The following is a 460256-nucleotide window of genomic DNA, read 5'->3' as shown; positions in this document are numbered from 1 at the left end:
CTTTGGGTTCTCTGGTAATCCTTTATTTTATACAAGCCTCCAGAATTATGTGTGAAAACCATTAAATCTTAGTTTAATTGTTTTCTGCTCTTGTCAAAGCCTCTGGGGCAATGGATTTTGGATCTCGGGTTCTGGTCCGTTCTCTGTATTGTATCTTCAGTTTTGGTTTACGACTGCCGGCAAGTTCAACGGATTTTTTAATTGCTGCGCCTTGCGTTTTGGTTGATTTTCAATGTTCTCGTTTTATTTGTTTCGGTTTTCGTTTCGTTTTTCCCCCTTTTTTTTCGCCCGCCCCCTTGTCATAAATCATTTTGGGTTTTCATTTTATTTTGGGGGGGTAGGGAGACAGCATAGCATTTTGAATAATTTTTGTTGTTAATTTCTGTTTTGATTTAGCTCCCTAGAAGCGGTAAACTTGCGTTATTCATATTTTATAGGACATTAACTTGTCCCGCCGATAATTTTGTTTGACATGGTTTTAGTGCTTGCCCCCGGGAAAACCAAGGTTTTCCTTAGTTAGCGCTTCCCGATCAATCAGTCATTTATCAAAGTTTCTTTCACTTTACTTTTCCCAGCCGCCCCGCCTATTCATATTTCTTCTGATATAAAAAAGCCCGCTGTATTTTTGGGAATTTCTCACACGTTTCGTTACATATCAAATATATGGAGTTTTTTTCCCTACCCGAAATGTTTGTTTTCTTTTTTTCTTGTACGTAATGATTCCGATAACGCCCACATTAACGAGAACTTTCCGTTTTGCCCCGCACACGAACAATGAAAACGATTTTCCAGCAGCACAAACAATTATAGCGATGCATAAATTAAGCACAACCCAATGTGAATAACTAATTTCCTGTACGGCAATTACTAAAAAAAATTCCAAGAGCAAGACCACGACCAAGTGCGCATTAAATGAGCATATTTGGATGTATGATACACTTAATCGCTGGAAAAACGCTGGAGGAAAACCCGAAACGCACCATAAAAAACGTGACAAAATGCCAGTTTGTGATAGCGAAGTGTGACCCTGTTTTCCCGAAGCGCAGCGTACAAATTTATGCACAGAAATCAACCACAAAAAGAGCCCGGGCCGTAGTGCTCGATAAGGTGGAACACGACCACAGATCTCCGCATTTAATGCACAGCATTTTTTGATAGAGGTAGATCGGGGTTAGGGGCTTTATTTACCTCCATACTTCAGAGCGGACAAATAAATCGTAATTGGCGTACGAGGGTCTCTTTTTTATTATTTTTATTATATGTGTGCTTGATAGGAAAGGACCGCATCGCATCGAGTGGTTCGGTTTTTTTTCATGCCCATTAAAATGGTGAACTGGAAAACTCGCAGCCTAGCGTGAAAAACTGAAAAGCAGGCCAGAGAAAATTCCGATATGGCGTTTTGCGGTTACAGACCTTTGTTCAGAGACCCTTTCCCTTTTCTATTTTTCCATCTCCCGGAAGTAGTGAAGTGTTATCGCGATCGGAAAATCTCTGATAGACGCAGTGTGCTGCTGAAGGTGCCGTTTTCCTTTGTTTTGGGTCGTCAAGAGATACGGTAGGAGATAGGATCCCGAGAGTGCGAACAGCTGCCCGAAGTTTGCTCAGGGGGTTTGCCGAATTTTAGCGATTATTCCGGAACGATAGCGAAGCAAAACAGATTGGAAATGGGATGATAACGCTTAAAGGTTACAAATCATTATTTGAATGTCAAAGCAGCAAAGGGGCGCAGAATAAGTTTTTAAAATTAATGGAGTTTCAAAGTGTACCTATATTGTTATAAGGACATGTGTGAAGATGTTTAAAGTAAAGAATAAACTGGGTAGTACACATTTTTTGCGGAGAAGTCCCATGGAAATTTTGACAGAGTTCTTTAGAAAGAAAGGTTTCTTCATATCATACATTTAAGTTTTTTAAGATTTAGAAGGTTTTCATTTCTTAAACTAGTTTTCCTTCCCTTGGGGCAAACGAAATTCTTATTTGTAAGCCCTTAATGACCTGCACTACCAACTAACGACTGTCTTAGTGACCCAATTTTCCTGGCTGATATGCTACCAGCGTGGAAACTCCATACAGTGGGGAAAACCCACCGAAGATTAATGAACTACAAAAGATGGGAACACAAATCATGTGAAATTGGAGAGAGCCAAGGAGGCCCAGAGTTATATTTCCCCGGGTAGAACAAATGTGTGACAATTTCTCAAAAGGAAAAAGGATGCGCCTGCTCCACACAGTAGGTGTCATGGCCAAGTGAGAATGTCACACTTGCAGCTTAGACATAAAAAATATGCCCCGAACCGGAGACCGATTTTGAATAAGACTTGAACCCACCCCCACCTCCTGTCGCGACATAAAGGTGCATTTACTAGAGAGAAGGTGCAGGGGAAATAGAGAGGTTCGGAGGTTGAGAGGTCCTGGTACGTGTGCGTTTGCCGCCAGGATGCGGCATAATCAAGATGAAGACATGTGCAGTCGTTAGGCTTGTTATCCTTTACTTAGCCGTCGCCTTTCCTGTGGAAATTAATGGCCCGACCCTCGCAGCAGCAGCTGCCTGCCCTCAGAGCCCAGACTTTTCCTTCTCTCCTCCAGCGAACATTTGAATATGAGCGAGGATGTAATTTGATATTTTTCCCAGACCCGAAAATCCCGTTCCGTTCGCAGGAAGTGCGACTTGTAATTTTCGATATGGGCGCCTCCTGTTTGTTTGGAATTAATGAAATTTAGACATAAAAATATATTTCCACACAGACAGGCAAACAAACTGAAGATGGTGGAAGAGATAGGACTCTTTCTCTCGTTTGAAGTGACTCATGAGGGTAATCAGTGGAAATTGAGTTATCCTCGAGGACATATGGAGCAAGTGGACAGGCCTTTTAGTGAAATGAAATAAACTTTGACTTAGTTTGCCCAAACGATTCTGATTTGTTTGCCCAGCAGAAGAAAAAGTTTTCCCGATTCGCCAGAGGTTTTTCTGCCATAAAAGTAGAAAACTCTCAGGGTCCTTTGTTGCAGATTTTGAGTAGCACATCCCACACACGCCTCTTGTTATCTCATCAGACTCACCTATGACCTAATCCCCGGCAAAATGTCACATATACGCCGTATTCCCCTAAGCCGCCTTTTGCCAAGAAAAAAAAGGAAAATCTGATGAGTGAAAAATGCAGCCAGACAAAGCGCGAAACGGAATCCGCTTAATGCGATTTTCAAGTGGAAAGCAATGAGAATGTCCTTGCAGCCGCCGAGTGCTCATCTTGGCTATTTTTTCTACAATTTTTCAAGGCTGCACAGCGAGTGAAAAAAATCGGAAACAATGCCAAAAACTGGAACAAAGAATTCGCAAAAAGGAAAAAAGGGACCGAACAAAAAGAAGTGCCTGACTGTCTGAGAGCGCCGCTGTCAGGATGATGGGTGAGTCCTGGCCCATTGTGGTGTTCAAGGACCAGGAACCAGGGGCCTAGACCTAGACCTAAATGAAATTTTTGGCACCGCTCTAGGGGAATTTATAGCATCGAATCAGCAGGCAAGGAACACCGAGCAGTTAATGACGTTGCAATGGAAAACAAAACGAGAAATAATGAGTTTTCCATTTGTGCCTGTGTCGCCGTCTATCAACCGCAACATGCAACACACACAATCAGAGTCAGCAAAGTCAATTCCCGTACTTCTACGGGGCAGCTGCTCGATTGTTCTGGGTTCGGTCCCAACTACCTGTACTTCAATTCGAATATACATTGTATATATCTACCATATCCTTTGGCACAATGGCCAATTTAAATGCTGCTGACAGCAGGCAGTCCTTTTTGGCCAAAAACGAGTCAACAATGGGGCAAGTAAATTAAAAGAAAATACGAAAATTCGTGTTTAATGAACCGCGCCCCAATCATAATTCTCGGGCCGAGGAAAGGAGGAAACAAGAGTGCCAGATACACGAGAAGACTTTTAGACAGCTGTCATAAGCAGAGTGAGACCTTCGACGAGGGACTTGTCAGTCAGTCAGTCAGTATATCATTTGGATGCGCGATATGGCAAGCGGTCCAATTAACCCCTTTAGTCGAACGCCTCGCCCCTGATCGGGGTTCTAAAGTATTTTCGTATTTTTGTATTTCATGTTTATTTTGGTAATTCAAATGCATCGTTTTAACCCTTTCGTGTTGATGTCTTTTAAATGCGAGCTGGTCCCGGCTTCTGGCTGTGTAAATATTGTGTTTACCTCGCTGTCAGTCAGTCAGCCAACGGCACCGCAACCCAAATAATTTAGCGATGGCAACGTGTAAAAGAGAAATGGTATAGGGGTATATAATATTTAAAACGATACATTGTCAGGACTAAAAAGTTTGGATTTTCAAACATATTTAGGTATTTGATTAAACTCTGTGAAATTATATGGATTTCAGTGGTAATGGTGGTAAAAATGGTACTCGAACATGTATTAAACCAATTTTTCCGAATACGGTTTTAAATCTTCAATAAGAATTTGATAAACAAAATAATATTACAGTTTCATAACTATGTATAATGGTTTTTATGATATAAATCCAAAAATGTTAATATTTTTACCAAAAACAAGTCACGATGGCATCCCTAGGATGATCCCCTACTTCATATAGAGCGGGTAACTGTATCTGGTCGATCCCTGGTCGATATCATTTGCATAAATGCAGAGCCCGCATCCATTTGCAACCCCTTTCGAGCACTCCGGCGTCTCCTGGCCTGTTTGTTTATCCTTTTGCCCTCCGCCACCGCGGCGCCAGTCTCAATTACTTTATTGACCCGGACGGAGAATCCGCATCCACATAGGCGTCCATCGACTGGCTTTCAATTGCGAAAACTATTTCAACTGCATTGGGCCCTGATTTATGCACTCATTGTTTCTGGGCCAAGTCGAGAATAGTTGTGATTGATTGGCTTGCCATTCAATTGTCAACGGAGCGTAATCAAATTGGCTTATGTAAACAATGCAGCTCGAGGAGATACTCTCAATTGGGACCGAGTTGAAATGTCAAGAGAAATATGATTTACGACCCCTGCCGCACAGATGCCAAACGGGTAAAGAATCAAGAAAAATGCATTCTAAGCTGGCAATGCGACTGCAATTGAAGAAAAGCCATCGAATCAATCACTCAATACTCAGTGCCCAAGGGTTCAAATCAAAGTCCATCAATTGAGGAAACTTTCCAAAGACTCGGACCAGCACATTAAAATCGCATCAGATGAACGGCAACTAGGCATTCACATAAATCAAGCCACACAAATACAAGGCGTAAGCAAAAACGTATATAAATTATGATTAGGTCCCTGGACTTTTTCGCTATTATCAAGCCATCGGGGAAGTCCCTACACCAGCAAATCATATGAGAAATTGTCATTAGGCCGACAAAGCCGGAAAAAGTTCATAGCCGAATAAAAAACCGGCAGTAAGCCAAGTTAGCAGCGGCTTTTTCTGTGGTTTCCCCAAAAAAAAAATAACGCCCAACAGCAAACTACACATATGTGGGCGCATAGAAATGGAGGGCATAAATCATATCCTGCTGCCTGGCGGCTACGCACTCGGCACAAGGACAAATGTTGATGATGACAAAGCGCCATTAAAGGCACATTTACACACCCACACGAGTCCTGGCACCTACTCTCCAAAAGCGGCAAACAAATCACATAAATCAAGCGCGACACTTCGCTTATTATTTGCTGATTTTCCTCTTTCTTTCCAATTTTTTCGCTTTTCGATAAAAGTTTTTATTTGGTTTCTGGGCCAAGCGTAGCTTTTTATCAAGATTTAGGTGTTTAAAAAATGGACAGCCCCAATTTGAATGGGTAGGCGTAAATATATTGGCTGGAGACAGATCTAAAAATTTGAATAGGGTTCAATAAATATATGATTAGCTTATTCTTGACAAACAGTTTATTTTTGATTTATAGGATATAGAAATTATAAATATAAGTCTTAAATTTTAAGGGACTTGAAGTATGTATTACTAAGCTATATTAATTCTTTATTCTAGAAAAATTATTACTTCTTTGGATGTTTGACCCACAATATGTGATGAGATACTTTTGATTGTGGTGACCATTTATCTGGAACTCAGATCGTGTGTGTCCTGCATTAAACATTATCAAAAGAAAACCGCATTAAGTACTGGGAAAAGCAACCGCCTGCCCACCAATTAGAAATGCTATTAGCAGCCAACGCCTCCATGAAGATATCCTGTTCGCCAGCCAGGTAAATCGATACAAAACGAAGGATGAGAAGGACTTAGGGAAGAAGAAGGATATTTTCCCCGCTTCAATTAGGATTTTCATAATTTCCCAGCCTTGTGAAATTTATTGGTTTCGATTTCCGCTCCATTGCTTCATCTGCTGGCCTGGCTGACCACACCTCCCTGCCAGGATAATGGAGTCCGGCCGCCTCTGATGTCCTGCGGCTTAGTCTGTGGTCTCTTGTCACCGCCGTTAATTGAAAAAGTCTTTAGCTTAAATTATTAAATTGATTTTTATTCATTTTTAATGGTGGGTGTGGATCCGACAGCAATGCCTTAATGGCAGCTTATGTGGCATTAGAGTTTCAACTTTTTTTTCAAGTTTAAAGCTTAGTGCCCCAGGGGACCTGGCTGGCTTTTAGCAGCTGCTCTCGGGCTTAACTTGGCCGTAAACTTTGGCAGAACATATGCCACCCGGTTGAGTCATCAATCAGGTCTATTAGAAACCACCGAGCCCGACAGGACTCTGTCTGGTTCAACCCCATGTCTATGACGACTTTAGTCTGCAATTTCATGCCTGACAGCCGACCAAGCCGAATGACACTAAAAGCCACAGACTCAGGATCGCAGCTCTTGTTGCATTTTGTGCACTTGGAAAAGTTTGAATATATGACACTTCTTCTATTTGAATTGGTATTTAAAAAAAGGATGTACTTAGTCAAATTGTTTTAGTTTTATTAAAAAATGTTTGGCCACGTTTAGCTATGGACCTCATATCTAAGATTACTTAATAATCGATTTTATATCATTTTAGAAAACAACTGTATCCAAGAACTCATTGAAACCACAAAGTATCTCCCGATAGTATCTTCAACCTCAAGACATTTTTATTATTTTTTTCCAAGTGCATTCCTAGTTGTATAACATTTTTTTTGCATGACAGGGTCACATTTAGGCTTCACCCTCGTCTCAGCTGAAAACTGCAAATTAAACTAAACATAAACACAATTTCTCAGCACTTAAAGGCGGAATGAAATTATGATTATGAAAGCGCCGCTGGCGAGTTTCACACCGTGGCAACTTTTCCAACCCTCTAGCAAATGAATGAATAAAAGGAACTTTTTTGCTTTCGGGTGGGACGCGTGCCGAAATGAAAACGTCATGTTTTCGAATGAAGTTTTTGAATTATGATGTTGACGCGACATGGTCTTTGGGCCATCATCTGGCAGCAGGCACAGGGCATTAAATTAATTCAAAACGTTCTCGGGACACGCGCTTTGTCTGATTGGTAAAATATTAAAAAAACAGACCGTAAATTGATGAAAGCCCGATAAAAGGTGAGCTCTATGGGGGTGGGGGGATGCGCAGGATTGAATTTCCTGCGGCGGGGGAAGGTTCTGAACAGTAACCAAAGTCCTTGGGGATGCCCGCAACTTAGAGGGGATCCTTCAAGGGTTTCACTCACAGAAAAATTGTTTTTATAATCATGGTTCTGAGATCGGAATAAAAACATTTGTATGCCTCAGAGATAAAAAAATAAGAAATATGATAAAATGAGATAAAGGAATAAGATACCAATAAGCAGATATAAATCTAGATTTCGTTAGTATTTAATCAAATTAACATTGTGGTTCGACATCTTTCTAGACATTTAGTTTTGGAATTGGTAAATATCTACCAATATATGTACAAGTCAATATTTGATATCATCCAAAAATGTCAAGAATTTTTATTTTAAAGTGGGAAAATCAAATTTAAGTAATACTACAATTTCGTGAAAGTGAAGCTTGCTGTGAATTTTTTTGCAGTGAACTTCAAGCCGAGTGTATCTTCTTCTCCTCTTCATTTGTCTCCTTCGAAAGTTCGCTGTTTGCACTTTCGATTTGAGTTTATTATTATTGGCGTTATTCTGAATGCATTTGTGTGTTTGCATGCCACATTAGTGGCCTGCCCGGGACTTCCCCTTCGCCACGGCCTGTCTGCATTTGTCGTTTACAAATTGGTTTTCGTGTTCGGCGCGCATCTATTTCGCCCGGCTGCATAATCAGGGGTTTGGTTCGCGAGGGGTACGTGATCTGCTCTATTTTTACATGTCCTACGTCCGCCGCTTGTTATATTCCCGGATGATAAGGCACGTGGCCCATTTATCAGCGGCTACGACTGCAACAAGCGAAACATGCAACTAACTTTTATATAGACTCCGATTTCTATTCCTAGTTCAGTTCGAATCCTTTCTTGGGGGTGGATTATTGCACTGAGAGGATAGTCGGTATTGTATTAAGAAGTTGTTACGATAAGTTTAGCCATTGGCATATTATAAGTTCTGAAAGCTAAACGCTCTTAAGTTATAAAATTGGTAAATATTTTTTTCTTATTTCCTTAAACTTAAATTTCAATACACTTTCCTAAGATAAGAAAATTACGATCTTAATTTAAATTACAGTTGATACTATTATCTATTTTCTTACTTTTTATAGGCATCTTATCCAAAAACTCTATATATATTTTAATCGAAATTGAAGTTGGGATTTTAGGAGAATTTTCAAAGTGCATTGTGGTTGTACCGCCACTTCCTGTTGCTTTAGTATAGTGGGGTGTTGTCCTGCACTTGAGTTATAAATTTGATTGTAGGAAACACGTAAGTTTTCCCTTAGTACCTTTTTCCCCCTTATTCCTTGGGTTCGAGGACCCCGATGGTCTGTTGGTTTGCTGGTAATTACTGTTATTATAATTTCTGTTGACTGCTGGCTGGGATGGTATAGTTAGAGTGCGTCTCTCACCCAAATTGGCGTGTGTCCTGTCCACGTGTGCTCTGCTTGTTTTTCACTTGGCTGACTTTGCAACCCTCGACATAAATATATTACCCCGGCCTCCCCTCTGTTGTCATGACTGCAAATCTCCTGTAATGATACCTTTGCGATGTTTATCTCACGGTCACAATATCGCGATGAGATTATGTCATCGCGGATGTCAAAGGTAACCATGTGCAGCTCTTACAAAAATTTTCCAAGCTTATTCCGCTCCAGTTAACAGGCTTTGCAACTCGATATGAGATAGCTCCTATAGAAATATACGTGTTTATTGGGTGACCTCTCCGTTGGCCTCTTTTTGTAGAACGCAATTAATCTTCATCTAGCTGCCTGAATCAAACGCCTACGCGACAGTCTCCAAGCAACCTCCCCAAGAAGTAATACCCCCCACCACTGGCTGCTAATAAAACATTTTCCATAACAAAACAAATTTGTGCTAAGCGCACTTCAAGTAGATGCTCCTCAAACGAATTCACAATTTGTCTCAAGTGAGTTTTTGTCGAATTTTCATGCCACATACAGACAACAATTGAGCAGCAACCACAGTCGTACAGAAATGAAATGCAGCATTTATCAACAATAAGATAAGTCAGCTATGATTGAGGCGGGGGTGACGGAAGACAGATATATAGATGGGGTGCACAGAAAGAATAACATGTTAGAAGTGGTTCTAAAATCGAGTATTATTACATAATTTGAGGATTTAACCATTAAAATGAGTACCATTTTGGTACCTATTGAGATCCATTTTGGTTTGAAAAATTGAAAAAGGTGCTTAAACTAACTTAATAATTGTTTTCTGTGTACGTACTGAGCCCTCGTTACTTCCTCGCTTAATGCGACTTCAAGTGTGGTCGCATTTGTCGTCCGTATTCTGAAGTCTGAAGTTGGAATTCAGTGGTGGGAGGTCGTTCGGTCAGCACGCATGATTTATTCCGCAGGCCACTTGAACACATTGTGCTCCCAACCCCAATCCCACCCCCGCCCCATTCCGCAACTCCCACTGGAATGACCCCCACATTATGCACTTTTCGTCATTCTCAACAAGGGGCGCTGATTGACAAGCGCAATGCAGTCGCGGGAGCTCGAAATGGAGACAGTGAGTGACGAACCTTGTAGCTACAGTTGGAGAAAATATAAAATAAATCGTTAGTCACTGGGAAAATCATTAAATTTATAAGACTTGAGTCCTTATCTTACTGCTAGAAATAAATCCCAGAAGGATCATTAATCATGCTGCAGTCAAAATTCTAAGTTTCTTATTTCCTATTATTGCTAGCTTCAAAGAAGTCATCATAACAATACTTCTTTCTAAAGAGAATGAAAATTTAATGTTAAACTTTTAAGAATTTTTAAAAATTACCTTTTTCTACTAGATTAATTTAGAAACATGGATTAAAAACGGATAAAAATATCTCATCTGAGGTTTTCTTGTTTTCCAAAATTTCTTGAGTCAACTATGATATATGAACTTATTTAGTGCCTAATATATTTTAAAAATTCGTTACAGTTATTGCTTTTTCATTTCTACTATAATTAATTTAAAATGTTGATGATAGAAAAGGCCTTTGTTCCAAGGATCTGACATATTCCACAATGTCTTGGGCCATCAATCACACATTTTATTTGGCCCATCTTAACCCAGCCGGCTCAGTGAACCGTGTCATGTGATAATTTCTCCGAGTGTACATATTAGAGCAATGCGCATTTTGCATAACTCCGCACCCTCAACCTCCCGAAAGCATACGCACGGAGGGTTAAAACGGTTCCGAATGGGTAACCCGCTAATCCTCTGCGCCTGTCATAAACATTGACATTGATGTGGATGATGGTGATGCGTTGGCGATGACGATGATGATGACGATGTTCCCGGCTTCCAGTTCGCAGTACCCAGTGTGCCGGGTGCGTTTGTGCCACTGACAACTGACAAGTGGGCGTGGTGGGGTCTAGAGACCGCCCTGCCCAACTATACGAAGTGCCCTGGCAACTGGGCAACCGAGTACCCGACTAACCCCCTGCCTCGATTCGTTCCGCTCCACAAATTGTAGAATAGCCGGACTCATTCCGGCGTATGCCCTTTAACGAGTGTATTCGTCATTCGGACGAACGGAGAGACAGTTGACATTCATTTGAAACGTTCCTGTGGGGAGAAAAAAGGATACCCCGAACGGGGTTCACTGTACAGTGGCAACCACAGCGGCGGCAACGGCGCATGTCAATCATTAAACTGTCATTTTCAGTCGATTTAACTAGCATTAAAAATCGCACACAATTGCTAGGATTTATGCATTGTGCGTAAGCTGTCATAAATTTCACTGAGTGCCAGCTTTTGCTCACCCCATCTCTAGGGGAATCCCGAATCCAGAATCCCCTTTAAGCTGCCCTAATTTTTTATGGTCTGCAAACTAATTTTTATTCATTTGCTCAGCCACCAAAACTAAGCGCTCTAATTTATTTTAATAGCCGCACAAACCAAAACCACTAGGCAAAAAAAAAAGAAAAGAAAATCAACTGATGAAAATGCTCTACATTCAACAGAGAAATCTTTAATTTTCATCTGGGACAATCTCGGCGGCCATTAACCAAAAAATGAAGCGTCGGGGAGTGGGCCAAATTGCTGACAGACAGGACATTCGTCCGTTGGAGGCACGGAAAAATGCTGTATCCCGAAATTATGGAAATTTATTAATCACATAAATTTAAAGCATAATGCGCGTGAGTGGGCCGACAGTCGGCCCTCGTTAATGGCTCCCAAAGCGACAAAAACGACGGACGCGGCATAAAAATTGCGTTAGGGGGCCCAAACTTCTAGGCAATGTCGTTGCGTTATTTGCGCTGGGGTCCATCCCCAGGTTTTTACAGGCTTAAAACAAACTTTGTGGTGGCCGAAGGAAAATTCCGTGGTTTCTTCCGGGAGGAAGGAAAAGCACTTCCTGTTGATGTGTAAGCAAATATTTTTGGCCAAATTGTTTGAAAGTGATTTTTAGGGAGGGGGATTCAATCAACAAAGGTGGGGAGAAGGTAATTTTGAGGTTCTTTATAAGAAATGTTTATTAAAAATAACATAACAAGTCAAATGTTGGTCATTTACAGTTTTTGTAAGCCTTAAAAAAATGATACACAACTGTTGTCAATTTTTAATATTTTAAAATACAATAATAAATAATAAACATTTCCAAGTTAATCAATTAACTGGGGAATTTTATCAACAAAGCTTATGTGGCTTTAATATTAAAACATTTTAAATTTTTCACAAATGGTTAGCATGTTAAATAGCTAACAATAAAAATGTTTCAGTCTTTTTGCTAAATAGAATATGCTAAATAAGTTATAGAAAAACATCTTAAATTGCCAAATTGATCAAATAAATTGAGATTATAAATGTAAAACAATTTCCGCAAATGGTGTATAAAAATACCTTCTAGCCAAAAGCTTCTTTACCTTTGTAATAATTCCATTATCCTTCTATCGGAAGTTCTGGAGGTAATTTATGCACTACCTTTGTCGCCGACACTTCCTTTATAAAATTACCGGAATGGTTAAGACAAGCTCTCTAGCAAATCCCAAAACATGCCAACATGTGTTGCACTTAACAAAGAGGGGACCCTATCTTTTCACCCTTTAGATTGCAGCACACGCGCCCCTTAAGCCCTTTTGACACTGCAATAGGGATAGGGATAGGGAAAGCAATGGCACCTCATTCACCCCTTTTCCCGCATCGGGGGAACGGAGGAAAATTCGCCAAAACAGCACGTGTTGGTAAATGGACTCAACGGAATGAACACGGGGGGAGTTGCCACAGCTCCTGGTCTTCCATCGAGTGCTGACATTTAAAGTAGCTGCCAGCGTTGAAGTGACAAAACTAAAGATAAGACTCAATCACGTGTAGCTGACACTGACAATCGCTGCAGAGGGAAAAAAGCCGGCGAACCGAAAGGAAAACTCGCCAGCAACAAAATAGAAAATCAATTTCCACGTTTTAAGCAAATGTGTGGGATGGTAAATATCGGGGGAGCTGGGGAGGCAAGCAGTTGCTTTGAATCTCATATGGTGGGGGCATTGGAGAAAGGCGGGTGGAGAAAGTGGGGGTGGGGCGGCGAATGAAGAGTGACATGCAGACAAAACACGGGGGGACAAAGAAGGTGTCACTAACAGGGACAGGATAAATGTGCAAAACAGCGACAGACAGGAAAAAAGAGCTGTCAGGCGAATGAAAAGGGAGGAGCAGGATTTTCATAAAGAGAAAAAAATAATACTAGTTTTACATTGATCAGTACATATCAACATATTATTTATTTACCTTTTTTATTAATATTTTTTGTAAAGATACTTCCCATTTAAAATATTCCTTTTCTTATAAATAACTTTTAGAAGTCAAGAAGTCGAACTGGTAATTTATGTTTGCTATGCAGAATTTTACTTAAAATCTTTAAGGAAATGTTTTATATTATTTTTAATTTTTTTGGAGAGTATTATTAATTATCAATTTAATTATAAATAACCATATAAGCTATTTAAGATAAATTTTTTTCTCGGTGCAGCAGTAGTAGTTTTCCTAGTGGCCAGGACATCTTTTGGCATGTTTAGCTTGTTTATCATGTCAGTTGTACGCTGCTCTCGGAATTGGCAGCATTAACTGAAAAAGCACTACGAGAACGAGGAGACAACATCACATGGCCATGACCATCGAGATAATGCAAGTTGCTACTTGGTTGCCGCTCCTATCTCGCCCCTCTGATCATTCCCAGCTTCCGCTTAACGACTTTATTTGCCCAAGTTGGGCAAATGTAAACGCTGCAGCAGCCGCTTGAGGAAAAGCATCGGTTCTGTCTACGTCTGCGTTGCTCCATGCTAACAAATAAACAAGCCCAGGCACACGAAACCAAACTGAAACAGAAACTAAACCAAACCAAACCCAAGAAACCGCAAATAGATCTTACGGGTACCTGATAAGCTTCAGATACGAGCTGTGCATAGTGGTTAAATGGGTTTAAGATGAGTTTATAAGGCTTAGAAATAACTGAACTGAACATAAAATATATTCTTACGAATCTTAAGCTTTAATTTAATTGAATTGAATTTAATCTCAAAACTACTGTCATCTCTTGTTTAAGATTGCTTTCGCATTGATTTCAAGAACGATTCTTTTCGAATAAGTAAGAATAAATAGCCATTTCTTAATTAAAGAACAGTTGATCTTAAAATGAAAAATGTTAGATCTTGTCAGCATGAAGCTGAAGAACTCTTTAGTTTCTTAACCCTGGTATATTTGGTATCTAAGTAGATATAAATATTTGGAAATATAATATTTTAAAATTCTGAGAAATACAATTTGGAAAATCCATATTTTTGTAGCTCATTATCTTTGTTTTTATGGGTAATCGTGTGTTTATTTTCGCCTTAAACTAATCTATTTAACTAGCTCCTTGTGCAGCTGATCCCTTCTACGAATCAAGCCAAATCGCCTGGGGTTTCAGCACTTTGAAGACACTGTTGCAGCCACTTCCTTGAGAGCTAAGCAGTTTAGAGCAGAAGCAGCTCGCTTTTTGTTGCAGTTGCAGGCGGGCAAACATCACGTGTGCATCCCAGAATCCTTGTGGCCTGTATGTAGTAGTGTGTAGTATTTGGTTGTGTGTGCAGGTGTGTGTGCCTTTCTGTTGTCCCAGCAAAAACAATGAACTCGACTCGGCGACGACGACAGCATCAACATGCATAAAATACATTTTCATTCGCATTTTATTTGTTTTAAGCTGCGACTTTACACAAAGCCAACAAAGTGGCAGTCGCCAGCCATCTGTGTTTGTCGGTGTGAGTGCTGCAGACCGGATATAGCCACGGATATCGAAAAGTTGTTCCTGGTACGCTTGCCAAACGAAGAAGTCATAAAACCGAATATTGTTTTTTAAAATGACAGCAGCTGGAAATTAAGTTCTTGACTTTTATGTTCGCCGCAAGTTCGGAATTATTGATATGGTCTCTGCTAACTGAGTTTGCCCCAAGGTAAAAGCACTGAGGTGGGTTTTAATCGGACTTTACGATGTGAGAACTGAAAGTGGCAGTCGTTTATGGAATCGCATTTGGAAAAGGAAATGAGTGCGGGACACTCTTTGATTGTTTCTTTCCTCTGACACATTGTAATTCCATCGTCGATGGTTTGAAAATGGTGAGAAAAACTAATTGGCTTTCGGTGGCGTCGTTTTCTTTGTAATCTCATCAGCATTCGACGCAAGTTTTGACTTGTAATCACATTAAAAGTATGTCACACTTCACTTACTGTCAGCGACAGTATTTTCTTATTAATTTAAAACCATTTGTTGCGGGCTGGATACTATGAGATGAGATGAGTTTCCCGGGGTCTGTTACAAAGACAGACAGCTGACAAACACATGCGAACGTGGCCAAGTGTCGCCGCCACACGTTTTGCATTAGGAATGCCTTCGCTTGATCTCAGTTCTCTTCAGCCTGGACTCTTTTTTGATGGGGATGGGGCTGCCGTGGAAAATTGAAAAAAGTCAGCATGTGGTTTGCGTCACTGTGTCTGGCATGACGTTTTCGCTTTGTATTTCTGCCACGACCTCAAGCTGTGCGCCTGCGCTCTGAGCAGCCATCGATGGACTGGCCTAATTCATTTGTAAACGTCTTCAGGTTATGTGACACATATGTTGGGGGCTTAGGGATGGGAGCGTGAGAGTAAATTTACATTTTAAAAATAATTATACTTATGATTCTTTTTTGGGAACTTCTGTCTGAAGGTACGTACTAATCAAACAAAAAACAAAATTAAAATTTATGTTGTTGGAAAATAAATCATTTTTGAACTTTAAAAATGTTTAATTTTATTCAATAATATAGTTTGGTTTACAAATATAATATTTCGTCCAATCCATAAATAGATACAAATAATAGATTCTACACAATATCAAAAAGACAGTCATAATTAATTTAACATCAACTTCTTAAAACCGTGAAATACTTCGTCTTGGTTTCAAGAATTTTGGTTTTCGAGACTACTTTTGTTTTTAAAAAAATCGAGACTACTGTCAGATCTTTTTTAAGATCGCATTGTCTCAAAAACATAACTTGAGAGTTCTTTCGTCTTGATTTCAATAACATTTCTTCTGAAATAAGTAAGAAGAAATAAAAATTTCTCAAATTAAGAACATTTGATCTACAAATTAAAAAGGTTTGTGAGGACTTGTGAGCATGAGGTTTAAAGTAAAGTTTTAAGGTATAAGAATAATTGCTAAAAAGTTTAAAATATTTCATTTTGTACAGAATACAATATACTTCTGAGAGCTAGGGTGCTACTCAATAAAGGGTGTCATTTCTTAAGCATGCGATTTAAATTTATTTAAATTATATATGGTTCCAGAATCTTTCGCTCCTCACGAGACCATCGCCAGTGACGCATATGCATAGACCGTTAAGCGGCGGGCGGTACCTGGTGCCAGCGGGCGTCTCACAGGAGGAGGGCGTCGAAAATGGGGCGGGGTCTGCGAAGTGTCGCTGCAAACGCCCCTTGACACTTTATTCTTTTGAGACCGTGGGTCGCGTGAATTCTGGGTAATTACAATTTATGGTGACGCAGTTTCTTAAACGTTACTAGCCAGAGCAATACCATTTCCATTCCAAAATCGACCGGTTGAAGTGGCACCCGCAGTGCGTGTTTGTATTGCTTTTGAATCGAAACTCGATTGCGAAACAAAGGTCAAAATGTGGAGTGGCACTTGAGAGGGTTTCTATGCCGTTCTAGTTGCTTTCCACGAACCAATAAGTAATAGTTGTGTTTTTTGTTCATTGGCAACAAAGGAACTCGAGTGCACCTTGCCATTAGCCGGCCAAGGGTTTCCTTTTCATGTCTAAAAGAAAGGAGCTCTCTTAGACTTTCCGTCTGCCTTGGGAGATCATTAAATATATGGTATACGGACACCCTCCTTCGTCTATATGGTTACATCATCATGCGGGCAGTTGTCTTCAATACCCATGCACAAACAATTAAAAGAAGGCAGGCAGCGCAATATTCGAAAAAATTCGCCATGCATTTTCTGGCGGCGTAACGCTTCAGCGGATTAAATTAAATTCCAAGGGGATTCACCCCCAATTCCATGGGAATGAAATAAACACATACAACTCAATTAAGTTCGCTGGCAAGTGAAAAACTTAATTTAATGCTTAATTGTAACATAAATTGGGGGTGGGGGGAGAAGAACAAAATATGGAGGCTGCCCGGGAAATGAAAATCAATTTTAGCCTCCGTTTGATCCTTAAAGCATATGCCCCCCATCAATTGATAAGCAATTTTCCAATTCGCCTACAATTTCCATTTTAATAGAAAAATCCCACGCAACACGACGAACAAAAATTTCGCACAACTGCCAAATATGATGGAGGTCCGGGTGGTGGGCGTTAACTGAAAAATGGGCGTGTTCAGCTATGTATAAAGCCAAATTCAATAGAAAAATTCAAATCATTCAATTATCTGTGGCTCAACGCGTGGTCCCATGGCTTTTTGCCGGGATGGGAACAAAGTTGAATCAATTTGGCAATTGAATTTCATGGAAAGTTAGGGACGAGCGAGTCGGAGGACTTAAACAAGTAAAATAAATGGCATTTATCAGAAACAAATCAAATTTCCGCTTGTAATGTAAGCAAGGCGAGGGAAAGATACAAGAAAGATAAACAGAAAATGGCAACACCAAGTTGGGTTTCCCTAAAACAGTTAAGCAAAGGATACAAGATGATAGATAAATTTATGGGAAGCTCTTCTCAACCAGCTGTTTCACATTTTTTCTTCCTTTTCTCCTAAAATATGCAAAAATAATAGAAAGGGATTGTCAGGCCTTTAATAAAATATAATAAAAATCCATAAAGGATAGAAAATTGATGACGTAAGCCAGCGTGCAACTGTGAAATGTAAATTCCAATCCGCAAAGTTTTTTTCTTTTTAAATTCTTTTTGCCAACTTTTTCTATAAATATATTTTTGGCCAAATCAACTCAGCTCACCTAGCCCAACATTTTTTCCCTTTTCCGCGTATTCCATTTCAATTTACAGCCATTAAATCAGCGTTGACTAGGGAATATACTATCCTTATATATACACATAGGTAGATATGTGTATTCTGCTAAACAATGCTGTAAATAAACAATAAAATGGATGGCATATAAAAAGAAGATTGCATGCCGGCGCGAGCAGACGGAAAATCACGAAAAATCCACGCGGGTTTCAATTTTCCTGAGTCGATTTTTCCTCCTTTTATTAGTCCTTTTTATACGTGTGCACGTATTGCCGCGTATCTATGAGATATACGAGCTACCAATTTGGTATCCGGCATTGGATTACATGACAACGACTTGCACTCTTTGCCGTTAATGAGTTCAACTCGCTTCGCTGACTTTTCGATATGTGTTTTTGTGCTTGGATTTTGGATCTGTAAGTTTCTGGTTTCAACTGTTGCAGCTGTTTGGACTGCTGCCTTTAAGATGCCGCCACGCCCAGGAAAATGCGGTTTTGTTTAGGTTTCTTGGCCAGGTCAATCTGCTGCTCACAAAACCGCAACATGTTGCTGCTGCAGCTTGTGGGTGTGAGCTGGGCTACTGTATCTCAATCCGTATCCGTATCTGTATCTGCCCATCTGCATCTGCATGCTGCCCAGAGCTGCCAGTGTATCCGTATCTCTGGCTGAGCCTCAGCTTAATGCGCTTGCATAAACAATGTGCGACCCTCGGTATCTTCATCTCATCGCCGCATCTGTAAGCGGATTTGCCTTAATGTCATTCGCCCGGTCCTTTCTCCTTTTCAGATGTTTACCGACCCTCTTTTAAATCCCTGAAAAGTATGCACTGCTAAACGGTCGCATAATTAGATCAGCCTCGAATTTCAAACTAATGGCGAACGGGCAAGGGGAATCAAAGGTTGCCACTGGCAAGAAGCGAAATAAAATGTTATCAAATTCAAGGCTTGGTGAAATGAGAAACCTTTAGATTTGAGACAAATCAAGTTGTCACGACAACCACTCACATATGGCTGTCCTTTGAGGATTGGATTGGCAAGCCAACCACCAGTTGAATGCCGACTGGAAGTGTGTCCTGCCCCACTCCACATTTCCTGAGCAAATCCAGCGCAGGCGCTCTTGTGGATGCCAAGTTTCGTGGCAGGACGCCAAGTTTCGGGGACAGGACAAAAATGCCAGCACATGGGGCCAGGATAAACAGTTCCTTGCGCGCTTTCAACTGCAAAGGTTGCCCCAAAAAGGCGACTAAAACGAGTCTATCTCACAGAGATTCCCCGAAAAACTCCAACATTGTCTGAAGTTCGACGAAAGCCATAAAAACTTAACAAATCCGCCAGTTTAGCACAAAGGGTCGTTTAACTTTTAACGACGCGACGGGGTAATTTTATTGCCCGAGTTCGTGGCCCGATAACAGTGATAACAAAGTAGCCGCGTTAACCAAAAAAGTTTCACACTTTCCCTGCTCGAAATCAAAGGGCGTAATCGTAAAAGGCGGCCAAGTGTTGCGATTTATGAGTTCACAATCGTAATTGAATTTTATGCGAAAACTTTGCCCAGTTTTCCTTGGGATTATTGTGGCAATAAAACCGAAACGCAAACAAAGGTCGAGAACATAACGAAAATTGCCGCCAAAAATTGATACCAAGGTGAGTGGGACACACGACAAATTGCATTGCTTGACATCTTGAATATCCTTTACGGATTTACGAGTATTTTTTGTTGGTTAATTTGGGTTTTGTTTTTATCCCCTTTGTTGGGATCAAAGTTCGCCCTTTGAGTCCTTGACAAACAGTGCTTAAAAAAGGTCAGTAGCCTTGACTTGAAAGGATTGCATAGGCTCTTGTTTCGCCTCGCTGCCTTCGGGGCCTTTCATCTTCTCCATATAATTATTCACAGAGAGTTTTCCCCCTGCATTTTGCCACCTTTTGGCACTTGGGCTGCACATCAAAATGCATTGCAAACTTTTGCCACGAAAGCTGTTACACTTTTTGGCCTCGTTCGGCTTAAAGTTATCAGCGGGAAATGGGCGGAATCAACTTTTTTCGGGGTGTCGTCGTACTTCTTGGGGCAGACTTCCTGTTAAGCTGTCAACATGTTTGGAGTGAAGTGTTTCAGTTTTCCCTAGAAGCTTAATACTTTGGGGCGTTGAAATGCATGCGAGCGCGAAAAGTGTACGTAAGATGCAACATTTTTAGGTGGATCAAATTGGAGGGATTTAAAGGAACTTATAAATTTATGAAGAATAATTTTGTTGTTTAAAAAAACTAAGTTCCCTGGGCACTTTACTGAAATTAGGCTTAAGTATATAGCAAATATAAAGGGTTCCTAAGAAATTAAATGATTAAAGTAATTTTAACAGCTCCTTTAATAATTCATTTACTTACATATGTATGTGAAATGTTATAAATTTTTATAAATTTATCGATAGAAAAAATTATACATAAGTCCATCATATTACATTACAAGCGTTAAATTAATCGGTAATATAATCTCATAATTATTATGAGCTGTACATATTCACATTTTAATAGAAATACATTAATCAAATTTAATTGCTACAAAAGTTGGAAAAATAGCATGCACAAACATAAAAAAAATAATCAATTGTTTTAAAATTGCTGAAGGTTTAGTAAATATTACTATTAAATTTTTATTCAATTCCCAAAAAAAAACGATAGCATATTTTGCGGCATTGGTTGAAATAAAAGACAGCGGTTTTTCCCCTCTTTCAAATTGAATTACTTGCCACAGCATACTTTTGGGGTTAATACCAAGTTAAACGGCATTAAAAAGCACTGCGGAAATTAATGAATATAAACCCCTGGACAAACTTTGGCTATCTGGTGGATTACGCTTAAATCTGTGGCATAAAAATGCACTTAAATGCAGTCACAAAATAAGATACACAAGGCCACCGCATCGCCCTGCCACCCACCGCATTTTCCGCCCCCTCACCTTGCGGCATTTTCCTTGAAAGCGTCGCCAAGGAAATGTCAAGCGGCGGTTTGTTGGCCGCAGTCGCATTCGGATTCGCATTCGCCGTCGACACTTCCGCAGCGGCGACAGGTGCTGCCTGTCAGCTGCATCCAAACCGCGAATTTTCCCCCTCGCCTTTCTGCTTTTTCCGGCGCTTTTCCCTCGCCACTCTTGGCCGTGTCAAGTTAATCAGCAAGCCATGGTTTCTGCGCTTTTTTTTCGGTGGCTTTTCACCATTCCATCTTTCTTTTTTTCGGTGGTGGGTAAAAAAATTTCACGCCCGCCACGAAAACTTTTCATTTTCAACGAGCGAGTGAGCGAGCGTTAATAAGGTATAAAAAAGAAAAGCGAGCGAAAAAAAACGGAATGGCAGCCACAGACAAAAGAGCCTCATAAAAATGGAGCTTGTTTGTTTAAGTTAGAAGCGGCTCCTACTTCTTTTTCCCCATTTTTTCCCCTTTTCCCTGAAAACACACGTTTATTTGTTGAAGTTTGCTGGTGTTGCTCTTGGCAGTGACTTTGGCTTCTGGGTCTTGTCAAGTAGCTAAAGACAACAAAACACAGTCTAAATGAAAATCTGCTTTTATAGTACCTCACTCGCTGACACATACGTACACGAATAAAAAATGTGTACTTATAAATCATATAATGTTATTTATTTGAAATTCAGATTTAGCACATTTTAGTTCTCGGTCACTTAAGGCATTTCAAACGAACTGAATATGATTTTGATAATAGATGGATTTTATTTTTGTGTGCTTACAGTTATCTAAATGTATTTAAGTTATAATTTGAAAGGTAGATATATATATCTATATTAAAAAAGCCTTGTAATTTAAAATGATTTGTTCACATTCTTAAGATCGAAAACTGATAAGTCAAATGTATGTACCAATAATTTTAGTTTTTTCATTGTGATATTATCCAAATGATAAAATTATAGGATAAAAACCCAAAGAAAATATCTAAATCACATATCAATAATCAGAAATATTTTTATTAGTAGGAAGTGAGACAGAAATATCTTAAGTTTATTTGTTAAAAACATACATCATCACTAAGAATTTCAATCGAATAACAACCTAAGGGTGAGCCCCCGTATATAACGCTTATCCAATGACCCTCTCCTTTTTTTCGGTGCATAAGCCCCTCGTACATGTGCTATAATTCACACCGCTGCTCAGCAAGCGGTACAGCGAAAGGCTTTTAGGAGTTGTCTCATTTTTCCGCTCTCTTTCACTCCTCCAAAACCTTCGCCACGCCCACCTGCTGTCGCCCAGCATCGTTGACATTTTCATTCATCGTCTTGGCAACCGTAATTAAAATCGTTTTAATTTACTTTTGCCTCGCACCAACACACACACACACACACACACATAGACCAACACATGCAGGCCCACTCCTTCCGTTTCCTGTGGAAAGTGTAGCACACTTATCAGCGCTTGTCTGCTGTGCCTGGTTTATGTTTATCGACTTTTGTTTAGCGGCTGATGCTGTTGCTTTTCTGCTGCTGTTATTATTTCAGTCTCTGCCCGCTGGCGGTATCCCCTACCCTCCCCCTTTCTTATCCCCCCCCCCCCCACTGTTTTCCTCATTATGTGGGCGTGCAAATTGCTGCATATTCATTTACCGTTATCTCTTTCTTGTCAAGTAAAACACACATTTTACTACAACAACAGCTGCTGCCGCCGCCTCCTTCAGCGCCCGGCCACGCCCCCATCCGCCGAGCATAGTTACCATTGCCATCATTCTACGCCCACGCCTCGATGTTCTTAATAACATAAACTTCTTTTCTCTCAGCGCCCGAGTTGAGTTAATGAAGAATTTCCATGACGATGTCGTTGCCCGTGAGCCCGTTATTACACAGCGAGAAATGGGAATTGGGAAAGATATTACTGTATAGGAGAGCATATTCTATTATTTTACTCGCCTCGGGGGATGCAAAATGTCAATTGATTTTTTGAACTTTAAAAGAAATACCAAAGTATTAGACCAAAATGATTATATAATCGCTTGTTCCAGATTATTTTTATCGGACCTTATATAAGATGTTTATAGATTAATGTAAATGTAATATTTCTTACACAAATTTATATTGTACTATTATTTCTATATTATATTTTTTACACACATTGATAATATAATGTTGAATTACTTTATGTATATTATATTATTACTATCTATGTTTCACACCCATTTTATTATATCCATACCCCCAGCATATTCTATTATTTTATTAGCCTGGGAAGATGTAAGATTTAAAAGAAATAGCACATACTTTAGCAAAATGATTATATAATTGTTTGTTGCAGATTATTTTTAGCCGACCTTATACAAGATGTTATTGGATTAATGTAAATATTATATTTTTTACACAAATTTTATAAGTAAAATAATATAAATTACTTTATATATTTTTACTACACCCATCTGTTTATATCCATTTCCCCCAGTGCCAAAGTATCTTTATGTATATATCTTTTGATACCACTCCAGCCACCTGCCCTGGCTCATTATATTGTTCCCAATCCGAAGCGTAGGCGGAGGTGGATGGAGGATGTTCAGTTGCCTGGGCAACAACAAAACGTCTACAAATTTGCCAGGCGCTCTTACCGCTCGAGTTGGCTTGAAGCGTATTAATTTTGCTCATAAAATGATTCCCGATAAGATTTGATCTGTGTTTGCCCCGAGACTCGTGGCTGGGCCATAGAATTTGCCAGCCTTTTGAAGTTGACTGCGCACTTGGGGAGCATGGAGAATGTTTCGGTGATGGTGATGGAAGATGTGGTATTCACCTTTGGCTTAGTAATGAAAATTCTGCGACGGCATCATCGTCGTCGTAAGCCGCTTAAAATTGCCGAGATGAGTGTGTGCATATGAGTGAAATCTCTGGGGCTTAGTTGGCGTTGCCCCGCTATCAAAACACTCGGCAGCACTTCAAGCGGCCCGGCAACATTTCTGGCCCCAAAATTGCCATTTCAATGTTGCCAGCAACATGGCTCACATACACTCTCACACCAAACACACACACACATCGATACATTCTCTGCTCCTTTTTGTGGGCTTGTGTCTGTGTGCGATACACCCACACACAGGGAATATTTCGGAACAGGCGCTCAGCAACGAAAGTTGGCGTACGCACTTCACACAGATACTCACCCACACGCAGGCACGGAATGCAGACACACTCTTACACACACACACACATATTTACGTATACTGACGCACTAAACAGGCACACAAAATCGTCCTGGAAGTTGCGAAAGCAGCGAAAAAAGCGAAAAAGCCGAGCAAAGTAAGACACTCTTTTCGTGGGCGGTGTTGGTGGTAAAAAGGGGGTTGGAAGCTGGTTGAAAGGGGGCCAAACAAAAGCGAGATAAACAAGGAGCACACTGCACCCACACAGTCACATACAGGCGACAGACATTGAAACTGTTTCCAGGACTTCGCCGGGTGCTTGTGTGTGTGCGTGTGAGTCGTAAAACGGTCGCGGCCTGCAGTTGAGTCCTGTCTTAAGGGCCAAAAGAGAGGCTGCTTTATGGCCATCTCGCCGTATCCCTTCGTCTCCTTGGTAATTTTGCCACTTTTGGCGCTGGCGTAATAAAGTTGATAAAGCAGCCGCAATGCTTTTTTGCCTTTGAAGATTTCGTATTTGGCCAGCCCCGAAAAGTAGGCAATTATATTTTGCATAAATATGCAAACAGGGCAACTTCCATAAAATGAATACAGAATTTAATTGAAAGAATTTGATTAAATATTGCGGAGACAAAATGTAATAAAAGTAATTAAGTTGTATTTGATTGGTTTTTATAATAAATATTAAAACAATTTTGAAGGCATTTCCACAGGCAAATTAAATACAGATATTTAGTATTAATTGCTTTATGATTTTGTTGATAAAACAGTAAAAAACAAAGTATATGAACTCAGACCTTCGTTAAGTTAAAGGGAATTTGGGTACTGGCAAAGGGAAGTTCAATATATGCATGCCTGACTGTTTTTAAGTATTCTAGTGTGTGCCAGGGGTTACAATAAATCCCCCTGCATCCCAGTAATGAATGGCAACTGCTCAACAGTCTGTCTTCCTTTCTGTTGGGGCTGCAAAAAAGCGTATCAAATAACTGGGCCAACCAGGGTGCCAAGTAGATGGGGACATCAGCTGCCTGCCTAAGCGTCAGCCATAAAACAAATGAGCCTTCAACATGAGTTCGTCATTTGTTTGCCCTCCACGTCTCCCTGGGAAATTTTAAAGCAGCAATTTATGAAAAGCCTTTGCAGCTGGAGACAAATATTTCTGCGGGGAGGCATATAAACTATGCACTCGAAATTTGCCGCCTGATTACAGAGAAGACCCGAAACAATGGAATGCCATAAAGGGAACAAGCCGGGGAGTATATACATACATATATATACACACTCGAGGACCTCCGTTCTGTCTGGTAGTAAAATGCAGAAAGTAACACAAAGTAAAAGAGTCGACATCTCTGGGCGCTTTAGTTCGTGTTTGCTGGCATTGCAAGACGCAGGTTTCCCTCAGCCGGCTTTTACGATCCTTGTAATTAATGCATACCTTCAGGATATATTACGAGCCTTGGTCTGGTCGCAGTCTGAGTCTGGCTAAGAGAAAATTGGCAAAAGATAAACTGAAACGGAGGCTGCAACAAAGAGAATCAAAGCGGCGTCCAAAGCAGGTAAGCAAAACAGTGTGACTGACATTTTAATAACTTGCAACAGCTTATGGAATATTTTCGCCATGCCGGAGAAAGCGAGAAGTGCTCGGCTTTTCATTTCGATTGTGAGCATGAAAATGAAAGAGGCAACTCCAGTTGCAGCTGCCAAAAAGTCAACGAACAATAAGTCCTGAAGTCATGCCAGGACTACCAAATGCCTTGGCTTTTTGCCCCCCCGGCAAGTGAGTGACTTATGCACTATGCATGCAGGCGAGTGCCAACTCTTACCGCCTTTCTCTCTATGTCAGGACCTCTGTTCCTTTCCCAGGCTCTAGCTACCAAAATTTAACTAACATTTTTGTACTCTGACATGCACAGCGGCTTCCTTTTCGCAGCAGGCAGGAGCCTTGAAGTCAGATTTGGGCCAACTTCTCGCAGGAAATACTTCCGACAAAGAAAATGTTTTCTTACATCTGGATATAAGGAGATTTCAAGGTCCTCAAGTTGCTCAAGGGTATCTGCAGTTCGCTGAAGATTTTAATCCTTTTTTCGTGCTTTACAAGTGTGTTTTTCTCTTGTTCCCAGTTCTCGGCAAACTAAAGGGTATAATGTATTCATATTCATGCGTAGAATTGTTTCAAAAATAAAGTTACTTTGTGATTGTATTAAGCAAAGGTTGATAGTTTAAACATTCATAAATACATATGATTTTTACTATTTATGCTAGTTTACACTTTTTAAAATATTTATCTTTTTATTATCTCAATAAAATCTGAAAATATCATGGGGCACTTCCTTGATTACAGGGTATTTCCTAGTCCCTTTCACCTTTCAAATCCTTTACTCCCCTTTCATTCAACGTATTGTTGCCGTTGTCCTTCACACTTGGCTGCATCTGGGCCTGAGTAACTTTTGTTATCCCCGACACTGCAGCACAGTTTTTATTTTTATTTTTATTTTATTTCGAAAAACACTGGGACTGCAACTGCAACAGTGAGCGGGCCAAAGCTGCCCCAATACGCTTTAATGCGATGACATTAATTTATGAGCCAGAGTCGAAGTTAAGCTCCGTTTCAGCCATTTCAGTCACTCTCTAACTCATTTATTCAGTCGGGCACTAAGGACTGCTAACTGAGGACTTTCGACCGAGGACTCGATTCGGCAGCATTCACACGCCTCGTCGCGCTGGCACTTAAGTAATTTCAACTTGCAAACAAACACCCCGGAACACTCGCTCCCAAAGCCGTGGCAAATGTCAAAGTAGTTGTTAACATTTCCGCTTTTTCGCACGGCTTTTCTCTGTCCCGCTTTTCCCCAAACATATATATATATATATAAAGTATATATTTAGAAGAAGCGAGGGAGGGACAGCGAAAAGTTTGCCAGCCAGCAACCAAATTGCAAGCCACAAGGAATGCAGTCAAGTAAAGCTGCAAGCGAAAAAAGTTTCCCTTGCCCGACACTCTTAAATTACTGACTTAATTATAAAACATGAACGCCGGGAGTTAAGGGATCTTAGCCAGCCAGCCAGCTTCCTCGGAGCAGTTGGCATTGCACATTGCAGTTACCAGTAATTTACATAAATAACTTGGCTTGCAGTATTAACATGAAGGTTACAAATCGCTATGCACCCGCTCTCCCCGGCGCCATAAAATGTTAAATGGCATTTAAGCGGTTGACTTTTAGATAAAAACCGGGTCAAATGTGGCTTGACCTGGAAAAGTTAAGGAGTCGGGGGGATTGGAATGCGGCGACCTGGGAATAGACTGCATATGAGGAGAGGGGCGGATGGCATTCAATTGTTACGCCAGGACCTGGCTCCATCTGCCTCCTGCTCCCAGTGCGACTTACTGTCGCTTCATGTTGACAAGCTTAACAACCGTCAGCTGCAAGTTGCTGCAATTCCTCATCACACAAGGCACCTCCGGTCCCCAGATGAGGAGGACCTGAAACAGTAACCCCCCCCAAACCCCATTTCCCTCCAGTGGCTTGACTGCTGAGGTTCTTGAGGTTTGGGCTTCCTGGCAGTCTCATGTGCAACTGACATTTTTCAACATGCTGTGGGATTTCGCCCACAACCAGCACATCACATCTACAAACATTGACTTTGACTTGTTTTCTGTTAATTTCTGAGGGCAGGGAGGCAGAAAGCTTTAGTTGCACACTGGGGGAAAATCTAGGGATTTTTGTAAGGATTTTTATTGCCCCAAGGATTGGATATGACCAATAATCACACTGGTTAAACATATCTTCAAAGATAGGTATGACTTTGAAATATTTTTGACGGAATTAAACGGCTAAACTAAGGTATCTTGGTGTGATAACAATACTACTAAGATATTTTTAACGCTTATCAATGGATTTAAAATTTATAACTCTAGTTCCCTATCCTTTTTTTCGCAGTACACCCAACTGATAACTCATCAAGTTCCCATATCCTGGTCGGAATATGTCAGTGAAGCGTTTTTAATGTGTTTATAAATATGCCGGCCAGACAGAGTCCTTCGTCTATGCATTCCCCCTCCTTATCCCTTGGGCTTTCTTTGGTCTAAGCTTGCAAAACTTTAGTTTATAAAACTGTTGTCCCTTTTTGGATACGCTTCAAATTGACCCCTTGACTGCTGGGATGTCGCTCAGCTTTGCGCCCATGTGTCCACCCAATTTACCTCCTATCCAGGACATCCTGTGTGTCGCAGGACGAGGCCGGGGGATTTGTTATGAGTCCAGAGTTGGCAGACTAAACGGAAGCTCTACTCCGGCTGTTTATCAACAAGGACACGCCTCCTGCGGCCTGTGGGCTAAATGTGAGAATTAATGCAAGCTCCTGGAGGCAGTGGATGATATTGAAATTAGTTGGCCAGACCACAGGGGCGGTTGGGTGATAAGGCGTGGCCGGTTCTGGCATTTAATGAAATCGTTAACCCGGATAAATTTGCATAATCGGTTGGGGCTTCGAGTATCCGTCTCAGTCAGCATCGGTTTCTGATGGGGAAATACCGGCAAATATTTGAACTATGGGCGGGTATAATTGCCATTCGATTGCCGAGAGTTAAAGGTGAAGGTGTTGGGCAAAGTTGAATGAAATCTATGATAAATCGGGAAGCTGGCAGAAAAGTATTCCTAGAATTCATTTGCGGGTTTGGTGTTGGTGACTTCCCCTTACTATCACCTCATCATCATCATCGCCATCGTTATCTATGTAGTTCCATACAATCAGCCTAACATATTCCACCCCTCTTCTATTTTGCCGAATTTCCCTTTGTTACATTTTCAATTTCATGCCTAAGCCTGCTTTTGGGGAGGGTAAAGATGAATCCATATTAGTTTCGGCCCTGTCGTTTTATTGAAGCAACAAAAATGATAATTTCGTCAACAGAATGCTTTGGGGGTATATTCCATCTTGTAAGCCCCGTGGCCCTAACAAAAGCCTAGTAAGAGCCCCCCAAATGCGAATGAGTTTCAATTTGTGTTTTTTCTTCATGGCCAGGATTTGCAGTCTTACACCCCAACGACTTTTGTTGGTTAATAATCAAACGCATTCGTTTGGTTAGTTGGGGTTGATGATGTAAATGTGCCTGTGGCTTTGGCCTTTTCCGCACTCCTTTTCCTGGCCATTGATACTTTGCGATTGCCCTGGGTTATTTAACTTTTCTGTGGACATGTGATATGCGACATGTTTGGGGACTCGTCCATTAGCGCCCTGCCGAAAATCCTACTCCTTCTTCATCCTTGTTTGCCAGTGTTGAGTAATTGGATTAGATTACACTTTTTTCGGGGCAGGTACGGCCTGCCACCAGTCTCCTGTGGATACATTTTTGCGGCTGCCACAGCTGCTGTCAGGCCTGATTGATTGATGGATGGCATGGCTTGATCTTGTGGCAATGTCAATATGCTTTTTACGGCCCTCGTCATTTTGCGCTAAGTTTATATTAAATTTCATTTTAATGGTTGCCGAAAAAACACTCACAAACTCTGGCAGCTGAAAATGTATCCAGTATACATATATTTATCAATATCTTGTGTGCATATAGCTTCTGTTCCCCATCTTTATCGCTTTACTTCAGCATTTCCTGGGAGGACTTTGGCTGGGAGGACTTTGGCGGGCAGAGCATAATAATTTTCTGCATCATATCTGCAAGGCTATTAAATACACATAAAATTTCGTACGCTATGCGAGCACTTTTCCCATGCCACAACGCTTTTTTCCGCCCACACTTTTCACACCCTTGCCTCGAGCTGCAACCAATGGGAAAATCATAAAAATTTATGATTGCAATAATCTGGCTTTTGCACGAAACTTGTTTTTCATGCGGAAGTGCAATTGATGCGGGACCTAAAGAAGCCGCCGTCGTTCCACGGGAATTGACACGAAAATTATGATATAAAAATATTTTAACGATACTTTTGCGGCCAATGGGTAAGCAATCAGATGGATGTGCATTTTAAAAATACCATATGGCCGTTTAAAAATCGATAAATGGCCGTTAGTCAAGGCCATGGGCATACTGAGCAAAAAGTCCCAACAGCGATATTATTATTTAGTTATGGTAGGTTCAGTAAAGGTTATGATGCAATAACGAAAAAAAATGGTTAAAACCTTGGTACCTGTTCTTTAAACCCTACTCTTGCTTTGTTTCAAAACGTTTACTTTCGCTTTCACTTAGCTACTTTATAAAATACTGTATCTGCTACATTTAAATTTTAAATAAATTCTGAAAAAGAAAATGATTTTGGCACAGTGTATAATCGGAACTTTAAGCCCATTTTCCCAGCGAAGATATGAAAGGGCCACAATTTCAACTGTGGGAATAAAACGGGCAAAGAACCAGCCAGGATTAAGGACCTTGTCCTTATCGCGTTCCGTCCGATCTGCGTTGAGTTATCAACGATATGCTTAATTTAGTTACCCCAAGCAGGGCCCCTCTACCATCCCTCAAAGGTCCCTCGGCAAGTGTAATAATTTGCTGTTATTATCTCTACGGCGGAGGAGACCCGAAAGACAATGCCTTTCACATTGGCCCAGTTCCAAGGACGAAAAGTGGTGGGCATCCTCTGCTTGTGGCATCCATCTATAGGCATATATATCTACGTATTGTGTATGTACAGCAGCATAATGAGCGCATTACACGCCATGTGGCACTTGTGCCTATCTCCGATGTTCTCAACACTTGGCGCTTCGCCTGCGTCGAACGCATAAATTTCAAGGACGCAAAAACACGCGCGGGGAGAATCGGAAAAACATGGCCCAAGAACATGCGAAGCGCGAAAAATAAATTGACAGCCCGAAGGTATGCAACGCGCTTCTGCTCAGCCTGTTTTGACCTACATGTGTGGGTAAGGTAAGGGCTGGGGGCGGAGAAAAGAGGGAGTGGCAGTGGCAGGCTTTGGGGAAAAGACCAAGTTGCCAAGGCAACATTTACCCGCCAAAGGACACTCATCCTACTAATTATTAAGGCCTCTTTAAGGGCTGTAAAGGCTCTGAACAGAGAATTTGTAAATTTATTCAAACTTTAATCTTTAAATACCATAAAATCAGCAGCTATTTAAATCATAAAGATATTAGCAGAAAATGCACAAAAAGGATTAATCTACCCTCCAAAATAAAGGGGGAATTCTTGTATAAAATATATTCGTAAAGAGGACTCGGAAATTTTATAAAATTTCCATTTATTTAAAACCAAAAATTCAGCAGGCATTTAATCCACTTAATTCAGGGTAAAAAATGCACAATGAGGCAACATTTTTTTTTGGCAAAGGACTCTCATCCTACTATTTATTAAGGCCTCTTTTAAGGTTGTAAAGAAATCTACTTGAAAAGAGTATTTGAATACTTATTTAAACTTTAATTTTAAAATACCAAAAATTCAGCAGGCTTATAAACCATAAAAGTTATGTTTGCAGAAAAATATGCTGCCAAAAATAGAGTTGCATTTTATTATGACTAATTTGAAGAAGTTTCCGCAATTATTTCCATTAATTTGCTGTTATTTTAGAATGAATTTTCAATTTCCATGCCAGTTTCAGAACGTCCATAATGATTAAAAATTAAACTCAATACGCATTAATTTAATGCCTCGATTTATAGAGCTCTCTTCATGTTGCTTAATAATGATAATGACTATAATTTATTGAACAAAAAATCGCAGCCAAGAGCTCCGGTAATGCCATTAATTGCACACGCATGCATTTTTGATGCATTCGGTTGCGAAAATCAATTAAACGTGAACACAAGCGATACAGAAAAGCACAAGGGTTAAACACGGTGGGCATTGAGGTGTTTAAAACCAATATTTAATTAATGGCAGCAAACGTTTTAAAAGTGTTAAGTAAGCGAAAATAAATCAATCGGAAAAATGTTTTACTAACCCAATAAATACCTATATTTAATCAGAAAAACAAACTGAAATCAGAGGCATTTTTCACCTTAGAATAAAGGCAATATGCATTCAATATTTCAGCCATTCCATTTCAGTTTTGAGAATAGGATGAGAAAAATGGCAAACGGTTATATGAAAATTGCTGCCCTGTGACGTGTGCGCAATTTCCGCTGGCCGAGGTTTTCCAAAAGGGGTGTGGTGGAGTGGATTGGCTGGCGGAAAAGTGGCAGCAACTATGCCGGGGTCATTCATCCTGCAAAGTGGCGACACACCAAGCCGTAGTCTCTCCGGCGAAACTCGCCCGCCACCGAAATGACTAATGGGCCAAGGGGGGGCAAAGAAACCGGCCAACAGAGAGAAGGCCGAAGAAAGGCAATATGCAAAATTCGTAATTTGCCCTGGCAGACAGGATCCAGGATCCCCAAGCCCCCTCCCGCTTCCATCCTTCGGGGGATTTCCCCCTCTTGGGGCAGTTGTCGCATTCAGTTGGCCCCTGCAACGTTCGACTATTTTTATGACCAAATGGCGTTTTATTGCCGTCGACTTCTGTCGATTTCTGGTCCACATATATATGGAAGTAGTAGTAGTACAGACTACCTACTATCCAATTCCGGCTTGGCTCTCAAAAGTGGGACAGGCCGTAGATCTGGTTTCCTTGGGCCTGACTAGTTCAAAACAAGTTGACATTCCTCGGCATCCCTTATCGATTTTCTGTTGTTCAGGGGCTAACCAAATCGCCGCCTTAAGCTGTCCAGGAATCCATTCCCGGCTCCTTCGATTTATTCCTGGGGGTGGATTCGCACGGAGTGTGAGGCTTTGGCAAAACGTTTCAATTGATTTGAACATTTATTGCTTTCGAGGGGGCGGGGGGATGTCATGGGACATTGGCCAGACATTGGACGAAAGGTAGTCGAATTATTCCTTTGTACATATATATATATAAAATAGTTTTTCCTTGTCCTTTAAAAGCAAGGTAGACAAATCCTGGTGAACGCAACGCTTTTCTGTTTCTTATGGCCATCTTGGCCTGGTTTGTTTTCCTCTCCATTTTAAGGGGAAAAAATTCCCAGCCATTTGCGAATTCAATACGGGTTTCCTAAAATCATTTCGCTTTGCCTGGCATATTTAGTTGCCATTTTTATTCTGCAAAATAATTCAGCATTTAACCAATTGTGCGCCAAGCATGCCAAACATTTTTGCTTCTGAATGCCGCATGCCTCAGAATAATAATTGTTTTGTTTATTGCTCTGGCAATGCCTTTGGCTTTAATTGCACCGAAAAACATTCCGAAAACTAATTAAAATTATTTTCATTCGCTTTGTTCGGCACGCTTTGCATATTCAAATCATTAAAGAAAAATGCACAGAAACAACGGCAGCAATTTTTTGTAATTTAGCTCAGCTCAACACCTTTTTGAGGGGTTGCTCAGCCAAGCCAACGTGTTGGCATTTGTTTTTTACTCTCGTTTTTTTTTTTGTTTTTTTACCCCGCAGCAAAAAACACAAAGAAACAAGAGTGAGGAGGCAACAGAAAAAAACAATTTCAAAATTCACATAATGAACTGGGGACTCAAAAGTGGGGAGCTCGGCAAAGTGGGTGGTGATGGGTGATGGCTGAAGGGCGAAAAGGACCGAAAGCTATCCTTAAAGCCCTGGCCAAATAGCATGCCAGTTGGCAGTAAGCGAGAAATAATTATTTGCCGTGCTAAGCGAACATTATTCACTCGAATTCGGCCAGGAAAAGGCGTAACAGCCACAGCAAAACAGAAATATGTTAAACAACTCGGCCTGATACCACGAAAAAATGGGCAGAGAATTAAGGCTGTAAGTAAAAGTGTTTTCGCCAATTTATTACTGAGAAAATAGGAAAGAAGAAGGATTTAAAAAAGGGTTTTAAGGTTCTAGGTTTATTAAAATATCATAAAACTTAATTTAAAAGCCCTTTATTTAATGATATATGGGTATGAAATTGAACTTAAATAATAGAAAACCTAGGAAAATAGTCAAAATGAATACATGTTTTATGAAATGCCAAGCCTTTCTCTTTTTTATAAGTTGAATACATTTTTTCCAGTGCCCATTTAAGAGTACACTACCCCACCTGGCTGCTTTTAATGTTGTCATTTTTGGGGCCGCCTTGTGATTTACCTTTTGCCTGCGCGTTGTTCCCATTTTCCTGGGAAATTTGTTGTCTAATTTATGTAAACCAGCCGCTCATCCACACCTTCCCCAGGCCTTCCCATCCGCTTCCCATCCCCTTCCTTTTTCCCTTCCTTTTTCCCTTCCTCTCATGACTGTAATTTATGAAATTGCCATCAGTTCATGCTCTCACGTCTTTCACTCACTTGGCACTCGTTCTGCTCGCACCGCCATTGACATAATGAATGTTTTTCAATTTTATTTATGACGTAAATTGTTAATAAATGCAGGCGACCTCGGGACGTGACTCAGTCGATGTCTTATCGCATTCGCGTGTATGATTAATGTCTGGCATAAGCGAATTGCATTTTAAATAAATTATCACGCATACGCAGCGTGGACCGGGGCGTCTCTAATGAAGCTGCCGGCTATTTGGCGGCCAGTGAAAGAAAGGGAAATCCCCGTTAAAAGGAGCCGCAGCAAAGGAGTGCGGCATGTGTGCTAGCCAAACTTGCTGGGCAAACTCTTTTTTCGCTTGCAGCTTGATTAAAATTTCATTAACAAAGAATAAGCAAAAAAACTTGCGGCATACTTTAAGGCTGCGGCTGGCATGTGTGTGTGGGTGTGAGGGTGTGTGGGTGAGAGAAATCTGCGGTGGCACACTCACACACACCAGCACACACTGATGTCGGCATATAAAACGCTTTGCTTGTTTCGAGGCTGCCCGACTTTTTTCCCATCTCCGCTGGCTTTTTTCGCCTGAACGCTTCGTTTGTTTGCCAACTGGCGACGGATCCTTAAGGATGTGTGTGTGTGTGTGTCTCAGTGGTGTGAGAGTGTGTGTGTGAGGGAGAGTGTGTGAGTGCCTGTTAAATTGCTTGTTTATGTTGGCCCGCGCTTCCTGCCTGCCAGAAGAAAAATGCGAACAAGGACTCATGCGGCAATCACTTGAAAATTCTAATATGATTTTGATTTCTTTTAATTTGCGAACATCCCCGCCCTCTTCCCTGCCGACGTTCGCCTTTTTTTCACAGGCAGACAAATATTTTTGTTTAGGCTTGTTGATTTTATTAAGGCTTTGTAGCGCCACGATGCTCACTTAAGCAAATTGAGAACTTGTAAATATTTAACGAGCCCAGAAGAGGCAACAGGATGCACTGCACGCCTTAATAAACTGGTAATTATAGTCAGGTTTAAATTAAAAACAATGTTTTCATCGCCTGCGAAAAAGAGATTTTTGTGAATCACAGCTTAGTTTATTATTTATCATATCTCGGGGTAAAAAATCATCAACATCATTTTATGAGATTTACCATTAAGCTTAGATCTTATTTATTCTAGTAATGTATTAAGCCATAAGAAGCTAAACAATAGGTGTTTAATTCAGCTTCAATAAACTATTTCCTATTTTAATTTATTGTGATATATATTTTCAATAACTTATTTTTAAATGTTTATTGAATTCATAAATATAAGAGCCTTATCCGTAAATTCTATCCTGATTTTTATTTTCCCTTTCCTTAAGTAAGGTCTTAAGACCTCCTCGTACATTTCACCCGACAGCTGCAGCTCAGCAATCGCCTTAACTACATGCCATAATTATAAAGCCAGTCTCAGCGTTTATTTACCTCCCGGCCTGCACTGCGAGAAATGAGTGGCGGGCAGTTATGAAGTTGTCGCTCATTAATTTAGCACTTTTGAGCTCTGACATGTCCTGGATTTTCTCTCTGTCCAGACATCCTCTTAGTGGCGCTAATCCTCGGCTCGCAAAACCCCACACCCAAAGGCATGTCAAGCATTTAATTACTGGCCATCAGCAGGGCTTAAAAGTGACCCTCCTACCACTGATCCTGCTTCGCGGGAATCCGCTTCGTTAAAATAATATTAAGCCAGTGAAGGGATAAAGGATTCGTATTCATCACTCCGCTTGCCCGTCCTTTTTGCTAACTGCCTTTTAATTTTTATTTTTCGCCCCAGCCTTTTTGTATTGCTACGCAAAATATTTTCATTAAAATGTCAAAAAATATCTGAAAATATTTTGCGCAGACACGCAACATTCAGTTTGCTGGGCAGTGGGGCGCAGGGGGTGGTGATAAAAATTAATGGCGAACGCAAATGCAAGAGGCGGCAAAAAGGATTCAAGATTTGTTTAACCAGGATTCGTTTGCCGTCTGTCCTCGGCTCCAGTGAATTGTCGGGAGAGTCGTTAAATTGTTTTCATTATCCTTGTAAGCCCTGCCAGCGAACCATGCCAACCGGGGCCAGAGGTAATAGCCCGCTATCGCCGTTCCTTTCGCTCCTGCGCCCTGCCAATTAAAACCGCAATGCAAATGAGCTGTGCTTAATGCGTGTGCCAGTGTGTGCGTGTGTTGGCAGTGTGTGTGCGTATACAGTGAACAAAATAATACACACTCAGGGGTAAACGGAAGGTCAACAAAATTGGAGGTTATAAGAGACCATTAAAATTAAGTCTTAAGAAAACCTAAAACAGGTAATTACACAAAATAAAAAACCTTAGAAAAGTTTAGTTACACCTATTGGAACCCCAAAATTACCCTCAACATTTTATTTAAATAAAAAATTGTTCAAGAGATTCGAAATATCTCAAAAATATGGTAGCATCAGGGTCGTAACAACAAAAGTAACAGTCCAAACATAGAATGCCATACCTTGCTGAACTCATAATAAAATTCCCAATCGATTGGCATTTAAACCTGGAAAAAATAATTTTTTTTGCGATTATCGCAAAAAAAGGTGATGTTACCCCTTATGAAAAATACGAAAATTTGTGAAAAATAGAATTTTTCTAAACCAGCCGGATATTAATGGAAATCGATTACGTGGCTTGTTAGCTGTTCATAACAGTGCGTCTTTTGGGTGTGAGACCAGTTTTGGCCCAGTTACTGCAAAAAACACATCGAAAAATGTTGATTTTTTACAAAAATCTGAAGTTCAAAAAATTATATCAAGTTTCATTCTATATTATTATAAAAAACAAATTAATTTTTTTTGTAATTTTTTCAATATTTTCATTTCATTTTAATTTTAACTCTAAAAATATTGAATATATTTCTAATAAAATATATCATTACCCACTTATAAGTCCCCATTTTCTCCATGTGCACCCCAACATCGAATAGTTTGCGGTCCTGGGGCCTAGAAAAATTTAATTGCTCTGCTGGGAGGGCTGGTCCCTTAATTTTTCCGCTGTTGTTTTGGAAAACGCTTAGGCCTCTGCCAGTTTGCCCATATGCAAAAATAAAAAAGGGGGGAAAAACCGAAATGGGCTGGGTCGCACTTGTTGTTTTGGTTGTTTTTCCCTTCATCAGGGTTACTGGCAACTCCATCCCATTAAGCAAACAATCGACACACGATGCATTCTGAGGGGATACAGCCGGATGGCAGTCGCCTTCGTTTTGCTCGTGTTTCCGTTTCATTTGTAATTAATTAAATTACTTCCGCTTAAACTGCGCTGCAGACGCAGGAACCCGAGAGCAAGACCCGAAGAGCGGACTCATCCCAATTCGGAGTCCCAGCCCGGCTACTTCTCAATTACGCCTCAGCCATCCACCCCGCAGATCCTTTTTCCAGCCAGCTCCGCCACTTGGCTTGTTTATCCTTCGCAGTCTCAGTCTCAGCCCCTGGACTCGGCGAAGTAATTAAGAAGACATTTCACCCGGGCATCCTTTAATCTGTGCGTTTTATTTGCGGCATGGTCCTGCTCGTGTTTACTTCATTGCCCGGCCAGCGATGGGTGCACGGAGAGAAACCATATATATTATAATTAAAATTAATTAAAAGCTATCTGAAAGATTTAATTACCAAAAAACTGGAATCATTTATATTTGAGTGGCTAGGATTGCGCTACAAAATAAATCAATAACAAATACCCTTTGCAAAGAGGTACTCCATAAAATAATTATAAGTGGTAGTAATATAATAATGGGTTTTTAGATTTGTAGGGATGTCTGTTGGAACTGAAAATATATTAAGTATTTCCCTACCAGAATTTTTAAATTATTCAAGTGGCTGGCTGAGATACTATGCAGTCTATACACCGTACAAAAATAACTGAAGTAGTATAATAATATTGATAATCGTAAGTTCTTAGAGATGTCGGCCGCAACTCAAAACATTATTTATATCACTACGAGAATTTTTAATTTATTCAAGTGGCTGCCCTCTAAGTTTCTTAAATACTATGCAGTCTATACACCATTTAACATTATTGGCAGTGAATAATAATGAAAATTTTAGATAATTAGAGATGTCTGTCGCAACTCAAAACATTTTTTTAGCCCTTTCAGAATATTTAGTTTATTCAAGTGGCTGTCTTTTAAGTTCCTTGAGTACTATACAGTCTATACACCATTCAAAATTATTTGCAGTATTGTAATACTGGTAGTTTTAGATTCTTAAAGATGTCTGCCGCAACTCAAAAAATTTTTTTCATCATTATCAGATTTTTGTAGTTTATTCAAGTAGCTGTCTCTTAGGTTCCCCAATTATTTCTGAGTATTGCAACATTTTCTCTTTCCGTGTAGTATTTAAGTTTCGTTCTTGTCTTTGTCTCCTCTCCAGCTGGAATCCGGCCCCACCTCCCACTGCAATCTTGATGATTTGCTTTGGTTTTGTTTAGTGTCTGTGGCTTGGCGCCTTGTACCATGTTCCCCATCCTTCCCCTGCAGGACTCTCCTCCTGCTGATCCTGGGGGCTCCTGGTCTCCTTTAATCTGTTGCCAGTGGACTGAACTGGTTGTTATTTCGTGCCCAGCGCACGCTTGATTAGTCGCCTAATGAGGTGTTGACTATGAACGTCTAATGATTGCCATAGAACAGCCTCCAAAACACACACACACACATGTTTACACTTGAGCGCGGCTTTAAGATGATTTTAATTAAATCAATATCTTGCTCCTCTTGTACTTTCAGCCCATGAGCGGACTCAACTTTCAGCTGTGAACGTGGCCCACTGGAGGAAAGCCCAATGAAAAGTTTGGTTGCCCCCGAACCAATGTGAGTAAATCAATACCGAAAACTAGAGCAAAAAACGGATAGGATAGAATGTGAAAAACTAGCCTCGGATTTGCATTGAAAACTCGCTTTCGAATAGCCCACCAAAAAGAAAAAGAGAAAAGAAAGCTAAAATATCGATTCAGCAATATTGCTTTCGCTTTTCCCCAGCAGTTTTCAATGCAAATTTTAAAATTGCAAAAACACAAAACAAAATCAAAAAACTTTCTACAAAATTGGCATATTTTTTCTCCATTTTTATTTACATGCAATTCGGCCTTAAAACGTGAAAACCAAACGAATCGAAATTGGCTACGAACTTATGGGCAAAAATTGGCAACTAATTGGCGAACAAAAAAAACATTTGCAACTGCGAAATCGTTGTGTAATCGATAATCGCATAAAATGGAAAATGTAAAACCAAAACAAAAAATACATAAAAACAACAACCACAACAATATGGGAATCATGTATTCCCTTACAATCACAACAACCACCGAACAAAAACATTTCAACAACACCATCATCATCATGAACATCCTGCGAATCCTGCTATTTATGCGCTTTATGGTGTGACGTCATGGCTGCGACCCTTGGCTGATATAACCCCTCTTGTAATCCCCCCTTAACCAACCCCTCTTCTAACCAACACCCCTCCCTTTTCCTATTCCTATTTATGTGCATTTTTGTGGCTTTCCCCCTCAATATTTTCTCTGTGCTATGCGTTTTCATTTGCGTTTTCACTTGCCATTTTTGTTTATGCTTCACGCTTTCGATTTTTGTTTTGGTTTTTGTGCAACCCACCGCCCAAAAACACAAAAACCCCCCCCCCCCCCCCCCCACGTTCTGGGTTGCCAATTTCCGCTTGAATTAATTCTGTGTTTAAATCTGCGAATCGTCGTTGTCGTCGTGGTCCTTCGTCCTTCGTCCTTCGTCCTGCAGTCAGTCGGAGTGGAGCAAGTGAACCCCTGCGGCCAGCCACCCCCAGCCACCCACTCTAGTCAAATTTAATAAAAGGCCGCCCAGCACAGAGCTTCGCTGGTGGTGTCTGGATCTGGATATCCCTACTCCTACCCAGATGTCCTGAATTGTCCTGGCGGGCTCACGCAGTGCGACAAAAGCCGCCCGCAGCGCTTTTATATGCGCACATAATTCAGAGCGTCGGCCAGTAACACCCGCTGCCAAAAGTTAATGCCCAAAAGCAACGCCGCCACAATGATAACCAACAATAATTTGGATTATGACCAGGGCAGCGCCAGCAGCAACAACACGGTGGCAGCAGCAACATCGACCGCAGGCACGGCGGCAACATCGACGGCCATGAGCAACAGAAACGGCAGCACCAGCAGCAGCAGCAACTCCTCGCCCACGGCCGACAATTCCAATTCGAATTCAAATACCAACTCCAACTCTAACTCGAATTCCAATTCAAATCAGAATTCCAACTCCAATTCAAACTCATATTTTAACCGATTCGATAATCGTATAGCTGCCAATTTGGCTGCTGTTTTAACCGGTGCAGGAGCCCGTTTTCGATCCTCATCCTGCAGCAATCGTCAGCCAGCTGGATCTGTAAACCCCACCGTTTTGAGATCCCCCTTGGCCACCATTAGCCGTAAGACCAGCCTGGCCACGCCCCCTTCGCCCGCCAGTCTAGGACGACGCCGCCCACTGCAGCTTTTCGCCCACGCGAATCTCAAGTGAGTAGCTTACCAGGCGATTCCTAGCAAAACCCTCATATCTATGCTTAAATCACATTCATTTCAATATACACGACACCCGAAACACTCTTGAAACTTAAATATATTACCAATATCAACCAGAACTGATAAAGATATAAATACTTTAATGATTAAAAAATATATTTATCTATATCTTATACTCATACCTTTTACCATTACTGATAAAAATTTAAAAAATATTATTCTTAGCTGCAATGACAACGAGAAGGTGGCTCAAACACCGAGTTCTGATGAGGACAACTCGCCCACCGAACTAAACAGTTGCAAGCGACTGGCAGACAAACCTCCATTGGTGAGTTAAAAATCTTTCAAAATATGTTATAAGATTTAAGATATAATAGTAAGAAATATGTATTACATACTAGGCTCCATATTTAGGTACTATAAAATGGTCTTATTAAAATGATATTATTTGTAGATATATATTTAAAGCTAAATACTATATTTCTAAGACCTTTAAAAATCATGTAGATGGTATTTTCTCCGACTGTAAGGATTATTAAAGAGATTTGCCTGCCAAGTAATGGCAAATATTTTGCCCTGCATTAGGAGATCAAACATATTTGATGGGTTTGACTTTGATAAGGGTGCGCCAACACTTGGACTTCGTTTATTGGTTTTCCATTTTGGCCATGCTCAAGAAGTGGCCCGAATATTTCCCAAATTTTCAACGCTTTGTTATGAATTATTGGCAGAAAGTATTCCCGCACGGGGGAGCTAAGCTGCCTTTTAGGGCGAAAAACTTTAGACAACTAAGCCCCCGCAACCCTAACGGTCCTTACGGACCATTTGCTGGATTGCTAGCTGGATTTTTTCGGCTTTTTCGTTTTCGTTTCGACTTCCTCGTTTTTTTTTCTGTCTTTGTCATAACACGTAGAAGTCGCAGGAAGGGCTGCCCACATGCGAAATGTTTATCAAATGTTTCGACCGTGTTCTTTGTCACGTGATGGGCGAGATCGAGGCAGAAGTTTCGCAATGCAAAACTTTAGCCTTTCCTTCGACTTGCGGCACGTTGTTTTCATAAATTCAACGCCTTAAATATTCATGCCCGTGTGTGAGTCCTATATATGTATATATATATCTATATATATAGAGTCGAGCCAGATGTGCTCAGTCGAGCATAGTCTATGCGATAAGTACGTGCGAGTTTATTCATACGAGAGAGACTCGCTGGCACTCGACCACGCTGCGTATACGTTATGTGTTTGTCTTATTTATGGCAGCAATGCGACTCGATTGCGCATTATGGTGATTACGTCTGTAAACTAATGGCCTCCACCTCGAGGTTGTGGCGCTACCCACAGCTCGATATGCAGCTGAAATCAAATCGAATCAAGGCCAAGTCGCACACCGAAACTGAAACATCAATGAGAAACTCGATCCAGCACACGACAAACACGAAAACGGCAGCTCTGGAAACACTCTGAGAAATTGAAATCGTATCGAAAGCGAAAAGCAATCAGTTGGCCCTAATGGCAAACCATAAATATTGTCAATACAAGGACTAAAGCTACACTACAACCCCCTTACATTCCGCATATGTCGAGGTTGGCAAAACAAAGGAAGGCACAAAAAAAAAGGGTTTCGTGCTTTCGCTTTTGGTATTTTTCATATTCCTGTGCAGCGCGCGCGCTCTTCCCTTGTTTTGTCAATAAATCAATTTCGGCTATAAACATTTTTCGACGGCAACAGCAAATAACACGCATACGCCGCATGGTACGGCAGGCATATCCTTTTGTTTTGCATAGTTCTTTTTTTGAGTCCTTCCTTTTATTTTGTGTGGTTCAACATGCTGCTGCCTGTCAATAACATCATTCTGTTGCAGGGTGCGGCCCGATAAGCAAATTAATTTTTGCTTCCCCCATGGGCGGAACTAAAAAGGGGGCGGAGGAGTTTTCCAGAGAGGGGCGTGATGCTTCCCTAATTGTGCCCAACAGGCAACTTGCCATCGCTGTCGTCGTCGTCGTCTGCTTGGCTGGCTGATTCAATTTCAGATAAGCAAAAAAAAGCAGCAGGCAACTGCTGCACATGCGACCCCCCCTGTCATGGGTGTGGGCCAAAAGGGGGGACCGATGTCCCGGCAGGAGCCAAAGACAAATGCGTTGCCACATTATGCAGTTTGCTGTCGGAGTCTGAGTGCCACATCACCCGCATATCCTTGTCCATGGCATCACTCGTCCTTTCCCTCCCCCCCCCCCTCCATATCCGACCCCTCTTCCTACACCACTGGCATCCGACTTAGACGGAAATGACGCACTGTCTGTCATGGCACTCTGCTCTCTGCTGGCGTTGATGCATCGATGCTGTTGACTCGGCGCCGCTAAATGTTTGTTTAGCAACTGCAACTGCAACGGCAAACGAGAGCTGTCTTCTCATTCCTCGAGTCCTTGCACTTAGAGAAAAAGTGGTTAGCAAACATCTTAAATATTTCCAACAATAAAACCCTAATTAATATGGATTTATTTAATCCTAGCCTAGTTAGGAGAAGAATATGTCTATGGAAGAGTGAGAAGAGGAAAATGTTTTATTTAGTTGTTGAACTATTCCTGTTTTCAAGTCGAAATAAAAGCTCGAAAGCTTAAAAAATATTTGCTCCTAAAACTTAAATTTCTTATAAATACTTATGATTAAATCAAATACATTTTTAAAGAACGACTACCATATCCAATGTACTTAATATCTGGGTCAGTTCGAGTTTTCCAAGCTAGCTTTTACAATACTAGCGGCCGTTTTCTCAATGTCAAGTTAAGTTTTGACACCAAGTTAAATTTTCGGTCGACAAAACGGAAATAGGCTATTTCAAATAGCTCCATAAAGTTCGACTACTTTTTTTCAGGTTAGACAGTATGAAATTCACAATGAAACGTGTGATAACAGACTCTAGAAATTTGTCGTTTGTTAAATTAACATCACATTGAAAAAACAAATTTTTTTTCTCCCAAGCATTTTAACTTCATTCAAACATTCCCTGACAGATAGCAAACTAGATTTGAATATGACATTGAGAAGTCGAATCTTAATCGATTAAATTGACAATCAATTTGTTAGCCCCCATTTCTCCGGGTGTACCACTCGCCCACAGTGAGCGACAGCTATCAGCTACCACATGCGGCTGGTCCCTGGGCTTGACTTGGTTTGACTTGGTTCTGCGATCCGGCTGCGTCACGCCTACCCATGTATCATGTGTGCACGGAATATATTTTCAGCTCGAATGTCATAAATAATATTTTGTGGGCCACGCCCTCTCGCCCACGCCCACATCCACACCGGCGTACAAAAACAAACACACACACACACAGTTGGTGTATTTGATTTAAACTCGCTCGACTTTCGCTTTGCCCTTTTATTTAGCCCCGTTTTTGGCTCCTTATCCTTTGGCAAGGCAGTTTATTAAATTTGCATAAATGTTGAGCATTTTGCGGCAAGTGTTGGTTGTTGCTTTTTTGCCTTTTTTCGAGGGGGCGGGGAGGTCGAGCACGTGCCGCCTCTTTTGGCTCTGCAACAGCTGCCACTAATGTCCAGCTAGCAGGCAGTTCATTAAACGAGCAGGGCAATTAGTGAAGTCAGGGAACGAAGAGGCCAAGTATTTATTCAGAAATTGAGGAAAGAAATGAGCAAAAGCCGAAATGTAAATAAGAGAAAAAAAGGAGGAGAAAGCATGTCACCACGAAAGGTAAACACCTGAAACCGGGCCCCATTTCTTTATCCCGAAAACACGAAAGAAATGAACTCCACCAATACAAATGCTATACATACCCTCGAAAACATGGCCGCAAATCAGTGTGCAATGCGCCGTGAAATATGCAAACAATGGTGCCTTCATCTCTCGCAAGGAGCACACTTTTTTCCGGAATTATGCAGCAATGGGCAAACAATTGCTGTCAGGAGTGGAAAAAGCAGGTGGGCTAACGCCAACCCAACCCCCCGCCAACCGCCGTCTCATTGTCAATGTCGCCTTAAATTATGCCAGCAAAAAAAAATGGGGCTGTGGCTGGGAAAATAAGCGAGGCTACCAACTAGACTGTAGTCTAGTTTTCGGGCAGACAACTATTGTACAAGCGCCAGCAGACTTTTTCAAAGCCACTGACCCCGAAAACAGGGCCAAAAGGGGGGAAACGGGCTAACACGATCTCAACATGGGCGCACAAGTGCATCTGAATTATCGCCGGCCGCTAGTTTTTTCGTTAGTTTACCCATTGAAATGAGGGAGTATTCAAGGTAGAGGAAGTATTCAGTTACATTACTAAACTATGAAAGGAGAAATTATTGTAGGAGGCTCATTAAAATAACGTCAGTGAGTTTAGGCATTAATTCAAATATAATTACTTCAATCTACAGTGGGTGAAAAAAGTTATAATTTATTTGTTCCTTGGCCACTGTATATTGAGGTACAGCCTCTTGAAAAGGTCTTTAAACTATCTTATGATATAGTTTTAATTCCCAAAGGAATTTTCCCACTGTATATAAAGGCTTAAAACCTCTTAAAAGGGTTTGCCAACTATGCAATGGTATAGTTTTTATTCCCAAAGTTCTAAGGATAAGTACCGTAAGACTATACCTTACTTTCAGACCTCTGGAGATTTCAGTAATGTATGTTCAATCAGTTGAAAGACCGCTTGCTCTTACAAGGGCATCACCCCGTCGATTGGTATTTTTGCAACCACAACTCAACACTTGCTCTACATACTGCAGTTCGCTATTCTTTTTCGCCGCTGCCACTGGTCCTTAGTCCTTAGTCCCGAGTCCTGCGGCACATTTCCGCCTAGAATGCCACAGCCGCCATTTGCTATGCAACATTTTAGACGGTGGCAATGTACCATAAAAGGCAACGGAGTCGGGGGCAGAGTGGCCGACACGAGAGTCTGCCACGAATTTATGTGCCTTTCTCCGTTCCTTGTGCACTTTGCACTCTTTCTTCGCTTTTGCACAATACCTCTGCCCAACCCAACAGAGTCCACCCCCTTCCGTTTCCAGTTTCACCCACCGGTAATGCCTAGTCCAAGCATCCGTTTCCTGTTTAAGTGCACACCCGAAAAAAAGTTTCGCCTGCATTTGGCCAGCCTTTTGTGGCGCGGCGCATTTTGCCAGCATTTTGTCTCGCTGCGGTTCTTGGTAATAAATTCTTGCCTTTTTTCTGCTCCGCCTCCGTCTGTGGCTGCGGGCCACGCCCCCTCCCCAGTGGACGCCCACGCTGCCCTTGACTGCAGCATCCTTTGGTGATCCTTGTCGGCTTACAAGGTGTTTAAATTGTAGTTAATTTTGTTGCCACTTGAACGCTTCGCCTTCGCCTTTGATCCCTTTTTTTGGCGAATTTCTTTAAACTTTAAGTCGATTTGGGTGTACACTTAAAGAAAATTGGGGTAACAGGGGGTGATAAAATATATACATATTCATTAAAAAGTAGTTTCTTAATTTTTAAGCATTTATAAAGATTGTAAAGCCTCTTAAATAAATAAAAATCTATTTTCTTTTTGTGCAGGTCAAACGCTTGACAATGGGTTTGCTGCGTCACAACGAGGAGTCACGCCCACTGGTGGGCGACATGACCCCTCTCAGCGCGCCCCTGGACATCCAGCCGGTGTACTCGAATGGCTACATCAACGAGGACTCCTACATCGACAGCAAGTTCGGTGACTCGTGCCGCCAATCCTTGACAGCCATTCCCATGCTGGACAATGTCAATCTCAATGACAATAACGAGTTCAACCTGAAGAAGCGCTACTTGAGGGAGACGAGCAGCGGTAAGGATTTTTCTATCATATATTTAATTTAAAACCCTTGCTTTAAAATATTTTTCCAGCCAATTCCAGTCCCAAAATCTTTGCCAATCGCCTGCGTATGAATCAGGGTGCCAGTGGTCAGCGGAGCAGCAGTTTGGCCAACGCCTTCGGGAATGTGGGAGCCGAGGAGGAGGATCTCGAGCTGAAGGACGCGTGCTGGTACCAGGCGGGCATTTCCAGGGACATTGCCGTGGAGGTCCTGCAAAGCAAGAGCCCAGGTGCGTTTCTGGTGCGCAAGAGCAGCTCCAAGCCAGGCTGCTATGCATTGACACTGCGCGTACCTTCGCCACCTGGGCCCAAAATAGCCAACTATATTATACTCAGATCCCCAAGGGGCTTTAAAATTAAGGTGAGGATAATTACATTTATTTAAAAGATTTACTGTACTGTTACGTTTTTCACTTTCGAGTTTTTTCCTCGAACTAGTTTCGCACAAATGTTAATACATTCTTTGTTTTTCAAAAGAAAAGTATTTATTATATTCGTATTTCTATATGAATTCAGATGATATATTGATTGATATATTGATAAAAATCCAACAAAGTTCGAAATTGTAAAATTGAGAATGAATATTAAGGAACAACTGATTTTCTATTCAGAGTATCTTAAATATATTATTGTGTTATTTCATAGATATAACCATTCTCACAATACCATTTTTTTCGTATCTTTTCAGGGTTTTCGCAAGGAGTTCTCCAGCCTGAAAGCCCTGATCACCCACCACTCGGTGATGCCCGAACTTCTGCCCGTCCCCCTGGCAATGCCCCGTCCCACCAACATGTCATCTTCGCGGCGGAATCTCGACGACTTTGATACCTACGACTCGCTGCAGATGCTGCTGAAGTATCTGCGGGCCAAGAACATGGAGACGGAGCAGCAGCAGTAGCTAATGGAGGAAATCGATCAACTGGTAGCACAAAATTACATTTAAGTTCTGGTGTAGCAAAACAGTTTTGCTTAAATCGAACCGATACCGAGAAAATGTGATACTCTATGAAAAAGAAAAACACAGACACTGCAAATGAAACGCCTAGCTGATAAATGGTGAAAGTATCTATAGTTTAGTTTAGTTCTGGGTTTATGGTTGTTTGCTTGTTTTTGGTTAGGTGCGTTGAAGAAAATGTCAGGGACATTGCATCCTACCATACGAAAGGAAAAAATATCATTGCCAGTTTTCAATGTTTATTCAAAAACGTAATTAGTCACAATGTATTTAAATTTCTATCGTTGTTCCAAAAACAAATTAAAGCGTTTAACTTTTTCAATTGGTCAGCGTCAGCCAGAAATTTGTATTTTTCCATTTCCTTTGAGCAATTTCAACTGCAAACCTATTAAGAAATATTTCAAAAATTAAATAATATACCAAATACGGAAAAACTCTATGTTAAATGTTGTTGCTGCTTTCCACTGTTAAGCATAAATAAATATATACCAAATTGAAATGCATATTTTAAATGTAAGCAAAACAGACACGAACCGAAAAACGACCCAAAAATGTAAATAATTCACTACAGTAACATAATTGAGTAAATAAAGTTGTTTAATTTATAATAAAAAAAAACAAAAATGCCAGAGAAACAATAAAAAAGAAAACACAGAACACGAGTAATAACAATCAATTTCTCTTCTCTCGCTCATTATGCAAATTTTGTGCATGGCCAGCTGGCAAGCGAAATGAATTTTCACACGTTAATTATTTGCTGGCGACACAATTTCGCATTCAAGGCTCTTTAAAGTGCCACATTGTCCGGCTGCCGGTGTTTGTTGTTGGCCAAATCACCGTCATTATACAATTTTAATTTGCTAAACTTTTAATCGAAAAGCGAAAAGAAAATCAAGGCCGGAAGGAAGGAAGGACGGAAGCCGGCAGGCGGGGGTGTGGGTGAAATAAAAGAGCAAATCGAAAGTCTGGCCAGGATCGTAATCCCTTTTTTAATTGCAGCTATCCCGAACACATTTTTTCCTTCTTGCTTCAGTTGCGGCAAATCTTTGCCATGGAAAACTTTCTGGCCAGCGGCGATTTTCCCCCATTTTCTACCATTTTGCCCCCCAAGCTCACATCCTCGTGTTCGTTGTCAAAGTGTTGTCTACTTTTCTGGTGGAAACTTTTCCTTTGTTGCAATTATCGGCATCGCTACACACGAAGGCGTGCGCCAATGAAATAAAAATAAAGTAAAGGCCAAAATAAAAAAGAAATGGCTGTCATTTAAATAATTCGAAAATTTGCCAAAGAAGTTGTCACCATCCCCACCCCGGCCCAAAGTATTCATGGGGCAGAAAAGACTTGGAGAACTTTTCCCTGGTTTTTCACTTTATTTGTCAATTATTGTGGCCCAAACAAACTGGCAGGAGCAGCGGGGGTGGAAATCTGCGGGGATGGCCTGTCATTCAGTTGGATGTTTTTGACAATTTGCCTCTTAAATATTTAATAAGCCAAAGTGGTCGAGTGGAACAACAAACAGAAGACGTCGAAAATCAATTATATATGGCAGGGAAAACCGATTGGAGGAGGAGCTTATAATTTGTAAGTGGCTTAAGCATTCGTCTGTCGCCTTTGCATGTACATGTAAAAAGTTTTTTAATTGAACATTCTCAATGGCAAATAAGTCGGGCAAAAAAGTCCTCACAGAATACAATTGCAGTACGGAGACGTTTCTGTATTTACCCTGGATTTTTGCTCGCTCTTTACAGCGCTTTTCATTAGTCGCATTTCTTTGTTCTACAGCTTGGGGAAAACCCACCGTTTTCCCTCCGCAACTTCAGCTGCACAATGGCAAAAATTATTGCTTTGCTTATTTGCGCTGCGTTTTCTTCATTTGTCAGCGGGTTGTCTTTTGTTATAAAACCACCGAACCCACAGCAGATACAATAATAAAAGTATGAAAGAAGATTTTCTTTTCGCCTGAACTTTTTCATTTGGCTAATTAAAAATGTTTGTGATGCCGCCCTCAAAGCGAGAGTGTTTGCCGATGTCTTGAAAGTTCGTATTCGCTGAAAAACGTAACACATGGCGTATGAGCAATAAATGCTTTATGACTCCGAGGTAAACGAACTTTTTGGGTTTTAACACTCAAATGGTTTTCAGCGCCTGCAGCCAACTCGGAAATAAAAACCATTTGCCCAATCCTGTCCAAAAACTTGTTAGGCTTGCATTTTAAGTAACTTTGGCAGTCGGACCCAGGGATTCGCATAAAAATGTAAACTTAAAAAGATTCTGAGAGTTCTGGTACATCCCGTGTCTACGATGTCGCCTTGGCTGACATTAAGGCGACAATTGCCAGTCCTGGTCGTCATTAAAACTCCAACAATGCCAGCCAGCGAAAAATTACAGAAAACAATAAAAAAGAAGTAGCAGCGACAGAAAAGTTTTCCCTTCGCCCAGCCTCCTTTTCCTTTTTTTTTTTTGGCAGGAATATGTTTAAGTGTCAGTAACAGTTTTCATGCAAATATTGTCTGGGGACTGTCGGGAATGAAAGAGGACTACAAGTATGCTAAACATAATGCGATGTCGGGATTAAAGTGCCTGCCTGCAGTTTTATGGCGGCTTTATTTTTCCTACTTCTGAAAAATGTTCCAGACAAAAAAAATACTTATTTTTAAATTCACAGTACCTATTATCCAGTAGTTTATAAGGAAAGAACCAAAATATATTTTGAATTAGGTTAAATGCGCAGCTAGTAAGCTTTGATAGGAATGCAAAGCAATTTCTTCTAAGTTCCGTTTTCTCAATGTCATGTCAAGTATCTCGTGTATTATCTATTAGAGGAAACTAACACAAAGTTTAATTGTTGGGAGTCTGTTGTTAAGAGTCTGATATCACACGACTTATTGGGTACTTCGGTCAGAAAAACCTAAAAAAGAAGAGCATGCGTTATTGTTAACATGACATTGAGAAATCGGCCGTATATGTGTTTCATGAAGGAATTGCTTCACTCATTATAAATCTGGAAAATTATTATCTAGCTTCTCAGCTGACCAAATAAGTCAACTAGTTTTTCTTGCGCAGCTTAAAGTTTTGCCCCATTAAATTCCATGTACAAATTGCATCGCTTGGGGCAGATCCTGGCTGCTCCCTCAACTGACAGGCTCAATTACAAAACTGCTGCCCGGAGTCCTAGTTCGATTATGCATGGAGTTGATGGCCGAACAGGACACCTCATTAATTTGCCGGGCTGCGGCAATAACAATAACAGCCATTTCGGCTATTTGGCTCATTGACTGCCTGATTTTATGGCCCAAACGGCCGCTGCAGCTGGCTCTCATGTCCAAAATCAACATCAACATTGACCCAGGAGCAGTTTGTCCTGCTGCTGACGTTGCTGCGTTGCCAAATATGTTTTTGTGGCATTTTTGGCCAATTGGCAGACAGAGTTCGCCCAGTGCCGTTGGCCAATTGAATGCAGCAGACGCGAACGTGGACTGCTCGCAGTAACGCTGCCTGTGGATGAGTTCCCTGCTGATTATGCCATAATGTTTGGCCACACCCGAACCCCAGCCCCTGGTCTATGTGTGTGTGTGTGTGTTTGCCTGTTTTCTGTTTGCCTAACCCAAATTGCATGCTATTGACCAGGATTCCACATATTTCGAGTGGCGGAGTGGGGGGGAGTCTGCAGTTGCCGGAGTTGTGACGGCTGCCCTGCCACTTGAAACTTTTCCAAATCACACACTTTGCCGACACAGTTCGATCAACTATAAGTGCCGCTGAGGAAAAGGCACCAAAAAGTGCAGAAAGCGTAAAAATAAAACAAAGGACATAAAGTGGGAGCCATGGAAATGAAATCCAAGCTACTGGGTACCGTGTTTTAATATAGAAAGGATTTTATATTCCATTTAAAGGCCTTAAAGTGTGAATATAAAAAGAATATACCTATTAAAAGCGATTTAAGAAACCAATTTAAGTTTTATCAATTTAAAAATATAACCCTCCCTTCTGAATCTTTTTTAAACTTTCGTTTCTTGCATATTCAAATTAAATGTGAATATTTTCCTTGGCCTGTCGAATTCCAATACCCCAGTGATTGGCATCGATTCCCCATTTGGCTCGCATTTATGCACATCAGATATCGAGGTCTGATCAAATCCTGTTTAGCATGCCCGACATTTATTTGCGAGCTGCAAGCCAGGCAAAGCCAACCCATCTCGAGTCATACACACATGCTCGGCGTGCAACATTAATGCACTATGGCTGCTAATGCAGCAGCTACAAAGGGGAGGGGGCGACGGAGGGGGCGTGGCAGGTCGGAGGTGGTGGGGCAAACAAAAGCCAGTAAAAGCAACTGTAGAGGGCTTTGGCGTGCCTGTTCGGCTTTCTCTTGGATTCGCACTCGCATTCATTTTTGCTGTTCGCCATTGTTGCAGCTGCTGCCTTTCTGCTTATTGTTGCAGGGCACACATACACCCACAAACGGTGGCATACACTGTGAGAAAAATATTCTATATTAATTTCTTACAACTTCTTTTACAAGGAAAACCTTTTTTTTAGGCCTAAGAAATAAATGCCTTAATGTTTGTCAGGTAATAATAATATAAAGATAGCTGTTCTAAATTTAGAAATTAGTTTCTGAAAGTTAGGAACCTAACCCAATTTTAATGAGTTTTGATTATATTCAAATTATAATATATAAAAAGTTTTATAAGCTTTAAAAATTCGTTTCCGAAAGTTAGGATCTAAAATCTTTTTTTTTAATTTTTCTTAAATACATTAGGATTATATTATCTTATCTTATCAGGATTATATTATTTTATTTTATCTTTGCATTTTATTAGTTCCCATAAATTTCTCTCACTGCACAATGCGACATATACTTATGTGAGTGCTAGCGCTGCCCTGGCTTTTTTGTTTAATTCGTTTTTCTATTGTTCACAGCCAAGAACTTTAGTCCAACGGGCTTTGGCAACATTGTGAAATGCATGAATGTGTTTAGCCAACTTACTCTATCTGCGACCCCCCTTTCCAACTCCCCTGACTGCAGATTTTTGCATTTTGCAAGCATAAAAGTTGAAAGCGACATTATTGAATATGCGTTGTCGTTGTCGCTTACCCATTGTTTGCCTCAAACACACACACACACACATACTTACACACCGCCCTAGGGTGGGCGTGGCAGATGGCTGGAAAGCCAAAAGCTTAGCGGATTCTTACGGCCCATTGAAATTTATATGCCACTTTCACACACATTAAAGCCGAAATGGGCAAAAAGCGAATCGAATGTTTAAGGTCAGACGGATGGTAACTACAGATACACCACCGCCAGCCCAACCCCGTGCTTATTTATGCTTTGTTTGTCGCTTTGGCTAATAAATTAGCAGCTTTACCTTTTGGCCCAACTGCAAACCAATAGCAATTTATCGCAGCCACAAAGAAAGGCACGTAGCCAGAGCGGGATATTCCAGGATCCCGGATCGAAGGGGTTCGTCCTTCCAAATGTGCTCGCCTTATCGCCGGCTTAGGCGACACGCACAGGTGGGCTAACTCAACTCAGGTGGGGATTCCCAGGGAATGGTGGAGGTGGCATCCCCTCCAACGAGACAGGCAATAGTTGTTACCGACTTTAGCCTTTGACTAACGACGGGCGACAATAAAAATGGCCCTGGCAATTGGCACATTGCGGCTGCAAGTTAAAAGGATTTTCGATAGGAAATGATGGCCAACGAAAGGAATGGGGGGCAGGGTCACACAGTTTGCAGGATGAGTCTGGAGAAAGTTGCAGACTAAGGTATTCTTTTAATGAAAGTCAAAGTAAATTCATGCTCAAATTAAATTGCTAGGGGGTGGGAAAATGTATTAGATAAGTACTTCAGTACTTACTTTTACCATTTATGATAGGGTTTCTGTTAGTATACACTGATAAAAATTTATAAATAAATAAGTACAATTTAATCTTTTGCCATTTTTATTAATTTTTTAAATGAAAATATAACATTTAACAATTATAGTTCATTTAGAAATTTAATACTTTGTTTTAAAAAATGTTTCAAAGTAAGCTGACCAACATCGTATTTAATATTGTCTACCATGATTCCAATTTTTTATGTTTTAGCATGTTTTTGTATTTAATATAATAATAAATTAATATAATTTTGAATTCCTTACACAGATAGGTATTTTTAATATCCCGTTTTTTTATTAAGGTAACCAAAATTAATATTTCCCTTTGCTCAAAGTTAAAGCTACCAATTTAATAAAGCCCTAGTGCAACAAGCAGGTCAGTCCCCAGGAAAAGGGAATCTAAAAAATATATATTTCGATTGCGTGCCGCGCGAGGAAAGTCCTGGAGATTCGGAAACGCTTGCCAGGATTTATCGTGCGTCCATTACAAGCGGAAATTAAGCGCGGCAGGTCGCCAGCTGGACAAGGGGGGCGTGGCAGGTGGAGGGGCGGGCGTGCGTGAAAGCGTTTTGCCGGCTGGCCATAAAGTAACCAGCCAGGCCAGGCATTCCGGCGGACCAAAGCAGAGCTATTGTTTTCGGGTCCTGCCAGAGTCCTTTGGCCGCTTTTCTATGCCAGTCACGTGGCACGCAACGACAACTTGGGATTTGTTAAGTGGCGCGTCGTTTTTGATGTGCGGAATGTTTAGCAGAGGTCCCTCGCCCAACTCTCCGGGCATTCTTTTTTTTTTATTTTGAGGGGAAAAGTCCATCACGTGTCCCGGACATTTTGCACATAACTTGTTTCATCGTTTTTATTGCCAACTTCCGTTTCCGCTTTTGAATGCACTGCGAATGTCTTTTGTTTTTGCCCACCTTGCGGTTAATGGTACTTCGACTGGCAAAAAAAGACGGCGTCGGCGGCGGCGGTAACCACTCCAGAAACTCCATCAGCCATGGCTGATTCGATTTTCCGATGTGTACCTTTGCTTTTAGTGATTGAAATCGCACATTTTAAGTGAAAAAGCGCACACAGAAGTGCACTCAATCATTCGTCACGTGATTCAGTCGGCGCGGAGTGAAGACCTCTCACTCCTACCATTCCGGACTTTTCCGGGTTTTCCGGGTTTTCCAGGTTTTCCCGCTTCTCGCCGTGCTCCTTGTGCAAATGTTTTTCTTAGTTGGACATCGAGTGGAAAGTGTTGGAGCGCCACGGCTGTGTTTATACAAAAGATTACGCCACCAGATGAGAAATGGAGACACAATTGTTCATGTTGTTTATTGTTTCGCGGGCGGAGGGGAAATGAAAAGCTCTGCGATAATGCCACGTAAATGTTTTGAATGCGAAATCAATAGGGAAAAGCAGCTTTAAGTCGGGCGGCAATTCAATGGGAGAAATTCGCAGGGTGAACTTCAAGCGCAAAACTTTTCTAATTTGCGCATTATGAAAATTGGGTTCCGACATAAAAATTTCACTCCCCCCCCCCGTAGGAGAATTAAGTGAAAAGCAATTTTTGAGCCTAGTCAAAAGGGAGAAAGCGAATGAAAAGAACTGAGAAAAACTTTTCCATTAAGGAAATTAACTGAGATTAAGTGGGGCCCTATGCCTTTGGCCCCCGTTGAAAGCCTTAGCCAATTGGGATGAATCGAAACTGCAACAATTTCAGGGCATTTAAACAGTTGTCACATACACACACACACACACACACACACAGGACGCGCCGGAAGTGAGCCTGAAAGCGGAAGCAGCCCACAACACATGAAATTGGCTCAAGGAAGGAAGCGGAAGAAAGAGGAAGGGACTTTATTTGTTGCCTGCCACACTTCGGTTGCTTGTTTGTCGTCTCGTCGTCCCCGTCGATACTAATCTAATTTTATTGATATTGACACAATTTCTGCAGATTTCCGCATAAACATAAAAACAGAGCTGGAACCCACATAGACGGTTCGGCTCAAGTAGCAAAACATCCAAGGCACGCAAACAAATGGTATCTAATAAAAATTGAACAAAAAGCAAACAAAAGTTCGATGATGTGGCCGCCATTGGATGGAAGTCAAACAATGCTAAAGTACTCGGCGGGCATTTCCTGTAGCAAATCGAGAAGGCACAAAAAAATATCTGTTCAGGCAAAGCAGAGTTTTGGAAAATAGAAGTTGATAAAACGATTGGAAACAAAAGTGAAACTTAAATAATAAAATCGAATTGCCTTATGCAAACGGAATAGAGTTGCTCATAAAAGCACAGCACCTTGTGGAAAATTTTAAGTTTTAATCATAATGCGCAATTTATACCAAATCATAAATCTTAGTCCAAACAGAAATTCCCTCAAGAAATCGATTTCTATTTTGCCAAGATAAGATATCTGTGGGTATTACCCACTTTAACAAATAATAGCTTTAACTCAAAATTTCACAATTCAAAAATTGATAACAAAACCAGATTTTTATAGATACAGAATTAGCTTTCTACAAGATAAGCCAAGATGTTCCGGGTACTTAATCTATTATTGTTTTTGGGAAATTACCAGGTAAAATTTTGAAGTATTATAACCGTTAATCGACCGATAGAAAGCTTACGTCTGTTCTTTCTAAACTAATCATAATTCAAAAGAAAATTGACTCACCTTTAAACCCATTTGATAAGATCATCTATAGAGTTTAAAGTTTATTTTGTATTTTTCTTAAATACTTAAAACTTAAAATTGAGATTTAAATTGGGAACAATCATGAAAACTAGTTGCTATAGATTCATCTGCTCATTATTATTCTGTAGGTACTATCATATTATAAATAATGCTTAAAATGAAAGGACAAGTTTAATCAATATTCTGGGTAGCACTTTTTATTATGGTTCAGAGTAAATATCAGTAGATTTTTTTTAAGCAGAGATGCCAGAGTTGGTCTTGATCCAGTCCAAGTAGCTGGTCACCCGAGTGAAGGCAGCCGGGGCACCAATTTCGCAGCCGTCCTCAGCTCCAAAGGAAGTAATTCCGATGAGGGTACCATCCAGAGCCAAGGGACCGCCAGAATCACCCTGGCAGGTGGAAATGGAGTTGGGTGTGGCGACGCAAATAACCTTGCTGGTGACCACCAGGCTTCCGAAGGTCTTCTGGCACACGGAGTTGGCAATGACCGTCAGATCAGCGAACTGCAGGTTCTTGGTAACAGAGGTCTCCGTATCGGCGGTCATTCCCCAGCCAGAGGCAACGGCGGTCTGTCCAACGTAGGTGGAGTAGCTGTTGGCGATGGCCGGAAGGGCGATCTTGTTCACAGAGGCCGAGAAGGTCACGGCTGGGGTCTTGATCAGGGAGATGTCGTTGCGGACGGTTAGAGAGATATAGTTGGCGTGCTGGATCCAGTTGGAGCTGGAGACAGTGTGGGTGAACTGGGGGCTGGTACGGACAGTTGCTCCATAGTAGATGGTCACATAGGAGGCTCTGGAAGAGGGAGACGCCAAATAACCAAACCATTCCTTAGGTTAACAGTAGTGAAACCTACCCGCTGGTGCAATGAGCAGCTGTCAGCACCCAGGAGTTGTCGATGATGGAACCACCGCACCACCAGCTGCCCTTCAAGCCGAGGAAGCTTAGTCCAACCTGGTAGGGGAACTGATCCGCCACTGCATCCTTTCCATTGGTAATGCGCCCACTGATGGATGGCTTCGGCGCCCTGTTACGAGGATGCACTGGTGGAGTCTGAGGTACGAGACCAGCGGACACGGAGGCAATAGCCAAAACCAAAGCAATAAAGACCTTCATGGTGATCGTAGTAAATTGACTGAATGCCTTACCCTTGCTAATTTGGACTTTTATACGCCATCCTAAAATGGCTTATCACTTTTACTTATAGGGCGAATCCCAATGCAATAAATACGATTTGGAGATAAGCCCGTAAGCCATTGGGTTGGTAAAAACCCCGACCTATTTCATTTGTAGTACCAATAATAATCTTATGAGTGCAATAATAATCGGTGGGCAGTGTATGATGGTCAATGCAGATGGATATCTTATAAATATCATCATCACTTGTACCATGACGTTCAAAAATTAATCCTATTTTAACTCCGATTTTATCAACTAACCGATGAAGTTGATAGGGATTTTCCCCTACCTCAACATTTGGTAAAAGTTTACAATTAAAGTAATCGCGTGAAGGCTTTTCCCACTAGCTTATGAAGATAAGACCCCAGGGGAAGAGTATAAAATACGCCCATTTGTAAGGAAAAATTATTCATTGTAAGCTCAGCGATCAGCATGAAGGTTTTCGTAGTCTTGGCCCTGGCTTTTGCATCCGTGTCCGCTGGACTCCTGCCTCAGGACCTGCTTGAGCGTCCTCGAGACAGGATCTCGAAGCCATCCTTTACTGGTCGCGTTACCAATGGCAAGAACGCCGTGCCGGATCAGTTTCCCTACCAGGTGGGACTCAGCTTCATCGGATCGGCGAGCAGCTGGTGGTGCGGTGGCTCCATCATCGACAACTCCTGGGTTCTGACCGCTGCACACTGCACCAGCGGGTAAGTTGCTTATACTTCTTTGGCAGCCTGGTGGTCACCAGTCGAGTCATCTGCGTGGATGGTTCCAACCGCACCTCCATCTGCAGCGGTGACTCCGGCGGCCCATTGGCTTTGGACGACGTTCTGATCGGTGTTACCTCCTTTGGAGCCAAAGATGGCTGCGAGATTGGAGCACCAGCTGGATTTACTCGCGTCACCAGCTACTTGGACTGGATTGAGGCCAACTCCGGTGTTACCGCCTAAATGGGTTCTTTAAAAATGTACCAAGTTCAGTTATCCATTTCCATACATAAATAAAAAGTTTTTAAAAAGTAACACATGTTCTTTATTTACTTTTCTAATAATGAAAACAATTTCTTTATTTACAGTTATTACATAGTTATGAACTTGTGGTATTCGATGATGATATATAAAAGTTAAGTGGTTCCCATACTTGGATTGATTAACAATTTAAGAGTCACACAGACATTTCCATATCACAAACAATAAGTATCATTAGAAGGGTCAGAGAAATCTATTTAAAATTGAAGTAAAATGTTTATAGATTTTCATGTATCATGCGGTATTGAAATATTTCTCCATATCCGCGATAGTCATAATTTTTAGGGCGATGAACGAAGATTCACATTTTTGGTGTTCCAAAATGCCCGTTAGCTAATAAGGGCAGGTAATTAAAAGTGTTCCGCTTGTAATATCTCAAAACTAAATTAGGGGTGTCACAGAAATCTCTTTCAGACAAAATTCTCCCTAAAAAAAATCTCAGAGTAACGGAAACCGTTCGAAAGTTAAGTGGTCGTATTGAAACTAACCAAACAGTGCTTTATAAAAATATATCCAAAATCGGAGCAACTTTAGTTTGTAGTCCATAGACTACATACCGTCGAATTTTTTGGTTTGTTTTTAAAACAACCGTCCCCAAAACAGTCGCAGATTCTAGTGAGTACATTTTATGTGCTTTTATTTGAAATAAATATATTTTAAGATCTCATTGCATACTAAAAAACAATGAAATTAATTTCCAGTGCTATATTACTCCTGAAAATTATGGAAACACATATATTTTAGATTTTGATGAATTTATTTTTGGAAAAAGTTACAAAGCTGGTAAGTTCCCCTAAGCCGAAACTCCGGAGTTGGCCTTGATCCAGTCCAAGTAGCTGGTCACGCGGGTGAAGGCAGCTGGCTCGTTAACCTGGCAACCATCGGCAGATCCGAAGGAAGTGATACCGATGAGGACACCATCCAGAGCCAGTGGGCCACCGGAATCTCCCTGGCAAGTGGAGGTTCCCTTGGGGGTTGCAACGCAGATAACCTTGCTGGTGACAATCAGAGCGCTGAAGGTCTGCTGGCACACGGAGTTCTCGATGACCGTGAGGTCGGTGTACTGCAGATGACTGGTCACGGCGGTGGCTTCATCCGAAATGAGTCCCCAACCGGAGGCAACGGCGGTCTGTCCGACGTAGGTGGAGTAGCTGCTGGCGATGGCGGGCAGGGCGATCTTGTTGATGGCGGCCGAGAAGGGTGCGGCTGGGGTCTTGATCAGGGAGATGTCGTTGCGGACGGTCAGAGAGATATAGTTGGCGTGCTGGATCCAGTTGGAGCTGGGGACAGTGTAGGTGAACTGCGGGCTGGTACGAACGGTGGCTCCGTAGTAGATGACCACGGAGGAGGCACTGAGAATTCAAAAATAAGTGCTGGAATCTTTGATGGTCGCAAGGCAACTTACCCGCTGGTGCAGTGGGCGGCGGTCAGAACCCAGGTGTTGCCGATGATGGAACCACCGCACCACCAGCTGCCCGACGTAGCTGTGAAACTGAGTCCGACCTGGTAGGGGAACTGGTTGACCTCGGCGTTGTGTCCGTTGGTGATGCGACCATCAATGGAAGGAACTGCGGTCCTGTCACGAGGATGCATATGAGAGACCTGGGGCAGGAGCCCAGCGGAGGCGGAGGCAATGGCCAGGAGCAAGACTACGAAGACCTTCATGCTGATGGTTGATCGAACACTGAATGATTTCCCTTGCTCAACGAGCCTGTTTTATACTCGTTCTAAAGGGTCTTATCTAGAAGGTCGCTGGGCAAATCCCAATGGTCCGATAGTATTCTTTGAATAGATAGTCGTTACGCTGTTTTGCCATACCTAAGTATCAATTATTCTGATTGATATTACTTTAAAGATAGCATTTGGAAATATTAATTATTTGTATACCCTTGCAGAGGGTATTATGATTTCAGTCAGAAGTTTGCAACGGGAAAATAATATGAAAGGAATTATAGCTTCGGTGCTTTTTGACATATTAACATATCTTATACTATTAGGAATATCATTTTTTGTATTTTTAGGAATTTCGAATTAAATTTAATAAAAATCGAACGACTCTAAGATACAGCTGTCAAAGAAACGGTCAGTATTTATTTTTCTTTTACTCCGGGATATTGAATATTTTAACTTTTCAGCACTACGAATTTCATTTTACACAAATATCACTGAAGCTAAGATTACTCTGTAGGTATTAACAGACTACAAAAAATCTTTAAAATGAAAAGATAAGTTTAATCAATATTCTGGGTAGCACTTTTTTTTTTTAAGCAGAGATCCCAGAGTTGGTCTTGATCCAATCCAAGTAGCTGGTCACCCGAGTGAAGGCAGCTGGCTCGTCAACCTGGCAACCATCGGGAGATCCGAAGGAAGTGATACCGATGAGGACACCATCCAGAGCCAGTGGGCCACCGGAATCTCCCTGGCAAGTGGAGGTTCCCTTGGGGGTGGCAACGCAGATAACCTTGCTGGTGACAATCAGACTGTTGAAGGACTTCTGGCACACGGAGTTCTCGATGACCGTGAGGTCGGTGTACTGGAGGTGACTGGTCACGGTGGTGGCCTCATCCGAAATGCGGCCCCAACCGGAGGCAACGGCGGTCTGTCCGACGTAGGTGGAGTAGCTGCTGGCGATGGCGGGCAGGGCGATCTTGTTGATGGAGGCCGAGAAGGGAGCGGCTGGGGTCTTGATCAGGGAGATGTCGTTGCGGACGGTCAGAGAGATATAGTTGGCATGCTGGATCCAGTTGGAGCTGGGGACAGTGTAGGTGAACTGCGGGCTGGTACGAACGGTGGCTCCGTAGTAGATGACCACGGAGGAGGCACTGAGAATTCAAAAGTAAGTACTGGAATCTTTGATGGTCGCAAGGCAACTTACCCGCTGGTGCAGTGGGCAGCGGTCAGAACCCAGGTGTTGCCAATGATGGAACCACCGCACCACCAACTGCCCGACGAAGCTGTGAAACTGAGTCCCACCTGGTAGGGGAACTGGTTGACCACGGCGTTGTGTCCGTTGGTGATGCGACCATTAATGGAAGGAACTGCGGTCCTGTCACGAGGATGCAGATGAGTGGTCTGGGGCAGGAGCCCAGCGGAGGCGGAGGCAATGGCCAGGAGCAAGACTACGAAGACTTTCATGCTGATTGTTGATCGAACACTGAATGATTTCCCTTGCTCAACGAGCCTGTTTTATACTCGTTCTAAAGGGTCTTATCTTGAAGATCGCTGGGCAAATCCCCATGGTCCGATAGTATTCTTTGGGGGGAAAAGCCAAAACACCTTACAATGAATAGATAATCTTCACGCGGTTGTAACTATATCGCTTGCCTTGTTTTGTATTTTAAACTTAAGAATATAAATTTGGATAAACTTCCTTTAAATTAGAGATTTCATACAAATAATCTTATTCTTAATTATATTCTAGCAAAAACAAAACGAAATAAAATCAATGTATAGGAAAATTCTGGAAGATCGCTGGGCGAATCCCCGTGGTCCGATGGAATTCCAGAATTTATTTTTGTGGGAAAAGCCAAACCACCTTTTTACGATTGTGTTTAAGCACCTATTCGTTGAAAAGGAACTTTGCGTTTTAAGCTTTAATTAAGCATAGAACAAAAAATTATATTTATACAATGATCATTACTCGAGAGAAAATCCTTTTATAATAACCCTTTATATAAATAGAATCAATTCCTAAAAAGTTTTGCCAAATTTTATCCAAACACGGGCTTGGGAACTGTTGATCCCGATTGGAGGGTTTTTCGAAGATTATTTACTAGAAAACACAAAAAGTCGGGATACATTTGTCTTAGAAATAATGCGGTTTTATTTATTGATTTCAATGGAAAACAAAGTAATACAATACTTAAAGGGCAATATTTTCTATGATTTCGTAAAAATATATAATGATAACCTATATTATGATTTTCATATAACAATTTTTGTGGGTTTTCGACTATAATGTGTATAAAAGATATTTCTCCAGAACCTCGAGTTGTAACAATATTAGGGGAAGTAGTTAAAAACATGTTGCCACTACTTAGACTTACAAAAATGAGATGCTTCGAGACTTCAGAAAAAACCGAGATTGATCAGCCCTTAATCTTCCTATTGGGGATATAGTAACTGCATTTATAAGTATAAGCAAGCAACGCCTAATTAATGGTATAGTAAGGTACCCGTTCCGTTTTAAAACCAAATCATGTAAAAGAAAAGTTTGCTTGCAGTTGTTATTTATTTGTAAAAATCATTTTTAGGCAGGAATTCTTCTAAGCGGAAACTCCTGACTTGGTCTTGATCCAATCCAGGTAGCTGGTAACGCGGGTGAAACCAGCTGGGGCATTCTTCTCGCATCCCTTGGAGGAAACGAAGGAGGTAATTCCAATCAGCTTACTGTCCAAGGCCAAAGGACCGCCGGAATCGCCCTTGCAGATGGAGACCTGATTCACCGAGGCCACGCAGATGACTCCGCTCGTGACCACGTCGGTTCCGTAGGACTGCTGGCACACCGAATTGGCAATAACCGTCAGATCGGCGTACTGCAGGTTGGTGGCCACAGAAGTGGAGGTGTCGGAGGTCCTGCCCCAACCGGAGGCCACTGCAGTCTGTCCGGCGTAGGTCGAGTAGCTACTGGCGATGGCGGGCAGGGCAATCTTGTCGATGGAAGCCGAGAAAGCAACCGATGGGGTCTTGATCAGAGAAATGTCGTTGTTTAGGGTGACCGAGTTGAAGTTGGCGTGCTGCTCGAAGTTGGAGCTGGAAACGATGTGGGTCAGTTTGGGGCTGGTGCGAACGGTGGAACCATAGTAAATGGTCACTGAATAGGATCTGTATAATATAAACAAGAACACTTAAAAATCTCTCAAGGAAGGCATTCGAAAAGGATACTAACCCCTCGGTGCAGTGGGCAGCCGTCAGCACGTAGGTATTAGCGATGACGGAACCTCCGCACCACCAACTGCCAGAAGAGCTGGCGAAACTGAGTCCCACCTGGTAGGGAAACTGATTCTCCGCTGCGTTCTTTCCGTTTGTAATCCGTCCATTGATGGATGGAGCTCCTTCAAGGTCCCGAGGACGCAATGGAGTGTCCAAAGGCAGGATTCCAGCGGAAACGGAGGCAACAGCCAGAGCCAAGACAAGGAAAACCTTCATGGTGACAACAAGTACTCGGTGAGTGACCCCCAACAGTTGATCAGGGTTATTATATACCTTTCTGTGCTCTTATCAAACATAACTAATGGGCAAATCCCCACTTGATTAAACTGATTGTTATTCATGGTTAAAGCAGGGATATTCCAGAAGTTTTATATGTGGAAATGCCCAATTTTAATAACATATATAATTCCAGAAATATATTTGGCAATAACGCAGTTAAACTATAAATTAAGACTTAATCCATATACTTATTAAAATACATTTGGCAATAAGTAAAATTTAAGTTGAAGAAAGTGAATGCATATACCATGGGTTTACATGTAATATTAACATCTCCTGAAATAAATGAACCAATAAGAATGATTTTACCTTTCATGCTTTTTAAGGATCAATTAAATAAATTTTATTATTGACTTAAATGAATGCTATTCATAAATAAAGTTAATATTTCCAAATGCTATCTTTAAAGTAGTATCAATAAGAATAATTGATTCTTCGGTATGGCAAAACAGCGTAACGATTATCTATTCGTTGTAAGGTCGTTTGGCTTTTCCCCCCAAAGAATACTATCGGACCATGGGGACTTGCCCAGCGATCTTCTAGATAAGACCCTTTAGAACGAGTATAAAACAGGCTCGTTGAGCAAGGGAAATCATTCAGTGTTCGATCAACCATCAGCATGAAAGTCTTCGTAGTCTTGCTCCTGGCCATTGCCTCCGCCTCCGCTGGGCTCCTGCCCAAGACCACTCATCTGCATCCTCGTGACAGGACCGTGGTTCCTTCCATTGATGGTCGCATCACCAACGGACACAACGCCGTGGTCAACCAGTTCCCCTACCAGGTGGGACTCAGTTTCACCGCATCGTCGGGCAGCTGGTGGTGCGGTGGTTCCATCATCGGCAACACCTGGGTTCTGACCGCCGCCCACTGCACCAGCGGGTAAGTTGCCTTGCGACCATCAAAGATTCCAGCACTTATTTTTGAATTCTCAGTGCCTCCTCCGTGGTCATCTACTACGGAGCCACCGTTCGTACCAGCCCGCAGTTCACCTACACTGTCCCCAGCTCCAACTGGATCCAGCACGCGAACTATATCTCTCTGACCGTCCGCAACGACATCTCCCTGATCAAGACCCCAGCCGCTCCCTTCTCGGCCGCCATCAACAAGATCGCCCTGCCCGCCATCGCCAGCAGCTACTCCACCTACGTCGGACAGACCGCCGTTGCCTCCGGTTGGGGCCGCATTTCGGATGAGGCCACCACCGTGACCAGTCATCTGCAGTACACCGACCTCACGGTCATCGAGAACTCCGTGTGCCAGAAGTCCTTCAACAGTCTGATTGTCACCAGCAAGGTTATCTGCGTTGCCACCCCTAAGGGAACTTCCACTTGCCAGGGAGATTCCGGTGGCCCACTGGCTCTGGATGGTGTCCTCATCGGTATCACCTCCTTCGGATCTCCCGATGGTTGCCAGGTTGACGAGCCAGCTGCCTTCACCCGCGTGACCAGCTACTTGGACTGGATCAAGGCCAACTCCGGAGTTTCGGCTTAGGGGAACTTACCAGCTTTGTAACTTTTTCCGAAAATAAATTGAGTAAATTCTAAAATTCTTTGTGATTTTTTTTTGAGATCAAATAATAATAGATCAATAATTGATGAGAGTATTAATTATCAATTTTACATAATATCAAAAGCCAACATCCAATGCTTAAGTAAAACAAAATGGACGGTAATAAATAGGCAATTCTTGTGCTTTATATAACTGAAATATATTTCCAATTTATATTTACTTTCATGCGACTTAACTATGGGATCTTTATAGATATCACCTAATAAAAGACACCGGAATTAGCCTTGATCCAATTCAGGTAACTAGTCACGCGAGTAAAGCCAGCTGGGGTATTCTTCTCACATCCCATTGCGGATACAAACGAGATGACACCAATCAGCTTGCTATTCAGGGCCAAAGGACCGCCAGAATCTCCCTGACAGGTTGATTTCTTGTTGGTGGAAGCCACGCAGATCACTCCACTAGTAATGATGGATCCAAAGGTCTGCTGGCACACGGCATTGGTGATAACCTGGAATTCAGCGTATTGCAGGTTGGAGGTAGTGTAACTGGCAGCATCTGAGGTCTTGCCCCATCCGGAGGCGATGGCAGTCTGTCCAGCGAAAGAGGAGTAGCTGCTGGCGATGGCAGGCAGAGCGATCTTATTTATGGCAACCGTGAATTTTACAGATGGAGTCTTGATCAGGGAGATGTCGTTGCTCAAAGTAGCCGCGTTGTAGCCGGAATGCTGCACAAATTTGGAGCTGGAGACTTTCTTTTTTAATTTGGCACTGGTGCTAACGGTTGAACCGTAGTATATGGTCACGGAAGAGGCTCTAATAATGAGATACTTTATATGTAAGTTAAAGATATATTATACGTTTAATGATTACTGACCCTTTGGTGCAATGGGCAGCAGTTAGAACCCAAGTATTTGCGATGATTGAGCCCCCGCACCACCAACTACCAGAGGAGCTTTTGAAACTGAGACCCACCTGGTAGGGAAACTGGTTCGTAGCTGCCTTATTTCCATTAGTAATGCGACCTTCAATGGATGGAGCAGCAATACTATCGCGAGGATGGACTGCAATATCCTGAGGCAAAACTCCAGCAGAAACGGAAGCAATGGCCAAGAAAAAGACTACGAAGACCTTCATTCTGATGGATAACACTCCAATGAGTGAAAATTACCTTGTAATGAGAGTCATTTTATACTGCCATGTTATCAACATAGGGACACAAGAATTGTAAATTTTATAAATCCAACCGACCTAGTAGGGCTTAAAAAATTCTGTTGTGAAAAACATCGATGTCTCACAAATACGTTACATCAATATGAAAAACTACGTTACCACATTACCAAGAACAAATTAATAAATTATATTTCCCAAAGGTTTACTTTTAGATTAAATATTTATAATGTTTACTATACAGATTACGATGCAAGTAGTCAGTAATAACAAAGCTATACTGGCCAGTAAGTAAAAAGATAACGATTATTTAACCATGTTGAAGCGGCTTTATGACACATTGATTTTGAAAATGTCTGTGCTCCAGAGTTTAAGGTAATTGGCTTTAATTCACACAAAATAAAAGTTTGGAATATTTGATAAGCAAATGAGTGCCAGTACTTTAAACCTTATCAGTCTAGAAATATATTACAAAACCGTCAAAAACTATCTGATATAAATTTCTGCGAAATGTAATCACAACATTTAAGTGGACTGGCCCAGCCATCTATGCAGATAAGACTCTGCGGTTTGGGTATAAAAAGGGGCCAAATCGAAGTGAATAACCACACTCAGTTTGTGCAACAACATGAAGGTTCTCGTAGTTTTGGTTCTGGCTCTGGCCTCCGCCTCCGCTGGGCTCCTGCCCAAGGTAGCTCCTCTGCATCCTCGTGACAGGGTCTCGAGCCCATCGATCACCGGTCGCATCACCAACGGCAAGGTCGCCGTGGCTGACCAGTTCCCCTACCAGGTGGGACTAGCCTTCACCAGCACCGCTGGCAGTTGGTGGTGCGGTGGTTCCGTCATCGGCGCCACCTGGATTTTGACTGCTGCTCACTGTACCGACGGGTAAGTTTCACTAACCCTCTCCATAGGATCGGATCCTGGCTAATGCGAGATTTCCCTTCCCTGTATAGAGCTTCCAGTGTCACCATCAACTACGGTGCCACCGTCCGCACCAGCCCCAAGTTCACCCAGACTGTGGCCAGCAAGAACTTCATCCAGCACGAAAGCTACCTGGCTCTGACCATCCGCAACGACATCTCCCTGATCAAGACCGACCCCATCGCCTTCTCTGCCGCCGTCAACGCGATCGCTCTGCCCGCGGAAAGCAGCACCTACTCCACCTACGTTGGAAAGACCGCCGTTGCCTCCGGTTGGGGCCTGACCTCCGACTCTGCCACCGCCGTGGCCAAGGATCTGCAGTACGTCGACCTCACCGTTATTGAGAAGTCCGTGTGCCAGAACACCTACGGATCCATGATCGTCACCGACCGCGTCATCTGCGTTGACACCACCAGCAAGGCCTCCACCTGCCAGGGAGACTCCGGCGGCCCATTGGCTCTGGAGGGAATCCTCATCGGTGCCACCTCCTTCGGATCCTCCAGCGGATGCGAGGCTGGTCTCCCCGCTGCCTTCACCAATGTGTCCTACTTCCGTAACTGGATCAAGACCAACGCCGGTATCTAAGCTTTGAGAAAATATATAAGCTGCAAACTGCTTTGAAAATTTAACAAAAAATGTTTTTACTTTAACTGGGGAATTACAAAATACCAATTTATTAAACGGGCTTACTAGTTTTAATAAACCAGAGATTTAAGTTAGGTTGGAAAGAAAAAGCCAGCATAAGAATACATTTTAAAATATTTTAAGGAATTATGTCACAAGCTTGAGTTTTGACAGACTGACTGAAATTATTTTAAAAGTGAAACAACAATAATACTTAATGAAGTACGTTTTAAAATAATGTTGGTTCTTATGACGTTTTAAAATAACTCCAGTGTCATAGTACCTCAAATATATATTTTTAAGAGTATACCTATGCTTGCTTATTTCTTTACAAGCTTTATCAAGCTCTTTCTTCGAAAAGTTATTAATCAAAGTAAATTAATCAAGCACTATCTGTTAACCACTTATAAAATATTTTTCCCTTATCAAAGCAAATATTTTTCCCCTAATCCGCAAGTAAATAAACTTACACCTTATGATCTTAGTTGAATACGTACTTTATGATCATCATACAACTCAATGCCGGATATTGGGCCTTGGTATAAAATAACCCAAAGCAATTAAACTCCCGGAACTTTATCAATGGCCTTTTCATATGTCAAAATGCAGCCGAAGGGGTGCAGTAAACTAAACAAATAATAAACTAAGCGCTGATAAACCGGCAGTCAATAAATATAAAGACCCCGACCCAGACATTATGGCCAGCGTTGGGGGCCAAGACAGAAATCGTGCAACTAGGGGGCCTGGGAAAATGAATGGTTTGAAAGCAATTAAGGAGACTGCATTGAGCCAAAGGGAGTCAAACGCCCATCCTAAGCAACATAATCGCCGAAACGTGCGGCAATTACACGGGAGCTTGAGGAATTGAATGCCAAACATCTGCTGCTCTTCCCGTCTCCGGAGGTATAATTTGCACTGGCCCAAGCAAATTCAATTAACAGACGAATCGGACACGTGCCGTAACCAAGACGTTGACGCAATTTTGATGCCACAATCGCTGGCTATAAAAACACCAGCTAAAACAACAACAACCCCAGTACTTCACATGAAGAGCCCACTCAGACCCGAACCGGGGACTTACTCATTACAACCAACAAAGAACATCAGATATCGGAGTATAAATCAGGGGTAAAGCGAAAAAGACGACTTCATTCATCGTTTTCATAAAACGTTTTTGATAAAGAAAAGAGCAACGCTAGGGATTTCCTTTCAATGAATTTGAAGAGTGCTATTACAGGGTACTCCCCATATTATTTTTCATGTTTTTCAGAGATAACATGAAGTTCCCAATGATGGTAGCCCTCTGCCTACTTTTTCCAATACTAGTAAACTCAAGTGAAACTTGGCTGGATAGTTATAAAGATACTGCAGAGGACTCTCCTGCTGATAATGATGATGAAACCATCATGGAGAGACGTTGGCAACTGGGCTATGAGAACTGGCGACTTCGCTGCGAGAAATTCGAGGCGGAAGAGAATCAATCCTCCCCGGTAAACACTCGAATCGCAGGTGGAGAACTGGCCGCGCGTGGCATGTTTCCCTATCAAGTGGGTCTGGTGATTCAGCAGAGTGGTGGAGATCTCATCAAGTGCGGTGGTTCCCTCATCACCCTGCAGTTTGTGTTGACCGCTGCCCATTGTTTGATCAACGCCACCGGGGCGAGGATTTACTCGGGAGCCACAAGATTTGCCGATGTGGGAGATTCTGCCGAAGAGATTTTGGTCACCCATCGAGATTTTATAACCTATCCGGGTTACTTGGGCTTTGGGGGATACAATGATTTGGCCTTGATACGATTGCCAAGGAGGGTCCTGACCTCCGATCGAGTGCAAACCATCGAGCTGGCCGGAGAGTTTATGCATCAAGCGTTTTTGGAAGGCAAAGTTGTAACCCTATCGGGCTGGGGCAGCTTGGGAGATTCGCCAAGCAATGAAACGCGACTTCTTCAGTACCTGGATGTGGAGGTTATTGGCCAGGAACGCTGCCTGTGCTATTTTCTGCCAGGATTGGTTAGCCAGCGACATGTGTGCACCGATGGACGCAATGGACGAGGTGGCTGCAATGGCGACTCAGGTGGACCATTGGTCTACCACTGGCGCAACGTCAGCTACCTGATTGGGGTCACCTCATTTGGCAGTGCCGAGGGCTGCGAGGTGGGGTTACCCACTGTCTACGCCAGGATAACCGCATATTTGCCATGGATCCGACAGCAAACGGCAATGACCAACTAAATGCAATTAACGCCTAATTGCCGGCCATTAATTGCTAAACAATATAGTCGGGCCAGACAATAAAACCAATTTGAGCAGTGAAATCGAGACGGGCTCCTGTCGAGATGGGAAGGTGAAAATGGTCCATTTTATGGGTGGTTGTTTTCCCTTGAATGGATATTGCTACCGATAAATAACAATAAACATTTCGGCATTACAGCGGACCAAGTCAATTTGGGGGAGCTCAATAAAAAGAGCGAAATATAGGGAAAGCACTGCTGATGATTTCGCCACTGAATTGAAATCGCCTTTGGTGTTGCTGTATCGTTTACAACCCCCCGCCCGTTTTTCGGCTAATCGTCTTTAATTGGCCATCCGAATTGGCCATTAACCGCAGCGATGTGGTCAGTTCAACGCGTCATCAAATCACGCGGCAATCGCTGATAAAGAACGGCTGCGGTTGCGAAAACAACTGAACTCTGTTTGTTTATAATCGTAAATCGAAAAGAGACGCCCAATGCGCAAATATTAAACAGCGTAATGATTTGGGGTTTTATTATGGGACTCTGTCAAAATGCAGCTGTCAAAATAGGGCTTTCGGCGGTCTTGACCAACTCACATCCTCCTCCCTGACCCTGGGCGAAGGTAAACAAGCCGTCAACCCTTCTTAACTATGGGCTTACCGCTCCTCTCCCTATAGACAGACGATAAGATAGTAGCGACTACCAAGATACGCAAACGGCACACGTCACGCGCTGAAGAGCAAATCAAACCTCTTCCAATAATTGTTATATATATATGTATATATCATGTATGTTTAAAACTAATCAAATTAATTAGCAACCTCATGCTCGTCTTCCAAAATCACACCGGTTAGATCTGGAAACCCAACTGAGATCCGAATCGGGATTAATACTATACGACTGGGAAAGTAATTTTGGCGGACGTGTGGCTAAAGTACGTTCATTTATATCTTTTGCACAAAATCTCAGAAGATAAAGCAGTTCGAACCGACTTTAGTGGTATTATCTAATCGCAACGGGCTCTATTTGTGAAATGCAACCTAATCGCAGGTGCCATTTTTCCACTATAAAAGACCCCTGGCGGGCCTTGAAAAATCAGTTGAGTTCCTTAGCCTGAACAAGCAACAGTTTCCGAGATGAAGTTCCTGATCATCCTTGCCCTGGCCGTGGCCGCCTCCGCTCTGCCGGAGCCTGAGCTGCACCACCGCAGCCGCGAGATGCCCGTGGTTGGCAGCATCGAGGGTCGCATCACCGGAGGCGTCGCCGCCTCCGTTGGCCAGTTCCCCTACCAGGTGGGACTTTCCCTGAAGATCAGCGCTCTGTCCAGCGGCTTTTGCGGTGGCTCCCTGATCAGCAGCACCTATGTGCTGACCGCTGCTCACTGTACCGAAGGGTAAGTGTCCTTTTGACTGGGAGGATGATCCAATCCTTACCCCTTATATTTCCTGCTTCGCAGAGTTCAGTCCGTGACCGTCTACCTGGGCGCCACCGTGCGTACCTCCGCCGAGGTTACCTCCACCGTCTCCAGCTCGAACATCCTCATCCACTCCGGCTGGAACAGCGCCACCCTGAAGAACGACATCTCCCTGATCAAGATCCCCGCCGTCAGCTACAGCAACAGGATCTCCGCCGTCGAGCTGCCCGCCGTTGCCAACTCCTACTCGACCTATGCCGGTGACAAAGCCATCGCCTCCGGATGGGGCCGCATCAGCGACTCGTCCAGCTCCGTGGCCACCAACCTGCAGTACACCACTCTGGACGTGATCACCAACGCCGTGTGCGCCGCCACCTACGGCAGCTCGATCGTGACCACCTCCAACATCTGCGTTGCCACCACCAACGGCAAGTCCACCTGCAACGGTGACTCCGGCGGCCCCCTGGTCCTCGAGTCCAGCGGTGTCCAGATCGGTCTGACCTCCTTCGGAGCCGCTGCCGGCTGCGAGAAGGGCTACCCGGCTGCCTTCACCCGTGTGACCAGCTACTTGGACTGGATCAAGTCGAACTCTGACCTGTAAGGTGCCATTGGGAACTATCATTTCAAATAAAAAGCAATTCTGACGAACTTCAAGTGTTTTAAAGGGGGCATCTCCAGGGACTGGCTTATACATGGTCGAAAAGGTTACAAACTAAGACCTTATGGCACTTGCTTGATTTTTAACTAGTTTACTGATTTTATTTTAAGAGCTTCTGGCAACCTTAAAATCACTTTATGAATTTTGCATATTAAATCAGGTTTAGGTTGCCTTGACATTTTCAATTGGTCAAAAATCAAGCAAGTGTCATAAGACCTTAATCCTTAATCTATGATTATGTTTGTCAAATATTATTTATTTACTGAAAATAATTCATAACTTATACAATAAGGTCAAAAAAACGACAATTAAAACTGAAAGTTGAGAGTTCCCTTGGCCAAGCTGTTACTTGCTGTTGGCAAAAACGATCTCATTAAAATTCATTAAATTGCCAAGCGACACAATAAAAGCTGAAAACTTCAGAGGCAGCTGGCAAAAAAAAAACAGAAGAGGAAAAGTTTTGCACAAGTGAAAGTCAAAAGGAAAAACGCAGACAATATGTCAACACTTGAATTATTACGAGGCATTTAAATAAATGACGAAAGTTATTTGTATTTGTAGCACTTATTATTTTCAGGACATCAAATGTAATTTAAGCACTTTTTTATGGAATTTTCCAGCAGTGTAGGTAGCTCACATGTGGAAGGATGGCAGGTGGTGCCTAAAAACCAGTCCCGACCAGATGGTCCTGCGGTTTCGCATAAAAAGCATTTACTCAACAAAAAGCAGAGACGCAGATAGAAACAGGAACCAAAAACCAGATCCAGAGACATAACAAAGTCAGTCAGGGAAAATAGCAGCAGCTGAGCTTGAAAGTGGATAAGGGAATGGGGAGCGGAAGACCCCCAACTCCCACCCGAGGGTTAAGGGGTCCAGTCGTGCTGATAAATGTTTGCATTGCGGAAATTTATGACAGCACAAAAAGTTTCCTGCACTCGTATTGTGTGGTTTAGATATGACAAAATATCATACATGGCCCCCGAAATAAAAAACGCAAAAGTTACTGCATATGGTTGTCACAATGGGTATATGTGAATGTAGGCAAAGTTAGTTAAAATGTCAACCCCGAGAGCGGATGACGAGTGTTTATGGCCAAAGTTTTTTATTTAAAATCCACTTTGCCCAGTTGCAATGCTCTGATTGAACGCCCCAAAGTTTCGCCCCTTTCTTGTCCACAAACTTCATTTCCCTGCTGATTGAAGTGAACTTCGTTTTAGGGCATTTCGTTGGTTTCCCATTGGCAGTCAGTTGGTCAAGTGGTTTTGTTTGATTCACTTTATTGGCAAAATATTTTGCCAGCCTGCGGACAGAGACGAAAATCCGGTGGCCGGAATTTGCATTGACTTTAATTCACTTATTTATGTCCTGGCACCTTTGGGCCAAGGCCCTTGGCCTCTGACCCAGTTCGCAGCAATTAAATATTTAGCTCCCCTTCATGTGGCAGCTAATAAAATCAATTCTCCCATCGTATGTGGCTCTAATCACAGCGCAAAATCAATTAACGAACTGTCAGCTCATCAATTATGGCCAAATAGAAGGGTGGGGCGACGGGACTTTTCGACTGGCGAGTCAACAACGCAATCCTGGCTAATAAATGCCAGCCAATTCAAAGCAATCAACTTAATTAACGATTTTTGGTGGGGCCATGATGCGGCTACATAATTAATTAAGTGGAGTCGGAATTAGCCAACCGAAAAGAAAGCCAAAAAAAGGAAATCAGACGCTGGCAAATTCGCAAAGTCAGCATTTCGGGGTCACCACATGGTGGAAATGAGCCCGACTTCAAATAGTTTTTGTCGTAATGATGTTTATGATGATGTGTTATAATCAGCATGACCGACAAAATAAGAGATAAGTTAATTAGAAACGGAACTTTGACTTTACCCTTTAGGTCAGCCAGTAATTATAAGTAAAAAGGGTTAGTTTTTTAGGCTTACTTAACCAATTTTATTTTCTTAAGTTATTAATTGGTTTTAAATAGATTTTTTATTATTATTAAAAGTCATTTTAACTTTGCTTAGGTGTAGATTGATGTCTTTGTAACAAGCAAATGCTTGGCATCACTTTAAAATTTCAAGGTTACCACTTTGAGGAAATTGGCATCACTGCAAAGAGGTGTAGTTAGGAACAAAATTTAACTTGGAACAAACTTTAACTGGCATTTTCTTAACCCCTTAGTTCGCCGTGTGCCCGTGACACTTTGAATGATGTTCGGCTAATTAAGCGCCCAACGATTACTATTGCCCTAGCACTTAACAACCCCAAGTCACTTGCGATGACAGGCCAACACAGAAAGTGTTTCTAACAAAAAAGCCCCATGCCGAAACGAAACAAAAAACACACACACTGTGAGAGTATCGCACACTTAATTCATTTAACTCAAACATTTTCATTTATTTATCGCATTACTGGCTTTTTCCTCCCCGCTGGAGCAACCCCAGATGGAACCGCCATCACCAGAGTTTTTTCGGCTAATGACTTCCTGCTTTTCCTAACGCGCTCAGCATCCGGCTTTCCCACATGTGTGTCTGTGTGGGATCTGGGAGGGATTGGGCTTGGTCTGGTTTGGGATAACTGACTGACTGGCTGACAGGCCAACCACCCACTGAGGGGTAAGTGGAAGGCGCATCGGGCTCATTGAATGCTTTTGGCATGTTGCCCGGCTCGACACCATTATTTCTGGTAACAAGATAATTGTATAATGAAATCCAAACAACACTTGGGTCTTGGTGTGGCCCTGCTGGTGGCTCCACTTGAACCACCAACGCCCGAAACAAGTTCACTCAGCATCCACCGCAATGACTTGACGGCAAAGTTCGCTGGTTTTTTGTTTGGACCCGGAGACAAAGAGTTTTGGCTGGTTTGCTTTCTTCCCTGACTTCTGATGGAGTGGCAATACTTGTTCCGGTCCAAGTGGGCTCGTTTGATGAACCGGGGAGACTGCAGTTTCCTATTTAATTTTAAGCCTTCTTACTAAAATATTTACGTAACAATTTATACAGGTTTCCCCTTTGAAAAGCAACAATACCCTGTTTTATTTTGAACAATGAATTTGTTTTTTATTATTGTTCTCAAAATACGAAAGTCATTTGAAATTTGTTGATAAGATAATTCTTGTTTTTATGCAATTCATCCAATTTTCTAAACTACTATTCCATTGATAAGATAGCATTTAATTTTAGCACTTGAATATCTTTTTTTTGTTTTTAATTCATATCATTTGTAGAAAGATTTTCTCGCCATTTTATCAATAACAGAAGAGGGTATTTTCTGATATCTGTAAACCTTTAAGGCCAAAGACTATAGAAGATTGTGATAAAAGTGCCAAACAAAATTATCAGCTACAGCTGGCTGTAACTTCTTCACTGATAAACAAGTCTTAAATTTCGTTAGTGTCTCCACATTCCAAGTTACTTGAGTAATTTGGGCAACAAAATCAATTGTTAGAGCAATGCCTAGTCAACAATTCCGACTGTCAAAAACATACATATATACTTCCCCTTTTCTCTTAATTTCATTTCATTCACATGGAAGTAAAATGTCTTGTCATGGTCTCGTGCCTTTTGTTTTCATGTTTCCTTTTTTCCTGCCTGCCTTTTGTTTTCCCTTTTGGGAGTGACAATTGATTGACAGGAAAAGTTAATGGCTTACTCTCTGGTTTCTATATATAGAACTCGAGAAATACTTAAAGAAGTGCGTTTGCTTTTAGGCCAGCAAGCGGTAACAATAATTGAAACATCTCCGGGTCTTGGAAATTTCCCCAAAAGCTCCGGGCACATATCAAGTAGATAGTCCACACACTCCACTCACGGCCATATGCAAAGCCGCTCAGAGAGCACTCACCGAAATCCCCATGCCTCCATCCATGGTATCCTGCATCCTGGCATTACCTAGAGCCATCACTCAGTAAAAAACGGAGAGGACGGGCTGCAGGAGTAGGGCAAAAAATAATAATACTTTGCTCCTCCGGCAGGGCACAAAATAAAGACATAAAGCAAACAAATGCCGGCATCGAGGAGGAAATATGGGAGGAACCCGTCCGAAAGGAAGGTGGATTGAATGGTTGACTGGCAGTGGAGTGGCTTTTAGTGCGTTCAAGCAGAAAAATATATAGAAAACAATAAACCGAAATTACAACAAGAGCAACTGCGGCATGGGGCCAAGGCAAAATACCGAAAAAAAATAAAAATATTGGCAAACAAAATGTTTATAAGCCATAAAGCATTTGCCAGCCCCAGCTGCATATTCATATAAATATTTGCATGCTAAAATTTGATGAGTAGTTATATATATTTTCCGACACAACAAGCGGCAAACATTACGTCAAGCGGAATGCGGAGATATTTCAACAGAGGATCGCATAAATTTCAGGCATTAATGAAGTCCCAACAAAAGGCATTCCCGACTGAATGGACAATCTGCACAGGATATTAACTATTCCCGTACCGCCGGATAGGATATCAGACTGCATTCAAATTCTGGCAGACAAGACACTGCAAATATACAAAGGAAAAGTTGCAATTTTCGATGCCAAGAATGCCGGGAACAATAGCCGGAATTCACAGCGAGTATTCAGAAGTCATTGATACGGCCCGAGCGGAATCATTTTTTTGGATGTGCCAATGCCAATAAGCAGACAAGTACCACCTCCGGTGGGGACACGTTCCTATTTCGCCTCGATAAAAATCCACCCGACTTCGTCCTTCACTCCCTGAAAATCCAATTGTCGTAGTAGACAAAAATCCTTGGCGTTGGCACACAATAAATAAAGCGACGGCGGCCAAAAAAAAAAAAAGGAGAGCCAAAAGCAATCTATCGAAAAGGATTTGTTTGCATGGCAGGAATTTATATTTATATATTTCGAGCTGGAAAAAGACTGAGCCTTCTCATATGCAAAAGCCGACGGGATGCCGTCAGCTTATTGATAGAAAATCACAGAGAAAGCAAAAATTGTCCTCGCTCTGCGTTTTTCTCAAATATTTGCCCAGCCAACTCGATACATATATACTCATATTATATCTGTACATATACATTTATGTATTCCCATATAATAACTTAGTTTGATCCCTGCGCATAAAATTTAATGGTGGCCACTTGTGTTTGTCGTCTGTTCGTCGGATTTGTGTCAGAATATTGACAGTTGGTCGATGTCACTGTTTTGGGACAACAGGGCGTATGTGCAATGCTTACCACCATTTTCACTCACTCTTCCACCGCTAAGCTCCCTTTTTATCAAGTTTTCTAGTAGAAAATTGCACTCAGGTGGAGTTCGAGACTTGGAAAGAGCTGCTCAGTCTGCCAGCTGTTCCCTAATCAAACTTTTTCAATACATCGCGCATTAAAAACGAGTTGACAAACTGCAACACAAAACTTTGACCAAGTCCCGGGACCTGCTAAGTCCTGGGTTAACTTAGGTCACAGCGCTGAGGGATAGGATGGGGCTGTCCCCTTCAGACGTGAGTCACGCAAACATCTCTACTTACCACCAAGTGCAGTAGCAAATTGCATTTTGAAAAAGAAAATAATAAAAATCAAACTTTCCCAATGCATTTCCATCGGGGGTTTGAGTAACATCTTGAAAATGGGATGATATAAAATGAGGCGATAAGTTGTTGGCAAGTTTGGGAACCTGCTGAAAAAAAGGTGGCTGGCAAGCACATTACTCATACGCAATGTGAGACTATCCCGGAAGGCATGATTAATGAGGCGGCTGCTGTTGACATCCCCAAAAGCAATTTGAATTATAGCAGGAAATAGACATAGTTCCCTGTGATAAGTCATCAGCGACAGTTCCGAGAAGAGGGAGTAGTGCGGGTCAGCTGGACCAGACAGTTGTCATTAATTCTGGCCAACAAGGAGTCGGAGACGGATTTCTTGAGCTGACCGCAGGCACAGCGGCATTTTCATGACAATTTAACGCAAAAAGCTCAACAGACCGATCTATGCTGCACTGGGGGAAATAATAAAGTGCTTCCAAAATCTATACAACAGTTACGTACGATTTCTCAATGTGGTGTTAATGTTCCAGTTTGTTTTTTGACTGTTTAAAAAGTGTGCTATTATTTCAGTCATTGGGCAACAGAAACAGCCAATTGACTTACTGATAAATAGTTAACATGACATTCAGAAACCGGCTCTAAAAATTCTTAAGATACGTATAACATTATTCAGCATTTCTATGATAATTCCGAATACGCTTCTTTAGGTAATTTTCTTAGCTAGTTACTCGTAGCAGATTTAATGTTATTACTTTAATATTTTACAATCCAGTTTTCTAAAGTTTGGACATTTTTTTGAGTTCGTTTATAAATTTTTCCAAGTGCCTGATAGTACATTATTGGATTGGGGGAATAGCGACAGCCAAAACACACAATCCGAGTGCCAGTGGAAGCGTAATCGATGCGGCTCACATTAGATGGTTGCTCCTAAGAGGGCCAAACTCAGCTGAAGTGAGCCGGACGGCATCCTTGGCCAGCCACCAGCATCTCGAGTGCTCCCCAAGAACCCAACTGACCTCTCAGGGAACTGCTCCTTTCGCTGCCGCTGCTGCTTTTTATCCCAAGCTGCTGCTTCGTTTATCATTTGTTGTTCACTTGTCGAAATTTTATTGCTGCAATCTTGTTTGTCGTCGTCGTCGTCTCGTCCTTTTCCTTTTTCTCGTCAAAGGAGAGCGCACGCTGGGGGACATTTCAAATGCCTTCCTAAGGACACTTACAGCTGAAGGCGGAATATTAGCACAGAGGAGTTCATAAAATTTGTTATGAGTCTTTAAAAGCTTTGGGTATTTATAAAGTATTTATATATTTCTCATAAAAGGTATATTAGTGTTGTTAACAAAAAATATTCAATTAAGTACTTTAGTTTCGACACTAAAAACATTTTTGAAAATACAAAATACAACGTTTTTACGTATTACTGAAGAATTCGCGGTTGTGTATTTTTGATTTCATTGACTTATAGAATATTGGAAGTCCCAAATTCTTTAGGAGTGACTAATCCAGCATCGAAAGAATTCGCAGATCAATAGCTAAATTATATAAAAATAAAACGCGAATTCTTCAGGAGAGAATAAATGCTATTATTTTGACCCCGACTGTGCTCACATCCGCTTGAGCCAGAGGCGTAGTCGCACCCCGATGAATATTCGGGTCCTTTTCTTACTCGCCCCCCTTCTACGCAACTGGATGAGCGAGCTGAATTCTCCTTGTATTTCGAGAGGACTGGTCATTGTTGTTCAGGCTGTCGTTGTCGCAGCCGGAAATGCGTCTAATAAGCGTGTGTGTCGGGTGAGCGCATTACGTATACGTAATATACATTTATATATAAGTGTATACCATACGTCTCTGCCGGCAATTTAAAGTGCGACCCTTACTTTTTCGGTTGCTTTAAAACTGATGCTCAACCAACAATGAGAGCAAATATTTCATGAAAATTAGTTTCCTTTGTTCCCCCTGAGAGACAGAGACAAAAGAAGCGAATTTTCCCGCAATCAGCGAAAGGAGCATCCATAAAAACGCTCAGCACAACGGCAAAGGAAAATCAATAGAATGCAGTTAATATAGGGTTTAAATAAATGAAAATTTCCAGGCCAAGAGTAGTGATACTCTTTAAGGGGAAGAAATCTATTTTATGCCTGGCATTTATGGGCCAGACACGCACAGTGGCCCACAAAAGTCACTGCCCGGCGGCCACTACTATACATACTACATGTGTCAGCATGAAAGGCAATGAATTGTTTTTATGTGCTAATGTCCGGCAGAAGCCGGCTCGCAGGACCCAAAATCTGGAAATCCGGTTTGCTTTTGCATGCCCGACACGTAAGGCGATTTGATTTCAATTTCCCAGATTCAACTTGCCACTGTCATCTGCCCATCTGCCCATCTGCCCATCTTCCCGCCCCCCAAATGAGTTGGCAACTTTGGCACACCGCTGCGTATGCTTAATACGATTTGCTTCCGACCATCAGATAATCACTGGGAATTTCATCCACTCCACAACGCCGAGAGCAGGCAATTCTGATTGATGGTTCCTGCAGGAATCGAATAATTCGATTAGAGCGATTTCGTTTAGCCGGTTTTTCCAGCTAAATATACACCTAATATAAGTTCTGCATGTCAGCCAAAGTCGTCCATTTGGCGGAGGCAAAATGGCACTGCCGTCATTTAGCGAAATCTATGCTTATCACTTATCAGTTATCAGTTATCACTCGAGTGGGCGACGTCTGCCGCCTGTTCGCCTGTGAAGTGCGTTTAATTGAAAGCCTGCGGCGTGTAATCTCTCTTTGATAACAGCAGATAGTTTTTTTCTGTCTTCGCTCAATCAAAGCCGATAAGTAGCACTACATCCTCTCGGGCCGAAATAAAAAATAATAGAATTAAATAAGGAAAAGCCAAGAATGATAAGGAATTTCAAGCGCATAAACAGAAATGACTTGGCCGGAATACAAGAGGGCCGGCCACAGATAACCGGGCCCAATGAATGGTATATAAGAGCCAGTGTGTCCAGTGGAGAATCATTCGTTCTTCGACCATCATGAAAGTGCTCGTTGTCTTCGCTTTGGCCCTGGCCACCGCCTCCGCCGGTCTGCTGCCCCAGCAGATGCCCGTCCACCCCCGTGACCTGCCCGCCGTGACCTCGATCGAGGGTCGCATCACCAACGGCAAGACCGCCACCGCCGGCCAGTTCCCCTACCAGGTGGGACTCAGCTTCGCCAGCACCAGCGGCAGCTGGTGGTGCGGTGGTTCCGTCATCGACAACTCCTGGGTGCTGACCGCCGCCCACTGCACTGACGGGTGAGTTTGAAGATCCTTTAGGTATATACCTACCAGACCTTCAAAGGACTTTAGACATTTTAGTTGAGTATATAAAAACAGGTACAATTCCTTTTGCCGTGCCAGTTGTAGAATTATGATGCACGAAATCCTTTATTCAACCGATAGTAGATAGTAGGCTTTCCAAACTATCGTTTTCTGGGCACTTGCTCACGGTTCTTGCGCTTCCAGGCAGCACGCCTAGATCCACCCATAGTCTGAGAATATCTGTATCCCTTGCCAATGCCACGGGATCTTTTTCCAGCTGAAGTAAGACCACGCAATTCGCGATGCTTGCGGATCCAGTTGATTTTCGGATCACGGCGAATGGCACTGTGATGGGCGTCAATCAAGATTACCTCGTAGTACTTGTAAGCAGCATCTTGAGCAATCCAATACGAGTTCAGAACTCTAAGGCCACCCAGTCTACGGCCAACACGTTCCTCAGCAATAGACTGCAGACCACGATACGACTTCAGTTGGTTCACTCCATGACTCTTCGGCTTGCCGTAAGTGCAACCTTTTGGCACTGGACGCTTGCGGCCTCCACGGCGAACACGGATCCTATAGATCACGAACCCTGGCTTGGCACGGTATCCCAAACGCCTAGCCTTATCCGGACGAGTGGGTCTGGGTGAGCGATGCAGCTTGGCTAGTTGACGGTATTGCCAAACGCGAATACGCTGCAAGTATCGCATCACATCGCTCTGTTTCTTCCTGTAGAGTTCCTCCATGTAACGATAGGCCCCCATCTTAGAAAGTTAAATGACGTCTTGGTAGATATCCCAAAAACAAAAAAAGGATTGAGTTCTTTATCAAAGCCTTCTTGAAAGAAAGAAAAGCGTTTTACTTGTCATTCATTACATGACAATGAAAGTAAGCAGAATCTCTTAGAGATATTGATTAGCTAAGACCTCTTCCAGCATTGTTAAAATTTTAATTTTTCAAAAAAACTTTCCTAAAACTATATAAATATTGGAAAAAAAACATTTCTGTAGATAAAGTACTTCACTCAAAATAGTATACGCCACGAATTTTACAAATTTCGAATAATACCTATAGAAAAAATTACAATTTTTTCATTTAGTTAATTAACTTTATTAGATAATTTGATTAAATTTATAGAAAAAATCCCAGCAGGCTTTCGATATAAATATATAGCCATAGAGATATAAATTTCTGTTTTTACAATGTCTATCTTCCCGCTGCAGTGCCTCCTCTGTGACCATCTACTACGGCGCCACCATCCGCACCAGCGCCAAGCTGACCCAGACCGTCGCCAGCTCCAACTTCATCCAGCACGCCAGCTACAACTCGGTTGTGTTGAGGAACGACATCTCCCTGATCAAGACCCCCTCCGTCTCCTTCAGCAGCGACATCCAGAAGGTTGTGCTGCCCGCCATCGCCAGCTCCTACTCGACCTACGCCGGACAGCAGGCCATCGCCTCCGGATGGGGCAAGACCTCTGACGCCGCCTCCGCCGTGGCCAACACCCTGCAGTACGAGACCTTCGAAGTGGTGTCCGTCGCCACCTGCCAGAGCACCTACGGCGCTCTGATCGCCACCTCCAAGGTGATCTGCATTGCCACCCCCAACAAGACCTCCACCTGCAACGGCGACTCCGGCGGCCCCCTGGTCCTGTCCAGCAACAAGGAACTCATCGGTGTCACCTCCTTCGTGTCCAGCGCTGGCTGCGAGTCCGGCGCCCCTGCTGGCTTCACCCGTGTGACCAGCTACTTGGACTGGATCAAGGAGAACTCCGGTGTCACCAACTAAGCACCTTTCAAATAAAAACGATTATTGACCTACACCAAGTGGTTTGCTTTTTGGGGGAATCATCATGATACGCATAAGACTGTATGTGGTTTGATTATCAACAAGTAACAAAAACATCTTTTAACAAGGTAAGAGATGTAAGAGCCATCATTCAACTCATTAACATTTTGTTTTTAATTACAAAGTTTTAATAATAATAAAAAGCTCTAATTTATTAGTTTTTAGTTCTTTCGGTAGCATACTTTTCGGCTTAAAAAGTATTTTCATACGTACTTATTTAAGACTTGAATTTTTGAAGGATACCATAAATCAAACCCATATCGGAATCCGATAACTCAAGTTATGGAATCTAGAAGTGGAGTTTTGGGTTCCCATTCTGAAGGCCCTTCGGAATATTGGAAAAAACGAACATGAAAATGGGTTAAATTTCTGATCCTCTCCAGCAAGATAGATTTTAATGAAGAATACTAGAAAATTTAACCACAAATTCAGGGAGGTATTCCACGTCTATATCGGGATCAAATAACTCAAGTTATGGAATTTAGAAGTACAGTTTTGGGTTCCCATATGAAAACCCTGGATATTACGGAAAAATCTGACATGAAAATGGGTTCAAAATGTGACCCTCTTTTAGAATAAATATTTAAATGCAGAAAGTTAGGAAATTCAACAACAAATTCATAGAGGTATCCCACGTCAAAATCGGAATCCAAGAACTCAAGTTATGGAATTTAGAAGTGCAGTTTTGGGTTCCCATATGAAAACACTGGATATTACGGAAAAATCTGACATGAAAATGGGTTAAAAATGTGACCCTCTTTTACAATAAATATTTGAATGCAGAAAGTTAGGGAATTCAACCACAAATTCATAGAGGTATCCCACGTCTAAATCGGAATCCAAGGACTCAAGTTATGGAATTTAGAAGTGCAGTTTTTGGATCCCATATGAAAACCCTGGGAATTACGGAAAAATCTGACATGAAAATGGGTTCAAAATGTGACCCTCTTTTACAATAAATATTTGAATGCAGAAAGTTAGGGAATTCAACCACAAATTCATAGAGGTATCCCACGTCTAAATCGGAATCCAAGGACTCAAGTTATGGAATTTAGAAGTGCAGTTTTTGCTTTTTGGGGGAATCATCATGATACGCATAAGACTGTATGTGGTTTGATTATCAACAAGTAACAAAAACATCTTTTAACAAGGTAAGAGATGTAAGAGCCATCATTCAACTCATTAACATTTTGTTTTTAATTACAAAGTTTTAATAATAATAAAAAGCTCTAATTTATTAGTTTTTAGTTCTTTCGGTAGCATACTTTTCGGCTTAAAAAGTATTTTCATACGTACTTATTTAAGACTTGAATTTTTGAAGGATACCATAAATCAAACCCATATCGGAATCCGATAACTCAAGTTATGGAATCTAGAAGTGGAGTTTTGGGTTCCCATTCTGAAGGCCCTTCGGAATATTTGAAAAAACGAACATGAAAATGGGTTAAATTTCTGATCCTCTCCAGCAAGATAGATTTTAATGAAGAATACTAGAAAATTTAACCACAAATTCAGGGAGGTATTCCACGTCTATATCGGGATCAAATAACTCAAGTTATGGAATTTAGAAGTACAGTTTTGGGTTCCCATATGAAAACCCTGGATATTACGGAAAAATCTGACATGAAAATGGGTTCAAAATGTGACCCTCTTTTAGAATAAATATTTAAATGCAGAAAGTTAGGAAATTCAACAACAAATTCATAGAGGTATCCCACGTCAAAATCGGAATCCAAGAACTCAAGTTATGGAATTTAGAAGTGCAGTTTTGGGTTCCCATATGAAAACACTGGATATTACGGAAAAATCTGACATGAAAATGGGTTAAAAATGTGACCCTCTTTTACAATAAATATTTGAATGCAGAAAGTTAGGGAATTCAACCACAAATTCATAGAGGTATCCCACGTCTAAATCGGAATCCAAGGACTCAAGTTATGGAATTTAGAAGTGCAGTTTTTGGTTCCCATATGAAAACCCTGGGAATTACGGAAAAATCTGACATGAAAATGGGTTCAAAATGTGACCCTCTTTTACAATAAATATTTGAATGCAGAAAGTTAGGGAATTCAACCACAAATTCATAGAGGTATCCCACGTCTAAATCGGAATCCAAGGACTCAAGTTATGGAATTTAGAAGTGCAGTTTTTGGTTCCCATATGAAAACACTGGGAATTACGGAAAAATCTGACATGAAAATGGGTTCAAAATGTGACCCTCTTTTACAATAAATATTCGAATGCAGAGAGTTAGGGAATTCAACCACATATTCATAGAGGTATCCCACGTCAAAATCGGAATCCAAGAACTCAAGTTATGCCATTTAGATGTGCAGTTTTAGGTTCCCAATCTGAAAACTATGGGAATTACGGAAAAATCTGACATGAAAATGGGTTCAAAATGTGACCCTCTTTTACAATAAATATTTAAATGCAAAAAGTTAGGGAATTCAGCCACAAATTCATAGAGGTATCCCACGTCTAAATCGGAATCCAAGAACTTATGTTATAGAATTTAGAAGTGCAGTTTTGGGTTCCCAGTCTGAATGCTATGGGAATTACGGGAAAATCTTACAAGAAAATGGATTAAAAATGTGACCCTCGTTTAAAATAAAAACTATAATTTGGAATATTAGAGAATTTAACCACAAACTCATAGAGGTATCCCACGTCTGCATCGGGATCCAACAACTCAAGAAGTGTGGATTTTGCCCAAGCCAAAGATTATTAAATTTTCTGCAAAAGTTTATTTGGTAATCTTTTTAGTAAGAGATGCCAGTGTTGTCGCGGATCCAGTCCAGGTAGCTGGTGACGCGCACCATTCCCTTGGGACCGTTGGAGAGGCAGCCGGCGGAGGAGCCGAAGGACACGATGCCCACCTGGCGGTTGCCGTCGTGGAGGACCAGAGGGCCACCGGAGTCGCCGCTGCAGGTGCCCTTGTTCTCGGGCGTGGGGATGCAGATGAGGTCGCCGGAGAAGTCGCCGTAGTAGTTCTCGCACACCGAGTTCTCGCCGATTTGGACGTCCACGCAGTTCAGGTACTCAGAGACGCCGCTGTCGTCGGAGGTCTTGCCCCAGCCGGAAACCAGAGCCCACCAACCCTGGTAGTTGTTGTAGCGATCGTTGTAGCTGGGCAGCTCCACCTTGTTGACCAGCGACCAGAAGTCGACGTGGGGCGTGCGGATCAGGGAGATATCTCCGGATCCGTGCTCGATGAAGTCGTTGCGGGACACCCAGTGGGTGTACTGGGCCTGCAGGCGCCACAGGGCTCCGTAGTAGATGGTCACCGACTCCATGCCGTCGGTGCAGTGCTTGGCAGTCATGACCCAGGTGTTGCCGATGATGGAGCCGCCGCACCAGGTGCCACCGCCGTTCTTACTGAAGGCCAGGCCCACGATGTAGGGCACCTTGCCCTCGTAGGCAGGGTAACCCATGGTGATGCGACCCTCGATCGAGGTCTTGCCCACGGGCACATCCTTCCAGAAGACTGGCCTCTCAAACGCCGAGACGGAGGCAATCACGCCGAGGAACAGAACCGCGAGAACCTTCATTTTCCTTAAGCTTAGCACACTTAATGAGTCCAAACCAACAGTCGCGTCGTTTTTATAGAGTTTTATTCAACCGGAAACGAAATAATCTGCTGGGAGCGTAATTTACAACATCCTGATAAGGGGGGTCTTGATATGTCTACCGAGTAAAACCATCTTGACGAAATCTTGCGAATGAAATTGGCAAATTTGATAAGATTTAACAGTATCTTTCAAGCGAAGCTTGTCAAAGGTGGGGATTTATTGTGACCATAAAATATTTATTGTATTGCCTCAAATATGGAAATAAATCTTGCATATTAGCGAGTATTGCTAAACGTACTGAAAACGTAATTGTTTACATTTTAAAATTACTTCAGCTATAAATTATAATATAAAAACAATGAATTTTAAATTGGATTTTATATTAATCTTCCTGAGAGCTCTGAAAACATTATACAAATCTCTTCCTCACAGTTTTATTCCTTTTTCCCAATGTTTATTTAATTTTTTTTTTCTACTTACTATTTGCGCGCAATTTAAAGGAAATATAATCTAACGGAAATGTTTTTTAACTGATTTTCAAATTATTGCGTGGGAAGAATACGTTTAGTTTTTTCTCCCCAAGGAACGGTCACTCTAAATGTATAATGTATATAATACCCTGGACACCGACCACCGGTTAGAGTCCTAGAGTTAATCCTCCAAAATTTGAGACTTAGATCTAGGACTCTAACCGCTGTATCGATAGTTAGCGAGAACACGAATAATAATATAATAAATTTAAATTTAAAAATTAAAACCGTTAATAGTGCTAAACCGAAAATCGCAATGAATCTTAACAGTATTTTTAAGCTACAGTAAACAATCTTTAAAATGAACTGAATTTGAGTAAAATATCGATAGGTAACTGATTTTCCAGCGTGACCGTTTCTATTAATTTTGGTATACTGAAATGGTTAGAATGGTATTTTTTAAGAGCCGAACGGTATATCTTATCGATAATTCCGCGGACACCCTGACCATCAAGCTGTTTATTTTATAAAAACTTAATTATTTGCAATTAATTTGTATGCATTGAAGGACACCGAAAAGGCACAGCACGTTCCTTATTCCAAAGGGTATAAGGCAACTCCTGGCTGCGCTAGATTTATCCAGGATTAGCTGTTCGCCAAGCAATTACCCCCCGGAGCGAAAGGGATCTGCCTTTTCAGACAGACGCCTCCAGAGAAAGGGCTCCAAAACAAGGAAATGAGCGATTTGGGAAAGGTAAGTAAACTAAAGACTGCCTTTACCTCCCTGGGATCTTCAACTTTAGTTACATATGCAAAAAAAAAAGCACCACTCTCTAAGATCTGTATGTATGTATTAAGGTCTCTTTTGTTATAATTTCAGGTATGATTTCTAGATTCCAAGGGAAATAATAATGGATAACATTGTTTACGATTTTGCCAAGATCACTTTTCAACCGAAGGAGGTGGTATTCACGGGAAATAGGTATGTGCTAGTAGTAGACCTTTTCGGAACCCCTCCTAAACCCCAATTTTCAGGTCATCCACTGGCTCGAATCTCTCGTGGCGACTGAAGGAGATGGCCATGTCGGACATGGAGGAGATGCAGGACACATCCGAGCCAATAGCCACACCCGAATCCGATGGCGATGTCAGCAGTGCATCCCAGGACTCCGACGATGTGGACTCGCAACTGAGTCGCTGCGAGGATAATGACGACGACAGCGATTGCATCAGTGGGTCCTCCAGTCACAGTTCCCATTTCGGGGCTCGGGCGGGCGTGGCTCGTCGCCGGATGCCGGCCAGGGTGTCCAAGGACAACTTCAACCGGGTATGCAGTGCCATCATGAAGCCCGTCAAGAAGAAGCAGCGGAAGGAGCTGAATACCAATGCCCAGACGCTCAAGAGCATCGAGAAGATATACACCAGCAAGCGAATGAAGAAGTTCACGCCCACCAATCTGGAGACAATCTTCGAGGAGCCCAGCGACGAGAATGCCGCCGATGCGGAGGACGACAGCGAGGAGTGCTCCATAAGCAGCCAAGTCAAGGTCGTCAAGATGTGGGGTCGCAAACTCCGCCGGGCCATATCCTTCAGCGATGGCCTGAACAAGAACAAGATCCTGTCAAAGAGACGCCGCCAGAAGGTGAAGAAGACATTTGGCAAGCGCTTTGCGCTCAAGAAAATCTCAATGACCGAGTTTCACGACCGTCTGAACAAAAGTTTCGATAGTGCCATGCTCGAGGGCGATGATGGTGAGGCGGGTGGGTCGGGGGAAACCCCCGAGATCCCCAAGACATCGATGACCATGGAGGATATACAGCTGCCGGCCATGAGCAGCCCACACCAGTTCCTCATGCAACCGGCGGGCTTTGAGTAGACAGACTGAATGATTCAACGCGCACCACATAATTATTCATTGCATTATTACTAAAAAAAAACAATTGTACTGATAGCAACTATGAAGCTAGGATTTACGTTCGTTTGGCTTACTTCACGCCGTAGTCCTAAGCCCCCATCAAAGTTATATGTGTGTAAATAGCATGTAGAAGAAAATAAATTAGAGCTAAACCTAAAACTAAACTTATCCAGCCATAGAATACGATTCTGTGCCTAGCCATTAAGCGTATAAATAAAGGTTGAAAATACATATCCATCCACTGCCGTTCGAGAATGCGATTAAGTTGACCAAGTAGGGACTCTCACGATTCGAAGGTTTTGATTTACAATTCTAATTTGTATGAAGAATGCCTCGGCCTAATTTTCGAACTCGATTATTAAACTGTTTCTTAATCTAAACATATTTATCATTATAATTTTTTAAATATAAATACATACATCTAAAAATCTATTTAAAATTTTTGTTTACTTATTGTCAAATTATGTAATCTGAATATCCAGCAGTTATTCCTTAAAATGTCAAGGATGTCTGCGGTTTCGTAGTGTTTTTGAGTACATTTATAAAGAGTCAAGTCCTCTGTTTCTTGAACTCCACCTTCATGCCAATGCCATGATGTAACGTGCCATAAAGTGCAATTGGGGGCGGTGAATAGTGCGCTAACAAGGAACACTAATAAATAAATATAAACCAAATCGAATGCGAAACGGAAGCGCAACGCACCGAGGTGGCCAAAAGTCTGGACGGATTGTGCGAGCCGGGTGGCTTTCAAGCCCAATTATTTAACGGCCGCCGCGTGATTAGCAAGTGCAATAAAATGCAGTAACAAAAACGCGCCCATTATTAATGAGTGCAACATGCAACGGGGAGCGATTATGCAGCGAGTATATATAGTTAAAAGTTATAGACACAGATATAGACGCACCACCGCACGATATCGGACTGGCGCTGGCGGTGGGGGAGGGGGTCGAGGTGGGTGGTGGTGCGGCGGCGAGGTGGTGCATTTGCATAATCATGTTGTTGTGCCTCGCTGTTGTTGCAGCCTCATTACATTCGGCTTCATTTTGATTCGATCCAAGACAATCCAATCCGATCCGATTTGATTCCATTCGATTTGATCATACATATCACATTGGTGAGCGCGAGACGATTTGATTTATTTGCTTCGCTAGGCACACAGACCGCAGTAATTTCCTAAATCGACAACAATGGCCAGGTAACAGAAATACTTTCAACACCAAATAAAGCTGATTATCCCGGTCGGCGGCAGGCGGTGCACGAATTAATTAAATTAACAACACATACATATTTTATGCTGCATTTCATTTCCTGCTAAGAATTCTGCGCATGCCAGCCGCTGCTGCATGCAACCGAATGGCAAACTGTTAATTTGTTTATGAGCCACGGGCAGGTGTCCGCCCCCAACGCCCTTCCCTCGAGCCACCCCAATCTGCCCTGGCAATAACCTTGAGCTCTGCAGTGCACAGTAGACGGTTGAGTTTGAGTCCCCAAAGTCAGATTATCTATCCACCTGGAGCAACTGTGGCTGAAGAAGACGAACACCACAGTCAAGTCTCGCGAACTTGGAAAATTGTTAAGAAACAGATTCATAAATATTTAAGCAGAAGTGATAAGGTCTGGCACATCTCAAGTGTAATAGAAAATAAAGTTTTTTCCAAATTTTGTAATAAAATATCTTTAATGAACGTCAAAAATATTTTTAAATTTAAAAACTATTTGATATAAGTATTATTGTTTATTTTAAAATATTAATAAGAAACTACCATATATTAACACACACAGGAAAAATATGTGTTAGGATCAACTTGATATTCACAGGTAAAGTTTATCCTTGAATAATCTAAAAAGATATGGAAATATAATTCTTTGTTCTTTTTTTTGAAAATAGATGGGGGATTAAAGTCTCAACGGAATATATTTTAAGAACATCATTATAATCATACCAACCAGAAAAATGCCTTTAATTACGATTTTTAACTTTAACTGAATAAGAAATTATTAACATATATTTAATTCTTAATATCAAATATAATGTATTAACATATTAACAATCAGGTAGTACTTACAGTTAAGATTAGTTTCCAATAAAATGGAATTAAGCTGGTATACAAGTTGTAGTGAGATAGAATTAATAATAATGTAAACAAACAGAGTTGACCTTAATAAGAAATTATTTTTTGTAAATTGAAAAGGTGTTTGATGAAGTAAAAAAAAAGGTTTTGTTAGGAGAAGTTTGACTGTAATGTAATCAAAGATATCGCAACTGAGGGTGAAGATGGAGCAGAGGTGGCATGCAAATATAAGTGTAACAACTTGTGTTATTGTTTTTCACTTACGGCAACCCAGCCGCCAGAGCTTTTTTCTCAATGAAAGACTCTTCTCTCCACTCAGCCACCAAAGCCGAAATAAAAACCCGATCGCGAATGCATAATGAAGATGGAGCCAAAGCGAGAAGTGAGTGAAGTGGGGAGTGATGTAATAGCGCCAAAGCGGGCGGATAACTAGAGTTACAGCTTCGCATTCAATTTAAATGGCAAAACCACAAGGCACCGACCGAGATCCACGATGAAATGTGGCCTATGCGGCACACATCTCCGTTATCAAAGTAAAATGCGGACCAAGCAGCGATCGAGGCAAAGGGCGGATTCCGACTGAAAGGCGACAGTTCCTCAATGGATGGAGAAGACTCACATCGAAAAAGAGAGATCGCCGATCGAGAGCGGCACTAATCAGAGGCAAATTAAGCCAAATTGATGCAACTGCATTTGTGCCCGGCCAACTGAAATGCAGCCAAATAGATGAAATAATTAAGGCGGCGCGCAATTTCAGCGCTGGCAAAAGAGTTTATAAAAATGCTTGGCAACCTGCGCGCCGGCGCAGTGGCTAACAAGACGCGAAGAAAGCAGTACTGGCTACTGGCGACTGGCGACTGGCGGAGATTACGACGCGCATTGCGATTACAGCTGATGTTTTAAGCGGTGAAGTGACCAGCAACCAGCGCAACGGCTTTTCGAAACGGGAAAACAAAAGTGACCAGTGGGTGAACGGGTGGCAGGAGGCGCGGTGGCGGAAGTGGGTTAAAAGAGGAAGCAAGGAAGTCAAGGAAGTCCAGCGAGCAAAAGGAAAGCAGTTTCGGTGATCAAGGAAGCAGTGCAAGAACCGGAAAAGCAGTCTAGCACCTCAAAGGGGTAGGAATCCACCCTAGAAAACTGAAAAGCCGGACCGAAATGAATTTATAAAGGAGAAAGCAGTCTGAGAATATTACAAAATAAAGGACCTATTATATACAGTCCCTAAAAAACACTCATGAAACTTAAAATATGTTTAGAAAGTGAGCAAACTTTAGTAAAAGAACTTTACATCTTCAAAGAATCAATCAATAGATTACAAGGATTCATTGAATTGTAGGTTAAAATATAAAAAAGTGCTAAGAAAACTAAAGGTGGCCAAGTCCTTTAGGAAGTGATTAAAGTAAACAGGAAAATCAAGCTCCTTTAAACCGCTAAAACAAATTAGAGGACTTAGTGAAGCTAAGTTTAAAATTTTCAAATTTATTTGTATTTTTTTTTATAAGAAGATACTAAAATATCAATTAGAAATTTAAAACAGGCTCAGTATCTTGTGAGTACACCATACCAAGCAGTTTTAGAACCCACGGAAGCAGCTCGGGCCCCGGAAGCAAGCAGTTTTAGAATCCCCGCATTCAGCTAAACAGGAAACCATGCAAAGGAAACACAGTTAGCAGTGAAAGCAGTCTAATCACCATAAGTGCCAGCAATTGCACTCGCAATTAAAAATTAAATGCGTGCGCGAACAGAGCAACAAAGCCAATGTCCAAACAATCTGCAAGTGCAAGTGCCACGCTGCTGCTGCTCATTTGGCTCACATGGCTGACGATGCACTGCACCGCGCTGGACTGGCAGCAGGTTAAGCCGATGTACCTGGTGTCCATGTACCCGGGCCCCATGGGTCTGTCCACCTCCTCGTCCTCCCCCTTTTCCTCATCCTCATCATCCTCCTCCCTGGAACTCGATGCGGAAATGAGCGCCAGCAATGTGGACAGTCGTCGCATTAAGGGAATGGGTCTGGACCTGGATGTGGGTGGTTTCAGCGAAGAGGATCTGGAGGATCGGGAACCACTCGTCCTCAATCTGGAGACCACACCGCTGCTGGAGAAGATGCTGCCCGAGGGTGCCATGGCCATGGACCGCATCTTTGGCGGCGATGTAGGCAACCCCCACTGTTTTCCCTACCAGGTGGGAATGCTGCTCCAAAGACCCAAGGGTCTGTACTGGTGTGGCGGCTCTCTGATCTCCGATAAGCATGTCATCACCGCCGCCCACTGCGTGGATATGTAGGAATGGTAAGAGATTGAATGGGGAACCAATCTGCTCATGGGTGTTTGTCTTGCAGGGCTAAAAGGGCTCTGGTCTTCCTCGGAGCCAATGAAATCAAGAACGCCAAGGAGAAGGGCCAGGTGCGACTGATGGTGCCCAGCGAGAACTTCCAAATCTATCCCACCTGGAATCCAAAGAGGTTGAAGGATGACATTGCCCTGGTCAGATTGCCTCATGCCGTCAGCTTTAATGGTGAGTTGGGTTGAATAAAATCGATGTTTTTTGTAGAAATATGGAGAAGTTTTTAAGGTGTCTTAAAGTGTAAGCTACCTTTAGACATTTAACAAGCCCAATTCCATCATTACAAAAGCCTTTATCATACGCTAGATTATATTATCTAAGTTATCATCGCTTCTTATCGTTAATTTATACACAATTTTATACAATTTTGTATGAACTACATGTCCTGTCCTTTCAGATCGCATCCATCCCATCCAACTGCCAAAGAGGCACTACGAGTACCGCAGTTTCAAGAACAAACTAGCCATCGCCTCCGGATGGGGCCGATATGCCACCGGAGTCCATGCCATCAGCAATGTGCTGCGCTATGTGCAACTGCAGATAATCGATGGACGGACCTGCAAGTCCAACTTCCCGCTATCCTATCGCGGTACAAATATATGCACCAGTGGCCGGAATGCCCGCTCCACCTGCAATGGGGATTCGGGAGGACCCTTGGTTCTCCAAAGGCGGCACTCGAAGAAGAGGGTCCTCGTGGGAATCACCTCCTTCGGCAGCATCTACGGCTGCGATCGTGGCTATCCGGCGGCCTTCACCAAAGTGGCCTCATATTTGGATTGGATCAGTGATGAGACTGGAGTCAGTTCCCATCAGGATACCACGGAGGCGATATTCTTCGATCAGTATGTAAGGGACTATGGAAAGCCGCGACAAAGTCGCCGGCTGGAGACAGAGGAGCAGCCGCACGACGATGTGCCCGATGAACTAGACGTCCATCCCAGACCCTCCTCCGAAGAGGACATCTCCGAGGATGTCAGACCGCGGACACGGTCACGCCCGCACTCCGAACACGAGTTCTATTTCTTGTAATCCAAAAATAAACTTTTATTTTAAGCAAAAAATCAACGCTTAGTTGCTGCCGTAGTTGACCAAACCGGTCTTGGCCTCGATCCAGTCCAGGTAGGAGGTGACGCGGGTGAACACACCGGGCCATCCCACCTCGCAGCCAAGGGCGATTCCGAAGGAGGTGAGTCCGATCAGGGTGCTGTCGTCCTTGAGGATCAGAGGACCGCCGGAGTCGCCGTTGCAGGTGGAGATGCCGCCGGTGGTCTTGATGCAGATGTTGGTGCTGGCGACCAGGCCGAAGTACCAGGGGGAGCAGCCGCTGTTGTTCATGATTGGGACCTCGGCGTACTGCAGGATATCGGTGGCTCCGGTAGCAGCTGTGGGGAAAATAAGGGAAGAGGTATAAGAATAGTTCTAAAAAGTTTATAATATCTAGGGCTAGGTTAAGTCCATAGTTATTTTACGCCTTGGGAAATAATGGGTTGTCTTTTAATAATAATATAGGAAAGTTACCAAAATTAGCTTATTCAGTCAAATTAAATTTATATAATAAGTCAGGAATGCTAAGGCAATTATAACAAATAAGATTAGATTTCCTAAAATCAATTTGAAATCAAATTTGAAGTGGTTTTTCTGTATAGATTTAAAAGATTAGAAATACTTGACTAGGGTTTTTCGCTTCGTCAATATAAAATGTTAATAAAGTGACATTTCTAGGAATGATTTCAGTTAACAAAAAATAAGTATTAGAAGTTAACCAATTCGATTTTACATAAAATATTTAAATAATAATGATGGTAAGGTACTGAATTGGGTGTGAAGTAGTATCAATTTCTCTATTATAAGACATGTCTAAGTGACACTGACTTTTCTTGAGGTCTTAAACTTTCCCGTTGTATTATGACAGCCTAACTTTCTCTATTTTACACTTAAAACTCTCAATTTGTAAAAGTATAAAGGTCACTTACAGTCGCTGATCTTGCCCCATCCGGAGGCAATGGCCGTCTCACCGCCGTAGGTGGCGTAGCTGTCGGACTTCACGGGCAGGTTGACGGGCTGGATGTACTCTGTGATATACGGAGAGTACTTTAGAACCTTTTCTTATGAACATCAGAAATACCCACTGTTGAACTCGATGGGAACGGGCAACTTGATCAGCGAGATATCGTTGGTGATGGTATCGGCGATCCAGTTCTCGTGCACGATCACATGCTTCTTCTCCACGAAGATGATCTGCTGGCCCTCCTCCTTGGGGTTGGTGCGATCGTGGGCGCCCAGGTAGACATCCACACCGGTGGTCAAGCTGTCCGTGCAATGGGCGGCAGTGATGACCCAGCGGTTGCTGATGATGCTGCCTCCGCACCAGGCAGCTCCTCCGGTGATGTACAGGAGTAGTCCCACCTGGTGGGGGAACTGGTTGGGCTCGGCCAACTGACCTCCGGTAATCCTTCCGCCGGGCAGAGTCTCGCCATGGACCTTGGGCATCGGGGTCTCGATGTTCAGGTTCTTCACCGACTGCCAGTCGACAGCCTGGGCCCCAAGGATGGCGGCCAAAAGCACAACCGAAGCGCAAGCGAATTTCATTTTGATCACAACTGAGTTGTTCCCCAAGAATGGGGGCACTTTTATACGGATTTCAATGGGCTCGGGGGTATCATAATTCATAGACTATCTTTGGTGGATTGCCCATTCTGGAATTAACCGAGGTGATTTATAATCGTCTATTGGCCACTACTGATAGAGGCGATGCTACTTCTTAGCGATAAGCAAGTATTGGCAATACAGCGCAATCATGGCAAGATTAATCAGTTCGTAGTTGACTTATCTAGGGCACTGATGACGATTCCATGGGAATTAAGCATTAACAGTTCGTACCTTTTAAAAAATATCAATATAATAGAAATTTTGGGAATTCATTCTTTGTTTTGAAGTAAAGCAAGTTCAATTTTTCCATGTTCTTATTGACGAAAACCATTTTAGATAATCCCAATCGTAATATCTTCGCAAAGCCTTATCTCGAATACTAGTATTGGCGGCGATAGTAAAAACGCGACATCGATTACCAAAGGGGTTAGTGATTTAATTGCATAATTTATAGAGCCGCCAGTCATAATTCTCCCGGTCTAAACTGCGATGTGCCTATGATATGAGTAAACAGCCTGATCGTACGTGCGAACTTCCTGACGACTCATTATGATGTCATGACAGCCGATGCACTTCCCTCAATTCAATTAAAAGGTTCGGTATTTTCAAAACAACATCCAAACTTAATTAAAGCGTAATACTTATGGAATCAAATGAAAATAAAATAAGTAACAAAAAGCTTAAACAAAAGCGGAGAACTAAGCGAGACATGAATCAAAACGGAAATGGATTTATTGCAACAATTTTTGTTTGCTCAACTGAAGGTCGTCTTAAAGTTGAGCGAGTCCAAACAAAAGCCGTCACAACAATCCCGTCGAGACGAAGTCTAACCAGCTGCAAGTTCACAGAGAAGAGTCACAGAGGGTCCCATAGAAGGACAGATTTACCCAATTAATTAGCACAGCTTTCTAAAAATTATACAATTCAAATGACACCTGCCATGTGCTCGTGTAGGCACACATAAAACCGAATTACCCATATGACACTATCTCGCTATAAATCTAATCCATAGACGTTCTATTAGCTCCCCAACAATCGTTGATAGATACATTTAGCGAAGTTGAAATATAAAATGGCAAAAGTCCTTGAAGCAGGCCCAAAGCAGAGCTAATTAAAGCATTAAATGCGTAGCAAACTATTAAATTGTAATAAAAAAAAAGCAAAAACACATAGCTAAATAAATGAATTCAAAACAAACAGGGTGTGAAGCATGTTTCACAGGTTCGACGACCTGAATACACTTAGTGGCTTATATAATGTACCTTATTTATAAAGACAAAAACTTTTTAGAATTAGAAAAGGTTTTCTTAAAAATATCTATATATTTTTAAGCGCGCGTTAAATATATTGTTTACTTTATAATCGTAACTTTACAGAATGATTGATCCAATTTCATTTGTAATCCATAAGTCCACATGACAAAAATATCTTAATCCAAATGCACGACAAACTCCTAATCTTATTTATGTTACATACACTTAGCAAGAGTATAATAAAAATGTAATTTATTAAGCGAGATTAAACTGGTTTAAAGCGGCAGCGGTCAAGAGAACAATATTTTTGTGTGCACTTGTAATGAGAAGCGAAATTATTTGATATGGGTGCGACTTCATAATTAATATAAATGCATACATGCGCCGTCGCCCCCGCCATGTAACATGCGTATCTTAAATTGAACACACGAACATTTGTGAATAAATAAGATAAAAAGGCATAAACACATCAAAATATTAATTTAACAGTTAAGTCCTGAATAAAATATATGTATCCTTCTAATTGCATACACGAATGAATATAAGACAGAAGATAATCGTATGCAAGCATTAAATTTCGAATGAGTTCAAAATTAAGATGAGGTGTAAATCTTTCAAAAGTGTGTCCCTAAAAGGAATATCAGAATAAGGAAAGCTCGAGTATAAGTAGTCCGAAAAAGACGAAGATGCTTATAAATAAGATAAGCAAAGTTGTATATATGGAAATACTTTTTTTTTGATAATTCAAGATGCAGTACAAGATATTTGTTTTTCGTATTTTTGTGAAATTCTTTTTTATGAATTAAGACATGGGTGTTAATAAACAGGCTTTATCAAAAAATGTTTAAATTAAAGACTAGTTGTTTGTTCCTCACAAGGATTTTTCTTTCACCTGCAATCTCAAAATGGGAAACGTGTTTAACTCATCAATTAACGTAAATATGTTAATGGATACAAAAAACAGAGAATTCAAAAGTAAAACAATATTTTTCTGGAAAAGTAATTTTCCATTGTTAATTACTTTTTTTAAATCACTGAAATTCAGAATAGGACTTCATATAAAAAAGTTTTGCGTTTTTATTTGGTCAACTATGCACACGAATTATTATATATATGTTAATTAATAGAATAAAACAAAACATGTCTTAATAAAAAAATAATACAAATTTAAAAAATACACTTTTAAGGTCAATTAGTTATGGAAAAGTACTGTCCTAATAAACAAATATAATATCAAGAAATTGTGAAATTCGTATTACAAAGATGTTAATAAATAAGATCAACTTGTACACAATAATAAAAAGGTATTACCTAGATTCATTCTGGAAATGTGAAGATCATGTTAGGTTTTTCTTTTCAAACGTTTCGCAAATTATGAGCTCATGTAAATATGTTAATAAGAAAGGTAAACTATAAATAAATTCCGCACAATAATAAACGCTTAAATAAATTAATGATAATTGAAAACACAAATTTGTACTGGAAAATGAAACTCAAATAAAAAAAAAATGGCTCTCAATTAAAAATATAATAATGCTTCAATAAATATAGGAAATAATGAGCAAGCACGTGATAACAATTATATAAATGAACTGTTAAGCTCAAATAAATTGCAGTCATGTCTTTGAAGGCTAAGTAAGGCTCCCCAACTCCCTCAATCTTCAGATCACGCAAACTCGTTTTGTTAGATGGCTTGATCCGAAGTCGAGTTTAATCCCCTCGCTGCTCAATTTATGAATGGGCTGTGACGTATTTATAAATATAACAAATAACAAATACTTTTTGCTAATTTCCTCAATCTGCCCAAGTGTTTTGGGCATGAATCACGCCTGAAGGGGGCTATTAATAAAATCGGGTACCAGCTGCTCCCAAAAGATGTGCACCGGCACCTTCCCAACTCCTGGGAGTCATGGATCGCCTCGGCAGGCTTAAAAATAAGTAACCAAGAGCTCTTAACACAAAATGCCGCCATAAGATCTGGCAGGCGATATGATCGTTTGGGGCTCGCCAGAGCCGATTCAGAGCCGATTCAGAATACCGATCCGAGGACTAACCGGTTTGCCAGCTGTGTGAACCAGGCGACGAACAGCTGCTCAGCTGCTAAACTTTCGCTGACGGCGGTCTCTTGTTCTTGGCAGCAGCACAGCACAAGTGCAGCGGCTCAAACCCCAAACCCCCAAAACCCCAGAGCCGAGCTTCTTGGCCCGAGCTCATATAAAAACGGCTTTTGGCGCGCGTGCTCAGTCAGTTGCAGATTCGAAACGGAAACGCGCGCGTGCGCCGCAATCGAATTCGATCAAGTATTTGGATTTCAAATTGGATTTTTTCGCCGTTTCGGTCAAGTTCTGAATCACTTGGAGTGACACACATAAGGCAAGGTCGCGGACTACCACATCGCCCCGTAAAGTCAATAAATATGGAAGGCCAGGCCAAGCAAGCGTACTTCGTCAATGAGGCATTTACCCACGAAGAACCTCCCCAAGGTGGAGGTGGAGGCGACACGCTGCATCGCCGGAAAAGTGGTGGCAACAAAGAACTCCAGCTGGATGTGGGTGGCTTCAAGAAGGGTCAGGATGCGACAGGTGGATCCAATGATCCACCGCCACCCAGCATGGACTTTGATGACATACTCCCCCTGATCGGGGAGTTTGGAAGATATCAAAAGTTGCTGTTCATCTGCATGATACCCTTCTCGTTCTTCGTGGCCTTCGTGTACTTTTCGCAAATATTTCTCACCTTGATACCCGAACAGCATTGGTGTCATGTTCCCGAGCTGGACGCCTTGGATGTGGAGGCCAGGTGAGTTCGGCTTGGTTTGAAGAAAATCTCTGGGGGTTTCCCTCGAAAATCTAAGAAGTCAAGGAAAATTGCAAGACAAGGCAACTTCAACTCCATGGTTCGGTTATGGCATCCGCAGTTGAGTGCACCTTAGCTCGGCAATTCACGTAATGTGCCCATAAATATTCAAATGTGTTGTGTATTATAATGATCGTAGTTGATTGGTGGCCAGCAAACCATACTGTGTGTAAAGTGCAGTAGTCATAGACGTCGCCTGAAGTGCTAAACTATAATGAAGACTTTGTGGCTATTGAAATGATCATGAATCTATTAGCGGTCAACGCGTTTCAGAACTTTATGATTGCCCACAGCTGTGGGTGCTAAATAACAATAATGACTAAATTAAAGTCAGTTGCGGTATGCGGTATTGATCACATCGATTATTCAATATAGGGGCTCTAAAATTAACATCTTATATGGTTATCACAGAGTGTAAAACGTAAAACAAGCTACTAAAGGTTCATAAAATTATTGAATTTTTCATTCAGTCAAATATCTATATCTAGAGTAAACATTCAAATTAAAAAAGAAAAGAACATACAAAGAATAAAAATATTTATGACTCATTAAAAATAATTATTCTTTTGGGTACTTATGACTAAAATTAGAGTAATAATAAGTCATAATTTGATTTTGAGCTGCTTTAAATAACTCCTACTCAAGTAAAACAAAGTTCAAGGTCTCAAAAGAGTTCAATAATTTCAAAGAAATTCAACAAGATAAGCAAACATAGCAAATCATACCGAGAGTATAAAGGTTTAACAAATAATGGCAATTATATAATTTCCAACAATCTATTCAAACAATCCCCATCCGGAAGTACTATCATTGTGCGTAAATGGCAATCTGAAATATGCGGTTCCGTTTTAACTTTCACAAAAAAGCAATTGATCGATCACTATAACTAACAACCAATAGTACCAATCACCTTGGAATCGAAAGGCTAAGGCTAATACCGGTTAAGCCTGCCACTTTGTGAGTGTGAGCGTGCTAAACTAAACTGGATAATTCCAAATTATAAGAATTGGCCACGCGAAAAGATTTGGCCCGCTTTAACCCCCCAACCCCCAAAATTCTCGATTCTACTAGTCAAATTATATAAAGTATTTGCAAAGTCTAAAAACCGTGCAGCGCGATTTGAATTGAAAACGAAAAACGAATGAAACGTAACGAAAACGAGTGTTCTGACCAAAGTCATTAGAGCCAAGTTGGCATAGAACGGCCAGTCGGGACGACCTTGGGCCATGATTGGGTTTTCCAGTCAGAGCGGCGGCTTAATAAGGCAAAGAACCTTACTGCGAAAAACGTTCATCTGGATAATTGCCGAACTGCCCGCCGCCCAGTGGCAAGGAGAGTGTTTTCCACCGACAAGGTGGATAAAGTGGGTGGTGGGGTGACCAGGTGGGTTGGTGGGCCACTTGGGGCAGTTAGATAAGCCAGGTTGGCCGGCCAAATTGTTTAATTAGCAGCAGCGCAGCGTGAACGTTGCGACAACGCAGCAGGTAGCAGCAGCAGCAAAACACAGGTAGCAACAACAACCATCATCAAGACTAATGTTGTGTGGCGGCGATGATGTGAGACCGCCGACTTTACTATGGTCAACTGCCTAGGCTAACGAATTTTAAACACTCTTTTAAAGGGTAAGACTAAGCTTCCTTAAAAACCACTCACTCAAAAGGCTCTTTCCAAAAAGTATTAGAGAGGAACATTTTAAAATCTGATTTACAGGAAACTTAAAAATTTGTTCTCAAATTAATTTGGGTTTGAATTGAGCTGAAAGATCTGAGTAATACCTACTTACATTATACATATAAACATTTGAAGAAATATTTAATAGTAATGTTTTAAACTCTTAGATGGTCTATCTCAATCAAACATCTAAACTGTGGTATTTGTTTACTATTTTAAGGATGTTAGCTCATAAAATTATAATCTTATAGGAACATACCCATTTAAGTATTACTAAAACAGTTTTACTATCTATCTATAGTATCTACTGCACACACATTACTTACTTAATAAAATTGTCAGTCTTCGTATGCCTAGCCGATTATGCAAATAAAAACGATTAATGTCAAAGACTGCTCTCGGTATAATATGATAATTGATTTTTTATGAGCGATGAAGCTTTATACATTTTTTGAATTCATTTATAAATTAAACGCAGCTGATGACATTATAAAACCAAGAATGAGGTTTAAATTGACTTAGGTAATGGTATCAAAAGGTCGTAGAGTTCCATTACATATAACAACATCAATTATACGGTAATAATTTAATTGGCCTGTAACGTGGGAAAATAGGATGCAGCAGTGAATATGCAAATCCTAATAAAAGTAGGGCTATGGTTTTTGAAAAGAACTGTGTTTTGATATAATATAAAACTTTATATTTTACGTGGGTTTTTATATTTTCCGCATAACCACATCCATCATAATATCACAGCAATCAATCTTGTTAGTACACCAAATGCAAACACTTTAAACCAACCCAAAATGGACAGTTAAAGCGTATCCGAAAACGTTTCAGTCGCAACCGCATTTTCGAGTGCCCCTCAAGATCATGATAATTAAGTTGTCTCGCGTACATACTCATTTCAAGATATATGTACTTCTGTTGGCTGTTTGTGTGCTCGGTGCAGAAGTGTTGGCCATGGCTTAGAGCGTCTGAGAACTGGAGACAATTCCACACGCCTGACCCTGGATGAGTTAATTGCATAGACCGAAAGATAACCCCCATTTTTCCACCTCTCGTTCCCAGACTGGCGCTTTCCATACCCATGACCAAGGGGGAGTACAACAATTGTTACATGTACGACGTCAACTACACGGAGATACTGGCCCAGGGCAAGGTGATGGCCGATCCCAAGTGGCCGCAGGTCAAGTGTCGCCACGGCTGGTCATATAACTTCACGGAGATCCCCTACTCGACGGTGGCCACCGAACAGAATTGGGTGTGCGACGACGCCGCCCTGCCCACCTACGCCCAGTCCATATTCTTCCTGGGCGCCATCGTGGGTGGACTCCTCTTCGGTTGGGTGGCGGATCGATTCGGTCGCATTCCCGCCCTAATTGGGACCAATATGATGGGACTCCTGGCCGGAGTGGGCACTGCGTTTGTCAGCAACTTCTGGCAGTTTGCAGCCATGCGATTCTTTGTGGGTTTCGCCTTCGACAACTGCTTCACCATGATGTACATTTTGGGTGAGTTATAGATCTATATCTAAATTGTATATTAATCTTAGGCGCTATTAGGCTTATATTCTATCAGGAAGTAAAAAATTAAGTATAATAATCATACAAAAGAGGTAAGCTATTATAGATTTGAAGGGAAATATGTTAATTGATGAATAATTGGCAATGAGTCACTTCAGGAACAAAGTTAGTTCTTACGCTTTGGATAGAAATTTACTAAGTATTCTTTGTCTTTTACTAAAATACAATTGGCATCAACATGGCTAGATCGACTTGTTTTATGACTTTTAACTAATGGTAGTTTCCAAATAACATACGAACACCTTTCTTTAAAAAGATATCTGTCTAACATAGATAAGTGTTTAATTAAGGTCACAAACCGATACCAAACGATAAACTAAATTAATTGTTTGCTATCTGTTTTTTGCTCCACAGTTCTCGAGTACGTTGGTCCCAAGTACCGCACCTTTGTGGCCAACATGTCCATAGCTATATTCTTCACTGGTGCCGCCTGCCTTCTTCCCTGGATTGCGTACTTCTTGGCTGATTGGAAACTACTGGCCATCGCGACCTCCGCCCCGCTTCTGCTGGCCATATTCACCCCGTTTGTGGTGCCAGAATCAGCTCGTTGGTTGGTCTCCCAGGGAAAAGTGGACAAGGCCATTGGAATCCTGAAGAAACTTGAGAAGGGAAATGGTCGTCAGGTGCCCCCTCAAACATATCAGATTTTCGCAGACAGCTGCAAGAGGATGAGGGAACAGGAGGCCCAGAATGGCAGTTACTCCGTACTGGATCTTTTCAAGTCACCGCGATTGCGACGAACCACATTGCTGCTTATTGTTATCTGGATGGCTATATCTCTGGTTTTCGACGGACATGTAAGGAATGTGGGTTCCCTGGGACTGGACATCTTCTTCACCTTCACATTGGCTTGCTTCACGGAACTGCCTGCAGATACTCTCCTTACGGTGATCCTGGATCGTTTTGGTCGCCGCTGGCTGGCCTGCAGCTCCATGGTCCTCAGTGGAGTGTTCAGTCTGTTGGCCACTGTGGTGCCCGTTGGCATTTACTCAGCTGCCTTGGCCATTATGGGTCGGTTTTTTGTGAACATCAGCTACAATATTGGCCTCCAGTGGGCGGCGGAGGTGCTGCCAACAGTGGTTAGGGCCCAAGCTGTGGCCTTCATCCACATAATGGGCTATGTGGCCAGCATCATTGCTCCGTTTGTGGTTTATCTGGCCAACATTTCCCAGGCCTTACCACTAATCATCCTGGGAATTTTGGGAATCATTGGTGGTCTGCTGGCGTTGCTTCTTCCGGAGACTCTTAATCATGTACTACCACAAACCCTAAGCGATGGTGAGGAGTTTGGACGTGGACAGAGCATTTGGGACTTCCCCTGTTTGGCCAAACAGGTGGACGACGATGAGGATGAGAAGAGGAACGCCGACGTGGAGGAGGTGCGATCTCAGGCATTTGTGAGGGGAACCCAGACGGGCGCATCCTTGAATGCATCTACGGGTGGCGAACTGAGATCCAGCATCCTGCGCAGATCGACCAAGTCTCGCAATTCCACGAAGCTGTAAAGGATCAGCTCTATAACTAACTATTAGGTAGCTAATTGTTATAGCAGCCAATAATCTGTAGCTCTGCCTTGCATTTGTAGCATCATGTAGCCTCTAAGTGTCGTTATAGACATTTGTGATACTAGAAATAAGAAATTCTATACGCCTCTCAATAAAGTCAACAATTTCAGCAACATAAGTTTGAATATGTCTCTTAAATTATTTAAAAACATTTTATTGTCTGGTAAATAATGGGTAAAGTTCATGTAGATGAGATCCCGGGTTGCAAACCGGAAAGGTAGTATTAATTTAGCTTCGAACCCACAGCCCATCGTCAAAAATTTACGCGCGCACACCTCCAGATCTCTTTTTAATTACTCCAAATAATTATTATGGGTTACAAGATAGCAATAAAGTCATGCAGTGCTCCCAGTATGTCCTACAAAATTTCATTACTTCGATTTAGTGCCAATTTTGTTGAACTAGAAAGATGTCATACTTTATCAAGGTCTTTAAAAGCATATATGTTTTCGGAATGCAAATGCTTATATAGATTTACATATATAAATGATGCAATATATATATGCCCAACCGTTTATGATCGTCGTGTTTTTCAGCTTTTCCCCAGGTGCAAAATGCAATTAAACGTTGTATGCATTTATTGGCACAAGGGTCAACAACCAAATCCGCAAGCAAATATCCGATTGAACTACAAATAAGTGCCGATTCGCCACTTACCTATAAAAGCTGCGCCCTTTCGAGGGCATCCAACCAGTACAGCCAGAATGGCATCTTCCTCCGCTTGGCTTGTCCTCTTCCTGGGGATCGGGTTCACTGGCGCCCTGGATTTAAATATCCAAGCAAATAGCAGCAAACTCCTGACGGTTCTCGACACATCTGCTCCGGTCCAAGAGTTACTATACCACATCGATGTGTGGCGAAATGAGGCAGCCTCCGTGGCTCTGGAATCTCCTGCTCCTTCCAATCTGGAGTCCGTCATTCGCTCTGAAGTCGGTGGAGATTGGGAAAGGGGTCGGCTCGTCCTACAATTGGCGAATCAAGCGAGGACCGTAGAACTCAAGGAGGCCATTTACACAGCTCTCTGGAAAGAGCTTCAGCAGACCAAGCAGATATACGATCCCTCGAAGATCCTGGACTTTTATGACCAGCTGTCTCTGCATAGTGATGTACCACTTCAACTGATGGAACTGATCTATCGTGCCTTTATCAATCGCAGTGCTCAGTTGTTGGAGGCTCCATTTCACACAAACAGTCGAGATGCCACTTTTCCGTTGGTAAGCTCTCTGGCCCATCGTCTAACATTCAGCACTTTGGATTATCTGAGGGACATACTTGAAGTTCTCTACGATGCTGTTTTAGCACTCGAAACGCCTTTGAGTGTAGTGCAGCGGCTGGGCAACTTTACGGCCAGCTTGACGCAGTTGGCTCAAGCCAATCTGCAATTACTTGGCAGAGAGGAGCTCAAACGGGGAGATCCGCTGGTGCACCAGGCTTTGCAGAGCAACCTTAGAAATTTACTGGAGCAGCCTGGTTTCGAGCAAGAAGTGGAGTCCTCCCTTCAAGCAGAGATCTATGCACACCTTCCCAAGGATGAGCAACTCCTGTACACCGCTCGGAAGGTTTGCATCCGCAATGTAACCGATGGGAATTCCTACATATACGAATGCCCGCAGACGTATCTGATCTGCAGTAACGTTCGAGATTCTAAGAAGGCTGCCTATTTCATCCAACGTGGGCACAGCAGTGACAGCCGGCCGCAGTTTGCCTTCTACAGCGCGTTCTGGCGGAATCGCTACATTCTGATGGAACCAGCTAATGCAGCAGCGCATAATGCCACTAACTCGATCACCAAAAACGTTTACAGCCGCACCAACATTAACTGGTGGCGTGTGGTATATGGAAACGGAGGCATCTCCTTGTACGATGCAGCCACCGAGAAATCCGTCCTGTGCGGTGGGGACCCATTGCACTGGGATGGCGAGGAGCATCATGTGTACACCCGTCATGCATCGGAGTTTGCAGCTCATCAGGCGGAGTGCACTTGGGCTTTGGAAGACTGCAGCGAAGCCGCTTAGCTGGAAGTGAGAAGCGACGGTGCAGCCTCAATTACTTTAAATTATAACTATGTTTATTTTGACTAAAAAGGCACATGAGAAAATCCAACTACCTCTGCTGAAAATCCCAGGGTATGCACACAACGCCGTCGGTCAGCACCGAATAGTAGTGGGTTATGTGCAGCTTGCATCCCTGCAGTTCCACCACCTGCAGCTGGGATAAGTCTTTCAGGGCTGTTATCATCTTGTCTGGGGTGACGGCGTCATCTTTGGTCAAGGATTGCAGCTGCAGCTGCTTTATGCACGAGTCCATTAACTCCTGCTCGACGTGCTTATCCTGGGCGTACTTCTTCATCCGCTCCCTGGCCAGTTCCATATTTACGGAGATGAAGTCTACGAGTATGGAACCAGGACAGGTGGCTGGCGTGATGAACTGGCCCGTGGGGCTCACCATCAAGGGACCCGCCTCTGATTCCACCACAATGGTGAACTCCTTGAGCGTTTTCGGCCATTCCGCCGGATATTTTTGTTTACCTAGATAATCGTTGAGCGAAGTGGTAACCTTCATGAGGTAGCTTGCGTAGCCCCTGGCTTGTTGCTTAGGCATAAACTTGCGTCGTCCGATCTGAATCTCAAGTAGAACCTGAGCAAGTGTCCGTTCGTAGACGGGCACCACCTTTAGATAGGCATCATGATGCGGAATGTTCTTGATGAAGTCAATCCAGGTGTTGAGCACATCGCCGGTGAACAGCATCACATGTCCCTCCAGACTGATGCCCGTGAAGGGAGCAAAGACCACTATGCGACGTTTGAGGGGAGCCATTTCCACTAAATGAGTGTTGGCCAGGCGCTCAAGGGTCTTCAAGCAGCCGCGATAATGTTCGATGTTCCAGCCGCATTCGTAGCGGGCGTCTTGTAACTCGAGCTTCTCGACCAGCACTTTTTGGAGCTTGTCGATCTCGGCCTGCAGGTCCGCAGTTTCCTTAGAGCGCTGTTTGGCTGTGCCGGCATTCTCCTCCAGCCAGGTGGACAGTACTGGTCGGTTAAAGGCACGTTCCTGGGTTGAGGCAAAAGTTATTTAAGTGGTTTATCAATGGAAATAGCTTTTATACTTACATTCTTTAACTGAGATTCGAATTCGGCAAACTCCGCGTCGTAGTGATAGTCCTGGCCTGGTTTAAAATCCAGGCCAGAGAAGCCCTTTGGCTGCTCCGGCTGTGCTTTGATGTTCTTCACATACTCCGTGGACAGGTTGCAGGATTCCAGGAGGCCCTGAATAAAGGTCTTGGGATCCCGGGTGCTCTGCCAGTCCGTTCGAATCTGGATGAGCTTGAAGGAGTCCCGCTTGTCGGCATCCGAACTGGTGCGCACATAGAACTTGAGCACCTGGGTGTCCCCACTCCGCTGCCTGCGTTCGTACAGAGCCTCCAGATGCTCACTGAGCAACTTCAGGGAGTTCTCGTTGGTGTTCCTCTGCTCAGGATGCTGGGCAAAGAAGTCCGGGTGTACCGCGAAGTAGAAGGGCCTCAGCGCCGTTGTAAGATCTACAAAGGATCGGTATCACATGATTAGTATCCAAAAGTCGTGGCATATGCAAAAGCACTGACCTTGGTTCAGCGATCGACGCAAAAGCAGGAAGTGCCGCCTGCTGGTGACCAATTTCCGGATCTTGGGAACCAGCGACATAGACATTATGTAAGCGGTGGGCGGCGGCACGACCCTGCCCCTCGTCACAGATGGCCAGCATACGGTGGCGACTGCTGTGGCCTCAAAAATTTAAGATATATAACTTCTGATCTTGAAATTATGAAAGACGGTGAGATTAGTATGACCGTTGCGCAAAACGCATTAAATCCCTTACTATCGTATCAGAGGTGACAGCTTGTTTGATTTTCGGCTAGTATTGGCTGCTGTATTAAATGTGTCTCCTTAATTTTCTGAATTTGTATTGATTTTTTTTATTAATTTCAACTAAATATGCACTAAATGAATGCCACATCCAAAATCACAAAATTTACATTTTAATATAATTTATCTAGCTAAACGTATGAACAAGATTTGCCAGCACTGCCCGCCGATAGTTCTGATGTGACCAGACTTAGCACAGAATTCCTCATTGTTTACCTCGCTGCTAAAGTTTTTAGCGGAACTCCAATTATTGTAATAAATATTAGTAAAACAAATCTCACATAAATATGACTGCCGTTCCGCCCCCTTCCAACATCTCCACCCTGATGCCATTGGGTGAGTAAAGCTGGTTAAGGTGTTTAAGCCCGCACTTGCTAACTTTTGCCGGTTTACCTCTGGGGACTCCTTGCAGAACTGGTGGACAAATGCATTGGTTCCCGCATCCACATCATCATGAAGAACGACAAGGAGATGGTGGGCACTCTTCTGGGATTCGACGACTTTGTAAATATGCTCTTGGACGATGTGACGGAGTATGAGAACACGCCCGATGGTCGCCGCATCACCAAACTGGATCAAATTCTGCTCAATGGCAACAACATCACAATGGTGTGTGCTCCGCTAAATGTTATTTACTTATTTATTAATATTTTTAATTAATTGCAGTTGGTGCCTGGTGGCGAACTGGCGGAGTAACAAGGTTCCATTTATAAACATAAATACATTGTAAAATAAAACAAGACTTTTAATGTGGAATCGTATGTATGTTAATCTACAGAGGTATGTTAAGCGCTAACAGTGGTCTAACGGTTAACATAAGTTTTTAAAAGCGGTTGGATTTAAAAAAGTAAATTTTTTAATTGTTTGTGTGGTTTGGAAATGCATATTTGAAAATTTATTCTGGCAGATGTTTTTTGAACTGTACTGCAAAGTACTGAAAACTAAAAGTTAAAAGGGTAAAAAATTAGATTAAAAATGTTGGAAAGAATTCTAAACCTTTTATATGTAAAAGATAAAAAGTTTAGACTTTAAATGTAAAATACTACACTATATTGAAGTTAAACCGTAAGAAAACTATAAAATCTACAAAAGCTATTATAAAATCATGACTTTCTTTTATTAATAGATTCAAGTTAAAAACCTGATTGTATTATTTTATTAAGTGAGCATAAACCAATCAAGGTGAAACTTGCTAGAACTTCCTCAATGAAATGCAGTCACTTTTGGAAATTCAAATGTTAGGTTCAATTTGTAAGTCTTTTCCGTTACCACTTAACAGCCATTTATGCTCTGGCGGTCATGCAAAGAAGGCGCATGCGCTCAACCCCCCAAATCGTGGGTCTCAGCGATACAGCAGTCAACATGTGCCATAAATATTAACCGCTTTTCCCTCCTGGCCGTGCGTGTGGGTGCACTGTGCTCTCCGCAGTACCGCTCTGCGTTCTCCCGCTTCCGTTCGGCACCTCCAGCGCTCAGTACGGCACCAGGCTTCGACGGAAGTGGAACAAACCAAGCGGAAACAGACTCACGCGACAACAAAACCGAACTCGAATATGGAAAACTTTTTCCCCTGAGCCAATATAGCACTGATAAACGCAACTCGGAGTGAACTTTATGAATGGTCATGACTAATTGTAGTCGCCCAACGGCAGCAGCACCAGCATTCGACGTGTGAGCTCCAAAGGTGGAGGTTCCACCGTTTTCCAACGAAAGATTTCAGTATCTCGATATCTGTATCTGTCGGTGTCTCATTTGAGCGGCTCGAATGATCCGCCTGTAATTATGACTGCGTGAAGAAATCAATAAGAGGAGGATGGCCAGCAAGCCCATGAGCACCAGCTGCCAGAGCATTGCAACGGCGGCCAGCAGTGCGGCCACCACGGCGGCGGCGGTGTCCATATCGGCCTCCAATGCCACCTCCGTGGGGTCCCTCATCGCAGCCGCCTGCCAGCAGCAGCAGCAGCAGCAACATCCCCACCAGCAATATGCACAGTCCCAGCAGCAACACCTCTATCAGACGCATCAGCAATCATCGCACTATGTCAATGGCACCGGCAGCTTGGGAAGGCTCAAGTTCCACAAGAGTCTCGATGCCAGCGACGAGGAAATCGAGTATGCGCAGGTATGTCCAAGTGGCCAAGTATCCAAGTGCTGGTCGGAATGGTCTCCGGAATGAATTCAATTGTCCCCCACACTGAGTCATAATAATGCGACAAGGTCCTGCAGTGCTGGCTCAATTGAATTTGTCTTGTGGGTGGTGGGTGACGGGTGGTGGTGGTTGCTGTTGAGTTTCTTGTCGAGTGGGTGCTCTTGGGGGTGGTTTGTGCCACCCAGCTCCCACATCGGTGCATTCGCTGCCCCCTCAGCTGTTTAACCTCCCGGCCGGGTCGTTATGCATAGTTTACGCTTCGCCAGGCAACCTCAACAGCCGCCAACAACCGCCATCGTCGATCAAGTGTTAATAATTCAATGCCCCGGAAATAGTCATATATTGGAAAGTATCGTACACCCAGGGAGATGATGGGCCCCTGGTAGGGCCTTGACTTTGGCCCAGGCAATTAGAAGAATTAATCAGTTGGATTAATTTATGGGTCGCTGAATGTAGGGGGTATGTTTATACGCATGCTATACTCTCCGTAGCTCTATGGTGAACACGGAAATCACGCTATGTTTGCTGTCATGATAACTAATAAATGTTTGCAAAAAATAGAAATACTATTCGGTTTGTTTTTGGAAAGAAGTAGTAATTTAGCCATTTAATCAATATAATTCAGCCTGCAGTTAACCTTATCCAGCTAAAATTATAGTTAATTTTCTTTCATTCCCTAATCATGCATTAAACAAAAACAGTATTGAACTTGAATGACCTAAAAGAAAATAATCTTTCATTCACGACTTAAATTTAAGTCTTTCAATCTTTTTCGTCTTGATTCCTGTTTTTTAATAAAAGCCTTTACAATTTTTATGTGTATAAGTATAAACCACACAATTTGCTCTTCCTTGCCGATGGCATTATAGCCGGCGGGAGGTCTATAGCAAAGCCTTTCAAGCCAGTTATTACGCTCTACGCAATAGAACATTAATGAAAGAGCAGTGCGGTACAACTATATAGTTATCATTTTGTATCTGGGCCGCTGTGTTTTTTATTAAAATTAATTTAACTTACCATAACTGGAATTTCAAGTGTTACTTCATTTAAACTGCATTTTTTCTGATAATAAATTGTATTAATATATATTTTGATTTTTATAAATCTGATAACAAAAGCAAGACATAATCTTGTTCATTTCCTTTTTTCTATGTGTGAATACAAAAAATGTTAGTTTTCTTTACTCTATTACCAGCTTACTAATTTATGGGTTCGGTCTGCATGGTATTATTTTGTCCGCACCTGTATTCTGGGTTGGTTTGCTTTTCTCCCGCCCGGTAGCTATCTTTTTAGGGGGGCCAGTGAAAGTGTTGCCTGCTGGGGGCTTCATCCTGTATTCATAGAAATGCTTTCAATAAAAGCAGGAAGAACAGTGAGGACGAAGGAATGGGCTTGGCAAACATCATTCTGATGGTTTGCACCCCCAAACCTGGCGGCTATTCGGTGTGCCACATTGCTTAGACGTGCAAATACCCGGAAGTGCTAACGATAGTTTAGCATACAAGCTTTTCACTTTCACCTCAAATCAACACGTTTTTTTCACAGAAAGAGAGCACAGCGAGATAATGGTCAAGCTGGTCTTTATTAAGATATTTAGTTTTTATTAAACAAGTTGTGTTTCTTGTAAAAGGGGTATATTATTAATTTGAGCCATCAATGATAATATTATATTATATATTTTTCAGCTATCTCGTTCTACCCACATCCTGGGACGCCATAAGTCGGAGCGATTTCTGGCCTCCAATCCGGATGAGGACCGAAGACGCCGCACTATAATCGTAGAGAAGAAGAATAATTCGTATGGGTTCACACTCCAGAGCTACGGAATCCACTACAAACGGGATGAGGAGCTGGAAATGATCACATACGTGGACTATGTAGAGTACGGTGGTCCAGCCTATCGCTCTGGAATGCGGGAGGGCGACGTAATCCTCTCCATCAACGGCAAAGATATGGAGAAGGCCGACCACAAGACCATCGTTGAGTTCATCAAGCAGTGTGACACCAGAATGCGAATGGTAGTACTTTTTGAGGATTGTGTGAGGAAGGTAGAGTATCGTTGGGACAAAATATGGATTTTTGAATACATAAAGAATACCAAGATAAGTAACAATTATATTTTCCCCCAGGTGGATCTCCACATGCGCTACATCCAACTGCAGAGCTTGTTGCAGCAAAAGATGAACGAGCTGGAGAGGGTTCATTTAAGGGAGCGGGAGTTGTTGGAGGGCAAGTGGAAGACGCACAGTTTGCCAGCCCGAAAGAAGGCCAATGCCAACACTTCGCCCAGCGATGGAGAAGGTATTTCCCCTACAGAAGGGGGTGGTGAAACGGGCTTTTATCGTCCAGCCCTGTCCACAGAGGATGTGCCTAATATAGCGGCCCGCCAGCAGGGAGTGGGCGGTCCAGGAATCATCCCGCCTCCCGCTCAGTTTATGCTCACCTACCACTACCTAGATCCCACTTACCGATACGTTCTGCGACCCACCCACGGCAGCTCAGAGGATTATATTGATGGCCTTGGCCTTCAGAGGAGCAGCAGCGATCATCAGCAACCGGCACAGCGATATATACTCCAGCGAACCGAATCCGTGGATACGAATTCGGTGACTCAAACTCAACCAACAACCACGGCTCCTACTCAATATCACACCGCCACTGGTGGCTCGGTGAAGCCACCGGCACCACCACCTCGAACCTGTGAAAAGCACAAGCCCCCGGCTAAACCACCAAAAACTGAGAAGGAAAAATCCACCGGGAAGCATTATCATGTGGGACACTCCTGCAATCCCTGCCTGGGACACTTTCGCTGGAAGTCGGCGGAGAAATCTGCGGTTCCTGCGCCAGATAACGTAAGCTTGGATGCCTATGATCTGGCCAGTCCCTGCTGCGACACGCATTGTGTACCGACGAGAAGACGCCATCGCCAGCACAAGGAGCACACGCATAAGCACAAGCACCGGGAAAGGGAGCGGGTGGAGAGCAAGGAGCAGAGGGTTAGACCCAAGTCCACATCCCATGCCTCGCCCAATGCCAATGGAGGTGCAGGTAATGCAGGACCAGGGCATCACCACCATCATCATCATCACCATCACAGCCACGAACAGCAGCAGCAACAACAGCAGCAGCAGCAAATGCAGGCAGTTCCCCACCATCATCACTATTCCCACCAGGTGCAGAACCCCTGTCAGGTGCAATCCCAATCCGGCAGCACCCGTTCTCGGTACTTTGACTTGGCCTCCGGATTGGCCAGCCATTGCAGCTTGCATTCCTGCACCTCGAGTGAGTTTGCTCCAGGGGATACTGCTTCGTACACCACTTCCATCAGCACGGATACTTTGTTTTGGGACCCCAAAAGCGAGGCGGGTCAATCCCGACAGCACTCCACAAAGTCAAGGCAATCTTACGAGCAGCAACCACAACCACAATCACAGCAGCAGCCACAACCACCACACCAGCAGCAGGCACAACCACACCAAGGTCACCACCACCATCATCATCATCAAGGGGATTACCACCAGCGGTACCATGTGACCGCCAACCAAATGCAGCCCCAGCAGATCTATCCCAATACTATAGCTTATGTTCAAAAGCCCAAATCCTGGGACAATCTCGCCAACAAGGCGGGCTATAATGTTGGTTACGGTTACCTTGATACAGTGGCTGTAAAACCAGCCATAAAAATGCAGATTGCCCAGCAGCGACACTCGATGCCGCGAAGAAATCCGTACGGGAGATTCTCCACTTACGGCGATGTCGAGAACTATGCCCCACCGCCCACCGAGTTCGTGGGTGAGCTGACCACCACCACAACCACTACGATTACGGCCAAGTCCACGGAGGAGCTGTTGGCCGCCTGCGATTGCTTGACGCCGCAGCAACAGGCCGCTATTAAGGCGGCCCAGTACCAGCTCAGCCAAAATCAGAAGCTGACCCACCAGAACTCCTGCCAGATGGGATACTACTCGCACCTGCCCCGTCCCACCACGGATGTGGGCACCTCCACTACCAGTCAGCAGGTGCATGGGGCAGGGGATGTCCAGACGACGTCCGAGGCCACCAGATTGTAGATTGTCTCGGCTGCAGAGAGATCCAACCAGGAACCGTCTCATGAATAATAATAGTGCACTATGAGTTGAATAGGAAGACTTCCAGAGTTAAATAGGTATTAAACAGTTTTAAAATCAAACAATTAGGTTTAAAATGAGTATTGAGTTAAATGAGCGTAGAAAGAATTTTTTAATAGTATTTATTTTTACAGAATATGGAACTCAACACGATATTAAAATTGTAACCTAATTAAATATTGGCACTTTATAATAGTCTGTTGTTTTGACTATCAAGTTATACTCGAAAATTCTAAATTATGTATTTTTTCATAAAATACGGATAAGCCAAAGAGTGAAATAATTAGTTAATTAAATATTTTAGAGTTTGACTGTAGGAGTTAATGAAATATTTAGCTAATTATTTGGTATCCATATTTAGTTAATTGGGTATGTGGAATTAAAGTGAAAAATATAAGAACTTAGTACACATTTTAAACTGTACTTATGTAAGTCAACTCAAACGCTCAACCTTCGATTAACTTGATTCAACCACTCATGAGTGCACTCACATTCAGCTCCATTCGCGTCTTAAAAAACCGAACATCGAAATCATTTGAAATGGTAAACGAAGCCAAATTTTAAACGTTTAACTCAAACAGACAAAATATAAAAATATAGCTTAACTATTCAAATATATGTAGAGTGAGTTTCACAGGTATAAGATAAATATTTAGCATCCAAAAATCGCAAGACAATACAGAGAGATAAGCAGAATAGAAGATACTTCTAAGAGTAGATGATTCAAAAATTAGTACACCTTAAGATCTATATAAATTACAAATTTCTAGCTATCTTATGTGTATGAAACTCACTTTATGTATATGCGATATAACTAGGACGCATTGACGTTTAGATTTTTGGATTTATTGAAAGACTGAAAAGCCACGCGCATATTCCAAATGAGAGAAAAATCTGGCGTCTTGTAATGATATAGGATTACATATATATCTGTACATGCCATATAATATGGTTAACCTATCATGCAACTAGATACTGTTTTACATGTAGCATATACACACACATAAGCATATATATATTTATTGTGTACTGTGTCCGAACAATGTAATTTATTTCATTGTGATAGTGAAAGAGCAGGCACTAAAAACCGCAACAATTTTAGTCGCAATTTTATCAAGCAACCAACCAAATATAATTTAAAACGCTTTTATGTAACGCGAAATGTAAATGTTATTGTACTTTATGTATTGCAATAAAACTCAAAAAATGTGTTCATGTAGTGTGACCCCTAGAAAAAAAAACAAAGAGATGATGAGCTTTCAAAATTGTAGGTCATTTTGGAAAAAGGGAGTTTTTGAACTTATTTACTTAATCTCAACACTCTCTATTTATATTTACCTGACGAAGATTGAGATTTTACGTGATACTGTTTAAAAACTTTTCGACTATTCTGAAAACACTATTCGAAAACACTGAATTTAAGGGTAAATGGAGACTTTTGGAACACCCCAGTCGAAAAATCAGCTGTTTGTGAGGAAAGTGCCGCCGCCTACCGTTAGATTTTGGCATTTTTCAACCCCTGGAGAGTGCCACCAGCCAGTTGTAACGGGTATTTGCCGGTCAGCTGTTCAACCCCCGCGAATTGTGCAACTGTCTGCTGCGCCCTCTGTCGGACATTGACGGTACCAGGCAGCTGTCAAAGTGGCAAAAAAATCAATACCAACCCCCAACCCTCCTCGTTAAAAATGTAAATGCGAAAAAATTCAATACTGTGCAGCCAAACGCGACGGTCGACGGCGTTCTCCACTCACAATCGCTCTCCCCGCTTTATTTCCCCAGCACGTAATGCTCCAGATTCGGAAATATAGCCCAAAAGTCTGTTAAAGATTGAAAACGGTTTCGAATCGCCCCTAAATCCTCGGTAAAATCCCCAGCGAGGGCAACTTGCAAACCGGCAACAAAATAAAAAGTGCACAGCCTGTTCAGTGAGTGAAAAGTGGCAGAGTGTTTCAGCATTAGGCTATAGCATACGATCTTGGGCAGATCCGGCGAAACATATGTCAAGTGCAGGGCGCCGCGACTGCTGTGGGAGGCTGTGACTGCGACTTCCGCATCCGCTCCTGTTTCTGTTGTTGTTGGCGGCAGCAGCAGATACAACAATGATAAGGTGAGTGCGCCCGGGGTTCCCCCTGAGAAATGTATGGAAGTACAACAAATAAAAACAGGGCTTTCAATGGGTTCTTGAGGGTTAAATAAATGTTTAGGGGTAGGGCAAGCCACTTCCCTAATTCGTATGCAAGCCCTATAAAATGAGTAGGGGAATACCATAGGCTTTAAAAATGATTTGTTTAGTTTATAAGATATAATTTAAACATGGAATAAGTAATCTAATCCGTATATTGTTTTTTTTTCTTTAATAAGCTTTATTATTTTATTTATCTTATATTATTATTATTAAATTATTATTGTCTTTATCTTTGACTGAATATTCCTCCTAAGTTCCTTGGGTATTAAATTAAATTACATTTAAACTATATTAAATACGAAATGTTCTTTAAAATATTTTATAATCAAAACCAATTCTTCTGGTCTTAATTTTAATACTTCTGGTTTTATGTATAATAATAAAATAATCTTTTAGGTATTGAAATAATACCTTTGGATTATCAAAAGTATTCAGTAGTGGACCTCCTCATTTACTTAATTATTTGACTTTGGAACACGGTCTCTGGCTAGAATACAAACATCCTTTGCCCACTTCGAGGCGAGATCCATTTCGATAAATAGAAATTGCCAATTAAATGTGAAATGTAAATTGCCCCCGGGCGACAGTCGAACAGTTCACAAAAAGTGTCCTGGGGGCCGAGGGAAAAGTTCTCCGCTGGTCACTCGCATCCGGTTTTTGGTCCTGACAAAGTTTTTGTGCAGCTTGTGATGTCTGCAGCGAGATATGAGAATTGTAACTTTCGGACCGACTGTCTGTCGGTGCGTCTGTATCATTAGGGCAAAGTTGGCCCACTCAAGTAGTTGGTTTTTATATGTATGTGCGAGATTTGGAATTTATTTTTTTTTAGCTTCGCTGCCATTAATTATGAAGGCTGAACTATGCCAAAGTTTTGCAGACGCTCCCCCTCCCATCGCACTTTGAGCTGCTCAATTGTTAAACCGAAATTCATAAGTCCTAATGACTGGCTGGGCGGAGGTGAGGTCCTTTTTAAGGGGGGCTAGAGCAACAGACAACTTCAAGTTTGCTGCGGATGCGGACGTTGCATGTACGACAACATCATTATCAGCGTCGGCAGCGTCAAAATGCCATTAAATGTGTAGCCTACAATGCCTTTGAAGGATTACACACCCCCCTGTTTGCCCACACACTCCCACTCCCCGAAAGAAAAGGAGCGAAACGGAAAAAATGTGCAGCTTTGTCAAATAGTAAAGAGCGCGGAGTGGCAGCGAATAGTTGATACACTGGAAAAAAATTAAATTAATTTTAAAAAACTACCTGGGATTTTGAAAAAAAATGTTCTTGACATTGTTCTAAGCCTCTATATGTCTGAAAATTAAAATGTACTTGGTAGAAAGTAATAGTACAATAAAAAGGGGTCTAAATTCTTGTAATAAACTTTCCGGGTTCTACTTTCTTTAACAAAATTAAAAAGAAAAAAAATTGCAAATTAAATGAAAGAGATTTCTGTATCATTCCAGCCTTAAAGAGGACATCATATAGGGTTTTGAAGAATGTATGTATGATATGATTACTATCCATTTTAAACCACAGTAAATTTTGAAATAAAAAAGTTTTTTGAGGTATAAAATATATTTTCTGTGCAGTTATGTCCCAAATATATTAGCATATTTCTCAATTAAATTTTGTTTTTTAATTTCTCATTGATATTATAGGTAACCCATTTTTTTCTGTGTACTGTTGCTGTTGCTGCTGTTGGTGTTGCAGTTGCAATTGCTGTTGTTGCTGTTGCATGAGTGCTGGCGGGCATTGAAAAACACACTCACCCACACATGCACGCACTGGCAGTCAGTCAAAAGCGCGCTGCCCCACCCACTCCACCCCTTTTGCCACCCCAGCCAACCCCCCAAAGTGCGTTGCATACTCCGCCTCTGCTTCTTTCTTGCACGCTTTGTTTGACTGGGATTGGGATTTTCCCCAGCAGTTGTACTCACTCTCGTGGCGGTTGTTGTTGCTGCTGTTGTACACATTGTCACACAGGCAACAACGACAACTACAAAAACACAAGCAACAGCGCAAAAAAAGGGAAAAACTTTGCCACGTTAACTACTGACTGACTCCGGCCAGGCGACAAAAATGTCCGGGATTGAAAACTACAAACCTACATTTTAGAATTTTTTTAAGAAATATTTTTGATCGATAAAAAATATTCAAATAGAGATTTGTGTGGGTTTTCAAATTTTAATTCGACATATATTCTTATACTTTTGATTAATAATGATGTTTTTCTTATACATATTTTTGATGGTATTTTTAGAGATATTAGGCTTACGGGCTTTGTAATATTTTATTTTTTTTCCTAATCCTAATTACATTTAATTTAAAAAGTAGTTTTCGAAATCAGTGCTGACACATTAGATGGTGGCAGGACGACATTCTGACGTAGCCCTGCACTACGAATGTGTGTCTACGTTTGGGGGGCGGGAAAAGGACGATGAGGAGCCGGGCCAGGACAGGACAGGAGTTTCCCGGCTACGGGGAGGGTGTTAATGAGCAACATCGCAGTGGCAACGACTCTGCTTAGTATTTGTGTTTCTTCATTTCCGGCTTCCACATGTTGACATGCTGATGATGTTGGTTAACTTCTGCCGAGGATGATGGCGATGATGAAGTCAGCAGCGGGGGCAGGAGGAGCAGGATCAGGAGGAGCAGGATGTGGAGAGGCATCAGCCAGTCTGTCATTCAGTGAGTGAGTGGGCGAGCTGGTTAGTCAGCTTTGTTTTGCTACTCCACTCGCTGCTTGTTTGTTAACGCTGCGTATGCGTAATTTTCATATTATGTAATTTTAACGCGCTAAATGGTAGCTTAATTTGATTAGGGCGCCATAAATGTGTCCTGCTCGCTATGTGTGCCCCAAATTGACTTGTTGGTTGGACTCTCGCAGAGGTGACGCATAGTTGACGCAGTTTCCCAGTTGCCCCAAAAAAAGGAGCAAACTATATTTACGCCATCTCCCAGCCACTAGCTCGCATCTCCAGTTACCAGTTCTGGCTGCACAGAAAGAAAATAATATATCCTTCTGTTCAAGTCAAATAGGTGACTAAGATTTTAAGAATAAATATGTCATTTAAAAGAATTACTGTTGTACAATATGTTCTGAAAATTCCTTTGGCACTTTATAAATTATTCTTCTGTTCAAGTCAACTATTTTTAAGATTTTAAGAATACAAATTTTATTTAAAAAAATATCCTGTTGTGATATATAATAGAAAAATACTTTAACAATTTATTATCATATTTTAATTTAATTCCAAGGCTTATCATTTAAATTTAGGGTAATAAAATAATTCATTATATGCCATTTTGATCGTAAATCTTTTTAAGAACTTCAAAATATGCAAGGCTGGGTGATTTAGTTCTTAAATTTATCTTGGGCATCCCAATTTTTCCCAGTGTACTGGGCTGCTGGCTGATGAGCTCATATTGAAAGTTTTTGTGCTCTGTGGGACGACCTAGTTTGGCCAAAGCCAAATCAATGTGGCCGCTGCGGCGCCATTTGCACTGCCGACCCTTTTGTGCATTTACTCTGTTTTCCGCTCTGCCCTGCTCGACATTTTCCGGGTTTTCCCTCCGCCTGTGTGTGTGCCTTTTTTTCTGTGCAAACAATTTCGCCTGGTCGCCTGGTCGGGCGTTATTAATTGAGCTTTTGATGCATAGCCAGTATAACGATTGTCCCATCCCCATTTCATCTCCCATCCGGGCCATCTCATCCATCTGTTCGTGTGCACTTAAAAGGCTACATAATTGTTTTTACCAAATTGAAATTTTAATTGAATTCGTATTGGAATCGGAGTCGGGTATCGGGAATCCCTCAGTTATGACTTTAAAACGTTGCCACACCGGCTTAGAGAAGAAAGGCCGAAGAGCAAACGGCAGCTGAATTTCTATTTGATTTGGGGAACCATGAAAATTAAAAATTTAATACGCGTATTCGTGGGGCAAAAAAGCCGCATAGGCATTTCATTTTATTGTAAGCAAAGCCTCGGCATCAGCAGCAGGCCCATTGACATCCTCGTCGTCATTATGCACATTATCCACATCAACAATGGCTCAACGAGCGGCTGAATGAATCTCAAGTGGGCAGTCAGCCCCGCCCCCTTATTTGGTATAGATACGTGCACCGATAGATAGATAGATAGATGGATGGTTATGGGGATAGATTGATGAATGGGTAGATACATATCGAAAAAATTGCATGATTCAGTTTGTTTATTTGCGGGATAGTTCAGACCCTGCCCATTTTTAAATACCGAGAGTTCTGTGGATTTACCAACAGCACTTGAGACTAATCAAATGAACAATAAACGATTCCCATTGCAGCAGAACCGATTCGCAGACATAACACATTGCGGTGGCGGTTGAGAAGAACGGCATGGTGAAAATGGAATCCACGGAAGAACAGGATCGAAAGCTAGTTTTGGAGTTCTGCCACCTGCTAGAGAAGTCCAAGCAGCTCTTCAACGGGCTCAGGTGAGTTCAGGGGGTTCAAGTACTATTCTGAATGGGTTATAATTGAAATTATTTGTTCACAGGGATCTGCCTCAGTACGGCCATCGGCAGTGGCAAGCTTACTTCGGCCGCACCTTCGATGTTTACACAAAGTTGTGGAAGTTCCAGCAGCAACATCGCATGGTACTGGACTCAAAGTACGGCCTGAAACGCTGGCAGATCGGAGAAATAGCTAGCAAAATTGGGCAGCTCTATTATCACTACTAGTAAGTGCTCTAAAAAATTAATTCGATTTCCTTCTTGCTTTAAAAATACAACAGAGCTTTTCTTTCTTATTGTTATAAGATACCAATGAAATAATTCAAATTTCTAAATAAATGCTAAGTACGATCCGCCTTAGAGATTTAAAAATGAATTTAAAGAGGTTTAAGTCAGAGCGATAATGCCTACACCGAGGAAAATTTCACATTTCTTATATACCATTCATATTTATGATAGGTATAAAAACCGATTCGGTTATAATAGATTACCTTAGAGAGGGAGTATATTTTCTGCTACTTTAAGGTATATGAATATATATCTGTTATGTTATTCTGTTTCTAGAGAAACACATAAGATTACATTTATAGAAAAAAGGGAAATCGAACTTGTAATAATCATTAGGTAACTATTTGTTTGATTTGATTACTAAGTGGCAAATATTCCTCATACAGCTTAAGAACCAGCGAAACCAACTACCTGAACGAGGCGTATCAGTTCTATGCGGCCATCAGGGGTCGGGCCTACTACTCGCGGGCGGCCAAGGAGGATAGGCCGGATCTGATGGTGAAAAAGCTGCGATACTACGCCCGCTTCATAGTGGTGTGCCTGCTGCTCAAGAAGATGAAGCTGGTGCGCGAGCTGGTCACCGAGCTGGAAAAACAAATACAGGAGTACACCAACACGTAATTACTTAGTGGCCCGTTTTTGACTCCGTATTAATCCCCAGATTTCCCCGCAGCTACGAGCCGGAGGATCATCTGGAGTGGTCGCTGGTGCTGGAGGAGATCAAGGGCTTCATCAAGGCGGAGGCGGCGGTGGCCGTGCTGCATGCCGACTCCAATCCCATCATCCTGTCGCACAGGTGAGTCGTTGCCACAAACTCTGTCCGTACACGCGTACTTGCCCGTGCTTTCGTCGGCGGAGGAGGAGTCTGGACAGCTTGTGGGTGGCCAAGTGTATAGCCTCTATCTGTCCGCATATGTCTATATGCCCTGTTCTGTTTGCGTAGGTATACGAGTTTTGCTTGAGTTCCGTTGCCGTTGATTATGTTCATTTGTTGTGCTTATCACAGAAGACTTGAAACACCAAAGAACACTCACCGTTGTCATTTTTCATGCACTTAAACCATGATCTCTGTCCCAAAAACACCAACCAAACCAATCACAATCCGGGTTGGGGGAATGAAACTGTTGTATACGTTAAAAAAAAGTAAGGTTCATAAATTCTTTAACCTTTAAAATAATCAAATTACCTTTACTTATATTTAAATTATACTTTACTGATGATTGACCAATTAATATCTTACAAATATTATATTTTACTGTTTGAAATTTTTTCTCAATAACATTGAAGAATTTTTTCCCTTTTAAATTGAAAAGGACACATACAATTTTTGTTAGTATAATGAATCTCTTGTATTTTTATAGTAAAAGAAAACCTTGTAATATTTATTTATCTAGTAAGGAACAACAGTTTCATTGCCCCACCCTACACACACTCCACGAGACGTTATCATTTCATTATCATTTGGTCCATGATCCCCGAACTCGATCCCACACCCGTACCCTTGTCACCTCATTAGTGCGCCGCATTCTCAATTCTTCTGTGAAAGCACGGGCCCCGCCATCCGCCTGAGGACGAGTGCGACTACCCCGACTGATGTGTCCAGTGGTTCCGGTTCTAGGTTGTCGCCGCTGACGACGCCGCCCTGCGAGCGATCGCCGCACATGACCCTCAGCCTGCAGGAGATCCTGATCGTGGGCTCTGCCTGCGAGCAGGCCAAGTTCTCGGAACTGACCATGGATATGTTCCGGATGCTGCAGACGCTGGAGCGTGAGCCCACGGAATCAACCACGAATCCGCTGAGCATGGCCCACGGCCTCCATGGGCACGATGCGAGTCCGGCGGCCAGCCGGATACCGCCGTACGGAGTGCCGGGCTCCAAGGGCTATATGGAGAACGGGCGGGCCTTTCGAGACAATCCCCACAAGTATTTACTGTACAAACCTTCGATTAGCCAGCTGCTGGTATTCCTCGCCAGCGGCACCAAGGAACTGCCGCTGGGCGGTGCCCTGCTCCTCTACATGTCCGCCGACGGCTGCTTCTCCACCACCAAACATCCCGAGGATTGTGAGTACAATGTCCCTAGTTACACTTTTTAATATTTATTATTGGAAAATTTTCAAAATTCGTATCGAAAAAAATAGTTTTGATATTAATATCAACTATAACTTTTAAAAATCTTACAAAAACATCACTTTTTAAACTTTCAAAATAGTATATGGTCCTTTATATTTTATGTATTGACAATGTCCCAAGTTACATTTTTTTTTAATATTTATTATTGAAAATTTTTCCAAAATTGAATCGAAAAAATTAGTTTTGATATTTAATATCAACTAAAATTTTTAAGAATCTTAAAAAAACTTCATGTATTTCTTAAATTAACAACATATATTAATTATATTATTAATATCCTTAATATTTTTTGTATTGCTTTAAAATTGAAATTGTTTCCTGTGTCACCATATAAACCTTTTTTAACCCGTAAAATATTTTCCAGTTGGCTACGAGCTGGGCGGCCTGGCCACCAGCGTGAAGCGGGACAGCGTGGACGGAGGCGGTCTGTCGTGCCGGGGCAAGTCTTACAAGGAGAACCACTGCCTATATCCGGGTGATCTATATCCGTTCACACGACGGCCCATGTTCGTCGTGATCGACTCGGACAACTCGTTTGTCTTTCAGCACATACCGCGCTACTTTGGCCAGCCGCTGGTGGTGCTCATGTCGCCGCAGGATGTGCCGCCCGCATTCCAGGGTGAGATTCCTTTGGTAACCTTAATGGCTTGTCCAGTTCTGATCATTGTGGTTCGATTTCAGCTGATGTCCAGCACCATGGCTCGCTGTTTACGTTGTTCCTGCACTCCCCGCTCACCGCCCTCTGCTACATCTGCAACGTCGGAGACGTGCCCATCCACCACTGGGAACGCTGCCAGACCTACGTGGATCGGTTCATCACGGAGGCCTCGCGTCTGGTCACACGGTGTCGCATCGATGAGATCGAACAGGGCATAGGATTTATAGGTCAGTATTACTGACTGCTAAAATCAGAAAATTCTGATAAGGGGGATTATAAATTGTTGAGATACCTTGAATCTGGTTATTCAGATGTGTATACCTGATATTTCACAAGATGTATGTATTTTATTTAGATGTAGGTAGAGGAAATATTTCATAATTTGTATATATTCCTTTTTGAAAGCAATATAGAACCATGTATAATAATCTAAGTACAAATATTTAAAAAGGTTTGGCTTAGCTAACTTCCTCACCGTTTTTGGGATACTTGGAACATTAAACGAAACGTAGAAATTGTTATAAACTGTACCATTCTAACTCTAGATTGCCAACAAAATGTTATATTATAGAGATCTTAACTTAGAATAGATAAAGTTATGATACATACAACACAGAAACTATTTTTGGATAACCATATTTCAATATCTTAGCTAATATACGAGCTCATAATCTTTAGGTTTAACTAAAATCCCTATTTTTCAGACTCCTCCTATGTGCAGTTCTTTGGCGACGACTTCCTGCGCACCCTGATCCTCCGCTTCGTCTTCTGTGATGTCGTGCTGCGCCTGCACCGCGGATTCCGGGGGCGGCACATGCGGCCGCGTTGCGAGCCCCAGCTGCCGGCCAACGAACTGCTGGAACACCCCTCGCTGTCGCACATCATCTTTCAGCTGGCCTCGGCCCTGGATGTGCGGGGCCACTTCTCGGAGGGGCCGGAGTGCGACTGATGACTTTTAGCGGCCGTAGTCCTAGTGGTGGCCGTGGGGATCTGCCTGCGACAGCAGCTGTGCCAGGTGATCGGGAGGCAGTTTTCCGGGTGGATGCTTTCGCTGTACAATACTTTTCCGCTGGGCTGGAGCTGGGCCTGAGATCGGGGACGTGGGTTTCCATGGGTTTCCGTTACCTTTCCTTGGCAGTGCCCCGGCTGCCGGCGTAATTCTTTTTAACAACGTAACGCAACGTAACTGCATTATAATACGAATATAAATATATAAATACGAGTATAATATATATATATATATAATATATGCGTATATGGATAAAGGTAAATTAATCAAGTAGCTAGTTTTCTTATATAGTGCGTCGCGCAATGGAAATGGTCCAATGTTAGTTGCTTAGCATATACATAATTAATGATAACGAAGATATACATACATGAAATCAATGATATTCAGCCGATATCGCTGCAGCAACAAGAACAACAACCACAAACATGTCAAAAGAACCTAACAAACGATAACTGCCAAAAGAAGATGAAAAAAAAAACGAAAAACAATTTAAGAAAAACGAAACCGAAGATCTAATCAAATTTAGTTTGAGCGATAGCGGGAAATTTTTATGAAAATTGTGAGAGGGGACTTTTTGTATCGGGTCTAGGATCGCCAGATCGGGAAAATAGGTAACTTTGTCATACGCAGCGGAAACATTTTAGCTTTTATACAACCGATATTGAGGGAAACCTAATCGAAAGTGAATTACGAACACGACACACTATATAAGAAAGGGAATGCGTTTTTTATGCATTGTACGCGGCGCTCATAACAAATTTAAATTACGAAACCAGAATATTATTGTACGTATGTAATATTGCATATATGTATCTATTATGATTACAAGATGACTGAAAGTTACTGTTTCAACAAAGGAAAAAAGAAAAAATAAAACAACCAAAAAGATGGCAACATTTAGCAAAAGTAATAATAAATAATAATAACTTATACATAATGCCCTAGTTAAGTGAAACATGGAAAATATACAAAATATATTTTGCGTATGTAAAAGTAAAATACAAAAAGCCCAACCAACATTTTATACGAAATAAACGCATACAAAATTTACACTTCAACTAACGAATGAAAATCTGTTCTTGAATCATTTTCCAAAATGCCGCAAAATTCCATTTCGGTTTTCGGTTCAAACTGTGAATTGGAACAGGTCACCGTAATAATAAATATTTATGATAACATATAGTTACAAGTCACACTAACTCTATGGATTTATAGGCAAATGATAAACGCAATATTGAAAGTTACAAAATTATATATATAAAGCATATATATTTCAATACGAAAATAAAACTAGTTGAACGCATAGTAAATTACTTGATCATTTTTACACGACAAGCCGCAAACGAAAATAAAGCAAAATCTTACCAAAAAGATAAAAACAATTTAACAATTACTTTAAATTTATTATTTACTACGGATAATATGTGCATTTTTATATATTTAAACGAAAGATAAACAAATTTTACGCTAGTTACAAACAAATTTTTCTGAAGTCTTCAAGCAGCCGTATTAAAAAAAAAATGAAAACTACCACAAAACGAAAAGAAAACTAATTTATTCAGCCGAGTTCTTATAAACTTATTCGCTTTGTTAACTAACAAATTGTATAGCTTTTTCACAATTTCGTTTACACTTTTTGTACATATAGGACAAATACTAAAAGAATCGTTGAAGGAACCAAATTGTATCACTCACTCATTGTATCATTTCCATTCAGGTTTTTGTACATTTTGAGAACTGCATTTACGAAATAGCGAGAACAAGTAAGGTAAATAAAAACGAAAGAAAGAATTGCAAATAATCAGCAACATTAACCACACACTCACACGTAAACCAAGCCCACAAACGAGAACATCTAAACATTATCATAAACAAATTGTTTAAACGACATGCAACACCGTCAAAGTCACAAATAACATACAAATCGAAAACAACATTAAGAAATGATAACAAATTTAGCAAAGCCACAAGAGAATATTATGAAAATGGAACGGAGAACGAGAAAGTGTATGGGAGTTTGTATGAAGTAATAAGAATAAAGCACACGTTTGAAAAGAGATTCGCTTTTTAATGGTTCGAGGTCTATTTCTTAAGACCGCCAGTGTAATAGTTTATCCACTTTAGATGGGACGAAACCCGTGTGGATATATCGGGTAGCTTCAGCTTGCACTCGCTGTCGAATCCATGGGATACAATCCCCACCAGAGTTTTGGAGCCATCATCTAGCACCATCGGACCTCCGGAATCCCCTCGACAAGGCAGACCTTTAGTGGAATCTATGCAGATGAAGGAGCTGGGCACGACTTTCCTGCCTGTGCCATTGAGTTGCTTGTTCCACTGCCTCTCACACTCCTTATTCGAGATGATGGGCACCCGGATGTACTGAAGGACGCTGCTGGGCTGTTGCGTGGTTGTGATGCCCCATCCAGAAATTATGGCTTTACGACCTTCATAGGTTTTCTTGGTGCTGGGCAACTTCGCGGCTTGTATATTTTTACCGAAAGTGAGCTTCTTGGGTAACCTGATCAGGGCTATATCGTTGGTCACCGTCTTCCGATCGAATTTCCTATGCACAATGGTGTGGCTCCTGTTAAGCACGATTTCCTTATCATCAAAAGAATTGAGGTTGCCTACGTTGACTAGCACTTTTGAGCTAAGGTGAGAGAATGATTAATATGGTACATTTATTAAAGATCCATCAAATGCCATACTTACAGCTTAGACTTTGGATCCTGTAGGCAGTGGGCTGCGGTTACAATCCAATGGCCGCTGAGGATAGTGCCTCCGCACAGATTGGGCTCATCCATGGAGCCTTCAAAGTAGCACAGAAGACCAACCTGGTATGGCAACTGTTTCACTTTGGCCGCAGTGCCATTCATAATTCGCAGGGAGCCAATCTCCTGGCCTAATCCCAGAGAGAACTGAACTATAAGCACCAGCTGGAGGATCATTTAAACTGTTTTATGACTCCAAGCCCTTCAACAGTTTATATATGGCCCGAACTCGTGGGGTACAATGATTACCCTGCTTTATAGTCTCGGCGTGATCGAACCTCTTTGCATAATCTGCGTGCTTTTGGTTTATTGGTTATAATATTTACAGGTAGTCGGATACATGGTATTTATTCGTATATATGGGTGAGATAAGAGTGAGGGCCACTCAGTGAGAAACCCCAAACTTGTAGATGACTTCATGGTGGTACCTTTCTCCGGGTCGCAAAATGGTCGAGGGAAAGTTGCTGTGGTTCACAGAGTCGGGAAACTTTTGTGTCTCCAGGCAGAAGGCTCCATGCTTGGCGTAAGCAGCTCCATCCTTGCCGGGAATAGCCACTTCACCACGTTCCACGTCGGGCATGAAGTTGGAGGTGTAGAACTGCACTCCGGGCTGATTGCTGACCACCTCCAGCCAACGTCCGCTGGGCGGATGGGTGGCTCTGGCCACCTTGGCCAATGGTTGCGGTGGGTTGAAGGTTACACAGAAGTTGTCGTCGTAACCACGAGCGGGTTGCAGATTCTTGAGACGTTCGCCAAGATTACCGGAAGCACGGAGATCAAAGGCTGTTCCATCAACTGGTAGAATCTTTCCCGTTGGTATAGAGGATTGATCCGTTTCGGTGATCGCAGAAGCATTGATCTCGATGGTGTGCTCGTAGAGACCATTGGCTCCGCTTTTGTGGCCAGCCAGGTTAAAGTACGAGTGATTGGTGAGATTAACGGGTGTGGGTTTATCGGTCACAGCACTCAAATCGACATGGAGGCAGTTATCCTCGCTTAAGGTGAAGGTCGCCGCGACTGTAACCTTCCCAGGATAACCCTCATGACCATCGGGATTGGTGTGGGAGAGCGTAACACCATCCTGACGCACTGCCACCACTTCCCAGTGCACCTTATCGAAGCCCACGAAGCCGCCATGGAGCTGGAACTTGTTGTCCCGGTTCTTGGACACCTCCACCAGCTTCCCATCCAGAGTGAAACTGCCATTTCCAATCCTGTTGCACACCCGTCCAATGGTTGCTCCAAAGTAGGGATTCCTGTCACTCTGATAGCCCGCCAAGTCATCAAATCCCAGGGTCACGTCATCTATTTGACCGCTGGCATCCGGCGTCTTAATGCTAGTGATGGTGGCTCCACGGGTGATCAACTGGACGGACACACCATTCCCGTTCGTCAGGGTGAACCGCTTGATGATGTCCTTTGATTTGGTGATCGGATTCAGCGCTCCGGTGGCGAAGACGTCCTCCGTGACGTTGACCATTTCGGATCTGGCTGCAGCTGGGGAATGAGTGCGAGTGCCGATTGCACTGTGTTTTTATCTGACCCTCTCCAAGCCGTAGAGGTTAATCAGCACTCGATGCGCATTTGTGTTGGTATTAATTATCGCAAAAAAGCCGCAAAACAAAAACACAAGATTATGCACATAGATAGTGTTATCACAAGGTGGCTATGAAGAGGGTTTCGACCAAGGGGATGGGTAAGGGGTCTTTAAAAATTGTGTCAGTCTGGGCTATCCAAGAGATTGCTCAAATTCGGCGGTAAATTAGTCTAATTCTTGTTTACTCCACTTTTTTAATCACCTTAATTGTGGTTCAAATTTCAGAGTTGCCTAACCGGATTCAGAACGGGTGTTTTAAGAGCATAAGCGGAGTCAAAGAAATTGAGGGGGGTTACTGAATTCTGCGTCATAAAGGGTATTCTGTGCATATTTTTAAAATTTATTTACAGCTAACAAAATACTATTATTTTATGTTCTCAAGTTTGAATATTTATTGTATTGTTTCTCGCAACATTAAAGAAAAAAGGTTGTTATATATTATTATTTCTAACTATTACTTTGATTGTTCAAAATAACTTTTTAACAGCACCCCTACTAAAAAGTGGCGCGTCTCTTACCGATCTGGCAACCCTGCTCTAGAAAATACCAAAATACCAAATACCAAAATAGTCCACCTCTAAGCAACAGGTCGGTTGTTTATTGAATTTGGTTTATTTAACTTTATGTTAATTGGGCAAATAGAAAGCTAGCTAACCGGTGCAGATTCCCCCTTTGTTGACAGAGAGCGCAGAGGAAACTGAAGAGTGGCGCCCGCTGAGTTCATCCCAACCACGCACCAGTAATCCGAGGAACAGAAACCCCACAATGCAATTGACGTGGCAGAGAGATCTGATAAATCTAATACTTCCCATAGCCGTGATTTGTTGTTGCCTGCTAATCGACGTAACCAGCGCTCAAGAGGCCCAACAACCATGGTACGAGAATCTTCCAGCGGTGGCCATGGACTACAAGGTGGGTTCCGGGTTCGGGGTACCCCTCGAGGATCGTATTTCATTGGGAATATGTCTTGTCTTCCAGGTTCACATAGATGCTGGCAAGGAGGACTGCTACCATCAGTACGTTAAGGCGGGAGCCACCTTCTACGTGTCTTTCAGTGTAAGTGGTGGGGTCAAGGGTCCTAGGTTTCGAAATCAGTTGTATGCTTCAGTTATAATCTCATTACCCGTTCGAGCATCACTACGGTTAATGAACCAGAAATATCTGAACGACGCGGTAAAAGTATTTTAAAATCTAACAAATTCAGGGGGTTTCATTTCAAGACATACATATCAAATATTTTAATGTTTTTTATGGTTTCAAGAAAATTCCACCGCATTTTTTAGGGCACTAAAGTATTTCTTTAAATTCCCATTGGAACAGTCTACATTTATTGTTTTTGAATGAGACCTATTAAAATACTTATCAGCGAGCTGCTACGTTGTGGAAAATGTATATTAATTATATATTATTGCTAGAAAATTACTCTGAATGTTGTTATTATATATGTTATCTATTTTCCAGGTGGTGCGTGGAGGCGATGGCATGGCTGGTTTCGCAGTCCGGAATCCAGCTGGTGAGGTGGTGAAGCCCTACCAATGGCAGGCTACTGCAGACTACACGGACCAGGTCTCGCCAGGCGGCTACTATTCCGTGTGCATCGACAACCAGTTCTCCCGATTTGCTAGCAAGCTGGTCAACATCTATATCACGGTAGTGAAGTACGATGCCTGGGACAAGTACGCCAAGGAGATCGAACAGCTGCAGCTGAACATGCAAAACTTCACAGTGAGCCAAACTGGTTTTAGACACACCCGAAAAAAATCACAATGATCTATTTTTTCAGGCCACCATTGGCACCGTGGAGCGGAATATAAACGACATGATGGGCTATCAGGCGCATAGCAGGCATCGCGAATCGCGCGATTATGCGTTGCTGTTGGACAACAATGCCTATATTCAAACCTTCTCGATTAGCCAAATAGTGGTCATATTGATCACGTGCTCTATACAGGCAAGTAATCTTTTTTAACCTTCATTCCCTTATTTAATAATTTGTTCTCTTCCTAGGTTTTCTTTGTGCGCAAACTATTCGAAGTCAAGTCGGGCTCCAAAAGTCGCATTTAAGCTCGCCAAGTTATTTTTAAAAGACTTCTCAGCTTCCTTTTAAAATTCCATCCGCATTTCAAAGACATTCATTATTCCCGCTGAACCCCTTGCGAATTTTTGTAACTTATTTTACCACTGGCTAAACTGATCAAGTGCTACTAAGCAGACTTTTTCGTAATTTCAACTACTTATGTCATACGAGTTGTAGACAGCAAAACTTATTGTGATAAGTGTACATTTGTGTGTTTTGTTCAATTAAAATATTGAAGATTTTTGTAATTGAATTGGGTCTAAGATTTAAATTTACATTTAGCACTTTACTTTTGAAATGTTACCATTTGGGTTTGATTCTTCACTAAAAGCTCCTCAAGGACTTGGAAGAAACTTTGGTAATCCTACATGAACCGTTACAATTTGATATCCTGGTGGGAATAAGCAATTTTGAAAAGAGTATAACTTTAATGTAAGTTAAACAAAATATTTTTTAAAACCTTTAGATTATATTTAATTTTATTATTAAGGTACAAGTACTTTTTTAAGAACCTTTACATGGTAGTATGTGTCTTGCGTAACCTGAAACATTTTAGAGCCAGCTCATTAGCCTTATCTCCGAATCGAAGGCATTTCTGAACTTATGCTGGTAAATTAATCACCCCCAATCCCGCTTATCGCAAATTATCCTGCCCCATCCATTTAAGTCATTTAACACATGTGTGTGCTCCAGCAACTGGCATGTTAATTATATCCTTTTTGGCAGGCACATCTGGGATTCTTTGGGGCGCCTTTTGTGGCCACTTTTGCTCGAAATTAAAATGTTATTATGCGAGCTTATCTGCGGGCCTTAAAGCGCCCGCAAAACTAAGGTCCTAATGGCCTCGCACACCAACACACCGGCACACGCTCTTTAACTGTTTTAAACGCCATTGTTAAAATATTGCTCATACGCACTTCCGCCCAAAATGGGGTCTTCTCTCTTCGGCAGCACTAATGATGCCCCAAGAACATGGAGCAAAGGACCCGGCGAACGCAGGAGCATCCACGATGGCACACAGAGTTGGCTCCGCCCATAAGAAGGAGCAGGGGCAGGGAGGAGGAGCAGCAGCCGATGACAGCGGCAGATAAAAGGGCAGCGGCAGAGTGGGCTGTGGGTGGGGGTGGTGCGGAGAGCGCGCCTGCGCATCAGCCACCGCAGGAACGCAGGACGATGGGGTGACACATCCTTGCTGATTATACCCAGAGTACCCTCCTCCCCCGACCACCGCTTGTGGGAGGAGTGTGTCGCCATCTTTGAGCGGAGTGGACTGGTGACTGGACGGGATGATCTGGCCGCCACATTAACTTGGAGTGCGCGCTACCAAGTGCAACACGTCGCGGACGACATAATAGCTGTACTTTGCGGTTTAGATTCGTCGGTCACACGTCGTCAATATTCCCGGGAAGAGGGCCAAAGGCGAACCTTTCTTGGTCAACAGACAGCAAAAACAAACAGTGAAGCAGAGGAGCTGTAACAGAAACCCACACACAAGGAGTGCGGAAAACTTGGACACATACGCCCAGCTTGTTGCTCGCTGTGGGCGTGGCAATAGTGAAAAAGAAGCGACAAGGACACATGTGTCCTGCCAGTGTGTCGCGGAAATTTTTGTGCGGAAATTATAGAAATTTCGCTTTTTGATTTCATTTTCGTTCCGCTTTCGTTGCGAGCCTCTCGCCGCACACCACCCACCGCCCACCTTCACCTCCACCTCCGCCCCCTTTTTACACCTGTGCGAAAAGGCATCGAGTGGTGCCCAAGGAGCCCGCTGCCGTCGGTGTCCGTGTCCAGTTGGCTTCCTCGTCCTTGCACTGACAAATTTCCTTGCATATCCGCTCCAGGACTTCGCAACTTTGACTGCAAACAAAACCGTCATTTGCGTGGCGCGTCGCTGTCGCGTTCACTTGTCGCATATCCGTCGCCATTTTGACAATAATTTCATTTCCGGTCGGCAATTTGTACGCACTTGAGTGAGTGATTAACTGCATCGAACTCGAGCGATTGTAAAGTGTTTACGATTGCAACGTGTCCCGCCGGAAGTCCGAAAGATAGTCGCCGAGGAGTCTTATTTTTGGATAAACTTACTTACATAAACAGGCACAATCCTGAGGTGAGTTTGGGTTGCATTATGAGATGAGTATGATTCTTTGAATTTCCGACGGAGTAATGGAAATTTAAAAACTTGGCAATACATTGTTAAAATATAAATTGGAATAACTTCGTAAACTAGAACAATCATGTCTCAAATGCTTAATTTTTAACAACAAATCATTTAAAGCATACATGAATTTAATTCAATTTACTTAGTTTAGTAAGCTTTAAAAAGCGAAATGTATTATTCAATATACCTTATGTTAATTGCATGTTTGGCTTAAGCATTATTTAAAAAAAACACATTTGAATTAGTATCAGTTACAAACATCCAAGTGTACATGTGGTATTATCTTATGTATATAAAACAATTCAATTGGAGGTTTTTAAGTCTGCGTCAATGTAAAATTTTTCTAGAATTTTAATCAGTATAAAGATTACTTTGCTTATATACCCAAGAGGATCGCGATCCTGTTGAAGTTTGCATTGCATTCAATGTAGACCTCAATTCAAACATCTATAAGATAATCTTGTAAACATTTTAGTAAATTGAAATCATATTACGGTAACCGTAGATAAGCCAATTCATATAAGTGAGATTTCTATATAAATTGACCTACAGATAGACCCTACAGACTGATAGAGTGACATCGATTAGATCGTTTCGGCTGATCAACAATATTTTATTTGTATTGCTTTGTATTTTTTTTATAAAACTTCTACCTAACGCTACAAGTTTACAACGTTTAATTTCCTGGGCTAGTCACACAGGGATCGAAAATTTTTTCTTTACAGCGTGACAAACTTTTGAATTAAATTATAATGTCACTCCGAGGGTGTAACAACGAGTTGAACTCTTAATAAAGATGTTGATATTCAAATGTAATACAAAGTAACCTAGTGTATCGTAGAGATACTTTAACAAGTCCCTCCTTCAGTTAATCCATAGAGTTCATTGGCAAAAAAAGTAGCTAAAGGAAATTTTGTTTCAGAACTAACTTTCGTTATTTCCTGCGATTCCCTTAGCAATTTCTCCCTAACGATAATTATCCAACCCCCTAAAAAGCTCATTCAGCCATCAGAACATTCTGCGGCATATGTTTTCTGCTAATCGAATTAGCAGACTTAAAACGGAAGTATTCATAAACCAGCACACAGAGCAAATCAGCAGCATCATCGGCATAAGCTCGACAATTAAGCAGCCCAGCAGTTCCATCAGCCATCGAGCAGCGAGAGCATTATAATATCCAAATTTTCGAAGTTCGCATAAAAATCTTACAAACCATTAAAGGGCAGCCAAACGTGTGGCCTCTTAATTAAAGGATCTGTCGTTCGACAAGGGGATTACACCATTAACAGCTGTCGAGCGGCATAAACTCGGCAATCATAGCGATACGAACTGGTATTCAAAAAATCAACACGCGTTGGAGAGCGGGACGAGCATTCAGCCCATCTGCAGACCGACATCCTGGCATCCCGCTCGTATTTCCGGTGTGCGCGCGTTCGCTCCGCGATTGTGATAACTTGGAAAATACTCAGATACAAAGTACAAAAACGCAAAAAAAGAAAATGTCCGCCTGCTAATGTTGGATGGTGAAATTTGCGTACATGCAAACGCAAGTCCTGGGCCCAAGTACAAATAATAAATAATAAATGAGGCGTGTGCAGGCCGTTTATAATGTCTGACAAGGCAAAAGTTGATGATGTTCTGTAGATGCGACCGTTTCGATAACGAAATCTATTCCCCCAAAAGATCTTAAAGCTGCTGGGGTTCCAGTTTCAGTTTCTGTTTTTCGCTTTTGAGGGTACTTTAAGCCAGAGACAGGACAAGTCGCACTTTGTATGGCATAAATTTCGTTGGCATAAATCAAAATCCAGCAACTTCCGACGAGGGCAGAGTGCAAAAATTTGCATGCCCTGTGTGTGCTAACTGCAGACTGGCCGAAAAGGGCCAGTAAACAATGGTTCGCCTCCCCTGTCCCAGGCCAGCTGGACATTAGAGAGCCACGCTCAAATGGCCGCCACCCACGCACAGTTCAACGCTCATACGCAACGTTGGCCCAGTCCAAAAACCGGGACTGTACACACAATAAATAACGAGCCAGATAATTATGCCCGTCGTGTTTATATCTAGGGGAGCCCCAGAGCTCCAAAGCAGCCACTATTAATTATGCCAGCCATTCGGGGGATTCGGGGGGTACTTGTTTAACGTGTTAGAGCCATGGCAATTAGAGCGATTGTTTGGCCCGAGAGGCATTCTTAAAATTGCAGTCTTTAATTGTGGGCCAGGCGTTGGCGTTATGATTTATTAATATCTTGTTCTGCATTTTGCCATGAGGTGAGTGATGGAATTTACTTGTACTTTAGAGCAATTAAAGTACTCGCTAAGGGAAGTAAGAGGGAATCAATATATTTTTTTAAGGGGTGCCTGTGATCTAGTGTCTTTTACTTAAAATAGTAAAATATATATTTGTAACTAAAATTCTTTCAAAAGCTATCATACGTTTGTATGATACCTAAGTATTATATCTTTAAAAGAAAAATGCAAACTATTTTATATATTTAGTGATATAAGTTCAACTTTGAAAGACAATGTGAAATGCATTTAAAATATGTTTAAAAAATTATATATATTTTTGAATCGTACTTATTACAAAATTCTTATGATACATAACGCTTTGTTATTACTAAATACTGTCTTCACGCATTATCTATCATATATTTTCAGTTAGAAGATATTGATTAAGAAAAATTCTTATGGAGCCTTTAAGAATTGTTTTTCTTGGTTGGACTCCTATTTATTATGTTTTCATGATCTCAATTTCCTTTATTTTCGATCTCTTTTTTCGTCAGAGTCAAGTGGAATCCCTTGTTTAGCCAACAGCCAGCCATCGAGGCTCCCCCGGCGTGCGCCATGTACGAGAACTCGTGTTCGTATCAGACGGCGCTGGACCTGAAGCGAGTCTCGCCGCCCACTCTCGCCCAGGTGAAGACGGAGGACTGCCTGACCCTCGGACAGTGTTCTCCGGACTGGACCTCGTACCGCTTCCACCAGTCCACCTTCGAGCAGCTCAAACAGAGCGTCGAAAAGGCCAAGGCGGCCCTTCAGGACCGCAGCAGTTTCTTCGGGGCCAGCAGTGCCTTCAGGTGAGCCAGATTTAAAACTCAATACTAGGCATTAAATATTGTTGTCTTTAAAATGACTGTTTGTGCTGTATATTTATAATATTGAACATCTTTCAATATTACTTAAAGTCGATTATTCTATTCCAAGCTTTGTAAGGTTAAATATTTTTTAAATAATTTAGATGAAAACAAAATCCTTAACTTTTTATGTTTTTAAAATGTATATATTCTTTTGAAAAGTTTTAGGCACCTGCTCAAGAAAACTCTGCCGAGACAGTTTGTAAAGTAACTGAAAATACCTATTATTAGAAGATTCTTATGTTGCTAGGTCTTTAAATAGAATGTTTTAACATGCTTTTAGTTGATTGTATTGAGAGCAATATTCCAACCTTATAGATTTTCTGTATGGTTTCTTACCAATTTAAAGCAAGGTATACTTAAACTGGGGTACCTTATCATAACAAGTTTTTAAGTTCAGTGTTATTATTTCGGATTATTAATTTATTGACATGATTTATAATTTATTTGGCCATCTACTAAAAGACTAAATGTTCATCTCCAACCACAGTGACATCTACTCCAGCCAGCGCTTGACGGACACCTTGGACACCCTGCCCGTCCAGTCGGGAAACGGGGCTGGCAACTGCCTCGGCCTCCCACACAATCCCAATGTCGGAGTGGGCGTGGCCGGGGTGCTCAACTACAATGCGGTTAGCAGCAGTACGGCCGGAGTGCTGGGCAGCAGCGGGAACGGTGTGCAGAGGCACCGGCTGGACACTCTGCAGCCTCCGCCCGGCTGCTCCCCCGCCGTCACCCAGCACGGCGTCATCACGTCCAGTGCCGGACAGGTCACGTCCGGAACTCTGGATGCGGTGAGTGCGGCTCCGGCACTTCCATCGTTAACGGCGGCCAGCTCCTCGCATGTGGAGCACAAAGTCCGGGCAGGTAAGCTGACTATAGTTTTTACATTGGGATAAAACAGCTGCTAAAAAGAAGTAGCATTTATTTTATATTTTCAAACACTTTAAAGAGATTTTCGGGTAAATGCATTGTATGCATTTAGAGTTTATAATTTATAATGATTATTTATCCCATTAAAGGAAAAAAAAGAATTGGTAAAAGTATTTTATTTGATGAAACGGAAAGGGTAGTTCACCTCCAATTATATGAGAGTAGGTTCAGGCTTTTCCTGAAAATTCTGGACTTACTTAGGGTATTATTATTTCATATTTATTTTGGCTCTGCGTTGATTCTTTAAAATGTGTGCAATGTTATGTACATATATGCATATAAATATCCAAGGAATATGGTTAGTACAAAACCACATCTTTTATATTGAAAAATTATTATATTTATATTAAATCGTTTTATTTAAAATAAAATGGTGAGGCATTTATTTTTAAAATTTTAATTGTAAATTATTCTAACGGACATGGTCGTTATATAAATGACTTAGATAATAACACCGAAAAATATATTTTTAGTGCACCAACCCACTGACCTTCTCGCAATTGTCTAGCACAAAAATGTCAACGAAATGGCGGAAAAACAAATCCTGCGCTTCCGGCCAAGGCAAAACGGACCCAAAGCGAGAAAAAAGCAACCGAAAATGTTGTGCCACAAAAGTGGCAAATTTCGCGTATTTATTTAAACACATCCAAGCAGCATATGTTGGCCAACGGCCACCCCCGCCGATCCCTGCCCACTTGACCAACCACCAAATATGTCCAGGCCCGTAACATTTAATGGCCAAAACAACGGCTAAAAACCGCGACCAGCCATGTACATAATTCTGCTTGTTGTATCAGCAACAATAAGAAGCGAAAAAATTGGGCAAAAAAATTTAAATTGAATTATCCATATAAACGTTGAGGTCTCCCCGGGGTCGGTTTCTATTCCTCTGATATTTTCATGGTTGGTTTTTATTTTTCGGTTCGGCTTGCTTTGGTTTGGTTACATATTTATCAATTTAAGCCGGGCCAGCGGATGTGGCTTATAATGCGGCCCGGAGCCGGTTGCTGTTGACTGTTTGCGGTCCTTGCCAGGTTTTGATAGAAACATCAAAAACCGAACAATTTCATCGCGTGCCTGGCAAGAGTTTGTTATGCCGCCTCCGTCCGTCAAGTTGTCCATGTCCATTTATTTCTATAAGAAAACTTCTTTTCTACTTGCTATCTTTTTTTTTTGGCAAATTTATGTCCTGTTTCTGCTACGTTTTCAATTAGAAAAGGCTGACAAGGCACGACTTGTCTGTTCCTGGGCCGAAGGACGAGTGCTTCATGGTAAAAACTTGGCTAAAATGTAATAATAAAATGTTGGCTTAAATTTTGCCTATCTTGGTTTTACTTTAATCGCCAATTAAAGGACGCTTTCCTTCCCAAGAGACAACTTCCAAAGTCTGCCCTCGCAATTGGTAGACACAAAATGGCCGCCCAGCTCATCTTTTTCCATTCTCATCTCGACGCGCTCAAGCAAATATGAAATGAATCCTTTTCAGCCAGCCCAGCCTCCTGCTCCTTGACGCCCCCGTCTCTTTCATCCTTTCTCCGGCTGTCTCTTTCTGTGGTCGATGTCAAGTTGTAGCTGAGTTTTTGCCGCTTTTGCTTCGCCATGAAAAGATTTTGTCATGCGTAACTCATTATTTTTTGCTCAAAAGACGTTTGGCTCACAGAGGCGCATAAAAAATAATTACACTTTGCAGCCAAGCCAAGGCGCATAATATTATATATATATACCAATTCAATTTATACACGAAACGTAGAGAAAAGTCCTGAAATAAGTAAAGTTATTTGGAAGTAAAATGTACATTTAAAATTTAATTTGTGAAATGGAAACTTTTAGAAAGAACTCGTATTTTTCATATCAAAAACTGTATTATATATCCACAATCTATCATCATTTGAATGAATTTATGAACAAAATATTGAGAAAAGTCCTGAAATAAGTATAGTGACTTAGAAGTAAAATGAATACTTAAAATTCAGTTTGTTAATGGGAACCTTTAGGAAGAATTAATATTTTTTATATCAAAAACCGTATTATATATCCACAATCTATCAGTTTCTGATTCAATTTTCCCCCAAGTTAGCCTCACAAAATATGATACAGTTCGTTTCCAGACAGCTCCCATGATGGGAACCGATTCCCATCATCTTCATGGTTATTATTATCATGGACTCGTATCATATCCGGCTTGACATTTCAATTGAAAGCGTAGCAAATTCCTCGTGCAATTTTTTCCTTGCTGACTGGCTTATTGTTGTTTACATCAAACAAAGATTTACGGCAATTAAACATCTCCATCGCTGGTCTGTGAAGTGACAACCCTCGCGATTATGTCCTTTGCGGTTCACAGGATCTGTCAGCATTTCCATGGGGCGGAAGGGTGAGGGGTGGAGGTCTGGAAGGTTGGCCGACGTTGCGTGACGTCCCTGCAGGCTGGGGTAGAGAAGTAAAAACCATAATTCGAGCCATAAATAAACCAGTCGCTAGTTGTGATGACAATTATCTATGCCGAGATTTATGAGTGCCGGCTCTCCGTTTATTTTCACTTTTTTTCTCGGATCCTTTCCGTGGCTAACGGCAAAGCGTGCCGTGCTGAGTGTGCAAAATTTCGCTGGCTGGCAATTAAAATTTCCTTTTGTTTGTGCCTCCGTCTTGCAGATAAATCCTCGCTGGACTGCGCCACCACAGCCTCGCATGCGGCGGTGCCCTCGTCCTCGTCCTCGACCAGCGACCATCAGCAGGGCAGGATCAGCGGCAGCAAGAGCAGCAGCTCCAGTGGCGCCGGAGCAGGGGGATCTGGAGCATCGGGAGGCGGCTCTGCACTGTGTAAGTTCAACACTGTGATTATGTCAAAAGTATCCTTTGAGCTTTTGACAGCTTTCAGTCAGGACAGCAACCTTAAGATGACACACAAAGTGTCATTGTTCACATAAAAGGTGGCGCTTTTGTGCGCTCAGGGGGTGGAATGTCCTTGGCGAGGGGTTTTCCTGGGCATTGGGAGGTTCCTGGAATAACATTTAAAAGGTCTATCATACTATAATGAAATTTAATAACATTGTATAAATACTAGTTGAGGTAGGTTATTTTTGTTGTTGAATTATTATACAATATTTTAGGAACCTTTAGATAACCAGATAATTCATTTGTTCCTAAAAAAAATATCGAGTTTATTTTAATTTTGGTATAAAAGAAACAAATGACATATTATTTTATAAGTAATGGATTGATTTGAATTAGTGGAATTCCCTCTGCATATCTATAAAAAGGTTTTGGAACCTTTACTTGATAATGAACTGCCTTGAGTTAGGGACAACAATTAGAATTTTTGTAGGAACTCAAATAATTTGAATTTTATAACACACAATAATAGGGATAAACATAAGATTTAAATTTATTTTATTAACAGTACTTATGAAGACAGAAGGAAATACTTGTTTTGATACGTTTATTTTAACAAACTAAATATAACATTATTAATTTAATTAGTATAATAAATATATAAGATTATTCTTTTGGTAAATATAGTAGCAAGATAACTAAAATTAACTTTAAACATAATTGATTCATCATTTCCCACGAAGTGTTTAAATCCCTCTTGAAGTATCTCCCAAATTTGATAACTCAATTGCTCACTTGACTTAATGCCTTAAGCCTGACTAATGCGCGTAATCTGGGCTGCGAACCTTTTATGCCAGGTCCCTCTGGGAACTGCAATTGAGTTCATTTGGCAGTGGGAAAGTTGGCAAACAATTGTCAAGGCCTTATGTTTGTGTCCTTTGTTCCTGCCTACTGTAAACATACAAAACGCAACAGTCACAACATTCGCTCTCTTTGCCAGTGAATCTGTGACTGCCCGTTGATAATTTGACTCTTAAGTGCTCTTCAGCGCTAATCCTATTAAAGCGTGTTAGTCACACGCTCCTTCGAGCACACTTCACTCGGGAGGACAACCCCCGAGCGCATCCAGACATCCTGTCTACCAGTCCTCACGACCAGCTCGAGGGATGGTCCTTCAGCGAGGACAATGAGGCTAATCGACAGATCATAAAATGATCAAAATGTTATGTGAAGCGCATTAGGGCGCACGCTCCGCTGACAGCGTGGTAGATACTCTACGGAGTATCTGTATCTTTGGATTGGCTGGGAGGGGCTCGATGTGTGGGATTCTTTCGGCACAGACAATTGAGCGGTTAGGTGTGCATAATGGAAAAGGGTGCAGGACGGCAGCACGTCATCGTTAAACTCATCGAGTGGCAATTGATAGAATTTATTGTTTTATTGGCCTGATATGTTTGTTTATTTTGGTTTATTGAATCTAATTAATGGGGCTTACGTGTTGAATGAATGGGTATTAAACCATATTAGGGTATTTATAAAGATTTAAAGTAGAATTCGAATCCATTTGGTTTAGTTCATATTTAAAAACATAAAAAAAATTTTATTTCGGAATTTTGTTCACTTAAGTAAGGTTCGGATACCGTGTAATCCAATTAAAAAACCAAGTCTATAAACTTATATAGTCTATTAATATTCTGAAATAGTACTATAAGTGTATTCTTGAATTGCGTGGCTATTTTTATTGTGTTTATACGGTAAGAAAGTTCATCTATAAAAAAAAGTCTATAAAAGATGAAGTTTTCCATATATAGGTTCCAATTTATATTTAAAGTTTTGTTAATTCCGTATTTGTCGAAAAATGTTCGATGTTACTAGCCCGTTTGTATATATTTCAAATTGGAAAGTATTCAATTTAATAAGCTGTTTTTATGATACATCAAAAATTCAACGAAGTTTAAGCCTTAATGTAAATAGAGGAAGTAAGAAATTGGTTAAATAGGTTGTTTCTTAAAAATGTTTCTTAGTTAAATGTTTATTACCTTGGGTAAAATCCCAAAATTTGTTTTAAACAGCTCACCTTAGCTTTAAGATTTTAAAACATGTATCGAACATCCTGGGCACCCCATTCTCCCGGATTTTTAATTACATTTCGGGCCCTACAAAATCATATTTGCGATGTCTATCATCATCTGTCGCTGGGCTGTTTGTTTGCCGGTGGCTCACCCGAAGTGCTCAACTCTAATCATAATCACATAATCTGGCAGCAGGTCGGGCCCACCCCACACCGCCCCTCACCAGCGCGCCCAGCGGGTGGCGGCCACCCCCTTTGGCCTTTGCCGCCCACAAGTGAGCGCCACATTGCGTCCTTTCGTCCTGTCTCCCTCCATCTGTCGTCCTGTTCCTGAATCCCCTTCCCTGCCCTCCTGCGCCGTATGTTTTGCTCACTTGAAATTTAATTTCTGATTTCATTTGCGCACAGTTTATTCTTTATTTTCTCTTTTTTTCGCCCGTAATTGTTTCAGGCTGTGAAAATAAATTGAAAACGCTGCTGTGCCAACTGGCGCCAAAGGACGATGAAGTCCTTTTTGACAGCTTCGCGGACTGACGCTTGCGCTTAAATTTATTCACTAGCATTTATGAATGTTGTTGCAAAAAAACAAGGGAAAAGAGTGGAAAAATGGCAAGCCAAAAATGCGCATATTTGGTGAGAAGAAAAGCGGCGAACTTGGCCTGGAAAAACTTTTGGTTCCCATGCTCTATTGTCCGCTCATGTGTGCGCCTATTGATGTCCAAATATTTTTATTCATGGCCCTTTTCGCGGTTCACTTAACTGCCGATTCAAGTCATTACCCTCCCCCGGGAGATTTCGCCACGAGTCGTTCATAAATCAAGTCATTGTTGGACCAACCACCCAACCCAGCCCACCGAAAAGATGACGGCAACAAGCTGGAAAATGTTTGGCTAATTTAGTTTTTGTATTTTCACATTGATCCACCAAAGATAGGCTAACAAATTTGCCTAGCCGTAACGAAAAACTTTACAAAAATAATTAAAAAACGCTCCCCAAACAGTTGGGAAATAGAAAACTGTCAGTGAGTTCAACAGGTTGGCTTCCGCCTCCGAAGTCCGCTGCTCTTTGTGATTTATGCCGCTGGAAATGACCCGCTTCCGACATGGTATATCAGAAAAGGAAAATATATATATATATATGAAGAGAAAATAGGAAGAGCACACAAAACCCAATGGGCGGCGGCGAAAGGAAAGTGGAAAATGGAAAAGCGGGGCGCACTTGAAAGTTTTAGAAGCCCTAGGCCACCTCCAGGCGACCAGGAGGACCCAACCATCCTGCCCACTCCCTGCTCCACGGCGGAAACGCAGTGCACCCGGAGCCGGAGGTGGCTGTGTCGAAGCGTCTCCGGTCTCGGCAGCCAGCGCTCCGCAATTTAGTTGTCAATTGAATTTATGAGCTCGCTGAATTTATGGCCGCCACCTCGACACTGGCCGTGCTTTTATCTCAAGTGACACAACTCACGTGAGACCGTGGGACCTGGAACCGAAGTGAGCCGGAGAGTGGAAACCCTTGACCCGCCAAAAAGTCAATCCGCGTTATCAATTGACATCGAGGGTCGCTGGGAGTCAAACCGCCGTAATTTATAGCTGGCCGGGCACGTGAACCGTTCCCGTTCCTCCAACCCCTTTTCCAATGTTAATTGTTTGTTGTCATTGGTTCTTAAGTGGCGCGGGGTGAGGTAGTCGGTGAAGGGTGCTCGCCAGGGGTGTGCCGTGTGAATATGTTAGCTTTCAGTTTAGAAGAAATCAAAAAAGATATAAAATAAAAATCGGAGCTCTGTTGTTTAGTGTTACAACCAAGGTATACTGTGTACCAAGTACACCTAAAAAAAAGTGAGAGCATAAATAAACCAAGATCAAATTTCTCAATTCGAGAAAAAATCTTCTCACTTATTCAAGAAGAAAATTTCTTAAATTCACGTCGTGCTCTCAAGTTTGTTTTTCGAGATAAAGCCATCTTGAAATAGAGATAAACGCAGTTCAAATCGATAAAAACCAAGAACTTAAATAAACCAAGATCAAAACCAAAGATAGAAAGATCGTGTTGAGAAATTGTGTTCCGACCTATTCAAGAAGAAAAGTTCTTGAATTCAAGTTATTCTCTCGAGTTAATTTTCGAAATAAAGCCATGTTGAAATATATATAATCCTAGTTACAACCTAGGTTTTTGTCTAATTGCAAGAAAGTTGGTAACAATTTGAAAAATAAATTGATGAGTTACCAAAATGTATAATTCAAATATATTAAAATTCATATTTTGCTTATAAATGTTGTTGATTTTTCCCGAGAACAATATACCCTTTCAATTGTTAAGCGGTATTCGGCATAAAAAGGAGCGTGGAACAAACGAGCTCGTGACACTCTCTTGCAATTATCTGAGAAAGTCAAACGGTGGTAATCGGAGTCGAACTCGGCACCCTCCATTCGTGTCACCCTTCCACCTTTCCCTTTTTTTCGGCCGCACACCACCCCCTCCACCTTATCAATCGCGCAATTATTGCCGGCATTGTTTAGATAGACAGCCACGAGGACACCTTCAATATGTCGCTGTGAGAACTTCCTTTTGCCCACCCGTTTGTTGTTCGTGTCTGTAATTTGTTTTTATTACAATTTTCACTTTTATTTGTGGGTCTGGTATTCATTTTTGTGGTTTAGGGTTTGTTTGATTTGGCGTGTTCACTGTTTTTGTACGAATTCCTAGGCGGCAATGTTTTTATTTTGTGGGAACAACTTTCGGGGAGTCATTAAGATCTGGTGCAGTTGATAAGCGAGGTGTAATAGGTGTGAATAAAGGTATAATATAGTGGTCAGTTTGAAAATTTAGGATAAAGCTTGGGAATTTTGTAAAGCGTATGTAAAAACGGTAAGCTTAATGTTATCTTTGAAAAATTAAAATTATAACCTAGTGTATACAAATGTATAGATCTCTTTCAAAGGTCGAAAGATATAAACCAAAATATCTAAACTTTAAGTCTACGAACCTGTTTTAAAAAGTTGGCTTAAACTTTTTACTAAATTAGATATTTATATTCTTTGTTAGTCCATCCCATCCTAGACCTATATTTAACCCCTATTAACCCTCTCAACGCTTTCTCAATAAAAACTTTACGAGCTGCCAATTCAAAACTGATTTATGTGCCGCCGTTGCCGCCCATTTGATTAACAAATATTGGAACAGCCCAGCCAGGGCAATAGAAAAATGGGTGTATTGTATTTTTATTATTCTTATGCCGATTATAACAATACGCATTTTGGCAATAACAAAATGCACAGCGCCAGGCGAAATTCGCCGCGGGCAAAATGAGCAATCCGTGGCGTAGGAGGAGGGGCTGGATCGAAGCTCGAGCCAGGACATTAAAGACCCGCAAGGAGTCAATGGGGAACCAGCAGCAGGACCAGGAGCAGGAGCAGGGGCATCTTTCGGCCTGTCATGCCTCGCAGGCCGCTGGCCACGTGCCGCGTCAAAGTCTCCATCGCGTGTTACATCATTCATACGTCATTAATGGCCACGTGTCTGACTTCCAGTTGTTATTGTAGGCAGGGCCATTTCAGTGTTTTCAGCCTTGCAAGGCGAATAAATATTAGCAGCTCTCTCTGTCTGGCCAGGACTCTATCTGTGCTTCCTTCTCCCTCTATCTCTTCAGGCTTGAGAAAACAAATCGCGGCGCTGATTGCGTTTCTTATTAACTGCTGTGGGTGGTTGGCCAGGACAATATGCTCCCTGTCTTTACTGCACTTTGAAAAAATATGGGAATCAAAGTAAATCAGTTGAAGATTAGATAAATAATTACCGTGAATTTAATATTAAAAAAAACCTTTAAATTTATGAACCGATTGTAAATTTATTATGAAAAATTTCCATAGACAACTAAAGGTAGTAGATAAACGAGTTCGTTAAAATTTATACATTATGAACGATGTCTTAAGATATTTGAGATTTCAAGGATACATATGTAAGATTCTTAAGCTTAAAATTCATATACGCTTAATGTATTTAAATAATTTATTTGAGTATTGCTTTTAATTAAGTATCATGAGTATAAAGGGTTTCTAACAGAATAGGATGTGGTTCAATATTTTCATTTTGAGTGTTTTTGGGAGTGACACATAATTCTTATCGGGAAAAATTAATTTACCTTCCGTAGAGTTTCTGTAGAATCTCAAAACGAATCCCTTTGCCTTAACTTGAGAGTATTTAAGATCGAAATGGGGTCTTTCCAAACATATTGGATATTCAAGTAATTTGTTCATTTTTCTTTCAGTGCAGTTGGTGTCGTCATGTTTGTCTTGACGCTCCGTTGAATATTTTGGCTGCACACACAAAACAAATGGCCAGGCGCCCGATGCATTGATTGTCCTCATGGGGCGCTGGGATTTTGTGGGTGGCTGGTGGCGAAATCTAACGAAAGACACACACTGATGGCCCAGGCCAATGTGTTGTGGCTTAAAGCTAACTTAAAACACTTGACTTGTGGGCGGGACCGGTGGGCGAGCCAAGGCAACCGCAACTTTGAGGGGGCGGAAATGTTACGGCGGCGCAAAATGGCGGAAATCGCACAACAAAAGAAATTAATTTAAAGTTTTTCGCCCAAAAGCGTGAAAATGAAATTACATAATGAATGCAATTAAAATGTTAAGCGAAGCTAAGACATACAAACGAACATATGCCGGTATACCAAAATAAAAAGCTTTTCCTTTTCCCTCGCTTTGGCAGAGCAAACATTTTGAGCCAAGTGAAACTTGGTTTTCCTCTGGCAGAGAACAGCAAATTGCTATTTAGCCATTTTAGATGCCATTAGCACAAACACACACATACATACAAAACTTGAGAGCTTATGATGGGTGGGGGTGTGGGTGGTAAGGTGTGTGTGGGGTGTTGGGGAAAAGGGGGCTTCCCCTGCAGCTACGTTTATTAAATAACTGCGTGTCAAAGCAACGCACACAGCACCAACACACATGCAGAGTCACAAACTAGCACACCCACACATTGACAGTTGCCTTGACTTGCTAAACTTTTCCCTTTGAATGATTGCAGCTGTGTGGGTGCGGTGTGTACAGTGTGTGTGCGTGGGTGAAAAGCGAAATTTGTTTTTTACTAAAATGAAATAGATGAGCAGGGCAAAGGTCAAGCAATCGAATTTTTGCTACTCATTTTATAAACAGAAATAAATAAACAATTGTATTTCTTTTTATAGGTTTTAAAGTTATCATTTTCTATAATCCATTTAACAAACATAAATTTAAAAGAAAATTGCAAGAAGGTTTCCATTTTAAGAGATTTTGTGCCTTGTTTCAGACTTCTTATTTCTAAAAGAAATGCATTAAAATGTAGTATCTTTAATTCAATTTTTAAGATAAGCCTTTAGCCCTCACAAGAGGAACAACTTTTAAAAATAATAATATTTTAAATAAATATACAAAATAAATATGAATAATCCGTGGACGATTTATAAAACTAGTTTGTTACAAACTTGCTAATTTATTTGTAACGTAAACAAAATTAAACTTAGGTTTTATATATTATTTAGTTATTATTGACCCTTGCTTTATTATTTTCCTTTGTAAAATATTTAAAGTACTACCAATATGCTTAGCCTCAAGATTTATACATCTTAAACGTACTTATACAGGAGAAACTACTTTCAAAATCCTTCTTAGCACATGTAAATGACATCTTAAAAATCATTATAGTATTACTCCAAAATTGCTGTAGGGTATTGAAAGAACATAATAGGGCAGGGCATAGAACACAATAAAAAAGGAAGCGGGCTAAGCTTTTCCTCTGTTCGTGTGAGTGAGGAACTACAATTTGTTCGTTGACGCCTATGAATTAGCCTGGCCGCCCACGAGGATACACAAGGATATGCAGGGAGGGGACTCAAATGGCCAGCGGCAAAGCCTGGGCAAAAACAATTTCAATGGGAATTCAAAAATTAATTAAGCCAGCCCAAAAGGCAGCTGTGTAGATGAGTTCGTCAGTGTGTGTGTGTGTGTGTGTGTGTGTGTTGGTATGTGCTTTAGTGTGGGTCTGTCATTTTCTGTTGCCTGCTTCGTGGGGCAAGCAGAAGGCGAAGGAGTTTTGTGGAGGCACTGCCACAACTGCACTTGAGCAGCTGCAGCGAAGTTGACGTCGACGCCAACGCATGTGCACCACCCTTAACCGCCCCCTAACCCACCTGACCCTCACCCTCACCCACACCCCCCCACCCCCTCTCACCAAACAGTCAAAGCCTTTCACAATCAACTATTGTTGATTTCTCCTACGAAAGCCAGCAGGCAGCTCCAACTTCTCGCGCATTGTTTTTGCCCAGCCACCCCAAAAGCCACCCCCTAGCCACCCACCGAATGCCACCTCCCCCTTTTTGGGGGGTGGGGGGAATGGTGTTGTAGGCGAACGACGAAACGGTAATATCCTTGTGTTTGGTGGAAGGAAAAAGGAAGTGGATAATACATCCGTCCTTGTTGCTTCGTGTCACCCACTAAAAAGGCGATGCCACTTCTGGAAGCTCTGCCGCAGGAGCAGCACGAGCGGCAGCAGCAGCGGCTGCATTGAGTGGCCCGCGAGGGAGACAGCACTATGGTGTGCGCTGCGGGAAAGAGACGGAGTCAGGGGTCCTGCGGCATGTCCTTAGTCAAGTGGAAATGGTAACCTCCTACCAAAAAAGCGAGAGAGAGAGAGTGAGCTTGAAAAGCTCTAGGGTTTCGCTACTCAATATTTAAAACTCAAAACCATAGAGATCATTAGAAATGGGGTTTTTAAATATGAAAATCTGGGCATTCTCTGGGCTTCCCAGCCATTTGTAAAAAGCTTTTCCAGAGCAAAGCTTTCTGCAGGCCACACCCCTACTCAATGCTGATTGGTGGAAGCCAAACGAGGGGGTGGCTGTGGATTAAAACCCTAAGTATATCCTGCCGAGGCAGCGGCAGCGACAGAGGCAGCAACACAGCCAACAGCAACCAGACCAACCCAGACAGACAGATAGATACACACCCGGGCAGCGAACCACCCACCACCCACCGAGCCAACCAACCAGCCACCCCCAAACGGCCGCAAAAACCTAGCTAAGGGTTGGAGGAGGCAGGACGATGGCAGGACGCAGGCAGGATATGCGCGATTTGACGACGGAATGAAATCAATTGTTACGCTGCCGTGCCACAGATCGGACGCAATCCGGTGTCAGTGCTCAAGCCCGATAGTCCTGGCCACTCCGAGCATCCTTTCTTAGTCCCACTTGGTGATTTACGCGACTCACTCGTTTCACGCTGGGCCTACCCACACACAAATATACAAAAGCCACAAGGACCTTAAAAATATCACGTATACGTGCGGGGACATTGACACATATAAATCAGTTGGACACGCGAACGGCAGGCAGGTCGAAAAGTGCATTGGAAAGTTCGGGCGGAAGTCGAGGTGTCCGGTAAACGGTAACCGGTTCCGATCGTCACTTTTCCCGTTCCTGTTCCCGTTCCTTTTCCTGTTCCGCTGCGCGTCGCTGCCGCTGCCCGTTCTGGCCCTTTTTTTAAACAAATTCAATTGCGGACACCACTTGGCGACGTCTCCGTCTCCGTGTTATTAGTTTCCGGCCTCCGGCGACCAATTTACCGCTTGCCAAATAAAAAAAAAAAGACAAAAAATTTTGAAAAACACACAGAGAGTGCGAAAAGGACAGATACCGAATACCAAATAGCAATTTGAATTTGAATTTCCCACTAATTGTTGTGTGTGTTTTGGGGGGGGAGTGGAACGACAGCCAACCGAAAAAACCCAAAGAGCCACAATGCTGGACATCAAGTCCTCCGCCGATTACTTGTCACGCTCCACGGGCAGCTTCAGCAACTTCTCAATGCTCTTCGCAGGTGAGTGGGCGGTGTGTGATCCAGCCCGACCGTCGGCCACCTGGAATCCAAGTAATTAGACCAAGACCAAGTGTAGTTCTAGCCCCCTAAGATACTGCCGTCGGCTGACTGATGGATCGCACTTCTTGTGGCTTTAATACTTACTAAACCAACTGGTTCTCCTCTTTTGCAGATTCCTCGTACAAATCGTCGTGGGGCTCCCACAGTTCGACACAATCGCAAGGTGAGTTCTGATCAAGTAATAGTTTTAAAGGAAATTTAAGTTGGTATTTAGAAAAAGGTTTTCCCTTGCAAAAAGTAATTGATTTATAAGAAACAACTGATAGCAAAGTGAACTTCTATCATTTATAACTATATCAAATTCCATAATAGCACCTAAAAAATTCTTTTAAACAGTTAACATCTATCATCTCAGTTATTATCAAATTCCATTCCATCTTCTAAAAAATCCTTTGAGCAAAATAGTGATAAATTGAACCTTTATAGTAATACATAAAATAGAACACAAACCATTAAAAATATTGTTATAGAGACAACTAAAAGCGAGGCAAAGATATAAGTTTTATTTAATTTAGGTACCTGACTGTGTTTGTTTTTTCTGAAACCTTATTTCATTTCACTTAATTTCTTTTACCAATATTTTTTTTAATAATCAAGGTTGTGAACTCAATGCCTTTATATAAATATTGTTCATAAATGAGTGTAAGTGAAAAGTTTCAACTCTTTTACATACCATCTTTGATTTAATCACGGATTTTTATTGTGTTTCCAAAATATTCCTTACTCTATTGTCCACAAAGCAAATAGAAAAGTACTATTTTTTCTGAGATATTAATTTTCAAATTGGTTCTTATCCTTTGGCATGTGTATCTTTACAAAGGCTATTACAATCCCTAACGCAACTCCTTTTAATGGCCATAAATCCCCAAAAACATGACTAGTTTGCAAAGTTTCAATGATCACAAATTGCTATAAAATATACTCAGAAAGTTCTGCGCCAAGCCCGAAATTACAGCAAATTATGTCCCACAAGGCAGGCACTCAAGGAACCCAAAAATAAACATTAAATATGCAAAACACACATACGACATGGAGTTCGAAACCAAAAGTGATGGCAATTCACACGAACCGAAGCCAGTGAAGCATGCAAAATGTGCGCCTGATAGATGTATTCAAGCAAATCAACGAGCCATCAATGGAATATTGACAGACATTTCGGTTGGGGGTACAATATAGATAAAGGCCTGAAAAAGGTGTGGACTACACGTGTACCAGGGGTTGCGACTCGTTGAATGGATGGTTAGTGAAGCGAGCAGAGGGGTTAAGGGCTATTAGGCTAGTTATAGTTATGGCTCACACTAATTGAAATTATATTGTCCTTTGACACCCACTCCAAGAAAAAAAGGACCTACGCCTAGAGCGGTTTTAAATCTGAGAAATTCCAAAATGTTTTTCACACTCCGTGGACGACAGGAACAGAGACAGAATTTCAGCTTGGCTGAGCGCATTTAGCTGCTGGCCATTGATGACATCTAAATTGTGCACAGCCCGAGTTGCTGCTCAACTCTAGTTAAGGCTGGAACCTGCACCACCGAGCCACCAAGCCACCGAGCCACCGAGCCACCCATCTCCACCACAACTTGCCAACCCAACCACCTCCCGCTGCTGCTGCAATCGGTCGCCTTTTGTGCTCTTCGCAGTTGAGTGGCCACGCAAAGCGCAAAACCAAAAATGTCATATGAAAAGTTGTCGTTGTTGCTGCTTTTTTAGCACAATAAGTGACAACGAAAACAACAGCGGGCGGTGCATGAACCACCCAGAAAATATAATGCCCTCTACAGAGCGAAAAAATCAGTGAAAAAGAGCTTCCGTTAAATGCTATATAGATTATAGGTTCGATTTCTCAATGTCAGGTTAAGGTTCTAGTCGTTTATCTGTTGGATAAGATGCTAACATAAAGTTAAATTGCTACGAAGGACAGATTCACATATCTTTTTCTGATTTTTATCGAAACAGCAATTTAAATCAACGAAAAATGTTAACCTGACTTTGAGAAATCGGCTGTAAATTGGAAAAAAACGATTTCAAAGAAATGATAGGGTCAAAATTTCTTCAAAAGTAACATATCAGATTTATGTTAGGCATTAAAGTATTTTAAAAATGCATTAGAAAGCAAATAAATTTTATGAAATGGTTACGGGTTTTAATACAGTTTGACAGACGGTTAGTTTGACAGTTTCCTCTGAACATCAATTATTTAGGGCATCACTGATCTTCCAAATTCTTCTATTTAGGAACTTGATAACCTCAAAACCCCATCCAGTCCCACCTTTTTTTTCCTAGTGTACTTCCCAGAGTCCTTGGTGTTTCAATGCGCTTGCGGCTTTAATTTTATTCGAGTATGAAGCGTGAAGTTTGCCACACAACTTGAACGCGCAGAGATTGTAAATTGAATTGCCAGCGGCATTGTTTTCGCTCTTTGCAATCATATTCCATTACGAGCAGGCCGAGAGATCCTGCGAAGCGATGCTCATGTCACAGTTGTCCTGTGTCCTGCCTTCGGGCACCATTTCGCCCCATCCAGGCGGGTTCTTTGATGCCAGCCCAGAGATAATGTTTGTGTTGCGGTTGAGTTGACGATTGCCTTTGATTGTTCGACTGAGAGTGTTAACTGACAGGGCCGACAGGTTTTTAATTTAACAATTTGAATATATTTAAACGCGTTTCTCCAATGCTTTCGCTTGCAGGTTACAGCTCGAACGCCTTGGGCATCAAACATGATCCGCACTCACAACTACGGCAACCTGGTGAGTACTCTGAAAATCTGGTTATATCTTATAAGGTGCTTACAAATACGAGAGGCGAGTTTTTTTTGTGATACTAAAAATACATTTTTAAAAATATATTTTCCTAACAATAATACATTTATTAACATCTTATAATAATGTCGAGGACAACATCCATAAAAAGTACAATATTTTTGGTAGCGAATACATCATTACACTTATAAAGTGTACGATATTTTTGGTACCGAATACAACATTACACTTATATAGTGGCAAATCTATATCCATGAGTATTAGATCCAAATACCCCTCTAGTGTTCGATATCATATGAAGTCCGTTACACATTTAAATGAAAATCACACATAAACTTCGATCTGTCAATATCAAGTATATGTTTCTCTCCGTTAAACCTCAAGCAAACTTAAGGCTATGAAGTGCAGATGCTTCAGCCCACGTGCCACATTGTTCAGCCTAAAAACCAACATAAACAGCCAGCAGGACAGATCTCGAAAAAAGCAGAGTGTGCGGCTCAAAATACGAAACGAATTCTGTTGGCCAACACTAATAAAGTTTGGCCATTGTGTGTATCGAACGCGCGCTGCAAGTGCCACTCGACGAGTCCTGTGGGCTGCGAGTCCTTTTTTCCAGCCTGCTACCCTCCGGCTTTAAAATTCATTCGAATTCACTTCGAGAGCGAAACCGAAACCGAAACAGAAACTGAAATCGAGCAAATACTGTCGCAGAATCAAAACCTTAAATACGCCACTTGAGCAATGGAAATGGTAATGGAAACAAAAGTGCCGAGCGGTGGAATTGAAGCGTAATGGAAACAATTGAAGCTGCCATAAAGGATTCTCAATTAGAGGGTGATGCGGGGAGGTAGGGGGGCAGGGGAGGAGGAAGGATCCGCAGACCCAGACGCACTTGGCTTGGCTTTTGTTGCTGTCAAATTTGACGGCCGTGGTTGAATAAGACGCGTGCCAGTCGGGGGGCAGTTTTTTCGCTTTTTTCGGGGCATTAAGGCTGTTGAGAGAACAAAGCTGGAGCCGAAGAAACTGTTGGCAAAACAATGGCCAGGACACAGGACTCAAAGTTACGACAAAAAAATACTCAAATAAAACAAGCCAAGGAGCGGCGGAGGACTCTGGCTAGATGATGCGAATTACGGACAATTGTGCTATATGTCTGGTGTCGGTCGCGGTGCAATCAGAGTAACCTTTCTTTTCCCTAAATGCAACACACAAAAAAATATTTGCCTTTAAGTATAGAAACTCCCAGGTTGCTTACAATTTAAAATGCATATTAAATTTGAGTTAAAGCAGAAAAAAAAATTATAATAGTCAAGGATAAAAACAGTCATAAATGTTTTAATGAATTTATTTTGGAACTATACTCTGAAAATTTAAATTAAAATTTAAAATTAAAAAAAAATCAATTCAATCTCAAAATCTTATAATATAAAAGGTTCACGAAAAAAAAATTGAGAGCTCTTTCATCGTAAACAATAAAAATATCGCTTCATGTCGAAAGACAAGATCAAGAGCCCTTTCGTCTTGATTTCAAGAACGCTTCTCCTCGAAAAAATGAGAAAATTCTCAAATTATGAAATTTCGATCTTGGCTTTCTTAATATCTCAATTTTTTCCGATCTTTTATTTTAACTACTTCATTATCATTATTTCCTTGCTTTCCGATAAAGGCTTTTTATTTTGCTATTTTTTTTGGTACTATGCAGATCCGTATTCTGAGTGTAGCCGCTCTTACACACATACACACACTCACACAGCTAGGCTTTTGCAACGAGCAGGAAACTCGCGCCGGATAATAAGTGAAATGGATATTTCGAGTGTGAGTGTGTGTGCAAGTGCACTCGACAAATGCGCGCAAATGAAGCATCTGCAGGCAGGCACACACACACACAGAAAATATACCTATATATAAGGATATATGGCCATATAGTGAAGGCTTTTCACAGTTTTCTGGTAATGCATTTCATTTCGTCAACGGAAACTAAAACTTGCCTTTTGTATTTGCCATAAGAACGGTCGGCACCCTTCATTAAGATATTTGCATAAAGAACCGGTACTAATGCCACGCTTTCCATTTCCATTTGCTTTCCACCCTCTCCGCAGATCCATATCAAATGTTCGGACCCACCAGCAGCAGACTGGCCAGCTCAGGTGAGTGGAAATCACAAAAGCATAAAGATGCAGGTGCCGCGATTAGTTTCCCCCGATTTCCCGCGATTGCCACGTGACTAAGCTCCAACCCCCAAGGGAAAACACTTCGACCTCCACCGCCCGCAGTTCATTATCATATCAATTTCTGGCCGAGATTCGACTTAGTCATTGCCCAGACGGGCGACCCTAACAAATTAACCCATTGCATGCGAGTTTAACCCTTTTCGGCGGGCTCCCTCCGCCTTTTCGGGGTGCAGTTTTCTAATTTATGCGAAAGGTGTTTTCCCAAATTTATTGCATCGCTTTATGCTATAGTGTGTGTGTGTGTGTGTGAGGGGCGTGTCCTGGCAATTGTTTTTTGCAGCTCCGACTTTTCGTTTCATTCATTGCTTGGGAATTGTCTATTTTCTGGGCACGCGCCCTGTCTGAAATCCGGCAAAAATCCATTAAAAAGAGTTGCGAACCCAGAGAAAGGCTCCGTCAAAGGGTTTCGACGGTGGGCGTTTCCCTTATGGATTTGATAAATTGGTCAATGGATGTGTTCTTTTTTTCTCACAAAGCCTTTGGCTTAAATGACCATGAGAAAAAGTGATTGGATTCATTAAAACTATAGCTTAAATAGGGTTTCGTATCATCTAAATTAGGCAACTAGGTTTTCCCAGGCTGGCAAAATATAACGCAATAATGTTAAAAGATTGTGGACAAAATTACATTTCATAATAATAATAGATTCTTAATAATAGGGGAAAAAATGTTAAAAGACTCAAACATTTTGTATAACAAAGAATATTTTACTTTAACAATTTATAAATGTGTTGCTAGCAATGCAAAGCTAAACTAGCCTACAAATCAATCAACTTTCTCAACCAACTAACGTAAAACAAGCAGTTAACTGTGTTTCAATTATTATTAAGATCTTAATCTGAACATAATTTTTACCTAAAAGACATTTAAAATGCTAACAAAATTCGATAGGCAAGCGTTTTAAATTATTAAGCCGAAAGTTAAACTAAATTTAGGGCAAAATAAAATAATAATTTAATGTGAGTGCAAACAATGCCCCCTTCTTTGAACTCTTTTGTGCCTTTTTTGCTAAATTTTCCCTGAAACGAAAGTCACTTTCAAAATGGTGTTCAATGCCTCTGACCAGTTGCCAGGCAAAATCAATAATTCCTATTGATCCTGCGCTGGGGCAAGCTTTTCACGCCGCCATTATGGTGGCTCGGGCTTTGGCCGGGGCTCCACCCACCATTGCCAATGCCCCAAGTGGGCTGAAACCACCCAGGCCACCTCCCCACCACACTTTTGCACCATCGAAACATGGCGCTCGAACGGAATTAGCATAAAAACCCAGACGCCCAACATTTTCCGGCGCGACATTTACACGAATCCAGCCCTCTCGCTCTATCCACCTCATTGTTTCTCTCTCTCTCTCTTTCGATTGTTTGTTGTGCGGTTTAGGTTTATGGGGGTTTTTGGTTTAGGGTTTAGGCCGTTGCCAAGAGTTGGCTATAAACTTCAACTTGAAGTTGGACGCAAAAGCTCACTGAGAAAAACCCACACACACCATGGAAACACAATGGTACCATGGTGCGCTTTCGCTTTTTGGGTGGCAAAAATGCTGTTTTTGATTAATTATGGCTTCCTCTCGACACGGAACCGCTTTGTTAGCCAGGTCCGGCCAGCTGGCCAACACTTGACATGCCACACTCATTTGCATATGTGCATATGCAGGCCGCATGAGTGATAAAAAAGGGAAACATGAGATTGCCTTAGTTGTAGCAGTAGTTGCTGCATAACTAAATAAGCCAGGACCAAACTGAAGTTTTCTTAATTATGGAAACAACGAGAAAAAAATGTGTTGAGATCAAAGAACTGGCCAGGCTAATTGCTTCCGGTCTTACAACTTTTTTTCCTTCTTAGCCCTATTAAATTAAAATTCTTTTTGGATCACAAACTTTAACGCCTTGCTGACACTCCTTGGCGGGCAATTAAAACACTTTAGTTAGCTTTTGTTGGCTGCTAATAGCGTGTCAATTGGCCAAGTGGCCACGCCCTGTTTTCCCATTGACTCGGTGTCTTCTGCCCGGCCAACAATTATCATTCATCATCGTCAGTCGGCGGAGAATCGTCGTGTTGGCACTTAACACATTCACTTGGCCATGATTTGCAATTAACGCAATATTCATGACGTTCTCACACATGAGCAGCCCTAAGCCACCACCCAAAAGGTCCCCTTTCCTTTTCCCTTTTTTTCTCAACTCAAGTTTTCCCAACCACCCCATGGAGTGTCCTTTTTTGTGTATTTCGCCTGACAGCAAACAGAGAGAAAGGAGCGATTGTATTCCCTCGTATTCGTCCTTTTGCTTCCACGGCCTAATTGCCAAATGATTAAGCGATTTATGATGTCTGCGTCGAATGCGTAGCAAATTCAGCGCACAATATACAATCATAATTCTGTAAATGTTTCAGCACGCACAATAGAAAAAGCTAAGGGCTGAGGGAGTGGAGTTAAGACAGAAAGTCAAAGTTCAAATGGGGCTCTACCATGATATGGGTGAATACATATTGCTGGAACCACATTTCAAAGAGCCAATAACAAAAGAAGGTGGAAAACGATAGCATTGCCTTAGAGGATTGGCTTTAGTTTTTACACAAAGTAGGTAATAAACTTCAAGAGAAGACAAGGCGTAAAAACATAAAATACAATTTAAAATAAATAAATCATGCCTTTTTTATGGAGATTTAAAGAGAATTTAGCTAAAAACTTTTAGAGGATACCAAAATTTTTACAATTCTGAATTCTAATGAAGTTTTAGAGAGAGCACAAGTTCTTATAAGCTATTAATCCAAAATAAAAGCACACTGTTTAATTTTTTTTATGATGATATATGAATTCCTTTCTTTGTTTAAAAATGGTTCCAAGAGAATACTTCCAAGAAACCACCAATTTTTTACTAATTCAAAATCCCAGCATGGTTCCTCCCAAGTGAAAGTGCAAGCCATGATATCTCCGAGGCTTCCCGGAGGAGCTGCTCCATGCCACTTCCATTACACTTACATGCAATGCCATTTCCGTTGCGCTACACTTCTCTTACAATAATTCGAGGCAAGCGTCATAGATTACCCCCGTGGTCTCAGTTATTTATAGAGGGGGGATACCCACTTTGGGGGCTCTCGGATTGCGTTTCGATTCCCTGGCCAGAGGACCGGGCAGGAAATGCTTTATGGGGCCTTTGCATGCCACAAAATGCTTACATTTTTGGCCACATCCCCGCAGCTGTAGTTAATTTAAGCCCGAAACGCCAAAAGGATATGCTCTTTTGATGGACATTTAGGCAGGCCAAAAATACCCACATTAAATGTCTCAATACGTACGAATCACAGAGGTCATTACTCATATTATCCGTTTCCCATTTACCATTTCCCATTCCAGGCTCTGGCCAGATCCAACTGTGGCAGTTCCTGCTGGAGCTGCTCTCAGACTCCAACAACGCCAGCTGCATCACCTGGGAGGGCACCAACGGCGAGTTCAAGCTCACCGATCCCGACGAGGTCGCCCGCCGATGGGGCGAGCGGAAGTCCAAGCCCAACATGAACTACGACAAGCTCAGCCGCGCCTTGAGGTGAGTTTCATATTAATACTTGATTTTTAAAAATTTTAACGTACCGATAAAGATGTTCCACCTATGGGAGTTATGAGCCTTAATCGTCTTATGACAACCGAATCTTAATATCGTATCACTAAAATATATTCTATAATTTAAATAAAAAAAATAAAAAATAGCATATTAAAAGTTTTGCAAATTAAAGATCATATCAACGAAAAAAAATGATATATAATGAAAATACCGCCCTTCTATATTATCAATTTTATTATCTACTTTTAAATTTGTATAGTTTCCCATTTCTTAATAACGAACCTAATAAACGAACTCATTTTTAAACAGATTAAAGTACTATCCAAATGTCTGCCAAACATTCTATTAAAAAAATGACCTTTTTTAGGTCTTGTGTTTAAACAGAGAAAAAATCGGTTATCTTTTTTTTAAATACGAGAATGGAAACGTTGTTATGTCACAAATTAATCCACATACAAAAAATAGTTCGATTTCGGATTATATCCTAACCACATGGGGTTGTTTTTCCTTGTGCACTGAAGTAGACCCTAATTAGCCGATATCTGTGCGTCAAAATGCGAGCATGTGTGCAATTTGGTATTGGGCTCATCAGTAAATGATTTGTCCCTGCACTGATTAGCCGATTTGATGGCTAAACAGCCAGAAAATCACCCAAAAAACTGGCCAGCTAATCCACTGGCTGGCCAAGACTTTGGCCCACTTGATTGTGTGGGCGTGGCAGGTCGTCACAGAAATTCAATCATAAATTGTTCCCTTGGACCGAGCGGGAATGTAATCAAAAATCCAATAAATTCGAAATCTAATTGCAGGAGAACATAACTCGATTTCGAAATCTGGAGCTGCAGCATTTGACAGAGCCGTGTAACATATGCACAAACTATTTGTGCAACGGTCAATTTGCTGAATAAACATGACCAGGGCCGAGTTGGCCTAATCCACAGGGCGAAGAACCCTTTTAGACGGCTCCTTGAAACTGTCACTCGCAATCAAACGAGTGCCAATGGAGCGAATTCAAGTGGAAAAGTCCTGACAGCCAATTTGCAACATGCTCGGCTCACACATGTAAATAAAATGTAAAAAGTCTAGAAAAAAGCAGGCAACAACAAAGGCCGAGGGGGTTGGGGAATGGAATCCTTTTTGATGTGCAGGAAGCCTCAACATGTCTGTTCTTTTTGCGCATTTCAACTCAATTGAACACAAGAGACATCATCGCCGTTGGCTTTCATGTTTGCTCAGAAATGCGAGAGTGTGTGGGTGTGTAAATTAACACTCAGCCCGGCCGGGATAAATATCCTTCACTCACACACACACACGGACATCCAAGACACCCAATCACCCACACAGCCGCACAGCAAGGACAAGTGCTTTAATGCTTCATTTGACATGTTTATTCACAGCCAGCTGGCCTTTTGTTGGCCTGGTCTGGCCCGTCCTGGCCAATCCTCGAAATGGGTTTACTTTAATCCTTTTCTCTCCATGCAGTTATCCTTGCTCCCTGATTGTGCTCCTTTGTCCTTGGCTCATCAGTCATTGATTGGCTTTGATTGTCTGTGCAAAGAGCAGCGGCATTCAGGCCACTTTCTTCTTTTGCTCTTTTGCATTTTCCCCCCCGTCAGGCTTTTGTTTTTGCTGCTTTTAATTTATGGCCGTAATTGGCATAATTTATGGACGTTGGAAAAAAATGAAAGAAAGAACTCAACTGCACGCATTATGCCAATTTGCATTGATGCATTGAAATGTTTGCTCCGCCTGCAACGCTTTGTTATTTTATTTCCAATTTTTTTTTTCACTTGTCTGGCGGAAGTTGTGGACATTTTAAAGCGTAACAATAAACGAGCAATATGCAGGAGGAAGGGGATATTTAAATTGCCATTTGAATGTGCTTTAAAAAGTGCGAAACTGGCCAACTTAATGAAAAGAAATCGCCGGCTAACCCTCGAATGTAAACAAATTTCGCTCGAATTTCTTGGCCGTCTGCCCGCCCACATTATTTTACCCCTTGCCAGAATTTCTATTTGCGTTTGGACACAAGGCGTTGTCATTTAATTGCTGAACAGAGTCCGAAAAGGGAGCTGCGCCTGGGGAGCGGCACTAAAATCGCTTAATGTCAGCAAATTAACTTAAAACGCATAAAGCGAGCATTATTCTGTAATTATTTATGGTCCATCTGGGGGAGTCCCTGCTCATCTCAGCTTTTGTTTGACTTTCCCACATTGAGATCATGAAAATGGTCAGCAGAAGGAGTAGCTTTACTATTTGGGGGTTGATTGCTTAGGTTCAAAGTCAATTTTATGGGTAAGGTTGTAATAGTGTTAAGTAATAATGAAGAATCAGAGAAATTCATTCTAGTCTCATGTCTGGATTCTGTTCAAATAGTGCAGATTCTTGGTATTTACAAAAATAGCGTACAATTACTAAAAATAATAAGCCTTATTAGTATTATAAAGAATTTAAAATTTGATATCTTAAGTTAAATATCACAGAAAAATATATTATCCAATAAATGTTCAAGGTAACATAAATAAATTTGTTTATTGACCACTTTCTCCCACTTTCTCTTCCAGGTATTACTACGACAAGAACATAATGACCAAGGTGCACGGCAAGCGGTATGCGTACAAGTTCGACTTCCAAGGCCTGGCAGCCGCCACTCAGCCGGCGGCCAGTGATCCCACCTACAAGTACCAGAGCGACTTGTTCATGACACCATATCACCACAGCGCCAAGCTCAGCTCGTTCATGAGTCCGCACCACGGCATGACCTCATCATCGGGTAAGCACACGTTTGCGAAATCCCTATAAGGAACTATCCATAACTCATTCATATAGCTTCGATAAATGTGAAACCATTTAAATTATTTATGTGTTTGCAATGAACTCTCCATTCTTAATTTACTAAAATAAAAATACTTATATTCCATGGAATTATTTATAAATTATGTTAATTATATGTGTTAGACAATAGCCCACACAAGTTCTTAAACGGAAATGCGCGGATTTATAACGCATAATAACTGAAAGAACTGAAAGTGAAACCATTTAGACGCAAACATATTAGCGAACTATTACAAATACTATTTCTATACAATAGAATCAATAAATTTAGATTCAATTTAAAAGCAAAGAATGAAAAAGCAACTTTTGACATGGACTAAAAAAATTATGTTTAGGGTTTAAATCTGAAAACAATTTTTTTATAAATGGTACAAAATCCATATTTTTAATAATACAATTTTCTGAAAAGGTGAAAACTGTGACTAGAGAATTTCCATATTTAGAATTACGTTTCCAAACTCTATCTAAATGGAACCTCTCTTTCTTCCTTTCTTCTAGCCTCAATCTTCCCGTCGGCCGCCTCATGGGGCAACTGGGGCAGCCCGGCCACTAACCTTTACCAGCCGCACTCTATGAGCCACGTGACCCCCTCCCACGTGGCGCCCCACCTGAGCAGCTATCCCCACTACGCATGACCATCATCGTCCGGTGGCGCCTTCTAATATGAGAGCAACGCCATCGCCAGTGCCTCGGGCATTGGCGGCGGCACGGCCTCGTCGGGCGTGGGCATCGGCGGAGTGGGCGGCGGCGGCGGTGGAGGAGGCGGTGGTGCAGGTTCCTCCGGTGTCACCACGGGCGTGGGCTCCACCTCGAGCAGCACAGCCAGCAGCGGAGCAGGAGGAGGCGGCGGAGGAGGTGGCGGCGGTGGCACTGTCATGAGTGGCTTTTCCAGCAATGGCAACCTGAATGGATCCCATGTCTCAAGCAGCGGTGGATCGTCCAGTGTGAGCAACAACCTCAACATAGCCACGGCCACCTTGACAGCGACTCCGGCTCATGCCAGTGCGGGATTCGGGACAATTGGAGGACTCAGTGTGGCCGGAATGGGCGTGGGCGTTGGGGTGGGCGTGGGCGTGGGGGGTGGCAACTCGACGCTCAATTCGCTGGTCGTGGGCAACCGCCTGATGAACAGCAGCCTGCCCACGCTGCTCAAATGATGCCACTTGGAGAAGTTCGGGCTGACGATGGGTGCTGGGCCTTCGCCGCCGGCTGCCACGCCCGCAGGCGAAAATATACCGCCGTACCACCATCACGGGCATCCCGCCCACACCGGACTTCCAGGACACGCCGGCAACTACGGGGCCAACGAGCGGGCCCTATACGATTATCTGGACATGAAGAGCGGCGAGCAGGCCACGTTTTTACTGTAGATGCAATGGCAACACTTGTAACCAGAACCACCAGAAAAGATCCAAACAACAAACCAACAAACAAACACAAAAATCGAAACGAAAAGCAGGCAGCAAAAGTATTTGCAGCGGATTTTATTCATAGGTACTTAGCGAAAAAGAAAACCCATAACTCCTAACCCGAAAAAGAGAAAAACGGAGAAACAAAACAACCCCCAGCTAAATATTTTACGAGTGTGTGTGAGTCAGTGAGTGAATGATTCGTTGTTGCTCTAGGGTTAGGGAACTAACATTCCACTAATATACGATATAGTTGGCATTCGAAGCTAAACCAAACTCTAAGTGTTTTTAGTGTACCAAGGACTAACTCTTTCCTTAAATTCAAAACAGAACTTTTCCAGGCTAAGACTTCGAATAGTTCTAGTATTCTCCAATTGTTGTTAGCATTTTGTGTGTGTGAAGCATTTGTAAATAGCAAAATAACAATATCATCCTCCAAATAACGTTCAGCACAACAGTGAATGTCTAGTTATAAAAGTTTGCCACATTCTCACTTCAATTTACGATTTGTATATAAATATTTGCCTAAGTGTAAAAATGTTTAGAACGTAAAGTAGTTTATTTGTGGTTCATTTGAATTAATGCTTAAATTCGGTTTTACGTTTACCAATTTTCGTTTATCGCTTATCGTTTCGAGATGGTTGACTGTGATAGTTGATTGTACAGTTAAAACTCTTACATATTTTTTAAATACCAAATTACAAACGAATAAATATTAAAATAAATTACGAGTACGTATTAATCCCAAGTCTAGACATACTATATATTTGTGTGTAAAAAACAGAAAACTTTCTAAATTGTAAGTCAAAGTTTAACTATAATAATACGAGGCGAATATATATATATATATATATGAAAATTTAAATGTGTGTAACTATGTGTATTTACCAAATCGAAATACGACAAAAAGCGAACTAACCGTTAACGATCTAAGTGTATACAATTTTAAATTCTGAATGTAAACTCTACGAAGCGGAAACCAATATAAAAACAAAAAATCAGCGATGCCCACACACCGAAACCCTCTAAGAATTTAGTTAATTTAAGGCGAAAACTTTCAACAAAAATAAAACCCAATTCAAAAAGGACTCGATTCTTATCTGTTAAACGTGGTATTTATTGGGAAAATTAACAAGATTTGTTATGTACAGCAGGGGGGAAAATGGTGGCTACCCTAGACTTGGACTAATCCGCTGCAGAATCAGCGGCTACTGCTCCTGGTTGAACCATTTGAACTCGTAGTGCTTCAGCGAATTCTCCTCGGGCAGCGCCTCCTTGGCGTCCAATTTCCGCCAGCTAACGTGCGGCTGGAATCCAAACTCGTTCGCAATGTACTCGATGGTCCGCTGCACTGCATCCTCACCGATGGCGAAGTAGCTGCCCTGCTTGTCACCATTGCGACCGCCGGTCTCCTCGTGTCCATTGTAGTCCAGGATGTACTTAAATTTGTACAGATCTCCCGTTGCTCCAGAGGCACTTCCGCTTCCCGATCCAATTCCTCCGCCAAAACCAGAGGCTTTGCTTCCACCACCGACTCCTCCAAGTCTAGATCCTGACGAGCTTCCACCACCGACTCCTCCAGGTCCAGATCCTGACGAGCTTCCACCACCGGCTCCACCAGGTCCAGATCCTGACGAGCTTCCACCACCGACTCCTCCAAGTCTAGATCCCGACGAGCTACCGACAGCGGAACCTCCAGTTGGCTTGCTTCCTCCGGAAACTCCCAATCCAGATCCTAGTGAGCTTCCTCCAGCTGAAGCACCAGATGCCTTGCTTCCGCCTGAACCTCCTACGCCGAAAACACCCCCAGATCCTCCAGTTGGTGATCCTCCAGATCCTCCCGCAGGCGCTTTTCCTGCAGAGAAGCTTCCACTGTTTGCTGAACTTCCGGTTGGTGAGTTGGCTGACACTCCAGAAATTCCCGCAGTGGTTGCTGAATCTGATCATAAACACAAGGGAAATTTAGTAAGGACTCAAGCCATACTGTAGAAGCTGTGTAGAACTCGTGTAAGATATCTAAGTGCAACATTTTACCACTAGGTGGCTTTGAGTTGTAGTATTTTTTGGTATACATACATTTAACAGTATTCAATTGAATTTGTACAAATTACGCATAAAATAACAAAAATAGTTTTTAAAAATACTTTTTTTTGAATTGAGAAACTGGTAATAGATTTTTAAGAATTTCTATGATTAATAGCTTCTATGATTATGACTTTTAAATGAAATCATAAATCAATTATTACTTTATCAACTCAACAAAGAAAATCAATAGGTATACAAATAAAAAAAAAATTATCTAGAAAATGTCCTAAATCATTAAATAATTTAAATATTTGAACCAATATTATCCCCCCAATTTGGCTTACTCAAAAGAAGTGCTTGGTGTGGGTTCTGTGTGAGTGTGGGCTGTGCCTTCGAACGAGCCACTGTTTTCGCAGAGGCAACTCCGGATCGAAGGATGTTTCTTATATCAGCACTTGGTCGTTGTCCTACGGATTGAACATAGCTGGCAAGCGGAAGGTTGGCATTATCATCTACAGCGAAGATTTTCACTTGACTGGCAGGCACCGATGATGGGGCAACAAGTGGCTGATTGGCCAGGGCCACAGGACCTGTTACCCGGCCGGCATACTCGATGGCTTCCCTTACTGCTTCCTCGTCCAACTTGATGTTCAATGGTGGATACACTGGCGTTCCAGCCTTCTCGACCACGCCCACATTGTAGTCGATCTTTGTATTGCCACTCGATGATTGGGAATTCGAGGTCTGAGTGCTGACATGTCCGGTCACAGCGCCCTTGGTTGTGTAGTAAGTGTTTATGGCTAAGTTGAGACCAAGTGCGATGTGTTTAGTGTTTGGTGCATTCGTGTAAGTGTTGGTGCTTTGCTGTGTATCTTGGTCCAAGCCAAGACGCCTTGCCACAGTTTGGGCAATGGACTCCCGGAAGGGCAACTGCACATTCAGGCCGTAATCCGGAGAGCCCTCGGGCTTACCTGATTGAGCTGGCGCCAATGGCTGGGAAAGAGTGCGAATCTCCGTCTTGGGAGGGGACTTCTTCAGGAAACAGCCGGCACATCCTTCCGTGATGAAGGTATTCCTGGGCGGAGCCACCGGAAGCGGAAGTGGCAGGGCCTTTGGCGTCGTTGTCACAGACAGTGTCTCTGGGAAGTTAAGAAAAAACATGGTGCATGCATACAAGATCTGATATGGCCATTGAACATTGCATCAAATTGTTGAAAGAATGATCTCCAATTAAAATATCCAATAGTTATACATCTTGTTTAAGATATTAAATACAAACAAGCTGGTAAACCATGATTTTAGTTTTATTTTCTATTGATGATAAAAATATGTAATTGTAAATAGTAAGGTTTTATTAATTGATGTATCATATTTCAACATATACTGGTTTTGATTTTTATCCGTTTTTTGGCAACTTGTAAAACTACCATTAAACATTGACTACCATTAATATTTCTATAGAATCTACACCTTTATAAAAATATTACTTTTATATTATAGTTGGTGCAAAACGAGTTCGATTAAAATACTCGAAAAAGCGAAACAGGCAGAATTTCCAAATTTCAGATTTCAATTCAATTTCAACTTCCTAAGTTTTTAAATATCAATAGTTTATTGCGAAATGAATGGTTTAATTTGCAAATAAATACTATTTTTAATGTTCTGCTAATTCTTATCAAGCCATTAACGGTTAGTTATATTTGGCTCACTACGTAGCTGGAAAACCTGTTGGTTCTTAAAGGAAATAATCTTTCAGAATTCTGAGAATGTTTAATGATTTGAATTAATAAATAATAATTTTAATAAGTTGACAGGTTTCAAGTAGGATGCATTTCGAGTTCAAGAGTTATGAATTGGTTTCCAAACCGGTTATTACTCACTTTGACCGACGGGACCAGCGTAGGGATAGCTCTTCATGGAGATTATGCGAAACTTGCCCTCCTCGTCGGTGGCATAGACCGTAACATGGTATATTCCATCGGCGGTGATGAACCCAAACTCGCCCATGATAATGCCGCGTTCATCTGTGGATCGGGAAACGAGATGAGATTTGACCAAACAGATTTTGTGTTCATTTTGAATATGAATGCGAATTTTACGCCGATATGTGATTTTTAATTCGTTCGATAACCTGCCCGGACCGGCCCATAAAGATTAGGATCTAATAAACTGTATCGATAATGGCGATCATAACTTGTGAGCTGGTTTCTTAAAACCCCCACACCCGCACAAAAGACCGCCGCCCAGAACGACAGGTGCCCACGCAAGAAACATTCCTATGCTGAGAAGAATTTAATAATTTAGATGTGGATGGTCTTAAAGAGGTGCGACTCTCACCGAAGCATCCTGTCCAGCCACCCACCAAAAATTGTCATTCGAAATTCTGGCTTGTGGCCTTTGTGTCTTTAAACAGGTTTCCACAATACTGGCCAACAAGTTTTAACGGTTTGCATCAATTGGCTTTCGATTGTTTGTTTTATGTTTAATTCGAATATGGCTTCGTGTCACTTTCCCATTTGTCTAGATCGCTTTCGGCACGATTAGAAAATAATTCTTTATTAAAATTTATTCTTTTGTCGTGATCAATTTGAGAATAAATTGTTCATTGGGCTGGGCTAAGTAATTAAAACTATTAAACTCGTATCAATATAAATTATCCAAGTCTATTCTGGTTATAAAATAAAGACTAAATAAAAAACGCACAATCAAATACATTTCAATTTAGAGGGTAATAAATAACGAATTTCTTCATCTGATTAAAGTCAATATATTTATTCTCAAAAATTTAAAGGTATTAAAATTTATAATGTATCAGGGTACTTTGTAAATTCCAATTTTAAGTGAATATTTCTGAAGTTTGGCTCAGCCCAACTATATTGTTTTAAAAATTGGCTGTTTTTTATTGCCTGTCATAAAATTTAGTGTGGTCATAAAAATAAACGCCCATAAACAAATTTGGAGTTAAAAATTGTGTTTATAAAATTGGTCCTCAATTGTTTATGCAACTTTAGGAAAACCTATAATATTAAGGAAACAAATTCATTAACCTCTTTTTTTAAGCTGGGTTGTGTTAGGGTTTTTGTGTTAGCTCTTTTAGTTTTAAGCGGCACAGTTTAAATTGAGCATAACCTTCTACTCGAAGTGGTGATGTAATGCCCCTAAAACTAGACTCCATAATTGATCTAGATCAATTGATCTTGAAAATCGACAAACATTTGAATAAGAATGATTCAAACACGCCGAAATCGTGTAAAAAGCTTTGTTAGCATACCGATATCTTTTATTCTCCTTTAAAGTGTTATTTAACAAACAAATATCATTGTTGAATGCACAACAAGTTCCTGAACTAGTATAGAAATATGAACGTAATCCAATATTTCGGCCTCAACTCTGGCATTTCATATGCCAGAATTATACTTATAAATATTGAAATGCGACTGTTCTTTTAGGAATTAGCATTAGCCGAAGAAAGAAAAACCATAAATAAGGCAAACATTTGGGTATTCGGACGCGTCTACATGTTATGCTAATCGGGCGCGTTTCGTTTTCGTTTTTCAGAAAACTTTATCGCCGATTCAGCATGGAAATAAAAATCATAACGACCATGTATGCCATTTGGACAATGGTTAGCGTAAGTGGATGTGGACCCCCGGCCAGATGTGTCTGTGAAGAGTCCGCTAATTGCCATTGGAGGCTGGTATTTCAATTGCTGGTGACCTGTCGCTCAGGTGCATCGTGCACCCATCAAACGTGTATTGTGTGGCATTGCACAAGCCGCCAGTCGCACTCCGGCTCAAAAGTCAAAAGTTATGGCTTTTTTTGGCTAATGCTGGCTGCCGATGCCGATTCCGCTGCATTTGCGCATCTGCATCAAACGACACTCGAGATGACGCATCATCTATTTACATATTTCGGTTTTGGTGTCAATAAATCGACGCACAGTAGTCAAGATATGCTAATGGTATAATTAGCGTCATTAGCCAAGCAGCTCACCTCTCTTCTCCGCCCGATGCTGCTGCTCGTCGATGGTGAAGCCGAACTTGTAGGGTCGCACTGTGGTCGCTGCCGACAGGACGTGGGTCAAGGTGCACAGGAGCAGCAGCTTAAAAGGATCACCATGAGTGCCGGGGTCAAGATTAGGGCAGGGGTCAAAGCACTTACAGCACAAACGATCGCCATCATTTTGAGGCTCATTTTGCGGCCTAATTTTATTTATTTAAATTGCTCACAAAATTATTTAATTCTTCACGCCCTATTATGAACTGTCAGCGATCTCACAAACAAAAACGCATAAATAAGCGGGCGTTTATATTTTAATACAAATATAACGATTATAAATATTTGAATTTCAAGCGGACGGAACGACGCGTTTCTCACGGCGAGATTATCGGTTCGGAGCAAGCGCCTGAGAATGAAACACACCCCACGATGTTCGGCAGCGAATTGACAATGTTAATAATATTAGGTAAACATTATAAAACATTAGAAGCGGACGCGGACCTGCCGCTGCCCGTTGGCCGCGTGTGCGTGCGTATCTGTGTGCCCCGAGCTGTGTCTGTATTGGCCAAGTCCGCAAATCGCAGAGCTGGTAGCATTGGCCAGGCCGCATCACACCTCTTGAGCGTCAGCCGAGCCTGTACTCATAATTTAAATTTCATGCACTCTGCATAGTTATTTATTTGATTATTTAAACTGCTTGTCAGCCAGTTCAAGAATATTTGGTCATTTGCATCCCCGATATGTATAAGCAAAAGCGAAATCATTCTGCGGCATTGTTAGATATCATTTTCGGCTTCTATTTCTGGACTTCCTGAGTATTCTCGATCCGCATTTTTTATACAGAGCTTGAGTTCCATTAAAGGGCATACAAAATTCGTATTAAGAAACTTATTTTTCGCCAACTGCGATTACTGAATCAGAAAAATAATTTCCTCCCTAAATAAATATTTTAATGTGTGCGATTTTGTTAACTTATTTAATTTAATTTAATCGATTATTCTGATTTTATTTAAATCAGAATATAAAACATTAGCAATGAATGAAATTTCATTACTGAAGTAAAAGTATTAAAATACCTTTTAGATATTCGTAGATAACATTAATTCAAAAATAAAATTGGAAACCTTCAGAGGCGTAAAAAAGCTAAGCACAGAGCTTGAATTTGAAAATAAATAAAATTAGAAGGAGTATTAAGCATTAATATCCTTCTAAGTTGAGTGGTTTTCATACCATAAAACGTCTGTTAAATTATGCTATTTACAGATGCTTTTCAAAACCTTTGATTAGGCCTGAGGGCAAGAAATGTCATTGACTATTTGTTAATAATTAAACGAATACAATGTATTTGCCATCCAACTTGTTGAGTCTAATTAGTGGCCAGGCATTTGACCTGCTTGATGAGCAAATCAGAATGCAATGAGGAAGATGTTTGCACTTCTCTATTCTCACTATCGATTGGCAATCAACAATCAGCGTGTCTTCTGCCGGATGCTGGCAGGCAATTGTAATAGAAATATTGCTGTCAAGTTCGGCAATGACTGATGTTGTATGCTAGAATTTGCATATTAATTGCAATAAAAGATGCCTTTGAGTACAAGCATAAATGATGCGAATCTAACCAGTCGCGTCACGATGTTATAAGTAACTACCCGTTGACACCCAAAAGTATGCAAAGGAAAAATTCAAGTTCGTTGTCTAAGTCATTCGTTTGGGAGGCATATTTAAACATGAAGCCCTAAAGCGAGCTAAATTTTTTTCACCACATAACACTTTAATTTGTCCACAAAGGCGGCAATATATTAACTTAAACCAAACACAAGTGGATATTTCATTTTAATTTGAGTGAAAACATATAAATATCTTTTACAAATCTCACAAGAACTAAGCTGGTAAAGCGGAGCACAATGAAATAATTAATAGCTGTTAAATAGAAAAATTTGATTATGAAAGATTTGTGAGTTCTATAATAACTGTAATAATATGATTAATCACCATAAAATATTAATATATGTTTCAATATTTTATTCTATATTGAAAGGGGAAGGAAACAAAACCATATTATTACTAGTTTCTAAAAATGTGTTTATAAAACTTGTTAATCCTTAAAGACGTTTTCATTAGCCATTCGTTCATTCTCGGAAAAATTAGCATTTAAATTATTTTTCTCCACATTGTGTTGATGGTTGTGCCCTGTATGTATGCCTCCCTATACTGAATTACACATTTAAAGTTTCTAGAAAGTCCAAAGAAATACAATATTTTGTTAGCTTCTGTTCTTGTTTTAATTAGTTAAGAATCGAATCAAAAACTACTAAGTATCTCTATGTATATTACTTAAATGATATAAATAAACTCATCATTTTAAAAATGGTTCTGTTACTAATTTAGCTTGTAAAAACGCCATTGTTTTACAAACACGGCTTACAATCCCAGCATTCAGTTGACGGTGGGGGTGTAAAAAATGGTATGCCTATTTCCTGAAGACCACATTATCTTTAACTCTTCAGCCCTCCCCGTCGATCCGCACACGATTTGAACTACTCAAATAAAACCAATTCAATTGAAATCTTCATTTTTTAATATTCAACAAATTGCGTTCTGTGACTTAGGATTCTTTCCCATCCATTGAAAGGGAAACCGAAAGTAGGGAAGTTTGGGAAAAATAACAAGGAATTGTGTAGGATTGGGTGGCATTAAAGCTGCTTTGAATGCAAGCAACTCAACTTAGGCCTCGGGGGCAACGGGCAGATGGGCACCCTGGGGCTGGAATCCGTTCTCATCGGCGATGTAGGTGACTTCGTAGGTGACACCATCATCACCAATGAAGCGGTAGGATCCCTGGACGGAGATGGCCTCGTTCTCGGTTCCAACGTCCTTCAGCTTACCAGCAGCATTAGCCTCCTGGCCATCGCTAGTCGCCCAGCTGTGAAGGAAGTCAGCATCAGTTAAGGATCTTTTTGGGGCAGCTCTCATTTAACTTACTTGTAATTGAAGCCCTCGGGTCCAACCTCGGATTCCGATCGCACGATCGAAACATCAGCAGGAGCGGCCAGAGCCAGGGCGAAGAGGGCAACGAAGACAATCAGGAACTTCATGGTGATTCTTGGTTGGTGTTTTGATCTGCGGTTATCGAACAGTTCACGACGAATGGTAACGATGGTGGCCCGTGTAAACCCTTTTATAGTTGGCAAACTGTTGGCGATTGTTCAAAGCGTGGCCGAACTAGTCAAACGTGTAGAAGACATAATCAGCAAAGTCAATGTTAATGTGAAAAGTCTGGTTTGGGTTTCATTTTCGTTTGCTGTTCGAGCATTTATAGGCCTAATATGAAATTTAAATAAGACGATAGGCTGAAAAGAATTGCGCCCATAAATATTTAATTATTCAAATTTTAACCAGCTCATTGTGCTAGTATTATGTTTCTATAAATCCGCCCAAAGTCAGTGACGTCAATAAAGATCTGGAGCTTCCTTAAGATTTTAAAATTGTGTCTAGTTTATTCTTCGATCTTAAACATTTCTGCATTGGATTAATGTAGTCACTAATTAAATATTGGGAATATTTAGCTGAATTTGAGTTTCAGACCTCTCCTAGGCCACCAGCCTGAACTTGGGGTGGTAGCCAGTCTCGTCGGCCGTGAAGCTGATCTCGTACTTCTTGCCATCTGGAGCTGACCAGCTGGTCGAGCCCTGGACAGAAAGAGAGCCATCCTCTTCACCAGCACCTGGCTTCACCTCTCCAGTCTCAGTGCGCGAGATTCCATTGCTCGTTTCATAGCTGTGGTCGGAAGTGCAATTGTTTAGTTAACTAATTAATCAATGGATTTGAGTTGCAAGTTATTACATCGAGTATTAGCATTATGAAAGAACTTAAAAAAATATATCTTTTATACTGGAACCTTCAAATCATGAATCATGATAGCTCTTAAAATCTTACTCTTACTTAATTGAAATATAGTAAAATAATAAAATCATTGGAATTGGACAAGATGTCCTATAGTTTTTATAGAAACAATCTGGAGTAATAAATGAATACGATATTTTTTTCAAAAAGATTTACAAGATGATTTTGTACATTTCATCAAATATGTGACATAAAGCTACTGTATTTTTCTATATATATGACCAAAGTTCATAACCATTATTATCACATTCGGAGCCATTTTTAGGTCAGTTAGAAAATTAAAAAATAAATATCACTAGTTGTTCACATTTCCCAACCTTTAAGGCAATACCCACGCAAAGGAATACTTGTCGCCAGTGTTCTCGCTCTCCAGTTTGATGGTCTCCGCCTGGGCATCCTCCCCAGCGGGCAGGGCCAGACAAACCCCGATTGCCATGAAGGCTACTAGCCACTTAATATTCGAATGCATCGCGGGAACAATTCGTTTTCACAGTCTCCGTCACACTAAGCTGCACTTTACTGAGCTGCCATGCGATCGAATGACGCCCTTTTATACTAAGTCTCTGGATAATGTCCTCATCGGCGAAAAATGCAAAATAATAAAACAAATGAAAAATAAAGAAATCAGCTATAATGGAAACATTCAATAAAACACATTTTAATTACAGATTAACACTCTAAATACCCTGCACTAATCGTGCATGCAGGTATACCCAGTGGGAGGTAATGCATGCAATTACCTTGTCGACAGCCATTTGATAGACAGAATTACGTGTTATCTCGCCGTCAAGCTAAAGTTTTTTCTCAAATCACACTGCCTATACTACTCGTGGCTCGGAAAAAAACACGAATCATGAATATTTTTGTTTGTAAATCATGGATTGATTTAACAACTGGTATTTGTATACAAAATACCAACTCTAGCTTAAAAGATGTCTTCTAGTCGGTAGGCTTGTTCTGAGTTCCAACTTTTTGTTATTGTGCATTGTGATTTTGCCATTGTCATTTCTCATATTATCATTAAATGTATGAATAAGTACTAGCCCATGCATATGTATGTATGTATGTGAACACTTCTGTTGGTATAAAAATCAATTATTAATAGAAAATATCGATTGAGCACATAACATTCTCAGACCAATTTCTATATAACAGATTATTCCATATAAAGTCTTTTTTCAACTCTTTGGTAATTAAATAAATATGAAGGTATATTAAGTAACCAGTTTCGTATCGGTAAAAATGTTTAATAGGCAGATTTATAAGTAAACCATTACCTTATGCTAACTAAGGTTATTGAGCACCAACCTTCGTAAGGGAAAAAATAAAGAAAACAAAATTTTAAGTAATAAACACCATGGATTTCTGGTAATCATTTTTCATTTAATATTTAACAAGTTGAGTGGGTTGACTTAGTTCCCATCCTTTGAAAACAAGGACAAGATAGGTTTGGTAGGGATCGGAGTTATTAACAAGGAGTTGGGTAGGATTGGATGGCTTTAAAGCTGCTCTGGGTGCAAGCAACTCAACTTAGGCCTCGGGGGCAACGGGCAGATGGGCACCCTGGGGCTGGAATCCGTTCTCATCGGCGATGTAGGTGACTTCGTAGGTGACACCATCATCACCAATGAAGCGGTAGGATCCCTGGACGGAGATGGCCTCGTTCTCGGTTCCAACGTCCTTCAGCTTACCAGCAGCATTAGCCTCCTGGCCATCGCTAGTCGCCCAGCTGTGAAGGAAGTCAGCATCAGTTAAGGATCCTTTTGGGGCAGTTCTCAATCAACTTACTCGTATTTGAAGCTCTCGGGTCCAACCTCGGATTCCGATCGCAGGATTTCAACTTTGTCAGCAGGAGCGGCCAGAGCCAGAGCGAAGAGGGCAACGAAGACAATCAGGAACTTCATGGTGATTCTTGGTTGGTGTTTTGATCTGCGGTTATCGAACAGTTCGCGACGAATGATGCTGTCTGATGGCTGGGCCTCTCTTTTTATAGATAGAGGGCCAAACTTCGACGACCGAGCCCAACGCGGCCAAACTAGTCAAACGTGTAGTGTATAAAGCATAATGTGATAAATGTGTGAAATTAATTTCGGCCTAAAGCCAAATCGTCAAAAGGCCAATACAATATGTAAATTGGCCATCTTCTTCTGTATAGTTTGTCGCGTTCCCTTTACAGCTGTCTTCTTTGGGTTGTTGTTAAACTGGAGCTCTAAATTATAAAAAGATGCATTATCATTTTAACTCGCAGACCATCTCTCTGTTCTCAGACCTATTGCCAATAAGTTCCAAAAATCAAAAATATTTTATATGAAAGGTTATTTTTGTACTTATGTTTAAGAAAAAATATAATTTATTGTCATTATACACTTAAAATATATTTAATACACATTTTACTAATATGTTAGGTAAATCTTTATTAACTCATAAATGCAGTATAAGCTTTGCACTGCCTTGTTATAAATTGATTGACTTTTTATGATAAACCTTGTGTGTTGTGTCATTTATAATTATCTGTTGATAGCACGTTTTAATACAAATGACCCACTCCATGTTACAATTTCTGTTGCAACGTTTATAGAACTAATTGGTTAAATTTAAATATTTAAAACTTAGAGTTAATCAATCTTTATTAACTTATTTGCAAAAATGTATTCTTACAAAATGAATGGCATGGTCCATTTCAAGCAAAAAAAATCTTAACATGTGTTTATTTGAAGAATGTTTTAGAACATATGTATACCATATGTTGTAAAGATCGTTGGATTACATGGCGCGAAAATAAAAATTGTTGCTTTTTTCAGCAACCGAATTTTAACACAAATATTTTTAGTAACATTTTCTTTCATAACAGTTAAGGTTTCTTGGAAAGAAAAAATGTTTGCTGGCAATCTTAACCAAGTAAGAGTAAAATAAAATAAATAAAATCCATGCTATCTTGTATTGCTTCTTTGTTTATTTAAACATATACGACAAGCATACATTTTCACATTACTCCGTTGCTAAGGCCCAAAATAAATTGTGTTCAAATATTATATAAGTGCCCGATAAAAGCTACTCAAAACACTCTGGGATTTAAGCGGGCTAAATACTCAGTAAGCTTCCAATCCATTTAAACACACATTTTTCAATGTACAACTTTTTTTTATTAACAATTCAGGATTTTTGACATAGATTCTTTTTCCCTCGCAAAAATGGGCTAACAGGGCTTTTGCAGTTAAACTATATTAACAAGGAACTGGATAATCCACTATGGAGGACTTATGCCTCGGGGGCAACGGGCAGATGGGCACCCTGGGGCTGGAATCCGTTCTCATCGGCGATGTAGGTGACTTCGTAGGTGACACCATCATCACCAATGAAGCGGTAGGATCCCTGGACGGAGATGGCCTCGTTCTCGGTTCCAACGTCCTTCAGCTTACCAGCAGCATTAGCCTCCTGGCCATCGCTAGTCGCCCAGCTGTGAAGGAAGTCAGCATCAGTTAAGGATCCTTTTGGGGCAGCTCTCATTTAACTTACTCGTATTTGAAGCTCTCGGGTCCAACCTCGGATTCCGATCGCAGGATTTCAGCTTTGTCAGCAGGAGCGGCCAGAGCCAGGGCGAAGAGGGCAACGAAGACAATCAGGAACTTCATGGTGATTCTTGGTTGGTGTTTTGATCTGCGGTTATCGAACAGTTCGCGACGAATGATGCTCTTTGCCCGCTGGGTCACCACTTAAATAGCTGGGCAGCCCCATCGATTATGCTAAACTAAATGCTGAGTTCGGCTAATGCTGAACAGTTCAAAGCCCAATACGAAATGCAAATCAACCAATTTCGGCCTATTTCGTCGCATTCGCTTTACATAGTCGTTTTCGGTGGTCTTAAATAATCAGTTGTTAATAATATGCTTAGATAAAATTATATTAATAGAACACATTCTTCTAAAGTGAATTTGGCATTACAATTTAAATATTACATAATTCCTAGAACATGAATCAGTGCAATAAAAGCAATGATTTATTTTCTCATTGAATTTTCCAGCGCTCGTTTCCATAAAAATTAATTTAAGTTTTAAATAACAGCTTAGATCTATTATCCATTTTAACGCTTAATTTAAAATGCCCAGGGCGGACTTGAAATCATTGCTGCCAGCAGTTTGCTAAAAAAAAACAGGTTAAAACAAAAACACGGGTAGAGACGAAAACATAAAAAAATAGAATTTAAATATGTTTCCTAATACCTATATCCATATATACGAGTGGTTGAAATAGGACTAGTCATTAACAAGTTATGACCAAATATTGTAACCCCCGCTGGGTAGCATCCTTCAATTTTTTTTCTTGGAACATTTTCGTTTAATTTCGTCCTTAATTTAAATGGATTGAACATCTAATTCAAATTTGTAGAGGTTCTTCTGTCACTGACTTAATACGTTCTTTGTATTATGCGTATACGTAATAATCAAGGTCTCCCAAGACTCGCGAGTCAGGCACCACTCATTTTAAAGAGTCAAATAAGTAGTTCCGTGAAAATTAAAAAGGAAATCATACTTATTTGACAAAAGAATCAAACAATCTAACTTTAGGTAATTGTAAAATCTTCACATACCATTGAATACTTCAGATCGCTTTAATAATAACACTCTCTAATAGTTTAAAAGGTTTTCTAGGCTATGAAAACAAGTTGATACACCACTAGAAAATCTAAGGTTTTTAATCTAATTTCCAAGTAACGTAACTCAACCAAGAGAAAACGCTATAGTCGATGCCATCGACTATGAAGTACCTGTAAATCAGCTAAAGAGAGTGCGAGAAAGATGCAATTATTCTTGCTATTCCAGCGTCACCTAGCCCATAACACCAACTATCCCATAGTGCCCCTAGCGCCTTGGTGGCGTATTAGTAAAAACAGCGGATTTATTACATATGGTGTGAAATCTTAAATGAATAGTTCGATTTCAAAAACTTTTGCCAAGTAGATGAGTATTGATAATAAAAACAACACCTCCCTTAAATTTATTAAATAATATTAGGAAATGTACTTGCTGAAACAAACTTGTGCTCGCAAGAAGCTCAAGAATCTACATGCCGAGTCCCAACTTTCCAGCTCTTATAGTTTCAGAGGTCCGTATGAACGAACGGGCAGACAGATAGGCAGAGATCCCGGTGAAGAAAATATATCCTTTATGGGGTCGGAAACGCTTCCTTCTACCTGCTACATACTTTCGAATATGGTACACCCTTTAAATGGTAGCACTGGTTAAGATACATCCTTCAATATTATGTTTTAGGAGCTTTAGGTTGAAAACAACACTATTTATGTATTCATTTTATCTTTAATTTTAATTTGTTTACGTTTTTTGACTTAGATTCTTTTTCTTTCCTAAATATAGGATTTGAAAGTTAAACAATATCAACAAAGAACTTTGGATGGTTTACGCCTCGGGGGCAACGGGCAGATGGGCACCCTGGGGCTGGAATCCGTTCTCATCGGCGATGTAGGTGACTTCGTAGGTGACACCATCATCACCAATGAAGCGGTAGGATCCCTGGACGGAGATGGCCTCGTTCTCGGTTCCAACGTCCTTCAGCTTACCAGCAGCATTAGCCGACTGACCATCGCTAGTCGCCCAGCTGTGAAGGAAGTCAGCATCAGTTAAGGATCCTTTTGGGGCAGCTCTCCATCAACTTACTCGTATTTGAAGCTCTCGGGTCCAACATCGGAGTCCAATCGCAGGATTTCAGCTTTGTCAGCAGGAGCGGCCAGAGCCAGGGCGAAGAGGGCAACGAAGACAATCAGGAACTTCATGGTGATTCTTGGTTGGTGTTTTGATCTGCGGTTATCGAACAGTTCGCGACGAATGATGCTGTCTGATGGCTGGGTCACCACTTAAATAGTTGGACAGCCTCTTCGATTATGTTAAAAATATCCGAATTGGCCAAAACGTAATGTGATGAATGTATAATTTGAGTTCAGTTTAAAGCTGAATAGTTTAAAGCCCAACACGAAATGCAAATCGACCACTTCGGCCGCATTCGCTTTACACCGTCGCTTTCAGCCGACAGTAATACTATGCTCTTAATTATATGCCCATAAGCATCAATGAGTTTATTTTTTTAGTCCACCATATTCCAAACCGAAATTAAAGCTCTATTAAGTGAAGTGAGTTTTTCATTACGTTTGGGAAAGTAGTACATTTGATTTACATTAAAAGTAGAGTTTCCCACAGACCTTATACGAATTACAAAATATAAGAAAATAGTAATAATAATAAATATAACAAACAATATAACCACAAATATCATACACTATCTTTTGTTAATTTATTCCCCTGCATTTATAATGCTTATTTACGAACTCTTATCCAATTTGAGAACAATAAACCTTTGTTGTGTCAGTTGAAGCATTTGAAAACATTTTGCGTCGTCACTGCTTTTATTTTTAGAACAACAGTTCGTAACTCAATGAAATTTTATGTCTAATTGATTTTTACTACGTAAGTAGTACATTATGTAAGTTAATATTTCATGCATTTATTTCTTATCTTGAACTATTATCTGCGACTAACTATATCACAAATAGCTTAATAGATTTCAAAAAATTTTATAATTTTGAAAAAGGGAATTTATTTAAAAAATAAAATGTAAATTTTGTACAAGTTTACCATAACAACATATTACTACATTAGAATAGGAATTAATTCAAAATATCTAATATATGTTCTGTACACCTTCCCAATATTTGACAATAGTTGTATTGATTTTAGCACGTGGTGCCCCAAATAAATGTTGTAAAATTTTATTTATATTGACATTTAATAGGGTATCAGATAGTCGGGACACTCGTTAATATCGTTTCTTCTTCTTTTTGAATATGCATGAAGGTGTGTTTCCTTGACGTCAATGGTCCGATTCAACATAAATATAAATATAACAAACATCGTGTTTAATATATACTACCTTTGTTAAAGTATTTTCAATTAAATCATTCAAATAAGTATGGTTTTTTTAAATTTGTTTTAAAATATATAAAAAATTATTTTCAATAATATTAAATTTGAAGATTTGAATTTATTATTTTTGCTGTTTTATTTTTATTATTTTATTTTTGTGTAAGTGGTCTTTTAAAACAGACTGACGGACATGACTAGAGCGACTGGGAAAGTGAAAACTATTTCTTCTACGTGCTACATACTTTTTATCGACTTCAATATAATCTTTTACTTTACCGGTTATGTTTTTTGTAATTCTATTTTATCAATTGGAAGAGATGAGATACGTTATTATTTTTCAGAAACTTCAGATTCAAGTTAAAACCATTTATGTGTTCAATTTTTATTTTATATTTATTCGTATAGGCTTTTATGACGTAGATTCTTTTTCATTATTAACAAAGAACTTTGGATGGCTTACGCCTCGGGGGCAACGGGCAGATGGGCTCCCTGGGGCTGGAATCCGTTCTCATCGGCGATGTAGGTGACTTCGTAGGTGACACCATCATCGCCCACATAGGAGTAGGATCCCTTGACGGCGAGGGCCTCGTGATCGGATCCAACATTTCCCAACACTCCCTGGGCCTCAGCCTGCTGTCCATCGCTAGTTTTCCAGCTGACGAGGAGGAAAGGATTAGTTAGGCAACCTCTTCTGGGAGCTTAGGATGCACTTACTCGAAGGCGAAGTTCTCGGGTCCAACGTCGGAAAACGACTTCTCGATGTAGGCCTTAGGAACGACTCCGGCCAAAGCCACGGCGAAGAGAGCGACGAAGACAATCAGGAACTTTATGTTGACTTTTGGCTCGTTTGCTGATCTCGAGGAGTTCGATGCGAATGATATCGTTTGACTGCAAGAGGAAATCTTTACACACATAGTCCAATGCAATGCGCAGGCAAACTCTAAAACTAGCATATTGAATTTTAATATTTCCGAAAATTTATGATATAGAGTTCAGTTTTGCAAATATTAATGCGAAACGCATTTTGGCACAAACTATGTTATGATAAGATGCTCCTATAGGTCGTTCATTTATTGGTCCACATTGGCAATGTTAAACTAGCCGATTCATAAAAATATCCCTTTATGGATATGTGTTTCAAGTTATTCAACTTGTATTCAATAAGCAGATGAAGCTAAATTAAATCAGAAAACCAGACTGCGGATCGCACTAAATTCGCGAAACTAAACCCAATACCATAAATTTGAGTGTGACATGCATGTTTTTGTTAGATTAACCACTTGGAATAGTTTGCAAACTATGTATAAAAGACTTCCTCCTGCAGCCAATCGACATCATTCGCATCGAACTCCTCGAGATCAGCAAACGAGCCAAAAGTCAACATGAAGTTCCTGATTGTCTTCGTTGCCCTCTTCGCCGTGGCTCTGGCCGCTCCTGCCGATGAGGATATCTTGCGCTACGAATCCATTGTTGAACCCGAGAGCTTCGCCTTCAAGTAAGTGCATCCTAAGCTCCCTGAAGAGGTTGCCCAACTAATCCTTTCCTCCTCGGCAGATGGGAAACTAGCGGAGGAGCGACGGCTGAGGCCGAGGGAGTGGTGAAGAATCCTGGCTCCGATCACGAGGCCCTGGCCGTCAAGGGATCCTACTCCTATGAGGGCCCTGATGGTGTCACCTACACCGTCACCTACATCGCCGATGAGAACGGATTCCAGCCCCAAGGTGAACATCTGCCCGTGGTTTAAATCCTTTGAAGTGGATTGCTCAGTTCCTTGTTACTAATGCTTATTTGCCTTAAACTCATCTTATTCCTCTACTTTGAGGAGAAGATAGCCTAAGACAAAAACCTGAACTATTAAATATAAAAGAAAAATGAGTACATAAATAAATGTGTTTTGAAGTACAAACATTCTGCTCAGACTATAATTATTATAATAAGACTTGAAAGCAACTAAGTTGAGAGATTTCATTTGTACTATCTAGCTGTATGTTCGTCTACCCAAATATTTAGAGCAGCAAAAGTTGGCTTTTGGAGAATAGCCAATAGTCAAGTTCGCCCTGCTGAGAATATCTTTCGAAGTTCTTGAAATTCACCTGAGAGCAGTCAAGAGTTTGTCCATCAGTAATAGATATGTAAATCAAAAAGACATTAGCAAAGTGTGTTCAACTCACAATTGGGCATGGCAGCTACGTCAGCAGCTGAGTTAACTTAAAGAAGCTACGGCCGCAGTCAATGCGGTCGATCGGCTTATTCCAAAACTAGTTTGATCATTGTCGCTTTTTTTTTCATGCATATTAATATGGCCGTTTGGCTCTGGGGTGCTCTATGTTGTTTTGGCAGGGCAGGCATCTTCCAAATTTCATTAGCATCGCATGAAATTTAAATCAACGCCTGAAATTAACCTTCAAAACTTCGTTTTCATTCGCGGCCAGATCGCTCGCACATATTTCAATATGCGCCACTTTAATTATGTATTAATTACAAAGACAACAAAAACGCAAACAAGTTTGGCCGTGCCAAAAATTTGCAAATTTCTGCCGGCCGAAGGCCATCCAGGCAAAGTCGCCAGACGAGACGACCAACACATCATTTCAACGTCCAACGGTGCGTATGGAAAATGTGATGAGAACAGCGACGCTGTTCTTCCACCTCTTGCGTCATACTTTTCTTTTCATTTCGCCTCGAACGAGTTTCGGTATATTCGCAGCCCTACCATAAATAGTTATGTTTAGCATAGTGAGCGAATTATAATCCGGGTTCAAGGGACGCTCTAAGTTTATGATCGGAAAAAACCTTTACACAGTTTAGGCTTATGTTAGATAATCCCATTTGACGTATGTATACTGATCTTAAATATATAAAATTTTTAGGGAATTTTAATTTTGAGGATCTTTAAGGGATGATTTAAAATTAAAAAATTGTAGAACTCTGTTTTATTTTACAACATGAAGAAATACTGATTATTACTGGCTACACCAATGAGCTATATTTAGTTGTGGGGCAGATGGTCACCCTGGGGCTGGAAACCGTTCTCATCGGCAATATAGTGCAGGGTGTAGGTCTGGCCATCGGGAGCCACCCAGCTGACGGATCCACGGACGCTGAGGGCCTCCTGGTCGGTTCCGGCGTTCTTCAGCTCAGCCTGCTCCTGGCGAGTGATACCATCACTAGTTTCGTAACTGAAAGCGAAAAAGTTTTTTTAAGTTCTTAAAAACGATTGTCGTTTAACCTTCTTTACGCAGTACTTTTGCTCTATATTAGAAACAAATATTTGTGAATTTTAAATATTTTAAGATCATATTTGGGTCATATGAACACTAAAGTTTCTTTCTCGAGCCAGAGTTTTTATTAAAGGTATTTGAGTAACTAAGGTATTTGAGTATCCCAATTTTTAATGGAGCAAAAGGTAATTTTTGTATTAATCCTGTGGGATATCCTTCGCTTTCTTTTCGTCACTCACCCGAAATTGTAGCCATCGGTGCCGATGTTGTCGTTGTCGTATCGCAGGATAGTGGCATGTTGGGAGTCATCCAGGGGAGCGGCACTGATCGAGGAGACCAGAACGAAGGCGCAAATGGCCAGGACACAGATGCTGGAGGACTGCATGTTTGTTTCGATTTTCTATTTCAAAATGTTCAGGGATAAGTTTTGACTTTAGCTTTGGACTGCACGCTCCGGTAGTTATCACAATTAGGCACTAACGAGTAATGTGGCGCCCTGTAATGGGTGTTGGGCTATTTATAACTGGCCAGGCCAACACTCCAAGTGCTACCAACCACACACACACACTGATGTGATCCGTGAAGTTCAGGTGGCCCATAACAAACACCTTAAATGCTAACACAATTATCTGTCTACCCATACGCACATAATTGCAGGCAAATGTGTGTGAGCTTGAGTGCCTTAAGCTTTTAATTGAACAAGCCAAGAGGTATAAAGACCATTAAGCGTTTGATGTGCGCTCGGATCTCATCACAATTGCCTCGCCACGGGAGCTGAAAGTAAAATCGAAGCCGAAGATGATGGGGCGAGTGATAATGAAATGTTTGGGCCTCTTGAAAAATAAATATTTGACCAATGCGCGTGTTTGCGAACAAGTACACAGACACACACATTTGGATCTGTGGCAATAGGTCAATGGCTATGTTTGCACTTATCAGCAAATTGTGATGAAAAAGATTATAGCCAAACGAGCAACCGAAATGGGTTTGAAGTAAAATCCCCAAGAGAAGTTAGCAGTGAGGAAGTTAAGATAAGTTAACTATATACATGAAAATATTCAGGAAATTAAGCAAAGAAAAGAACAAAATGTTCAGGAAATTAAGCAAAGAACAGGAAGAAGAAGGCGGGTTATGAAATCGTGGAGTTCCCATGAGCTTGAGTCTTAATTGCCCACTATATTAATAATTTAATTCTTTTTATTCGGCGGGGTGTTTCCTCATTTAAGTAATTCTTCAACTACCCAACTGGAGATCTGCAAAGTGTAAGGTATTTGGTTGATATCGAAGCATTTCCGCTCTGAGCTCCGGTAACTGCTGACACAATTTCCGATTAAGGCTGGGCGATTTAACCTCCAAAAGCCTCGAATCGAATCGAAACGAAACAAAAACCTCCAACGCCATTGCTTGTCAGCTGCATTTGCTGTTCAAGTAAAGATGCGGCACGAGAGATTCAAGATTACGCGGCTCATCATCATCATCATCATCTCCATCTCCATCTCCATCGTCAGCAGCCTGAGTGTTGGTTGATGACCTTAGTCAATAAAATAAAAACGATTTTTTACCAGCTAACCAGACAACAAAAGCCAATACCAAGCTCAGCCGACTGAGCCTGGGTTATGCCCTACAACACACCGGGGCGTATGCGTAATGTCAGTCCAGGCCATTTGCCGGCATTATAAATCATTCAAAATTGGTGATTGGTACACAGCAAGAATACGATAAAAAAAAGAGTTGTAGTAGTTAATAGTAGTTAATATAAATCTATTTCAAAGACTATAATTGTTTTAATTTAAATTTGTTCTTAAAAATTATTTAAAATGTTGTATTATAGGTAATTTAAAATGGCTAAAAAATACATAACAATTTTCTATATTTGCCCATTTATTCGAAATTATTAAATTTATACGCTTGCCAAAATATAAACATTTTTCTCAGTGCAGGCTGACACGTCTAGGCATTGAAAGGACTGATTATTTTGTAGTTTACGATTGATAAATGAGAGGAGCCTCGCTTAATTGCCCTTTTGCCCGAAGTTCTCACTTTCGTTGGCAGCTTTGTGGCTTCTTTAATTGTTGTTTGCTTTTTTGGCAACCTTTGTTGGGTGCTTTTTGGCGTTTATTGAACCGGTTTGGTCAGCTCACGCAGATCGGGGAACGCAGATCGCAGATCGCAGATCGCAGATCGGGGGATCGGTTACCGCATACAGTCCACAACTCAGGCGCGAAGAGCAAACGGGTTTGGAAGATACAAATGTATATGCTAATTCCCTGCCTAGAATACAATTCAATTTCGAGGGGTGAAAATTTATGCCCCTCCATATCGATATATACACATATATGTCTATATATATATATTTTTTAATTATGTATATAATTTCTATTGTTTGCCCGCCTCCTCCAGCTATCCGGTGGTTTTGCCTTATTTTAAACAAAGTCCAAAGCTATCACGTGATCAGTGCTCCACCTGCGGAAGATGTGCGCCCTGGGCCTGGAAGCCGTTCTCATCGGCCAGATAGTTGAGTTTGTAGTGGACTCCATCAGGTCCCACCCAAGTGACGCTGCCCTGGACGGCGATTGCCTCCTCGGGGGTGCCGGGATTTTTCAGGGTGGCCCTCTCCTCGCGAGAGATGCCATCGCTGGTCTCGAATCTAAGAGGAGATGTCTGTAAGCAATTTATTCCAAAAACTTCGCCTTGACCCTGAACCACCTACTTACGAGAAGGCATAGCCATCGCTGTCCAGGTTGACATCATTCTCGTATCGCAGTATCTGTGCCGTTTCGGCGGCATTTGAGGGGCACGCACAGAAGCTGGCCAGGATTAGGCCCAGCAGCAGTGTTAGTCTGGCCATCTGTCACCTGTAACCCGTCCTGTGCCAATCCGCGCATGCGACTAACTCGGATTGCGCAAAGGCCGTTCAATATATCCACATGCAATCCATATTAAGCCCAACGCGAACTGGGGCTAATTAACGGAGTGTGCAATAAAATGCGAATATCCAAATGACTCGAGCGGCGGCCAAAAAGCAGGCAAATCAAGTCGAAATGAAATTGAAAGCAGGCGATTTGCTGCGAAGACGCTCCAAAAAGTTCAAATGGTGTTGCCTTAACCCTCTAAATTAGCCTAAAACGTTTCAAAAATGTTGATGTGGATGTTGGCTTCGAATATTCATAGCAACGAGTTCTGTTTAAGAAATGAAGTATTTTTAAATAGAATTTATTATTTAACAGTTTCGAGTCGAATGCAACTGAAAGCATTTTTTAATTTTTACGAATTTAAGGTTCTGAAAACAAGTTAAAAAAATATTATTTTGATTTTATCCCAAATAAAAAAAAACGTAAACTTCCTAATGCTTCAAAAAATTTCATAATCCTTACGAAATATTTCATTTTTTGAGATTTACCTTTAAATATTTATTTAAAAAAAAACAATAGCAGTTACAAGTTAAAAAAACGAATCTTTAGAGCTTAAACTTTAAGCGCCCCCAGATATAAACGGCTAAATTTAAAATATAATTTCTTTAAATAAGAAAGAGTATGAGGAATCAATTATGCTTTACATAGAATTTCGCCGATTTTTTTGAACCACCGCTTTAACATGTATGAAAATACATACTTCTATCAAAAGTTTGCTAAACAGACAGAAATAAATTATAGGAACTAGCAATTATTAGGATTAACAACTAGAAAAATTAAATATTTTTTAAATGACATTGAAATTGGAAATGGCAAAGACTTTTTCTTAGGCCGAGCATTTCGCCTGCACTTGAGCCGAATTCGATGTGACCCAGTTCCCCAGTTTATTGACTATTTCTAAGCCCAACTAACGCAACTCATTGCCTGGGCAGGGCTCACTTTGTAGTTAATTTGTTGAAGACAAATGAAATCTGTGTATCTTGTCGCTGGGCAATCAATCAATCGCCAAACAGCGAACCGGGCTAAAGCCGAGCCAAAGCATCCAGCAACTGGTTAGGTAACCGGTGTGGGTCAAAGGAAACAAAACGAGAAACAGGTTTCTCCCACTCTCACTCTTTTTTTTCGGGTCTCGGCTTCTTTTGCTCAGGTAATTGCCACTTACACGCATTGCATTACATGGCCCAAGGAGTATAAATTGGCCACTCGCCGAGGGAATTGCAAGCATTGTCCGCAAGCTCCTCGAACCCAGCACTTGAGTCAACAATCCCAGCTAACCAATCCCCAGCTGCAAGATGAAGTTCACCATTGCCATCGCCTTCACCTGCCTGCTTGCCTGCGTCCTGGCCGCTCCGCCAGCCATCCAGCAGGATGCCCAGGTGCTGCGATTCGACAGCGACGTCCAGGCCGAGGGCTATAAATTCGCGTAAGTATTGACCATGCTCCCAGATTTCCAACTGTGTCAAGGTCGTTTCCTAACTGGTTTCTGGTTTTCTTTAGCGTGGAGACCAGCGACGGCAAGTCGCACCAGGAGGAGGGCCAACTGAAGGACGTGGGCACCGATCACGAGGCCCTGGTGGTGCGCGGATCCTACGCCTATGTGGGTGACGATGGCCAGACCTACACCATCAACTACCTGGCCGATGAGAACGGTTTCCAGCCCGAGGGCGCCCATCTGCCCAGGGCCGTTCAGTAAAGCGAACACAGGTCCCCGAGAGGTATCCGATTGAAAATCATTCGCCCATCAAGTTCCAGTCCAGCATAAATGTGTTAACTATGTTTAAGTTTCGTGTGAAAAGCATCATCATATTAAAATAAAATCCATTCACTTCAAGTATTACTCTCGGTCTTTCTTTTGGGATGTAGGTAATGAAAGCTCACTTGTATAAACAGAAAATATAAAGAAGTTTGGTTTGAAAAACATCATAATATAAAATAATATAATAATAATCGCTTTTTATTTAGGGACGTTAGTGATGAGAGCTCACTTATATAAACCGAATATATAAAGAAGTTTGGTCTGAAAAATATTATAATATTAAAGTACTAACCATTGACTTCAAGTATTACTCTCGCTTTTTATTTTTGGATGTTAGTAATAAGGGCTTACTAATATAAAGAGAAAATATAAAAAAGTTGGGGCTACAAAACATCATATTATTAAAACACCATCCATTCACCTCAAGTATCACTCTCGCTTTTTATTTTGGTATTTTAAAATATAAACTTGATAGTAAAGAGAGGAACCAAAGTAATAAATACCACACTAAATCAATAAGAATAATAAACGATAATCTTTCTATTAAAATGTTCATTATTAAATAGGAAACTTCTTTTGGCAATTTTAAAGTCACAATTCTAGGGATTTTGGTTTAGTTTTTTGCCAGACGTTTATTATTCAATAGCGCCAGCTTTGGTTGACGCTCACAAACAATTGTTATGTCGATCTATTGTAATTACAATTACAATTTTAATGGAATGTAAAATTAAAATTAAGAGATAATGATATCTTATCTTTAGAAAATGCCATGTGTTAAACCACATTTGTTATTATCTTAATAAATACATACTTACCTGCTTTAAAAAATATTTTAAAGTATTTTAAATAATGTGCGACTATTTAATTTTTACATTTCACTTCCACTTTTTACTTGCATGACTGCTAAAGTGCTTAATTAAATGTTAAATAATAAAGTTTTAGAACCACCGTCAGCAGTTAAACCAATAGTTTTTAGTATTCTCAGATTTCCTGTTATTTTTGAATCTATTTATTTTTCAGGAATTGCACCTCTTGATGATTTAAATTTATTTACTGTCAACTGTGGTTTTTTAACCCGAAACAGGCTTCCGATTCGATTCACCTGTGCTTTCTGTGCCCGATGCTTCTGTTGCTGCAGGGCGAGTTGTCCGTCCCACTCTGCCACAAAATATGAATACCCATGGATTATCAAAAATGTTTGGCTCGTTGTCTTCGACTTGGAAGTGATTGGATTGATTGATTCACGAAAAATGCAAATGATGATGATGAGGTATTTCCTAAAAACGGCGTCGATTTGTTTGCCTTAGAAGTTTTTGTTTTACGTTATTATTTGCGTCTTGGTATGGTTGTTGTGCTTTTTTCATGATGTTTTTGTGCGTTTTTCAAGCCAATTTGTTGGTTTTGGTGCCCGGCGTGTAATTAGTCATTTTTATTTTCGACTGACTTTTCTTCGATTGGCGGCCTCCGATCCGACTATATAAACGCCTGGACAGGGCCACAGACATCACAAATCAAGTAACGTTGACTAGCCGCTAGGTCGCAAGTTCCCATCGAATCCTCAACCAATCAACCGAAAAGAAAATCCCACAGAGCCACCATGAAGTGCACAGTTGCCATTGTTTTCGCCGCCCTCTTCGCCGTCGTCCTGGCCGCCCCCGCCGCCGATTCGGAGGCCCAGATCCTGCGCCTGGAGTCCGATGTCCAGCCCGAGGGCTACAAATTTGCGTAAGTCCTTCCAAGCCGGGATTAAGCCAGGATTATAACCTCCCCCTTCTCCCGCAGTTTGGAGACCAGCGATGGCAAGAAGCACGAGGAGCAGGGTGAGCTGAAGAACGTGGGAACCGAGCAGGAGGCCATCGTGGTCCGCGGCTCCTACTCCTTCGTGGCCGATGATGGTGTCACCTACACCGTCAACTACATCGCCGACGAGAACGGATTCCAGCCCGAGGGTGCCCATCTGCCCAATGTGCCCATTGGCAACTAAGCGGATGCGGATACGCTAACCGAGAGCTGTTCTATGTATAATGGTTTCTAGTTGATTATTAAATAAACGCGGCAAGAAAATCGAATATCAACCTGTCTATCCATTTATTCAGGTAGAACCCATTTGTAATTACAGGAAAAATTATGCGGTAAGGCTTAAGATGCAGGAACAGGTTAAAAACCTTTTAAAACGGTAAAGAAAATGGCTTAAAAAGTATTTGAAAAACAAAAGATGTAACATGTTTCAACCCGGCTTCTGCACTTAAAATTATTTTTTAGAGTCTACTTTTCGAGATACTTTAAATCCATAAATATTGGGAAAACTGACAACAATTAAGGGCCCTTATAAGATCTTTAAGATAATATTCATAACGCTGGGCAATTGTTTTTCTACACCATAACAAACTGAAATTGCAGCGCTAAATGGAATGGTGCACGGTAGCCCAAATAAATGGCATGTGCTATTTTAAATGACCAAGTTATAAAAGTTAACTGAGACCAACAGAGATTACCCCTAACAGTAAACTCCGGCTTGCCAAAAAAAAACCTAAAACCGTTTTCATTATTAGCATGCATTCGTTATAGCAGTAAACAAACTCTTCTGCCGAATTTGGATGATACAAGGTGTATAAAATAAAAGCTCTAAGTTGCTCGAAAGATCACCGACCGGTGGATTCACCCCTTTCATCCCCGGCCAAGCGCAGCCATCGAATGCAGCCGGTTGGGCGACAATAGTTTGAAGTTTGAGGTGACCAGTCCAGTTTGACCGGAAACAATGCTGAAATAACGATGCGCTCATTATCGCCACAGATCTACATAAATATTAGCAGAACTCATTTGCAATCCGTCGAATTCATTGCCACCTTTGACTTTTGCATTTCGCGATTTTTGGCGTATAAAAGCCCCCACCCAGCTGCAGTGGAGCATCAGACAGTCACCAGCTTTCTATCCCTATACAACATGAAGTTCCTCATCGTCTTCGTCGCCCTCTTCGCCCTGGCCGTGGCCCGCCCCAACGATGTCCAGACCGTGAGGCAGGATTCCGATGTGCAGCCCGACAAGTGGAGCTCCAACCTGGAGACCAGCGATGGCACCAAAATCGACCAGCAGGGACTCGTTAAGGACGTTGGCACTGAGCACGAGGCCGCCGTTGTCCACGGATCCTTCTCCTGGGTGGATGAGAAGACCGGCGAGAAGTTCACCATCACCTACGTGGCCGATGAGAACGGATACCAGCCCCAGGGCGCCCATCTGCCCGTGGCCCCAGTTGCTTAAACTGTCCTCGATCACAAAACGAAAATTGTTCATTCAGAGACTAAATAAAATTGATTGTTAATTGCAAATAATATAAACCGTTTTTAGTCAATTCTGGAATGGTTTCAGAAATGTACGGCCTAAGATGTGCAAGCTTTACGCAAGTACAGACATTTATATAAAGATTTTGAATTAAAATCAAAATACATTTTTAACGCTCATTAAAAAAATGCTTTTACAAGTTTTTCCTACTTTGGAAATATTTTCGGGGGTTGCCACAAAAACCCGTCAATTCTTCTTGAGTTTAACACCAAGCAGTATCTGTGGCAAAGCGATATACATGTACATAACGTACAAATAGGTTATTTTGTACCTAAATCATAAAAAATATAATAAATGGGGATTGCCAGAGAAACCCCTCACCTTTGAAATCTCTCAGAGTTCTTACGAACATAAATATAAATTCTTCCCGAATTAAACTCCAAGCAATATCTCCAAGCAATATCTACATAACATACATATAAGTCATTTTGTTCCTAAATCTTAAAAAAATATGTTAAAAAGGGATGGCCAGAGAAGCACCTTGCCTTTAAATTCTCACAAAAATGTTATAAACATAAATATAAATTCTACCCAAATTAATCTCCAAGCAATTATTTCAATATGTCAAATTGTACCTTATTCTTAAAAAAAAATAAAATGGTTCCTTTGTGCTTAGAAACATGCATTTTTCGAAATGTTTCATCATCTTATTGTTTCGAAACTACGTTGTTATAAATGTTTTTATTATATTCCTAATTATTGTTCTTACATTTGTTATTATTGTTTTATACACAGAAAGAAAATCTTTTAGATTTTATTATGTCATTGAGCGCCAATCTAAGGGTAATACGATTTAATAACATTTCTGGTTTGTATAATTCGTTTTATCAATTTAATATTTAAAATTTGCATTTCTGAATGCGTTAATTATTTCATTTATTTCTTAGCGACCACCACCCTAGCAACAGGTTATAAATATCAAACTTGTTGCACTAGATCTGAAACCATTGATTTAACATCAAAAAAAAAACAACCTAGAAAGTAAGTAAGCCGAAGCTCGTATGCTCTTAGGGTAAGATCACAAATTTAATTAGGGTAATATACAGTTCTTACCCTAAGAGAATAAAGTACCAAGAATCAGGTGGTCCAAAAAATTGATTTTAATTTTACCCGACCTTAGGCTGAAGTGATTACTAATTTTTACAAGCATACATTTTAAAGAAAAAATCATTTGCAAAAACATAAGGCCTTTCGATGAAAAAAAAATCATGGTGCCTTTTTATGATATGCTACAAAATGAAATACCCTCTAGAAGGGTATGAAAATGTCAATAAAGCCATTTGCATTTTGCAAAATCTAGAGCTACTTTTGGCTTCTTTAATTTGCATTTCTAGCGTATAAAAACCCCTCCTCAACTGCAGTGGAGCATCAGACAGTCATCAGCTTTCTATCCCTATACAACATGAAGTTCCTCATCGTTTTCGTCGCCCTCTTCGCCTTGGCCGTGGCCCGCCCCAACGAAGTCCAGACCGTGAAGCAGGATTCCGATGTGCAGCCCGACAAGTGGAGCTCCGTCCTGGAGACCAGCGATGGCACCAGCATCGACCAGCAGGGACGTCTTGAGGACGTTGGCACTGAGCACGAGGCCGCCGTTGTCCACGGATCCTACTCCTGGGTGGATGAGAAGACCGGCGAGAAGTTCACCGTGACCTACGTGGCCGATGAGAACGGATTCCAGCCCCAGGGCGCCCATTTGCCCGTGGCCCCCCTTGCCTAAATTATTTAAAAGACTAAAATAAATTGATTGTTAATTGCAAATATCTAAATGTGGTTTTTAATCAGTTCTGGGCAGAGTTTTTTTGTCAGATTTGTATTCAAACAGCACATTTCTGCTCTTGGGCTAGCCCTATTCCAAAAATATACAAATATTTTAAAATGTAATATATATAAAATGAATATTGATATATCATATAAAAGGTGTTGACCCGAAAACACCCGTTTTTTTACAGTACAAACTGTGAAATTGTGATTTCGAAGGCTAACATGATTACTTTTTGTGTTTAATTTATTTTGGTGAACTTGCCTCTATGCCTATACTTAAACTTAATTCTGAAATTATGATGGGTTCTTAAAGAAGTTCTCAAATGAAAATTTGAGTGTCAAATGAATAAAACACAACTGTTAATTGTTTTATTATTAAATAATAAAATGCTAATAAAATTAAACTATAATTATTTTATTATTATTGGCAAATAAATAAAACCCAAATATTAAAAAAAGAGAAACAAGGGGTACCAGAAATATTTTTCCAGGAATTTTGATGGACGAGATTTTACCTCAAGTTTTACTTATTTCATTGAAGGTTATGGGCTAGGTAAAAAAAATCTGATTTGCTGACCTGTGTTAAAAATTAAAGATTAGTTAAATTTATTTTTTATGAACTTTATTGTTTATATTGGATTCTTTAAATAATTTTTAAGATTTATATTTTTAAATGCAGATTTCGTCTAAACACTTAAAATATTGTCATATAAAAAAGTTTGCTAACGTAACATAATATAGTATAATAATATACTCTTAATGAATTAGAAAAAAATTAGTTAGAATATTTTTCGTTTGAATAACAGCTGTAGGATGTATATGGCCGATATTTCGCCATAATTTAAAATATGATCCCTAGCGCAGATTTGCATGGAAAAATCATAAAGACAAGTATAAACTTAAGTAGATCTGCACAGAACAAAAGACGATTGAGAAAGTTTCAAGATCGCAAGCATTTGATCTCAAACTGTGGAACGTGTGTATGTATGTTGTCTGCTCTTCGATACAGACATCTGGTTGCACACCTTTTGATAGGGTAAGCAAATATTGGCAAAACTTATTTGCATATTGCGAATTTCAATGCTACTTTTGGCATTTGCAATTCGCGATTTTTTGGTGTATAAAAGCCCCCGCCCAGCTGCACTGGATCATCAGACAGTCATCAGCTTTCTATCCCTATACAACATGAAGTTCCTCATCGTCTTCGTCGCCCTCTTCGCCCTGGCCGTGGCCCGCCCCAACGATGTCCAGACCCTGAAGCAGGATTCCGATGTGCAGCCCGACAAGTGGAGCTCCGTCCTGGAGACCAGCGATGGCACCAGCATCGACCAGCAGGGAGTCATTAAGGACGTTGGCACTGAGCACGAGGCCGCCGTTGTCCACGGATCCTTCTCCTGGGTGGATGAGAAGACCGGCGAGAAGTTCACCATCACCTACGTGGCCGATGAGAACGGATACCAGCCCCAGGGCGCCCATCTGCCCGTGGCCCCAGTTGCTTAAACTATTTAGAAGACTTAAATAAAATTGATTGTTAATTGCAAAAGCTCAAAAGTGTTTTTATTTGATATTGGGATTTTTATAGGAAAGCCCATCATTTTGGATTGTATCCTGTTTGAGTGGCACCAACGCTACGGAGTTGCAATCAGATAATACATAGTGGTTCTTTTTAGTAATTACATTTAGTTTAGTTAAATTTAAAATACGCTTTAAAATAAACATAAATCACTCTAGATTGGGCTATTTATAATATTTATGCATGTGTATTTAAAAATACAACCCTAGTTTTGGAACAATTTCTTTTTCCGTTGGACTTCATTTCTGAGAGTTGATTTTAAACCTAAAAATATATTAATAAAGTTGAAATTTGATTGATGGAAGTCTTAAATATGATTTAACTGTATTTTGATTAGTTATAGTAGAAACATGTATGTACATATTACATAAGAGAGTGCATTTAAATAAGCCCGTTACCTTTTTAGAAAAATCTATCTTCTTTGCTTCATAATATATATATACATATATATAAGGCTTTAAAAAAGTTACTGTTATTTTCAGTGACCTGACTTTACCTAACTTGTTATAGCAAATTTATTGTTTCTGGAAATAAACAAATATTCTTTCAAAAGCTCCGTATTTTTAATAAAAATTGTGTACTTGACTGTGTTTCTGGCTGGTTTTTGCTAAGAGTCCATTATATTTAGAACTCAAAAAGTGGGTACAATTTAATTCACAAGTTATGAATTAAAATTCATACTTCTTTTAAATTTATTTTTATGATTTTCAACTAAAAACTGCCTTATAAATATTCTAAACAACTTATATTCAAATTGCTTCGTCATGCAGTGTACCTTATCTACCCACATTTGAGACTAAATATGACTTAAATTGATGTGCTCAATCGGTGAACTTCCCTCCCATGAATATATGGAAATCGTCAGCATGAACTTGGCCTTAGATGTTGTGTTAGCAAGTTGTTTTTATGCGGATGCACTGGACCAGCTGGTTCGGCGACAATAGTTCGGATTCAGTTTCGCTTTCTGCTGGAGCTTCAGTCTCAGCTGGTGGCTGGGCTATTGGAGTGCAGCCGCTGCCTTAGTTTCCAGTTTGACCGGAACAAATGCAAATAAATTCGCGATACTATTGTCCAAGCATTAACATATTTTTGGCAAACTCTCTCAATGTCATATCTCACCTTTGACTTTTGCATTTCGCAAATCGCGAATCGTATAAAAGTCTACGCCCAAATGCAGTGGAGCATCAGACAGTCCCCAACTATCTAACAAACACCACCCAGCTCCAACATGAAGTTCCTCATCGTTTTCGTCGCCCTCTTCGCCCTGGCCGTGGCCCGCCCCAACGATGTCCAGGTCGTGAGGCTGGATTCCGATGTGCTGCCCGACAAGTGGAGCTACACCCTGGAGACCAGCGATGGCACCAGCATCGACCAGCAGGGACTCGTTAAGGACGTTGGCACTGAGCACGAGGCCGCCGTTGTCCACGGATCCTACACCTGGGTGGATGAGAAGACCGGCGAGAAGTTCACCGTGACCTACGTGGCCGATGAGAACGGATTCCAGCCCCAGGGCGCCCATCTGCCCGTGGCCCCCCTTGCCTAAATTATTTAAAAGACCAAAATAAAGTTTCTGTTAATTGCAATTATCTCAACGTGGTTGTTAGTCAGTTCTGGGAAGAGATATCATATTTTTTTATAATTGTCAAATACAGTTACAGTCAAATTTTTATTCTGACAAATCAGAAATCAGGGGTGTTACAGAAAGTATCACAAAATCTATAGAGTTTCGGAGTAAATTTGGCCTGATTTTAGAAACATTTATTTCATTTCCTGTGTCACCGAGCTTTACTTTTCGGGAAAAATTAGCTTGGAAGAGATTTCTGTGACAACCCTGATTGTAATAAGCCAAATGAGATACCCAGTACTCAGAGATATACAATTAGCAAAGCGACTTTTTCAATGATATCAGGACGCCACCAAGTGGCGATTACATTATTTGGTCCTAACTTCTTAATTATTGAACCCATTTGAACAATTTTGATAAACAAAACAATATCCCGAATCTTTAAAAATGTGGGAAACAAACAGATTTTAGCGTTATGGGTGTTATAGTGGTCGTGGCAACATTTTTTGTTAGGTCTATAGATACATATTGACGAAACCAATATATTTCAGTTATAGTTTTAAGTATAGCATTAAAACTGTAGGCGCCACAGTCTTTCTAGATACTCTCTCTAGAGTTTTCTTGACTAGACCCAAACTCTGTCTTTTGTAGTTTCCGCGTTCAGACGGTCGGAAAGGCAGCGATCCTGATTAAAAATATATTTACTTTATAAGTCAGAAATGCCTCCTTCTACCTGTCGCATACTTTCCGACGAATCTAAGATACCCTTTTACTCTACGAGTAACGGGTGTTTGTTGAATAATGAGAGGAAACTAAATCATTTTATAAACAATTTATTTAAAATAATTCAACTTAAGCCTCGGGGGCAACGGGCAGATGGGCACCCTGGGGCTGGAATCCGTTCTCATCGGCGACGTAGTTGACAGTGTAGGTGACACCATCATCGCCCAAGAAGGCGAAGGATCCACGGACGACGATGGCCTCCTCCTCGGTTCCCACGTTCTCCAGATGACCCTGCTCCTCGAACTTCGAGCCATCGCTGGTCTCCACACTGTAGGAGAACGGGAGTTTAATCCTGCTTTCATTCTGGCACTTTGATGACCTTTAAGAACTTACGCAAAGTTGTAGCCCTCGGCACCAACATCGGATACTTGTTTCACGACGGATACCTCCTGAGTTGGAGCGGCCAGAGCCACGGCGAAGAGGGCGAGCAGGACGATGGCGAATTTCATGTTGAAGGCGTTGTAGATCGTTGAAGACTCAAAGATAACTATACTGCTTAAGGGCCATTCCCCGCGTATTTATAGTCCAACAGATTTCAGCCTATGTCCACACGTGTTAAAACTGCCAAAACTAGTTTAAGATTCGGCAAAGCCTAAATGTAAACGTGAAGTGGTTACTAGTTTCAGCTAATAAAAATGGCTATGGAAATTCAATCGAATGATATCGAAATATAAATGCCTATATATTTTGGCTCACATGGAAAATTCTCAGTTGAATAGTTGTGAATGTTATGTTTTTGTATTTATTATGAAATTTTCAATTCAACATGTTAACTTTTTCAATTGTTTATTAGTGACCATGAAATATGATAAATGTTGATGTTAGTCAAGATATTTGCGTATAATTCACTTTGTGAAATTTAATATTTATACTATAATAAGTCTGCAAATAATATATTACAGCTTCGAAAGCCGCAGTCCGCTATTATTTCATTTATTGTAGGCCTCTCAAATTTGTGGGTATATATTCAAGTAATATATATTTAATTAACACCGACCGTCAGATCGAGCCAGCAAAATCGAGCTGAAGACTTAGTTTCAAGTGCTAATTACATTAGTTGCTGCCTCAGCCTCCGCTGATGCAATCCTATAAAAGCCACCTGAGCTTGAGCCATCTGACAGTTATCCCGACCACCTCTTAGTAACCACCAAACAAGATGAAGTGCATCCTCGTCTTCGCCTGCCTTTCGATGGCCCTGTGCCTGGCCGCTCCTGCCCCGGATGCAGAGATCATCAGCCAGGAATCGGATGTGAATGCCGATAATTATAGCTTCAAGTTCGAGACGAGCGACGGAACCAAGCAGGAGCAGCATGGCTCTCTCAAGAGCCTGGATCCCGAGGAGGATGCCCTTCAGGTGGCCGGATCCTACAGCTACACGGGGGACGACGGAAAGACCTACACTATCACCTACGTGGCCGATGAGAACGGATTCCAGCCCCAGGGAGAGCACATTCCTCACCCATAAATATGGCTGGCCCTAGGTTGTTTAAAAAAAAAACAAGCATTTCGTCAAAAAACTTTAGATTAAAAATGAAAACTTATGAAAATGAAAATAATACTCTATAGTACGTTGAGGAACTATAAAATATAATTTAACAATATATGACCATCACTTAATGCAATGCATCAGAACTTGTAATATATCATTCAATAACTTACCAATTATGCTTTAATATTAAATGTGAGGTTTTTTGGCTTTGAATCTTTAATTTTAAGATAATCGCAAATTCTTTTTTAAAAAGAAAATAAAATTGATTTAATATCAAGTGAAGCTTCTTGATATCAAGAATTGATTATTTATTCTTAGAACACTTTTTTTATCCTCCTTGAAATGTGATGAAGTTTTATATATTATCCGAATGCACTTGGGTATAGATTAGAATTTTTGTAGATGAAGCTGAAAGAAAGGGTCCCGGAAGGGTAAACGGAACTCAAAGAAAACAGATTTTTTTTCGAGAATCGAAAGTTCGGCTTTAATGCGAGTAACAAGGAATAAAGAAAACAATGCACGACACTGACTTGACTGACTGATCGACTTACTAACTGACTGACCGACTGGCTGCCACGGGACAAGGGGCAGCTCCTCCGGACAGGACCTCAGCACCTCACTCTATGGCCGGGTTGGTTGGTATCTAGGGGTATTTTTTTTTGGGATGGTGATATCTACAGGATAGCTCCCCGGCAGGGAGTATCTACTTGGGCAGGTGGGCGCCCTCCGGCTGGAAGCCGTTCTCGTCGGCCACAAAGTTAATGGTGTAGGTCTGGCCATCGGGAGCCACCCAACTGACGGATCCCCGGATGGATATCGATTCGTTTTCGGTGCCCGCGTTGTTGACCGTGCCCTCCTCCGACCGTGTGGTGCCGTCGCTCAATTTATAGCTGAACTTATAGCCGCCGAGGCCGATGTTCTCCGATTCGTACTCCAGGACCTCCACATCGTTTTGGGGCCGGGCACTGGCCAGCGCCAGGAGCAGGGCCATCGAGCCAACGACTAGCATCTGCAAGATGCGAAAGATTAGGTATCCTTTGTGTTATCCTGGCATTGGGTGCCTTGCTCGCTCCTCCAAGTTGACCTACCAATTTCATCATGTTGAAAGGTTCTCGGACTGCAGATTCCCCTATGCGGCTGGACAAACTGGCGGTTGTCTAATGGTGGCGTTGCATCGGCGTCCACTGCATTTTATACTGCACTCGCAGCCGCATTTGCAAACGTCATAAATTTGCACAATTGTGGAAGAAGCCAAGCAGCTCGGCGGCTCTGGCGGTCGCCGGCTAAATGTTTTTCTCTATTTCCATTTTATTTTGTTTTTGTGCTGCTTTTCAATTGCCAGCGTTGCACCAAAGTCGCCAAAGTCGCTGCGACAAGTAACATTTAAAGCGGCTTTGTGCAGCGGCGAACTCATCCGAAAGGTATTATTGCTCTTCACCCACACTCGAAAAAGCACTCTTCGTCAGATTATTCTTAAGCATTATATTTCAAAAAACAAGCCGGCAATAATAATATTTCATTAGATAAAGTAGTAGTAATAGTAAAGTAACTAACAAATGCACAATATCTTTGTAAAACATAAGTTTTAGGTAATTTATTAGAATCTAAGTTCACGAGTCAGAAACAACATTTGTAAGATATATCCTAAGGATAAATATTTTAAAAATATTTTCTATGCTTTTGTTTAGAGTCCTTACTCTAAAATGTCATCCATAAAATACAGGAGCTTGTTAAAAAATTTCTTATATGACATAGAACATACCCATATGAAAATAATATATTGTTAGACTCTCAAAAGCACTTTATAACCAATTTGGACTATAAGATCGAATAATAATCCAATATAATATACGAATTTTCAAATCAGAACAAAGCTCTCGAATTAAGTACCCAAGCAATTAGATTGAATAACCACTTTAAGTCACATTTTCTTTGAGTGCTGGCTGGCAGCCTTAGAAAACTCGAAAAAGTTCATGAATCAAGCAGATGCATTGGGGAAAAGGTTGCGGGCTGATTGGGCAGCTCCGGGGAAATACCGGGCCCAGAACTATGGGAAACGATAACCAGAACAGCTTGGCACCCAGCTGGAAATCGAACCGAAATCGACGAAGACTGGGTAGCCAGAGGAGAGTCTAAGTTCAAGTGCTGTCGACGCCAATTGGCAGGGCAGCAAGTTCAAGCCGCGGACACGAAGAACACGAGCGGAGCCATGTGTGATGGCCAAAGTGCACGATGGATGGGACTTTAGATGGAGATGGAGTGGAGATGGAACCGCAGGTTGACTTTTGGCATATGCAACGGCCTTTACAGCGCTCGATTGATGTGCCTGCCCGGTAACAAGCGCCAAAAGCAGTTGGAAATTTATAAAAAATACATCGAATAACCTACAACTACGGCTCGCATGCAATTTAAATCTCTGACTTTTGTTGTTTTTCTGTATACATATATGTATATATATCTTTTTTTTTTAGTTTTTCAGTCGCCGTTTCTGCTTGCCAATTTATGCCACCTTCGTTGACCGCTAGCAGGCCGATGAAGAAGCCCCAGCAGCGGATCTTTCGAGCCGGTCAGTCGGGTTTTAACTTTGGTCATCGGTCGGCCTCTGGTTGACCACGGTTCTGACCCAGCCTCCCACGCCTCCTCCACCTCGAATTGTGCCAACAACTTTATTTCTGTCCCATCCACAGGGTGTTGTGCACTGATACTGGCATTTCCTCAAATGTCGCGCTTTTGCGCAGCTTCTTGCCCCGTTCTTTGGCAGCTGCAATTTGACATTTTGACATTTTTCCCTCGATTACTTACCATCGAATGATCTGAGCTAAGCCAATCGTGTTTGATTTGCAACATCTCGTAGGATAATTATTATTTTTAACGTCTATTATCAGCAAATGTATAATTGAATTAAACCGAAATAGGCAAAAAAAAAACTTTTTAGAGCCGCAAAATAAAAGTTTTAAGGCATTTTTATTGTCGAAGAATTACATAAGAGATGTTATAGTGTGAAAAATATGAATTGACCACAAATGTCAAAGCAGCCATTGCTGATTAGACAGCAAATGGAAAAAAGTGTAAATGTGTAAAATAAACAAGTAATACAAGTCCATTAGATATAAACTATAAATATAAATGTGCAAGCGGGATCTTTAACCTTTAATAAACCCAAGACTTAATTTGTCCACAGTGTACTTCATAAAACAATACAACCTAAAGACATAATTAATTGGGCTTGTACGCCTACGAAGTGAACTTGGGGCCCTTGAAAATGGATCTGATTCCAATCGATTCGTGACTGCATGCATAATATTTATTATTTGGGTCTCTTTCCGCTCTGTTTCGAGGGCATCTGCAGCGAGCTGCATTTATCATACTGGATTTGCATAATTAATCTGGCTTTGATCGATGGCTAATCGGTATGATTGCCTTTCTGAGAACGGGGGCGTTATCATTCGATGGAGGGAATTTGACAAGTTTTTGGGCCCGAATTCTTCCTTATACACAATCATTTACATAACTGTTCTAATCAAATCTAAGCAATCGACAGGTTTTTCAGCTTCAGACTGTCGCTTTCAATACACAAAGATGAGATGCCTGTTGCCAGACAGAAATCGCCGCAGATACAATAGATATTTATGTAGATGCGTCTTCACATTTACGTCTTCAAGGTCAGCGCCAGATGCTGCTGCTGCTGCTGCTGCTGTCCATCTGTCTGTCCGTCCGTCTATCTGGCTGTCTGGCTATCCGCCGCCCATTCAGCTGCCGTTTTGGCCCGGCTTTCGTTCGTTGCCAACTTGCACGCACCTCACTCCAAAGTTGGCCAGACCGGCTTGAACGAACTCGGTTTTTGGGACTCGGCTTTGTGGCTTAGTGGGTAGGTAGGAATCGAACTCGGTTTCGGGTTTTTTCTTTTCTTCTTTTTCACTTTTTTGTTTTTTGGCCGCATCAACTGGGTCTGCAAAATTAGCACTTGAGCGTTAATGGCAATGTTTTAATAGCAGGGCTCCTCCTCAGCTCCTCCTGCTGACCATCACTTCTTTAAATATGTAAATGTCACATTTCTGTTGTTTTTTCATTTCTTTTTTAACACTTTAACCGCTTGTTTCGTAATATTTGCATTCGGCTAAAAAAACACACACACAAACAGAAACGTTTTTAAAAATACTTCTGCTGACACCTGACATTAAGAATCGTGCGTATAATTTAATTTTATAGCAGGCTTCGACCATATTTGTTAGCTTTTTTGGTGGCCTGAATGCAACGCATCTTGAGTCTCCGAAAAAAAACGCGGACGCCAAGATTGATTGCCGTGAATAAACATTAAATTTTATTTTTGTTCATCTCCCTAAGATTTTTTGAGAGAACCAGAATAATTCCTAATAACTACCAAATTAAATTTTCGAAGATTTTTATACAAAGTGTAAAAACATGTTAATAATTTTGTATTTTATATTTTCTTTTAATAAAGTAATTTACATTAGTAGAAGCACATGTTTTCAAATTTGGGGCTAACATTTCCTAAGTCCAAACTAGTTTTTCGTTTTGAACTTTTTCATTCAGCACATCAAATGACTTAAGCAAAAAACTTAGTTTCGGTTCACTATAATCTACTATGTTACATACTTTTAGGCATTTAATTTTGTTTAGTTTTTAAGCAAAAATATCAATTTTTCCATTAGAAAAAATGTAAAACTATAAAGCTCTCAAATTAAGAAACAAAGCGCAAACTTTTAGGTTGAATATAAAAAGACTTCGGCAAAAAACTTGATTGATAATTTGGTTAATACTCACATACTTTTGGGAACAACGTTATAGAAATTAAATCTTTTATATTTGCGTAAATAATTAAATAAATGCATCTGACTAAATTATTGAACACCTTTTGGCAAACACTACTCCCACGGACGCAGTTATCAAAAAAATAATTAATCTACTGACTTTGGTTGGTATGTGAATGCACTGATTTATATTGAATAATTTATTGGGTACGCATAAAAATCAAAATTGTGCCAAACTTTTGGCAACAAAACAATAATAAATATAGTCTTAAATGACAAAGATGATACTTTTTCAAAACTTCAATTTGACTAGAATTTGCATAGAATTTTTAAAGTGGTTTATCGTTAGGTGCTGAATGATTTAGAGCCCACTCCTAACTTCCACTTATAAAAAGCTGTAAAGTCTCTCCTTATCCACTCGGCACATGTGCTTACCATTTTCTTAATCACCATGATTTTATGAAATTTGCTTGCATATTGTGAACACGATTTCCCTTGCACAACAAACCAGTTTTCAGAGTGAATCGGTTATTTTGGATCGAATGTTTTTATTGCTTGCAAATTTAACATCTCAACTTATAAACTAGCCTAAAACAGTTGGCAAACTGTTGTAATAAATTCGTGATGGATTGTTATAAAAATAATCTTTGAGTTGTTTTAGCCGGCCAGAGAAGCCAGGGATTTTCCTGACAACTTGCGGATCTTCAGACCCTGTTGGCGAGAGGGACGATGGTTCTTGGCCAGACTGTTGGCATTCTCAAGATCCTGAGCTGCTGAAGAACCGCTCAGCACTTTGCCAATCTCATCCCGGAAAGTTCCATCGGGCAGGGTGTAGCTGAAGGTAGAAAACATTGCAATGAGTATCTTATGATACAGAAAAACTATAATACGAAATTATTATCAATATGATATTTACGCTTTAGAGAATAAAATATATGACATGATATAACTGGTTGAGCAAATGTTCTTTTAAGCCTCAACAAGTCTATTAATAAAATATTTTTCTCTAACTTTTCCTAATAAAATGACTTTGACTATTCCAAATGAAAAATATTTTAATATTTTAAGATTCGTAAAAATAAAACTCCATCTTGTGTTCATATATTCCAAATTTTATGACTGGTTGATGTATTGTTTCAGACTGTTTTTTAATCTAATCTCTAATCATATGATTTTTGCTCGGTTCGAAAATACTATGGAAAGTAAACCTACTTGAACTCGTATCCGTCGCGGGTTGGTGTATAGCTGAACTGGTCGAGGGCGACATCTCCTAGCTTGATGTCGATTACAGTGCCAGGTGGAAAGGAGGCGTAGTTCAAGTTGGCTCCGAACAGGACACAGGCCACCAGGAGGATCAGAGCCTGCACCAGCTTGCTGTTGATTCTCAGCCCTTGGCGAACTTCCTTCTTGCCATGGCTAATGCTGCTCGCCAACGGAGAAAGACTCATTTCAGATCGATAGTTTGTGGCCCGTGGAAAATTACGAGTCTGGAAACACACAACTGGCAACCAAGGCGACTGGGAGCTAAATGAAGCGTCTTCTTCGAGGCCACTGGCATAAGACACCTATGTGGATCCATAATGAGTTGTTGGTCCAAAACAAAACGGGCACCACAAAACGCTGAGTAAGCTACATGCAAAGAGGCGGGTTGCCCAATTCCATTGATGGTGAATCGAGATTTGCATAACGAAAGCAAAAGACTTCCACGGCTCGAGGCACAATTTTGTGGCAACTCTCGGATATGTGCATTACATTTAAAACGCCATCAAATTGGAAAATTAATCGGCCAAACCCATGGAAGAAAGTTGACTAGGGCTTGCAGTGACTAATGCATACCCTAACTTTTTTTAAATACAAAGAAAAAACCAATACAAAATAAAAAAAAAATATTATGTATATGTCTTCCCATTTGTATGTTTCTAATCTTTTTGAATTGACCATCTAGCTGAAATACTTCGAATGAGGTTAATAGAATATTACTTTTTTAATAATCATAAATAAAATAATGTCTTTCTAAAATGAAACTGAAATTAATCAGTTTATTTTTTTTTTTTGCAATACATCTATGATCTACTTCAAACTCATCAAAATAGTCAAAAGGGCCCAAACGACTTTAACGGAAACAAAAACCCATTATAATGCTGGTGATGTTGCAATCTGTCTATCTCGAAATGATTGAAGATTAACGAGCAGGCCCTAACTCATTTAAGCTTTTCTTAGCCAAGTCGGGCACCACTGAAAAGCAGAGCTTTCGAGCCACGCTTAATACACTGATAAATTATGCGTATTTTAATTACCTATCACAATACAAAGAAATACATTTTGTTTAACTCTTATCCGATTTGATTTTGTGGGCCGTCACATAGGGCTGGAAACCGTTTTTGTTGGCTTTATAGAGGACCTGGTACTCATATCCGTCGGCCGAAATGAAGCTATAGCCCCCTTTATATTCCACAGGCTTTTGGGTTGTCGGTTCCTTGGGGTCCTTATCCGTTTCCGGTCTAACTGTGTATGTTATAGCCTCATTCCTGTGCTGACCATTTTCTGTGTGAAATCTTTATGAGGGGAATATGATTAAATATATATTTTTAGAGATGAACTTAAGTAACCTTACCCGAAATGAAGAGCCTCCTCTCGTTCGCCTTTCTCTAAAGACGCTGATGAGACCAAGGCAAATATCGCTGCCATTAACAAAATGTGGCAAAACTGAACGAAACAGTAAAGAAAGTTATATGAGCAACCAAATTTAGTGATCTACAGACTTCTACCCACCAATTCCATTGCGAATTTATGGTTTTACAAGTATTTGAAATAAAATTTATTTGTGATCAGAACTATACGTTCTTGTCTGTTCCGTTGACCGATTTCAACTGAAGATGTTCTGCCAGATGAGCCAAGCAGCTAAAATAATTCAAAGAGATCGGAATAATGAAAACAAATATCTGCGCAGCCAGCTTTTTAACAGTAAGTCGTAGCCCGAATAGGGTTACGTCATTGTTTATGGCCAAACTTTTGTTCTAAACACGCAAAGAATCGCAAAAAGAAAGGTGATTAATAATGATTTCGTATAAGTAAAATGACTTTTAAATACTCTTTCAAAGTTTATCAAACTACTCGGTGCTATATGTTTTAAGGAGATTTTCAAAGACTCAATTTAAATAATGAATTAAATATTATTATATTTTTAAACTTATGTAACTTGTTTAAATTACAACTTGAAATAATGTTATTAAAAACAATCCTGATTATCTTTTATTTATTTTATTATTTTTACTAATAAAGTATACATTTTTTAAGTAATCATATTCGAAAAAAATCATAATAAATACATCTATCTGTGTATTTTGAGTTCGTTTAATATTACTGTTCATTTAAGGGCATCAAAACAAAACAATGGTGATTAAAACGCATTGTTTTATATTTTTGTGACCATTCCTCAATAAATTATTTTAAACCCTCTATTTGTTATTGAGACTTTGTTTCCTCGAAACAGCCTGGTGAGTCAGCCCAAGCAAATCAGTTAGCAACCACATTATTATTTTAATATTCGCAATAGAACCCATTTAATAGCGCCGACAGTTGCACAGATTCCCGCGCGTCATCTCATATGGAGGCTGTCATCGAGGGCCACTGGCTAATTTATCAACGGACCTCATCTGAAAATGTTTATTTAAGCGATACGAGGAACTTAATCGGGCAACCCTCGCGAAAACAACGCCAAATCGCAATCAGATCGTTCCGCTCAGTCAAAGTTCGCTTTATAAACGCGAATGCGGGCGTGGAATATGTGCCATCGGTGCGTGGCTAACTGGAAACCAAAAGCCGAGCACCAAGGACTAAAAACCAAGGACCGGGGACCGACAATTGTTGGTTTATGCAGCCGGTGCAGCAGCCGGCTATTCCTGGTCCTCCCCGGTGGTTGCTTGGTCGCGAGCCAAATCCTGCAGTCCACAGCTGACGGTCGGAACAGGTTCACAAAATCCACACACCCGAGTCCTGAATCCCGAATCCTGCATCCTGGGAGCGCGTCAGCTGTGCGCCAGCACATTACAAGTAGGACAAGCTGCAAACGACATTGCCATTAGCTCGGCCTTTTCCTCGGTCCTTCGAAGGGGAAGGGGAAGGGGAAGGTTCGGTTCTATATTAGCGGCATCCACGACAGGCACAAGCTGAGCTACCAAATGATAAACACACACAACAGCAGCCGCAACCGGAAGCATAGTGAGGCAATATAAAAAATTTTAAGATCTATAGATTTTTAAAAAAAAAATTTATTTGATATTAATCAATATCATTTTATTTTAATAATGATACAATTTCTAAAAAATGTATACCACTGCATATAAGATGATTCTACCTAAGCTAAACAATACAAATAAATACCTATAAGAAACCCTAAAAAATAATATTATGTACAATTCGAGGGTCCACGTTGCCATTGCTCAACATCATTGCTAGCTCATAATTTTATTTATTTGTTAGCTCTTTATAAATAAATAAATAAATAAATATTTTAATAATGAACTAACAATTTTGTTTCAACAAATTTGACTTTAAAAAAATTAATAAAAAATATTTTGTTTGTGATTTATTAAGCACGTAGAAATTTAGTTTCAAAATTTTTATTTCAACTAAGCTCATTATTATAAATTTAAATATATTATGATAATAAATACATCCTATTTGACTTAAAAACAAAAACATTTTTTTTAAATATTTTTTTTGTGAAGCACATAGAAATCAAGTTTTATAATTTGCATTTCAATTAAGCTCATTATTATCAATGTAAATAGATTATGATTATAAATCCTACCATATTATATTAGAATATTAATCTCACATTTTCTGTTAAGCCAGCACCACTGTGCACTGGCTGGCAAAAAGTTAATAGACGATTGACTAAAGCCGACATCCCTGTCGTTGTAGTTGGGTGTTGTGCTCGATGCTGAGTCCTGAATCCAGGTCTTAGCACCCCTTGGCAACAGGCAAAGTGCATTAGACAAGGGATCTTGCGGGGTTGGGTTCGATTTTTATTCTTGGGATGGGCGGGGCTGGACTGGGTTGGTCATGCAGGTGTTGCCCGATCCTGTTGAAAATTGCTTTTGAATTAAAAGTTTTTGCTTGTGGCCGGGCGGGTTTTGTTGTTTCTAGCGATTAGCCGAATGGGTCGGGCCTGGAGATTGCACACTCAATTTATTAGCGCTTTGTCAGTCTTTCAACTAATCGGATGGCTCTGGGGATTTCTGCACTTGCACTTGCAATGGCCCAGTTTGTTGGTTCTGTTTTCGATTTCATTTTGTTTTCCATTCCAATCGAAAAGCGTGGCACGTGACTGCTCCACTGGGGTCGAGGGGTCGCGGTCAAAAGCACCTGTGGCTGGTCATATAAAACGCCATAGAGCCATCGACCACCAGTCACTGTTTGAATTTGAGATGAGGCTGACCACTGTGTTTTCTGTGATTTGCATTGCATTTGGCAGCGTTTGGGCCCAACCGGCGGGCTATCCGAATGCCCGTCCTCCTCCGGCCACATATCTGCCTGCCAAGCCACCAGCTCCACCACCCCGTCCTCCTCCACCACCGCCAAGCAGCTACGGTCCCCCCAAGAACGGCAATGGGAAGCCACCGCCTCCGCCGCCGAAACCCAATAACAGCTATGGACCACCACCCAAAAATGGCAATGGAAAACCGCCACCCAGGAATGAGTACTTGCCACCAGGAAACGGAAATGGAAATGGTGGATCCTCGGGAGGCGGAGGAGGTGGAGGTGGAGGTGGAGAGGATATACCCATCATCAAGTTGGAGTCCAAGGTCAACACAGATGGTTCTTATAAGGTAAGTGGCCTGTAAATGCTGCTAAATAAAATTAAAAGTAATTCAATTTTAAGCACATAAATCTGAACCGTACGAACGATATTTTATTTTTCGTTTTAAAAATATTTACATAACAACTAGCCGCAAATGTTGGTAACACGAATTTATTAAAGTTTTCAGTATTGAACAGTAAACTATTGAAATAAATATAAACTTTTAAAGATATTCTTAAATTTAATAATAATGTAAAAGTTGAGCAATAAACTTCCAAGTATTAAAACAGATCAAATACACAAGTAAATATAAAATATTTTTATGAATTTCTTACACTAACTTGTATAAACCTCTTTAAAATACAAACTTTGTATTAACTTAGAGAAACCTTTTTTTAACCGATTCCAGTACGAATACGAGACCGGAAATGGAATAAAGGCCGAGGAAATGGGCTACCTGAAGAACGCCGGAGTGAAAGGGGCGGAGGCGCAGACGGCGGAGGGTTCCTTCTCTTACACCAGCCCCGAGGGCCAGGAGATATCGCTGACCTACATTGCGGATGAGAACGGATTCCAGCCGCAGGGGGATCACCTGCCCACACCGCCACCCATTCCCATCGAGATTCAGGAGGCGTTGGACAAATTGGCCGCCGGCGGAGGATGCCACGGATGCGATGACAACGAGACGGGTGGCAATGATGATGGCGGTGGAGGTGGCTATGTCTACCGAAGGAAGTAGAGGACTTACCGCCTTACTGCGAACCGGAAAAATATAATTTGAATATTATAATTATCAGGAACTGGATCTCAAATGAATATTTAATTATAAGTTACTTTCTTTTAATATTTGATTATAATGGTAATAGGTTACATTCCTAGGAGCCACTTTCTTAATATTATATTAGATTTCTTAGCTGTTCTTTTACTAAAGTTCTTTAAAACATTATATCTCCTCTCATTAAGCGCTTGCAATTGCTAATTAAAATGCTTTAAAATGAAAACCCCTTGGCGGCCTACTTATTCAGGACTAGCAAACACCAAGCCGGAATTGGTCCTGGTCCTGGCCTGGTACACCTTGCTCCTGGCTGGGTTGGTGTGTCCTGTTTGGCCACCATTCCAACCCTTGAGCAGGCGCGACGGCTGTGTGACTGGCAACACATGTTTTTCCCCGTTTGCCAATCGCTCGCCCAACTTTATCCTGTTGATCGCTCGACGAAGGGTGTCCAGGGGCGGGGAAAGGAGAAGGGGAGGGGGATGCCGCAGCGATTGTGTCGCAATAATGAAAACATTAGCCTCGTAGCATATTTGTCAGCCAGCAGGAGCGGAGCTGATTTCGATGAGGGTAAAATAAAGGGGCGGCCTTAAATTTTCAATCCTCTGAATATTCTTTATTTTATATGAGAAATAATACTATGAAATATATAAAAAAAATTAATATTAACATTTTCTTTATATTTTGTTCAGTTAAAAGTAGACTCGTATGGAAAGAACTATTAATTTTTTATAATATAAATCTAATGAGATATAAAAAAAAGTGTGCTTAATCACAAAATAAATGAATTCACAAAGTATACGAAGTCTTGTTATAAGTATTTACCACATAAGTTTATAAGTGCATGTACGAGATTTTAGAAAATATCGCTATTTTTTCCATATTTATTAACATTAATTTAAATGTTCTATTTACCAGCATTTAATTTATTAAATATATTTAAAATATAATATAAAATATTGTGAGACACAAATTAATTATTAACTCATATTTCTCAATTAACATTCGGGCGCCGTTACCTTCCTGAAGAAGAGTCCGCACCAACCGTCGAGCGCAGAAATCACGACCCACCCCAAACCGCAAATAGTGAAACGATACACGCCAATATATTATGGCATTAGCATTATAGTGGAAGTGGAAATTCTGGGGTGGGGAAATCATCAAGGGAGGGAGGGACCATGGGCAGAATGACATTGACGATGGCGAATGCGATTTGTATATGGTGGCATTACAACAACAACACCGAGAACCACGGGGAAGTAACAACAAACGATCGTTTAATTTCAATTAAAAACATTTTCCTTGTGCGCAGCCCAAAAGCCAAAAAATAAAGGACTCGTCGGTGGAAATGTAGGAGGTGGAGGTGTTTTTCGGCAGAGGAATACGCACACTTGCTACAGGCCGCTTAGCTTGGCTTAGTGCTCTGGTGATTGCGAGGACATGATGTTGCACTTGCCGAGCAACCACCAGGACGCACCAGGACCTCGAAAAGGGATGCCAAATGAGCCAGGGGGTTGAGCCGGCAAAGTGCGTAGCTATGTCGAGGCTATAGCCGGTGCCGGACTGGATTCTGGGCTGGGAATTCTTGCACTTGCCGCCAGCCGTGCTATTGTGACACTGCAAGGCCGTGGCAAATCCAAATCCGGAAATAAGGGAGCAGGATGCGGATGTGGATGTGGCGTGGTATAAAAACGACGCTCGGCTTCCAATTGGAACGCAGAATCGAATTCGAAGGCGAACGATGCACACGACCGCTCAACTGGATAGTCTGGAGCAGAAGCGCTCGGCCAGCCTGATCTTTCGGATCGAGCAGCTGCTGCCCAGCACCAGCATCTCGCCCAGCACCATGACCACTTCATCGACGGAGACCACACTGACGGCCACTACGAGTGCGGCCAGTCCAGCAGCCAAGCGGATGAGGATGAGCAATCCGCGGCCAGGAGTCTACACCACACAATACACGCCCAAGGATACCTGCTCCATTGCCATTCCCACGTCGGCTCTTCTCGGATCTACGGCCATGCCCACCGACGGAGGACGCTCCCATTGCCAACTGTCCAACGGCGAACTGATCGTATCCGCCTCCCTGCTGCGCCAGATCAAGCTGTCCGAGGATGTCTATAGCTTCAATGCCATCTTCGAACTGCAAGGCGGTCAGGTGCGAGTGCGTTTGGTCAGGGATGTGGCCAGGGAGGACGAGATCGTGGCCTGGTTCGGCGAAGAACTGGTGCTCCTCATGGGCATTCCCTTCCTGACGCCCTTAAATATTCAAGGTAGGCATCAACCATATGATATCATTTAATATATTAATCTAAAAATCTAGAAATCTAAAAATACTCCAACTTAAATTGGTATATGTTTAATTGTTAAATATTTTATCTTTGAGTATTAACAAATCAAAAACTTTTGAAACTAAGATGGAAGTTTGTTTTTATATACAATTTTAAAGATATTTTTAAAAGAATAGATTTTAAAAAGCATATTTTCAAAATGAAATGCAATTTTTAAAATACGGTGAGATTTGTTTAATGTTGAATCAATGATTAATGGTTTCTAAACATTTTAAATATTTTTTTTCCAACGATCTAATTTTTAATAATGTCTAAAATAAACTAACCACAATTTTTATTTCCAATAATTGCAGGAAACAGTCGCTACACGTGTCACCTGTGCCACCTGACCTTCGAGACTCCTCATCCACTGAAGATCCACTTGGCTCTGGGTTGCGGACGCAGTGCCATGGACATCCTGTGGATGCGACTGCACTACGCCCTGAAGGCAGCCGCCCGAAGTCACACAGCCACCCAGCATTCACCCATTCCGGCCACTTCGTCCACCTCCTCGGCCTCGCCCACCCACTCGCCACCGCCCCAGATGCCACCCCGTTTCTCCGCCTTTCGCCCGATTGCAGGTCTTACCCAGAGTTTGCCCATGACGACGACAACTACGACACCGGGAACTCTATCCTATCTGCCCTCCATTTCAATGGCCACCGCTCCTTTGTCCACGCATCCCATGAATGCTGCTGCGCAGATCGAGGCCATAGTCAGCAATATGGGTGCCTCCAAGCAGGGTCATCTGTGCATATACTGCGGCAAGGTGTACTCCCGGAAGTACGGACTGAAGATCCATATACGAACCCACACCGGCTTCAAGCCGCTGAAATGCAAGTTTTGCCTGAGACCTTTCGGTGATCCGAGCAATCTCAACAAGCATGTGAGGCTGCATCTCCAGACGCATCCGAGTAGTTCCTCGGGAGGAGCCGAAAGTGGAGCAGGTGGTGCGGGCAGCGATGTGGACATAGAGGGGGAAACGGACTCCGGTTACCAGTGCGACACCTGCCACAAATCATTCCCTCGGCGAAGGGATCTGCAGCGACACATGGAGACGCGGCATGGTGGATCCCATTCCCATTCCCATTCTCAACCCCGATCCAGCAGCACCACCAGCACAACCACAATGACCACAACGGTGACCACATCCTCTTCGAAATCCAGCTAAGTTCTGGGGGAAATATTCGTAGCACGCTTTTTGGGGAACAGCTGTGATAGAGAAATACAATTTTTAAATATATTTTAAGATAAACAAAAAAATTAAAAAGAAAAACTGATTATGTCATAGAAAATTAAAAGATATTCCACCAAACTGAAACGATCCCCTTATAATATCATGCAATAGTAACAGCTTTTAAAAAGAAAATCTGTTAAAGAAATTAGTAGGTGCCTAAGTGAGATTTGAAGACCGGGTTAAGAATCAAATAGTATCGCTTTATTGATAAATTTCAATACGAATTCAAAGTGAATTTCTATCGTATAATGCACAAATCTTATTGTTAGACAATTAATGCTATTACTCGTACAGTTTACGCTCCGCTTTTGGCGGCTTAATCCATATTCGTGTAAACTCGCTTAACTTTAGGGTACATGCAAAACAATCACAAATTGTCTTCAACTTGGGTAAAGCGGGTGTACGTGTGTGTGGGTGTGTCTCTCTCTTAGTGTATTTATTTTATATATTTTTTTTTTGGTTTTTTTCAGTGTATGTTCGTGTGTGTGTGCGTTGAGCAAAACGTTGACGGGCCAAAAACACTCACAAATACAAGATTTTAATTCATAGTTAATCGTACAATTACTTCTATATGCCAGTGTAGAAATGCGACGGTAAAAGGTATACAGTATGTACGTATATGTGTACTTTTAGTATTATAGATCGGAGCATAGAGTTAACTATTCTGTTTGCTTGATTTCTGGAACTACATTTAGTCGGTTGGCCGGGGGGCTAACACTTAGTTGAGTTTTGAACAAAGGTCTGTCCCTCCTTCTCCCCAAACAAGTGTACCGAAAACAATCGATTTACTTTTGGATCTGGTTGCGTAGTCCTCAAAACTCAAAACCCTCCCACTCTCCATCTCCCTCCCACTCTCCATTACTATCTCTCTCTGTCAGTTTAAGGCACTTACTCAAGAAATCGCGATTCCAGAGTGTCCCTTTGGGGTTAGTAATTCGCTTTTAAGTATTCCCTCGGAGTTTCGACCAAAACAATGTGGCAAGCAAAGCGGCGAGTATGTGTGGGTGTCTTTCTGTACGTGTATTTATTTGTGGGTGTGCATTAGGGTGGACCAGTTTGAACAAAAAACTAACTTCGATTGGTGCAAGTTCAAAATAATTTAATGTTCACCACAAAAACTGTAACATTAGTAAAAAATTTAGCCAAATTAAGTTTAATGTCACCTTTTGAATAGTTTTAAAGCTCTTTGGAGTTTTTTTTTTATAAATAACTGCCAGTTCTTTGACTGATCATAAAAAAAGTGTAAAAATTTATTTGTACATTTTTTTTGGTTACAAAAAGTCTTAATAATTTGGATTTGTTTTTGGCTAATGTTAATTAAACTGGAAAATTTGAAACTTAGCTGGCGCTAACGTTTTCACAAAAATTACTCATTTTCACAAAGGTTCTCGATGCAACACTGCGTATGAGTGATCCACATTGAAACCTGTAGAATTTAAAACAAATCTATTAATTATACAAATACGTGCCATTTTCAATGTGTAAACAAAACTAAGGTCCACCCTAGAGTGCAGCTATCACCTTGAGCACTTAACGTATTTATGTATATATTTGCTCTATAGCAAGTATGACAAATATGTCTGTTTCGGATATTTGACGATACGTTTCGCAGTTCTCAAAAGTCTGTACTCGGCTTACATTTACGAAGGTAATATATAGTATAGTTCGTTATTAATTGTGTATATGCATAGACACCAATAGTTGTTAATCGTTAAGAGTAATATGCAAATTCTGTATGTGGCTTTCATTTCGCTTGGTTTAGTTAGGAATATGTATACGCGTATTGTTGTAAATATCTAACATAAATTCATACATGAAGCACACTTGGGTTCGGTTTTTATTAACTATTTGCTAGTGTGGTTAGTAATTCGTTCAAAGTTTCGCATTTAACAAAATATCCATTATGTTAACAATTTGATTTATTTTTTTTTTTGGTTTTTTTTCTTTTAAGGTTTTTCTATTTTCAAATATATATTTACTGTACGAAGTTTAATTTATTAATTTCTTATTCTTTGTTGTATTACAGTTGCTTCTTCCTCGTTGTTGTTCCCGCTGGTTCTTCATTAAAGAGTTAGAGAATTAGACCTTCGATTTATTAAATTGAATTCTCATGTTCATGTGGTTTGCATTTGGAAACCATTGTAGCATTTTCTGGGGGTATTTATTGAATTGGCTTAATTGAAATACTGAATTGCTGAACACACACAGACAAATTAATGTACGCTACGATCCTTAAAAAATAGCATTTTCATCTCCAACATTAATCCCGCTTCAGTTTTGTCTCAAATAATTGCGCCACGAAAATTACAACCTCACTTAACATCTAATGCACGTCACAAAATATTATAGAACTGCATTCCATCGAGATGCGGATTAATATTAATCACTCAATTAATTAATCAGTAATTTAATGTATCTCTGTATATAGGCATGCATGCACTTATGTGTGTATAATTATGTTTCTGTTTCGCATCGAGGTGATCAAAACATTTCTGAAGACTTTCTTGTTCACAATTGTTCTTAGTTCTTGTATGCAAAAAACTTTGGACGTTTGGTATTCTTATTCAAGTTCATATAATTATTATAATTAGACAAACAAAATGCTTAAAGCTGCCCACAAGACTTTGTCTACATCGTTTTTAGGTATTATAATTACGATTCCGTTTTGGTTTCTATTAGTACTCGTATATATATTAAGCTTGCTGCAGCTGCTTAACATTTAAAAGACACACAGTATGTAGGTGAAACTAACTCTAGGATTACGGATTCTACACTCTCTATGTGGTTTTCTATGGGTGTGAGTGATACTTCTTTTTTTGTTTCATATTTTCATAGGTTTTAGTAAGGCATATGCACAAGGGAAGGACTCGATCATCGTCGCTTACATATCGTTGGATATTTTGGATACTAAGTTAGTTGGTAGAAACGAAACACATAACTAGAGGGGAAGACAATACTGGGGGCAATTGTATGTACAGTACAAGGTTTACAATTGGCTGCTTGATATGAGTATTTAGATTTTACTTTAGTTTAGTGCTTAGTTTGTGAGAAGCTAGAGAACTAATCCTTGCCATCCTTGACCATCCCTACTAGCTCGAACTTAGAGATACTTTCGCACTGTTACAGACTACACATTAAAACTCCTTCAATTACATTTCATTGCAGTAGTTATTGCTGTTTGGTTGTCGAGGTGTCCTGCTGATTGTGATGCTAAAGAATCGTATAATTAACTGTTTCAGAGTGTCTCGTGTTGGCTGTGTTTTGTATTTCCCAAATGGTTGAGGCCATTAGTTGATGTTTTACAATTTGTTTAAATTAAGTTTGCTTTATCAAATACCCTGCAACTTCATTTAATTATCACAGTTTTTCATCAGAGATAGTTTAAACGTTTCAATATTCTTTAATTTCATATTTCTTCTGTTTTGTTAAATCAATTTTCTCGGTTGTTCGTTTATCTTTTGTGTTGCTACAGTATGCAAATAAAAAGCAAAGCGAGTTGAAATTTGTGCATAATTGTGTCCTATAAATAAGCCTTCTAAATTTGTCAGCAAACAAGGATTATTTTGCTTTTGCCTAGGATGTGTGGGGAGGGGTTTCGGTTATTATTTATTTTCCACACATCTATGCCTGATATGCTGCCCGCTTTTCTGTCTCGATAATCTTAGAATATAATCTACTTGTCTAGATTTTGTTTGTTTTTTTTTTTCATTTTTTGTTTTTGGTGAGCAAGTCGTCTCGTGTAAAACAAACATCGATTTCACTTTTAAAGTAGTTTCTGTTTTATTATTAATCATAATTAAAACGTAATTATTTGGAAGCAAAAGATGGCATATTTGTTTAACTTCTTGTCGATATTTTTGTTTAGCGTTTTCTTCGTGCTTCTCTGCACGTTTAAAACACAAACATTTTCAACGATAACTCGAACGGAGCAACTAAAACAATACACAAAAAATATAAATGTAAATTTAAAATGTCTTCTTGGAAAGTCTTCTTTTCAATTTCTCGTTTCGTTTGGTTCTGGTAATCGTATATAGTCATAGGTAGTGGTGTGTAGATCGGGGGTGTAAATCATTTATGTGGTGACAAATGCCGGCTGATGTCCTTTCGCTATGTCTATTATCCTTCTTTTCTTGTGGTCTCTTTCAGTGTTTTGTACTTTCGACAAAGAATATTTTTTGGTTAAACCGATTTGTATACAAACAAGGTAATAATGGCAAAACACACAAGTATATAATATACCTCTCTAATACATCATGCGTACTTTTGTGCTTGCAGCATGTGGGGTATGTGGTGTTGAACATGTTGGTATTTTGGCATTGCTTTCGCTTTCGATTTCAAAATACATACAATAAATACAAGTCTCCAATTTAACAATACAAGTGTAAGTGCGGGGTTGCCCGAATATTACGTCATCACTGATTGAGGATTGCGGGGAATCCCCTGCAAAAGGAGGGATACAAAGGGCCAAAATGCGCTAACGTAATTTAAGAACATCCCTCAAATGTGTGTGTGTGTGTAAATATAATATATATGTCATATGAATAGGTAGATAATCCTCATCTGATCGAGCTAAATCAAATACAATACGAATATAAACTAAGCATTCTAAGACGTTGCGTGAATTTTGGTACTTTAAGTAATGCTCATAGGTTGCCTAACACATTGAGAGTATTGAAAGTTAAAGCGTACTAAAACGACAGACTAATACAAATTACAAACAAAAATTCACTTAATTAGGAAACACGAAGGAAGAGTAACAATAAAAATAATTGGCAATACGAGCGAGGAGCAGAAGGAATCAACAACATACTTTATACTTTTGAACATTTTTTTGTCGTTTTTTTTTTGTTTTTGTTTTTGTTAATTTTCATTTTGGTTTTGGGCGGGCTTCGGCCTTTTGCTAATACACAAATCGTTTGTTGTACTATGCAGCCTGTTTTATATGTACGTATAGTAGTAGTATGTGGTATATATTTATATAAATATGTATGCATGATTATGTATAAGAATGACCAAAGAGCAAATCAAAGGCAATTTTTACAATCTTCGTCGACACATTATATGCTATACAATTGCGGTTGGATGATGTGTGGTGTGGTGAGTGTGCATTTATGTGGTCGTAGTTGCGATTTCTACATTGTTCGTCTTGGCGCCGGCGGCCAACTTCTGCTGCTCCGCTGTGATGTTGGCTTCGTGGCCATCCACGTTGCTGCTGCTGTTGTCGTTGGCATGATTGCTGGAAGGTAAAGGCAGTGGTTTTAATTACAAGGGCTTGGCAAACAACAGGGATTGTAACCAACCCTCCCGGAAATATACGAACTTGATTTAAACTACATCTTAAAATTATCCTTAATTTTTAGGATTTAATATTCAACGAATATCTTATATTAAAAGAATCATTTCCTAGTTAAGAATTTACTTTAAAAGATTTAACTTACAATTCATTAATTTTGCTGGTTGGTCCATTTGAAATGGGTGTAGTCTGCTCGGTCTCCGCAGGACGATCCGCACCCAGGGGCTTGGTCCACATGCCCTCGTCGTCCTCATAGTCTTCCTCGCCGTCCAGCAGCACAGACTGTAGTCGGGTAACAATCGATGCCGTCTCCACGACACTCGACTCTGCCAGCTTGTCGCTGATGGCCTTCTCCACGTTGGCGTTATTGTCGTACTCGGCCTGCTGATCGTCGCTGCGCACTATATTATCCTGAACACTCTGGCCCCCAGCGGGCTCAACAGATTCAGCAGGCGCGCGCTCCTCTTGTGGCTCCACTTCGGCTGAAGATGCCGGAGCTGGTGGCGAGTCCTCCTCCTCGTCATCGCCTGGCAGCGCTCTTGTGGGCATGCCCAGATCACTGCCGAAGGTGCTGAAGTGCGCATCAAAGTCGGCAAAGTTGTCTGCATTAAAGTCCGTGCCCCAGTTGGCAGTGCCCGTGTTAACCTGCGCCGACACGCTGGGAATGTCGGAGAACTGAACGTCCATGTCCCAGGGATCCGCCAAGTTGTTCAGCGTGACCGAATTCTTGGTGAACATGCCGTGCCCATGGCCATCGCCACCGCCCGAGTGGTCGCCATGCTCGTCATCGTCATCATCCTCGTCGTCAATGTTTCGACCGAACTGGAACAGATTCTGATCGTTGTCCATGGTGAAGACAATGTCCTGCAACGTGTTGTCCAGATCACTGTATCCCATGTTGCTGTACGAAAGGGTTCCGATGTCCCAGGCATTTGTCTCGCCCAGATAGTCTTTGGCGCCCACGTTGTACTCGTTCTCCTCGTGCGGATTGCAGTCGGCCAGCAGCTTGGTCTGCTGTTTGACAGCCAGCGAAAACTCGCCAGTTTCCGCATCGATCAGCGATTGCCAGAGCTTCAGCTCGGCTTCGTCACTTAAGCTGGTGGCGATCAGGTCAGCGATATGTTCAGATTCTGATATACAATTCGTAATGTGACGCAGAATTTTGATAAGATGGCCCATGTAACCCAGCCGTCGACCCTTTTCAGCAGATCTAAAAGTAAAAACATATGTTTATTGGCTGACTGTTGCAGTTAATTCGCCCAACTTACTGCGCCTGCGCATTGTGCTGCCAAAAATCGACCAGTTTGGATACCAAATGGCAATTTACAATCAACTGCAAATCAGAAAATAATGACTGGTTCTGGTAAGAATCGAACTGCAACTTACGTGTGTTTGCATTTCGGAGGGCGGAGCACTGGGCACGGTCTTGGTCTTATCGAGATCATTGAGCGTTGGCTCCGATTCCTGCTGATCTGCTGGAGATTCACCATCCACCTCACTATTACCCACGTGATTTTCCTGGGCTTTGGGTTCTACGCCTTCAGAAGGAGTGGCTTCGGCAGCGATTTCCACTTGGTCCGATTTTTCCTCCGGCTCCTGTGCTTCATCTGCGGTTGCCTTTTGCTCATCCTGCGCCTGGGCAGCTGCTTCCTGCGCAGCTGCCACTTCAATTTCGATGTCGCCTCCTTCCTCGTCCTCCTTGCCACCCTCCGCCCGCTTTGCATCGTTCAGAGCGTTCTTCATCTCCACCTCGGACTCCTCGGTGCCCACTTTCAGGAAGGCATTGATGAGGCAGTCGGCGGTGAAGAAGTCCGTAACCTCCGTGGATGCCGTGTTGTTGTTAGACAGCTCGTTGTAGAAGACCACATGCATGGCTTTCTCCATTTCGGTGTGCAGGAAGTTGTTCCAGCAGTACTGCTTGAAGAACTCCAGCAACAGGCTGAAGTACTCAGTCGCGCAGATCCTGAGGAGCGGAAATAGGGATTTCGTGTTAAGTTAGACAACACTTTCTTCTTAATGAAATACTTACGCCTGCTGAATGGTCTCATGCTTGGTCTCCAGCAGGGCGGTGAACACGCGGCACACTTGCAGTCGGGTCTTGCCAAAAGGGGGCGTCAACACGGCGGCCGTAGTTTCCAACGTGGGTTTCTACAAGCCAAGCGATAAACAACTGGTTCTTAGTGACTAAAAATAAGTATACTAACCGCAGGGGGGTTCTTTAGAACGTGGACAAATTCGTGGAGGCGTGGCGCCATCACAGTGATCACAGTCTCCTGCACTTCCTGGTGGAATTCGCGCTCGCGCTTTTGCAACAGCCGCTGGCGATCCGAGTTGGGCTCATCTCTGCCAGAAATAAATGCAATACAATTAGGATTTGGGGACTAAACCGTCGGCAGCACAACTTACGTGAAGGTAATTGGCTTGATAAGCGTAAGTACAACCGATATTCCTGACAAGATGGCGCTCTCCTCAGCGTTTGGTTCCAGAATCACATTTAACAAGGCTTCAATTGTGTCCGCAGATTCAATCGTCTTCAGGATGGGGTTGGAGCCATCGAAGGCCGGCTCGAACGAATCGTTCTCCTGCTCGGTCTGGCGCATCAGGCGCCCTTGGTTAATAAGATCACAGAAAAAGTCGGCAACATTTGCATGTTTGTCGGTTTCTTGAGGATTACGCAATATTGCAATCAGTCTCTCAACAATTTTATCTTCAGTTAGCCACTGTAAAAATCAAGCATCCGATTAGATTTTAACTTAAGAGGTACAGGATATGAGGACTCACTTCGAAAAGGTTCCGCTTGAGTCGACCACCCTCGATGTCCTTCATCATCTGCATTATTAGATCAGGTATGACCGGTGTGTCAAAGTGTTTACAAATGAAATCCAAAAAGGTCTTCTGCGATTTAATATACTCCAGGAGTTGTAGGCACATGTGTTGATACAAAAACCAATCTTGTTCAGGCTTTTTGGTAAAGAGCATGCTAAACGTTTTGCTAAAAAACGACGATAGCAATGGATTTAACGGTGGTTCCTTTTCCAGATATGAATACAGCAGCTGTAGCGTCTCCGCGTCGGTCAGTAGCTTCTCATCTAGGGACGGCAGGCCGCTGCAAGGGATTGGCTATAGAGTTCTGGATGGGATGGCAAGGGCATCCTACGAATATTCTTACAGTGTGAGTATCTCACAGGACATGTTGGCATAGCGGAAACGCTGCGACATGGGCACATCTTCAGAGGGCTCGGTCGTGATGAGCTCCACCAGGCGCCGGATGACCTCGGGACGTGTAAAGTAGTTGACCAGGTTCTTCTTTTGCGTCTTGCATTCCTGCAGTATGTCCTCCTCGTCCAGGAACTCCTCCAGCGTTGAGTTCTGCGGGCGGACAAAAAGCGGGTGTGAGTTCTATCCACTTCTATCCCAAGGCGGGACCACCTACCTCCCTCTCCAGCAGCGCCTCTATATTCGCGGAGGGCGCATAACCCTTGTCCCAAAACATTTTTCGCACGTACGTCTTGGCGGTGACACTTTCAGGCTGGGGGAATCAAAAAATCTTTTCGCTGGACTCGCGGATCGCTGATGACTGGGCATGCACGGCTCTGCGGGATGGGAATCGAAGATTGGTAGATTTGGGGAAGCGGAATCGCTCGATTAAAACACGGCCGAGACTCAACACTCGACTCGCACAAAGTAATGCGTAAATTTTTGTAATTATGCCAAGCAGGCCCCACATATACACTACGAATGCGGGCCGAAAAATGGGCGTTCGCCGGTCGTTCGGCCTTGCAACGGGTGGGGGGTGGTTGGGGCCACACTTACGAGTTGGTTGGACTGTGTTTTTCTCACTGTTTGTTGCACTTTTAATTGTTTTTCAACCGAAAAAACCACGCTGTAATTTTCTTCTCTGCTTCTTAGAGGTGGACAATATTCGATTAGACCGTAGAGCTGCAAAAACAAATCGATGTTACCATGGAAAATATCGATAGTTGGGCCCCGGTGACCGCCATCGATGTTTTCCAGACTATCAAGAAACTCCCATCACTACGCGTATTTTAAATAAAATAAAATACAAAAAATTAAGAATAAATTTAACTAATTATAATTATTAAAAAATTTTAATTTTCATAATTTCACTATTTTTTTTAGATTATTTTAGGCAGGAATTACCCTGTTATATTGGTTTTTCGCCTTATATCAAAACTATCGATGGCGCTGTTTTTAAATTTTTCCCGCCATCACTCTTCAAAAAAGGCCATATTTGACGGGAACAAACGGAAATGACACCACTGACGTTTTTGCAGCTCTTTTAGATTAAAGTGTTGCGGGAATGGTGGAAATTGTTTTGTGCGAAATTGCGGATGAAGTAGCTCCAGATTGTACCGAGGAACCTTCGGAGTTCCGCTTTGACAAGCGGCGATGGCTGTTCAAAGAAGCCCTCATTGGGCATAAGGAGGAGATTCTAATTTGCATCGAGAGTTGTGCGTGGGATTGAACGAATCAGGACTTGTTAATTTTGATGGATAATAATAATGGTTTATTACAGGTCACAGTGCAAGGACGAGAAAGCTAAAATTCAGGGCAATTAAGAACGTCCTGGTCCTCTGCCATGAAGAAACGCACCTTCGAGCCCGCGACATTGAGATGCAAGTGGCAGAAACCCTTTTGCCCCTCATCTTCAAGGACTTCAAAACGAGCCTGGAGTTCGAAGTGGCCCAGCAGGAGCTAGAGCACCAGCGACCCCTCAAAACATATGTGACCACCAAGCTGTACGATGCCCTCTACGACAAACATGGCCAGTCCAAGGATCCGGCTCAGGAACTGGCCCTCAACATACCCGAAAGATTTCAATCCCGGCTACGCAAGTACCAGGAGCGCACTGTGTCCTGGATGTTGCGACGGGAGCAACAAAGCACCCAACTGCCAGCCAACTACACAGTTCTCCATGCCGTTGACGGCAGAAATCGCGTCTTCAAACACAACTACTGCCTGCAGTTCTACGCATTCGAGGAGGAGTTTCCCAAGATCACCCTGCCGCCTGGAGGCATCCTGGCTGACGAGATGGGACTGGGCAAGACCGTTGAGTTTCTGGCCATGCTGCTGATGAATCCCCGGCCGCAGGACTCCTTCAGAAACGAGTACTGGCACCAAAGGCTGGATGAGATTGCTGACGATGTCCCACTGAAGCGGGCCCGTAGGCACAAAAACGAAGAGGTTTTCTGCATCTGCACCCAGAAACGCGGAAAACGAGTGCAGTGCAGCAAGTGCCTTCGGTGGCAACACGAAATGTGTATGCATGTTTTGCTTACCAAGCAAGATGTTCCCCACCTGTGTCCCAACTGCTGGTCCGAGCTGGCCAAATCCGGGGACAGACTGGTTGAAACTGGCGCCACTATCATTGTCTCTCCCAGCTCCATAATGATGCAGTGGTTCCAAGAGATAAACAAGCACATATCGCCGAGCCTTAAAGTGTTTTCTTACTCGGGCCTGCACTCCTCCTGGTGGGTCAGTCCTCTCGAGCTGTCCAAGTATGATGTGGTGCTCACCGATTATACGATACTGCGCAACGAAATATACCACACGACGGACTACAAGTCAGACCGTCAAATGCGTCATAAGCAAGTGTACATGCGGCCCGACTCCCCGCTCCTTATGGTAAACTGGTGGCGTGTCTGCCTGGATGAGGCACAGGTAATGTGCATATTTACCACCTGCATCCAAAGCTTACTGACCATCTTATATTTATTATATTTTCCCCCACCCAGATGGTCGAGAGCAACACTTCAGCAGCCGCGGAAATGGTCAGGATGCTGCCGGCCATCAATCGCTGGGCTGTAACCGGCACAATCGACGACCTGCCGCCTCTGCTGGAGTTCGTGGGTCGGCCAGAGGTCTGCAGGCCACCGGATGCCTGGTCAACTGTGGACAAGGCGTTCCAGCTGAACTACAAGTGCGAACCTCTGCTGGAACTGCTCGTGCACAGCCTGTGGCGAACCTGCAAGTCCAAGGTGGAGCACGAACTGGGCATTCCGCCGCAAACGGAAGTGGTACACCGCTTGGAGTTGAGCAATGTGGAGTCGCTGTACTACCGGGAGGAGCACCTCAAGTGTCATGAGCAATTCCTTGCAGCTGTGGCCAAGCACACACGACACAACGCAGACAACAGCTCCTGCCTGGCCTCCATCTCGCCGCAGTTGCTGCGCATCATTCTAAAGCCCTTTCTTCGCATCCGCCAGACCTGCTCAGTACCCGTGGTGCTCAACAGCAATGTGTCCAGCACGGACTACCTGAATCCGCAGGACCTGCTGATTCGTCTCAAGTCCAACAATGAGAACGAGTGCAAGACGGAGCTGCGAAGCTGGGCGTCCTCCTACAACGGCCTGGCGGCTATACACTTTATTAAGGAGGATTTCCCTCAGGCCATCAAGTATTACAAACTTCTATTGAAGCTGGCTGCAGATTATAACGATCAGATTATATCGTAGGTTCTTTTTAATGTATATTATGGATGGTCAATGGATTTAAATATTTTAATATTTTCAGTGTGGACAGTGTGCTCCAGATTCATGCCATCTATAACCTCCTACAGGCCAGTGAATTGGCTGCCACTGCAGACAAGATAACCGAGCTGGAGCAAAGCAACTATCAAGCTCAAATGAAGCGACTAGAGTGGAAATATTTGCAGGACAGTACAGCCGTGCTAGAAAGCGCACTTTGTTGTTTTGAGGAGAAGCTCAAAGAAGTTTGCGAGCTAGAGGCTCAGTCCGAGTACAGCACTGTGGATCTGCTGGCCGCGATGGTGAACCACAAAGTCTCTCTGCATGATGCCATGTGGAACAAGGTCCGGGATGATTTCTTCCGCCAAAATATCTCTGTGGAAAGGCTCGATAATGTCAGTTCCATGAACGGAATGCTTTACTTGATAGATCTGTGGCATATGAAACTACAAAAGTTAAAAAGTAATTTACTAACTGAGTTTGAATACCTGAAAGGAGTTATGCAGGATGCGTGTGGGGCTGTCAAAACAGGCAAGGTCCTCTCTCAGGAAATAAATAACTTTATAGGAAGCGTTACCGATTGCCATTTGGCAGAAATATTGGTATGTTTAATTTAAAAAACTATTTAATGCCATTTAAAATATATTTTTTTAAATTATTGTAAAGGACGAGAATAAGGACAAGGCAGATAAGCCCAAAAAGAAACGTCATTGTCGCTTGTGCCAGATTCGCGATTCTTTGAATCAGTTTGAGTGTCTACTCTTTGCTAAAAAGCTGGACGAAGAGGCTACTGTTACCGAGGGTCTGGAAAATCCCAGCATGGAAATAAGTCTCATAAAATGTAACTAAAAACCAAAAGTGGTAATTTTTCTTACTAATCTGTTCAAATTCCAACCCAGCTATCTTTTCCTTCCTGCGCACCAAGCCGGAGTTCAGTGAGTGGAAAGCGGAGTGCCAGAGCAGTCTTGATTTGCTGGGCTGTCTGCAGGATCTGGTCAAGTTTCAAATTAAGTACTGGATTGAGGTGGAGTACATGGTCAAGGCTTTTGACGAACTGGAGATGTGCAAGATGCGCATCCTTCTAACCGACGATCCCGAGGAGCAATCGAACTACCGCATACTGCCCTGCCAGCTGGACGAGCAGATGGAGTTCAATCAGTACAATCTGCACGAGTCGCAGCTGAATTTCACGCGGCTGTGTGGTCGGTTGAAGTACCTGAAGCATCTGAAAGAGGATACCACCGACAAGCCTTGTCCCATCTGCCAGACTCAGGATGATGTGAGGGTAGGTGAAGGCATCTCGAATGCTCTGTCTGGTGGTAAAGATTTCCTTTCGTTTTAGTATGTGATGATGGTATGCGGACATTTTGTGTGTCAGCACTGCCTGGACAACATGAAGAAGAAGTATGCCCGTGATGGCGTCACCAAATGTCCTCTCTGTCGACAGGACTCGCCACAGTAAGATGTGACTTTTTCCTTTGCCAAGCACCTCTTAAAAATGTTTACTTTTTCCTAAAGGCTATACTATTCGGTGCGTCCCGGGGCCCATAAATCTATAGTCGGAGACTTCTCTACAAAAATTGCAAACATTGTGGAGCTAGTGCTGAAAATTAAGACCGACAATGAACAGGATAAGGTGCTGATCTTCTCCCAATGGCAGGCGATACTTCTTCAAATTGCCAGAGCCCTCAATCTTAACGGCATACAATTTCGCAACAAGTGCACCAATAAGGATTTTGAGGACTTCAAGGTTTGATGCTTGCTTCAAATTATTTTTAAATTATACTAACCTTTAATTCTCTTTTAGGATCCCTTTAGCAATGTCACCTGTCTACTGATGCCCCTTTCTAAGGGTTCTAAAGGCTTAAACCTGATCGAAGCCACTCATGTTTTCCTGGTGGAACCGATTCTTAATCCAGGCGACGAACGCCAGGCCATTGGTCGCATCCACCGATTTGGCCAAGAAAAGTAAGTTCGCCATTTATAAGAAATTATTTTCCAGTTCTAACTGCCATTTTTTTCAGACCCACAAAGGTTCATCGTTTCATTGTGAATGGAACAATCGAGGAGAACATTCTCTCGCTAATTACTTCAGCAGATGACACGAAGACTCTGGGCACACACTGGGATTTGGAGAACATGACTCTCGATAGCCTCAAGAAGCTATTCATACTCAAGGAGAAAGAGTAGAATCAACAAAAGTTCAACTAATTTAAGGTTTTTTTTTGTATGTACCCTTGCAAAGGGTAGAACGTTCCGGTTAGGATTAACACTGGGTCTAAGTACACATATATAAGATTAAGCCAATTTTTTCATCAGTAATAAGACAACAACTTAGCTGCCAAGATAAGATCAATCTACCAAAATATAAATCTGCCACTACTTTAATCTCATTAATAGATAATCATGGACGAAATAATTCTGTTACTTAATATTGTTAAATAAAACCCTATTCGCATTCCAAAAAATCTCAGTGAAACACATTGCATTGCTTTTGAAGTTATAATTTCATAAGACCTGGCAACCTCTCAACATAGTCCTTAATAATTAAACTTAAATCGAATCCCCATATGTATTTTGTGTGTTTCCTGATTAATGTACAGTATTATTTGTACTAAGATTAAGGACATTAGATTGAATTTTTTGTAAACGTACATTATGCTTAAGCCTAAGTTACATCCATCTTATAAACACTGCTTCTCACAAGGATTTAAAGGGTATTGCTTTTCAACTTTTGACGTCGTTAAACGCAAATCAAAAGTCTTAGACATGGTCGATTTTTAAGGCGTCCAAACTGGTGCCATCGGCATGAGCCTTCTGGGCGTAGTAGCCATCGTAGGAGCTCTGCGCCTTGTCAATCTCCTGCTGATGCTGCAGCCGCTGCAGTTGCACGTAGGCAGCCTCCTGGATCTTCCGGCGCTCTTCATCCGCCCGTCGCTTCACCTCGTTCTCCTCGAATTGCTGCGCCTGAAGTTCCGCTGATGCAGCTGCTCGCTCCGCCGCCGCCTCCTGGTATTCATCGTAGGAGTGAAGGTTGCGATCGCTGCTCTCCAGTTTGTGCAGCGAGGATAGCTGCTCCTTGGCCGCCTCGGCAATCTCGCGTCGCTTGGCATCCGCCTGGCGCTTGTCCTCCCGCTTGCTCCGCTCCTGCTCCTCCAGTTCCTCGCGAGCGGCGTAGAACTTGGGCGAGATCACGGGCGGACGGTTCTCGTGGGTGCGTTGGTGACGCTTCAGTGCCGTCTCCTGGCGGAAATGGGTGCCGCAGGTCTTGCACTCGAATGGTTTCTCGCCCGTGTGAATCCACTCGTGATGCCTCAGCGTCTGGGCCTTCGCGAATCTCTTGGGGCAGAACCGGCAGGCGAAGTCTTTGACCTTCTCGTGGATGATTTTGTAGTGCCGCTTCATGTTGCCGATGTTGTTGAATCCCTGACCACATCCGGGGCAGATATGCTTGCCCTCCTTCTTGGTGAAGTTCACCTGTGGCGACCAGGAGGGCACTGAAACCGAGGATATGGGATTCACAGAGGTGCCAGCCAACTGGGCCAGGTCCACCCGTTGGACCCGGCGTGGATCTTTGGGTATGGTAGCCACGGACTCGGCGCACACCTTGAGCAATTCGTCGGCAGCGTTTTGTGACATGACGGGTTCAATGGACACGCCTTCAACAGGTGGCGCTGGGGGATTGTCCAACTGTTCGCCAGGTGTCTCACCCATCTCCACCTGGCGCTGGCGATAGGTCTCGATGGCCCGGAGAACACGCTTCTCGTGCGTCTTCAAGTGTTTGGTCAGACTCTTGGGATAGAGGAACTTTTTGCCACAGACCTAATAAATACAAATGGCTTGAAATTAATTGTATGACTTGGATTATCTTTTAAGTCTTACCTTGCACTCGCAACGCTTCTCCCCGGTGTGCGTCATCTCGTGTATCTTGCAGGCATGCGACTTTCCAAAGGTCTTCCCACAGTACTGGCACGCGTAGTTCTTGATCTTCTCGTGCACGATCTTAATGTGGTTCGCCAGACTCTGCTTGTTGTGCGAGGCGTGCTCGCAGATGTGGCACTTGAACTTCTTCTCCTGGGTGTGGGTCAGGATGTGCGTGTTCCACTCCTGCCGGGTGGTCTTCCCCACCCCGCAGTAGGGACACACGTAGTTCTTGATGCCTGCGTGCCGCATTAGGTGATCCTTTAAAGCACTGTTAATCACGAAACGCTTGCCACAGATGTTGCAGGGGAAGGGCAGCTCCTTGCCGTCGTGCTTGTACATGTGCTTCTTGAGCGCCATGGGACAGCGGAACACCTTCTCGCACTCGGAGCAGGGGTAATCCCGTGGCGGCGCCGCCGCCTTGGTGATGCCGTGCATCTTTTTCATGTGGAAGGTGAGCAGGCGGATGCGCGGGAAGGTCTTGCCGCAGCCATCGACACTGCAGGAGTGCACCTCGGATAGCTCCGTGTGGGCGTGGTCGATGTGAAGCCTCAATCCGCCAGCGGTGGTGAAACCTGAAATCGCAAATGAATAAGAGATCTTCTTTGAGAAGGGAAAACCCTCATTACTGCACACCTTTCCTGCAGGTCTCCACTTTGCACTGGAAGGGCAGGAGATCGTTGTGGTGCTTCATGTGCTCCTCGTAGCGGATGGCCTTTTTGAACTTCTGATGGCAGATATGGCAGTCGATGATGCGGTGCAGGTGGCGCTCGCCGGGCGGAATCCTCCGGTGCCTGCCCTTCGACTTCTCCCCCTCTTCGTCCTCATCCTCCTCGGAGCCCGTAATGAACTCCAGGTCCTCTTCCTTGACTTGAGGTCTCTTCGCCCTCGGTTTGACTCGAGAATTCTCCCTCAGCCGCTGGGCCAAGGGAACATCATCGTCACCATCGCTGCTGTTGGGCTCAAAGTCCACGTCTTGCTCCAAGTCGTCGTCGCTTTCCTCCGAGGAATCCGCCGCGAAGATCGTCATCAGATCGGCGGCATCCATTTCATCCTGCTTCACCTCCTTTTCCACCTGCTCGGCCTCCTTGTCCACGTGCTCCAGCATCTTGAACACATCCTCCTCGTTCTCGATCAGCTCCATCTTGTGGTCCAGCAGGGGATCGAAGTTGATTCGATCCTCCTCCTCCTGGCCCACCAACTCGGCCTCGTTCCCGGCCACGTTCAGTACATCGAAGGTTTTCATCTGCGAACTGGCGGGCGTGCAGAAGACGTTCCTGGCCACCATGTCCTGGAACTTCTGCACCGAGTCGACGCACAGCTTCTGGAACTCGTGCAGGTCGTCCAGTCGGGTGTAGCACGGCGTGCACAGGCTCTTGGGGAAGCCATCCGACTGCTCCACCGCCAGTGAAGTGCAGAAACATAGCTTCTTGGCCAGTCCGGGAATCAGGAAGAGGTCAAAGGACCCCGATCCGGCGCCATCCTCCGGCAGGCGATTCAGGCAGATGCGGCACACCGCGTGCACCGGGTACTGGGCGGCCTCCTCCTCCATGTTGCCTGCTCCAGAGGGAATCTATTGGCTAAAACCACGGATTAATAAGCCGAGAAAAACTTTACGCGTCAGAAAAACCAAAACAAATACCAAAAAATACTCGCTAGTGATGCAAAGTGTAGGGTACTAAAAGTAGCCAAAAATTAAAAATGTCTAGAAAATATTGTTTAAAAAACAAAAACGACATTTATGGAACATTTTAAACTTGCCAAGTGTGAGCAGCTGAAATATTTATTTCATTGTTTATTAAAAAAGTGAAAAGCCTGCAAAAATTGTATTTGATATTAGAAAACAAAAACCGCATCTGGCTTGAAAAAAGCCAGGTTGACTGCAATGTCGCTACCCACAACATTCCCCATTTACCAACACTGAAATTTGAAATTCAAATTTTGATTACTTATTACTGTTTATTTTATTAAATTTAAGTCAATAAAATCATTTATAAGGGAATACAATTAGTAGAGTACAAACTTAAGCAGCTGAGAGGGGAGGTTTAAATACAAAAAAGTAAAAACATGCTTGCAAAGTGGGGAAAACTAGTTGGTAAACCTTAGAGACCTATAACTCATATGTCCTTCATAGAAACACATAATGAAAGGGATCGGAAACGGATGCGGAAACGGGTTTGGTTGCAATTACTTCCGGTTTAGAGTGCGGCTCAAACGTGGTCCAGCTTCAGGGCATCCACCGAAGTGCCCTCCGCCTCCGCTTTCTGTGCGTAGAAGCCGTCGTACGTGTTTGTCTGCTTCTGCAGCTTGTTGAGCTGCTCGTAGGCCGCCTCCTGGATCTTCCGGAGCTCCGCCTCCGCCTTGCGCTTGGCCTCGTTCTCCTCGATCTGGTAGGCCAGCAGCTCGGCGGTGGCCGCAGCCCGTTCCGCGGCCGGATCCTGGTACTGCTCGAAGTTCTTCGGCTGCTGTCGCTTCACCGCAGTGCTGGTCTCGGCCTTGGGTCCCGCCGGCTCCTTGGGCTTGCCCGGCGGACGGGGCGGCTTGTCGTGCACCTTCATGTGCGTCTTGAGCACTTGCTCCTGGCGGAAGTGCTTGCCGCACACCTTGCACTCGTACGGCTTTTCGCCGGTGTGAATGTACTCGTGGTGGCGCAGATACTGCTTCTTGGCGAACCTCTTGGGGCAGAAGCGGCAGCAGAAGTCCTTGACCTTCTGGTGCACCACCTTGTAGTGGAGCTTCATGTTGCTCACGTGGTTGAAGCCCTTGCCGCAGTCCGGGCAGATGTGTTGGCCCTCCTTCTTGGTGAAGTTAACCTGCGGCGACCACGAGGGAAGGTTTACCGATGGAATCGGATTGGCCACCGTTCCCGCCAGCTGGGCGATGTCCACCCGCTCGACGCGACCTCGTAGGTGCGGACTGGGCTTGGCAATCGTTGAAGAGCCACTGGCCCCGTCGCCCGTCAGTGAATTGGCCCCCTGCGTCTTGGGCAGGTCGCGTTTCTCGTGTGTCTTCAAATGCTTGGTGAGGCCCTTCTCGAAGAGGAACACTTTGCCGCAGATCTTGCACTCGCAGCACTTCTCACCGGTGTGACTCCGCTCGTGAATCTTGCAGGCGTGCGACTTGCCAAAGGTCTTTCCACAGTACTGGCAGGCGAAGTCCTTGCGCTTCTCGTGCACCACCTTCACGTGGTTGGCCAGAGCCTGTTTGTTGTGGGAGGCGTGGTCGCATTGCCGGCACTCGTACTTCTTCTCCTTGGTGTGGGTCAGGATGTGCTTGTTCCACTCCTGCCGCGTCGTCTTGCCCACTCCGCAGTACGGGCACACGTGGTTCTTGATGCCAGCGTGCCGCAGGAGATGATCGCGCAGCACACTGTTGATCGGGAAACGCTTGCCGCAGATCTCGCAGGCGAAGGGCAGCTCCTCGCCAGTGTGCTTGTACATGTGCTTCTTGAGGGCGGTGGGGCAGCGGAACACTTTCTCGCACTCCGTGCAGGGGAAGTCCCTCTGCGGGGTGTCCACCTTGTGCACCCGCTTCATGTGGAAGCTGAGCAGCACGGGCCGGGCGAAGGACTTATTGCAGCCCTCGTAGGTGCACGGATGCATGGCCGATGTCTCCGTGTGGGCGTGCTCCACATGGACCCGCAGTCCATTGGCGGTGGTGAAGCCTGCAATAAAGAATAAACACATATATATTCTTTCCTGATGGTTAGAAATCCTGAGTTTACCTTTCCGGCAGCTCTCGACGGTACACTGGAAAGGCAGCAGGTCGTTGTGATGCTTCATGTGCTCTTCGTAGCGGATAGCCTTCTTGAACTTCTGGTGGCAGATGTGACAGTCAATAAGCCGGTGGCGATCCCGCTCCGTGGCGGGAATCCTCTTGCGCTTGGCCTTCTCCTTGGGGTTGCCGTCGGAGTCCTCCGAGGAGCTGGTCTCCTCGGACTCATCCTCCGCCTGCCGCTTGGCGGCCGCCTTCGACTTGGCCTTGGACTTGGGACCACGGGCAGCACCGCGTCGGCTGCGCTGGGCCAGCGGAATGTCGTCGTCGCTGCTGTTCAGCTGAAAGTCCGCGTCCAGGTCGTTGTCGTTGCCGCTCTCGAAGGAGTCGTCCTGCGATTCGTCGGCGAACGGCTGCTCCATCTCCATCTCCACCTCCTCGACCTCCTTCTCGACGGTCTCGAGCATTTTGAACACATCCTCCTCGTTCTCGATGATCTCGATCTTTGAGTTGAGCAGCGGATCAAAGTGAACGTTGTCCTCCTCCTCGCCGGGCATATCCGCCACGGGGACACCGGTGTCCAGGACATCGAAGCTGGTTTGGCAGGCGAAGGCGTTGCTGGCCACCAGGTCCTGGAACTTCTGCACGGAGTCGACGCACTGCTTCTGGAAGTCGTGCAGCTCGTTCAGCTTGGAGAAGCAGAGGGTGCACAGGTTCTTCGGGAAGCCGTCCGCCTGCTCCACGGACAAGGAGGTGCACACGCACAGCTTTTTGGCCAGGCCGGGCACCCGGAACAGATCGTAGGCCGCCGCATCGTCCAGCGTGGACAGGCAGGTGCGGCACACCGTGTGTATGGAGTACTGGCTCCCCTCGTTCATTTTGGACACTCAATTCGATGCTGGGCGATCCCGAAATCCCAATATCCCGAAAACTGCAGAAATCCGAAATGTTCTCTGTCGAGAAAAAAATCCAATACAACACACATTTGTGTGTACTCGCCTGTGCGTGTGTGTGCGTCTGTGTGCACGCTCGTCAGCAATTCGGTTATCGATTGACCGCTAGTAGCGAGTAGACTCGCCGCAAAACTGCGCAGCTCTAGCACTCGTCCACCCACACTAAGGCGTTTTGTTTTGTTTTTCTCATGCACACATGGGCGCAGAGGAGGGGTAGACAGTCGGGGTCACAATAGTATTTATTTAATATTTATTTATTTTTGCACATATATAAGTTAACTATTAGCATTGTACAGTTACACAACTAAAGTTAGCATATGTGGTTAATTTAAGCGAACCTAGAAAAATTTAAAATTTACCCATATCTATTTTTTTTAATATAAATAATTTATAATTTAGAAATAAAATATTTCCTACTTCAAATTTATAACGAAAAGTAACTTTTTTTTTCTAACTGCTTTGGCAATAGTTTTAATCCAATGTCCAATTTTGGATGTAAAATAAATACCTTCTTATCCTATTGGAATATTCAAAAGACTATAAGGGAATAGCATAAAAGATAAGGATATAAGGATATTAAAAAGAATATTTTACTTCTTTCCGCTTTGTTTATGTTGGCAGTAGTTTCATCTAATATATGATTTGCACTCAAAAAAATTAGTTTTTAAAAAAATAGTCTTGATTTTAAACATTTTATTTAAACATTTCTACTAAATTATTTATTTTAACAAGGATATATGTTTCTATGGATAGTTTCTATGGCAGCCACTCCAACTTCTAAAACAGTAGTCCGATTTTTATCAATCCTAAAAACAAGGTGCTGAAATTTAAGTTTAATAAACAAAATGGAGCAACCGGACAAAGATATAATAAAAGTGCTTGAAGCCGAGGCTCAAATGTTGGGTACCACACTAGCATTACAAAATGCCGGTGCCCAAAATAACAGGCTCAAACTGGAGGTCACTAGGTTACAAGAGATCCTGGAGAAGCAAAGGAAGGTCCTGCAGAAGGCCGAGGACAACAGAAAGGAGGGTGAATTGATCTTCTCAACGCTTTTGGGATTAAATAATGATACTGGGAGTAACCTAACAGTAAAGTCTCATCCCCAGTTTCGAAAAAGTATTTAGATTAAATTATTTATTTTAGGATTCATCAGATCCACTGAACAGTGAGACACCATCAAAAAAATCAGATGAAGATGGAGAAAAGGAATTTTCCCAGTAAAACCCCTGAAAAATCCAGCACCTTTACATAGAAGACTGATATATTATGTTCCATGTCCTTAAGAAACACAGCTAACTAAAATAATTGTATATCATTGTACAATTTTTTTTCAATTAACTTGATATTTCACACTAAAGTTTTCGAAATATCTTCGATATTTGTTTTAAAAAATGTTTATTCATCTAAATTTGAAATCAAGGCTTATTTGTAAAATTGTATTCAAAATAAGCTGTGTACTAATAAATCACTTAACTTAAAGTAAACTTAGGGTTTTAAAGGTAATGTTCTTGGGGGTTAAAAAAGTTTTAACTTTGTTATAAGTAAAAATCACTGGTATTGCAAAATTTTCTTTACAATCCCTCCCTCTGAAAGGAAACTCCAATGGCTTTATGTATATTATTTTTAATCCATTACTCTAAGTAAGCACGGGAGACATTACACGGAAAAACAAAATACATATATTGCATGTATGTATAAACGTATGTAAAAATTAAAAGTGTTCATATTGTAATATGTACTCGAGTAGTTAAGAGTGTTTATAAAACTACAATCTGATCCAGCTAGAGAGCAATTCGAGGCATGCTTAAAAACTTTCCGGACAGTGACAGCTGCTGTAGAAGTGGATACATATGTCGCTAGTGTATATATATATGTACTCGTAAAGTAAGTCCGATCCGGGAGCCTAGACGTGGTCGATCTTCAAGGCGTCCATGCTGGTGCCCTCGGCCTGGGCCTTCTGCGCGTAGTAGCCATCGTACGAGGTGGTGGCCTTCATAATCTCCTGCTGCTGCTGCAGCTTCGTCAGCTGCTCGCAGGCCGCCGCCGCGATCTTTTGCCGCTCGATGTCCGCCTTCCGCTTGGCCTCGTTCTCCTCCAGCTGGTGCGCCAGCAGCTCGGCGGTGGCCGCCGCCCGCTCCACCGCCGGATCCTGGTACTGGTCGAAATTCCGCGGCTCGGCATCCGGCTCCAGCTTGCGGAACGTGATCTGGGTGGGTGCACTGCGCTCGGGCACGTGCCTTCTGTTGGGCTTCTCGTGCGTCTTGATGTGCTTCTTGAGCGCAGTCTCCTGGCGGAAGTGCTTGCCACAGATCTTGCACTCGAAGGGCTTCTCCCCGGTGTGGATCCATTCGTGGTGGCGCAGGATCTGCGCCTTGGAGAATCTCTTGGGGCAGAAGCGACAGGCAAAGTCCTTGACCTTCTCGTGGATGATCTTGTAGTGCAGCTTCATGTTTCCAATGTTGTTAAAGCCACGTCCGCAACCGGGACAGATGTGTTGGCCCTCCTTCTTGGTGAAGTTCACCTGCGGCGACCACGAGGGCACAGAGACGGAAGGTATGGGATTCACTGCGGTGCCGGCCAGCTGGGAAATGTCCACCCGTTGGACGCGCCGTGAGTTCTTCGGCTTGGGAGGCACTGCAGCGGACCCGCCGCCGCACGCCTTGAGCATTTCCTCACTGGGCATCTGATTGGGATCCATCTGAACCAAACCATCGGCCTGCATTTGCATTGGCATCTGGCCTGGCATTTGGCCGGGCATTTGTCCGGGCATCTGGCCGGGCATGGGAATGTTGAGCTGCTGGCGAAGGGGCTCCGCCGGCGGCAGATCCCGTTTCTCGTGTGTCTTCAAATGCTTGGTGAGGCTCTTCTCGCAAAGGAAGATCTTGCCGCAGATCTTGCACTCGCAGCACTTCTCCCCGGTGTGACTCCTCTCGTGCACCTTGCAGGCGTGGCTCTTGCCGAAGGTCTTTCCACAGTACTGGCAGGCGAAGTCCTTGCGCTTCTCGTGCACCACCTTGACGTGATTGGACAGAGCCTGTTTGTTGTGCGAGGCGTGGTCGCACTGCCGGCACTTGAACTTCTTCTCCTTGGTGTGCGTAAGGATGTGGGCGTTCCACTCCTGCCGCGTCGTCTTGCCCACTCCGCAGTACGGGCACACGTGGTTCTTGATGCCCGCATGTCGCATCAGGTGATCCCTTAAAGCACTGTTGATAACAAACCGCTTGCCGCAGATGTTGCAAGGATACGGCAGCTCCTCACCCGTGTGCTTGTACATGTGCTTCTTGAGCGCCGTGGGGCAGCGGAAGACGGTGTCGCACTCCGGACAGGGGAAGTCGCGCAGCGGGGCCGCCGCCTTGGTGATGCCGTGGACCTTCTTCATGTGGAAGGTCAGTAGGCGGACGCGCGGGAAGGTCTTGCCGCAGCCCTCGGCGATGCAGGCATGTACCTCGGACAGCTCCGTGTGGGCGTGGTCGATGTGGATGCGCAGCCCGTTGGCGGTGGTGAAACCTGAAAAGTGAGATAGGATGAACACACGCTTCTGAAGAAGTTATACACCTGTTCCATACCTTTCTTGCAGGTCTCCACCTTGCACTGGAAGGGCAGCAGGTCGTTGTGGTACTTCATGTGCTCCTCGTAGCGGATGGCCTTCTTGAACTTCTGGTGGCAGATGTGGCAGTCGATGATGCGGTGCAAGTGGCGCTCCTCCATGGGGATGCGCTTCCTCTTGGGCTTGTCTCCCCGCGAATTGCCGTCCTCGGAGTCATCCGACTCGGAGGAGGAGCCGCTTATGTACTCCTCGTCGGGCGGTGGCGGCTTAATCTTCTTCGGCCGCCCCCTGGGCTTCGGTTTGGGTTTGTTTTGGCTGGCCGAGCGGGATGACTGGTATCCGGATCCGGTGGCTGGTCCCCGCATGCGCTGGGCCAGCGGAATGTCATCGTCGCTGCTGTTCGGCTCGAAGTCCAGGTCGTGGTCGTTGTCGTTGCCGCTCTCGATGGAGGAGTCGTCATCGAACATCTTGATGGACACGTTGCCCTTGACATCCTCCTCCACCTTGGCCCCGTTCTCCACCTCCTCGGCCTCCTTGTCGACGTGCTCCAGCATCTTGAAGACATCCTCCTCGTTCTCGATCAGCTCCATCTTGTGGTTCAGCAGGGGATCATAGTTGACGTGGTCCTCGTCCTCGCCCTGGTAGTCCTGCACGGCGACATTGGGATCCAGGACATCGAAGTTGCTCTGGCAGGCGAAGACATTGCTGGCCACCAGGTCCTGGAACTTTTGCACAGAGTCGACGCACTGCCTCTGGAAGTCGTGCAGCTCGTTCAGCTTGGTGTAGCACAGGGTGCACAGGTTCTTCGGGAAGCCGTCGTTCTGCTCCACGGACAGGGATGTGCAGAAGCAGAGCTTCTTGGAGAGTCCTGGCACCAGATACAAATCGTAGGCGGCGTCGTTCTGCAGGTGGTTCAGACAGATCCTGCACAGGCTGTGGATCGAGTACTGCCTGCCCTCGTTCATCTTGCTTTCACTCGCAATCGGCACTGCGGATCGGGGCGGTTTTCTACTGATTTTTGCCTCTCTCTCCGGGCAGTAAGCAATAAAATAATATTGACACAGAAAAAATTGTATACTCGTCGACTGGCATTCGGGCGAGTGGGCAATAAGCAGGTACGTCTGCCAGCGAGCTACTCGCCGCAGGGCCTACTCGCTGCGTATTCCAGGGCTGGACAACGACTACGTATATTAATTTACTTATTCATTTATATATAATGTACATATTTCATTTAAAGCTTAAAATTATAATAAGTTGGTAAGTAGAGCACTTATATTATATGTTTCATTTTTACCATAATGCAGATGTTTTGTATCTTCCCTTAAAATAAATATGTTCAGCTTACCTCTTTTAAATAAAAATAGTTTGTTTTCAAATATTTAATTTAATTAAATTAATTTCTTATGAAATTTCCTGGCTTTCCCTGTTAATACAATCATATTGGTCGATATCGCACCCTCCGCACCGAAATGGGTTAAGAACAGAGCGCGACGGTCACACTGGCAGGCACACTGCGACAAATTTGTTTTGAAGCTCGGTTCGGAATCTCCCCGAGAATCGGGAGAAATGGGCACCAGGGAGCTCCAGTACTCCGTCCACTCGCTGTGCCGCATCTGCCTTATCCACCTGGAGCAGGGTGATAGCCATGATCTGTTCGTGGTCCGAGATCTGGTCAGGAAACTGGTTTCACTCACTTCTTTGGAGGTGGATCAGAGCGATGGCTTCCCAAAGAAGCTGTGCGCCCAGTGTTTCATCAAGCTGAACGACCTGCATGATTTCCGGGAACTGTGTGTGGGATCCATAAAGCGCTTCAAGGAAATGGTGGCCAGCAATAGGATTACCCCCTTTGGGGACTTTGAGCCCGTGGCGGAGGATTCAGAGGCAATGGGAAGGCAAGAGGAGCAGGCCAGCTTTGATCCCCTGCTAAATCACAAGATGGAGCTGATCGAGAATGAGGAGGAAGTCTTCAAGATGCTAAACACTGTGGACAGGGAACCGGAGGAACATGGCCAAGAGGTTTCATCCAGTGAAGAGGAGATCGAGGAGTTGAACAACAAGCCGGAGGAAGCGTTCTCCAGCGATGATGAACAACCCTTGGCCAGACGGCGGGGGATTCCCAGCGACGAGCGTCGCCTTCAACGCCTGATAACCTGTCCCATCTGCCAGCAAAAGTTCAAGAAGCCGTCGAAGTATGAGGAGCACATGAAGCACCACAATGACCTGCTGCCTTTTCAATGCGAGGAGGAGAGCTGCCGCAAGGGCTTCACCACGGCCGGTGCACTGCGTCTCCACGTTGACTATGCGCACACAAAGAAGGCGGATGAGATACCCTGCACCGTGGAGGGCTGTAGACTAGTGTTTCCCCGCCTCCGCCTGCTGACCATTCACCTGAAAAAAGTTCACAACCAGGCGAGGGTCAGTGCTCCGCGGGTGGAGCAGCCTTGCGGTGAGTGCGGCGCGATCTTCCGCTGTCCGGTGGCTCTCAAGAAGCACATGTATAAGCACACCGGCGAGGAGCTTCCCTATCCCTGCAACATATGCGGCAAGGGCTTCCACATCAACAGTGCCCTGAAGAACCATCTTCTCCGGCATGCCGGCATCAAGAACTACGTGTGTCCGTACTGCGGAGTGGGGAAGACCACTCGGCAGGAGTGGAGCAAGCACCTCCTAACCCACACCCAGGAGAAGCAGTTCAAATGCCACATCTGCGATCATGCCACCCACACGAAACGGGCGCTGGATAGCCACGTGAAGATTGTGCACGAGAAAATCAGGAACTTTGCTTGCCAGTACTGCGGGAAGACCTTTGGGAAATCCCACGCCTGCAAGATCCACGAGATGACGCACACCGGGGAAAAGCGATGCGAGTGCAAGGTTAGGAGTAGGATTTTACTTTAATATCCTTCTTGTATAAACATTTTTTACTTTGTAGGTTTGTGGAAAGAAGTTCCTGTACACGGAAAGCCTTACGAAACACCTAAAAATCCACGAAAAGAGCGTGGAGAGGGCTTTGGAAACTTATAGGCAAAGGCAGGGAGATGGTGAAGTCTTGGACGCACAAGTGGACGCGGATCAGCTGCTAAAGGTGTGCGCCGAATCCGTGGCCACCATACCGAGGGATCCTCGCCGCGTGGAGCGAGTTGACCTGTCCCAACTGGCGGGAACCGTGGTGAATCCCATTCCCACCGTTCAGATGCCGCCCAGCGAAGTGCCAGCCCGCACGAAGTTTGTCCAGAAGGAGGGCATGCACCTGTGTCCCGGCTGCAGCCAGGGATTCAATAACCTGGGCAACATGAAGCGCCACTACAAGAGCGTCCACGAGAAGGTAAAGGACTTTGAGTGCCGCTTCTGCTCACGTCGCTTCGCCAATTCGCAATCCCTGAAGCAACACGAGTGGATACACACTGGCGAAAAGCCTTACGAGTGCAAGGTTTGCGGCACACATTTCCGCCAGGAAGCGGCTCTCATCCGTCACCAGAAGGTCCATGACGAAAAGCCGCCAAAGCCTCCAAGACCACCTAAGGAAATTAGCGAAAGAGCTCGCCAGAAGGCGATGCAGAAAAGTGAGCGAAGACGGAAAGTGGAGGCGCTCCGGCAGGAAATTGCCGAGGCCGCCAAGGAAGAGCTCAAGGATTTGGAGAACCAACGGGCCCTGGAGAGGCAGCAGAACACTTACGAACAGTATCAAGCAGCGGCAACTGGCCAGACTAATCTTGAATGCCAGGAGGAATCCTGATCGGAAATAAGTTTAAGGTTTCCATAAGGCTTCAAAACTCCCCAAATGAGTGGGAGTTTTAATTGTTGGTTAATATTTAACTATGACTTAATTGTTACCCTAGTTCTAAGTAAGCAAATAATCTTTTTTAATTTACTTAAATGAGTCTGTGTTTTTTAAGCAAAAAAAAATAGTTTTAATAACATGAATAAAGCAATCTTACAATCCCCTAAGAACCCTATCCAAAATCATTAAACAACCTCTTTTAGTTTTTCAATTTTTTTGTATTTTTACTTTTACTTGCTTGTTATTTTGATGAGAGAGTGTCTTAATGTCGTCAAATGATTGCAAAACGGTCGAAACCGGGACGCAAATGGCTGCGTCTCGCGGTATCCGCCCGTTCATATGATAGATGGAGTGATGGATGGATGATAATGATTAGATTCAAATGATACAAAATGCGATCAAAAAAATCTACAAGTAGATAGCAAAAATTTGGTATACATATAAGTAGAGCGAGAAGTTCCCTAAACAATGGAAAATGGTTGGTGGAAATGGGGCGTCATCTGGTGGGGCTCATCCCCATCCCCGCCTGCCGCACCGCGTGGTGTCTCTAAGGAGCCTCCGGCGTCTTCAGATTGTACTTGGCCTTGATGTTGTTCAGCTCCTCCTGCTTCTTGTCCATGTCCACGCGCTTGAAGGCCTTGTTGGATTGGTAGTAGAGCACCACAAGATAGCGATTGCACACATTGAATCCGGATAAATGGTCGCAGGCGTTCTTGGCATCGAAAATGTCCTCGTAGACGACAAAGGCTGTGCCACGCGTTTCCGGAGTGTTGCCCCTGTGGGTGATACAGAGAGGATTTCTTGAGAGGATTCTCGGGCGTGCGAAACAGACATTTTCTAACTTACACTCGTATCTGTCGGATGGCCCCGAATTTGCCGAAAATGTCGTACATCTCGTCGGAGGTGATTTTGTACGGCAGGTTGCGCACGTACAGCAGCCGATTTACCTCTGGCGGCAGGCGGATCTGCAAAAGAAATGCGTAAGTTTCTACCCACAATCCATTTACTTTGTCTATGGAGTTCCAGTCCAGGTTTTCTTCTCACATGGTTGCGCTTGTTCATGTCCGGTCGCTTCGGATGTTAAACTGCGACAAGGCGAGAAACTTTCACTCGGCCGTGGGGAAAGCGAGACGCGGCTTTGTCCGACACGGGATGAATGTCCTGAAGCGTGGTCCTTTGTTTAAAATTAATGACTCCTCTGTCTGGCCTCAAACCCAAACAAAATTGACCAGGGTGGCGAATGCGGGCACTCTAAAGTAGCAAAGTGTGGCCGCACTCGAGTGTGGCTGCGTTTTCGTGGGAGCATCTAGAGATGAACAAGTCCAGGCCGATATATCAGAGCACGAAAGACATCAAAATGCACCTTTAAAAATATAAAACAAAGTATGTGAATGTAATTATTATTCTTTAAGTTTTAAAAAATATATTTTAAGACTTCCACTAATAAAAACTTTGATTATACACAGTTGTTCTTTCTTATTTTTTATTAAAATATTGTAAGTGACACATTTTGTGCTTGTAATTATTTTATTTTATGTTATCCTCATATTATATATTAAAAATAAATACAAACTAATTCAACTTCGAGATAAAATTGAGTTAATATTAATTATAACTCCGCCACCGCATGCTCCCATCTCTAGCAGCCGAATAGCATACTCCCTCGCTCTTGCACGGTCACACTACGCTATTCTGCTAATTGTGCGAAGAAAAGGTGAAAAAAGAGAAAATTCGCAGGAAAACCTAAGATAATTCCAACCAAACTAGTTTTAAAGCACAGAAAACCCCCAAAGGTGAGTACGGGGATGGGGGGAATGTCAGGTATTTGTCGGAAACGCATTTTTCCTAGGCTTGAATGTGCCTCACAGAATATGGCGGAGGTAGGCGGGTTCTCTTCGGGGTTTTTTTTCCTTCTATCTGGGGTTCTGGGCAGGAAATCGCATGTTCCTCGCGGGGAAGGGCTTTCATCTGGCTGCGTCCGCCGTAAACCCATAATGTGCCAGGGGAAAATCGCACGGAAAACGTACATATATTTTACAACAGCAGATGTCCGCGCGCGGGTGTGTGCAGAATGCGCTGGTGTGCGTGAGTGGCCTCGAACAGAGTGCCTCTCTCGCTCTCTCTCTTTCTCCCCCAGTTGCTACCCCTTGCGAGGGCATTAACCCTAATTCCAAGTTCCTAATTCACTATTCAAAACTAAAGTCGAGTCGATTTGCCCTTGCAGCAGCAACATGACGTGGGAACCACAGGGAGAAGGTCTGCAGCAGATCATAGCGATCCTCAAGGAGTCGCAGTCACCGGACACAGCCACCCAGATGGCCGTACAGATGGTGAGTACTGAGGACCCAACCACTTCGCAAACCAACCCACATTTTGCTTAACCTGCTCTACAGAAACTGGAGGAGTTCAATCGCTACCCAGACTTCAACAACTATCTAATCTATGTGCTGACCAAACTGAAGACAGAGGACGAGCCCACGCGCTCGCTCAGCGGCCTGATCCTCAAGAACAACATCCGCATGCACGGCAGCAATCTGCAGCCGGAGATTGTGGAGTACATCAAACACGAGTGCCTTCAGGCTGTGGGTGACTCCTCGCCCCTGATACGAGCCACCGTAGGCATCCTGATCACCACCATCGCCAGTAATGGAGGCCTGCACAACTGGCCGCAGCTTCTGCCTTCGCTCTGCGACATGCTAGACGCCCAGGACTATAACGTGTGCGAGGGAGCCTTCAGTGCGCTGCAAAAGATCTGCGAGGACTCTGCCGAGATTCTGGACTCAGCAGCGCTTAACAGGCCGCTTAACGTTATGATCCCCAAGTTCCTGCAGTACTTCAAGCACAGCAGTCCAAAGATCCGCTCCCACGCCATTGCCTGCATCAACCAATTTATAATAAACCGATCACAGGCCCTTATGCTAAACATAGACACGTTCATTGAGAACCTATTCCACCTGTCCTCGGATGAGGACCACGAGGTGCGCAAGAACGTCTGCCACGGATTGGTCATGCTGCTGGAGGTGCGCATGGACCGCCTTATGCCGCACATGTCGCAAATCATTGAGGTGAGAAATCTTGTGAAAATAATCAAAATCAATATTCTATTCGGCGAATATACATTATTTAACTTAATTTAGTACATGTTGCTGCGCACCCAAGACTCCGACGAGGGCGTGGCTCTGGAGGCCTCAGAGTTCTGGCTGTCGCTGGCGGAGCAAAGTATCTGCAAGGATGTGCTTGCTCCTTTCTTATCCCAGTTGGCTCCAGTTCTTGTACGTGGCATGCGTTACTCAGAGGTCGACATCATTCTACTGAAAGGTAATGTCGAGGAGGATGACATGGTGCCCGATCGCGAGGAGGACATCCGACCGCGTTTCCACAAGTCCCGCGCGCATACGATCAAGAGTACTCAAGAGGCGGGAGCAGGAGCTACAGGCGAGGATGACGACGACGAGTTTGACGATGGATTGGACGACGATAGTTCGCTATCAGAATGGAATTTGCGCAAGTGCAGCGCTGCCGCCCTCGATGTGCTAGCCAATGTGTTCCGTGAGGACTGTTTGCCCGTTGTGTTGCCCATTTTAAAGGAAACCCTGTTCCACCAAGAGTGGGTGATCAAGGAGAGCGGTGTGCTGGCCCTGGGAGCCATAGCCGAGGGTTGCATGCAGGGCATGATTCAGCATTTGCCAGAGCTGATTCCATACCTGATAAGCTGTTTGTCGGACAAAAAGGCGCTGGTGCGATCCATCACATGCTGGACGCTCTCCAGGTATGCCAATTGGGTAGTAAACCAACCGCACGACCAATATTTGAAGCCGCTGATGGAGGAGCTGCTGAAGCGTATCCTGGACTCGAACAAGCGCGTCCAGGAGGCTGCATGCTCTGCTTTTGCAACGTTGGAGGAGGAGGCCTGCACAGAACTGGTGCCTTACTTGGAGTACATTCTGAAGACGCTCGTCTTCGCCTTCTCCAAATATCAGCATAAGAACCTGCTGATCTTATATGATGCCGTCGGTACTTTGGCAGATTCCGTGGGTCACCATCTAAACAAGCCGCAGTATATTGACATCTTAATGCCGCCGCTAATCGACAAGTGGAATCTGCTTAAGGACGACGACAAAGACCTATTCCCCTTGCTGGAGTGCCTATCAAGCATCGCCACTGCCTTGCAGTCGGGTTTCTTGCCCTACTGCGACCCGGTCTATAGGAGATGCATCTCCCTTATTGAGCAGACCATCAACCAGGAAATGGTAAGTAAAAAAGGTACACCTATGTTACATGTTTAAATCAATTTAAATCTTCTCAAGCTGTGCAAACAAAACCAAACGTTTGATCATCCCGACAAAGAGCGCATGATTGTTGCCCTAGATCTGTTGTCTGGTTTAGCCGAGGGCTTGGATCGCCACATCGAGACACTGGTGGCCAACAGCAACATCATGCATTTGCTCTACCAATGCATGCAGGACGTTTTGCCGGAGGTACGTCTTCTTGAAAGCAAGCTGTTAGAACGACCCATCACAAATAAAATATCACTTTTTAGGTGCGCCAATCTTCGTTTGCCCTGCTTGGTGATCTGACTAAAGCCTGTTTCCCCCATGTGCATCCCTTCATGGCCGAGTTCTTCCCCATCTTAGGGCAAAACCTCAACCCCGACTTTATTTCGGTGTGCAACAATGCCACATGGGCCATTGGCGAGATTTGCATGAAACTGGGTGAGTATGGATATCTTTTAAGGGTGTAACTTAATAATACTAATTTTATATTTTGCTTCGTAGGCGAGGAGACCAAGCAGTACATACGCCTTGTACTCAGCGACCTATTTATCATTATCAACCGCCCGAACACGCCCAAGACTCTGCTGGAGAATACAGGTGAGCCGTTTGGGCTGACCCAAGTCTTTCGAATTTCTGTCTAAGCTGTCTAAGAATTTATATGCGATTTGTTTGTATATATATGATTCTGTATGTATGTGCGTATGTGGATGTTTGGAACCTTGTTTCTGTTTTAATTTGTGTTACTTGTTGCACGAGCAGCAACGAAACGAAATCGAACCTCATTCCCATACAACATGCATAGATATAGATAGACGAGAATCGCAATTGATATTCAATTCGAGTTTAGCAATCAATCAAAGCAAACTACGTGTGATATTGATTTATTCAGTTGATTTATTTATACTTATTTCTTCTGTTCTTTTAGCAATAACAATCGGTCGTCTAGGTTATGTGTGCCCAGTTGAAGTGGCTCCTTATTTGCCCGAATTTGTACGACAGTGGTGTGTAACACGTTTATCTATTTAACTAGCTTATTCTTTCTTTCTATTCTCTTATCTATCCTTCCCGTGCCATATCTCAAATTGCGCTTAAACACTGAAACGTATAATTATACCCATCCATTCCTTTTGTCTCTATACTAAACACTCATTACTTAAACGTTTTTTTCAACAATATTTAACTGGAGTATCAAATTTGCCTTAAAACTTTCGTGTTTGCCAAAGCCTGCTAATTTGATTTACTGTCTGTTAAAACGCAATCTAAACGCTCTCTATAAAATAATGCAGGTGCACATCACTGCGGCACATACGAGATAATGATGAGAAGGACTCGGCCTTCCGTGGAATGTGTCATATGATCACGGTGAATCCAGCTGGCGTGGTGCCCGACTTCATATTCTTCTGCGATGCCATCGCGTCGTGGGTTAATCCCCCACAGGATCTGCACCAGATGATCCAAAAGGTAACTTATTCGATTTAGGTTCATTTTTCCCCATTATTTGAAACATATATTCTTTCAGATTCTCCACGGCTTCAAGACCCAAGTGGGTGAGGAAAATTGGCGTCGATTTGTGGAGCAATTCCCGCCAACACTGGCCGAGCGCCTGGCCACAATGTACAACATCTAAGGCCAGCCAGGCTATAATACACCCACCTGCACCCACTAGTGAGCCAAGCAGCAACATCTTAACTAGACAATTATGTACAAGTATGCGTAGTAAGCGTGTCGTCTTAATCTTTAGCCTCCCTAAGTTATCAGATTCGATGCAGTTCGAATGATACGTTAACATTGAAATCTATGCTTATAGAAGTCGAAAAAAAACAGCAAATTCACATAAAAGCAACTGCATACCAGATTTATAACCACATACATATATCGATAAATCTAATAGAGAAGAATCACATTTATATTCGAAGTCAAACTAGAGGATCTTAGATCTGTAGAACCTCTCTAGGCATTCGTCTGTCCGCTTAGTGCATATAAAACGCCTTTATCGTGCAAAAACTCAATAGGAACTACAGGAAAATTATGTGTTCCGGCCGTACTTAACCGGAGTCAGTGCTATAGTAGACATGCCCAACCCTCCAATACACTCACCCCCAAGCCCAAACCGAAAATAAAGTTCAACATGGAGAGCACACGGGTGTCTCTCATAGGTAATAGGAAAAAACTAAACGGAAAATCGTCGAAACTAATGATATTGCGGGTTCGTGTCGCGGTAATTATTAACTAACTTAACTAAATCGTTGAAAGATGAAAGTGTTGGGTCTGTTGTGAAATCCAAGGATCAGAAATGGAAATATGGATTCAATTGCGCAAGCAAACGATAAGCTTCAGCTGGGGAAAATGTTACAAATCAAACAAAGACTGATGTTCAACTCCGTTCAAAAACCATAGAAAGCATTAATCAACAGCCGATTTGAATTTCACAGGAGAATCCAACACCTTCAGCACTTAAATAATATTGAAAAGAAAGAAAAATCGTCGCGTTTCGGGTTCTTACGGTTTCGCGTTCGCGTATTTTCGTCGCTCGTTCGTTTATAATCGTAATCGTCGTTCGTGGTATCTCGTCGGGTAATGAAAATTGAAAAATGAATGAAAATAATACAAGGATAACGATAATATTGCAACTGTTACTGATACAAATTTACTTATACACTACATGATATTCATATGCTATACAAAATTAGGTGTTTTTTTACGCATTGTGAGAGCGAAAAGCAAATAGGGAAAAAATATGAAATTGAGATTAGGATTTTGTTGAGTATCTTATTTATTTTTGTGCGATCCTTTAACTGAATACAAAAGCAACCATTGACTGATCACTTTTTAAAGTATTATTATATAATTTTTTTTTTGTATAGGGACAAGTGTAATTAATTAACTATTATTATTTTCTTCAAACTTTGGTATAATTTGTATAGGCTCGTGTTTTGCGTAACCTTCATAATTTATGATGTTTGTACAGAACAAATTTTTTACAATTATACGATTAGGTGTAAAGTGTACTACTAAATGGAAACAAAAGTCTTTGAAATTGTCGCGGAACAACTAAAAACAAAAAGTAAAAATAAAACTAGGGAAAACCAAAACTCAGTCAAACACAAATAAATGGAAGATTATGAAGCAGGAAGATAACCAAGTAAATCTAAGTAATAGTATTATGTAATTATGCAAACCGTGTTTACGTTTGTGTTTTTATTTCGTTTCAAAAATGGGGGAACGTGTGATAATAAAGTAACTTCGGGTCGTTCGTTCGCGTCGCGTTAAACTCAACAAACTTAAAAACTAACAATAAGGGACTTTCGCCCCCGAGTCCCAAATAATAATCGCAATACTTGATAACTATAATACGGTCTAACTAAATCGAAGTGAAGCAATAGCTAAAACTGAACTAAACTAAAATGGAAAATCGTGATTTCGTTGTACCTTAATCCGGATTCATCGCGGAATCCGGTCGCGTTCGCGTGCGTTTGTATCTCTCTCGGGTGATCTTAGTGATTAGCGTTTAAGCAGATAAAAAATAATTTAAAAAACTGAAGCAACACTACAACTACACACACACACACACACACAACATTGAACATATACACACCACACATATACAACTATATAAAATATATTTATAGATTTTATGCAGAATAGGTTTTTGTTCTTACTATTGTTTTTCACTATGATAGGGCAAACCAAAAAAAAAGAGTAGGGAATTAAAAAAAAAAAACTAAATGTTAGGTCAAACTAGGGCAACAAATTAATTAAAAGCAAAACGTAACAAAAACAGGAAATCAAAATAGATTTGTGCAGCACTAGAAAATTTTTATTTTTTATTTATTACATTATCGCGTGTATGTAACTCAAATTATGGAGAAAACTACCCAACTGTTTTTAGTCCTCTACACAAACACAATCTTTCGCCTCTGTTGTTTATTTAAGTAAATCAAGACCAAGCCAAGTAAATATTGTTTTAATCTTAACACTTCACACACCACTTATAACACTTACAGTTCATCCAGCACACACAACTCTGATAGGTTTATATCCTGTAATCCCTTATATTTAAATCCACTGTCACTAACTCGGTTAACAAAAGGTCTGCAAATGTCTAACGAAATTGAATATGCATATATATACATTAAAACCATACACATATATACATATGAAGTACATGCATGTATGTATAATCCCTACATCTAGCTATATCGATTATTCCTCGGGAGTTTAAATATTTGTTTAACTAAAACTCCATTTCAAAATTCAACTATCGAGATTTCTGTAAATTGAAAAATATATATATGAATAAATATGTATGTATAACATTACCATCAATGGAAAATTGTTTAATTTGGATAAAAGGTAGATTATTTACAAATTTCATATGGCAACTAGTATCTATAATCAAGGCAGATATGTACTTTAAAAATGGCTATGATAAACATTCTGAAATTTGGTGGTCTATAAAGTTCCAAGAAACGATCGGTAGGTGATATGAGTAGGTGGCCCAGAACGAAGTGTCACTCTCAATCACTCCAGTTGCTCCAACTGGCAACGACATAAACCCAATTTTACAATTTTACACGAAACCCAGCCAACTCTCGTCGAAGCAACAAAATGACATGGGGGCCACGGGAAGAGGGTCTGCAGCAGCTCCTCCCGATCCTCAAGGACTCGCAATTACCGGACACAGCCATGCAGATTGCTGTAAGAACGGTAAGTTATCCCCTACTAAGTGTTTCGCAATTCGCATTCGCTTTGCCCACAGAAACTGGAGGAATTCAATCACTATCCAGACTTCAACAACTACCTCGTCTATGTCCTGACCAAACTGACAACGGAAGATGAGCACACGCGCGCTATGAGTGGCCTGATCCTCAAGAACAACATCCTTACGCACGGCAGCAATCTACAGCCAGCGATCGTGGAGTACATCAAAGACGAGTGTCTGCAGGCAGTGGGCGACTCCTCGCCCCTGATCCGAGCCACCGTTAGCATCCTGATCACCACCATCGCCAGCTGTGGAGGCCTGCACAACTGGCCGCAGCTTCTGCCCTTGCTCTGCGACATGCTCGACTCCCAGGACTACAACGTGTGCGAGGGAGCCTTCAGTGCGCTGCAGTTGATCTGCGAGGACTCCGCTGGCAACCTAGACTCCTCAGGACTCAACTGGCCCCTTAACATGATGATTCCCAAGTTCCTGAAGTACTTCAGGCACAGCAGTCCCAAGATCCGTTGCCACGCCATAGTCTGCTTCAACCAGTTTATCATTAAGAGATCACTGACTGTAACGAAAGACATAGACAGCTTTATTGAGAACCTTTTCCATTTGTCCTCGGATGAGGACCACGAGGTGCGCAAGAACGTTTGTCACGGATTGGTCATGCTGCTGGAGGTGCGGATGGACCGCCTTATGCCGCACATGTCGCAGATCATTGAGGTAGGAAATCTTGCGAAAATGTTCTCTGAATTGGTAGTAATTTTCATTATCCAATTGCAGTACATGTTGCTGCGCACCCAGGACTCCGAAGAGGCCGTGGCCCTGCAGGCCTTTGAGTTCTGGCTATCGTTGGCGGAGAAGAGCAACTGCAAGGAGCTGCTTGCTCCTATTCTGTCCCAGCTAGCACCAGTTCTTGTACATAGCATGCGTTACTCTGAGCTCGAGATTATTCTTCTAAAGTGCGACGAAGAAGAGGATTGCATGGTGCCGGATCAAGAGGAGGACATCAGTCCGCGCTTCCACAGGTCTCGCAGACATGTAAACGATGAATTGGACGACGAATCGGAGGACAATAAGTCGCTTTTGCAATGGAACCTGCGCAAGTGCAGCGCTTCCGCTCTCGACGCGCTAGCCAAGGTTTTCCGTGAGGACTTTCTGCCCGTTGTGTTGCCCATTTTAAAGGAAACCCTGTTCCACCAAGAATGGGTGGTTAAGGAGAGCGGTGTACTGGCCCTGGGAGCCATAGCCGGCGGCTGCATGCAGGGCATGATTCGGCATTTGGCAGAGCTGATTCCCTACCTGATATACTGTCTGTCCGACAAGAAGGCGTTGATACGCTCCATTGCGTTTTGGACGATCTCACGGTACGCCAATTGGGTGGTCAACCAGCCGCACGACCAGTACTTGAAGCCGCTTTTGAAGAAGGTGCTAAGGCATATTTTAGATTCCAATAAGCGCGTGCAGGAGGCCGCATGCTCTGCACTGTGCATTTTGGAGGAGGAGGCCTGTACGGATCTTGTGCCCTACTTGGAGTACATTCTTAAGACGCTCGTCTTGGCCTTCTCCAAGTACCAGCACAAGAATCTGTTGATCCTGTATGACGCCGTCGGTACCTTGGCAGATTCCGTGGGTCACCACCTAAACAAGCCGCAGTACATTAACATCCTGATGCCACCGCTTATCGACAAGTGGAACCAGGTTAAGGACGACGACAAGGACCTGTTTCCGTTGCTGGAGTGCCTGTCAAACATCGCCACTGCGTTGCAATTCGGTTTTTTTGCCTACTGTGAGCCGGTCTTTAGGAGATGCATCTCCCTCATTGAGCAGACCATCAACCAGGAAACGGTTAGTATCGAGGGTTCATTAATGTTGGATGTTTAAATGAAGCTTGATCTTTTAAAGCTGTGCAAGCAGAACCAAACGTGTGATCATCCCGACAAAGACCGCAAGGTTGTTGCCCTAGACCTGCTGTCCGGCCTAGCAGAGGGCTTGAATCTCCACATCGAGACGCTGGTGGCCGACAGCAATCTCATGCATCTGCTCTTACAATGCATGCAGGACGTTCAGCCGGACGTATGTCTTCTTTAAACCGACCTTAACTATGCTTAGATTACAATGAAATTGTACATTTAAAGGTGCGTCAATCTGCATTTGCCTTGCTTGGTGATCTGACCAGGGCCTGTTTCCCCCATGTGCATCCCTTCATGGCCGAGTGTTTTCCCTTCTTGGTGCAGAACCTGAACCCAAATTTTATTCCGGTGTGCAACAATGTCATCTGGGCCATGGGAGAGATCTGCTTGAAATTGGGTGAGTATGAAGACATATTTTTGGGAGTAACACCATAATATTTATTTTGTATTTGGCTTCAAAGGTGAGGAGACCAAGCAGTACGTAGGCCTGGTACTCAGCGACCTAATCATCATCATCAACCGCCCAAACATGCCCAAGAGTGTCCTTGAAAATGCAGGTAAGTCCCTTGGGATTATTCCGAGCTGTCTGGGAATCAAAACTATTAAAATCGTATATGTACCTTCTTTGTTCTTTTGTTCTAGCAATAACAATCGGTCGTCTAGGTTATGTGTGCCAAGTAGAAGTAGCTCCTTATTTGCCATCATTTTTACGACAGTGGTGGGTAACATCAATAAACTAACTAGCTTAGGTTTATAAAGTTTCCTTTTCTCTCTTTTTTAAATAAAGGTGCACAACGTTACGCCGCATTAAAGACAATCAAGAGAAGTATTCTGCCTTTATTGGAATGTGTCATATGATCACGGTGGATGTATCCGCCGCGGTGCCCGACTTTATATTTTTCTGCGATGCTATTGCCTCGTGGGTGAATCCCCCACAGGATCTGCGGCTGGCAATTCAGAGGGTAATCTATTTCCTAAAGTTCGTGTTTTCTCAGCTAACTCAATGAATATTCCAGGTCCTGCATGGTTTCAAGATCCACGTGTGTGAACAAAACTGGTCTCGTTATGTAGATCAATTTCCGAAGGTTTTGGTTGAGCGCTTGATTAGCTTGTACAACATCTGAGCCCAGCCACAGCTTATTTTAGCCTGTTACAAATTCTTATTTTCTGATTGAAAGCTTATGGAAAAGAAAAAAGATGACATTTTCAAGAAATTTATGAACGAAATAGGACAAAAAAATTTTGAAAAACCAAAAATATTTGTGTGCAATCAAGAAGTATGTATTTCTTATGGTTTTTACAATAATATAGAATGTAAAATTTAAATTGTCAAATAACAATAAAAACCCTAAAAATAAGTAATCCCAAAAAATTTCACCACGAACGAAAACCTGGCGCCTTATTTTCTTGTAAAGCTCTTTTGAATTTGGTTGAGAACTGTACCTCGGTCAGAAAACATCCTTAAAATGTTCCAATAAAACATGAAGCTTCCTACGAAGCTTTAACTTTTATTAAAATTGTATTTATTGATTTGACAAAATTATAAAATTCATAGTTTGACTTAAAGAGTTGTAAAAGATTGAAAGCATACAACTGAAATATGTATGTATATGGCTTTAATAGATTGGCACACAGAAGTTTGGCTTAAAGTACTAAGAAATATACGACTGGCATCTTTGCTGAGGGTCAATAATCTATGATAACCCCTGACTTTTCCATGGCATGTCGATTTTGTTCGTTGAAAATTTGTTCGATCGTTGTCCTTTGATTAGCAGTTGTCGGCAACTTTAGATATTCCCTGGCAGTTTTTCGTAGTTTTGGTCAAATTAATCATTGGTCCTTAAGTATTTTCGAGGGTATTCATTAGTTCAGGGGGCAGTAACCTTGCCATATATCACCAACGACCTTGTCGGGCGTAATGTTGATCATCTTTTGGTTGACCTCCACCTTGCTGATGCAACCCTTGAAGGACTTCTTGGTCCTGATGCCCGGTGCCTTTTGGAAGGCAGCATGTCCGCCCAGGAACAGCGGACGGTTCGTCCTTGTGGCAACCGATCCTTCGTTGCCCACGCCCGGATTGGAGCTTATAAAGTCCACGGCTATGTTGATGACAAACTTCGATTTGATGGCCTGAACGTTGCGTGTCTTGCCATCGCAGAAACTTTCGTTGTTGGGCAGCTTGTAGTTGGTGGACACAATATTCTTGACATCGGTTTTCACGGTGAAGAACAGGGTGTTGTCCACCAGCTCGAGGATGGCGTAGGAGTTCTTCCCGTGCACGGAGAAGAGCAGACCGTTGGGATCCCTCGGCCGGAAATCAAAACTGATCTTCATCTCGGTGCCGACATCAAAGTGGTCAAAGATCCTAACGAACGACTTCTGGTTGTTGAAGAACAACCCGCGTTCCACCTGCTCGGAGCAAGGAACAACTCCGTACTCTTCCGGTGGCGTCTCCAAATCGACGGCGTTGAACTTGATGTTCTTCAGGCAACCGTTGTAGAAGGGCACATCCGTAACAAAGCCGGTGAGTTTCTTGACCTCCGGCTCCAGGAACTTGGTAACGCCACCCACATAGATGGGCAACTGCACATCGAACAGCGGAGGACTCCTCTCCGTACTCAGATCCACCGATCCCACCTGCTCCAACTTGTCGATGAGCAGGGTGACCTTACGCTGGGTGCGCACCACCTCCACGCTGTGCCACGAACCGTCATTCAGTTCTGCCTCGCTGGTGATCTTCGCCTCCAGCAGTGCACCCACCCGGATCTCGTAAGTCACCCGACCGTCCAGGAGATACACGGCTATGAAGTCCTCGCGCTGCTTGATACTTGGGGCGAAGATGAGCAGGCCGTTGGGTCGCTCCGTGCGGAAGGAGATGCCGATGTCATGCTGGCGGCGCAGCTTCACCGGCAGCGAGGTGATCTCCAGGCGCTGCTCCCTGAGCCCGTAGAATCGGTATCCCGCCTCCGCGAAGTCCACATCGAAGTTGGGCTGCTCCGGCAGTTTGCAGCGCTCATCGCTGGGCAGATTTAGTTTGGCCGGTGGCCGGGTGGTTAGGGTCTTTGGCGGAACCCTAAGCTCCTGGTCCTTATCCGCATCGAAGAAGATCGGTGCTTGAGTGGTGCTGGTCGTGGTCGTCGTTGTCGAAGTGGTTGTTGTGGTGGTGGTAGTCGTAGTGGTGGTTGCTGTCGTGGTGGGCCTGGTGGGTGCTTCTGTGGCCTCGATATCTGGCTTGAGTGGGGGCAGTGGATCGGGGTTTGGCCAAGGGGACTCCACCTCGTTGTCTCCACTGGGATAGTAGCTGGGCACCAGACTTGGCTCGTAGGCTGTTCCGAAAGAGCATATATCATATAATAGACTGCAAGGGATAGCACAAACCTATTAACTCACCTAGTACATGTGGAGGACAGCTGTTGTTGTTGATGTTGCCGTTCTTCCTCTCAGCACTGTTGGCAAAGTTAATAACCTCATTGTTCACGGTCACTTCGCTGATGCAGCCGACAAAGTAGGCCAAACTGGCCAAGGCGTTCCTGGGTGTTCGATAGTTGTCCGGCAAGCCAGCGAAGAAGATGTCGCCTCCCTCCAGAATCAGAGGTTCTGGGGAGCCAAATCTTAGGATACACAAAAATATAGATTAGCAAAGGAACCCAAGAGAAATTACCATGAGATGAACCCACCTCCTGTGCTCCACATCGTCCACCGAGAGCCGCAGTTCATTCTGGATGTGCTGCACCGTAACCACATGATTCTCGCCATCGTTGAGTATAAGATCATCGACCACCAACTGGCTGCCCATGCTGTTCAGCTTCAGCAAACCATCTTGCAGGCTAAGACCAATGTTTGAACTCTGGTCATGATTGGCGGCGTAGAAGATAACTCCATTCGGCTGGGTTGTCTTGAAGTGCAGGACCACATGCAGATCGTTATTCGAGGAAATGTTGTTCATCCTCAGGAAACCGTATTCATGCGGTGCATAGGACAGCACCGTGGAATACTTCGCATTGCAGCCCTCCTCCACTCCGCCGCCAGAGACGTATTCCGTCAGGTCTACAACTCCTTGATTGATCACCACATTGTCGATGCAGCCATCAAAGTTGGGCTGCAAACTAATCGAGTTATTCAGACGTCTGGGATGACCACCGAAGTACAGTCGCCTCAGCTTGGGCAGCTCCAAGTCCGCCTCCAGTGGAGCATTTGTCCGGGATATGACGATGTCATCCACCTTAAGAAGGCCATTTCGATTCTCCCGCTCCGCCTGGACCTTGTGCCACTGGTTGTCATTGTAGCGATCCTGGCTGCCGGACTGAACGCCTCCACCCACGCCCAAACTAATGTTAAAGAAGATGGCTCCGTCGATCATCTCGATGCTCATGTAGTGCTTATCCCTTCCGTAGAAGAAGAGCAGCCCATTGGACGTGTCCTTGTCCGCCTTGAAGCTGAACTGAATGCTGGAGCGGGTCTTGAAGTTGGAGGTGGCGTTCAGCTGGACATAGCCATTACCCTTGAATCGCAAGCCCGTAACTGGCTTTTTCTTCTCGAGCAGCACATCCCGCTCCCGGGCGCCGTCCTCGTTCTCCTGGCCATTAACAAAGTTCCACAGTCCCACGCTTTCGTCGCCGATTTTCAGATCCTCAATGTCGCCGTTGAAGGAGTTGGTGGTCAGGTCTGTGGGAGCATTGAAGTCCGATATGCCTGGATAGCCGCCCACAAAGAGGCGACTATTCTTATCCACATGGAGGATATTCTGCGAACCCTCGAGGGGAGCGCTCTTCTTGTGATCCACAACCGTGCCGTTTGGTAGTTCCTCCCTGATCGTAAGCGTGGCCTTGGGACCCATACGATCCACCACCGCCTGGTACCAGTGGCCATCTGCTACGTACTTATCGCTGGTGATGCGCTCCGGACCGTTGCCCAAATCGATGGTGAGAATGGGATAGCCATTCACAATCTCCACGGCCACGAAGTCATTGTTCTTTTGGGCGGTCTTGTTGTCATTGCCCAGGTACAGAAGGAATCCGTTTGGTTCCGTGGTGCGGAAGTAGGTCGATAGATTGGTGCGGGTGGCCAGCAGCTTGGTCTTCTCCGGTGTCTTCAGTTCGAGGATCGTGCTTGGCTTGAATTTGACGCCCACCTTGATGCTGTTGGCCAACTGGCGAGCGGCCTCCACCTTGGCCTTCAGATTCTCGATTTCCTGGCCCAACTGCAGGGTCTGAGCGCCCACTTGCTGCTGCTGCTCCTCGATATCCTCCGCCAGTTCGTTCAGTTTCGAGACGGAACCCTCGACATCGTCCAACTGTTTGTTGGACTGCGAGATGTCCTTGTTGGTCAGATCCAAGTCCCTATTGATGCCGTGCGCCTTCTCGAGTTCCTTTGGCGTTTGAGCACTCACTGGTTCTAGGATTTCCAGGACATTCTTCAGGATCTCCAGTGCATCGCTGGCATTGGCATTCGATTTCTTCCACATATCCCTCTGGGACTCAGCCGGCAGTTGCTCGATCAGAGCGTATATGTCCCTCAGCTGCTGTTCGGTGGCAGTGTGAACGTCGGAGATCTTTTGGACCTTGCTAGCCGAACCGTTGAGACGTGGCTCCAGGTCGTCTTGGACCTTCTGCAGGGACTGGCGGGCCTTCTGGAGGAGATCTGCAGATCCAGTGTCGGCTTGACCTGCTCGCTCTTCGATGCCATCTGTCATTTCGGTGGCCTTGCCAGCCGCAGCAATCGCATCCTGGCTGAGTTTCTGGGCAGCGTCCACGGCCTCCACGATTCCCGAGTAGGCACTGGCCGCCTTGATGGCCGGCTCCGCACTGGCGGTCATATCCGTGTACTGGGCAGCCAGATCCTGTGCCTTAATGGCCAACTCGTCCGCCTTCAGTTCCGCCCGAGCGGTCAGGGCATCAGCCTCGTTGTGCTGCTCCTCCCTCAGGGGCAAGTCATCGTCCACCTGTTTGTTGACCGACGTGAGGTCAACGAAGGCATCCCTCAAGCTATCCAACTTCTGGTTGATTTGACTGAGCGTCAGATCACCGTTGATCAGGTAATGGCCCGCATCCTTGATGTTCTTCTCCGCCTGTTGCTTTTGCTCCGAGACGGTGTCGAATTTGGAGTTGTCAAAGGTCTTCTGGTTGGCCACATTCCTGCGCTCCACATCGGCGGACTTGGCCTGCGCTTCCTCGGTCCAGTTGAAGAGGTCCTCCAGATGGTCGCTGAATTCCCCAATGTCATTCTTCAGGGCATTCAGGCTCTTGTTCTGCTCCTTGATGGGCAGCACCAGGGTGTTGACCTCCTCATAGAGTTTCCTGGCCTTTTCCAAGACTTGCGCATTGGGTGTCAGTTCAATGGTGGTGGCGTTGATTTGACCCAAGATGTGTTGGGCTTGTTCCAGAGCCGCATCCAGCTTTGTGCTCGCCGCCGCCTCCAGATTCTTGGAAAGGGCCTCCACCGCGGAGATGGCCTCCTTGGCCTGGCCAGCACTCTTGATCGCCTCGTCGTAGGCCACTGTGATGTTGCCCAAAGTGGTGCTCGATCGCTCACGGATGTCCACGGCGTTGGCCAGTGTTTGGTTGACCTGCTTGGCATAGGACTTGGCCTCTGTCTCCAGTTCGCTGTTTTCCTGCTTGGAGGGACTGAGGTCCACACTGTTGGGATCCAGTAGCTTGACCTTGGGCTCCAGTTCGTCGGCCAGCTGGTCATAGTAGTTCAACTTTTGACTGGTGAAGAAGGCCAGGGTCACGCTGTTAAAATCAGCCAGGACACCGTCGATCTGATAGCGCATCCGATCGGTGACATCCAACAAAGCATGGTGACAGTTGTTGCACTCCTGGCAGCCCTCGTCCTTGACCAGCACCCAGCGATTCGGACAGGCGTCGCATCTGAAAGGGAAAAGGATTAAATGAGAATCTCTGAAACCCTCATCTCAAGTAATAGTTACCTATCCCCGATGACTCCCGGCAGGCACTGGCACTTGCCCGTGTTGGGATTACAGCCGAATCCTCGAGAGTATCCCTGGTTGCAGTTGCACGGAGTGCAGCCATCCTTGTCGTAATTCCAGTGGTCCACGGCACACCGATCGCACTGGCGTCCCGTCACTCCCGACTTGCAGGCACAGTGACCCGTGTGCATATCGCACTGCGTCGAATTGGAAGCCGCTCCGCAATCGCAGGCTCTGCAACCCATTCCCGACTCAAAGCCATAGTGATCCGGCTTGCAGCGGTCGCAGCGTTCGCCGATGACATTTTCGTTACAGGTGCAGATGCCCACGAAAGGATCGCACTCCTGGGTGCCCAGATCATCGCAATCACAGCTCTGGCAGTTCTTCAGCTTGATGGCATCGCCATAGAAGCCGGGAGCACACAGGTTGCAGGCAGCTCCGAAGGTGTTATTCAAGCAGCGCAGACATTCCCCAGTTCTCGTGTCACAGGAACCCTGATCCTCGGGATTGATGTTTCCAGAACACTCGCATGGCTTGCACACCTCTCCCAAATTCTCCGGCTGTCCGTAGAAACCATTGGCGCAGGACTCGCAACGGGGACCCGTGTATCCTGGCTTGCACTCACAATGGATCTCGTTACCGCTCTCGGAGATTTCGCAACTGGTGGCAAAATTGTTCGAGTCGAAGGGAAGTGGGCAGGCGCAGATCATACAATCTCCAGGAGATCCGTTCGTGGCATTTCCATAGTAACCGGACACACACTGCTCACAGTGCTCACCCTGAGTTCCATGCTGGCAGTTCGTACAGATGCCGGTGGCACAGTCGCAGGTATCCGAGTGGCCATTGCACTCGCAGGGAATGCAGTAACCGCCGTAGGGTCCGCTGGGATCGCGGTAGTAGCCTGGGGCACAATCCTCGCAAGAGTGTCCCGAGTAACCGGGCGGGCAGGAGCATCGCTCCACAGGCAGGAACTGGTACTCGCCAGTGCCATCTGCATCCTCATCGGCTATGGTTAGGTACACATCCGCCAAGTGGGTCACCAAAGTCTGTTCCCAATAGTTGGCCCTGATGAAGATCATCTTCAGATCCCGCAGAACCATCATGAAGTCAGCTCGGGAAACTGGTTTTCCCGAAACCGTCTGGAAATTCGACTCCACTATATTGATGCGGTTGGTGAAAGGCTCATTCCTGTTGGGCTGCTCATAGCTTTGGTGCACCAGGACATTGTGTTCGCTGAATAAAATCACATCCGGAGAGACAATATATTTGCCGTCAAAGCCCGAAGTGAAATGTAGAGTGTAGGCCAATTCTCCGCCGTAAGCTGTGATATGATTATTCTGGTTGAGCAGATAGTCAAGAACGCCAAAGTAAGCGGGACGTTCGTCGTTGACCTCTCGCAACGTAAAGTCCGCCTTCAGCGTGGTCTCATTCAGAAGAATCTCCTCCGCCGGCACAGGCCACATTTCAAACTTGATGCTCTCCTCACGGAACTCCGGAGTACTGATGGTCACTTGCTTTAACAGACTCACATTGTACACCCTCAGATAGGCACTGTCACATCGTGAGGTCTTGCCAAAACAGAAACAAGTGGTGCAACCCTCTGGATTCGAGTCTTGCAGGTTGTATGTTCCATCTATACACTGGTCACAATCCCTTCCCACCGCATTCTTTTTGCAGAAGCAGCTGCCATCGACCTTGTCGCACACCTCCAGTTCGGTTCCCGGTTTGTGGCAACTGCACTGCTGGCAGTGCGGGAAGTTATAGTATCCATGGGTGCACACATCGCAGGCCCTGCCCTCAATATTGTCCCGGCACTCGCAGGTTCCGTTGAACAGGTCGCACTGGGTGTTTCCGTTGGCAATGCCCATAGGGTTGCATCCGCACTCCTCGCAGCCAATAACCTAGTGGATAATGTATCGGGGATTTCAATTATAAATAAAATATAAATAAAATATAATAAAAATATAATAAAAATATATTATAAAATAATAATAAAATCTTTCGTTATAAAACTATCCCACCTACTGATCTAATCTAATAGCCACAGATAAAAAAGTCAATTAATATTATTATAAATTTGTACAAAACCAATTGGTTCCAATCGGAAAATCGAGGAATTATTAAAATAATTATGGGCCTAAATTCGATTTACTTATCGATTCCTTTGAATGAATGTTTATCTTGAAGATCTAGCTATCTCAGAGATCTAGCTATCTAAAGAATTGAATACCTTTGCTTCAAAAATCTATGACAGCTTAGGATACAGTGAAGTTGGTTAACTCACCTGATGGAATCCGTAGGTGTTAGGGGCGCACTTCTCGCACAAATCTCCAATCACATTGGGCGGGCACATGCACTCTCCGGTGGAGGGCTCGCACATGGCGCTACTGGGACACTCGCAAGGCTTGCAGTCGGGGAATCCGTAATACCTACTCTTGCAGGCTCCGCACGTGCGCTCGATCACATTCGGCTTGCACTGGCACTGACCTCCAAACGGATGACACTCGAAGCTCGTGGATCCAGCGTAGTCGCAATTGCACGGCAGTGCTCCACTGTTGTAATCGGCGGTCAGGGAGAAAACGGACTTCTTGCAGAAGTCACTGGCATTGTGGGTGATGTGGAAGTGGTCGTGGCCGCAGTTCTGGATAAACTCCTTGGTCTGGTCGAAGGTCTCCTCCACCAGCAAGTCATCGTTGTACTGCTTCAGAGGAACCACCACCAGGTAGTCCAGCCAAACGCTCTGGGATCGATCGGTCTGAAAAAATATTAAGGATTAGAAGGGGTTTTTGACAATTTGAATTCCTTAAGCTCTCACCGTAATTGTGAACTTGAACTCATCGTCAATCTCGAACGAACCCTCGCCGGGGGGACGAATCACTCCACGGCAACCGGAACTTGAGGGGCAGTGCTGGATGTCGAACTTGCCATCATACTGATTCTTACCAGCTGTCAATGTATAGTACACCTGGTACTTGGGATGGTTTGGCTGGTAGTACTTCACAAGGATCACAAACAGATTGGGTTTCGCAGCATCAACCTTTGATCTGAAAGGAAAGATTCTGGTTAATGAACCCACATTCTTTTGATTTCGAAAAGGCTAACTTACTCAATCACTATGGTTCCTTCCTCAGGACTGGCCAAATGTACCAGCTTAACCCGATCATCAAACGAGGCATACGGTGGCTTATTTGTGGCAATACGATCCTCGTGATCAGTTTCGAACTCGATCTTCTTGGAGTCGGGAACTGAACGGAATTTGGGTGTGGCGCACTTCTCATTATGGATCACACAGACGGGACTGGGGTTGATGTAGTCAATGGACCATTCCTCGGCGGGAATAGCGGTCACCGAGATAATCGGGAAACGAGATTCATCATCGATGTCAGCCTAAGAAATAGAGGAAAATTATTACTATGTTTCCTACAAGGTTGAAATGAATCTTAAACTCACATAGATGACGACTGGCTGCAGATCGTCCTTGCTGATATAAAAGGACTTCTCCATACCATTGTCGTTAACCGAAGTTCGGCAGATGGTGGAGTATAAGCATGGATACAACAGCACAGATGTCTCCGAATCGGGATTGTTCTTAATCTTCAAGTTGATATAGTAACTGTTGGGGAAGTTCCTATCGCTGATATAGTCAATCGCGAAGATGTATCGTCCGCTGCGGGGCACATCCACAATGTAGTTGAGCTCCCTTTGCGACTGGCTCAGCACGGGAATATCGCCCACATGGCTAACAATCTGAAGATGCTCCGGATCGCTGTAGATCTCCAAGGGATTTGTGGGCTTCGAGTTGGCTCCGATGACAAATGGAGTTCCAGCTGGTTGGAACACATCAACGGAGGCGTATTTGTAGTGGCGACACAGCTCCATGTTGCCCAGTTCACAGGGATTGGAGATGTGGCGGGTTAGAATTCCAGCTTCGTAATAAGCGGCTGGCAGTAGAACAAAGTAGTCGAGCATCACATTCTTGTTGGCCTTGGTGGTAAAGACATAGTGACCCGGATCCAAAACAATGGCCGAGGGCTTTGAGCCCAGAGGACCCGCAACGGTCACGAACTGGGGTTCCAAGGTGGGCTGCAGGAGTACCTTCACGCTGTTAAATAAAATCGATTCATCCTTTGTATTAGTTTTTTAATAATAATAAGAGAGGGAGGCTTATCATCATATTATAGCATCTTTGTATCATAATAAAAGTTCCATTATGTATGCAAACCTTTAATATATCGATTTAATAACAGCGTAACTTCTTAGATAATGGGCTGATTTTAAAAATTGCAAATTTAGATCAAAGAGTCTGCGGAAATACTCACTGTTGGTCCACCTCCTGAGGATTGTCCGACGTGACTGAAATGGTGGCGGTGACATTCTCGGAATTGGGATTCACATAGCGCAGTACAATCCGGTAGAGAGAGGACTTGAAGACGTTCAGCCTGTTGCGCACCTCATTCTGGATGGCGTTGAACACCACGTAGCCCTTGCTGCTGAAACCGGGGAATGCCTCCTCATCGTAATCGTAGCGTACCTGGGTTCCCGAGGGCAGTGTTCCGTCCTCGTACTCGTACTGGAACTGATGAAGCGTCGGGAAGAAGTGGGTGGTCAGGGGCTGGGTACATGCCAGACCCGTAATCCTCGGATGGCACTTGCACTGGCCGCTGACCTTGTCGCAGACACTCTGCCACGAACCGCCCACATCGCAACTGCAGTCCTTGCAGCCAAACAGCGAGGCACTGTCCAGGTCGAAGGTTCCATCCCGACACTCCTGACAGCGCCTGCCCTGAGTATGCGGCTTGCAGGGACACTGTCCCGCCTTGGAGGTACAGGTATCCAGGGCGGATATAGTACCATCTGTCCAGCAGTCGCAGATCTCACATCCCTCAGTATTGCTAATGTTGAGGTTCCAGTACAGTGGCTTGCACTCATTACAGATCCTGCCGGTTACTCGCTCCTTGCACTTGCAGAGCTCACCCACGGGCACCGATCCGCATCCGGCAAACTTACTGATCACTCCAGCCGGATCGCAGTTGCAGCCCTCGCAGCTGGGGAAGTTGTAGAAGCCCTCCTTGCAGGAATCGCATTGCCGTCCGTCGAAGTTGGCCTGACACAGGCACTGGCCGTCCGAGTTACAGGACACTCCCTGAGATCCGTGCGAGTCACAGTTACAAGCTGCACATGGATAAAAGTTATTAAACATATATTATTTATATCCTAAAAATTTAAATAAGGAAGTAACTAATATTTCATAATATTAAAACTGAAATAAACTGATAGCTATATCATTTTAAGAGCATTCATACTATCTAATACTTATAAAGACTTCAAGTTAGGGAAGTTATTGTTAAGGAAGTTAATAATTTGTTGGGGAAAGTCATTCTATATATTTTAAGGAAACTCACATAGACATTCGGGGTAATTGTAGTAGCCGGCGGTACAGAGGGTGCACTGTTTTCCGGCAAAGTTGTTGAGGCAGTTGCATTTGCCGGTGTTGTCACAGGTGATGGCCGAACTGCCCGTTCTGGAGCAGTTGCAGGGCTTGCAGTCCGGATAGTTGTAGTATCCTGGCAAGCATTGATCGCACCTGGGGCCACCGAATCCCTCGCGGCAGATGCACTGGCCCGATTGCTTGTTGCAGATTTCCGACTCTGTGCCCTCGTTGTCGCAGTCGCAGTCTGTGAAGAGGAGGTCCGATTTCGGATCAATAACTTTCTGATATTAAGTATACTCATAATCTTACAAGCGCAAGTGGGGTAGTTGTAGTATCCATGCTTGCAGCGCTCGCAGTTGTCGCCTCCGAAACTGGTCAAACACTTGCACACTCCAGTGGTCACGTTGCAATCGTTGCCCATCGAGCCGATCTTGTTGCACTCGCAGGCCTTGCACTCGGGGAATCCGTAGTATCCCTCGGCGCACTGCTTACAGTAGTCTCCCGCGAAGTTGATCTTGCACGGGCATCGCTGCCCGCTCTCCGCCTCGCAGTGGTATCCATTGGTTCCGTTCAGGTTGCACTCGCACTCCCGGCAGTTGGGGTAGCCGTAGTATCCGTAGGCACAGGAGTCGCAGTTGGGCGGCTGGAAGGCGGCACGGCACTCGCAGTTTCCGGTCTCCTCCTCGCAGTGTCCCGTGGAGTAGAAGTAGTCACACTGGCAGGCTAAATGGGTGGGAAACCGATAATGAATACTTGCAACACTTTTTTAATTTTATTCACTTCAACCAAAATCAGGAAATAACACCATAGTTAGAACTGTATAACGATTTCACTGATTCAAAATGGGGAACCGGAACATCTTTTCTTTGAAAAAGGGATTCTGATTATATCCCTGATCAAAACTAATACTCACGACTGCACACATCGGTCTCATTCCAGTGCTTGCCCTTGGGTCTATAGTACTTGGGCTTGCACTTGTTGCAGTTAATTCCCACAGTGTTGTGCTGACAGTTCTGGCAAACACCACCTCCATCGTAGTGTCCGTGAATGTCCAGGGAGAGTCCTTTGCGGTTCACTTCCTCATCGTACTTGCAATCGGTGCTGTGACCATGGCAGTTGCAGGCTAAGGAAGTAAAGAAAATAAATTAAAAAGGATTATCAAAGTTTTTCCATTTAAACGGACAATGTTTGTCCGCCCAAGAGAGTTGTCCGTCCAAGGGAGTTCTAACTCATTACTCACGTTCGCAGTTGAAGGGTCGGGCATTGGTGTTTTGGCGCCACTTTTTCTGCTCGAATCCTGGGCAGCACTCGTTACACTGGATGCCGCAAGTGTGATGCTGGCAGCGGCAGGCCAGGATGCGCACTGGACTCTTCGGGTCCTTGACGTCGCAGGTATCGGCGTGTCCGTTGCACATGCACCTTCCTCCGATCGAGATGTCCTTGATCGAGTAGAAGTAACGACGCGTCACCGTGGGATCCTGTCGAGCCACGGACATCAGATGTCCCAAAAGATTCTTTGTGCGGAGCAGACGGATCCTAATATTTGTGGCACGGGTCCATTCCTGCAGCACCGTTGAGTTGAAGTAGTTGGTGGAGCTGGGACGTCCGTTTAGAAGGAGCACGGGAATCTCTCCGCCCTCCAGCGGCACAATCTTTGAGTATTCGGTGGTACAGATGACATCGTCGTCGCGGGTAATCGGTTTGTAGGTGTCCTTGCCGAAATAGGTCTCACAATCGGCGGGAGTATCGGAGAAGTGCTGCCAAGGCGCCCAGGTTTGGCCATAATCCGTGGACTTCTCCAACGTCCAGAGACCCGGACGAGGGGAGTTGCCCATGCGAATGAACAAGTAGGCCACATGGAATTCCTGAATGAGTTTAAGGAATCGGATGTTATACGTTAACAAAAGGTCTACTTATTATGAAGATCCTTTATCTTTAGTAATATATTTTTTAGAACGAGCAATTTTAAGTCTCACAAGGTATTACTACAAACATGTTAAGCAAACTTTTCCTATTTATGAAGTGGAAAGCTGCATAGGTGTTAAAAACAATCAGCCTTGTCTGGTTGTGATATTACAAAAGTAAACCTTTAAGATAAGTTGAGATATCTGAAAACAGTTTCCAGGTGCAGATCTTTAACCGTTTAACGGTGTATCTTTGATCTTTATAGGAATAATGATATCTTAAATACTTAGTTGCTTCTTTCGCTTTTCCTCACATATTTGGAAGCCCCAGTCTAGGCACGAAATTCATTTCGCACAAGCAAATTCATTGAAATTTATTAGTCGAGTGTACACATTACTTATATACGAACTACACCATCACATCGACAAAGGCGAGACGACGATATGAGATCACTGTGGGGGAATTAACTCCAAATGTTCTGCAGTGGACTCGTCCAGTGTTTGTTCGTTTATTTATATTTTCTTGGTTTATGTTTGCTTTTTAATTTGCCTTCAATTGAAAACGAGCCCAGAGATATGGAGATCCACATATATACCAAGATACAGAGATAAATGTCTTTATATCTACATATGTACTGAATACACATGTTATGTACTTTGATTTGTTTACATTTCTGTGTTTTCGTAAGTTTTACCCATGTGGAAGTTCATTATATTTTTGCATAAACAACAATTTCTATTTCGCTCCTCGTACGCTTTTGTACACGAGTTGCAAACTCTTACAATGTTGAGCAATCTAAATATAAAGCAGAATCTCATGTTCAGTTGCATTCTCTGAATTAAGAAAAGCGCATTTTAAGAATTAAGACCCCCACGGAATTCATATGAGATCATGCTGAGCTGTTGAAATCCTAGCGCAATTATTCTCGAAATTAACTATGGAACCTCGTGGATTATTCCGTTTCCGTTGCAAGCGAGATAAGAACGTAGCCAAGTCGACCCCCAACTTTTTATAGAACAATTTCATACACACTGATGATAAGGCTGTAGTTTCTTGCGACTTGGCGCTGATTATCAGACTGCTCCCAATTCGTTTATGTCGCATGCTGGTGCCTTAATAAATATTACGCCATTATCGCTAAAAAAAAATACAAAAAAAATCAGAATGAACAGCTCGAAAGAGTCAATGCTCTGTGTCGGTTTCTAAGCAGCTTGTAAGCCGAGACTTCCCATTCAAGAGTGTGGGTATACAAATGTATATACTCGTACATATCGCTATATATATTATATGTAGGGGCTGACATACTGATAACCCACAACTCCAAAGGGGAAGAAGCCAACAACAAATACCCGAGCTCAGCAACTTTTTTTTTGTTTTCGTTCAGTTTTTGCTGTGTCGACGTCGTCGAAATGAAAACCCATTAAAATTGTTTTCAAATTTTACGATCCCATCGCTCGGACCCGAAAACGAGTTGCATCCATCCACCGTCTCCCTCCTATGCGTTTCTCAGGCGGATACCTTTGGTATCTCTTATGTTCTCTGCTCTGCTGCTTACCTGTTCGAAATCGATGGTCAAATTGACTTCATTGAATTTCATGCCCCTGGACAGCGGAGGACTCTGCCACCAGGCCTGGGTGCCATCGATCGCGTTCTCTGGCGGATGGTTCTTCTCCGGGTTCGAGGGATCACAGTAGTCGCAGACCTACAAAAAACCGAAAACACATGTTAGAAAAAATTAATGGAAAGATCCAAATCGAGTCAAGAGTATTTTTAGAGTCCAATTCGAATGTTGAACACATGTGGGAGACGTCTAAATGCAGTGCACACTTGGAAAAATTAATTCTTAAAAGATTAAAGGTCATGTTACATTTAATAATCTAAGTGTCATAAAAGGTTTTAATTTTTTGTCAAGTAGTTTTATATAAAAAGTACAAGTCAATACAAGTTCATACAAATAAAAAAAGTTGTTGTTGAAGAATTGTAGAAAAACAAATCCTATTTCCATTTATATTTTAGTTCTCAGTGTAGGATCAAAGATTATCTGACGTTGTGTGTATACTGGAATGATTTTTGGGCGTTGCTGGATGTCGATTATAATTACCTGTCCTTGGATGACTGAGTAGTCGACGTGATCCTCATCCGCATTAGCTCCTACTAATTTACAATAAAGCTCTGGTCCGTCCGTATCCTGACCACAAGTGGCCGTGGCTTGTATCTTCCTGCCCGTAGCGAGATTGAAATATGGCGGAGTTAGCTCTGCCTGGCAATAGGTGATCGCCAGGATCAGGAGCAGGAACCCAATGGAGGCCATTCTGAGCCCCATCGTGCCGAGAGTTCAAGCACCCGCGCTGCGATAACGACAATCCTTCCTCGGACCACTTCCGGTTCTATCTCTTTCTTTCCCGGTTCACTCTTATGTATTTCACTTTCTTATCTGCTTGTCACTTTCTTCACTGTTCTTTTCGTATTCCTTAGAGGGAGCTCATCCAACCGCACTGGATGGCTCTTCGCGAGCAACTGATGGAACTGCAGCGAGAAGTTTTCCTCGAGACCCCAAAAATTTTGATTTTCGTAGTCGCTCGATCGGCTCTTCTCGGCTGTCTTCGGGTGCTCTCGTCTTTGGCTTATTATATGGATACGAGAACGACAATCTTTTCGATTTGGGTTTGCTCTCAACATATGTTTACATCCCCTTCCCTGGTTTTTTGATGTTTGTTTTTTTTCGCCGGCCGGTCAAAAGATAAGAGTACTTAGGTTTGTTACTAAAAATCCGAACGTTGATCCTTGGAGTGCGACACATGACTTGTACTATCTTAAAGTGTTTATGGTACGAATGCTATAGAATTTTTAGCAAATGACGTTTTGTTTAAGATAAAGAGAGTCATGTGAAAGTGTGGTTGTCAGTCAATATAATATGCTGGTTTCGGGTAGAGAACATTAATCCTTTCATTCAGTAGGGTCTTTTTAAGTTTGTTAGTGGCAATTTGATTCTCATGGTCATTTTCGAATTGATCTTCTTGGTTCTGTTGGTTTAGGCCCAGGATTTCATAAATTCTCAATTAGTTAGCTAAGCTGGAGCTCATTCAACCGCCCTGAATGGCTCTTCGCAAGCAACTGATGAAACTGCAGCGAGAAGTTTTCCTTGAGACCCCAAAGTTTTGATTTTCGTAGTCTCTCGATCGGTTCTTCTCGGCTGCCTCCGGTTGCTCTCGTCTTCGGCCTTATATATAGCCGAGAACGATAATCTTTCCGATTTTGTTTTGCTCTCGACATATGTTTACAAACTCTTCTCCAGCTCTTTGTTGTTAGTCTCATTCGCCGGCCGGCTTGAAAACGCGGAATCGGAATCGAATAAAACAGAAAAACCGGTTCCATCGGGGAACGTTGTGGAATGGATCAACGCCTCCGACAAATTAAAGATTAGCAAAAGTGTACTGTTACTATTAATACCTAAGAATTAAAACTTTTAGGATTACAAAATCTTGAGTTTCTTTAACTTTACCATTCATTCCATTACATTAGGGTCCTTTTCGGCGTATCCAGGATTTAATTGTGGAAGGGCTCACACTTTCTTTCACTTTTTAGCCAAGGCCTTGGCTCCCCTTGCAAGGGGACTGGTGATAGATTATTTTCCCTTGTAGATCGGTGCATATTGATTGTAAGGGTATCATAATAATAGGGACCATGATCAGAACTTTACACACCATAAAAAACACCTGGAAAACATAGCATACTTTCTGGCGACCCAGTAGTGTGAAATAAAAATGTGTTTAACTAATCGGAAGTAACATAGAAAGCGAGAGAATAACGAATAAAAAATTCATCCTAGTTTAATTCGTATGATATATGATATATATGTACATATGTATGTATGGTTTTTACTGTGTCCTTATGCGATGCCAAATTTACACAATTATTCCATGAAATGGGCAAAAACACCGATTTTTAAAGTAGGAAAAATGAGATTCAGGATTTCGTAAAAAAATACTTTTTTTTTCGGTTTTTCAACTGCAGTTTCGCCTAATCAAGGCTAACAGGTGAAATACCGACTGTTTTGAGCAGCTTGCTTCCAATGCTAACGATCCCCATCACTTCAAGTACAATTTATTTTTTGATCAATTTTCGATTTTTTTTTATAAGGGGTTACATCACATTTTTTTGATAAAAATGGTAAAAATTAAAAATTTTGAGGTTTTAGTCCCAATAGATTGGAAATTAAGCGGCGAGTTCAACGAGGTATGACACTCCTCATTCTGACCTTTATGAGCATTATGGCAGCCTAAAAAGTGAATTTGTAGTGCGTAAAATTCGGTTTCAGAGTTTAGTCAAAACTACTCTTTATTTTAGCTGTTTTTTAATCGTAGTTAAGGCAAATCATGGCGTACAGCCAAAAGAACGACTGTTTTGAGCAGCTCACAATTTATGCTAACGATCCTCATCACTTTAAGCAAAATTTATTTTTTGACCAATTTCCGCATTTTTCATAAGGTCATTTTTTTCATCAAATTTTTTTGCGAAAAATGACAAAAATTAAACATTTTGAGGTTTTAATGCCAATAGATTGGAAATTAAAAGACGATTTCAACGAGGTATGGCATTCCACATTCTGATCTTTATGAGCACTATGGCAGCCAAAACTGTTTTTTAGGTAGGAAAAATAAAATTCAGAATTTCAAAAAAAACAAAAATTTCACTTCTTTAGTTTAGTTATCCCTTGCTGCCTTGAACGTAATTTGAATAATTGATGTTCATTCTTTCGTGCTGTTTTTAATTTAGCATTTAAAAACAAACTATTTTAATGATTGTCCATTATCCATAAGCCATCGCCACTCTTCGTTTAACCAGAAGTGTTACAATTTATTGAAATAGTTGTTATTAAATGGAAGTACGCCACCGAATCGAAGGTGAGAAACTGCAGCCAAATCCACTCAGGCCTGACCGAAACTAAATAAAACACAAAAGTATCGGACCAAACACAAAACGCCATAAATTGCAACTCACAAATCCGCTCAGCCCACGATCGCCGAAAACTTGAAGTTTATTGCTATACCGATTAAAAGAGCCAAATGCAGAAACTAGCTAGCAGCAGCAACTATTGAAAATCACGATCACAGCTGAAAATTGTGTAAAATTCATGACCAAAGCGTCGACTGCGCTGTCGACTTGAACGGCAGTAACTTTTCGATGGGGCTATTTTGATTTCTCGATTTTTGGGCTAACTGTATTTGTTGTACCGAAACTCGTTTCCCATCGAGTTCGCAATGACATAAGTAATTGCATTGATAAAGACTGCGGCGAGTGTCAGAGCTGCTGGTTCTTTTTATTTCTGGCCTCAATTGCTGCGCCTGCGCAGCAGCTTCTCATGGCTGCATATAAACGAGTTCTGATGACGTAATTCGCATCGCTCGATTCTGCGCCTTTTGCCTTGTGCAATGCACGCAAATGAACATTGCCGAAAAAATTAATGGAAATATGCGCTTGTAAAAATTGAGGAAAAAATCAGCAGATTGCAACATCAACAAGAAGTTCTCGATTTAGCTTTGCCCACACACCAGCTGCACAGTGGTACAGAACCTATGACATTCAGTTATCATTATTAAAGGTTATTTCAAAAAATGTCAATATTTAATTATAGATTGTTTAAGCTTTAAAAGTATTGAACCTAAAATAAATTAATACTAAATACTTAAATAGGAGATGCTTTCTTACAATACACAAAATAAAATTGTACAGTCTGAAATTTTTTTTTATTTCAAAGAAAACAGGTTATTTAAATCGCATTAACAAATAAATAGCAATGTAAACAAAAAGTGCTTGCGCAGTGCAAAAAATGGTGAAAGATAATTTACAAAAAAGTAGCAGGGCTAATTGACACCCACTTGTTAAAAATATAATGTGAGTAAACACATTTTAACAAAGAGAATAAACATTGCCACACCAGCAAAAAGTTCTTGAAGCACAGTGGTGAGTAAATATATACAATAAAATGTGAAAATGAGTATAGTTTTCACAGTGAGGCAAACTTGTTTAAAGAGCTTTAGGTAAGCGCAGACTTTGTGTGCTCGCTTGGCAAATATTTCAATTTGCCTTAATGTGCTAAGTGGGCCATAAAAACCTCACCGCCTCTGGGTGGCACGACCTTTGGCCAAACAATTTGCCCCACTGTGCCGACGTCGCTGCCGGCGTCGACGTCAGCGCAGCTACCGCTCACCAAATGTTTTCACTTATTCGCGATTGCATGAGCCGCTTGACGTTCAATTTGGTTCTAAGTCTCGTCGCGTGTGCATGGACGCAGTTCTTTAAGTTCTCGACTCTATCGCCATGGTGCTGCTGCGAGTGATCAAGTATCTAGTGGGTTAGTGAAGTGATCTGGCCAGGTGTTAAGCCCCTTATTTCATCACTATCTTCCTTTGAAGGCTGCGTGGTGCGCGTCTGCAACGAGTTGTCCCAGAACATGAGTTCGCTGAATAAAATGTTCAAGTATCATTTGCTGGAGGTCAGCTAGAGATCCCAGGAAGCGGAGATCAACAAGCCCCCTACCCTCCATAAAAAATGTACATATAGTTTTCTGCCCCTGACGAGCGAGTTCGTTGCTCAAGTCTTTTGTTATGTGATCCAATAAAACGTATACCACCCACACAAACACTGCGTTTCTAAGGGGCTCTGTTGTAGAATGGCAACTCTAACCTTGAGGGTTTTGCGCAACCAGGTTTAACATCACTGTTAGCAGTTAAAATTCACATTTATGGTATAAATACAAAATTTAAATGAATATTGTATTGTATTTTGAGAGCTTTTCCCAATTTATACATTTTTGTTTCCGTGTATCAAATAGAAATCTACGGGCCAGCAGCATTCAATTTCAAGTTGATTTCGGGGACTAATCACTCGTTTGGAACCAAGCCGTTGTTCTAGAGAATTACACGCCAGATTCAAAAAGTACTGAGCTTTGGATTTTCCCTCGAAAAGAAATCCCGGTCAGTGCATTGAAAGTATCCCCGACAAGGTCTCGTTATGACTGATTGTCCAAATAAGCCAATATTTACAATTAATGCCGGCTAAACAATGCTCAAACAAGTTTGCACAGAAATAGAAAATAAAAATATCACACAATTAGCATTTGTAAATTGGCGCCTCCATGTCGTCACACATAATCGTCTTAAGATGGCAAAAAAATTTCTCGAATTAAGTAGCGAAAAAATCCCCGACATCACAAGAGGGCTTGGTTGATAGAGACGTCATTCCTTTTACGCTCAACACCTCTGCTCATTCATTGAAATGATTAATTTCCATTCTGCCCGGACAATGCTTATATCGTATTAGTTCAAAGTTGGGTCAAGTCCAATGTCCAGACAGATTTCAGACGTCACTAATGGCGGTTTGCGTTGGGAACGGTTTGGTTAAAGATGCGTGATTTTATGACGTCTTAATTGGCGTTAAAATTTTCCTATAAATATCTCTCTTCAGTTTATACTCATATTCACACCTTATTCATTCGTTAAGAGACGTGTCTGGCAGAAGAGTTAAAAAAGTGATAGAGGCAGACAGAAAATAACATAATCGCTCGGACGTAAATCTTTTTCGACTTTATTAAAACATGTTGATAACATTTCGTGCCCTTATTATGTCTGTGTAAGAGAGATTTTGTTAAATAGGTGTTTAAAAGGCAAATATAGGCTATAAATTAAATTTTGTGCTTGCGAAAGAAAATTCAAAATACCGATATCAAAAACCGATATTAAAGACCAATTTAATAATATTAGAATACAACACCTCTTAAAATTTTTATTAAAATTTTTCTAAAAACGTCTTGTTGGTTCGATTTGAAATCTTGAAAATTTTGTTTCAGTTGTAAAATTATATACTTTCTACAATGTTAAAGAAGAGAAATGAAACAGTCAAGTAAAGTGTCTTATGAGAGGTTAGACTTATATTAGTCATATATTAGCGATGAGATTAAAACTTTAAAAATTAAGAAATGGAAACAAATTTTTAAAAATTATATTAAAAGTACTTAAAAAACAAATCGCATCCCTTATTAGTTTAGAACCAAAACCAAAAAATCACGATCAGGCTTGAAGTTCAACTCTTTGATATATTTATACATGAATGTTTAACAATATTTAAAGCTATAACATGTGGCATATGGAATCACGAGACTTGTCTTACAAACTTTATAGATAGAGGCATTAGTCTAGGATAAATTCTATTCATCCCTTACAAAGGACCTGCCAAAGTTGATGACACTGCTGACGAAACCGAGCATCGAGGTGATCATAGAGTGGGCGTGCTTGGAGCTCTGCGTGGTTTCAGCCTTATCGCTTCTGCTGGGTCTGATCACTTCCCTTTGACTTCCCGACGGCGATTCTCGGCTGTTAAAGAGACGGTCCAACCTGAGGATGGGCTTTTTGAACCATTCCCCGCTGACCTCGTTGTTCCGTTCATCATCCTCCCGACTGAATCTATCGAAGGGCAGGGCGTTGACTTAAAGGAAAATTCAGTTAAGTTATGACTATTATGATACCAGATGATTCAGTGACTTACTTGTCTGCATGACCACACAACCGATGAGGAAGAGCAGAATCATTTTGCTTTCTGAGGTCATCTTAGCTGTACTTTTCGCACCAAAAACAGATTGATAACTGACTGAATCGAATGCCAGAGAGTTCAGATTTATAGAAGCCGCCCCAACGGCGGATGTCATGTCATTCTACGTGATGGAATGGAAAGTAACCATGCGCACGTTTCACCAAAGTAATTGCTTTATTTTACGCTTGTACATTGAGCCTAAGCTTAGAACTACATAGCCATAACCCTGAATGCGACATAAGAAGTGTCACTGCGAATAGAACACCCAAATCGATTGTCTAGCCTTTCAGACCTCGTCTTCGAGGTCTTCGAGTAAACCGATCGTAAGCATTATCCAGCTCGGCGTCTGCATCTCGTTCATCGGGAACCGGCGGCATTCGTCGATAGCGGTCCTCGAGTTCCTGCCGTGAAAGTCCGGAACTCGGCATCCCTGCACTCCAACCGATCACTATAAGAAATTCACATGGGTAATTGCAATTGATTTATATAGTGTGGTTCAATTTTATTACACTAACCGCAGATGACGAGCAGACATATCATGTAGAACTTAAGCGATTTGCTGCTCATGGTTGTGCCTGAAATGGACTCGATTGATGGGTATTAACTGACAACCGAATCTCGGAGGGGTCCACTTTTTATAACATGCACAGGTCTGGAGATCTTCGCTGATTGGCGTTGGAGGAGGAGGCCAATGGGCTGTGGCGCCGCCGACGGAGATTATGCAAAGCAATCGTCGAAGACCCAAAAATAACACAAAAAGCGCAAAAATAAAAAACGACGAGAAAAATGTGGATAAAAAAGCGTATAAAAGGCTCGAGGCGTCGTTCTGTCTCACTGAGTGGGAAAATACGCTGGTGGCTATCGGTTGGCTCCTACCGGTCTTTGACGTAGTCGTCATCGTCTGGCAAGAGAACGGTCCGTTGCGAGTTGATTGATTATTTATTGAAATGTCGTCTGCGATCGGCAAAGTTGTCACTCACTCATCTTCTTGGCCAAAGAAGAGTGTCCAGCGTTCGTAGGGCGGCTCTTGACACATCCAACCATCCATACCGCAATACTCGTCGCTATAGTCGGTGAATTCTGTAAGTTGAAGGGTTCCCCTTAGTTATTATTCAATGAAAGGGGTATTATATGACAAGAACTACGAGGTAACTGACTTATTCTGGTGCTGACTTTCGGACTAATTTGGAGGATAAAGGATAAACCAAGATAAATATAATTCTTAACCTTATATACAGCAAAGTATACAATATCTATCAAAGTTCTGGACAAATTGTAAAATATTTAAAGTGTTGGAATTGTCATTAAAGTAGATTTTTGTGACGCTCTTAAGTGATACCTTATAAATTTAAATACTATCCCAAACGTGAAATTATCAATAACATTGTCAAGAAAATTTTAAATGGTATATTTTAGTTCTGTGTTATGAGTAATGTTTTACTGATTTATTTAGATAAATTTAATATACTTGTATATTAGTGAATACTATTCAGATGTTACTTACGCAAATATCGATCCTTACATGCGGCAATGGCCAGATGACAGCTTGACTTAAACTTTCTTATACAATTTTTATTTTCATCCAAAACACAAACGGCTTTTGATTCGCTTACTTCTCCACAAATTCTCTCGGAAGGGCAATTATTTTTTGGCATACCACTCGCTTTCAGACTGTAAACTGTTAGATTTTTGTTCCAAAGATTTTTTAATTTTTTTTTAATTAACAACCACTCACTTAAGCAGCACAAAACAATGGTCGAAAGCCTCATTCCCAACTGGTAGTATTTCTTATAATGCTTTTTCCTTTTTAAAACAGTATAATTTTCTTTGCCTAATTAAACCATGTCAATATCGATCTTGTATTACTAATTTTTGAAGCTGATATTACTTTGTTGTAGTTTTAGCACGAGCAAAGTAATACGTTTAGAGTAAAATAAATTTTGTTGAGTTAGTAATGCAGTAAGATTACCGAAGTAGAATAATAAGCGTAATATTTCAGCACGTGTCTCCCGTTAATTATAAAAGTATATTTTTATTCATCCTCGTGACCATAGAGAATGGTCCAGCGCTCATATGTGGGTGACTTTTCGCAGAGATACGGCTCCAATGAGCAGTAAACCTCACTATAGTCAGTGAAATCTAAAATAAATGAATTGGCTAGCAGGCGCATTATAAATTAAATATATAAACTTACTTTTTCCTTTTTCCTGACATGCTGCTATATCCAAATGACACTTGGAGGGATATTTCCGAATACAACCCACCTCCTCATCTAATCCGCAAATAGCACTTGACTCATCCACCTTACCACAATTAGTTGCCAAAGGGCATTGTGTTGGTGGAATATTTGCTCCAAAAGTGCAGGCTGTTTAGAAGAGCCCTTTGCATAAAGTTATTAAATTTGTATTTTTTGAATTGCTCACCCAGCCATATTAGCAAAATGCTTACAGTCTTCATCCTAAACCTTACGCGGTAAAATGAAAAATCGCAATGCGGCAACCATTTAATATTGCCGTCTACAAAGTAAATTAGATAAAGTGTAAGCTATATCTTATCACAAAGTTAAACAATAGAGAACAAACCATTGAGACGAATTTCGCCTTATTAAGCGATAAGAGATAAGGTTATTAAAACTTCAAGCACTGCAAATTGAATTATGATAGATAATAGTGAGCCATTCAACTAAAAAAGTATTTCTTGCCCCTATGTAAATATGTAACATCAAACACTTTGAGATAATTGTTTATCTTTATATTAATTTATTTAACAACTATTCCTAACGTTTTATTGCTTATCGGCGAAAGCAGTTTGGTTTGTGTCTCAACTAACAACTAAAAAATATTTATTGCATACTTCCGTGCTTAGCCATTCGTAATTCTCCATCAAAGACTTTTTCCAAGTTCTTTTAAGAGGCTTTCGTCTGACTGCGATACAACTTGGAATAGATGCCATTCCTGGCCAGTAGTTGAGCATGAGTTCCCTGCTCCATTATTTTTCCGGCTTGAATCACACAAATCACATTGGCATTTTGAATGGTGGACAGGCGATGAGCTATTACAATGCAGGTGCGACCTGAACACGCCGAGTCTAAAGCTTGTTGAACCACCTAAAATACAAATATAGTTAATTAAAAATTAAATTTAATTAATATAATCCTTAGTTTTTACCAAATCATATACAAAAATTTTAAAAACTCACCCTTTCACTTTGGAAATCTAGTGCAGAGGTTGCTTCATCTAGCAGCAGGATCTTGGGATTCCTTACCATCGCCCTCGCAATTGCAATCCGTTGCTTTTGTCCACCGGACAGTTGGGTTCCCTTGGAGCCCAACACCGTATCATATTGGGCAGGCAGGGACATAATGAACTCATGGGCATTGGCCATTTTGGCAGCCTCAATAATTTGCTGCATGGGCACTTGCCGCGTGGTGTCCCCATAACCAATATTTTCGGCAATGGACTTCTCAAACAGCGAAGGTTCCTGGGAAACAATTCCCAACCGACGGCGAAGAGTCTTCAGTTCCATATCGTGGTGGATGCTCTCCTGATCTATAAGCTGGAATAGGTAAAAGGTTTTATATTATAGAACTCTTTTGTATTTCCTATGTAGTACCCTAAAAATAATATACTTTCTGATTTATTAGATATCTTGGTTTGACTTACAATCTTTCCCTCATCGGGATCGTAGTATCGCATCAATAGCTGGACACAGGTGGATTTTCCCGATCCCGAGGCACCCACCAAGGCCACCGTTTGACCCTGGTTTATATCCAGATTGAAGTTTTGCAGCACTTTGATGTGGGGTCTTGAAGGATAGGAAAAGTTGAGACCCCGATAGCTAACTCCTTGTTGGACCACATTTGTCTTGTAAGCGGATCCATTGCCATTCTGCTGGATCTCGTAGGATTCGGGTGATTGGATCGTTGGCTTGCGATCAATGATCTCGTACATGCGATTCGCGGAAAGGAGTGCGGCATTGAAGGCAGGAGTAAATGCAAGAGATTGGGCCAGTATAAACAAGCCATACAGCATTGTGTTGGATATTCTTAAAAATATAATAAATGTTAATGTTTGATAAAGAATCTACTTTTGTATTTACCCACTTCATAATAGTCTCAAATTTAATATTGCCATCGGCACACATATGCCCACCATAAGTTAAAGTCACTGCATAGCCAAAGAACATGAGGGATTTACCCATGGAATTGACCAGTCCACGCCATTTCAGACGACTGAGAATCTGCACCCGATATCTCTCCACCTCCTTGTCGTATATCTTAATGAGCTCCTCCTCCCGTCGAAGTCCTGCGACTGTTCGGATTTGAGTTATAGTTTCCGTGGCTATGCGGCTCGTCTCCTCAAGGACCGCCTTCTCCTTCAAAGCGGACTTCTCTCCAAATCGCGCCTCGAACACAATGGAGGCTATCATGAAGGGTGAGGTGCTCAGGCAGATTAAGGCCAGTTCCCAGGAGTATGGAAAGGCAATCGAAATACTGCATATAAAGTTGGTGAACGCCTGGATGATGTTGCTCAAGGGAAAACCGATGGCTCCCTGAACACTAGCCGCATCTCCAGAGAGTCGGGCAGACAGAGCTCCAATACTGTTCTCCTTGCGATCGAACCATCCCATCTCCTGGTGCATGATGCTACTGAATGTCTTGGATCTATAAAATAAAGGTTACTCAATGAGAATCTGATAAACAGATGACTTTAGAAGAACCCACCTCATTCGCATGGTTAGCCAGACTCCGGCTAGATTAAAGAAAAATGTCTGGACGAAACACACCACGCCAGCTGCAACTCCAATCACCAGGGAGATGATGGCCATGGAGGCACTCTGTTCGAGAACCTCCTCGTCAGTAGGTTTGGCCAACGAACCATATAATTCCGCTAGGATAACGGAAAACACCGGCATGGTGACTCCAAATAGACCAGCACAAATGGCGCCAATGATGAGGAAACTCCATTCGGGCCTTGCCCAACCCAAAATTCGAAAGAAGGTACGGAGATAATTCCCAGATGGACTACCCGGTTTCTCTAGTTCCTGATTCAGAGTTGGGTTGGCTAGACCATTCAGGTTCTTCATCTGGAACTCCGCATTCTTTCCCAGCGACACTATAGAGTTACGCGTGCCCAGTTGGAACTGTTCAACCTCATAGGACATTTTTCTCTCCTTGTTCTCGGCCTCTTCTTCCAGTTCGTTCAGTAGCTCCTCGGCGGAATCATCATAGGAATGCACGGTGACCATTTTGTGATAGAATCCCTCCAGCTTCATCAGCTCCTCGTGGGTACCCTGCTCCACGGCTTTGCCATTTTCAATATAAACAATCCGATGAGCGTGTCTAATAGCCGAAAGGCGATGGGACACCACCAGGGTGGTTCTACCCTTGCAGGCCTTGTCCAGAGCAGCCTGGACTAGCTTCTCGGCATGGTAGTCCAAGGCTGAGGTGGCCTCATCCAAAAGCAGAATTTTGGGCTGCTGGATCAGAGCTCTGGCGATGGCAATACGCTGACGCTGACCTCCAGAAAGTTGTACTCCCTTCTCGCTGATATCCGTATCATAGCCCTGAAAGTCAAGGGAATCCTATAGTATGTTATTAATTTAAGATGTGAAACCTTACCTTATGCAAGGCTACAATAAAGTCATGAGCATTGGCAGCTTTGGCGGAGTCCTCAACTTCCTTTTGTGTGGCTTCTGGTTTCCCATTACGGATATTCTCCCCAATGGTTCCCTGGAAGAGCACCGGTTCCTGACCCACCACGGCAATATTCGAACGCAGCCAGTTCAGGTTATACTTCCGTACATCCTCACCATCCAACAGAACTTGTCCAAAAACTGGATCATAAAAGCGCTGCAAGAGCTGTATGCAAGTGGACTTTCCACAACCCGAAGGACCCACCAAGGCCACAGTTTGTCCTTCTTCCACAATTACATTAAGACCCCTCAAGACAATTACATCTTCTCGGGCGGGATATCGAAAGAACACATCACGGAACTCAACAGATCCCTTCAGGCCGTAGTTGAGAATTTTGCCGGCTTTGGAGAGTGGATCAATAAGGGAAGTGCGATCGATGACCTCCAATATTGCCGATGCCGATCCTCGAGCCATGGCAAAGGTTTCGAGGAATGGAGATGTACGGGATATTTGATTGGCACTCACGATTATTCCCGATATCACAATCATCACAACCGCTGGCGTGTACTCCCGTTCGTTGATGGGAATACTTGGATCACGGTAGAATAGGATCAAATTTGCTCCGTACCAAAATGATCCCGCTCCTGTGATAAACAACATGGCCTTCATCACCGTGTCGCTCAGTCCGGAGAAGACTCCCTTCCATTTTCCAGCCCTGAGAGCGGGTTTCAGGAGGGTATCATAGCGCACGGACTCGGTTCGTTCTCCCCCAAATGCCACCACAGTCCGGATGGCACCGATTACTTCCTCAACTACAGAGCTGGCCCGCACATAGGAACTCTGCTCCTGCCCCGTGAGTTTTCCTTGGTACTGAAAAATTAATGGTGATATGTTATTTATTATTGGTGGAAAATATTTGGGATTTACTTATGATGTCTTTAAGAAGAGAATTCCGTTTTTAGTTACTTAGATATTACAAATTACAAATTTTCTATGTGAAAAGCCCTCTTATAAAAGATTATTTTTTTCTCCTACAGAATATATTCGATGTTTGAACTATTCGTTCTCCCAAAACTATTCATGCTAAGCGATTCGTGCAAATATATGTTTTCAATGAGGTAGGTAGGTACTTATTCTATTTTAGGAAAACTATTTTCGGATAAAACAAGCATATGGTCAAGTTCACTTTACGTTCGCTAGAAACTGCCTTCGTTTCTGGCAAACGGGTTCTAAACAAATGAGATGCGGTACTAAAACGGAAATTAAAATCTAATTGGGTCTACTTACATGGGCCACTACCGAGTTGACCACTAATGTTAGGGGAATATAAAACACTATTGCCAGAGCCAGTTTCCATCCATAAATAAAAGATAGAACCACGCTGATAATCACTTCACACATAATTTCCACATAATGACCCAGATTCTCTGCTATGCCACTGCGTATTTTCTCCATGTTGCTAGGAGTAGGTCGGGTTAATAAATGTCTTCATGTGGTTTTCAAATTACTAACTCTGTAATGCGCACTGCAAAGTTTTGATCCTTGGCCATGTCATGCCAGCCGATTTCTTGCCTCAAGGTGGCCTTGAAGAATTCCCTACGCATGCGAACTGTGAGCTTCAGAGCCAATCTGTTGAATGCATCCACATAGTAAACTCCAGAGAAAAGCATCAGTAGGGTATTCAGGGTCATGAGTATGCCGAAGGATACACTATCCTTTCGCAGCTCCTGCATATTCTCCTCGTACGAGGCATTTGTGCTGAAAAAGAGTAAAGTAATTCAAATGTTTGGTCTAATATACCCGAGTGTGACAATTTTAAATCTAAATTCAGCTTTACATTTCTGTGTACTTTGCTTACAACGACGTCCTTGAAAACTTGGCATTGTTTTAGCCCTTTTTTACTTCAAAAGTATTCTTTTATTTAAAGTACGCTGGCTTCCTCGAAACAATAAATAAATTTGCGGATTGTACAACCGAAAAGACGTCCGTTCGCGTTGAAAGAGAGCGAATAATTGATTCATCATCTCCCAAGAGGCCTCTGCAAAACGTTCTTTTATGGTCTAAAAATAGGTTTTCTGATGAAATACATTCATGAAGGGAAACAGTCATGAACTTAACATACCTTTTTTTAAATAAATGTATGCAATAGATTTAAAAAATGCAAGTTCAGAAAATTTGACTTGCGGAAAAGTAATTGAAATAAATTAGCCTTCAACTTATAGATGAGAAAAATAAGTTATAATGCTTTGGAGGACAAACAATTAATTACATATATTACAACCTAAGACTCACAGTATCTTTCCGCCTCCAAAAAGGGACAATCCGATGGTGACCGAACTGGTTCCCTGGCCCAGAGTCCTATCGATGAACATGGCCACCAGTTCGCTGTAGACCACAATGGCAATGGGATAGACCAGGGATTGGAGTAGGGCCGCCACAAAGGCGGACAGGAGCAGGACATAATCCCATCCACCGATGTATCGGAAGAGCTGAGTGTAGTTGATCATCGGCGGGGCTTTCTCCTTGGACTTGCCCTTTTTCTGGGCCTCCGGCGCAGTCTCATCCGCATCTGCAGCAGGAACATCTTCACGGGTCTCCGTCATCGTCATCACTGCGAACTATCGCCTATAAACCAAACTCATTGACCGGCGGGGTCAATTAATAGTTAAGAAAGCGCGCGCAGGGCGAAACCAAAAATCGAAACGCCCGCAGTTCGTTTCGACGATGGGTATATATGTATAAAGATGGTCTCGAATGGGTTCTTGGCTCTGGGTAATTAACTCCCTCTCCAACGGAGATTGTAGCGCTATGCCAGATGCCCTGCCGATGAGGCTGATCTGCCTGGGATCGTGTTTAGCTTTAATTGTTTTGCATTCCGCGGTTCCACAAAATCGTACGCCACTGGTCTTTTTATTTCGATGCTATTGCCATCCGGAGCAAAATATTCCGCGTCTGTTCCGTTGAAACTGCAGAAAGCGACTGGCGGGTCTGGCCGCTATGGCGTCAGTTTTCTACAAATTCGGTTTCTATTAAAGTATAGACAGGCAATGGTGGGACTCTATCGTCGAGAACCCCTTTATGGTCTTTTATTAATATCAATTGAATTGATTTTACTCAAGGCTCACGATGACTGGTGGAAAATCATTGACCATCTTTTCTCCAGCAAGGTGTGCACCGCTCCATCGCGGAAATGGGTCAGCCAAATACGCAAATTTGACGTAATTGGCATTCCGGACAGTTAAACTTATGATCTTCCCTGTTTAATTGAGATCTGTTATCATTTCTCTGATACGCAAAATCAAGATTGCATGTCATTGACCATGAACATTAGCAGCGGTCGTGTGGGTGGGTGGCGTTATAGACACGCCACAAAGATTGCTCTCTTATCAGCCAGATAAGTTTTGTGGTAGATCTTACAACTTATACCTCTAATAATTATAAATACTGCAAATAAAGTTACCCAACGTACAGCTTTGACAATACCGCATCCCTAATTGATAAGAAACCTCCCCAAAAAGTGACAATCACGATTATGGATAAAAAGTTGTTTACAAGTTTATTTAGTTTTTGGTGACAAGTGTATTTGGGCTTTTGGTGAGAATTACAAAAATGTTTGGATAATATTCAATGATCCTTTTGGGTCTTGTGCAGCTTGGCATAGATTCCGCCCTGGGAAATCAGTTGCATGTGGTTACCCTGCTCCACTACCTGACCATTTTGGATCACACAGATCAAATCCGCATTCTGGACGGTGGACAGACGATGAGCTATGACGATACAGGTTCGCCCGGAGCAGGCGGAATCCAAGGCCTGTTGGACCAGCTGTTCACTTTGCAAATCCAGGGCTGAGGTGGCTTCGTCGAGGAGTAGGATCTTGGGATTCCGCACCAGAGCCCTGGCAATGGCAATACGTTGCTTTTGACCACCAGACAATTGAGTGCCTCTGGCTCCCATCCGAGTATCGTAGCCATTGGGCAGGGAAATGATAAAACTATGAGCATTGGCACTCTTGGCTGCAGCCATAATCTCCGCCATGGAAACCGATCGACGATTGTCGCCATAGGCTATGTTCTCAGCTATCGACCGTTCGAAAAGAGTAGGTTCCTGGGAGACTATACCCAATCTGGTCCTTACTCCCTCCAGGGTCAGATCATGTTGAATGTCATCGTGATCTATGTGCTGGTTAGAGAAAAAGTATTCATAAGAATGTTGATTGTTAAAAAATATATGATGAGTTTCTTACTATAGACCCCTCATCGGGATCGTAGTAGCGCTGTAGCAGCTGCACACAAGTGGACTTTCCACACCCGGAATGACCCACCAAGGCCACCGTTTGACCCTTGAGCACCTCCAGATCCAAACCATTGAGAATCTTTGCATCAGGTCGTGTGGGGTATCGGAATTCAACACCCCGATAACGTACACCCTCAAAAAGATTTAACTGCTTGGCGAGAGTATTCTTGATAGTACCCATGGGTGACTGAATCTTGGGTTTGCGATCTAGGATTTGGAAGAGGCGGTGACCCGCGATCAGAGCAGCAGAGAAGGCAGGGGTAAAGGCCAGGGATTGGGCCAGCATCATGGAACCATACAGCAAGGTTTCCGATACCCTTAAGTAACAGATTGAAATGTGTAATTCAAACAAATCGGAATTATTATTTCCCATCCTTACTTGATAATATCCTGGAAGGGCAGCTGACCTTCGGACACTAAAACACCTCCGTAGCAAAGGGCCACAGCATAAGCAAAGAATGCCGATGCCTGCATGGTGGAGTTAAGGACTCCTCGCCATCTTAGCTTTTGGCGGATCAACACCTCCACTCTCTGGATCTCCTCAGTGTACTCGCGGATAACATCCGCCTCCCTCCTCAAACCGGCAACAGTGCGTATGTTGGATATGGATTCGGTGGCAATGCGACAAGCTTCCTCAATCACCTGCTTCTCCCTTACTATAGCATTAGACATCATCCTGGGAATTGTTTAAGAGTTACCAAAAAGTATAAGTAACTATAAAACTAAAACCCACTTGGCTTCCAGGATGACAGATCCCACAATGATGGGACAATTGGCCAAACACAAGAGGGCCAATTTCCAGTTGTAGTACATGGCAACGCTGACACTCGATATAAAGTTGGATAGGGCCTGTATCATCCCGCTCAAGGGATATCCAATGGCTCCCTGGACACCAACTGCCTCACCGGACAAGCGAGCGGATAGAGCTCCCACCGAGTTATTCTCATCGTCGAAAAATCCAACTTCCTGGCTCACCATCGCATTGAAAGTCATGGCTCGCATTCTGGTTGTCAACCAAATGCCTGCGTAGTTGAACAAATAGGTTTGCAGAAAGCAGACTAATCCAGTGAGGAAGGCCAGGCCCAAACAAGCCCAGGAAAGCACAGCCGTACGACTTAGGGCCTCATTCGGATCCTGTTCAGCCAGGGCTGCATAGAATTCACCAAAGATGATGGAGAATGCAGGATACAAACAGCCCACGGCTATGGCGCTGATGGTTCCCAGGATCAGGTAACACCACTCGGGTCTGGCAAGCTTTAGGATCCTTGAGAACGTGCGGAAGAAGTTGGGTTTCTCGGGAGGAGCCTCAACTATCTTGGCATTGGTGTCCTTTATGAGTGCCTTTATAATGGGTTCGTCAAACTGAACGCTGTTCTTCTGACCTTTCTCAAAGTTCAGGGGACTGGTCTCAAAAGACTTCTCAAACAGAGCCAGGCTTTTTCCTAGAAATGGTTTAAAGTATTACTCCCAGTGGTTATTAATACTAAAAGTATTTACTTTTGGTTTCCTTAATGGTCTCCTCCTTTTCCACCTCATCGGGCATGTTGATGTCGCCAGCATGAACCATGTTGTAATAGGCACCCTCAAGAGCCATTAGATCATCGTGGGAGCCCTCCTCCAAGACTTTGCCATCATGAATAAAGACAATTTTATCTGCACCCCGAATAGCTGATAGTCGATGGGAAACTACAATGGTTGTACGACCTTTACTGGCCAAGTCCAGTGCCTGTTGGACCTGTTTCTCCGATTGGTAATCCAATGCAGAAGTGGCCTCATCCAGCAGCAGGATCTTGGGGTTCTGAATCAAAGCTCGGGCGATGGCTATGCGTTGTTTCTGACCTCCAGAGAGCTGTGAGCCCCGCTCACCAATCATGCTGCGATAGCTCTGAAGAAAGTGCATGTTGTAATCCAGAATTTGTGGTTATAGATTTTTTCTTACCTCTGGAAGATTAGTAATGAACTCGTGAGCCCCCGCCTGAGTGGCAGCTGCCTCGATCTCTTTTTGTGTAGCTCCTGGTTTACCGTAGCTTATGTTTTGGGCTGTTAGCAAAATGACCTTATAGGGCTTATAATGAAAGATAAACTCCCTTTCAAAACTTACCTATTGTGCCCAAAAATAGAACTGGTTCCTGACCCACAACGGCAATATTCGATCTCAACCATTGGATATTGTACTTCCTAATGTCCAGATCGTCCAGGAGCACTGAACCGAAAACAGGATCGTAGAACCTCTGGAGCAACTGGACGCAAGTGGACTTTCCGCAGCCCGAGGAACCAACCAAGGCCACAGTTTGACCCGCTCTGATCCTTATGTTTAGTCCCCTATGAACTATAACTTCCGGACGTGAAGGATATCGGAAGAAGACGTCCTGGAACTCCACATCACCACGAAGACCGTAGTTCAAGAGCTTGCCATCTGTGGAAAGCGGATCGATCTTGGAGGTCAGATCGATGACCTTGAACAGGTTGGTGGCACAACCACGGGCGGTGGCAAAGGACTCCAGAAATGGTGCAGTTCTGGCTATGTTATCCGCACCCACAATGATGCCAAAGAAAGCCTACGAATTTTAAAAGGTGTTCAATAAGTATGATATAAGACAATACATTTATAAATCTTACAATCATCAGAATAGCCGGCGTATACTCCTTGTCTTCCTCATATCGATCGTCGATAATAAGATTGACGCCATACCAAAATGCTCCGGCGCAGGATAGATACAACATGGCCTTTAAAACAGCATCACTGACCCCTGAAAAGGCTCCTTTCCACTGACTGGCCTTTCTAGCTGGGACCAAAAAGTTCTCGTAGCGCTGTACCTCCGACTTTTCACCACCGAAAGAGACCACAGTGCGAATGGAACTCAGGATTTCCTCTGCCAAATTACCAGCTCCTGCATAGGATTCCTGTTCTCGAGCCGTTAACTGGCCTTGGAACTGAAATAAGGTGTAGAAAAAATTATAAATATTAGAAAATTGCATGTTCTTTAAAAGTTCTTAAAAATGTTAAAGTTCTGCCAAAGTATTTCTCGTGTTTTTCTCACCTTGGCTACATAGTAATTAAGCAGGATCACCAGAGGTATATAAGAACTCACAGCTAGGGTGAGCTTCCAGCCGTAGCCAAATGATATGGCAACGGTTATGATAAAACCCACAATCAAGTACACAAAGTGTCCCACTTTCTCGGAGATGCCATCACGAATCTTTTCGATATCGCTGTGAAATATAGAAGGGTTCTGCTAGTTTTTTCTCCAAAACAATAGTTCTTCTAATACTTACTCAACCATGCTCTGGGTAAAGTTTTGCTTGTTCGCCAGATCATGCCAACCGATGTCCTGACGCATCACGGATGTGAAGAGCTTAATCCGCATCCTTGTGACTTGACGTAGAGCTACCATATTAAAGACATCCACGGAGAAAATTCCTGAGATGAACATTACTACTGAAGCAATGGTCAAGAGAATGCCATACGATATGGAATCATCATATAAGGCTTCGCTGTTTTCCACCCTTGATGCATTCGTACTGGAATAATCATTATAAAGGTCAGAATGTGTTATATCTTCTTCATTTTCTTTAATATTTCCCTAACCACATCCTTGTATATATCACATATATGTTGATATATTTTTTATGAAATATACATTTTATATGATCGATTTTAGATGATAAACATATTTATATGATCTTAGATTCTAAACTTGTTATGAGATATCTATTACGAAAACCCCCATATTTACTTTTGTGAGCACTTACAGAGTTTTACCACCTCCAAAAAGAGGCAAGGCATGGACCTTCGAGCTCGTGCCGAAATGCATAGCACGGTCTACCAGCATAGATGTAAACTCGCTGTAGATGATGACCACGGCGGGCAGGGTCAGGGCCTTGATGCAGCACATTATAAACCCAAAGAACAGCCAGGCGATCTCGCCGTACGTGGAGAATCGAAAGAGTTTCAGGAAGGCAATGGGCTCCGTGGGCTCCAGACCCTCCGCCGTGGGCGCCTCCTCCAGGGATTTGCCCTCGCTGGTCGTGGTGGAGACCTCATCCCGCTCCATTATGATGGATAGACGACACTGACGAAATGACAATTAAGTGAACTTTATTATTCAATGGGCCATCGATCCGTGGTCAAGATTTCTTCACTCAAAGCGGGCACAAACTCGAACCAGACCAGACAAAAGGTTAATTCAATTAAGCAACACTTTGCGTCCGCATGCAAGTTTGTTTCTTTGGCCACATAGTTCTCATTGACCCGCGGGGTTAACAAGTAATAGAATATATACTATTCGACACATTCCTGGGTGAATGGTGGCGTAACTTTTTAAGATACTCCTCTGCAGATTGAAATCTGTTCCTTCGAGTGCATCTTCACCGTGGGATATTCACCTTTTTATTGACACTCTTTGATTTATCCTTTAATTATTCGCACTTGTTCCAGATCGATGTTGAAAATAGACCGCAGATTGTTACCGCTCGAGCGCCCAAGCGCAACTGACTTTCCATCCTCCATGAGCATCCATTTAAATTTGCTGCGTACATATATCGCACCGTTGGGGTTCAAATTCTAATTGATCTTTCTCTTGGGGTAGGTTCGAAGAGTCTCGATTGATCAAAGAGTGTCAGTGGCAAATGCCATAAATTACTCTCCAGTATCTCTTATATTAGCAAAAATATATTTTAAAATCTTCTTTATTAAGTGATTGGTTTTATTTAAAAGTATAGCTGCAAGAAGTTGCCTCTTAATCTGTACAAAGGCCACAATTGCAAAGATATCCTACATTCACATACAGGGGATAATAATTACAAAATATATACTTAGGCTCTTATCTATGGGTACTTGTAAAGATACAAAATCTAGCTGGATAACAATCGCATATCACATACTGTGTTGGTTTACAAGTATTTACACTGCCTACACGAGATAGAGATTCTTTATAAAGTTATGCAAAGATTCAAACGCTTAACTAATATGGCAAGTGCCAAAACAATAAGTCAATTTCCTATTAAATACGCTAGTTATATACAATACTCTTTACAGTTACAATTGGATGGTAATATACTTGTTGTATTTGCTAGAATTTTGTTGAGCTGCACTTAGAAAGTAAGAAGTTTTGGAATTTAAAACCTTTTTTAGTTGAATTACTTTTTAAGGAATTTGAATTGATTAAATAATAATATAAATTTTAACCAATTCCAATTCAGTAAAACTTATTTAAAATAAACCACGGCTTGAGATTTCCTGATCTACTGTTTGATTTGCTATAAGAAAAGTGATTAATTGTTCTAGGACAAAATCCTTGAACTAATGGAACTTTTCTAGGCTATTGATAATATCATTTTAGTGGTTCCGGGTGGCGTAATGCCATTGGGTTTTAAAACTAATTACGTGGCTCGAATTCCGATCGAATCTATGCCAATCTAATCCGGCGGATCTCAATGTCAGACGTACACCTCTCCGGTCTTTTGTTCCGGCTTGTGTTTCGCCAGTGTTGAGGGAGCCGAAGATCCTCCAACTCCTCCCGTTTCCAGACCGCCACTTCTGTGAGGCATTGGCATCGTGGCTGAGGTGTCCACTGTATCAGTGGGTGCTGTCAATCTCATAGAGGACCGCTGCTGCGGATCCTGCAGATTGAGGCTCAAGTTGAAACTGTTGTTCCGTGAAATATTGGGATTTCCATTGAGGGGCTTAACGGAGAGCAGGGCCGTGGTGGTGATACCACCATTTCCATTGCTGGACCCACTGTTGCTGTATCCATCCTGGACATCGGCACCGGTCAGTTCCACAATGGAAAGTGCCGATGGCGATCGCTGTATGGACAGGGACACCGGTATCGTGGTGATCACATCGTTGGGATCGTAACCACTGGCCGTCGTCGTGATCGTGGGCAATTGGGCGTTGGCCGAAATGGGCAAGATACTCAGGGTCCCGCTGGGCATCGTTTCCCCACCGCTGCTGGTTACGCTGAAGGGGAACGATAGAGTGGTAATGTTGGTGGCAGCGGGCATATCTGGAAATTAGGAGGGAAAAGTATTACTTCAGGAACATTCTGAAATGAGCTTTCATCAAAATTTCTAAGAAATACTGAAGAAATTAAATTATCGAGGGATATTCTTATATTCAGTTAGGATATAAAATGTACTAATTTTATTGTATCATTATTTTAGGATATATGTTGAGATATTACATTACGGAAAATTATGAAAAAAAAGAAGAACTAAGCATTAGGTATGAAAATGTCTAGTATAAAGGAAGTTTTTATAGCTGATCGAATGAAAAGATTAAAACTAATTTAGATATCAAAACTCCATTCATCCTATGAAATGGATTATTTAAATTGGAAAGAAGGAATTAGGTACTAGGGACTTTGACCCACAAGATCTAAAATATACTTTTAAAAAACCCTATAAGCTGTGTAACCCTAGGATATGTGTACTTACTGCTGCCTGTGAATCCCTCCTTCATGCTGGCTGCCAGGGCGGCGGTGGCGGGATGTCCTGGAATCAGAGTGTTATTGGACGATGAGCTATCCATCTCTTTGATGGGCGAGAGCAGCAGTGTGCCCAGCACCTGGCCGCTCTCCTGGTGCAGAAGGGTGTCGGGTGCGTAGGAGGAGGGGTACATGCCCGGTGGTGCGCTGGTGGTGCTCAGCTGTTGTGGTGCCATAAGGACGGAGCTGGTGGCTACATGGGAGTGGTGCGAGTTGTTCAGCAAGTTGCAGGATTGGTGTTGTGCATTGTTGTGCGTTTTACTCACCTGGATTCGTGTTGCCATCCTTGGCCACCTCGGGTGTGGGAATCCGCGGTCTGCTCTTGGCCACATTCACATTCAAGCCATTCAACTTGGAGTCTGAAAATGAGAAGTAATTTAATTAGTGAAACATACTTTTGGGGATTTTTAATAAAACATAAACTGCATAAAACTTCACTTATTTTATATACTTACTCTGCTTGATAAGTTGTCGTTGTGCTCTTATGGACTTCCTGTGCACAAACTTCCCATAGAGACTCGATTTACTTGGCTGCGATCCCGCCTGCTGTTGCTGATGCGCCTGCTGCAGTTGCTGCTGCTGCAGGATGGTCAGTGGCAATCCGGACTCGGGACTAGAGTAGACAGAGTTGAGGCGGTTCCGGTTAAAGGGCATTCCGCCGGAGGAGTAGGCCGTCGACTGGCTCCTCATGGAACCCATTCGAGACAGCTGACGAACCAGCCAGTTGTTCTTTCGCCGCTCCACCATCGGGGTGTCCACGCTCTCCTGTTAAGGTAAAATATTTTATAATATTATATCCTTTATTATTTGTTCACCTCTAAGCGAAGGCATATCTGTTAAAAATATTTGTCAACTTTGATTCTCGACAGATTTCTCATAAATAATCCAGTAACATAAAAACTGGAAAGCATTTAAAAGTTTTTAAAGCTAAAGTTATGTTCCATAAATTAATTATACTTAAAGCTAATGTTTCTTTTCAAAACGCCAATAATGTCAAAAAATGTATGCGAGAATAATAAAACAGTGACAGTTAGTGGCTCTGATTACAATGTTAAGTGAATTTAGTATTTTAATGCTCGTGGAGAATTACCACATTTTAGAAAACATGTTTATGAGGGTCATAAACAAATTTTAGTTGCCTATACACATTATTATAAGTTTATTGGTTCAATATAACTCCGACAAAGATACATAGATTTAATATGTAGACCTCTAGGGATATCTTAAGTTCCTTCGAATATTTTCTATATAAAGTACTATATACTCACGTAATCCGCGTAGACATCGTCGTTGAGCATCCGCTTGCCGCCACCGGGCATTATGTTGGCGTACATGGCGTCCTCCTTCTTCACCTTGTACTTCTCGGCGGAGCCCTTGGGCTCGTCCTTCCGGTAGTGCTCGGAGGCCACCGTATAGGGCAGATCCTTGGGCACCACGCACTCCCAGTACTGATCCCGCAGCAACTCGGGGTGCTCCTCGTGCATCTCGTCCACGATCATGTAGGCGGCCTGAAAGCGGGTTTATCAAAAGTGGATCAGTCGAGGGCTTTTCAAAATCGGAACGTGTTTGCCATTTGCGATTTTCGGGCTATTTCGAGGAGGCACTAAACCTAATTACGTCACAGCAATTGAACCGTGGCTACTGTCCCACATCGAAACAAAAGAAAAAGTGAAATTGTTTACAAGTTGTTAATTATTCCATAGCAAAAACCAGCGCTCAGCCCACAACAGAAAATTGCAAGTAATAAAAAAAAATCTGAAACAATAAAAAAAATAAAATTTGTTAAAAAAATACTCATTTGCTTAATCATTTTGCCGCGCTCTGTTTTCAATTTGCCATTTACGAGCGACTGAGCCAAGTGTCACGTCTGGTCGTGTGGATGTGGAGTGCAGCTGAAATGGGCCAGAAGAGCTGGCAGAGGTGTTGGCATTAACCCCCTGCTGATAACCGGGCCCAAAGCGGGCAGTTGTGTGCTCGACCACTTGGGATGCATTTCCGAAATCGAGCAAACCCAGCGGTGACCATAAAAACACACACGAAAACAGTCAATGATAAAGCTCTACAAAAGAGGTTTCAATGTTTTCAGTTTGTATTTTTTTTGTCGTTTTTCTCATTTTTTAAACAAAAACCTGTTTTCGATTTACTTTTGCTGCTGCTGCTGCTAACTTTTGTAAATAATTGCAAGCGACGGCAGACCCCAAACACAGATACAGATTGCACACATGCAAAACGGGCTCCTAACCCACACCAACGTCGAGCTCCAAAGCCCAAGTCCAAAACTTCAATCAGCATCAGCAGTCGAAGGGTTATAGTCGAATCGTGATGCCCTAATCTAGTTCTGAATGAAGTATTTATTGTTGTTCTTAAACTCTGAATTTTAAAAGCCTTTCTTTTATATTGGTAATTAACTTACATTTTGAAATTAAAAAGTAATCTTAATAGACATTTTTAAAACAAAGTGCATTCCGTTATTGAGTTTCTCTATAGGAAACATAAGCTTGTTTAGGATTTATTCAATAACTCTCAAGTAAGTATCATAAATAAAGATTTAATAAGTGCGTTTTGCAGGCACATGTAAATGCTAAACTAAACTGGTCTTTAAAATGAATTTTTATATTGATGTATGGGAAAATAAAATTAAATCTTTCCTTATATTATCTATTAGAATGATTTTCTAGAAAGAATTGAATCGTATTTTACAATTTAAAAGACTTATCCCACAATTTAAGATACAATTACGTTAAGGTAAGTTAAGTTTTACTTTATGAAAATGGATTTACTTGAATGCAAATATATTCTTCACATATTCTAGCACGAGTAAATGCTAATTTAAATCACACTTGCTAATCTCTATACAATTCTATAAAATGTAGTCATACCTTTTTAAGTGCTAGTTTTGATCATAACAGAACAAATATACCTTTTGCAAGTTCTCGTGTTATTAAAACTTTAGTTTTAAAACAAAACACATTCATCTTTAATATAGACTACCTTATTATCTTATTGAAATTATATTAAAATGTAATACTTTTATGTTTAGGGCACTCTGCAATTCGTTATGCAAAAAAGTATTCTCCTCCTGAGTCTTTTGTTGGCTATGTAGAGAATGCCTGTTATTTTTAGCACGTGGCAGACCGACATGTTCTTCTCCTTTCAGCAGCATTCAAAGAAGTAGCTGACTCAAGCGATTATCGCTTCAAGAGCGCAAATCTTTACTTAGTTAGCACGATAACCCAATTAGCGAACTCATATTTTAGCAGTCATAATACTTGGAAACCTATAAAGCTATAATTATGAATATTACCCCCTACCAGATGAGTATAAGTATCTTGCGAATTTTTGCGGCTCAAGGTTTAAGTTAAACGCTGGGAAGTTCTGTTTTGAAGTGTTTCGAGCTAGAGACCATCTGTTCCTAATTCAATTTGTAAGTCAGTGAATTTATCTACCTCTTGCTAAACGAAAATAATTGGGAGTTATACAGGTTTTTGGTGAAATTCGAAGGGGGACTTTTTTTCGCATCTCTAACGAAAAATTATTGTTTTATGGTTGTATATACCGCAGATGTGATTGCCACTGCTTATTAAAAATGTTTAACGGATGGCTGGATTATGGACAATATGCCACATCGAATTACGTAAAGATTGTGCGAATTATTTGCACTCGTGACTCACCTTGATGTGCCGGTCAATCAGCCAGTTGAGCTCGATATCATCGTCATCTTCGCCAAAGGGATTGATTAGCACCTCGGCCACTTTCAGCCAGCCCACGTAGAAAACAAACTGCAAAGATTAATTGAAAGCGATATGATCGGATAATTACATCATAGAAAGAGGAGGATAGACAATTTCAACAGAACTTGGGAATAACTTGAAGGCACGCCAGGGAAAGCTTCGCAATTCCATTCACTTTTTGTGACTTCAAATTATATGCCATGTGCATTAACAGTTAATAATGATAGCTAAACACTTGTCACAGATTTATATCGCGGAGAAACAGAAACCAGACCAAGAGCCCGGCAAAATGCCAATTTATTACGTGGAACGTGACCGCGAATCGTTTACATAAAGCAACTTGAAATCTGTCCCTAGTGGAGAACCGCAAAAACCAAAACGGAAAACAGCAAACACATCTGTTGTAAGTGGCCATATCATGATATAGCCATTATATAGTATACAATATATATAGAGCATCGGCGGGGCGTATCGCTAACAAGGTATAGCCATTACATTCGACCACTCAGTTTGGCGGAAAACAGCAAAAACAATTGCGAAAAACAAATAACCGCAACAAGTTTTAAAAACTTTTACAAAACGACGAGACGTGCAAATTTGACTCTGATTTATGGTAAATAAGGCGGAACGTGCAAATTAAGATAACTTCTAACCCGTCTTAAATCAAGCGCGAAAATTATGACTTCATTAAAAGCGGAGACAATTGATTTACCTGCAATACGGTGAAGAGGGGGAAGTACAGATCGGGGTCTTCGCGTCCATTTCTATCCAAGACATTGGGCAACATTTGTCGGCCCAAAAGGGCAGCTATGAAATAGGTATAAAGCACCAGGGTAACCACCTGAAAATGTTTATCAATTTGTTAATATTGTATATAAAATATTGATTTGTAGGTCTTTTGTGGCCATAAAGATCGTTAAACTATTTGTTAAATATTTATAGAACGGTTATATATTTTTGGGAAAAGACCATCTAATATTCTATGAATTTTTGTACACCTTACCTGAGTGTAGACCAGAGGAACACAGACCGTGTCATATCCGATAAGACCACCCAAACGCCTACGTATATCTGAAAGTTCCACCAAAATGGTCTGGACAATATGATCTGAGGCAATTAAACCATCCTTTCTGGCTCGATTTATGATGTTGGTGGCCCAGACCAGGGGCATCCAATACTTGGACATGGGACTCTTCTGATTCAGAGCCTCAAAGATCTTCATCTCGGACTCGTGCATCAGACCCGCATCCACAAGATGCTGGGTAGTGGGAAAGCGACGTTTCACTCGGAGGGAAATTCGCTGCAGGGTGATCACATAGGCCAAGACCATATAGCGCATGATATTACGACGCATAAGGCGACCCGTTTCGTTCTGTTTTGTGTGGAATTAAAGGCGGTTAAGGGTTATTATTTTTATATAAAATTATTTTCTTACATTTACACCACCATTTGAATTGGGTATAGCTGCACTTATAAACAGGGCCAACGTATCTGGCCAAGGCAGTAGACGATATTGCTCCCACCAACGTTTCACGACAAGATTTACATAGAAGCCCAGCACAAAGGACATGGGTATACTTTCACTCTGCTGCCCGAAATAAAGGCGTATTTTCTTAAAAATGCTGGAAGAAATAAATAGGATTATTCAAAAGATATGATTGATATGAACTACTTTTAAAACTTACGCTTGCTGACTTTCTGTCAGACCGAATCTGTAGATAACATTTATAGTATAATATAAACAAAGATACGCAACTAACTCGCGCCAAATCAATTTGTAAACGCTGCCTCGCCATCTGTGAAAAGAGGAAGGGATTTGAGTTAAGTAACTTATAAGGTAGTCAAGGAGCTTACGGCTTAGTCGATCTTTGTCGACTTTGAACTGTAACTAACTGGTTTTGATTTATTGGAAATAATTTCCTCATTCAGATATCTAATCTTGTCCCTCTCTTGGCTGCTCATCGTATAACAGATTGCTTTTCGTGCTTAATGGGTCGGAAGTTCTGCATGATTTTTTTATAGGGGCATTCCAATCTTGCATGTCACTTCCAATGAATTCTAATGTGCCAAAGTGTGATTTGATACATTATGAAGAAATATATTTATAATGATTCGCATAACCGCTTTGAAACTGGTACTAATCAGGTGGGGTCTTTGTTCTGTTTGTTTTGATCAAGGTTTCGCTTGCCTTCTTCTCTTGAAAATTTAGGTTTGTGTGGCTACAACCTTTGTTCAAGATTATTAGTCAAAAACAACTGAAACTATTGGAATTCGAGGCTATCGCCAAGAAATAATATGTTTTAAGTAATTTTTAAATTTTTCCAGCCATAAAATTAACTTGCCTAAGTTTTCAATTAGTGAATATGTGCCTTATCAACTGAGCTCTTCGGAGCTTTGGTGTTATAGCTACCAATTACTTTTCTTTCTGGCTTGAATGGCAAAAACTGGAACCGTGCAACAGTAACTGGAACTGGAATTGCTATTCTAACTGCCCAGTTACGAGTGACTGCACTTGGGAAACAATTAAAGCGAACTGGGGTTAAAAATAAACACACTCTAAAAACAAAATAACCTGAAACCAGATGTTGTCGGGGGGAACTGTCAATATGGAGACTGAATAGAGAGGTTCAGAGTATTGGATGTTAATTGCGTTGGTAAACATTCGAACAGGTGAATGAGTAATGCGGAAAAATCCCCGGAATCGGTACCTCTTGGGTGGTGACCTAGATTGTCTAGACCCTGTACTACAGCTGTTTCAAATGTTTTCATATTTTGGTGAAATATTTCTCAAGTGGGGTATCTGAATTTAAATTAATTTTGAAGAAAAACTAATTTGTTTCTATGATAAAAAGATATTTATAATTTTTTTACCCGACAGTATTACAATTTTTATAGTAAAAATTTTCTTATAGATAATACTCACTTCCACAGGATCTTCCAGAAGCAGCCGAAGCTGCTTCCATTTGGCACTTCTCCCGCATATGAGACGGTCATTGTTTATTGACGTCCCTCCTTTTTGACTTAGCGTTTTTACGCTGATCTTGTTTTGTTTACTTAATCACAAACAATTGATTTTTATTGTTATTTTTGCCGGCGCTAGGCCGCTGCCAATATGGAGAAGGCCGAATTGTAGTTGTTTTTTGATTTCGTACGCGAATTTTGTTAATTGTTTTTGTTGTCGCGTCATTGAAAAAGCGTCGCCGTCGGCTGCTTTCCTTCTCTCTCACACCCCCGCCGCTTAGGCTGCGACTCCCTCTGCTTCTCGCTCTCTCCAAGCCTCAGGTTTTTAACTTCTCCTAAAAAATAATACAAAATATACAGTCGTACTACTTAAAAAGTGTAATTTAAGTAGGTTTTTATCAAGCTTATTTCAAATTATTAATACAATATTCCCTAAATTGCTTTATATAAATTGTTTTTTATTTTTAAATAATAATCTGTGATCAGTGATCACTGATCATATATCATTAATTTTACAAATAGCTTTTAATTTTCAAATTAATATTATAAAAATCGTAATTTAATGTTGTGGAAATGATCATGAACAATTGAATTTTATTTTAAAACTCTTGAATGGGTAACGTTTCTTTCGAGCATTGTATTGTTACTTAATATATTGAGTAAACACTTTTTGTATTCTCATTCAACAAAATTATAACTGAGAACTATACAATGGTATATCATTTCTTCGAGGCTTGACTGTATCCCCAACAATAGGAGGCAGGAGGTGGGCGGTCACATGCGCCCAGTAAAACTGTAAAGAGTAATACACATGCAATCCATGCAAATAATACTGGAGGGCTCAAAAGCTCAACTTAAATTCCGGCACGTATCGAACAGTATTTCTGTGGTGTTTCTGTTGTTGCTGCTGTTTTCCATTTTGTTATTTTGTATTTATTGTAAATTTGAATGGCTATGCACTTTCAGTTCGGGTGAAATGCGTTACTTAAAGCTGAGAACAGAGTTATGGCCATATATAATAATATGTCACTATTTCTGTGTATATATAATACACATTTTTTAATTTATTTTTTTCACTTCACTTTATTACGATCACCTTGTACACACAATTATTGCGGGTTCCCTTTGGGGTCTTTTGTTTTTTTTTAAGCGCTTAAAGATAATTTTGCGGCCAGGATTTTCCCAAAACTGTGGTCTCCTCTCGAAGGCAAGGTATCTGGACGACTTGATATCGGGATTTTTGGACTGTTGTTTATTTTTTTTTCATCAGAAAACCTTGGGCTGGGCAAAAATTCGGCAGTTTCTCTCTGAATTTTTTTGCGGGTGCTTAATTTGCGCCGTCAGCGCCACGAGTCTTTATCGTTTCCCGTTTTCTGTTGATTCGACTCTTGATTAATTCCGTTTATGTTGCGTTTCTCCGAAGCGATTTTGATTAATCGAACAATTGGCGATTACAGATTTTTAAAAAAGTGTTTTCATCTTGGGCCTGCAAATGCGAATATTTTAAACCTGTTGTATTTGCTCCTTAGCGCTAGTCGAAGCTGCAAATATTTGCATAAGCAATAACCAGACGGAGGCAACAGAACGGGTTCTATATATGGGGCTTAGAGTTATACAGATTCCCGGGACAGGGGACTCCGGCAATTTTCACTTTAGCGCGTTAATTTCGTTTACAAACAAAGCAGGTGATCTTCAGGAATGTAAGAGCCAACCGGTTGTGAGCAGGGGTCTAGGCCACGTTAAGTCACGATGGCTAATGATTATACGGCTAGAGAAGCCACCCACTGCCACTGGGCTGCGGCTTCCAAAGAACTTTTCGATTGTTTAGCAGTTGGAAAACAACTAAAGATGGTCGTGCATCGCAGATTAGTTACTTTAAACTGGCTGACGGCTGAAAGTTTCGCAATCTACATGTTCTTTGGAGACAAATAGTAGTCATTGACCCTGCCCGGAGATTTAATCTCAACTGTCCAGCTCTGTGGTAATATATTTTCAGAACAAATAGCCTGTCAACCTGCGCTGGAGATATGAGAGGCTGCAGCTTCTCGAGCAAACACATTGCGTATACGCGATATGAGGTAAACCACACATAAGAGTCGACATTGATTGGTGACGAATTCGGTTCGAATAATTTTCACTTTCGTTTGACGTATTTGCCCCGCAATTTGTTTACCAATGAGTCGAGGCACTGGCACTCTCGAATTCGCCTGCCACTTGCACTTTTTCCGGCGGCAGCCGTTCCCAGAATTAACTACTTGAAAGGTGGGAGTTTTCGGGCCTTATTAGCACACAATAAAGCAGATATATCTAGGCATTAAGCCGATTTCTGTTAGCATTGTTAGCGTTCCCTATAAACTCATTAAGTATTATTGAAGCGATTTAAACAGCACTTTTGAGGAAAAATTAACGTGTTTGTTAAGGTATTAAAAATTTATCATCATTGATCTTTTGCCGAGGTTTTCGAATATATATAGCTTTTCATTAATTTACATTGATTTATTGCCAGCACTCTTATGATGGCGTATAACTTTAATTTATACGCTAATACATCAAATACATTTCATTTATCATTCGTGTGCGGATTATACAACCAAGCACCATCAATTACTTTATTACTCCGCTATTTATAGTATTTTCTGTCTATACATATAGGTATATACATCTTTCTAATTGCTCTTCGCTCATTAAGCTTATTCAATTGAAAAATTGCATCCGAATTCGGACTTGCCGCGCATTCAGTCAATAGAATGCCGAGTGAACACCTCAGTGGATCGGGGGATCGAAAAAACATAAATAAAAGTAAACTTGACCAGTTGGGAGCTGGAAGCTTAGTTTACGGAGCCGCCTAGGCCATTTAAAGCTGGAGACACGCGCTGGCGTGCGACGCGTCTACGATTTCAGATACTCAGATACAGATACGGATACTCAAGCCATTGGATACGTGAATCTAATGGGTGGCACTGCTCATCCAGATCATATGAGTAAGGTTTTTCGTTCACTATATAGGTACTTCTAATGGGGGTCCCTTTAATTTCGTTACACTTTATACACACTTTAATCAAAAAACAGCAGCAGCAACGGAGATCGTATTTTTTGTATACAAAATTTCAGTCGTTTTGTGTAATATTCGAATGCTGGCTTCAATGGGGTTCCGCACGATCAACTGGCGAGTGTTTCAGTTCAGCCCAGTTAATTTTGCTCCACGTACCGACAGCGCGACGACGGGTTTATCGCTGGACACTTCAAGCTGGAGCTGGAGCTGCAACTGCGATTGCGATGCCGACCGCCGAGCAACCTGACCGCTCTACAAACTCAACCAAACTGCGCTCCAGAGTTGGTCGCGAGCGGCTCTTAACTCACTTTTTTCCAGCCCGCACGAAAAAGTTTAGTTGGCAACAGGTAGACGAGGCAACAGCGAGCGGATCCCACAGAATACTGGGTGCATATACATATTGGTGATGACAAAGGTGTAGAAAGAGGCTAAGGGGGGCTTAAAAACTGGCTAGCCAGAGTTAAAGGATTTTATTATATTTAGTTGGATTAAATATTGGAATAAATATAAACTATCAAAAAATGCATGAATAGCTTGAAGAAAAGTTATACCTTATGTAGGCACTTGTAGAAAAGGTGTAAGACTTTGGAAATATAATGATGATGATTTTATTTGAGTATCATGTTATATCTTTTATTTTTTTGCATGCCATTATAATATTCCAAATGTTGGTACTTATATTAAAAAATTTTGGAGAAAACCTTAGTGCAACTACTTCTTAATTCGATATTTGGTTATAGTGACAAATTAACTAAATAACTTCTTATTGGGTTTTTAAAACTTAAGGATATGCAAGCTTTATATTTGAACCTAATTCAAAATTATTTTTAATGCTTAACTTTAAGTTACCCCCTTTCATCTACGCCCCTGAAACTGTAGAGAATCTGTAGCCTCTTTATTGTTAGACCTCTCTTTCAGATGTGTGCCTGAGAGTCCACTTCGATGAGGTTAATCAGCTGTTTTCGTTTTGACTTTAAGCCACAGATCAGCAGAAACAAAGAGAAGTTTTTCAGAAACAAAGGTAGCGGGATTCTCAAAGAGATCATTTCAGTTCTGGGATAAAGAAAAACGAGTGGTACCACAACGGTACCCGCTAATTCAATTTTCAATTACCATGACAAACTAAATGGCAAATAAACTTGTCATTTATTGAAAAATAAATAAACCTAATCAATTTAACGCTTCAGTTCAGTAGAGCTATCTTTATTTAACTGTCTGGCAACGCTGCTTCTGAACAACTTGAAAGACGAAGCATACTTATAGGCTTCCATAGGGAAATGTTTATATACACCATTACCTTATAAAAATAAATTTTAATAATTTAACTATTCAACTAAAAAACAGATACACTTCGTACAACTAAAACTAAAACTTAAGAGGTTTTTTATCAGCTGGTTTCTCAGGACGTCTCGCCTTATAGCGCAGTCCATGTTCCATGTAGGTGAATGGAGGATTCGGTTGGGTCAGACAGAAGTACAGACCCTTGGCATTCGCTGGATAGATAAGACCAATGTTGATGGTGTTCTTGAAATTACAGTCGCCTTGCCGGAACTTGGCCCAACTTTCGCACTTGGTAGCTGGGATCATCACACCCTCGATGAGAGCCTATGGATTTGTTTTGAAAAAAAAATTAAAATGTTTCGGTTGCCTTACAAATCCTTACCTCCATGAATAGAACAAAAGGATACATGTGGCTGCAGATCTTGGACTCGCAGCCAGGTTGAAGTTTCCTTCTCGGAAAGTAGCCTATACCATTGGGATAGATATCTATGTGACCCAGCGGAACCCTCACCCCGAAAACATCCCCCTCGCCATGCAAAACCACCACCCTAGAGGCCACACTTTGTTTTACCAGTATATCGGTGGTTCGGCACATGGTGGCCGGATCGATGGCTATCAGTTGACCCACCAACTGTTTGTTTTCCCGGGCAAAAAGTTGGGCACCCAAGGCGGCTATATTCGCACCCACCGAGTGTCCTGCCAAAGTTATATCCTGCACAGCAATGCCCGCATCCTTGAGAGCCCTCACTAGTTTATACACGAAATATCCATCAACGGACAGATGGTGACGCACTGCATAGTACAATTGAGCCACATCCTTGGCGAAATCCACCACTATGATGTTGAGATCCCTCCTGCTGTTCTGCAGCAGAGTCAAGTGCTCCTGGACACTGAAATAGCTGTCGGCCGTGTGAAAGGCATTCACATAGATGAGGGTCTTACGCTCCGGACTGATATCGAAATCCTTGATTTGAGATATAGACTTGATGGGCAGCTCCACACTCTGGTTGGTGATGGTCATCACATGGATTCGGGCATCGCTGGGACTAATGCCCTGAAATAGGGACATGACACCCTCATCCACAGGGGCATCACCTAATCAAGATGTTATTATTGGATTTTCTTGATTACTGGTAACATTCTTAACACTTACAGAAGGCTCTCCAACCGCGGTTTAGTTGCTCGGTTAGCAGCTTCAAATTATGCCTTTGAACACCGTCAATATTCACTGGCATTTTGGCCTTATCCTCAAGCTCCACTGCCAAAGACTGGCAGATCAGGCAGACTGCTATGATCATCTGGGCTGTGCTCTTCTGCATGGTGAATTCTGCTCTCATGTCTACCGTCGAACTTCAGAGCTCTTTTATAGCCAGGTCTTATCGGGCCAAAAGACTCGCTTAGCGAAACTCTCTTATCTGGTAGTTGGTTTCGATTTCGGTTTATTTTTTTAGCTTGTTGCAGCACGTCTGTTGAAAAGGGGGTTCTGTCTGGTCGTTGTCTGCGATTGCGCCCCAAAATCTTCAGCCCCAAAAGTAAGTGGCGGTGCCAGATAAGCCCTCAAATATGGCCAGACCTTACTGATTAATTATCACCCCAAAAAACGATCGTGCCTCAATATGAAAATTCTTGCCAAAGTTTCCCTTTGACCACTTCATTCACTTTTTTCCCCCCTCTATTGATTAAGCTTGTAATCTATATTTTTTTGATGGGTGCTCGATGACAAATAGGTGCTAAATATTTATTCATTAAAATGTATATTTTGACTAAATGAGTTTAGTTTAATTGCTTATTTTGCAAGTATAGTTAGGGCTGTAAATTTGACTAGAACTCGTCTTGATTGACAAGCGATTCACAATTCAAAATTTACGCTAATGAGGTAGCGGCGGTTGTTGTCTGACTCTGATCCTTTTCCAAGCGGAATTTTTCGAGAGTGGCCTTAATATTAGGTTCCTTAAGTGGTACAGTTGTGTTTGAGGAAGTTTCGCTAATCCAGGTCAAATAATCATAAGCAAATTATGAAAGAAACCATTCAAAGAAGAACCCAAGATGAACCAAATAACAAGAGCGTTGCGGATTAAACTTAAATTTTAAACAGTTTATTCGTGTGGGCACACAAAGGCTAATTCATAAAAATAATAAATAAATTGAGAGGTGTACTAAAAATAAGCATTGGTAGTCAGAAATACTTGATGCTCCGATCCGGGGCATTTCTTCACTGGATTCTGCTCCCCCGCGGCTCCAAATTGGACTAAAATTAGCATTCCGCTCTGTTTGTGTTGTGTTTTTGTTTGGTTTGTGAATGGATCTGTTAGTGGGATGGTTTTCATTTAGAACTTGAGACCAGCCTGGACATCGGACATGATGTTGGCGGACTTCTGCAGCTGCTCGACCTCGGTGGGGGTCAGGATCTGCTTGACCACGGAGGTCACACCGTTGGCGTTCAGGATGCAGGGCAGCGAGAGGAACACATCCTTGTCGATGCCGTGTTCGCCCTATAAAATTTGGTAAAATTAAATAATTAATGATTATGACTAGTTATTATAATATTATCTTTAAGAACTTACCAAAACGGAGGTGGAGACGGCGGCCACGCTGCTCGTGTTGCGCAAAATGGCCGAGGCCAAGGAGGCAGTGCTCAGGCCAATGGCCCAGGAGGTGTATCCCTTTAGCTTGATCACCTCGTAGGCGGAGTCCACCACCTGCTTGTGCAGCTCGTTCCACTTCTCTGGATCCTCACTGGTTCCCAGAGTTGGGTTCAGTTCGCGCAGGCGCACGCCGGCGATGTTCACTCCGGACCAAACGGGCACGGAGCTGTCGCCGTGCTCGCCGATAATCCAGCCGTGGCAGGAGGTGGGTGCCACGTTCAGGCGCTGCGACATCAGGAAACGGAAGCGGGACGAGTCCAAGTTGGTGCCACTGCCGATCACACGGTTCTTGGGCAGACCCGACAGCTTCCAGGCCACGTAGGTCATGATGTCCACGGGGTTGGACACCATCAGCAAGATGGTATCGGGACTGTACTGTAAATGGAAACGAATGCATTAGTTTAAGAACAAGGGGAAAATCAAAAAAGGTACCTTAAAAATCTTTAACCTTTAAGAACTTGTTTTTAAGCTAGTTTAATTTGAATTTCATTAAATATGTTTATATTAGACCTTACAAGCAGTAAATAACTTACTTTTAAAAAGATTCGTTGCACAGCCAAATTAATATGATAATATTGATGTGCCTATCGCAACTTCAAAGCAAGCTGTCTTCCCTTTTTTATTAAACAATTAATGAAATATACTTTAAAAAATTTTTAAATCTTAAGTTGAACTGAATTGGTTAAAAAGATGTTGAATTTTTTTTTTAATAAAGGCTAAAAGCCAAGTAAAAAATCCCAGGTATTTTAGTACAGTCGTCTTTTTTAATTAAATGTCGAAAATAGCTGAGTACAAAATTTTCTATTCATCATAACTTTTTCTCAGGTGTTCTTAAGGATTCTTTATCAGTATGTCTAGGTAATAATCCTAAAAATTTTGAACTGTAACTTACCTCCACCAGCTTGGGGATGATGTTCTTGAGGATGTCGGTGTTGCGCTGCACCAGGGACAGACGGGACTCGCCCTCCTTTTGGCGCACACCGGCGGTCACGATGCACAGACGCGAGTTGGCCGAGGCGGCGAAGTCGGTGCTGGCCGTGATATGGGGGTTCTTCAGGAAGTTGGAGCCGTGCTGCAGATCCATCAGCTCGCCCTGCAGCTTGTCGCTGCAGACATCGATGAGGCACACCTCCTTGGAGACGTTCTGAGCCAGAATGCTGAAGGCGCTGGCCATGCCCACCTGGCCGATGCCCACCACGGTGATCTTGTGCCCGGAGCTGGGCAGCACCTCGGCAACTTGGGCCAATAGACTATCCTTAATGGTGGCCATTGCTAGGGAGTAAATAACAAAATGTCCCTTTAATATTTCGTTAGTATATCAAGTGAATTCCCCATAGGGGATTACCCATTTATAGTGCCATCACGTGCCTATGATTTAGTTAAAACATTCACAAATTTTTTTAGGGGAAACTCTCTTCCCCACACAGATACACACATACTGCTTAGCCGGCGTTCTTTAACCTTCACGAAGGTCGAATTAATGAGAAAAAAGCGACATCGCCACAACACGCAACCGGACCGAACCGAAAACATTGCCGAAAAAATTAACTTGTGATGTTTTCTGCTCTTTTATATAGCAATTCATAGAGCCAACTTGTGATGGCACATGACAATCGCTGTCAATTAGGGTCTTCTTCTTTCATATAGATAAATTCTAATTAGGCCCAAATGGAAGTTTTATCAATGCAAAAATGCGAAACCTTGTGAAATTAATCCCCCGATTCAGTATTAATCGTTTTATTTCTGATTTGATGAACAGTCAGAGGGACCTCGAAACTTGGCCATTTCTTATCTTATCGATAAAGTATGAGCCATTAGAGCAATTTGATTAATCCAATTATTTCAAGTTCCTGATTATTGATAATTTTACTAAAAATTACTGATGACTTTGGCATGCCATATACCATATCGGTTCTATCACCATGACGTAGAACTAGTCTTATCGCTTATAGGAAGGGTTTTGGGGGGCCAAAGTTGAGTTGGTTTGCAATGTTTGCAATATTATTTCAGATTAGATTGCTTTAGATTATAAGTGCATATTGAGAGTATTATCAGAGAGAAAATATTTATATAAACATATGGCACGTTTTTAATTAGAATCTGCTTCAGGTTGAGTGTTTTCCTAACTTGAATTGCCATTGCATGAGTTCTGTAGAATATGGGTGGGGTTTAAAAAAAAACCCGAGAGTTCTGATGAGTTCCGCAGAGCTAAAAGTGATATACAAAAAGTCAGAGAAATGTCACAAATATAAAATAACTAGATAATGATTTATGGCTCAACGAACATGGTTTAATTTTATTGTCAGCTAGTATCTATATGAGTATTGCATAAAAATAGATTATAGTTTCTAGTTAACGGAGAGTAACATAAAAAATAGTTTATTTTTGAAAATAATATTATAAAGAAACTTTAAAAAAATTGAAATATTTTTCTAACAAAATTCATAGGCATGAACTTGAAAAAAATGCAAAAATTGTCTTGCACCTATTTGTAAACATTTATAAAACTTAAAAAAAGTGGAAAATTTATAGATATTGATTCACAAATTTTAATTTTGATATTAAAATTTGCATCCCCACTTGTTGCCATGGGAAAGTGTGCCTTACATTTGGACCTACAGATGACCTTTCTCAAAGTCAAATGCGGTTGTTCCACTTTGTAGGGGGGGTTCGACGTCACCCCGTCAAAAACGGGAAGCCAGCTGTTTGCGACACGGCGCATGCTCTCAATGAAAGCGAAAGTGAAAGCCAATTGTACGCCCAATTGACACCCCTGCCGCTCTTCGGAAAACCCCGGAAATTCCGCCCACCCCACTAACGTTACAAGTGCGGAAGGCCAAGGGCGAGGTTTGGTTCCGAGTTCGGGTTTCGGAAACGACCGTTGCACTTGACCCCTGAAAGTTGAATGCACTTTGATGAGGCAGGAAGTTAACCTTAGACCCTCGTAAATACTACTAAAATCTAACAACCACTAAAACTATTTTTCCTTGTGCATGCTAGTATTTTTTGCTTACTTTTGGATTGGTTTTGTTTTAATTCACTTGGGGTTTCACTGGATTATTTTGGGCCTCTGTATTTTGAGGTCGACGTTCCGTTCACTTTGCGCGTTCGTTGCGAACTGTTTGCACTTCAAGCGGACTGCTTTGGAATTTAGCTGCCGCCGCTGGATTTTGTAGCCTCCGCAGCCGCTTTTCTCTCACTACCTTTCTCGCTCTCTCCTGCTACGCCAGTGCACTGGGAAAAAGTACCCTAAAGTCCTGCAAACAAATGCTGGAACCCAATATCTGTTATTAAGGACCAAGACTTTGATTAGCGGTATAAGTTATTTTCAGGATAGTTGAAGAAATATTCTAATGTTTCAGATATGCATATAACACACTCCTTAAAAGAGTGGAAAAATTGAAATCATATTAAAAACTCAATAAGTTTGTAAAAAAATTAATTTTTTTTTATAATACCAACTCATTTTCAGATTTAAGTTTAATGCTCAATTTTTTTATTTTTATAGTTATGAAAAAAGTACGTATAAAGTCTTATGTAGGTGCACTAAATTTTGAACTCGAACCACAATCTACCACTAAAATAAAATTTTATCTTATTCAGTCTTCCAGTTATATAAAAAAGCTACCTTATAGTGCTGACTGTAATATTCCTAAATTATAAAAATGTGAAATTTTTTCGAGTGTAGGCAGCTGTTTTGGCCCTCTCTGCCGGCGTCGAAGCCGGCTGCGCCAGGATGAATGACGAAACGGCCTCTGAGGCGTTGTGAAAGTGAGCGAGCGTTGCTCTCTCTCGCTCTTCCGCTGCCCGTGGTTGTTGGTGTTGCGCTCTCCAGAGTTTTTGGCTCCATTCGGCCAAGTTAGTCAAGGTGACCTTTGCCGGTTTTCCTTATATTTTCCATCTATTTATAGCCGACACGTTTTCGGATTATTTTCCGGGATTTCGATTGTGTGGGCGGGGAAGTGGAGTTGTCGGATAATTCTGAATTTACAATTCCTTGTGGCATAAATTACTTTTTGATCTAAAATTCCGAATTTGTTCCATTTTTCCAAGATGGTGGTTGTTTGTTTTAGCCTCGTGACGGCAGATCTTTGGGCAGACACGTGCCCAAGATCACATATGGATTCCAATTTATAGGAATGGATGTGTGTGAGGCTAATTTTGGCCAAATGCCCAGTCAGACGGCTGCAGCGGTGGCTGCTGCAGTTAATTTGGTAAACAGATGGTCCAGATCCAGAGGGATTATGGCTGCTAAGTAATACCCTCTACTAAGCAGGTGGTGTTATGAAAGTGGGTAATTTACCTAAGATTTGGTTTACCATTTGCAGGTCCCATAAATCTCTAAAAATTCCAGATTAAAGAACACTTGGTCTTAAACAAAGTTAAACTCATTTTACTAATTATTTTTTTTAATTTCAATTAAGTTGGAAAGGATTATTACGGGTACTCAGTATATTATTTTAAATATAAGATTCTGGTAAAATTTACACTTTCAAAAATTAACGAAAATATTCTGTTAAGTGTAGGGTATTTCACACATGTGAACCTGGATTAAAGCAGATTTTCGCTAATTTGTAAGAAAACGTCATGGCCCGACTTTATGGACATACATTATGGGGTGAGACTTCCAGAGAAAAACCATAGAGATCGATAGAGATAAAGAGAACCGTTGGGAGATCCCCAGAGAGAAGTCGCTCCACCAGTTTGCCGGCGTTCGTGACTGAAAACACATTCAACAAACTAATACACTCGATATTTATTCGCCTGTGATTCACTGCATTCAGCAAATAGCTCTCTCGATTTTCGCAAACATTCTCGTTTAATACGTCATCATCGTCGCCGGTTGAACTTGGGCTAAGTAGAGGGGTGGCGATGGGTGGTTTATTGCTCTCTCAATGTCGCTGCAATTTAACGCAATAGTTGTGAAAGTGTCGGTGATGGTGACCCACTTTTTGAATTGACCCAAGTCAATGTCAATGCACTTCCTCTCGTACCGCTCCATACCTTTCCCCCCCCTTTTTGGGGTCATGACGTCGTCTTGCCCTTCAATTGTGAAATGCGGTAACGAATAAGTTACCAGGGAATACTCACATATGCACTTATCGGAACTGGTTTTGTTTAGGTCTGGGTTGATGAACTTCTGTTTATGTCTACAGTGTTATGATTTATTTTCTGGGAATTTCTGGTGATTGGAAGCGGTCTTACTCAGAGTTTGGTAAGATAAAGATAGTATTTTGGATGCCGATGAAATGAGCGTTAAAAATATATAATATGGGTGCACTAGACTACAAAAATATATCAAAATTTGGACAGTATAATCATAAATTTTAAAATTAAAAAATGCAATTTTTACCAATACATACAATGTATGTCATGCGTATATAGTACAAAATTTAAAAAGTGTACCATTTCCTATTTAAAAAATAGTAGCGCCCTCTAACGGCAAGTTTATAAGCCAGTTAAGCTTTAAAAAACTACCACACGGGGGCGCAAGATATTATCATGTAGAATTTATTTTGTGTATGTTAATGTAAGCTTAGTGTAAGATGTAATGTAAATGTAATGTAAGAATATTTTAAAATTTCTCAGAAATTAAAAGAATTAAGCGTTGCCACTGGCAAATTAAAAGAATCAAGCGTTGCCAGACCAAAAAAATGATGTCTCATCTTAAGGGGAAAGGAGTTGTGAAGAAAGTGGTGAGGGGTTGTTGCTAATTATGACTCATGTTCATGAAGAGGAAGAACACTTGGCGCCTTGATTCAAAAATACTGAATTTTTGAGCTTGATAAAAGTGTAGAATGTCGCTCGGATCGTTTGCATACTTTTAAAGTTGGAAAAAAAATGGGAAAAACACGATTTTAATTTTGATAGTTGGCTTCACTTTTCACTCTTCCCAAGCTCTGTTTTGTGCAATAATCTTGATTTTTTCCGACTTTTAGTTTTCAATATATCTTTAAAAAACTGTCGTATTCGCTCGGGACAAAAATGGATTTAAAAAAATGTTTAGGATCCAATATAAATGTACTTTGCTTAAATATACATTCAGTATAGCCCAAATTATAATTATAGTAAAATTTATAATAGGAAGCAGGTACCAAGGGTCGCTACCATATGTATACAAGGATTTCTGACTTACTGCTTAGACAATATTTTAAAATTCCAGCGATATAATTGCCTAACCAAGTAAAAGTAGTTAGCATAACCTTCGAGTCTATATCAGTTTCAAACCGCTCATTTCGCAACAATGAAACCATAAAGTAATGAATCTTAAAGAGTAAAGTAGCACAATCCAACCAATTAAATTTCGACCCACCTGATAATTTGAACCCTTATAAAACCCATTGTTCCAGTTTCGACAATCTTTTCAGCTTCCCATATTACGCAACATTGTCGATGCATTCCCCAGATTAGTCAGTGCAAACGTTTCTCAAGCTCCGCGCTCCCAATCTCTGGAGCTCTGCGTGCCGGCTGAAAAGTGAGAGATGCCCCGGGAAACCGTTAGTCCAACTCCTGGCCAAAAAGCGACCCAAGGCGTTGTTATCAAGGCCGGGGAATCTGATTAGAGCCACGGTATTGCAGCCAGAGTGTGTAAGCCAAGTGGCAGGAACCGACTTCATCGTCTGCGAATTCTCGGGAGCACGCAATCCAGGGAAGATGTCGCTGCCCCACTGCACATTAATATTCAAAAATTGCGTTTTTATGCTAATTCTCACACACAACGTTCGGGCCGACTAAATGGCCAACCTGTCGATAGATTACTCAATGACAAGCAGGAGGCAGTAGCAGCTGGAGCTGGGGGATGCACACTCTCCCAAGGAAGAGCCCACGTTGCACTGAAAAGAAATACCTTAATCTAAAATAGTTGGTCTTGAAAAACATACTTCTTTAAAGTATCTGTTCACACTTCTCTAAAACTCAAAAACATATCAAAAAATATTATAAGTTTTGTTTAAATATTTATTTATGGAACTATATTGCGGAACATGTTACATGGATTAACATGGATTGAACAGTATTTAAAAGTATTGTTTTGAGTAAACAATAAAAAAATTCAAATATTTTAATAAGTTAAATGTTGCTTATAATGAACCTAAAGCATACAAAATAAATTGATCTTTAAATTACAAAGAATAAATAATTTCTAGGCAATTATTCAAAAATGTCTAGGCAAAACTCTTATAAATATTGTGTTACAAAAAATAAAAAGAATCCTCTTTGCTAGATTTAATTTTAAAATAACCAAAGTTGATGTTATAATATTTTATTACAACTTTAATAATGAAAACTATTATAAGTTCCCTTACATACGTTTTTAAATCAAAAGGTTTATTATTTCAATTATTATTAATTTCATTTGTTTTCTCTCTGTGTGGTCCAATTGGCCCAAGTAGCCTGCAGTGGTTGTTGTTGCTGTTCTGGCCGATGATGATCATCTTTCGGGTATATCGCTCCTTGCCATCTTTTTGGCAGCCAACAGCCTTATTATTACTTTTATTTTGCCAGCCAACCACGACTTTGCCAGTCCCGAACATCCAATATCACTCATACGCACCGTTGTTTATTTATGGCTAGATGCTGGTGCTGCTGGCCGGTGCCGCTGATGTTGTCGTTGGGCGATGTTGTTGCCGGCGTAGTTTAGCAATAATTAAGTTGTTAAATTGTTGCACGTAAGTCAAGTTGGCCGGGACGGATGTCCGTCGCTCAGTCGGCCAGTCAGAGACCGCCTTCGACTGGCCGCTCCGCTCGGTGGCTCCGCTTAATAACAATGTTCGGCTTGACTTACGATCCACGTCCTTGGGTTACTGATATATGCGATACTTAAGGTATTTATTACAAGCGATTGTAATCTTATGCCTGAATTTCTCTATACATATAAATACATTTTTATTCTCGTTTAGCCAGCAGCAGCAGCGGCAGCAACATATTTATAGTCCGGACAGCCGGCTTGGGTTGGCTGCCTTTTTTACTGGTGACTAGCAGGGCTTAGGCACCATTGTATACCCCGTAATTTGCCAGCTGAACGCATTAAGATGTTGCACTGGATGCTGTGTGCCATGCAATTAATCATCTCCTCGTTGCATCTCATTATCAAGTTCCCCTGGCATCGCCCCCCACTTATTTGGCATACCCTTATGGACAGGGTATACTCTGCATATTTGCACTTGGAACTTGGAACCACGCCTCATTAGAGCCTCCACTTTGCGACTTTCGCCTGGTGGCATCTCTCAGCGCAGCGACCAGGGAATTATATAATACATAAACTATATCCACACACGAATAGCGAGGCTCAAGAGCGAGTACAGTGAAACTTCAACTTAAGACTTTGATCTTAAAAATAATTTTGTTCATGATTTAAACATATGAAAGAAATGAAAAATAAATGATTAACAAATAACTACTTATATAAATTATGTCAAGACCATGAATCCATGAAAATCGCTAGGAATTTAAAACCACTTTAAAAAGTGTCGAAAAGTAGGCAATGGATTTTTTTAATCACTAAAAATGTGTTCTGATATCCCCTTCAACGAAATCCTATATATATCTATACTCTGTATCCTAGAAACATATATTTTATTCATCATATTTGAAGTGAGATTATTATTATTGAAATATTTAAAATTGGTTTCGTTTAAGAGTACAAATTAGAAATCATAAAAAATAAATTGGTCAACTGTGACTATAGGGTTTGTTAGTTTGATTCGATGCCACTAAGTGGTTCGTCTTGAGGAATTTGGACTGCGACCGTTTTTCATAAATAAAATATATATTTTATTCATTATATTTTAAGTGAAATATTATTGTTCAAATATTCTCTAGTTATGTATTGGTCAACTGTGATTAAAGGGCTAGTTAGCCTGTTTCGATGCTCGTAAGTGGTAAGTCATAAGGAAGTTGAACTGTACTTGTTCGGGCATCTCATTCCGTGGAAGACCAGACCAGTTTCCCAAGCTGGGCCGCTGCACTTGTTACGTTTTCAGTTTGTTTTTGTTGCATGCCAAATATGCAAAAAGCTTTGGCGCATGTAATTTTCTTTTGGCCCATGCTTGGCTGTATATGTGTGTGTGTTTGCATATAATGATTATTGTAGGTACAAGTGCGAGAAATCGTGTTAGATCGCGGGTAATAAATTTAGACACCAACTATGCAAAAGGAGTCCTGTCCTGCCATGGCCAAAAGCCTCCCTTTCCCTCCCCAATGCCTCTTTTAGATGCCAGCCTCATCTTAGCCAATGTACTTGCAGTTCTGCCCCCCCTGCTCAACTGCAAAACCCCCCTTTAGTTGTTGGTGCAAGTTTTAAGCACTTCCTTTTATTATATTTTATGGGCACTTGTTTTTTTCCCCCGACTGGCGACTTGAGAGGCTGCCGTCGTCGTTCGGCGGTTGTTGTCGATTTTTTATAGTCGCCTTGGTGCGTTCAAGTTGGGGGCTTTTCGCTTTAATGTCCCATTAGAGGCCCCCATACACACCTGAAAGACTTGCAATGTATTTAGGGATAATAAAATTAATGCGAGGTCATCGCTAGTTAGGCGTTTATAATGAGCTGCGGATGGGAAACAGGAATCCGTAGCACAACCAAGAACTCAATTCCACTGAGAAAGATAAGTATATCAAGTGATGATCGGTGATCTTAATTAAGTTAAAGTGCTTTTATCTCTGGCAGTTAAGATTTAAATATCTGCGCAAAATATTATATAAAACTTCAAGCACAGCGTTTAGTTTTTTCCCATATAGGTAAAGTAAAGACTGTTCAAAGGTTAATTAAATTGGTTTCTTTTTCCATGGGTCTGCGTATATTGATTTCACCTCGAGCATATCACTCACGCTCCATTGACCAAGCAAATTCAATTCAATTATATTTGTTCTTTCTGTGAATCATTTAGCGAAATGTCGCTTAGTTCCCCACACACATAACTCATAACCCACACACAGGGCAAAAAATGAATCGTTTGGCAAACCTTTTTTCTGCCTGACATTTTTCCATGCCATTAACGACAACTTGAACCAAAACAAACCGTTTTTTTTTCTTTTAGCCCGCTGCGGTTTTCTACTTTTCTGCCTTATGACTTTTCACCAATGCACTCGACTTGGCCCGAACGGCTGGGCCCGGTGACTCCGTAAGTGAATGGCTGGCCCTTACTGGCGAACCGAGCTCGGAGCCACGGCGTTGTTATTAGTAGATGTCATATTAGAGCCAGCCACCAGCAAACCGCAGCAACAATAAAAAGCAGCCAGAGCCTAGACCAACTTCACTTTTAGCCACGACATTCAATTTGAACGCGGCATGGGGCAGGCTAAAAGATAGGGGCAAGAAATATATAACCCGAGAGGTATAGTCAGGTTTTGGACTAAAATATACTTCCTAAGTCTAAAGTAGGTAGAAACCAGGAAAAAATAGTTCAATATTTTATAGAAACAAAAAAATTATATTGGTATTGGATTTCAAAATGTGGGTAAGGTCTATAGAATTTTTAAATACATTGGGGTATGGTATTTGGTATTATCCGTTTTATAGTCAAAAAGAAAAAATGTATAATGAAACAATATGATCTCTACAGACGTATACTTAATATTTCTGTAATAATTGCAAGGATCTATAAAAGATCAATTAATGAGAGACCGAGTAAAATGCCTTCTTAACATCTCTTGAACCCCATATACCCCTCTAAAACCATAAGTACAGGGCATAGAAAAAACGAAAACAGTTTTCAGTTTCAATTTTGCAATTGCCAATTGAGCCTGAGTTGCTGAAAAAGTTTGTTTGTCGACTTCGATAACATTTCGACATTTGCTGGCTTTAATTGAATTGCCAGCAGAGCGGAATACCTGGGACTGCACTCGAGCAGGTGAAATCGAAATCGAAAGTTTGTGGCCTATCTTGGCAGCCCCCATCCCCCATCCCCATCCACATCCACATTCATATCCACCATCCCCGGCGGGAGCGGCTCGATTGAAAGCCAAGAAATCGCCGGATTGGATTGCATTTTGACCAGCTGGTTATACTAATTAGATTGGAGAGCTGCGACTCAAGGTCGCTGACAAAACTGAATGCATAACAAATTTCATTTATAGCCGGCACGCAATCGACACACATCAAAAAAGGAGTGCGGTGCCGGGGAAAGGGGGAGAAGTTACTCTGGCAGGCTTTTAGCTCTGCCATAATTCAGCCCGATAAGCGATCTTAACTATCTACACGATCTGGACAGGCCGGACCGCTGTCGTGGCTCTCCGACTTGTTGCCAATTGCATTTTGGCTTCTTGTCGGGGTCGTGGCTGTGACAATATTTGCATGCCGGCTCGCACACTCTCGCGCACAGGGAGCGATCCACTCGGGAGGCGGTATCAGCGCCATCATCTCATCATCGATATGCCATCAATGTGGAATGGTCGCAAATTATCTGGCCTTAAAAGCGGGCAGGCACCGCCAGCTTGAGCTGATTCCACTGGGAAGAATAAGAGTTCTAAATAATGGATTTCTTAAAAAAAACTGGCTTGGTAAAAATGTTATTTCAGTTAAGAACTTATCTTAGAATATCTTGAATAGAAGAATGAAAAATTGTTTTTTCGTAACTATGGTCTCTTCAATATCTTTTTTATATATTATTTATTTATTTATTTTATTTATTAAAGATGTTAGTCAAATTTACAAAACTAAAACTAACATAGGGGGGGGTCTTTTTTATATATAAATATATGTATATAAATATATAAATAAATAAATATATAAATATATTAGATTAATATTATTAATATATCAGATATATTTTCTTTTCGTAGTTAACAATTTATATATATATTAGATAAAGTTTGCATCCCTACAAAAAGTTCTGACTTCAAAGATAAAATATGTGTTACTTTTGCTATGATATATGCTACTTTTATAATCAGCAGATATTGACTTGATGAAGCCAAGTAAACGTTTTATTTGAAACAAGTAGCTGTCGAACTCTATGAAATCATGTAAGTCTGTTAAGTTGGATAGCTTTCATATATTTTTCATCATTAAATAAACACAATGTTATTTTCCCTTATTTCATTTAGGAAATATTATTATGGTATATTATTATTATCCATCTAAAATATATTTTTTTCTCCAAGTGCACCCTGGGATCTTCTCCAGCTGCAGCCAACTTCCCAGATCGGCTCGCTTAATGCCTTTGTGACATTTTAAGGTTCAATTTGGCTAATAATGGCGGTGCAGATAAAACGGGCTCTCAAGTGCTGATTGGCCGCGACTTCCGCGGAGTCTATATGGCGTTCTAATGAACGGGAAGTTAATTGTAATGCAACGCCAATATCAGGCCGGGTAATTAACGTAATTACAAGGTTTCGGATTTCGCTCAATCAGTCATTTCTCCCAGTCCCCAATGCAATTTGTTTGGCCGATGTCCCAGAGCCAAAACAATTGTCTGCCCGATCCCTGTCATTTCCTTAGCCGTTGTTGGCCTACCTTTTTAACTGGCTTTTGATTTTGTTGGCCAACTGCTGGCCCAAATGTTATGCCAAATTGCAGCTACCGTTTGCCGGTCTCTGGAGCCAAGTTTTTTTTTTTTGGTATCGGCTTTAATCTTTCCCCAACTACCAGCCAGCTACCAGTGTTGCCCGCAATCGCTTTGGCAACGCTTTTTGGCGGGGCAAGGGGCGGCTTTTGATCTCATCATCGTCATCGAGGGTCTCCCCCTCAGCGCTGCAACAACTCTTTCTTCTTTCTGGCGAAGGACATCAAACAGAAGCGGCGATCGCTTCTAATTTGCATAAACATTCGTTTAACATTTATCCCCAAAAACGTTTTCGCTGTTGTATTTTTTTTCCCGCTTACCGCTTTTCACTTCCATCCCATTCGCTCTCTCAAAAAGTCGTCATAATCTGCGGACATTTTTGGCCAAGACCAACAATTTTGGTTAGGGTTTCTGTTTTTTTTTTTTGTATTCGCTTTGCTTGCCGATTTCATTTCGGTTCTGCGATTCCCAAACCATTTAAGACCAAAATAACCGCTTTTGACAACAAACAGCAGCATCTGCAAGAGATTCGCCTGGCAATCATAAGCAACAACCACCACAGTAGCCAGAAATCGATGCTAATCTTGGCCGGGGATGAAGAAAAATGTGCCCACCAATTCCAGTTTACTTTGCGATACCTATACCCTATAATTAAGTGAGTCGAACTCAGGGAAGTACCAGTCTCATCTTAAATTCAAATTGATCATTTTGATGATGTATGTTGGTCGGAGGGTTCTTGGTGGTCTTCGTTCTTAAATAATTCATTATTATATGACATTTTTTCATATTTCATAATTTCTTAAAGGGTATTTGCCAGTCTAATCAATTAAAATTAGATAGTTTCCCTTTGGGTTCATAAACCACGAAATGAAATAAAAAATTATAAATGGAGTTGTTTTGCATTCGTCCTTTGGTCGTGTTTTCTTTATCAGAAATGGATGGTCGATGGAATGTGAAATACAACTCAATCTGCAACTGGTTCTTAAGGGCTTTAATATTTTTAAATAAAAGAGTGGGTTATGATAAAATAAGATAACAGCATAATATTTTGTTTTTGGTTAAACTAAGTCAAGTTCTTCGGTTAAATGGGTTTCGTGCAGATATCAAATAAGTTCAGACAACACTTTGCTATTTTCCCGCTCCAATCGAATCATAAGTGTTACGCCCTCCCAGTGGTAACGCCTCTTTTTCTCAGCCTTAGCAAATCCCAGACGTGACAGGCAATGGACAAGGCTGCCAGCCCATGGCGACCTAAATTGGAACTCCCAGCAAAAAATTAAACTTTGCATTCGAATTGCCATTTCTATTTGTTTGCCTGACAACGGAAACATGTAGAACAACAAACGGTTGGCAGCTCGAAAGGAGTTTTTGCCGATTTGAGACTGGCAGCAATCATAACCAGGGCATGCAAGCTTTAATAACTCAATTAGAAATGGGGGTAGTGGTTTCATTGTGGAGTTAATGGAAGAAATAGAATAATGATTTTCGTTTATGAATCTTTCAGTCTCTAAATTGTATTTATATATGCTACCTTTGTAAGTTAAACTTTCCTGATCTGTTAGTGATTTTATGTGTAATATATTTATTTATTTATTACATATGGAAGTAAAGTTTTCAAAACTAGTTGTAGATGTTAATTATAATAGTTCGGCTTGTAGGTTTATTTGATTAACTTTATAATAACTTTTTTTTGTAATGTATATCTATGTTTTTTTCCATAATGATAACATGAATGTGCTCATTAATTATCTTTTTTTTTCAGAATGACTAAGCACAAATTTTAATTATTCAGTAAAACTTAAGGAAATATAAACATACAGACAATTTTCTGTAGAATTTGTTTTCATTGTATATGTTATTTTCAAAACGGTTTAACTCATTCAGAGTAACGAGCTTCTCTTAAGTACTAGACCCCTAGAGTACTTCAATTTTTTAAAATTTTCATTGATGTTAGTTTCCCATTAAGAACTGGCGACTGCAATAATTTGTCTTGCTCAGGCCCCACAAATACTGCAGTTGTCAACTGGGTGTTTTCCCGCGGCTTTTCTTCTCTTCCCAGCTGTCTCCAGTTGATTGGCGTTTGAGCTGCGCGTGCGCGTGTCTTTGGGGCGAAACAATTAATTTGAATAATTAGCAGCTAACGATGGGGACAGCAGCAGCAGCAGCAGCAGCAGCAGCAACAGCAACACAACAGCAACAGCAACACAAGAGCAACATCAACATCAAGCAATGCAACTGCGCTGCCTGCTTTCAACTTGTCGATTGTGTCACGCCAACAGGAGTTAAGGCCAAGTCAAAGGCAAGGCGCTCTCGTCGGCAAATGGCGATATAAAAAATGCATTTGGCACTTGAGAATTTATGTGCCTGCTGCCGCTGAAGACGATGGGAAATCGGGGATTCGGTGAATCCGAGGAGGACGAGGTCGAGGACTCCGGAGTACGTCACGCGAAATGATGAATTACTCGCCGGGGACGCGCGTCAGTCTTTGATGAGGAACGACAGCGTGAAATTAGACAAAAGGGTTGTGGCAACATGGCCAAATGGAGGGCAGCAGCAGCAGGAGGAGGAGGAGGAGGTCCATGTGCCACATGTGCCGTCTGGTTGACTTTGCACTCGAGGAGGACGACGCGCCTTGACTTAATGAAGATGACGAGTCGCAGAGACTGGGCGTGTTTTAATCCTTCATAGGCCCGAAAGCTAGGTGTTGCCGCGTTTGTCACTGCAACAGGCAACAGGCAACATGGAACATGCAACACTGCAACGCACATACAAGGCGTTAATTTATTACAAATTATTATGATTCCTTTTTGCGCCCGCGGGACCTTAGCTGCTTTTTTTCTTCCGCATTTGCCGGGATCCAACATCCAACAGCAACAGCAACCCTCGTTGAAGACGTCTAGACAAATGCACTCCAAAGGTTAACATGATAAATGTCGTTTGTCGTCTGTTGTTGCCTGTGACGCGACAACTTTCATGTTGCTGCCGCAGTTGCAATTGTTGCAGCGAATATCGCCGCATTGCAGCCGGGGATTTGTTTTCCCTGGCTGCATTGTTTTTCCCGCAGTCGTGTGGCGATTATTAAGCCGAGCCAGTCAACAAATTAATCAATGACGTGAGCAATTAAAGAGCTGCAAAAAAACGATGGAGGAAATATGACCCACAGGACAAACGTTTGAGTTAGCGATGGTAAAACGTCGAAAGTTTTAGGAAAGGTATCGTTTGGGTTTGTTGGAGGTTTTAAATCACTATAGAAACTAGTTTTCTAATTGTTGAATTTTATTCAGTTAATAAACGGTTAGTTAGAGTGAAAAATTTGTATATAAGTTAAGTGCATATATTATATTTAATACAGTATTTTCATTTGGGAAACTAGGTTGCACAGATAAAATAATGTAAAAGTATTTGAATTCAAAAAATTATAAAAGAACAAATAAACATTTTTAACATAGAATATAATATTTTAATCAAGGTAGAAGAAACGAATTAATAATTGTCTTAGAAAAAACTTTAAAGCTCAACTATTAAATTCATATCATCATTATAATTTAATCGGTGCGTTTATTTTCTCATGAATAACACTTTATTATTTAGAAGTATCGAGAAGTGGGTTATCAAATACCGTTAAAGTACTCACAGTCTCTGGATTAAAATTGGAACCCGACTTTGCATTCTAATTTCGTGTTCCCCTAATTGTGACTGTGGCAACTGCATTCGATATGCGGGAAACTAGTCCCAGTTGCGGCAACGAAAAAAGGCAGAATCGCGGTTGCTTCATCTTCATATTCATCTCGGAGCCTCAGCCTCAATTGGCATTCCGGGCTCGGATGTGATATGATGTGGCGAGCGTGGAGTGGACCGCAAACTGCGACACCAGCAACACCAACCATTGCCGGCCAGACCGCAGCAACACTAACAAGCGACTTTAGCCAAATTAAGTTGTCCAGTTTGCGGTGTACGCACAGCGGGCTGCAAATAACAATCTCCTGTTTACAGCAACCACAGCCAATGGCGAATGCAACTGCAACAGCAACACCAAGAACAACAATTGGAAACAACACCAAACTAACAACAGCAATCAAAACTGCAAATGCAACGAGAGGGGGCACACAAAAAAAACATAGAAAAATTATTGCAACGACCCAAAAAACGCATTTAACTCATATTTCTTGCCAGTCGCCAAAATCAGTTTTTGTTAGGATTTTTTTTTTGCCAAGGCACCTATGTCGATTTCATATAAATTGTCAATATTTGACACATTTACGTGGCGCAGCAAAAAAAAAATAAGAAAAAACCGATCAGGAAAACAGAAAAATATTTGTCGGCGAGTTCAGAAATTTATCAAGTGCCCAACACAAATGAGAAAGGAAAATTTGAAGGCCTAATAAAGAAAAGACAATACTCTTTGAAACTAATAAAGTTCATTGTCCAAATGTTGTATATAATAACAATAATTTATTAAGCCATAACATGAATATAAATATATAATTTTTGGTTTTAAAAGCTATTTAATTTAAAGTACTTTTAAAACACCCTTATTTATGGTAGAGTATTTCGTGCTCCTACTTTTCCCCCCCGGCCAATTAAAATCTCCCAAAAGCGAGAAAAAAAGAAATATTAACTTAATTTTACTAGCCGCACATATTTCTCGGCACATTACGAAAGCCGACACGAAGTTGTTGCTGTTGCTTCTGTGGCATCGACGGCGGCAACTCCGGCGGTACAGCCAAAAATTATTAACTAAAAAAGCCAGAAATTGCAAAAAGATTGCCTGGAAATTTACATTTGCTCGTTAATGTGTGCCTGCAGTTGCTGGTTAGCTACGGAGCAGCAGCAGCAGCAGCAACTGCAGCAGCAACAGCAACAGCAGCAACATCGACAACAGCAACAGCAGCTGACCAGGCTCGTTTGTCGGCATCGCATGCGACTGCCAATAATTTAGAGCTTTTAATAAAAATGTTGCTGCTGCAACACCGACAACGTTGCGGCTGCAATTCGGCGACCGTTCAAGATTTATATCATAATTTATTTATTAATTTCATTAAGTAAATTTTATTTGATGAATGACGTTGTCGGCTGGTCGCCTTCCTGCGGCGATTGCCGAAATGTTTATTGTTGTTATTCCAGCCACTAAAGAGGACCCATAAATAACAAAAGTGTGGGAGTAAAATTGGAAATAAAATATATATATATTTTTTAAACAACAGAAAAACATTGAAAGTCAGCTTACTTTCATTTTAATATTTTAAATCTTAAGACAGAAATACAAGTAAGGTCATCAAAACTTTTATTTCAACATGTTTCCCAATCTGATGGTAATTTATCGCGTGTTGCACAACCGAAAGCAGAAATTCTCTTAAATGCTTGGCCCCTTGAATAATAGCACGCCATTTGGGCCAACATCAAAAAATGATTAAAAAACCATTTAAAATTATATTCAATAATAAAACATCGAATAAATTTAGTCAAACGAAGCGAATTGTTTAACGTTTGCCCCATCGTTGCGGCCAAAACATCAGCCAGGTACAATGAAGAAAAATCAAAAGCCCATAAAACTGACGACTAAAATCAATTGCGACGCTAAACTTTAATACCCCATCTGGAGGGGACTTGGCCGAAAGGTAGGTGGTGGTTTTGCCGGCTGTCTGCGAGCGCCAGAAAAGCTACCAAAATTGAAGGTTTCAGTCTCGAGCTGGCCAACCGAAATCGCAACGGCCTCTTGCCAAATTCAATGGATTTTACTTTTTGTTTGCCGAAAAAAAAAAAAATCGAATAAAAACTTTAAAAAACAACAGAGAATCGTAGCAAAGAGCTGGAAAATCGTAGAAAAAAAAGCAAAGCTCAATGCTGTCGTGACCAATTAGTGATCCAGCCGAGCGGTCGATGGGGCGGTGCGGCGGAGGGGGCGTGGTCGCGCAGGCGCACGTCAGCTATGGCCAAAGCTATACCATAGCTATAGCATGGATATAGCTCGAATATCGCGGCAGGGACGCGGAATAAAGACAGCAAACCAAAGCTGCAATCGAGACCGAGTCTGCCACAGAGCTCTCAGTCTGAGGCGCACTTTACATTCAAATATTTTGTGACACAAAACGTTTTTTGTTGCCGTTGCTGCACCAGCGAATTTGGCTTTGCTTTTGCTTTTGCTGGGGGTCTCTGTGGGTCCCACTGCATATTTGTTTTGGCTTTTGTCTGTGGCAAATCTTTACCCATTTTTCTACTTGGGCGTGTTCGAGTGCCATGCGTTAAGATCCTATACTCTAACCGATAAGCATTGCGGTCTGGGTTCCACATATTTAAATTATACATTTAATTTGAAGTGATTAAAATAATTATGAATCATAGAAACTGTATAAATTTAATTTCCCATTTATAAAAAAAATACATTTATAAAGTATAAAAACATAGAATAAACATTTATCTGTTAATTGTCAAAATTTGTAAAATAATTTCATTAAGAAGGTATTAAAATTTGAATATTTAGAGTTACAATTCCGTCTTATGGAAGAGCCTAGGATTGCTTTTTAAAAACCCTGCTGAAGATATGCTTTTGACCCTTCAGTTGGCTTTTAGAAATCCGGGGAGCATCATTCCAATGTTATAAACCAAACAAGAAACTGAAAAAACTTCCACCTTTGAAATAAATCAATATTAACATATAAATAATCCTTAGCAATGTGTTCTATTATAATGTTTTAAAAAATTATTATGGGGAACATTTTTAATATTTTTTTTTTACTTTGGACATGCAAAATTGCTTAGTATAAATATTTTAAAGATCTTTAAAATTATGGGAAAATTGGACTATATCCAAAGGTCCCATTGTAAATTTCACGTTCATGACTATATATTCTTTTATCAAGATCTCGGTGACCCTTTAAAACAATTTCTGAATTCATATTTGTAAACAGTTTCTTCATAACTTTCAGAGTGCGATGAAATTTACGTTTGTAAAATACAATAAATAAATAGAATATCTGTTCTTAATGAGTGAAACGCAACGCAACGAAGCCCGTGAATTTATTCAGGCCATGAGCAGGTCCCGGAGTAGTGATAGTACCCCCAGAAGGGGATCCGTGACCGTAGAGCTCGAGAGTTTAAAGGCCCTCGGGCGCAAGAACGCTGAGCAACTGGCCATGGATCGGTTTCTGGCTATTAAGCTGGAGCGGGAAAATTTGCCAGAGGACACGCCGCTGCCCATATACTTGGCCTACCGCGAACCCAGAAAACCGAGTCCCCCCAGCGTTTGGGATAAAAAGGAACCAAAGAAATAAAATCCAAAACATTTTAGATTTTACATAGCAAAGTTTTGGAAACATTGATTTTGTTAGAATTCTCTTGACCGTGGTAAGTAAGGGTATTTGAAGAACGTTGCTTGTGTCAGTTGGTTGTGTCTTTCTTAATTTAGTGTCCGCTTTTCAATTTCAGAGTCTCGCATATTAGTCAGCCTGCCAGGAGCAGCAGCAACAGCAACAGCAGCAGCAACAGCAACATCAGACACAGCAGCAACATAAAGCGCAGCTCCCATGACTCATTTTGCCTGATGCGCGCGACATTAAGAGACAAGGGGAGATGCGGAAAAACACAACGGCCACGAACCCAAACACTCACTTGACTTGAAAATCTGCAGAGGAATAACTGACAGTGTACACAAGCAGCACTAATTGCTGTAAAATTGCAAACAGTCCGCTGGGGGAAAGGGGCAAAATCGGGGACTTCGGGCAGACATAGAACAACAGGAGAACACAAAAATCACAGCAGCAAAACAACTGGCCGTGTGTTTAAAAAAAATCTTAACGGAATGAATGCAACAAACGAACGAATGTGCAACGAAACAAGCAGCAGCAGCAACAGCAACAGCAACATCAGCAACATGAAGCCGCAACAGCAACACAAGCTGCAAACAACTCAATTAACACAAACAACCAGCCAGAGAATCGCGCAAAAGTTGCCTTTGCCTTTGGGCTTTGCCCAGCCAACCACGCCCCCAGCCCCCATGGCCGCCCTTTTTCCCCTGGCCGAAAACCCCTTCGAGCCTCATTTTCTGGACACTTTTTTGGCTGCTCCCCAAAGGTCCCTGAGCAATGCAAATGTATGATACTTGATTATTTGGAGGGCAAAATAAAATTTAAATTGAAGTAAGGGGAAAAACAATTATTAAATAAATATTAAAAACAAATTTTTAATCGATATGTTGTAGCTTGTATGCTTAATACTTAAAACAAATATTGTGAAACTAGATTTTGAAACAAAAGTTGAAAGAATATGGTATTAATTCCTTTCAATGATATCCTTTTAATATTATTAACACTAAAGAACTATATGATATATGCTTTATATGTATGTATAAATATGTTTTAAAAAACATTCAGTTTCAATCTAAGCAGAACATAGTTTTCTTTTAAATTTTGTTAAAGGTTAGATGGTTATATATAAATAAAGGTATCAACCCACAACTGAGAATCCACCTTAGTAAGACTAGTACCCTTATAAAAATGAGAGCCTTGCTGAGACCTGCTGTAGAGCTCTGCATTGTTAATCCTTTTGTTTCCTTAAGAACTTAAAGCTATCCACCTAAACCCAAGCGAAAAGAGATAACCTTCTCTGTAAAGATCTTCGGACTATTGGCATTTATGATTTATGAGCTGAAACGCTTTCAGTAGATTAGCAAGCTGTCTAATTTGTTGCGTCCACATCGACAGCCACATTGTGGCAATCAAAGGAGAATGTTCCTTTCCTCGGGATCACTTTGTGGAAGCGTCAGGAGAAGCCGCCAACAGACCGAAAAAGCCGAAGGAGTCTTGAGTGGCGATTCCTGCGGAGCGGGAAGGGGGTTAACTTAAATTGCTAATACCTGACATTGGAATGTTTTTAGCACTTCAGTTGTGTTTGGACAACAGCAACAATGGCAACTGCAACAGCAACAGCAACAGCAACAGCAATGGCAAAGGCAACAAACAACCAGCAACAAGCGGCAATGACTTGGCCAAAAGCCATTGGCAGTTGGTGCTAAGCCGCCACAGAAATGCAGATGCGGCTGGAGGCATCCTCATGCATTTATGCAGACGTAGCTGCCGCCAGCTTGTCGTCGATTTACCTTACCTTACCGCCACCTCCCATCTCCCCCTGCGGATACCGCTTTCCCCTCATCCCCCTGATCATCCCCCCTTAGCCAACTGCTTAGCAATGCGCATATATTTGCCAAGTGTTCGAATGGCTTTGATCGACGTGGCTGCCTCGGCTCGAAGGTGTCGGCTAGCGGGGATTTCTCGGTCAGCCGAAAAAGAATAAGAAATGCCATCAGCCAGCAGGTGTTGGTTCCGTCTCTCGATGGCATGAGGAAAAAAAACGGGGTAAAAAAAAACCAATGCCAAATCCCAGCCCCAAAAGCCATCGCCAAATTGATTTGTCAATCGCAGAAACCGCAAACCTGCGCACATTTCGTTGGCATTTGAAAGCCATTTGAATAACATTTCACCCGGCCCGAAGACTTAAGTCAGCGCTTGATATTTCTTTCTTTCCTATTATTTTTTTTTTGGGGAAAGTATCACATTTGAACAGATGCAGGAACTGCTGGTTGAACTGGCCTACAGGCTATAGCGATTGAAATAATTACAGCAGAGTGTTTACCCTGATTGCGTTGTCTGTTTGTTTGACCGAAATCGCTTAGGATATCAGCTTATAAAATGCAGCTTAATGGGATTTTAGCTGTGCACACAGAAAATAAAGGTGGTATTTGTAGATCGTAGTGGAAACAAGGAAGAATGTTATTATACAAATATTTATTTGTAATATATTTCAATGGATTTGGTTTGAGGGTTGTTCGTACTCTTTTTCTTTACCTTAAGGATATGCTTAGATAATTTTAATTTAGTCATGAACCTAATGAACCAACAGTATGTTTCGAAACTAGCTCACTTAAAAATATGAAACATACAAATCTCTTGTGTCAGTTGTTATATGTTTCGATACATTCCGAGATGATTCGAAACACTCCAGTCACTACATCTTTTTAAGATGTAAGCTTAAGCTACGGTCAGACGTTCATATGTGATTTAAATGAAAAAGAAATTCAATTCAGTAACCTTACTAATCAAAAATGTATCAAATGGGTAATCAACGTCTGAATAATTCGCGGTCCACATTTCTTTGTTTTTTCAAGGATGCCCAACATGGAAAGATAAAAACCGTGGGTTCTTTAGAAAAGGATAATCTTACATAACTGGAAAGTATAGTGCAATAACACAATCAAACCGAAAACCGCGAATTCTTCAGAAATCCTAATTTATTATGGTCTCAAATTGCACTCCTTTATTTTGTGATTTTAGGGAAAGTCCAATTTAACCTTCAGTAGTGGATATCCCTTTTTTATCCCTCTAGCCAATATATTCAAATGAGCAACCTTAGATAAGCAATATCGATCTGTTAATAACCAGTTGAAAATGATCTCTCCTTTATCCCGGGCAGTGTTAATGCAGCTGCAAGATGTCCGCGCCGTTGTCATCGTGGCTGTGGCAGTTGCAAGTTGCAAGTTGCCGTTGTGCCAGTGGTTGCAAGTTGTCGCCAGGTCCCTTCGCCAATTTGTTGCTGACACGGCTGACGAAGAGAAAGAAGGCTTGGCCCAGACCAGCAACAAAAACAAAAACAAAACCAACAGCAACAGCAACAGTTGGCAATGGAAGCGCATAAAAACTAATTGATTGGATGCCAAGATGTTAAGCGCATAACGGCAGCGGCGAATAGCAGTTGCAGTTGCAATGCTGCCTGCCTCGGCTGTCTCTCAGCAACTTTTATTCAATTTAAATGCGCTTGCAGCGCCAATTCCGATGCCAACTGCTGCCCCGCCCTGTGCCGGCCAATTCGCTTAAATTAATTATTTTTTATTAACTTTTCGCTCATTGATGAAATTTTTCAAATATCTCCCCGCATACCACATCTTCCACTTCTTGCGGCCAGGGCAAATTTGTCGCTTGCGACTTTTACACTGATCGTTTGGCATTTTTTTGCCGTCTTCGACTCCGGCCAGCATAAAGTTTGATGGCAAGTTAATAAAATGATATGGCCGTCGGGGATGTTTGGGATTTTTCGGGGAAGCCATAAAGCACTGTGAACCTTCGATTTCACTTAAGTGCCCTGGCTCTATCTCGGGGCTAACGGGAGTGGTTCTGGCCCAAGTCGGGGGTATATATATATATACACAATGCACATATCTACCAGTTAATCGCGTCAACTCGTTATCGTGTGACGTTAAATCCACTTCCCTTCCCAAAAACGCAGGCGCGCATTTATCAAAAGTTATTGCAAATTAATTGCAATCTGGCCGGCTCAATCTGTGGCATCATCTCGAGGCGATCTGGCCAAGAGCCGTAAGCCGAATCCGAAGCCGTCTTGGCCAAGTCTGGCATTTTCGGGCCACGGCTGCTGCTTACCAAAATTTATTGATGCCTTATTAGCTGATAATCACAGACACACACTCGCAACGCGGCCGTCGCGGAAACGGTAAAAAAGTTTTCAACTCGCCTGGCATATTAAAGTGCATTAAGATAATTGAAATGGCCAATAAAAAATATTTTCCCTTTTCCAGACTTTTGGCCCGTTCGCTCCATTGGTGTCAAGAACTTGTCCGAAGTGTTGAGTATCGCGCTTTGGGCGTTTTCAGTTTGGATTTTTCGAGTTCTGGTTTTGGTTTGGTTTCTGAACTCCGAATCGGAGTTGCAGTTCTTGGGGTCCAGAGAGATATCTTGGGGTCCTGGGTTCGCCGCTGAGTTATTTGTGTGCACCTCTCAATGGAGCTGTTTTTTCTCGGAACCCACTCGCACTCGGTGCTGAAACGTTTTTCAATTTCCACATTTCTCATGTCGGGGAGTTTTGATTTAGTGATTATGCCGGCCTCACCTCGCCCCTGGCCCGATCTGGTTGCATTATGTATATGAGTTATTAATAAGCTTTCTTTTGATAAGCCAAGCGGCATTCTGCAGTTTATACAATGGGCGGCCATTTGGTACCAAGTGTTTGCTTAAAATGATTTAAGGCGTTGCCCCGGCGAAATCGGGATGCGGCTGAGTCAATCCAGGACATCTGATAATTGTTTTTATGGTATTTTTTGATTTTTAGGGTTTGTCAGTATAGCCAACCGAATACAACACATATTTTATACTCATGGCTTTAAAGAAAAAGGTATTCTCTGATATAAGCTACCTTAACATATTATTTTTTGAATGACTGTTAAAGTCGATACGATTACTCTTTTTCGGAGATATTTTTGGGATCACTGTGACTATCGGAGCTGGTGGGGTTATCCATAAGAATCCAAAGAGTTTATTAAGTCCATGTCATCTTCACAAATCCAGGTGGAACTCTAATAGATGATGATTTCGTAATTCTGGCATTATGTTCAATACATACGTCCGAAAAATGTGCTACACTTTTATCAATAAAATCGAAAATAAAGATCGAAAAATTATCAAATATCGGGTAGTGTCTTAAGATTATTTGAAGAAAGCATAGGGAATCGAAAAGAAAGGCAGTCTCGAAAGTACCTTTTGCCCTAACTGTTCAGGGATTATTTAGAACCTTTCCACCTTGACGAGTCCCATAAATTAGCGATCGCCAGTGCCATTTCCAACTCCATCTCCATCTCCATTACCCTTACCATTACCATTTCCATTACCATTTCCATTCTCTTCCTGCGGAGAATGCCGACAGCATTTACACCAGGAAGTAAGCGACCTACAAGCGTTTGTTTGGGGCTTTCCAGGAATTTTCGAGGCGTAGCAACTGTTTGTGACATGTTTTGATTTGTGTTGTCGACGTTTACGAGCTTGTAACTCTTCGGAGCACAAAGTGAGGTCTTGGTACCCATGGACTTGGACCTGGACCTAGGCCAGATCCACGAAAGAGAGAGAGAGAGAGTCCAGAACCCAGGATCGCCACTCAGTCGACACAGAATCGAAATGTTATCGATGACATTAATAGCGATTGGGGGGCTTTCATCAATTACAAGGCTTTGTTGGCCAGCCAGGCCAACAACATCCCAGCAACCGAGTATCCAGAATCCAGAATCCAGATCCAGCTTACAGTGCAGATCGGCCTACGCAGCGAAATTGTAAATTATTACAATGCAAATGATTTCCATATTGTAAATATGATGTGAGTGCTGATAAAGCAGCGGGGCTGGCAAAAGGGAACCGCCTCTGCCTGTTGGCCAAGTTTATGCAAACAAAAGTTCAACGCATTCAAAGTCAAGGCAAGACTCGTTGCAGAGCAGTTAAAGTAATTTTGCGAGTACCGTTTTGGGTTTTGGCTTTAGACATTGGGTTTGGACCTAAGTTTAGCTTTAGGTTTGGGTTTGGGTTTGGGTTTCGGTTTCCTTTTTGCTGCCTTGACCACCACCAACGTCGCCGGCAATCAAGTCAACTCCGCGCCGAACTGTATTAACTCTTGTCTCTTCTGGGCCGACTTGGCCAGCCAACTGTTGCTGTTTTGCCAAGTTGTGCCGTCTGCTGTCAGTTGGCATCTTCCTGTTTGCACAAAACGTCACGTTCGAGTCACGTTTCCAACTGCCATCAATGGGGTGCCCAGTGAACAGTGCCGGGGAACAGTGCCCGGGCACTTAGTCTCGCCCATAGCCGCAGTTGATGTTTCCCACAAAATTTAAGCCGCGTTCGCCATTCGCCGCTTGCAGTTTGCAGTTCAGCATTCGGGGATCTCTAGAGCTTTTGCTGGGCGCTGGCGTAACGCAACAATTTCGCAATCACCTGACAATGTGACAGGTAATAGTCGTGTCCAGCATGCTAGACATTTGCATACTCATAGGCACGGGCAAGAACTGTGAAGTAATTTCGATGCCAGGCGAGCATCGGTCGATGGTCACCTCATGTCTGGCTCTGGAGCATACTGTGATAAGTAATTGCATTGCGTTTTGTGCAGAGGGAAAAATGTGGTTAATATTGTGTTCTATTTTGAGCAACTTATTGGGAAAGCTTACCTACGTTTTCTGAAATCCTTTATGAACACTGTAGATTTATTATTATATTTTTTAATGATTTTAATTGTTCTGTATACATTGTTTTGTTCTGTTAGTGTGACAGAACATTAGCATTAGCAGAGGCATTTCCTATCCCGCGGTTCGATTTTGCTGTTATATTGACCACCACTGTTAAAATAAGATGTACCTGAAACAAAGTTTATTTCTAAAAATAGTGTTTTATATTCTTATTCTTAACAAAATTTACCCTGTAATTCTTTATTCATAAAATCAATATTACCTTAAGCCCTTAGCAAATTATTATTAACCAGTCAAGGATCGATTGAAAAAGTTAGTACTCCTACGTCTAATCAAGTATACAAAATTTTCATCAGACTTAAAAATGTCTCTTATTAAGCTATTTTAGAGATATTTTTCCCCGTGTATCCCAGAATTTGTTTCGCACAATTTGGGCCATTGCCAGCTAAAGCCGAGAAAACCCAGAAAAGCCGAAGAAACCAAGGCAAAGCGAGGAGAATCCATTCATGAAATGGGCAACCGCCTTAAAGTTGCAGTTGAAACCGTACCGACTCACAGCCATATAAATTGCTGAGATTTCTCTCCGCTTTGACTGCCTCCTTGCTGTGTTATTAAAAGTTCAACCCACATGAGAAGCAATTTGCAAACTGTTAGGAGGAATAAATAGTTTAGCAGGGAGGCAGGAGTAAGGATCTTAAGTGGCACTTGGCAGGAATTTGATAAGCCAGTGGAGCCGGCCGAGATGCATTTGCACCTGAATTGGCCGGGCAGCAGGTCAGCCAGGCAACGCAACACCGAAAGTGCAGTTTGGCCTCGGCTCAGGAAAACACTTTGCCCTGCCATTGACTTTCTTTTCAGTTTTTGGGTTTTTCTTCGCCTTTTTTTTCTGCCGTTTTTCCCATTTCTCCGCCAGAAAAACCTTCTTCCGACCAGATTTTTTTTCAGCCATCCAATGCCAAGCCTTCTTTGACTTGCTCTTCTGCCTTTGACTCTTGCCTTGTTTGCTCTTTGCTGATTATTTCACTGATTAGGTTTATGGTTCATAAACCAGAAATTTCAATTCAAATGCACAGGGGGCAAGGAGTGCACAGGAAAGCGAAAGATTTTAAATAAATTACAAGCGCATTTTGTTGCCCCACGTTGTAGGCTAATTGTATGCAGAGGCAGCAGCGAAAAAGTATCTAAGCAAAACCCACCTGTGGGATGTGAGTGTGATTTGGGTTGGGTTCCTGGCCAGCCAACATACGACAAACATACACATCTCGTATAGTAAGTAAGTATAAGTCCGGATTGGGTAAGCGACAGTTGCAATTTGCAATGCGCTTGTAAGACGCTTTCGCCAATCTTTTAATAAGAATCAAACACTAGACGAGAGAATTCAAAACCATTTCGTATATGAGCAGTCCCCAAACTTATCGCTGATCGCCCCGGTAGGTAGGTAGGTAGTTTGGCAGACAGTTCGGGCCATCCAGCCAGCCAGGAGCAGATGGAGATTCCAGCCAGCATCTCGGCCTGGTGGGCAGCACAACAGCACGGCTCCAGCTCCCTGCTCATTACACTTGGCCTGGTCAGCACGGTCTATTCTGCCAATCATGCGTTTGGGCCTAGCTGCAATCCAGTCCACTCTCTAGTACTAACTCTGTCAGGGGCACTCACAAAAATTTTACAGAAATTTTGAATATATTTATTAAATATAGCAATAAGAAACATTATATTTTTAAAAATATATTTTTAGGAGATTACATTAAGACAGTCAGAGAAGGGGAAATGTTCTTATTTGTTCATATATTACTTGTTTGGATTAGGGATACCTTTTTGGACCCAAAAAAATGTATAGTAAATATATATTACCATCAACTTATTATATAAACATTAAATAACCTTGGGTTAACTTCAGGTTAATTTAAGCAAATATATTTGGTACTTATAACATCACACAAGACATGGGTTCTTTTAAACTTAAATAATAGCCTGAGGAAAGTCTACAGATTACCAAGTGCCCGGTAAACTTTCTATATCCCCAATACCCTATGTTAAAAGCATTTCATTTTGTCATGCATTTATCTCAAAGCTAACTCTAACCTGCACTCTGTAAAGTAAGGACATCTTTTCTATTGTATATAAATGTTATATTGTTTCAAATATGTTTGAATTAAGAACTTAGGAAGGTTTTGTATTCTTATGAATTTATCTGAAAGCTAAGTCTAACCGTCACTTTAACCTGCAAGTGCTAGACAACATTTTTATATTTATCATTTGAACATGAACCATTTTTCCAAGTGAAGCCGCCCAAACCTCCATCGCCTATTCCTGGCCGAAACAGAAGTTCTTGTCGCTTGTTCCTGTTAGCTGGTTGTTCGGCGTGGCCATTGAATATTTCAAATTGCAATCAGTTGGCAGGCATCTCACTCCCCGGCTACCGATTCGCTGGACGGGCGATCCATTCCGAGTGCCAGTGCCAGGCGGGTGTACTCACCGCATTAGTTTCAATGCGCTTTAATTTATTAAAATATCAAATTTAAGTACGAGTACATGCTCTGCAGCCAGAACGGCAGCCAGAGGTAGCCAATATTTGTGGCAGCCGCAATCGAGATTTGTGTGTGATTAGTTGCGGCTGAAATTGGAGAACCTTTTGGGGTCCGCAGTAGGAACCTGGTGATAGATGGCCTCGCCGGGGCCAAAAGAAATTGAAATTGAATGCACTACTGACGGGGAAATATTTATAGCATGGAATTTTCTTGATCCAACCCGATATCTCTGCCGATCGCTAAACTTTCATAAAGCCAACTTCTCGAGGCTAATCGTTTTGCACTTTAGCCCAACGCAAGGCCACGCCCCTCTGACCTATTTTCGGGATAAGCACTCAAGTACGTGTATTAATTAAACCCTAAGGAATACCACACAACACAGCGAAAGAAAAAGAATAAAAAATTGGCAAGACAAAGGAAACATAAATTTTCCAACAAGACACTTTCCTTGTGGACTTGTCCCCCAGACGGTGTTGCCAACGAAGGAACTTGGCCCGAACCAGAAACAGAACCGTTAGCGCTTTGCTTTTGCTTTTGATCTTTGGCGCACAGACACATTAACATAAATATGAGTGCGAGATAAGTGAAGAACACACCCTGAACGAGCAGTTCTGATGAGGAATGAAAATTCGCCAAAGGAGTTTTGGGAGGAGCTGCAGCCTTAGCTGCAACTTGCCTCATTGACATGCGTTAGACAACGACCGCAGAAAACAGCAACTGCAACAAAATGGGAAAAACCGCAAGAGCCCCGAATGACGGCGGGCGTTTGGGCGTGATAGCGCTGAGTGGGCGTGGCAGCTGCATCTGGCAGAAAAATCTCAATAGATGATCGTAAACACAATTTTCGTTTAGCGGTCAGAACGAAGCTCATAGCGCTAACAAAGCCCAGGGAATCAAATAGGAAAAAAAAATCGTTGTCGGGGGGAGTGGCCGATTGTAAAGGCCGGCAATTCGTTTGACACATCGGCAACATGTGGCTGGCTACATGCAAATGTTGCAACAATCCCAGGCCAGAAGTGTTAAATCGAAAAATTTTCCATAATGTTTTTTTATGCCGTATGAAAATAGAACAACATTTTATTAGGTACTTCACGTTTTTTAAAATCTTTTTCGCAACTTCATGTTGGTTTTAAAACCTTTTATAAGGTTCCTAGGCTTTAAACTTACTTTAAGTTTACCAAAAGGACAAAACATTATTTTAGAAGCCTACTTCCAGTTATTACTGATTGCTTATGATCTATACTAAGTTAAGGATCGCTCTAAAATGAACGTTAGAAAATAAATAAAATCCGACGTCTTATAAAAATTAAATCAATTAAAAATTATGATTTAATTTCTGAATATATATTACTTGTATTTGTATTTTATATAAAAGTATATACCCAAAAAATACCTCAAGAAATAATTATATATATATGAAGAAAGTTTCATTTACAACTTGTTAATGTTTTTTTTCAAAGTTTATAAAAATTTTAAGAAAATTATTTTTGTTTTGTTATTTAGTTAAATTTTGGCCACTTCCAACACTGTAATATTGCAGCTAGCTCAGAGCTCTGAGCCCAGCGATTTCAAGGTGTGGAGATGGCGGCGGCTGGGGTATGATTTCCCTCTCGGTTTTGGGCAATCAAATGAAGCCTCCTTGATGGCCGACCGCCAGCCCAACTGCCACAAGATGATGACGTTGCTGATGAGCTGCAGTACGACAATGGCAATGGCTAGTTGTTGCTCTTGGCTTTTGGCCGTGGCCGATGTTGATGGGCCAATGTTTCGGCCAGTTGCCATGGCGAATCGCAAAGCAATGCGCAACACGTTAAGGGTTGCCCCTTCTTCTTGGCCGCAAACAACGCGCAATTTATAAAATGTCTTAATTTTTGCGTTGCCATTCCCAGGCAGCAAAAGCCAGCCAATATTTGGCTGGGTGTCTGGGCCAAAAGCGCCGCAGGAAAGCCACAGTTGTCCGGCTTAAGCATCGCACTAGAGATGAGTGGTGCTGACTGGGTGTTTTTGGCCAGTGCGATCACTTGAACTTGGTTTGTTTTCATTGCCAAATTGCCGGCTAAATGGCCTGAATCGGAGCGTGACACGAGCTGGTCTCCTCGCTAGCACGAACTTGGCTTTCAGACGCTGGCCAGTTGACTAAAATGACTGACGCTGATGGCTGTCAGTCGGTTGGCCAACTTGATGTTGCTGATGGTGTTGCTGTTGCTGTTGCTGCTGCTGTCGTCGTCATCAATTTTTTTTCTTATATTTTTTTACTCACAGGACCGTGTTGCTGGCGATAAATTGCATTTTAAGCGTATTCCCTGGCATTATTATGACTTTATAAACTCTGCGGGCTTTATGCCCTCGCACAATATGCACTTTGCATTTGTTGTAGCCATGTTGCCTTTTCTTTCTCACCGCCCCAATGCAACGCCTCTGCCTCTTAGCCAAAGCCAAAGACTTGGCCAAGACGAGGTGTGAGCTATTTTTATATATTTTGATTGGCAATGATGAAATGCACCATGCCTCCATGGATCCCTGGATACCTGGATTCACTCCCAGTTCCCTTTTGTTGGTCAATCGGGCCACTTGATGCGGCCCGAGTCTTCCTCTTTTCTGCTCGTAACAAGATAATTGCTTAATTTGATTAGCAATTGTTGCCGTTGTTAGCCAAGTTGCTGCTGCTGCTGCTGCTGGCGGGGCGTGCAAATTGCTAACAATTTTGATATTTAAATTATTGAGCCTGTTGCCGCAGAGGCAGCAACAACAGCCACAACAGCAACATGACAGCTCAATAAACATTCCATCAAGAATGGAGTGTAAAAATCCAATTTTCATAAGTGGCCCAGGGAAGGCAGGCCAAGATATTCCAGGCTACTGTCCTTCGATCGTCCTTGCATAAATTAGCAGCTGCAGCTGCAATTGCGCAGTCGCTGCCAGCGGAAGCCTAATTATGAAATGTATTTTTTATAAGTGAACCTAATTTGTCAATTACTCGGACCAAATACACACAAAAAAAAAGTTCAGAAAATATAAAAATGATACCTGCTTTAAGGATACAAGTTTGAACATCGAAATGATCCCAAACAATATAATATTTCAAGGGTTCGGCACACAAAACAATGCACTATTTTAGGTATATATACTATAAATTGTATATATTTTATCTCGAAAATATCAAATTAACATGTTTGAAACATCAATTAGCTTTATATTATATCATAAAAACAGATCATATTGACCCTTATGGTATATTGATTTTTGTTTGTGTGTACCGAACAGACCAATTTAAGTTCTTTGGGTTCTAACCACCCATCCAACTTTCTAATCATGATAGCTTTCACCTACTTTTAACCATCATTTCATAATCCACAAGGAGAAGAAGTGCAGCAGCAACATTGTTGGCAATTAAAGACCTCAAAAGGATTGGTGGCAAGACTCGAATGCCGTTTTTGTGGTCGTTACCTCTTTTCTGGCCACTTTCGGTCTCGAAGATTGCGGTACCTTCGAGCCCTTCACTCCGCGGCTGTTTATTTTTTCCTACTGATTAATCACTTTGGCGCGTATAATAAATTAAAAATTTCAGCAATTTTGAAAGTCAATTAATCATCGGGGAAGGCACTCTGTTTGTTGTTGCTGCTGCTGCCGCCGTTTTCAGATGTTGCTACCTTTTTTTGCTGCCGTTGGGCAAGGCATAGACAACAGGAACAACAGCAACATCGGCAACAGGCACAGCAGCAACATCAGCAACAGCAGCAACATCAGCAGCAACCACTATGATGGCGACTCAAAAATGTCAGCCCATGACTACGCGTTGCACATTTTAGATGATGATGAAGTAGCCGGCAGATCAGCTTGGAGTTTGGATCTTCAGATCTTTCTTTTGCGGGGAAAGAGGAGTTCCGAGGCACCCAGAGTTTCCAAGGCTTAGAGGTGTGGCCCGTCCAGTACTTTCCTCCTGGTCGAGGCGACATATTCCCCGGCATTTGATAAATGAATGTGAGGGTCAGTTTCGTTTGGGGAGGCTCAACTTAACTCAACTCCACTGAAGTTCGGTTCTGTTTGCAGCTCCCGAGCGGCAGCAGCAACTTTCGAGATATACGAGCATTTGTCAGATAAAACTGCAACGCCTTTCCCATTGTCAGCTCGCCACGGAGACGCGGTTGTTGTTTGCTTTTGGCCATAAAATATATGGCCCCGTATCGCAAAAAGCTGCGAGTGTTGAAATTTAAGTTTTAATTTAAGCGATACGAAAAGGGCGAGACTCCGCGGTCCGCAGTCGTCGAATCGTGCACGAAATGAAGCCATTTTCATATTTATGAATTTTGCCCCTTATCGAAAAACGCTTCAATTGGCCATCGAGTCGGGGCCGGCAAATTAAATATGGGCAGTCATAAACGATACTGACAGGTCTTCTTGGAGAGGGGATGTATGGATGGAGGATCTTGGAGATTCAGAATCGACTCGAGGAGCATCCTCGCCGACTTAGCTGAGTTATTAAGGCATCTTTATAGCCAATCTCAATGAGGTGTGAAGTGCAATCGTTGTTGGCCTTTTTATTAATACGCAAAAATATATTTTATTTGTTGTTACGCTGTCGATCGCAGGCAATCTTAAGCTGGGCTGCCTCTTTAAAGATTTGTGTATTTTTTATGGACCGAATAGAAGGGGGGATTTTTATGAATTGCTGGCCGAGAGAACTAGGGTTGATTAGCGTGACTTGGCTTGGCTATTTAATGGCTTAATAAATCCCCCTTAAACTGCTGTTGGGTCATCGCTTCCAGTTCAATTTCGCTGAATTAAGCTCCTCACTTTCCCCCCATTTTATCTTATCCAGACATCTCCAATGCATCCCTGCATTTTGGCAATAATTCATATTTAAGGCGCTGATCCCAGCTGAGCTGAGCTGTGGAACCCAGGTCCCAGAGTCCAGACCCCAGATCCAAAATCCCAGACCCCAGACTCCAGACCCTTTTCTCTGACAACCGAGGTCGTTCACTTGTCGTCTTAATTAAGTGCGTGCAGAAAACAGATTGCAAGAGGTGGAAAACGGAGGTAAGGACATTTTGACTCCGGCGTCGCGGGGCTGTCAGGGAAATCCCATAAGCCGACAGCCGAGTTGTTTTATGGCCAACAGAGATACTTAAATGCAGGTCACAGATGCAAATGCCGCCGCGCTGCTCGTGCTGCCAATTATTTATTAACATATTTTCCTTTTGGCCAGTTTGGCAGTTTGCAGTTCTCAGTTCGTAATTTGCATTTGCACTTTGCGCAATTAACAGGAATCTGTGTTGCCATTTAATGGCCAACGTTGTCATACAAACATGTGTACGCTGCTAACGGTTTAGTGATTTTTTTTCCTAAGCCGAAAATAAACAAATGGTTCAAATGCCGTGACTTCCTGGCCATTTCACATCACAATCGGTTCGGTTCAATGCGATTCGATTCGGTGCAGAGGTGCATTTAAATTTGAATTTGGGAATTTCAAATCGAATTTCGGCTGCGCCAAGTGCCAAAGCAGGGAAGAAACCTTTTAGAAAAAAAACTGAAAAAAAGAAGGCAGGAGACGACCGCGAAATTCACGCCATAAGTAGAATGTGATTTTCTCGCGTTGCCGTTGTTGATGTTGCTGTTGTCGCGTGTTGCCTGGCTTGTTACGGTGCCCAAATATGAGCAACATCACGAGAATCGTGCGATTTGCCTTGCATATATTTTACAATCCCAATCCCAATCCCGTACCCAGTCCCAATCCCAATCCCAATCCCAATCCCCAGCCAATCCCAATCCCAAATCCAAATCGCAATACCCAATTCCAGGCCGACAGCGGTAACATCTCCAAACTCCAACGTCATTACCAAAGGGGCGAACCTTTCTTCCTCCATTTTCAGTTAAATCCAACTCGAACTCGAAGCGGGATTCGTAATGAAGTTATTTGTCCTGCGGCCATGTGAAATCAACGCACATATCCTTTTTGGCAATTGCAATGCGCCTGTCGCATAAATCATTTGCCACTCGCATGAAATTGGGCATAAATTTGCTCCACTTTGGCTCGAAGGAGTCGTGCTCTTTCCCTCTTGCTCACTCTCTCTCTCTTAGCCGAAAATAAGTCGTTGGCTTAACGAATTTCCAGCTGGCAGAGGAGCACATGGGCGTAGTCATGGCCAGAGGGGCAATCTGTGGGTTAGTGATGCGTGATCCACGTGAAATGCAAATCTGGCTGTGATTTCAGGGGAATATTGGATGACTTGAGGGGTTAATTACTGACGAAGAAGCTGGGAAATTCGAAATTTTCAGTATTCATTGGATTGGCCTTTAAAACTATGGTTCATTAGGACTTCTTAAATATTAAAAAATATTTTTGGTAATATAATATATTTTTTCGGTATTATTTGTTGAAAGATGTAGCATTTTTTTATTGAACTATTATGTTAGATCATACAATAAAATACAATACAATCTCCAAATTAGACAAGTGAGGTCAAGTCATAAATTTTATCATTAGGAAGAGCCCTAACCTTTAGACCCCTTTAAAAATAGAGGGTAAAAGATTTAAGAACAAATAACGAGTACGCCTTGATATATTTGGGTATCCTGTAGAGACCATTTTTTTTAATTTTACCAAGAGATGTCACCTTTTACAAGAAATGATCATAGGATCGTTTAGTTTATATTTATATATTATATATTTATATTTTTTGTTCATTACATTGTTATTGGATCTTGTGTGTCTAAACTTTTTTAAGTAATAAAGTTTTTCTAGTTCCACGTAATTTTTTAAATGTTTTCTAATATATACCTTAGAGGTATTTTCATGAGAGTGCCGATAAGATGAGATTGGAATTTGGCACACTCACATCGCTGAAAGAGGCTGCCGCACCCACACGCCCCTGTTCCGTTGAACTTTCCTCAGAAAATTAGCGGGCAATTCGGTTATTAAAACAGCGTGCCCAGGCAGACAATTGCCCCTGGTGTCGGGATGGAGATTGGGAGCCAGGTGAGCCAGGTGGGCCAGGTGGGCCAGGTAAGCGAGGAGGAGCAGCTCTGGCCAGGACCCAGATTGCCAGATCCAAATCCAGAGCCCAGACCCAGACCCAGTTTCTCGTTCTGTTACTGTTTCCGTGGCGACCTGTGAGCGTTTCATACCTGCTGTGATAAATCAACGTGAGACTAATGCGCTCTTAACACGCGAATTATGATTTTGCAAATGATGTGAAGTGGGTTTCCCTCCTGAAAAAAAACGGTCTTCGGGCGGGAGGAAGTCCAGTCGCTTGATTGCTTTATAATCGCCACGGTGCTTGGTGCCTGGTGCCTTGTGTCTTGTGTCTTCGAGCCTGGCCACTTAATTGCAGTTTAAAGAGTCTCCCGATGGGAAAGTGACCCCTGAACTATTGGTAATTAGTTTCGAGCCCGGCACAAGACAAAATCAACAGCAAATCAACACATGGGCTTGGCTTTTGAGACCAGACCTCGGCTGATGCCTTTGCTGCTGACACACAGACCCAGTAAAGTGAACGTCTGAGCATTTAACCCAGTTATTATGACTGCCATTTATAACCAGGAATGGCTAGCATTTCGTAGGCCAAAAGCGGTGGGGGGGCACATGGAGCTCCTTCAGTGCGGCTCCATCGGTTGTGTGGGTGTCCTTTTGACCCGCATGTCGTTTATGGCCAACTCTGCTGCTGCTGCTGCTGCTGTTGCGGTGGCCATTTTGCGGTCCTGCCCTGTTTGTCATCCTCCCGCCGTCGCCAACCTCTGCCAACCTCCGCCCCATTGTTGTCCATTCGAGGTCGTCACACAGTCAGGACCTTTCCCACCACCCACTGGCCACCAGCCATGCTCATCCCAGACATTCAGCCATCCAACCACCCAGGAGCAGAAGCTGCGGAGGGCAAGGAGTCGATGGTCGATGGCAAATGCCACTGACAATGGCACAGTTTTGCATGCAATTGACTTTCACAGCTCGTTGCTTTTTACTGTCTGAATGTGGTGGCTCCAAAGGATCGAAGGCAGGAGGAGGAGGAGGTTGAGGGCAGTGGGAATGTGGGTGAGTCTTGCTTATCGCCATGGCCATTGCCATTGGTTTGGGGTATACGCTTTTTGATTACATATTCGGAAACTTATCATATTCAGTATTTATAGTTGGGAATTGTTTCAAGAAAGCTGGTGCTATTAAACCATTATAGGAAAGTTGGGGAAAAGGTTTGTTTAACTTGAGTGTATCTGTGATTTTCAGTGTGTGATTAAAAAACCCATATTATATTTAGGAACATATAATTTTCTAGAATTTAAGAAAATCTAAATTCAGTTTCATGTTATATGTATTTCCTAATTTTTGGGGAAATTAAAAATGATTTATATTTAATATTTACTATAGGTATGCATTTAAATATAAATAAAGGTGTTACATTTAGGCAAAAAGTTAAATTCGTCTTTAATTATATTATATACTTATAAATTATTACTTAAAAATATTTTTTTTTATATTGTAATGTAATGTAATTATAATGTAAATGTATATACTTAACTTTAAATAAATCTCAACAAACAAACAAGATTTGTAATAGCATATTTGGAACATGTATCTTCCTAAGTTTTAGTAAGACTACTTTCAGAGCACGTTCATTGTTATCTGCCGCCGAAAAACACCGAACTCTTGATTGAAAAAGTTAAATTGCAAAAATAGGGGTTAATGCATAAAAGTTAACCCAAAATGGTGCCCGCAAATTCCGCAAGTTTTTCCCATTGTTATCCCGACTATCCACCTGTAAGACAACAATTGTCTGTTGTTTTACGCATGAATCATTTCGCCTTCCCCTCCAAGGCCCTCGAACTTTATAAGCCGTCATTGAACCTGAAAATATTGCCAACACAATTCGCCATCATAAATATTTTATGCACTGTGCGCTTTTTCAGGCATTGTAGTTGCCTTGGCTTTGCATACATTTTGTCAATTTGGGATGATTCCAGGGGCAGGGTTTGTTTTTTTTTTTCTGTGGGGGACCCCAGAGCGAGTGCCTATTAGGCTGCATATTAAACAATATATGCAGGCATGAGGCCAAATAAATAACAGACCAAACGAAATATATAAAGAAAAAGCCAAGGGCCCAGGACGGATGGTATGTGTGTTTTCCGCAGCACAGAAAAACAAACAGCGAGCGCTAACCCTTTTTTACGATTATGAATGCACGTCAGCATATTTATGTAAAAATTATGCAATTTGCTGCCGTTCTATGCGAGTGCGTGAGGGTGGCACAGGGGCGTGGAGGGGGGCTGGAAAAGATGGTCGGAAATCGGCTGAACTTAGCCAGTCAATCAAAAAGCTGACGTGCTCGTCACAGTTGTCGCTGTCGTTTTCTGCAAAAGGACAAAAGCAGCAGCACCAGCAGCAGCAGAAGGAGCAAAAGGAGCGCGAATTGCATCTTGCGGAGCAATTTGCAAACCAAAATGTGTATTAAAATTTATGACGAGTGCAAGTCAGCCAGTCAGATGAAGAGGGGAGTTCAGTCCACGAAACGCAACTATGTTATTTATGTGGGCTTGTGGCTGAGAAATGCGCGTCAGTTGAGAAGAAGAGATGACTGGAAAAGTTTAGCAAGTCAAAGCAAGAAAGATGCCCAGGGAAAACCGTAGACGGTTGTACTCAGCCACCTACAAGCCTTTATAAAATTTCTGAAAATATAAATGTTTAAATAAAGGCTTTCACTTAAAGTTTGTACGGTTCTAGACAACTTTTTAATTATTTAAAAAATTTAAACCCTATCAAATGCCAATCATATTTAATCATTCTGACATATGCCAGTCAATTACTTAAAACCTTTATTCAAACTTTCTTTTCGCCAAATTAAAGCCCACAATCCGCCTGCATAAATCTATCAAATCGCCTGATTTACATCTGCTTTACATATATTCCATTACCGCAAGAATATCAAATCAAACTGGCAGACAGGCAATATCGGGGAAAAGGAAAACGCAGTGCCCAGATCGGATCGACTGCATTATTCTGCGCCTGCCATATAGGGCACTGATCATACCCTTTCGGAGAACGTCAGAAATTAGCATTGGCCGAGTGAAACGAGACGAGTACCGATGAGATGAGATTCCGGCTGCAGCTGCCATAAGACCGGTGTGCATCATCATCATGTGAAATTTTTGAATGCCTTCGATCCCAGCGATCATCGATGGATTACAACCGTTCCCGAACACAGGCGAATTTGTATTGAAATTCATGTCTCTGTTAGCGAAAAATGCGGCATTTGTTGTTGCTGCTGTCGCTGTCGACATTGTTGCGATGATTGGCTTAACTTTCACCGGCAAATGTCGCAGCTCGGCATTGTCGTGATGACTCGACAGCGATGCGATGCCCTCTTATCCCCTATCCCCAGTTTCCAATCCTCAGTCCCCAATTCTGCAGTTTTGCAGTACCAATCCCCATCCCAATCCCAAATCCAATCCCCGTGCCCTGTCATCCGTCAGGGCCAAAAGCAAATTGTTAAGTTATTTGTAAATTTCATTGTTCGCTCTGCTGGCATCGCAGTGTATACTCAGTTGATTTCGGACCAAAAGTCCGCATATGTGCGGCAGCTTGCGATTTTTGCAACCATTTTTCGGTATTTCATATGCAGCAACTGCGGATTTTCCATGGGGCCAAATCCTTTTGGCAAATTGTATATGCATCATAAAAAACGCCACCGCTTCGAATTATATAAATTTCACATTTTTGAATACCCTGAAGATGGGTAAATGCAGCTAAGTTGAGAAGCTGATTCAGACTGAAAAAAAATAATGTAAAATATATAAAATAAATAAATGTGAAATATATTGGAGTAAGAGCTTAAGGTATTACTATTGTTTTAAATTTAAAACAATATTTTCTATTTTTGGTTCAGAAAAATTCCTTTAAAAAGTTAACAAATTAAATGTTGTATGATTCTTCCATTACTTTAAAACATTTTTTAGTGCTTAAATTTGATTTAACTTGATTACTATTATTTTGTACCCCCAAAAACCCTCTATACTTAAATAAATAGTTAAAATGATTAAAAGATTGCTTTCAATTTATTTACATGTACAACCTGTAATGTGTGTAAAAAATGTTCCTATAAAAACGCTTGCCTTACATTCCTTTGACTAGATTAAAAGCATTTAATGGCATGCTTTTAAGCCTGCTTTAATACTCGTTAACCCCCGGCATACACTTTCCACTTGTTTATGTTTTCATTTGTGCCAAATAAAACCCTTTTCATGTGCAGATTTTATGTTTGTGCCGCTTCAGGTTTTTCCTTTATTTCGGTTTTTGTTTCTGTTTTCGTGTCTGAGTTCTTTGCCTGGATTCTTATATGCAAATTTATTGGCATTGTATGGGGTGTGGCGGGGGGTGATGAAAATGGGTCACGTCATGGGGATTCGCCGGGGTCCTCTGGCTCATTTGTGCACTTCTATTTGCATTGATGGGCCGCCGGAATATGAGAGATTTGGGTGGGAATTAAAGTGGGCTCGAGACCCTTTGAACTCCCGGCCCTTGGCACTCACTTAAAGTAACCACACTATCGCTGGCCTGCATGTGCCGGAGCACTTAAGGCAATTATCATGGCCAAATATGGTGCTGTGTGGCTGTAACCAAAAATGAACTGAAACTTAATTTCATTTATCTTATCCCCGGCCCGCCCTAAGGGTCATGAGCAATATAATGCATATTGTGGCAGCTCCGAGCAGCTGCTCCTGATAAAGTTGGCAAGGGGAAAGGAACGGAGATGGGGGCAGAGGAACCCACCATATGTGAGTGCCTCAATTTGCGTCTGGCGTCTTGAATCCGGGGCTTCTATCTGCCGCATGCAGCCAGCTACCAGAAAATGCTGCTCCGCTTTTCCTTCTCCGCATCCACTACCACTTCCACATCCACTTCCCGAATGAAATTTGCGTTGTATGTAAAAATGTTATCGCGTTTGCTCCGGAGCTTGTCGGAAAATATTCGACATATCCTACAGCCGGGGCATCCAGTAAGCCCCCCCATCTACCATTTTCCATTTTCCGACCCCTTGGTAATTGGGCCACCGCTCGACTGCGGCAACTGTAATTGTTTTGCTGTTGAATTTTCGCGCTGCCTGCCCTCCTCGGGGAACAATAATTTTTCACTCTTTTGTTTGACATGGTCGGAAAACATTTGTGCCTCGCATGTTGATTTTCCAGCGCTTTTCCAGCCAAATGGTTTACTGGGATGTGAGGGGCAGGGGCTGCCTGGTGAAAATCAACACGCGGTGCCCGTATTTGACCTCCATTTCTCCAAGGCATTTGCACTGATTGCTGTTTGGTCACTGGCCACGGGGGTTCCCCTCTCCAAAATTGATACATATCTCTCCTCTGCATATCGAAGCTCTCTGCACCTGTTTAATAACTCAATTTTATGGCCGTTGGCCACAGGTTGGTTGGTTGGTTGGTTCCCCTTTTTCTTTCCACCGGCTTTTTATTCATCTATTTCGGCCATGTCCTTACATGATTAATGCGAATTTCTATTCTCCTAAGCCGCACTCGCTGCCAAAATATTTCATAATTCATCGCTGTGGCATAAAAATGTCCATAAAAAGTTTTATTGCCATTTCCAAAATCCTGTTGCCGGCCAAAGTTCCATTCCCATCCTTTTACCTCCGTCTGATTTGCTTATTAACGTGGCTCGAGTGTGTCATAAATTCTGGAGCTAGATTTATGCAGCATCGTCGCCCTCTCTATTTACTTTGTACTTGTCGGCCCGAACATTCAATTTCCTGCCTGCCTCCGACATGTTCACCTTTCCGACTGGCTGGTGTAACAATGTACCCAGGTTGCTGGGCGGAGATTAGTGTGAGAATTGCATCGGGGCATCGGTGCATCCAGTGCGTATACGCAATGGCTTCACCAGGCGGGCGACAGTTGCACCGAAAAAGCCAAACACAGTTCCCAAAAGACCTATTGGCAAATGCAAAGAGTCATGGCCAATGGCCAATGCAATGGATCGAATGCAAAGACATTGCCATAACTCATTCAAACGACACACGGCACTCAAACGATCGATGACAACGGCGAACAAACGGTCGCCAGAGGATTCTCGAAATGCAAGTGCAGAGAGAGAAATCACTGAGTGGTTCAAATTTCAGAAGTTCACATAAAATATTCCATAATTTTTTGATATTAGTTTTTAAATATAAATATTCCAATTGATATTAATATAACTTTTTGGAAAAGGACTTTGATATTTTACAATAATTTTTAATAATCTTGTAAAATGAAGGAGGTGTTCTTATATGGATTACCTTTACATACATTTAGCTGCTACTTGGAAATGTTCACTTGAATATATAAAATGATGTAAATATATATTAAACTTTATATAAATGGTTTCTGATATTTATTTATTTATACATATGATATTAGTGGATTTTACAAAACTACAACATATAATGGATCTTATAGTACTAGCTGAAGAACTATGATATATATATTGGTAGGTTTTTGGTATTTTTCTTGTCCTTTAAAGAACTCCTAATAGAAATGATAACTTTTAAGATCTAACATTATTCCAAAATTAAATAAATACAGGTGTTTTATAGTCCTTGGATTATTATTATTTAGATTATTTAGATTTTACTGATTATGATCACTGATAATATCTCTGATTATGGCAAATCTCAAGACCGTTTTCTCACTGTGCAGTAAAACTGGCCTGGGGTCAGAATCCGCATCGATGGAGCCGCGATCGCAGCGATCGCCGTTGGCAAATGTGCGATCGGGGATCACTCACGGCAGATTTCTGTGTCCCCAGCTCTCTATGGCCATAAATTTGTTCTGCATTTGTAATTTCTATTTTACAACCGGCTTGGCTTCGCTTCGCTTCGCTGCGATCCTTTCAGTTCCACGCGGCGTATGAGTGATATATTCGGCGGAGATGGACGAATCGAGTGAATCGATAATCTGAGTGCGGCCGTCCCCACTCGCTATCCATCAGATTATGTAACATCCTTGGCCATCAAATACGGTTTGCAACGTATTTATGTACAACGCGTCGTATGAGCGATGCCTATTTAATGGCCCATTGCATTTGCATTTGCATCGGGCTCAGTGCATTTGGGCCGTTAGATTTTTACATTTTTCCGCCATATGTCTGAATATTTAATGGTCTCCAGCCCGCTGCCTCCTTTGACTGATTCGCAGTGGGCGTGGCCGGCATGGCCGGCTCGAAAATTTATGCATTTTTCAATGCCATTACTCAGCTGGTGGGCCCGCGGCCTTTTCGGTGGTTCGGTGGTTTTGATTTTGATTTTAAAGACCCACCAACGACCCACCGGCCAGCGATAATTCTCGGGCTAAATGCTACCAAATTAGTTTGGAATTATCTCGCGAAACAAATCGCCGGCTGCTGTGGCTGCTGCTGCTGATCTTTGCATTGAACTGCAGACTTGACCGCCTTTTTATTGCCATTTATGAGCACAAATTATTTATTATTTGCAGCTTAATTTGCTTCCGAGCTACGAGTGTTTTTCTATGACTTGGCCTGCAGCGATTTTTCCCAGCACGACCCAGAATTTGTTTGCATGCCATACTTTGGAGTACCAGGTGGTAATTGCCCCCAAATCGTGTCTAATTACAGTCTCGGATTTTTTTCACGCACACACAGTGCTGCCAAATAGGTTTTATGTGGCATGTGGTTTCTTGTGTTTTATTCTCTTTTAAGCCCTGCCAAATTACACTTCCGATTGATTGTCCATCAAAATGCACTTGAAAGTCCTCGGCCGCGGGCCATTCCAATAAATATTCTGTAGTGTAGACTTTTGGCAACGACTGTGCACGAAAACAAGATTTATATACGAGCAGAGTGCCAGTGCCAGTGCCAGAGTTCCGTTTGCAGATCGAAGGCAAAAATTCAATAAACCGAACTGAAACTTTTTGACTTGCTTCCGGGCTTTTTGGTTTTTTCCTCCGACGATTCTCCTTTGTTGGCCAGCTTGTTGTGTGCTTTTTGCCACCAACTGTGGTTGGCATTTTTATTGTTGCTGCTGCCGCTGTTGCTGCTGCATGGCTCTCGATAGCCTTGTGATTTCAGTTTTCTGTTTTCAGTTTTAAGTTTTTTGAGAGATTTGAGCCGCTTTGTCGGCCATGATAAATACACAAACAATTTTCAGGTTTCTCGGCCGGTGGCCGCAGGACAAAAATGGCACAAACAGAACGAGAAACAGAGAGCCTTGGCCACATTGAGTCAACAATTTCAGTGGCCAACTGCTGCTGCTGCTGCTGCTGCTGCATTGGGATTTGGTCCCCCGTTCATTGGCACTCAGTCAAAAGTCGCATCCCCGGCAAATATTTTATGTTAGAGCCAAACGGCCCTGACAGTAAACAGGCAGAAGGGCCCCGGTGAAGTGGCCAGGTCGAGACCACACCTCGACAACTCGGGCCGGCGACAATTCATCAAGCAGCAAGACAGCAAATAAGCAGCGGGGGTCGTCCTCCGTTGACACTGACATACAGGTTGCCGCGTCGTCATGGTCTTCCCATCGCCAGCTCCCCAACTCCCCAGCCCACCAGCTCCCCATCTCCAATCTCCATCTTCGCGGGCAGCTCCAGCTCAAAACTCCAACTGAGTGATGACCGCGACAATGGCGAAAAACGAAAGCCCAGACGGTGCGATCAAAACTTCCTGGAAATTAATTAAAGATCTAACTGCCGGCTCACACTCGCAGAAATGCGAGCTTGCTCTGGGATGCACTGAGGGAAATTGTTACTAGCGATCTTTCATTATCCAAAAGTAGTATTCATTTCTTATTGAGTTTAACTATTCCTTCTCTACAGCACAAAATTTTTTCTAGATATTTTTTAGACTGAAAGATGCTTTCTAATATAGTTTTATACTTATTCATATTTAAAATGTTTATATCTTAAAACATTAACAGAGTTTAAGTTTAAAACAAATTTAAATAGTTATAAATGATTAATAACTTTAAAAAAGTTTCTTATTTCAGTTTTAAGAATGTACAGGTGTTTTAATTTAGTGGACCAAATTTAGTAACCAAATCTAGATTTTAAACTACATTTTATTGTGTATACTTAGTTTTCTTTATCATACATAAAAAAATGAAAAAAAAATTCATTTTATACAAAACCTTTATTTTGAGTGACTTAAAGTGAGCATATTTTAATCAAAGTAGAAAATACTATTTACGTTGTTATCATGGCAATAAAAAATTGTATTCAATATTTAAACCAACGTATAAAATCCTTAAGTTAACTATAGCTTTTTGAATTAATATTTAAAAGATAAATGGAAAATATTATAGTCGAGTGTATTTAATCTAAATATCTTTCTTAAGCAAACTTTAAAAAAAATAATTATATTAAATATTGTTTCTCAAGATTGATTTCTTTCTGCGAGCTAACTGTACATGATAATTTATTCCTTAACGCTCTTTTTCAGAATTTTCATTAGTTGGAACTTATTTTTTTTTGCAGTGCATAAATGCTCACCATTGTCCAGGGGCTCTAACGAAGCTCCAAGTGGCCCCCGTCTGGCAGGTCTGGTCAATAATTATCGACGCTTATCAAAGACACCGTTACAGATGCTCGCACATGGACAGTGGCCGGGGCAGAGCCAAGTCAGCAGCCCACCAAGTATGGTCAGTGGATATGTGCCTAGACTGGAATGCAGCTCTGCTCCTGGAGAGGCTGCCTAGATCCCAGTCGCAGTCCATGTGGAAGTCCAGGTCCAAGTCCAAGTCCCGTCGGCTGATGCTCCCTAGCCTTTGTTCATTTCGGTGCGGTGCAATTAATATTCAACGCCGTTGGCTGATCATAATTTACGTGCTGAGTTTACGATGCGACTCCCCTTCTCCTGCCCCTGCCCCTGCCCCTGCCCCCTGTTAACTGAACTTAACCCCCCCCTCCACTGCACTCTACTGTGTCTTTTTGGCTGGGGGGCGTTGCCGCCGCCTGCAAAAGGGGGCGTTCATACATGGACCCGGTGGAGAACTAGCTCGGAACGACAAAAGGGCATTCTATTTACATTGCCCACAACAGAGTGCTCCTCTATCCACATCTGCACGTGTTCGCGCTGGAAGTCGATGGCGATGGAGCCATTGCTGGGGGGCCAAGATCTTGGCTGCGGAATTAATTCCCCGACCTCCTGCCCATATATCAAGCGAGCCTTGGGGGTCAGGCGAGTCAATAAAAGTCATCCCAGCCAAGTTTGGGCATTCCATGAATTGAATTTCGGTAATTGACAAACATTTCGTCTGACAATTCCATCGATTCGCTGCTAATTGAGAGAGAAAGCTCTCTAACAGCCGGCAAAGGCCACCCATCGTCGAGATATCCATCCGTCAGTTGTTGGCCCATTTATGAGGCGGCGAAATAAGGTTAAGAGTGACACCCTGGAGACCTACATATGCGGCCGTCGAATCTGAATCCGAATCCGAATCCGAATCCGAGACCGAATCCAAATCCGCATCTGATTTGCATTTCAGCCTAACGACTCGGCTGCAGATGCAGATGCAGGGCGAAGGCAGGACAGTCGCCGAGTTGCCAGATGCATTTCACATGGATTTATGCAAGCCATTCCCATTCGCACCGCCTTGCCATTTCATTTCGGTCTCGACCAGAGCGGCTATCACCCTGATCGTTCGACTTTTGGGCCTTCAGCCAGTGCTAGTAATGCCAAAGTGGAGTTTTTATTTCCCCCACAAAATATAAATATTTTTCAAAAGATGCTTTAAAGACAGTTTTTTAAAAAATATTTTATATAATGTTTAAAAAAAAATTTTTTTGGCTAATTTAGTGAATCATTTTAGGGTCGAATCTATGTTTTTCAGTCTTTTAAATATATAAAACTAAACTATAGTTTTCTAAGAAATATTAACATTATAATTAGAAAATATATTTTCGTTTTACCCTGAGTGTCGACAAGCAAATAGTCCTTACTATAACATCTTATAACATAAAAAATCTAGAATGAAGAATTATTTTAAATGTATACATTTATGCTTTTTTATAATGCGTTAAAAAATTATACTTTAACCTCTTTTTCCTTGTCCTTTTTTTACCCCTCTGAATACGTAATTCTTGGCATCATAAATGTTGGCAACTCTGACGGGGCCTGTCATTCGGATCTGGGTCTTTGGGGAGCCGAGAGTCATTAAAATATATGACACCCACAGATCCGCGATGCATCTGCGGCCCTGTTGCGCTCTCTTTCGCTCACCTGTTCGCCTGCCTCATTAGACACCGTCGTGCCCTCTCTTTCTGGCTTCTTTCGGAACCCTGCCCGCTTTCTTCGTGTGTGGTCCAATTAATTTTTCGGATAGAGCAATCAACAAGTTTCTTTTTCGGCTGCCTTTATGGCTGTTGTTCAACATGTTGCAGGTCAATTTGTTGGCCGCTTGTCGTCTGGTCCTCCAGAGAACAGAGCAGAAGATACTCAGATACTTTTGTGGATCCCAAAACACCGTGTGTGGTCCGCTTAGAAGTCTGGAAAAGGCTTTGCCCGCTGCCTTTCGCTGTGCTATTCAATTAGAAGTTCGCCCTGTCTGTGTCATAATCATTAATTAGCCAGTGTTTTTGGCTTGGCTTTGACACTTCGCCCCCCAGATTTGCCTTTTTCGACATTTCGGCCGCTTTCCTTATTTGCAGCCTGGCAACTGCATAGAAATCCGCTGCGGTTCGGCTCCTTGGCACGTTCGACTCTTAATTAATTTGATGGCACATACGAGTGCATAAGCCTGGCCTCCTGCCACGTTCCTTGGCCCAAATTTGACGCTCGCGGCCTGGCTAATTAGCAAAGTGTGCCTTCGGTTCGGGGCCAGAGTTTTCGTTTTAGTTTTGGTTTCAGTCCGGGGTCGCGACACAGAGTGGCTCAAATTTAGTGCTGTTTTCGAGCAAAAGCAGCTGCAAATGCAAATTGGCCAAGACGACTGAAAGGCCGCAGCCTGATGACGACGTTAAGCTGGGGAAGGGGTTTTACTACAATTAGCGCGAATTAGTTGCACTCTGTGATAATGAAAATTCTGGAAAATATAGTGCCCTAAAAAAGTTATATCCCTCTGGGTCACATATTCCAGTTAGGTCATTGAACGTAGTAGTAAAATTTGGCCTTATTAACGCAATTCGTTATATTATCTTACGTTTATATTCTTTATAATATGTATGATGCTTATGATATTTATTCAATTAATTTTTTTCCAGGTTAGAAATTTCAGCTATATGATAAATAATAAAAAATAGTAGTAGCTAACAGTAGTTTCATTAACGAAATGTTTCTGTATTACTTTAAAGTCACTTAAAATCTTGAAGCTTGAAGATTGATACTTAAATAAATAAGAGAGCGCATTTTTGAATAATATATATTATTTATTACCATTTTGGAATAGTAATATGTGTTCCAAAATATTTGTTTTAGTTTGCTGAGTTCCATTTAAGTTCATAATAGGATATGAACTTTTATATGATTTATTTGATATTAATTCCAAATAATAAACATAAAATAAACAATACATATTTTTCACCTAATAAAAATTCTTCCCGGTGCACAAAATAAACTCTTCACGTCTAACACAGTCTTTAGTCACCGATCCCCAGAGCCATCCGACTGTCAACTCTTGTCTATCTCAAAACGGCAACGGCTCGCCGGAAGTGGATGTGTGTTAGATTTTTCAATGCAAGTGCAATGAGAGCGTAAGTGCTGCACTCTCACTCCCCGGAGTTGCCTATACCCTGTGTATTTGATGCACTATGGTATCGAGTATGGTGTATAGAGTACAGCGTAAGCCCCCGAAGTAATACCCCTCGAACAGGAAGAATGGCCAGACATGACACACTCGTATATCTATGTAAATGCTGGCGAGGTGTGCGAAATGTATTTCTGGCCAGAACAGAACAGAACCAGCCAGCGAAATAGTTTTGCAAATTTTATGCAGCGGCAGCAGGAGCTCCTTCGCTCTTCGGGGACCCAGGAACTCCCGCCCGGGGATCTAAAGGCAAATAAAATAGAATAAAACACTTTTACTCCCGCAACAAGGCGACTGCAACTGCGACTTTGCAAAAAATACGAGAAATAATCGAGGCTTGCAGCAGTTGCTGCTCGGAATAAATTGCCATGTTGTTACAATTTCTTCGTGTTGCCGGCATAAATTTAGGAGCCAAACGAAACGGATGCAGGTTCCAGGTCCTCCTGACTCCCTACGCATCCAGCTCCTCGAGGTGCTGAACATGCAAATAATTAATAGCATTATAAGATGCACTCACGAAATCGCGCACAACATCGTCGAGCGGTGTAATAACTCAGCAGGCATGCCTGGGATCCAAATCCAAATCCAAATCCGAACCCGAATCGCTGGAGCGAAGTTCCAGATTGTGTCGCTCTAAGGACAAGGACAATAAGTGTTTGCGAACGCCGAAGAGTCACGCTCCTTTGGACCTAGGAAATTACATAATCCGGCGAAGGTGTTAATGCAAATCCCCCAATATGCTAATGACTCGATGGCACAAAGGATTTTCGGTTTCGGGGCCTGAATCGTCGGTGGATATGGACATCGTTGCCATGGTGCTTTATATTGCTTTATGTGCTTGGCTTGGGGCAACCGGTGAACCGGTGGCAAACATAATTGCCACAGCACGTAGCCGGCAGCTTTGAGGTCAGCAACCCGGGCACAAATTGAAGACAATCAATGCAGCGGCGGCTCTGACATTGATTTATGAACTCATGGAAAATTAGGTAAGACCATTTTTGGTCAATGTCTTGCACTGCATTTTCGAAAAGCCCCCAAAAAATAAAACAAGAAATTCACTGTGAAAAAGTGACAGAAGTGAAGGGTTCGAGTGGTTGGGAGAAAAATATCGCTTTCTAAAAGCTGAATTGAGTTGTAAGCAATCAGAATAATATCTTTACCTAGAACAAATCTTTATTATATATTACCAAAAAATGGCATATCTTCATCTAGATACCTTTGATAATACCCATACCCCCTTGAAGTTCAATAACCGCATTCGCCATATACAGAGATGCTGTGCCAAATAACTGTGTGGGGAAAAAAGTCATATATATGTGGCATAAAATATATATAAGAGAGGCAAAGGCGATTCATTACCATCATTACCAAAAACGAGTTAAAATTGTGGCGAAAAAATTGCATAATTTGTGTGACATTGACTGCAGCGACTGGCCGCCAATAAAATGTCATTTACCACCGAATAAAAGCGGAATGCATCCGCTGGGCAGCGCAGTGCTGACATCAATAAATATATATTCATTTTTATAAAAATGCACGAATTTTAATTAATTGATAAATTCGGTAAAGAGACCAAAATACACACACTAAAAGGTCCCGCCAAAAAGGTTGGCGAGGGGGCCGAAGTGCGGCTGTCAATTACGAGGATGTCGACGACTCCTTGGGCATCGTATTCCCAAGCCGAACTTCAACTCCCGCTCTTCCTACACCCTTATAAAGGGTATTCCTATTTTGTCAGGAGCTTAAAAATACCTAGAAGATGTAATTTTGGTCCTGGTTAACTCAATAGTAGCTATATAAACTGACTTTTCGATAAACAATATATTTGTTATAGGGTCGTTCTGTATCGATTGTCTGTCTTCACATATTTTTTCAGTTCCTTATTAAGCCTTGTAAGTATTTCTGTAAACAATTCTTGAAATATAATAAAATATAATAACATATTTTTTAAAGGGTGTGTTCTGCCTAATAATTTTAATCCTGTTACTATATTATCAAGGTATATTATGGGTTTTACAACCCAAAAGAGTATTCCCATCTTAGGATCCCCAATTCGGCCTCCTTTTCTGCTGTTTTTTTGCCCATCTTGTTTGCGGCTTCTGACGTTGTTGGGGCGTTAATATTCATGAATCGAAATAATTTGACAGTTCAGGGCAACATGCGAGTATGCCGGGGCGAGTATGGATGGGCCCGCCGATATTTATGCCCCGGCGCAGACTGCCGCTGAATTTCCAGGCCTTTTCAGCCGGTGGTTTTTGCCCGACTTGCGGTGCAGCTTCAGTTTTAACTTCAGTTTTCAGCTTCGGCTGTCAGTGGCCCTGCGTGAGGCGTTGGTGAAAAGTACTCGAAATAATTGACAGCTGTGGCTGCATTTTTTGTTACCGTTGCTGCCCGTCTTTCGCTTTTAATTGTAGAATTTTTACAACTCCCGTGGCTCGTCAGTCCTTCTGTCCGTCTGTCTGTCTGTCTGTCTGTCTGTTGATCTGTCAGTCCAACTGGGCCCCAACTTTGTTGATGACTGCGAGGCACGATTACTTGGCCTGGTCAGTCATTAAGTCATCGCCAGAACGCCGGATCACTTGATCGGACCAACCTTGCCCGGCGCACTGGGATAATCCCGCACCGAGGACCCGTCGCGAATCTTTTATGGACGCATAAACTAGCGGAGCTAACATTTATTGGCCCTCCACTCGATGCGGATTTCGATTTGCGGTCTAATCAAACAATAAAAGTCTCGCTTATCTACGCTTCGACTCGGATGATGCGCAATCATTAAAGCCCCTGGAATGCAATTGCATCTTTGGTGGACTTTGGGTTCGGGAATGTCGAGCGTTACTTTTACGATAATGGCAAAGATCCCCAAAGGCACTTAGATGGGGACACGATCGAGGAAGAGATTTTCGGAGAGATAAGATAGCCTTAAACTGGAGGACATTGCACTAAAATAATATTTATAGGGGGTGGAGGCTGGTCCAGTTTTAATTTGTATAGTTAAGGAAGTCTATTTGATTTACAGTCAATTGATTTGAAATCTAATTGGTCTTAAATTAACGGACATTACTTTCAAAAGTTTCTTTAGGACTTACAACTTTTCAATGTATATGGTTCTAATCCTAGAAATTGTAAAAAAATATATTAAAATAATTTTACAGAGTGATGAGGGGTCCAGTTTTAAGTAGTAAAATTCATTTTTCAAATTTTAAAATTTTTTTATCGTTCAAAAATACTCTAAACTTATGGTTTCCATCTTGAAAATTATAAAATAATTTCATTTTAAAATAATTAAATTTAACCACGAATTATTATGCATTATTTGTGTGCACTCATGTCATGTGAGTGGGAATGCCTACCCCATTAGCCATTTAATAATTCCGTTTTCGTGACAAACATACGCCCGAAATGAGTTTAGTTAAACACATAATTGAACGCAATTGGCGACTCCCCTTTCGGTTTCCCAACCAATCATATCTGGACTCCTGGTACTCCAGGTTAACCGAACCCAGACCCAAAACACAACCCTTCTTCGGAGCCAGAGACAGTCTGTGTGTGCTCCCTGAAACCAAATTAATTGAAGTTTAGTCGAAAAGTTGACAGGCAGTTCGGAAACTTCATCATTGGCCAGCTGTTGCTCCTTCTGCCGCTCGGCTAATTGTTTTAATGAATTCGTTGCGGTTTTGAGCAATTTGCATGCAACTTTTCCATTACAAGGAAGGGCCAGGAAGGCACTCGAATGCACCGCACCACGTGTGTTTGTCATCGGCGGAGAAAGGAGAAGGTTACCTGTCACGTTGACGGTTTTCCATGACATGACCGAGCTGCCAAAACGAGCTGCACACGCAAATTGCTAATTGAATTTAAATTGCACTTTAATTTGATGAGCGGCCCGAGATGATAAATTGTGCAAACGCCCTGCCGAATCGCTGACCGCAACAATTGAGAGCGAATTAAGGATTCGACATGCCACTTTCACTCTGCCATGACGGTTGTTGCACCACCCCAGCTGCACCACCCCGGCTGTTGCACCACCCAACCACCCGTTTTCACGGGTCTGTCTCGCCCACGATTGTTTGCCGCTCTCATAAATTGCAACCCATTTAAAGTGGGCAACCGGTCGAGTGCCATAATTTTTAGCTCTAATTGCGCCACTGGAAAAAGGGGACTCGCGTCTGCAACCGAGTCTGGTCGCATTCAATTTAGCTATTTTTGCGTTTATTTTTCGTTTAATGAAATTACAATAAACGCCCGTCGCATGCAAAGGAGCCCCAGCCGCATTCCCATGGATTCGCTTGGAGAGGGAGGTGGAGGTGGATGTGGATGCAGTGCATCCACTGGCAAAAACCCCTGCACGGGCACATGAGCAGTTGGCACCACAAAGCGCCCATTAGTGCGTTGGCGTCGTCGACTTCGCTGTACTTTGCTCTACTCTGCTTTGATTTTACTTTGCCATGCTTTACTTAGCTGCACTGAGAAAAAGTCTTAGTAAGAAAATGATTGAAAATACAATGTAGTCTTTGATTTGGATGGAATACTGTTAGAAAAAATGTACCCTCTCCTTAAAAATTTTAAATTCACAGTTTAATAAAATAGTGATATATATTGGTTTTCCGAACTCAAAACCCACTACAAATTTATTTTAAATTAATAAATAAATGTAGCCCTTGTAAAAATATCAAAATATAATATGTATTATTAAATCTTGCTATCAATGTAGTTAAAAAATTCCCTGTAGAATGGTTCTTACATAAAAGGATTATTGTTCTTTGAAAAAGACTTATAACTTTAAGATCATATAATATTATAAAGCTTTAACCTTTACGTGTCGTTTTCTCGACCGCATGTTAAATTTAAATTAGGGTCTAAAATTTCTTTAAGTTTTAACTTTACATGGCGAATAAATAACGTCATTTAAGATATGAATACGTTGTGGATTTTTGCCATCATTGAATATTTAAAGATAAATCAGTACATCCCATTTCCCTCAGTGTGTTTCCCACTAAGGTTTGAAAAACTTTAGTTTGGCTTTGCTTACCTTTCGCTGGGTTTTCGAGTCGCCTCAGACTGCACTCCGGGTCTGAGGTAATCCCCATTATTAGCGCAATTAGTGCAGCCGCCCTGGCAGTTGGATGGGCCTGAAAGCGGCATTGTTGGGCCCTGAGTTATGTACCCACACTCATTTAGCGAAATGCCAATGTGTTTAGCACTGATTGGGTGCCCCGGCAGCAAAGTCTATTGAATGTGCTAGCTGTCGAGATGCTAAAAGGAGGCAAATAAACAGGCGATTGGGCTTTGATTGAAAGTCTAGCGTGGGGTTCGATTACCCCAAACGAGAGGCGACTTCCCCCGATTAATTGTGGCTCTCTAGCAGCGCTGCATATGGCAAATTAGAGTAAATGCTGCTGCACGGTTAATTATCAATATTATATTTATTAGGTTAATCGCCATTCATACGGAACTAACGAGCCATAATAGTTCATAATTCGCTCCGATGAGTCTGGCTGGGTTGCGGTGGTAAACAAACACCTGCTCGATTCTGGGCAGCGGGATTTCAGCATTAACATTCCGATGGCTCACATCGCTGCCAGCCCGAGGGAAGATTCGCTATAATCGCATAATCGCCATGTGCTGCACTGGAATACCAAAAAGGCTGCACTGCAGCCGTACCGTACCACCCGCTTTTTTTCAGCCGGGTCCACCTCAATTACAAGCTGCTCCTGACAGGCAGCGCTACGTGACACAGCCCACAAGGAGGCGAAACACCTGTTGCGGTGACGGTGGTGGTGGTGCCGGCTACCGGTAGGTGCACCACCAAACCCACCGAACCCACGCCAATGTCCGTTAATCGACCGCCGCACCGCATAACTTGTTGGCGCTGACAACGACAACGGGATTTTGAACACTGATAAAAGCGGACGGCTGGGTGGTTGTGGGTGATGTGGTGGCGGTGCAGTGGAGCTGGGAAATCAAGAAAAACCATATTTAATAAAATGACAGTGGCTGTCAGACGCCGTCAAAAGAAATACATTTTGCTGGCGGGTTAACTTGGCTTGCGAGGCACGAGCTTTTGGCCAGCAGCAACCGCAGACAGTTACAAAGCCACCCGCCACAAACACAGCAGTCATAAGGCAGGCCAGACGGGCCAAAACAATGCCAATGACAATCGACGATTATTGAACATTGTGTATTATTTGTTGTTGCATTTTGTCATTCTGTCTTGTCGCCTGTCCCTCCCCCTTCTAAGCCCCCCCCCCCTCTACCCCTTTTTGACCAGGCCAATATGGCCAATTAATATTAACGTGGGCGTGCGCCTTGTTTTCAATAACCCGCCGAGCGTCTGATGAAGGAAATGTTATGCAAGGCAGGCACGGATGGATCCTATGTCGTAACTCCCGCTTAAGTGCGCAGTTAGGAGGTGTTCTGCCATAAAAAGCAGAAGATATGGCCAACAGATGTTGGCCATAGCTGCGTGTATGCAAGATGGATTGGCGGGGTAAAAAGGATTTGATGTGTGCGATATGCTAATTGAGATGGACACGAGTGGGCAGTAATTTGTGTGTTTGCCAGAGGTATTAGGTAATCCGATGAATGCGAGATTAAAGAAGGAGTTATTATAGGGAACACATATTCAACAGGCGTCCGGTGATTTAATGTTAGACGTGTAAAAATTATCTAAGATAGAACTTATCCCTTACATTTAAGATACATTTTTAGTTCCGATTCACCTAAACCCTGCAAAATCTTTTTAATCTCTTCATAAAGTCAGCTAGGCATTGAGCAGGCTTTAACGATCTGTTATTTGAGGGGCATTTGAAACGCCTTCCAAGCGAAAAGGTGCCTGGAAACCAGGTTAGATCCCAGATAGTCCTCAATTGTTGCTTTTCCAGCGGCAACTAAAAATTATCATAACCGAAAATTATGGAAAATTCACCGAGAGAGGGGAGAAATTCACAAACACTGAGGGAATGCGAGTGCAAATGTCTAAAATTTGCAACAAGCCAAAACCAATTGCTGGACAGGAACAACTACAATGGCTTTGTCAAAGTCGCGGCGAGGATGCAGCTATGAAAATTGCGTTAGAAATCTGCAATTTATATCGCATTGCCCCGCACACAACGGCGCACAAAAGAGCGAGTCCCAGGCCAAAAACATAAATACGAGGAGGGAAGACATCCCAGCCAGTCCCGCAGGCCAGGTTCGTATTTATACCATCACATTTGAATACTCTGTAAAATATTAGGAAAATTAGTCCCAGAAAAACTTGACAAGCTCAAAAAACAATTTTAAGCAGTGGTAAAATTATTTTGTATAACTCTAAAAGAAGTAAAAATTAAGTTTAAGAGATTACATTTTTGTAAGGATTGTCGTTACCTTATTACAATTTTTATTAATATGTCATTCTAAGCAATATCTTTTAAATTGTTATCTAATTGTTCCTCAATAAAAATCATACTATTAGTATATGGAATTTCAATGTATTTATTTAATAGTCATTACGTGGTTTATTCATTGTATTTGAAATTAGAGCTTATTTTATTCTAGTCATTAGGTATTTTTCCCCATTACCTGGATCTTGTGTTCTCTTTAAAATATATGATTTTTAAAAATAATTTTTTCGATGGAAAATAAAATAGGTGTAAAGTTTTAATGTAGATTGCGGTACTACTAAAATAAAAACTATTTTAAGATTTATTTTTACCAGCAGTTTCTGACCCCATCCTCGTGCCAAGATACCCATCCATTTTGGTATCTGCCACGTTCGATAATCGCAATTGTTTGCAGCTTGCGCGGCTTGCCCCAACGCATTCCGAATCCGCTGTCGCCGCCATGGCCAGGTTGTTCGGTCGGCACAGGAAACATTGGAAAATTGAGCATGGAAATGGACGACGCCACCAAAAACAAAAGCAAAACAGACTGGCGAGTGAATAACAAAAAGTGAGGAAGAGGAATGGCCGGCGACTGGCAGCGGAAAACCTCTTCATCGAGCTCCCATGATCCCAGATCCTCGCCAGCTCCATCTCCATCTGAACTATACATGGGTCCATCTCACATCCTCCCATCCGGCGGCTGTCTCATTTCGTATGCGCAAGGCGTTTGTCTGGTCGAGGAGATGGAATTCCAAGTGGCCAAGTGACTAGAGAGCCAGGGAACTTGGCCACAACTTGGCCAAGAGCTCTCCTACTGCCAATTTGCTGGCCCAAACTGGAGCAATTATTGCAGTTCCCGGGGAGTGGGAGTGGGTGCTGACTTTCGGAGCTCGTGTGTGGGGCAGGGCATCACAAAACAGAGTGGCCAAATCGATTCGGTACGCATCTTCCTGCCACTTGCAAGTTGCAACATGCAACATGTTGCGGAAACAGCGCGCAAAATTGATTTGTTGCCGGCTGAGTGTTAATTGCCAGTCCACGACCGGGGCCAAAATACAAAAAAAAAGGAGGCGGACATCGACATGAGCTAACTGTAACTCGGGCTGCCGGAAAATCTGGGCCACCAGTCTGCCAAGTGGGCGTGGCAGCCGGCACTCACACTGGCCCACAATGCGGCAGCAATTATGAGCGTACGTGTGCGAATGCGTTGAAAACTCACAAATTTCTAATGATGATATATGGCCGGTTAGGAATCAGCGGGGCAAGGCTATCAAATTAACAAGATCATCGCTTCCGGCCAGCAATTGCACGAATCCCGGCATTCAATTGACTTGCGCATTAATCTCGGACGAGCGCAGAGCCTGCTCCTCCGATTCCCACAAAATTTATGCCGAGGCGACGACTTTGATTTCACGTCAAAACTCATGGGTGTACGAATGCATCATTTTGATGGTCATCATCAGTCTCTGACTATCAAACAATCGACAAACCGCAAAAAGAGCAAGCGATTGCACTTGAAAAAATTATGTTCCTTTTTTTTCCAAATACAATCTTGAATTTAAGGAGCTAAACATATTTTTTTTAAAATATTTTTTTTAATAAATGTTTTATTAATAAGAAGAAAACAATGGACTTTAATTGTGTCTCTCAGCCATACAATTTGAAAACGAAAGAAGACCAATATCAAAAGTTCTCAATTTCAGAATTCGTCCTCTTACTTTTTTAAGCAAAAACGTTCTTGATATCAAGACTAAAAACTCGTCTTTGATTTTTGGGATGAACAGATCCTGAGTTTGAAAAGATCTAGACTTAGAATCTATCTAGACTAATTTCTAGGTTCGTGGAGACAATTTAAAGAGTGGAGGTTTTTAAATAACTTATTATTCTGAAAAACAATCGTTATAATATCAGAATAGGTAGTGTGTACTCTAATCTTAAAGAAAAAATTCTATCAAATATACTAGTATATTTTTCTAAGTGCCGCAGGTTGGTGCTGGGGGAGCGTTGCACGTTGCCAACAATTACCCGGGCCAGGTCCGCTGACTGCTACAAATTTCAGGCGTCTCAGCCAGCGACAGCAATCTGCACTCGGCCATCTAACAGCAGCAGCAGCAACTGCGGCAAGAGCAACTGCAGCAGCAGCAGAAGCAGCAACAAAAGTCGGAATCAGAGCTGCGGCTGCAATTGCAGTTGCAGCAAGGAAGTTGCAACCTGTTTCTGCACTTGACCATGCAACTGGCAACTGGCAACCAGCAACATGTTGCCGAATTGACAATTTCGCTAGGCTTGAGCAGGCAGCAACTGTTGTTGTTGCTGCCGGAGTTACTGTTGCTGTTGCCGTTGCCGTTGTCAATTGTCAGTGCTTTTTTTTACTACCTCGGCTGCCTGGTTCTCCCAAAGCCTGGTTTATGCAAATTGCAATGAATTTCCATGGCCCAGCTCGAGTTCAAGTTCCAAGTGGGCGTTTGATTTCAATCGCTGGCATTTTCACATATCCACGGCCATATGTTGCTGGTGTCGACAAACGGATCCGATCCTCGTCCCGCCTGCCTTTTTGTATTAACGGTTTGCCATTTCGATTTTATGTTTAGTTATATTTCAGGCTGCTCGTTATTTTTCATTGGATTCTCCTTCATATTTGGCCTCTTGATCTTGCTGCCTCCAATCTCTGGCTGGCGATCATTAGGGAAAATCATTTTTCACCGCACGTCGCACATTACTCGTCCCCCTCAGCAGCTTTCAATTTGTCGATCGCCGTGTGTTGATATTTTCCAGTCCCCGAATCCCCATATACCTAAACCCCATCGATCGCTTTTCGGGGGCCATTGCCACCGCATTCCTGGACATAACGTAACTCTCGAGTTCTGGGCGGTGGCCAATCTATCGGATGTATCGCCTACGCCTTGTCTCTTATCGCGTAATTTGATCTTAATGCTCATCGTGTTTGTTTATGGTTCCCCCAAAAAAGTAACAAAAAAATTAATCTTCCACACTTGAGGGGCTGGTAATATTCAATCGATTTATCGTCTGCTTGTTGCCTGTCAAGTGAATGGCATTAGACCCATCAGCAGCGATGTCAGCACTGTGACATTTGAAATTGGGCATACGGGATTGGGATTTTGGATGGGGATTGGTATTGGGACATGGGTAAGTGTGCGTGAGCGGACTCCCGGACAGACTGTGGGATTTTCTCGATTAAAAAATACATTATTTGTGGTCAGACATCAGAGGGGGAGAATTCAACGAATTACTTGGTAGGTCATTAATATATTTAATTACCCTTGGTTAAATCAACTGGGAATAGAACAAGATAAAATTAGCTGGGGTGTTCTTATCTTATAGAAATATCATGGGGATATTCACACTTAAAAATGATCCATCACATCTCAAAAAGAAATTTGCAGTAACCTTTTTAAGTAAAAATGCATACTACGAGGGTATTTCTTTATCTATGTAAACGGAGGGTATTTAATAATACATCTCTCTTTCATCTAACAACATTACTGTACGCTGATTAGATTCCCAGAAAATGTCCAAACAATTCCATATCAAATTTCCCGTGAAGTACAGGCCCTTCCATCAGCACATATACCCTTCCTATCCGATTATCTCTACAGGGAATAATTATGCATTGCAGCTATAATTTCAACTGCAGCTCAAGTCGGTACTCAAAATGCAGCGCACGTCGTTGGGGTCGTTAAAAATCGAACACGCACTCGAACAATCGAGTCACATTGATCTATGTGCGTCGGGCACATTGCATATACTACACATATGATTTACGATTGAGCCATGAAGAATGTCACGATTTAATGGGCTTATCGGCACCAGGCCACAGCAATCTGAGCAACCCGTTCGGCCCGAAATCAATCTGAAATCCCAATCCCCCAACTCCCAACTCCAGAGATTCCAAGCGTTGGCTGCACTGCGTGCGGTCTAATTACTTTATGACAAACCCAACTTGTAGGCGGCCCCCCTTGGGGTAAAATATTTCAATATGCCCGATGGTGGTTGGCTAATTAAAATTTCAAGCCTGCTCCGTTTACAATCGACATAAAAATCAGACGCTGCAATGCATATGCTATTTATGCATTTGATTTATGCCACAAATAATGAATAAATAAATAAAAGTTTGGGTGAGCACTTCCCGCTCCTTTTTCCGAGTGACACCAGCTCCGCGGGGAGCGTTCCACCTGACTAACACTTGCGTTTTTACGAGGCCCCAGACCAGGAGACACACATAGATCAAGTGGCCAAAAGGGGGGCCAAGAGTTTACGGCCCTGCTCCGGGAATCGTTTAACTTTGATTTCGGATTTCTGATTTATTTGCCCGAGTCGCAGGCAAAATGCATTGGCATCTGAGAGGCTGCCCGAGCGCCCGGGGTCATAAATTTCCTTATTTCCATCGCCCAGCTGGGCAAGTGGGTTGTGGGTTTTGGGTTTGGGATTCTGGGCTCGAAGTTTTCCGCCCGGCGTTGGATTTTTTTCTTCTTTCATATCAACGGTAAAAACTCACCATAATTTTTAATTGCACAAATTTATGGCCCGACTGAGGGGCGTCGAAATGGGTCCAGATGATGGAGGGCCTCTCATCCCGTTGACGGCGTTAGCGGTTCTTTTGTCCCCGGAGCTATGGCCATCGGTTGACCGTTTTACAGCCGATTTATTTGCGTCCGCGGCAGATAAATATCCCTTGATTCAGGCTCAAGCGGCGCTGGCCATTAAAATCAAATAAAATCAATGCTTAAAATTCGGCTCTTTAATGAATAGTCCAGTGCCATAAATCAGTAATCCATACGAGGCCACTTCTGCCCACACTCGAGCTCGTCCGCCTGCCAATAAAACTCACTGTAATGATGCATTTATAAAAATGTTAAAATGTTTGCTTTCTTTGTATACGCCCAGCGAGATATTAAAATTAATTTAACAGGCCAACAAAATGCCAGAAAATCAATGCGTATACAATACGAAATGAGGCTCATTTGGGTATGTTTGGAGTCCGCGGGAGAGGTGAAACCCGATCCGGCAGAAAGCTCGTCAGTCGCTGGCTTGTATCCTCGGCTGATATCCTCTTTTGGTATTTAAACTCTGACACTGTTTTCTGTTTTCTTTTTTTTTTTTGTTTTGCTGGTATCGCAGGCACTTGCCTCTGTTTTAGATAAAAAATATTTGGCATAAACAACGAGAATAGCAACAGCGACAGGAAGAACAACTGCAGGAGCGCAGAGGAATTCCCCGGCATTTCCATACTCTATACAGTCCATACTATGGGATCCCAGCTCTGGGGGCTCATATTTCAATTTCGATTTTTGAAAACGATGTGCGAGCTAAGCGCAAACAAACAAGCAAGCCAAAGCAAACAGATAAACAGCCATATACATTGAATGAGTTTATGCCGTACATGTGTATATATGCATAATATGTATAGATGCAGTGAGAGAAATGATTTTACAATTAGAAACTACTAAAAAATGTATATTAAATTAGGTTTTTATAACGTTTTTAAAGAAATATCCAAACAAACTCTGAGTTACAAATCTATTTACCATGATTACAGAATCACCTAACCAAGAAGCATAAAATAATGTATAGTTTAACAAAAAAAAGAACTGGATATATATTTGGGAATACTTTGCTAAATATTTAATTACTTGAGTTAATAGTCCTAAAGAAGAAAGAAATGGAAAAGTAGATTTTCCTCCTTGGACCCAGAATTAAGGATTAAGATTCTCATTGAAGAATTTTGTGATGATAATCCATGGCCATATAAACTCTAAAGAATTCGCGCTCGACCGAGGTTTCATTTTTCATTATATTCGAGGGTGTCATTTAAAATTGCCTAACATTTTTTTGCAAGTGTGATGCGAATGTTGCTCACATATCTATGCGTTGTGTCCAACATGGGATGCGACACGGATGCGACTCGGAATTGGAGCTGGGAATGGAATCGAAGCGCGGCGGATGCGATGGCCTGCAGTTTGGGGGACCCGGGAGGAGGGCTGTAAGGGATCGGCTGCCGTTCGCACAAACGCATTGCAACTTTGGCCCTGGCAGTGCCGATGTCGCCGACGTCGTTGCGAAATGTCCAAAAATGAGGCACAAACATGCGCATGAATTTTGCAACTTGCCACAGCCGCAGGTTCAGCGTTCAGCAGCAGGACTAACAAGTTGCCCCCTGCCAGAGTGGCTGTTTCGGCCAGGAAATGCAGCGCAAATAAATGAGGCAGCAGTCGCTTGACCCTCGTCCGCCGATATTTTTGCCATTTGTAATTTTATATTTTGTGCCCGGACGGACGGACGATGTCCAATGTTTGCATTTTAGATTTGCCTTATTGGAAATTCTATCTGGAGCAGTAACATGTGTTGTTACCGTTTTCGATACTTTTGTGTGTATTTATTTTTATTTTTTACTTTTGGGCCAGCACGAGACTTGCAGCTGTTGTGCCCGGGGGCAAGTATTTGGGCCAACACCTTAATGGCCCGAAATGAGCCAGGGAGATGCCTAAACTTTGGCTAATTGCCAGGCGGGTCGTAGACAAGTGTGGCTTTCGCGCCCCGTGGGGCAGCAAAGCCAGACGCCGCAGCACTCAGCCACTCAGACAGTCGGGCATTTGCATAAACATGCAACGTGTCTAATACCCGGAGCGAGGAGATGGACCAGACCGGGTCCAGACTTCCGGCTCAAGGCCGAAACAAGCGCCAAACTTCAGTCCAACTTGGATAGCCCATAAACAGAACTGTCCAAAACTTCACATGGAAATAGGTTCTATAATTAAAAATTATACCAAAATCATTGACTTTAGCCCTACTATGACACTTGCTTAATATTAGACTGACTGGTCATTAGTAAAAACTTTTCTGGCAAAGAATAATAAAATCATTATCCCACCAAGTTTTATAACTAATATTGGCACGAAAAAAATGAATAATTGCCTACTCTTCTCTTAGGCATCCGCATTTTTTTTCAGCTTGAAGAACTGTAACACACCTTTTTGTGTGTGGAATACTAATGCTAGTTTTTCCCAAGGAATTTGTTCTTTAGGGCCATAACAACAGAGATTCAATTAACAGCCGGCACGGACATGAAAAGGGCGTGGCCTGGCCAATAAAACTAAGCAGGAACTGCAGCTATCGGCCTTGATTTGGTAGCAAAGTTCCTAAGATTCTATCTACCCAAAGACTAACTAAAAAACCTTTCAAATTAGAGCAGCTTCCCCTTGGCCCTGGCCGAACATTCGAACTTGAACTTGCCAGAAAAACTACCTACCGCATTTCGTGGCTGGCATCCGAAAATGGACAAAGTCAACGTTCGGCGGCATCTCGCAAGTGGCGTTTTGTCAAATATTTCCGAACAGTTTGGGTCCCAGAAGGACTGGTTTTTGGACAGACGGGGGTTGGCGCAGGGTCTTCACGACTTTTATTTAATGAATTTCGCAAATTTCTGGCGGCAGCATCTCACGCATGCGAATGGCTCTGACAAACCCAGCCAAACAGAACTTGTCTCCGCCGTACACAATGTGCAAATAATTGTCTCAATTCTTTGGATTCCGAGGATCTGCAAGTTGCACAACCCCGAGAAACTGAATGAGTTCTGGTGGAGACGGCGATTATCGGTTATCTGAGTGTTTTAGGCGCCTCTGGGGAAGATACAAAGACATTGCCAGGGGATGCGAGTGCATATGGTTTTCGGGGGGGCTATGGAAATTGCAATAGCTCAGGCCGCGATTAAAGGTTCCTCATTCCCGGACCATCATTCCGAAAAGTCATCAAAAAATATTCCATTGATTTGCACACCGAACAAGCCTAGTTCGTTCCTTGAATTCCATTCCCATTCGTTCATTTAGGCCCGAATCACTTTGCGTAGCTTTTCAGTGCTACGTGAGTTAGTAAACTGAGAAAAACTCTATTTTAATAAGATTCTTATACATGGTTAAATTGGAAAAAGGTACCTTGTATATGCTTTGACAAGTGTTCTTTGTTCTCATTTTTACAAATTTATGCTTTATATAAAATTCAATTTCTCCATAACAAGATTTTCAGGTTTAAAGTCCTTTAAAGACTTCCTTGACTTTTGTTTAACTGTCTGGATTTATTTTGTTGACATGATTTTAAAATTAAATCTAAAATTGTTTTACCCTCTTGGGTGGGTTACAAAGACTTTTAAAATAAATAATAAAGCAGGTGTCATTAAGGGCTTATTGATTATTGTCCCTAAAACCCTAAAATTAATTTTCCGTGTACGTAAATTACTAGAAAGAGATGCATCCTTTGAAGAAAGAAAGAGAGAGATCCAAGGTTCGGCTGCTTCAGAATGAATTGCCAAACGCAGATGACAATGAGGCGGGCCAGCGGGCCAACATGGCAGAACCTGGCCAAAACGACACGAGACGGCGGGAACAGTGGCTCAAAAAAATGCTCGCACAAATCGAAAAGGAACGAAAACAGATACGAAACGAAAAACAATCGTCGTCAGTCAATTCGAATGGGATTCGGGGTATGCGCGACAGGTATGCCTATGAAAACCGGGCTCAAACTCCCGGCGACTCCGGGCTAAGACCTGGCGACAATTTTTCAATTGTCTACCAGGCGACTTTGGCAACCACGGAGGTCGTCGTCATCGTCGTCGATGGCTGTTGTTTCTTTGTTTTTCGATTTTTTTTTGCCAACCAATGCCGCATTGCTCACATAACCGGCAATGAAAAGCGCCGCAGCATTGCAAGTTGCATATAAAAATCTGTTTTCGACTGCGACTTGTTAATTGCGCACATCGCGAGGGGGGCATTTAATTGTTGTCACTGCAGCTACTGTTGGCATTGGCCGCCTTGAACCTGGCCAACTGAATGTCTGGGCCCGGTTTTTGGGCTCTGTTTCTGGCCCTGAGTTCCTGTAGTTCCCGGCCAATGGGCCCTGTGCGTGGGCAGCTCCAATTACGCGTTCATACGAGGGGCAAGGCGGTAAGACTACAACACCTCCCGCAGCGAAGACTCACGGTTCAGCTGGCCTCGGCTTACAAGAGCGAAGAAGCGAGAGCAAAGCACCGGTAGACGCAAACGAAAACAAAACTAATTAATAAATTAATTATGCCATTACAATAATACATACACACACACACCACCAGAAGAACGACCCCGAGACTCACGCACTTTAATTATGAATATTTTCATGCTAAAATATGCATGCACTTGCCGGAGTAAAGCTGGCGAGGTGGTTATGTACAGGGTATCAAGGGAAATTTGGGGGGTAAACTGGAGAGGCGAAATCAAGAAGATACTATTTATATTTATTTTAGAATTTATCTAGAGACCAAGAGGTCTTCCCATTCATATTGTTATTATCAATGCTCCCAACCCTTTAATTATTTTATGATAATTTAAATAATTAATTTTTGCTCAGAGTTTTAAAGATTTTGTTTTTTTTTTTTAAACACAGGGAGTTAAAAACAAAAAGCAGATGGGATTTTTGGTAAGGAATACATTTGGCTTCCTTGGATCGCGTAAAGATTTGTCAAACGTAAAATAAAGGAATTTGTCTTTCTGAATAATTTAACCTTATGATAACTTTCTCTGACAGATAAAAATCTAGAGCCTTAACCGAACATTGAAAAATCGGTCGTAAGTCAGTTGGTTTTTAATCAGATCAATTTGTTTCATTTATCCTTCTATAAGACTTTAGAATCGTAAAACTTTTGAGTAGTGTTTGACTAGTATTTTTGGAATTCACATTTTCTTACTTGACCTACAGGGTACCATCGCTTCGAACCCCCATCAAAGAGCTCTGGTTGTTTTGGTGGTGGCTGGTGCTGTTCCTCCAACGGGAGTTGACTTAATTAACCGCCCCAGGTGAGGCTGCCGCTACCGCTTTTCAGGGAGCGAGTTCAGGTGGGTTCAGGTGAGGTCGCACAGGGGACAGCAGCGGCAGGTTGGCTTCAGTTTTGACATGGCTGCGTTTTTTTGGCAGCTAATTAGTAACGTTTGAATTAATTAAATACCAAAAAGGGCAATTTCATGGAAATTTTCCCAACGATTCTCAATTTGCATTTGTGGAGTGCAGAGCGTTCGGCCATGGCGAGCCATATAGATGAAATCTATTGCATTTTATTCGAAATTTTATTCCCATGTTAACAGTTCTATTATCCTTGCGGCTATATCGGCTATATACCTCCACCCCCCCCTTCCCGTGATTTGCTAGCCCAACGAACTGCGAAAGCCGCCGTATGATAAATCGCGGCATTTACGTGTGTGCGCCCAGGCAAATATATCAGGCGGGCAAGGTCATAAATATTAATTGTGTTTCGGGGGAGGGACTGGCGATGGAGCTGGGAGCATACTCCAGCACTGGGGGAAAATATGGGGAATTTATTTACTTTTTTATTTAATATATCAAATTACAAATATGAAAAATATCTAGTTTATATTTTTAGTTTTGTCAGTATTTCGAGAGACTGTTGTATCATTTATATAAGTAAGTAAGTTATATAAGTAGAAAACCCCAAAAATATATTATTGCATTTGTATAGAAAGCTCTGTTCTTACATATTTTGAAATGCAACAGTGCTAAACATTTTTGTTGGCCATTTTAGGTCTCATTTGCATTCTAACTTAGTGAAATTTATCTTCATAGATTTGATGGTTTGATTTCTGAAAGTCAAAAAATGTAATATGGGTTCTGTTCCTATTATAATATTCCATAATTATGGAAACAAATACATTTATTTAAATGTCGGAATGTGTAGATATAAGCTTGCATACTTATGTATGAATAATATTTAGGTGAGTTTGAACATAAATAAATCAAGATTGCCATGGGTAATATCCCTGTAATTTTCCCTGTGCATGGGGAGTGGGTTCGGGACCTATCCTTAGTTTGCATGTCTCGCCCGTTGTGTTGTTGTATTGTTGCGGTGGCCTGTGCCCGTTGGCTAGGTGTTGTTGCCCGCTGTTCCCGGTCCGATGCCATTATCAATCGATCGAACGCGAGCTGCATTTGCTTAGCGGTTTGCGCATGAACGAGCCCCAATCGAAGGCAAATACTCGTACATCGCATATTGCTAATAAATATTCAGCGTTTGAGTGGTGCGGCAGTGGATTATGTTGTGATGGCGCACCGATGTCCTGGCCCCGAAACACCAGTGACAAACCGTCGTAGTATCTGTAGTGTGGCAAATGTTTGCGGAGCAGTCTGGCCAATAGATATGTCCGCAAAACTTTCATTAGCCCGGGTCGAACTTTAAGCCAGCCTCGAGTCGCCTGCAGTCAGGAGTTATTCATAAGCATGGAGTGCCGCATAATAGAGTGGAGTGTAGTGGAGTGGAGTGGTCGAGTGCTGCTGTGATTAATATCCCAGGAATGCAGTTTATTGTTGCGCGACGACAACAGCAACGAAGCTGCTGTTGCTGTTGCTGTTGCACTCGACTGGGGGCTGTGGGCTGGGGGCGTGGCAGTGGGAGACACATGGCAGGAAGGTAGCACCACCACATGTGCCGGGGTCAGAGCGGCCAACGGAACCCACACTGCAAATAAATAATAGTATTTATTTAACATTCAAGCAAGTTGAATTAATAACTATAGTGTTGGGAACATAAAAATTATTTATTAAATATATTCATAGCATTTTGGGCCTAACATAATGGGCCTAGAGCCTTTTTCCTGGATTCCCATGACTTTTTATAATAAATCCAGCCAGTTAGTCAATCTCAAGAAAGAGTCATTAGGCCTTAATTTAAACTCACGTTTTGAACTAATCAAATATCCTTTTTTATACGAAATTAATATTTTTATACTAATATGTCAGATCTTCAAACGTTGTCTTCTTAGAAAAGTATTTTTATTTACAAATTATTAAATTCCATAATAAGATACACCTTAACAACCAAGTTAGGTATTAGGTAAGGTAAGGTATTCTTTAACTTTAAAATACAATCTATTACTTTACAAATAGCATTTACGTTACCATTTATTATATATTATTAAATATTATTTATTTATTATATATTATAATTATATTTGTGTTTAGTATTTCTCAGTGCATCAACATTATGAAGAGGCTCGCATCTTTTTTTAAGGCCGCGAGGCGACGCAAATTTGTGTGCATTATATTTTTTCTTTTTGTTGTATTTTCCTGGATTTTTTCTAGTTTTTCTTTATTTTGTTGTTGCCTCTAAGGTTTTTCCTCAGCTATTTTAGCTCAGTTATAAATTACGCCGGCCATTCGCACGAGTGTGTGTGTTGCATAATCTGAGTGCTGAAATCTTTGGCATCCACTTGAGAGCAAATGCAAACAGTGCTGGAGAGAGTGAGACGAGGGCATCTCGGGGACCTATTGTTCTAGAGGCCCCCACAATGGAGCCGGGAAATCAGGTGGAGGGATGGGTGGAGCTGGGGGCTGAAGAAGTTGGCGGAGCTGCTGCAGAATGACCGCCGCTCTCATAATAGAGTCATAAAATTTTAGTGCGCCGCTTGGCCAACTCACCGCTCAACCCGCGATATCGGGGAACCCCCGTGGCGCCTCGGAGTCACAGCCGTTTCGCTTTGTTGGCCATTGTCCCGGCCATTTACTCGGACCATAGAAATATATAATTGTGATTAATTATACGACATAAAAGTGCTTTAGATTCAGCATTTTGATGCATTTATTAACCGAAAAATCACTTGAAACTCTCCACTGCGCAACCCCTTTCTCCGCTGGATCTATTATCAATCGTAATAAAAGTTGGCCTTTCAAATTTCATACTATTATTTGGGGCGTTGCAGCTGCCATGGGCAGTGTATCGGGGAGTATTTATGGAATATGCACGATATGCGCCAAATCCAAATAAGTAGTTGTGAAAATTGATAACCGTCTTGGTCCCATTAAAAGGCATCTTAAGGTTAACTTTATTTGCTTTTTGGATTATTGACTTTACCAACTCGTAATAGCTTTGAAATATACAAATACTAGCTTTTTTAAAAGTGACCGAAGAGACCGTCGGACTACAAATAAATTTTAATTCAGAATAAGTATTAGAAAATTCAACTACGAATTCATAGAGGTATCCCACGCATAAATCGGTAATCGATAACTCCAGTTATGCAATCTGGAAGTGCAGTTTTTGGGTTCCCATTCCGAAAGCCATTGAAATTTCAAAAAAAATCTAAAATGGAAATGGGCTAAATTTTTGACCCTCGTTAACAAGACAAATTCAATGTAGAATATAAGATAATTCAGCCACAAAATCATAGAAGTATCCCATGTCTTCATCGGTATCCAATAACTCAAGTTATGGAATCTAGAAGTGCAGTTTTTGGGTTCCCGTTACGAAAGCCATTGGAATTACAAAAAAATCCAACATGATAATGGGTTAAATTTTTGACCATCGTTAACAAGTTAAATTTTAATGTAGAATATTAGATAATTCAACCCCAAATTTATAGAGGTATACCACGTCTTAATCGGGTTCCAATAACTCAAGTTATGGAATCTAGAAGTGCAGTTTTTGGGTTCCCATTCTGAAAGCCATTGGAATTAAGGAAAAATCCAACATGAAAATGGGTTTGTTTTTTGACCCCCGTTAACAAGACAAATTTTAATGTAGAATATTAGATAATTCAAAAACAAATTCATAGAGGTATCCCACGTCTAAATAGGTATCCGATAAGTCAAGTTATGGAATCTAGAAATGCAGTTTTTGGGTTGCCATTCTGAAGGCCATCAGAATAATAACAATTTATAGACAAATGAGTTATAACAGATCTTCAGAACTATGCCATGCCTAAATCATTCAGGCCCGCTTCTGTGGACCAGAACTGACTTCAAAGAGCTACTGCTCCCCATCTAGTCTCCCTAGGAGGAACCTTAATTGAGTTCATACGGCGCATTTTTGATTGTCAGCGTTGTCATGGCCGGCGGACGAGTCGCCGGCGGACGGAATGGAGTACATCGCGGCGCAGGACAGAATCCCAGCGACAATGGAGCACTCGAGGAGCTGGCTTCGTTATCACACAGAACATGGCAGCACATGGGAATTGCTGCCTCCTGGTGCCGACTGCACTCTGGACGGGAAGGCAGGGACAATGGATGGGCGCGGAGCCTTGGGGGCAGGAACTATGGATTCGGACAAGAGCCGGCGAGGCAGAAGCTGAAGCTGAGGCAGAAGCACAGTCTGCATCAGAATCAGAAACAGAATCCCCGACAAGAGCAATCCATCCACAAAGGCAAAGGCATTTCATGCTCATCAAATGCGTTGACATTGAACAATTGCGCGTAATGTTGTCGTACACTTGACAAGCGCGCAAATTGTAGTGCTACCTGTACTTGAGCCGCAATTTTGCTCAAAGCGAAAGCTGTACCACCGGCATCGGCTGTCCCAAAATCGATCTGCGTTTGGTCTAGCCGAAAAGCTACTACCAACTGCTTTTGATGGAAATTGGCAGAGTTGTCTGTCTGTCTGATTGCTGCGACGTTTGTCGTTTGCCGTTTGCTGTTGTGGCCTTAATGAAGCGGACGACATTCACCGGACAAGCTCCGCTCTCTGCCACATCAACATCCACAGACACAGCCACATCCAGTTTCCACTTCGGAGGCACTCGCCAAATATGCGGCGACAAGTCCTCGCTAAATGCTATCCAGATTAATAAGTCCCAGCCGTGTGGGTGATGTGAGCCACATGTGGAGCGAGATACGATAGTAAAAGTCAAAAGTCGCCCCGGGCCAGACGTTCTAGGCGATATGTCCGACCACACTTTAATAAAATAATCCGCAACCTAATCTAGCTAAGATATAGATAAAAGGAGTAAACATTTAAAAAAGTCAGCTTTATTTAAATAATATATTTTTATTTAAGGGTTTAATGGGGTCTCTGGGTCAAATCAAGCACTTTTTGCGTTTATTTCAGAGTTTTCAAACACTGCATTAAACAAAAAAAATTTTATTAATTTCATCGTAAAAAAAAAGAGTAAATTTGTTGATTGTGTAAAATCAAATTTCAGCTTTACAGAAATAAGAATTTTTTAATAAATGCATTTTAATTAGTAAGCATTATATGAGCCTGAAAACAAATTAGAATAGGTTAACAGATATTAAATTTATGGTGTCCTCTGGTTTCCAAGACGTTGTTTCAATAAACCGTAAGTAATGCCTTAAGAAAATAAGGTTTGAATATTTCTTTTCCGATCACTGGCTATGGTGGTAAGACTTTGTATATCACTTTTGTCAAAAAGTTCAAGCTGTTCAAATTAATTGGGTTGTTTTCCAACTTGATACTTGAAACTTACCTCTACCGATATAGCGGATTACGAACGATTTCTCAGAGTGCATCACCCCCCACCTTTGGTTTTTGGGGCTACCAAATTTGGCCAAGGCAATATTTTGTTCGTTTGGCAGGCCGTTAGAGATTTGCAAAAGGTAAAACTGTAAAATGCATTTCGGCTTGCCTTAAATGGAGCGGGGAAAAGTCAGCAGAACGCACGATAACGAAAGAAAAGTGCAAACATTGTTGCAGAACCGCAACGAGTGTGCAAATTTGCCTTTCGATGCCGTCCAGAAATCCGAAGACTGGTGAAATGCATTCGAAGCTCGGCTCCAAACAACAATGGGGCAACAATGGCAGAGTGGCAACGAGGAGGAAATCTGCCTCTGCCCGACCCGATAATCGCCTGGCACTCGAAGGCTGCTCCTATGATTTTAAGTGGACGTTATACCGGAGTATTCGCCAATAATTGCAGTTGCAAATATGAGTTTTCCCATTCGCCATTTGCCCATTTCCATTTCCATTTCCCAGGCCTGCCCAGCTGCAAGGTTCTCGGCCGGCAATTGCCGTAATGAGCAATAAGTTCCTTCGTTATTTATTCAGTAATTCCACACCTCGTATGCGTATAAAACAGTTCACAGTTCCGGGTCAGTCGACACTCCTAGTATTTGCATTGGATTGGATCGCAAGATGACCGAGCTGCAGAGTGAACGGAGAAAGGGAAACTGGCATCGATTGTGGAGACCATTTTTTGAAGGCTGGGCTGTTCTCAAGGATCCCAATTCTCGTTCCCAACATATTTTCGCCTACTGGACTCGGGATCAAATTAGGTTAGATATGAATGGAAACCTATACGTTTTTACATAAGTTTCCTGTATTATAGAGCCCTAGGACTGTACACGAGCTCGGAGGAACGGCGTCTGTCCAATAATGTGGTCTGGCAGTCTTTTGTCTTGATCCAACTAGCAATTAGTATAGCCTCCCTTTTCTACGGTATCTATGAGTCCATTGGTGATATCGTCAATCTGGGTCGAGATCTAGTCTTTACCATAACGGTTCGATAAAATAGCATGATTATTATACATCTTTCATTGACATAAACCACAACTCTTAGTGCTTATTCATAGTCTTTAGATTGGCGTTCTTCGCTCAGTATGGTGATGACGTCGATATGGTAATCAACGCTCTCGAGGACTTCCATCACAGGACAATAAAGGGCCCGGGAAGTAAGGAAGTGCAGACCACCAAGCGTTTGCACTTCCTGTTGTTTATGGCTTTGCTCGTAATCTGGTTAACCTTTCTCGTACTTTTCATCTTCATAAAGATATCAACGCCCTTTTGGATGGAATCGCAGATATTGCCCTTTCACGTCGCCTGGCCCTTTCACCTGCACGATCCAACGAAACACCCGATTACCCATGCCATCATCTTTGTAAGTCAAAGCACCACTATGCTGTACTACCTAATTTGGCTGGGCTTTGTGGAGAACATGGGTGTGTCCATTTTCTTCGAGTTGACTTCCTCCCTAAGGGTGCTTTCTATCGAGCTGCGAAACCTCGCGGCTTTTTGCCAAGGCGATGAGAATCTGCTGACTGCAGAGCTTCATCGACTAACCAAGTTTCACCAGCAAATCATCCTGTAAGATCTTGTAGAAACTAAAAATACTAAATATCTTACGTTTCTCTGTCTATTAACAGTCTTTCAGAACATTGCAACGATATATTCAATAAAGCATTTATCATGCAAATGATGGTCAACTTCGTACTTGTCTCATTGTCACTTTTCGAAGTTCTGGCAGCCCGGAAGGATCCCCAAGTGGCAGCCGAGTATCTGGTTGTCATGCTGATGACTCTGGGTCACCTCTCTTTCTGGTCGAAATTCGGAGATATGTTTTCCGAAGAGTCGGAACAGGTGGCCTTTGCTGCTTACGAGGCTTATGACCCGACTGTTGGATCTAAAAGCATCCATCGGCACTTTATTTTCTTTATTCAGAGGGCCCAACAGCCGCTTACGATGAGTGCAAGTCCCTTTCCACCCTTTAACTTGAAGAATTACATGTTTGTAAGTACTTTCTAAAAAGGATATTGAATTTTTTTTTAAAATACTTTTTTGCAGATCCTTAAGCAATGCTATTCAATCCTAACAGTGTTGACGAACACATTGGACTAGATATACATATTTTTAGAATTTTTTTTGACTATTTATTTACTTAGTAAAGGGCAAACACATGCAGAAACTTACATAATTGTAAAACACTTTGCTTGACAAATTAAAGCATTAGGTTACTTGTCGCTTTATTCAATCCTTTTCAACTCTGTTAATAAAATCGAACATTTTGGGCCACTCGAAGAAAGTTCTGCAAAGTTCTGGGTCAGAAATTGATTAGGCAATTTAAAAAAATATTTTAAACAATGTATATTTTTTAAAAGGTTTCTTTCTAGAATGGTGGCTAACTGATTCTAAATTTTCGGATTTTAAAACATATACAATTTAACTGCGATTCTCCATTTAATTTTTTTCGACAATTTAATGATTTTCCCTCTTAGAATTCCTATAGGAAGTCTAAATTAGAATTACTACTTGTTATTATTAATAGCTATACAAATTTTAAATTGATTTATGAAATGTGTAATTTTCTGTGATCAGGCTTTATTCAACCAACTTATGATCAACTTATGGTTGCTTAACCTTATTCTATTTTTGAAAACGTAAATACTACTTAAGATATTAAAGGAACTTAGTTGGAGAAGGTCTTATATTATATATTTTATTTAGTATATCATATATATTGCTGCACTGTTTTTAGCTGGAAAAGTGGACCCACTGTGTGGCGACATAGTTGAATAGCCAGCGATTTGTCAGACTGCAGTTTCTTTTTCTCGCTGTGGCTCATTTAAGACCCACTTCCTACTTACATTTGAATATTCGCCATAGCAATTCAAAATATGAGTTTTCCCATTCGCCATTTGCCCATTTCCATTTCCATTTCCCAGGCCTGCCCAGCTGCAAGGTTCTCGGCCGGCAATTGCCGTAATGAGCAATAAGTTCCTTCGTTATTTATTTAGTAATTCCACACCTCGTATGCGTATAAAACAGTTCACAGTTCCGGGTCAGTCGACACTCCTAGTATTTGCATTGGATTGGATCGCAAGATGACCGAGCTGCAGAGTGAACGGAGAAAGGGAAACTGGCATCGATTGTGGAGCCCGTTTTTTGAAGCCTGGGCTGTTCTCAAGGATCCCAATGCTCGTCCCCAACATATTATCGCCTACTGGACTCGGGATCAAACTAGGTTAGATATGAATGGAAATCTAGAAGTTTTTACATAAGTTTCCTGTATTATAGAGCCCTAGGACTGTACATGAGCTCGGAGGAACGGCGTCTTTCCAATAATGTGGTCTGGCAGTCTTATATCGTGATCCAACTAGCAATTAGTATAGCCTCCCTTTTCTACGGTATCTATGAGTCCATTGGTGATGTCGTCAATCTGGGTCGAGATCTAGTCTTTACCATATCGGTTCGATAAAATAGCATGATTATTATGCATCTTACATTAATATAAACCACAACTCTTAGTGCCTATTTATAGCCTTTAGATTGGCGTTCCTCGCTCAGTATGGTGATGACATCGATATGGTAATCAATGCTCTCGAGGATTTCCATCACAGGACAATAAAGGGCCCGGGAAGTAAGGAAGTGCAGACCACCAAGCGTTTGCACTTCCTGTTGTATATGGCTTTGCTCGTAACCTGGTTCACCATTCTTGTACTTTTCATCTTCATAAAAATATCAACGCCCTTTTGGATGGAATCGCAGATATTGCCCTTTCACGTCGCCTGGCCCTTTCACCTGCACGATCCAACGAAACACCCGATTACCCATGCCATCATCTTTGTAAGTCAAAGCACCACTGTGCTGTACTACCTAATTTGGCTGGGCTTTGTGGAGAACATGGGTGTGTCCATTTTCTTCGAGTTGACTTCCTCCCTAAGGGTGCTTTCTATCGAGCTGCGAAACCTCACGGCTTTTTGCCAAGGCGATGAGAATCTGCTGACTGCAGAGCTTCATCGACTAACCAAGTTTCACCAGCAAATCATCCTGTAAGATCTTGTAGAAACTAAAAAAAACTAAATATCTTATGTTTCTCTGTCTATTAACAGTCTTTCAGAACATTGCAACGATATATTCAATAAAACATTTATCATGCAAATGATAGTCAACTTCGTACTCGTCTCATTGTCACTTTTTGAAGTACTGGCAGCCCGAAAAGATCCCCAAGTGGCGGCCGAGTACCTGGTTGTCATGCTGATGACTCTGGGTCACCTCTCTTTCTGGTCGAAATTCGGAGATATGTTTTCCGAAGAGTCGGAACAGGTGGCCTTTGCTGCTTACGAGGCTTATGACCCGACTGTTGGATCTAAAAGCATCCATCGGCACTATATTTTCTTTATTCAGAGGGCCCAACAGCCGCTTATGATGAGTGCAAATCCTTTTCCACCTTTTAACATGGAGAATTACATGTTTGTAAGTACTTTCTAAAAAGGATATTGAATTTTTTTTTAAAATACTTTTTTGCAGATCCTTAAGCAATGCTATTCAATCCTAACAGTGTTGACGAACACATTGGACTAGATATACATATTTTTAAAATTTTTTTTGACTATTTATTTACTTAGTAAAGGGCAAACACATGCAGAAACTTACATAATTGTAAAACACTTTGCTTGACAAATTAAAGCATTAGGTAGGTTACTTGTCGTTTTATTCAATCCTTTTCAACTCTGTTAATAAAATCGAACATTTTGGGCCACTCGAAGAAAGTTCTGCAAAGAGCCTGCATTTTATGCATGCGACCCCAAAAGGTCACCACTGCATTTACTGCAACTTCGAAGAGTGGTTCAAGCCGTCTGAAGATTGGGCTCATAAATTGCAATTGTGTGTGGAGCCCGAACTGGAAGCTGGTTTTCCTTCAGACCGATGCTTGTTGGCTGCCGGTTGCTTGCGTTTGACTGCTCCGTCATTAGCTTGATTGAATCTTATTGTTGGCAATTAACCTTCGCTGCGATGGGGCCAAGAGTCTGAGGGTCTGTGGGGCTACGATCCTGACATTCTGCGGCATGGACGAGGCGAATAACTTCATTTGGCACGACAACATGGCATAACATGTCATCTTCCTGGGCCACACTAATTGCCAACGACAAGCAGCCGCAATTAATTAGCAAACGCCAACGTATTAGGCCAATAACCAATATTCAATGTACTACCATTTGCATCTGCACGAGTGAAAACCTGTAGGTGCTGGCCACGAAAAGTGAAAAGCACACCAAATTTTAAACTGGACCATGGGGACAAACGTTGATAACAGTGGACTACACTCGTAATTAGGTTAAAACTGGGTCAGAAATTGACTAGGCAATTTAAAAAAATATTTAAAACAATATATATTTTTTAAAAGGAATTTCTTCCAGAATGGTGGCTAACTGATTCTAAATTTCCGGATTTTAAAACATATACAATTTAACTGCGATTCTCCATTTAATTTTTTTCGATAACTTAATGATTTTCCCTCTCAGAATTCCTAGAGGAAGTCATAAATTAGAATCACTACTTGTTATTATTAATAGCTATACAAATTTTAAATTGATTTATGAAATGTGTAATTTTCAGTGATCAGGCTTTATTCAACCAACTTATGATCAACTTATGGTTGCTTAACCTTATTCTATTTTTGAAAACGTAAATACTACTTAAGATATTAAAGGAACTTAGCTGGAGAAGGTCTTATATTATATATTTTATTTAGTATATCATATATATTGCTGCACTGTTTTTAGCTGGAAAAGTGGACCCACTGTGTGGCGACATAGTTGAACAGCCAGCGATTTGTCGGACTGCAGTTTCTTTTTCTCGCTGTGGCTCATTTAAGACCCACTTCCTACTTACATTTGAATATTCGCCATAGCAATTGCAATTGCATTTCGCTTGTGTTTATTTACTTAGACGACTCCTTCAGCGCCTCTTCGGCCCCCGAAAGAGCCAACTTCTTGGCCGTTTTCCATCTAAATTGCATGCAGCGCCTTTGTCATGACATGACAGCAGCCTAATTCATCATTATGGTTACACAGGACCGACTGCATCGATGGGACTAAAGACTGGGGGATCGGTTTCGGGCCTCTGGAGTGGGGAATCCGGGGATCGGGGACTGGGGACTGCGGATTGCCGATTGAGAGAGTTTTGTCGCGACTTTCGCTAGACGGTTGGCATGAGATGCAGTTGCAAAGTTGCAAGTTTTGCATCTGAACAGCGATCTCGGCAGACTTGGACTCCGACGTGATTCATTCATGCGCAGTAGTTGGATTTTCGCTTGCATGCAGCTGGCAACGATGATGATGATAATGATGATGCATGCGCCCGGGCTTAGGAGCTGGTTAGATTTGCAGAGTGGGGACCGCCATAAGATGCACTTTAGAAGGCAAAAGTGCACTGTCGATAGGCTGATGATTCGCCTGTCGACATTCAACGAGCCGGGCCAAGACGACGACATTATCGTCGGCAGAAGTCGGGGATGTCAGTGGGAGCTTCGGGACGAGCTCAGTTATTTGTATGGTTTATTATCTCCGCACAATATCGCTCATTGTGGGGGCTTGTCAAGGGGCTGGCGGGAAAGTTGGTTATTGAGGGCCCAGACCCCTCAAAGTGAAACTTCTGAGTCGCACAATCGCAGAAGTATGAATCTGACTTACGACGCAGGATTTAAATGGGTTCAAACGCAGTCAAGTACACTTGGGAAAAGTGTTCAAAGGGGGTATTGAAGTGGTTCTAAGATTTAAAATATAAGAAAAGTTGGCCTAGATAAAGTTCGCCAATCAGCATAAACACTTAATCATAGATTATATTTATTTAATTAATGGGGATGGCAGAGGCTAGTCATATATTGTTTGCTGTTCTTCAGTTCTTTCATAAAAAAGAAAACATTTTTATAAATAATTCAAGCTTGGAAAGACTAAAAGATACATTTGCTGGCAAATGGGCTAAATTAGTGTATTTTCTCTTACTCAAATAAGTATTCGACTTGAATTTTAGAAATTTTCATTAATAAGTTCTTTTTTTATTTTACAGAAAGTGTATTAAATTGTTTTTTTGCTTTTATTATCCATAGGAGTACATCATTTTTTTAATTTTTAGAATACTTCTTAGAGGGCTTAAGTGAAGCCGATGCACTTGTCTCAAATTAAAACAGGTTACTCAAAGAATTTAAAAAACGCGAAAGAGAATTTCGCATATCAAGACTGACATCTTGACTACCTCGATGGGATTCATTTCCGCTCATGTCAAGCGATACACTGCGAGCATCCGATCTTATCGAGTGGCCAAAATCGTGTGACATTGCCAGTCAGCAAGAATAACCGACCCAGTTAAGAGACCGCTTTCCGTACACCCAATTTGCTGACATGCGCCGATTCCCGCGAAAACAGCGAAAAGGTGTCAGACATTCGGTCCGGATTCGGTGGCCGGGCCTCTTAATCATCGAACTCGAACCGAACAGGACAAATGCCATGCACGACTTCATTATTAGGCAGCCCCATATGCACATCATCATCGTCGCCGTTGCCATGGACTCGTGACATGGCCTCCAGATTGGGGCTACTCTGGCTAGTCAGCGCCTCACTGATTAGTTTTCCCCAAGCTTCTCGGCTCATTTCCCTCTCATCAAGACACGAAAATGTCCCTCAAATTTGTTTGTCAACCCAGGAGCAGCGGGTCCATTAAATTCCTACCGGCTTCTGGGGGCTGTCGCTAATGAAGTCATAAAACCGCATGACATTTTCGATGCCTCCGAGGAAAGCCCCACGGATCTCACTTTTTGTCATACGATCTTGTTGGTCTCCTGTCCGCACACTCACACAATTGCCAGCTGTCCTGCTGTCCGGGGCAGTTCAATCGTTCCAATATGCAAATGCCCCATTCACCCGCCGCCACCCACGGATAAACGTACTGGGGACGAGAAAAGAGCGACCGATCCATATGACCATATGTTCATATCGGACCCCAAATCTTTCGCTTTCGATTGCGCCGAGCTGCGCCCTCCGTCCAAAACTGCAAAATTGCAAACCTCCAAAACACCAAAACCCAACTCCACTCAAGTCACCTCGACTAAGCCCGGCTTTATCTGCATTTCATTTCGTTTCGCCGGCTCCGCTTCGTGCTGCAAATATGCAAAAATGCTGCAATCTGCGGACAGCACGTTCGGAGGGCCTTTCGTGTCATAAATGGCATAAATATTCCTTCTTGACCGGGCAACCTAAATATTTCCAGCTCTGCGGATGCTGCTTTTCTCGCTCTGGCAATGTTAAGGAAAAAAATCATTTTATAACAATGCGAACTTTCACTTTTTCGCATTTCTGCAGATCTCCAGCGAAATCGAAATTAAATCGTTTTTCATTTTTATGTGCCTGCGAATTATTGATGGTATTACAAAAGGGGGGAAAATAATGAAATATGCAGGAACTAATGCCATATGTAAATTTGTGAAAGCGTTTAGAGTTTCACGAAGCAGATGTTAAGTTCTCGCCCAGTAATTGCAATAATGGCCATTATTTTTGCCTATTACGAAACAGGAAAAAATTATAATAGGTTTTGATTAACTGTATACCTACTTGTTAAGACTATATAGCTTTAAATATTAGTCATCAGCTTAAATAAACAATTTTTTTAAATAAGTCTTATTATCATAAGTTAAGAATGGTGGCTTGTATATTTGTTTAGCCTCTGATGAATATCAAAAAGATCCGATGGGAACCTAAAATTTTTTGCGGTGCACTGCTTATTTGCTACTTAATTTGTAATTGAAAAACTTTTTAACGGGCACTCGCAAAACAGAAGTGTTTCGAAATGGACTTACGTAGCAACTTTGATCGATTTCTGATATTTTATAAAGATGGCTGGAAGATTTTCCGGAATCCTCCTCTGGAGTCTAAGCATTCTTCACTTTATTATTGGAGGGAACAGATGAAGTCTGAGTAATGTGTAATTGCGATTATTATATATTTAAAACCTGTTTGCAGAGCAATGTTTTTATACACAACCTCCGAGGAACGACGATTACCCTATCGATTCGTTTGGCACGGTTTGGTGTGTCTTCAAACTTCCGTATTTTTTGCTTCAATGTGCTACGGTTTAACGGAATCGATAGGAGACAATGTTGAGATGGGTCGAGATCTTGCTTTTATGATTGGGGTGAGACAAAGCTTTTGTGCTTTAAAGCTGACCAAAAAAAACAACTAAATTATTCGTTTTCAGGCATTTTTTATTATTTTCAAAATTTTTTATTTTAATTGGTACGGTGATGGTCTTAATGAGGTCATCAACGACCTGGAGGCATTGCATCCTTGGGCACTGGAGGGTCCAGGTGCAGTCGATTTTCGGCCTGGCAAACGCTGGTACTTCATGATGGCGTTCTTTTTAGCATCGTCTTGGGGGCTCTTCTTGTGTATTTTTCTCGTACTCCTACTAACATCACCTATGTGGGTCCAGAAGCAGAACCTTCCCTTTCACGCGGCTTTTCCCTTTCAATGGCACGACAGATCGATCCACCCCATCACACACGCCATTATCTATTTGTTTCAAAGTTTTCTTGGGACGTATACTCTTACATGGCTGTTGTGCGTGGAGGGACTTTCAGTATGCATTTACGCAGAGTTAACCTTTGCCATCGAAATTCTATGCCTTGAACTTCAAAACCTTCACCGGAGATGCAAGGACAATGGACAGCTGAGTCTGGAAATAAAGCGCTTGGTCAGGTTTCACCAGAAGATTGTTGAGTAAGCATTAAATCTGGGATCATAAATATGATAACGATTTACGGATATATTGGTAGGAGATTTTCTAATCGACACTGTAACTTTATTTCCTTGCATATTTTAAAATGTAATTTTAGAATTTTGGATCGTACTAACGATGTTTTTCATGGGACTCTCATCATGCAAATGTCGGTAAACTTCTCATTAGTCTCTCTATCGGTCTTAGAGGCAATGGAGGCCCGAAAAGATCCCAAGGTGGTGGCTCAGTTTGCAGTCCTTATGCTGCTCGCATTGGGACATCTGTCCATGTGGTGTTTTTGTGGAGACATGTTATCGCAGAAGTCACTGAAAATTGCAGAGGCAGCATACGCGGCATATGATCCCACCAGGGGATCCAAGGAAAATTATCGCATTCTCTGCCTGATAATTCGTTGCGCCCAGAATCCCCTGATCATGAGGGCCAGCCCATTTCCGTCATTTAATTTAATAAACTACACCGCCGTAAGGTCCATAAGTAAAAAAAGCTCTTATATTATGTACATATATAATGATTTTTCAGATACTCAATCAATGCTATGGAATACTGACATTTTTATTAAAAACTTTGGATTAATAAAAAAAAATTAAACTCATATTTATATAATTAGTCAAATAGAAATAAAGATACAATAAAGCACATCAAAAGTTATATTCAATTTGTGGTACTCTTTTTTTATTTATTGAGTGCATAAACTCTTTCTGCATAGTTGTGAATGTTTCCTACGTCTATATTATGATATGTTTGCCATGAGTTTGGCATTACAATTGTCTTTTTAAAATTTAAAATCCAATTTGAAGCTTGAGCACAAATTTTAATGATTTATCAGATGATTTTGCAAGTTCTTGACGGAACTTTGTTTTCGGTAATTTCGGGACTCATTTGCTCTTGATATTGCAAAAGTTAAGAATTAATTAAGCTTAAGAATTAAACAAGACCTAATTTGATATGTAAATTTGCGAAGGCGTATAGAACTTCACGAAGCAGATGTTAAATTTTCGCTTGGTAATTGCCTTAAGTGGCCATAATTTTTTCCATTTCCACACAGAAAAAAATGTAATATGTAATGTAAAATTTTTTACCAACTTGTTATACGTTATACATATAGTTTTAAAAAAACTAAACTCATAATATGAAATAGATATCTATGGATATAAAATGGATATATACAGAAAATTTCGAAGTGTTTCATAAATATAAACATACCATCATTTTTTTCCAGTGCTCTTCATAGATTAAATATCATAGGTCAACTATCATTGTCTTATATAGTCACTCGAACAGCAGAAGCGTTTCGGAATGGACTTACGTGGAAATTTAAATCGTTTTCTGATATTTTATATCGATGGATGGAAGGTTTTTCGGGATCCTCAACTGGAGTCCAGGCATTCTCCTGTATACTTTTGGAGGGAACAGATGAAGTCTGAGTAACGTATAACTATTTGTGCTTAAAATCTATATAAAATATATTTGCAGGGCAATGTTGTTTTACACAACCTCTGAGGAACGTCTATTACCCTATCGATCCTTTTGGCATACTTTTATGATTATCAAATCTTGCGTATTTTTCGCTTCAATGTGGTACGGCTTAACGGAATCAATTGGAGACAATGTTCAAGTGGGTCGTGATCTTGCTTTCATCATAGGGGTAAGAAAAGGCCTAGTTTTTTAAAAACATATCATAAGTTACGAAAGTCCCGTTTTTCAGATATCTTATATTATTTTTAAGATGTTTTACTTTCTGTGGTATGGTGATGCTCTTGACGAGGTGGTCAATGACCTGGAGACATTTCACCCTTGGGCGCAGAAGGGTCCTTTTACAGTAGACTATCGAACTGGCAAGCGCTGGTACTTCTTGATGTCGTTTGTTGTATCGACGTCCTGGGCGCTCTTCTTGGTTATTTTTCTCGGACTACTTATAACATCACCAATGTGGGTCCAGCAGCAGAACCTCCCCTTTCACGTGGCTTTTCCATTTCAATGGCACGACAGGTCGACTCACCCCATAACCCACGCCATAATCTATTTGTTTCAGTGTTACTTTGGGACGTATTGTCTAACTTGGCTGTTGTGCATGGAGGGGCTTTCAGTATGCATTTACTTGGAACTTACCTTCGCCATCGAAGTTCTATGCCTCGAGCTTCGATACCTACACCAAAGATGCGATGGCAATGAGCAGCTGAGATTGGAGACGAATCGCTTGGTCAGGTTCCATCAGAAGATTGTTGAGTAAGGCGGAAGTATATGTTATGTGATGTTATAAGTACTACCAAAACTTTATTTTCTTTGGTTTCTTAGGATTTTAAATCGTATTAACGACGTTTTTCATGGGACTCTTATAATGCAAATGTGCGTTAACTTCTCCTTGGTCTCTCTATCGGTTTTAGAGGCCATGGAGGCCCGAAAAGATCCCAAGGTGGTGGCTCAATTCGCAGTCCTCATGCTGCTCGCTTTGGGACATCTGTCCATGTGGTCCTACTTTGGAGATTTGTTATCCCAGACATCGTTGAAAGTTTCGGAGGCTGCTTATGAGGCATATGATCCCACCAAAGGATCCAAGGAAGTTTACAGAGACCTATGCCTCATAATACGGCGCGCTCAGAATCCCCTGATCATGAGAGCCAGTCCCTTTCCGTCATTTAATTTTATAAACTACACAGCTGTAAGGACCTTAAGTAAAAGTAATTGGCTCTTTATAATATATTTCTTACCTGGTTTTCAGATACTCAACCAATGCTTTGGAATACTGACATTTTTATTAAACACCTTGGATTAAGTATTTACTTACCATTAGAAGTTCCACCCAAATAAAGCAAAACATTTAAATTTGAATATGATTTTGTTTAATTCTTTTGTTTTTATTTTCATTTTGTAGTTTGTGTGCCTAAATTATTTCTGCACAATTTAATGAATTTGTTATGAAAACTATGAAGTATTTGTTTTTGTTTACATTTCCACGTAATTAGTTGGCTAATCTAAACATTGGAACATTTTGAGTTGCTCATAGTAATTTTTTTGCGCATTTTCGCTCGTCTTTCTTTTATTTATTTATTATTTACTTGATGTTTGAGTTTTTAATTATAAATGCTAATTACGATTATTGTTATTGTGGGATAGAAAGGGAGTGGGCAAAAGTGCGTTTAATGAATAAATATTTAAAATACAATATTGCAGTTGTTCTTTCATCTCGTAAAACTAATAAATGCGAAACGAATGCGTTCGAATGGAGCATCCGTAAATCGAATTAATTAACTGGCTTAATCATATTTTATTTCTCGTTTAACTTGTTTGTACATAGCGACGTTGTGACTTAAATGACTAGTCTTTGGTTGTGTGTTGTCGTAAATTGTAATTGTTAAATGAAAACTTGAACTTTGCGTTTGCTTTGAAGAGGAATGTTTTGTTTTCGATTTGTTGATGTGTTTTTTTGTTTATCGAATTGAAATAATGCAATATTTAGTTGTTGAAGAAACTTCTGTTGCACGCTCCGGCTGTTAATTGCTAATTGGAGCGGACTGCAAAAAAATATTTACAATAAATATACAATGGCGCGAGTTTTTGTTTACGTTTGCATTTACATTTAAGTTGCTGCAATGTTTGATTGTTTTAAGTACTTTTGTTGGCTGTTGTTGAGCTTATGTTTGTTGATATGCTTGTCATGGGATTGCTATTAGATACTTGAGCTCATAATTTGATTAATGATTTAGCGGATGATGCTGCGAGTTCTTTGCCGGACTTTCTCTTCAATTTTCGCTTAAATGTTATTTGTTTTTCGCCAGTTTCGGAACCCATTTGCCGCCGTCATGGCAAAAGCGAGAAACAAGAGCGGAATGAAGTGAAAAGCCACAAAGTTGTGGCTCAATGTCTGCCCGGGACAGTCTTGAGGCCCCTGGAATATGGCTGGGATACATTTATACCCACAAGTCCTAAGCCGAAAATGTCTATTTAAACAAAAAACAAGTGGTAAGCTTTGGGGCTCCTCCATATCGACCACATCGTACCCTGCGAAATTGCTTATATGCCTTGCGAAAGCTCAGTTCGAGGTACCCGCAACCATCCAGAGTATTTCGATTTAAACTTGTGGCATCATCGGCAGTTGCCAGTTGGGTGCAAACAGAAAGCACGCCCTTTATTTGCTTTAATCCGACAAAATCCCTGTTCTAATGCCGAGCGGCAATAAAGGATGAAACGTGCACGGCATGTAAAGAGCATGTCCTGTGGCAGTGCCATACCATACTATATCGCACCGCAACCCTCTCGCCTGTCTGCCTCGATAGTTTGCGAAACGGAAACGGAAGTGACACTAAATTCGTTTCGGTTTTCCCAATTGGCGACACAGACACACACACACACATAGGTACATTTAGGGAGTCCTCGGCTGGGATGAACTGGCAAAAATAAACTTCACAAAATTGTTACGTGTAATCCCCTTTATGATCTGCACCCATCCATGTGCGCTGCATCTTAAGTGGGTTCACCACAACCACATCCACATCCACCTAACCATTACCATTACTGCTGCCAAATCCAGGCGCAGTCCCGGCCCGTTTCTCAGCTGGCTATGACCATGGTGGCGGATGTGGCTCCCGGTGGCCAGTTGGTGGCTCCGGAACCGCTCGTTTCCGGCGGCAGTGGCGAGGATCCCATCGAGGACAGGGAGCTGCTGCTGTTCACCGAGTGCAGCTGCTGCGGCTGATGGTATTCCGGCTCCTCGTAGGCGGCATCCTCGTCGCAATCGTGCGGATACAGCGGCACATGGTGGTGCGTGTGGTGGTGGTGCGTGTGCGAGTGGTGCAGATGCTGCTGCTGCTGGTATGGATGGAAGTAGTGGTTCGATTGCTGTTGCTGCTGCAGCGGCTGCTGCTGGTGCTGCTGCTGTTGTGGGGCAGGCGGTGAGGCCGAGCCAGGCGATGCACCACCAGATGGTGGGTGGGGCAGTGGCAGAGGCAGCGGCAACGGCAGCACCACCGGCAACGGCTGCAGACCTCGTATACTGTCCGCCGGGTGGGCCGTGTAGATGTTGCTCCGCCTCAGGTGGTTGTTGTTTATGTTGCTGCTGCTGCCGTTGTGGTGGTGCGCACTGCCGGCGGCTCCACCCGCCGCCCCATTCGCCCCGCCCGCACCACTCAAGCCGTTGCCGTGGGCGCGCTTGTTGCGGGACCACCACTGCACGTGCGTGTCTGCGTGTTGGAGAAACCGATGCAGATGCCACACCAAAAACACACACACACACGAGATGGGTGCCGGAAAATGGAGAGAAAAGGGGGTGGGGGAGAAAAGAGGGGGCGGTTAGTTGGTGGGTCACAGTTGCGAAAACAGTCGCCGAATGTTGTGAGAGTCAACACCGGTAAAGGCCTCGTAATGGCCAACAGAGGGCACAGTGGATGTGGTTTTAGGGAAAAAAGTTTAAGTTAAAAAAAAATAGTTTAAATATATTTTTGATATTTAAATATTTAAATAACAGTTGTATTTAACATTCTAGAGTAATTTACAGAAATATATTTTGATTGAAAATATTAATATATTTTGTTAAGCCTTGAACCCACATCCACTGTGCCCACTATGTTTGGCTTACGCCCACTGTTTTCGGCCAAGTTGGCCAATGCTGCCATGTGTCCATGTGGGTACTCACCGTTGCGATTGTTGGAGGACTTTTTGCGCCGGCAGCGCACCACGGCAATCATGATGATGGCGCCTAGCAGCGCCGACAACACGGACACGATGATCAGCGTCAGTGGCCAGCCCAGTTCTGTGGCCTTTTCTGCAAAAAAATAGGATGGGCGAAAGGGTAACGGTTAGTAATGGCAGTTATGTAGCCCTCAGCTTCCATTTTACACTGGGAAAATTCTATTAGGAATTAAATCACTGCGTTGTTTTTAAAAATGTATGGCCTTTTTGACACTTGACTGTCTGTATTTATTAAAAAAATATTTTAAAAATGAAAAACATCTGTTTTGATTGCTATCTAAATACATACTTTTAAATTTTATAAACGGGTCCATTACCATTTTGGTGAAAAGTTCAATCAATAAGTCGAAATTCACTTAAAAAATATCTTTTGAAAGCTGTCTTAAAAGAGTTAAAGTCTTTATCCTAAATGTGATTTGAATTTAAAAGCGTACGAGATAAACATTTTTTATACAAAAATTACAAGCGAAAACTTTATAAACTATATTTTGTAGGTTGATATTAATTTAGAGGTCTTTAAAATTGAAGTAAGTACTAGGACTTCTGTGAAATCTTAATTTTGAAGATACTTGAAAAGTCTTTGCTTTAAATTAACTTTGTATTCCGTTAAAGGTTAAGGTGTTACTCTAAATTGAATAAAACTTTTTTTATTATCACAGGATGACACTTTTTCGCCCAGTGCAGACCGTTTTGCATAGCACTCACCTATCGTGCCCTCGAACATGAAGGTGCTCTTGGTGGGCATCGCCCAGGAGCACAAATCACACGTGGTCAGGCCGTCGCTCAGCACCGGCTCGTCGACGAAGAAGGGGGGGCGGGGCGGGGGCGGTACGAAGCGGCCGTTCCAGAGGCCCTGTTCGCTGGCATCGAAGGCCATTGGCGAGCCAAACAGGTCGTCATCGTCATCGAAGATGTCGAATGTCACGTCACCGAAACTGCTCAGGTCCTCCGCGGAGCTGCTGGCCACCAGACTTGCAATCCGCGGCGGACTGAAAGTGGGAAGTGCGGAAGCGGATGCGGATGCGGAGGGCAAGACGGATGCGGATGCGGATGCCGAGGCGACTACAGATACAGATACGGATGCGACTTGATTTACAACGTAACTGAGACGCGCATCGTTGCTGTAGTTGTTGTTCGCTACGGATGGCATTTTCCTTGAGTTTTCCGAAGGACGGGGAAGTTTTCCGGGCGGCGGGTTGAGGGTGGGGGGCTGCAATCCTTTGACGCTCCTCGCTTATTGCCAGTTATCGCCGTTGTCTGTTAGTCCTCCGTTTGGCGCATGGTGATGGGATTGGGGCTCCGCCTGTTTTCTGGTTCTTTTTCTTCGGGGCTGGAAAAAGGAAAATGCAAACGGAAGCAGCAAGTTAGTTTTGCCAATTAAAGCCTTAATTGTGCTGTCAGTATTTGCGCATTTCTCCCCCTAAAAGAGAGAAGCTTTCACATTTTTCAGGCGTATCTGTATCTCTAAGCCTTGCCAGCCAGTCCTGGCCAAGTTAACATTCCCTCGCATGCCAGAGACTCATGTCAGCAATCGTTTCTCAATGACTTTTTTCTACCTATTTCCAATTTGTAACTCCCCCTCGCAGCATTCAGCCTTCTGCCCTCGCCGGCATTTGTATCTTTTCAGCTGGAAATTGAATTTTTGAACAGCTCTGCCAACGCTATCTGGCAGATACTTCGAGTAGCAGAGCTCTGCCACACAGACAGACACATCGACTGCTATGGATGCTTTAGCTATAGACGCGGATACACATAGGACATCAACATCACACATGGCAGGCACTGCTAACGAAAATTGACAGACTGACAGTTCGATATCAGGCTAGAAGTCAGCATTAGTTACAGTTCTGAGTTCTGAGTTCTGGGTTCTGAGTTCCGAGTGCCTTGAATTCGCTTTATTAAAAACCTCCTCCATTGTGTCAGCTTCCCTTTTTTTCTTTCTTCCTCGGCACTTGTCTGAACAAACTTGATTTGCGACCCAATAATCCTGATAAATTAACACTAATTTGCAAGCGCCAAGAGGAGTAGGAGAAAAACCTTGTCTAGGCTAATCGGCAGGTGAAAATGAAGCAGAGTGCTTCGTTAGCTGAACAATTCTGCTCTGTAGATTTGTGCCTGGGCAAAACCAAATAAATCTGTTTCACTCCAGTTGGCAACCCTTTCACAAAGTTCTCGACTCCAAGCCCCGACCCGCTTTTTAAACTACTCTTTTTTCGTTCCGTTAGTAAACCATCAGAGGCCGACACGTTTCAGGCATTAGCCGCTCAAGCTGCCGAAATTTTCAACGCTTTTCGCTGCAAACAAATGGAAATGCATACCGGATTGGGGTACCAGGAGATTTTAGCCTTTTACACTTGCAAAAATGTTCTACAATAGAAAGGTTGGGCAGGGTTTGCTTAAAAATCTGAAGATGTCAGAGGATCTATACACTTTTATAAATTGACTTTTACATTTTGTTTTAAGTTTCTTTAATGAAGCTTTCTGAAATTAATTAAATATTTCCTTTTTCTTTCAAGTAGTCAACAAGCAACCTTTTTTCCTCGTGTAGCATTTCCACTTGGCACGCGCTTAATTACAGAAATATATATGTACTGCTGGATGAATGAAAAGCATAAAAAGTGGCCAGTTTCCCGAGGAAAGTTTAATTCCACTTGCGCAAATAATACTTCATATGCAGAAATGCAGCCGAGTAGCTGGTGCAGCGTTAAGGGGCGAGTTAGGAGTAAACGATATTTAGTCATTCTTGAAAATGAGAAAACGTGAGGCGCATAAATTGACGCGGGCCCCAAGAACGGGCAGAAAACTGAACTTCCTTCACGCAAGCGAAATTGCGAATCCAACTGCGAATCTTTTAGTCTTTTTTTTTTTTGAATGAATGAATGAACATGGAACTGAGAGGTCGAGGGTTTCTGGGGGTTTCGGGGGCCTCGGAGGGATGGGTGATGGGTGATGGAGAGATACTGTGAAAAGCTGTGTGGGTGGCGGTAATACTTCTTCGTCTCCACTGACTGGGGCTATTAATAAATTTATTTTCGCTGCATGCTTGAAATAAATTGTGGAGTCACGTGAGCCGGGCTCAGCGCACTTTGATTTGCCTTTGATGGCAGTCGGTTGGTCGGGAAGTTGAGTCTTTGGCAATGGTAAGTACAAGTCTGCGGCGACAGCTGTCATCTGGCTGTGCGTGGGTTCCATAGGCACCCCCACCCATCACCCATCAGAAAACATCTCCTACCAATTCCCAATTGAATGTCCAAAAAACGCGTCTTCAGTTTCAATCGGTTATGAGTGGAAACGTGCCCGCCGGCGGCTTCCTCTGTTTGCCAATCGAATGGAGGCGTGGTGCCAACGCCCACCATCCGGCAAATAAACAAAACCAAAAAAAAATCGGGAAATGAAATGAAAATGAAAAGTAACACCGGGGCTGCCCCATCAATAACTGCAGCCTGCGAAACAATCGATATTCACACATCGCCGAGATGGGAAAAGCAATTACACATGTCCTATTCAATTCCAGGCAGCATCGATTCAATATTTATATTTCCATTCTCAGCGCCCAACCCCCCGGCAATGCTCGTCCTGCTTTTTAATTAGTGCGAAATGTTTGTACATTATTTTCATTTATGTTTCTCGGGCACTATTATTTGCCCTCGAATATGAGCGTGTAGAAATTAATTTTGTAGCAGAGGGTGGCCCACAAAAAAGGGGGTGTAGTGCGAAACAGTTGAGAATTGCCGAAATGTTTATTACGAGTTTTGGCTTTCGAAATTAACACAAACATTTTCAGCTTTCACCCCCTGCAACTTAATTAGCTAAATATGTGAGCGAAATATTTCAATGTACGTTGGGGAATACTAGCGAAAAAATGGCAAATTAAATTAGGGCATTTTATTAGAGGTTTTAATCAGGGGATTTACTTATTGAATACGTACGAAAGCCTCTGATAAGAGCTGTGCTAGCTGAGAAATAAATAAAATTAAATCCCAATTAAAGGAAATTTTTAAGCCACAGGGCGACCCAAAGGTCAGGGTAAATAAATTTGTTTGCTTTAAAGCCAGAGAAGCGGATGCTTTAAGCCCGAAATGTCAGAGTCTGTCACATGGGAGATTCAGGCTCCTGCCACAATCAAAAATTGCTTGGGTGGCTCTATTTTATCCTTAAAGTCGAGAAGTCAGACATGGATATTGGAACGTGTCTGGCATTTTTTTTTGGTTAAATAAATGTAGCCGAGGCAACGACGACATAATATTGCACTAATAATAAAGAGAGGAAACTGTTGGACAGGTCCGGAATTCTACCAGAATAATTGACTTAACTTGCTGGCATATAATATAAATTGGACTCGGACAAAACGAACCCATATTGCTATGCATGAAAATTGAAATTTTATTCAAATGCCCGGACAAGTACTCAGCGAGGCAGATAAAAGTGACAGCATTCGTTGGATTTACATAAATTATGAGGAGTAGATCGACGGCCCCAAAGAAACGAACTCATTTTGGAGTGCACTCCGTAGAAAGCGATATTTTTGGTCTGGGGGAAAATTAGTTGATTTGTATGCGCGACCGAACGAAATGGAAACTAATAGAGTTGTATAACGAGTTGGGGCCTTGGGGCAGGAAAAACTGGAAAACCGCAGACCTTTATCTGCTGTTTGGACGACCCTTCGGCAGCTGATAAACTTGGCGTTTTATTGCCAATTCACATTCAAATTGAAATCATCGAATGTGAAACCCCGGGCTGGAATTCCAATGTGGGATTTTCGATTCGATCGATCGATTTAGAAATTACCAAAAACTCATATGCATAACACTAATGAATCTGAGATTAGATGGGAGATTTCGTTTAACAGTGGACTTGGGATAAAGCGACCATTGTTGAGCACCTGACATGTTGGCCAGATAAGCCCGAAAGGGAAATAAACATTTCTATTTTTGGGAAGGTAGTTAAGATTGGGATAACAATGGTTGCATCCTAGAAGAGTCTTAGTCTAATTTTATAGCCCTGTTAGGGATTAAAGTTGAAGATAAGTAAATTTAGAAATTATTGCAGCCAAAATTTCCTCAGTTCTCTGGTTTGAGATAAGTAAATTCAGGGAGGGGACTCCCCCTTTCATTGTCTTGAGCCCCCCTCCTGAAAACCAACTAGTTAATGCTGTCTTGGCTTACGTCAAAATTGATGAAATTTCCACCCTGAAAATACCGTAAAGCATGCTGCCAAACAAAAGCCAAGAGATTTGAGATGCCATCGCTGGCTGATTTACCCTTCTTGGCATCTCGGCATATCAAAACCAACTTTGAGCCACACACAGCGTGTGGGAGCTGCTGTTCTGTGCGGTTCTGGGCCGGGTATTCTGGGTTCCCAGATTCATAATTTTCGACAAACAAATCGCTTTATAATCCCTTTTCAAACACACTCACCCAGCCGGCAGACACTTGGCTCAGTTCTAATCCTGAGCTGTCAATAAGACATTAATGCCTCAAGTGGTTGGGGGGGTCGGGGCTACGATCGAGTTACACAAAACGCATTCTGTTGAAAGAAAAAGGACGCCCCGGCCGTAAAACCTAGCAGAGATATACATACGCATACGCTCGTCTTGGAGATAGGGCTCAACACATTTTCCCCACACTTGTTGAGGAAACATAAAAATTTCCAAGGAGTCGGGGCCAGGGCACTTGAAATGTTTAGGGTTGAGTTCGCTGCATCTTTATGTTATATTTTGTTTAAAATTTAATTTTCTGTACGACACAAGTTATGACTGAGTGGCGGAGGAGCAGTCATAAGGAGGAGCAGTCCGTTTTCTTTCATTTCTGCTGCCAAGTGTCTAATGCAATTTGCCTGTGAACAAACTCAATAAAGGCTGTCCTAAGTTGGCTGGAGTCGGAGGTGGAGGAGGGTTTTGTGGAGGAGCTGATAGATTCCCCAGGACAGCCGCGGGCCACACACGCGCAGAAAGGAATAGAAGGCAGCTGAGGAGCTCACCTTTTGGCTCGGGCCACTTTGCTCTTCGCAATCATTTTTCTTGCCAGCAGCAATGGCACAGTGGAGCCTCAATAGGGTCTACTCTTCAGCAGATGGGCTCCACGAGTGGTTCTCCTTACACAGACTGCACTGTACAGTACAAAAGACCTGGCCTGCAGCCAGCAGTCCATCCATCAATCGACTCCTGGGTCCCGACTCCCAGGGAAATAATCAAAAGCAGAGAGCGAAAAAGTAAAATAAATACGAAAATCAATATGTAGGCGTAAGCAGCAGCTACGTATCCATGAGATACAGATACACACACAGGAAACATAAAATGAATTAATTCCTTGTTGTTAGCACAGGCGAACGGAGCAGTCTAATCGAAAAGCAAGTGAAAACTGCCAATCCCCTTCTACACTGTTATATTGCCCATTGGACTTTATTTAAAGACTATGAAATTTGATTAGCATCATAAAACAGGCTTTTAAGTCGATTGTCAATAAATTTCGTAACTCGTTTAGTTTTTGGGAGAGTATAAACCAACTATGCATATCACGGTTAAACATTACCCCTTCGATGTTTTCTAAAGTATCTTTAATCTAATATACTTTATGTTCATTTGGGTGCCCTAAGTCTAGCATCGTGAACTTTTGATTTAGCCTATGATAATCTCTTTTTAAGGGGACTTTAAAAACAAATGTGATTTATTTTAATACAAAGTCCTAAGAATATTTCTAATAATCTACGTGATGTTTCTCAGTTTGTTATGCACCTTTAAAAAAGTGTGGAAAAATCCATTAAAATGGTTTTTCCTCTGTGTACCCACTCCTTCCCCCAAAAGAACAATAACTACTCCCAATCTGGTTGGTGGGCGTGGCTGGCAAAGACTGTGCAAACATGTTTAGGGCGGCTGAGAGCTGCAAAAGCCCGACAAAAAAAAACAAGGACAGAGACACAAATCTTGGCACATAAAACAATTAGCAGGCTGTGGCAGGGGAAAATGGGTATGAGAAAGTCTATGCGGCTTAGTGGAGGGTGTGGCATGAATAAATGACAACAGTTTTGGGGCTGTGGAAATTAGTTTGGATCCCCGTACTCCGCCTTCCACCCACAATCATATTTTATTCTATTTATTTTTCTTCATGTTTTTCGGGGCTGCAGAAATTTATGAATATTAAATGAGCAGAGTCAAAGCCAGCAGAAATTTATGGCACATGCAAATGCCTCATATATCAAGTGGCTGTGCAAAGTCATAAAGCACAACTAGCCAGGACGAGGGAAAAAAGGAAGGCAGCCGAAGGACAAATGTCCAGTCTCTAGGACAATGTCAAGCCGAGAGGACAGGACATGGCAGGACAAACAAATTTCCAATCGCAAGCAAAACATTTTCCCTGGCATTAATGGCAAAATAGGAAAATACATATGAGGAAAGAGGACTTCGACTATGCTTTATATAGCGATAATGCGGGACGGGGTGTGTCATCATGTCTGCCTGCTTGACTGGCAAAAACAATAGATTAACGTTCTCTGCTTTTGTCTTGTCCGAGAGACGACAGAGAAAGGTCAAAGTTGGAAGAATCTGTGGAATGCGGGGCAAGATGTTAAAATAATAAAGAAATTGGGATGTGAGCAGAAAGATAAATTGAAATACACATAAATCATGTCAGGAAAAAGTTCAACAGCCAAGTGGAGAGGAAACAATATAGATAAAAATCTCTAAGAACAGACCAATCTTGAAACTTTTCTTTGGGCTACCAGGTTAACTGCTCACGCCCCCAAAACCCTCTATCAAATTAACAACTTTCAATGGCTCTCAATAAACTTGATTCCAACTCTCACTCGAATCGAATTATAAACAAATAAATACATAAAACTGCCAGGCCGGAGGAACGGAACTCTTTGCTGGGGAGCTCATAAACCAGGCTAAAAACCGAGCACATAAAAGCCAATGCCAAAGCAGTCAACAATATTGGCCAAGACGACGCAAAATGGCCATCAACTTTAATTGAGTTGAAGAGCAAAGGAAAAAGACCAGCACAACCAGCTGGAATAGAAGGAAGAAATATCTTCGAATGGGCTTGAGGGGGTGGGATTTTCCCCCCGAGCGGATGGAATTTTAGCAAATTAGATTGTTTTCCACTTGAGTTCGTTTTAACGCTTACAGACGCCCAGCAGTCAGGAGCCGGCTAAAGAAGCTCTGGCTCGGAATGGGACTGACTCAGCTCAGTCTTGTAATCTCATTGTAATTCTTCTTCTTTTTCGGGCAGTAGTACCTGTACTGGTTCCACTGTTTCGGAGCTAGCTATCCACCTGCCCCCGATTATTGCAGTACTCTTACACTTTGAAAATATCAGGAAACTATGCAGAAAGTATATTAAAAATGTCTTAAGTTCTATAATAATACAAAGAGTCAATAAAACTTGTATATTTATAAAAACAATTTTTACTTTAATGATTATATCGTATTGGAAAAAACGGATCTTACCGTAGTAATACTTATTAAACAAATTATTTTCTAAATTTTTAATCACAATTATCAATAAAGCGTTATTAATTAAACATTTTTATTAATTTTAAGAACCCCTAAAAATGTAGTAAATAAAAAAAAACCAATCCTAAAGGTATTAATAAGGTATCCTAACTATAAGATAGCATGAGATAATATTAATATCGTATTCTTACAAATTTAAGATCATGTTATTTTGTGTTTCTAAGGTAGTAACCCAAGTCAAATAGTAAGTTAATTTTCTTGTTATTTTTCCCGCGTGTAGTTATACCTTTGAAGGAACTGCAGCCACCCACCGAGCGGCTGCGAAAAGCAGTAACAAGCCCACGAAGAACAACGAGGGTAAGTGGAAACGTTGCCTGGTTTCCGTTCGCTGAAACAATCATCACTCACTCGGTCGGCACAAAATTGATGATAATAATCGCACGTACTGGCGGGGCCGGCAATTGTTGGGGAGTGGGTTCCAGGTCCCCGGTCCCCGGTCCCCGGTCCCCAGTACCATTTCCAGTCCCAATCCCAACGGGCTGCTCCGCTTTTCGAGAGGCAGCCGTAATACCGGGGCTTACCGCCCAAAACTCCGCGCCAGATGATGGCCAACAGCTGCTCCAGCAGAATCACCAAAGGGACACCTTGCAGCGCTGTCATTAAAGCCAATAAAGTGGTCGCCAAATGAGATTGTCAGCGCGTCGCTTCAAAGGCAGCTGTTAAAAAACACCCAACTCCCCACTGTACCTCACCGTGACGACCCCACTGTACCACCGATTTTGCCCGACTTTTTTGTGTTGGTTCCTTTTTTTTTTTTGTTTTTATCAGCGACAGCAAAAAATGAAGCGAATTTATCTCTATTACAGTTAGCTGCTGCCGTGCCACGCCCCTTTGTTGACGCGCCCATCATTTGTATTGTTGACATGTTGTGCCGGGGGGCGGGGGCGGTATGGGGGGCGTGGCTGGCAAGTGATAGAGCTGATACAGATTTGAGCAGACAGCTGTGGATGAGACCGAGCCTCGATTCAGGACTCTAAAAGCAAACTCGAGTTGAGCTCGCTTTGGACATTTTGTGAAAAAATGATTGATGGTCCTCGCAAAACGATTTTCCACTTTAGAGCGGTCGGCAAAAAAAAAAACGAAATGGCAGTCAAAATTGCGCAGCTAGCGGAAATAATGGAAAATACTTAGCATACTTGAGATAATCTATAGGAAAATCTAGGCTGTGGCTAGGGAGTTTATTTGGCGGCAAGACAAGCAAATATTTACTTATGAAATATAATAGGTCTTCAAATTAAATTGACGGCTAAAAGGTTTTTAAGATTAAATATCAGGGTGTATAATTCCCTTTGACAGAATTTATTTAGATCAATCCCTAAATAAGTCAGTAATAATAATACTTTAATTATAAAAGTAGAATTAGGAAAATTAAAATTCCATAGTGAAAGCCAACCTGTTTTTCAATTAAGCAACTTTGTCACCCCACCTTAATCCACTTGCAGAATTAATCTTCCCGACCCAACCCACTGGGAAGGTTCCCACAGCGAAGACTCTCCCCACTCTCCCCATAATAAATCAACATTAACAATTTTCCAAAATGTAAATATCTTAAAAGATTGTTAGCATTAACTGTCTAATTTGTTGTCATTCCGAGTGGCGGCCACCATCATCAGTCCCACATTTTAGATGTTTCAGAGGTTGTAGCTGTCGTCGTCTTCGCCTCTCGAGAGCTTCTTCAGTAGAAGAGCAGCGGTACGAGTAGCCGCTACATGATGGAGAGAAGGCGGCAAAATGGCCTGCAGCGGTTCTGGCCCAAAACCGGGGGGAAAACAACAACGTGAAAAGCTACTCAACCAGCAGAAGTGGAAACGTGTTTGAGGAACCCGCACGCTAATAACTCCGCTTTTGACGGCGGGTAAATTAATGACGGACCAAATCATTTTAGCCAACTTAAATCACTGTGAATGCAGCAGACACAGAAGACACAAGATGAAGTAGCACTCAGATAGAGCCTCTTAAATTTTGGACAAACATTAATAAACTAAAGGCTTTTAGAGCTTCCCGAAAATCAAAAAACGAGGCAAGAGGAAAAACAAAGAAAAACGCTGAGCTGCAGCAGCTGCATGCATAATTCGCCGACCAACGGTTTCCACTAAAAGTTTTTCAGTGGAACGCGACGAGGGTTTTTCCTTTTCCCTCTCTTTGGAAAAACCGTTGTCTTGTCTGAGACGAAAGATCCGATTCCGATTCCGAATCCGAATACGAGAGTCCAGGGCCATGGCATGACCATGACCATAGCTATTCGGATAGATATAGCCATGGTGGCATGAAATCCAAATGGAGACGACATGAAAAACCTTTTATCTAAAAGTGCTTTCTGCTTTCCCCGCGCTCTCTTTCTTTTTTCCGAGGCCCCCCCCCCCTGCCATCTTTAGCGAGATGTCTGTATTAGCCAGGCAAATGCAACTGGAAATTAAGCAACAGACAACAGTCAACAGTCTATGGTCTACAGTCGACTGAACAAAGCAAAGAGGAGACACAACTAAAACACTGGGCCCAATAATTTGTGGCTGCAGTCTGGCGGCTGAAACCCGAAAAAATACTCCACAGGGGAAAAACACCACAAAAAGAGGGAACAAACGAAAATAAAAAACAGAGGTCGCTAATTTAGTTACTAACGCTACCCGAAACCGAACAAAAAAAACCCCAAAAGAACCGAAAACCCTCATGTACCTGCGGTTAACTGGCCAGTGCAGTTTAGTGTTTGGTGTTTGTTGTTTGATGGAAATTGTGTAGCCGCCGCTGCTGATGACGGCTAATTAGTTGGCCATCCCAGCCCCTCTCTCCTAAAAAACAAAAATCTATCATATCATGATGTCTTAGTTCGCCGGTTAGAACAACAATAGTTTTTTTCGGGTCCGTAAATGGAGAATTCCCTTAATTGACCGCCTTTGTTGGGTGAAAATTACTGCACATTAAATGGCAACCGAAAGGGGGACATCGACATATTCTCTATATATTTTTGGCTTTTCAACTCTTCAGCCCCAACCGCAATTTAATTGGTCTAATAAAAGTTAGACACAAAAAAGAGAGCATCCATAGATGTACCATTGTACATAGAGTACATGTATATTTTAATGCTAATGTGCACACATTTGTCGGGCAATCCACATTAATCAGCATTGGGGCAGACCAACGGCAGCAAAAATAAATATATCGGGTTTTATGCTTTGCAGTGAGGGAATTACGTAATATATGTTTTGCGGTTTCACGGTTGGTTCTGGGATTGGAGTTGTGTTCTCGGGTTTTCCGACCAACTAAAGTTTTAATTATAAAAGCGGTTTCAATTAAGCGGAGAACAGGAATCATTAGTAGAAACAAACATGAGTGAAGTATCGATGGGAATTTAAGAGCAGAGAATAATATATTATTTCAAAGACTAAATTAAAATGCTGGATACGGATAGGTGATATATATTTTACCAACTAACTTACCCATCCTTTGTGTACCTTGTTGAGTTCTTACAAATACCACATTTTCCGGTCTCCCCTCTAACCTGTTTCAGTTTCATTATCTTGCGACTACCTATTGATATCCTACACATTGGAATGCCGCTGCCAACACACTGACTTCCAACCCTCAATTTCCCCGAATTTCCGAACCCTTTAAACAGGCACACACATTCCCCACATATTTTCACCAGTCGCACTTCACTTTGGGCAACCACAACAGAAAGAGCTCCTTAACTAAATGGCCATGCAAAGCATATTACATTTCCTCACCCAACCAGGGGAATCTTCCACCTGTCTGAAATTAAATGCCGACTCCAACACCTTCGCCCAGTTCCACGGCCCACAACCCCCCCCGATGTTTCCCGATATTTGTTTTAATTTTAAGCCAGCCCAGCCGCAAAGTCAAAAAGTTGCACCCACGCCTTGGGGTCCGAAAATCTAAAACCAAAACCAAGAACCGAATGAACCTTAGCCAAATGATGCGTGAAATTCAATACAGTAGCTCGGCTCCTCCTACTCTTTCCTTTTTATATCTTCAGGACCTGGGCATGTTAGTGTAAACACAAGCCGCATAAGGCAGTCCCTGACCCCTGCCCCGGGATTCCAAGGGCAGTAAAAAGGATGAGCGTGTTTGGGGGAGGGGCAGGACGAAGGACGATGATGGGCTGACTAAGTGTTCCTCGGGTTTTATTTTTTTCGGTTCGCTTAAGGTCTGGGGATCTGTTCTGGTGGTGTTTGTTTTTCGCTTTGCCGAATGTGTGAAAAGGCATCAAATGGCGTTAAAAATGCTTAAGTACACTAAGACAAGTTAACACTCCACGAAATTTGGTTCATTGTACACAAGAAAATCTCAGGAAATAAAGGGGCTTTGTGTATCTTAAAGTACTGTGTTGATTTGAAGATACAATACTATTATATACAAGACTAGGCCAAACAACCGTTTATCTATATCTTAGTTTATGATATCATCTTAGGTTTGTTCAAATATAAAAAAATATTTTAGTTATTACTTATATTAATATATAAAACAATGTTTTAAACGTTTTTAAAAAGGGCTTGTCTAATACTTTCAGAAAAATCTATAAGTGCTGAGTTTAAGCTAGCCATACTCTTCCTGATCTTGAGTTGAAACCTCCAGGACCTCAGAACTTTTCTCCCAGTGCACATGTCAGTCAGTCCGGGCATCTTCGGGAAGGGGTTGGCTGGATCTTGGTTTGGATTCTGTCCGTGGGCTTCGGATTGGGATTCGGCTTGGGATTGGCACTGGCACTGAACCTGCTGCGACCATAAATTCCATTGATTGTCGCGCCAGCGTTTTGTATGACAAGTTCGAAGTCTTGTATTGTCTGTCGCCTCGTTTTGTCTTGCGTTTGTATGACTTCTGTTACCAGCCAGCCACACCCTGTTCCCTTGGCCCCCTGAAATCCCCTGGAACCCCCCCCAAAAACCCCTTCAACTCCACCTCTGCTGCCACTCACCTGCCAGCATTCGTTTGTTTACTGCCTGCTGCCGCTGCCACAGCCGCTTCTTTAGTTTCTTGAGTTTCCCTGGCCCGCATGTCACATAAACCGCATCTGGGAGTCCGGGGCCCGGACTACCCAGCCCCGACACTTGGGAAGTGTGAAGCGGAAACCAAACAAAAGCCGCCTAAAACAACTGCAGGTAAGACTTGGCCAGAAGATAAGACGTCCGTCTGCTGTCCTGGGCATAAGCGAATTTTAATATTGTATACAGAAGAGTGACTGAGACTGAGGGTCTGAATTCTCAATCTCCTCAATCTATTCAATCTCTGCGGCGCTTGCTTTTCTCACTTTTAGTTTGTGTTTACCCCAGAATGGAAAACAACGAGAAACTTTAAGAGAAATCTCCCGAAGAGCCCCAGCTTCTTGATGGCCTTTTTACACCTCCCCGACTCGGGGAGCAGCGAAACTATCTCGGATCTCATTCCGCTGGCCTTTTATTTGAGTTGTCGCTGCTTACTTAACAACTTGTCGCCTCGATTGCCCTCTACCCCCATGGAAAATGCTCCCTTTTTTTTCCCCCTTCTTGGGTAACAAAATTGCCAGCATGTCCTTTGGCCAAAAGGCATAAAAAGCTGACACGGGACTCCGTTTTTTCCCCTATTTTTTTTAGCTCCCTTCCCTTTTTTGAGGGTTTTGTTTGCTGGCCTCCTTTGCATAACTGGCTACAAATTTTCCTTAGTGCCCTTAGCGCCGCCAAAGTTGGCCAAGTTTCGTCTGAAGGGTTTTGCAAGTGATGGAAACGAAATTTTTGACACGCGCCCTGAAATTTGAAGAGGTAAAGCCGCTGCGGGATTTTAGAAAAAAGTTTTGGGAACAAAAATGTCACAAAAAAAAAATGTTGTCGCCAACTAAAGTTTTCAGATTCGAAGCCACATACTCTTAAATTGCATTTGGGAAACTATTTCAGATAAGTTCGACTTAAATGTGCATATTCCATTTCAATTTCGCCCATTCGCCATTTGAAAAGCATTTCAAATAATTTCCAACTTTTTCCTTTGTCACCTAAAAACTTTCTCCTCGAAGGCAGGAACTTCAGCCAACACATTCGGCCATCACTTATTGTTACTGTCGAAAATTCCTTTTCCACATTTCCATCGAACTTGGCCGCACACACACACAAACTTAGACAAACTGCTAAATCCTTTTGGCCGTCGAAAAGGGGAGAAAGAGAGAGAAAGCGCGGTGGGAGCAGGAAAGCCAATCTCTTTTTAAGCTGTTCAACAAAAAAACTTTCACTTTGTTGCCCAGGACGATCAACGCCAGAAGTTTGGTCCTGCGGGAGCGAGGGGGGGTAGGAAAGTTCTAAAAAGTTCCGGTATTAAGTCCATTTAACCCGCCATTGAACTTTACGCCTCAACGACCAGCTAATGCAACAAAAACTGCAAAACCAAATCTACGTAAGACCAACAACCGGACTTAAAAACTAAAAAAAGAAGGGAAAAACTATGGAAACCAAAGGACCAGCAAGGACAACAAAGTAAATGAGCAGCCTGCCAGGGGGATGAGGGCGAAAATCGAGCAGGCAAATGTGCAAAAAATGGAAAATGAAACGAAAAACTTTTGTGGCAACAGAATTTTCCCTGTTAGCCGTGTTCGTTTATTTTTTTTCAAATTTTTTTTTTTGCAACCTTTAGGGAAAAAAGAGAGAAGAATTCAATAAAATAACGCTTTCCATCTGGGCAAAGTAGTAAAAGGACGAAACTAAAATAAAGTTTTCCCCGTGCGCCGTGGCAAGGACAATTTTCGTGAAATTTGTACAGCCACGCCCCCCCTGGCGCGCCCGCCCCCTAGGATCACGAGGTTCGCACCACCACCACCACCACCACCATTTGCCATTAAAGTTTAACAATGGACGCTGGCGCGTGTGAAAGAAAGGAGCGAAGGAGCGAACGGAAGTAAAAGAAACCGCAAAAGTATCTCAAGAAGGAACAGAATAGAAAGGGGAAGCGGAAGAGAAGGGGGCGTGGCATCGGCGGCCATTTGTACTTAAACTGATCTATTTTTGTTGTAGCTCAAGTTTCTGCCCCAGCATCTCCGTATCCGTATCTGTATCTGTATCTGTCTCCATGTGTAAGCGTGCGTTTATCCTGCTTACAGTTACACAGATAAACATTTTCGTTAGGGACAAAAATGCACGAGGACGAAAATAAGTAGGGGGGTTTTTGGGGTTAAGCATTCTCGAGAAACATCCTTGGATCCTTGCATCCTCCCACATTTTGCGTGTGACTTGTTTGAATGCATACTTTGTCTGGCGCTAGCAAAATGTTAAATTCACAGGCAGCATATGCTGCAGTGGATGAAGAAGCCAGTCAGGGGCGGATCTAAAGAGGGGCTTATTAACGGAACTATTATTTTTAAGATGGTATATCTCTATCGAAATAAATTTCCAGGAATTTATTTTAGGTAATTAGGTTATTAAACCTGTTTTGTAATATTAGTAAATTCGATCAAAATACTTAATTTGCCTCTTAAAAATATAATAATTGTCTGTATAGTGCCAGCAACTATTTTTAATTCTGATCCCATTTTTAAGATACCCAATAAGACCCCCTTGAGGTACCGCCTTGAGCATCCTTGGGCATTCCGCCACTGCCTTCGCCTCGCACAACTTGCTATTATCGCAAGATAAATGCCAGTTCCACATAACTAAGACTTACCCAGAGTCCTGGCTCTGCTGCAGCTTGCTCCAGCTGTTGGATGCTGGTTTTCAGGCTGCTTGGCTGAGTCCAACAAAGCTGCTAAGCCGCCAGCAAGGATAAGCAGTGGAAAAAGGACCAAGGAACATGGGGTTCGAGGAGGAATCCAAAGGAACCTGCAGCGGGGCAACCTGCATAACTGATGGCTCCGCCAGATGCAGGCCTCCCCCAGGATCTGGGGCTTGGATCCTGGAACGGTGGCATTTGCGGCATCTGCACCGAGGTCCTGGACCGGCATAACTGCGCCTCGGAATTTTAATAGAGCAAATTTCAACAACAAGCCGGAAAAATAAGAGCGTACAGAATGGCGGGGGAAAGAAATTGCACGGCGTTTTATTCTGCGCTGGTTATAAAACTTCAAAATGAAGTTTAGAAAACTTTTTAAATGCCTTTCGCCAAGTCGATGGACGACGGGCGGCGAAGTAGGGGCGTTTCTCCTGCGCGAACTGAGGACTTAGGAACTCCCCCCAATAATTTAACCACGCACAAGGGGCACACCCACTGAAAAGGAAAAAAAAATAAATAAAACAGGGCCATAATAATGATGATGACGCCTACAACACAACGCCCACGAACACGCCCCGTTTTGGCAATGGCTCCGTAGGATCCGCGCGAAATGCTAAACGGGCCCCAAGGACCAACGCAGCCAGGACACACGGCTCGGCTCGGCCGGCTTTTTGCAAATTTACGATTATGATTATTACAAGTCGACGTTTTCCGTTCCAAGGATTCTCGTGTAGCCGGTGTGGGAGTGAGTCTGACATTCGGACAGCTGCTGGCGGGGAGGCTTTCCCAGTCTTCCCCAGTCTTCCCCAGCTTCCCCAGCTTCCCCAGCTTCCCAATCCTCCCAAGCTGAAGAACAAGTGCAAAAGAATGCGTCAAGGCATTTTAGCACTTTGCCCCCGGACGAAGTCCCAGCTGAAAGCCAGAAAATGTACATATAGCCTGGCCAAAGTTGTGCCAAAGTTATTACAACTCTTAAAGATGCCACGGGGCCAGGATGTATCTCAGGGATGTGCTGCCTCATGCTCGCCCTCGATTTGTGGGTGGTTGGGCGGAGACATTGACCTCCAGCGGGTTGTTGGACAGCGTCTGGAAATCGGCAAATTCCATGGGGCATAATAAACGTAAGATAAAAGTCAAAGAGGGACAAAAATTATATAATAAACTGTACAACGAAATGAAATTATTGCAACGAGGGTGGGCTGAATATTACTTCGGGGGGTAAGAGAGGGCAGAAGGACGTTATAGGGGGGCTTTGCTGTCCTGCTCTCGAGGCTGGTGAATAAAAGTTTGATGTGCAATCATTTCGCGGAGTTTGCAAAGTTTGTTTGCAGGTTTTGGTTTTCGGAATACTCCTAATGGAGATGGAGTTTTGGGTTTCCTATATTTATTTTACGGGTCTGCTAACTGCAGTTTGGGAAAACCTCATGGGAATGAAAAATACATATTCAAACAGTCTTACAAAAAACCATTTAATGATATGGAATCAATGCAGTTGTTTCATATATTTAGGAAATGGAATTTGTAACTACTTTGACTTGAATTATGTTGTGTTATAATTTACTTTCTAAGTTTTAAAATAAGTATTACTTTAGTGTAGAGTATCTACTTACAATCATACAAGTACATTTTGTATCTGGCTTGTTTTTAAAACTTTAAACATTTTGTTACTGGGGAAGGGAGATCGGGAACAAAAGCGGTTCTCTGGATACTGTTAAAATAAGTCTGGAGTTCTGGGCTGGGTTCTGTGGACACACCTACACACCGGCACACACGTACACCAAGGGGCACAACAATAAGTCAGGAATGCAGGTGGGCGAGGGGGTCGCAGGGGAGGCGGTGGGAAGGCAGAGGGCGCTTTGGGCTTATCAAGTTGGGCGCATCAAATTCTCAAAAATAATATACCAAATCATAAAAGCATGACGATGAGCAATTTACCAAAGCCAAATACTCAGAGACGAAACAAACACGGGAAAAAATGGGTTGTCGTATTGAGGGAAGAGATTCAAATCAAGAACGTGCCCCAAACGAAGAGGAAGTGCCCCAGTCAAGGCGATTATGTACGTATAAATAGGTATATTTTCGGTTGCGTTGTAAAAACAACAAACTAAATGATTAATGATGAACCGCTTTTGTCTGCCCTTGCCAGCAAAGCATTTCATTTTCACTTTTCCTCCGCTCGACTGCTCATGCCCCACAATTGGAAATTGAAAATGTTATTTTTCAACTTGAACTTCGATTGCTGGCATCTCTCCTCGCTTTCCATTGCTGGCAGTAATCACTTTGTCATTGCCATCATTTTTCAGCATCAATTGTTTAGCGACTCGACATAAATTCACTTCAGAACCCGAAAGAGAACCCGCTCAGCGGTCTAATGGAAATTGAGAGATACAAGAACCGAAGCCGAGCAGTCTGCATCCGTCGAAGGTCCAAGTGGCCCGTCACAGAAGTATCTGCAGTTCGGAAAACTCGATGGGTCTCGGCCTGATGGAGTGGACTTCCCTGGAATTGGCCTACAGCCTGGCCCGCTTTTAAGTCGCACCGAACGAGAGATCAAAGGCAAAATCGACGAAGTCGGGCTAAAGCTTGAGAGTCACACTTGAAGTCCAAGAACTAGTACCTCAGTACTTCAATTTATACTATTTAGAATTGATAAACTTTTGCAATTTTTACCGATTTTTCCTGGGAATGCAAGTAGGTTTGACATTTACTATAAAATTAAATTCCACAACCCTGTTCCGAATAATATTTTAATGCCTGCGAATCAAACCGATTATAAGCTGCAAAATGTCAAAGCCTTAAATTGTTGTTAGTCACACTCGTATTGTTAAGATATATCCCGAGTTCTCTATTTATAACGGTCGAATCTCCACGTATAATGGTTTGGAAACTGACACTTTTGCTTTTCGTTTGTGCAGGCGTTCTAGCAATTAAAAAGGATGGTGATAATTCCAATAGCATTGTATTGGAAGGCAGAGGTATATCGATGAACACCTCCACATCGGGCTTACACGATGCAGTGGGAGATACTCTAGTACCAGGACCGGGATTCCTTCAGGAAATCAAAGTCGGCAATGTTCCAAGTCTCAAAGGTCCGTTATTGCCGGGTCTTGGTAAGGATGTTGTCATTACGAGCAAGAGCACGCATTCGAAAAACGGTGAGGAGAATACAATCAACTCCAGAATCCAATCGGTGACGAACGAGCCCAGAGATATTCTGCGCCGCTTATGGAAATCTGCACCTCTAATCAAGTTGGTAGTGTGAAAACAAAAGAAAGGTCAGCCAAAGCTGCGTCTAAAACCAATTTTATCACCTAGCTTCGAAGCATCTAACCTCAATCGGCGACAGGATGAATTGGAATAAGCCTGGAATCAAGTAAAATTGGCGCCAGTGATTAATCTACGTCCATTTTTAAAGTTTGATGCAGTCCCAGACTATTTAGACTAAATGTATTTCTTAATAAATGCATTCTAGGTCCTAATCCAAATAGGAAACATGGTAATAATAGTATTTTTAAAACAATATTTGGTAGTTTCTAAACTTTTTTTTCATAATGCTAGTCTTCTCTTGTAAAAATGTCATACGAATGTAATCTTTCTTTGAAGATTTCAGGGGAAAAAAGAGGAAAAACTTTAGAAAATCACTTTGATTAGCTTTGACAGGCATGTCTTGCTGCTAAATTCTTGTATAAATCATTTAAAGAATGAACCGAACTGACCGCTAGACTCTAAAAAGCACCACTAAGTGGCAATTTCATGGGGCAAATTGGTTCGAGAGATGCAGAATTCTTGAAACTCACCTCGTTTTGATTTGTCGGTGTGTGCCAATTAGCCCGTTACGTTGCCAATCGGAATGTTCACTTGACTTTGCCGAGTGTTCAATGCGGTTTTTATGGCCAATGTTGTGGATGCTGCAGATGTTGCAGATGTTGCTGTTGTCCTTTCACACGGCGACAACGCGGCGTAGACGTAATCCACAACTTGAGTACCGTTTAGTGGTAGGTTTAGTTGCTGTTGCTGTTGCTGCTGTTGTGTTGCAAGGATAACGGTAATTAACCCGTCGGGGTCGCCTGGCCGCAATTGCATGCCAGTCGTTGGGTTATTGGCCGCCACCGAGCCGCTCGCTTGACACTTTTCAAACTTTTTCTCTTAGTTGGGCAGCCTTTTTTTTTGAATCGCACACTCGGCTAAGATACATATGTATATATTTATATGTACAAGATACACACACACATACACACACACACTGGGACACACTTCACTATGCGCTAATTTTTTTATTCCGCGGCTGCATTTGCTTGCCTTTTACACTTTTTGCCTGGGTCCGCGTTGTAAATCTTAGCGCGTTGTTTTTAAAGAAAATTCCAAAGACGACGACAACGGCAGCCGTGTTGTTCTGTATGTGTTTTTCCTTACTTTTTTTTTTTTTTTGTTAACTTGGTTGATTTTTTTTTTGCCGGGTCTGGCGCTCCGGCGGCAGCTCTTCCGCAGAAACAAGCTTCCAAGCAGGTTGACCAAGACCAAGACCAATACCAGTGCCAATAGCAATACCCAGATGCGGCAAGGAGTTCGAGGTGGAGGTGAAGGTGGTTGCTGCACAAGTTGCAGCTGAAGAAGTTGCAAGTTGCAGGGGCGCGGCTGCGGCTACAATCTGCAATCTGTTTGTGGCATTAAATCAGTGAACCAAGACGCTCTGCGGCCAGATTTGTTTATGCCTCCTCACTGGTTATGCAAATTTGTACTACAGCTGTACGTACAGCTCAATTAACGCGGCATTCTTGGGGATTCTCGAACTGCCGATCGCGCATTGATCACCATTTCGCACACTAAAATCACTGAACGAGCGGGCTCTCTATCATATATCATATCGTATAATATAAACCTGGGTCGAAAACCTTAAGACTAAATGTTGCTGGAGTGCTTCCTATGTTGCTGTTGAGTTGCCAATGTTGCGAGTTGCTGGGCTCTGATGTTTTTGTGTGGGGTAATCGTCGTCCGCGGCCCGCTGACTTTTCGGCTGGCAACGTTTCGAACCGGTCTCAAGTACATACTGAACGGCACGCACTGGGAACAGGTCCGTCGAGGCCCGTGGAACATGGGCGGAACGCCACGGAATCGGTCCACTCAATGGGGTCCCACATACCACTCGGGTCTTGAGTGAAACTCGGGTGAAAAGCCACTCCGATTCGGAGTACTTTTGGGAGCAAGTCGGTCAGGTGTTTAAGCCGCTGCCGCAGTTGCGTCCGCATCTAATTGTGAATGATTTATGTGGGTCGTCGTCCCCCACCGGGCGGCACCACCAGCAGCTAGGAGCACCACTTTACCACTGCACCACCGGCCGAAAGCACTCTTTTGGCCCAAAGAAAGTGCCATAAGCCGCTGCCGATGGAATGGTGCAGGCTTTTCTTTTACCTCCGATGCAGCTCGCACAATTGAAATGCATATTCAGATTGCGAAAAGGTGGGATCGGAAGAGATTGGGAAGGTTTAAGTGGGGAGGAGTGCGCCTGCAGCACGGAGAGAAAACTAAAGGTCCTCTGATCTGCTTAATAATTAATGTGTATTTTACCAATATTCACTTATTAGAATTTAAATCTATTTTATAAATATTTGTTAATATAGTTTTTTGTATAACAGATCCCAGAAATAAGATGAATATTTTCTAAACGTATTCTTCAATAACAGTAAGCTTATATTATTTCACTTCTTATAGCAAATATTTTTATTTAAAAGTGATATACATCTTGTATTATTTTCAATAATCCAATACTGATAACATTACTTAATCATTAGAATTAGAACATCAAAATATACCTAAAAAGTTATTTATAAGCCATGTAATTCCACGATTCCCATTAAGTTACAATTTCAAAACCAATCATTACATAATATATTATTTGCGCTTGAAGTTTGTAACCAGAGCTCTGCTTACCAAGCTCTAAAATTGCAGTCCGTAAGTACAAAATCCTCAATTTATTTTCTCTGTGATTCGAGCTGAAAACAGTTGCCATTCAGTGGGTTTAATCCTGGCCAGGTCGTTGGCATTAAATTATCAACGGGACAAAGGACACTGCCCAGCTGGCCAACTCCCAACTGGCGGTGGCCACTGGCCATAACTAAAATCGCCAGCACATTAACGGTTCGAGCTGATGGTGATGGTGATGGTGATGGTGACTCAGGCGGCGAGGTCAGACAGGTCTGTTCTGATCCGATCCCTTTTGGGGGTGGAAAAGCACCTGCTTTATTATGCAAAAGTTTGCCGGCTCCGTCAGGTGAGTGTCCGTGGAAAGTTCTGAGTGGAAGAGAAGGGGTGCCAAGGGGCGATGCGTGTGCAGTCAAAGTTGAAGGCGGGTCGAGGTTCGGACTCTACTTAAAACTTAACTGGCAAAAAAACGTGCCTCAAAGCCAGGGGAATCAAGGCAGATAAAGGCTGAAAAAAGCACTTAGTTCTTGCTTTTATCAGTAATTAAACTTAATATCATTAGGTGTTTTTATCAGGAGAAAATATGGCAGGCAAGGCATGCAAATGGACCTTTTAATGGGAATGCTCCAGTCAGCAATTTAAGCACTCAATGTTGCAAAGTAGATATTAATTAAAAAAAGCTTTAAAGAGAAAATAATAGTTTTATAATTAGTTAAACTCCTGCATAATATTCTTAGAAATACAACTAGGCTTAAAAATATTTAATTCAGACTAAACAGAATACTTAAAATAAGAAGCACCTCCATTTTAAATTTAACAAAAATATAAAACTAAAAATGTTCAACTGCCATTAAACTAAAAATAATAAAGGCAGCCTTAAAAAAATTTGTAATCATGTAGACATGCGTTATAAAATAAATTTAATCAGGCCTTCAGACCTTCAGGCCTTCCCTGAGATGTGAATGCTTTGAAATATGCATTAAAAGTCAAACTTAATATAGTTAGCCTTCTTCAGCCATTCGCTCCACCTAATGTCTTGCGACTGCTCAACTAATTCAAGATGGACAGGGCCGACACTCAGCTGGGCCATCGCGCTAGACAAGTTCGATGCCTTGGATGGGCATCCGAGTGGGCCAGGCCCACCTCCTCCTGCTCCTCCTCCCCCTCCATATCGACCAAGACCAAGACTCCTCTGACAGCCAGAAGACGTCGTCGCCGAGTCAGGGATTCGATTCTGGGATGACGAGGCCGCGATACATTGCCCGCCAGAGAGCCTTTCGAATGATTTATGAGAAATGCGCGGAGTCTGCGTCTCCGAAGACGGAGCGCCAAGCCAAGACAAACAATTGACATTTGATGGATGCGTAACTCGTGCATTCAAATGCAACTAGCTGAAAGTTGAAGAGGGGTCCCCAGGACCTGGGCAAAACGTATATTTGACAGGCCGGCGGAGAGGCGTCGGCTAATTGTTATTGATAATCGCATTGGCTGTTATGTCTATGTTTTGTTTCAGGCCCAACAGCCGCACAGCCGTCGATTAATTAGTCAATTAATGGACATGATTTTGTGGAGCAGCCAGCTGGGGGACAGCCGCATCCAATGCCATTCAGTTGCGGTCTCCTCCTGGGCCGATCCGCTAATCAGATCCCTCGGCCGGCTTCCACACGAAGACCTTTTGCTCCCGGGTGAATTATGCCCGGGCAAACTCATTGTCTGCTGGCTGAAAATCTGGAAATCACGGCTCCATCCTGCGCCTGCCTAACTGCAAACAAACTTCTCTATTATTGATTTATACCTTTCAACGATTCTCTGTATTTATCATGAGTGCAAGCCACATTTATCATTAATAATGCCGCGCCAGCTCTCCACGAGCAGCGGCGGAATCGGAATCTGCGGCAGCGGCAGCGGCAGCAGCTCCAGACGCAAAGTGGTAGCCCAAACGGGCGGCAGGAGCGGGATCGGGATCGGGATCGGGATAGGTGGTAGGGAGCAGGGAACAGGAGTCGGGAGACAGGAGGCGGGCGGAGATGCCCCAAGCATCCGCATCTAGGCAGCTGCCAGACCCTGGGCAGGAACAGTGGCTGGATGTGGGTTGAAACCTTTTGAGAATTTCATAAGAGTACTTCCCTTTTTTTTTTAAGCACAGAACTTAACTTAAATTTGTAACTAGAGACTTTAACAAATATTTTCGAATTACCAAAAATTAAAAGAAAATATTTTCTAAAGGCATTTAAAAGTTTGAAAACGTTTTTCTAAAATCATTGTTTCGTATAATTAACAAATTCTTTCTCCTTATAAACTTATCTTTGTTCTAATTTAGCTCTTTTTTTAAGCAACAAGCCTTATCAGTTTTTAGTCATTTTTAAATCTAATTTATATTTGTAAATATATCTACACTAAGCTGTCATTTATTATGCTCATATTTTAATAAACTTCAAGAATACCTTAAATATTTTTTGAATAAATATGCAAAAATAAATAACTACCAAGTTAATACATTTTATTAGGCTCTATTATCTCCCCTGCAACTGAATACTTGACGTTTCCAGTGGCTGTGCCATTTTATTCATAACTAATTGCCCATTGAGGCGTCGATTTGAATAAAGGGCCTATCCATTATATCCATTATGCATTGTAATGGTACCACTGTGCCAATTTTCCTGGGCCTCACCAACGCCATCGCCCAGGCACTCAGCCAGTCAGCCAGGCACCCCCGTTGAGATGCTGGCTGGGATGTCTGGGATGGCCATTCTCGATTTGGCCAAGAACTGGGGAGCTGGGGAGTTAGAGAGCTGTTGCTGAAGCTGCTTTAGACGCGATCGTTTTCCGTACATCATTTCTATGCTGTATTTATTGCCCGGTCCGGTCGCAGTGATCATCGCGTTCGCTGGGCCTCCATTTCCGTTTCTGCAACTGCAACTGCAACTGCGGCGGCGCAAAAGTTCAGACCATCGCGGGAAGAACGACGGGACGACATACGACGGCGGCGAAATCCATTTTGGGAAGGTGATCTGTGGGATTGTGCTAATGTCAAATCAAGCTGTGCCCCCTTGTTATTTAGCGAGGGCCCAAAAGGAAGAAGCTGCCGTCCGCCAGAGAGCCAACCGCCAGCAACTAAACTTCATGTTGATTTTATTGTAAATTGCATTAAAAGATTGCATATAAAGAATTTTATTTATCACCTCGGGTTGTTAGGGAAAACGCTGTTGGAGACAAAAGTTCTGTTCTCCTTGCCCGTTGCCCGTTGCATTGTTGCACTCGCTTGTTTGCTGTTGTTTGTCTTGCATTATTTTTAGAGCCAAAAGCTCGGGGTGCTCAAGGTCTTTCGATCCCAACTAGGCCCCCCGTTCTAGGCGAATAAGAAAAAATAAGAAGAAGGTGTCGCGCCAGTTTAGAGTGGATTCGATTCGATTTTTTGTTGTTTAGCACTCGGCGGATGCTCCTCGGGCTCCCATGTCTCTGGCTCTTTTGCCCGCTGATCTTTGCCAAATTTGTAAATGTTCTTTTAATGGAATTTGAACACTTGCTCGGGGCCTTTGGTTTTGCAAGGGATTTGCTTTTTGTGTTCTCGTTGCGCGACATTTGGCAGGCAAAGTGGAGCTGAGATTTACAAGGCTTCTGGCCTGCACAGAGAAAAATAGAGCATCATATAAGGGTTCTATTGAAAGTTGTCTTATCAAATAAATGTTTTTCTGTATTCATAGAAAAATAAATATTTTTCTAACCTATGCTTAGGCTTATATTTCTAGCAAAGTTAGTGTATATTTTTTATAAATTTTAAAAGATCTTATATCTTATCTTTTCTCTGGATAAATTCCTTGGCCTGTCAATAAGCCCGGAAAGTCACCTGAGTTCTAGTTCCAAGGTTAAAGACTCCTCGAGTACAAGTATTTGTCCCTGGGAACCAGCAGTTAATGGATTTGGATTTCAGCCAAGTGTTTGAGATCACCGCTTCGATGGAAATCTCCAACACTCGCCCCCAATCAGAATAATCAGAACCCCCTCACCAGAACCGGAATATTGTTTGATGAATGCGGCAGCTTAGTCATATTCAAAGAACCTCGCTCGGAAGTGGCCATAAGTAGTTGGGTCAGGCTCTTCCCCCGGCCGAAAATGCCTTTTGAGAAAGCGAATTTGCAGACAAATAAATCAAGCCACCTATTTTCGAAAAAGAGTGTCCATTGTGTCCCGGGGTCGCCGGTCTTTTGGTATCTGGTCGCTGGTTTTCGATTTTTGGTCTGGGGTGCCGACGTTGATACCTAAAAATGGCAAAGACCAGAAGAGCTCTCCGTTCAGATTGAGAGGATTGCTGGATTGCTGGATAGCCGGGGATCGGATGGGATCGTATGGTATCGTATGGGATCGTTGCCTTGCCGGTGCCGCTGCTGTTGTTGTACAATGCAATTGTTAACAAGCAAAGTTATGCGAGGCGAGCCAAAAGCGAACACGAGGAGGAGCAACATCAAAGGGCAGGCCAAGCCCTATAGAGGATATTGAGGATGTTCTGGGAGAGGGAGATCCAGCTGGGGGAAATAGCTGAAGGACCGAATATGGGGATACCCTTGAATAAAAATAAAGGGAGATGTACAGTGTTTAAATTTCGATATAGATTATACACGCTTATAAGTATGAAGCAGAATGTTTTATAAAATAGTTACGATTGGAGTTAGAAACTGATAAATAATACAGAATCCATGGAAACAATATCATAAAATGGATTATAAATAATAAAACACTATTTCTATTTACTAAACAATTTCAAATTTAGAGAAACAGGTATTATAAAACAATTGGAATTATATTAGATCTCCCAAAACATGTAGGACATCATTTTTGGATTATTAAAATCAGTATGTTAATAATGGTTTTAACGGCCTTCCAGCCAATTATCTTCGAGAAATGACAACACCTTTAGCTAGAGCATAAGAGCCCATCAGAAGGTCGGGGGAAGTGACTGCCCAGGGGCTGTGGAATGGAATGAAGTGGGGCCCTAAATCTTTAGCCTTGCCCAAAACATGACAAAGGATGTGTGCCCCTATCCGTGTGAGTGTCCCGCTCGGGGTGCGAGTGTGTCCATGTGTGAGTGGGGATGAAACGGAGGCGATTTGGCAATGGCCAACGTGTAGCGGAAGGTGTTTAACAAACAGCCCAAAACAAACAATTGTAAAACAGGCAGAGCGACAACGGCAACAGCAACAACTGCTGCAACAGCAACTTGCAGCAGCAGCAACAACAATATCCAAAAGCGAGGGCGTGGCTGGCGATGTACGCCCTCCTCGAAGGGTCGCATTTTATCAGCGATAAAAGATCTGAGCTCGCAGCTCGACAAGGCACAAATAACCCACAAAAATAAATACGAAGCGCATTTTTATGCGGAAACACAAATTGAAATTCAATGCGAGGCAAAAGTTGTGCGGCTGCCCGATTCCGACTCTTTGTGGCCTTTAAATTGCCTTTTGCAAATAAATAAAAAATTGCCAAGCTCGTGTGGGAAAGGCAGAGGCTGAGAAAGGGGAACGGGGGTCAGAGGCGCTTTCAAAACTACATAACTGCCCCAAACACGCCCCTTTGCGCCAGGACCAAAAAAAAAAACAACATATTATTCTCCTTCGCGTATTTGTATTGTATTTTGTGCCTCAGTTATTTTCTGTTTTTTTTCGGGACTCCGGTGATAATTCGCTGGTCAGTCGGACATTGGAGTCCCGGCTCGGGGCGTGTTTGTGATTGCAGCTTGTTAACAAGTGTTGGCAGTTTAATTGACTCCAACTCAAAGGGCCAAAAAGGCACATCCTGCTGCCGCAAATGGCAATCAACTGTCGGCAACTGCCCCAAAGTGTCCTACTTAGACGACACGCATCTCCTGTTTTTGTGCCACTTCCTGTTACCTTTGGTATTTACCTTTGCAGCCCATTAATTTCCACTCGTGGAAAACTGTGAATTTGTGACGTAACACCCTGTGGGAGCTGAGCACTCGAAAGTAGCCGCGAAATGAATGACTTGAGCCAAGCTGTCGATTAATTGCCGCTGAGGCATTTTCATTGCACCAACAGCGATGGAGCAGAGGCGCAGGTGATGGAAATTGAGAGGGGATGTGATGGGATCGAAAATAAATGAGAGAAAACGGCTTTTGAAAGCTACTTTTACCCAAAATTTAACTTTTAAAAACAAAAATCAATATTAAAACAACGTATACCTTATAAATACCATATAACAAACTGCAGAATTCTATGAAAATTCTTTAGTTTTAAAGACACTAAAGTCTCTCGAGATATTTGTGCCACCCATTTTTTAGAACCTTTTTAACTATTTTATTGGGTAATATTATTATAGAAAGTAATTGGGCATATACTACACAAATAATAAATGAAATCCAGATCATAGTTTCTCCCCCATCGAAAGCAATCCCCCTTTTCTTCCAAACCAACTACAGCTTTGATTTTATCGAGAGCTGTTTGCAGGAAATTGCCTAAGCAGACAGCGGACGGACGGCCCCAGAGAGCAGAACTGGCCGGTCCAGAACCTGAACTAACTGTGTTATAAATGATCTTATTAGCTTTTTTGAAACAAGACATTCTAGAGATCATTATTCAGCCGCGGCAGAGATTCGGAGCGCACACGCAAGGCAGTCTGGCATCGAGCGGTTTGCGTGAGCCGGCAGCAATTAATCATCGCACGCCTAACGCAGCAAGGCAAGTGGCAGAATCCGCAGCGGCAAAGGCAGCAGCAGCAGGAGATGCATATTTGAAAATCTGCAAATCATAAAGCGGACGGATGGACGATCCGATCGATCTTGGCAAGGGGCAATGTGGCATGGGCAGCAGGCAGCATGCAGCATGCAGCAGGCAGCATTCAGCGGGCAGCGGCCAACCGCGATCGCCTCGTTTGACTCGCCTGCTTAGTCACACAGCGTGGCCCAAAACGCCCCCAGCCAGAGATGCTCTTCAGCTGGAATTGAAGCTGCAGTTGGACACTGAAAAAAGGTAAGTAATATAATATCACAGATATTAAATAAAGAAATCAAGAAAAATCATCTTATGTTTTAGAAACCATTCCATTACGTTTCAAAAAGGAAAAACCACAAAAATATTAAAATGCTTATACCATTTACTACTTGTATTTAACCAAAAATGCTTAAGCTTATTTTAAAATATGCTTAATAAAATTAACCAGGATCTTATATTCATTTGACTATAATATTCATTTAGAATTTTAATTTAAGCTTTGTGTCATTAGTTAATTTTTTTTTATTTCGTTAGTAAGGTTAAAATGTATAAGTTAACAAAGCAAAAATAAAAATGAGTTAAAATCAAAAAAGATATATGGTATGAAGACTAAAAATAAATGGTTGGGCTATATTATTATTTATTGCTTTTGAGAAATATTGTAAAACATATTTAAAAATATCGAAAGAAAGTATATTCATTTAATTAATGATTCTGCGAGACTTTTTCGGTTTAAACTTTAGATAATTTGGGATGTCTAAATAGTTTTCTTCCAGTGCAGCTGCAGCTGAACGTAAGCCGAGCTTGTTCGATTTCCCTCCGATCGCTGATTGCATTCCTCGATAGCAACTGCGCTCTGGGAACATTGCGTCCGTACGTGACACTCATTGGCTGCTCCTGCTCCTGATGCTGCAATCCTGGCAGCACTCCTCCTCGACCTCCTCCACCTCCAATCCCCCAATCTTCCAATACCCCAAACCTCCAGCTGCTCCTGCGTTGCCTTAATAATTAATTAATGTAATTGGCCTGTCGTTGTTGCGGCCGATAATGATCTCATCGAGATGTGTGTTTGCAGATTTCGAATTCAATTTTGAATTGCACTCGCCGGCAGGAGGAAAAGAGCCTTAATGAAATGCCGATTCTTATATTATTCGCTTATTTCGGCAGGCCTTTGTCTGCCAGATTTCTTTACCTGATTTGTGCTCTACCCTCTCGAGTGCAGGTAATTTGAATTCCCCGCTCGGCAAAGATCGATCGGATGCGATTCGCAGGGAAACAGTGATTTTTTTTTTCGGGGAACACCTGACCGCCGAACGCTTCTAATAAATATCGCAAATCAGTGCCGCGATCAGCCCTACCCCACATCAATATGTTGCCAATCGAAATCGGGTGAATGGTCGTCGCATTCCTGGCCATAATTCGTGGCTAGGCGGGCGACTTCTGTCACACGGCCAGCAATCAGATGTCAGGAGGCGAGGTCACAATGCCGTCGCGGTCATAACGATAAATTTCACGCATTGCACAGAGACAATGGCGGACAATTTCCCAGCAGCTCGAGCAAATAATTGAATCGAATTTGATGGAGGAGAGCGCGACCAAGCCACCCAAACCCAAAAAGCCCAATCCGAAAACCTCGAGCCCCCAACCCGAGATCCCAAAAGGCAAATCTCGGCGGCCGCTGGAATGTTTTTGGGGGCAGGAGTTGGGCCCCAAATGGTGAACGGTGCGTGGTCGCAAACCAGCCAAATATAGAAACAAGCTGCGTGGCCCCAGAATAGACAATAGACAATACGTATACGCACAGTTCTCAAGACCGCGGCGAGCCAAAACGGGTCAATAAATGGGAGAGTCAACACAGTCAGCGCTGTGAAAAGGTCCCCAAGTGTTTGATACCCTGCATATTGCAGTCAACTCAAGTTTCGATAACTAAATTAATATATTTCCATTTTAATTTTATAATTATTATTAAAGATCATACTGTAACAATCTCAAAGTTCTGGTAAGAAATCAAATACTGTTTGTTGAAGTAAACCATATTCTTTGACAATCATCTTTATTTAATTTAAAAATTTTAGGAAAGTTCTATAATCTCCTTGTCTTATTTTTCATGGTAATTACAGTACTAAAAGGAAAAGGACCGCTGGAATTATGCTCACTTTCCTGGAAATCTTTGATGATTTAAATCATTTTATTAATATTAACTTTTCGATCAACTTGAGCTCACACGTAAATAAGAATATAACAATTGTGGCCAGTAAGTATAAAACGTACCATTTCTAAAAATACCTTTTAACTTATTGTAAATTCTAAACTCAACAAAATGTAAAAATTCGAATTAAAATTGAAACAGGCCTACTTAAATCGAATAAATTGATACATTTTAAAGAAGTTTAAAAAAGAGCATATACTATGTGTTGTTCCCTAAATTTTCTTCAGCTTTTGAAAGATGAGGAGAAGGAGGAGGCCATGTGGATAGGTGGCAAGGGGCACCGGCAACACAAACTTTGACTTGGCCCGGGGCGAACAAAATGGGCCATGCAACTGTCTGGGCCACATGCTTACGGTTAAAAGCCTTTTGTGGTGATGCCAGGCGGAGGCAGTCGGTCCTCGGGGTCCAGGTCCAGGTCCAGGTCCAGGTCCAGCGGAGCGGCCAGGAGCTGCGCAGATAGTCGGAGATATGGCCGAAACCGCTCCGTCTGGCCGAGTCGGGGCATTAGATATTGAGCAATACCGGGAAGCGTATCAACGCTCATGAATATATTATAAATGCTATTTAATGCCGTGTATTTAAAGACAATTCATAGTTAACAACAAGCGGCATTCCAGGGCCAATAGCAATCAGCAATTGCATCGATATCGAACTGCTGGCCGGGGTTCAATGTTTTTCTATCCATAATAATTCTTCCAATGCAAGTCCATTGCAGCATTGCAGCAGACCCGGCATTTCCTTTGTGCAGACTGCACATTTATGCATTTTCAATGAACAATTTTTATGCAAAAAGTGAACAAGTTGCACAATTTACCATGTAAACTGCAACTGCAACTGCCGAGGATCGACGATGGAGTATGGAGGATGGCGGAGCAATTGTTGCTCTATAAAAGTGGCCTCCGCCCGGGTTGTCAGTGGGGATTAATCTGGGCACAAGACCTTGCCTCGTTTCAGGCCTCAGGTGCACCGCAAAAACAAAGCCCCCGACTCTGCGATGCCGATTCCTGGCCACTTCCAGACCATCGGAGCCAAGTTCCACAGCCAAGAATAAAGGCCAGAAACCCGACTGAAACTCAGACTCGGTTTCATCCTCGAAGCATGGCAAAAGTCGAGGGCCGGGCAACGAACGCACTTCATTTGAATTTCATAATTTCTTTGTTAGCTCCAATTTATGGTCACGGTTTGCTGGGCAATTTATGGTCATAAGCATCGAGAGCGTTTACAAAAACCGAAAGCAAACGGAGCTGCCTGCTCTTCCCACCAGCAAAAAAAAAAAAAAAATAAACAAAAAACAGTTGGCGACAAAAAACAAAAGGTTTTACTAAATTGACGATAACGATTGAAAAATGCATATACGAGCCTGCATCCTATGCCCACATTCATGCTCTTCACTTGGTTAATCTTGCATTGATTTTCCCCTTCCCACGAAATTATAATAAATATCAAATGAAAGCGCCCAATCCCAGAAGAAGTCGGCGATACAAGTATGCTTTTGCTCCTCCGAGCGACCTCTCCCCACTTAATTTGTTTGGTGAGTTATGGCAGCTTTTCGGGCCGATCGGAGGCCCAAACATTCATGGGCTGATTGAGACGTTTTGTAGGAAGTCGCTAATGGAGTTATCACGTTTCGGGAAACTGGGTTAAGCGAGCTAGAGACAAGAGCCACATAATTTGATGTAAAACTAGGGAATTAGTAAGGCTTATTTAAGATTCCAGAAATTTACATTTGAAATGTTTAAAAAACCTTTTCCAAGAACTTAGCAATAAATCATTCTTTATTTGAGTATTTTTGAGGTTACTAGCTCCTGTATAAATCTTTTTTAACATTACGATGTATTTTCTTTTAATTTCTTTTACTAATAAGCCAGTAATAAAATAAACTTTATCCTCGTAGTTTTTTCTAGTTCAAAATGTATTATTCTTTTGCCCAATTAAAACAAAATATCAATAACAAACAAGTTAGAGGTTATAAAAGAAATATTTATAAGCAATGTACCCAATAATACTCAGTCTATTATACAAATATCACGCTTCTATAGAAATATTTAATTGAAAATAATCTGATTATACAGATTTAACATAATATGGAAAATAAATCTGGGCATTTAGAATGCTTTCACTTCTCACCAAAATAATCTCATTATAGTATGATACATCTTGCATATTTTTAAGACCGCTTTCAACAACGAGCTCCATAAATAACACCTTTGGTGGTGCTGAGCCATGAAAATTTCTAGAAAAAATTCATCTGGCGCCTTTGGTGTGTGCTCATCGGCATCGGCGAGACCATTTGAATGTCCGTTGGCATCTAAGTGCCACCATTTAAATGTCGGCGGGAGACTGGCCAAGAACAGGGTTCGAGACACGCCTCTGATTAGAAGAGAGCGCACCTGTCGCAGCTTTTGATCGTGGTAGCAAAGCTAAGGCCAAATAACAGCGAGGTGTATATTTTCACAACTCCTGACATGAGTGGGGATGGGGACATAGATGTGGATGTGGCCAAAGGACCAGGACCAGGACCAGGACAGGGCCAAGGTCCAACTGGCCAGCCCGTTGGCCATTATCAACGCCGTCGTTGATTTGCGTTTAGTGGACTGGCACTGCTGCCGAGTCCCTCGCTTAATCAAACATGGATATGGAGCCGCCATGGCAAAGAAATCCCTTCTGGGCTTCAGCACATACACATACGTACCGGTCATACCCCGACTACACTTGGCATATTTTCTAAACAACCCGGTGCATAAATCATCGGTCTGCTCTCGGGAACCACCTCCAACCGACAGTTACCAGCTGGCCATCCTCCATACTCCATGAACATCCTACTCCTGGCTGATATTTTGCGTGCCGAGTGCAGTCGCAACTAATGAATTTATGATGAGATTTTGCCCGGTAGCCCTGGCTGCAGCTCCAGATGCAATTGAAATGGAAGTCACCAAAAATTCTCCGACAGAGCCTACTCCTGCCTTGATTTAGTAGAGATACACGAAGCGAGGCGAATGGTCTGCAGCTCTGCTCTGGGCCCCCAGATCTGAGTTCTGAATTCTGAATTCAGAATTCTGGGCTGCAACTGGAACTGGACCCGAAACGGGCGTTGACCGTTATCGTGGTGGCATCTTTATGGGGCCCAGACATGCTGGCATCAAAAATTCTATTACGTGGCTGCATTTTGAATAAAATACGGGAACGTCGAAACGTTGAAACACAACACTTTCGGCTGCGGTTTGGGCCAGGAAGGAAGAACGGAGCCGCAAAGACCGGCACAGTGGTCAATGTCAGCGAAAGTCCATTATGACTTTCACATAAACAATTTTAAAAATGTTAAAAAAATAACACAAAATAAAGATGTGATAAATACTTATTTATTTACCGTATTTGAAAAATACCAAAAAATATTTTAAAAATGTTGAGATATTAAAAAAAAAGTTTTTCTTACAAGTTTTTATCAACTACCTGAATTTACTTGATTTAATTGTATTTGTTGGTTTAAATTGCATAAATAATTTTAAATTTAATAATAAATTAATAATAATAAATTTGTCCCATTTACCTTACCCAATTTAATCAAAACTTGATTGAATTTCCTTGGATGTACTCCAATCCATCTATTCATTATTACAAAGGTTTGTTGAAAGTAGCTTTTAGTCAATACATTTTTTTCATCTTCCTTCTGCAAACCAAAAATAGTTCAAATTAGTAATATTTCAGAAAATTTATTTTAGTTTAGGGCCCTAGAGCTTCTTTAGTTTGGCACCACTGTGCAGTGCAGGAGTCACAAAACCGCAGGCGGAAGAGGGGTTTCGACTGAGGCTGCGACTGCGACTGTGGCATGGCTGGGGCTGAGACTCCGCCGCTGCCTCGACTCGGTTCCTGTCGCCATAATTCAAAAAACAGCAACATTCGCACGTAAAATGTAAGCGAAACCATTCGAGTGCAGAAAGAGAGGGCTCGATAGAGGGAGACGGGACTACGAGCGGACGCAGTGAAGCGGGGGAGCCGGGTAGCCGGGTAGCCGGGCGGGATCTGGGCAAACAAACGACCTGGAGTTGAGCCGCAGCCTGAACCTGGAACCTGGAACCTGGACAAAGGGCAGCAGAAGCAGCAGCAGCAGCAGCAGAAGGGTTAAACGAACATCGCACGCATAACAAGGAAATCCTTTGGGACCTTGGACTCAGCCAGACGTTTGGACAATGCCAGCGAGGCCTTCACTACCCACTGGTCATGCACAGGGAAAAAAGATCATCCTTAACTTAAGATTATTAAAAATTTTTAGTTCAAATAGGAGAAAGAATTATTCTTAAAATGTCTTGTAATTTAACCTCCGGTTAAGCCAAAAATCTTTAATAAATATATAAGAGTATGCCATGGAAATCGCGGAGCGTCAATTCAGCGAAGGTTTCTTATGTACTTCATTGTACATAATAATCGACATAGCGCTGAAGTGATTCCTCTAGCACCCCTGATATATGTATTCCTTTTTTTTTCTGTGTACTTCTGGTCCTGGCTTTGCCTTTCGTTATGGTCCTGCTCGAATGTTTGCATTTTGTTTTGTTTTTTCGGCATTTTTTCCGAGCCGCTGCGGAGGAGGAGTGCAAATAATTGAAAGGAACAGGGATCTGCGAGCTGGGAACTGGGACCAGTGGCAGTTGGTCATTCAAGTGCCGCACTGCCGATTACATTTCAAGTAGTTTGACCCTCCCCATGTCGTTCACATGCGGGGTTAAATTGCATAGACAAAATTCGTAAGCTCGGCGGGTTTGTTTACATTTCATTTGCGAATCTGATTGGATGTGAACTGGAGAGTGTGTGCAAAAAAGGATGCCAAAGGATACAGCACTTTAAGGTTAGTCTAACCTGGAGTTTAATCCTTAGGCTGGCTAAGAGCAAAGGCTTAAGCTAAGATGGAATTTTAACCTGAAGTTTAACCATTTGGTAGAAAGTTCCTTGTAGTTCTCATTACTAAAGCATATTCCTTGCAGCTTACCAGTAATCAGACCTACGGTATAACTTGAACTTTAAACCTTAAAGTATACCATTAATTCCACAGCTCATGTGTCATCATCTCGGTCATTTGTGGGCTCATTTTTTTGCCAAAAAACCCAAATTCGCCCAGGGGGTGACCCAAATTAACGGACAAAACTGCCGCCGAAATGTGTCACATTTAAATCGCAGCCTCTCATGACAGCTTTAATGAAGTTTTTAGCAGGGCTTTTATCGGCTCACTGCCAGCGGAACGAGGAACCACATAACCGAAAATTATAAAAAATGTTTTAAAAACATCCAAAAACTGCCGCCGTGCGGTTGCCTCATGTGGTGCATTTCAGCTTAATTTGTTCGCAGAAAAACCAACCGCGAAGCGTCCGTCGAAAAATATGGAAAAATCGGAGAGAGTGAAAAAAAATGAAATATGAAATATTCGTTAATGAAGTCATTTCGCGGCTTAGCCGAAATGCCCGCATCGCCAGCACAGTTCACCCACGAGAATATTTAAGCCGAAATATGAAGATATATATAAATTCTGCCCCGATGATTTACGAAAAAAAATTTCAGCCTGCGTGCACCTACGCACTGTGAAAAATTGTTATAATGTGAAAATGGATTGAAATTACCTTGCTCAGTCGCACGGGCGGGCCCACATCAAATGGCTTAGATTCTTAAACTCTTTAAAAACGTTAAAAACAATAAGAATGCGTTATCGTCTGGATGGTTTCCTGAAGCTTACGCCCACGCACCCGAAAACCGATACCGATGCAAAGAAACCCGCTTTGGATTCGAGTTCGGCCTGGTCCAATAAATTACGAGTTTAAACAATTAATTTCCGTCGAACTTGGAGTCTGAGGGGAACCGGAAGCCAAGACGACAAACTCGGGCCCACGCCTTTTGCGATGGAAACTTTCCCCAGGTAACTGGGGTGCCACTAATTAAGTGTAAATAACTTGTAAATAGCTGGTTAATTAATAAATCTTGTTTAATTGGTTTTTCCGCCCTGCTGGCTTGGAATGGGGGAAGGAGATTGACCTTTGACCTCTGGCGAAGTGTCTACCAGGCCGATAGCCATCGCATTTTGGTCCTCTTCTGTTTTGGTCTCGTGACCATTTTTGGCCTGCGTATTGGCCAAGCACACTCTCCTTGTTTCTAATCAAATGCAGTTGCTCCCGAAAAATTCAATCAACATATTTCAGCAGCACTAACGAATTTACAAAATAGGCAAGCCAAAGGATGCGCCGCCGCCTCGGCCAACATGGCCCAAAGATGATGATGAGATGGCCAAGAGCTGGGGGCTTCGAAGCCCCCTGAAACCCCCTTTCCACCCCCTCTACGATCTACTGCATACGCTGATTTTGTTCATTTTTGGAGCATCTGCAGACCGAAAAGCCGCCAGGCAAATCCGCTGACCAGTTGACCACCAACTGCTGATGGCCAAGAGCCAAGGCAGCCAACATCCAGAACCCAGAACCCAGAACCCCAGAATCCAGAGCCACACATCCACATACCCACACTGTTCGCTGTTCGTCTGCCAGTCTCGTGCAATTTGTAAACATTTCCATATTTGGCGTTTACGCTTTTGCCGGTAAATTTTCTACCTTTTCTTTTTTTGCCTGATGGCCAGCAGCAGCTTCCTGGTGGAAAAGTTCACTGATTAGAAGCAGAAGTTTTCCCCAAGTCTGACCCGGGCACTGGGGACTTATGGGAAAGTGACGGATATGAGGCTGACAGAAGCTTCTTTGCAATTCAGGCGCACCAACTAAAATATGCATACAGCTGCGGTCAAAGCGAACAAATTGTTTCAAAGAGCCTGGTTAAGTTTTTGTTTGGAAAGAGCTGAGGAAGGTTTTTTTATCAAAAATGTTAAATGAGAAACAAAATTTTAAACATGGTTTCTTATGCCCATCATCCAAAATAATTACTCAAACATAACTGCTTACCTTTTTGAAATTTATTATCCCTTTTTGTTTAAAGACCTTGTAAAGAGACCTCTTTTGTTTAGGTGCAATTCAAATGAAATTGTACAAACTACCCATTAAATTGTTTGTTTTACCATATCCTTTCAATTTTACTACCAATTTTAAGAAAGTATTTTGAATACACAAGAAGCTTTAAGCAAGCATAGTAAATATTGGCATAAGACTGTGTTAATGTATACCACAAAAATCTATTTTATAATTTTTATTGCTTATAAAAATAAAAAATTTATTTGTATTTTTGACATTCCTAGTAGACACAAAATAAATTCTTAATTAAACTATTTTTTTTTTGATTTTGAAGAGATCTATTACTTTTTCCCCGACTGTCCCAGTGTCAGGCGACGATTGCCTGGTTTTTCCCCATTATCTTTCATTCGGACGACATTAGCGAACCGGAGCGGGCTCGTTAGCAGTCCATGGGCCATTTAACTATCCGGGCCCGCTCACCATGGGCACAAAGACCATGGGCTGGGACAGAAACCGAAGGCGAAATAAAATACACGCATTTTACATGCTCGTAAACGTGTGTTACATATGCATAGGACCGACGCACTCGCCAGGAGGGCTGCAGTTACTCCGGGCTGGCGGGGATCGGGGGCTGGGGGCTGCCAGGCAAATATATAACATCAACTACTTTATGCATAAATTCAGCAAGATTGCGAAGCTACCCCATGGCGAGCTAATGTTGTAAATTATAAATATGACACCTACTCCTAGTCCAGGGAGAGAGTGAGTTCCGAAAGCCGTGGGCAGGCATTGGTCCAAGATTCGCCTTGAGTTTGGCACACACAGCCGAACTGGAAATTTATAAACCCTCCCATCGCAGACACTCCGGCACGCACACTCCTGCACCGAGGCATATCCTGGACCCAAGTCAAGGCCCCGTCTCCTTTTGGGCCTCAAAATGGGTCTGCGAACCGACTTAATTGGTTGCCAAGCAGCGGGAAATCGCCGCCGGAACGCGCCTAATTAACCAAAATGCATTTCGAGTTTAGAATCGGAATCGCACTTTGGGCTTCGACTTTTGGTTTTGGTTTCGGTTTTGGCCAATTTCCCCCAAAACAACTGCCTTTGACTAGGCCTGGCATTCCACTGCTAGTAGTACTTAAGTCAGATATGCCTTTCGAATTGATTTGTTAAGTTTTGACCAAGTTAATTACTCTGGTCAACAAGGTCGAGAACCTTTACGAAAAAAAATTAAGTATTTTCAATTTTCAAAGGAAGAACTAAATTTCAAAGTATAAGTATAAATAAATTCTTTTAAAATACAACAGTTGTTTAAATTTAGGATATAATAATAATGATAATTTTTTTGGGAAGTACAGTGGGTGTAAACAAGAAAAAGAAATTAAAAAGTTTGAATATTTTTTAATAGTTTCAAAACAAGAATTTGTGGTTTTAATCCCTTTTATCCTTAGAAATTAAAAAATATATGTTCTTTAAGGATTTCTTCAATCCATACTTACACTTCTTATTCAGAGTAACTTAGGATGCAGTTGAGTGTTACTAAGGGAGCAAAGTCGCAAGCCGAAAATGCGCAAATAGGCACATTGGTAGCCAAAAACTGTAGCCACATCCACATCCCCATCCATGGCCAACTGGCTACGCATGAGCCTGGGCCAAAAGTTGGCCCAAAGCATTGTTTGTTTGTTAGCAGAAAAAGAATGTAACGGGGCTTTATGGTAAGTTGGTCGATCGCTGCTCCTTTGGCCCGCTGCGATGCCAATATGCGTGTGTGTGGATCGAGGGACCTCGTTTGAGCCCGAGTTGGTTTTCGGTAGCGCAAAACAAAGGCCAATTTCCAGGCAGATTTAATCACGCGCTAGCTGCCAGCCGGCAACAATGGGTTAAGCGAGTGTGTGTACATATATTGGTAAGTGGCAAACGCATTAGAAAGAAGCGCGCCGGGTAAAATCGAAAAAAAAAGAAATGGAAGAAAAAAACTGGCAAGCAAACTGCATTCTCAGTGGCATTTCATTTTTCCGCTTCGGCGTTTTCCAATGAAAAATAATAATAATTGACAGGCGGCCAGCGCAGGGGCAATGTGGGAATTTGGATTATTAACGAATTGTTTGCTGCCGGCCAACATCGAAACACTGGACATCGAACATCGATGTTGGCCAACAAAGTATTTGCAAGCAGACGCATAAAATTTATGCCCTAGCCTAGGAAAGCCGCGCGAGGTCCTTGCTTCGAATGCTTCGATCACGTACGCGGCGCAATTAAATGACAATTCTTTAGCTACTTGCCAATTGGCATGCGCTGCCCCAAGATCGGAGATCCCCGAGATCCTCGAGATCCCCGAGATCCCCGGGATCCGAGGGTATCCAAGGGGGCAAAGTAAGGCATAAGAATGATGCCAACTATTTAGCGCATCCAGCAGATACAGTAGCTGCTGCCTCCGTCGCGCGGCTCAGGCAATTAAATCTTTGCAGTTGTTTCAGTTTTGCCTCCGAGATTCCGCGACTGCCTCTGATTAAGGGCTTGTTTGCCATAGATTGTGAGCCAAGAACTTGGGGATTGGAGCGCTCGAGAGCCCAGGAACCCGAGAACCCGGCCAGGTCGGCATTTCTATGGCTTTCGGATTGTTGTCGCCAAGCGGCGGAGGAGGTTGAGATATACAAACACAAAGAAATTGTCAACAACAGCTTTTGGCATATTTGAGCTGCCTGTGTGGAGCTGCGACTGCGTGATCACAATGGAAATGGTGAAATGGTGAATGGGGAGCAGGGCTCGGGGATCCGGATCCCAATACCGGTGCCAAACAGATCCCAGAGCTGGGAATTATAGCCAAATAGGGCGGCCAGCGCTGTTAAGCCAACTTTCCAACTTCCAGCGGATAACAAATCAAACTGATTCATATCTGCCCGTCTGCAACATTGTCAATTAAAACAAGCCAGGCCAGAAAACCCAAAAACCCCCAAAAAAAAAAGGAGGAAACATTCAACACAATTTGTAATTGAAACTTATCTCTGCTGGGAATGCGTTAAGTGCAACGGAATGCCGCGATCCCAGCAACCCAAAAAGCGAAGTTCATTTAAAACCAAGTTCGAGGCGAGTCATTTGCCCAATCCCAATCTCGACCCCCCCCCCCCCCTCCCTTCCAGCGGCGTTTGCTTAACGGTTTTAAGTGGCAATCACTGGCACCAAGTCGCGCATTGATAACGTTAAGAGAGCCCCCAAAAAAGGCCCAAAAAGGAGGCAAAACCAGAAGGCGGCCGTGCCAATGCCAATGCCAGTGCCAGAAAGCCAAAAATCAGCGGAAGATCAGCAAACAAACCGCAAGGCCCCATTGGCAAGTCCAAGTCCAACTCGAACTCCAACTCCCAGAAAGACTCGAGAGCCGGCAATTACCAAATTCCGAAAAATGAAGAAATTTTCAAATAAACGAAGCCAACTTGGCAATACACAAAGTGAGAACTTAACTGGCAAAACTCGCAACTTTTCTCAGGCTGGCACTTGAAAAAAACTTGCAAAATATATTGCTTAAGGTTATAAATCTTTTAAAAAAAACATTTTCAATCTTTTATCTCTTACTAGAAAAGGGTTTAACAAAATTATAAATTTTTCAATTTTAAATTGAAATCTTTGGAGTGAAGATTTTTTACTATATTAAGGTGAGGCATATCTGCCAAAACTGTTTTTTATAAATACATTTTTGCCTAGCTTTGCTTATAAAGATTGTAAGTTCTTTTTTATATCAATTTTAATCTAAGTTATTTTTCTTTCTTCTTATTCTTTATATAAATCTGTTCATTTTGGTATCTGTATTATCAAAATTTAAAATGGAATATATTTATTAACAGATCTTCTCCCGTAACAGATCACTAAAAATTACTTTTTCACAAGCTATTCTTATAAAGTTTTTTTCTTCGCTCTATTTTATGATATTTTTCCGAGTGTACTTCGCTCTTTTGTTTTGTGTGGGACCCGCGACCCAGACTCTCACACTGACAGACCCCAGACCAGACCAGGCCCAAACTGAGGCCAGCAATTACAGTCAAGTGAATAAACGAAACCAAACCAAACCCAAAACTCCAAAGCCACCTCCACCAGCTCCTCCCTCAGTTCCTTGCCTTTTACTTAGCCTTTTTCGCTGGAATTCATCATCATGCGAATTATCCAGCACCGGCAAAAGGGTTTTTCGGCAATAGGTTTGGCCCGGCAGGGTCTGGAGAACTCGAACCTGGGACCTCGTTCCTCGTATACCGGGTCCGGTCTGGTCAAATACGGCCATGGCAATTTAGTTGTCATAGCAGTGGAAGAATTATCGCTTGTGGCGGGCGGTCCACCAAAAATTTTGTTGTCAACTGGCCAATTGGTGGACCGTATGCAAGAACGGAATGAAACGAGGGCCAGAAACAGAAACGCTCCCAGACACGAAGGCAAGGTCGGTCAGAGTGAGTTTATTATAAAGCACGGCAGGAAGGAAGCGTATTCGGGGTATGGCAGCTGAGGTGTGAGCAGTTAGCACTTCACATAGGTTAGAAATATTGCACCTAGGCATGGTGAAATAACTTAATTATAATGTTGGCTCACTTGAATATATCTGGTATCATAAAACTTTGAAAATCGATTTGAACCCATTTAAGCTCCATACTTTTTATATACAATTTTCATGTTCTTTATTAAAATTATTTAATCAATTATAATGTGGATTATCTCTTGATGGTTTAATAAAAACTAACATTTGTATTTACTGGTTCAGCTTACATTTACAATTTTACCTAGAAAATATTTATCAAAGAGTATTTAAAACTCAGTTTGCCCCTTTTGAATGCCTTATTTTTGGCAGTTCGACGTTGTCCAATGTGTCCTACCCCTTAACAAATCCCGTCCGTATACTCTGCCGTGTGTTTAAGTAATTTGCCACAGGGAAAGGCGGGGACTCCGTAGGTGTTGTTATTGGTCCTGCCAGCTTTCACAAATGATTATGTTTGATGTGCAGTTAATTTGTGGTTTTTGCATTGCGAATCGAATTCGAATTGAGGCGACAGAAGTGCGAACCCAACGACGCATTAGAGGCAAAAGGACCACGATTCCGATCCGTTCCGATACGATCCCGAGTTCTCGATGAGTGGCCCTAAATAGCCGTTATACTGGCTTATTGCGCCATATTTCATTAAGCGAGTTCTGGCCAGAACAGTCTGCATTCGGACCTCGAGTCTCCGTCTCCATCTCCATCTCCGTCTGCGTCTGCGGCCTGTCCAGGCTGGATGGCATAATCTCTATAGGCCACATTTATTTCCATGGGTCACTGATAGTGCGGCTATCAAAACACGGGAACACTTTTAAAATCGCAATGAAAAGCGGCAAATGGGATGCACGCGCTAATAAAATGCCGATATTTTATGGCCAACTGAGGGACGAGCGACTTGCGGGGTGGCAAGTGTGAATCTGCATACGGGAATGCAGATTCCCAACGAAGGTGGAGCGGTTCCAGAACCATAGCTGCACAGAGAAATTTATTACAAGATCTGTTATAAAAGATTTGAAAGAATATATATACATAGTAGCTCTACAAAATTTACTATAAACCTATCCATAGATTTAATTAGTCAATTGTTATACCCTAAAAGGATTATCTATAAGTTTTATATTTTTGTAACAGTTTATTTTCAATTGTTTGCTCGAAAATATTTAAAAATAAATTTTTTTTAATTCAGATAAACTACAGTTTTTGTTGTTTCTTCCAGTGCACCTCCTTACACTCCCCTCTTTTTCGGCGCCAGTCGAGACTTCAGCTTGTGCCCACACATCCGCAGTCCAGATGAGGGAGAAATCCGATGAGGACGGACCTCCGAAAATGAATTGCAAGTCATTGGGAGTCGGGCCATATCCAGAACACACGTCACTCTGTCTAGGATAAAGCCCGGATGGTACAGGATGCACTGCGCTCGCTTAAGTGCACATTACTCGCATCATTTGTAATGCTAATCAAAGCCAGTCGGAGGCCGAGTAAGAGACCAAGGCCCGTGGAATGGACGCAGTGCCCTCGCATTCGAGTATCTTGAGTTGTGCGCGGAGTTAACCTACATATAATGCAGATGCAGATGCGACCGCGGACGAGAACGAGGACGAGGACCCGCCCAACTTGACAAATCTCCTACGCCCACGCTGATTAACAATCGCAGCCGCAACAAACAACTGATAATGAGCGATTGACTCTACAAATGTGACTGCCGGGGAGGTGGAGCCTTGGATCTGGATAGTGCTCCTCCACGAGGTGGGTGCTTTCAATTAGGGCTGGACACTCAAGAGGGCAGTACGTTAAAGTGCGGTCACTGATTGGAGTGGTTCTATAGTTGGAAGTTGAACTATAAAAATAGCAGCAGATATTATTTAAATATTTAATCATGGACTGTTATAAGGTATGTGGAGAACCTTTTTACGAGAATTAAGTTATTATATGTATGGTATTTAATGGCATTATCTAATTAGATCTTAGAGCCCTTTTTCCTAAAGCTCCATTAACATAAATAAAAAAGCAGACCCATATTTCAAAATATAATTTATGTCACCATTACCTAATTTTTGTGCTTCCCAAAATTGTTATTTTTAAAAACACACCCCTTGCTTTTCACACACCTAAATTAAACTCTCCCTTTCAACTCCCGTGTCCAGCGATAGAATCAATTTTGTAAATCAACATCTCCCCACCACCAGCAACCTACATACATACATATAAAGTCATAACAGCAAATGTACCGTAAAGCAAACATGTTTCAGCCAACTGCCATATAAGCCAAACACTTTGTAGAAATTCCGACCGAAAGGCAGCAGCAACAACAGCAACGAACAATCGCGTCATAATCGTTTGTAGCGACTAATTTATGATCTTAATGGCCGCTAATTAACACCATTTTCCACAATTGAAAGATTTTCCATTAAATAAAACACTTTATGGAATGGCCCAGCAGCACGCAGTTCCCGGCGATGTTTTTCCCGTCCAAAGAAAGCAGTCAACTCATCCACATCCACATCCACTTTTGCTCGCTTCACTAGCCTTAACCCCCCACAGCCCCCCGTCCATCGTTACTTTCTGCGGCGGAAGTTGAGCGGCAGTTCGATGCGTTTGCAGCTCAAATGGAGCAAAACACACAGAACTCCAGGCGGAGAAGTGCAAACAAAGCAGACCCCAAATGAAGGGCTACTAGCTGAAAGGGCATGGTCTCCAGAAGGGGTGGGGTCACCAGGGGCGTCCCTGACGAGGGGGGAGGCAGCAAATTGACGGCGCTACAAATCGACAAAAAGTCACTGCCGATTCTTAACGCATGAATGCCAAAGTCGGCCCATAGAAATAACGAAATATAAATAGAATGAGTAGAGCCCTTTATAAAAACGATATAATACTCTAAATAAAATTAATTTACCAAAAAAGAAGGTGTACGAAAAAAATATAACCGAAATATGGATGATCTTTTCAGGCAAAAGAACAGCTAGGAATGGGATATAGAAAGTTGATTGCTAGGAATGTCAATTTTTTTAAATGGTTACCAAATATCATGATTTCAGTCAGTTATAGATGTCTATAATCTAGTTAAATATGGCAACTTTGGAAAAAACTAGAAAAATATTGACGTTATTTCTTAGGTTTTATGTTTAATCTTTTTATTGAGTTTATATTTTTTCGATTGGGTTTCAATACCTTTGACTGATTTAAAATATAGTGAGTATATATTCTTCTTCCTAGAAGTCAGTGTACAAAATATATTTAAGTTCCAAAGGGTTAAGTTTTTAAAAGGGTAGACAGACGGCTAACCGTTGCTTATTAAAAAAGTATACTTCTCAAACCCAGTATGCTCCATTAAAGAATGCCTGCCACTTGTTTCCGAAAACATGTTGAATGAAAGCCCAAGTCAAAGTTGAGTTATTGCCTGTGCAGAGTATTCCACGAAAAAGAAAAAGTGTTGGACAGGGCATTTGAAGTGGACTCGAGTTGGGTTCGAATCGCTGTCGCCGCCCGTTTGGCTGGCCTGGCCTGGCTTGGCCAGAACTGGGAATCCAACAGGGGAATGGGATTGGTATTGGGATTGGGAATGGGAATGGCAATAGCATTGGCATTGGGGAATGGAACTGGGAACGGGTGTCCGATCGCCTGTGACGAACGATGCGATCTCCGAGGCGGCGGCAAAGTCACAGGCCAGTCTCGAACCCGGAGTCACAGTCACAGCTGACAACTCACTGAGCGCGCAATGATTAATCGCACAATTGTGCGCTAGAGGTTCTGTTCTGTTCTGTTCTTTTCGGATCGGTTCGATACAGATACATGGCGGCGATAGAGACCGAGTCCCGCTGACTGCAGTCGTCGGCGATCTCCTCTGTGCCCTTTTTCTGCTAGTTTTCGATTTTAATTGCGATCAAAAGTGTTGCCGGAAGCCATTTACAAAAGCTGTCACCAGACTGCGGCCACTTTTATCGGAATCAATCAAGGGGCAACCGGCACCCGAACACTTTACGCTCTGATTGAAGACTAGACTAGAGCCAGACCCATACCCATACCCAAACCCCGACCGAGACCCCAAAAAGCCAGACGCATTAACCCACGCAACTGCGGCGACCCGAGACCCCGGCTTAACCCTCAACTCGAGCGTGGCATGTAATTGAATTAAAGACCCGCGGAGGCCTGATTAAAATTCCAGCACATCTGCTGTTTGGCTGGTGTAGCATGCTATGCTGGGGAATTTGTGGCATGTCCAAAATGTGGCCACGATCGGCTGTGTGGCACCTGCAGCTAAGCCACGATCTTCGGGGCTCAAGTCTTGGCTTAGCCAATCTTCGGGCTTATCAGCCGCATTGCAATCTATGTAATGCGCTCCCAATTGCCGGGACCAGGCTGAAAAACGAGGACGGAACCGGGGCCAGCTGATCTACGATCAGCAATCGACCGTGGTTCGATCGCTCCATCGATCGATCGATCCATCGATCGGACCCATCGATCTAACCTTAAACGAAGCCAGTCAGCCAAAGAAAGTGATGGGACAAAAAACGACCGACGACGACTGCAAAATGTTGCTCGACAAGGACGCAACATGCCAGGCAACATTCTAGCCTCGATCCGATCCGATCCTCTGCTTCTCCGATCGCCGGCGGTGACATCTTGTCAACTCAAAAATCATGATCAACAAAATGTTCGCAGAGAGTTGGATGGTCGGGTCCCTTCCCAGCGACCATGGACATTTCTATTGGCAGGCGACAGGAGGCTGGGATCGGCAGAGACGAGATCATCTTTATCGATCGCTACAAACAGGCAGCGGCAGATATTGACAGCCGCCCGGTAGGTTCACACATAAGTGAGGCATCATTCGAGACGTCATTGGAAGCGATTAAAAGGCGCACACACTTTTTAAGGAGCTGCTGTCACCTGGTGGTCGCCGGTCACCCAAGATAGCCAAGTGGATCGCACACGGCCACGGGCACGGGCACCCAAACGAAATGGTTCACCTGTCAGCGGCGATAATCAGGGCAGGCATCTCGCATTGGGGTAGGTTAAAAAGGGGATCTTATAGAGAGAATGGAAAAGAAAATATTTATAGGAGGTTATTTCGGGAATATACATATAACTCCATTGCACTCTCTACCTACAGAAATGGAAAGGAAAATAGATTATCTGTTAATACTATGATATTAAATGTTGAAAAGGTATGGTAATTTGGAACTTAAGACCTGCTTTTAGTTTAACATGTGGACAAGAAAACTGCCCTGTGAACTGTGTAAAAAGATCATCCATAAAATATTATGTTAAGTTAATGAAACATGGATAAATTGGTAATATCTTATGTTCAAAAGTCAAGCCAAGTCAATAAAATAAAAAAAACCTAAAAACTTAAAACCATTTATCAGTTCTAAATCATATGTAATTTATTTATTATACTAATTAATTTTTAAAGCCTTAAAATTTGTTTAGCCTTCATAAAGAATAATTATGCAATTTCAAAGGAAACAAGGCAGTATATAGTATTATAAGTAGACTTATATTCATGGCAATTAAACATGTGTGGGTTTCATCAACATCTATTATTTTTATTCCTAATGTAAGTTAAAACATAAAGCTTAGCGAATTACCCGGACTTATAGTAAAAGATCTACAGGTAATGCCTGCATGTTCGCTCTAAATCTAAATACGCAAAATAAAGAAATAATTTACCGCGATAAATGCACTTCCGTGCTTCGTTAAACCAATAATAAAAATTGTAAAGTGGTTACCATTTAATTTTAAAAGCGTATCACATAAAACGCCACAAGCCGGCCAACCGCGCAGGCGATCCCGATCCCGATCCCGATCTCGACCGCTATCCCCAGTCCCATCCGATACGATCCAATCCGTTGCGATGGGATGCCATCCCGATTCCGACTGATCTCCCTCTCGCTGTGCTCTTCAACGGTTATAAACCAGCTGGCAGGCTAGTTACCGATTTATTGATTTTAATTGCAACCCGAGACGTTTATTTGCAATAAGAATGCGCAAAAGGCTCCGAAACTGAGCAACTGGGGGGATCGCAGGATTGCGGCCATGACAGTGGCCATAGTTTTGGACAAGTTGAAAACAAATACAAATGGCCCGGGCGATGCGGCGACTATGCCATCCTGAAACCTCTGGGGTCCCCACCGAGCGTGGGGCATATCATGACATTTTATTGTGTTGTCAGACGGAAAAGTGCTTATTACGCATGCGCAACGGCGTCCAGCGATCTGGCTTTAATTGTGGGGTGCCACTGCCACTGCCACTGCCACATAACGTGGAGGATTGCAGTTGCGGCCAGGTTGGAGTTACCCGTTTGGTTGTCGTTGTTGTTTACGCTGGCGATTGTTTTACAAATTAATATTATTTTATGATATCGCGTTTGTTTTGCTAATTGTTGCATGTGTGGCGTAGATTGCATTTACAAGCCGCTGCCGCCAGCTCAGTTAGGATCCCATGGTATTGGTACGGTTACGGGTAGTACCTCCATCTCCATCTCCATCGTTCGGTAGCCGCGGCCGGTGCATTTTGACAGTTTTACGAGCTCGGCCAGCGTTGAAATGAATACCTGCTAGGAGTTGGCAGTTGCAAACGGGGAAGTTCGGTGCTGGCCAGCGGAGCTGCGAGATGGCACCGTGTGAGTTGTGGCCATGTCCGCGGCCAGGAATGCGGCAAGCCACCCAAACATTGGAAGCCCCTAATGAATGCCTAGGCAGGGCATCATAAATTCCAGCGGAAGGAATATTCTGAAGGCGAATTCGGGCTCTACCATTGCAATCGTAAATGGTTTAGCAAGTTTTCTATAATGTTGTTATACGAATTATGGTTTTAATCCATTTTAAAGCCATTTCGTTTGCCAATTTTGTTTGTTTGTAAATTAAGTCTAATTTTAATAATATTTAGATTTTAAATTGTTTAAAGGTATTCTTGTAAGTGTTATAATTTTAATAAGTTAGTAATAACATTTGAGTACCCGGATTAATTCTCAAACTCAAAAAAACCCATTGTCTTAAGTATGATAAACTCAGAGAAAATCCCATTTTTGTTAAAAGCCGTAAATGTCGTACATATGTCGAGTAAAAATTACTGATAACCCTCGGCCAGAACTCCCTCAGTTTTAAGTCCCTTCTCAATGGGCGTCTCGCCCTCTCCCATTTCATTGGCAGCTCTGTGGCGATAAGGTGCCACACTTTGTTTTGCTTTAATTGTCAAATGCAGGCCGTTTATCTTTATGGCAACAACGTCGCCTTGCCAGACAGCCTGGCTCGGATCGAAGGCGAGGTCCTATACCCAGTCCCCGTCCCATAGCAACCCATATCCCATATACCCTCGACGTCCCTCGCTGAACTGTCAACTGTCAGTCAGTCCAGTCAGTCAGTTGGGCTGGCCGCTCCGTTCTGTGGAACATCAATATGTGACCATGGGCCCTTCTTTCCCGGACTGAGCCGTGTTCTCGGTGTTTGCAGCATGTTGCTCCGCCTGCTGATAACTGATATTTGACAACTTTTGATCCACTGACAGTGACGGCGGCCCAATGTCTGGTCCTGGACATTTAAGAAATTGGACAGCTGCTTGGGAAGAAATAAAAAGAGAACCTAACAAAAACATTGGCATGTCCCTCGACTATGCAAAAGAGTTTTTGCAATGGGATAACATTTTTTTTTCTCCAACTGACAGGAAACGTTTAGCTGATAATACAAATGGGACGTTGCCGACGCCGTCTGACTCTAAGCACCGCCATATCCTTCCCTCGATTTGTACAGATATTCTCACATCTTTGAGCGATCCCGACTCTTCCCGGACGGTAAGTGCAAACCGTTCGGCGGGATTTCGCCGTGAAACATTTCAATAAACCCAGTTCGCTGCATGATCATTTCAGTAACAAGCTCTCACCGAAGGAAGCCACAAAAAATAAAAAGTAAAACGAGCCGAGGAGGAATCGCCTTCCGGTAATGGTTATGACCAGGGAGCCGCCGTAATGTGAGTGGAAAAAACACTTTATTGAAATGAGCCTCGATCGAATTGTGGTCTAAATGAACTCGTTTTCAATGAGCGCGAGGAGCCAGAGATCCGATCCAAAGAGGTAACATGCAATTTCACCGGGTTTGATACTTTGAGAGCCACCGCCCGTCCATCAATTTATGAGGTGGTCAAGATTGTGCCAAAAAATGAGGGTTAAAGAAAAATCCGCGATTGGGTAATTACAAGCAAGTAGCTCACTTGGCTGCCATTTAAGTTGATGAATATGAATTTTTGTGCCAAGAAAGGTAGCCATTACGCAGCTGGATTTTATTTGTGCACAGGGAAAAAATTATATACTATTTAAGGTCATTACTAAGATGCTATTCTAATTGGCCCAAATATATTTTTTATGATTTAAATTAGGTTCCTTATGAAAAGCCTATAAAAGTATATTTTTTTACAGAGTTCCTTGAGCTCAGATTATTTTTGTCTCATCCTTAAAATACGCAAGTATAAAAATTATCAACACATCAAAACAACAAAGAAATAATGATATCCACATGTCTTGGTTGTCTTCATATGTCGATAATGCTTTTGAAAATTCTAATATATAAAATCATATTTTTTTAAATTATTTATTTATTAAGCATTCAAAATAAACAAGTTTTGGGGTATATTTATGAAAACAAGAAATATACCAACACATTTTTTTTTAAGCTCTTCCCTCACATGTAACTTAAATTTTTTCCGGTGCACAACACCATTTTAGTAGTTGGAAAGTTTTCTAATTACCAGAGACACTCTGCAGCGGGCGCATGTTAATTGCCCCCGAAGAGTCAACCTAATTATTAATAAGCGCCAACGTGGATGTCATTGTCAGAGGGCCTGAGCCTCAAAAGGCTGTCATCATTTTAATGCCAACTCGTTATTTTATTTATCATCAACATCATTTCAAGCCCGCCGCTGACAAGCTGCCAGTAGCTCGGAATCAGAATCAGTATCCGAGGCTGCAACTTCAGGAGAGGAGCTACCCATGGAGGAGCTACCTAGCGATGGAAAGCGGAAGAGGGCGGGAAATAGGGAGCAGCGCCGTAACATCGACTACGGCGCAGATAAAAGCCTTTCCATGTCGCTTCAAATTTAAGTTTTCAATTAAAAAAGACATAAAATGTACAAGTATGAGTAGCTGTCGCGAGTATCTGTGTGCGAGAGGAGAGTATCTGTGAGTGACGTAGCTGCTGCCGAGCGGCGACTTCATCAAGCGAGTAACAAATATTGTAAAGTAGTTTGACTTTGACAGAGACGTCATAACTGTTCAAGTAACCGACTGGGGTTAAGTGGGAGCTCAAAAGGGGGAGGAGAATGTCTATAGACGGGGGTAAATCTTCTTTTAATTATGAGAGTTCCTTCTGCACTTATGGGAGCAATAAAGTGCTGGAATTTCCCCACACTAGCCTATAAGTAGGAGCCTACTTAAATGGTTTTTAAATACAGTATAATTAAATGGAAACAAATAAACAAATTCTAGAGCTACCTTTGAAAATATTCAAGTTGGTCTACAATTTTTTAAAATAGATTTCATAAAGAGTCGAAAAATGAGAACTTCTATTAAAGTACCCCTTTGTTTCAGTGCTTTTAAAATATCCAACATTTATTATCCAACTTTATTTCACTGAAAATTAACACTCGTCGAAAACCGTTCTAACCACTTCCAACAAATTAAACTTGTAAACTAGCTTTTTATGATTATTTCCCCCGAACAACTAATGCGATCAATTTAAATTCCAGAAAGAGTCTAGCGCTTAGGAAAGTTCAACGAAATGTGGAGCATTTATCAATTTTTATGGCTCTATTTGCTTGGCGCGTTGATGGTGATGTTGATGTTGCCTTTGTCTGGGCCACCATTCGCTTGATATGCAAATAACTGAATTTCTGTTTTTCAACACGTATACATATTTTTGAAAACTTTATTGCCTCACGCTTTTCACACAAAATTAATGCAAACTGGACACACCATTGAAATGGTCGTAACGACCGCCCGCCCCACTTCCCCGCGGCCATTGTGGCCAAATTTTGTTAACTTGTGCCCATTGTGCGGGTCAGGCATTGGGAAAGTGTGGCACTCAACTTGGCAGTTCTATGGCTTTCATTGTTGGCCGCTGTTAAACGGAATGGAACGGATTCAGCCGGGCCCCGGGCCGTCTTTTGAGCTAAAAAGATAAAGACAATTATTATCGCCATTATCGCCAGCATCTGTTCTTATTGTGGCCAGAGCGACCGGGCCACTGGCCACTTCCTACGTTTGAAAATGATATGCTGGCACCGACTGCAAATGCGACTACGACCGACCGCATACAAATTGGCAATAACCATCAATTGGCGGCCGAAAAGCGGCTCTCGGCCAAAAGGTGTTTTTAGCCAGTGTTGTTTGCATTAGAATGAGCTATGCCGGTGCTGGAATGCCGATTACAGTCGTTGCTCTCCTTGATTCGCTTTCTTTTTATTTTTATTGTGGCATTGTCTCTGCTTTTGGCCGTACTCTAAATCGAAGATGTTTTCTTTTTGTTCGGGGTAAGCGGGTTCCGCTGTGCCACTTAGCAAATTTGCGCATACTTGAAATAAACAAATAATGTACAGAATGCAGAAAACTTTCCCACGATTCGTTGTTTATTATATTGGTTTAAAAATGAAAAATGTTAATTAATAAAAATATGAATAATATTTTTTTGGAGTAGAGTAAGCCAGTAATATAAATTTGTCAGGTGGAAAATTAACTTACCTTTTTTAATATATCTGTTTATACTCAAAAACATGTTTTCTTGCCAGACTTATCTACATTTTTCAAATATTTTTTAAGACTGTTTAATACCCAAAAATTCAGATGTTAAACTGAAATTCAAAAATGCAATGTTGTAGCTCACTACCTAAAAATACATTGGTCATACCACCTTGACTAAGATATAAAATTCTGTAGACTTTTAGAATCCCAACTTATGGGCGAAAGAGTACCAAAACATCTATAGGTTTTGATAGGGGATCTTCCATGGTAACCCCTTCAAGAGATCGTGTAGCGATCGGCGGCCATAATTGTATTTTCGGCATTCGATTCCGGCCAGCAAATGCGAATGCGAAATACGAATTCGATGGCAATTTCTGTGCTGTTTGGACAAATGACACTCACACACTCGGCCAGAATCCGATTCCGGATCTCGGCATCAGCAGGGGCTTGTAGATGGTATTTGTAAGCTGCGGTCCATTGTTCTGGCCAAATGTACATTTGTTGCCGGCTGCCAGCTGCCAGCGGCTTCTGTTGCCGCTTTTATTGAATGTGTAGCATTCCAGCTAGCGCATAATTGCAGCCCCTGGTATGATAATTTTCGAGGCATCGCATCGGATTGGATTGCATCGGACCGCATTGATGTTGCAGAATGTTAAGCGAAATGTTAAATATCTTCCATTTGGGGCGGGGTGAATATTCGCTGTATAGTTGGGATCTGCATAGGTCGCCAGAACACACAATCACGCAACTCGAACGCGAAGTGAGAGGATGTGCCATTAATTAGAGGCCCCAGTTCGGCTTGGCGCCCGTTGCCAGGGGATATTTACCCGAAATAGACAATTCATCAATTCGGCGCCCTGTTGCCAACCCCCTGGAACCATTCAAACTGTCAACTGCAGTTGAGATGGGGACCCTACCAAGTGTCTCTGGAACCCCGCCCCAGCCCCTGGAGCACCTCGCGCCGTTCGATTTCAGGGTCTCCGGTCTAGGGTCCTCGATAATTGCACTGTCACTTGGCTGAAGACATGGCAATTTGTGGCCATAAAAGCGCGCAAATTTGTTATGAGTTCGCCATCTCGCTCTGTCATAGTGCACTAGACAAAATATTATGTTTAAGAATTTTGTAAAAACTTTATCTTTAGAAAATATTCCCCCTTAAAGCCTTTTAAAATTTATCCACAGTTGAGAAATGACATAAACTTGACTTTGTTGGAAATTATTTGTTTTAAATTGTAAGCTGGACACAATTAATAATTCTATAACAGACCCTTTTTTAAAAATCTTCCTTATATTTACCAGACTTTTGTTTAATAAATCTATTTTATAAAGAAAATATATTTTTTAAATATCAAGTCAACATTAAAACAGATATAAACAGATATTTTAGCATTTTATAATGACAATATAACAATATAATGATATGTTATATTCCGTAAAATAAAAATTCAATTGATATAAATATTAATGTGTTTGAAGCTGAAAAAATATATATTCACACTTCAATTTATAGAACTTTTTTTTGCTATTTTCGCGGACTGTATCCGTCTCAGTCTTTATGGGAACGTTGATGAAATGGAAATGCAAAATACTCAGGACCCAGACCTAGAGCCAGTCGCAGTCCGCATTGAAATCCATTTAATCGAGCCATCATTCTCTGGTTGCCATCGTCGGCCGCTGTTGATTTATGAAATATTTTGCGCCGCGCTCTCGCAAATGAAAATCCATTGCCCATCGTCCGATTTCATGGAGATGGGGCACGCGTTTGCCTCATGAGTACGGAGTGTATCCGAGTATCTGGGAGATACTTTGGCTTATGGATGGCCAAGAGCCAAGATCTCCTCCAAGCTCGTTCATTGCTAAGCAGCTAAGAGGCGTTGCACATAATTTGCTTTGATCTGTTTCGCATTTGGCCAGCTGTCAACTGGGTGATCTTTTTGGTGGGAAGAGGGTTCTAGGGGGGATACGGATACCCCTGATCAGAACTTGATGGCTGAAAATGGGAGCTGAAACTTCAGGGGATTGGATTATGGAGGGCCTGCTGTTTAGGCGTAGGTTTTTAATGCCAATTGGACAGATTTTTTGCAATCAACTTGCATGTCCGCATTAATTTGTTGCAATAACAAATTGAAAGTGCTTGGAATATTTAACGAGAACCCCACATATGAACGAAAAAATTACGATTTATATTTAGAATTTCCTGAACCAATTGCATTACCATAAAACCCTCTGAAAAAACCTTCAAGCTGGCCACGAAATTTATGGTAATTCAAAGTGACTCTTTAAAATTGCTTCTAATAATGCTGCCCCTCACCGTACTTAAGATCAACGATAAAACCTAAAACAAACACTCAAAAAAAAAATACGAAAGCACGTCACGTTTTTTATACCCCCCAAAAAATGAGTTTCAAGTGGTCCGTGGAAGTGTAACAGTCTCGCTGGAAATATGTTAAGAAAATAAAAGACGCATCTTGAGACTCGGATGTGTAACAAATTGTGGCTGGCAGCCAAGACCAAGCCCACATTATCACTGTGATAAGGCCATCGATCGAGGCCTACCAGTTCTTGGCCCCCAATCCCATCTGGATTTCAGATCGCACAGCTGTCAGTGGGGATACTCCGAATGCACTTGAGACATTTCTCTTGAACTTCAACGCCTGCCAGCCCGCTGTCAAAATATTTCAATGGGTACCCGATTCCAGCTCCGATTCCGATTCAGATCCCGTTCTCTGCTGGCTTTTTTTTTATGGGCAGGGATCGACGCGCTGTGCGGTCTTTTGATGAGATCTCAATATGACGGCTGTCCAGGGCGATTGTCTGTGTTTGTTAGACAAATTAAATCTGCTGTTTTCAGTTTTCAATACAAACACCCAAAGGCAGTGCCAGATGGGATTGGGAATCGGTTCGCGGCCGCTGCCGACTTCTAAGTAAGTGAAACTTGTTCTAAGAGACCATCCCAATTTGCCACAGAGCCGCATTCCCATGTCGCGTTTTGTAACCGCAGATGATCGGATCGGGGAGATCGGATGATCGCTGGATAGTTGGATCGCCGGATCGTTGGATCGCTGGAGCGTCGCTCTCTGGCCATCCCGACACCACTACCACTCGCATTTTCTTGTATTTATAAGGTTTCTGTCATTTCTGTTAAGGATTGAGTTATTTGCTTGCCGGTGTGCTCAGTGCTCAGGCTCACTTGTTTTTTTATATTTTGTAGCTCCAGTGCCTTTGGGGATCCATGCTCTTGTGTTCGCATGTAGAAAATGCGGTTGTTTGTTATTGTAAGGCGATACTTTTTGCCATCGATCGCCACGATAAAGATTGTCGCACTTCATTCCGACTACATAAAGTGCTGAAATATTTGAATAAATCATAGATGGCATCAGTTTTTCATATCTCATATGTACAACCTTACTAAGCAAACAAGGAAAAGGTATTTTAATCAATAGAGCAAGTTCCAGCTAAACGTTAAAGAAAAATCGTATAGTACCTATAAATGGATCAAAAAATTCTGATTATTATAAAAATTAATATCTCATCTGCTGTGCATTTTAAATCATACTAAATAAATTATTAAAAGTCAATATTAACAATTTAAGCTCTTTTTTATTTCCTATAACTTTCTCCAAAAGTAATTTATTGAAATTGCTGCTAAACTACCAGGCATTTAAGGCTATAAGTAAATAGCAATAGATATCCTCCTTCTAACAAGTAATGATTTTGAAGTCCACCTGTGCATCTTATGGAAATTTAATTTTCCCAAGGGCTCTCCATTTAACTCCCATGGTCTCTAATTATTTTGCATACAAAACGAACGGCAAATTTCCCTGGCAATTGTAGTTTCCTTGCCGACTCTTAATGGCATTAATTTTCACTGGACGACAAAGGCCTTTTGTTTGCATGCAATTGTAGTTTGTAAGCCATTAACTTTGGTGCTCCACAGAAATTCCCACAGCAATCAAAACTAATTTAATTCTGATAAATGACAGCTGCAGTCAACAATATTATTATTATTATTGAACTTTGCCAAAGCTTAGAGAGCACAAACAATAAAATTGCAATTAAAGCAACAGCCATAAACATTTGATTGCTATTATTATTTACCAATAACAAGGACGACCAACCAACACAGACACATATGAGCCTAGGCAAATACACTGTGCATATAGACACACACACGCAGGAAAATGGGAAAATTGTTTGCCAGCAAATTGATAAAATGGCAATAAAGTTAATTTTACATGGAGCAGCAGGAGCAGCCCCGCATCGATATCTAAATCTGAATTTGCCTTTATTGACAGTGTCTTATCATAACTAAAATCATTTGCATGCAAGCAGGGGAGGGGGGCTTGGTCGAAAGAAGAAGAGCATGTCGGCCAGAATGAGGCAAACATGAAAATTCAATAAGCATAAGACTTTCGAATTTACGACGAAATTAACAATAATATTGCAGTTGCTGAGGGCGCAACACGAAAACTGCCATCTGATGGGGGACACTTCTATCTGTCTCACTGCCGGTTGCCCCCCATTGAGAGGTGGTGGCTTCATGACCATGGACGTCGGTCTAGAGGGGGTTAATAAAAAAGAAAGGCACACTTCCAAGTGGGAAGACATAACTGTGAGGGTCTGTTTACCATGTTGATTAGTTTGTGATAAGCTTACTAGGTTTATGCAAAATATGAAATGATTTAAAAATGCAATCCAAACTGTCCTTAATCCATACTTTGTTCTATAAAGTGTAGTAGTACACATATAACTAGACCAGTTCTTTACAAATATCTTCCTTAATCAACGACATACATTTGTAATTTCGTTTACAATTATGATAATTGATTCTTTGGATCTAGAAGTAGTTTCAGTATTAAAAATAATATTTAAAACCCGGATTTTATTATATTTAAATATTTATAACAGGCAATCAATTTAAATAGCTCATTTATGGTTACAATTTCTGAACATTTATATATTTTTTAAACTTTCCTTTTTCTTTTTTAGTGATGCAAAGGAACCTTCTTTCTTTATGTGATAAAGCCTACTTTTTTTTTCCTGTTATAAGATCATTCAGTATTCGGCATTTCAGAACTCTGCCCCTAGCTTCCTTTTTTATTGTTTAATGCATTTATTTAATAAATCCATATAGAACTCCGCACAACGCCGACGGGGCTCAGGCGACTTGGCCACGGACGTTCCTTTCCCATCACGCACACAAAAACTGGCACTTGAATGGTTTTGCCCAGCCATTGAGGACCCCACCTCCGGAACATCCAGACCAGAGACCAACGACCATCGACCATCGATTGTAAACAATTTTACGAGCTCGCTTGCAATAATCTACGCAATTTTATTGACACCCGGCTCTTTTTGTGAAACGAGTAATTCATGCGTTTGTCTGTGTGCTTATCTCGCCGCGGGGCATCTCAAGTTTGTCGCCGGAGAAAGGGGAAATTTTGGGGTGGAGAAGGTGGTGGTGGTGGTGGAAGGCCCTTAGACAAAGCACCGACTTTCTCCGCAGATAAGGCGACCCACTTGACTCGGGGAATGCGCTTACAGGTTGTCCCATTTCGGGAAAGGTCTCTCATGACCTATCTGATTGTCACCTAGCGGCTGACTAATGAACTGCTAGATGCGATTGGATGGGATTCGGATTGGGACTCGGTTTGGGATTGGGATTGGGCTTGGATGGCAGCCTGTCTCCGGTAGCTGTCTCTCTGGGCCTTATCTGTATTTGGTAGCCAACTATCTGGCGATGGCATATCTGTGCTACTTAAATGAGGCACTAAAATCCCCGAAACCCCTCGACCATTTAGCATTCTGCCCCTTCGCGCGGCTCGTTTATAACATTTAATCGCTTGTCATAAACTGCAATCGTATTAATTTCCCGCTCCGTCTGACATGCAATTATATGTAAATAAATATTTATTTAAATGCTTACTTATTTATGGTTTTTATGCCTGCCAGTTCGTTTTCGTTTCGTTTCGTTTTTTATTTATTCGTTTTAAGGCCTGGCTGCCTTTTATGGGAAACACAGAATCACATTCTATGTGTATGGGAACTCCCCCATTAAATTCTCCTTTAATTCACCTTTCTTTTTCAATTCTCCAGCTTTCCAAACGGCATTTTTGGGCAAACAAGCCTTCTAAGACTCAATTAACCAACAGAAACATTCACCAAAAAACAAACTTTTTTTTTATTGATTTTTTACTAGCACACGAACAGAGAGTTTCTGGTGTTTTCAAATTAAACAGCATAATTATTAACCTTTAACATTTTCACGCTTGAGCGTTGTGGGAAACGGAGAAGAAACACGGCTGCCAAATGAGTATGAAAAATATTCCTAAAATGAGCTCAGCACGGGGAGTAGAAGCCAAAGAGTTTTTTCTATAATTTTCTGGATATTATTTATGGGTGTCTATTTGTCAGCTGCCGATGCGGATGCGCAGGCAGCCGTGACTAATCAGGCCGCGCTGCTCGTTCGCATTCCGGGCCACGGTTACGGAAAGTTCTGCCGGCTACTAATTGCCGTGAAGGCGCCGCCACCGAAAGGGGGAATCCCCCAGTCCACGGGCCATGCAAATTGCGGCAACAAGTGCAAGATATCCAGGCATTGTCCTCGCACTCTCTCTCCAGCTCTCGGCCAGTCGATTCCAGCTTAATTATCATAGCCCATTCGGACACTGGGGATGCATGGTGAGAAAATCCCAATCCATTCTTATGAAAATTGAGAAATTAACAAGAATCAGAATTAATAACTGGGAATTCGTTTATAAAATGGTTCATTTTTAGTTGTAATACAGACATCCTAAGATTTAGATAAATATTTTGGTATTATTATATTAAGAACTTTTCATCTAGATAGTATATAGAGTATTGTAAGAGCCATTTTTAAATGGGGATACATACATGGTAAGAAATTCCCAATCCATTCTGATAATATATGTGTATTAATCAAGAATCATAAATAATTATAATAATAATAACTGGAAGTTCGCTTATAGATGGTATACAGATTCTTGTAAGATGAATTTTCCAAAATAATTTAAGATTTCAACAGGGCAGATCTCCAAGAAAAATGAAATTTAATTGATATGTCTAAGTTTTAATGGGTATTACCGGATAATTATGAATATTTGAGCTAAGGAAGAATATGTTTTCGGGATGTCAAGATATTTGTATGTAAGTCAGAACCCTAAAGTTGAATACATATTTCGATTATACTATTGATTTTTAAGACTAAATTTGGATGTAATGTTCCACAAGACGGCTAAAAATGTTTTGATTTTTTGCAAGTGTGGCTTGTTGGATTAGCAGTTCCCCGATTTGAGTGTGTACAACCAATCAGCAGCTGCAAGTCGCCAAATGAGCAAGCCGAGTCTGAGGCAGAGCCTCATGTGTCACCCGGAGGCTGGCTGCAACGTGTTGCGCTAATTTTATATGCAAATTATGGCAAAAGCGCGACTTGTATGCTAATTTAACTCCTCTTGTTCGGCAAAACCCCCGCCGCCCATCTTCGCCGCCCCTGGTTTAGCACTCCTTTATTTTAATGATCTTCGCAGGCTGGCAAATATTTGGGGAATGCGCCTTTTTGCCTTCGCCTCGAACGTTTGCGTTTTTATCTGGCGTAAAAGTGTGAAATTTTGACGCGACGTCAAAGCAATTTCCCGCTTCACTTTGCCGCGATATGTGGATCAGTCTGGGGTTCAGACTTTAGCCGGGAATTTGGAATCGGGAACTGGGAACTGGGGAGCACTCCTTTCACCGCATCTGAGCCGTTAATGATTTTTGAATACATCATGCTGGGCCTCATTTTAGCACACCACTGCATGCTTAATTTCGATGCTCTTTTTTGGCAGTCTGAGTTTTGGCACTTTACACTTGGCAGCTTGTCTGATATGTGTGTTTTTTTTTCGATGTTGCTTGTAAGTCTTATGAACTGTGTCTTAATTAGATGTGCCAGCAGGCTGATTAATAAAACCCTGCATTTTTGGTGATTTTATTTTTATAATTTACCCCTTTTTTTAGCCCGAAGATCCGAAAATATCAACAGTAGTACAAACCCATTTAAGCTTCCAACTAGGTCAGTCCGTGCTATTTACCCTCTGGCCAAAACTTTGTGCAATCAGCCAATCTAAGCCATATTTTTTGCCCAACATATGGCGCAGGCCACAATAAAACAGAAACAATTTATGAAAATTTATAGAAAATGCCGAACGCAAATCAAGTGTTACTAAATTGTGAATAATGACTCCATCGCGGCCAAAACGGCGCGGACTGGGTGCCCAATTTCCTGAGCGCTACAAAAGACCAATACAAAGTCTAACGAATCTAATCAAAAGATAAACTCACGCGCATCGACGAGGAAAGCCTCCTAACGAGTATTTTAAAGTTTCAATCAAAAATTCGTTACACTTTGCATGGGGATTTCGGGCTTGGAGATGGCAGCTCGTGCAGCTAATAAGCTGCGGCTTACAGAAATGCGGCAATAATCATCATTTATTTTCGGGTTCTCCCTACCCACAGATTTTCATACATACATATATAAAGATATTTCTTCTTTTATATTCATCTTTATTTTTGTTTCGCTGGGCCGCAAACATGAAATTATGATTTTTATTGAAGAATTCGCGCAGCGGGCGGTGTAATTAATCAGCGGTCGATGGAATGGGAGGCGGCAGCGTGAAACGGGCGAGGTCGAGTGTCAGCAGAGGCGGCAACAAGCAAGATCCCCCTAGTCCCCCCTTCGAATTCGACCCCCCTCCAAGACAGTGGCTGCTGCAGCTTTGGGGTCAGCCACGTTGCGTATGAGTAATTTTTGTCGGCAATGGCCGTCCCGCTGCGAAAGTGAGTTTAACGGTAGTTTCGACCGCCTAACAATTCCATCACATTCGATTTGAATTGTTGCTATTGTTGGCCAACTGCCGCCGCTTTTGGGCCACACACAACAGACTTGGGTACATAAGTGCTTTGATATTGGAAGACCCTTTTGTAACGGAAAGATTGGGTTACTTTTTGTCTTTTTTACAGTAAAAGATTTTTAATTCAACAGATAGTGTATCACACAGTATACGTTACAAAGTTGTGATAAATATACATAAATGTTTCTGAATCCAACACAGAGCTGTGAAAATGATTGTTCTTTGATACAAAAATGATGAATAATTGTGGACTTAAAGCTGTCATTCTTACATATTATTAATTGGAAATGCTTAAAACTGTCAGTCATAAATATTATTAATTGATAATGCTGTGAAAAGTATTTACCACTTCCAATAGACTAGCAGTTAACTTGTTAAAATTATAAACAATATCGATTTATCATGGGTGATTCTAAACGTTTTATTCTGTTATCAATAAGCTTTTATATTTATACCCGTTACTCGAAGAGTAAAAGAATATGCTAGTTTCGATGGGAAGTATGATTAAAGCCTTAAACCGTATTTTGCGCTTTAAAAAAATCACTGTTTTGGCTGCCATAATGGCCATAAAGATCAGAATGAGGAATGTCATACCTCGTTGAACTCGTAGCTTAATTTTCAATATATTGGCATTAAGTGCCAAAAATATTGAATTTTTGACATTTTTCGTAAAAAACTGTGATGTATGAAAAATGCAAAAAATATGGTCAAAAAATAAATTTTGTTTTAAGAGGTGAGGCTCGTTAGCAAAAGTTATCAGCTGTTCAAAACAGTCGGTCTTTTCGCTGTACGCCTTGATTTGCCTTAATTACGATTAAAAAACAGCTTAAAAATAGATTATTTTTGACTAAAATCTGAAACCGTATTTTCGGCCTTAAAAAATCACTGTTTTGGCTGCCATAATGCTCATAAAGGTCAGAATGAGGAATGTCATACCTCGTTGAACTCGTCGTTTAATTTTCAATATATTGGCATTAAAACCTCAAAATATTTATTTTTTGTGATTTTTCGTGAAAAAAGTGGTGTAACATCTTATAAAAATGCAAATATTGGTCAAAAAGTAAATTTTGCTTAAAGTGATGGGGATCGTTAGCATATGGTGTAAGCTGCCATAATGTAAAAATAATGAATGTCATACCTCGGTAATTTTCTTAAACATTATGATATCAAACATTTAATTAAACATATTTGAACAAAAAATTTTTCTCCAGTGTTCTGTTTGTTTTTAAGATTACTTCTCGGGGATAATAAAAAGTGTAATATCCAGTCCCATTTCAAACTTTATTGCATACTCTGCGGCGCCGTCTGGATACAAGTTGCTCCAGATTTGTCCCGAACCGAACTTGGCTCAATAAATGTTACCACTGACCGGCGGAGTTTCTCGCTGGCTTGTTAGTCAGGGCCACTTAAGCCAAACCTAAATTACGCCAAAATCGATTGCAATTGCGTTGATTATCGCTGTCCAAGCTGGCCGTTGCCGAATTTATCGCCCGCAAATGCATTTCGCGCGAAATTTATGTAGTTTGCTCTGGGTCCCCGTACCCCCAAAAAAAAAAATACTGCTACATATATAGGTACGCGTGTATATATAGAGGATTGGAAGCTGGATCCGAGTGGTGGCTATTTGGCCACCGGTTTTAAGCGACGGTGGCAGCCGCAGCCGGCGCTCTTTTCGGACTTGCAGCTTATCGTGGCAATTACAACGAGAGATTTATATGGGCCGAGGGGTTGGCCACAGGGGCGGTGGCAAAAGGGGGTCCCGAGCCACTGGCAAACACCCGCACGGAGTTCAAACGAACGCAGCCGGCAGCCAAAAACGATCCAACTAATCGCCAAGTGTTTCGCCGGCCGTTGTTTTTTTTTCCTTTATTTTCATTTTCGGGCCACAAAATGTCGAATTAAATGGATTTTTATTGAAATCAAGCTGCTGGGCGGCGAAAGGGGGCTGCGGAGCCAGTGGCTAAGGCGGCAAACGGCCGCTGATTGGATCTTAAAGGATCTAATTGGTCTCCGCCAAGTCGAGACAAGGCTAAATCACTGAGCCGCGGTGGTCGTGAGGGGTCAATTGAGCTGGCCTGATCTACGACAATTGCAACGAGGTCTTGCGACCGAGAATTTGCGGTTAGAACGGTCGAGATATGATCGCAAAGGCTTCATAAAGTTCCAGCAGTCGAACTCTGAGAAATTGCGAGATAATCATTTAAAGTGTATTGAGTAATTGAACCGAAAACTGCAAATTAAATGCAAAAAAAACGTTAATGATTGGTATGGCTTTAACCCTTTTAAAAAGATTGATCCCCTTGGAGATAAATTAAGACACAATAAATCAATGAGGTTTTTCTCTGATTGAAAAGTAAATTAAAAAATTATATTAATAGTGTTAAGCTCTTAAGAGGGTCTAGAGCTTCTACATCCAAATATTTACTTAATCCCGAAATTAACAACTGGCAGAACCTTTCCCTAAGAATCTTTTTTAAAGTGCATTCCGAGAACCGAAAGCCCAAGGCCATCCCAGATTGGCGAATAGAGTCATAAGCATATTAGAGGCCATCGTTGCCATATAGAGTTATTCACGGCCAAGTGCATTACTAATTGGCAGCAGATTTTTATCTAATCCAGCGCCATGAATTACAATTTCAACTAATTACAGTGGTACCTGTGAGGAGTGGAACTTAGCAGGTGAAGGATGCACCGCAGCCATGTGGGCAGAGCCTTTAGAGACTGCACCTTCCAGAATCCAGAATCCAGAATGCAGAACGCGATCTCCTCGAGTGGCGGTGTTCAATGATTTATTGGTTTGTAATTTCCATTCGAGCCCACGAGCTGAACACCAATGAGCCGGCTCTATGGCTCTGAAGATCCAGAACTGCTCCGGTTGCTCCCGCTGCCCAGACATGAACATGCGACAGGAAAGGCAAACACGGACACTGGGTCCACGGCCAAGTCCGAGTTGAAGTCCAAGTCCAGTTGCCAAAGACCCGCCAGCGGTTTCCAAACTGGGCCTAAAACGATGATGGCCACGAAGTATCTGTGCTAGATGCTAGCCCCAGTCGCCGGTTGACATCGGAGCAGCGTCAACTAATGAAGATGCGCGATGCATCATGCACTTCCTCCACGTCTCGAGTGCTGCAGGTTGGGCAGAGGATGAGGATGAGGATGAGGTTGGGGATGTGTGGTGTGGTGTGGTGCCGAGTCAAAGCCCAGAAGCAATTTTCGTAATCAGAGAAATTCATAAAAATTAAAAGAGTCATTTGCATGTTGTTGCACGACGAGGCTGGGAAGCTGTGACCACTAAAATACAGTGAAGTCTGGGAAATTGAATCCTAATTATTAATGAGGGAGAGATTATTTAAATAGAAAACATAAATATTTAACATGCAATTAAATGTAGCATAGGTGTGTTATAAAAATAATAATCTCCCAAAATATATGTAAATTTAAAATAAGTTGTATAACAAAATGTAGCCACATTTTAAGTAAAATATATTTTAGAAGTACGTAAATATTTTGTTTGTTGTTAAAAAGGGACTGGTTTCTTTAAAATTAAATTTTAAAATAAAAGGATTTTTAATAATTTTCAATATTAAGGAATATTAAGATTTATATAATTGTTCAACTTAATATTCATACTTATATTAAAAATGTTTAAGCAAATATGCATTAAATTGATTTTCCTTAAATATATCTGTTCCTAACTTATAGGTAAGATTTCAGAATGGCCCTTTTAATAATGCATTTAGATAATCCAATGTTTCCCATCAGAAAGAAAAACCTGATTAATTTTCTACTCCATGTCTCTATTAAGCCACGTATCACTGTACGAAGTCAAGTAATGCAAGAAGGATTTACCAAGCATAGTCTTGGCCTCTCCTCAACTGGTTTGCGCCAAGAGCTCTCGGCATTTGGGTGTAAAATAAAGGAATGACTAATTTTTCAACGTTTCGACGAATGATAAATGTGGCATGTGGCGAGCCCGAGAGCAATCATGTTGCACTGTCACTTGGGGCACACACACCGTACACTGTGCACCGTGCACCGTACACCGTACACCACACACCACTGGCACAAACTTACCCAGACACTTGCAATCACAATCGCAATCCCAGAACACGTCTCCTAAGCTCTGGCTGCCACGATGGAATTGTTGCAACGTCATAATTATCCACCCAGAGCCACAACCTTCACCCCATCCCCAATTCCATTCCCATTCCCATACCCATGCCCAATCCCATCTCCAGCCTCATCCACATACTCGACCGTCGTCCTCGGCCCTGAAAATGAGTAACGACTGTGGCAGTAAATGGACAACGACGACACAGAATTCTGGAGACCATACAGAGAGGAAAAGTCCTGACCAAAATTATTATTAAAATACCTTGATATTATATGCTAATATACAATCTTTTAATAACATACCATCTGATCAAAAACTATCTATAGAGCTTTCTTCGACGTATAGGCTTCTACCATAATAATGGGTAACAAGTTTCTGTGCATGTATCCTAAATTTCGTATCCTTTAGAATAGGTCATAAGGATACAAGCATACCTTATTTATATTCCACCTTAGCATGCCATATTTTAATTCAAAGTTCAAAGTTACTATTTTTTCTGTATGCATTATCTGTATCCTAGAAGTCCAGTTGATTCCATATATTTAGTCCCTCGAAACTCATCAGGCGGCTAAATGAAAATTTACATTTTACGAGAGTGACGATCATCCTAACCGCCGGTTCGAGTCATTAAGCCAGTGGCCAGTGGGATCAGGTAAATGTTGTCAAGGAGATTTAGGACCCTCGCCTCGCTGAGTTATGCGATGAAGGATTCGACTTGGGCTCCATAGGGAGCGACATGCATCCGAGGTGGTCTGGTAAATATGGCCCACTCTAGCCATAACGCAACTGGGCAACTGCAAGTGCCAAGTAACTGAAGAATGCCCTCGAGGAATCATTTTATAGTCATCATCGGAAGTTGTCCAAGGCCCAAGGAGCCAGGCAGGCAGCCGAACAAGTCGCTGTAAACTAGTTTCGAGCATTTAATGAAGTCATTAAAGGCCGCGCGTGTGGCGCGATCTCAAATTACTTCGCATAACCGAAAATTACATACATAAGTGGGGGGACCAAGGGGTCCTGGGACCCAAGGAGCTGCACTCACTGGAGGGCCAGGAGCCTAGCCCTTGAATAGGACGCGCCCAGCAGAGCTTAAAATAAACCCGGGAAGGGGTCGCAGGCACAGGAGCATATTACAACTTACAAGCAAGGGGCAACTAATGGAGCTGGAAACTGGACGCGGTCTCTGGGACAGGGTCTCAAACTGGGAACTGATGAGAACTGGGAACTGGGAACGGGACTGGAACTGCGACTGAGCGACTGTCAAACCGGTAGACGAGAAGCACAACAAGAGGAACAACCTTCAGTGCCGACTGCATCCGCGAACTAATGGACTGTGCAAAAATGAGTGACGCAGCATCGGACGAGCAGTGCACTGTTAAAAAATATTATTAATATAATAAAATAGTTTCAAATTAATTGAAAAAACAAAAACCATTTTATGAAAATAACGAGTTAAATAAAAAACACATCTATCATCAGTTTCTTTAGC

The 460256-nt window shown here is 42.1% G+C and overlaps 73 protein-coding genes and 1 pseudogene across 95 annotated transcripts; 38 read left to right on the top strand and 36 right to left on the bottom strand.

The window, feature by feature from the left end:
* The first annotated feature begins 19232 nt into the window (after positions 1 to 19232).
* Positions 19233 to 48297, top strand: LOC119553126 (serine/threonine-protein kinase phg2). Of its 2 annotated transcripts, XM_037863316.1 has the most exons (7): positions 19233 to 19660; positions 39107 to 39190; positions 40130 to 40887; positions 41119 to 41221; positions 46409 to 46670; positions 46730 to 47058; positions 47386 to 48297. In XM_037863316.1, exons 3-7 carry the CDS (start codon positions 40379 to 40381, stop codon positions 47593 to 47595), a joined length of 1413 nt encoding a protein of 470 aa, XP_037719244.1. In that variant the 5' UTR covers positions 19233 to 19660; positions 39107 to 39190; positions 40130 to 40378; the 3' UTR covers positions 47596 to 48297. The 2 variants fall into 2 exon arrangements, with proteins under 2 accessions (XP_037719244.1, XP_037719245.1); XM_037863317.1 differs by lacking the exon at positions 40130 to 40887 and having other exon boundaries at positions 47386 to 48292.
* An 8142-nt stretch (positions 48298 to 56439) lies between these two features.
* On the bottom strand, positions 56440 to 60119 carry LOC119554490 (serine protease 1-like). Of its 3 annotated transcripts, none has more exons than XM_037865423.1 (2): positions 59816 to 60119; positions 56440 to 57013 (listed from the first exon to the last, which is right to left on the bottom strand). In XM_037865423.1, the coding sequence occupies exons 1-2, from the start codon at positions 60073 to 60075 to the stop codon at positions 56455 to 56457; spliced, it is 819 nt and encodes a 272-aa protein (XP_037721351.1). In that variant the 5' UTR covers positions 60076 to 60119; the 3' UTR covers positions 56440 to 56454. The 3 variants fall into 3 exon arrangements, with proteins under 3 accessions (XP_037721351.1, XP_037721350.1, XP_037721349.1); XM_037865422.1 differs by lacking the exon at positions 59816 to 60119 and adding an exon at positions 57075 to 57337; XM_037865421.1 differs by lacking the exon at positions 56440 to 57013 and adding an exon at positions 59170 to 59762 and having other exon boundaries at positions 59816 to 60113.
* LOC119554709 lies at positions 57830 to 58332 on the top strand (annotated as a pseudogene).
* A 514-nt stretch (positions 60120 to 60633) lies between the features above and the next one.
* LOC119552519 (serine protease 48-like) lies at positions 60634 to 63558 on the bottom strand. Its single transcript, XM_037862137.1, has 4 exons — positions 63299 to 63558; positions 62688 to 63234; positions 61286 to 61581; positions 60634 to 61232 (listed from the first exon to the last, which is right to left on the bottom strand). Exons 1-4 carry the CDS (start codon positions 63556 to 63558, stop codon positions 60674 to 60676), a joined length of 1662 nt encoding a protein of 553 aa, XP_037718065.1. The 3' UTR covers positions 60634 to 60673.
* A 653-nt stretch (positions 63559 to 64211) lies between these two features.
* Positions 64212 to 65167, top strand: LOC119554491 (serine protease 1-like). The gene is made up of 2 exons (XM_037865424.1): positions 64212 to 64500; positions 64554 to 65167. The coding sequence occupies exons 1-2, from the start codon at positions 64241 to 64243 to the stop codon at positions 65110 to 65112; spliced, it is 819 nt and encodes a 272-aa protein (XP_037721352.1). The 5' UTR covers positions 64212 to 64240; the 3' UTR covers positions 65113 to 65167.
* A 140-nt stretch (positions 65168 to 65307) lies between these two features.
* On the bottom strand, positions 65308 to 66281 carry LOC119554494 (serine protease 1-like). Its single transcript, XM_037865426.1, has 2 exons — positions 66007 to 66281; positions 65308 to 65945 (listed from the first exon to the last, which is right to left on the bottom strand). The coding sequence occupies exons 1-2, from the start codon at positions 66264 to 66266 to the stop codon at positions 65390 to 65392; spliced, it is 816 nt and encodes a 271-aa protein (XP_037721354.1). The 5' UTR covers positions 66267 to 66281; the 3' UTR covers positions 65308 to 65389.
* Positions 66282 to 66903: 622 nt separating this feature from the next.
* On the top strand, positions 66904 to 67852 carry LOC119554495 (serine protease 1). The gene is made up of 2 exons (XM_037865427.1): positions 66904 to 67187; positions 67256 to 67852. Exons 1-2 carry the CDS (start codon positions 66928 to 66930, stop codon positions 67806 to 67808), a joined length of 813 nt encoding a protein of 270 aa, XP_037721355.1. The 5' UTR covers positions 66904 to 66927; the 3' UTR covers positions 67809 to 67852.
* A 1053-nt stretch (positions 67853 to 68905) lies between these two features.
* Positions 68906 to 70125, top strand: LOC119554487 (brachyurin). Its single transcript, XM_037865416.1, has 2 exons — positions 68906 to 68975; positions 69118 to 70125. Exon 2 carries the CDS (start codon positions 69125 to 69127, stop codon positions 70076 to 70078), a length of 954 nt encoding a protein of 317 aa, XP_037721344.1. The 5' UTR covers positions 68906 to 68975; positions 69118 to 69124; the 3' UTR covers positions 70079 to 70125.
* Positions 70126 to 71188: 1063 nt separating this feature from the next.
* On the top strand, positions 71189 to 72142 carry LOC119554492 (serine protease 1). Its single transcript, XM_037865425.1, has 2 exons — positions 71189 to 71473; positions 71537 to 72142. Exons 1-2 carry the CDS (start codon positions 71217 to 71219, stop codon positions 72093 to 72095), a joined length of 816 nt encoding a protein of 271 aa, XP_037721353.1. The 5' UTR covers positions 71189 to 71216; the 3' UTR covers positions 72096 to 72142.
* An 8515-nt stretch (positions 72143 to 80657) lies between these two features.
* Positions 80658 to 82770, top strand: LOC119554489 (serine protease 1). The gene is made up of 2 exons (XM_037865420.1): positions 80658 to 80944; positions 82174 to 82770. Exons 1-2 carry the CDS (start codon positions 80685 to 80687, stop codon positions 82736 to 82738), a joined length of 825 nt encoding a protein of 274 aa, XP_037721348.1. The 5' UTR covers positions 80658 to 80684; the 3' UTR covers positions 82739 to 82770.
* On the bottom strand, positions 81041 to 81776 carry LOC119554497 (60S ribosomal protein L15-like). The gene has a single exon (XM_037865430.1). It carries the CDS (start codon positions 81712 to 81714, stop codon positions 81112 to 81114), a length of 603 nt encoding a protein of 200 aa, XP_037721358.1. The 5' UTR covers positions 81715 to 81776; the 3' UTR covers positions 81041 to 81111.
* A 2760-nt stretch (positions 82771 to 85530) lies between the features above and the next one.
* Positions 85531 to 86358, bottom strand: LOC119554496 (serine protease 1). The gene has a single exon (XM_037865428.1). The coding sequence runs from the start codon at positions 86347 to 86349 to the stop codon at positions 85561 to 85563; it is 789 nt and encodes a 262-aa protein (XP_037721356.1). The 5' UTR covers positions 86350 to 86358; the 3' UTR covers positions 85531 to 85560.
* Positions 86359 to 87338: 980 nt separating this feature from the next.
* On the top strand, positions 87339 to 88919 carry LOC119554488 (protein tantalus). 2 transcript variants are annotated; one of them, XM_037865419.1, is made up of 3 exons: positions 87339 to 87594; positions 87782 to 87822; positions 87876 to 88919. In XM_037865419.1, the coding sequence occupies exons 1-3, from the start codon at positions 87577 to 87579 to the stop codon at positions 88714 to 88716; spliced, it is 900 nt and encodes a 299-aa protein (XP_037721347.1). In that variant the 5' UTR covers positions 87339 to 87576; the 3' UTR covers positions 88717 to 88919. The 2 variants fall into 2 exon arrangements, with proteins under 2 accessions (XP_037721347.1, XP_037721346.1); XM_037865418.1 differs by having other exon boundaries at positions 87721 to 87822.
* Positions 88920 to 92523: 3604 nt separating this feature from the next.
* On the top strand, positions 92524 to 94222 carry LOC119555625 (chymotrypsin BI). Its single transcript, XM_037867146.1, has 3 exons — positions 92524 to 93109; positions 93169 to 93344; positions 93571 to 94222. Exons 1-3 carry the CDS (start codon positions 92586 to 92588, stop codon positions 94200 to 94202), a joined length of 1332 nt encoding a protein of 443 aa, XP_037723074.1. The 5' UTR covers positions 92524 to 92585; the 3' UTR covers positions 94203 to 94222.
* Positions 94188 to 95790, bottom strand: LOC119555627 (brachyurin). Its single transcript, XM_037867148.1, has 3 exons — positions 95303 to 95790; positions 95147 to 95245; positions 94188 to 94555 (listed from the first exon to the last, which is right to left on the bottom strand). The coding sequence occupies exons 1-3, from the start codon at positions 95760 to 95762 to the stop codon at positions 94242 to 94244; spliced, it is 873 nt and encodes a 290-aa protein (XP_037723076.1). The 5' UTR covers positions 95763 to 95790; the 3' UTR covers positions 94188 to 94241.
* A 3540-nt stretch (positions 95791 to 99330) lies between these two features.
* LOC119555623 (organic cation transporter protein) lies at positions 99331 to 104871 on the top strand. The gene is made up of 3 exons (XM_037867143.1): positions 99331 to 99874; positions 102674 to 103116; positions 103543 to 104871. Exons 1-3 carry the CDS (start codon positions 99492 to 99494, stop codon positions 104691 to 104693), a joined length of 1977 nt encoding a protein of 658 aa, XP_037723071.1. The 5' UTR covers positions 99331 to 99491; the 3' UTR covers positions 104694 to 104871.
* A 586-nt stretch (positions 104872 to 105457) lies between these two features.
* LOC119555626 lies at positions 105458 to 106851 on the top strand. The gene has a single exon (XM_037867147.1). The coding sequence runs from the start codon at positions 105458 to 105460 to the stop codon at positions 106766 to 106768; it is 1311 nt and encodes a 436-aa protein (XP_037723075.1). The 3' UTR covers positions 106769 to 106851.
* LOC119555624 (T-cell activation inhibitor, mitochondrial) lies at positions 106664 to 108576 on the bottom strand. Of its 2 annotated transcripts, XM_037867144.1 has the most exons (4): positions 108355 to 108576; positions 107864 to 108291; positions 106861 to 107804; positions 106664 to 106802 (listed from the first exon to the last, which is right to left on the bottom strand). In XM_037867144.1, exons 1-4 carry the CDS (start codon positions 108437 to 108439, stop codon positions 106796 to 106798), a joined length of 1464 nt encoding a protein of 487 aa, XP_037723072.1. In that variant the 5' UTR covers positions 108440 to 108576; the 3' UTR covers positions 106664 to 106795. The 2 variants fall into 2 exon arrangements, with proteins under 2 accessions (XP_037723072.1, XP_037723073.1); XM_037867145.1 differs by having other exon boundaries at positions 106800 to 107804; positions 108355 to 108575.
* A 268-nt stretch (positions 108577 to 108844) lies between these two features.
* On the top strand, positions 108845 to 109526 carry LOC119553834 (U6 snRNA-associated Sm-like protein LSm5). The gene is made up of 3 exons (XM_037864468.1): positions 108845 to 108991; positions 109068 to 109264; positions 109322 to 109526. The coding sequence occupies exons 1-3, from the start codon at positions 108943 to 108945 to the stop codon at positions 109349 to 109351; spliced, it is 276 nt and encodes a 91-aa protein (XP_037720396.1). The 5' UTR covers positions 108845 to 108942; the 3' UTR covers positions 109352 to 109526.
* Positions 109527 to 109913: 387 nt separating this feature from the next.
* Positions 109914 to 116101, top strand: LOC119554867. Its single transcript, XM_037865949.1, has 3 exons — positions 109914 to 110777; positions 112490 to 112852; positions 112934 to 116101. The coding sequence occupies exons 1-3, from the start codon at positions 110469 to 110471 to the stop codon at positions 114872 to 114874; spliced, it is 2613 nt and encodes an 870-aa protein (XP_037721877.1). The 5' UTR covers positions 109914 to 110468; the 3' UTR covers positions 114875 to 116101.
* Positions 116102 to 116601: 500 nt separating this feature from the next.
* Positions 116602 to 127731, top strand: LOC119552881 (protein SCAI). 3 transcript variants are annotated; one of them, XM_037862782.1, is made up of 10 exons: positions 116602 to 116856; positions 116915 to 117038; positions 121437 to 121586; positions 121649 to 121831; positions 122279 to 122509; positions 122566 to 122688; positions 123511 to 123956; positions 124390 to 124644; positions 124707 to 124910; positions 125388 to 127730. In XM_037862782.1, exons 3-10 carry the CDS (start codon positions 121489 to 121491, stop codon positions 125630 to 125632), a joined length of 1785 nt encoding a protein of 594 aa, XP_037718710.1. In that variant the 5' UTR covers positions 116602 to 116856; positions 116915 to 117038; positions 121437 to 121488; the 3' UTR covers positions 125633 to 127730. The 3 variants fall into 3 exon arrangements, with proteins under 3 accessions (XP_037718710.1, XP_037718711.1, XP_037718709.1); XM_037862783.1 differs by having other exon boundaries at positions 116602 to 117038; positions 122279 to 122497; positions 122554 to 122688; positions 125388 to 127731; XM_037862781.1 differs by having other exon boundaries at positions 116602 to 117038.
* An 8-nt stretch (positions 127732 to 127739) lies between these two features.
* LOC119552883 (chymotrypsin) lies at positions 127740 to 128676 on the bottom strand. Its single transcript, XM_037862786.1, has 2 exons — positions 128408 to 128676; positions 127740 to 128345 (listed from the first exon to the last, which is right to left on the bottom strand). The coding sequence occupies exons 1-2, from the start codon at positions 128641 to 128643 to the stop codon at positions 127775 to 127777; spliced, it is 807 nt and encodes a 268-aa protein (XP_037718714.1). The 5' UTR covers positions 128644 to 128676; the 3' UTR covers positions 127740 to 127774.
* A 77-nt stretch (positions 128677 to 128753) lies between these two features.
* LOC119552882 (galactose mutarotase) lies at positions 128754 to 130288 on the bottom strand. The gene has a single exon (XM_037862785.1). It carries the CDS (start codon positions 129944 to 129946, stop codon positions 128852 to 128854), a length of 1095 nt encoding a protein of 364 aa, XP_037718713.1. The 5' UTR covers positions 129947 to 130288; the 3' UTR covers positions 128754 to 128851.
* A 340-nt stretch (positions 130289 to 130628) lies between these two features.
* On the top strand, positions 130629 to 132393 carry LOC119553261 (transmembrane emp24 domain-containing protein B). Its single transcript, XM_037863551.1, has 6 exons — positions 130629 to 130651; positions 130746 to 130975; positions 131042 to 131119; positions 131525 to 131788; positions 131847 to 132014; positions 132071 to 132393. Exons 2-6 carry the CDS (start codon positions 130829 to 130831, stop codon positions 132125 to 132127), a joined length of 714 nt encoding a protein of 237 aa, XP_037719479.1. The 5' UTR covers positions 130629 to 130651; positions 130746 to 130828; the 3' UTR covers positions 132128 to 132393.
* Positions 132394 to 133460: 1067 nt separating this feature from the next.
* On the top strand, positions 133461 to 163238 carry LOC119553967 (DNA-binding protein D-ETS-3). Of its 5 annotated transcripts, none has more exons than XM_037864665.1 (10): positions 133461 to 134250; positions 137085 to 137378; positions 137926 to 138302; positions 141021 to 141188; positions 151303 to 151353; positions 153878 to 153937; positions 156049 to 156096; positions 159533 to 159722; positions 162302 to 162510; positions 163071 to 163238. In XM_037864665.1, exons 2-10 carry the CDS (start codon positions 137146 to 137148, stop codon positions 163205 to 163207), a joined length of 1473 nt encoding a protein of 490 aa, XP_037720593.1. In that variant the 5' UTR covers positions 133461 to 134250; positions 137085 to 137145; the 3' UTR covers positions 163208 to 163238. The 5 variants fall into 5 exon arrangements, with proteins under 5 accessions (XP_037720593.1, XP_037720595.1, XP_037720596.1 ...); XM_037864664.1 differs by lacking the exon at positions 133461 to 134250 and adding an exon at positions 135443 to 136569; XM_037864669.1 differs by lacking the exons at positions 133461 to 134250; positions 137085 to 137378; positions 137926 to 138302; positions 141021 to 141188 and adding an exon at positions 150152 to 151130.
* LOC119552518 (glycine-rich cell wall structural protein 1-like) lies at positions 163236 to 163729 on the top strand. The gene is made up of 2 exons (XM_037862136.1): positions 163236 to 163294; positions 163390 to 163729. Exons 1-2 carry the CDS (start codon positions 163236 to 163238, stop codon positions 163727 to 163729), a joined length of 399 nt encoding a protein of 132 aa, XP_037718064.1.
* A 1379-nt stretch (positions 163730 to 165108) lies between these two features.
* LOC119553965 (protein lethal(3)malignant blood neoplasm 1) lies at positions 165109 to 170425 on the bottom strand. Of its 3 annotated transcripts, XM_037864662.1 has the most exons (6): positions 170168 to 170425; positions 170000 to 170108; positions 167887 to 168030; positions 166978 to 167145; positions 166351 to 166806; positions 165109 to 165920 (listed from the first exon to the last, which is right to left on the bottom strand). In XM_037864662.1, exons 1-6 carry the CDS (start codon positions 170198 to 170200, stop codon positions 165190 to 165192), a joined length of 1641 nt encoding a protein of 546 aa, XP_037720590.1. In that variant the 5' UTR covers positions 170201 to 170425; the 3' UTR covers positions 165109 to 165189. The 3 variants fall into 3 exon arrangements, with proteins under 3 accessions (XP_037720590.1, XP_037720589.1, XP_037720591.1); XM_037864661.1 differs by having other exon boundaries at positions 166351 to 167145; XM_037864663.1 differs by lacking the exon at positions 166351 to 166806 and having other exon boundaries at positions 165112 to 165920.
* Positions 170426 to 172565: 2140 nt separating this feature from the next.
* Positions 172566 to 173343, bottom strand: LOC119553876 (larval cuticle protein 65Ag1-like). The gene is made up of 2 exons (XM_037864535.1): positions 172988 to 173343; positions 172566 to 172928 (listed from the first exon to the last, which is right to left on the bottom strand). Exons 1-2 carry the CDS (start codon positions 173098 to 173100, stop codon positions 172730 to 172732), a joined length of 312 nt encoding a protein of 103 aa, XP_037720463.1. The 5' UTR covers positions 173101 to 173343; the 3' UTR covers positions 172566 to 172729.
* LOC119553875 (larval cuticle protein 65Ag1-like) lies at positions 172566 to 177580 on the bottom strand. 2 transcript variants are annotated; one of them, XM_037864533.1, is made up of 3 exons: positions 177425 to 177580; positions 177173 to 177365; positions 172566 to 172735 (listed from the first exon to the last, which is right to left on the bottom strand). In XM_037864533.1, exons 1-3 carry the CDS (start codon positions 177538 to 177540, stop codon positions 172730 to 172732), a joined length of 315 nt encoding a protein of 104 aa, XP_037720461.1. In that variant the 5' UTR covers positions 177541 to 177580; the 3' UTR covers positions 172566 to 172729. The 2 variants fall into 2 exon arrangements, with proteins under 2 accessions (XP_037720461.1, XP_037720462.1); XM_037864534.1 differs by lacking the exon at positions 172566 to 172735 and adding an exon at positions 175271 to 175444.
* Positions 173477 to 174426, bottom strand: LOC119553874 (endocuticle structural glycoprotein ABD-5). Its single transcript, XM_037864532.1, has 2 exons — positions 174244 to 174426; positions 173477 to 173782 (listed from the first exon to the last, which is right to left on the bottom strand). Exons 1-2 carry the CDS (start codon positions 174375 to 174377, stop codon positions 173596 to 173598), a joined length of 321 nt encoding a protein of 106 aa, XP_037720460.1. The 5' UTR covers positions 174378 to 174426; the 3' UTR covers positions 173477 to 173595.
* LOC119553877 (larval cuticle protein 65Ag1-like) lies at positions 175271 to 175863 on the bottom strand. The gene is made up of 2 exons (XM_037864536.1): positions 175697 to 175863; positions 175271 to 175637 (listed from the first exon to the last, which is right to left on the bottom strand). The coding sequence occupies exons 1-2, from the start codon at positions 175810 to 175812 to the stop codon at positions 175439 to 175441; spliced, it is 315 nt and encodes a 104-aa protein (XP_037720464.1). The 5' UTR covers positions 175813 to 175863; the 3' UTR covers positions 175271 to 175438.
* A 1709-nt stretch (positions 177581 to 179289) lies between the features above and the next one.
* On the bottom strand, positions 179290 to 179747 carry LOC119553878 (larval cuticle protein 65Ag1-like). Its single transcript, XM_037864537.1, has 2 exons — positions 179581 to 179747; positions 179290 to 179521 (listed from the first exon to the last, which is right to left on the bottom strand). Exons 1-2 carry the CDS (start codon positions 179694 to 179696, stop codon positions 179323 to 179325), a joined length of 315 nt encoding a protein of 104 aa, XP_037720465.1. The 5' UTR covers positions 179697 to 179747; the 3' UTR covers positions 179290 to 179322.
* A 1545-nt stretch (positions 179748 to 181292) lies between these two features.
* On the bottom strand, positions 181293 to 181754 carry LOC119552517 (larval cuticle protein 65Ag1-like). The gene is made up of 2 exons (XM_037862135.1): positions 181555 to 181754; positions 181293 to 181495 (listed from the first exon to the last, which is right to left on the bottom strand). The coding sequence occupies exons 1-2, from the start codon at positions 181752 to 181754 to the stop codon at positions 181297 to 181299; spliced, it is 399 nt and encodes a 132-aa protein (XP_037718063.1). The 3' UTR covers positions 181293 to 181296.
* Positions 181755 to 182195: 441 nt separating this feature from the next.
* LOC119552516 (larval cuticle protein 65Ag1-like) lies at positions 182196 to 182584 on the top strand. Its single transcript, XM_037862134.1, has 2 exons — positions 182196 to 182335; positions 182395 to 182584. The coding sequence occupies exons 1-2, from the start codon at positions 182223 to 182225 to the stop codon at positions 182582 to 182584; spliced, it is 303 nt and encodes a 100-aa protein (XP_037718062.1). The 5' UTR covers positions 182196 to 182222.
* Positions 182585 to 183743: 1159 nt separating this feature from the next.
* On the bottom strand, positions 183744 to 184529 carry LOC119554781 (endocuticle structural protein SgAbd-6). Its single transcript, XM_037865825.1, has 2 exons — positions 184301 to 184529; positions 183744 to 184019 (listed from the first exon to the last, which is right to left on the bottom strand). The coding sequence occupies exons 1-2, from the start codon at positions 184444 to 184446 to the stop codon at positions 183830 to 183832; spliced, it is 336 nt and encodes a 111-aa protein (XP_037721753.1). The 5' UTR covers positions 184447 to 184529; the 3' UTR covers positions 183744 to 183829.
* Positions 184530 to 186512: 1983 nt separating this feature from the next.
* Positions 186513 to 186909, bottom strand: LOC119554783 (endocuticle structural protein SgAbd-6). 2 transcript variants are annotated; one of them, XM_037865827.1, is made up of 2 exons: positions 186776 to 186909; positions 186513 to 186708 (listed from the first exon to the last, which is right to left on the bottom strand). In XM_037865827.1, the coding sequence occupies exons 1-2, from the start codon at positions 186907 to 186909 to the stop codon at positions 186513 to 186515; spliced, it is 330 nt and encodes a 109-aa protein (XP_037721755.1). The 2 variants fall into 2 exon arrangements, with proteins under 2 accessions (XP_037721755.1, XP_037721756.1); XM_037865828.1 differs by having other exon boundaries at positions 186772 to 186809.
* Positions 186910 to 188213: 1304 nt separating this feature from the next.
* Positions 188214 to 188791, top strand: LOC119554784 (larval cuticle protein 65Ag1). Its single transcript, XM_037865829.1, has 2 exons — positions 188214 to 188396; positions 188471 to 188791. Exons 1-2 carry the CDS (start codon positions 188266 to 188268, stop codon positions 188664 to 188666), a joined length of 327 nt encoding a protein of 108 aa, XP_037721757.1. The 5' UTR covers positions 188214 to 188265; the 3' UTR covers positions 188667 to 188791.
* A 1464-nt stretch (positions 188792 to 190255) lies between these two features.
* On the top strand, positions 190256 to 190798 carry LOC119554782 (larval cuticle protein 65Ag1-like). Its single transcript, XM_037865826.1, has 2 exons — positions 190256 to 190454; positions 190512 to 190798. The coding sequence occupies exons 1-2, from the start codon at positions 190327 to 190329 to the stop codon at positions 190711 to 190713; spliced, it is 330 nt and encodes a 109-aa protein (XP_037721754.1). The 5' UTR covers positions 190256 to 190326; the 3' UTR covers positions 190714 to 190798.
* Positions 190799 to 191651: 853 nt separating this feature from the next.
* Positions 191652 to 192058, top strand: LOC119553892 (larval cuticle protein 65Ab1-like). Its single transcript, XM_037864559.1, has one exon. The coding sequence runs from the start codon at positions 191673 to 191675 to the stop codon at positions 191985 to 191987; it is 315 nt and encodes a 104-aa protein (XP_037720487.1). The 5' UTR covers positions 191652 to 191672; the 3' UTR covers positions 191988 to 192058.
* Positions 192059 to 193374: 1316 nt separating this feature from the next.
* LOC119554101 (larval cuticle protein 65Ab1-like) lies at positions 193375 to 193798 on the top strand. The gene has a single exon (XM_037864850.1). It carries the CDS (start codon positions 193471 to 193473, stop codon positions 193783 to 193785), a length of 315 nt encoding a protein of 104 aa, XP_037720778.1. The 5' UTR covers positions 193375 to 193470; the 3' UTR covers positions 193786 to 193798.
* A 1199-nt stretch (positions 193799 to 194997) lies between these two features.
* LOC119553996 (larval cuticle protein 65Ab1-like) lies at positions 194998 to 195329 on the top strand. The gene has a single exon (XM_037864703.1). It carries the CDS (start codon positions 195015 to 195017, stop codon positions 195327 to 195329), a length of 315 nt encoding a protein of 104 aa, XP_037720631.1. The 5' UTR covers positions 194998 to 195014.
* A 1104-nt stretch (positions 195330 to 196433) lies between these two features.
* Positions 196434 to 196951, top strand: LOC119553738 (larval cuticle protein 65Ab1-like). Its single transcript, XM_037864332.1, has one exon. It carries the CDS (start codon positions 196631 to 196633, stop codon positions 196943 to 196945), a length of 315 nt encoding a protein of 104 aa, XP_037720260.1. The 5' UTR covers positions 196434 to 196630; the 3' UTR covers positions 196946 to 196951.
* An 835-nt stretch (positions 196952 to 197786) lies between these two features.
* Positions 197787 to 198244, bottom strand: LOC119553692 (larval cuticle protein 65Ag1). The gene is made up of 2 exons (XM_037864247.1): positions 198083 to 198244; positions 197787 to 198017 (listed from the first exon to the last, which is right to left on the bottom strand). Exons 1-2 carry the CDS (start codon positions 198196 to 198198, stop codon positions 197819 to 197821), a joined length of 315 nt encoding a protein of 104 aa, XP_037720175.1. The 5' UTR covers positions 198199 to 198244; the 3' UTR covers positions 197787 to 197818.
* A 638-nt stretch (positions 198245 to 198882) lies between these two features.
* LOC119555068 (larval cuticle protein 65Ag1) lies at positions 198883 to 199376 on the top strand. Its single transcript, XM_037866276.1, has one exon. The coding sequence runs from the start codon at positions 198906 to 198908 to the stop codon at positions 199212 to 199214; it is 309 nt and encodes a 102-aa protein (XP_037722204.1). The 5' UTR covers positions 198883 to 198905; the 3' UTR covers positions 199215 to 199376.
* A 327-nt stretch (positions 199377 to 199703) lies between these two features.
* LOC119555067 (endocuticle structural protein SgAbd-6) lies at positions 199704 to 200483 on the bottom strand. The gene is made up of 2 exons (XM_037866275.1): positions 200327 to 200483; positions 199704 to 200247 (listed from the first exon to the last, which is right to left on the bottom strand). Exons 1-2 carry the CDS (start codon positions 200336 to 200338, stop codon positions 199942 to 199944), a joined length of 318 nt encoding a protein of 105 aa, XP_037722203.1. The 5' UTR covers positions 200339 to 200483; the 3' UTR covers positions 199704 to 199941.
* Positions 200484 to 204535: 4052 nt separating this feature from the next.
* Positions 204536 to 205466, bottom strand: LOC119554351. The gene is made up of 2 exons (XM_037865217.1): positions 205223 to 205466; positions 204536 to 204845 (listed from the first exon to the last, which is right to left on the bottom strand). Exons 1-2 carry the CDS (start codon positions 205456 to 205458, stop codon positions 204668 to 204670), a joined length of 414 nt encoding a protein of 137 aa, XP_037721145.1. The 5' UTR covers positions 205459 to 205466; the 3' UTR covers positions 204536 to 204667.
* Positions 205467 to 206276: 810 nt separating this feature from the next.
* LOC119554629 lies at positions 206277 to 206871 on the bottom strand. Its single transcript, XM_037865624.1, has 3 exons — positions 206783 to 206871; positions 206625 to 206716; positions 206277 to 206565 (listed from the first exon to the last, which is right to left on the bottom strand). The coding sequence occupies exons 1-3, from the start codon at positions 206789 to 206791 to the stop codon at positions 206337 to 206339; spliced, it is 330 nt and encodes a 109-aa protein (XP_037721552.1). The 5' UTR covers positions 206792 to 206871; the 3' UTR covers positions 206277 to 206336.
* Positions 206872 to 209442: 2571 nt separating this feature from the next.
* LOC119553936 (pupal cuticle protein 20) lies at positions 209443 to 210555 on the top strand. Its single transcript, XM_037864626.1, has 2 exons — positions 209443 to 209844; positions 210226 to 210555. The coding sequence occupies exons 1-2, from the start codon at positions 209443 to 209445 to the stop codon at positions 210553 to 210555; spliced, it is 732 nt and encodes a 243-aa protein (XP_037720554.1).
* A 1628-nt stretch (positions 210556 to 212183) lies between these two features.
* LOC119554876 (protein snail) lies at positions 212184 to 214089 on the top strand. The gene is made up of 2 exons (XM_037865962.1): positions 212184 to 212861; positions 213233 to 214089. The coding sequence occupies exons 1-2, from the start codon at positions 212330 to 212332 to the stop codon at positions 214087 to 214089; spliced, it is 1389 nt and encodes a 462-aa protein (XP_037721890.1). The 5' UTR covers positions 212184 to 212329.
* A 3821-nt stretch (positions 214090 to 217910) lies between these two features.
* LOC119552835 (serine/threonine-protein phosphatase 6 regulatory subunit 3) lies at positions 217911 to 223385 on the bottom strand. Its single transcript, XM_037862692.1, has 11 exons — positions 223262 to 223385; positions 222882 to 223041; positions 222618 to 222817; positions 222230 to 222554; positions 221855 to 222168; positions 221653 to 221791; positions 221478 to 221596; positions 220835 to 221411; positions 220717 to 220781; positions 219594 to 220658; positions 217911 to 219391 (listed from the first exon to the last, which is right to left on the bottom strand). The coding sequence occupies exons 2-11, from the start codon at positions 222939 to 222941 to the stop codon at positions 219265 to 219267; spliced, it is 2991 nt and encodes a 996-aa protein (XP_037718620.1). The 5' UTR covers positions 222942 to 223041; positions 223262 to 223385; the 3' UTR covers positions 217911 to 219264.
* A 347-nt stretch (positions 223386 to 223732) lies between these two features.
* Positions 223733 to 228325, top strand: LOC119553268 (E3 ubiquitin-protein ligase SHPRH). The gene is made up of 10 exons (XM_037863559.1): positions 223733 to 223920; positions 223986 to 225130; positions 225205 to 225920; positions 225983 to 226538; positions 226603 to 226777; positions 226836 to 227221; positions 227279 to 227394; positions 227455 to 227686; positions 227744 to 227904; positions 227961 to 228325. The coding sequence occupies exons 1-10, from the start codon at positions 223770 to 223772 to the stop codon at positions 228124 to 228126; spliced, it is 3804 nt and encodes a 1267-aa protein (XP_037719487.1). The 5' UTR covers positions 223733 to 223769; the 3' UTR covers positions 228127 to 228325.
* A 99-nt stretch (positions 228326 to 228424) lies between these two features.
* On the bottom strand, positions 228425 to 231481 carry LOC119553269 (zinc finger protein 85). The gene is made up of 3 exons (XM_037863560.1): positions 230494 to 231481; positions 229819 to 230432; positions 228425 to 229758 (listed from the first exon to the last, which is right to left on the bottom strand). The coding sequence occupies exons 1-3, from the start codon at positions 231407 to 231409 to the stop codon at positions 228700 to 228702; spliced, it is 2589 nt and encodes an 862-aa protein (XP_037719488.1). The 5' UTR covers positions 231410 to 231481; the 3' UTR covers positions 228425 to 228699.
* Positions 231482 to 231790: 309 nt separating this feature from the next.
* LOC119552649 (zinc finger protein 91) lies at positions 231791 to 234583 on the bottom strand. Its single transcript, XM_037862346.1, has 2 exons — positions 233582 to 234583; positions 231791 to 233521 (listed from the first exon to the last, which is right to left on the bottom strand). The coding sequence occupies exons 1-2, from the start codon at positions 234447 to 234449 to the stop codon at positions 232068 to 232070; spliced, it is 2322 nt and encodes a 773-aa protein (XP_037718274.1). The 5' UTR covers positions 234450 to 234583; the 3' UTR covers positions 231791 to 232067.
* Positions 234584 to 235331: 748 nt separating this feature from the next.
* LOC119552651 lies at positions 235332 to 235975 on the top strand. Its single transcript, XM_037862348.1, has 2 exons — positions 235332 to 235615; positions 235671 to 235975. Exons 1-2 carry the CDS (start codon positions 235370 to 235372, stop codon positions 235746 to 235748), a joined length of 324 nt encoding a protein of 107 aa, XP_037718276.1. The 5' UTR covers positions 235332 to 235369; the 3' UTR covers positions 235749 to 235975.
* Positions 235976 to 236134: 159 nt separating this feature from the next.
* On the bottom strand, positions 236135 to 239167 carry LOC119552648 (zinc finger protein 668). The gene is made up of 2 exons (XM_037862345.1): positions 238094 to 239167; positions 236135 to 238034 (listed from the first exon to the last, which is right to left on the bottom strand). Exons 1-2 carry the CDS (start codon positions 239037 to 239039, stop codon positions 236431 to 236433), a joined length of 2550 nt encoding a protein of 849 aa, XP_037718273.1. The 5' UTR covers positions 239040 to 239167; the 3' UTR covers positions 236135 to 236430.
* A 400-nt stretch (positions 239168 to 239567) lies between these two features.
* On the top strand, positions 239568 to 241998 carry LOC119552650 (zinc finger protein 14 homolog). The gene is made up of 2 exons (XM_037862347.1): positions 239568 to 240948; positions 241007 to 241998. The coding sequence occupies exons 1-2, from the start codon at positions 239641 to 239643 to the stop codon at positions 241808 to 241810; spliced, it is 2112 nt and encodes a 703-aa protein (XP_037718275.1). The 5' UTR covers positions 239568 to 239640; the 3' UTR covers positions 241811 to 241998.
* A 54-nt stretch (positions 241999 to 242052) lies between these two features.
* LOC119553420 (splicing factor 3B subunit 6) lies at positions 242053 to 243107 on the bottom strand. Its single transcript, XM_037863797.1, has 3 exons — positions 242900 to 243107; positions 242702 to 242820; positions 242053 to 242631 (listed from the first exon to the last, which is right to left on the bottom strand). Exons 1-3 carry the CDS (start codon positions 242915 to 242917, stop codon positions 242403 to 242405), a joined length of 366 nt encoding a protein of 121 aa, XP_037719725.1. The 5' UTR covers positions 242918 to 243107; the 3' UTR covers positions 242053 to 242402.
* A 405-nt stretch (positions 243108 to 243512) lies between these two features.
* On the top strand, positions 243513 to 250081 carry LOC119552970 (transportin-1-like). 2 transcript variants are annotated; one of them, XM_037862981.1, is made up of 10 exons: positions 243513 to 243648; positions 244080 to 244185; positions 244249 to 244920; positions 244993 to 246105; positions 246163 to 246333; positions 246396 to 246567; positions 246631 to 246726; positions 247055 to 247130; positions 247416 to 247590; positions 247649 to 250081. In XM_037862981.1, exons 2-10 carry the CDS (start codon positions 244087 to 244089, stop codon positions 247754 to 247756), a joined length of 2682 nt encoding a protein of 893 aa, XP_037718909.1. In that variant the 5' UTR covers positions 243513 to 243648; positions 244080 to 244086; the 3' UTR covers positions 247757 to 250081. The 2 variants fall into 2 exon arrangements, with proteins under 2 accessions (XP_037718909.1, XP_037718910.1); XM_037862982.1 differs by having other exon boundaries at positions 243525 to 243648; positions 244083 to 244185; positions 247649 to 247790.
* Positions 250082 to 250643: 562 nt separating this feature from the next.
* LOC119554871 (transportin-1-like) lies at positions 250644 to 254108 on the top strand. The gene is made up of 9 exons (XM_037865954.1): positions 250644 to 250836; positions 250889 to 251560; positions 251621 to 252685; positions 252743 to 252913; positions 252976 to 253147; positions 253212 to 253307; positions 253393 to 253468; positions 253538 to 253712; positions 253767 to 254108. The coding sequence occupies exons 1-9, from the start codon at positions 250738 to 250740 to the stop codon at positions 253872 to 253874; spliced, it is 2634 nt and encodes an 877-aa protein (XP_037721882.1). The 5' UTR covers positions 250644 to 250737; the 3' UTR covers positions 253875 to 254108.
* Positions 254109 to 254250: 142 nt separating this feature from the next.
* On the bottom strand, positions 254251 to 269518 carry LOC119554870 (laminin subunit alpha). The gene is made up of 15 exons (XM_037865953.1): positions 269116 to 269518; positions 268570 to 268716; positions 266350 to 266974; positions 266023 to 266232; positions 265419 to 265832; positions 265081 to 265353; positions 263998 to 264850; positions 263129 to 263780; positions 262785 to 263065; positions 262494 to 262722; positions 261963 to 262433; positions 259679 to 261579; positions 256428 to 259619; positions 256141 to 256361; positions 254251 to 256076 (listed from the first exon to the last, which is right to left on the bottom strand). The coding sequence occupies exons 1-15, from the start codon at positions 269335 to 269337 to the stop codon at positions 254614 to 254616; spliced, it is 11154 nt and encodes a 3717-aa protein (XP_037721881.1). The 5' UTR covers positions 269338 to 269518; the 3' UTR covers positions 254251 to 254613.
* Positions 269519 to 273256: 3738 nt separating this feature from the next.
* Positions 273257 to 273651, top strand: LOC119554402. The gene is made up of 2 exons (XM_037865290.1): positions 273257 to 273369; positions 273431 to 273651. The coding sequence occupies exons 1-2, from the start codon at positions 273336 to 273338 to the stop codon at positions 273517 to 273519; spliced, it is 123 nt and encodes a 40-aa protein (XP_037721218.1). The 5' UTR covers positions 273257 to 273335; the 3' UTR covers positions 273520 to 273651.
* A 1438-nt stretch (positions 273652 to 275089) lies between these two features.
* Positions 275090 to 275654, bottom strand: LOC119554253. Its single transcript, XM_037865090.1, has 2 exons — positions 275559 to 275654; positions 275090 to 275498 (listed from the first exon to the last, which is right to left on the bottom strand). Exons 1-2 carry the CDS (start codon positions 275617 to 275619, stop codon positions 275221 to 275223), a joined length of 339 nt encoding a protein of 112 aa, XP_037721018.1. The 5' UTR covers positions 275620 to 275654; the 3' UTR covers positions 275090 to 275220.
* A 113-nt stretch (positions 275655 to 275767) lies between these two features.
* On the bottom strand, positions 275768 to 277461 carry LOC119553426. 4 transcript variants are annotated; one of them, XM_037863808.1, is made up of 4 exons: positions 277339 to 277461; positions 277108 to 277281; positions 276584 to 276683; positions 276167 to 276504 (listed from the first exon to the last, which is right to left on the bottom strand). In XM_037863808.1, the coding sequence occupies exons 1-4, from the start codon at positions 277370 to 277372 to the stop codon at positions 276498 to 276500; spliced, it is 315 nt and encodes a 104-aa protein (XP_037719736.1). In that variant the 5' UTR covers positions 277373 to 277461; the 3' UTR covers positions 276167 to 276497. The 4 variants fall into 4 exon arrangements, with proteins under 4 accessions (XP_037719738.1, XP_037719736.1, XP_037719737.1 ...); XM_037863809.1 differs by having other exon boundaries at positions 277108 to 277274; positions 277339 to 277364; XM_037863810.1 differs by lacking the exons at positions 277108 to 277281; positions 277339 to 277461 and adding an exon at positions 275768 to 276051 and having other exon boundaries at positions 276119 to 276299; positions 276584 to 276667.
* LOC119553428 lies at positions 277155 to 278080 on the bottom strand. Its single transcript, XM_037863811.1, has 3 exons — positions 278027 to 278080; positions 277798 to 277968; positions 277155 to 277742 (listed from the first exon to the last, which is right to left on the bottom strand). Exons 1-3 carry the CDS (start codon positions 278058 to 278060, stop codon positions 277636 to 277638), a joined length of 312 nt encoding a protein of 103 aa, XP_037719739.1. The 5' UTR covers positions 278061 to 278080; the 3' UTR covers positions 277155 to 277635.
* Positions 278081 to 278332: 252 nt separating this feature from the next.
* LOC119552515 lies at positions 278333 to 290032 on the bottom strand. The gene is made up of 21 exons (XM_037862133.1): positions 289918 to 290032; positions 289285 to 289604; positions 288808 to 289053; positions 288573 to 288744; positions 288151 to 288465; positions 287633 to 288089; positions 287471 to 287571; positions 287029 to 287416; positions 286265 to 286973; positions 285911 to 286207; positions 285482 to 285848; positions 284865 to 285417; positions 283531 to 283849; positions 282751 to 282996; positions 282526 to 282697; positions 281224 to 282108; positions 280327 to 281168; positions 279706 to 280266; positions 279266 to 279647; positions 278802 to 279158; positions 278333 to 278709 (listed from the first exon to the last, which is right to left on the bottom strand). The coding sequence occupies exons 2-21, from the start codon at positions 289584 to 289586 to the stop codon at positions 278509 to 278511; spliced, it is 7872 nt and encodes a 2623-aa protein (XP_037718061.1). The 5' UTR covers positions 289587 to 289604; positions 289918 to 290032; the 3' UTR covers positions 278333 to 278508.
* A 184-nt stretch (positions 290033 to 290216) lies between these two features.
* Positions 290217 to 302053, bottom strand: LOC119554197 (bestrophin-2). Of its 2 annotated transcripts, none has more exons than XM_037864995.1 (12): positions 301920 to 302053; positions 298674 to 299046; positions 297436 to 297546; positions 297186 to 297372; positions 296754 to 297122; positions 296463 to 296591; positions 295691 to 295798; positions 293288 to 293527; positions 292475 to 292784; positions 292286 to 292378; positions 291970 to 292212; positions 290217 to 291539 (listed from the first exon to the last, which is right to left on the bottom strand). In XM_037864995.1, exons 2-12 carry the CDS (start codon positions 298742 to 298744, stop codon positions 290971 to 290973), a joined length of 2430 nt encoding a protein of 809 aa, XP_037720923.1. In that variant the 5' UTR covers positions 298745 to 299046; positions 301920 to 302053; the 3' UTR covers positions 290217 to 290970. The 2 variants fall into 2 exon arrangements, with proteins under 2 accessions (XP_037720923.1, XP_037720924.1); XM_037864996.1 differs by having other exon boundaries at positions 291970 to 292026.
* A 970-nt stretch (positions 302054 to 303023) lies between these two features.
* On the bottom strand, positions 303024 to 304381 carry LOC119554198 (lipase member H). Its single transcript, XM_037864997.1, has 3 exons — positions 304198 to 304381; positions 303427 to 304139; positions 303024 to 303368 (listed from the first exon to the last, which is right to left on the bottom strand). The coding sequence occupies exons 1-3, from the start codon at positions 304379 to 304381 to the stop codon at positions 303129 to 303131; spliced, it is 1137 nt and encodes a 378-aa protein (XP_037720925.1). The 3' UTR covers positions 303024 to 303128.
* A 737-nt stretch (positions 304382 to 305118) lies between these two features.
* Positions 305119 to 308822, bottom strand: LOC119554199 (L-lactate dehydrogenase). Its single transcript, XM_037864999.1, has 4 exons — positions 308704 to 308822; positions 306582 to 306961; positions 305609 to 306064; positions 305119 to 305536 (listed from the first exon to the last, which is right to left on the bottom strand). Exons 2-4 carry the CDS (start codon positions 306957 to 306959, stop codon positions 305372 to 305374), a joined length of 999 nt encoding a protein of 332 aa, XP_037720927.1. The 5' UTR covers positions 306960 to 306961; positions 308704 to 308822; the 3' UTR covers positions 305119 to 305371.
* Positions 308823 to 377711: 68889 nt separating this feature from the next.
* LOC119553284 (odorant receptor 65a-like) lies at positions 377712 to 379243 on the top strand. Its single transcript, XM_037863594.1, has 5 exons — positions 377712 to 377851; positions 377905 to 378076; positions 378136 to 378659; positions 378719 to 379082; positions 379137 to 379243. The coding sequence occupies exons 1-5, from the start codon at positions 377712 to 377714 to the stop codon at positions 379188 to 379190; spliced, it is 1254 nt and encodes a 417-aa protein (XP_037719522.1). The 3' UTR covers positions 379191 to 379243.
* Positions 379244 to 380148: 905 nt separating this feature from the next.
* Positions 380149 to 381653, top strand: LOC119553285 (odorant receptor 65a). Its single transcript, XM_037863595.1, has 5 exons — positions 380149 to 380313; positions 380367 to 380538; positions 380598 to 381121; positions 381182 to 381545; positions 381600 to 381653. The coding sequence occupies exons 1-5, from the start codon at positions 380174 to 380176 to the stop codon at positions 381651 to 381653; spliced, it is 1254 nt and encodes a 417-aa protein (XP_037719523.1). The 5' UTR covers positions 380149 to 380173.
* Positions 381654 to 385913: 4260 nt separating this feature from the next.
* On the top strand, positions 385914 to 387434 carry LOC119553287 (putative odorant receptor 65b). The gene is made up of 5 exons (XM_037863598.1): positions 385914 to 386035; positions 386087 to 386258; positions 386322 to 386842; positions 386959 to 387322; positions 387381 to 387434. Exons 1-5 carry the CDS (start codon positions 385914 to 385916, stop codon positions 387432 to 387434), a joined length of 1233 nt encoding a protein of 410 aa, XP_037719526.1.
* Positions 387435 to 388153: 719 nt separating this feature from the next.
* On the top strand, positions 388154 to 389661 carry LOC119553286 (putative odorant receptor 65b). The gene is made up of 5 exons (XM_037863597.1): positions 388154 to 388279; positions 388335 to 388506; positions 388567 to 389087; positions 389157 to 389520; positions 389581 to 389661. Exons 1-5 carry the CDS (start codon positions 388158 to 388160, stop codon positions 389632 to 389634), a joined length of 1233 nt encoding a protein of 410 aa, XP_037719525.1. The 5' UTR covers positions 388154 to 388157; the 3' UTR covers positions 389635 to 389661.
* Positions 389662 to 389766: 105 nt separating this feature from the next.
* On the bottom strand, positions 389767 to 413764 carry LOC119554767 (facilitated trehalose transporter Tret1). Of its 2 annotated transcripts, XM_037865805.1 has the most exons (4): positions 412533 to 413764; positions 393252 to 393876; positions 392491 to 392619; positions 389767 to 392038 (listed from the first exon to the last, which is right to left on the bottom strand). In XM_037865805.1, the coding sequence occupies exons 2-4, from the start codon at positions 393694 to 393696 to the stop codon at positions 391410 to 391412; spliced, it is 1203 nt and encodes a 400-aa protein (XP_037721733.1). In that variant the 5' UTR covers positions 393697 to 393876; positions 412533 to 413764; the 3' UTR covers positions 389767 to 391409. The 2 variants fall into 2 exon arrangements, with proteins under 2 accessions (XP_037721733.1, XP_037721734.1); XM_037865806.1 differs by lacking the exons at positions 393252 to 393876; positions 412533 to 413764 and adding an exon at positions 392864 to 392897.
* On the top strand, positions 411569 to 412235 carry LOC119554768. 2 transcript variants are annotated; one of them, XM_037865807.1, is made up of 2 exons: positions 411569 to 411984; positions 412051 to 412235. In XM_037865807.1, the coding sequence occupies exons 1-2, from the start codon at positions 411611 to 411613 to the stop codon at positions 412094 to 412096; spliced, it is 420 nt and encodes a 139-aa protein (XP_037721735.1). In that variant the 5' UTR covers positions 411569 to 411610; the 3' UTR covers positions 412097 to 412235. The 2 variants fall into 2 exon arrangements, with proteins under 2 accessions (XP_037721735.1, XP_037721736.1); XM_037865808.1 differs by having other exon boundaries at positions 411572 to 411988.
* Positions 413765 to 460256: the final 46492 nt, after the last annotated feature.

This window comes from Drosophila subpulchrella, chromosome 3L, assembly GCF_014743375.2.
Source record: "Drosophila subpulchrella strain 33 F10 #4 breed RU33 chromosome 3L, RU_Dsub_v1.1 Primary Assembly, whole genome shotgun sequence".
Lineage (NCBI taxonomy): Eukaryota > Metazoa > Arthropoda > Insecta > Diptera > Drosophilidae > Drosophila > Drosophila subpulchrella.
The sequence above is the reverse complement of the archived record's forward strand: the minus strand, read 5'-3'. Positions and strand labels throughout refer to the sequence as shown.

What these genes read in the sequence shown, in the direction of transcription:
- LOC119554497 (XM_037865430.1), bottom strand. Translation starts at nt 81,714, where the DNA reads ATGGGGGCCTATCGTTACATGGAGGAACTCTACAGGAAGAAACAGAGC.
- LOC119552516 (XM_037862134.1), top strand. Translation starts at nt 182,223, where the DNA reads ATGAAGTTCCTGATTGTCTTCGTTGCCCTCTTCGCCGTGGCTCTGGCC. An exon ending in CCCGAGAGCTTCGCCTTCAA is followed by an intron (nt 182,336 to 182,394) that starts GTAAGTGCATCC and finishes CCTCCTCGGCAG; the next exon opens with ATGGGAAACTAGCGGAGGAG.
- LOC119554494 (XM_037865426.1), bottom strand. Translation starts at nt 66,266, where the DNA reads ATGAAGGTCTTCGTAGTCTTTTTCTTGGCCATTGCTTCCGTTTCTGCT. An exon ending in GCTGCCCATTGCACCAAAGG is followed by an intron (nt 65,946 to 66,006) that starts GTCAGTAATCAT and finishes TCTCATTATTAG; the next exon opens with AGCCTCTTCCGTGACCATAT.
- LOC119553875 (XM_037864533.1), bottom strand. Translation starts at nt 177,540, where the DNA reads ATGAAGTTCCTGATTGTCTTCGTTGCCCTCTTCGCCCTGGCTCTGGCC. An exon ending in CCCGAGAGCTTCAAATACGA is followed by an intron (nt 177,366 to 177,424) that starts GTAAGTTAAATG and finishes CTTCCTTCACAG; the next exon opens with CTGGGCGACTAGCGATGGCC.
- LOC119553967 (XM_037864664.1), top strand. An exon ending in GGGGCCAGCAGTGCCTTCAG is followed by an intron (nt 137,379 to 137,925) that starts GTGAGCCAGATT and finishes CTCCAACCACAG; the next exon opens with TGACATCTACTCCAGCCAGC. An exon ending in AAGCTCAGCCGCGCCTTGAG is followed by an intron (nt 159,723 to 162,301) that starts GTGAGTTTCATA and finishes TTTCTCTTCCAG; the next exon opens with GTATTACTACGACAAGAACA.
- LOC119553936 (XM_037864626.1), top strand. Translation starts at nt 209,443, where the DNA reads ATGAGGCTGACCACTGTGTTTTCTGTGATTTGCATTGCATTTGGCAGC. An exon ending in ACACAGATGGTTCTTATAAG is followed by an intron (nt 209,845 to 210,225) that starts GTAAGTGGCCTG and finishes AACCGATTCCAG; the next exon opens with TACGAATACGAGACCGGAAA.
- LOC119554870 (XM_037865953.1), bottom strand. Translation starts at nt 269,337, where the DNA reads ATGGGGCTCAGAATGGCCTCCATTGGGTTCCTGCTCCTGATCCTGGCG. An exon ending in CAACTACCCCACTTGCGCTT is followed by an intron (nt 265,354 to 265,418) that starts GTAAGATTATGA and finishes TCCTCTTCACAG; the next exon opens with ACTGCGACTGCGACAACGAG. An exon ending in GAAGGAACCATAGTGATTGA is followed by an intron (nt 262,723 to 262,784) that starts GTAAGTTAGCCT and finishes CTTTCCTTTCAG; the next exon opens with ATCAAAGGTTGATGCTGCGA.
- LOC119554768 (XM_037865807.1), top strand. Translation starts at nt 411,611, where the DNA reads ATGGTTTGGAAACTGACACTTTTGCTTTTCGTTTGTGCAGGCGTTCTA. An exon ending in AAATCTGCACCTCTAATCAA is followed by an intron (nt 411,985 to 412,050) that starts GTTGGTAGTGTG and finishes TTTATCACCTAG; the next exon opens with CTTCGAAGCATCTAACCTCA.
- LOC119554492 (XM_037865425.1), top strand. Translation starts at nt 71,217, where the DNA reads ATGAAGTTCCTGATCATCCTTGCCCTGGCCGTGGCCGCCTCCGCTCTG. An exon ending in GCTGCTCACTGTACCGAAGG is followed by an intron (nt 71,474 to 71,536) that starts GTAAGTGTCCTT and finishes CCTGCTTCGCAG; the next exon opens with AGTTCAGTCCGTGACCGTCT.
- LOC119552649 (XM_037862346.1), bottom strand. Translation starts at nt 234,449, where the DNA reads ATGAACGAGGGGAGCCAGTACTCCATACACACGGTGTGCCGCACCTGC. An exon ending in CGTCGAGAGCTGCCGGAAAG is followed by an intron (nt 233,522 to 233,581) that starts GTAAACTCAGGA and finishes TCTTTATTGCAG; the next exon opens with GCTTCACCACCGCCAATGGA.
- LOC119552835 (XM_037862692.1), bottom strand. Translation starts at nt 222,941, where the DNA reads ATGTTTTGGGACAAGGGTTATGCGCCCTCCGCGAATATAGAGGCGCTG. An exon ending in TCAAGCGGAACCTTTTCGAA is followed by an intron (nt 222,169 to 222,229) that starts GTGAGTCCTCAT and finishes TGATTTTTACAG; the next exon opens with TGGCTAACTGAAGATAAAAT. An exon ending in ACCAGCAAAATTAATGAATT is followed by an intron (nt 219,392 to 219,593) that starts GTAAGTTAAATC and finishes TTTACCTTCCAG; the next exon opens with CAATCATGCCAACGACAACA.
- LOC119552648 (XM_037862345.1), bottom strand. Translation starts at nt 239,039, where the DNA reads ATGAACGAGGGCAGGCAGTACTCGATCCACAGCCTGTGCAGGATCTGT. An exon ending in GGTGGAGACCTGCAAGAAAG is followed by an intron (nt 238,035 to 238,093) that starts GTATGGAACAGG and finishes CTCACTTTTCAG; the next exon opens with GTTTCACCACCGCCAACGGG.
- LOC119553269 (XM_037863560.1), bottom strand. Translation starts at nt 231,409, where the DNA reads ATGGAGGAGGAGGCCGCCCAGTACCCGGTGCACGCGGTGTGCCGCATC. An exon ending in AGTGGAGACCTGCAGGAAAG is followed by an intron (nt 230,433 to 230,493) that starts GTGTGCAGTAAT and finishes TTGCGATTTCAG; the next exon opens with GTTTCACCACCGCTGGCGGA. An exon ending in AGAAGCGTTGCGAGTGCAAG is followed by an intron (nt 229,759 to 229,818) that starts GTAAGACTTAAA and finishes TGTATTTATTAG; the next exon opens with GTCTGTGGCAAAAAGTTCCT.
- LOC119552881 (XM_037862783.1), top strand. Translation starts at nt 121,489, where the DNA reads ATGGTGAAAATGGAATCCACGGAAGAACAGGATCGAAAGCTAGTTTTG. An exon ending in CAGCTCTATTATCACTACTA is followed by an intron (nt 121,832 to 122,278) that starts GTAAGTGCTCTA and finishes TTCCTCATACAG; the next exon opens with CTTAAGAACCAGCGAAACCA. An exon ending in CTGGAAAAACAAATACAGGA is followed by an intron (nt 122,498 to 122,553) that starts GTACACCAACAC and finishes ATTAATCCCCAG; the next exon opens with ATTTCCCCGCAGCTACGAGC.
- LOC119553877 (XM_037864536.1), bottom strand. Translation starts at nt 175,812, where the DNA reads ATGAAGTTCCTGATTGTCTTCGTTGCCCTCTTCGCTCTGGCTCTGGCC. An exon ending in CCCGAGAGCTTCAAATACGA is followed by an intron (nt 175,638 to 175,696) that starts GTAAGTTGATTG and finishes CTTCCTTCACAG; the next exon opens with CTGGGCGACTAGCGATGGCC.
- LOC119552650 (XM_037862347.1), top strand. Translation starts at nt 239,641, where the DNA reads ATGGGCACCAGGGAGCTCCAGTACTCCGTCCACTCGCTGTGCCGCATC. An exon ending in AAAAGCGATGCGAGTGCAAG is followed by an intron (nt 240,949 to 241,006) that starts GTTAGGAGTAGG and finishes TTTACTTTGTAG; the next exon opens with GTTTGTGGAAAGAAGTTCCT.
- LOC119553285 (XM_037863595.1), top strand. Translation starts at nt 380,174, where the DNA reads ATGACCGAGCTGCAGAGTGAACGGAGAAAGGGAAACTGGCATCGATTG. An exon ending in ATCTAGTCTTTACCATATCG is followed by an intron (nt 380,539 to 380,597) that starts GTTCGATAAAAT and finishes CACAACTCTTAG; the next exon opens with TGCCTATTTATAGCCTTTAG. An exon ending in ACATGGAGAATTACATGTTT is followed by an intron (nt 381,546 to 381,599) that starts GTAAGTACTTTC and finishes ACTTTTTTGCAG; the next exon opens with ATCCTTAAGCAATGCTATTC.
- LOC119553876 (XM_037864535.1), bottom strand. Translation starts at nt 173,100, where the DNA reads ATGAAGTTCCTGATTGTCTTCGTTGCCCTCTTCGCCCTGGCTCTGGCC. An exon ending in CCCGAGGGCTTCAATTACAA is followed by an intron (nt 172,929 to 172,987) that starts GTAAGTTAAATG and finishes CTTCCTTCACAG; the next exon opens with CTGGGCGACTAGCGATGGCC.
- LOC119555627 (XM_037867148.1), bottom strand. Translation starts at nt 95,762, where the DNA reads ATGAAATTCGCTTGCGCTTCGGTTGTGCTTTTGGCCGCCATCCTTGGG. An exon ending in CGTTCCCATCGAGTTCAACA is followed by an intron (nt 95,246 to 95,302) that starts GTGGGTATTTCT and finishes CGTATATCACAG; the next exon opens with AGTACATCCAGCCCGTCAAC. An exon ending in ATGGGGCAAGATCAGCGACT is followed by an intron (nt 94,556 to 95,146) that starts GTAAGTGACCTT and finishes TTTTCCCCACAG; the next exon opens with CTGCTACCGGAGCCACCGAT.
- LOC119554876 (XM_037865962.1), top strand. Translation starts at nt 212,330, where the DNA reads ATGCACACGACCGCTCAACTGGATAGTCTGGAGCAGAAGCGCTCGGCC. An exon ending in GACGCCCTTAAATATTCAAG is followed by an intron (nt 212,862 to 213,232) that starts GTAGGCATCAAC and finishes CAATAATTGCAG; the next exon opens with GAAACAGTCGCTACACGTGT.
- LOC119553286 (XM_037863597.1), top strand. Translation starts at nt 388,158, where the DNA reads ATGGACTTACGTGGAAATTTAAATCGTTTTCTGATATTTTATATCGAT. An exon ending in TTTTGGAGGGAACAGATGAA is followed by an intron (nt 388,280 to 388,334) that starts GTCTGAGTAACG and finishes ATATATTTGCAG; the next exon opens with GGCAATGTTGTTTTACACAA. An exon ending in ATCTTGCTTTCATCATAGGG is followed by an intron (nt 388,507 to 388,566) that starts GTAAGAAAAGGC and finishes CCCGTTTTTCAG; the next exon opens with ATATCTTATATTATTTTTAA.
- LOC119553428 (XM_037863811.1), bottom strand. Translation starts at nt 278,060, where the DNA reads ATGAAGACTGTAAGCATTTTGCTAATATGGCTGG. An exon ending in CATTTTGCTAATATGGCTGG is followed by an intron (nt 277,969 to 278,026) that starts GTGAGCAATTCA and finishes TCTTCTAAACAG; the next exon opens with CCTGCACTTTTGGAGCAAAT. An exon ending in ATGTCAGGAAAAAGGAAAAA is followed by an intron (nt 277,743 to 277,797) that starts GTAAGTTTATAT and finishes CATTTATTTTAG; the next exon opens with ATTTCACTGACTATAGTGAG.
- LOC119554198 (XM_037864997.1), bottom strand. Translation starts at nt 304,381, where the DNA reads ATGAGAGCAGAATTCACCATGCAGAAGAGCACAGCCCAGATGATCATA. An exon ending in CCGCGGTTGGAGAGCCTTCT is followed by an intron (nt 304,140 to 304,197) that starts GTAAGTGTTAAG and finishes CATCTTGATTAG; the next exon opens with GTGATGCCCCTGTGGATGAG. An exon ending in CTTTTGTTCTATTCATGGAG is followed by an intron (nt 303,369 to 303,426) that starts GTAAGGATTTGT and finishes ACAAATCCATAG; the next exon opens with GCTCTCATCGAGGGTGTGAT.
- LOC119553878 (XM_037864537.1), bottom strand. Translation starts at nt 179,696, where the DNA reads ATGAAGTTCCTGATTGTCTTCGTTGCCCTCTTCGCCCTGGCTCTGGCC. An exon ending in CCCGAGAGCTTCAAATACGA is followed by an intron (nt 179,522 to 179,580) that starts GTAAGTTGATGG and finishes CTTCCTTCACAG; the next exon opens with CTGGGCGACTAGCGATGGTC.
- LOC119554199 (XM_037864999.1), bottom strand. Translation starts at nt 306,959, where the DNA reads ATGGCCACCATTAAGGATAGTCTATTGGCCCAAGTTGCCGAGGTGCTG. An exon ending in TCATCCCCAAGCTGGTGGAG is followed by an intron (nt 306,065 to 306,581) that starts GTAAGTTACAGT and finishes TTCCATTTACAG; the next exon opens with TACAGTCCCGATACCATCTT. An exon ending in CCGTCTCCACCTCCGTTTTG is followed by an intron (nt 305,537 to 305,608) that starts GTAAGTTCTTAA and finishes CAAATTTTATAG; the next exon opens with GGCGAACACGGCATCGACAA.
- LOC119553874 (XM_037864532.1), bottom strand. Translation starts at nt 174,377, where the DNA reads ATGCATTCGAATATTAAGTGGCTAGTAGCCTTCATGGCAATCGGGGTT. An exon ending in GGCGACAAGTATTCCTTTGC is followed by an intron (nt 173,783 to 174,243) that starts GTGGGTATTGCC and finishes TTCCGACCACAG; the next exon opens with CTATGAAACGAGCAATGGAA.
- LOC119553996 (XM_037864703.1), top strand. Translation starts at nt 195,015, where the DNA reads ATGAAGTTCCTCATCGTCTTCGTCGCCCTCTTCGCCCTGGCCGTGGCC.
- LOC119552970 (XM_037862981.1), top strand. Translation starts at nt 244,087, where the DNA reads ATGACGTGGGAACCACAGGGAGAAGGTCTGCAGCAGATCATAGCGATC. An exon ending in ACATGTCGCAAATCATTGAG is followed by an intron (nt 244,921 to 244,992) that starts GTGAGAAATCTT and finishes AACTTAATTTAG; the next exon opens with TACATGTTGCTGCGCACCCA. An exon ending in TGCAGGACGTTTTGCCGGAG is followed by an intron (nt 246,334 to 246,395) that starts GTACGTCTTCTT and finishes ATCACTTTTTAG; the next exon opens with GTGCGCCAATCTTCGTTTGC.
- LOC119552517 (XM_037862135.1), bottom strand. Translation starts at nt 181,754, where the DNA reads ATGTGTGTAAAGATTTCCTCTTGCAGTCAAACGATATCATTCGCATCG. An exon ending in CCCGAGAACTTCGCCTTCGA is followed by an intron (nt 181,496 to 181,554) that starts GTAAGTGCATCC and finishes CCTCCTCGTCAG; the next exon opens with CTGGAAAACTAGCGATGGAC.
- LOC119555624 (XM_037867144.1), bottom strand. Translation starts at nt 108,439, where the DNA reads ATGTCTATGTCGCTGGTTCCCAAGATCCGGAAATTGGTCACCAGCAGG. An exon ending in GCGTCGATCGCTGAACCAAG is followed by an intron (nt 108,292 to 108,354) that starts GTCAGTGCTTTT and finishes GATCCTTTGTAG; the next exon opens with ATCTTACAACGGCGCTGAGG. An exon ending in TCGAATCTCAGTTAAAGAAT is followed by an intron (nt 107,805 to 107,863) that starts GTAAGTATAAAA and finishes GCCTCAACCCAG; the next exon opens with GAACGTGCCTTTAACCGACC.
- LOC119553284 (XM_037863594.1), top strand. Translation starts at nt 377,712, where the DNA reads ATGACCGAGCTGCAGAGTGAACGGAGAAAGGGAAACTGGCATCGATTG. An exon ending in ATCTAGTCTTTACCATAACG is followed by an intron (nt 378,077 to 378,135) that starts GTTCGATAAAAT and finishes CACAACTCTTAG; the next exon opens with TGCTTATTCATAGTCTTTAG. An exon ending in TTTCACCAGCAAATCATCCT is followed by an intron (nt 378,660 to 378,718) that starts GTAAGATCTTGT and finishes GTCTATTAACAG; the next exon opens with TCTTTCAGAACATTGCAACG.
- LOC119554488 (XM_037865418.1), top strand. Translation starts at nt 87,752, where the DNA reads ATGGATAACATTGTTTACGATTTTGCCAAGATCACTTTTCAACCGAAG. An exon ending in GTGGTATTCACGGGAAATAG is followed by an intron (nt 87,823 to 87,875) that starts GTATGTGCTAGT and finishes CCCAATTTTCAG; the next exon opens with GTCATCCACTGGCTCGAATC.
- LOC119554781 (XM_037865825.1), bottom strand. Translation starts at nt 184,446, where the DNA reads ATGCAGTCCTCCAGCATCTGTGTCCTGGCCATTTGCGCCTTCGTTCTG. An exon ending in ACCGATGGCTACAATTTCGG is followed by an intron (nt 184,020 to 184,300) that starts GTGAGTGACGAA and finishes TTTCGCTTTCAG; the next exon opens with TTACGAAACTAGTGATGGTA.
- LOC119555626 (XM_037867147.1), top strand. Translation starts at nt 105,458, where the DNA reads ATGGCATCTTCCTCCGCTTGGCTTGTCCTCTTCCTGGGGATCGGGTTC.
- LOC119554867 (XM_037865949.1), top strand. Translation starts at nt 110,469, where the DNA reads ATGGCCAGCAAGCCCATGAGCACCAGCTGCCAGAGCATTGCAACGGCG. An exon ending in AGGAAATCGAGTATGCGCAG is followed by an intron (nt 110,778 to 112,489) that starts GTATGTCCAAGT and finishes TATATTTTTCAG; the next exon opens with CTATCTCGTTCTACCCACAT. An exon ending in TTGAGGATTGTGTGAGGAAG is followed by an intron (nt 112,853 to 112,933) that starts GTAGAGTATCGT and finishes ATTTTCCCCCAG; the next exon opens with GTGGATCTCCACATGCGCTA.
- LOC119552515 (XM_037862133.1), bottom strand. Translation starts at nt 289,586, where the DNA reads ATGGAGCGGGATGAGGTCTCCACCACGACCAGCGAGGGCAAATCCCTG. An exon ending in TGGCTAACCATGCGAATGAG is followed by an intron (nt 280,267 to 280,326) that starts GTGGGTTCTTCT and finishes TTTATTTTATAG; the next exon opens with ATCCAAGACATTCAGTAGCA. An exon ending in AAATTTGAGACTATTATGAA is followed by an intron (nt 279,648 to 279,705) that starts GTGGGTAAATAC and finishes TATATTTTTAAG; the next exon opens with AATATCCAACACAATGCTGT.
- LOC119553692 (XM_037864247.1), bottom strand. Translation starts at nt 198,198, where the DNA reads ATGAAATTCGCCATCGTCCTGCTCGCCCTCTTCGCCGTGGCTCTGGCC. An exon ending in GCCGAGGGCTACAACTTTGC is followed by an intron (nt 198,018 to 198,082) that starts GTAAGTTCTTAA and finishes GTTCTCCTACAG; the next exon opens with TGTGGAGACCAGCGATGGCT.
- LOC119554490 (XM_037865423.1), bottom strand. Translation starts at nt 60,075, where the DNA reads ATGAAGGTCTTCGTAGTCTTGCTCCTGGCCATTGCCTCCGCCTCCGCT. An exon ending in GCCGCCCACTGCACCAGCGG is followed by an intron (nt 57,014 to 59,815) that starts GTAAGTTGCCTT and finishes TCCCTCTTCCAG; the next exon opens with AGCCTCCTATGTGACCATCT.
- LOC119552519 (XM_037862137.1), bottom strand. Translation starts at nt 63,558, where the DNA reads ATGAAGGTTTTCCTTGTCTTGGCTCTGGCTGTTGCCTCCGTTTCCGCT. An exon ending in GCTGCCCACTGCACCGAGGG is followed by an intron (nt 63,235 to 63,298) that starts GTTAGTATCCTT and finishes TATATTATACAG; the next exon opens with ATCCTATTCAGTGACCATTT. An exon ending in GCTGCCCACTGCACCAGCGG is followed by an intron (nt 61,233 to 61,285) that starts GTAAGTTGCCTT and finishes TTGAATTCTCAG; the next exon opens with TGCCTCCTCCGTGGTCATCT.
- LOC119554782 (XM_037865826.1), top strand. Translation starts at nt 190,327, where the DNA reads ATGAAGTGCACAGTTGCCATTGTTTTCGCCGCCCTCTTCGCCGTCGTC. An exon ending in CCCGAGGGCTACAAATTTGC is followed by an intron (nt 190,455 to 190,511) that starts GTAAGTCCTTCC and finishes CTTCTCCCGCAG; the next exon opens with TTTGGAGACCAGCGATGGCA.
- LOC119554871 (XM_037865954.1), top strand. Translation starts at nt 250,738, where the DNA reads ATGACATGGGGGCCACGGGAAGAGGGTCTGCAGCAGCTCCTCCCGATC. An exon ending in TGCAGGACGTTCAGCCGGAC is followed by an intron (nt 252,914 to 252,975) that starts GTATGTCTTCTT and finishes GTACATTTAAAG; the next exon opens with GTGCGTCAATCTGCATTTGC. An exon ending in CCATCATTTTTACGACAGTG is followed by an intron (nt 253,469 to 253,537) that starts GTGGGTAACATC and finishes TTTTAAATAAAG; the next exon opens with GTGCACAACGTTACGCCGCA.
- LOC119552651 (XM_037862348.1), top strand. Translation starts at nt 235,370, where the DNA reads ATGGAGCAACCGGACAAAGATATAATAAAAGTGCTTGAAGCCGAGGCT. An exon ending in ATACTGGGAGTAACCTAACA is followed by an intron (nt 235,616 to 235,670) that starts GTAAAGTCTCAT and finishes TATTTATTTTAG; the next exon opens with GATTCATCAGATCCACTGAA.
- LOC119553420 (XM_037863797.1), bottom strand. An exon ending in GCCATCCGACAGATACGAGT is followed by an intron (nt 242,632 to 242,701) that starts GTAAGTTAGAAA and finishes TATCACCCACAG; the next exon opens with GGGCAACACTCCGGAAACGC.
- LOC119555068 (XM_037866276.1), top strand. Translation starts at nt 198,906, where the DNA reads ATGAAGTGCATCCTCGTCTTCGCCTGCCTTTCGATGGCCCTGTGCCTG.
- LOC119554784 (XM_037865829.1), top strand. Translation starts at nt 188,266, where the DNA reads ATGAAGTTCACCATTGCCATCGCCTTCACCTGCCTGCTTGCCTGCGTC. An exon ending in GCCGAGGGCTATAAATTCGC is followed by an intron (nt 188,397 to 188,470) that starts GTAAGTATTGAC and finishes GGTTTTCTTTAG; the next exon opens with CGTGGAGACCAGCGACGGCA.
- LOC119554253 (XM_037865090.1), bottom strand. Translation starts at nt 275,619, where the DNA reads ATGACCTCAGAAAGCAAAATGATTCTGCTCTTCCTCATCGGTTGTGTG. An exon ending in TTGTGTGGTCATGCAGACAA is followed by an intron (nt 275,499 to 275,558) that starts GTAAGTCACTGA and finishes TTTTCCTTTAAG; the next exon opens with TCAACGCCCTGCCCTTCGAT.
- LOC119554495 (XM_037865427.1), top strand. Translation starts at nt 66,928, where the DNA reads ATGAAGGTTCTCGTAGTTTTGGTTCTGGCTCTGGCCTCCGCCTCCGCT. An exon ending in GCTGCTCACTGTACCGACGG is followed by an intron (nt 67,188 to 67,255) that starts GTAAGTTTCACT and finishes TTCCCTGTATAG; the next exon opens with AGCTTCCAGTGTCACCATCA.
- LOC119553261 (XM_037863551.1), top strand. Translation starts at nt 130,829, where the DNA reads ATGCAATTGACGTGGCAGAGAGATCTGATAAATCTAATACTTCCCATA. An exon ending in CCTTCTACGTGTCTTTCAGT is followed by an intron (nt 131,120 to 131,524) that starts GTAAGTGGTGGG and finishes TCTATTTTCCAG; the next exon opens with GTGGTGCGTGGAGGCGATGG. An exon ending in TGAACATGCAAAACTTCACA is followed by an intron (nt 131,789 to 131,846) that starts GTGAGCCAAACT and finishes CTATTTTTTCAG; the next exon opens with GCCACCATTGGCACCGTGGA.
- LOC119554487 (XM_037865416.1), top strand. Translation starts at nt 69,125, where the DNA reads ATGAAGTTCCCAATGATGGTAGCCCTCTGCCTACTTTTTCCAATACTA.
- LOC119554496 (XM_037865428.1), bottom strand. Translation starts at nt 86,349, where the DNA reads ATGAAGGTTCTCGCGGTTCTGTTCCTCGGCGTGATTGCCTCCGTCTCG.
- LOC119553965 (XM_037864661.1), bottom strand. Translation starts at nt 170,200, where the DNA reads ATGAGCCTCAAAATGATGGCGATCGTTTGTGCT. An exon ending in CGCTGGTCCCGTCGGTCAAA is followed by an intron (nt 167,146 to 167,886) that starts GTGAGTAATAAC and finishes TTAACTTCCCAG; the next exon opens with AGACACTGTCTGTGACAACG. An exon ending in ACACCAAGCACTTCTTTTGA is followed by an intron (nt 165,921 to 166,350) that starts GTAAGCCAAATT and finishes GTTTATGATCAG; the next exon opens with ATTCAGCAACCACTGCGGGA.
- LOC119554197 (XM_037864995.1), bottom strand. Translation starts at nt 298,744, where the DNA reads ATGACCGTCTCATATGCGGGAGAAGTGCCAAATGGAAGCAGCTTCGGC. An exon ending in TTCCTCTGGTCTACACTCAG is followed by an intron (nt 296,592 to 296,753) that starts GTAAGGTGTACA and finishes AAACATTTTCAG; the next exon opens with GTGGTTACCCTGGTGCTTTA. An exon ending in CCCTCTTCACCGTATTGCAG is followed by an intron (nt 295,799 to 296,462) that starts GTAAATCAATTG and finishes TAATCTTTGCAG; the next exon opens with TTTGTTTTCTACGTGGGCTG.
- LOC119552882 (XM_037862785.1), bottom strand. Translation starts at nt 129,946, where the DNA reads ATGGTCAACGTCACGGAGGACGTCTTCGCCACCGGAGCGCTGAATCCG.
- LOC119553738 (XM_037864332.1), top strand. Translation starts at nt 196,631, where the DNA reads ATGAAGTTCCTCATCGTTTTCGTCGCCCTCTTCGCCCTGGCCGTGGCC.
- LOC119553426 (XM_037863807.1), bottom strand. Translation starts at nt 277,372, where the DNA reads ATGAGGCTTTCGACCATTGTTTTGTGCTGCTTAAGTGAGTGGTTGTTA. An exon ending in ATGTAAGGATCGATATTTGC is followed by an intron (nt 276,684 to 277,107) that starts GTAAGTAACATC and finishes TTCAACTTACAG; the next exon opens with AATTCACCGACTATAGCGAC.
- LOC119552518 (XM_037862136.1), top strand. Translation starts at nt 163,236, where the DNA reads ATGAGAGCAACGCCATCGCCAGTGCCTCGGGCATTGGCGGCGGCACGG. An exon ending in GCGGCACGGCCTCGTCGGGC is followed by an intron (nt 163,295 to 163,389) that starts GTGGGCATCGGC and finishes CACCTCGAGCAG; the next exon opens with CACAGCCAGCAGCGGAGCAG.
- LOC119554629 (XM_037865624.1), bottom strand. An exon ending in GAGGAGGCTCTTCATTTCGG is followed by an intron (nt 206,566 to 206,624) that starts GTAAGGTTACTT and finishes CCCCTCATAAAG; the next exon opens with ATTTCACACAGAAAATGGTC.
- LOC119554101 (XM_037864850.1), top strand. Translation starts at nt 193,471, where the DNA reads ATGAAGTTCCTCATCGTTTTCGTCGCCCTCTTCGCCTTGGCCGTGGCC.
- LOC119555625 (XM_037867146.1), top strand. Translation starts at nt 92,586, where the DNA reads ATGTCCAAACAATCTGCAAGTGCAAGTGCCACGCTGCTGCTGCTCATT. An exon ending in GCCGCCCACTGCGTGGATAT is followed by an intron (nt 93,110 to 93,168) that starts GTAGGAATGGTA and finishes TTTGTCTTGCAG; the next exon opens with GGCTAAAAGGGCTCTGGTCT. An exon ending in TCATGCCGTCAGCTTTAATG is followed by an intron (nt 93,345 to 93,570) that starts GTGAGTTGGGTT and finishes CTGTCCTTTCAG; the next exon opens with ATCGCATCCATCCCATCCAA.
- LOC119554783 (XM_037865827.1), bottom strand. Translation starts at nt 186,909, where the DNA reads ATGGCCAGACTAACACTGCTGCTGGGCCTAATCCTGGCCAGCTTCTGT. An exon ending in AGCGATGGCTATGCCTTCTC is followed by an intron (nt 186,709 to 186,775) that starts GTAAGTAGGTGG and finishes ATCTCCTCTTAG; the next exon opens with ATTCGAGACCAGCGATGGCA.
- LOC119554402 (XM_037865290.1), top strand. Translation starts at nt 273,336, where the DNA reads ATGGTGCTGCTGCGAGTGATCAAGTATCTAGTGG. An exon ending in AGTGATCAAGTATCTAGTGG is followed by an intron (nt 273,370 to 273,430) that starts GTTAGTGAAGTG and finishes CTTCCTTTGAAG; the next exon opens with GCTGCGTGGTGCGCGTCTGC.
- LOC119553834 (XM_037864468.1), top strand. Translation starts at nt 108,943, where the DNA reads ATGACTGCCGTTCCGCCCCCTTCCAACATCTCCACCCTGATGCCATTG. An exon ending in CTCCACCCTGATGCCATTGG is followed by an intron (nt 108,992 to 109,067) that starts GTGAGTAAAGCT and finishes GACTCCTTGCAG; the next exon opens with AACTGGTGGACAAATGCATT. An exon ending in ATGGCAACAACATCACAATG is followed by an intron (nt 109,265 to 109,321) that starts GTGTGTGCTCCG and finishes AATTAATTGCAG; the next exon opens with TTGGTGCCTGGTGGCGAACT.
- LOC119553892 (XM_037864559.1), top strand. Translation starts at nt 191,673, where the DNA reads ATGAAGTTCCTCATCGTCTTCGTCGCCCTCTTCGCCCTGGCCGTGGCC.
- LOC119554491 (XM_037865424.1), top strand. Translation starts at nt 64,241, where the DNA reads ATGAAAGTCTTCGTAGTCTTGCTCCTGGCCATTGCCTCCGCCTCCGCT. An exon ending in GCCGCCCACTGCACCAGCGG is followed by an intron (nt 64,501 to 64,553) that starts GTAAGTTGCCTT and finishes TTGAATTCTCAG; the next exon opens with TGCCTCCTCCGTGGTCATCT.
- LOC119553268 (XM_037863559.1), top strand. Translation starts at nt 223,770, where the DNA reads ATGGTGGAAATTGTTTTGTGCGAAATTGCGGATGAAGTAGCTCCAGAT. An exon ending in TCTGCCTGGATGAGGCACAG is followed by an intron (nt 225,131 to 225,204) that starts GTAATGTGCATA and finishes TCCCCCACCCAG; the next exon opens with ATGGTCGAGAGCAACACTTC. An exon ending in TATAACGATCAGATTATATC is followed by an intron (nt 225,921 to 225,982) that starts GTAGGTTCTTTT and finishes TAATATTTTCAG; the next exon opens with TGTGGACAGTGTGCTCCAGA.
- LOC119555623 (XM_037867143.1), top strand. Translation starts at nt 99,492, where the DNA reads ATGGAAGGCCAGGCCAAGCAAGCGTACTTCGTCAATGAGGCATTTACC. An exon ending in GCCTTGGATGTGGAGGCCAG is followed by an intron (nt 99,875 to 102,673) that starts GTGAGTTCGGCT and finishes TCTCGTTCCCAG; the next exon opens with ACTGGCGCTTTCCATACCCA. An exon ending in CACCATGATGTACATTTTGG is followed by an intron (nt 103,117 to 103,542) that starts GTGAGTTATAGA and finishes TTTGCTCCACAG; the next exon opens with TTCTCGAGTACGTTGGTCCC.
- LOC119554767 (XM_037865805.1), bottom strand. Translation starts at nt 393,696, where the DNA reads ATGCCATCCGTAGCGAACAACAACTACAGCAACGATGCGCGTCTCAGT. An exon ending in CATGTTCGAGGGCACGATAG is followed by an intron (nt 392,620 to 393,251) that starts GTGAGTGCTATG and finishes ATTTTTTTGCAG; the next exon opens with AAAAGGCCACAGAACTGGGC. An exon ending in GTCCTCCAACAATCGCAACG is followed by an intron (nt 392,039 to 392,490) that starts GTGAGTACCCAC and finishes TCCAACACGCAG; the next exon opens with ACACGCACGTGCAGTGGTGG.
- LOC119553126 (XM_037863316.1), top strand. Translation starts at nt 40,379, where the DNA reads ATGCCCAAAAGCAACGCCGCCACAATGATAACCAACAATAATTTGGAT. An exon ending in TTCGCCCACGCGAATCTCAA is followed by an intron (nt 40,888 to 41,118) that starts GTGAGTAGCTTA and finishes TATTATTCTTAG; the next exon opens with CTGCAATGACAACGAGAAGG. An exon ending in CTTGAGGGAGACGAGCAGCG is followed by an intron (nt 46,671 to 46,729) that starts GTAAGGATTTTT and finishes ATATTTTTCCAG; the next exon opens with CCAATTCCAGTCCCAAAATC.
- LOC119553287 (XM_037863598.1), top strand. Translation starts at nt 385,914, where the DNA reads ATGGACTTACGTAGCAACTTTGATCGATTTCTGATATTTTATAAAGAT. An exon ending in TATTGGAGGGAACAGATGAA is followed by an intron (nt 386,036 to 386,086) that starts GTCTGAGTAATG and finishes ACCTGTTTGCAG; the next exon opens with AGCAATGTTTTTATACACAA. An exon ending in TTTCACCAGAAGATTGTTGA is followed by an intron (nt 386,843 to 386,958) that starts GTAAGCATTAAA and finishes ATGTAATTTTAG; the next exon opens with AATTTTGGATCGTACTAACG.
- LOC119552883 (XM_037862786.1), bottom strand. Translation starts at nt 128,643, where the DNA reads ATGATCCTCCAGCTGGTGCTTATAGTTCAGTTCTCTCTGGGATTAGGC. An exon ending in CAGGATCCAAAGTCTAAGCT is followed by an intron (nt 128,346 to 128,407) that starts GTAAGTATGGCA and finishes CTCTCACCTTAG; the next exon opens with CTCAAAAGTGCTAGTCAACG.
- LOC119554489 (XM_037865420.1), top strand. Translation starts at nt 80,685, where the DNA reads ATGAAAGTGCTCGTTGTCTTCGCTTTGGCCCTGGCCACCGCCTCCGCC. An exon ending in GCCGCCCACTGCACTGACGG is followed by an intron (nt 80,945 to 82,173) that starts GTGAGTTTGAAG and finishes TTCCCGCTGCAG; the next exon opens with TGCCTCCTCTGTGACCATCT.
- LOC119554351 (XM_037865217.1), bottom strand. Translation starts at nt 205,458, where the DNA reads ATGAGTCTTTCTCCGTTGGCGAGCAGCATTAGCCATGGCAAGAAGGAA. An exon ending in CGCGACGGATACGAGTTCAA is followed by an intron (nt 204,846 to 205,222) that starts GTAGGTTTACTT and finishes TTCTACCTTCAG; the next exon opens with CTACACCCTGCCCGATGGAA.